Genomic DNA, 425,116 nt, shown 5'->3' on the forward strand with positions numbered 1-425,116 from the left:
AGTCCACAATCCCAAAAACTGCTTTCTCCAATGAAAAAGTAAACTCATCTTAATTGTGGAGAGAAATATGCACAGATCAGGCACCATTTACAAGAAAAAAATTTTTTTTTATTCAGAACAGATCAAAACAAATGTTGCCTGCGGATTTTGATGTGAGTCCACAACACACAACAGGGGAAGAACATTTTCACTGGATGAAGCAGATCAATTTGGATTGTATTTTGGCCAGAAATTAAGATTTAAAGTTAAAACGCCTTAACAACATATTTGTTTCTTATAAACATGAAGCTTTTCACTTCACAGGGCATTATTTGGTGGGCTGGAGTCATGTGCATGGATCACTTGTGGATTATTTTGATGTTTTTATCAGCTTTTTGGACTCTGGCGGCATTCTGACGGCACCCATTCGCTGCAGAGGATCCATTGGTGAGCAAGAAATGTAATTTAATCAGTGCAGATTAAAAAAGAAACAAACTCATTAACATCTCAAATGTCCGAGTAGGTTTTTAGCATATTTTCATATTTGGGGGAAATTTTCCTTTAAGTGGTAAATCTTCAGTTCCTACCTGTGCTAATGGAGGCTGTCCTATAACAGCAGGACCACCAGAAAGCACAGGTGGGTTCAGACCCCCCACCAGAAGAGGGTTAACTCCATTTACACCAGTAACCAGTCCACCATTCAGACCGCTGATCAATCGCAGCTTCTAAAAATATTTGCAGCTCATAGCACCAGTTAAACACAACTCAGATAATTCTGATTATATGAATGATCTTACCTTAGCAGGGGTGATCTAAAAGAGAAGTATCAAAGTGATCAAAGCACGTGTAAATGAACTGATTAATCAACGAGTGACCAAAATACAAAAAGTAACATGATTCTATGAAATCAATGTACTCACATCAACAATTACAGTCAGAACCATAATGGTTATAACTAAGTTCTTCATCTTGCAATCTGAAAATCAGCGTATTTTAAATTACAAAGTCTGAATAATCATGCTGCATAAATATAAACCAATATTTACATGGCATTTTTTTAATGGGATTTATTTTCTTATGTCTCAGTAGCAAACATGTTTCTGGCACTCACCTGTGTATCGCTCCAGCAGTGATTTGCTCTGCCATGTACAGTTCAGTATAGATCTGTAGAGCCTTTTATTGAGCTGAATGATCTAGTTCAGCCAATTAGAGTTCAACACTAATCCAGCTGTGTTTATCAGCAGAGTATTAGGAAGCATTAGTTACATTAAGGTTGTGTTATTCAGATATCTTCAAGTTTACCACAATGATATCATCTGGCAGAATTTGGGGTCATTTGAGTTTTTGGGGATTTTGGAGTTCTTAGAGTGACTAAACATGCACAGATGTACACACAACTTAAATCACATTACATCATCGTGTTCACTTTAGCCTGCACAAAATATGAAAACAGAGTGGTCCCAAATATAGTTTTGCTCATGACCTATATGAAAACATGGTTTGTGTTATAATCTCCTGGTTTGAATGTCTTAGCTCTTAGATCATTTGTATTGTCATGTAGTCAACAAATGTCAGCCCTGTCATGATGACAAAAAAGCGTCCATAACTTGTTTCAAACTATTTCTACAAAAATGATTAGTAACACTTAAAAGTCACAGTAAATTTTATATATATATATATATATATATATATATATATATACACACACACACACACACACACAGTTGTGCTCATAAGCTTACATGCCCCCCTTGACGAATGTGTCAAATATTAATAATTTACACAAAATAAAAGGGATCATGGCTGTCTTGAATAAGCCATTTCACAATTTAATATACTCCACAAGACAAAATAACTGAATTTGTAAAAATGACCCCATTCAAAAGTTTACATTCCTTTGAATATTAATACTGCATATAATTTCCTGAATATTCACGCTTATTCAAGACAGTACTAAATAAAAAAATAACATGTAATTTTTTTGTTCCCTCTTATTTTATTAATTCGAAACATTTTGCATATTCTGCAAGTGGTATGTAAATGTATGTGCAGAACTGTATGTATATATAAAAGAAAACTCTTTCAATAAAAATTGTGGTATAAATATGAATGTATAATATAATAATAATATAATAAACTATTATTACTAAAGCGAAGACATTTCATTAAAAAAATAAACCGTAATATACCTTTTCATCTTCTGGCAATTTCATGATTTGAATTTGTTAATAGATTAATCATTCATTCATTCATATACTGTAATGTGACTTTTGATCATAAAAATTAATAAAACACACAGATACACTGTAAACATTTTAGTGTGTGTAATACTTTATATTGTAAACATTTTACTTAAACCAATTAAATAAAAAAAGGTTAGTATCCCAAGCTTATAAATATATATATATATAAAAGTGCAATTTTTTTAAACGTAGCATGAAAAAGTGCAGAATAATGCTTATTCAGAAGCAGCACAGTAAAGCAGGTGGGTTTCCAGTGTGGACACATCTGACATCATCATTACGACAAGAATAATAGTTGTGCAGCCCCAGTCTATTGATTTAAGATGCCTTTCAGCAATGTAAACATTCAGAAAAAGGCCATTATGTGAAATATAATTAAAATACTTTAAATTATTGATACATTCTGTGGCTAAATGGAATTGAAAGTGAGCTTTGATTTCACCAACAAGACTGGAGCTATAGGCTGCTTCCTGAAGTAAAAATGTAATTCCTTTCCCTTCAAGTTTCACATATTGTTCACTGGCACAGTTATGCAGTTGCTCAAAGAATATCCAGTTAAATCTGATGCCAGCTTTTTCATAGCATATAATACAGCAGCGGAAGAACATTTGAACAGCTTAGTTTTTTCCAGTTCTCTTAAAATATTCCTATATTGTTTCTCCAATTCCTATTCCACAAATAATATATTCTTCAGTGTTGTCTTCCTTCTCAGTGGTCCTCACAGGCTCAGGCATGGTCTCCTCAACAGGTGTGCGTGGACGGACTTCAGGCTCTGGGTTGGTTTCTTGTTGTGACAATCCAATGCATGCAGGCTCTCTCATCGGTTCTGGATTCATATTCACAACAGACTGCATTGCACTATAACTGCAGCGATGCTGCTGTGCTTGCGACTGTCTATGACATTGCCAGCAAAGGAACAGGCAAATGAAAAAGAAACCGATTAGCACAGACAGCGGTATGTAATGATGTCTCTGGGTCACACCTGTGCATGACAAAGAAAGGAACATAGTTCTGAATGCAAACGAAAGACAATTATTAAACTGAGAAGAACAAAACAAAAAAAAAACAAAAATTAGTTTGATTTCAAACTTACCCTCCACAGTGACAGTGTTGACACTAATGACTTCATCCATCCCCTTTTTCACAGTAAATGTGCCTGTATCAGTGGACGTTAACTCACGCAGCACGAGGGAGTCATTTATGACAGATACTCTGTGCGTGTACTCAGATGAGCATGTAGTTTGGTTCCCTGTCACACTGCAAACAGGGGTCTCATCTGCATCATGACCGGTGAAAGTAACCTTTACATGCTCCGAGCCAAACAGGTCCAGGGAGAGATTTTCCCCAAAATTTTTTGCAAAGATCTTTTGATCAGCTGAAGAAAGAAATTCACCATTTTAGTTCAACTTTTTTTCTATTACAGGAGAAAAAAAAGTTTTTAAAAAATTAAACATTTAATGACCTGTAACATTAAGAGTGACAGCACCAGGATAACCCTGTTCTTCTGTAGTTCTGTGATAGCACCGGTACAATCCCTTATCTGATGGGGTGACCCTAAATATGTTAAGGGAAAGATCTCCTTCCTTATAGTGGCATAGCGAAACTGATACCCTGCCTGTAAAACCTGAGCCATATGTTGCAATTCCTTTTTGAACTTGTAACACCGTTCGGTCATCTTTTTTCCACAGGATGTACACAGCGTCATCAGTGATTTGTTTCTCGGTGCGTGCGTAGCAGGGCAGTGTGACGTTTCTATAGACTGAGGTGCTCACAGTAGTTGGTACTAAACAATGAAAGGACACAATACAAAGCATTAGATCACATCTAACAGTGGTAAGCACCTTGTTTAGGGTGATAAACATTTCCATTAAATAATCATATGCCATGCCTAACTAAAAAATAAGAACTTACCAAGAGCTTCTAAGTGGAAATTACAGAGAAACGCTGAATCACATTTGACCGTGTACCAGCCTTCATCGTTGTACAGAACAGGATACAGGGCTAGAGACGTAGAGATGTTTCCAGGCTTAAGGCTCACTCTGGTCTTAAAGTTGTCTCTTTTGGTGCAAGTCTCTTGGACACATTTTATAACGTCCAGATTTTCATTGTTAGTGTGGAATGTCCATAAGAGATGTCCATTACATGTCGCATTACATGTAAAAATCGCAGAATCACCAATGTTTACTGCAACAGGGATTGACAATCCACCTAGAAAGGGTCCTAGCAGGAAAGAGAGAGTATAGGATTTTAAGGATTGTAAAACAAATTAACATACAGATATAATAGTATTAACTAATAAGAATGAAATACTCTAGTTTAGATCGTTGTTTTTGACCAAGATAAATACTGTTCAGATGGGAAACTATTTGCCTAATAGGATAGTGATGTACGAAAAAGATATTGGCACCTTAAATACCTTCAGTGTAGTTCGCTCATTTTTAGAATTAACTTGTATTGTCATATCTACCTTTTTGAAAGTGCTTTTTCATGAAGATATATGAAGAAAAATCATAATAATATATACATTTACACACACACACACACACACACAAAAAGAAATGTCGATGTTACCAAAGGTTAGGAGCAAATAAAGGAGGCTCTCTGATGGGTGTAGTAGCTTCATAGTTGTCCGGTGGCCTCTGAAACTGAAGAATTGAAGAATTAAATGACATGAAATGTAGACAATTGAGTCATGTAATATCAATACTATTTTGACTCTTCCACACTTCCAGTATTTTTTCGGATGTTTTTTGGGTGTACAGCATTCAAAAAGAGGAATATTATTTTGGATAAAACAATGCAAATGGAAGGAATTAATTTACACTTATTTAATAATTATTAATCTATTGTTATAAATAATAACAAAAAAAATATTAATGTCCTTGCAAGTGCATTTGCACATTAATTGTGCACCATATTTTTATTATTATTATTATCATTATTATCAATAAGTAAAATCAGAGTGGTTGTAAAGAAATGCAATACATGTACAGTAATACATTTTCAAAAACATTTTCAGCTTTACTTTTATTATGTTTAATACTTTAAAACTGCACACAGTTTCTAGGATGGTTGTAAAAAGATTCTGAGTTATCTGGCTAAGAGAACTACAAAAATAAAACGTTTTCAAAAAACTTTGCAACCTAATGGAATGAATGGGCAAAGATCTTATAGTCCTGAGTCTTCCACAGAAAATTTAACCCCTTTTTCAACAACAAAAAAATTAAGTTTCTAGACTTAAAAAATGCCCTACCCTACATTTGAGTTATCAAGAGAAGATACTCATGAATTGAAAAACGGAGACAAAGATACAAATGTTACATCACTTTAAATTTCAACATTAAATTTAACATGCTCATTTTCATGGATAGGAGGCGTGACGTTTATTGCATCACGATGAAGGTCACAATAAAACAACAACGGTGTTAGAACTTCAGTTGTTGGGCAGCGTAAATTTCAGATGATAACACACACCCTGACAAGAAATATAGCCTTTGCTCAAAAAAAAAAGTTAGATAAAAAAAAAAAACAGCGTCTACTCACTTGTCCCAATGCGTGCTCTTCCTCCGTTAAATCCAGCTAAAAAGTCAAAATCATAGGTCAAAATGCGTGCGAACAGAACTAATACATCCGAACAACTTTGACAGTTCACCAAATCTAATTTTATAGTCGACGATAAAAGGAATCTTGAAGACACGGAAGAAAATTGACGAGTCTGAACCGATGTAGCAGTCGATTCTGTTCTCCTCGGAATGTCTGTCTGTTCCCCTTTACGCAAACATACTACAATTCGTGCGTAGTTAGTTGCAGAGTTACTACCTTTCTTTTAATGGTTACTATACGTACAATCAGAACTAGCGTGCGCAAGAAGCGTGACTGGATGTACGGCAAGCCAAATAGTTCAAAATACCGTCCTAAATCCTAAACTTGAAAATAGTTTTAAGACGAGAGGTTTTTCAACTTGAAATGTATTTCTTTTTTTTTTTCAATTACCTATTTCAATGTGATGCTTGAGGCATTGGCTATTCTGTTTTATACAGTGGTATACTTATTAATTTATGCTCATTTATGTTTACTTTTTTATCACATGCTGTTGTTGTATTTATGTATGCACTGAAAGTTTAAAACAATCTTTGTGTGTGGTGTGGGCAAAACATACATTAGAATAAGTATACAATAAACCATAAATGTTGTGTATAAATCAGAACCCTATGCACACATGAACATTTTAATTCATAGTGTTCTCTATACCCTTTATTCAGTAAACTATAAACCTGGTTAACAGACTCTGTGCTTTGGTCTGAAAGAATGATCTTTGTTGCCCCAAACCTGTGAAATAAAGTAATGCAGTACACACCTGCTTCATATTTATTAAGAATAGCATAGGCTATTTTGTGTAATGGTCAATAAATGTACTCATTTACATTGTTGGTCCTTGTGTCTTTCCCCACTAAATTCATCCTTGCTGTTAACATAATCAGTTTATGTCTCACAGCAATGTTGAAAAGGAAAATATTTAGTAGCCTTTTGAACCATTTATCAAGCTTGCTTTTATCAAGCTTGGCAAGCTTGCTTTTTTCTAAAATAAAAATTGGCAGGTCTCTTTTTGTCCTAAAGCCACTTTTCTTCTAAACTTTACATTGTTTTCTGAGGAGATGCGATCAAGTTTGCCATCTATTGAAATAGCTTTATTGTTAAAATCTAAACAAATAACCTGCAATGAGGTTCTAAAGGCCCAGTTGAAGGAATACACCCATTTAAACTGAAATTGGAAAACAGGTCATTGTCAATGTGCTAGTTGCTTTAAGTCAGAACAGACAAATGGATAAACACCTTGAATTTTGTCATTTAGAATTTCCTCATATAGGTTTGACACATATGAGGAACTATATTCCACTGTTATCAGTAAGAAGGTAAACAGATTAATCAAATAGAATATTAGTTCAAATGTACTGTTGCTCTATATGGAAACAGAAATATAATACCCTGAGTTTGGATGTCAGCATGGACAGATTATACTAATTTGCAATGGAAAAATTGAGTATGAGAATTATTTTACTAAGCTGCAGTGTAGCAAGAAATTTGTCCCTTTTTGCTTTCATTACATCCAGGTGTGTTTGGTATATATGCATGCGGCAGTGTTGCCAAATCCACGGAATATAGGCTACTTTGGGAAAATGTTTGATTAACTATTTGGTTGGGTTTATTACACGGATCTGGCAACCCGAGGGGAAACAGACATTTCGAGGGGGACAGAATCGACTGCTAGATAATTTATCAGTATACACAACAGAGCTGGTTGCAATTTTGTTGGCCTTGGAATGGGTAGAGGGAAATGAGTTAAATAACTCAGTGATTATATCTGATAGTTATTCTGCTTTAGAAAGCATAAAAACTGGGAAATCTATAAGAAATGATATAATTCATCAAATTTGTATAGTTTTGTATAAGTTAAATGCAAAGGATTTAAAAATCAGGTTTCTCTGGGCACCTGCACATGTTGGAGTGAAAGGGAATGAGGAGGTTGATAGACTTGCAAAACAAACACTGAAACACAATAGAATATTACAAGTTCCATATAGTAAATCTGAAGCTAAAAAAAAAATTAAAGCATATGCAAGATCAAAATGGCAGGAGTATTGGGTAGATCAAGATAAAGGGAGGCATTTATATAATATACAACCAGAAGTGGATAGGAAGGACAGAGTGTAGGAGTAGAAGAGAAGAAAGTATAATTACACGGTTAAGAATAGGACACACTGGGCTCAATTCTTCATTGAAGATAATAGGGAAACATCCAACAAGGAACTGCCAATATTGCAGTCAATTAGAAACTGTAGAGCAGGGATAGGCAATTCCGGTCCTGGAGGGCCACTATCCTGCGCAGTTTAGCTTCAGCCCTCATAAAAACTCACCTGCCTGTATCTATCTAGTAATCCTGAAAACACTGGTTGCCTTGTTCAGGTATGTTTTATTAGGGTTGGAGCTAAACTCTGCAGAACAGTGGCCCTCCAGGACCAAAGTTGCCTATCCCTGCTGTAGAGCATATTTTATTTCAGTGCACATGCACAAAGTACAGCGAAGAAAGAAACCAGCTTTTTCAGTCTCTCAGAAGTGTCAATCAGAATAATTTTACAATGCAAGGTTTATTAGGGAAAGCATCCAGTAACATACATCAATTTGTTATTAAGTTTCTTAGAGACACCGACTTAGCCAGTAGGATTACATTTATTTTATTTTTTTTAAGATCCAATATCTCCTGATTCACACTCCAGTCCAGTCGGTGGCGGTAATGCACCGTTAAGTTGGTTTGCCAACCGCCATAATAAAAAAAAACGAAAGAAGAAGAAGAAGAAGAATCGACTGCTACCAGGCAGCAAGGAAGTCAAGGGGCAAGGAACTCGACCGGAAGTTGAAGTCGGGTGGGGGCTGCCATCTTTTAGCAGAACTTCACTTGCGTTAGCATTCCCATTGACTCCCATTCATTTTGGCGTCACTTTGACAGCGAATAACTTTACATCTGAGGCGTTTAAAGACTCTGCTTGTCCATTTTTTATTTCTAAAGATACACGACAATGTATAAAGGGCTCCATTACCTTCTATGTTACATTATGGCCCCGTATAAACAGTTTTTGTAAAAAATAGGCTAACGATTGCGTCATAACCACTCGGCTCTCTGTCGCATTACCGTACAGACAGGAGGAGAAGCTCGCAGGCAATATACTTAATATGGCGTACTGGCGTTACATTTTAAAATACTATACAAAATAATTAATCAGAATACTTACTCCTGCTTACTCACGACAAAGAACTCCCCGCTCAAGCTCGCCGTCTCTGCAAGATTAACAATGGCAGTTTGCACCCACAGCCACTTAGAAGATTTACATCTGGCAGACAGGTTGCTGACGTCGTCAAGCTTCGTTTGAGTCTGCGCGTCAGAAACAGAAGTGCTAAAAAACGCTAAAACTGGGCTTCATTTGTCTCAATTGAGTTCCAATGGGGTCGCTGTGTCCATTTATTTTACTGTCTATGAAGGAAGTCGACTGGAAGTTGAAGTCAGCCGCGTGCCGCCATCTTGTAGCAGAACTTCACTTGCTTTAGCATTCCCATTGACTCCCATTCATTTTGGTGAATAACTTTACATCTGAGGCGTTTAAAGACTCCGTTTGTTCATTATTTATTTCTAAAGATACATGACAATGTATGAAGGGCTCCATTACCTTCTATGTTACATTATGGCCCCGTAGAAACAGTTTTTGTAAAAATAGGCTAACGATTGTGTCATAACCACTCGACTCTGTCGCATTACCGTACAGACAGGAGGAGAAGTTCGCAGGCAATTAACTTAATATGGCGTACTGGCGTTACATTTTAAAATACTATACAAAATAATTAATCAGAATACTTACTCCTGCTCACTCACACCAAAGAACTCACCGCTCAAGCTCGCCGTCTCTGCAAGATTAACGATGACAGTTTGCACGCACAGCTACTAGAAGATTTACATCTGTCAGACAGGTTGCTGACGTCATCAAGCTTAGTTTGAGTCTGCGCGTCAGAAACGGAAGTGCTAAAAAACGCTAAAAAATTGTCTCAATTGAGTTCCATTGGGGTCTCTGTTTCCATTTCTTTTACTGTCTATGACTGCTACACCCATAGACATCATATGGCTACACCGGTCTGTAGTGATGTCAAAGAGAATAGAGGTTTCTATACTCTTTGGTGATGTTCGGTTCTTGAACGAATCGTTCTTCAGAGCCGTTCTGGTGAAGTATAGACTTAATAAATAATATTTATGTTTATGGAAGTACGTTAACCAGTCGAGCTGTGAGAAATCGAGTCCCCTACACAGTCTCCCATAGCAGTCTCCTCAATGTTTCTCAATGTCAAGGAAGGATCCTCGGAAGCCAGTAAAAGGTAACGTTAGACAGTAAAAGAAAATACCGGTCTCCTCGCTTAAGACCAAGAAAGTACGTTAGCTGTTTTAAATGCATGATCAAAAGTTGTCGTAATAGCTTGTTGTATGGCTAATCGAAGCTGCGGAAGTTTTTTTCCTCAAAAGTATTTTATTTTATTTATTTATTTTTTTTACTCGATTTATCATGAGACCAGTTCAAAAATCGAACTGAATCGAACTTTAGTTCTGGGTTGCTGACACAAGACGCACTGTTGACGCAGGACGCAACAAAGCACGTCCAACGGGTCGAAGTTTGCAGAGGATTACCGAGGTCTCAACAGTAGTATATGTAGTAGATGTTTTCTTCCTAGTGGCAACTTAAAAGATTTATGCTTTTTTTAATATTTCCTAGCAGCTTTTCATGAAGGACAAACAAAATTATAAATAGCCCAGAAGAATATTATTTCCAAAACGAATCAAATTAATAAAATAAAACATATTACATACATATAATAAACATAGTGTTTTCCATAAACACTTAATCCTTCAACAATTAAAATGTTAAACATGCTAAAATAAAATGTAAAATTAATATAGCGTATATTTCTTAAGAATAAATAAGCTATTCCCATCCTCATTCCCTTATCACCTATCCAAAGGCCAAAACAAGCCTGTTTTAACTGACAAATTTGGAGTTTCAAGGGTTCTTATATATTTACTTGAACAACAACAACAAAAAGAACAGTAAAATCATGGTTTTAAAATATTTGTAGGCTAAATCCAATATCCTCTCTTATTCTTCACTGCCAGAGGTGATGTTTTTTTTCCTGGTCTTCATATGCACCACTAAAACAGTTACTAACATTCCCAGCAGGCCAAAACACAGCACTGGTACAAATACTTGGTAATGAAGAGAAAGACCATCGGGACCTGCTTTTTTTAAAAGGAAAGTTCAGTCAGTATCTCTCTGTTTTTACCTATGAAAAACTGATATTTTCCACATATAAATATTGTCTATTGTGTTTCTATATATATATATATATATATATATAGAGAGAGAGAGAGAGAGAGAGAGAGAGAGTTATAGCTTTTTTTCACTCTTACCTTGTACTTGATCAAAGGGCATGTTTTTACTTTGGTTTGCTGAAAGGACCACAAAAAAAGATAAGCAAAAAACATTACACTTCTAATAATCATGCCCATATAAACTAAAAATATATATATTTTGTAATACAAACATAATTTAAATTTAAGATACTTTTGTAATACAATCCAAATAAGCTTTATAGATCTTAACTGGAAAGGGTTTAAACAATGTTGCTTTTTAATTATTTCAACGAACCATAATCAATTATTGCACATGAACTTGTGGGATAGTCCTTAAGGCTTACGGTTTACTATCAGCAGGAAATTAAGGTCACAGTTAGGCTATAATTAGATTTAAAAAAGTTCATCAACACACAGAGCCTAAGTAGTCTTAAAAGCTTTAGGTTCAAAGCTTTTCAGTTTGAAGTAGTTTTAAGCCTTGAGGTTGAAATGTTTTGAAGGCATGCAGTCTATCAGAAAAAAAGATTGATATTCTGTTTGATATTGTTGTTATGATATGGTTGCACCTCTCTTTATCTCTTTGGCTACCGGTAGCTGCTCGCATAAAGTTCAAGACATTAATGCTGGCATAGAACAGCCACAGGCTCAGCACCGCCTACTTCCACTCACTACTACCAACCTACATCATTCTCAAGAGAGAATCGCAACTCCTTCAGAAAATCTCAGAATCAATGCAGAATCATTTCTTGATTTGCGATGCATAATTTTTTTGTCACAACATATCTATGGATGACACATTCAACCACCTCAGACATGTCTGCCATCTTGGAACGGCCAATGTGTCGTCACTCATAATAAAAATATTGAGCGTTGCCTTTTCCCTCAATCAAAACTACAAGTCTTGGGTTTTCTGTAGTCTTTTCTGGCTAATCTGCCGCAGTCCATGAGGATAAGATGCAGTGTAGTGCATAAAACAGCTGGTGGACACCCAACAATCACAGCTGCTTTTCACACTGACGTCCTTTCTTCAGTAATTCATTGTTTCATTTCTGATAGTCAAATGCCTGCGAAAGTTGAGTTTAGGCCTATGTCTCAGTTGTTGAGCTTTTCATGTTAAAACAAACATTTACACATTAGGAAATGTGCAGGAAATGCAAGCAGTTGAAAGTGAGAGGGCATTTATTTCTTGAGAGATTAAATGCTCACACTTACTGTATAGTTGCACTCCTTTGTCAAAGTTTAAACGTTTTTGATATAATGTCGCACAAAAGTATGTGGTGAGATCGCCGGTGGAAATGTGGAGAATTCTTAATCCATTCGTCTGCCTCTCCATAAAGCCCTCAAAATGAGTTTCATTATAATTCCAGACAACAGACAGATCTCCAGTATGTTTCAGACTCGTGACCATCAGAGCCATCAGCTGCCCCTCACTCATCTTCAGCCAGTGGATGGCAGAGTAGAAAGACAGGTTGCACATCAGTGCCACCGTCTCTCCGAATTTAACTTCTTTCAACTCTACTGCTTCCAAATGCTTCAGGGGAGAAATGAGGAGAACTGGCAGAAAGAAAGCAAGGTGATTTTATCCCTTTTGTTACTTTTTAGCTACATTAAGCCTTTTAGTGTTTCATTAAATATGCATTAGAAGTTGCAGTTGTTTAGAATTGCACAAAATATAACTTTTGTAACATATATAAGTAATTATTTGATGCCATGATTGCACTTGTTTTAGCGTTTTGATTTAATTATTTTAAGTTACCTTACCTGTTAGAGCGATTAAACACGATGAAACCATTGTGGATGTGTGAACATAGTCCAGTGTTTGCTTGATTTCTAAAGAACGTAAAACCACACTTTCTGCTCAGTCCCAGGATGCGTGGGTTTAAGTTTCCATCAGTGCTGTTATTCTACCCTGTGAAATAAAAACACTTACAGTAATTCCCCACTAAAATATGCGTATATGCTTATGGCCAATAAAAGGCCATTTAGGAATTAAATAAAATGAGAAATGTAGATTTTTGTAAGGTGGAAAGCAGCCATATACCTCTTTCGTCAGTGTTAGTTTCTCACTTATGATTCAGGTGAAATAAGGTGTGAAGACCAAAAACTACAAGCATCTTTGTTTTTGAATATTGGGACAGTGCCTTGATGAAGACTATATGGACAACATCAGAAAACATTGTTAAAGAGTATTAAATAACATTTCCCTTTCACATTGCTTAAAAAGGAAGATTTTAAGATTGTCTTTTGATATTTCAGCATCGGTTTGTGGAAACTCAGAGATAGCAAGGTTCTCTTTTCCTGTTTATGATTCGTAGGGGTTTTTGTTGTTTTTCATTAATATTGTTACCATTTCACAGAAAACAGCAACAAAAAAAATGGCATGTTAAGGATGTTAATTCTTTCAATTTGCTTTAAAGGCTGAATAAGTGGACACTCAATAAAATACCATTTTCCAACAAACATTAATATTTGTCAGATGCATTTTAAAATTGCCCTCTTCTTCTCTTACATATTTACCTGTATTTGACAAGATTTTTGCCACTCTTCATCCAAACACTGCTTTATTATTTTTTTATTGTTGTGTTCCACAAATAGGTGCAGTTACTATATTGCAAAATTGAAAATGCACATTTTACAGTAAAGCGCTGATTTTGAAGTAGAATGCAGATGTAATTTTTACTAACCATACTTTGTTATGGTTACCGATCCAGATTCTCACTATCTAGATCAACACATGTAGTTGTAACTTTAGTTTGACTAAATAAGGGTTAAAAAAAATACACTCTTAAAAATAAAAGTGTCTTCACAGCAATGCCATAGACAAACCATTTTTGGTTCCACAAAGAACCATCAAAGGTTCTTTAAAAATACAAATAAAAATGTACCTTTTTATAATCTAAAGAACCTTCTTTTGCCACAAAGAAACTTTCTTCAGATGTTAAAGGTCCTTTATTGAACTATTTGTACAAAAAGGTTATTTTATGGTATTGTGAAGCACCTTTACTTTTAAGAGTGTACATAAGGCTTCAGACTATGGTATTTGTTATGAACAATTAAGAGAATCCTAAACATTTTTATATGCAATGATCGTAACCGCATTACTGGCAATATTTTCATGCTGTTGAAAAGGTGTCACAATACTTATCGTATGAGAAGTCTGAAGCTGTTTATTTATGTTTGTGGGGATTTCCAGAACAATTACCACCTTTTACCAGAATACTTCGACTTTGGTATAATAACATACTAGTTAAAAACAGAAAGTGTTTCAGTAATAAATTGTTGCTTGTAGTGTAAATCATTAACCAACAAACAATCTTGCCAATTAATAGCATAAATCAACTTGCTGCATAAGAATAAAAAAAAATAAAAAATCCATCAACACAAGTTTCACCAAAAAACATGTAAACTTGTAACTTAACCTTCAACCAAAGATTGCACTGAGGTATACACAAGGCAGCCATTCAAATACTAAATATCTAAAAGTATACACAAAATTATTTGCTGTTCACAATAAGACAAGCTATAACAAGAAAAAGACTTCCATCTCAGGCATTTAAAAAGAGTAATGCCACCTTTTTAACTTGAATGCATCCATCTAGGGTAGCTGTAAGGAACCAACCAAAGTATATTACAGGAAAATGGCAGGCCAGGAAAATCTCATTACATTAACTGCATTGCAAAGCATTCTTGTAGTGTAAACAGAGAACTTCATAAAAGCATAATCAACATATCATTTTTGATCCTTCTAGTCTTTCTTCAGCTCTTCGTTCTTGTCATCCAAATAGCCTGGAAAGTTTTCTGCTGGTTCCCATGTGTTCCGAAACTTTGCCCCACTGAGAAAAGCAAATGATATATGAATAGGAAATTAAACATCAGGGAGTTTTTTTTTTTTTTCTTCATGAAAGGCATGAACCCAAACATATTTAAAAATAAGAAACTGAGTTTAGTTTTGGGGTTTTCCACTGTTGGAATGCACCTTAACCAAAGGGGTTACAACAATGGAAACACAAATGTGCCGTATTGTTCTAAAACTTATGTTCTCCAGTAAATAAATAAATCATTATTATCTAATTTAAGGAATTATAGTCCGCCCTGACCAAGCTTCCACTCCAAGATGTGTAGCAGAATGTGTTCCTGCCCTAAAAAGAGCTTATCATAATTATCATAGAGATAATTCCTCCCGATCTCTGTAAATAGTGCCACCGGAGTGATAGTGTATCACTTATAGCTAAACTAAATGTACATTCTTTTACATATTTATAGATTCATATCAGAATTTGAAAAAGAGTACGTATGAATAAATATCGTTAATTTCACATATAGCATACAGCTAATATGACATGAATATGGCAGACTGATCAAACTCAGCCAGGTTGATAGGTTTACCACTACGTGACAAACCCCTGGATGACACATTTAGGAAAAGAAACACGGAACTAAGGAAATCTGAACGGTCCTGGTTTTTCTCTTTAACAGCATGATTATCACACGAGGAAGACTTACCACAACGTGCAAGGCATCCACTTGACCCAGACTTCATTTCTTCCCTTTTAAAATTAAAAAGTAAAAAATTTAGAGTAAAGCATTTTTTATGATTTAAAGGCTCATGGGATCATGCATAAAAGCACTTATTTCCTACCTTATTGTTTCTCCATTTCAGAATATTTTCAACAGGAAACACGCCATTGTATGCATCATGAGAACAATCTAGAGGAAAAACATCGCTCAGAATTTCCGAATATAACAAATTGATCTACATAAATATAATGTTGAATCAAGGCAGTGTCCAGCTCAAATTTTCCTATTTTTGTAATATTACCTGACTTCTTCCGCTTTCTTGAAGGAGAACGGAGTCCTGACTCATCACTTGCACTGGCATGGTTTCCTTTATCGGTTACTTTTTCAGATTCATGCACAGCTGGTGACTCTGATCCATTTGCATCCTCAATAATCTGAATTTGGCAGGAAGCAGTTGACATGACAGCATAGACTTTTCTGACGCTCGACTGTCCAACACCGGACTCTGACAGGGTTCCTGGCCTTGAGTCCAGGCTTTCTGCTACACTTTGGGGTGAGAGTTGTGTCTCGCTGGTCTCGGGTACATTCACGGCCATTGATTCTGCACCGTGTTTGCATGCAGATCCAGGACTTGTATCTGCTGCAGCTGCATTCTGCGGTTCATTCAAAAGATCCTGTTTTGAAGAGTTATTCTGCAAGAGAGAACTTTTTGAGGACAAAGCAGCCTCCAGCTGGGAGTCAGGGATTCTTTGGAGACGAACCTCAAATCTCTTAGCCTTAATATCCTTGGGAACAATAATGTTGGTGTGGATCTGTTTGTGCACAGTTAATGCACACTGAGTGGCAAACGTTTGCTCACACTGACTGCAGCTGAACTGAGGTTCAGATTCCTGACTGTGTGCGGTGAGCCCCTGAAGGGTAGTAAACGTCTGCTCACACCTGATGCAATTCTGAGGCATTGGGCAATTGTGACTCTTGAACAGGAGGTCTGTTTTAAACCTTCTCTCACATTTACGACAGATATACACACTAGGGACCTGGTGCAGGGCTCTGGAGGGGCTTGACTGGAGGTCACACTCATCTGATGAGCAGCACAGACAGTGCCTCTGCATGCTGAGGTGCTGTCGGTCTCGAAGTGCACGAGCTACACTGACATCATTGGAGCGCTTTTGCATTTTGATTAATTTCCTTTTTTTCATCAGCTTTGATTTTGGGTTATTTGTGATTATGTCCACACTTGTAGATGGTTTATTTGCAACGGTTTTTGATGTGGGCTGTGATATGGTCTTGCTTGACGATGATTTCCGCCCTTTCACTCGCGACACATTGGTGGGACAAACTATTTTCGGCTGTGTGCATTTTTGCTCTTGGCACTTGGTCTTCTGGCTGTTTTCAGCAACTGCAGCAGTTGCACAGGTTTTCTGAGACTTTTGGCCTAATTAATCAACACACAAAAAAAGCTATTTTGTATTGAACAGAATTCAGTAAAAGCATAATAATCATAACAAATGTATTTTACTCAAGCACAATAGCAGCATTGACAAAAGACATTAGTACTGTTTATATACTATTACAGTATGTTTTTAATATTTTGAATTAGTTTTTATATTTGCACTTTTCATTTCAAGTTTTAACAATTTTATGTCCTTTGCCATTTTTTATTATCTTTAGTCTTTTATACATTTACAATTGAACTGTATTTCCATTTTAGTCATTTTTAGTAATTGAACATTTTATTTTATTTAAGATTTTCTGCATTTTTTTAATATTTATCTTTATTTTAGCTTCATTCCAATGAACAAAAATTATTTTAAATAGTTTTAATTAACAATAAAAAAATCGGTTGTGTATCCCAGATTGTGAGAATTTTTTTTTTTAAATACCGTTAAAATAACAATAAAGTGTTGTCACTATAGCTTTGTATCATCTTGATTGTCTTGTCATCAGTGAGAACAAACTCTAGTAACTTAGAGATCCCTTTAAAGTTCTTAATTTCCCCCATATAATATATATATATTTTTGTGGTACTTCCCTGTGATTTTTTTTTCTGTTGCTGTTTATTATCTTGAAACATTATTTTAAAACATTATTACCTGGTTTGCTTGACTGTGTTGTCTCTGCTTCTGAGACATTCTCTGCGCTTTCTTTAGGCCCCTGTAACACACAAAACATGCTGATTATTATAAACGAAAGAGCACAAATGATTCTACAGAATACAACACATTTTCAAAAGAATGTCAGGGAAAAGACAGATCACTTTTGTATTTTGTGGTAAACAGCACAGAAATAATAACATTAATTCTATGCTGATTTGCACTGCACTGAAAACAATGACCACAGAAAGCATCCCACTCACCTCAGCCACTAGCATGACAGTGTTTGACTGAGAATTCACACTTGACACTTCAATCTCTTCATCTTCCCTTTTGAAGTCTCTCCAGTGAGCTCTATTGATGGCCTCCGTCCTTTCCTGCTTACATTCCTCCAACTGCTGCTTCAACAAGTCGATCTCCCTCCAGCTCCGGGTGATCTCCATTCTGGTCTCTAGCAGGACTTTGCTGAATATTTTGACTATCTCTGAAGTTGTCGTCGTCATGAGCCCTTGAATCAGGACCCTGAACTTAGCCGATAAGGCATCCTCCACTTCCATTGTGTGTGGCTGCTAGTGGATTTCTTACACAGAAAAGGCAGACTTACTGTCAGCGTCCCACAGCCCTCCTAGTGTGCAACTATACAGAGTCAATATTAAAAAGTAGGCATCCAATTTCAGGATACTTTTCAACAGAGGAGACATATTAAGATGTAGAAGAGAACATGTAAATGATCTGTTACAACTAAATTCTGCTTCTTAGTCAGAATCTCATGTAAGTTGGTGACATTTTGATAATTAATGTTTCTGTGATTCTGCTGATTGTAGGGTGATTTAATATTATCTGTCTGGCAACTTTCTGGCAAGATTCTTGGAAGGATCGAAACAAATCATTTATGTTTTGCACAATATGCAGGTGCATGCATTTTAATAAAGTACAACTATAAATGCCAGCCATTATTCAAAACAATTAATCATTAGTAGTAATTGTTTAGTTAAAAAAAAAAAAGTTTATGTATTATGTTTGGGTATGATTATGAACATACGCACACACATGCGCACATACATACATATATATAAAAATTGAAAAATCAACCATTTAAGTGTATAAATGACTTCATAATATTTGCTGACCATCCATCTTGAGCTGTTGACAAAATACACTGAATATTTTGCAGCAACCACTTTGTTTATCAGATTTGAACTGTTGATTTTTTTTTTTTTTTACTACATAATAACATAAATAATGTCTAAAATAACTAGCTGCTTAAAGATGATTCAGGCGAGCGTGATTTCACCAAGTACAACATGTTCCTGGATCAACGTCTGTGTTGATCCTGGAACAACATTCCAATCAACCAATCAGAGTTGAGATATAACCTTTCAAGAAATATCTATTTTAGGCTTACAATCTTCATTGGGCAGAATGAGCTACAGCTTCTAGTAGGTGCTTCTACACCCTTGTTAATCAGTTATCATTTCCCACTGGTTTTAGGAATAAATCATGGGTAAGGTTAGGTTTAGGGGTAGGGACTGGGTTAAGTCAATATTTTTGGAAAATAATGTTGATCCAGGAACATGTCTTACTTTGCAAAATCACGGCGACCGGATGTTTCAACCCGAAATGACCCCTAATGCCTCTGTGGGGATTGAACGTGGATGGAGCATTTCTCTCGTTTAAAGAGACACGTCTGCTGAAGCAAGCAAGCTAAGGACAAGAACTGATTTATGGCACAAAAAAATCTGTTCCAATCTAATATGTCTGAAAACGAACAAGCATAAAGTGGTCACGGTTTCCCCCCATTAATAACTTGCACCTTTTCTAAAAAAAAAAAAAAAAAAAAAAAAAAAAAAAAAAAAAACCTACAACTCCTCTCCTCATCTGAAGCGGGAATCATTTAATAATGGCGCCTGAGCAAATTCTGGAAACGGGAACCACTAAGAAAACATGCACACCCTCAAAGGTAAACAAACATTTCATATGAGGGAAGCCTACCTTTGATAAAACACCGATTTTTCCCGGTTGAGACGAGGGCTCTGATTCCCTCGGTCGCTGTGTGGAATGTGAAGCGTCACCGCATAACGGGCCGACGGGAAACAAACCTCAGTGGGACCGAATTCCACAACATTCCACACAAACTAACGTTATGCATTTTTGCCTGTAGTGTTGTTGGAAGGTGTCGTAACATTTCTGTTCATGTTACCAAGCATAGAAACAATAAACCAACCAATTTGTTTGCGTGGAAAAATAGGTGAACGTGTAAAAAAAATATTTTCAGGCATTTATATAGTCGAGTGTTTGTCCATCCGTGTTTCGTGCTCCTCATACTTATCAATGAACCTCGTAATTCATCTAAAAACCAGATCTTAAATATTAAAATGAAATGTATTGAATACAATTTTAATGCACCCCATCTACTTTAAAGTTATTTTATTTGAACCTTTCTCTTCAATCCTTGTTCCTCAAACCCATATTATGCTTCCCACACAAGAGCTCCCATCCATGAATGTTAAAACAATCTGCCTGATTATATTCCTTAAAGTGAGAAAACATATCAATACTGCACACACACAAAACAACAACAGAAGACATGTCACACATAACTATATTTTATTCACAACTTTACATTTTGAACATCACCTCTTTGAAGTTGTATAAGATATCGCTGGCCCATAGGTAAAAGATTTCTCTCCATAGCGGTTTCCTGCAGGAGAAAATAATATCTTAAAATTATGTTTCACGTCATTTTAATTTTAAAGTTCAACATTTGAAACTGGAAATCTTGAGGCTTTACAATAAACTGAGAAATGGCCTTAACACAAAAAGCTGAGTATGAATAAAATAAACAAATACTCTTAAACTACTGAGCATCACTCTTACATTGTCTGAAGTCTAGAATTCCCAGTCATGTGTAATAACAAAAACAACATAGAATAATATCTGGTCAAAGCTGTAGCTCATTCTGCCCAATGAAGAGTGTTGACTGGCCAACAGGTGAAACCAGTTTCACACGAGCAGAATTTCATCTGCTTCATTTACATATGCAATAAAAAGTCACCAGTCAAGCAGCGTTTCACTGTAGGTGGTTGTTAAAAGACCCAGCAACTCATTACTAGGTTAATGGCCCTGCTGACATTCCAACAGTTTGGCATGGTGTTAATGTAATGAAGCGCCATTTGTCTAGTCTATTTACATGTAATAAGAAAGTTGAGGCAGAGCAGTCTGTATTTACTGAAAGTATTTATAATGTAATTTATTTCTGTGATGATGGCAAAGCTGTTTTTTCAGCATCATTACTCTAATTTTCAGTGTCACATGATCCTTGAGAAATCATTCTAATATGTTTTGGTGCTCAAAAAAAAAAAAAAAAACATTTCTTATTATTATAAGCATTGACAACAGTTGAAAACATTTTTTTTTTTTTTGTAGAAACTGATACATTTATATAAACTTCTTTACTGTCACTTTTATAAAAATGAATATAAATCTAAATAAAAGCTTTGATTTATTTCACACAAAAAATAAAAGTTTTTACTGATACAAAACTTTTCAACGGTTAACCTAGATATATATATATATATATATATATATATCAAGCTCATTTAAAATTCAACCAGATACTGCATGTTTTTGAGTACTGTTTATTTTTTATATGTAGTGTCTTATAATTTAACTCCTGGAGACTGCTCACATTACATGTGTCAGTTTTACTTGTATTACTCATATAGAGAGGAAAAAACTGCAGGTCTCGGAAATTCCGCGGTTAAGAACATTTCAAAAGCAAAACAATAAATATCATGTGGTGTCTCAGTAGTGTTGAAATGAAAAATCATTTTAGAGAATACACACAGATATTTCAGTCCTTACACAGCACTTCACAGTTTCGAAAGAAGCAGCAGATACATTTTTAGTAAATCTTTATTTTCAACAACAGTTTCATAATCCACCAAATACTAATTGTGAGTGTTACCTGTAGCTAACAGGGAACTAAATATATGAACAAGTGAATCAACAGTATCAGAAATAAGTGAATAGTTTATATATAATAATAACTACTCAAGTTCAGCACTTTCCTCAAATGAGCAAGTTTCTTCATATTCAGCATTGAACTTCTGCTTGCATTTTGTGAGATGAGATTTTAACTGGCCTCTTTGTAGAACAGTGGCAGAACAGTAGCAGCAGTGAAAATGGGCATATTCTCTGCATTTTAAGTTACACTTGACAATAGCGAAATCTGGAAAAAGTAAATCAAGAGTGAATTAATATGCCTTGACAAAATAACATTTGAATGAATCTGGAAGCACTATACACACCATCCTGCTGGACAGCCAACTTAAGATGATTCTGGACGTGGTTAACAACGCTCCCTAACCCTCTTGGCTTGTAGACCCAGGTCTCACAAAAAGGGCAGTGATACTTGTCACAACACTGAGTGCACTTAGAGATATAGGGGCTTTCTCCAGTTTTAAGGACAGTAATATGCGTCTAGAAAATAATATTTACAATTAAATAATGATTAACCTCATTTAACATTGACATTTTGAATGTTAAAATTCACTAACAATTTGTTATAATCCATGAGCTTGATATATTTTCAGTAAAGTATTTTGCCTTGACAACCTATTCAAATACATTAATAATTCTTACATGTGCAATTTAGGGGTCACAAGGACCCACATGATGTTAAGAAAACAATAAGTCAACTCCAAACGGGCTAATCTAAAATGCAAGTTTAAAAATATGTGAACAATATAACAACAACGTAAATTGTGCTCATTCATTTACTGTCTCGCTTGTTGGTGTTGAGTCCATCCTTGTCATGAAGTATGATGACAAATAATCCTCATTATTACACGTGCATTAAAGATATCCAGTGCGTCACCAAATTCCTCCAAGATGCATTTGCATTAAAAGCATCCCTTATGTCAGCCAGCTTCACTATGTGGTGGATTAGATGAACTACGTTATTGTGCTCCAGTCTGCAGCAAACCCTCTTCTAAGAGATAGGCAATGCAATAAAGCTGACCATATTTAACTGAAGTTGTTTTTTGTTTTATATTGTGATGTTATATTATAAAAAAAATTGTGCATAGTGTATTTCATAACCTACATTTGTAAAGAACATATTTTTATTTCAATCTGTTCAATCAAATAATATGTTGATTATTGCTCTGTTTTACTTATTACCAATATAATCATACAGAAATTACATTTTGTGCTGTCAGTGCACAAGTTAAGTTTTGATATATTTACAGTGGGAAATTTACAAAATATCTTAATGGAACATGAACTCTACTTAATGTCCTAATGATTTTTCAAATAAAAGAAAAATCTATCATTTTGACCCATACAATGCATTTTTGGCTATTGCTACAAATATACCCCAGCCACTTAAGACAAATATTGTGCTGGTGGATCATCCTGTGCCAACAGGACAGATTTTCAGAACACTTAAAGAGCCACACAGATGGGAAATCAAAAATTACCTGTATTACAGTGTATGATGTAGCCAGAGGTGTAGTGTTAAAAAAAGAGGTGGGTAAACCAGAAATTCTGGGTGACCACATCGTGGTTACGGTAAGGTGGGCCACTGCCTACCAGTGTATGTGTATCCTGATGACTTCATAGTCGATTAATCTGTTGAATATTTTTCAATTAATCGGTTAGTTGTTTGGTCTATAATATGTCAGAAAAATGTGGATCAGTGTTTCCCCAAAAGCCCAGGAATGGTCCTTAAATGTCTCGTTTTGTCCACACCTCAAAGATATTCAGTTGACTGTCATCGAGGAGAGAAGACACTAGAACATATTCACATTTAACAAGCTGGAATCAAATATATATATATTTTTTTTACTTTTGTCTTATATTTTAACAATGACACAGACTGCAATGACACAGACAGCTTCATTGCAGAAGGACATTCTTTTGGTCACGTGGTTCACGTGAGATGATTGACAGCTTTACAAACTAATGATATCGCACTGATGTCATAGCTGACTCGCATCAATAAGAGGAGAGTAATCTGTAGCTCTGTTAGCTGTTTTAGCTTTTCAGATCGCATAACTCAGTGTAAAACTAATAGAAATGTTATTTTGTATGACGAAATATTTTACAAACATGTCATAAAATTATTATCTATTCAAATGTGCGCACCATTGGATTATATTGGCGGATCGTAGATACTGTATGTATACGAACACAAATAAACCGGAGATGAGATGAATGGCTGCTGTATGAGTGATGATTTCTATTAAAAATAACAAACGTTATTATTATTATTATTAATTGCCGGATATCCATTTTTGAATCTTGATGCAGTCTGTTGCGTGTCATTTATTTTGAACGAATCTTTAATATGACTCAGGACTACAGAGTTTTCTCAGAGAATGATTCGATCATTTTGTGTTGACCGCACATGCGCATTACACAACATATCGGTTCTGAATCGACAGGTGAGGTCTTTTATTCTTCATGTCAGTCCCATAGAGACGGGAAGAGAAAAGATTAGTTCATTTTGCTGAACGAGACTCAAAGATCCGAGTCAGTAAAATGATCCGAACTTCCCACTACTACTGGCAACCAGTGGCGGCTCCAGACAATTTTGATTGGGGGGGCAATGGGGGGTACTGGTCATTTCAAGGGGGGTCTCATGAAAAACAACGGCTAATAACTGCATATTACTGCTACTAAACAACAAAAACAACACAGCATATCAACTACTTTGTTTTTAATTAATTAATCAATTGCAGTTTGCAAACAATATGCTCAAACTTTAAAGGGTTGGACCTAATCAACAAGTCCACCTTAAATATTGATACAAAACATAAAAACTGATACACTGGAATATAGTGATTCATATTATTATTACTGTTGTAGTTGTTGTTGCCTAAAATCGAACACCTTTGCAATATAAACAAATGACAGGCTACATTTTTTATTCATATCCTTCACACTGCACTTTGATGTCAGGTATATTATGCATTTTTTTATTGACATTGATATTTTTACATTTATTTCCAGAGAGATATTATTGAGTTTACAGGCTAAAGTGGTCTTGCTGTTGTAAACATTGTTGCTATTGTAGAAAAAAAATTATAATATTTGCGTCTCATTTAAAATATAACTATATTTTAATTCATTTCTGAATAGTTTTTATTTTTATAATGATAATTCAGAGAATGAGAAAATCTGAATAAGCCTTACCAGTGTTGTGATAATTATTTTTAATATACTCTATGTGTTAAAAAATAAATAAGTACTGTAATATAATAATAGTGTAGTCAAATAACATAAAAAAGACCAGACCCCTCGATGCCTGTGAAACTTTTCTCCCTAAAACAGCACACTAGCGTTACTTCTACACTACAGGCTACACACAGCAACATATCTGCATGTTCTCACATCACATCGTTCTTGTAAAATAATAATAAGTAAATAAACATCAAAATCACTTCGCTGAGAATGAAACACCACTTACCAGCTGCCGCAGTGTTGAAAATATCCTTTAAAAAAAGCGCGTCGGATGAGGTCGTCGTAAGGTGAAAGGTCATCATGTTGGTCATTTTATTTACGGCTAAATTATTATTAATAAATTGTACTAATATTATGATTGGGCGTGGGCAGGCATTCACAAAAGGGAATGTTATTACAAAAACAAAAAAATCGAGAAAATTTTGCTTTGACAAAAGGGCACTTAAGGGGCAAAGGAGCAGCTGCTCAAGTGAACCGGTTCTTTCGGACAGTTCGATCAAATAAAACTAGTTGGGGAAAAAACGGTTCACCGGTTCTTTTGCGCTCGATGTAATGTCATTCGCGACGACTGCCCTTCTTTCAAGCCTTCGATTTACCCGCGCTCCTAACACTACCACAGAATCAGTTCAGAATCAATCACCAAAAGAATCAGTTCGGTTCAGACGAGCTGTGAGTCAGTCTGCTTCACACTGAATCACACATGCGCAGTATCATCTGCTCCTCGGTTCACGAATCGGACGCGTCTGACAGAAAACGATTCTCCTTCAGTGTACGAATGTCGAAATAATTATTATTTATTATTATTCTGCGTAGCTTGAAGATATTTTTTTTTTATATTTATCCCGGATACATATATATATGTATATAATCAGGAAGAGGGGGGGGGGGGGGGGTCAAATGGGGGGTCAAGGCGTTTTTTGGCAGGGTCTTGAGACCCCCCAGGACCCCCCCTGGCGCCGCCGGTGCTGGCAACACCGCAAGCATTGGTCAACACTGCCACATTGAAGCGCGATATGAAAGACTTCGTCTTTAACAACAAACAACCTATGAAACTAATAATGAACAATATGAAACTAAAACGACATAAGCTTAATTTAAAATGTCATAGGAACTGTAGGCTATTTAGAGGTGGATAAACTCAATTTAGAGGTGGATAAACGCACTTTGGAGGTGGGTAAACGCTATTTCCGAATTTTGGGAGGTGCGTAAACGGCGTTTACGTGCGTTTAGCCTCCACTACATCCCTGGATGTAGCTGTCCATCTGTGTAAACAATGTGCAAAGTAATTAAACCAAAAAGTACAAGATTTATAAAGTTATTGGCTTCTAAAGTAAGAAGTCGACTCTGAATCGCTGAAACGAGTCGTTATAGATTTCAAATCTTTTGCCCATCTCTATGTACGTCACAAGGAGCACTTTGCATAATAATCTCCACCTACCGTCTTGGGAGAAACAAAACTCTGACCTTCCTGGATTTTCAAAGCATTTGGCCATAAAAGAGGGTTCATTACCAACTTTATTTGGACCAACAAGCATCTCCGACTCACAACCTGTAAGTATGATTATGAAGTTATGTGTTCAGTATGTCGCGTATATTATCAGTATGTCGCGCTAGCACTATATATGCTTATGTCAGTTGACCAATCAGAACACAGTATGCTACCGAAAGGTGGGGTTTAAGGAAACTGAATCTTTTGAACAGCTTCGCGCGAACCGTTTGGGGATCTCTGAGAATTTAGGTAATTTTAAAATGATATTTTGACAAAATGACAATGTTTTTTAACCTTGCATGGATTTAAACCTGTTGTACAGGACTTATAAACAGTGATAGGAAGCTTAGAATTTTCATCTTACTGGCTCTTTAAGCTAAAATTTTTGTTTAAAATAATCTATTATTCTAATTATGTAAAAAATATAATGTAAATCTGAAAAGTAAATGTTGCTTTTTTTCTGTAATTTCTTTTTTTAATGATAAATGTTTAAAATAAAATTCAGTTTGCTTTATTCCATAGCATCTACGCAATATAAAATGTATGTTTCAAATCATGTAGCCCAAGAGAAATGCCTTCATTCACACATTTGTGTGTCGTAAGATGAATTCATATGTATGATTCATCACTATTCAAGCAATAAACAGATGAAATCTGAGTCTATGAAGCTAACCTTTGCTCTCCTTCGAAGGTAATCCCTGCGGTTGTGCAGCATCTTAGTACATCGTACGATCACCTCTGCCTCACGTCCATACAACTGCGGCAATGCAGAAATTATCTGTGGAACAGTAAAGCACAATACACTCTCTGAAGATGTGCCTTTATATCGTCATTCATTTCAGGTCATCAAAATGCATCATCTCATCAGGCAGAACAAATGAAGAAGACCAAACCTTCGCTGTAATCGGGCCCCACTCAATGTTCCTGCTATAGCAGGCCTTCTGCCACACCTGACACTGAGTCAGGATCTCTCTGGCCACCACCTGGTGGAGACACAAGAAACCGTAATACTGTTTACTTGATCGTTCAAAAGCCTAAATATGAAATTCATTTTGTATAACTTCTTACACTGAATGTTCTCTGCTTGTTCATGGGGTGTAAATTTCCTTGTTCCGTGGAAACGTGTTCTGCAAACCTCTGGCCAATCTACAACATACACAACAACGAATTAATAAACCACCATTTTCATTGATAATTTCATATCAATTTGGGTGCATTTAGAGACACTTCTATGCTTCTGTAATATTCTGCTCAAAAACATGTGTTGTTTTTGAAAGACTGACTGCTTTGTATTAAAAGACAATTAATTCACAGGTTATGTGTGTCATAATGGTCATGTAGTGTGTTTAATATCATTACAGACATCGTTAAGTCTGCAATAACAGACAATGTTCATTTAAGATTATATTTCATATGTAGTTTGTAAGAAATATCTGAAGCCTTTCATTAATCATAAGGAACTATAAAAAGACTCAAATAACAAATATCAAATTAAATATTCCCAATTGAAAGTCATGCTAGCATTTACTGCTTTTGTTGGAAAAATGTATACAAATCCATCAGATAATGACCTGTATTTTAGCGGAATATAGGTGTCCGGCTACGGTCACTCCAGGAGAGGCAGGCATCAAGACACAATGCTGCTGGAGATCACCGAAATCTTGTGGAAATGGCTGAGCAGGAGGTCTTGTATTGTCCAACAACAGTGTTCATCAATCCAAAAAAATATAAATAAAAAAACACACTGAAAAGGAGAATTGAAGTCTGAAAGGAAGACTGAAGGGAGCTGGAGAATTTTGGACTTACTTTACTGACTTGCTGAGGTGGGACTGATTGTCAAGAACAAGAAATAGAGGTGCAACCAGTTGCTACATCTGATGGTTCATTTACTTTTTCCAACAAAATGCCATGAAAGTTGAAACAACAAGGACACATCACAATTTAAGTGAAAGCCAGGGTACCTTTTTAGTTAAAATATAAACATTCTCAGGTAAAAGGGTGTGCTACAAACTGTGCCTTTACTGTTGTTGGAGGGAATACATAAAACATTAAATATATAATATATACCAGATATTATACATTGATAATACAACAGCAAAATATTTCCTGTTGGTGTAAATCAGTCATTCCAATTTCTCTATGTATTAAACCTATAAGGAAACCAAAGATTCCTCATCTTTCTATAATGCAAACATTCCATGCATAACAATTTGTCCAGATCTTGTTTAGTTCTCTCTAAAGTGGAAACGATGGGACAGTGGGTCCTCTGCTATCTTCTTGAGTTATAACAACGCAGACCATTTATTATATGTAAACATGAATTGATCTAACAGTTCAAACTGAATTTTCAAATTAGACATGTTTATTTCCCGCTTCTTCCATGGGCTTTTTGTAAATGAGCCTTCATTTGTCTGGGGTTCAGAAAGCTCTTTCCACAAAAAGGGCAATTGTAGGTCTTCCCTGCGTGGCTGTGTCGTCTGAGATGAACTCGCAGGTTGGTGGCTCGATTGAATCGCATCCCGCATTGAGTGCAGCTGAAGAGTTTCTCCCGAGTGTGGATGTTCTGATGCTGCCTGAAGTTGCTCATTCGAGCGAAGGCCTTGCCGCAGTGCTGACAGATGTGAGGTCGCTCCCCTGAGTGATTTCGCTGGTGAGCCTTGAGCTCGAAGTTGTACGCGAATGTCTGATCGCACTGCCGACATCTCAGAGGTTTCTTGCCCTTGTGGATCAGCGAATGAGCCTTGAGGTCACATGCTCTTGCAAACGTTTTCCCACATTGGGTGCAATGGTGGGATCTTTCTGCATGGATTTGTTCAGGCGTCCCAAGTTTGTCCTGGGAGAAACGCTTTGGGTATTGCTCGTGGCTCGTTGCGTTCTCGCCTGGACAAACATCATTGTGAGAATAGAGGAGAGAACTTTTTGAACCAGGATATCTGTGTCCATTTTCTGGTTGGAAAAATGAACGTGATCTCTCTGGTATGCTAGAAAGCATCTGCTCTGTTGTGCATAAATGACTATGGTGTGCCCTAATACCTTGATGTACCAGTGTGCTGACTGAATAAGGTGTGAAATATGAGATGGCGCCTGGCATGTCGAGAGAGTTTAGACCTGGAAAGCTTTCTACCTGTATCTCCTCCTGATCACAAGGTCCTCTGAGCTCTCCCTGACTTGGATCAGCCATTTCTGCATGGCACCCGTCATCTCTGTTGACGCTGTCCCACACCGGAACCATCTCTTCCTCCTCCTTGACAGGTAGAAGATCCAGCTCTGTTTCTGTTTTTACTCTACCGTTTGGCGAAGATGCCGGCAAATCGTTGGGCTTATCCTGAGGACTTTGTAACAGTTCTGAGTGGTGTGAGTCCATTTCCTTATCGAGAGTAATATTGTTTTCGGATTTGTCTAAATCACTCACTCTGGGTTTGAAGTCACTGGTGGACTCACTGTGAACGGCTGAATTGCCCAGAAGCCTCTGCAGAAAATCCTGATGAATTTGTGCATTGGAGTTAGGTGTGACTATCTTTTTTGCATTCTGTGGGTGTACATCATTCTTCTCTTTAGAGTGTGAGTGTACTGTTGTTTGTTTGTTAGTCTCCAGGTGTTGTCTGGCACTCCACACATCTTCAATTAGTGTAGGCTGATTGGTAGACTGATCTCTCAGGCTTAGGCCTAAACAAAGGCTGTCTGCTCCTGCACCAGAAGAAAGGATACAAAATTAAGGAACAGCCCAAAAAGTATTTGAACATATATTTATGCATTTTAGTAGACGCTTTTTTCCAAAGCGACTTACAGTGCTTTCAGGCTAACATGTTTTACCTAACCATGCGCTACTAACACAATGACATAACTGATGTTCTTAACTGTAGGATCACAGATGCACTGCAATGCATAAATAGAGGACTACATTAATTTTAATAATACTGTACTGACAAAACCACAGGTAAAGAAATTATTTTGTAATGTAGGAACATTAACCTCTCCTAAAACGTCACGTGATAATGTCAGTCATATAACAGGAAAGCGCTAACTTTCAAATATTTCTTAAATTGAAAATTAACATTTTGAATCTCTTCAGGCTTTTTGAATGGCATGCTTTTCTGGAGAACAAGTCAACTTCCAAGCGCAGGAATATAATAATAATAACAGTATTGGAAATAATAACAACAAAGATTTATTATAAAAGGACAAATTATAGATAGATATTTATAATTTAGTAATAAAGTTGTAATAAATAGGTATTTGATAACTATACACATATATATGTATGTGTGTGTGAATTAATAGTCTATAAAAATGATTATTCTATATATAAAATAATAACTGTAATTTAATAGTAAATAACTTCCATTTGAAAATAAACTTATTTTAATATATATATATATATATATATATATATATATATATATATATAGTAAAAGTTAAATAAAAAAAATTTAAAAACCATTGGGTTCTATTTTTTAAAATACTTTCATTTTGCTTACATTTTTATTTCAATGTGGATAATTTTAGTATTTCAATTATAAGTAATGAATACGGTTTTTAATAGCTTGCTCTCAGTGTTTCGTCTACATAGGGATAAACTGTAACGTAAAAGGACTGACGGTTGGACTGTAATAATTTAAGTGAACGATAACAACAGCAGTAGTTTCTCACCACGAACTGTGTCGACAGGTTGGCTCTCATCTCTGCTGCTGGAGTCTCCTGCTCGGCCACAGTCCGGGCACCGTGTCTTCTTCCCCCGTTCTCTTTCCCTTTCCCGTTCCCATTCCCTCTCCCTCTCCCTCAGTTTACTCTCAGACAGCTGCAGCCTTCTTTTCAAGACCTCCAGCTCCTGTTTCCGATGACCCACTTCCTCGAGGAAGCTGTCCTCCACCAGCCTGGTGATCTCAAACATGGCTGATTTGAGGACGGTCTCCATGACCACGGAGAGCTGAGACTGGAATGTGAGGAAAAGCGCTTCGGACATCGTCCTGTCTCCTCGACGACACCTCGAGCCAATGAATGAAAATAATCACCCTAAAAAGACATAAAGACAAAGTCAGAAAACTACAGTATTACTGGCATCACGACGACCATCTCAAGCCCGTGTCAACATGTGTCAAATCTGTATTATTCATCAGGACCGTCAGCAGGTGGGCGTTGTGTTATTGTTGTTTGTGCAGCCACGTGCATGATACAACATACACTCTGATTTATACCGTAAATTTTGTGTTTACATTCTGTGTTATTAGACAAACGTCTAGACATATGAAGAATTCACCTGGTTTTCAATTGAAAATCAGTGACCCTGTCTTTGGGCCTTTTATGTAAAAAGTAACGTAAAATGAAACGAACCGTGACAAATAACAAAAGACACACAATTCAGATAGTAAGCACCTTATGAAAACGACCCTCTCGCGTGACGAATTTCTCTGTAGGCACCCGCGGAATAACGTGACAACAGCAACAGTATTATTGCAGAAAAACGATCGTGTGTGTTGACAGTGTCATCTTAAGCGGAAGCAGAAAATGTTGATGGTTTCCTGCGTTACTGCCCTCCAGTGGACGCCACGCAATAGTGTTTGTGCTGAATGTGCAAGTATTGCGCTGAGCGATGTTTGGTTTCTCTGATCTGTGCTGTGTAAAATTGCAACAACTCGACTGTAATGGATGTAAATGGATCTTTGTTCCAAACAATTTAAATTCTACGTGTGTCACAGCGGGTTACTATGTGCGCTACATGTAGTGACTTAACTATGACTGGCAAAAATAAATAAATACTACTACTACTACTACTACTACTACTACTACTAATAATAATAATAACTGAGTTTGAGTCTGACGAATCCTTCACGGAACTCATCAAAGCGGCTACTGAACCAACAGACTCACTTACAGTTTACTAGTTGGCAAAGCACATCAGCCAGTGAAACCACATGAACCATGTGTTGTTGTCTTGACACTTCAGAGATGAATTGTTTGCACATCATGCAATGCACATACATCATACTCACTGAAGCTTCTTCAAAGTGTTATTGAAGTTCGAAATCATACACACAACACATATGCCAGCACTTAACCAACTAATACTACATTTTCTTTTCTTGTCTATCATATTCTTAATAATAATAATAATAATAAATAAATAAAACCTGGCTACGTGTTCTGTACTAGACTAACTGAGACATGGCACATACTATTGTTGTTTTCTTGTTGGTCTGATTGCTTCTATTGTTCTCCTTTGTATCTTTTGACAGAAGAGTCGGCTAAATTATTAAATGTAAATGTAAACACACAATGGTCAAACGTATGCCATCATATTACAATACAGTTTACTAATTTACAAGGCACACTTAATGACATATAATTAACTCCTTGTGAACCCTTCTTCATTTAGGGAACACACTCTATTCCTCGGCAATGAGCATAATTTTTTTAATAAAATGTACACATTTTGTTTTAAAAATGTTTTTAATATGGTACTAGACAAGACGGACCTCTATGATATGCACAATTTAATCATATATAGTGTATAAAATATATATATTTTTTTTACATTGTAACAATTAATTATCAATCATTGTGTACAGTATTTAAGTTAAAAATATAACAAAACATTTTTTTTTTTTCTAAACCCATTTCACGGAAGGCAGAATGATGCCACCTGGTGGGAGAAATAGAAAAAGTCACATGTCCACGGTAGAATCACTAGTTGCCTGTGTACTGTATCCCTATAGGCTGTGTATTTCCTAGTTGCTTATAAAATTATTTTAAGACCTACTTTATTATGTTAAAAGTTTTACCATTTAGCCTTCAGTGTGTCCAGATAGCAAGCGTTACAAAAAAAACAAAACAAAACAGTAAAAAAAAAAAAAAGAAGTGTTGCATCATGTTTCATCGTGTGCTTTAACCACTTTTATTTGCTTTTATTATTTTATTAAGTGCAGCAGGAAAGAAGAATGTGCCAGTTCTCAAAAAATACTAAATGGGAAGAACACATGACCATGTACATACCAAACAGATGGAGAAATATTAAATTTCCCTGACATGAACATTACAAAACAACATATACTGTATGACAGAAATTGAGACATGAACTTCCTGCCATTTGGTCCATTTAAAATGCAGTTTCATCATTTAGATTTTTAATTTTCACAGAAAAAATAAAATAAAATAAATAAAAATTAGTTGTCATTACAGTAATGGAGCCTGTAATGTACCTGAATCACCAATAATCTGTTTGCATGCATTACTGGAACATTTTGCTCAGTTTATGTCATTAAATCAACAAGAGAAAGTAGCCTGAATCTAGTGTACCAGCTATACTGTCACTCATTCTGTACGTTCTAAAGAACACTGGAAACATGCCATTTAACCCCATTACGTTTCAAAATAGTTTTCTGTAGTTTAGCATGTGCTTTTGTGGGCCCCCTGCATAGGTTTGAACCTACAACCATAGACATCTAAATATGAACATGTAACTATTGTAATAGTTACATAAATGTGTTCTTCAAGCAGTTTCACTGGGTATCTTAAAAAAAAAAAAAAAAAAAAAAAAACAGTAACACACCATTATGTATGCACACCATTTCAAAGAGCTAATGCTACGCATCTGAATATACAAACAAATCAAAGATCTAATTTAACAGTATAAACTTGAGTAATTGTGTTGTATTCATATAGGCTTGTAAAACTCCTATTTAAAGTGCGATAACTCAAACACTTTAAATAGAGGAACCACCAAACCACCATGAATAAGCATTGAAAATTGTGAAACTGCCCATGTCCTATTTCACCCCAAAATTAAAAGGGAAATTATATATATATATATATATATATATATATATATATATATATATATAAGAGAGAGAGAAAGAGATTTTGCACACAGTTTTTACATCTGTGTGTGTATGTGTACCTTGTATTCCCTACATTATGGGGACCAAATGTGCACTCAAGGATTGTAATACCAGTAAATTTTGACCTTGTGGGGACAAGTTTTTTGAGAATCTAAAAGTGCTGAAAGTTTTGTGAGAGGGGTAGGTCTGATTTAAAAATAAATTAGCCAGTCAGCAAAACATCAACTAATATGTGTAATGTGTAAAATAACAGATTCTACCACTATCACACCTCCACGTCTCGTCATACATTAGTATGAGTGAGTTCAGAGTGAATTTTCTGATGTCTCTTCAAGTTGCATTTCTGAGTGAACCTTTTCCCACAGTCTGTGCAGATGTAAGGTCTCTCACCGGTGTGAACCCTGCGGTGTGCTTTCAGGTTACTCAGTTTGGTGAAACTCCGTCCACAGATGGTACAGCAGAACTGCCTCTCACCTGTGTGAATCTGTTGGTGAGCTCTGAGGTGACACAGATGAGAGAAGCCTTTTCCACACTGGCTGCAATTGTGCATCGTCTTCGCCGAATGGTGCCGCATGTCCCCTTGAACCCTCATACTAACCATCTGTGGCGGATTTCTTACTGGGTGTACAGTACTGAAATTTCTTTCACCTGTAGCGGCTCCTTCAGGATACTGACGGACATGAGGAAGTTTAGTAGCAGGAAGGGCTTTGCAGATGGACTGTGCCCGGTCTATCTGATCCGTCATAACTGAATTGGGATGTAGAAGGATTTTTGCGTTCTTTCTAACGGGTGTTCTGAGATGCTGCATGGTTTGTGGTGCAAGGCTCTGAACCTTGATGGGAGGCGCAGGATAGGAAACCCGCTCCTGTACTTGAGGTCTAGCGGGCAGAGGATCTCCAGGCTGAAGATCTGACTGTGCTTTCTTAGCACTGTTATGAGCAGAAACCACCGGAGGCCTGATCCTTTCCATATCTTCCCAGTCTGGTGGAAGCATCACTACAACTTCCTGTTTAACAGGCCCTGAGTCAATGCTGCCCACTTGCGGTCTCAAACCCGGAGACTCTGAAGATACTGAGGACCCGACTGGTTCTGGCTGTGAAACAGAAGACCGTGCTGAAGGGTCTGTTTTAGGGTCAAACCATTTTGGGAGGTTTCTTTGTCTGACCTCATTTTCATCCCCTGGTCTTTCAGTGAAAGATGTGCATCCTGGTTTGTGGTCAGAATCTGGATTGCGGAGTCCATTGGTCTCTTTAACACAGGCTGAAGGATCTTTTTGTTTGTGTATTTGAGGATGTATCACAAGATGAGCTTGCGGGTCTCTAGGCTCTGTTGCTTCCTCTTTCACTTCTCCTCTATGTTTAGGTTCACACACTTGAACAGTCTGTCATGCACAAAACACACATGAATTAGAAAACACTCAAAAATGATACTAACATATTTCTTTAACATAACATCTCAGCAAACTACAATGGATCAGTTTTGGACATCTAAGCCAAATTTAAAATACATGAAGTTCATTGCATTAGATGATATCAAATAAAAAAAAAGGCATGTGTATAAAAAAAAAAAAAAAGACAATGATTTATCAGACCCAACTGACATTTTGTATGACTATGGTTCCCCTCAAGTTCACAGATGCTCTCTGACACTCAAAAAAAGTCAAAATATTTTTTCTTCTTCTGGGCCACTGGATATTACCAGTGAAACAATACCATACACACATTTTGTTTAGATTCTGTTGAAGTCTTCTCCTGATTTGCACTTCCCTTGGGACTGCACCTGCTGTCAGAGGCACTTTCCTGCTTTACAACAAGTGGGTGGTCCAGACCTATAAAACATTTAATTAAAAACAGAGACGCATCTAGACTCTGAATAATTGTTGTATTTAACCAACCTTAAGTAATATAACTAATATGTGAAATGTGCTACATAGGTCAGTGATGACCCAGGGCCACTTTGGGGGCCTCAAAAAATTCCAAGGGGGCTTCAAGATTACTTTAAAATATTTACATTTTTTAGTTATAATTAATTGATGTAAAAGCTGAACCACTTAATGTCTAGAAACTTGTTACTTTTGTACCTTTTTTTTTTTAAACCGATTGTTCTTGTTTTATTCATCACTTGACCCAAGTAAGCACTGCATAACTAGCGACAGTCCTCTCGGAGAGCCATGTTTCTACTCACTGCTCTGTGATTCGGGGCCTCTGTGTAGCATCCTCCTCCTGGACACCGCTGTCCGACCACAGTCCACGCACCTCACCCTCTTAAACCTCTCCCGTTCTCTCAGTTTGGCCTCCGACAATATCAGCCTCCGTCTGAACGCCTCCGTCTCTCGTTTGCCTCGATCCATCTGCTCCAAGAAGCTCTCCTCCACCAGCCGGGTGATCTCGTACATGGTGGTCTTGAGGACCGTCTCCATGACCGCAGACAGCCGAGTCTGGAAGGAGAGGACCAGCGTGTCCGTCATCCTGGATCCGATCTACTCAAGCTCCTTCTTACAAAGATAAACAATAGCTAAATGCATAGAGATTATAAAGGTGATCGTGAGATTAATGACCACCCATGTCGATTTCTATATCAAATATTTTCTATTGAGTACTCATTTTACACATGAGTATTTTGGCAACTTAATTTCACAGTAAGTGTTGCACTTCACACTTTCGCAGCCAGTCAAATCAAAGCCCGATGATAAAATCCTCAGTGTTAGCAACGAGTTTATTACATCTGCTTGACAGTAAACGTCCTATAGGCGCGAGTAGCTGTCGCATAATGTCTAGATAACGTCCTATCTAGTTTATTCTGTGAATGTGTAAATCACTAGATGTGTGACTAATGTATCCTTCAGCACGTTAAGACGAAGCGAGGCTGAGTATACGGACAATGATGTTGTTGTGGGTGACGTCACGGGTAGTACGGTGGCCTTGTTGGACAGTACGGTAATCCGAATCCGAGTCCGAGACAGAACACACAGAACACTTTTTACCTGCGTCGTTATAGAATAAACTATATATATATATATATATATATATATATATATATATATATATATATATATATATATAGTACAACTCTAAACCACATAACTTTCAGTCTTAAGGAAAACTGTTTTTGCAGTATTTAAACCGCAACACAGCAATTGATAATCGGCAAGTGTTGAACTAAAATCATGAAAAGAAAAACATATTTTCGTTTCTTAAACGTTAACTGAAAAAAAAAAATAGAATAAAAATGGTTCTATTTAGTTATGCACCGACATAACTAAAACTGAAATAAATTTAGCAAAAACTAGACATTAAAAAAATAACAAAAACACAAAATTAACATGAAAACGAAATTTACAATATTGATTAAAAACTATAGTAGAATCTCTTTGTTACTAACATGACACAGTTCTAATCACAATGGTGATGTATTTGTGAAAGGAACTAAAATTGTAGCTTTAAGTCTCATTGGACAACAGAGTTCATTTTATAAAATTAAGGATGACACCCTTCACACACAGCTAAACAAAAAGCTTTACTTTTACAATATTATAAATACTTTAACATGCATCATTTAGTAGTTGGACCCCAAGTATAAAACAAGAAGTTGCATTACATTATACACAGAATAACTCAAGTGTTTTTAGGTTTTATAAGACAGGCTGTTTAAAGCTCGATTCTGATTGATTGGCAGACATTCTACAGTGTACAATTATTTTTAATCTATGAAGTCACAAGTTCGAGGTCTGTCAATATCATAATAATTCCTCTCAACATTGCGTCCACATTAGCACTTTGTATGTGCATTACTTTATCTATATCATTCTTCTATAATTCAGTTGTCAATAATTCTCTACATGAGTTCTGATAAACCAAGGATTGTAAATAAAATTTATAAATAAAATGTAATCATTTGGAATAAACAGCTGGAGGATTTAATCAACCAACAACCAGATAAATCTTTAAAATGATGAAGCAGAGAGCTGAAAATTGACTGATATTGCATGTCACACATTGCATATTTGAACAAATATAAATATATATATATATATATATATATATATATATATATATATATATATATATATATATATATATATATATATATATATATTAGGTTTATTAAAATAAACTGAAATAAATAACATTTTCAAAATTAGAGACAAAAAAAATGAAAAAAAAAAATGAAAAAAAAAAAAATCTTCTTTTATATTCTACAAAAGAATGTCATTCAGGTTTTAATTGACTTAAGGGTTAGTACATTTTATTTATTTTTGGGTGAACTATCCCTTTAAGAAAGACTAAATCAAATTATCCAGAAGACATAACTATAATGGGAGGCTCTACAGCAACAATCTTATGACTTATGGGAAACATCTTCTGATCATAATAAATGTCCAGTCTGGATTTAATACCCTTCAACAATTTATTAATCCAAACAGCTTTGTAAAGTTATATGGTGGATTTTATTTTTGTCATGGATTGTTCTGGTCAGCACTATGTTTGCGATGATGTGACCTGAGATGATCCAGTCGTTTGAAGCTCAGTCCACAGATCCCACAGCAATACGGTCTTTCTCCTGTATGGGTACGCTGATGGACTTTCAAGATGTCAGCCCGGGTGAAGCTCTTGCTGCACATAGTGCACTTGTGGGGTTTCTCCTGTGTGTGAATACGCTGATGCAGCTTGAGGTTCCACAATCGGCTGAATTTGTTCCCACATAGTGTGCAGGTGTAGGGCTTGTCTCCGGTCTGACTGCATCTGTGTCTCCGCAAGTCACTGAAGGACGAATAACCTTTCCCACAGTGGCTGCACAAGTGGAGACCATCCTGCTGGTGGACACGCTGATGCACTTTTAGGTTGCAGGCCTGAGTGAACTTCTTACCACACTGGTTACAAGTGTATGCAGCACTTGAACTGACTCGGTGGGAGAGCGGGAAGGCGTTCACAGAAGCCCTGTCATCTCCTAATGCTTGTCCAACATTAGGTTTCAGAGAGTGATTCGATGCTTGTCCCTTATAAACTGAGCCACTTGTTGTGTCCCCAACATACAGTGAGTGTCTTCTATGCCCAGCACCTCCTGCATCCCCACTGTGAACTTCAGTGAAGGAATTTATGTCTTGCAAGTGGCCATCTGCATTTATAAGTAAACAGTGCATGTCTCTATCCACGTTTTCTGTCTGGGGGCTGACCTGCACAAGTAAAGATCCTCTGTTTCCTCTATTACGCTTAATGGAAGAGCTGTGACGTCTCCCACCTTCCTCGTGCAGGTCATTTTTCTCAGGCCCAACCGCAACAGATACTGAATTACCCAACATGTCAACAGTTCTTTCTCTGAGACCATCCAGGTCTCCCACCTCCACTTCACGCACACTGTAGCTCGCTAGCTCTTCTGTGTCATAGCGTGTTGGATACAACGGACCATGGACATCTGTGATATCTCCATAAGTCTCATTGTCAGCAGTCTGATCAAGTCCAGAGCTCCACTCTTCCTGAATCTGATGCAGCTCCTGCTCACTGTAACTGTGACCTGAGAAATCTGATGTCTCAGCTCCTGGAAAACCAAACATGGAAAAAAAAAATGTCTAATGTTCAAACACAGTCTAATATGAGAGGGTTAAAGCAGTAATCAGATGTTTAAATCACACCTTCAGTATCCAACATCCATCCATCCTGAAGCTCTTTATTACCGGCAGTGACAAAAAGGGCCTCCTCTTTCAATACGCAGTCCAGTTTCCTGTCCTCTTTGCTTGCAGGCTACAGAGAACACAAAGACAGAATGTGCACAGAATGTTAAAGTCACGATGAAACAGGCATAGCGACAGATCTCTTCCTCTGCATTGTGATGAAACAGATTATCAACAAAGAAAAAATGTAGTATAGGGACTGGGTTCTATTTATTGGTTGTTGGTTGGATGGAGCATAAAGGGGTGGAGTTTAAGACGACTAAATGATTGGATAAGTCATGCATGCATCATCAGAAAAAGGTTTTTTTTTTTCACTGCAAAAAAAGAAGAAAAAAAAGAAACGTACTGTATGCCCAGATGAACTGTTCACATTAAGATCAATAACATGCATTTAGAAAATAATGGCTCACAATCTTCACAGCATTATATTTCAGGTTTTGAGAAACACTGCAGTAGGAGGTGACTCACCTCTGTTGTGTTACTGGAGCTGGTTTGGTCTTCCAACCTCTCTTTTCCCAAAAGGGTGTCAGACTCCAACTCACAGCTTCCCCAGTTCCCATCTGGAACTTTCTCCTGTTTGAGGCTGCATTCATTTTCTACATGTGGTCAAGGGTGAATGCAACTGTGAGGGCATTGATTACATAGTCCTTTAATGGTCTTTAAATGGACAGAAGAAAACAGTCATATGTCTGGAATGACGTATGGGTCTTTAAACAATTCCTTTTTTAGGTCATGTGGCGAGTTTGGATTTTTGAGTTGACAGAAATACTGGTTAACCTATGATGTTTTCTTTTGGGATCATGAACATGCCTGCAAAGTATGTGCTTGCAAAATGTCTACTACAATTATGCAACTGCACAGACCTGAAATGTATTTTTATATGACAGTTTCTCAATGTAGGGGTTTAGGGGTCGACCAATTATCGGCGCCAATATTAAGCATTTTTACAGATATCGTATCAGTTATTTTCAAAATCGATTTGCCGATAAAATTATTTAAAAGCATTTAAAGAAAGTTTTTGTCAGAGCCCTTGTTACTCTCAATTGTGAAATTAATTTTCATTTTATTTATCGGTTGAAAATATCGGTTTTACTTGAACTGTAATAATCGGTATCAGCCCTTTTCACTATAAATCTCACGATCTTGGTGTTGTTAGCACAATGCTGTTCTGCATGAAACAATACCATGTATAATAGTCAGTTTTTGAAAAAAATGTTTAGATCAATCTTCATCACTAAATCAAGACAACACTGAGCCTTAGTTGAAATGTGTTTATGAACATACCTGACTGTGGTGGCATTTCTTCTTTTTCCTCGTTACACACACGGGATTTGTCACACTCTGCACACCTCAGATTTCTCAAACCCGTCTCTTGATTTTTCCGTCTGGTCTCGCTCCACTGGAGCCTCTTCTTCAGAGTCTCTACCTGCTCTCGACTACGGGACACTTCCTTAACGAAACTCTCCTCCACGAGACGAGTGATCTCAAACATGGCAGCTTTAAAAACGGTCTCCATGACCCCAGACAGCTGTGACTGAAACGAGTGAATGACTTCAGACATGATGATGACAACACGGATTAAAAAGCCTTAACCCAACCTAGAGTAGTCTAAATACTTTCTTTGTTGTATAAACAAGCACGACGACAATCATTCATCCTCAAGCTCCACCTCGTTAGACGTTTTAAACCAAATTGTCACATCATATCGTTAGAGTGCGTTATCGAACCATCTTTTAGTTTAATCAAATCTGCGCTAGTCCCCATACACTTGCTAGCAAAGGGTAGCGATGACTGTTATTGTGTTACTCTAACTAACAGTTATTGTTCTCTAATTAGATTCACATTTAAACATTCACGAGGAGATTCAGAGCTGATCCAAAACATGCTCTCGTCCTATTAGGACTGACTGGAAGTACTTCCTGAAGCAAACATACGGATGGAAGCTGGGGACAGATTTAAAGGGACAGTTCACCCAGAATAGGAAAATAGTGTTCACGAATTTACTAATTTCCTCACCTTCCTTTTGTTGCAAACCTATGTGAATTTATTCTGTGCGACGGACAAGTAGTCTTCACTACATCTTTTGTCTATACAATGGAGGTGAATAGTGACTGAGTCAAGGTGCAAATTCGCAGGCAAAAAGAAGGTCAATTTTCTATCATTATTATTATTAATGTAGGGCACCTTTGCAAACTTCAAGGGGTCTTCAAATATGTCATCTAAATTGTTATATAAGCACAGTGTATATTAACAAAATGCTTTTAAATATACACTACAAACATAGATTTACAACATTAATAGACATTATATTTTTGAGTTTACTTATTTTTATTACAACAGAAGTACCATAAGATAGGAGGGCCTTTCGAATGTTGTCTTGGGCTAAGGGGAGCGTTTGAGTCCACTTTGCTCTAGATGCCTGCTACTGGAAAGGATGCAGTTTGCATTTATTTCCGTTTCTAATGTGCTATAAATAACAACAGTAACATAATAAATGTATTTATTTATGAAACTATACAAAATACATGGAGCTATATGGTGTAAAATATTCCAAAATCCATTTTTAAAACATTTTAAGTATGACTTCACAGTTATTGACAGGAAAGATGAAAATGAATGTGTTGGTTCTAAAAAAAAAAAAAAAAAAAAAAAAAAATAGTTCCTGTTTTGCTTGAGCATGTTACATTTTCACACAAAATAGCTTATACTTGTAAGGTGAAGAAGTCATTACCCCTTAACCATGCAACAAAGACATGATTCCTATCTTCCTCTGAGCCAGGATATTTGAGCCATTGGTTTGTGGAATTCTTGTCCAATTTTCACATATATGAATGATTTTGAAGACATTTATTTGTTCATTGTCAGTCTTAAATAGTGAAAAAAATGCACATGATGAAGAGTTTTTATTGATAGCATAATAATAGTCCTATTATTAGGCCATTTTTGTCAAGATGCAGGACTGTGCAGTTCATTTATGCTACATGGGCTATTTAAAATGTATTTTTATTCTTGATTCAAAAACATTTAAGTTATAGGCTAGACACTGGACTTTAGAGAAAAAAAACAAATAATCAATAAGTTATCATTGAGTTTTGTTTCACTCCCTTGTGAATACTTTTACATGTATGCATTGCTTAGAACTTCAGTGTGCTTCAGTGTCATTAAAAGTAGACCGCAAACTATATTTACAGCAGTCTATAAATAAAACTTTTTCACATTCAGTGCGGAAGTATACCGCCCTCCTCTGGATGCGTCACTGTGATTCTCGTTGACTGTGTCAAAGGGATCGCATCTTCTCCATAAAAGTAACTTCATTCGAATCGGACCATGTCCGATGCGAGCGCGGACGATTATGACGGGTTTCAGACCCAGTTCACGAACATAATGGAAACAATCTTACAGACTGCTGTCAGGGAAGCGACAAAACTTTATGATGGCACTTTGCAGCGCTTGAAAGCGGAATTGGTGCAGCTGAGACAAGAGAATGTCAACACGAAGACAGGTGATTCATCCGGCCAGAACACAAAGAGATTATCTGAAGCTGGGAGTCAGAGGACTGGAAATGGATCTAAACATCGTGATATTGGCGTGCAGTGCGGTAAGTCTTTTTCTTATAACAAAGTGTTCCTGAGTTACGGCGTGCATTAAACACTTCCTGGAAAATATAACGACTTTTAACGGCTTAGATGAAGTCTGATGATAAATACATGAAGCCACTTGTATGGCCTTATTTCTGTCTGTGAACATTTTTATGCACATATTTAATGTATGTATATTTACATCAGTTTTCAATCATAATCTGTAATTTATAATGTATGCCCTCCTAAAACATCTTAAACTAGATAAGATGTTTAGGCTGGTTATAGAATGGGTTTTGGGCACTTTTTTGCTTGTAGCTGGTTAGGCTTTTTTTTTTTTTCGCAACAGGGATATTTACAGTGTTTTTTTGTTTTCATTTGACAGAAAAGCCTACACTGGTGGACCGGGGATGCAGCCCCCTTCAGTTTATAGGACAACGTGTTAATGTGGGAGACATTACAAGCGATAAACTCACAGATCTATGTGCCAGTGAGGACGGGAACAGACAGCTTGCGTTGCTCCTCGTCAAACAAGAGGTAAGAAATGACAGGTCATACTACAGAAGAGTAAGTGTTCATGCCCCACGCCTTTTGCATATAAATTATGCTGTGAGATACAGCAGAGTACACAGACTAAGGCCATATTCCTTCTCAGCAAGGGAGCAATTCAATATTTAGAAGCTTGACTAAATATCAAAATATGTGAACTGAGGTCAATTAGGATTGAACTGAAGTTATGTTTATATTTGATCTTTCTGAAGTGGATAATTTTTTAATGCTAGACCCTTTATATCATGATTTTATGTTCTGTGTTTTTAGCCTCAAGAGACTGAATGCAACAGCTATGCACCAGGATACTTTTTACTAAAGCAAGAGGGTGCTGAACCAATCCTGGTGCGCAGAGAGCCAAATAAGGATACCATGGAAAGGGGTACAAGAGTCATTCACAAATTTATATATGTCTTATATGTAGTTCATTCACAAGTGCACAACATAGACTCAACTGCTTGGTGTAATATACATTTAGTCATTTAGCAGAAACAAATAGAATTGAATATAATATAACATAACAAAATATAACATTACATACCCATTTTAAAAGTTGAACTTTTTACACTTGAATGAATTCTAAAATCTTCTGTTTACATATAATTATCATATAAGAGCCAATCCTTTTCAAATAATAAAAAAATGCATAAATATATATATTTATATTAAATTGACAAAAATATATATGAGCTGTTTTTCACAGTTAGGACAAATGTAGACCAAAAATAAAAACTAGTTCAGATGAATTTACCCCATCCTGTAATGTACACCATTCAGATATTCAACTACTCTATCTGTTGAGGACCCAATTTGCAACTTTTTTATTTACATTTTGTCCTCCTTATGTTCTTTTTCTGCATCTTCACCTCTCTATTTTACAGTTGTGATACCGCCAGCATTGCAAACAATAACTAGGCACCATAGCAACCAAGGAGGGAAGTCACCATGTCCAGTGACTACTTCCTCTTGTAGTCGCAGAGTGGATTCCTGTGGTCAAAAACCCAATCAGACTACACAACCCATCCAAAGTACAGCTAAAAGAACACTGGAAAACACTGAAGGCTTGTCTTCCCAAAGCAAAAGACAGAATCTAAGTGCACCAGCACAGACATCCACTTCTTCAGTACTTCCCAATTCGACCCAAACTCCTGTTTCCACTGTTAACCTGTCTGTGCCAATGATTGAGCTGTCTGGCACTCCAACAATACCTCAAACGAAACCAACAGCTTCATTAGTTTACCGTCGACCAAACCCAAACCCTCAAACATCAAACCAGACAGTAGTCCCTCAGAAAGAGGGGTCAAATATCTGTCAAAACACCTACCTAAATCCTTTTCCCCCAAGCCAAGTCTTAGTAACAGCGCCTCATTCACCAAAACAGCGAGTTCAGGCATTGGTTTCACATACTGAGAAAACTCTTTCAAACATTGCCTCACTAAACCAGGCCACTGAACCACTAACCCAGTGTTCATCTCAACTTACACAACCACCATTCTTTCCACCACAATCCATCAAAACACCAGCCCAAGAGATGACTCCACAAGTACAAACTGTCATGCCATCAGGACACGTTCCTGTCGCAGCAGATCCAAATCCAGTTCCACCAGTCCAGGATCGGATTCTCCCAGCCGGTCTTGTTCCTCCTCAATCTCAAGTTTTTACATTGCCACAGATAATGCCAGCACATTCTGTGACTTCAAGTCCATCATTCCAGTTCCCTTTGGTTCTGCCACCCAATCCAGTTCAGGGGACGCCACCTTCTTATCTGCCAATGCATGTTCCATTTACTTCTTCGCACATTCCAGTTAATGGAGTTCAGGGATCCGTGTCCTTAAACCCACCTCAACCTCCACTTACGCAATCTCAATATCCACCACAATCTGATCAGTTTTCCTCTTCTCCAGACCATTTTTTTCCTCCACCGGATGATACGCCAAGTTTGCTGGAATCTCTTGATACTTTGCATTTGCACTCACCCATTGTGATAACGCCACAAGATGCCCTGGAGCAGGCACCCATGCACCATTTTCATCCATCTGGGCAGTTTGCTCCTCTGCTAACACTGAAGGAGCAACAAGCTGCCACTTCAGCTAACGTTCTTTTAGGGCGAGTACCCATTCCGTCCTTAGATACCTCTGCGTCTCCGGTTGACAACATCGAAGCAGACCTACCATTTTCCCCATGTTGCACAGAGAGAAATGACAAAGACCTCTCGGAAGATGATGACACCCCTACACTCCAGTCTAGACTGAGAAAACAGAGAAAGTTTTGCTCCAGATCCAGACAAATAGATCCTGCAGATGAGGACAGCACACTTATGGTCAAGGATAAAAGGGTGGATCAGGTACAGAATGAATTGATTAGTGAAACACCACATTCTGGCTCAAATAATGGAAATCAACTATTACCAAAACCTTCAGGCAAAACACTGCAGAGAAATACGAAGTGTCCCCAGTGTGGAAGGGTCCTCAGCAATGCGTCTGCCTTGGAGAACCACATGAGACTTCATACAGGCGAAAGACCTTATACCTGCTCCCAGTGTGGAAAAGCGTTTCCTAGTGTACGAGGTCTTAACCGGCACATGAAGGTCCATGCAGAGGAGAAACGGTATCAGTGTGATGAGTGTGGAAAGAGTTTTGTATACCACTTTACCCTTACCAAACATCAGCTCATTCACTCTGGAGAAAGGCCGTTTCCTTGTAAAGTTTGTGGAAAGAGGTTTTTGGCCAAGGCAGACCGGGCTACACATATGCGAATGCACACTGGAGAGAAGCCATTCTCATGCACTCTATGTGGGAAAAAATTTAAACATAGAGTCGCTCTGAATATGCATATGCAGGGGCACAGAGGAGAGAAACGCTACATCTGCCCCCACTGTGAAAAGGGATTTGTGGATCTAGGCAATTTTAAAAGACACAAGCTCATCCACACAGGGGAAAGACCGTTTGAGTGCAAGGAATGTGGGAAACGCTTTACTCAATCAGCCCATCTCAAGAAACATGTCAACACACAACATGCTACATGAAAAAAAGAATTTGGATTGTTCAGTATTAAGCATTCAGTGGATCCCCTTGATTGACTGACAAATATTCTGTTACAAAATATATAACAGTATTAGGCCTGATTGTAAAGTAAAGGGATAGTTCACCCAAAAATTAAAATTACCCCTTCATTTACTCACCCTCAAGCCATCCTAGGTGTATATGACTTTCTTCTTTCAGACAAATTCAGTCAGAGTTATATAAAAAAAAAAATCATTGTTTTTCCGAGCTTTATAATGGCAGTGAATGTGGATTGAGAATTTGAATCTAAATAAAGTGCATCCATCCATCATAAAAAGCACTCCAGTCCTCATGGCTCCGGGGGGTTCACGAGAGAGTGGCATTCCAGCGGATTACGTAGGTGTAGCGTAAGCTCCGGTGAGAAGTGACTAAATTGAATTCATTTCTAGATCTACACGGTATACACAAAGTGTTTCAGTCTGGTTTTAGATCTTTATATAGGACAGAGACTGCACTGTTGAAGGTTTTTAATGACTTATTACTTGCTACTGACTCACGGGACTGTGCAATTTTAATTCTAGTAGACCTTACGGCTGCATTTGATACTGTTGACCACAAGACCTTGATTTTGTTGGGATGGTTTAGATTCTATTTGTCCGAAGGAACTTTTTCAGTTAACTTTGTCTCCTCAACTGTTTCTTTCACGTGTGGAGTCCCCAAGGGATCCATTTTGGGGCCTATTCTGTTCTCCCTGTATATACTTCCCTTAAGAAATATTTTAGAAAGTTTGATATTACTTTTGATTGTTATGCAGACGATACGTAAATGTACCTACCTTTGAAACTTAAGGATACTTCTTCTTTAGAGCCCCATTGCAGTTTCTTGAGGATATTAAGGCCTGTATGGCACTAAATTTTCTTCATTTTAATACTGAAGTTATACGGTTTATGCCGGGAGGTACTTGTGAGTCATCCGATTTGGACCTTGATGAATTGAAAACACTTGTGAAGCCATATGTAAAAAATGTAGAGGTTATCAGAGACTGTGATTTTAAATTGGACAAACAGATTAACTTTGTAGTTAAATCTTGTTTTTTTCCAATTGAGACAACTCACCAAGGTGAAATCTTTCCTGTCTTTTAAAGACTTTCAAAGAATCATCCATATGTTTATTTCGACTCGTTTGTATTATTGTAATGGCGTCTATGACGGTACAGTATTAGTCAGGCCTCTCTCTTCATACTGCAGATGGTCCAGAATGCAGCAGCTTGCCTGTTGACAGGTACACGTAAGTGGGAACACATAACCCCCATTCTCACCTCTCTTCACTGGTTATCTGTCCATTTTAGGATTTAGTGTAAGATTTTGGTATTTGTTTTTAAATTTCTTAATGGTTTAGCACCTAAATATCTGTCTGAATTGATCAAGCTCTATACTCCACTAAGAGCGCTTCATTCTGCTGACCATTTGCTTCTAGTTGTCCCACGGGTAAAGTTGAAGAGCAGGGGTGACTGATTATTTGCAGTGGAGGCCCCGAAGCTTTGAAATAGTTTGCCCATCTACATTAGACAGGCTCAAACACTTTTTGTTTTTAAATCTAGCCTAAAGCCCCTTTTCTATAGTCTAGCATTTGACGCAATATGAGAGCTGCTTCTTTTTATTGTCTTTATGGTATCTTATTATTTTCCTTTGCATTGTTGACTGCTGTGTCATTGATATTTTTATTACTTTTGTGTGTACAGCATTTTGATGAACACTTGCGGTTTTTAAAAAAGGGCTCTATAAATAAACTTTGATATGACTGTTCTAACATCTGCTGGAACACTACTCTATTGTAAAGTCACGGATGAAATTATACGGTTTGTAAAGTTTATTAACTGTGTAGAGTACTTTTTATGATGAATGGATGCAATTATTTTGTTTCCAAATCTCAACCCCCATTCACTGCCATTATAAAGCTTGGAAGAACCAGGACATTTTTAATATAACTCCGATTGTATTTGTCTCAAAGAATAAATATATGTATATGTGTGTGTGTGTGTGTGTGTGTATATATATATACAGTACAGACCAAAAGTTTGGACACAACTTCTCATTGAAAGAGTTTTCTTTATTTTCATGACTATAAAAATTGTAGATTCACACTGAATGCATCAAAACTATGAATTAACACATGTGGAATTATATATGGAATTATATACATAACAAAACAGTGTGAAACAACTGAAAATATGTCATATTGTAGGTTCTTCAAAGTAGCCACCTTTTGCTTTGATTACTGCTTTGCACACTCTTGGGATTCTCTTGATGAGCTTCAAGAGGTAGTCACCTGAAATGGTCTTCCAACAGTCTTGAAGGAGTTCCCCTGAGAGATGCTTAGCACTTGTTGGCCCTTTTGCCTTCTGTCTGCGGTCCAGCTCACCCATTAACTCGATTGGGTTCAGGTCCGGTGACTGTGGAGGCCAGGTCATCTGGCGCAGCACCCCATCACTCTCCTTCTTGGTCAAATAGACCTTGATGCCTTCAGTGTGACTCTACAATTTTCAGAGTCATATATGTATGTATGTGTATATGTGTGTGTATATATATATATATATATATATATATATATATATATATATATATATACTGCTTCATTGCATTAATTTTGTGCGCACTCTTTTTCTCATACCAAGCAAAGCAAATACAATTGCTTGCTTTTTTCACAGTGCTTTAAGTACTATTTAAATATGAAGTAATAAAATGTGATGACTTTTCTATTCTTTTGTCAATGTGAAACTTGTATACTGCTTGTTTATTATTATTATTATTATTATTATGTTGTATATGTTTTTTCTATTGTCCATCTTACTATAGATATCATTAAAACACCTAAGGAGTCATTTTGTAAAATTATAATAAATAAACAAAAGAGAGTTTGTTTTCTTCACAATTTATCTTCAAATAGTCTACTCTATCTATTCGTACCAGTGACAAGAAAGAAATCATATGAACCACTGGGTGGCAGTGTATGATACCACATATTTTCTAATATGCCATTTATAGAGATTTCAATAACTGACATGAAATTCAGTTGAGATGGAAAACAAAACTAGCAGAAATACACTGTGAAGAACTGTGAAAAATAAATTTTCATTTTAGGCAGCTAAACAAGCACATGTTAAACAGACAGCTTAAAAAAAGACTGAGACATATTAAAGTACAAATTCCAGTTTATGTAAAGTGGTTAACATTTGGATAGTCCAGATTACGTTATGGTACAAAATCTACCACATCATTCAGTGCAAGAACAAAACACTAGTTAGTAAACACATAACTTATGTTTATGGCAAATAACAATAATCCCTTATGTACTATAACTGTAATAGTCCTCAAGTGTATATTAGTGTTACTGAACTGTAATTTGACCTCCAAATCATTTCAAATATTTGTACAATTAATTCAAAATGATTTTTTTATCGATATTCAGAGTATTGTGAACTTAAATGGTTAGACAAAATATAAGAAATATTTTATACATTTGTGAAGAAAAAAAATCATTTATTTTTTTAATTTTTGCAACATTAATTTGTATTAAATTCATGTTAATAAAAAAACTAGTAATTCCTGAGTTATATTTCTGCCTGTCATATGAACTCACACAAAACTCTAATCTATCTTTGAGGTTTGTATGGTCTGTATACGCAGCATAGTTCTTCATTGGTATTTCCTGCATATCTTCAAATACCAATTATGGATGTTTGTTTATATTTTTTTATAAAAGAATGGGATGAGAAAGAAAAGGATAAGATGACTGTGAATTTGTTTAGATAAACTCAATTTCATTACTAAGGGAAAGTGTCATGTAGAAAACAATATAAAAGCAGAGATGCCCACAGAGGGAAGGACATGCTGATGAGACGCGAGCCTGCGCTGGACTTGATGGTGTAGCTGCACCTGCCCACATTCCCTACCTTGTCAACTGCAGACAAAGTCACAGAAGGTGAACAACATGAGGCCTCATACAGACCCATAAACACAATCACACCATCTTCCACTTTACTCTGGGTGAAGTTTCCACTGCCTTGCTGGATGGAAATGCTCTCGATGCCTGTGCCATTACCATCTGTGATGTTGACAGACAGTTTCCAGTTTGATGAGCTGCAAGAGGAGGAGTAGCAAGTACCCTGTACATCGACAACTTCACATTTTGGAGGTGAAAAGTCCGTAACCTGGATGGAACAGTAAAGGGCGAGTTGATAAATCAGCTTGTCACTGTAATTTAATATAACGGTTTTCAAATTAAATATATTTTAAATTGTAATTTATTCTTGCGATGCAAAGCAGGCATTATTCCCATCTTCAGTATCACATGATCCTTCAGAAATCATTCTAAGATGCTGATTTGCTGCTCAAGGAACATTTATTATAATCAGTGTTGAAAACAGTTGAGCTGCTTAATATTTCTGTGAAAATCATGATACATCTTGATGTAATATATAAATATTTTCTAATGAAGTTCTTGCTAAATAAAAGAATTCTTGAAAAAAAAAAAATCATACTTGACCCCAAATTTTTGAATGATAGCATATATTAATCATAAGTCAATCACAATTTGTTTTGTGTGAATAAATAACTGTCTGCCATAGAAATCATTCTAGGTCTAACTGTCAATTTTCTTCTGCTGGGACACCACTACTGCAAAATCAGTACTGAAATAAACTCCACATATACATACGCCTCATTCAATTTGCTAATCAAAGCACGCATTATTTTCCACTGAAATTTGGCAAAAATAGATTGTTTTATCAGTCTGTCTGAAACAAGCTGAGGTTACCTTGGAGAGAACAGAGAGACGAAGGACGACATAGTTAGAATCACTTCCTCCAGGGCCTTCTGCCTCGATGGTTAGCGTAACATCTGTGCCTGAGACCATATCACCAGGTGGAGTGACAGACAATGTCCCCTGAGCACTGCCGCCACTCACGACATTGAGACTGGCATGACAAAGAAACAGAACGTTTTAATTTTATTCTTGATAAGGAAAGATAATTAAATTATTACTGAGTGATCTGAGAACTAAGTGGAGAAATTACGTTGATGGATGTGTCATAGGGATGTTTATGTCATTCTTTGCACTAATTGTGTAGGTACCACTGGTTCCATTGGTTGTAACAGTAAAATTTATTTTAAATACTTCTCCTGGCAGCATGGAACTGTCTGCAATTGCCTTTAGATGGAAAGAAAATGGGATTAGAATTCAGTTTAGGTTTATTCAAACAACTAGTGAGCTGCCTACTGCCATTTAAAGGAAGTATAACGGTCATGGGACTTACAAGTGAGTCATTTTGACGCAAGAGACTCAACCCACAATTGATTTCAATCGATTTTATGTTAGCATGTTGCTAAGCTCAAAGCACAACACTAAAACAAGTTTAATTAAATGGTCCACAAATATAGAGCATTGTTATTTTACTGTTTTGTTGATACGTTTTAAAGACAATGGGTCTCACTGATTAACCATGTGTACACACATTTGTGCTTTCAAAGAATGTTTTCACACAAACAAAAAAAGATTAATTAATAACTTTCATACTACTGTAAAATTCATGAACATTTTATGATGAAAAAAATAAGGAATAAATGGAACCACATGGGGAAAAAATATTTTAGTGGTACATACTTAATTTTTTCATGTTAAATATATTTTATCATCAAGATTTAGTCATATGATTGCTAAGAGCGATGAAAGACTGTAAAGGACAGGCTGTGTGAAAAGCCCTCATGTAAAGACGGTGTTTGGATGTGTTCTATTAAAATGACTAACCAAGGTTATGTAGCCATTCATTTAGAATAGTTTAGAATGAGGTTAAAAACTATTTCACAAGCACACACAGTCAGAAATTTTTCATGAAATGTTTCATATAAATGTGAAAAACTCATGCAATCATTAGCGAATGTGATATTCTCTTCTCCTCCACCATTAATGAATGTTTTCACTGAACTTGGCGCAATGCATTGTTTGGAATGTCAGACCATTATGTATGAAGGATACACACTATCTTTGAATATGCTGTCATTAATGTACCTACCTATTGGTCTCATTAAATGTAAAGAAGAAGAATACACTAAGAATACAGTTTGTACCTTTATTGTGACTTTAGACTGAGATATCTGTGTGGTGGTCTGCCTCTGGTACAGGCTGGAGGAGGTCTTGTCTTTTCCCTTCAGCAACACCACAAACTCTCCTTCTGGCACTTCTTTCACAGTAATAAGGTAATCTCCACCATCCATTTTCTCAATGGTTCCATTAGAAACTTTTACCCCAGACACCTCCATGAGAGCAACCTCCTGCAGCTCTAGAGCCTCTGGACCTTTCTCTCCAGTCAGTGTTAGCAGCATCTTAGCCGGTGAGCCTAAATAAAGAGCAACAAATCTGTACACTTCCATTCAAATCATGTAATAAGGATTGTTTAATAGTTAAATAGAACAACGGTTTAAACCTGCTGACGGCCGCCCATCAATGACAGCAAATGCAGGATGGGGTCCTTTGAATTCCTCCACAAATACATAGATGAATGTAATCGCACTCTGACCTGTAAAAGATTACATTACATTAGAAAGGCATAAAAATACTATCAACATACATCTCAGAGTACCACAGCTTTTTTATCATCATCAAAGTTCTAAATTAAATTGTTTTTTTTTGATCATTTCATTAGCCATTTTCCTCTTGATACTTTAGGAGTAAAGTATAAATATACATTATGCCATATTCTCCTCATGACAGGATGGCTTTGCATTGGATTATCAAAAAAGTGCATGATGGCTCACCCATCACTTTAATGGTGTAGGGCTGAGTTGTTGTCATGTCAATGTGCCACAGGCCAATCTCAGTTCCATTTAATTGGATTCGTTGCAGGTTTCCCACTTTCTTAATTGTGCCCAGAGGTCCATTGTCAACAGTGTTAGACTGAGTCACACCTGGAAGCAAGTGCATTTCATTAGGCAATAATGAAAGAACTCACTTTGATATCATATATTGAAGCTAAGCATTATAATACAATCATTTTTTTAATGATTTCTAACATTTAACTCTAACATAGTTAGTTTAGTTTTAGTTATCTAGATTCTGTTTATTTTGTTTTGTTTGTTAGGCTTGCCAAAGTTGCACTAATGGTTATCGTGATACCATGTAAAGTCAAAACTTTATGTTATTTACCTTCTTTTTTTTTAGTTAATTTCGTTAAAAGTGCCTCTGAATTTACCTGTGGGGCTGCGTAGGTTGAATGTGAGGCTACTTCCTGTGATGTAGATGGTAGTGTTGGACAAAGACTTATCCAGTAGGAAGGGGAAACTCTCTACAAGTCCTGGATCCCTGGAGCGCTGAAGAATTGTCACCTGATTGATGAAAAAAAGAGTGTGCAAACAATTGAAAAAATGAAAGAGAGAAATAGGATTTTTTTTTTTTGCTGTAGTAAATTGACTATGAAAGGGTGATCATTCATACCAAAGCTGAAGTAGAGGTGTCAACAATGATGTCAGTGGCTTGAGAGAGGCTGGATTTGGAGACCTCGATGGCTTGACCCCCAGAGGCCAAGGCCATGTCATAATACACCTGAAACTGTGACAATGCCCTGGGGGTCCTTCGCCTCCTCATTGATGCTGTAATGAAGAAAGTTACCTGAATAGAAAGGGTGAGAGATGGAAAAGTGATGATGAAAAAACTGATGATGGTCTGGTGAAAATGTTTATGTCAAGGTCTGCATGTGACACAAGGATGGAACATTTTACCGCAGACTTGGTGCTGCGAATGAGGGCTTTGATAGTTTTCTCCAGGTTCATATCCTTAGCTGGAGCATCTGTGAACACATATATATAGGAGGAGGAAGGAGCTCCTGTCAGGGCCAACTGTGGGAGAAACAGCAGGTTAGAAAACCTTGTCAAGTGGGCAATAAAAACTGATTACTTGTATTCTTTATAAAATGCAATAATATAATAGTTCTTAGTTCTAAATAGAAATATAATTGTATTGGTAGTATTCACATATGAAGATTGAGATAATTAGCCGAAACACCACACAACCCAATACCTGAAGTGCTGACAGGCACATTTCTGGGATATCTCCTCCTCCTTTAGCGCTGAGCTTGGAAATCTCTGACTTCATCACACTTGAGTTTGTGGTTTTTATTAGTGGTCCAAATTCTACAAATTCATAAAAAATATATCCAGATTGTGTGTGTGAGTAATTTCTTACATTACTTTGAACTATATCTGAATCTCCAAATCTAGGTATGTTGCATTTTTTATTTTTATTTTTTGAATTTTTTTTTTTTATATTTGTATATGTGTATATTTATATGTGCTATGCAATTCACATTTTTTGCACTCACCTGGATCATTAAATTGCACCAGAATATATTCAGATGGTTCATCTTGAGTCCCTTTCTTACTGTCAATGATGTTGAAGGAAACTCTTTTGGCTTCTGCAATGTCATTTGCCATGCTGCCTGTGGTGTCAATCACAAAAGCCAGGACTGCAGTTCGCGCAATACCCATCAGCCTGGTGAGGGGAGAAAAAAAAATGGCAGTAATTTTGGTTTCTGGTTATTATCAGTCACCATCAGCTCTAGGTGGATACAGGAGCCCTGAGCTCTTGCTGATCACATGGAGCTGATCATCTCCGAAATCGGTGAAACACATTTTTAAATAGGCGCTGTCTTTATAAATAAATAGCAGATTTGAGTTTTAAACAACTACATTCTGGCCTGAAGAAACCTCTCTAGCGCTGTTCAAATATGTTTTCAGAGCTTATGGACATACCCGAAGATTTTGTTTCTGACAGAAGAACACAGTTCACCTCACAGGTATGGAAGACCTTTTTTCAGACAACTGGACATCACGTCAGCTTAACTTATGGATATCATCCTCAGTCGAACAGTCAAGTGGAGAAATTTAACCAAGAAATTGGCAGGTATCTATGGTCATGCTGTGGTCATGAACAGTATCGTTGGTCAGAGATTTTACCATGGGCAGAGTATGCACAGAACTCTCAAAGCCATTCTTCAACTGGACTCACCCCATTTCAATGTGTGCTTGGATACCCCCCCCCCCATTTTCCCGCGGTCAGGAGAACCATCTATGGTACCTTCAGTCGATAACTGGATTCGTCATAGTGAGAGGGTGTGGGACAGTGCTCATGTACGTCTTCAAAGAGCTGTCCAGAACCAGGAGATGCAGGCCAATAGACAACGTCGCCCACACCCTCCCTACCAACCTGGACAGAGGGTGTGGCTCTCCACATAGGACCTCAAGCTGTGGCTCCTTAGTAGGAAACACAGCCCAAGGTATGTTGGCCCATTTAAAATCATAAGACAGATTAATTATGTTATATACCAGATGGAACTGCCTGCTAATTATCATGTCTCTCCATCCTTCCATGTTTCCCTCCTCAAACCTGTCCACTTGGGTGCTGACCCCAACGTCGAGAATCAAGAGCCACCCTATTTGGTGGACTGGGAGTGGTACGGACTTGAGAAGAAATCTTGGGTGGCCGCCCATGAGATCTTGGATCCTTCACTCATTTCTGGACTTTCTTTTAACCAGACCCAATCGTCCAGTGCCATGGCCAAGGGGACGACCTCGTTGAGCCCCAGAAGTCGCTCTTAGGTGGGGGGGATTCTGTAATGCCTAGCCTGCAGATGGAGACCTTGCCTGAGTATTGACTCTGTTCTGCTCTCTCTGCTTCTCAGGTTACTTCCAGTTTGTGTGGTATTTGGCAGGGCCTGGCTAACAGGCCAGTGTGAAGTATTTCCAGTCTACCTGCCTTATTGAGCATTATTACATTTACATTTACATTACATTTGATCATTTAGTGGACACATTTATCCAAAGTGACTTACAAATAAGAACAATAGAAGCAATCAGGCCAACGAGAGAACAACAACAGTTTACAAGTGCCATGACAAGTCTCTGTCTAGTGTTTTTTTTTTTTTTTCATGAATAGGATAGACAAGAAAAGGTAAGTGCTAGTATTAGTCAGTCAAGTCCTGGTGAAAATGATGAGTCTTTAGATGTTTTTTGAAAATGATATTTAATGACTCATTTTTTTTACCAGCACTTGACCAACTAATACTAGCACTTACCTTTTCTTACGTACTTACGTACAGTACCTGCCTTACTGAGCGTTCTTATGCCATTGTTTTTACTATCTTGTGTATGACCATTTCCTGCCTTTTTTCCCCATTTACGTATTTTTAATTTTCTGTTGCTTCTCAGTGGATATTACAACCAGTGTTCAGTGTCACATGATCATTTGTATATATATATATATATATATATATATATATATATATAAAAAAAATATATGATTTAGTTCTTGTCATACTGTCTGGTCTGTGTTCCCTGAGTGTCCACTAGTGGTCCACTTCCCCATAGAATCACCCCACTGTAGGCACTACATTTCCCACAAGCCTTAGTCTGTTTCATCACTGTTAATTGCACAACTGTAATTGCACTCAGCTGTCCCCACTTTCATCATTTGCACCTGTCCATATATACCCGTTTTGTTCTATCAGTTTCATGGAGTCCTTGTTTTTATGTCACCCTGCTTTCGTGTGTTCCCTAGTGTTTTTCGTGTTTCTTGTTTTTGGACTGCTTTTGTTTATATTGACCTTTTGCCTGTCTGGACTAAGATTTTTGGATTCTCCCTAATAAACGCTGCAATTGGATCTCTGTTTGTTTGTATGTTTGTCACACTCATGTTTTTAAAAGTTATAGAAACCGTGAATAGAAAAGGAACAGCATTTATTAGAAACAAAAATATATTTGTGACATTATAAATGTCTTTACTTTACACATTTGATCAATGTAATGCATCTTTTCTGAATACAAGTATTAATAGTTTTCAGAAAAATATCTCACTGACTCCAAATTTTTGAATAGTAATGTAGAGAACCGGGTGTTAAGAGAACTACTCCCAGCTTTGCAAATATCTCTTTCAAAATCTCTTTCTTTAAAGATATACAAGGATTCTGTTCTAATACCGAAGGTATTTCTTGTTTCCTATAGCTCCACGGATGTTCTCTAGCAGGTCCAGGGTGGCTTCAGCTGCCATGTTTGCAGCATTAGTGTGTAGATCAGTATTATGGGAACGGGGCTCATCTTTACTGATCCCGCCTCGAGGATTCTGGGTACTGCTGAGGTCAGTCAGCCCACCATGGCTACATTTTCCTTTTACAGACATAAAAGACATATAAAAGTTAATTTAATTTTATAACTTAAATAGTTTATTTCCAAATTCACTCTCATATATACTTTCTACTTTTAAAACTGTGTTTTATCTCTTGTAAACACACTTTAAGGAAATAGAATAAACCAGATAAGTCAAACGTTAAAGGCTTGCACTTCTAAATGTTGAAATACTATGTTTTGGCTCTTCTTTCGATGAATGTTTGTTATAAATAGTTTTATGGTTGTCACAAATGAATTCGCTTTGGTAAACTTGGACATTGCTTAATTGTAACCACTCAGCCCATAAACACATTATAATGCACAGATTTGTCTTTATTGTCTTATGTTGGAAAGAAACAAAAATGTGCGATATGTGTGAGGAAATGGGTTGAACCATGACCATACCAACAAATTTTTTTTAAAAATGAGTCGTAACTCAGTTGGTTACCTATAGAACAACTTAGAATTGAACATCAAAACTCTTTGAGTTTGATTTGTGCTTTCAACAACTCCTCTATTTACACAATTATTAGACTTTAAATTTAAGTTACTAGGTAATTACTATATTTTGAGTTTAGATTGAATTTTGTACAGATGCATGTCTCTTGGTATAAACCTATGTCTGTCTTCTTACCTTGAGGTTTGTAACTGAAGAACAAGCCCAAATATCCTGAAGTGAGGTACTTCCCATTGAGAATAGCAGGAAGCAGCTGGTTTGGACAGGTACCACTGGCACAGTCACTGCATGTTGGCATCGCAATGTCTGCACATTAACACATACATATGCAATCTATTTAAAGCAGTTTACATTTGTTGAAACACCCTGGTAAATGGCAAACATGAACTAAATTTATTTATTTCCTATTCAGGATCAGTCAATTTAGATTAATCTCATACAATGTGATGTGTACTCCTGGGTGTAACCTGTTATCAGTTATGAACCAAGTCATCTGTTCACTTATCTAAATTTTCAGTAGAAACAAAGGTTTCTATAATCTATTATGGACATGACAACCCAAAAAATGGTGCAGTCGCTGTTGTTGTTGTTTTTTTTGTTTTTTTGTTTTTTCCGCATATGAGTCTCTCTCATAAATCACACCCACTGGCATTATATACCTGCAATGTTCTCAATCTTGAGATCCGGTCTGATGAGGTTGGCATATGGCATTTGGTTCCCCAGTTCAACCCAGTTACTGTGACTGTAAAAGTCCTAAAACAAAAAAACATCAATCAAATTAATGCTTACAAATTGCTTGTTTTTAATCTTAATGGTTTTTCAATAGGTAAGTGGCATCAAATAGTTAATGGGTAAAAACATGTTCTTGAGCAATTTTGAAGCAATATGCTTGCGCTAAGTCACTGACTTTATCTCCCTCTCTCTGACCTGCAGTGTGTGACACACTCGTCCTAGTGTTTCTCGGGCAGACTGAAGGTTGTCTGTGCGGACGTTCGCTTTAATAGCCGCAGTCCCCTGAATGATAAGGTTGCGTCCCTCATTAAAGGCCTCATTATTGAAGTGGTGTGCTGCGCTGCTCATGAAGTCCCGGTCCACAATGCCATTCTGCGTGTAGATCTGATTTAGTGCCCTGCGGAACTTAGCACCTGAAACATCTCCTGTGGCCGTGCCCAGACATGCACGCAGCAGCTCCTCCGCTGATGAGCCCTGGGTTAAATTGGGAAAATAAATTTTGTGTCATATGTTTGAAAAATGTAAGCTATTGTATGTATTCCAAAGAAATGCACAACTGTCGTGATCATACTTTTTTATATGCCTTTAATTGTACATAAACCCACCGTTGGCTTGAAATCTCTTCCTTCTGACTCAGCCACTGCTGCACACACCTCACGGATCTTCTCCATTACAGCACTGCCAGTAATGGATACATGGGTGTTTCTGGTACCCCCAACTGAAATAAATGCCTGCACTCCAGACACCACTAGTGCAATCAGGGCCACGACAGGCACTAATGACTTCATGATCATCTGAATCAAATATTTTCTTTTTAGTGAAGTTGGTCTGTGCAAAATCTTTTATTAAATGCTTTTTTTTTTTCTTTTGCAAGAATTGAGGGGAATTAGGTTAAAATATTATAAAAATAGGAAATGTATAAATAAAAATAATATGATAAATCAAGTAATTTCTTTAAGTAAATACCATCATATATACTGTGCATATTATATATATATATATATATATATATATATATATATATATGTATATATATTATTTTTTTTATTTTATTTTTTTTTTGCGTTTACTCAAAAAAAAAATTTTTTATTAGTATATGATGTTTATAACATAACATAACATAACAGAACATAATATAATATAATATAAAGACCTTCTTACCTGTTTTTAATCTGCTTCTGTTCCTCCTGTATCTACCCTTAATTTTTGATCATTTCTGATTACCTATATTTATACATATACCTTACCTTAAATCTAAGACGTCATGCAATCAGACGTCAGCAAATGATTTGCATCATAAAAACATGGCTGCTTTTAAAATATTGTTACCTCTTACACATCCACAAAATTATGAATAATTCCTTACCTACATTAACTGTAAAAAATTTGAAACATCCTAAAAGGATTTGATACAGCTACTGCAGTAAAAAAACAAATAAAATAGTGCACCAGATGAGTTTTAGTAGTGTCAAAATCTCCATTTACCATGCATAGGAAAATTCTATATTGCTTCACGACTGTATGCCAAGCCCAGTTTGTTAAATTCTAAGGAAATAAAAGTCACATTCCGCAACAAGACCACTCCTGTTGTTGAACGCTGAGGGCTCTAAAAGTTCAGCAAATTATTCAATAAATAATATTATAAGTGAGACGCATAAATTATCTTGAGACTTGCAGGATGCAATGAGGAAAGTGGCAATGAATTTCTTCAGTATATATCAATATAACCATTTCATCAGTATTTATTATTTTATTATTATATTTACTAAGTTAATTTACCCTCATTATTTTTTTTTACAGATAAATAAACAAATAAATTTTGTCAAATATTGTAAAACATTTTAGACATAGAACAAATGAATCATGACTTGCTAATTTCTAAGCTGGAACAAGCTACTTTATTATTAGATGTCAGTATAAGAGCATCTTTAACCATCAATATATCTTTAAATACTGTGGACTTGTTTTAAATTTTAAGTTACTAACATAACTGAAAATAGACTGAGAATTTTTTTTATTTATTTTTTATTAGGACTGGCAACAGCTGGTCTTAAAATCTTTATACATCACACACTAAACAAATTTAAACACCGACTGAAAACACTGAATGAGGTCAAATTATATTCATAATTGCCCTGACAGTCCGGGTTGTGATATAATTTATTATTTTTCATTTCATGCCTGGAAACAACTATGGTAATTGCTTTTTCATCAATCATGTTGTCAAAAGAATGATTTCTGTCCAAAAGATGGCAGGTTTAAACATGTCGTTTAAATCAGTTGATCATTCATGTCCATGCGTCACAGCTCCTTTTTTCCCACACTTTTCAACAATCAGTTATTATGGTTGTTGAGTAATAGGCTAATATGTCAGTAAATGTGAACATGTTAAGTTAAGAACAAAAATTAAGTACTGGTAATTACAGTAAATTACATTTCATAATACTCATAATCAGACTACAGTTATGCTAAATTTTTATTGATTACATGGTTACATATTCACACAATAGCAAAAAAAAAAAAAAAAAAAAAAATATTCATAATTTATTGATTCTCCCTAGTTCCTCTTTTATATGTTTTAAATGTTCCTTTTTTAAATAGTTTTTTCCTTATTCTACTGTATATAAACTCAAAAAGTATTTAGTTTTGTGGACATTTACACATAGACTAGTCATTATTCAGGTGGCTAAAAAGGATTTGACAGCTGGATTTACAAAGAAAAATCATTTCAGGTTTAAGAAGTGTTTCGTCATTGCATCATCAACTGATGATCACTCAGTAGGTTATTAAACCATGTATTACTATAGCTTTGGAAGGCTTTTGTCTTTAAAACACATTAAAATACACACATTCACATTATTTCTTATTTACATTTAATGAATGCATGGATTCCCAAACTTTTTTGTCAGTAGAACCTCTTTCACATATATTTGCTTAAAGTACCCTGAGATTTTAAAATAAATATTTTAATTATTCAGTATCACATTTGCATGTTATAGGTTTTCTGGTTAATGGTCACATGGCATGCAGGTAAACATAAAATACTGAATCTTTTTTGTGTTTTATATTGATTGTCATTTTAAAGTGATTTATTTTCATTTGACATTTTTATGATTTAATTAATTGTTAGCTTTTCATTAAACTCCCAAATCCCCTGCAGTTCCTTAATGAACCCCAGTTTGGGAAACCTTGACATAATGTGTAATGCACTTCTTGTTATTAATTACAATGAATCGAATATATTTCTTTTACTCTTTGTGCTTTTACATCATTATTGTACAAGATTATCTTTTTTAAATCATTTGACCAACATGTCAAACAACACAGTTTCGTTTAGCGTCACATTTCAGGGCATAGAAATGTCGCCACAATAACAGAATGGTGTGTAAATCCAAAGACTATAGAATACTTTTGTAAAACTCTCATATTTTAAAGATTCTATACGGTGAACTTTAAATATTTTACATACTTTGAATATCCAGCGTTAAGCTGATACTGATAAGTGCTCATTGTCACATTTGTAAAAACGGAGACTTCCTTCTTTCGTGAAGGGGTCTGGTGTCATGGTGTCTTTGTTTCCAGGTGGAATGTTAAAGAACACGACTAACACATCTCATTAAATCCTGTATATGGTGCGCACACTGTGCCAAAATCAAACATCCGATTATGAGGTGTGAGGTGTGAAGGAACCGTTCCTGTTACCTAAAGTGTTGTTTATGTGTGTCTGTAGACACGTTGTAACACGTTTGTTTTTCATACCTTAATGTAAGCTCTTTTACTTCAGCTGTGTCCTCCAAAACTACTGCCACTTTTGAATTGTACTTTTCTGTTGATGGGGTACACTTAGCAATACTGTGTGTGAATTATGTATATTATGGTGTTATAATGAACTATATGTCTTTCTCCACTGACGTTCCAAGATTTTCAAAGCGTTTCTAATGATACTGATTTTAAGAAGGCAGACTGAATGGTAATTAAAGTAGTGAAGCAAAATAATAGTATAATTAATTACTGTTTAGTATCCATCATTGTAGAGAGTGATACACTAAATGCATTACATTTCTGTGAAGATTGGGTATTAGGAAACACAAGGAGAGGGTAAGATCCAATTGCAAGTATGATTTAATGACAAAAAGGGTAATACAAAATAAACAGTCCAAGGAGACAAACAAAACAAAACAAAAAAGGGAACCGGATGAAACGGAACGAGAAACTCGGAGGAACGAGAAAGTAATGGGAAGTCTCAGGAGACGAGAACATAGCACACAAAGGGTAAGGACTCCATACAAACAACAGGGAAGGACAGCTATTTATAAGGAGACTAACGACAATAGAATCCCTGCACCTGTGCGAGTAACTGGAGTGCAATTACTGTGAAGACAGGACCAGACTAGAGGAATTATAGTGCCTATGGTGAAGTGCCTAAGGAGAAGTGAGCTCACTAGGGAACACCCAGGAAAACAGAGACTGACAGCGTGACATTACCCCCTCCCCTACGGAGCAGCTGTCAGATGCTCCACCTGAAAACCAGGAAAACCCAACAGATAACGAGGTAGGAGGGAGGTAGAGCGGCGGCGCACTAGGGGGAGGGACGGAGGGTCAGAAAACAGAGACAGGACAACCAGCTAAAATGGAAAGACAGAGACAGGACAACCAGGTAAAATGGAAAGACAAAGACTGGAGAAGTGTAACACAAAACAAGGAGTCCAGGTGGACCGGGTGGACCGGCGGAGGATCAGGGGGAGGGACGGAGGGCCAGGTCCAAAGAAGGAGACAGATAGAAAAGCAACAGAAAACAAAAACACAAAAACATGGGGCCATAAAGGACATCACCGTGCAGAGCAGTGGACCATCACCACCATGTGGTCACGGCAGAAGCCCCCCAGGGCGAAGCGGAAGACCACCATCTCCTCATGGTCGAGGCTAGAGTCCCCCAGGGCGGAGCGGAAGACCACCACCTCCTCGTGGTCGAGGCTGGAGTCCCCCAGGGCGGAGCAGAAGACCACCACATCTGTGTGGTCCGACCAACGGGAGGACGAACCTCTGGCAATCCCATGGCACCTCCACCGGACTCCAGAAGACCGGTGCCGACCCGACACCGCTCTCGAAGACCACCGGTCACCGGAGAGTTCACTGGAACCTGACTCGACTCTGGAGAGTTCACTGGAACCTGACTCGACTCTGGAGAGTTCACTGGAACCTGACTCGACTCTGGACAGTCAACTGAAATTTGACTTGACTCGGGAAGGTCAACAGGAATCTGACTTGATTCAAGAGGAACAACTGGAACATGACTCGACTCTGGATGGTCAACAGGAATTAGCCCTGACTCTAGAGGGTCAATGGTAACTAACCCTGACTCTGGAAGGTTGACGGTGACTAACCCTGACTCTGGAGGGTCCATGAACACCTGACTCAACTTTGGAGGGTCAACAGGAAACTGACTCAACTCTGGAAAGTCAACGGGCACCTTACTTGACTCGGGAAGGTCAACAGGAATCTGACTTGATTCAAGAGGAACAACTGGAACACCTGACTCAACTCTGGAGGGTCAACCGGAAACTGACTCAACTCTGGAAAGTCAACGGGCACCTGACTTGACTCAAGAAGGTCAACAGGAAGCTGACTGGACTCTGGAGAGTACACTGGAACCTGACTCGACTCTGGAGGATCCACTGGAACCTGAATTGACTCCAGAGGTTCAGGTGTGACGTTAATCCTGTGCTGCGGCGTTGGGCAAGCAGCCATCTTGGGCCATGACTCTGGACCGGTGGCCAACTTGGGCATTGGCGCTGGGTGAGTAGCCATCTTGCGCTGAGGCACTGGGCTGGCAGCCATCTTGTGCTGTGGTGCTGGATGGGTGGGCCACCTTGGATTGTGGCGCTGGCTCAGCAGCCATAATGTGAACAGTCTTGGGAATTTCTAGGATCTTGGACAGCATGGAGAAATAGTCCAAGAATGAGGCGGCGGCCTTCTTGGGCGTAGGCACTGAGCTGGTGGCCATATTGCACTGTGGCGCTGGACTGGTGGCACCCTTGTGCTGTAGCGCTATGCTAGCATCTGTCTTTCCTCCTGGCACAGGGTTGGCAGCCATATTGTGCTGTGGCGCTGGACTGGCGGCCATCTTGGGCGTAGGCGCTGAGCGGGCGGCCATCCTGCACGGTGGCGCTGGACTGGTGGCCACTTTGTGCTTTGGCGCTGTCCTGGTGTCCATCTTGCCCCTGGATGCTGGGTTGGCAGCCATCTTGCGCTGTGGCGCTGGACTGGCGGCCATCTTGTATGTTGGCGCTGAACTGTCGGCCATTCTACACTGTGGCGCTGGACTGGTGGCCACCTTGTGCTTTGGCGCTGTGCTGGCAGCCATCTTGCCTCGTGGTGCTGGGTTGGTGGCCATGCCACGCAGCGACGCTGGGTTGGCGGCCATTTTGGGCAGCGGTCCAGGAGTGGAGGTCATTTTGCACAGCGGCGCTGGCTCAACCGATTTGCATCTCCTTTTCCCCCTTATGGTCATCATGGGAACATGGCGGCTCCCAACTGAATCCCGGGTAAACGGGAGCCCACAGTGGAGATCGGTGCCGGACCTCCTCTCGACCGCTTGCTCCAGAGCAACCTCCCCTGGTCGCCCGGAACACCACTAGGCGAGAGCCCTCAAAACCATTTCTCTCCCGCTTGCTGGCTGGGGAGGAAATGGTAGTAGACATACTGCTGGATCTTGGTTTGGATGGAGTCCTTCTGTGACGATTGGGTATTAGGAAACACAAGGAGAGGGTAAGATCCAATTGCAAGTATGATTTAATGACAAAAAGGGTAATGCAAAATAAACAGTTCAAGGAGACAAACAAAACAAAACAAAACAGGGAACCGGATGAAACGGAACGGGAAACTCGGAGGAACGAGAAGGTAATGGGAAGTCTCGGGAGACGAGAACATAGTACACAAAGAGTAAGGATTCCATACAACAGGGAAGGACAGCTATTTATAAGGAGACTAACGACAATAGATATCCTGCACCTGTGCGATTAACTGGAGTGCAATTACTGTGAAGACAGGACCAGACTAGAGGAATTATAGTGCCTATGGTGAAGTGCCTAAGGAGAAGTGAGCTCACTAGGGAACACCCAGGAAAACAGAGACTGACAGCGTGACAATTTCTGAAACATGAGCATATTATAATTCACTCTCTCTTCATCTGAAACAATTTCTGGTTCAAACATATGCAGCTGATTTTAACCAGTATTTCCACTTGCCATTGTGCAGCATTTACTACAGTACAGAGTGGATCAGCTATTGTGAGCTGGTGTGAGTGAGCGGAGGCGGGGCTAGTTTGCATACTCATGAATTAGTGTATACTACATGAAGCAAGGGTGTAGAGTTACATTCAAGCTATTATAAGGCATGAACAAATTTTTTTATTTTTTTCTGAACCTTGTTGATTAACTCATTTTAAATGTACCAGCCCTTAAATTAGAATGTATTCATTCAACAACTGAATAAAAGTTATGAAAGTAAGCAATTTCATTTCTCTATATACAGTCTCTATATACAGTTTGTCAATAAATTAGAATGTTTTGAAAAAGTTAATTCATTCAAACTTAAGTTCTACTCAAACTCAGATTTTAAATAAATTCAATGCACAAAGACTGAAGTAGTTTCACCCTTTGGTTCTTTTAATTGAGATGACTTGGCTCACATTTAACAAAAAGCCACCAATTTACTATATCATAAAATAAGAATATGGTGACATGCCAATCAGCTAATCAATTCAAAACACCTGCAAAGTTTTCCTGAGCCTTCAAAATGGTCTCTCAGTTTGGTTCACTACGCTACACAATCATGGGGAAGACTGCTGATTTGACAGTTGTCCAGAAGACAATTATTGACACCCTTCACAAGGAGCCACAAACATTCATTGCCAAAGAAACTGGCTGTTCACATAGTGCTGTACCCAAGCATGGAAACAGAAAGTTGAGTGGAAGAAAAAAGTGTGGAGATGCACAACTAACTGAAAGAACTGCAGCTTTTTGAGGATTGTAAAGTGAAATCGGTTTAAGAATTTGAGATAACTTTAAAAGGTATGGACTGAGACTGGAGTCAAGGCTTCAAGAGCTATCCACACACAGATGTGTCAAGAAATTTGGATACAGTTGACGTATTCCTCTTGTTAAGCCAATCCTGAGCCATCTTACCTGGCCTATGGAGAAGAAGAACTGGACTATTGCCCAGTAGTCTAAAGTCCTCTTTTCAGATGAGACCAAGTTTTGTATTTCATTTGGAAACCAAGGTCCTAGAGTCTGGAGGAAGGGTGAAGAAGCTCAAAGCCCAAGTTGCTTGAAGTCCAGTGTTAAGTTTCCACAGCCTGTGATGATTTGAGGTGCAATGTCATCTGCTGGTGTTGGTCCATTGTGTTTTTTGGAAACCAAAGTCACTGCACACGCTTACCAGGAAATTTTGGAGCACTTCATGCTTCCTTATGCTGACCACCATTTGTAGATGCTGATTTCATTTTCCAGCACCAAAAGTTGGTTAAATGACCATGGTGTTGGTGTGCTTGACTGGCCAGCCAACTCACCAGACCTAAACCCAATAGAGAATCTATGGGGTATTGTAAAGAGGAAAATGAGAAACAAGAGACCAAAAAATGCAGATGAGCTGAAGGCCACTGTCACAGAAACCTGGACTTCCATACCACCTCAGTAGTGCCACAAACTAATTACCTCCATGCCACCCCAAATTGAGGCAGAAATTAAAGCAAAATGAGTCCCTAACAAGTATTGAGTACATGTACAGTAAGAGTTTTTGTTAAATGTGAGCCTAACTCATTGGAATGAATTAATTTTATAAAATGAATTGATTTTATTTAATACACGAGTTTCACAATTTTAGTTGAATTACTCAAATAAATGAACTTTTTCATGACATTCTAATTTATTGAGAAGCACATGTAGTTATAATTATAGCTGTAGTGTGATCTCTGCTATTCTTTTATATTTAGAATAGGAAATAAAGGAAATAAAGCGGTGAAGGTGAAATAAAGCATCTCAGCATTTTCACAGGCCAAAATTTAGTCTATAGGAAGTTACATTTTATATGACTAAAGTTAATGCATACTACAATTTATTTAAAATGATTTATTGTATTTATTTATTTTAAATGTTTTTGCCTATGTAAAGGACATTTTCCCCAAACTTTATTAAATGCATGCGTCATCTTTCATATTAAATTCTTACATTTTATTCATAGTTTTACTTCATATAATAAACGAGGGCTACTCCCAAAACAGACCTGTGTGTATGTATTTACTTAAAGATCGAAGCACATTTAGACAAATACTATAGAGATACAAATTAAACTCATTTTTTAGATACAGTAAGTTACTTAACATGTATACATTTATTTAACATATTTTGCTGTTTAACATTAATGACAGATATGTATTTAATTAGGAATGTTGACACATAATGTCACACGTTCAGTTTTCACCCACCTGTTCACATTCACTTAATCCATAACTGACTGTATTTACATGAGATGCTCTACACGATAAACATTTGGACTGCTGTGTGTGTATTTGAGCGCTGAGAACTGATCGCGCTTTGTATATGAGAACATAGGAACTTGACCGTACACGCGCGCGCAAGAGAGAGAACACGTCAGCAATATTCCGCATATCCCGCCTTGTCTAACTTTAAGTTAATCGACAACGAATTGTGATTCCCGGGAAAAACAGGATGTCTGGTCACATCATCCCTACCTCTTTGGGTGCTGAGGCCATTGTTTCAGATCGCTAGTTCGCATTTTATTAGCCTATCCATCCACTTCGGTTGTTATAGATATGCGAACGGCCCTTATCTGATCACAATCCAAAGACAGGGACGCACATTTTAAAAGACAATAGCCTATAGGATGCATTTTGAATGTCCGGTAGTCCTCAAATAACATTATAATCCAGTCTCGTCTAGTTAACCAAAACGCGGCATAAATTTTGTCATTATTTCGTCATCAGATATTATATTTAGCTCATCAACATCTCATTTTCGTCACATAATTTTTTTTTCGGTAATGAATATTTTTTGTCGTCGTCTTCGTTAATGAAATTAACACTGAGTCATACACAAAATCCACACGTGAGAGAGCCACATGTGTGTGCACAATCCACAAATACACGGGAGAGATCCACATACACAACAAATCGCTAGTGCAAAGGACTCGCTATTTGTTGTGCATGAAATAACGGGTACAGATACAGTATTTGAGGATCATTCTGTGAGCAAAGAAACAATTAATGCACTTGCCTTTTTCTGGATTGCTGCATGCATCTGTGGATTTAGTGTAACTCTGCAGATCTCTAATGTGCATTTGTGGATGGTGTGCACGAGTGTTGATCTCTAATGTGCATTTGTTGATTGCCCTGTGGATCTCTCTTATGCTTTTGTGGATTGTGCGTGCAAGTGTGAATCTCTCGTGTGCATTTGTGGGAGGATTAGATACTTTTTTTCACTCCATAAATATGAAAGTAAAACACCAGTAGTTGGAAGCAAGTGACTTAGTGAATCATTGAGGTGTTCATACAAATAATTCGTTAAGATGGCTGAAATGTCAAATGTCATGTCAAACTTTATTATTGGGTGATTCAACACAAAGATGTTTTACAAGCTAAGAAGATCGGCACTTTTAGAGTTTCATCTCCCTTTCTGATGTGAGCATAAGTATTGGAACAGTTGCCTCACAGGTCTTACTAAGTCTTCAGCTGTGTCCTGTTGCATTAATTCTTCAGATATTAAAAGCAGGGAATGTGTCTTATCAGTTATATCCATAAGTCTTCTAAGTCTTGCATTCAATGATGACACACGCAAACCAGGATGAAGACAAGGAAGCAAACTCTGAAAGAAAAGCAAGCAATTTAGATGCTAAAAGGAAAGAGGAAGTCAATTAGAACTATAGGAAAAACAAAGGGCATAGAGAAAACAAGAGTTAGGTGGAACCTGGCATGTCTGTAACAGTACTCCCCTCCCCACGGCTCGTTCCTGAGGGCCGAGGACCCCGAAGACGTGGTCGACGTCCTCTTCCTCTTGGAGCTGGTCTGTTGGGATGAATGGAGTGGAAGGTGTCTAGTAAGTTTGGATCCAGGATGTTGTTGCGTGGGACCCATAAGCATTCCTCTGGACCATATCCTTCCCAGTCCACTAGGTACTCAAGTTGTCCACCACGCCGCCAGGAGTCCAGGATGTCTCGAACTACATAGGCAGCACCATCTTCAAAGAGGAGTGGAGGGGGGGGGGCTTCGGCTATGCCAGGTTCTGTGGAGGGAGAAACAGAGGGATGGTAAGGCTTAAGGAGGGACACATGGAAAGTGAGGTGAATCCGGTACTCTGGTGGAAGTTGAAGTTTGAAAGTGACCAGATTGATCTGCTCAAGGATGGTGAATGGGCCAATGAATCTGGGACTTAGCTTGCGGCAGGCGGATGTCCCGGGTGGACAGCCAGACCTTCTGACCAGGTTGGTATCCAGGGGCCTTGGATCGGCGAAAGTCGGCTGTCATTCTGCGCCTGTGTAGGGCCCATTGGGGTTGGTGGTGAGCCGCGTCCCAGACCCTCTTGCTCTCTCGGAACCAGTAGTCGATGGAGGGGACGTCCGAGGGTTCTCCTTGCCCATGAAAAGAGTGGAGGCTGGTAGCCAAGCATGGACTGGAATGAGTGAGTCCAGTGGTAGGCTGTCGCAGGGAGTTCTGTGCGTACTTGGCCCACCCTAGGAACTGGTTCCAAGAGTTCTTGTGGCCATTGCAGAAGGTACGGAGGAAACATCCAATCTCCTGAACATTCCTCTCCGTCTGCCCATTGGATTAGGGAAGGTATCCAGAGGACAGACTGATGGCCACACCTAGGAGTGAGTGAAATGCTTTCCATACCCGGGAGATGAGCTGGGGACCTCTATCTGAGACGATGTCTTCTGGAATGCCGAAGTACCTGAAGACATGGTTAAACAGTAACTCAGCCATTTCCATGGCCATGGGCAGACCTTTCAGAAGGAGAAGACGACATGATTTATAAAATCTATCCACAATTACTAGAATGCAGGTATTGTCGGAAGGAGGCAGTGATAACATTTGATAAAGTCAGTGATAAAGTCTACCCCTAGGTGTGACCATGGGTGATTGGGGATAGGCAGAGGATGGAGCTCGCCTGATGGTAGATGGTGTGGACTTTTGGAGATGGCGCAGTCTGTACATCCATTCACATACCTTCCGATGTAAGAGGCCATGTTGGACCACCCGAAGCGTTCCCTTAGAAATGAGAGGGTTTCATTGACCCCCGGGTGACCAGTGCCAAGAGATGTGTGAGCAGAGTGAATGAATGGTGTGTGCCGTGTCCTGGGGATTTATTGGTGTCCCGGTGGGCTTCCCCGGCGGGGTGTTGGTAGCAGGATTGGAGGAAGGAAGGGTCTAGGCAGACCAGGTAATAGGGCTGATGATGATTTTTTTCAGGATAAAAAATGATAGTTTCCGGCTCTTCTAGGTTTTATTCGGGGGCGTGACACTGGGACAGGGCATACGCCTTCACGTTCTTTGCCCCTGGGCAATACGAGATGGAAAAGTGGAAGCGGGTGAAGAATAGCACCGATGGGTAACGATATTACACTAGGCTCCGGGAGTAAATGAGGATATCATCAATATAGACGAGGACGAACTTATGGAGGAACTCCCGGAGCACCTCATGGATAAAGTCCTCGAAGATGGAGGGGGCGTTAACAAGTCCATACGGCATCACACAGTACTCATAGTGGCCAATAGGGGTGATGAAGGCAGTTTTCCACTCGTCCCCCTCACATATCCAGATGAGGTTCTATGCGCTGCGGAGGTCCAACTTGGTAAAAACAGTGGCACCACGGAGATGTTCCAGGGCAGCTGGGACAAGGGGAAGTGGATAGCAGAACTTAAATGTTATATTATTCAAGGCCTGATAATCAATAAAGGGCTGCAAACCTCCATCCTTCTCCACAAAGAAGAAACTGGAAGCAGCAGGGGAGGTAAATGGACGAATGTAACAATGAGCCAGCGCCTCCTTGATGTACTCCTCCATGGCCTTCTCCTCCAGGATGGAAAGGGGATATATCCATCCTTTAGGCACTGGTTCAACTGGAAGCAGATCGATGGCACAGTACCACGGCCGATGTGGAGGCAGCTTGGAGGCCCGTTTTGGGGCAGAATACGTCATTGATGGGGGCGTAGCATGACGGGATGGAGATGGATTGATTTTCCACCGGGCTCTCTATGGAGGTGGTACATACAGCAAGAGGTGCTGGGGAAGGTTTGGCTGGGACAGGACAACAAGAGATGCCGCCCTGGAAACAGGAGTCGCCCCACTTCAGGACTTCGTCCATCTTCCACGAGATGACAGGGTTATGCTGCTTCAACCATGGGCACCCTGGGATGACGTCAGCGGTGGATTCCTCCAGAACCAGCAGGAGGATTTTTTGGAGTAGTCCGGTTTGGAGGCTGATGGTATCCACACTATGACGCACACATCTTCTACTCAAAGGTCTTCCGGTTATTGTGTGGACCTGGTGTGGACCTTGTGTGGACGACGTGCCGTGGTTGCAAGTTTGAGTTGACGGCAGAGGGCGCCAGAGATGAAGTTGCCGGGTGACCCAGAATCGAGGAGTGCGGAAACTGGAAGAGAGATTTCAGCGGCAGTAAGTGTCACAACAGTGGTGAGTGGTTTCATTTGATTCTTCGAGGGGAGAATGGCACTCACCATGGGACGAGGAGGACGGACGGGGCATACGGAGATGATATGACCCGGGGATGCACAGTAGAGACATAGATTCTGGGCCAGCCGTCTTTGTCTGAACTGAAGAGCATATTCATTGACAGACATTTTTCCCTGTTTCAGGTTATAAAGCCTCTCACCAACAGACGAGTCCCAAGCTGGTCATCCAAAAACTTCTCGTAAATGGTCGATGAAGCTAGAATAGGACTGGATAACTGGGTTAATCGGCCCACTGAAGTGCTTTACCTTGCAATTGGGATATCAGGAAGGCCACATTTTATCTTTAGGTAGGGTATAAGTGTGGTTGCATCTCCAGGACCAGCGAGCATTGGAGTAGAAATCCGCTGCAATCCTCCGCCGAACCAAAGTAGGGTGCCGGCTTGACCATGGGACTGGCGTGCACGGCAGGTGTGGAAGTGGTGGAGTTGTTGGTGGAAGTGCTCGCAGGTGCTGGGGTAGAGTGGTGAGTGTCTAACGCAATGCGTCAACCAGGTCTGGGAAGGGGTCCTTGAGACTCATGCTTGTGCCGATCGGTGTTGGTCCGGTCTTCTGTTACGGAATACCACAGGAGGCTGAGGATAACAAAAAGACAGTTTATTTAGGCACAAGCAGAGGAGTGGGTAGTGCAGGGTAAAGTGATGGAGTAGGAGGCAGTGAAGAATGGATCCGTTGTTGAGGGGTAGAGATGCTGGAGAAGGAGGGTGTACCACACACACGTGCGATGATGACTGAGAGCTTCTGGAGATCGCTGGAGAGAGGTAAGTAGAGATAGAGTAAGTCCTTAGAGTTAGCATACAGGTAAGACCTTGTTGCGAACGAGACCGGACACTGACTGAGTGCGTGTGTGTGGTATTTGTAGTGCAGAGGTGATTGCTGATGGATGAGGGTCAGGTGAAAGTGATCAGTATTCAGGTGAGGGCATGCGCTATGATTTGAAGGAGGTGGAACCTGGCGTGTCTGTAACAATATGTCTGTAAAATCAATAACAACCACCGAAAAACTGGGTTGATGCTCTGTCAATCTACAGTCCGCAGGAGAATTTGACACAGAATTACAGAAGTTACACAGCAAGATGCAGACCTCTGATCAGCACCAAAAATAGAAAGGCAAGAATCTTTCAAAATGTGAGCAAATAGATGGACAGATGAGACAAAGATTAACTTTTATTTAAGTGATTGTAAAGCAAAGGGGTGGTGAAAAAAAGGGAACTACAAATGATCCTAAGCATACAACCTCATCTGTAAGCTTGGTGGAGGTGGTGTCATGGCATGGGCATGCATGGCTGTCTCTAGAACAGGACCTCTTAATTTTAATGAAGATTTAATGTACGATGGCAGTAGCAGAATTAATTTTGAAGGGTACAAACTCATCTTGGATACCAATATTCAAGAACATGCCACCAAAGTTGGATCAGGACAATGACCCAAAACACCATGCCAGTTCAGTCAAGGACTTTATCAGACCAAAGAAATGTAAAGTCTTAAATTGCTCAAATCAGTCTCCAGAATTAAATCTGACTGAACATTAATTATACCATTATACCAAGAGGAGACTAAAAACAGAAACTCCCCAAAACAAGCAATAGTTTGAATTGGCTGCATTAAAGGCTGGGGGAAAGCATTTCAAAGAATAAGTTGATGTCTAGTAATGTATATGGGTTGCAGACTCACTTTTCTTGCATGCAAGGGATCTGCAACTAAATTCTAGATGCACTCTAAAAGTGCTTTCCTTTTTATTTGGTGAAACGTGTGTTGAAAGACCTGATAATAAAATGTGACATTCTGTAGTTTTGTCGCATATTCATCTTTTAATCATAATTGCAAATGTCTTGACTCCACAGCAGAGAAAGCAATATTGTCTTTACTGTTCCAACACTTATGGAGGGCACAGTATGTTATAAAAATAAAGTAAAAATTTTACCGCCTGATTTTTTCTTTTGTGTACAGACGTATTCATTTGTTTTGATTTCTCCACAAGATTGTTTCAGACACAGACAGGTTCAGCTGGTGCGACCTTGTTAAACCACCCATTATCAATCATTACAATTTGTGAAATTGCTGTGCTTCCCTAATTTTAGATGTTTTAATCAGAATAGTTGTCTGATCTGGGAAGTAAATTTTTTTTTTCACTTGCCCCTTTAAAAAATGTATTTTTTCCCAGACAAGCATATTGAGCTCTGTTAAATGTAGGTTTATATAAAATTAATGTTAATGTCAAGCTCTACTCAACCATACACAACATATAATATATAAACTCCAGTAATTACTGTCAGAATTCATTATCCTTAGATTAAGCAATCACTTGGCATAAACATATGCTACTCATTGATTGTGAAATGCATTTAAACTGCCAGCATGTAAACCTGTTTTTTTTTTCTTCTTCTTTTAAATGTGGTTGACATCAACATCCTTGTTGATCCTGGAACAACATTCCAATAAACCAACCACAATTGAGATATAACTTTTCAGAAAATAACTGTTTAAGTTACAACCAGGGTTAACCAGCTATAATGGGGCATTAGGAGTAGGGATTGGGTTAAGCCTATATGTTTGGACTACAACGTTGATCCAGGATCATCAGAAGATGTTGATCCAGGGAACTTTACTTACGTCTTACTTGGCAAAATCACAGCAACCTCTTGTTTGTTATTGCCTTTTGGAATTTAATAATCACAATAGGCTGTATCATGATTCTTGTTTGTTTTGTTAAAAAAATTTAAGAACAACTAAAATTATAATTAAGACTTTTGTTATACCTGTATTTGCAACCTCTTGTCAATATTTTATAAAACTAAATTTAAGACATTTAGGGGGCCACAGTAACACACTGTGGTCAGACCAGCCTCCACTGTCGCATTAGAAAATAAAATGTACTAAATGCTATTACATCATGGAACTATGCTAATGATCCCACAAACACACACACACACACACACACAGTTTCTGAAGAGGAGGATTAACAGAATTTGAATGAAGTCCCAAGAGTCTAATAGCTTAAGATATATGTTCTTAGACTGCACCAAGAAAATCACAAAAGCAGAGATTTGTCTTATCTTCACTGCTTAAGTAAATTTGCACTTATTTCAGCAAGAAATTAAGTTTGTTTGTTTTACTTGTGTTTGCGCTGAAAAGCAGGCTGAGAGGAGTTTGGCTTGTTGTCTTGTCGCAGGGAATCCCGGCGCATCTGATTGGTTGCAGAACTGTCATTTGGATGAAGTCTTTTGGGAAAACCCTCTTGGTGGTTGGTTGGTTGCCTGGTTACGTAGGAGCTTAGGAAGTTCATCTAAGAGTTTCGTTGTTTGGAAGACTTTGAAGATTGCTGGCAGTGTTTTGAGTTCTGGATGACAAGAATGCTAGCAGCATGTTGGAGTAGGTAGTTCAAGCCATGGCAAAAAGCAAGCATGCTGAATTAGTTCAGAAATTAAGGTTTTGTCCAAGCTGATTTGGGTTATAAAACATTGGTTAAATTTGCACCAATTACATTGACAACATCAAGCATATAAGACAAAAAATATATTATTTGTGAATATATTTAATCCTTCAGATTTCTCAATTATTGTCTTTTGAGATTATTTTTTGAAAAGTTAAGTTCATAGAAAGAGTGACAAGCAAGTTACAAGTCATGGGACACGCTGTATGGATCCTTTTTGTTGAGGTCCATTAATTATTGATGATTCCTGAAGGGTGGCGCAAATTACAAACAACAAATTATTCGCCAATAAATCATATACTGATCATTTACTAATGGTTTGTTCATCATTTGTTCATGATTAACAATTGTTTGTTGAGGTAATTTTTGGTAATTAAAAAATCCTGGCCAGACATATTTTTGAGGTCCAAAAAGAGAACATGTCCAGGAAAAAAAAAAGGAAATATAGTCACTCTAACATCATGGCAATGTACAACACAAAGTACCTCATGTGCAAAACACTCAACATAGTGCATGAATGCACATAACTAATGTAAATCAAGTGTTCAATCATGTGTTATTTAGTTTTTTAGCAACTCTCCACCTTGAGAGGAAAAGGGTCCAGACAACTTGAGCATTGTTGGTCCTTAGTTGATCATTAATAGCTCAGTATCCTCTCATAAGCTCATAAGACCGCAGATGGGATTCTTTTTATTCCTTTGGAATTTTTTTATTACTTCGGAAGTAGCCGATTGTGCAGTTTATTTGTCTTTGTTCCCTACACCACAGACCAGTTTCAATTACAATTTTGTCAGTCAATTCTGATAGGGAGAAAAAGTCAATTACGTGTTTCCATTGACCACTTTCACTGTCAGGACTGTCTAATGAATAAAAATGTACTCATTTACTAACGTAACCTTGGTTTCCTGAGATACAGAATGAGTACTGCTCTGATGGTTTGGGGGGAAAACTCCTTTAGGGACAAATTCAAAGAGGTCATGTACAATCATCCCAAGATAATTTAGTAAAGCCTAGGAACTCAGTGAGGGTCAAGAGCATACATGAAGAAGGCAAACGCCAAGCACTGGTTTTGCCATATGACAGGGAGCCCTGTTTATGCAGAAAGGACCTGAGCCTGTAAGGCCGGGATGTCCAGATTATAAAACCTGGCAAATGTGAATGACGAGGCCCATCTGGCTGCCATACAAATTTCTACAATAAAAACACAGCTAGACCAGGCCCTGGAAGAGGCAAGGCCTCTGGTTGAGTGGGCTCTTTCTCCCATGTGGCACTGAAGAGTATGCTAGCATAATAGTGTCAATTATCAATTTGGGAAGTCTCTGCTTCATTGAACAGAGAACCCTTGGTGCAGCCACGGAAGCATATAAATAGCTGATGTGACTTCCTGAATGGGGCTAAGTGCTCAACATAGACTTTCAATGCCCTGACGGGGTGTAGTAAATTCAATTTTTAGTCTTGCTCCAAAGGACGAGGTGCCGTTAGAGTTATTACCTGTACTCTGAATGGAGTAGAGAGCACCTTAGGTATGTAACAATGTGTTGGTTTCAAGATGACTTTATAGTCATTGGGCCCGAATTCATACCGATACCGATGCTAAAGCTAGTGGCAGAACAGTCTTAAGCATCAGGGGACAAAGGTCAATGGACTGTAGCAGCCTCCAATAGGCAGCACCATGTAGGGATGGTGATGGGGTGAGGTGGGTCTGAAGAAATCTGAAGGGGGTCTTCAAGAGAATTGGGACTGTTAATATACCCCTGTAACACTGTCTGATTTGGGCCCTGTGCCCGGTTGCATGAAACTCCTGAAGTGAGGGTTTCCCTGAGGGAGAAAAAATCCCTGAGGTAAGGGATTTCATTTTAGAGCGTTGCAAGAAACCTCTTAACTGTCACCCTTACCTAAGTGTTTATACTAAGCGTTTCACAGTAGTTTCTGACAACAAACGGCAAAGATCGCCGCGATTGCTATAGTTACTACCTCTAACAGTAAACAGACATTAACGAACCACAAAGCCAAACCCTTGCTAAAATCACACTTGAATATTTGTGATATGGAGAGTACAAACATAACAAAAAAAAAAAAAAAAAACATAAACCAAACTGGACAGAGGACGAAAAGGCAATTATTGTTTTCGTAAGTGGTTATAATAATAATAATATTTTCATCCTTTCATCAACCATTCATCGTCTCCAAGGGATTATTACGATCATTAAATATGTGCCTTGGAATATCCTCCTCTTCAATTAACACTAAATCAGCCATCATATTTTGAGTTTAAGTTGACTTAAGGGAGCTGTTTTGGTCCCTTAAATTTATTAAGGTGAAATGGTCACTAAGGACTTTGTAGCAACGCTTAAGGGAACACTTAAGGAAACCCTTAGGGTTTTTTCATGCAACCCAAGTTTCACTAAGGGTACCCTTAACCTTATATCTAAGGGATTTCTTAGCTTAAGGAGTTTCATGCAACCGGGCACTGGCATTTATGAAATGTGTAGCATCTGGCTGAGCAGGAAGCATTGACAAAGCTTGGGCTTAGGAGCTGTAAGAGCAGCGGATGTTGTAGGCTTCTTGGGATACTGACTTGGCACATTTTCTGGAGCACTTTGGCAGGAAATATTGCATTGCCTGGGATGATTTCTGTACAGTGGTAAAGGTTTCAGTGAAACCCTCAACTGCAGGTTCAAACACACCAGTAGTGGAAACTTGGGAGTCAAGGAATGCACTCAAGCACCACTAGGCTGTGCATGGATCTGGCAATTGCCTACAACAACATGCTGTCGTCCATGGTGTTCACTTGGCCCCACCAAACAAAACCAGATTCCCCGCAGCTGCAGAGGAATTCTGGTCCGGAAGGAAGAAGTGGACAGGTGAAGCCTCTCTTAGTGGAGAGAGCGAGGCATGCGAGAGCTCCAAGTTCCTCTGCCCTGCTGCTTTTTTCCTCACAGGCAACTGGGAGGAAAAAAGGGGGAGGGCACGAGGGGTGGAGTCACACTCCATAAAGAAAGCTTTCCATGAGTGCAAAGAGGTGAGACTCATATCCAAGCAATGAGAATATTCCGTCTCAATGAGTGCTGCTTCAGCGTCCTTTTAGAGCTATCCAAATCCAAAGAAAAAACATCAGATTGTCCTCAAACTAGCAGAGTGTCACCCTGGTGTAGTGGACTGCCAATCTGAATTGAAACTGTCTGTTGGAACAGGGAGTTTCCTTATTAGAACTAGAGGTCAGGCGGTATATTGGACCGATATTTGTAATTTTTTTTATATATCGGCATCGGCTGATATCCGTGTTTGGTAGTGCCTATTTAAAGGGACACTAAGCAGGAATTACTCCCATCTAGTGGTGAAATTGTATTTTGCATTCAAACTAATTTTGCTCGCCAGCACCTCGCTTTTTCAAATGCGCGTTGCATCTACGGTAGGCGATATGTACCAAAAAGCTTTGACAGGATGTCTTCTAATAGCACTTCGTCGAGTTTTCCTTCAGGTGAACAGGTGTGTTATTTCAAACAAACTGCAACATGACAACTAACAAACGAATGTTACAGTATGAATTACTTACTGTGGAAAACATGAAATATTGTAATTAGTAGTTATGTCTAATTTATTCGTTATATTTTCTGAATTATATGCATTGTTAGATATAAAAAAAATATTATAATATAGACTGTAACACTGACTTACCTGTCGAGAAGAAAACTGGCCACTTCAGCGTCTCTTTTGAAATCTTTATCAAGCATTAGCTCTTTCCACCTAGAAAAAGCTTCCCCGACATTAACTCTTGTTTTCTGTAATCTACGGTCACGTTTCCTTTTACGTTCTATTTTTGACTGTTTTGGCGACAATGTTTTCTTCTCCTGTGGCGCGGCATATGTATGGTCCATAATAAGAATGCAATCCAGACTTTTAAACTTGCCGGAGCAGTTTCAAGCGCCTCTCACTGCTCTGCACCTGCGTTTCTGGCTCTGACCGAAAACGCGCTGTGGAAACACGTTGGCTTAGTACTTTTTGTCCCTCTCTGCTATTATAGTTTTGCAAGATGGCGGAACTACATGGAAGCCTCCATCGACCTACCCGTCCCATTTATATAAAGATAATAAATTCTTCATTTACAAGGATTAGTTTAAACATTGGCATAGGTATTTGTACACCATTGAGGGCATATTTATGAATAAAAATATTGATTTTAGATAATAAAATACCTAAAAAGTTACTTATTGTCCCTTTAAAGTGTCCACGGGCAGCCCCGTGCTATTGACCCCAAGGCAAAACTTCTGGAAGATTCAACAACAGATAAGGCTTAAATTCTGTCAATTAAAGTCAATTTTAAGTCAAAGTCAAATTATTTTAGCTTTAGCGAAGAATCATGAGATTCTCTTTCCGACTCATACTGCATTGGTCATGCTTATGGGTCTGTCCCATGATAAAGGAACAACTTGAAAAACCCAAATCATTAGATTAACTAATAATTTCTCTTTCTGGCTCAGACTGCATTGGTAAAGCTTATGGGTCTTTCATGTGATAGAGGAATGACTCAAAAAACCTGAATCATGAGATAAACTAAACAATTCTCTTTCTGGCTCAGACTGCATAGGTTAACTCAAACCCAAAGACTTAGATAAGACAAGGTGAGGAAAGCTAAACATAGACTGAAGACCCAGGTTAACAATTAATTAATCTTTTCTGTTTCTTATACATGTGTAGTTTTCTATTGTTTGTAGTATGATCAATGTTTGTGTGAGTACTAGTAGACATGTTAGGGAATTAACAGGATAAAATGAATGAAATGACTCTTGAATGAAATTTTTTTTTTTTTGCTTAACGAGACTCAAAGGTCTGAGTTAGTAAAATGATCCAAAATTCCTATCACTAGCTGTATGTGCTTGCTATTTCCTCGTGATGCGTCGACCGCCGTTTTAAAAACATTTGCTCATTTAAATATGAACTGCACTTCTTCTGGCAGCCAAAAGGACAAAAGCAAGAGGAGGAGGAAAAAGAGGTAACATGCCAAAGGTAAATAATGGCGATAAGATTGACTAAAGGATAATTATATGGCAAACAAATGGTTTCGTTGTTAATTCCAACTTTTTTTCTTTAATTATTAAAACTAAATTTCACATTACCACTAAAATTATCTTTAGTCTGATGGACATAATGACTGTTTACAATCATTGGACAGACCAAAGTTTTATTCTTCTCCTTAGTGGTAGTTACTGCATTGTCAGAGAGAATCGCAGAAGCAGAATACAGGACGAAATACCTTCTCACTAATTCTTAATAATAAATATATAGGTCAAGCTACAGCTGATCAGTCTTCTAGCTAGTTTAAAATGTTTTTGTTTTTGTTTTTACCTGCCTGACCAGACAAATTGTATGATAAAAACATAAGTGACAAAAATAAATTAATAACAAGCAAAGCATCGAAACTCAATGTTTGTCTCTTTGTGAGAGACTTAAAAACAAATTAGCGTAACACAAAAAAGAAACTCAGAAAAAACACATGGAGGTAAAAATTCTAAATGTTTAGTTATTCCTAACATGATATAGGCTAGTTAAGTAACATACCATGACAAGTGAGCTATCTTGCTGAGCAACACAGCAGTTTCGTTTGTAAATGAATCAAACTTTTAAATGATTCAGATCATTTGCAATGACTCACTTATTAACAGTGAATCGCTTCAGCCTACTGGTGGTTTTAATTGTACGTTTAAAGTATCTTTTTATTATTTAAATAATTTCAAATATCAGTATTCAACCTTTTATGTTTAATAGATCAAAACATTATTCATTCAAGATTATATTTGTACAGTATTGTATCTTCTGCCATAAAGATTCGAATAATGCATTAGAATAATGCATTAGCATTCGAATAATGTATCTTTTTAATTGTGAGTGTAGTTGCATCTGTTCAAAGGTGCATTTTTATTCATTAGCTTGGGTTAAACTAATTTTACTTTGTCGGATCAGCAGCTATGCTAATGATGTCTGTATTTTGTTTCTATGTTTCGCCACGGGATTTACATCCCATGGTAACTAGGATTTAAACAAGCTCCAGTCTGGATCCAGAACACCTGAGAAGAGATGATGCTGACTACGTCTTGTATTATTATTATTATTATTTTTATTTTTTCTAAAATTCTGTCAAATGTGCACAAACAGAAAACATAATTTTCTGTAAAGTTGCTTTGTAACAATTTATTTTGTAAAAAGCGCTATACAAATAAACTTGAATTGAATTGAATTGAAAATATGAAAATGGATATTTTGTAAAAAAATAAATAAAAAAATAAATAAATAAATAATTTGTCTAAAAAAAACAAAAGAATTTATGTTAAAGTAAATTTATGCTTGAAATGTATGGTGTTATATGTGTGCTTCGATCCTGAGCAAGTAATTGTAAGTTTTGAGCACAGAGAACTATATTTTGCAAGCACATTACATCATATTTTGAACAGAAATGAACAATCGCAAAAAAAAAAAAAAAATTGTTTGCGCAAAGAAAAAAACGATTCCGTGCTCAAATAAATGCTAATAGAACCAAAGCCCTATCATTTCCTATTTAGAATTCAATAACGAGAAATGGGAAAATGGCTTGTTTTTTGTTTTTCTGTTTAGTTTAACAAATGGAAAATTAGTTTTTGGCTCGATTTCTCATTTTGTCATTTGGGGTTTACAAATAGGTTTATGGCTTCAATATTTCATGCACACTTGTGGGCAGTGCTGAAACACTGCTTTCATCTGATTGGTCAAATCGTTCCACCTTCAGAATGTCTTTTCATTCTTGCGGGAAGAGTAAGAGTGCGAGTGCGAGTGCTGCACTGCAATGTCTGAAACCACCCTCACTGTTGATTAGCATAATATTTGAATCAGATATTGCTTGGCACATAATTTGTGCTGCTGCGACTTGCAAGTCACCCCTTTAAATTATTTCTAGGTTATAGTATTGTATAAATGTTGTCCCACTGATAAATACAGTGCAAATAGTTCTGTCTTCTTGGATAAAAGTGAAGTGGAAATAAAAACAATAATAGACTGTACAGTTCCATGATAATATGTCTGTAACATTTATTACTCTCGTCTTTTAAGTCTAAAGGCACTAGGTATGTGTGTGTGACATTAATAAATAATTGTGAAAATTAATATAGTTACATTTATGAAATAAATTAGTAATATTAGTTTTATTACATACTAAATTGAATGATTTTTCTCTTAGTCTTTTTTGTTGGGCTTGAGAAAGCCAACATATATTTGAACATAATTATTTATCATTTATTAATAAAATAAATAATTTATTAACATTATTTAATATGAGAGTAATTGAAACCGACTAGAACTTTAATATTTCACCAAATTCAGCTCAGATTTTCAGACTCGTCTGACTCGTGTTGCTCTGTATAACTGGTCAGACTTAAAGGGTTAGTTCAACCAATAATCAAAATTATGTAATTAATAACTCACCCTCATGTCGTTCCAAACCCGTGAGACCTCTGTTTATCTTCGGAACACAGTTTAAGATATTTTAGATTTAGTCAGAGAGCTCTCAGTCCCTCCATTGGAACTGTGTGCATGGTATCCTGTCCATGTCCAGAAAGGCAAAAAAAACCATCATCAATGTAGTCCTTGTGACATCAGAGCATCAGTTAGAATTTTTTGAAGCATCGAAAATAGAGCTGTCACTTTTAGTTCGAAAATCGATTGCACAATCGATCGGACCAACCAAAAAAAGTTTCGAAAATGAAAATAGGGAATCGATTTTAGCCAAATATTTACACTATTAATTTTAAAATAATTAAACAATAAAAAACGATGTAACAAAACTCACAAACAAACAGAAAAAGAAAATAAAGAATTCCAAAAAGTGCAGTATGCCTTGCGAAAGCTAGACAGAAAATACCAGCAATTTTACACGCCTATAAGACCCAGTGACGTCGAAAGTGACCTCTTATGCTGCATTCACACCAAAAGCAAATAGAGCATCTAGCGCGAATGATTTCAATGTTAAGTCGATGTAAAGACGCGTTTACGCGCGTCTGAAGGTCTCGCGGTGCGATAGAAGCGTATTCGCCTCATTACGAGAAGTTATGAAAATGACCACTGCAAGCTGACAGCCACCACCTTTTGTGGTGGAAAATTGGCAGTAATACCCTGCGCTGCTGTACCTGAGTGTCCCTAAGACATCAATGCAGTCGGAGCGCGTCTTCTCAACAGCTGGACATTATGTTATTCTGCACAAAACTTTATGCCAATAAATAAGAAATATTGCTGACTTGTGCATTTCCAGTGCTATCTTTATGTTCGTCTGTTATTTGACATTGAAAAAGGAAACATCTTTTTTTTTTTAGACATGGGAAATCGATTTTACAATCGATTCAATGAAAACTTATTTCTTAAAAATCGAAAATGATTTTTTTCACAAAAGTGACAGCCCTAATCGAAAATACATTTTGGTCCAAAATTAGCAAAAACTATGATTTTATTCATCATTTCTTCTCTTCCGTGTCTGTTGTGAGATAGTTCAAAACACAGCAATTTGTAATATCCTGTTCACGAATTAACCATTCGATGTAACCGGATCTTCTTGAACCAGTTCACCAAACCGAACTGAATCGTTTAAAACGGATAACACAGTTTCAATGGAGGGACTGAGAGCTCTCGGACTAAATCTAAAATATCTTAAACTGTGTTCCGAAGATAAACAGAGGTCTCACGGGTTTGGAACGACATGAGGGTGAGTTATTAATTACATAATTTTAATTATTGGGTAAACTAAACTTATAACTTCCCAAAAAAATCCTAGTGACTTTTGTTACCTGAGAACTGAATGCCTTAATACTTAATGTCCACTAGAGGGGGGTGACAGGATTTATGTTTACATTAGTTTAAATGACAAATAAATACATGAATTTCATGAGTAATGCCATGAAGATGCCATATCTGTGTACACCACTGTACCACCAGCTCAACCGGGTTCCCTCGTCGCTCCGGCTCCACCTTGGTCAGTCATTGACCATCCATGCACCCACATCCAGAACCCCTGCCCTCCCTCCTCTGGAATTTTCTTTCAGTACGAGGACGCACCGTTCCGGGAGGGGGCGAACTGTTACGTTCATGGACTTTCTGTTTCCCAATTTTGATCATGTCCAGTTTCTTGTTTAGTTAATTGATTAATCGCCACCTGTTCTCCATTCCCCAGATTACCTCCCTTGTGTTTAAAACCCTGTCTGTTTAGTTCCTCCCTGTCCGTGGGAATCAGACGAAGGAGAAGGGGAATGGAGAACAGCTCCAGTAAGTGAAATTATTTGTTTGAAAAAACGGCACTACCATGTTTTTAAATTCAAGGAATAAAGGGTGATTAGACATTTTTCAGTTGCTCTCTATTTTAATAGATGAAAGTGAAGTGACATTCAGCCAAACATGGTGACCCATACTCAAAATTCATGCTCTGCATTTAACCTATCCAAAGTGCACACACACAGCAGTGAACACACACCCGGAGCAGTGGGCAGCCATTTATGCTGCGGCGCCTGGGGAGCAGTTGGAGATTCAGTGCCTTGCTCAAGGGCACCCCAGTCATGGTATTGCTGGCCCGAGATTTGAACCCACAACCCTTGGGTTAGGAGTCAAAGTCTCTAACCACTAAACTCTTCGATGTTTATACAAGGTTCATTTTACACCAGAAAATTATTTATTTGTTTTTATTTGTAGTGGCAGTCCAGCTAATCAATGAAAAAGATTGTAAAGTAATTGTTTTTATAATTAAAAAGTAAACTTTTTATTCAGTTCATTCCTCTAATATCCTGCACGGAGGACACGGTGTTAACACAGCGCCACAGGTTGACTGTATTAGAGTTGTTTAGTAAGGCTATGTATCCATTGTTTGTTTTAAATATCTACATTAGAAAATTATCTTGTTTTTATGTAGAGTATGTCCGCATAATTGAGGAGCATTTTTATACTTTTAAAATTAATCTTCTTTTGACTTTGTATATAATTTTTCACTCTGCATTTCCACTTGTGTGTGCATGTGTGTTCCCATCTAACTACAGCTGGGGGAGCTGGTTAACTTTATAACCTGAATTTACTTTTAGAAAAGTACAATAGATTTTTTTTGTGCAACTCATCTGGGGAATGGGCACACAAATTTTTAAAGCAAACAATTTATACAATTAATTTTTTTTTTTAATTCTTCTGGCTTTCTATCCTGTTTTTGTTTTGGGAGTTTACATTGTACCAGCTTTGTTTTGTGGTTGCTACACAGGAAAAATGGCTGAGTAGTTTTACCAGAGTTACATTTTTTTTATTTTTTTTTGCTCTATTTTGAGTGTACAGAGGCAAATTTATCAGTAGAGTGGGAGCAAAATCATAGAGTAACTGCAGCGACTCCTCCCATAACTGTTCTCTTCCCAAAGTTTCGTTTATCCGCCATCTTATTAGTCACGGCCGTCGACCGCTGCTGCTTTGCTTTCTGCTGGATGGTAAAGTAAATATAGTTTCGAAATCTTGGTAACGTTATTCATATATTTTTCATAATCTTCACCCGTTATTAGCTCAGGACATTTCGCCAATTATTTTTATTTTTTTCATATTACATCGCTTTCTCATGTTAGCTTGAGCACTAAGTTGTGCCATGTCAGAAATAAATTAGACTAAGTAATCTTTAATGCAAACAGCTAAGTTAAAAATAACTAACATTAATTGACATCAGTCAGTACGCTATAGCCTATTAACGTTAAATGTTTGTCCACATAAGTATTGTGACAAGTGATCGAAATGTGCGCCACATGCCACCACATGTACTTGACTCTGTATAGAGTAAAAGTTTTCACAGATTTTTTAAATATATTTTGTCATCTTTGACCGTATGAATGCAGAATTTTGGGGTGTGACAATTCAGAATTCGCCGTTGACTCCTTTTTGTCCACTGCCGAACACAGTATAATAATTTGTTTCTGCTCTAACGTTAACTGTTCTCTTCCCAAAGTTTCGTTTCGTTCCGCCATTAGTCACTGCCATTGACCACTGCTGCTTCGATTTGAGAAGATAACGTGTGTTTCCGCTGGATGGTAAAGTAAGTAAAGTTTCAAAGTAGTATTCATTTTTATAATATTCGCCTCTGTTTTTAGCTTAACGTTAGATCATTTTGGCAGTTTTTTTTATAGAGAGTGATTAAAGATCGCTTTCTCGTGTTGACTGAGAACTAAGTTATATTGAAAGCAAATAGCTAGCATATAATGTTGTTAGATTACAAACGTTAACGTTAATTGACACAGGTAAAAAAAAATTACGTTAGCTGTTGATCAAATGTTCGTCCGCTAATCTTTTGTGACAAGCATCTGGAGTCGTGTACTAGTGATGGCCGATTCGTGAACGAATCGTTCAATTTAACCGGTTCTTCTTAGTGAACCGGTTGAACCAGTTCACCAAATCGAACTGAATCGTTTGAAATGGTTCACGTCTCCAATAAGCATAAATCCACAAATTACTTAAGCTGTTAACTTTTTTAACGTGACTGACACTCCCTCTGAGTCAGAATAAACCAATATCCCGGGGTAATCCATTTACTCAAACAGTACACTGAATGAAATGCTGTGAAGACCGAACTGAAGATGAACACCGAGCCGAGCCAGATAATGAACAAACACGCCCACTGCTGGAGCAGTTCTCGTTCTCGAGTCAAGAACCGGTTGCTTCGGTTTTCGGATCACCAGTACACTCAACCGAGAATCGTTTCTGTCGGACGCGTCCGAATTGAGAACGGATGAACTGATGATATTGCGCATGCGTGTAATTTTGTAAGTATTTTGTTAAACATCGGAATGTGTGATAAAATAACTATATTTTATTGTGATTTTTTTTTTTCATTATTATTTTTTTTAGATTAATGTTTCCAATCTGTATATTGTATATAATGTATAGGCCAAATGGGTTTTCAGGGAAGTTGGAAAATAATTAAGACTCTAAAGACTCTTATGTTTAATAGGAATAAGGGATGATTTATGAGATATCTGTACTGTATTTATAGTTGATGACATTCACAAATTGAGTTTGTAGTAAACAGAACATGAACATGAGTAGAGCAGCTGATGACACTGAACTGCAGCACGTGCCGATTAGAGCGATTCTCATTCTCGAGTCAAGAACCGGTTGCATCGGTTTTCGGATCATCAGTACACTCAACCGAGAATCGTTTCTGTCGGACGCGTCCGAATTGAGAACCGATGAACTGATGATACTGCGCATGCGCGATTCAGCGTGAAGCCAACTGACTCACAGCATGTCTGAACCGAAGGGATTCTTTTGGCGATTGATTCTGATTCTGTACTAGTAATGTTATGAGCGCGGGTATTTCGAGGACTTGGATGAAGGGCAATCTGGCGAAACGTAAGTTCATTTAATAACAAATACATCGCAATGGATTATGTTTATTAAGTGGATCATGGTTTGTGCGCTGATGACACCTAATTTATTTACTTTATATCTTCAAGACTTAAATCCTCATATGCACATTATTGCTGTTACTGTATTTAGGTGTTGTTGCAAAACTCAAATGTAAACTTTTCATGAGTATGATGTTTTGACTGACTAAAGTTATGATTACTGACTTCATATATTTGAATGTTTGATAGATGTGACCCCATTACGTCATCGCCAATGACGTCATTACGTCGAGCGTGAAAGAACCGATGAACCGGTTTTTTCAACCGGTTTATTGAATCGAACCGTCCGAAAGAACCGGTTCGCGGAAAAGAATCGAACTTCCCATCACTATCGTGCACCACATGTACTTGACTCGGTATAGACCCCTTTTGCGCGGACGTCACAGGTACGTCACGGCGCTAGCTGGAGGCAAAACAAACGGAAAACTGGAGTCGGCTAATACAAACCATCACAGGGTCGGCTACTCAAGGAACTTAAAATGTCGTCTTGTTGTGTTGTTGGTTGCCAGAATCGACGGAGAACATTTTATATACATTGTTGTGATTAATTGTGACCGGAATTTAAGAACATGGTAAGAAAGAATAAATACAGAAAGTTTATAATTAATTTGCAGTCTTCAGAATTTTTATTTCTAGAAAATATTTACATCTTAATAATAATTTTACTGTAATGTCACTCCTTATTTAATCTAAGGATTTATACGCCCTCAGTTTCTCTTTACTATTCACGCTCGGTTTCTCTATCAGGTAAGTGTAGATGTCAGGCCACTCAATCGGAGGTAATCCTGTCAGATCGTCCATCCAATGAGTGATTGTGTACGGGTCGACCAATCTGGTTCCGTCCGTTAAAGTTAACTTTTTCAAATAATTATCGCTGTCCCGGACAGTGAGTGACATTAAATATTCAGACAAAGCAGATATATTCAGATTTTCTCCAGCAATTGTTAAAAAAACAAGCTAAGAAAACTCGCTAGCTAACTTTTGTTCAAGTGTTGAGGGGAATCTTTCTGCCTCCAGCTAAGCCCCGCCCACACAAATACGTCACCTTGTTTACCAACTGTAAAAGGGTCTATAGAGCTCGGGCGTAGACGTTATGGAATGGTGCATTGTGGGTAACGGCGGCCATTTTAGAGGCATCGCAAAGCAGGTTTGTAATAAGATAATAGCCGGTCTCCAGAAAAAGTTATAGAACGTGACAAAAAAAGTTGCCTATACCTATACGGACAAACTTAATAATGAAGCCAAACAACGCTACTTAAAAAAAAAAAAAAAAAAGAGCTTGTAATCTATCCCTATGAACACATGACAGTTTACCAAGCCTCATTTTCCCTGATAATTTCTCCTACCGGGTCTGTGGAGTGAGCGCTTACACCTCCGATCAATTAAAAAAATTAAAATCACTGGAGGCTCACCTGCAGATCACAAATGGATCTGCAAATTAAACGTGGAGAAAACGTCCCTAGGTTACGTATGTAACCCTAGTTCCTCGAGGGAACGAGACGCTGCGTCGATCGCATTTGGGGAACGCCTTTGGCAAGAACAACTCTGAATATCGTGTACAATCAGTTCAATGGAAGAGCGTGACGTCACGGACGGGGTGACGTAGCGACCAGGAAGCTATAAAGGCACGTGCCACGCAGCTGGCTTCAGCTTCGAGTAGGGAAGCAAGCGCAGGCAGGGGTGCCGGGAGTATGGCTCGGCGACGCAGCGTCTCGTTCCCTCGAGGAACTAGGGTTACATACGTAACCTAGGGACGTTCCTCTTCGGGAACTCGAGCTGCGTCGATCGCATTTGGGGAACGATGTGCCAACGCTGCCAGACTACCAAACCCCTGCCTAGTGTGTATCCGTAGAGCACAGCTTAGGACGAGAGGACAGAAGAGCCAGGAGCGGCTCGCATATCGAGATTGTAAAATCTGGCAAATGTAGAGGGCGTGGACCACCCCGCAGCGTTGCAGATGTCCAAGAGGGACACACCTGCCAGGAAGGCCTTAGAGGCAGCCATACTCCGCGTAGAGTGAGCCTTGGCTCCCAAAGGAAGGGGAAGACCAGAGGACTCATATGACTCGTTGATAGCCTCGACTATCCAACGGCTAAGGGTCTGCTTAGAGGCAGGAGAACCCCTGTTAGTAGGACCGTAGCATACAAGCAATTGGTCGGATTTTCTCCACAGGGCAGCTCTGTGGACGTATGCGTCCAGTGCTCGCACTGGACACATACAATTTAGCTTCACCTGGTCTGGCTCCCGAAAGGGAGGAGGACAGAAGGCCTGCAGTACGACAGGTTGTGGTGTGACAGAGGGAACTTTAGGAATATAACCCGCTCGAGGGTAAAGAAATGCTTTGGCCATACCAGGGGCAAAGTCTAGATAATTAGGGGCCACCGAGAGGGCCTGGAGATCTCCAACTCTCTTTAGAGAAGTAATAGCCAATAATAGGGCAGTCTTAAGTGTCAGATGTCTGTCTGATATTTCTTGAATTGGCTCGAATGGAGCTTTGCAGAGAGCCTCTAACACCACAACCAGATCCCATGGGGGAATACGGGACCGTACTGGAGGTCTCAGCCTCAGTGCACCTCGGAGGAAACGTGTAACTAGGGGGTGTCTACCCAGAGACTGGTCACTGAAAGGGACGTGGTAAGCAGCTATGGCCGCCACGTACACCTTTAAGGTGGAGTGGGTCAACCCCGCAGAGAGCCTAGCTTGTAAAAACTCCAGAACTGTACCAACTGGGCAGTTAACAGGGTCAAGGTGGCGATCTCTGCACCATGAAGTGAAGAGTTTCCACTTCAGGGCGTACAGTTTCCTCGTAGAGGGAGCTCTGGATTGGAGTAGGGTCTCAACAACCTCGGTTGAGAGACCAGCTGCTAACAGATGTGCCCCCTCAGGGGCCACACCCACAGCTTCCACAACTCCGGGCGAGGGTGAATTATTTTGCCCTGCGCCTGAGAGAGTAGATCTGTCCTGTTCGGAATCTGCCATGGAGAGCCGTCGAGGAGAGAGATCAGATCTGCGAACCATACTCGGCCCGGCCAGAACGGGGCTACTAACAACAGACGGACCCCGTCCCGGCGTACTCTCGCCAGAACTCCCGGGAGCAGAGCGATGGGGGGAAAGGCATACAGACGAAGCCTCAGCCAAGTCTGTGCCATGGCATCTAGTCCCAGTGGAGCTGGGTGAACTAGAGAGAACCAGAGGGGACATTGCGATGTCTCTCGAGTCGCGAAGAGGTCCACCTGAGCTTTGCCAAATATCTGCCATATCTGCTTCACCACCTCGGGATGGAGCATCCATTCCCCGGGCCTTGGCCCCTGTCTCGACAGCATGTCTGCTCCCACATTCAATCGCCCAGGAATATACACTGCTCTTAACGAGAGGAGTTTGCCCTGGGACCACAGGAGGATCTGGTACACCAGCTTGTGCAAGGGGCGTGAACGCAGACCCCCCTGGTGATTGATATAAGAGACTACCGCTGTGTTGTCGGTGCGCACTAACACATGACAGCCTCTCAGGTCTGGGAGGAAATATTTTAAAGCTCGATACACTGCTAGCATTTCTAGACAATTGATGTGCCATGTCAGATGGCGACCGCTCCACAGACCGCGGGCAGGGTGGCCACTCATGACCGCACCCCAACCGGTGAGGGACGCATCTGTCGCTAGCGTTACACGGCGACCAAGAGCTCCCAGCACCGGGCCCTGATTCAAGAACCAAGGTTTCTTCCATATGTCTAAGGCACGAAGGCATCGCCGCGTGACCTGAATAGTTCGGAAAGGATTTCCCCTCGGGGAAAACCCCTTGGTCTTGAGCCACCACTGAAGGGGCCTCATGTGCAGGAGACCAAAAGGTATCACGTTGGACGCAGCTGCCATGGGCCCTAACAGTCTCTGAAACTGCTTCACAGTGAGTGACTGGCCTTCTCTGACTCTCTTGACCGATGTGAGGATCGACTCGATCCGAGCAGGAGACATACGTGCCTGCATCGTGGTCGAATCCCATACTACGCCTAGATAGGTGGTTCTCTGAACTGGAGAAAGTACACTCTTCTTGGCATTCAGTCTCAAACCCAGCTCCCCCATGTGTGCGAGAACGACATCTCGATGTCGAACCGCCATCTGCTCTGATTGAGCTAAGATCAACCAATCGTCGATATAATTTAGAATGCGGATGCCCTGCATACGGAGGCGTACCAGAGCCGCATCTACACACTTCGTGAATGTGCGGGGTGAGAGTGCAAGGCCGAATGGAAGTACTCGATATTGATAAGCTTTGCCCCCGAAAGCGAACCTCAGAAACTTCCTGTGTTGTGGAAGGATGGATATGTGGAAGTATGCGTCTTTGAGATCTATCGTGACAAACCAGTCCTCGGATCTGATTTGAGCTACAACCTGTTTGACAGTAAGCATTTTGAACTTCAGTGACATAACTGAGAGGTTTAACTGACGTAGGTCTAAGATCGGACGCAACCCCCCATCCTTCTTTGGAACTATGAAATACCGACTGTAGAACCCGGATTCCCTGTCTAGAGGAGGGACCACCTCGATGGCCTCCTTCCTCAATAGGGTATTCACTTCTTGTTCCATAACCAGAGCCTGCTGGGGGCCGACGACTGTCGGTGTAACCCCATTGAATTTCGGCGGTGGACGGCCGAATTGAATAGCGTAGCCTCTTTCTACTGTGTGCAGGACCCATTGAGAAACATTTGGCAGAAGTTTCCACGCTGCTCGAAAATGTACTAAGGGAATCAGTCTCTCGAGACTGATCTCTGGTGTAAGAGGCCCCCGAAGGGGAGGCGAGCTTCCCAGCTCCGCTACGCTCACGGGCGGAAATAACTGGGAGGGACGCTCGCGGGAGACCGCTGCGCCCTGAAACACTGGCAGGGTTGGCAGACCGGCCTCCGGAGGGTACCGGGGAGAGGCGGGCACCGTATACTGAGGTGGGAACCGCTCTGACCCCGTAGGGGCTACCCTCGAGGTCACTGGTAGCATGGCGTCAGGACCTCTTTGTCGAGGACTTCCTAGCTTCGATAATAGTACGAAGGTCTGATTTTAATCTAGGAGCCCCCGACTCAGAGCGTCGCTTAGACCCTCGGTCCCGGCGTGGGGGAGCACGAGTGGCTCTGCTTTTGAGCCTCGCGGTATGAGGAGCCTGCTAGTGGCGTGGGTATCTCCCGTCCAGATAACCCACAAGAGCGACGAGGGAGGAAACTCTGGAACGCCGCCGCCTGTTTACGGGCCTCCTGGAACCTGTCGACGACAGTATTGACTGTGTCGCCGAACAGGCCCGAGGCTTGGAGCGGGGCGTCCAGGAGGCAGAACCTGTCACGGTCTTTAATTTGGGACAGGTTCAGCCATAAATGCCTCTCCGCGGCCACCAAGGCTGCCATAGACCGCCCAATTGCGCGAGCGGTCTCTTTGGTGGCGCGGAGGGAGAGATCAGCGGTCCGTCTAAGCTCTGCAATATCGTCGGACTTGATCCCCTCTCCCTCGTCTACATCTCTCAACAGGTCGGCCTGATATGCTTGAAGGACGGCCATGGTGTGAAGGCACGCCCCTGCCTGACCTGCTGCCACATAGCCCTTGCCCACTAACCCTGATGTCGTTCTTAATGCTTTAGTAGGCAAGGCCGGAGCCTTCAGAGACGACGCCGAACCTGGTGACAGATAGCCCGCAAGCGTCTGTTCAACCCGTGGCATCGCTCTGTAACCACGCTCATCGAGCCCTGTCACATTCCCATAATACTGCGAATCAGGGCCGAAAAGACGGGTGGAATATGGGTGTTTCCACGACCTCGCTATCTCATCATGGAGGTCGGGAAAAAAGGGAAGGCTCCGGGCTGGAGGTGGTTGTCTGGGCCTGAGATACCGCTCATCTAATTTACTTCTCTGCGGTTCATGTGATTTTTGTGGGGGCCAGTCTATTTTTAACTTCTCGACTGCGCGAGTAACCACCTCCAGCAGCTCCTCATACTGGGGCGAAAGGGGTGGCGAATCCCTGCCAACTGTCTCCACATCCACCTCATCAGACGAAGAGAGGTGGAGTGTCGACCCCTCGCCCTGGGCGGAAGAAACCGACGAGCGTGCTTCCGATCCCAGGGTTTGGGCGCCAGATCTAGCAGATGAGGAAGGAGATAAGGACGTGCCCGTCTCCATTCCCTCTGCCAGATCTACCTGCGAACCCCACGAGTGCAGCAGCCGCTCTGCCTCAGCAGAAGCGGGGCCAGAGCCGCGAGGAACGCTGGCGAAGGCTCCCTCCTCGAAGAGAGCCCTCCGGGATCGAAGCGCCCGCATTGGCAATCGTTCACAATGCGGGCAGTCGGCTCCCTCGAGAGCCGACTCAGCGTGCTCCGATCCCAGGCAAACCACGCATAAATCATGTGTGTCCCCAGCCGTGATGTAGCGCTGGCATGGAGGAACACACAGTTTATAGCGCGATTTGGTTTCGCCCTTCAAATGTCTCGTCTTAGCTTTAGACTTAGGCATCGTAGTCTAATGATACTGGACAGACAACAGTAAATAAGACTTACAAGACAGACTTAAGAACATGCACACACAGAGCGCTTGCTGAAAGACGCGAAGCTGAAGCCAGCTGCGTGGCACGTGCCTTTATAGCTTCCTGGTCGCTACGTCACCCCGTCCGTGACGTCACGCTCTTCCATTGAACTGATTGCACACGATATTCAGAGTTGTTCTTGCCAAAGGCGTTCCCCAAATGCGATCGACGCAGCTCGAGTTCCCGAAGAGGAACAATCGTTCTCACTAAGGAAATAGTGGTGACACACACACACACTTATCAGATTCTGCGAGCTATGAAGCTTGTCTATGCGGGTTTGTTACACTTCAGGAGTAATTACTCACCTATCATACTTGGATCTCCAATCTTGCCTCTGAATTACATCTATATAGAATGACTTAAAAAATAAAAATATTTGGAGCTATGTACACTTGTCAGTTGTTAATTTATAATCCCTGAACAATATCGCATCATTCCCCCTCCAGATGATTGAAGAGATTCTAAAGACCAGCCCTGGAGGTGAAAAGATTATAAACGAATATACCCGCACCAAAGGTCTGTCCGATACCCGAAGACGTGACATGGTGAAAATTTTGGTAGCACATTTAACAAATGAACATGGGTAAGTTGTTCATACAGTACTTTGTAAATTGTTGTTTATGATGTTATGTGTTATAATTATAATTGCTTTGGTTTGTGTGTGTGTGTGTGTGTAGAACAAGCCCTTCCCGACGTTTGAAGGAAGAATATGCGAAAGGAATCATTTCCCTCTTCCCATGCTTTGCTGACCCCAGGAGTAAGCTTGGATATGTAAGTAGTAGTAGCCTCTCAATATTTTTGTTGTACCGGAGGAGGAGACATTCTGTATATTGCAGAATAAAGAATACTTGCATTATAATTGATATGGCATTTATTGCCTTAATCTGGTAATGTATAACTACTTGGTCTGTTTATTGTTCTGGTAATAGGAGCATTATTACAATGCAGAAGATGGAAGTGGATATTTGGCGTGGAGAATTAAAACTCTGCAGAAAGAAGCATCAGAGGGACGGATGAAGCTGCCGCGGCAACCACAAACAGGTGTGAGATTTTATGTTAAGTCAATGCTTTTATGCATCTGTAATTAAGCCACATTGTGAATGAGGTCTCATGTTACATAGCATCACTGTTCTTTTTTTAATGCAAACATTTTTTGCATAATCATCAACATTGGGCAAATTCAGATAGCATTCTGGGATATATGCATGTTTCACATGTTATTTTGTGTCATTTATCTAGTTTTGGCATTAATGTGTTGTGCTTTGGAAAGATAAGGAACTAAACAAATTTGGTTTTCATATTGTTTTAAACACTTTCAGGTGGGCCAACTGCTGACAGACAATCCTACAAAGAAGACTGCTATTTGACTGAAGACCCTCATTGTCAGGAAGCAATAGCCCTGATAAAGCATACAGCTGATGAGGCAGTGGTAAAGGAAAAGATGAAGTTAACGCTGGCCTATCGCCAGAAGCTGCTGCATGACCCTAAAAAGTCTGCTGATATTCTATCAGTTTTCTCACGATTCCTGGATATACCAGGCTTGGTATGTGAGACTTAAATTCTTAAAATATGAAAACAGACAAATATGAAATCAAGTGCTATTGTTGTTCTGCAGTAACAGAGATTTGTTAGGTAAACAAAGTCAGTTCCTTCTATGGTACCTACTTTAATTATCTTTGGCAGATTAATCAAGATTTTGGACTTTTGTTTGGTGATGCGACCTCTGCAAAGTTGTTGGAGAAGTGGTCTACCAACATAAAACCAAAGGTTATTGCACAGAGCCGTGGCCTCACACAGACTAGTGAGCTCCAAGACCTCATCCAAAATGCTGAAGCCACTGAAGTTGAAGAAGGTACCGTATCTACATTGTGGCACACTTTAAATTATTTAAGAGGAAGTTACACATTCATGACAAGCATAGCTTTACTCAGATCTACACTTTAAATTGCAGAGACAACTATATCCATTACATAGGATTTGCAGATGCATATTTATAGTTTGAAATGGTTTTAATATGGGAGTCTGAATAACAAAAGCATCTTTGATATTTTGTAGGTAAAGTTTAGCTGTATGTTCAATATATTTGGAGGTTTAACCTAAATTCATCCACACATCTGTAGTCATCGAGACTAGGCCATGAATGTGCTCTTAATACTGAATCTGTGTGCAGTATTAACTAAAATACTGGAGTGGTTAATTTATTTATACCAGCACCTCAACAAGTCAATTGAAAGTGATTTGGAGGTTATGCTCAACCCCTTCTGCCTAAATACTAAAATAATTTTAATTTGTTTTCTGTGTTTCTAGGGTGGTACAGCAACATGTCTTCCATTCTGATGCTGGTTCACCTTTTGCCACCCTCAAGTCAAGGCCGCAAGAGACCGGGAAAGATCTCAGCCAAACAAGCATGTGATCGTCTTGTGAAATTCATCAAGGTGAAGCTACTGATTAAACAGATCAAATTACACTGTTTTACAGTGTTTTGTCACTGTGTGAACTTGAACTTGCTTATTTCTCAGACTTGCTTACTTCTCTAAAAGATCACTTGTCCTCCAAATTATTGTTCTTGTGGTATTCTTTTCTACTTAGCACATATTTAGTAATGATGTCCCGAAAGTGTGTAATACAGAAACTTTGGTGGAAGGTGTCACTGTGTCTTTATGAATGCTGTATATTTACTTTAAGGGCCCTATTTTAACAATCTAAACGTAAAGTGTAAAGGGGGGCCCTTACTGTTAAGTCACATTGGCACTTATGTGTTCTCATTCTTTCATAGACTAGTAACAGTATCCAAGGGCACTTGGACAGTATTGGAGAGAGACTCCAGGCGTATCTACTCGCTGTTGGGCCGAACAAAAGTAGGATCCATTCTTGGTTTATTGTGATTGACCAACATGCTCTACCCTGTAAGGCTTCTAATTCATTGGCCTGTGTTGATGAGCTTTTCAAAGCTCACTTTGTCTTTGGGACTTCATACTGTCAGGAATTGACCAATGTGTTTAGCTTTCTGCAAACCACAGTCTATGATATTGATGTTGAAACCACCAAGGTAAATCCCAGAGTATCCGAGTTGAGAGCTAGAATCCTCCAGTGAGCAGATGATTTGTTTCATTTGTAAAAAGGGGCATGCTAATGCCAATGCCCTTATAAGGCACTTCAAGTTAGTTCATGGCCTTTGTCCAGGAAAAAGTCTCGAGTTAAAACGTGCTCAAAGAGGTTGTTCACATGTTTACCATAGTTTTTCTGGATTACGAAAGCATCTCAGCAAGTGTTGTGCAATTGACCGTTCACGCATTGATTCTGGTGAAATCTCATCCACCGCCAACTCCATTTCATTAGATGATGTAGGTGTTTTATTAAACCAAAATCCGCCTTGTGAGTCTGCACTCTTAAAAACAAATATAGTAAACAGTTGTGCAACAGTGGTGGCTGAACTTAAAGTTGCTGGTGTCGCAGAGACAACTATTAACTATGTTGTTGGTGCTCTAGAAGAAGTGATTGGAGATATTCCTAGTGAAACTCAAGAATCAGTGAAAAACAGCCTATCCTTAGAGGAGCCCATAAAAAGTGTTGTCGAGTCTCAAATTGATCAGTGTTTTGAAAAAATACAAAATCCTTTTGCGGCATTAAACACTGAAAGCAAGAGAATGCGGTACTTTTCAGACAAATGGGGGAAAATAGATCCTGTTGAATATGTTCTTGGAACAAGATTTGCAACGCGGCGTAACAGAACAACTGGAACTTTTGCCCAAACCATTGTTAAGGATAAATTTGTATATATACCAATTCTTGAGACTTTACAGTCCATTTATAGACACCCTAGCATTACAGATATGATGGCGACAGATTCACAACAAAGACCAAATTGTCTTTATGACATACACGATGGAGAATTCTTTAAGAGGCATGCATTCTTCTCAAAACAAAGACATGCAGTTCAGATCCAGCTTTTTTTTTGATGAATTTGAATGCTCAAACCCCCTTGGATCAAAACGAGGAATACATATGTTAGGAGCTATCTATTTTACCCTTAGAAATATTTCCCCTAAATACAATTCGAGTTTACTAAATATACATTTAGTCACTTTATTTCATGCACAAGATATCAAAACCTATGGGTTTGATAAAATACTAGAGCCACTTGTCCAGGATATCTCAACACTGGAAACCATTGGAATTCAGATTCCTTTATTTGATCAGACAGTTTATGGAACCATTGTCCAGGTTACTGGTGACAACCTTAGTGTCATTTTATTGCTTCAGATAGTCAGTATTGTGTTTTCTTCAGTTATATCCACTGGTATCACCATTTATTTGAAACATCTGATTACAGAACACCACAGTTTGTTTAAGCAGTTGTTTCCTGATAAGAACTTATTGCCAAAGCATCATTTTATGGTGCATTACCCCAGTTGTATGCAGAAAATTGGACCACTGATACATAGTTGGTGTATGCGTTATGAAGCGAAACATAATTTTTTAAAAAGCAGCTGAAAAGCTTTAAAAACATAACGAAAACATTAGCAAAGAAACACCAGTGCCAAATGGCTTACATTTGGCAAACATTTGATCCTAATGCCATGAAATTTGGTCACGGGAAAATGGTCCCATTGAATGAAATGGAAGTTGGTGCTGAGATGGCTGGAAAACTTAATGTGCCTGTGTGGACTAAGGTCCTAAATGTGAAGTGGGTCAAGCGCTGTGGAAACACTTATCGATCAGGGTTGGCAGTTTGTGTTCAAGTTCAAAATGACATGCCTGTATTTTATGTAATCCAGAATATTGTTATTAAAGATGAGCACATCCTTTTAATAACAACTGCACTGAAAACAATGTGTTTAGATGAACATATCCATGCTTACAAAGTTGCACATACCACAGAAGCACCTTATGTTTTGGAGATTATTTTGCACCACAAGTTGTTTGATATTCTGATGTCTTATGGTTGTGATTCTGATTTGTTTATTGTACCATATAGTTTCATGTAATTCTTTTTCATCTCATCCATTGTTACTTTTTATTTTAGTATTTTTCTTTTTTTTTCTTTTTTTTCACAATTACAACATGATGACACATTCACAATGACAAGTGAATTATGTTTAAGTGTAATGTTGTTTGAAGAGGAGCTTGAAAAAATAAAATTGAGACATGAGTATATTGTTTGTTGTTTTTTGTTTTATTTTAATACTGAAAAGCAAGTAATTAATTTTAAGGCTCTTTGAGGGTAAAATATGAATGGTGTAATTCAGAGGAATAACTCTGGATAGAGTTAGTTATTCTTTGTAGTTCACACATAACTGATGATAAACAACTCTGGAGGGGAAGTAAATTGTGGTAGAGTAAATTTGTAGTTCCTCTGAACAGAGTTAAAAAGTAGCAAGAGTCAATTTCATGTAGCACTGAACTGAGTAAAATAGTACAAGAGTTAATTTGAAATAACACTAAATAGAGTCAAATATAACATGAAAGAGTAAAATATGAACACTAAATTGAGCAAAATGAACTCTGGAAAAACAACTCTATCGAAAGAGTAACTTTTACTCTTTTTAGAGAGGGACCAAATGTTATCTGGCATAGAGTAAAATTTTCTTCAATTTGAGTAAATTTTACTCTGTCAAATTTACTGTGTAGCTATAGCTAAATATAGCTAAATGTTGTGGATGCTGAGGCCTTAATTACAACAGAAATTAGTTTTAGTTTTTTTTTTAGATTTGCTCCAGGTAATAACCCAGCCAAATTTTGTGGACCTCACCCAGGAGGAATGTGAAAGCGACAACTTTGGCAACATCTTGTGGTTCACTCCTGTCATTTTTTTTATTTTATTTTATTTTTTATCATTATCCTTAAGATACTTTGGCGACATCTTGTGGTTCTGTCTTGTCATTGCCATACAATTGTTCAGATTTATCTTTCATTAATCTCATTGGCTATTTTAGCCTTTATTATTTTCTAGATTCCATTTTTCATCCATCGATGATACTGAACCTGAGATAATTCAAAGTATGTTTTCATATTTTATTTAGATTATAATTTTTTCATAAATTTATTAAATAAAGAAAATGTATTGTTATAACTATAAATCTTTAAAGCAGTAATAGATATTAAATAAAACATTTGTCACGATTTTTATCTACTAATTATTTAATGTACTATAGTTCTTTTCAGACACTGTACCCAGTGTTGCGGACAATGCTGCTAACTGGACTGATATGCAAAAAAAAAAAAATACCTGGCAAAGTGCTAGTTGGTTATCAGAATTGCAGCCAGAGTTACGTCGTAGTGATGGAATGATGGTGTAAATTGAAGAATTGTATCTTTGTTCGAAGAGCTGGTTGAAAGGCAGGATTCTTTATACAATGAGCTCCTTAATAGACAGACAGCTTTCTTCATTGAATTAAATAACCATGTGGACACTAGGTTTAATGAATTTCAAGGCAATATACAATATGTGATAGAGACTTGTCTGCGACGCTTGCAAACACAAATGTATTAAATTTACAAAACGGTTCATGAGGTATTACAATCACAGCTAATAGAGAGAACACTGATCGTTCAATTGTCAAACTCAAGTTTGAAAATCTGCTAGACATCAAAATTGTCGTATTTTAAAGGGTGAATGCAGGAGCATTAGAAACATTAAAAAACAATGCAGAAATTCATCCTTAAATTGTGTTTCTTTATTTACAAGATGAACATTACTACATGATTCTTAATCTGACTGCGTTCGTAGGCGCTAACTATGACTATAAATACTGTAAAAGAACTGTTTACTGTCCCAACTACACAAATGCTGCTTTGAACCCCATAATACCCACCCCTTGTGAGGTGTACCTTTCGGAGTTCTCAGAAGAAGGTTTGATGACAGGGTCGAGATTCTGCAAAACGCATACACATAAAAAGTACTACACCCTGCCCTGCCTTACAGATGCAGAGGAAAACTCATGTTCCCTTTTATGCCGGACCTGCACTCACACCGAAAACCAGACATCAAGCTGTAAAAACATGGATGAGGATAGGGCTCTCTAAGGGTGTTTGGTCAGTATTGAACTTTTAAAAGCGATCGAGAAGGGCTACGTCATTTGCCAAGGTCGATGAAGTTTGGCATTTCCAGCAAAGGACAGATGAGCTGTTTTGCAATTACGTGAAAAAGTTTCTGTGTTTGAAATAACAAGTATCCGCCTATTCATCTAATGTGATCACGGATGCTGACAAAACATCTTACATCGGCAAACATTATGAAAAAGAGGGAATTCATCTGCACAATGAAAAAATCAGCCACAACCCCGCTCAGAGGTCTATAAACAAGCTATTGCTTAATAGATTATGGGGGAGATTCTCTATGAGAGAGGATTTAACAAAAAACCATCCTAGTTAAAGACCTTGAAAAATTCACTAGTATCGTTTTTAGTAAATCTGATACCAGGGGCGGGTCTACGTGGTGGCCAGGGGGGGCACCGGCCCCCACTGAAATTTGTTGGGCCACTCAAGGTGCCCCCCAATAAGATGTCTTGCGATTGTTTCATTTTATGGCCAATCATTTTATAGACTCTACTGAAGTTTGTGATTCAAAGAAGTGCAGCGTCGTCAGAGAAACAATGCTCGTCGTGGACTTGGACTTTCACTTTATCAAGTGTGGGAAGTTGAGACACTAGTGATGGGAAGTTCGGATCATTATACCGACTCAGACTTTTGAGTCATATTCACCAAAATGAACGAATCTTTTTTCGAGTCATTTTGTTCATTTTAGCAAAATGTAATTAAAATGTTACATGTTACCCCATCACATCTAGTACTTACGCAAACATTGATCACACTACAAACAATACAAAACTAAAATGCTATAAAGATACAGAAAATATTAATTAATTCTTTACCTGGGTTTTCAGACTGTGATTAACTCACCTCTTGTCTGACAAGTCTTCGGGTTCAAGTCATTCCTTAATTACATGACAGATCCATGCACTATTTCTGACATTTCTGTTACTGTTTCTTGAGGATTTGTGGTGTGTTATTATTTTGTAAATAAATAAAACCTTGTTATAAATAAGATATTGATTCATTTGTCTTTTTGACTGTCTGTCAGTAAATAAACACTAGTCTTCATAATAATATAATAATATAAGTATTTATAGCCTAGTTTAATTTTTAATCCAATTTTGAGTTTGCTGGTATAATAATTGCTTTTCCTACGCAGACTTGACAAATTGGTCTAATATATGTATAAGATGCTTGCTCAAAAGGGACATAATGACATAAATTAAAAGCAAATAACATTTTGAATCCTAAACAAGTAACACTACAGTTCAATAGTGTAATCTGAAGGGTGAACTCAAAAGACATAAATCATACAACAAGGTAATTTTTGAAGATTAGAATCCACTGTAAAAAAAAATAAAAATAAATCAAAGTGATGTTGCCATCATAAAGACGACTTGTTCTTCCCTAGTCACATTAAAGAATTGTTCAAAATGAACGAATCGTTCAAGAACGACACATCACAAGACACCAAACAAAGAGCTGGGAGGTAACCTTTATGTATGGTTTAATATGTTTGTATGGTTTTCTTAGATCAAATCACGCGATCGCATAATCGCATTTTTCTGGAGGGACTGATAATCAGTCCAATAAAAACTATACAAAATCAACAAGCAAATGCAAAATAATATGTCTTAAGTTGAACTGTAAAATCATCATTATTCTGAACTTCCTTAAGTTCAAGAGGCAGAGAATTTCAAAGGACAGTAACATAGAAAGAGAAAGCCTTATCACCCATAGATCTTAGACATGTTTGTGGAACAACCAACAAGTTTGACCAAGAGGAACTATTTTTTAAGAACGACCCAGGATGTATTATGTATCATCGTAAGACATCACATAGCCGTTAACCAGACCAATCAGGGAATCTAAATGGAGAGCTTGGGAATTTCCAGTGTTCAGGGTTATACCTTTAGCTTTCATGCACACTTTTCCTTTGGCATTGCGATAGCCATAACATTTCGTGCCACTAGAATTGTCTGTGATGTAATTGTCACCTCCTATTTCATCCATCAGCTCCCCCATATGATCCCCCAGTGGAGGAGTCCAACAAAAATGTTGGACAAGCGCAATGTCATCTGAGACAAATGTGAAGTAGTACAGGGTATCAGGGGCGTGTCTAGAGCATTTTCAGTGGGGGGGATATGCTGGGGCACTGAACAAAAAAAATAATTTTTATTATTTTTCTCTCTCTCTTTTAATTTTAGTGAATCCATACAATTCTGAAAATGTAATCCCACAATCATATGAACTTTTTCAACACAGGTCTGTCCCTTTGTTAAAGGGGGGGGGGGGGTGAAATGCTCGTTTTCACTCAATATCCTATTAATCTTGAGTACCTATAGAGTAGTACTGCATCCTTCATAACTCCAAAAAGTCTTTAGTTTTATTATATTCATAAGACAAAAATAGTCTGTACCAATTTTTCTCAGATAAACACGACCGACGTGTGGGCGGAGCTAAAGAATCACAAGCACCAGTAAGCTTTTGCGTTGAGAGCATGTGGAAGCTGTGACATTACCTTGAGGAAAAAAACATCATCCCAAACAAACCATGGCTAACAGTCAGATTCAGCATATATTTATGATCCAGAATCAGATCCAGAGGCTGAAATTTAACAAGAGCAGCATCATCAACGATGTCTCTATGTGGTATGTACTGAAACTGTATATATTTGCTTAGCGGTTTTGGAAAATGACTAAGTTCCACTTTTTCGTCTTTTTTTTTTTTTTTTCTTTAAGCTGTACATGTGGAAAGTGCAGTTTGATGACAACATCACATGTTGTTTACTTGATGTGCTTACGCACTGATAGCTAAGTTACAGTAACAACACAGAGATATTTGAAGCAGTTTTACTCACCGCCTGCGGTTCCAACACACGATCGTGACCCTTTTTCGTTGGGACTGCATTATCCTTAAGAAATAAACGATGTGCAAATCCGGCGTCAAACTGGGCCTTGTTTGTAAAACAAGCATCTTCGAAATGCAGGGAACAAACACAAACACTTGCACAACTCCGTTGATGCTCTGTAAAAATAAACTCCATCCATTGGTCCCTTAATGCTGTTTTTTTTTTTTTTTTTTGGTAATCTGTGCAGGGTTGTCTTGCCCTGGCAACCAAAAACACACTTCTTTTGTGACATTTCGTGACGCTCTCGCTCTGATCAGTGAATGTCTGTTGTGCTTTCAGTGCTCTGCTATACGGGAGCGCGCGCTCTTCCGGCAGACGTGCCCTTAAGACCCATATAAGGAAATTCACACAGCCTTACTCTAAAAAAACTTTCCGAAACTTGTGACAAACCGGAAGAAGTATTTTTGGAACAGAAATACTCCTTCAAACGTACAACTTAATTTTTGAAACTTTGTCCATGTTTAGCATGGGAATCCAACTCTTTAACAGTGTAAAAAACTCAGTAAGCATTAAATAGCATCACTTGAATATTAAAAGTGCTTGTTTGGTGCCCCCTAGTGGTTATATTTCCATAATAATGCAGCTGCTGAAATATATAGCTCTAGCTTTAGCTTATTCGCTTGCTAAGTCTGACGTGACATGTAACCACTTCTGGGTCGAAACGCTTTATCAGATACCACAAGAAAAACTTTGAAACGTATAGCTTAAATGATTAATATGAATAAACAGTGGTCATAAACTACTGCGTTCCTTACGTCATCACTTAACAATCGAATTCTACTGGGTGTATAAGAACCCTCTTTTTTAAAATAGGTATAAAGGATATTAAATCATTAAAAGAGTGATTTGTATTGTGGAGCATTTGTATAGTGCCTGTTAACAAATATACTGTAATATCATTGAAATGCCTTTTTTTTATGAAACAGCCCTAGATCTCTCTGTTTTAATGCTTACTTTGTCTTTGTGCATGGAGAGGTTTTAAGCACAATTATCTTTAACTTTTGATTAAAATATCTTATGCATAAAAAAAGAATGTGAGAGAAAGCCTAGCATGGAATCTAAAGATATTGCATGGTAATATTGCATGAATGTGGTACTGAATACAGTAATATCTTGATCTGGACAAAAAGCTCATCTTACTTCTGTTTAGGAAAAAGTGAAAAGGTTAAGAGATCTCTGTAAAAAAAAAAATGTGTATAGCGCTCACCTGCATGTTTAAACCCATCTAATCTCATAGACAAGCATAATATAATTTCCAACAGTGTGCACTTATCATTACACTGTGAAGTAATTCTTCAAATCACTATAAACATTTTTTCTCCCTCTAATACCACGAATTAGACCTTTGTCCACAATATCATATTTTGGACCTTTACGGGTTTTGTGTGAAAGCACGCACATATCCCCGGTAATCACTGGCAGTGTGAAAGTTATATATATAATGATGAATATTTATATATTATATTTATAGCAGAATGTCCAGACAGCTTTATTACAATCTTTTGAAATCTTTTGTTTTTAAGATTTCCAGTAATCACAACCTAAATTTCAGTCTATTCCTCACACAAAACAATCATATACTGTATGTAGTGCATCTTTTGATGCTTTTATGGTGCTTTTTTAAAGATTGTTAGACCCCGGTCACCATCCACTTTAATTATATGGAATAGAGCAGGTCGGACATTGTGCTAAATGTCTCCTTTTATGTTCCATGGGGGTGGGGGGGACTGATTCATTTCCCAGGATTTTCTTTCTTTTTACTTTTTTTTTTAAATAAAATAATAATGTAATTTTAGTATAGACATTTGCATGATTTTTTTGACAGGTAATATGCATAATGCATAATGAAATGGTTCCTGCCAATGGGTGTCCCGTCCTTAGAGGGAAGTGGTGATGTGGCAGCTGAGGATGATGATGATGAGGAGCTGGGGCAGCAGTTTGAGGAGCCGATATGTGCTCTGGTTCAGAACTGTACAATGCTACACAATAGTGTGGTCCCAGCCTGCATCTTTCTCCGACAAAGCTTTGCTCAGGCTCAACTCGTATGTACACACACACACACTTAGAAAATGCATGATGTGGATATATAGAACATGAGTGTCAGAATTCCCATCAGGGAATCAGATTATCATTTTATGTCTGATCCATCTTCAGTCCTTCCGAGCTTCAGAATGGAAGTGAATAAGGTTTGAGAATTTGAAGCTAAATAAAGTGCATCCATCCATCATAAAAATTGCTCCGGTCCAGTGGCATTCCAGGGGATTCGTAGGCCATAGGGGTAGCATAAGCTCCGGTGAGAAGTGACTAACACTTATGATTTGCCTACATCCTCCTCATCTGCTAGAACACTACTTTCTTGTAAAGGCCTGTATGAAAGTTAGCAGAAGCTAGAGATTACGGTTTGTAAAGTTTTAAATATGTATATTTTTCTCACACAAACGCATTGCTTCACTTCAGAAGGCCTTTATTAACCTCGTAGAGTACTTTTTATGATGGATGGATGCAATTTATTTAGCTTCCAAATCTCGACCCCCATTCACAGACATTATAAAGCTTAATATAACTCTGTTTGTATTTGTCTGAAAGAAAGAAGTCATATACACCTAAAATGGTTTGAGTGTGATTAAATCATAATAATTAATAATAATTTTCTCATTTGGGTGAACTATCCTTTCAATTTATGAAGATGCCTTCTTTAAAAGATAAAATGTATTATTTGGGTGAACTATCCCCTTAATTTAATCATCTTTTAAAGAAAAAAAAAATAGTATGTTAACTGCTTCATTGCATTATTTTTGTTAAAGTGTAAAGTGGTTAACATTTGGATAGCTGGTTGAGATAGTCTAGATTACATGTTCATTTTTCAAGATGTACCACATCATTCAATGCAAGCACAAAACACTAGTTAGTAAACTCACAATAATCATTTATGTAGTACAACTGTCATAGTCCTTAAGTGTATATTAAGGTTGCTGAACTGTAAACTGACCTGCAAATCATTGCAGATATTTGTGTACAATGTACACAATTGTGTACTTCAAAATGATTTATTGATGTTCAAAATACATGTGAACTTATTTGGTTAGACAAAATATAATAAACATTTTATATATTTGTGCAGAAAAAAGTAATGTTGTAGATTAGAAAGCATTTATTTTTACATTTTTGCAACATTCATTTCTGTTAGATTCATGTTAATAAAAAATGAGTTATATTTCTGCCTGTCATATGAACTCACACAAAACTCTAATCTATCTTTTGAGGTTTGTATGGTCTGTATACACAGCATAGTTCTTCATTGGTAGTCCTGCATATCTGGAAATACCATTTAATACTACCAATTAATACTAATTTCATTACTAAGGGAAAGTGTCATGTAGAAAACAATATAAAAGCAGAGATGCCCACAGAGGGAAGGACATGCTGATGAGGCGCGAGCCTGCACTGGACTTCATGGTGTAGCTGCACCTGCCCACATTCCCTACCTTGTCAACTGCAGACAAAGTCACAGAAGGTGAACAACATGAGGCCTCATACAGACCCATAAACACAATCACACCATCTTCCACTTTACTCTGGGTGAAGTTTCCACTGCCTTGCTGGATGGAAATGCTCTCGATGCCTGTGCCATTACCATCTGTGATGTTGACAGACAGTTCCCAGTTTGATGAGCTGCAAGAGGAGGAGTAGCAAGTACCCTGTACATTGACAACTTCACATTTTGGAGGTGAAAAGTCGGTAACCTGGATGGAACAGTAAAGGGGGAGTTGATACATCAGCTTGTCACTGCAATTTAATATAACGGTTTTCAAATTAAATATATTTTAAATTGTAATTTATTCTTGTGATGCAAAGCAAGCATTATTCCCATCTTCAGTATCACATGATCCTTCAGAAATCATTCTAAGATGCTAATTTGCTGCTCAAGGAACATTTATTATAATCAGTGTTGAAAACAGTTGAGCTGCTTAATATTTCTGTGAAAATCATGATACATTTTGTTTTAGGATTTTTTGATAAATAGAAATTTAGCAAAGAACAATATTTATATAAAACATAAATATTTTCTAATGAAGTAAAAGCATAAACTACCACTTTTGATCAGTTGAATGCATTCTTGCTAAATAAAGGAATTCTTGAAAAAATAAAAAAAATCATACTTGACAACAAACCTTTGAATGGTAGCATAGTACGTATATTAATCATAATTCAACCACAATTTGTTTTGTGTGAAGAAATAACTGACTGACATAGAAATCATTTAGAGGTCTAAACTTTCCATTTTCTTATGCTGGGACACCACTACTGCAAAATCAGTGCTGAAATAAACTCCACATATACATATGCCTCATTTAATTTGCTAATCAAAGCACGCATTCTTTTCCACTGAAATTTCACAAAAACAGAAAGTTTTATCAGTCTGTCTGAAACCAACTGAGGTTACCTTGGAGAGAACAGAGAGGCGAAGGACGACATAGTTAGAATCACTTCCTCCAGGGCCTTCTGCCTCGATGGTTAGCGTAACATCTGTGCCTGAGACCATATCACCAGGTGGAGTGACAGACAATGTCCCCTGAGCACTGCCGCCACTCACGAGATTGAGACTGGCATGACAAAGAAACAGAACGTTTTCATTTTATTCTTGATAAGGAAAGCTGATTAAATCATTACTGAGTGATCTGAGAACTAAGTGGAGAAATTACGTTGATGGATGTGTCATAGGGATGTTTTTGTCATTCCTTGCACGAATTGTGTAGTTACCACTGGTTCCATTGGTTGTAACAGTAAAATTTATTTTAAATACTTCTCCTGGCAGCATGGAACTGTCTGCAATTGCCTTTAGATGGAAAGAAAATGGGATTAGAATTCAGTTTAGGTTTATTCAAACAACTAGTGAGCTGCCTACTGCCATTTAAAGGAAGTATAATGGTCATAGGACTTACGAGTGTCTAATAAGGTAGTGACAATGCCCCTGGATTTTTGAGATATCCCTACAGGAGGTAGAACTAAACCCAACAATAAGGCCATGTCCCAAATGGAACACTTCATGTGCACTTTCGGTCCTGCGGACTGTGGTGGAAAAATTCATTTAACATTGCTTCTGTATGCCTATATATGCATGTGTTTTCTTAGAATTTACAGCTGCTAAGAATTTGTAACCTTGACGCAGCAGAGGGATATAAGGTGGAGGACTGCCCTTTTCCTAGGTCCGTCGCACTCTGCAGGAACTCAGCATTACTGTATGACTGTCTGACCTTCTTTGCAAAGAATAAAAGCTTTCTTTTTAATTCTAACCTGAGAGTGAGTCTGTGTCTTATGCTGATGAGAGTTGATTAAATTTTGCCACGAAAAATTGGTGTCAGAACTTGGGATTCCATGGATGTGTCTTCTGGACCTGTGAGCAGATGGTGACTGGTCATCCTGGATTATAGAAGTTCAGCCCTAACCCCGATTAGATTTGAGGGAGAAAGGGACCGACTGCCGAGGCCCGGAGGAGACACCACTGGAATTAGAAAAGAACCGGAGTGGCAACAGAGCTCTCGGGTAAGAGACAGATATTTCGAAGCGATAAGCTGAGATCACGCGCAAGCGGTTAACATATTTCTAAGAGGGGAAGTGAGACTGTGCGAGTATTGCCTCCCCGACTTGGGCAGGGGAAGTCGGATCTGTTGAAGATGTCTGACATATTATAGGCGCGCTGAAGGAAAAGGTATCCACAGAGAAGGAAACCAGCAGATATGGGAAAGTCTCAGAGCAAGCTCATTGAATATGATACACCGGTGTTTAGGCAAATAAAAAAAGTGTATATCCAAAAATGCATGCAAGATATGGGGAAATTAATTAAATAGCATGGTTTTCCGAAAGAGGGAACATTGAGTGTTAAGAAATTAAAAGCTGTGGAAGAAGAGGGAAGCGAGAGACATGTGTGAGAAATGTGAACAAACTGTGAATTGTTGGATAGCGGAAGAAGATAGGAGCGAAAGGAGAGCGATTCAGAAAGAATTAGCAAGTAGAAAGGAGGAAAACAAAGTAGAAGAATGTGAAGAAAATGTAAATGCCTCACTAAAAACTCTGATGTTTGTGTTTCTAAACATGTAACTCCGCCATATTCACATTTTCCCGTGATTGAGTTGCAAGCCGCGAAAATGGACCCTGACCTCGACAGAGAGTGGCAGCTGGCGTTAGTGAAAGCTAAGCAATCGAAAAGGGGAAGATGGAAAAGAGGAGGAGGAAGATATCCGAATGAAACTGAAAAACAATATGGAAGATAGGGTTGTTGGATCTGCGAGACTGATGAACATTTGACATTCAGATGTACAAGATGCAGACTGTGCAAAAAGGATGGTCATTGGGCGAAGGATTGCCTCGAGAAAACGGCTAAATCAAGAAGCATACACTGATGTACTTTCTGCTCTCTGCAATGAAGAAAAAGCTTGCTTTCCTTTGTGTATGTCTGATTCTGTTGATGAACATCCTGATAAATGTGTGATTATGTATAAGAGTGAAGCCTTTATGAAAATGGCTAAATATCCTATGCTAGTAGAGGGGCTAGTTGATTGAGTTTTTAGCGGATATATACATATGGGTCACCATACTTGGCTGAATGTCACTTCACTTTCACTTTCACTTTCATATAAATATATACATATATATACATTGCATGACAATTATTTGTGCCTGAGATATACATCCAGCATTAGCAGAAGTGCCATCAGAGTTATGGGCAAAACACAAATACGATGTTGGTTTAATTAAAGGATGTAAACCAGTTGTGGTCACCCCAAAATCTGATTACAGACCATGTCAACATCAATACCCTCTAAAACTAGAGGCAATTCTTGGTATAAAACCAGTGTTTGAGTCACTATTAAGAGAGGGGATAATGGTGCCATGCAATGATTCTCCAGTTCGCACTCCAATTTTTCCTGTGAAAAAGATCAGGGATGAGGGTCAGCCCACAGAATGGCGATTTGTGCAAGATTTACAGGCTGTGAATGCTGTTGTCAGAAACAGAGCTCCATCAGTGACAAATCCATACACAACTTTGTCACAAATACCACAATATGCAACATTCTTCTCAGTGTTAGATTTGGCAAATGCATTTTTTAGCGTGCCAGTTGATAAAGTTTGATAAATTACAACGAAGCTCTAAGAAGGAGTTTGGAACCTTTGACCCTGACAGCAGGTACAGCTTAATTAACGTATGTGGATGATCTTTGCTTGTGTGCTCGTGATGAGCTTACATGTGTAACTGACACTGTGACTCTCTTGAAGCATCTGACTCAGGAGGGCCATAAAGTCAGCCTGACAAAACTGCAGTTTGTAAAACAACAGATTACATTCCTGGGGCATGTAATAACACCAAATAGCAAATCACTGTCTGAAAAAAAAGGGTTAAAGCTATAAGATAAGTCCCAAAACCACTCACAAAGAAACAAACACTTTCATTTTTGGGAATGTGTTCCTATTGTAGAACATTTATTCCAAATTATGCAATTTTTTAGCTGCCCCTGAGAGCCCTGAGAGGGAAGTTGTTGAAGTTATGCAATAGGATTGAGTGGACAGAGAAAGCGAAAGAGGCATTGCTGAACATGAAAGTTCAGCTGTCTGTTGCGCCAACTCTGGGTTTGCCGGCCCCAAATAAACCCTTTGTTCAGATGTTTGATGAGAAAAATGGGTTTATGGCTCAGCTTTTAAAGATCCACAAACAGGCCTGAATGGGGTGTTTATGCGATAACAACTGAATTTGACATTGTGGCCTCCAGCTCATTGCCATCAAATTAATCGGCACAAGCAGCTGAGCTTGTGGCATTAACAAAAGCATGCAAACTAATGACAGACAAATGCGTCACAATTTACACAGATTCATGCTTTGCATTTGGGGTTACTCATGATTCTGGTGAGCTGTGGAAACACAGGAAATTAGTCAGATGGGCAACCAATAATAAATGCACCCCTTGTGGCAGATTTGCTAAATGCTATTTTGCTGCCAGAAAAGATAGCCATTTGTAAATGTGCAGCACATGCTAATAACAAAGATTCTGTATCTACAGGAAACTCCAGAGCAGACGCAGCGGCGAAGGCTGCGGCATCTCAGCAGACAAAATCATCGGAGTGTACTTTGTTATCTGAAAATAACTCTGACATTTGTTCATCTTCACAGGGCATGCAAGAAAGAGATAAATGGAAACAGAGTGGTTGTACGATGGTGAATGGAGTATGGATGAGCAGAGATGGCAAGCCTTGTTTACCTAAACACTTCTTTCCTCACTATGCTAAGTCGATGCATGGGAAAGACCATGAATAGAAAGGGGGAATGATTATGCAAATTAAAGAATTGTGGTTTACAAAGGGGTTCACAATTTATGCAAAAAATTTGTAAAAGATGTGTCATTTGTAATACATATAATTTTGCGAGAGGCATAAAAATGTCTCAGGTATCCCAGCCAGCCCATATGGATTTAATTGAACTGTCCCCATGTGAAGGGAAGAAAAATTGTTATTTGGAATTTGTGGACGTGGTCCAAATGGATAGAGGTCTTCCCAATGTCCAAACAGGATGCAGCAGCAGTAGCAAAAGCTCTGCTGACTGAAATAGTCCCGAGATGGGGAATTCCACGAAAAATCAGTTCAGACAATGAAACACATTTTATGTAGGGGCAATAAAAAACAAATTGGCTAAGTGTTGTGAGGAAACTGAACTCAGATTGGTTAAGGTGCTCCCAATCGTTCTCATGTACATGAAAATAAGAAAACGATCCAGAGTAAACCTGAGCCCTTTTGAAATTTTCTTTGGCAAACCCCCATTTATGGGTAAAGAGGAGGGTAAACAACAGCTGCCATCTACAGAGGTGTGTGCGCATGACACATTGAGTTATTGCAAGGAAATGTTTTCTCTGTTGTCTAATGTCTGTGCGCAGGTGAAGGCTGCTCAGGAGCAGGTTGCTGAAATCCCATTGCATGACCTGAAACCAGGAGATTTCGTGGTGGTACGAGATCTGAGGAGAAAGAACTGGAAGGCGAAAAAGTAGCTGGGACCATTCCAGGTGCTTCTGACCACTCACACGGCTGTGAAAGTAGCAGAGAGAGCAACGTGGATCCACGCCAGCCACTGCAGAAAGGTCCCACCTGCATATTAGGAAGATAAGCTGAGGGAGTAAAGATCTGGAGACACACGTCAACAAGGCCAGAATCCAGCCTAAACATCAAGCGTCCTTATCAGCGGGAAGAGCATTGAAAAACAGCATCGAAGTACTGCGCACAAGTGAAAAGACAAATATGAGCATCATAGTTGGGTACATCATGTTGTTTTCATATTCCAGACTACAGTGACAACGTTACCAATATCATCACCCACATGAGAATGGCCGTAAAAGAGCGTACACATAATGGCCGTAAAAGAGTGTACACATAATGCTGCTAAATGATTTTTGCTGCTATTATGTCTACCGTGTATTTTTCAGTTGGTATCCAGCTCAGTACAGAGACTGGTGAAGTCTAGTGTTACACATCAAATGGTTCAAATGACTGTGTACAATGAAGACACTATCATGGATTTGAGTGGGGAGAAAACGTCCCTCGGTTTCGTATGTAACCCTAGTTCCTCGAGGGAACAACCAAGTCCCATGGGGGAATACGGGACCGTACTGGAGGTCTCAGCCTCAGTGCACCTCGGAGGAAACGTGTAACTAGGGGGTGTCTACCCAGTGACTGATCACTGAAAGGGACATGGTAAGCAGCTATGGCCGCCACGTACACCTTTAAGGTGGAGTGGGTTAACCCCGCAGAGAGCCTAGCTTGTAAAAACTCCAGAACTGTAGCAACTGGGCAGTTAACAGGGTCAAGGTGGCGATCTCTGCACCATGAAGTGAAGAGTTTCCACTTCAGGGCGTACAGTTTCCTCGTGGAGGGAGCTCTGGATTGGAGTAGGGTCTCAACAACCTCGGTTGAGAGACCAGCTGCTAACAGATGTGCCCCCTCAGGGGCCACACCCACAGCTTCCACAACTCCGGGTGAGGGTGAATTATTTTGCCCTGCGCCTGAGAGAGTAGATCTGTCCTGATGGGAATCTGCCAAGGAGAGCCGTCGAGGAGAGAAATCAGATCTGCGAACCATACTCGGCCCGGCCAGAACGGGGCTACTAACAACAGAAGGACCCCATCCCGGCGTACTCTCGCCAGAACTCCCGGGAGCAGAGCGATGGGGGGAAAGGCATACAGACGAAGCCTCGGCCAAGTCTGTGCCATGGCATCTAGTCCCAGTGGAGCTGGGTGAACTAGAGAGAACCAGAGGGGACATTGCGATGTCTCTCGAGTCGCGAAGAGGTCCACCTGAGCTTTGCCAAATATTTGCCATATCTGCTTCACCACCTCGGGATGAAGCATCCATTCCCCGGGCCTCGGCCCCTGTCTCGACAGCATGTCTGCTCCCACATTCAATCGCCCAGGAATATACACTGCTCCCTCGAGAGCCGACTCAGCGTGCTTCGACCCCAGGCAAACCACGCATAAATCATGTGTGTCTCCAGCCGTGATGTAGCGCTGTCATGGAGGAACACACAGTTTATAGCGCGATTTGGTTTCGCCCTTCAAATGTCTGGTCTTCGCTTTAGACTTAGGCATCTTAGTTTAATGATACTGGACAGACAACAGTAAATAAGACTTACAAGACAGTCTTATGAACATGCACACACAGATCGCTTGCTGAATGACGCGAAGCTGAAGCCAGCTGCGTGGCACGTGCCTTTATAGCTTCCTGGTCGCTACGTCACCCTGTCCGTGACGTCACGCTCTTCCATTGAACTGATTGCACACGATATTCAGAGTTGTTCTTGCCAAAGGCGTTCCCCAAAAGCGCTCGACGAAGCTCGAGTTCGAAGAGGAACTATTGATGAAGAGCCAAACAGTAGCGGAAGCTATAGTGAAATGTATGAGATTTATGATATTTTTTCTTTGAAATAAGTCATGTTCAGTCCTATCTGAATCTATACTGTTCGCTTGCCTAAAATAGGGTCTATCCCCATATAAAAAGCCTTAGCATATTTTCTAGCTTTTTTCACAAATTTAAGAGAGTGATAATTTAAGCGAATTAGATGAGGAGTATAAATGTGATGATATGCCCTAAGTTTGCTTGATTTTGAATAATGGTTGTATTCCTGAGTGTGAATTCTTGATTTTGAATTGTGTTTGTATCTGTGAGTTGACTGTGGGTCTGACTGATGTCAGAAACACAATAACAGTGTTTTATTCGTTTAGTCCAGCATCCAGAGCAAACATAATGTTAAGTGTGTAGTGAAAGTATAACCAGTAGTAATGCATTTTTATGTTTTAGTGATCAATGAATGATAAAAAGGGGGAAATTGTATAGGAAAATTTCAAATAACATTGCTTCTGTATGCCTATATATGCATGTTTTTTTTCTTAGAATTGCTGTGTGGGTCCAGAAGGGGGACACCTGGGGGGGAAACAGATGTCTGAGAATGACCTGAGAGGGTCATTGGGCCATATAGTAGGGGGGGGGGGAGGGGCAATGCCTGAGGATGACATGAGGGGGTCACCTAAGTCCTAAATGTGTGAGAAACAAACCACAGAGAGTGTGTTTTATGTTATCCATGGAAATTTACAGCTGCTAAGACTTTGTAACCTTGACGCAGCAGAGGGATATAAGGTGGAGGACTGCCCTCTTCCTGGGTCCGTCGCACTCTTCAGGAACTCAATGTTACTGTATGACTGTCTGACCTTCTTTGCAAAGAATAAAAGCATTCTTTTTAATTCTAACCTGAGAGTGAGTCTGTCTCTTATGCTGATGGGAGTTGATTTAATTTTGTCACGACAGGACTTATAATGGCCACCATGTGCGAGACTGCGCGAGTCAGTCCACGAGACCATAGAGTGTCCCATTTGTCATTTTAGCATTCAGAAGGGTGCTCGTGAGCGCCCCCTTTGCAGCCGTTATGTGCCCTCGATCCGAACTTTTGACAGCAGACTATTACCCAAGCGGCAACCTCCCTCTCTCTCTATGGAAGCCCATACGGAAGTGACTTAAACTTCAATTCATTGAATGGCCCCTTAAGGCTTGCTGCAAAGGGAGTCAATCCCATAGACTCCCAATGATAAAATGCCTAACTTTACAGTAAAACATGTTTACAGCCTGGTTCAAAAAATAAATGATTTTGGTCTATATAGCTTATTTTGCCCTTCATGACAACTGTGAGGGGGGGTGAATTTTGTTATTACTCATACATTATAACTTGATTGACAGGTGGATTGCCACTGCTGTCACTGCTATTGAGCTAGATATGAAAATGAAAGTCGTAACATTTGCCAAGTATGGTAACCCATACTCAGAATTGTTGCTCTGCATTTAACCCATCCAAGTGCACACACACAGCAGTGAGTAGTGAACACACCATGATCACACACCCGGAGCAGTGGGCAGTTATATATCCAGTGCCCAGGGAGCAACTGTGGGTTCAGTGCTTTGCTCAAGGGCACTTCAGCCATGGGTATTGAGGGTAGAAGAGAGTGCAGTTCATTCACTCCCCCCACCTACAACTCCTGAAGGCGCAGAGACTTGAACCTGTGACCTTCGGGTTACAAGTCCAACTTTCTAACCATTAGGCAACAGCTGCCCCAACACACATAAATTTGTGCTTTCAAAGAATGTTTTCAAATACACACAAAAAAAGATTAATTAATAACTTGCATACTACTGTAAAATAAATTATTTTTATGATGAAAAAATAAGGAACAAATGCCACAAACCACATACAAAAAAATTATAATAATTCATAATTTTTCTATTAAGATATTTCATGTTAAATATATTTTATCATAAAGATTTAGTATGATTGCTAAGAGCGATGAAAGACTGTAAAGGACAGGCTGTGTAGAAAACCCTTATGTAAAGACGGTGTTTGGATGTGTTCTATTAAAATGACTAACCATGGTTATGTAGACATTCATTTAGAATAGTTTAGAATGAGGTTAAAAACTATTTCACAAGCACACACAGTCAGAAATTTTTCATGAAATGTTTCCTATAAATGTGAAAAACTCATGCAATCATTAGCGAATGTGATATTCTCTTCTCCTCCACCATTAATGAATGTTTTCACTGAACTTGGCGCAATGCATTGTTTGGAATGTCAGACCATTATGTATGAAGGATACACACTATGTTTGAATATGCTGTCATTAATGTACCTACCTATTGGTCTCATTAAATGTAAAGAAGAAGAATACACTAAGAATACAGTTTGTACCTTTATTGTGACTTTAGACTGAGATATCTGTGTGGTGGTCTGCCTCTGGTACAGACTGGAGGAGGTCTTGTCTTTTCCCTTCAGCAACACCACAAACTCTCCTTCTGGCACTTCTTTCACAGTAATAAGGTAATCTCCACCATCCATTTTCTCAATGGTTCCATTAGACACTTTTACCCCAGACACCTCCATGAGAGCAACCTCCTGCAGCTCTAGAGCCTCTGGACCTTTCTCTCCAGTCAGTGTTAGCAGCAGCTTAGCCGGTGAGCCTAAATAAAGAGCAACAAATCTGTACACTTCCATTCAAATCATTTAATAAGGATTGTTTAATAGTTAAATAGAACAACGGTTTAAACCTGCTGACGGCCGCCCATCAATGGCAGCAAATGCAGGATGGGGTCCTTTGAATTCCTCCACAAATTCATAGATGAATGTAATCGCACTCTGACCTGTAAAAGATTACATTACATTAGAAAGGCATAAAAATACTATCAACAAAATTACCTACATTCTAAATTAAAATGTTTTTTGATCAATGCTGCCATATTCTTCTCATGACAGGTTGGCAAATCTTAAAGGGTTAGTTCACCCAATAATCAAAATTATGTCATTAATAACTCACCCTCATTTCGTTCCAAACCCTTGAGACCTCCATTCATCTTCGGAACACAGTTTAATATATTTTAGATTTAGTCCGAGAGCTCTCAGTCCCTCCATTGAAACTGTGTGCACGGTATACTGTCCATGTCCAGAATGGTAAGAAAAACATCATCAAAGTAGTCCATATGACATCAGAGGGTCAGTTAGAATTTTTTGAAGCATTGAAAATACTTTTTGGTCCAAAAATAACAAAAACTATGACTTTATTCAGCATTGTCTTCTCTTCCGGGTCTGTTGTGAGATTTCAAAACAAAGCTGTTTGTGATATTGAATCGTTTGATGTAACCAGATCTTTTTGAACCAGTTCACCAAATCGAACTGAATCGTTTAAAACAGTTCGCGTCTCCAATAAGCATTAATCCACAAATGACTCAAGCTGGTAACTTTTTTTAATGTGGCTGACACTCCCTCTGAGTTAAACCAAACCAAATCCCGGAGTAATTCTTTTACTCAAACAGTACACTGACTGAACTGCTGTGAAGAGAGAACTGAAGCTGAACACTGAGCCGAGCCAGATAACGAACAGAAGATTGACTCGTTCTCGAGTCAAGAACCGTTTCTGTCAGACGCATCTGATTCGAGAACCGAGGAGCTTATGATAACTGCGCATGTGTGATTCACAGAGGGGCGGGGTTTCATATTTTATTGAAGCACCCCTGGGTGCCACCATTGGCTAGCGGACCCCCACCTGCTGTTAGCATTCCATTGACTCCCATTCATTTTGCCGTCACTTTGACAGCAAATAGCTTTACATCTGAGGTGTTTAAAGACTCTGTTTTTTCCATTAATTATTTTGAAAGAAACACGAAAATGTATGAAAGGCTCCATTGCCTTGTATCTTACGTTATGGCCCTGTAGAAGCAGTTTTTGTAAAAATAGGCTAACGATTGTCTGTCGCACAGTAAAGAAATGACCGTATGGACAGGAGGAGAAGCTCGCCGGCAATCTTTTACAGTCTATGAGGCAATGAGGGGACGTGGATGCATGAAGTCAAGGGAGAAGCCCATAGAGAGTCCATAAGAGCAACGTGACAAAATTATTCAACAACGTCTGCAAGATTCGGTGGTTGATTCAGATGTCTCTTGGCACAGCGATTAGAAGACTTACAATTGTCAAACTGGTTGCTCACGTAACATCTACATCATCAAGCTCAGTTTGAGTCTCCGCAGTACGCTCGACCCCCAGGAAGTGCGTGCTTCTAATTCACTTGTCTCCATTGAATCCAATGGGGTCCCTGTGTCCATTTCTTTTACTGTCTATGGTGATTCAGCGTGAAGCAGAATGACACACAGAGCGTCTGAACCGAACTGATTCTTTTGATGATTGATTCTGAACTGATTCTATCTAATGTTATGAGCACGGGTAAACCGAAGGCTTGAATCAAGGGCAATCATCACAAATGATGTCATTATGTTGAGCGCAAAAAAAAGGTGAACCGTTTTCTTCAACCGGTTTATTGAATCGAACTGTCTGAAAGAACTACTGGTGATCCGAAAACCGATGCAAGCAGTTCTTGACTCGACAACGAGACAATCTATCGTTCATTATCTGTCTCGACTCGGTGTTCATCTTCATGTCACAGTGTCTGGTTTGTGTTCCCACGGTGTCTGTCACTTTATGAACCACATTCCTCACTTTCTCTGCTTAATTATTGCACCCAGCTGTCACTAGTTACCAATCATTACACTCTGTCAATTTCCCATTAGCGTTTGTCTCTCCTTGTGTAAATAACCTGGTCTGTCTTAGTATGTGTTACGGAGTCCTTGAGTAATTCATGTCCGTCAGTTCGTGCCCTTGCCTTGTGTTCATGTTTTGTTTATGTTTGGATTGATGTTTTGGTTTCGACTCATGCCTGGACTGTTTATTCTCTTTGGATTACCCCTTAATAAAAATGTACTCGCAATTGGTTCTCTCTCCGTGAATCCTTGTATCCCGGTCGTGACACTTCAGTTCTCGCTTCACAGCAGTTCAGTCAGTGTACTGTTTGAGTACGTGAATTACTTCGGGATATTTTTTTTTTTTTTTTTAACTCAGAGGGAGTGTCAGCCACGTTAAAAAGGTTAACAGCTTAAGTCATTTGTGGATTAATGTTTATTGGAGACGCAAACTGTTTCAAACGATTCAGTTTGATTTGGTGAACTGGTTCAAGAAGATCCGGTTACATTGAGTGATTCGTTCGCGAACCGGATATTACTAAACTGCAGTGTTTTTAAATCTCACAACAGACCCAAAAGAGAAGACAATGCTGAATAAAGTCGTAGTTTTTGCTATTTTTGGACCAAAAAGTATTTTTGATGCTTCAAAAAATTTTGTCTTATCCTCTGATGTGACATGGACTACTTTGATTATGTTTTTCTTACCTTTCTAACCATGGACAGTATACTATACACACAGTTTCAATGGAGGGAGTGAGAGCTCTCTGACTAAATCTAAAATATCTTAAACTGTGTTCTGAAGATAAACGGTCTGACTGGTTTGGAACAACATGAGGGTGAGTTATTAATTACATAAATTTGATCATTGGGTGAACTAACCCTTTAAGTGTTTGGCTTTGCAATGGTTTATCAAAAAAGTGCATGATGGCTCACCCATCACTTTAATGGTGTAGGGCTGAGTTGTTGTCATGTCAATGTGCCACAGGCCAATCTCAGTTCCATTTAATTGGATTCTTTGCAGGTTTCCCACTTTCTTAATTGTGCCCAGAGGTCCATTGTCAACAGTGTTAGACTGAGTCACACCTGGAAGCAAGAGCATTTCATTAGGCAATAATGAAAGAACTCACTTTGATATCATATATTGAAGCTAAGCATTATAATACAATCATTTTTTAATGACTTCTAACATTTCACTCTAACATTGTTAGTTTAGTTTTAGTTATCTAGATTCTGTGTATTTTGTTTTGTTTGTTAGTGCTGCCAAATTGGTATCATGATACTATGTACAGTCATGAAAATGGGTTTCGGGGAAATTTTTATTTTAGTTAATTTATGTGCCTCTGAATTTACCTGTGGGGCTGCGTAGGTTGAATGTGAGGCTACTTCCTGTGATGTAGATGGTAGTGTTGGACAAAGACTTATCCAGTAGGAAGGGGAAACTCTCTACAAGTCCTGGATCCCTGGAGCGCTGAAGAATTGTCACCTGGTGGATGAAGGAAGAGTGTACAAACAATTGCAAAAATGAAATTGATAGCTTCTTTGAGAAAAAGCAAGTTCTTTGAATAGTGACATGACATACAACCAAGCATGGTGACCACCGGCGGCGCCAGGGGGGGTCTTGGGGGGTCTCAAGACCCTGCCAAAAAATGCCTTGACCCCCCATTTGACCCCCCAGCCTCTTCCTGATTAAAAAATATATATATTCGGGATAAAGATCCAAAGATGTTTCTCTTCAAACTACGCAGAACAATAATAAATAATAATTATTTCGACATTTATTCATACACTGAACCGAGAACCGTTTCTGTCGGACGCGTCCGATTCGAGAACCGATGAGCTGATGATAACTGCGCATGCGTGATTCAGCGTGAAGCAGACTGACACAGAGCGCATCTGAACCGAACTGATTCTTTTGGTGATTGATTCTGAACTGATTCTGTGCTAATGTTATAAGTGCGGGTAAACCAAAGGCTTGAATGAAGGGCAATCATCGCCAATGACGGCATTATCGAGCGCAAAAGAACCGGTGAACCATTTTTTTTTTCAACTGGTTTACTTGATCGAATTGTCCGAAAGAACCGGTTCACTTGAGCACCTGCTCCTTTGCCCCTTAAGTGCCCTTTTGTCAAAGCAAAATTTCCTCAAATCTTTTTTGTAATAACAAACTTTTGTGAATGCCTGCCCACGCCCAATCATAATATTAGTACAATTTATTAATAAAAATTTAGCCGTAAATAAAATGACCAACATGATGACGGTTCACCTGACTACGACCTCATCCAACCGGGAAGATTCCTCATGCTGCACGCGCATTTTTTAATTGCTAGAGGATATTTTCAACATCGTGGCAGCTGGTAAGTGGTGTTTCATTCTCAGCGAAGTGATTTTGATGTTTATTTACTTATTATTATTTTACAAGAACGATGTGATGTGAGAACATGCAGATACGTTGTTTATATTGCTGTGTGCAGCCTGTAGTGTAGAAGTAACGCTAGCGTGCTGCTGTTTGAGGGAGAAAAGTTTCACAGGCATGGAGGGGTCTGGTCTTTTTTTATGTTATTTGAATAAACTTTTATCATATTACAGTACTTATTTATTTTTAACACGTAAAAATAATTATCACAACACTGGTAAGGCTTATTCAGATTTTCTCATTCTCTGAATTATCATTATAAAAATAAAAACAATTCAGAAATGAATTAAAATATAATTATATTTTAAATGTGATGCAAATATTTTTTTCTACAATAGCAACAGTGTTTACAACAGAAAGACCACTTTAGCCTGTAAACTCAATAATATCTATCTGGAAATAAATGTAAAAATATCAGTGTCAATAAAAATGCATAATATACCTGACATGAAAGTGCAGTGTGAAGGATATGAATAACAAATGTAGCCTGTCATTTGTTTACATTGCAAAGGTGTTTTTGTTGTTTAGTAGCAGAAATATGCAGTTTTTAGCCATGTCCACTGTATTTTTTGTTGGTTTTCATGAGACCCCCCTTGAAAAGACCAGGACCCCCCATTGCCCCCCCAATCAAAATTGTCTGGAGCCGCCACTGATGGTGACCCATACTCAGAATTTGTGCTCTGCATTTAACCCATCCAAAGTGCACACACACAGCAGTGAACACACACTCATTTATGCTGCAGCACCTGGGGAGCATTTAGGGGTTCAGCAGTGCTCAAGGGCTCCCCAGTCATGGTATTACCGGCCCAAGACTCGAACTAACAACCTAGGCCACATCTTCCCCTATACTTCTGAATATTGAAGTATGTTTTGGTTGTGAGATGTTTACAGTAGTAAATTGACTATAAGATGCTGATCATACCAAAGCTGAAGTAGAGGTGTCAACAATGATGTCAGTGGCTTGAGAGAGGCTGGATTTGGAGACCTCGATGGCTTGACCCCCAGAGGACAAGGCCATGTCATAATACATCTTAAACTGTGACGATGCCCTCAGGGTCCTTCGCCTCCTCTTTGATGCTGTCATGAAGAAAGATACCTGAATAGAAAGGGTGATAATTGGAATAGTGGGAAACTGATGATGGGCTGGTGAAAATGTTTATGGCAAGGTCTGTGACAAAAGGATGGAACATTTTACCGCAGACTTGGTGCTGTGAATGAGGGCTTTGATAGTTTTCTCCAGGTATGTATCCTTAGGTGGAGCATCCGTGAACACATATATATAGGAGGAGGAAGGAGCTCCTGTCAGGGCCAACTGTGGGAGAAACAGAAGGTTAGAAAACCTTGTCAAGTGGGCAATAAAAAGTTATTACTTGTATTCTTTATAAAATGCAATAATATAATAGTTCTTATAGGCATTATATTTGTAGTATTAACATATGAAGATTGAGATAATTAGCCGAAAGACCAGACAACCCAGTACCTGAAGTGCTGACAGGCACATTTCTGGGATATCTCCTCCTCCATTAGCGCTGAGCTTGGAGATCTCTGACTTCATCACATCTGAGTCTGTTGTTCTTATTAATGGTCCAAAATCTACAAATTCATAGAAAATATTTACAGATTGTTTCTGTAAGTAATTTATTACATTAATTTGGGCTATATCTGATCACTTTTTCTGTAATACAAATGAAAAAGTACATAATTGCTCTGTTCCAAATCTTAGTATGCTGCCTACAAAAGCAATATTTTATGTCACCATAGGCATGTTCCCAACATAAAGGCTTCATTATGTTTCATTATGTTTCTTAATATACCTCATCTTGCATAATTTGAAAAAAAAAAAACGGGGAAAAAAACAAGATAAAAAACAAATATTGGTAAATAAACATATTATACATTGCATTAAAATAATGAAAATTATCAATAAAAGCAGTTCAGTGTCATTTAATTAGATTTCTTTTTCTTTTTACCAAATATTTCTATTTGCTATGCAATTCAATGCTTAATAGAAATATTTTTTGCACTCACCTGGATCATTAAATTGCACCAGAATATATTCAGATGGTTCATCTTGAGTCCCTTTCTTACTGTCAATGATGTTGAAGGCGACTCTTTTAGCTTCTGCAATGTCATCTGACATACTGCCTGTGGTGTCAATCACAAAAGCCAGGACTGCAGTTCGCGCAATACCCATCATACTGATGAAGAGAAAAAAAAAAGAGGGACACTTATTTTGGTTATTGGATTTAAAATTGGATTATATATATATATAAATACATTTAGATTTATATACACTACAATTCAAAAGTATGGGTGCAGTTAGACTTTTTAATGTTTCTTTTGCTCATCAAGGCTGCATTTATTTGAGCAAAAATATGTTTACAGTAAAAAAATAAAAACAGTAATATTGTGAAATATTTTCACAAATTAAAAGAACTGTTTTCTATTTTACTATATTATAAAATGTAAAAGCTAAATGTATGGCAAAGTTTAATTCTCAGCAGTCATTACACCAGTCTTCGTTGTCACATGATCATTTGTATAAAAAATAAAATAAAATCTAATATGCTGATTTGGTGCTCAAGAAAAGTGTCTTATCAAAGTTGAAAACACTTGTGCTGTTAAAAATGTGGAAACCGTGAATAGAAAAGGAACAGCATTTAAATTTTAAAATTTAAAATTTTAACATTATAAATGTCTTTACTCTCACATTTGATCAATGTAATGCATCTTTTCTGAGTACAATTATTAATAGTTTCCAAGAAAAAAAATCTTACTGACTCCAAATGTTTGAATGGTAACATAGAGAACAGGTTGTTAAAGGTCCCATTCTTCGTGATCCCATGTTTTAAACTTTAGTTAGCGTGTAATGTTGTTGTTAGAGTATAAATAATATCAGTAAAATTCTAAAGCTCAAAGTTCAATGCCAAGCGAGATATTTGATTTAACAGAATTCGCCTACAAAAAAACGACCCGTTTGGACTACATCCCTGTAGTTCCTGCAGTAATGACGTCACTAAAACAGTTTTTTGACTAACCTCCACCCACATGAATACACAAAAAAGGGGGCGTGGTCCTGTTGCGCTCCGATGGAGAAGAGGAAGAGTTGTGTTTGTGTTTGTCGCCATGTCGTCAAAACGCTGTTATTTTCATTTCATCTCAGAGTCCAATCACCTTTGTTTGGGCTTCCCAGGGACGCTGTACTTGGAAATTAATGGTTACAATTTATGTTTAACTCGGTTCCTGAAAATTATAATCCAAATGTAAAAAATGTGCAGCACATTTTTCTGAGGACAGCTTCCTCAATCTCAATCAGTTTAATGCCGGATTCGCACAAAGATTATTCTTGGAAGATGGAGCAATTCCCCCTTTGTCTGGAGAAGGCGTTCTTTATGGACCACAACCAGTAAGTGTATTTTATTATTTAAATTGGTGCGTTTAAGTTTCTGTAACTTATTACACAAAGGGCAACGCTGTTTAGCTTTGTTAACTAGAAGTTAGGGCTGTGCAAAAACATTGAATGTGATTTTCATGCGCATCTCGTCAGTAAAAACACTCCTGTGATTATGAGTACATTTCCAGCAGGTGGGTTCAGATTAGTGATGGCCGATTCGTGAACGAATCGTTCAATTTAACCGGTTCTTCTTAGTGAACCAGTTGAACCAGTTCACCAAATCGAACTGAATCGTTTGAAACGCTGTGAAGACCGAACTGAAGATGAACACCGAGCCGAGCCAGATAATGAACGAACACGCCCACTGCTGGAGCAGTTCTCGTTCTCGAGTCAAGAACCGGTTGCTTCGGTTTTCGGATCACCAGTACACTCAACCGAGAATCGTTTCTGTCGGACGCGTCCGATTTGAGAAGCGATGAGCTGATTCTCGTTCTCGAGTCAAGAACCGGTTGCTTCGGTTTTCGGATCAACAGTACACTCAACCGAGAATCGTTTCTGTCGGACGCGTCCGATTTGAGAACCGATGAACTGATGATACTGCGCATGCACGATTCAGAGTAAAGCCAACTGACTAACAGCAAGTCTGAACCGAAGGGATTCTTTTGGTGATTGATTCTGATTCTGTACTAGTAATGTTATGAGCGCGGGTATTTCGAGGGCTTGGATGAAGGGCAATCTGGCGAAACGTAAGTTCATTTAATAACAAATACATCAAATACATTACAAATACATAAATGTTTAGTAAGTGGATCATGGTTTCTGCGCTGATGACACCTAGTTTATTTACTTTATATCTTCAAGACTTAAATCCTCATATGCACATTATTGCTGTTACTGTATTTAGGTGTTGTTGCAAAACTCAAATGTAAACTTGATTTTGAGGTTTATGAGATTTATGATTATGAGGTTTTAACTGACTAAAGTTATGATTACTGACTTTATATATTTGAATGTTTGATAGACGTGACGCCATTACGTCATCGCCAATGACGTCATTACGTCGAGCATGAAAGAACCGATGAACCATTTTTTTTCGACCGGTTTATTGAATCGAACCGTCCGAAAGAACCGGTTCGCGGAAAATAATCGAACTTCCCATCACTAGTTCAGGTCAGCATTGCCAGGATTTCAAAACAAATCCTGCCCACTTGCTGCTCAAAACTAGCCCAATCACGTTTCCAGGAGGGCAGCATGCTCTAAGCTGCTGTCGAATCACAACACAGGAACCGCTGGCACAATCAGAACTCATTACGTATTTCTGAAGGAGGGACTTCATAGAACAAGGAAGTCAGTGGTATACAGATAGGTGAATTGTGTGAAAAATACTGGGGTTTTTTACCCGCGAAACATGAACACGTTATATTGCACACTTTAAAAACAATCAAAGCTTCAAAAAAGCACAAAAAATTGGGACCTTTAAAAAAACTACTCCCAGCTTTGCAAATATTTCTTTCAAAATATCTTTCTTTAAAGATATACAAGGAATCTGTTCTAATACCGAAGGTACTCCTTGTTTCCTATAGCTCCACGGATATCCTCTAGCAGCTCCAGGGTTGCTTCAGCTGCCAAGTTTGCAGCATTAGTGTGTAGATCAGTATTATGGGAACGGGGCTCATCTTTACTGATCCCGCCTCGAGGATTCTGGGTACTGCTGAGGTCAGTCTGCCCACCATGGCTACATTTTCCTTTTACACACACAAAAGACATATAAAAGTTAAGGAAAGTTTTACTTAAATAGTATCTTTCCAAATCCACTCCCATATATACTTTCTACTTTTAAAACTGTGGGTTATCTCATTTAAAGGGAGGAAATAGAATAAACCAGATAAGTCAAATGTGAAAGGTTTGCACTTCTAAATGTTGAAATACTATGTTTTAGCTCTTCTTTCGATGAAGGCTTATTATAAATAGGTTTACTGCTGTCACAAAGTCATTCGCTTTGGTAAACTTGGACATTGCCTAATTGGAACCACACCCCATTAACACAATATAATCCATAGATTTAGCTCTATTGTGTAATCTTGGAAAGAAACAAAAATGTGCGATATGTGTCAGGAAATGGGTTGAGCCACAACCTTACTGACAACATTTTTTTTAAATAAGTCGTAACTCAGTTGTTTACCCATAGAGCAACTTAGGAATGAACACTAAAACTAATTTGAGTTTTATTTGTGCTTTCAACAACTGATCTATTTACATAATTATTAGACTTTAAATTTAAGTAGCTTGAATTTTGTACAGATGCATGTCTCTTGCTATAAACCTATGTCTGTCTCTTCACCTTGAGGTTTGTCACTGGAGAACAAGCCCATATATCCTGAAGTGAGGTACTTCCCATTGAGAATAGCAGGAAGCAGCTGGTTTGGACAGGTACCACTGGCACAGTCACTGCATGTTGGCATCGCAATGTCTGCACATTAACACATACATATGCAATCTATTTAAAGCAGTATACATTTGTTGAAACACACGGGTAAATGGAAAACATTAACTCAATTTACTGAGTTTTTACTCAATTTCCTATTCAGGATCAGTCAATATAAATTAATCTCAATGTTATGTAGTTATGAACAAAGTCATCAGTTCACTTATCTACACTTTTCAGTAGAAACATTAATTTTTATAAGCTATTACGGTTGAACTTTGCACATGCCAAAACAAAAAAATGGTGCAATCGTTTTGTTTTTTAGTTTTTTTTGTTTCCGCATATGAGTCTCTCTCATAAATCACATCCACTGACTTTATATACCTGCAATCTTCTCAATCTTGAGATCCGGTCTGATGAGGTTGGCATATGGACTTTTGTTACCCAATTCAACCCAGTTACTGTGGCTGTAAAAGTCCTGAAAAAAATAAATAAATAAAAACATCAATCAAATTAATGCTTTAAAATTGTGTTTGTTTTTCCATTTGAAGACACATGTGTTAGAGAAACATTTATGTTTATATTTATTATATATTTTTTATATATTGTGATTTTAGGCCTTACTGCATTTTTAATAGAAATAAATGTATTGACAAATATGTTTGATCGAATACTTTTTAAAAAACACACCTTATAGAGAAACATGTATTTATATTTATTGTGTATTTTGATTTTATATTTTTTTTAATCTTAATGGTTTTTCAATAGGTAAGTGGCATCAAATAGTTAATGGGTAAAAACATGTTCTTGAGCAATTCTGAATATTATGCTTGCGCTAAGTCACTGACTTTATCTCCCTCTCTCTGACCTGCAGTGTGTGACACACTCGTCCTAGTGTTTCTCGGGCAGACTGAAGGTTGTCTGTGCGGACGTTCGCTTTAATAGCCGCAGTCCCCTGAATGATAAGGTTGCGTCCCTCATTAAAGGCCTCATTATTGAAGTGGTGTGCTGCGCTGCTCATGAAGTCCCGGTCCACAATGCCATTCTGTGTGTAGATCTGATTTAGTGCTGTACGGAACTTAGCACCTGAAACATCTCCTGTGGCCGTGCCCAGACATGCACGCAGCAGCTCCTCCGCTGATGAGCCCTGGGTTAAGTTGGGAAATGAGTCATATGTTTGAAAAACGTAAGCTATTCTATGTGTTCCGAAAAAATGCACAGCCTTTACTTGTACTGTACATAAACCCACCGTTGGCTTGAAATCTCTTCCTTCTGATTCAGCCACTGCTTCACACACCTCACGGATCTTCTCCATTACAGCACTGCCAGTAATGGATACATGGGTGTTTCTGGTACCCCCAACTGAAATAAATGCCTGCACTCCGGACACCACTAGTGCAATCAGGGCCACGACAGGCACTAATGACTTCATGATCATCTGAATCAAGATGAGAAATATTTTCTTTTAAGTAACGTTGGTCTGTGGAAATTCTTTATTTTAAATGCTTTTTTTTTTGTCTTTATTGAGAATTGTGGGGAATTGGGTTAAAATATTATAAAAAGAGGAAATGTATAAATAAATGTAAAAAGTACACATAGATCAAGTAAAATCTTCAAGTAAATTCAAGTAAATGCCATGTGTCCATCATATATATATATATATATATATATATATGCATGTGAGTGTGTATGTGTGTGTGTGTGTGTGCATGAACTCTGTTTATATGTAATCTCAAATAAAATATAGAATAGAATAGAATAGAATAGAAAGACCTTCTTACCTTCTATCTGTTTTCAATCTGCTTCTGTTCCTCCTGAATCTCCCCTTAATTTTTGGTCATTGTTAGTCTCTGATGACAAGTGTATATATACGTATACCTTATCTCACAGTGTTCAGAAGACGTCATGCAATCAGACCTCAGCAAATGATTAACCCCGGTGGAGGAGTTACATTATTAAAAGATGGCTGCCTTTAAAATAGTCACATCTCACACATCCACAAAATTATGAATCATTCCTAACCTACATTAACTTTGAAAATGTGAAACATCCAAAATGGATTTGATACAGCTACAGCAGTAAAAAAAAAACTGGGAGAGGTTTCTGATCCATAGTGCATCAGATGAGTTTTAGTTGGGTCAAAACCACCTTTGGCCATGCATATGAAAAGTTTTAATTTGCTCCGTGACTGTATGCCCAGCCCAGTTTGTTATAATCTTAGGAAACAAAAGTCACATTCCGCAATAAGACCACTCCTGTTCTCAGAGCCCTTCGAACGTTCTTGAAGGGCTCTGAAAGTTCAGCAGGTTGTTCAATCAATAATTTTGTTGACAGTCCCGCATTACAGGTAAAGTGAGATGCATTAAACTTGAGACTTGCAGGATGCAATGAGGAAAGTGGCGATTGTTCTTTATTTCATCAATTTATAGCAATATAACAATTTTATTCGCATTAAAAAAAAAAAAAAACTTGTACAGATAAGTAAACAAATACATTCTGTAAAATATTGTAAACCATTTTAGTCATAGAACAAAGAAATCATGACTTGCTCATTTCTAAGCTGGAACACTGCAGATATTTTGAACTTTAGGTTACTAACATAACTGAAAATAGACTGAGAATTATTTTAATTTTTTTTATGAGGAGGACTGACAACAGCTGGTCTTAAATTCACAGACACAACACGCTAAATGACTTTAAACACCGACTAAAAACACTGACTGTGGTCAAATTAAATTCATACTCGTCCTGACAGTCAGGGACGTTATTTTATATATATATATATATATATATATATATATATATTTTTTTTTATTATTGTTTTATGTTACAGAATTATGCATTCCTGCTGTCTGTCTAACATTGTCTAACTGCAAATTATACTCAATGAGTGAACACACAAATTCACAGGCATGCCATGTCTGAGACCGCCTGGAAAAACCTAATTGCCGGTTCATCTATCAGGTTATCAAAATAATAATTTCTGTCCTAAAGATGGCAAGTTTAAACCTGTCTTTTACATCAGTTGTTGATTCATGTCCATGGCTCACAGCTCCTTTTCAAACTCTTTTCAACAATTGATCATTATTGTTGTTGTATAATAGGCTAATTTCTCAGTAAATATGAACATGTTCCTCATTGTATTTAAGTTAGAAGATCCAAGGTTGGTAGCCAGTAAAGAAAAAAAAAAAGAAGAAGAAGAAGCCAGTACACTGTTACAGCACTGTACAAGCAATGAGATTTTTGCACATTGACAATAAATGCATACCTTGGGTCTTTAGCGACCTGGGACGGCTTGCCTTTTCCTCCTTCAGTTTTTAAAAGTTAGACATCAACTTTAGTATTCCAGTGGGTGGGCAGAATTTTATTCATGGGCAAAAGTGACCGGGCACTAAAACCGAGTCAGACTCAATATTCAAACTTTTTAAACGCATTTTCTTTGATCTTATTGAAAAATAGAATGAACACAGTGGAAGACACACAAAGTAAAACTATACCACATCACCGTCACGTGCTCATTGTCAACATACCAAAATCATTTACAATTTATAGCCCCGCCAATCCCTAAATACTTTTGCAGATAGAGCTGGATAGTCACTGTGTAATGATGAGACAGATTTTAATGAGAATGTAATGATGAAAGAGATTTTAATGAGAATGGTCAGACAGGCAATGATCAGTAACGGCGTCAGGTATGTGGGGATAATCAGAATCGATAACAGGAACAAGCAGATGTCGGGGGCAGTCGGTATAAACAATCCAAAGGTCAGGTACAGAAGGGAAACACAAGGAAAACGCTTGGAAATGTCAGACTGGCTAAACAAGACTTCGCAGTGAGTGAGAGTGAGTGTGCTGCTTATATGTGTGTGTAAATGAGGTGCAGGTGTGGCAAGGAGAATGATTGAGGAATGATGTGCAGGTGTGGCAGGGTGATTGTGATGCAGAGACTAATGGGAAATGTAGTTAGGGTGTGGTGCAACAGATAAGAGGTGCTAGAGTCCAAGTGGCATCTGGTGGTGAGTGTGGAATTGTCCTGATTGGAGTGCCCTCTACAAAAGTTCATGGGCACTCCATGTAATGATCGTGACACACTGATTACAAGTAATCTGGATTATGCATTGTAATCAGATTCCAAAAATTAATACATTAGAGTGAATTACATTTCATAATACTCATAATCAGACTACAGTTATGCCACAATTTTATTGATTACATGGTTACATATTCACACAATAGCAAAAATAATTCATAATTTTTGGATTCTCCCTAATTCCTCTTTCACATCTTTTAAATTTTTCTTTTTAAAATAGTCTGTTCCTTACATACACCCAGAAAGTCTTCAGTTTTGTGGACATTCACACATAGTCATTATTCAGGTGGCTACACAGCATTTGACAGCTGGATTTACAAATAATAATAATAATAATAATCTTTTCAGGTTTAAGAAGTGTTTCATCATTGCATCATCAACTGATCAACACTTAGTAGGTTATTTAATCATGTATTACTATAGCTTTGGAAGGCTTTTGTCTTTAAAACACATTAAAATGCACACATTCACATTATTTCTTATTTACATGTAATGAATGCATGGATTCCCAAACTTTTTTTTCAACGAACCTCTTTCACATATATTTGATTAAAGTACCACTGATATTTTGAAATAAATATTTGAATTATTCAGTATCACATTTGCACGTTCAAGGTTCTCTGATTAATGGTCACATGGTATGCAGGTAAACATAAAATGTAGATTTTTTTTTGTTTTATTTTGATTGTTATTTTAAATTAAATTTTTTTTAAAAACATTAATGAATTGTTAGCTTTTCATCAAACTCCCAAACCCCCCCTGCAGTTCCTTTACTAACCCCAGTTTGGGAAACCTTGACATAATGTGTAATGCATTTCTTGTTATTAATTACAATATATTTTCTTACTCTATGTGCTTTTACATCATTATAGTACACGATTATCCTATTTAAATCAATGTGATAAAGGTGACAGATCAAGTCTAAAAATAATCAAAAAAGTAGTCTGATTATATTAAGCCTACCTTTGTAATGTAATGGATTATTGAGCTAAAGTTGCAGAATACACAACCCGATATCACGTCAATACGTGAAATTATCACGTTGGTCCACTTGGGAAAACGTGTAGATGTCAAGGTTTTACTCCCTCAGATGTACAGAAACCTGCACGTCTGCGTTAGGATACACGCACCGGCGGCGCCAGGGGGGGTCTTGGGGGGTCTCAAGACCCTGCCAAAAAATGCCTTGACCCCCCATTTGACCCCCCAGCCTCTTCCTGATTAAAAAATATATATATTCGGGATAAAGATCCAAAGATGTTTCTCTTCAAACTACGCAGAACAATAATAAATAATAATTATTTCGACATTTATTCATACACTGAACCGAGAACCGTTTCTGTCGGACGCGTCCGATTCGAGAACCGATGAGCTGATGATAACTGCGCATGCGTGATTCAGCGTGAAGCAGACTGACACAGAGCGCATCTGAACCGAACTGATTCTTTTGGTGATTGATTCTGAACTGATTCTGTGCTAATGTTATAAGTGCGGGTAAACCAAAGGCTTGAATGAAGGGCAATCATCGCCAATGACGGCATTATCGAGCGCAAAAGAACCGGTGAACCATTTTTTTTTTCAACTGGTTTACTTGATCGAATTGTCCGAAAGAACCGGTTCACTTGAGCACCTGCTCCTTTGCCCCTTAAGTGCCCTTTTGTCAAAGCAAAATTTCCTCAAATCTTTTTTGTAATAACAAACTTTTGTGAATGCCTGCCCACGCCCAATCATAATATTAGTACAATTTATTAATAAAAATTTAGCCGTAAATAAAATGACCAACATGATGACGGTTCACCTGACTACGACCTCATCCAACCGGGAAGATTCCTCATGCTGCACGCGCATTTTTTAATTGCTAGAGGATATTTTCAACATCGTGGCAGCTGGTAAGTGGTGTTTCATTCTCAGCGAAGTGATTTTGATGTTTATTTACTTATTATTATTTTACAAGAACGATGTGATGTGAGAACATGCAGATACGTTGTTTATATTGCTGTGTGCAGCCTGTAGTGTAGAAGTAACGCTAGCGTGCTGCTGTTTGAGGGAGAAAAGTTTCACAGGCATGGAGGGGTCTGGTCTTTTTTTATGTTATTTGAATAAACTTTTATCATATTACAGTACTTATTTATTTTTAACACGTAAAAATAATTATCACAACACTGGTAAGGCTTATTCAGATTTTCTCATTCTCTGAATTATCATTATAAAAATAAAAACAATTCAGAAATGAATTAAAATATAATTATATTTTAAATGTGATGCAAATATTTTTTTCTACAATAGCAACAGTGTTTACAACAGAAAGACCACTTTAGCCTGTAAACTCAATAATATCTATCTGGAAATAAATGTAAAAATATCAGTGTCAATAAAAATGCATAATATACCTGACATGAAAGTGCAGTGTGAAGGATATGAATAACAAATGTAGCCTGTCATTTGTTTACATTGCAAAGGTGTTTTTGTTGTTTAGTAGCAGAAATATGCAGTTTTTAGCCATGTCCACTGTATTTTTTGTTGGTTTTCATGAGACCCCCCTTGAAAAGACCAGGACCCCCCATTGCCCCCCCAATCAAAATTGTCTGGAGCCGCCACTGGATACACGTAGAAACGGCCTGTCCACAAAATCTGAGGAGCAGTTGGAACGAAAAGTAAATGCTTTATTTATTCCGATGTATATAAATGTTATCTATATAATTTGATTTTTATTTCATCAGCCTAGGCCTAAATGTACAAAGATAGCCTATTCAAGGCACTGTATTTCCTCATATTTCCTCAAACATATTAAATCTAATTAAGGTGTACGAAATAATTGTATTCAGAAATGTCATGCTTGTGATTTTTCTTATTTGTTAATTCGTTATTTAAGTTAACAGTCTATATTCGGAAACAGGTGCAGTTAATCTTTGAGGGGACTACTAGCAACAGCTGGTCTTAAATTCGTTAGACACCAACCGAAAAGTAGCGACCGTTACTTGTGGGCTGATGGACGGATAAGTATATTTTTCCTACGCAACAAGCCTAATTAAACACTGATGACTCAATAGGTACAATTCACCCTTATTCCTCTTGGTGGCACTGATAGACAATGATGAAGTAAATAATCACCGCAGGCATAAAACTATTTTATTATTTTGTACCTAATTGTTATTACAATATCAGGAGAGTTTTGCGCCATTGCAGCAGTTTAATATGGAGCCAGAAGAGTATTAGGTCTCAAATATCTAATAAAACAGTTAATACATACAGTATGTATTGTTCAGCACTATTCATACATCTAAAAACAACATTCTCAACAGTTTTTATCTGTATGCAAGGTAAAAACATAATAATTATGAATAGCTAAACTGTCATGTGACAGAAAGACACAAAGATCCCACTTACACCTGCTTTCTACTGTTCTTCACCTGCGAGACGGCCTGCTGCCCTGCTGCTTCGTGAGCAGAGGAACGCCAGACAATAGTGGCAGAAAGCCAGAAAAATCTACCTGAAAAATTAGTTTAACATTCTTGCCTTTTATGGAGCAAAACAAAAAAAGGCATCTTAAAATCTTGTGAAGTGTCTTGACTCTTGCTCAGTATTAGTTTTTTTTTTTTTTTTTTTTTTTCGATGCACTGCATTTCAAATGTTTAGGGTCAGTGTTATAATACTTGTATTGGGTGCATTGTTTTACAGTTTTTTTGTTGTTGTTGTTGTTTCAAATAAATACCACCTTAATTTCAACAACAACATTAAATGTTTCTTGAGCAAAGGCAGAGGCAAAGGAGAGTTAACAGAAAAAAGTAACAGAGGGACACCTGAAGATCAACTGAAGAAAATGCTCTGTGGGATCAGTAAATGTTGTCTTTTTTGCTACGTAAATAAACGATTGATTGATTGATTGATCGATTGATCGAACTATTGAATGATTGATTGATTGATTGATTGATTGATCTGTTGATTGATTGATTGATTGATTGATTGATTGATGAGACTAGGGTTGCAATATTCTGGTAATTTAAAAGACCGAAAGTTTTCAGAAAATGTGATTATCTTATGAAAGGAGTAGGCCTAAAGATAAATATTAAAAACACAATGGCATCCAAAAGGCTGAGACCAGGTTGAAAATCTAGGATTAAAATTATTTGTTCAGTTCTAAAATTATCAGAGAAATGTTAGAACCTAATGAATTAAAATTGTAAAAAAAATAATTAAAATAAAAGAAGAAGTGGGGCAGACAAACAGCAGTTTTTGCATCTTCTTCAGGAGAGAGTGGTTCTTAGCGCCACCGATTTGGTGCACTTCTTCAGTGGCATGGATGTTTGTATACGTTTTATATGGTCTATAAAGTCTTTACTGTGCTTTAAATTATTTTATTTTATGGAAAGCAACATACAGGGACGAGATGTCAGTCAATTAAACGTGTCAGCAGCAGTCGTTTCACAAGACCTTTGCCTTGCAAACTGATTTTATTTGTTATAATACTATAATGTATTTTACTTTTAAGTTAAAATAGGTTCTCTAATCTCAGTACTGTTCGTTTACAGGCAGGTTATGGAGTCAGTCGGTGGTTTGAGGTTGGCAGTTTCCCCATCGAAAAGCAGCCTATCACCGGCTCAGATTTCAATGACACACCAGCACTATTTAGGTGAAAAGGGAATCAGAGAATGGTTGAATACACTTAAATTAAAATACTATTTTTAAATGTTACTTTTTTGAGTTTAAATGTAGCCTATATGTAATATTGTTTAACTGTGTTCATCCAAATCGATTTAATTAGTCTTTTATTTTTGTCCATGTGTATTTTTATTAGACCTAATAAATGTTCACCTTTTGATTATATGCCTCTAGTAATTTTGTGTGTGATTTCTAATTTCCAAACCATTTTAAGCCAGCAGTATAGTCATTTTTAAACAAAAGTTGAGTTAAATAAAACAACCCAGCATGTTGAGTAAGAACCAGCAGGGTCAAAATAACCCAGCATGTGTCCTTTCCAATATTTACTCAGCGCTGGGTGTCCAAATAACCCAGAAATGGTTGTTTTTATCCCAGCATTTTTTAGTCCCAAAGGCACCATGAAAGTATCACTTATTACTCATTGTCACAATGCTGATTGTTAAGATAGATAGAATAGAAACAGCAGAAACCTCACAGACAGACTAATAGAGTTTAGATGTCAATAGATGTCCACACAACAAAAATAAATAAAGAAATAAATAATCTGATTTCACAAGTGTGCACACTCTTCAACTAATACTAATACACTAATGTTAATAATATTATTGAAATGCCTTTTGCTTTTAATACAGTAGCCAATCAGTAGCTATTTTTGTATATAAACATCTTAATTTATAATTTTCTTTACAAAAGAGCTCCACACTGATCATATTGCATAGTGATGTTATTTCAGTCCAAGGTCTGACTGCGCCATTCTAAAACATTGTTCTTCCTAAGATGTTTCTTTTGTCAAGTCAAGTCACCTTTATTTATATACAATTTAAACAAAATACATTGCGTCAAAGCAACTGAACAACATTCATTAGGAAAACAGTGTGTCAATAATGCAAAATGATAGTTAAAGGCAGTTCATCATCATTCATTATTTAAATAGTGTCTGTGCATTTATTTGCAATCAAGTCAACGATATTGCTGTAGATGAAGTGACCCCAACTAAGCAAGCCAGAGGCGTCAGCGAAAAAAGGAACCGAAACTCCATCGGTGAGAGAATGGAGAAAAAAACCTTGGGAGAAACCAGGCTCAGTTGGGGGGCCAGTTCTCCTCTGACCGGACGAAACCAGTAGTTCAATTCCAGGCTGCAGCAAAGTCAGATTGTGCAGAAGAATCATCTGTTTCCTGTGGTCTTGTCCTGGTGGTCATCTGAGACGAGGTCTTTACAGGGGATCTGTATCTGGGGCTCTAGTTGTCCTGGTCTCCGCTGTCTTTCAGGGGAGTAGAGGTCCTTTTGTAGACTTAGATTTCTGTATGAGGTTATTATCATGCTGAAAGATGAAATTCCTCTTTATCGTCAGATTTTTAATGTAGGCCTGCAGATTTTGTGCCAAAATGTTCTGGTATTGGGCAATTCCTATGATCCTGACTACTGCCCCAGTTCCAGCTGAAGAGAAACAGATGGCTGCACAACCATTCATCATTCGTTTAAAAGTTACATTAAAAAGTTCAGTTTAATATTTTGCCACATGACTTTAGCTATATTCAGACAGTGGAGTTTTTTTTTTTTTTTTTTTTGTGAGCAATAGCTGTCCACCCCACCCCACACACGTGGAGAACACAGGATGTTGCTGTCAAATGCACAAAGTGACCATTGCTTTTCAGACATTCAAGCACCTACTTTAATGGTATGTTATTTCTCTTCGTAGCCTAATATGTTTTCATCTTGTTTTTCCATCACTTTTTGACAGATACCCTATTCTTTGGAATGTCACTGCTGTATTGTGTCTCCACTTGATGATGGCCTTCACAGTATTCCATGTGTAGCCCCTCCGGTTGTTCTAAGCAGGATCTGAACTGAAGTTTCAAGCATGGGAGATGGGTGCATTAATAATGATGCTAAAGACCACAACCTCTAGCATCGGTCACTAGTCGCCTCTTTATACCATTGTCCTGATTGGTACCTCATCCCAATGAGATCCCAACACATACATTGCAGGCCAAGAAGAACATTTTTATTAAGGGTTAATCAGAATCACCTAAAAGATGACTAGAGGATAATAATTACTTTTCAGTAAAAGTTTTAATTTTAATTCCAAACAGAGTACCCTGTATTATTATGATGTGAATATTTATGCAAACAAGTAATTTTAAGTTTTATATTTCCTATTTTTCCTCATTACATATTGATGAACCACGGCTGGGACTTTACAATGTGAAATAACATTCTGGTAATGACAATGTTTCTACTGCGGTCTACCGTCTACCATCCAGAGGTCACAATCATGGGATGGCCTTATAAGCCTTTATCTTTTCTGCGTCTTTTTGCTACACTGGTTTTGATTTAAACCATAGTATTGCTGGATTACCTCTGAGGATGTTGCTATTTTGAGAATATTAAAGAGAGAATGTCCTTTCCAGTGGTAAACACAAATGAACTAAAAACAAAAGCCCCTCAGACACACACAAATCAACGTGACTCATATTCCTGTCTCTGATCTCTCACATTGTTCAGATTACTGACTATATACATATATATGACTCAGCAAAAAGAAAGAAAAGCCCCATTTTCAGGATGCTGTATTTTAAAAATAAAAATAAAGCTTTATGTCATGTACATTCACAAGTTTGTAAAATCTTGATCATGTTGTCCAGGATCATTTGAGATGATCCAAAGAGTACCTTGTGTTTCAATGGAAGCATGAACATCTGACCATCGGTGCAAAGAAGCTCACATGACCAACAGTATAAATTAGCTTGACCCAGTTTTTAATCAGCAGCTGTACTTAGCAAGGGATCATGTGAGAGGGAAAAAAAATGGAAATTGGTGAACGGATGGAGCATAGAGTGGACAGACGGAACAGTTCATGTTTTAAGCTGTAAAAGAGTGAGCTCTGTGCTGTAACAGTATGAAACAGATGCTCTTAGTGGTATTAAAACTCCATGTATGCGTCACTAGCAGCTTGCAGCTACTCTGAGCACTCTAGGACAAAGGGAATGAGGAACCATGAGAACAGCAGGCAAATCAAGGAATGTTTTACACTGGAGTGTACGTGTTCACTGACACATACATGCTTACAGTGAGGACCAACATTTACCTTCCCATAAATATCCTTTTTTTTATTAAGCTGCTTTTGAACAACAATTGTTGATTGTTGCACCAGTCTGAACAATTGAAGGGGCATCTCTAGCATCTCTCTGAATATGATATAAGTCTCTCGAGATCAGAACAAAATGTACCATGCAGATCATAGAGATTTATTCTCCATTCTCCCCTTTTAATCTTACATAACTTTGCTGTTATGTGTGTGCTGAATGATCCTCACCTATAAACAAAAGCACTACTGTGGAATGCGAGTCTTACACCTGCTTATTTAAACTGCTGCTTGGCAGGATGTCTATCGAGAACTGACTTGAGAAGATGAATTCAGAAGGTTGTGTGGGCTGTTGACAATGCTGAACTGCAATTAAAATAGTTGATTTTGAAGTAGATTTTTATCATTTAACTGAATAGAAAGCATAAAAAATATTCATAAAAGTGTTTTTCAGCAAGCAACTTCAAGTAAAATATGGAAGCTGAAATTAATTTAGATGCACAAAAAAATAAAATACAATTATATATATATATATATATATATATATATATATATATATATATATATATATATATATATATATAATTTATAGAAATGTAAATTAATGGTGAAAATAGAGGATAACAAATTATAGACAGGAACAGAAATGTGTAAGAGGATTTTGTGAGAGAGCAGGAGACAGGATAAAGGATTAAATCAGATGTAAATCAGGAAAAATAAGGAGAGATGAAAGGTTTACAGTCTAATCACACATACTGCTGGTATGTCACTCTACTGTCTGACGAGACAAAATAAATATAGTTGTGGAAATGAAGATAAATTCATTTGAATTTGCCTTCAACAATTTGCAAAAATAAAAATAAAAGCTGAGTTTGAGATATAAAATGACACTGAATATGAATTATATGTTTGGGAGAATCAGTTTTTTTTTTTTTTTTTTTTTAAATAAAATAAAAAACTATTCAAAATGTTCTTGTATTATCGTTCATGAATGTATATATGTGTCTGGCAATGGGAAAACATTTGTTATATTTATTCAACACAGAGCATCTATACAGCGAAGGGAGGAGGAGACAGAAAACCTACATATGAATGAGCGAGAGAGAATGAGAGATGCAGGGACAGTATTAGAGAGGAACAGATTGAGAGAGAATGAATGATGAGAGCATGAGTGAGAGAGGGGGAAGAGAGAGAGAGACAGAGGAGGGGCGAGTGATGTCCAGAGATGGAAACACTCAATGTAATTTTCTGCAACAGACTCTAAACAGACAGAGTGAGAGAAACCAAACACAGATCCATAGAAAAGCATTAATGCTCATCAGTCACCACAGAGAAAAATGTCAGTGGAAGCAGGCAGCATGGAAACCATTGAGGTTCCTCAAGACAAGATTGTCAAAAAGGTAAGTGATCTTTCAGCCTCAGCCTATGAGATGGAGCACAACTGATTAAAAATGTAATAAGTTTGGCAGATTGACACTATTTATGTGTAATGAACAATAATTAAAAAGACAGGCTTGAAGTAAATCAGGCAGACCGGGGCTGGTTGTCACACTTTTTAGTCCACTTAATGTTTCTTAGAGTAGGTTTTCTGTACAGGCTTATAACTAACTATAGTTTTGACCAAAAAAATAATTATAATTTTAACACCATTTAAAGATATAGTTCATTTAGCACAACATTTGTGTCCAAAACATGTTGTTGCGGTAAATTATCACAACAAAATATGCCATTAAAAAAACTATTATATGTTTTTCATACAGTAAAAACAATAATATTTCGTTTTTAAATATATAATTTATTCTTGTGGTTGTAAAGCTAAAGTTTCAGCAGCCATTAGTCCAGTCTTCAGTGACTGACAAAAAACTTACTGACCCCAAATTGTACTATTGTATAATATAATTACTTAAATGATAGTCTATAATAAAATGATTTATGAGAGGGCAGAATAAAAAAAAAATTACTGTTGCACAAGCATTTGTGCAACTGTACTTACCTCAAGATCTAATTGTTATTGATGTATAATAAAGCCCATGTGACAATTAGTCCCGGTCTCCATATTTCATACTTGGAGCTTACATTTTATCAAAAAATGCTCTTTTGCATGATACTGTAAATGTAGGGGTCCTTTAGGAAGAAGATAGAGAAGCTGAGGAGATGGAGCACTTCTTCAGGTGGTGGCAGCTTCAAACGGCCGCCCAAAACTAAAGCCCTCAGTCTGAACTCACCCACTGACCCTGACACAGAGCCCCTCGGAGTAGAGACGGAGCGCAGGAAACTCAGACCCATTGTTGCATCTGTCTTTGGTCAGGTATGGGCTTCTGTGTCACAGATGTGATTCATGTTTTCATGTTGCGCTGAGGTGTGAGCTGTTGTTCTGTCAATCATGGACTTGATTCAAACAAATGTTATGGTTCGCTGAACTCTGGAATGGTTAATTAAGGATTACAATGTGTTAATTCAGTTTACAGGCAGTGAACATTAGAATGTATCTTTAGGAAGATAAACTAAAAACGGTGATCTGGTCTGTCATACTACAAAAAAAAATCCTGTGATTGCTAATGTAATATTAGCATATTCATTCATGTTGCAACAGTGCTTACTATGCTGATGGATAGTGTGAAGACTGTCTAAAAGCTGTTAATGTGTGATTCTGAATGAGAGGCTCTATTTGAGAATGGATCACATGAGCATGTGGTAGTCTAAATTCGTTTTTGCTCTTCAAACTCAAAGACCGCTGGTCAGGATTCTGTAGTCTTATCATTTGTAGTTGTGCTCTTTAATGTTGGATGTTTAAATAGCTACATGATCTTAAAAGGTTACTCTCACTTGAATGTTACTTATTAGTTGGCATGACACTGTAGCTCTCCTGATTTAGAAAAAAGAGCAAAATTTCAAATACTGAATTTGATCAAGTACTGATAAAAATATATATGATGCAAACATTGTGCTTAGACATTCGTATTTAATAATAATACTCATTGGGAGCGAAAATATTTTAATTGGTCAGGAGGAAGGAGAGTTATGCTGAAATTAGAGTATCATTTAAAAAAAAGTGTGCAAACAATTTTTAGTTTTAAACATAAAACTGTAAAGTAGACAAGCTGAAGTAGTATCTTACTACATAAGTATGTACGTTTTTTTATGTTTGGTACAATGGTACCATTGTTCTTTGCTGAAAAATCAGCAGAATTGTTCCTTTCATACACACCCCTCACATACTCTTTCCAGTCAGTAGTTTATTCATTCTTAAACCCTTTTACAAAACCATAATCATAATAATAATTTTCTGACAAACTCTCTGTTTTCAGAGGATTATGGGTCCGTACTGGATGAAAAGGTGAAAGAGTATTATGTATAATCTATTATTCACCACACCTCATTCTTTAAAGCTTACATTCCCAGAAATAATGAAACACTATTTTGTTTTACTTTTAAAAAGCTTTTGAGCCCCAAAAGAACATAAATGTTAAAGACTGATTATCATTCAAAAGAAGGTAACAACAATATACCAAATTTTATGCTTTGGCATGCGTCAGAATCTTATAAAAAAATATACTTTAAAGTCTTAATCTGAACATCTACAGGGCAGAGATTGAATCTTAGAAATCATATAATTCAAGTCGAAAAAAAAAAACAAGACTGAAAGGGAGGAAAGGAGGAGGAGTGAAAGGCTGGGAGAAGAGAGTGAGGGATGAAAGAAAAAGAATAAGAGAGATTGATAGAGAAGGGGAGGATTATATGGGTGAGATTAACGACTCAAGAGATCAGATCTAAAACTGATTCACTCAAAAGAACTCTCTTGTGAACACTCCCGCTTCCTCTGTCGTAATAATAATATATCACACACTATATGGGGACAGCTTTGTGATCAAAGGGACATCTAACATACCACAAACTAAACCCAAAAGTCTAATAAATGTATGCAACAGTCCATCATCACAGATGTTGAAATCTGTCTTTTAGCTCCACTGAAATTAATAAATATGTGTGTATGTTCAAGAATAGGATTTTGTATATCCTGTTTGTTGATTTATAGAACAACTAACAGTTTTAAAGTTTTTTTTCTTTGGAAAATTAAAGTCATATAATTTATTTTTGCTATTTTTCAAGTGCTTAAAATGTACACTGACATTTATTTAATTTTTTTAATACAAATTAAAGGTAACATTGAATTAAATGTTAAATGTTACATTTGTAAAACATAAAATATAAATTCATCATATTAAAAAATTAATCTAAAAACAGTTAAAAATAATCATAAAATATCTCAAAATGTATTGTGTTACATGGCTTCTTTTACACAATAAAGGAAAACATTACTTTCAATTCTTTGCAAATTAAATATGTGTTACGGATCACTCGGGAAGCTGAGGAGTAACAGATGAAGATGTTTATTTATAAAGACACATGCAGAGGAGCAGGTAGTGAGGAGTGAATGGGAGTTTGGATCCGTGCAGGCAAGGCTGTGACTTCTTGGAGGGAATGGTGAACCACACACACGCTTTTTGGGGGGACTGGGTCCTTCGGAGAGAATCCTTGGAGAGTGAAGAAGAGGAGTTAGTCCTAATAGTTAGCACACTGGAATGATCTTGTCGCGAACGTTACCGGACGAAGACTGAGTGCGTGTGTGTGGCTTTTATGGTGCAGCGCTGATGAGTGGGTGATGAGGAACAGGTGGTGGTGATCTAATATTCAGGTGAGGGTGTGCGCTGTGATTGTGTGGAGGTGGAACCTGGCGTGTTTGTAATAGTACCCCCTTCCCCACGGCCCGCTCCTGAGGTCCAGGAAACCCAACGACGTGGTGGGCGTCCTCTTCCCCTGGGAGCTGGTCAATTGGGGTGAATGAAATGGAAGGTATCCAGTAAGGTGGGATCCAAGATGTCGTTGCGTGGGACCCAGGAACGTTCCTCTGGACCGTATCCCTCTTTCTTGTCCACGAGGTATTCCAGCTGACCACCACGCCGCCGGGAGTCCAGGATGTCCTTGACAATATAGGCTGCACCGTCATCCAGGAGGAGAGGAGGGGGGGGCTTCCGTCTCGCCAGGTTCTGTGGAGGGAGAAACAGAAGGATGGTGAGGTTTCAGGAGTGACACATGGAACGTGGGGTGAATCCGGTACTCAGGAGGGAGCTGGAGTCTATATGTGACCGGATTTATCTGCTGGGTGATGGTGAACGGGCCAATGAATCTGGGACTGAGCTTGCGGCAGGGTAGATGCAGGCGGATGTCCCGGCTGTCGTCCTGCGTCTGCGTCTGACATTCGAGGGCTCTCCTGACCAGGGGAACAGAGGTGGCTGGTAGCCGAGTACGCACTGGAACGGGGTGAGTCCGGTGGTGGGTTGACGGAGGGAGTTTTGTGTGTACTCGGCCCACCCCAGGAATTGGTTCCAGAAGATATCTTATGGGATGCCGAAGTACCTGAAGACATGGTTGAACATCAGTTCTGCTGTTTCCATGGCAGTAGGTAGGCCCTTCAGAGGAAGAAGACGACAAGCTTTAGAAAATCTATCCACTGTTACCAATATACATGTGTTATTGTCAGAGGGTGGAAGGTCCGTTATGAAGTCCACCCCTAGGTATGACCACGGGCGATTAGGAACGGGCAGAGGAAGGAGTTTGCCAGATGGTAGGTGGCGAGGACTCTTGGACATGGCGCAGCTGGTACATCCACTCACGTACCTTCTGACATCTGAGGCCATGTTGGGCCACCAGAAGCGTTCCCGTAGCAACGAGAGGGTTTCATTGACCCCCGGGTGATCAGTGCCAAGTGATGTATGCGTGGAGTGGATAAGTGGAGTGCGCCGTGTCCTGGGGATGTACAGGTGTCCTGGTGGGCAACCCGGCGGGGTGTCATTAGGAGGTTCGGCAGGAGGAAGAGTCTCAGCTGACCAGGTGATAGAAGCGACTATGATATCGTCCTGGAGGATGGGTTCTGGATTTTCCGATTTTTCCTTGGTGAGCCAGACTCCCTGACTGCGCTCACCTTCCCCTCGTCCATCCGGATGCCACTGCAGTAGATGGTGTACCCAAGGAACTGCACTGAGGGCTGATGGAAGGAACACTTCTCGGCTTTAAGATAGAGCTGGTAGTCCCTCAGGCGTTGCAGGACCTCCGCAACGTGGCGCTGATGTTCTGCCAGGCTCAGGGAGTAAATCAGGATATCGTCTATGTAAACTAGGAAGGACTTGTGGAGGAAATCACAGAGCACCTCATGAATGAAATCCTGGAAATCGTGATGAGTAGCACTGAGGAATGGTGATGGATTGGTTCTCGACAGGGCTCTCGATAGAGGTGGAGTAGACTGGTAGTGGTTCGGGGGGATGTTCAACTGGAATAGGGCAACCGGAGATGCATGATTGAAAACAGGCTTCGCCCCACTTCAGGATCTCTCCCATCTTACAGGAGATAATGGGGTTGTGCTGCTCCAACCATGGGCTGCATTGGTGTTTCTCTGTTTTTTGTCTCTTCTCTTGTGTTTTGGCCTTAATCCACCGACAGCCCACCAATATACAGCAGACAACCCAAATCTCCTCTATAGCCCACTCACATATACACATAAACAAGTACAAAAGCTGTTTGAATCAACAGAAGCGTTCTACTTTTCACCGTCAGTAGGTCAGTTGTCTGGATGTCTTGTAATAGAATAACTTAATCCACCAATCACAGACCAGGTCTCCACAGGTAACCGAATTAAGAGCCACTCTGTTCAATCTTGCCGGCTGGTTCTTTATTTCATGAAAAACAATCATGAGTGAGAATTCTGTGGAACACAAAAGAAGATATTCAAAGAATGTCTCAGGTTCCACCACCACCCCCTACATAATACAAGTCAGTGGGGTCCAGTGTTGTTTTGGAAGAAAGAAAGAATATCAGACAAGTATGGAATAACATGAGGGTGAAATAAAGACATATTTTCATTTTTGGGTGTACTATCACTTTAAAATGTGACATTAGTCATGGTTGTGTACCAACAGGAAGACACCATCTGCCTGCCTGTGCACATATGTGTAAGTAAATAGGATATAGAGAAAGTGGATGTTAGCTTGTTAACCTGATGATTTATTAATGTTTTATTAGAGATGGATAGTCTACCAATGATCGAAGTCTAAGGTTTAGAGTAAGACACTACGATCTTTGATTCACCAGTGTTTTAACAAAGAACGACTGACTCTTTGACATCAATGTGGATTACATGCATGCAGTATACACATAAATGCACACGTTTACAATTGTTGTTTGCAGAGAGATGGAGGGAATGAGAATGGCAGACTCACTGATACCTAAAAATTAATAAATGAAAGTGTTTAGGCATGCTATAGAAATGCTCCCATTGTTATTGGATGCAAATATAAGTCAGACCACAATTATCGATTGTTTGGTCTTCTCTGCTAAGGAAAGAACATTTATAAAAAAAATTCCTCAAAGACTGGGGTTTGTGTGTGTGTGTGTCTGTGTGTGTGAAATTATATATACTGTATTTAAAAAGAAAGTATAATAACTATTGTGCATTTATATTACTCAAAGTAGTATCCTTCCTAGATTAAAGATGCCACCTGACGCAATAAAAGCACATTTGCTGGGCACTGGCAGGCACTACATAAGGAAATTTCCAAGAAGGCTGATGTAAATCAGTTTGGTCAAAGATTGCAGTATGTTTATTATTGCATAAATATTAAATAGTACAATGAAAATCTTTCAGAATACAAAATAATAAAGAAAAGATATTATTGAAAAAATATATATTACGCTACATTAATTTCACTGAAAATAAAATAAAAAGTTCAATTTCAGGGGCCTCTTTTGTTGCTTCTGCAAAAAATCTTCTTGATCTAAGAGCCGCATTTGATACTGTAGATCACAGTCTATTACTTATTCATCTTGAAAGAGTGTTTGGTGTGTCTGGGACTGCCTTAAGGTGGTTGAGATCTTATTTTACTGACCGCTCCCAGTTTGTTTCTATGGGTGGTCTGAGATTAGCTCTGTCTCAGTTGACATCCCTCAGGGGTCAGTTTTAGGTCCATAACTGTTTAACATTTATTTGTCACCTTTATACCACCTTTTTTAAACATGCAGTCACGTGGATGGGAATATGTATGGAAGTGATATGCAGATCATTGCGTTGTAAGCTCCATATAAGGTGATTTCGGGGAGGAGACTAGGTGGAGAATCAGGGTCTTCCCCTGACTGGGATTTATAAAGGGATTTTGAATATTTGTTGTGATTGGTTAGTTTATACTGAGAGCATAATCTATTATCCTTCTCCACATTCACTGTGCACTTGCTGACTGTTTGTCCTGTACTCGCCAGTCCAACTCATCCATTTAAAAATACTAATATAATTATAATTACAGCTTTAGTTTTGTGCATACACATTATTTGCATATGTATGTATACAAAACACATTTTAATCAACTACGCAGAGGCATGTATAACAAAAGGTTTTTAATATAATGACAAAATACAGAAGGTCCAAGATTTGTGTGGTATTTTCATTTTTTATATAATTTTTTTTTTCTCTCTCTTTTATTTTTAGTGAATCCACACAATATTGAAAATTTTGTCCCACAATCACCTTATGAAAAATATGAACTTGTGCTTTTTCAACACAGGTCTTCCCTTTGTAAATACTTTGAATATTAAAAGTGCTTGTTTGGTGCCCCCTAATGGTAATATTCCCATAATGCAGCTGCTGAAGGTGGATACAAAGGCATCTGAAGAAAGCTAAATATATAGCTCTAGCTTTAGCTTTTTGTATTGGGCGTATAAGACCCCTCTTTTTTAAAATAGATTTAAAGGAAATATCCATTGTTCATATTTAAATCATTCAAAGTGTCTGACTGAATTCACTGATTTGACACTGCCCTCTCGTGCCACGGAGCATTTGTATAGTGCATGTTAACAAATATAATATCACTGAAATGCCATATTATTGTATTATGAAACAGCCCTAGATCTCTCTCTCTCTCTCTCTCTCTCTCTCTCTATATATATATATACATATATATATATATATACATATATATAAATAATAAGTACTGTATATTGTATACTGTATATAGTGTCACTGCAGGGTGCAGCTCTTCACTCTTCTAAAAACCATCTGATGTCTGTCTACCTGTTCTCTACAATCTTTCTACTAATCTTTCAGCTGCGTTCCACTCACCATGTAATCTGGAATGTTGTGGATTATGAAGCACATCTTTTCACTCTTTCTTTCTCTCTCTCTCTCTCTACATTTCTCTCCTCATCCCTCCATCCCTTCCTATTTTGTACCATACCAGAACAGTCACTTGCAGTAGAAAAGTGATAAGAGTCCAACACAAGTCAAAATAAGTATGTGGAATTACATGGAGAAAGAAAGAAGGGGCAGGATAAAGAACATGCAGAGAGAGAGAGAGAAAACCGACAGCTCATGCAATGACCAAGAGCATCAGAATTAGAGTGCTCAGAAAACCCAGCAAATAGCATTTCTGGCTGAAGGAATAGGTCCCACTGCTGTTTTTAGTAGTATTAGCATCATTACCCATCACCTCTTGTTTAAGAAACTCCACCCCTCTTGGGATATTCTGACGACAGGAATCTTGTGTCGCAAAGTTTATGTAATAATCTGAGTACAGCAACCAAGAGAGAGAGATAAAGAGTGAGAGGGAGGGATGGAGGGAGGGAGGGACAGAGATGAGAAGAAAGAGTTGGAGCAGGGACAATTAGAGAAATACAAATGATGGGAGCGAAGCCATCTAAAACAAACAGCATGAAAAGGTAAGATATCAGATTTTAAAAAAGACAGTAAAATTTGTAAAAAAAAAAAAAAAAAAAAAAAACAGTAAAAAGAAAGTAAATTAGTGATTTTGTGTAATAAGTTAAGCTATTGATTTAGTTGCAATATTTGTAATGTACTAACATAAAGGAACATTTCACCAAACTTCAAAAGTTTGGGGTTAGTAATATTATTTAATTTTTAAAAGGAAGTCTCTTATTTTGAGTGCTGCATTCATTTGATAAAAAATAAAGCAAGAAATTATTATTGGAAAATATTATTAAAATTTTAAATAACTCTGTTTTAGTTAAAATTATTTTGAAATTATTATAATTTATTTCTGTGATCGCAAAGCTGCATTTTCAACAGTCATTATATTTCATGGACAGTGCAATTATTAAAGAAAACAACACAGATTAAAATATACATAAATATAGCAATGAAAGAATTAAATAAAAGTTAACAATAAAAATATAAGAATTGCAGTTTAAAAAGATGTATATTGTGGAATTAAATATTGAATGCAAAATAATGTGCATGAATGTAAACTGTAGTGTTAAATATTAAGATACACAGGGATGTACAATGTGTATATGTGCATTATACTGTAGTCTTAAATATTAAGTACACAGGAATGTACAAGAGGCAAATGTGCAAACAGGTTGACACTGTCAGTGTGTCAATGTGAGGTAGTGAATGATGAATATCTTACTGATAAAGTGAACATTAAGCAGAGACAGGAAGATGTTAAGAGGCTGGTTTTGAGTGTAGGAGCCTGATGGCCTGGGGGAAGAAACTCCTCCTGAGTTTACGGAAGCTCTTACCAGATGGCAGCAAAATGAAAAGATGGTTACTGGGGTGGGTGGAGTCTTTGATGATTTTAGCAGCTCTGCTTCTGCAGCGTTTGAGGTAAATGTCCTGCAGAGAGGGGAAAGCAGACCCGGAGATGTGCTCAGCTAAGCGCACAACTCTCTGCAGGGCTTTGCGGTCTTGACTGGAGCTGTTCCCATACCACACTGAGATACACTAAGTCAATGCACTTTCTATAGCCCCAGAATAGAAAGTATTCAGGATTGCTGGTGAGACCCTGAATTTGCTCAGCTGTCGCAGATGGTACAGTCTTTGCCTGGCTTTATTAACCTGTGTTTGAATGTGAGTAGTCCAAGTCAGGTCCTCGGAGATGTTTACACCAAGGTACTTGAAGCTGCTCACCCTCTCCACAGGGGTCCCGCTGATCATAAGAGGAGTATAGGGCTGCTGCTGTCTCTTCCTGAAGTCCACAATCAGTTCTTTAGTTTTGCTCACAGTCAGAAAGAGACAATTGTCCTGGCACCATGATGTTAATTTCTCTACCTCATCCAAGTATGCGGTCTCATTATTGTTGTGAATGAGGCCCAGAACCACAGTTTCATCAGAAAATTTTATTATAGATGTGGAGCTGTGCGAGACACGCAGTCATGTGTGTAGAGAGAGTAGAGCAGGAGACTCAGGACACAGCCCTGTGGGGCTCCTACGTTTAGGGTGATGGAGTTTGAGGTGTACTGGCCTACTTTCACCACTTGAGGTCTTCAATGTGAATGTGTGAGAGAGAAGAGTGCAGGATGTGAGAGATGGCATCATCAGTGGATCTGTTTGGGCGATAGGCAAACCGAAGAGGGTCCAAAGTATCCGGGATGAAGGAGCAGATGACGTTTATGACCAGTCCCTCAAAGACCTTCATGACTATTGATGTGAGGCCAACTGGACGATAGTCATTCAGACAAAGGGGTTTATTGTTCTTAGGCACAGGGATGACGACATATTTTTTTAATGAGGTGGGAACCACCGATGTAGCAAGAGACTTGTTAAAAATGGGTGTAAACAAACCAGCGAGCTGATCAGCAGAAGACCAGCGTTGTAAGCAGCAGTGCGTTTGTTTACTGCTGCACGGATTGTTTTGTCCACCCACGGTTTCTGATTTGAGAAAGGTCCTTATAGTTATTGTATCCGTAGCTTGTTCGGCTAGCATGTTTACAAAGCTTAATGCTACAGCCGTGAACTCGCTGACGTCACATGAACTTGCCCAAAACATTTCCCAGTCTATGTCATCAAGAGCCGCCTGAAGCCGCATGGCTTATGATTGGGCGGACCATCGCTCATAGACAGTACAAGAAAGGGACACAGCGAACCCTTTAGATTCAATGGAAACAAGTGAAGTCAATTAGAAGCATGCACTTCCTGGGGGTCGAGCATACTGCGCAGACTCAAACTGAGCTTGATGATGTAGATGTCACATGAGCAAACTGTCTGACAATTGTAAGTCTTCTAATCACTGTGGCAAGAGAAAGAGCTTCTCCTCCTGTACATATGGTAATTTCACTACTGTGCGACAGAGAGTCATAGGTTATGATGTAATCGTTAGCCTATTTTTACAAAAACTGCTTCTATGGAGCCACAACATAAGATACAAGGTAATGGGGCCTTTTATACATTTCCGTGTTTCTTTATAAATAATGAATGGACAAATGGAGTCTTTAAATGCCTCACATGTAAAGTTATTCACTGTCAAAGTGACACCAAAATGAATGGGAGTCAATGGAATGCTAATAGTAGGTGGGGGTCCGCAAGCCAATGGCGGCGCCAAGGGGTGCTTCAATAAAATATGAAACCCTGCCCCCCTGCCATCGCGTCAACAATCTCTGCACTGGGGGATCTTGAACGAGCCTTTGTTTATATTCCGGTGTGAGGAAAATGGTAGCATGGTCCGATTTGCTGAAAGCCGGTAGTGAGCGAGCTTTGTAGGCATTCTTAAACTGAGTGTAGCAATGATCCAGTGTTTTCGGTCCTCTGGTTGGACAGGATACATGTTGATAAAAATTAGGCATAACTTGCCTGAGGTTGGCTTAAGATATATAGAACATCAGTGTCAGAATTCCCATCAGGGAATCAGATTATCATTTTCTTTCTTATCCATCTTCAGTCAAATCCTATTTACCTCCCTTGAGCCACCATTACTTCAATAATGACACATCATCTCCCGTTCCTGTGACTGGAGGATGCTGTGCCACATTATTCACCATTGTGAGGCAATGTCAGGTCATTTTTTATGTTGCCAATTCCTTAATGCAGCATCTGCTGAAATTTAATACTTTACATTAAAGTGTCCGTAATAGACATAAATGCAAATCAGAAATTTATATAGTATAAAATTACCTGATAGTGATGTGGTTTGGGTGAATGAAGAAATTAGTTCTTTTTAAAATTGTAATTTAGATGCTGAAGCCTCCAGTATTGATGGATGGGACTGAGACATATCGTTCTGTTGTCAATTTTAGCATACAGGTTATGATTTATAAAAACCATTAGTATAATGTTCTTTTTAACTCATGGGAGAATCTTGGAAAAACCTCTTATGTCTTTGCAGGGAAAAAAGACAATCATTGTGCATGTTTTATAGAAGCTTAATGTTTCATATCAATGTCTCCATCTGTCTGATAATCCCTGAATTCCTTTTGTGTGGATAGAGTAGATTGTAAACAAAACCAATATAAAATTTCCCTGAAATTGTTTGTGACATATTTATTTAGCTAAAGCCATTTTCACTAACTGCTTAGTTGTGCAGCACTTATTGAGGCTCTAGGGTGTTGGATGTTGAACAGACTGTGTAAAAACGATATATTGTATGGGTGTGTATCTGATTTTCACAAAAAAAAGATAAGTGAACTCCATTCTCAATGTGACTCCATTTGTTACCTGGCTGTCAACCTGGACCCTTGTTATCTGTTCACCATAGTTACCATATCCTACTGTTGCTTGTATCACGCTTGCCAATTCATGGTAGTAATCTGTCTAAATACTCACCAGCTGTGTGAATATGTTCTGGCTGGCCACTGCCAAAACACAGGCTCAGTCAATCAGATCAAAATCTAAATCACTCTACCATTTGTTCTTATCTTACTTATGTAATGTACAAATGTTGATTCAGTTGAGATTTCATTGCTCCACTTGTTCTTTTTTTATTTGGAGCTGATAACGATTTAATGACTGAATTTCTCAATTTCCATGAACATGAATATCTTTCAACACACAATCCCATGTGTTTTTTAATCCTTCGATAAACTAATAATTAATAATACCATAACATTGTCATTCTCCGTCAGTTTTTGCTTCAGGACTTCAATATTTTTAAAAACTGCACAAAACCAACCTTATTTTTGTAAGGAAAATGTTAAATCCATAAAACCCATAAGTTCATTAAAGAAATAGTTTACCCATAAATGCTAAGCACTTGCTGACAATATAATTAGATTATATAAGATGTAGATGAGTTTGTTTCTTCATAAGAACAGATTTGGAGAAATGTAACATTACATCACTTGCTCACCAATGGATCCTCTGCAGTGAATGGGTCACAACATCTTGTGATGTGTAAAACTGTGTTTGTAATAACCCAATCCATCAAGGTGTATGTTTTTAACAATGTTTGATCTGTGCATATTTCTTCCCTATGACTAGACAACTTTTTCACTGGAGAAAACATAGATAGAGGACAAATTTTTAGCCAGAAGCAAAAGTTTTAAGTAAAAAAATATGGATTTTTAATACAAACAACTTTTCACAAGACATTAGCGAATGGACTGGAGTGGTGTGTATTACTTGTGGATTATTGTGATGTTTTTATCAGCTGTTTGGACTCTCATTCTGACGGCACCCATTTACTGCAGAGGATCCATTGGTGAGCAAGTGATGTAAAGCTACATTTCTCCAAATCTCTTCAGATTAGAAAACAAACTCATCTACACCTTGGATGGCCTGATGGTAAATACATTTTATTTAATATCAACTATTTCTTTAATTTTCTGCAGTATATTGTACATATGTGGTGTAGGTGAAACGGTGGTTATCCCCCAAACTGGGGTTTATATGGACATTTTTTTTTTTTTTTTTTAGGAGGATATGCCCGTGTGTGTTATGGTATCAAGTCTGGTGGTCATTCTGTATCAGTTGAATCTTTCCTTGGAAAGGAGAAGATGCATTAAGTTTATGTGAGAAAGAAGCACATTTCACATGCAGGCACTCGTTTTGTTTTTACTTGTGCTGACTGGTAATCAGAGCCTCATGTGTTTCATTCATCCACCCGCATGTTCAAGCAGTGTGTGCAGATGATTGCCCCCGGCGTCACTGACAGGTGTGCTTAAGGTTCGCTGGTACAATGCACTCTGAGTGACAGTTCAACAAGCACAGTCTGAAGGCTAAGCAGATTACAGGAGAGATTATAATACAGGGTTCCTGCACTTTCTAAACAATTTATCTATTATTTTTCCACATAATGTGTCATTTAATTCAGTTACATTATTTTAATTATTTTTTTTAAATTAATTATTTATTATTATTTTAATTATAATGCATGTTTTGTGTGTGTGTGTGTGTGTTTTGTTTGTATGTTACTGTCTACATTTCTGTGTGTTTGTCCTAATAGCTTGTCTCTGTATGTCTCTTTAAAATCTGTACTCACTGCAGGACAGAAATCTTCGGCCAGAGGAAATTGAAGGTACAGAGATATCCAACATCACTGATACGCTTTATGTCATTAAGAACGTTAAACTCTCCCACCATCCAAAAATATATGATTCCCTCACATCACTCCCTATACATCAAAAAGTATCCCTGCCATTACCTGAATCTACCTTCAATCTCCTCTAAATCCTTGATAAGATACATTTAATGGAATAATTCAATTAAATGCTAAAAATAATTGACTCACACTCATGTCTTTTCAAGCCTGTAGAATTTTCTTTCTTCTGTGCAACACAAAGGAGAAAATCAAAGAATATCTCATAGCTCTCATTCACATGTCTTCATTTTAACAAAATATAATTTCTAAAAAATAATTTCTCTCAAAAAACAGCTGTGATTTAAACTGAATTCAAGTCTTTTCCTCATGCCGTGCTGTTGTATTCCCTCAAAAGACATTGACCACTTATAAAATAGTTTTGTACAGCATTTGAGCTACAGACGCAGCACACTTTATAATTGCATTGCTTCATTTTGTTTTTTAAACAATTCAAAATAAAAAAGCATTGGCTACTGCTTTGCAATTGCACAAGTGTGAGTAGTTTTGGATGAACCACTCATCCAACAAATTATATGAGTGATCACCATAAATTTATCCTTTTAGAATCCTCTTAATGCATTGCACATTAATGTCAACAAGAAGATGCTCTCTCTCTCTCATTCTTTCTCTGCCTTTAGAGTTAAAAGAAGCCTTCAGAGAATTTGACAAAGACAAGGACGGCTTCATTAGCTGTAAAGATCTGGGCGAGTGTATGAGGACGATGGGCTACATGCCCACAGAAATGGAGCTGATTGAACTCAGTCAGCAAATCTGTGAGTGGCAACTTTGTCATTACCATTATATTTCATTATTTCAGTTATACTGAGAGTTTTATTTAAGAACAGACACAGTAAAGCATAAATATCTGATCCACTCATCTAGGATGCGTTCATGATACTTCTTACATGATTGTATGTTTTTTCACTAGGTGGCGGTAGAGTGGACTTCGAGGACTTTGTAGACCTGATGGGTCCAAAGATGCTGGCTGAGACAGCAGACATGATCGGAGTGAAAGAACTCAGAGATGCTTTTAGAGAGGTTAGCGTTCCACTCTGCTGTCAGGTGTTCTGTATTCCCAAGCTTTCTTAAGTCACACCTCTTTTAATTGATCTTGATCTCAGTTTGACTCCGACGGTGATGGTCAGATCAGTCTGGCTGAACTGAGGGAAGCTATGAAGAAGCTGATGGGAGAGCAGCTCAATCAAAGAGAGATTGATGAGATCCTCAGGGATGTTGACATCAATGGAGACGGACAGGTTGACTTTGAAGGTTAGAATTATAATTTCTTGAACATGACAATGAGTTCACTTTACTCAAATGGCCTCCACAGTCACAAGATCTCAATCCAATAGAGCAGCTTTGGAATGTGGTGGATAGGGAGATTTGCACCATGGATGAGCAGCCGACAAATCTTTAACAACTACATGATGCTATCATGTCAGTATGGACCAAAATCCCTGTGGGATGTTTCCAGCTCTTGAATGAATCTATGCTACAAAGAATTAAGGCATTTTTGATTATAAAGGGGTTACCTAATAAAGAGGCCAGGAAGTGTTTATAAAAGATGCTAATGGAATGAATATATATATTTGCATCTTTATAATGAATATTCTTCATTTGTAACTCACTTTTGATAAGTGTCTGCATGTGTGCACACACACACACACACGCTATAGTACTTGGCTATTTCTGCTCATAAATTGGAAAGGAAACTTTCTGTTCATTTTTAACTAATCTATTTTTCAACAGAGTTTGTCCGAATGATGTCTCGCTAACTAAGAGGACTCATGAACAAAGAAGAGAACAATCAGTTTGCCAACTCCAAACGTGAAGAGTGAAATATTGCATCTGCTTTAATTAACTACCTAATGAAATGATTTAAACCATACTCTTTCTACATACAGGGACCTTTAGTTTACATATTTGCTTGCTTTTATGACAAAGAGTAAAAGTGTGTTTTTTTATTTAATTTATTTTATCATTTTGGTCTGAAATAAAAAATAAAAAAATTAAGGAGTTAATTACAGAATGTTCAATGTTTCCACATGTGTTCAGAATTGTAAGGGTACAAATGTAAAGGGATGTTAATCCTGTGGCAAAACAGAGAAACAAATAGAGACATAATTAGCATAGCATTTTGGACTACCTGTAGCTTGTTTATTGAAGATGCAGGACAACCACCTAGAAGTGCATTACAATAGACCAGTCTAGAGGAACTAGCTTTTCTGCATCAGAAACAGGTCACATGTTTCATAGCTCGTAGATTGTAAGAAAGATAACTATAAGAAGAGTCAACGGCCCCATTAGAGACTGTAATAATTGTTGGTCAATGTGAGTCAAAAAGGTTCCCCACCTGTAATGAGGACAAGTAATGCAAGAAATTGATCATAACCTTGATGAATTGCATGCATGAAATATAAACATTCATGAACATACGTGCCTATTTGTCATTATAGAAATACAATACCTCCCACAGCTATGAAGGACAGAGCAGGAAAAAGCAAGAAAGAGAGAGCTGTTTCTGTGAAAAGAGAGGAAAATTCAAATATGAATGTTATTATTAATAAAAAACTTTACTGGACAATGCCACAGTAAGAGTGTCGGATGCTATAAAGAAATCTACAAAATAAGTAGGAAATGCTTCATATTATAGTGGTGTTTCAGGGTTTTCCCTTTTATGTGTTTTTTTTTGTTTGTTTGTTTGTTTGTTTTTTGTTTTTTGTTTTTGTATAGAACAAGTGGTACCTAACATTACACAACAGCTTGCATTTGCAAATATTTCTGTCAGTTTCAACAAATCTTACTTAGTGGCTGTTTTCACTTAATGGCTACAATGCACAAAGCCCTGTTTTTGGAGTCCAGTCAAACGCCCACGTTGATTTCTACTATCTGCTTAAGCACACCCCACACGCAATCAGATAAACTTCTTGACTCTACCGCAGAGAGACACAGCAGTTCTGCTAATTCTTGCCTGACCTCTGCTTTACATCGTACGAGAGACAGACTCACATAGCTCAAAATCACATTGCCAATGTGCCAAAATGGTCATAGAAGAATCCATTGGGCAAAGTGAGAATGTTGTTCATGTAGGAGGCCACAGTAAAAACCAATGAGAAATTCTCATCTTGCAGACTGCAATCTGAAGAGTAAAAAAGGTAAGCAGGAAGACAAAGCATAAAATGAAGTGAAGCATCTAATACATTAAAAGCCACAGTTGAAAATGGCCTCACCTATGCCAAGTTTTCCACTATTGTCTGTTGCATTGATGCACAAATTGCTGATGTAGCCAACTGTCTTTAAGTGACGGGACATACAGCCAAGTATGATGACCCATACTTAGAATTTGTGCTCTGCATTTAACCCATCCAAAGTGCACACACACAGCAGTGAACACACCATGAACACACACCCGAAGCAGTCAGCTTGTATCTCACCGCCGTCCCAGATGATTCCTTGCATCCAAGCATCTTTTGCATCCACACCGTCAGGGGAACGCTTGTGTAGGAGTGCACTGTATTGCCACTAACAACATGACAGAACATTTAGGAAGTTTGCATAAAAAATTCACTAGAGGATGGAAAGTAATTACTTCTGACTCTGAGCTATTTATGTGATTACATTCATGTTTGTTGTAATCATCTTTATATGCTACAATCCTGTTAGTTTTATTAAGTCACGTCTAACTTGTGTTATTCCATTTAATCAATGTAAATATCTTTAATAAGCATATCTTTCTCTGTTTCTATCAACATCCATAACGGTTCTCAAAAATACTTGATTCTGATTGGGTCATTCGCAGCACTGAGCGACGACCAGGTATTTTTGCATAATCACCTCTAAACTGGATGTTTCGATTTTTCTCTTGCATCGCATATTACAGTCGCTAAGTAGCTAGTAATCGAAAAACTAGGAGAAAGCGAAGTTTATAAACTAATTTGAATTGCAGAACAATACATATAATAACTGTAAAAGTGTAATTATTATTTATTAATAATGCAATAGATAATGTACGAGAAAAGAAATACGCAATTTTAGCTCAAATATTTTATGTCCATTAATTGGCAAGCAAGAAAAATATAGGCTACATCCAGATATCACAACTTTGAAAGGGTTAGAAGGGGTGAACCCGGGTGAACCCGGGTTGTTTTCTTGTTATAATGACCAGCTGGCTGTCCAGTATCCCTTACCTTACATAATTGTGATTTAGCAGTTAAGACATGCTGCATCAGTGTCTATGCTTCTTGAAATGTGACAGGGTAAAACTGAAGTTGATCACTGATGACACGCTGTATGTGGACAGTTGACTAATCCAGATTACCACTGCGAGCTCTAATCTCAACATCCCTCGTCCTCCGTTTTTAATGTAAAAGATATAACAGATACAGGCGATATCCGATATAATGATAAAAGAGCGTCAATCAAATTAAATTAAAACCTTTAAAAGCAAATGGATTTGACTTCATTTCCATTCCAAGCTTGAGCAATAGTATGTTTATGTACATCAAACAGGCAGTCTAAATTTAAATTTGTTCCTCTATAGACTCTATTTGCATTTAGACAGTTTTATGCAAAAGTTTGGGCCCCCCTCTGAGGCTGGATAATAATTTGCTCTTTCTTTATTAGAAAAGATCGTAGTGATATTCCATTCAGTTTCTAGAGAAAGCAGCATAATGTGATGTTTTTCAGACAGAAATTCATAGTGTAGCAGTATTGAGTTATATGGAATAAATTAATGTAAAAAAAGGCTGTGCAAAAGTTAAATTGTGTTGATTTAATACCTGTAGTCTCTTATTGCTGATTAATTAATTACAACATGATATTCAATTTATTAGCTCCAAGAACATCTTGCTACTGATAATGTCATTGCAAATCGTTCGACAGTCCAACTCAGTTTGCACAATGAACAGCTCAATGGACGGGTGATCAAGAAAAAGGCTTTTCTGTGTACTGCCAGTGCCAGCAAGAAGAGTCATTTGAGGTATGCAAAGGTTCATCTGGACAAGCCTGAATTATTTTGGAATAATTTTCTGTTAAAAGAGTGAAACCACTTGGTCACAACAAGAGGCCCTTTGCATGGCGGAAAAAGAACACAGCATTCCAGGAGAAGAAACTGCTCCTTGCTGTAATATTTGTTGGAGTTTCCATCATGTTGTGGAGCTGTGTGGCAGGCAAAGGTACAGGAAAGAGTTGAGGGTTGCATGGATTCCACCCAGTATCAGTAGATTCTCAAGAATAATGTTTAAGAAACAGCCAAAAGGTTGAAGTTATGCCGGAGTTATTTATTTTAGCAGGACAATGACTCAAAGCATTGTTCCAAATCTACCAAGGAGTTCATGCACAGACACAGATGCAATGTTCTAGAATTCTAGAATCCAAGTCCCCAGACTTGAACATCATCGAAAATCTGCTCATGCTCGGCAGCCATCAAACCTGACTGAACTAGTGACATATTGCCAGGAAGAATGGTTCAAAATATCTGCAGCCAGAAGGGTCTTATTAGTGGCTATAAGAAGTGTCTACAGGCAGGTTTTAGCAAAAGGTGGCTCAACTAAATATTGATGCTATTACTTTAGGGTGCCCAAGTTTTTGCACCTGTGTATTTTTGTTACGATTCACATTAAAAAATAATAATAAAAAAAAATCTAATTACAGAAATGAAATGTTACTGTCTCCATACGGTATAAAATATATCCAGATGAAGTTGCTGCTTTGAAAGCCCAGCAGATTATAAATTAAAAGTATGATAATTATCAGGGGTCCCCAAACTTTTGCATAAAACTGTATACTCACAACGGCCTTCTGCCGATGAGAAATATGGAATCGCTTGAGTGCTGTAAATTCATCTATCTATCTATCTATCTATCTATCTATCTATCTATCGAGTATTTTTTGTCAATCTAGATGTTATGGGCTTTGACATAAAGATATTTCAAAATTGTAATAAAACACCTGTTTTCATTATTTATTTTACCCTACAGTATTTCCAATGTCACTTTTTACCTACACTCAACCCTTCGGGGTCTTCTGTTGTAAGCTATTGTAAGAAAGAAAACAAATATAGTCTCTTCTGAGTGACATCTTGTTTTCAGCTAATTATATTTAGCTGTTATATTTTATATTTTTATTTATATCTGTCTGTAAAAATGATTTATTTTACATACATTTATTTTATATTTATAAAATGCTTATTTAATATTTATTTCAAGAACATTTTGGTAACCGCTGCGCTGTTGTGTGATGGAAGACTTAAAGAGATGCCGAGCATGAGAACCAGGTAAGGTTCAAGTGTAATGGACTGTCCTGCCTTGTTGAACAGATGATTAAATCTTGTGGACATCTGGCTCCCTCTTGTGCGTAAACATTAAAGCTTTGTGTGTTTGATCATGAGAGATTGTACTGTTTTTACTGTTCTTTTGTACCGTCTTGTTACTGTCTTGTGTGATGCAGGTGCTTAAGGACATAAAAATACACTTATTATATGTGTAAAAAGTGAAGATGTCAGTGCAATCAAAATAAGAGTCCAAACAGCTGATAAAAGCATCACAATAATCCTGAAATAATCCACATGACTGCACTCCTTCAATTAACATTTTATGAAGTGAAAAGCTGTGTTTGCGCAATAAATAAATCTGTCAAAAGATAGTAATAAAATATGACTCCTCTATCCATAATCCATTAACCAATGAATATTCATTGATTTTCATTTTGGGACAAAATATTAAGTACATCTAAATTGAGGGTCCCACTGTAGTCTCCACTGGTGAACACTAGATGGAGCCAGGAGAACCCTAACAAGCCCTCTCATGATTCATTTGCTCTGTTAAGCATCATGAATCATCTGTTGTGCCCCATGCAGAGTTTAATCAATTATTTCATACACTGCCAAATTTGGCAAATATAAACATCCTGCAACTGATCTTAATCTCCCTGCATTCTCTTCTCTTCAGTTCAATTAAACACTTTTAAACAGATCTGCCTTGCTTTTGGCAACTATATTTGCCACTACTGTCACCTGCCAGAATCCTCTACCTATTTCTGTCTGGTTGACTTCTCAGTCTTAAAGGAATAGTTCACCCAAAAAAGAAAATTTGCTGACAGTGTAACCACCCTCGGGCCATCCAAGATGAATTCATTTGATTCATCTTCTAAACAAATTTGGAGAAATTTAGCATTACATCACTTGCTCACCAATGGATCAGTGAATGGGTGCCGTCAGAATGAGAGATTAAACAGCTGGTAAAAAATAAAAATAAAAACCTTCACAATAATCCTCAAGTTATCCCAATAATTTAACATCTTGTGAACTGAAAGGCTTTGTGTTATTAAGAAATAAATCCATCACTCCAGTTCCAAAAAATGTGTTGGTGGATTTTGATGTGAGAGTACAGAAGATGTGAGAGTACTGAAGAAACCGTTATTAGAAGTGGCAATGTAAAATAAAATGCCTTAATATAGGATTTGTTTCTAGATCCTCGCTGGTGGCCTGCTATTTGATGAAGATATATCTCAGGTTCTTTTTCGAGAAAGGCTGTATTATATGAAATATGCCACGTCTTGAATTTAAAGCACAACTGGTAGATTTTTTTGTTGACAATTCTTCACTTAATGTTAAAAGACACTTTGAGAGCTCCAAACCAGTATAAGGTACTTTGAATGTGTCTATTGTTTTTTCCAGTCCTTGCTCAAATGTCTTGTCAGTTTTTGAAATGGTCATGGATTCCAACCTGACCTTATCTGAGATTTAATTGTGGCATTCGGAGAAAACATCAGGAACTGTCCTAAACAGGATCTGATCTGAGTGGCCATACACTACACTAAATTTATTTGATCACAAATAGCCTACAGTATCCAGAAATATTTAAAACAATCAATTTCAAGCGTAAAGTATTTAAAATACCTTCTGATGCATAATAAACTAAAAGGAAACAAAACTACCCAAAGATAGCAATTAAGCAGACATACAACTTTGATCCAGAAGCCTCTGCTGATGGTGCCTAACCTGCTGGGGCTAGTTCTGGCAACAAACTGTCTTGTGGCTATAACAATACACCATGTCATCTGACACCAATGTGCAACATCACATGGACAAACTTGGAATTCTCTCTTTTCTGGCTGCTGAACATTTCTGTGTACCCTAGGGTCAAGGGAGTGACCTATCAACCTTTTAGGAGCTACTGTGTGCTCCTGTATTTGCTAGTAGGGTGACTCTGACTCAACTACTGAGTGCTTGGATCCACATCCAAGTTTTGGGTGGTTTTCCACATCAACTGAACTGAGTTTTAAAATCAGCTAAGCATGACTCCCAGGGTGGGGAACTCATAATATCCCACGCTGAAAGATTCAGATGACTTTGACTAGATATGACTGACGCTTCATTGACCCAGCAGTGACAGATCATGAATCAGTCTGATTCAAGATAACTGATAAATATAGGAAATGAGTTGACTTTTCTAGAAGTAATAGATAACATTTGAACTTTTGAATTCCGATTAATATGACTAAGATTGACATCAATAGTGTGTCTAATAACCAGAGTTTTTATTGCCGTTTAATTAACTGTGTGATATTGTCAGAATTATCTGTTTATTTAGTTGACTTTAATTTTTCTGTCAGATAGGGCAACAAAATGAGATAACTTTTCATCAGCCTTTAAAAAGCTTGTTTGAAAGCAAACAAACAAACACCCAATATCACTGTTTAAAGTTCTTGTTGTAATTACTGGAATTAAATAATAGTTATGTTTCTCAAACCTTCAAGTGTTATATCCACTTGGTGACTTCAGGAACTCTTCTGAGCAAAAAGACGTGCAAACTGAGATGGTCTTAGATGGGCCAAGGCATAAATAATTTCATGTTTTGAATTCAGTGTCAATTTAGCGGTAACAAAAAGTCACCTAAGATTTGAACCTCATATTTCATATTCCTCATAGTTCATACTGAAAAATACATGTGACGGGCTATACTTATAAGAATAATGAAATGTAAAATCAGGCTAAATAGTTAAGCAATTGTCTTCCCTATAATTTTGACAGTCTTTTTCCACTGCACGTGCATGGTATAAATTAAAAGATACATGATTTACACTGGTTGGACAGAACTATAACCTGAGAAACCTTAAATGGTGCTGCTTCAAGTATTATATATATATCTATCTATATATATCTATATATCTATATCTATATATATATATATATATATATATATATATATATATATATATATATATATATCATACGGGATAAACAAATAAACAAATAACTTAATAAAAATACAGAACTGAGTATCTGAGGATTTGAAAATGAATTAAAAAACTGTACCTGTGATAGCTTGATAGATTAATTAATAAACAAAGAGAGGATTTAATAAACAAAACGTGTTAAATTACGTGAAATTTGTAGTGAACAATGATATTTAATTCTCTGTTGTTAATTTTATGATGTGTGGGCCTATTTCTTTGCGATGTATTCCGATTTGTTTACCATGAACGGTTCTGTTATGGTTGATATTGTGGAATTCTCGCAGCTCCCGATTGCAATCAATCGGTGATGAAGTGTCGCAGGTTCACAGGTGCAGCGAAAAGTCCTTGTTTCGTGACATATCAAGCACGAGACAGCGGTGTTTGACTGACTCATTCACACGACGACGAACTGCGTTTACATTTAAACAACAATTTCGCAGTGTAATATCGCGTTTTATTTTCGATTGCATATTGAAAGTCGGTCGTGTCCCCGCCCAAACGGTGTCGGTGAACTCCTGTTCCTCAGGGGAGGGGTCAGACGCTTCACGGTGGGACGACGAGCACAGAGAGGAGTGAACAAGGGGAGCCAGATAGATTGGTGGGTTTTTAAAAAGACTGCTTAATTTTGCTGATCTCAGGTTTCTTCTTTGTTTTGCTTCGTCGGGAGAAACGCATTACTACAGGCCACTCGTTAGAAAGCGAACTCATAAAATAGGGCAGATGCGTCTGGCGTAGCGTGGGGCTGGAACGCCCAAATATAGAGCCGAAAACGCTTGGAATTACAATCACTTCCTACCGCTTGGAAAATCTGAAACTGGCCATAGAGAAGCCCGTTTCGATAGGCCACGACCTCACATCGGGACTTTAACGAAACCAAAAACAAAGGTAGACTCTATGGAAACTCTTCTGCTTGTTCTGATCTGTCTGATGGCTTTCTTTGTGGTCTTCTGGTTTTCCACGTTTGGCCTCGTAATTGAGGAGTGGAACAAAGTTAGCCAGCTCTCCATGTTAGCAGGCTAGTGGAGTTAGCCGCTGAGCTAATCGACATGGCACGAGCGTGAGGAGGATCTTTGGGACGGAGGGAGCTTGCTTCCCTGAAATTCCTCAAAGTTCACCTTTAGCTCGAGTGCGTAGTCTTTTCTTGCTATTGCAACGCAGGCTTTGTGAAAGAAGAACCGGGAGAAGGTGATTTTGGTGGTTTTCCAGCCTTACTGCTGAAATCCAAGATAAATAAAACCGATAAAGTTAACCTAACGTTACTGGTTTTGAGAACTCTTTTGTTTTATGTTGTGTAAGTGACGTTAATTATGACACTGTTCTTGTATTGATTATAGTCATGTTCAATGCATAATTTCTGAAAATGATTACAGAAACTGATTTAGATGAGCGTCAGTGCCTCATATCTGTAATGTTACGATTTCAATCGTTTCAGTGGGACTTTTCCTCCGTTTGGCACTTTTTACTACTGTCCTATATTTTGAGTTAATTATAGGTGTTATCGAAATGTTTTATTGATGTGAGTTTACAGTCGAAAATACTGCATCTGTGGGTGAATAAATGGCAGTGAGGTTGAAACGTTCACTGCATTGAAGTAAAGCGGGTCAAGGCCCATGAACACACCTGAGTTTGCGGAAGTGATTTAAAGCATTGTTTATGGAGATGAGAATAACTAAAGTTGCGAAATATCTTATCCATTGGGGTTTGTGTATTTTTGAATTAAATCTAATAAACGCAAGTGACTTAACTAATTAGTAGATTTAATTGAAATCAAAATAACAGGATTTCCAAGTTGGAGTTAATGTTGGAGTTGAAAATAATTTTTTGCACAGTGTGTTGGCTCAAGATTGACATGTTTTGAGTTCAGGTGTGTGCTTTACCTGCTCGGAGCCTCACAGGTGCCAAGGCGCTGTTTCTTTCACGTTTAGCTGACTTTGACTAATATCTACGGCTTTTTTTTTTTCCCAGAAGATGGCGAAATTCGTTCAGATGAGTCATCGAGTATACGCAATAATCATTACGGGAAAAAAGTTTGGGAACCTGTTGACTTAGTATTTTAGTGTAAGGGTGTGTATGGGGGTGGGGGAAGGGAAAGGCGCGGTCCTCTGTGTGTGAATCTCATTTACACAGAACCCGCGTGAAGCAGCAGGTTACACTATGTGCGTGTGTGTGTGCCCGCGCGCTTTACATCTCGAGTCGTCCGAGATACTCGAGATGAGTCAGAGCCGCTCGCGATGCATATCAGACCCTCAGCAGAAACTGACAGACTTCAAAGCAGGACTTTTTGGGATTTTTCCCTACTCGCTTACCTTGACCTGAAAAGGCCGATACGTGTGTACACTCGCCCGATTTAAGACGCCCCCCCCCCCCACCCCACCCCCCATAGATGAAGCGCGATACTCAATTAGTGAAGAATGAGTCGTGACCCTCAAACAATGGCGTTTTGAATTATAGTGTGCATCAGTGTAAAGATAAACCAGTGTATTACCTTACAAAGATATAATAGAAATATCAATAATACTTATTAAAAAGGCTGAACATGTTTTTTAAAAACCTTAAAAGAACAAGTGTGCAGTTTAAAAATAAAGTAGCTAAAATTACTGATCTTGCTGAATGAATTCAAGACCTTTTCAAATGAATATTATGATTTTATGAAGTTAAAATGAGACCATTAATGAATATAATAAATAATAAATTCATGCCTTTTTAATTTGTTGCTAGCTTTTAAAGGGTTAGTTCACCCAGATAGCAAAATTATGTAATAACTTACCATCATGTTGTTTCAAACCCGTAAAACCTCAGTTTATCTATGGAACACAGTTGAAGATATTTTCAGTTTAGTCCGAGAGCTGTCAATCCCTCCATTGAAGCTGTGTGTACGGTATACTGTCCATGTCCAGAAAGGTAAGAAAAACATCATCAAAGTGGTCCATGTGACATCAGAGGGTCAGTTAGAATTTTTTGAAGCATCAAAAATACATTTTGGTCCAAAAATAGCAAAAACGACGACTTTATTCAGAATTGTCTTCTCTTCCGTGTCTGTTGTGAGGGAGAGTTCAAAACAAAGCAGTCTGGATATCCGGTTCGCGAACGAATCATTCAGTTCACCAAATCGAACTGAATCGTTTTAAACTGTTCACATCTCTAATACGCATCCACAAATGACTTAAACTGTTAACTTTTTTTTTTAATGTGGCTGACACTCCCTCTGAGTTCAAACAAGTCAATGTTTTGTTCGTTATCTGGCTCGGTGTTCATCTTCAGTTCTCTCTTCACAGCAGTTCAGGCAGTGTACTGTTTGAATGCATGCATTATTCCGGGATATTGGTTTGTTTGAACTCAGAGGGAAAGTCCACCACATTAAAAAAGTTAACATCTTAAGTCATTTGTGGATTAATGCGTATTAGAAACATGAACCATTTAAAATGATTCAGTTCGATTTGGTGAACTGAATGATTAGTTCGCGAACTGGATATCCAGACTTTCTTTTTTTTTAACTCCCTCACAACAGACACGGAAGAGAAGACAATGCTGAATAAAGTCGTCGTTTTTGCTATTTTTGGACCAATATATATTTTCGATGCTTCAAAAAATTCTAACTGACCCTCTGATGTCACATGGACTACTTTGATGATGTTTTTCTTTAGGGATGCACGATAATATCGGCACAACATCGGTATCGGCCGATAAAAGCTTAAAATGACCATTATCGGTATCGGCCGATATGAATATTTCTACCGATGAGCCAAACCGATATTCTCCAAGTGAAATAATTGACCTGTTTTTCAGATGTGAATGTCTGTCTACATTTGTAAAATAATAAATTTATGGTAGAATCAGTACAGAAGAGATACATGGATTTCTCTTCAGTAAAATTAAAGTTTAAATATATCAGTATATATTTGTAAATATATCAGTATATATTTGTATATATATCGATATCGGTATCGGCATCGGCCAAAATTATTTAGAAAATATCGGCATATCGAATATCGGCCAAAATCCAATATCGTGCATCCCTATTTTTCTTACCTTTCTGGACATGTACAGTATACCGTGCACACAGCTTCAATGGAGGGACTGAGAGCTCTCGGACTAAAATATCTTAAACTGTGTTCCAAAGATAAACGGAGGTCTTACGGGTTTGAAACAACATGAGGGTACGTTATTAATTACATAATTTTGCTATCTGGGTGAACTAACCCTTTAATACGTTTTCTTATTTTAATATGTAGTAATCTTGGTAATGAAGCAATAATGCGTTCCACTGCATGCTGGGACAGTGACTAAATTCACATTATGCCACAGCTTTTTTAGCTTGAAGCAAGAGTTCACCTAGAAAAGACAATTGTCATAATTTACACACCCTCATGTTCTTCCAAACCTGTATGACTTTTTTTTTTCAGACCTTAATGTTTTGAAGAACGGAATGTTTGTAACCAAACATTTTGGATTACCATTGACTTACTGAAGAAAAAAAAAATCCTAAAATATCATCTTTTATATTCCATAGGGGAAACGGTCATGCAGGTTTGAAACATCATAACAGAGAGTAATGGATGACAATTGAAATATTAGTAATTGGATGAACTATCTCTTTAAACATTGTTGTCATTGGCAGCTTAAATATTAAATATTATAATCAGTCCTGTCAGTTCTTTAAAGTCTTACTATAGACCTCTTATTTTAATATAATGTTTGAGAAGAACCAACCAGCTAGTCTTATAACATATTAACATATTACTGGCAACAGCAGTCTCAGAAAAGTTATTTCGGTTTTAAAAAATGTGTTTTTGTCATTGAAGTTGACCCAGTTTGGGAGTAATAACTGCTAAAGAGTTATAGTTTTGCTGACTTTATGCAAGTTGTATTGGAGCTGAGGGACTTTGGAGTTATTCTTCCAAATGTATAGGGAAATCCTACGTAATCATAAATGTTCATAAGATAAGTTTTCAGTTTTATCAAAAATAGTCCAATATATGAATTATGTCTGTTAAAGCAATTTGGCCAAAGTAAAAATAGTACCACTTGTTCTATTGCAGTTCTTCCAAAGGAAAAACTTTGTGGAGGGAAATAGTGCTGGTAATAGTTCTTCAAAGCATGATTGAGAAAAAAAAAAAAAAACTCTTTTGCTCTGTGATTACAACACTGTACTTTAGTTTTTCAAATTCCAGGTAACGTCATTACAGGAAGAGAAGATAGTCTGCCCCTCCCGTTACCTTTTACCTCCAGTAACGCCCTCAGGTTGATGTTTAAAAAGCATTACGTCACCAGAACTCCCATTTCCGGGTCTCTGCGCTTTGACTTAAAGCTGTCCGAATGAGAAGTAAAAGCTATAATGCGTAATGGCTAATTGACGTGTCTGTGCAGAAAAGGTTAGTAGATACTTCTCAAATGATTTGAGGTTTTAACAAACCGAATGCACTTAGACTTAGGCCTATAGTTGGTTAAAGCGCATGGCTGATTGCCGATCAGTTAGCTGCATGTGTACCACAGTTCACTGAGCATTAGACTGGAGCCAAGCCAGTGCTGATGGTGTTGCTCTTTACATTTTAGCATTAGCTGAGTCAACAGGAACCCAGAAGCATGCTTGATGTGTGGTGAAATAGTACTACACTATTCACTGTAGTCAGGATTCGACGCCATGTTGAATTTAACAAGAATGAAAACAAGGCTGTGAGTGATAGACTTAAACAGTTTTCACTGTGGCATAAGAGTCCTAGGTCATGTTATTTTTTAACTCCCTTTTAAGCTTTCAAACTGTTTTATAGAGTTTTTGTCTACCGAGTGTTGTCTCAGAAAGACATTTAGTCAGCTGAACGGTTGGTTTTATTGTTAAACAACAGTACAGTCCATTAAACACCCTGTATGTCTGTCCCACACAGCCTTGTTTTCGTTCCTGTCAAAAATTAAATATGACTACACTGATGAAGGTCTATTATCAGAATTCTCATGTTGGTATGTGTGTATTGGTGTTTTCCTACTCGGACACCTGTATTGACTTTGTCTCAAAGTCTCTCCATATAAAGGAACATTATAGTCCGCTTATTGTTTTTCTTCCCATAATCCACATATTTGGAGCAGAAGTCATCAGCTGTTGTCTGAATTGCCTCCCACGTGCATATGAAGATCATATTTGACTGCCTGCTGCAATCTGTTATACAGCAAGATCTATTTACTTCTCCTTAATGTTTAAACTGTGTCCTGTTCTATTGTATCTTACTGTAATTGTTATCTCAGCCCTAGGTGTTTATAGCTTGGATGCTTAGTGGCTTAGCTGTCTAATACCTCTGCGATCCCATTAAAGGATGCAAATGATTAAGCACCTGACAAATTCAGTTACTCCGGCTTATGTGGAATACTGCCGTTCCTACCTCCGTCTGTCATGAGAGTTCTAGAATCAAATGGTTTTGATGATGCGTCGATGATGTCACACAGGGCACCGTCTCCGTTATCCCGCCAGAGCTCAGGGCAGAGCTCGATGAGGTTTTGCTGCATTATGAATCATGGACTGGCTTTTGAATAGATGCTTTTTTGCTTTGTTTTTTTTTTTTTTTTTTTTGTGCCAATGATGCTGGGTTTCTGACACACAGTCCAGCATGCTGAACTCTGCATATAGTGAACCCTAGGATGTTAAATCATGTTTTTTGTGATTCTTGCCCAAGTTTCAGGGTGTTCTGGGTCAGACCTATTTAAAGAGTCTTCCCATGATGACCGTTTTCTCCTTAGATGAGAATTTTCACAGCTGGTAGCATCCTGTGGAGGGCTATTTGTAAAATGCGCAGGCTGTGTCCGAAATTTGAAAAATGTCGTTTATGGAGGGAGGACGGCATCAAGGCCATGTTCAAATATTTGTGTATTGTGTTAGAGCGAGAATATGATGCGGTGCTTTTTTTTTTTCTTTTTTTTTTGTATATTTGATACCTTTTTAAAGATGTATTTAAATTATTTCTTTCGAATTCATCAGCATGAAATCGTTCAGTGTTTAGAATTCTAATGCGTTAAGTCTTTCTCTTTAGTCTACGTTTCCTTATTCCTGGTACCTGGTAAACTGCTGTGTGTGTAGTCATTGATTAACTTGTTACATAGTGTCTTGTTTGTGAGGTGACACTTCTGTGTGTCATTATTGTTATGAAGTTACCGGATGAAATGGAAATCTAACCTATACATTTTCTAAATGCATCTTAATTAGCTTATTGTGAACAATTCGTCCATACAAGCTTCATTTAACTTTCTATTTTTATTTATTTATTTTTAATCAATGTCATTGAAAAATAAATGGTATAGAAGCATAATTTTAGAAATAATTACAAAATGGCAAGACATTTTTTCTCATAAAATGTACTCCAATACTGTTTTAATTAGAGCTTTAAAAAAAAAGTAATACAAGTAAATATATATTTTTGAATAATCGCACTGTGTACATTAGGCTGTTCATTATTGTGAATAAAAGCACACCCCATGTTCTCCTGTTATCCTGAATGCGGTTTATTGCTGTTTATTAACGACTAAATCACTGTACATTAGTTCACATAATGCAAACTACTTATTATAACTAACTATTTAAACAAACAAATGGACATGTAATATTGGTTTAAGCCGAAATGACAATGGGCGGAGGGACCACAGAGTGAAATGAGATGTGCAACTAACAAAAAAATAATAATAATTTAACCACAGAATATTGCGATTGACCAATCAGATTTAGGGATTCCCAAGAGCTTTATAATATCAGTTAGACACTCCGTTCTGTGATTTACTTGTGAAAAGTGTGTCAGAAGTCTTGATTGTCTTGATGCATACATCAGTGAGAAACAGTCTGAGATGTGAATGAGTCATTGGTTACACACTCTTCAATCAGATGCTTAAGGAAAGAATGAGGACATATGTCATAGGGAAGAGAGAGACATATAAGGAGAAAGTAAAGGATGTGTTCCAGTTATTTTCAAGCTTCCAGAGGAACTGAGACAGGATCTGACATGCCACAATACAAGCTGGAATATGTGTGTGTGTGTGTGTGTGTTCATTCCTCGCTTTCTACGAGAATCTGTTTGCTTTATGGGGAGGGAAGTCAAAGAGAGGTGGAAAACAGTTTCAGTCCTAGTTGAAACTGACTGCTGCGTCTGTGTTTTCAAGGACAATGCAATCACACCCACCTACAATCCCCCTCCTCCCCCGTGAACTAAAATCACCACGGCATGCACACCCCGCTGCTCTCTCAACCGATTCTCTGTAGTGGTCACACATTTCCTATTGTTCAGTTAACCACTAAGCAGACAGCTGCAAATATTTCCTCTCTCTCGGTCTCGCACAAACCGAGAGAGAGAGAGAGAGCGGTTATGAGCTTGTTGCGGGTTGAGTTAGCTGCCTGAATCGTCAGGGGGCGGAGCTTTTCCTATGCTGCTGTTTTGTACATTTTGGCCTTGACTCCTGCTTCCATTTCAGTTCTGCTCTCATGATAGCCACTGTTTGTTTTTCGGGATTCTTCTTTTCACTCTTGGATCTTTGTGCTTTTGCGGTCTCCTTAAAATAGTTGTCCTGTGTTTAGTGGATGTCTAGGAATCTCAGTTGAGCTTGTGCTTTATGCAGTGGCGACTGTTAGGAAGTTTCTATCCCTGCAGAGCTAGGATTCAAGGCACAGATTGATTCTAGGATGAATTGTCCTAAAGTGGGACACTGCCTAATGTGGGACACTTAAGGTTTCGGGTTTATAGCTCCCCCATAAATACATGAATGCCAGTGAAATTCTGGGTTACCAAAGCTGGGGGCACATCCTGGGGTTTTTAAAATGGTATTAGTTGTGGATTTAATGTTTTGGTTACACATCGCAATATATCACAGAAATCTGAAATGCAAAAAATGTCCCACATTAGGGCAATTCACCCTATATTAGGTCTTCGATTCGGTATCAGTTAAAGACCCCTGTTTTGGAGTGCTTTGACAAGCTATTAAGAAACTTGTGTTCTTTATTTTAAAGGAATTTTCTACCTAAAAATATAATTTTTTTTTCTGACCCATGTGTTGTTGTTGTATGCAACACACAATTGCACAGATTTTGGAGAATGTTCATGCTGTTCCTTGCAGCAAAGCCTAAAATGATCAAAGATTGCCAAGTTCTAAGAAATTGCATTTAAAATGCCCCGTGTGACTCCTATGCTATTAAAACTGTCAATATTTACTTGCGTTGCTCTAAAGACTTTTTTTTTTTTAGTGGTTTTGTTGCTGTTTTGGAATTTTGTCTTTAAATTTGGCCCCTTCATCTTAGTGCACAAGTTATATTTTGATTATCTTTGAAGTGAAGCATGATTCATGGACAAGGGCAGGTACGGGTAAGGGCTTATTTCTCTTTCACTTTGACTTAACTGTAACCGTTAAAAAAAAAAAAAAAAAAAGGTTGTTCAGTTGGAAATGATCAGAAATATTTCTTAGGTCAATTTCTAACTTTCTTCCCTTTACATGTCTTTACTGTAAGATAAGAGATTGTGTAAAGCCACCATGCCCTCTGTTTGTTTGTAGTTTTTCCAAGGAACCTTTTAAACCTCTCTCAACCTGTTGCTCGAATTGACTCAGCTTCCTGTATGACTTCAGTCTTGGTTTAGAGTACTCTGCTGAGATCAGCGATCAGATCGGCGCTCCAGAGGTTTTTTTTTTTGTTTTTCCATCTGCTGTTCACACGCAGTGTTTGCACCCCACCCAGATCGCTGGTGTTAATGAGCAAATGCAGTGTGAACTCACAGAAGTAGTTATTTATACACCACGCTACTGAAATCCTGATAAGTTCCAGATCTAACAATGGAGCTTCTGTGTTTAACAGCGAATATTAAAAGCTGTCCTCTCAGCCTTCAGCATAGCATCTCCAGCTGTTTAAAATACACTGTAGAAGTTTGTTTTTAATACTCTTATTTTAAAACCAGTTAAGGGTGTAGATGCAGTGAACACATACTGCCTACTATGTTCTGTTTTACTTTGAATAATAATAATAATATCTTCTATTATTATATCTGCATGGGGTTTTTTCTTTTGTTGTACGTGTATCAGTATTTTTTGAAGCTATGTTATTTTAAATGTTATGATTCAGTACTTTAGGTTATCTAAAAGTGCTATGATATTACTATTCATCTTGGTGATTCACCTCGGTGAGCTTATTTTTTATTTATTTTTAATTAACTTGAGAGTTTGTTTCCAGTTGTCAGACAGTGAAATGGCTTCCAGGGAGGCCAGCACAGCAGAACGGACAGCGTCTTTAGTTGCGGTACAGTTTTGTGGAGCTACTTTTGATTTGAACAGGCCTCGGCTCATTCCTTGTTGTGTCTGCACTCGTCGTTCCTGCCTCTACACGATCTCTTCTCACACAGCGTCTGAATCACTCTCCTATCTGCGAGCTGGTAACCGGTCTGGTTTCCTCTGTGTGCCGTCACTCAGCCGTGGCAGCGCGATCACGCCTGCGTCTGAAGTGCTTTGTTAGCACCTGTCTCGCTCGAGTTGTCTTTTCACAGTTTTTCTGTCTCTCCTTATTACGGTTTCTTGATTTAGCATACTGCATGGGTCACATGGTGCTCAGCTACTTGAGCTGTGTATTTGTTGTCTGCGTTGAGCGCATGTTTCTGTGTTTCAAGGCGCTCGATCTCATGATGTGTGCGAGTGTGTAACCCTGTCCTCTTTCTCTCAGTGTGTATGGAGCAGTGTGAGAATGCGGCATCTCTCCTGGCCTCTGTGCGAGAGCAGGAGATGCAGTTTGAGCGTCTGACTCGAGCTCTGGAGGAGGAGAGGAGGAGCGTGGGGCCCTCCGGTACCCTACCCCGCCCCCTCCCCACCCTGCAGGTAACACCCTCCCAGCCAATCACGCAGCGGCAGGGTTCCCCGCATCATCACTCTGCAATATCTCACCCTTGCCGCATTACTCTGCACCAATGTGTCCTAGTTGGCACCTCAAGGAGCATGGCGATTAACCCATCCTTCACTGTTGTGTTCAGTGTCACCAGATCCCACTTTTTGCATCCTTTCCTCTCTTCATCATTCACCCACCCACCCTTTGTCATCATCATAACGCGCAGGTTATGGTGTGTGACATCACAGAATGCTTAGTTTTTTTAAGTTCCGTTTACCTTGCATGATACATCAAGTCTCCAATTTGTTTGTCACCTCATAACCACTTTTTGAATGTAAACCATTTGGTTCTTACAAACGCATGTCTGTACATGTGTCAACCTGTCAGGATGAATGTTCTTCATCAGAGAGGAATTTTCCACTGTTTACTCGCTGTCCTCATGTTCAATGTCTCCGTTATCACTGAAACTTTCTCAACCCCAAAACCCTCTTCCGCTGATGTCTGTGAGCGGAGAGATAACAAACCGGTTTAGTAAGATGAGTCCGCCTTGTGTGTAGAGGATTTCAAAAAGCTCTATCTTATAGTGGAAATTGCTCAATACGAACATGTTAAGTATCGCCTTAATCTCAGCTTTCTCAGTTTACTTCATTGTTTAGACTAGATGAGTCCTCTGATTGGTTGCATGCTTATACCTAGACACGCCTCCTTCAAGGGTGTCGACCGTGTGTGAGTTAAAATGATTTGAAGTTTATTCACAGCTAGATAGTCACATACACAACTTGTTTCTATTGGCACTCAGATACGTTAGACAATCATATCTCACAAAATTGGAAGGAATACTAAAATAACTTTAGCATTATTCATATACTTATAGAATTTTAGTTTTTTTTTATATAAATAATTGGATTTTGTTTTTGTATTCACTTTAATTTTACTTTTGTAACTTTTTTTTATATTTATAATTTAAATTGTCAGTTTTTGTAATTTTAGTACTTAAGCTTATTTCAGTTAGTTGGCAGCATTTCTGATGTTTTTAAGTTTTAGATTTTCATCTAATATGTATATTTTATTTAATTTCTGCTTTTTCATTCACTGAAGACAATAGGTTTCAAACCCTAGGGACTCAATTTCTTACACGGAACATGATCTTTTGCAGGATGGCTAGGTTGCACTTTATTTATTAATTACATTTATTGTAATAAATAGGGACTTGATTTTAAGAGACTTTGTCCTAAAATAAAGTTCCATAAAAACAGACCAAACATGCTGGCCGCCAGATTAATTTGATTTAATTGAACGGCTTTCAATCTGTCATAGCTCCAGTGTCATTTGCACTTGTTGATCTTTTAAATATGGAGCAAGAGAACCAATGCGCTTGACATTGATGTCAAACTCTGTACAGCACATCTTGATGCTCCACATTTGAATTCTCCACACAAATGTGAATGATACGGAGAACCACAACAGAAGGATCGTTTATAACAAAAAGTTACCATATGGCTTGAAGAAGCAGCGAGTAAATAAAATAACTATTTTGAAAACCATTGTCTCTCCTATTTTATCTTGGGCACACATTTTAAACACACCGACAGACATTTATGTAAAGATAAGAAGCTGGTCAGCAGTGCTTGGAATGTCATTGCATGTGTATCTGCTCTCGCCTGACATAGTTGTGGAGATATTAACATGCTCTGCAGGCTCCGTTCCTACCTGCTGACAGGTTCCCACAAGCCCGCCTGTCAGCTAAGATTACCATCTACTTTCACGGCTCCCTCTGTGGACTGGGAATAGTACAGCAGCCCACTTCTCCTGGTTTAATGTGGAGGATTTGTGTTTTAAGTGTGGATGGTGCTGCATGCCATTGTCAAGTAAAAGCATGAGTAATATTATCTGGTAGCAGTCATCCCCCTTCTCTCATTCCTGGCATTCATTTATCCATTCATTTCCGCAATACGGTCATGTCTCTCTTGTGCAATTAACTCCAGTAATTTATTTTGTTTCATGTGTTATTTATTCCACTGCATCCTTTGCATGAACATTCATAAGATAATGTTTATACATTCCCGTATTTACTAAAGGTCCTGCTACAGTTTGTGGTCTTTCTAAATGTTTAGCATTGTTCACCGACTTGATCACAGGCCACAATGACTGCTTCATTGTCTCTTTTGCCCTTTCTTTATTTAAATTTTTTTGGTCCGTTGTAATTTTCTCTCTCTCTCCGTGTCTTTAGAACGGCCGTGTCACTGGTGATGCAGAGTTAGAACGGCTCAAATTAAGCGACGGATACATAAACGGGACTCAGGTTAGTATGGTGTGCCTGCAATGCATTTTTTTTTTTTTTTAGATTTTACAGTTGTGCAACTAGAATAATCATAAATTACATTTATAATTCTTTTTAAACTCAAAATTATTATTAAATATAATAATAATAATAATAATAATCATTATTTTGATTTCTATTACTTATGATAATATCTCAAATATTATTTTGTAGTTATTTTTATGTCAGGAAAAAACACATTTCCCCTTTTTATTTGGCAAAAAAATACATATAATGCACTGAAATGCTTGCTTTAATTATTGTTCATCAGTTTTGACACCGCACTGGTCTCAGTCTGACCTCCTGCACACATTTTGACCCTTAAAACTTGTTGTAATGACTTGTCGTCATGAACGTGCACCTACGAATGCTCCGGATGGTGTGATTGTGTGAGTGGACACACTTCCTGTTCTTGGCTTATGTTCACTATTGTTCTTTGTTTGTGTGTCTGTGCTACAGTACAGGATGTTGGAGCCTGGTCATATTGTTGAGTCGGTCACAGTCGAGGAGGACCCCCACGAGTCGATGCCAATTATTTCAGTTGAAACCGGTGATGATGGAACCACACGGCGCACTGAGACTACAGTAAGTTTGCTAATGTAACTTATCACATCTTGTAAAGTATGACCACTTGTCTTTGGAAAGATAAATGATGGCGCTTCCTCTCATCAGGTAAAGAAGGTCACAAAGATGACCACCACACGAACAGTCATTCCCTCAGTCTCCGACACACTTTCCCTGGACGGCACAGGTTCAGTCACTGGGATGCCCAATTATAATAGCCCAATGGACCGTGTGTATAGGCCACCGGGTGGCCCCATAGACTACCCCACCGCTACTGTCCCCCGTAACTACCACTATGGACCACCAGTTGGCTATGAAGATTACCGCAGCGTCCCTCCTGAAGCCTACGCCAGCCTCAACCGAGGGATGCGAATGGATGACCGCTACAGGTGCCTCTTGATTTTCTTTTTATTGGATGAGTTCAAGCATTGTAGATGTGCTAAATAATTTACCCGATTCTTTTCTTTTCCTTTAGGCCTGTGGATACCTATCGCACGTTGGACTCTGCTTATCGCACCCAGAGCCGGCCGCAGTTGGACCCGTATGCAGCCCAGCCCCAGGTAGGACGTATGGGCAGTGCTATGGAGATCTCTGGCATGCAGCGCTTTGTGGCAGAGCCATACGGCTTGGAGGATGATCAGAGGAGCCTGGGATACGACGACCCTGATTATGGCATGGGACCACCCATGCATTACAGCACAATGCCCCGGTTGGCACATGTGCAGCATGCCCCGCCTCCACGTCGGACAGGGTAAGTGTATTGTTATACGGTAAGAAAATTATTTTGATTGGAAAAGGTATTAAAGGAATAGTCCACCCAAAAATTACATCTACTCACTCTCATGTTGGTCCAAACCTGTATGTCTGTCTGTGAAACAAAAAATAGATTATTTTTTTTTTATTTTTTTTTGGTGAAAACACAATTTCAGATCCCATAGTACTTTTTATTTATTTTTTATTTAATTTTTATTATTATTTTTTGGTCCATGCTATGAAACGCTAATTGGAACTGTAATGGTCTGGCTACCAACTTTCTTTAAAAAATATAGTATTTTGCATTCCACAGAAGGCAGTGGTTAAAATCAGTCTGTTTGAACTGTTTGTTTTCGTGCAGGTCGTATGAGGGTACACTGGATGGTGATATGAGTGGAGCTGGTGATATGTATTATTGGGGAGGAGGAGCTCCGCTGGCTCAGGGAGAGAGGGGCAGCATGGCATCATTGGACAGCACTCTTCGTAAAGGCCCCGCCCCCACATCATGGAGGCAGCCAGAACTTCCTGAAGTCATCGCTATGCTCAACTACCGCCTAGACCCTGTCAAAAGCAACGCTGCAGCATACTTGCAACATCTCACTTTTAAGAATGAGAAGGTCAGTATGCACGTAAACAATACGCTTCATAAGCCTGCCCACATAGCAGTATATTAAACTCAAATAAAGTACTGTTCAAAGGTTTGGGGTCAATAGGTTTTTAGTCACTCAAATGACGTTGTATAATATGCAAATTCTATGCACTCAGTTTTTCTTCTGTCTTTGCAGGTGAAGTCAGATGTAAGACGAATGAAGGGGATCCCTGCCCTTGTGTCCATGCTGGATAACCCAAAGAAGGAGGTTCATTATGCTGCATGTGGAGCACTCAAGAACATCTCATACGGACGAGATCCAGATAACAAGATAGCCATCAAGAACTGTGATGGAATTCCCGCACTGGTGCGGCTACTGAGGAAGACGAGAGATCAGGACCTAACCGACACCATAACGGGTACGCAGTGTTTATCGCTGAAAAAACAAGATTCTGAAGGTTTTTTATTTTTTAATTTTTTTTATTTTATAAAAGTCACAGTGCAACAGAAATAGCGGCAGATGTTTTCTCCCATGTTGTGACATACATCAGTGAAGCATATCATCAGTAAAGGATAAATGTACGGCGGGAACTTGGTTTTATACATCAGTTGTTCATTGGATGATTGTAAGAAAGGGGCAGTGTTTAAGCTGACTAAATAACTGGAAAATCTGCCATGCATCACCAGAGAGAAGTCTGTCTTTTCACTTACCTTTTATTTGACATATTTAATTTTACATTTAGAAAATTGGGTGAATTTGACATTTTCTTGGTTTATTTTTAATATTGTATATTCAGCATTTTCAAGCATATTTGTATGTAAAAACAGTTGGGAAAGTTTTTTTCAGTTTTTTATTTTTGCTGACCATTTGCACAGCATATTCCACATTTTTAAACATGCAAAACAAGGCTATTTATACAGGAGTAGTTCCATCAGCCCACCCAGCAGTCAGAAAACTCAAAGAAATGGTGTACATATGTATTACTAATTAATTCTTGAGTGGTGATGCATTAAACTGATCAAAAGTGACAGTGAAGACATTTATTAGCTTACAAAAAGTTTCCGTTTTAAATATTTGCTTATCTTTTATATTCATCGAAGAGTCCTGGAAAATGTATCTCAGTTTTCAAAAAACATAAAGCAGCACAACGGTTTTTAACACTGATGCATATTTCTAGAACAACAATTCAGCATTTTAGAATGATTTCTGAAGGAAATGTGTCATAAATCTAAATAATAATGTTTACTTTTTTATTATTATTAATGAAATGAATGCAAACTAGTTTGAGCATAAGTGACATTTCAAGAACATTTAAAAATGAGTTTCCGTCTGGTAGTAACTGATGGCTTTTCTTCTCTCAGGCACGCTGTGGAACCTCTCATCTCACGACTCTGTAAAGATGGAGATCGTGGACCACGCGCTGCACGCTCTGTCCGATGAGGTGATGGTTCCTCACTCAGGCTGGGAGAGGGGGAACCAAGGCGGAGAGGAGAGCTGCAAACCCAGACACTTGGAGTGGGAGACGGCACTCACCAACACCACCGGCTGCTTAAGGTGCGTTCCATTAATGCGTTTGACAGATGCTTTGATCCAAAGTGCTTTACAGTGAATTCAAGGTATGCGTTTTTCAGGCTGAGAATCAAAAGCAGTTAAACCAGAGGAACACTGAGAGATGGGCGGAGGAATAAATTAGCATGTGTTGAGCAGGGACCGTTTTAGGATTCAGATTAATGAAAGACGTTAAAGGGGTGTGCCTCAACGCTGCTAAAGAATTCCTGTCAAGAAAGTTTGTGTGTGTTTGTGAGGAAACTCCATTTTATGTGAAAGAAAGGAAGGAAGTGCTGAGGAAATGCTTTGAATTGTGTTTGCGAGCAAGAACCTCTGAGGCTGTGAAAGAACCAGGACAAAGTTTGGACAAAAGCGAGAAATGTGATCTTTGAATCCACTTATTTCCCTTGAGTGCTTCTCTTTGAGAGTGTCCCTCACTTCTCCCACTCGCCTATTAGGCTTTTAGAAAGCACTCGGTTCAGTCGGAGGAATGGATTTACACCATGATTACATTTAAATAGAGCTAACGGAGTCTTGTCTTTTTAACCCTCACTTCTCATCCCCCATTCAGCTCTTCAGTTTCTATGTGTATAAACTTGCTTACTGTTTCAGGCGATGACCTGAAGCTCTAACTTTCTGTGCATGCCAAACATTACTAAACATTAAACAGTCCTAATTAGTCGCATGACGTTTCGCTCTCAGGAATGTGAGCTCGGAGCGAAGCGAGGCCAGGAGGAAACTGAGGGAGTGCACCGGACTGGTCGACTCGCTCATGTACATCGTGCAGTCACAGATCAACTGTAAAGATGTGGACAACAAGGTAACCTCTGAACTTTGACCATTAAGGTTTTGAAAACTGTGCTCTTTTGAAAACACTGCTCTTTTAAGAAGGGGAAGCACAGGAGTACAGGGTTTTAGGGAAGAGCAAAGGGGGAAGAAAGCATTGTTGGTCATTTTTACTGCATGTTAATTTTTTTGTTGTCGTCATATTTGAATGCACTGTTATAATTCTGCTTTGATAATAGGTATTTAGAGCTATTTCCGCTTTTTTGCCTTTTTTTTTTTTGACTGTTTATAAAGGAAAATTACTAACTAAATAAATTAGTGGTGTCACTATTGTAAGTGTTTGCACTGATTTTTGTAGAATCTGTAAATTCAGGTTATTACTATTAAGTTAGGATCAGCTTAGATATAAAATCGCTGATATCCATTTTTTTTATTTGCCATTGGTAGTTGTCATCTTTCATTCTCGTGCACTATTATTTAATCCTGTTTCTTATGTCTGTGTGCAGCTGATCGAGAACAGCGTGTGTCTGCTGAGGAATCTGTCCTATCAGGTGCACCGGGAGATTCCAGGCTGCGAGCGCTATCAGGAGACAATTCCGGTCAATCAGGGCCCCGTCCCTTCCCAAAAGGGCAGCTGTTTCAGCTCCCGAAAGGGCAAAGGTGCGCGTCTGATTGATTTAAAGAAAAACACAGGCACTAGTAACTAATTAAAATTAGGGATGCACGATAATATCGGCACAATATCGGTATCGGCCGATAAAAGCTTAAAATGACCATTATCGGTATCGGCCGATATGAATATTTCTGCCGATGAGCCAAACCGATATTCTCCAAGTGAAATAATTGACCTGTTTTTCAGATGTGAATGTCTGTCTACATTTGTAAAATAATAAATTTATGGTAGAATCAGTACAGAAGAGATACATGGATTTCTCTTCAGTAAAATTAAAGTTTAAATATATCAGTATATATTTGTATATATATCGATATCGGTATCGACATCGGCCAAAATTATTTTGAAAATATCGGCATATCGAATATCGGCCAAAATCCAATATCGTGCATCCCTAATTAAAATGTTACCTTGCTATCTTTGCACTCCAGTGCATCTCTGTGTTGTGTAAACAACCAAGAGGCCGTGTCTATTCCTTGTCTTAATCGTAGATTGTACACCCTTTGAAGTCCTTATGCTTGGAAGTTTGATATGTGCCAGAACAAGTTTGTTTACACAAGATGTATCATGCATGATTTTCACATGTTGTGTGTGCTTTATGGGTTTGTTGCTGAATAATTATAGGGTGGCTGGGGCACTATTGCTATGTTTTCTTTAATGCCAAAACAGTCCTTTCCTCTCATTTTCTTCTGTATCTGTCTCTTCTTTCAATCTGTATCTTTTTATCATGTAACAGACGAGTGGTTTTCCAAAGGTAAGCTTTTCTCTCTTTTTATTGTTTCTCTATTTTTTTGTTTAAGTAAAGGCTTTGCTTTGCTTTCATGGGAATCACTTAAATTTTTCACCTCATTGTAACCCATTATTAAACCTGTTAAAGGTCAAAGTTCAGAAAGTGGATCTGAAATGGGAAGCTCAAATAATGTCGGTCTTATCCCATTTCACATTCGTTTTATGAGCTATATTATTTTGTAACGCAAGAAGGCATTTTAAGGGGACCAGTCACACAAATAAGGTTTTTATTGATCCGAAGGAAATGGAATCATTAACTAGTATCAGATTATGGCTCAGTTTTAAAGCCTAGTAAGCATCTAGATTATCATGGACAAAGAACATTTACCACAAATTTACAATTTAGCTGTCTGTTCTTAGAAAACTAGGAAATAAGAGATGAGATTCCTCCCAAAAATGTATTATTATTGTTGTTGTTGTTGTGTCACTGTGGCTGGCCTTCAAGAATGCTTTCTGCATTTAAATAATCTCACACGTAACCACCAGAGGGTGCCAGAACACACCATTGCTGATAAATCCATTCACTCTTTACAAACCTCCACTTGCTTTAATCATTTAGATGCATTAAAATATATACACACTCTCTTATGTCTAACCTTGAAGAAATGACCATGACAAAGGTGGAGCCCCAGAGCACACTTATCTGTGATAGTTCGCAGGTGTTTACCAGTCGGAATGTACCTCGGGAAGTTAGCGTTGGCAAGATGATTCAAACTTAAAACTAACTTTGTTTTGGCCTGATTTCGTTTGAAATTACGTGACAAGTTAGTTTTTTTATTTCTTTTGAAGTATACTGGGGCTTTAAGTCATCCGTCATTAAATCACATGGGGTTTTTCTCAGGGAACAAATGTAGCCCCTGTCATAATGGTGTCTGAAGAAAAAGTCTTTGTATAAAGAAAATCCCTATTTTTTTTAATCTTTTAGAGACTTTTGCTTCTTAATCGTCACAAATTACATCACTACCATTAGACAGCAGATGAGATTTGTCACTTTATCTCTATTTTACTCGTTGCTTATGCCTCCTGTTTTGTTCAGGTAAAAAAGAGGATGATGGAGCTTCAGATACGATTGACATTCCAAAGAGAACCACACCAGCAAAAGGTACAGTGACCGTCTCGAATGCTCTGAATACTTACACTGAAAGCTTCACTTTGCCTGGTATTGTAATTAAATAGACTGTAATGCTTTGTGTTTTGTAGGTTATGAATTGCTGTTCCAGCCAGAGGTGGTGCGTGTGTACACTTCTCTCCTGAAAGAGAGCAAGAACCCATCGGTTCTTGAAGCCGCTGCGGGAGCAATGCAGAACCTGTGTGCAGGCCGATGGACTGTGAGAACAAAGTCATTCTGACAAATCAGTAGCATGGTAAAATCTGACAGTATCATCATTTTACTTCTTGCTCCTTCTCTCTCTCCAGTATGGGCGGTACATCAGAGCAGTGATGAGACAGGAGCAGGGCCTGCCGATTTTGACGGAGCTGTTGAGTCATGGGAATGACCGTGTGGTCAGAGCCATGTCTGGAGCTCTGAGGAACCTGGCCATTGACGCTCGTAACCGTGAGCTGCTAGGTATGTGAGCAAATGATGTTTGCTTGTGTCAGCTTTGCATTTAATTAGCCATATGTGTACAGTCCCACTGAATGAATCCCAGTGTATTTTACTCTTCCTCTCTCTGTGTAGGGAAGCATGCCGTGCCTAACTTGGTGGCCAATCTGCCAGGCGGTGGTCAGAGTCAGCCGGTGCGCGCGCTCTCCGAGGAGACGGTGGTGTCTGTTCTCAGCACTATGGTGGAGGTGGTCGGCTCCAGCGTGGATTCGGCCAAAACCCTGCGCGGCTCCCAGGGCATCGAGAGACTGGTGCTCATCAACAAAGACAGGCATGTTTAAGTGCTTTATAATAACTGGCTGGTCACATTGGAAGAAGCTGGAAGAGGAAAAAGTATTTTAACTGGGAATGTCAATCATCTGTATTTTCCTCTCATAGCAACCGTTCAGATCGGGAGGTGCGTGGTGCTGGGCTGGTGCTGCAGATCGTGTGGGGCTTCAAAGAGCTCCGCCGCACGCTGGAGAAAGACGGCTGGAAGAAAACCGACTTCATGGTGAACCTTAACCCTCCTAACAACACCCGCAGCAACGGGGGATACGAGGACAGCACCCTGCCGCTAATAGAACGGGGTAAGAACCCAACACATTCCTGCCGAATGCTCTTCAGTGTGTTTATGCAACAAACAGGTGTTTGGACACGCAGCATACATCTCAGTGTTTCTGTGATCTGACTTTGTTTGTTTGGGTCTCTTTGTTAGGGGGAAAACAGGACAGAGACCGAGACATGATTCCTCTTAATGACATGGGACCAGGTATAAAACACATACTTTATTATCAAAAGTGAACGTTTAAACCCATTTCCCAGTGGTTTTAGTTTTCACAATTCTTATTTTCATTTGTATCCTTTTGCTTCAGTTTTCACTTTAAAAATTAAATAGATGGGAGGGTGAATGTATAAAATTCAAAAGTACATAAATTATGTGAAAAACATAAGTGTTACAAACAATCTTTATAGTGACATTTATAGTGTTACTGTTGATCTTTGCTGAATAAAAGTATCACTTTTTTGGGGGGGTTAAAAATGAATAAATTCCCCAACTATGTATATGTGAGATCCGTGACTAATGCTTTATATCTGTGGTACCAGACGCTTACTCTACGCTAGACCAGAGAGGACGGAGAAACACTTTAGACGACACTCTGGATCGCTCTGACAGAGAGCCACCTCAGGTAACACACATCTGCAAGCGAACATCCACTCCTGTGCAGTTACACACAACGGACAGCTTGTTCTAGCTAAACTTCCTTCACAAGCAATTTAGCACTCTAGACATCCTAAAACCTACACACACCACACAACCTGATTCTTATTAACCTACTGTGATTTCACTAAAATTACTAATAAGAGTTCTCTCCTCAACTAACTCACACACATGCCCCTCTCTTTCTATTATCACTCACCTCTTCTTCGATGCATTTCCCTTTCTTTTCTCCTCTGTCCATCTCTCTTCTCTTTGACTCTCAGGGAGGAATGTATGGGGAGAGGCGGGGCTCTTTGCCTCTGTTGGACTCTTATGATGGTTAGGCCACTCCCCCTCCCCCACTCAGTGCATGAGCAGGCATGGTATGTGTGTCCACCTTCTGCATGGCCTTCATGTGTTTAAGTGTATGTGCGCCTCTGTGTATTTGTGGTACTAACCCTCATTAACAGTATTTTGCTATTCTGTACTTGAGTGGAAATGGTTTTACTAATTTTTGTAAATCTCGTCCAGTGTTGGGGAAGCTTGTTTAAATTTGGAGGAGCTTGTAGTTGGGAAGCTGCAGTTTCACAGTCAAGCTACAGCTACTGAAAAGTAGTTAGGTGTACAAGCTGCTTAATGAAATGATTTATTAAAAGATACTTTTATAGTTACATTTTACAACTAGAGCATATTATAAAAACAACTCAAAAGTCAGAATTTTTTTTTTTTGCTTTAACAGTTCGAGTCATTTATCTGGTGCAAAAACAATGGTGTCATGTAGGATGACCAACTGAAGTATAACAAGACTGAAGTGTCAATATTTCACCACAAAAAAAAGATATAAAATGGACTCAAATAGGGCTGTGCAAAAAATCGAGCGCGATTTTCAGAAGTATATCTCCAGCACGTGCATTCAGATTATGGTTTCCAGGTTTTCACAACAAATCCTGCCCAGTTGCTTCTCGAAACTAGTCCAAAATCACATTTCCAGGAGGTTCCCCGAAATTGCTTTCCGGGGTTAAAATGTAAGTTTTATGGCATGGTTGCCTTGGTAAAAATTCTAAATATCACGTTATTGGTATTGTCGCTTCGACCCACGGACATGAAAAACAACCACAGACTTGGCAACATTGGTTGGCATTGACTACACAGAGCCGTAATTCACTGACAATCTATACAAAATCGATTTTAAAATGGGTGGCGATTCTTTGTCGATTTTGAAAGCGATTTTGTGTTAGTTGTCGGTAGACTACAGCTCTTGTGTAGTAATTGCCGCTCCACCTGAACCAGTGTTGCCAAGTCTGCGGTAGTTTTTCATGTTGTTACAAGACAACCATGCCAAAAAAAAAACCCTTATATTTGAATCCCGGGAAGCAATTTTTTTTTATCTGGGAACCTCCTGGAATCGCGATTTGTTTTGGACTAGTTTTGAGAAGCAACAGGGCAGGATTTATTGTGAAAACCTGGCAACCCTGATCTGAACACACGTGCTGGAGATAATACTTCTAATTACACGAGCGTCTTTACTGATGAGATGTGCATGAAAATCGCATTCGATTCTTGTTTTATGTATTCTTATATTAAATTTTTCATTAGAGCTCTATTTATCTTGTACAAGAACAAGGATGCCAAATACGATGAAAACTTTCAATTGAAACATTTACATTGAACAACTGAAGTCAAAAACAGATGGCTTAAGTCAACATAAAAAAAAAAAAATTATAAATTAATTTTCAAAAATAAATTAATCAAATTAATCAAATCAAAAATAAATCAAATAAATTAAAATTCAAAAACCAGCTCAATGTGCCATTAGTATCATTTCCACTTTTCAGTTAGTTTCTCCCCAACACTGATCTCTTCCTCTCATGTGTCCACTTTGGTCACATGACTGATGTTTCAATGGTTGTATCCGTCATCACTTTGCCATATAAAATGGGTGATGTGACAAATTCCCATCGCAACAGACATATTACCTTTTTATTAGTAAACCTAATATAATTCCACGCTTGACCTTCACAACTCATCTGATTTCTTTCCACAGAAAATTTGATCGTGTGCATCACCCGCCGTGAGTTTCCTCCTCCTGCCTACTGTCCCTGCTGAGCATCTGATCTCATCACTTCTGGGACAATAGCCACTAATACCAATGACCGTTCGGTAGTTTTCAACATTTCTCATGTTGTCACTCTCCTGCTCTCATTGAGATCAATGTGATTGCAAACAGCCACTGCTTAAAATAGACACCATGAATTCCTTTCTCGATTTTGGTCCATGCCACTCTCTTTTTATGTCAAAACATGGAAACACTAGGGACTACAAACTCTATCCAGTCACATCCCCAGCTTTTCAAGCTTCATAAATCATTTCCTTTTTGTTTCTTTTTTTTATGCTTATGCATCTATTGGAACACTAGTATATTATGGCATTTGGTGTTTTGATTATTTTGCTTCATCCTGCTTTGTGGTTCACATTGAAAAAATGTCATGCCAAATTTCATCAGTCATGTGGCCTGCAGAAAACAATGTATATAGAATTTCTCAGTAAGTTTTGTGTCTCATCGGTGCATTGCAACGGGCATGAGGCCGCCTTTTTTTTTTTTTTTTTTCTTTCTTTGGTCATTGTTTTCTGAAAGCACTAGATGACCACCAATTCCCCTTTAGTTATCCGTCTGTGTTTTTTTGGATGTTCTCATGGGGTGTTCAGTCTCTAGGAAGGGTTTGTTTTGAAAGCCTTGATAAAGCATTACAAAAGAGGCAGAGGGATATCGGAGTAGATTTTTTTTTTTTTTATTATTATTTTTTTTAAGTTTTTTTTTTTTTTTTTTTTTTTTTAACTAGTAGCATTCAAGAAAGTTCTCTAGTTGTAGATGAGTATGGTTTAGTTTTTTTCATAGTCCATCCGTTGTCAAATTTGCAAAGCATTCCAGAGTGGGAGAGCTGTTTTGCGAAAAACAAAAAAATAATAATTCCCCCCTTTGGTTTGGTATTTGAAATTGTCACTGACAACGGTAAGATTTTTTTTGTGTGGAAACTCAAAAGTAGCTCACCCATCATTCTTAATAAATACAATTACATAGCCACAGAAGAGAAGATACAAAAAATAAAGCTATTAACGTTGAGACAAATTGCAGACCTGGTCTTAGATCGGTGCTCCTACTTTTCAGTACTTTGTGAATCTGCCCTGCTGGTGGACCTGGTTTGTGCATTTTCATTTTTGTCTGAATATAAATGAATGTGTAAATATGACCGCGTCTCACAGATCCACTCTGCAGACTTGGAGTGCCTCGCTTGCTCAGTGCGTTGTGTGTGTGTGAGTGATGAGCGGAAAACAGGGACATTCGACCACCTTTCTGCCTCTTGGTTTCAGTGCCTGTCTGTGTAGAGAGTGAACGAGTGTACATTTGAGGATGTATATGCATTGTTTTTTCTTTTCTTTTGAGATCCATAAGTACAGTGCTTGTTTCTTAGACTGCATATTCAAAATGCACAGTAAGTCTGTTGTAGATATTTACTGGATGGAAACTTTAGCACTAGGAGTCAGTGGATTTTTATTTTTTATTTTAAGGTTTTTTCCCCATAATGCCTTTTTAATTCCCTGTCTGCCAATCCCAATCCAATCCTCCGAGACACTGTAGTCAGTAAAAGAAAGGTTGGCTGTTGACTAAATGGATGTGAGCCAGAAGTCTGAGTCCTGGGTGTTCACAAGTTTGAGGAATCAATCAATTGTTTAATGTGGAAGGAGGCAGATTAATTAATCTTTTAATTACAAAAAAATGCATCTCTTTCAGGCAGGATTTAGACCGATATTGATTCTGGCTTGATGAGAAATTAATATAGGTAAAATAAAAGCACATTTAACTATATATACCAGAGAATATTTGTTAATTTTAATTATATTGTTTTTCTTTTTGGTTTTTGTCCTGTTGTTCTTTTCTATATTTTATGATTGGGGCTGATTTTGTTTTTTTTGGGTGTTGTGGGTGAATGCATATGCAATCAGTTTTATTTTTTAAATAAATGCATTTACAGTTCATATCTTTTAATTAAAGACGAAAGGAAAAAATCTTTGTGTCGTGCTGTTAGTTGACATGTTTCTACAACACTAGCGTGGATCTTGATTCATAATTCCTATATTTCAACACTTTACATTTGGTCTTAAACATTGCACCTTTTCTCTCATGGATTGAACGTGTAACTTAGCAATACTGTTTTTTGTTTTTGTTTTGTAATAAAAAAAAATTCTCAAGATTCTGACAGTGAATTTTTGTGATTCACTTTTTTAATACTACACATTGAATGCATTTATTTACATTTCTTCACTTTAAGATTGTCAGTTTATTAACAATATTAATATGTTTGATAAATCCATTTCAGCACGTTATAGAGTTTGTTGGCTTGTTAGTTAATGCACATGATATTATTTAATTGATTCAACAAAATGTTTCTCCAAAAGAAAAAAGAACTTAGTCAAATTACAAACTAGTTGTGACAGTAGAAACTTAACATGTTAAGTTGAATGAAGAAAAAAATATATATTAACTGTTAGTTTTTGTTTTAAATTGTAAACAACTAAACCAGTCGTTCCCAACAAAGGCCAGCCACTGTCCATAGCAATATTAAAATATTCTGTAAATTAACTGCAATATTCTGTTAATTCCATTAGTTTTAAGAGCTGAATGTGTTTCGATATACCCATCCTAACCATTAAACAACCATTAAACCCCAAAAAAACATTAAAACAAACGCACATTTTTAACAGCGTAAACATTGCATTAATTTATCTAGAGGTTCAGTGCACAATTCATTTCTACATTTTCTGCAGCACTGTTTCTGTTCTTGGGGGAGAATTTTCAATACAAAAAATGCAGTTTTGTGTTTATGTTCTAGGCTTATAATGTGACCATAAATTAGTTTGTCAGGCTTCAGCACAAGAAAACGACAACAGCGAGGTGTTTTTAACTAATCATTTGGATTAATTTATTAACCGACTCTTTCAAGATCACACATGGCGCCACCTACTGGCGTAACGATGTAACATTCAGATAGGGCCACCGATCAAATCAGTCAATGAATCTTTTTGGTTTATGTTTACTGATATTTTACACCGGAGAAACAGTAGACAACATTTGCCTGTAATTTGGTAACTGACATAATTTTTCCTATGCTTTTACTATACTTAAAAAATATATATTTTCAACTAGGGGTGCACAATAAATATCAGCTGTGTAAATCCACGCTGATAATGAAGGTGGATTTGAGCAGCTTGCCAGTTAACAACGGCTCTGTGTGAAATCAGCACCTGATGGAATTTACCACTGATTAGATAACTGGCTTCACTGACGAGATGCAAATTAATTATCGGCCGATATTTAATCTGCACCCCTATTTTCAACCTTTCATGTATCATGTGTGTTCCAGCCAGCAATTGTATGTTAGCTCCTCTAAGCCCCGTGCTCTCTAGAGCAGAGGTTCCCAATCCTGGTCCTGGAGGCAACCCAGCAGGTTTTGCATGTCTCCTTTCTCTGAAGCACCCTTTTCACATCTTGTAGGATTGGGAACCACTGCTCTAGTTAAGTTCCTGTATACAGGGCCGCTGCTGGCCAAATGGGTGCCCTAAGCAGGATTCTATTGTTGTGCACCACTTCCTCAAATATTATTATGGAAAAAACACCTACTATAGGGGGGGGAATAGACCTTTAATCAAAAAATAAAAGTAAATGAATAAATAGTATTATTTACAAATTACAATTGTAGCTCTCGACATTTACCTATGGCTATAACTTAATTATGACTCTAATTTATTTAATAGTCTCAAGCATTCAGAAATCTTGCAAAAGGAAATTAAGCAGTTTTACTATGATAAAACCATGGTTTATTTTTGTAAGGGTTGTGATATGCACATTTTTTGTTGAAGAAATTATAAAGGCTGTGTCATAGCAAAAAGGTGGCCAAAAATGAAAGATTAAGTGAATATTTGAATTAAATGTTTGGTCAGTAGCCTAAACAAGGATTTGATTGTCCTGTACGTAACAGCAGCAATTACATGGCATTTGGCTCCATTTGCAGCCATTTGTAATGCCATGTACACAAATTGTTTATTTTTGTATTTGCCCTCATTATGTATTTTAACAGTGCTATTAACCAATCATTATTTCCTCATAGTTTTTTATAATGCATTTTAAGTCATTTTAAAGGCTATTGATGGCTAAGGTTTGTTTTTAAGAACGATGATTTGTGGTGTTATTGTTAAAACCATGGGTAATTTTCATAAGGGAACCTGAAAAAAAAAAAACGTTCACAGGAATGTGTGTGATAAATGGGCCTCATTTTTACCTAAATGATTTATAATTTATTTTAATATATGTTACAAATGTATAAGGTGTGCATTGTAGCTGACACCTAACTGAACACATTACAATTGTTTTATGACTGCAATTTCTTCTGAAATGTTATTGAGCTTCGAATTTGCATTTGAGCCCATGTGAAAAAGTATCATGATTTACAGTTTATTTGAATGAATATCAAACAATAAATTCAATTGTGCATAATAGCTGACACCTAGATGAACAATTACTTTCTTTAGTTTTCTTTTCTCTGCACCGGATTGCTGATGTCCTTTATCCGGGCATAGATGTCCATCCATCAATATTATTTTTTTTGTTTGTTTGTTTTTTTTTGTTTTTTTTAGAGCAACTGGGATGGAGTCCCCTCTGGGAGTTGGTGCTCTATACACAGACTGCGTACCCTGCGTATAGGGAGCGGCGGTACTGCCTGTATACACACAAAACACACACAGTTGCAATCAAAATGATTCTGCCACCTTGACCTGTGATGTCTCAACATGAAGGTCATGCTTGTTTGCTGTCTGTCTTACACCACACATTGAAATATTTCCCCTCCTTTCATCAGATCATCTTGCAAGTCTTTGGCAGTAAATCAACTGTTTTTCTCAGTTGCTCTGATCAAGTATTTTATTCACTTTGATAGTATTATTGTTTTTCTTCAACGCCCTGTCGCCCTCAAAGGTTTTCTGATCTAACACATTTTAAACCCATGAATAAGGTTGCCAGTCTTTAATTTAAAAAAAAATTCTTTACTGTAACTTTTGTGAGCGCTCTTTTGAAAACAACAATGTTAAATAGGGCTTGAATAATTATGAATAATCTGTATTACAATAAAATAAATCAACTCAGAAATATTACATTATATATTGACATTATCAATTTTAATATGCTACTAAACTGTCATAGATGCCATTTAAAAAAAAAATCTTATATTTGTAAATTACAGCCTCTTAGGAGTTGAATATATTTAAAGAATTGTAAAATAATTGTTTTTAACCCCAAAAGCCACAGCCATCCTTGCTTACCCATCTCCTGCAGCAGGTCAAATGCCAAGCCTTGTATGACCAGCATACTGGAAGACAGGCCAGATTTCAAGCTACTACGATGCCTTTCACCCTTGAATAAGATACGGGAGACGGTGATGTTCCTACACAAGAAATATCAAATAGTTAAGACCTAGAAATGCAAAGCTTTCCCTTGTGGCTTTCTGAGTCACCACTGAAATTGGACTTCCCTCTAAGCTAGATGATTAATTCCTCCTACCCACATCCACGGCCTGACCTCATCGCCTGCCAAAATCGATCGTGCTCTGACCTTGCAGAGAATCAAGAATGGAATACTTCCTTTTTACAAGATGATTTAATGAGTGGAAGTAGTTGAAAAACCATTCAGCATGATGTGAAGGCACCCAAAGCAGAGAAAGACGAGAAGATGGAGGATTGCAACTCACAAGTTAAAAGCGAATGGGGATACAGTGTCAAAACCTAAAATCAGGATCAAGTTCAACCCCACAGTGAAAACCCATCAACTTCTAATGCACGCCGAGTGAGTACCCCAATTATCAATGCGAACAGAAAAAGTAGCTTCAGTTGTGAAGAGAAAAGGAGAAATGTATTCACTTCTCAGTAAGAAAATACCTCTCACTGCCAATAAAAAAATATGATGTTTTACCTAAACCAAAATACACAGGTATTGTAAAACGTGGTCGTGGCAGAACCCCAGGATCCAAAAACACTTTTGCAACACTGCAGAGAAATAGCCCACTTCAGGACAAGGTGATTGTGAAGTGAAAAAAACTAAAACAGACAGTGAAATCAAATGGGGTAATAAGAACCAAATACACAGCAGAAGAAAAACTCATCAGAAATAGAAGAAGCAGATGTTAACAGCATTTTGGCACAGACACCCCCAAATTCTCACTTAAAATATGCCGTTCAGGCGAAGGGAGCAAGTGTCCTTGATCAAATTTTCCATCAGACTGTTAAAAGCCTCGCTGGTAGGAGTTTCCTGAATATTGATCAGCAGCTAACATCAAGTTTGCAAGGCACGTCTTTTAGCCTTCAAAAATTCAGAGGAGGGAAAAGTGAAGATTAGAATAGTAAATTAGTGATGAATAGCTGTGAACCGATCGAAAAGGGTATTTGTGTTACAGAATACTGATTCCCAAAATCAGATGGGAAAAGACATTCAGGACCGAGCGACTGAGATTTCTGTCCCGTTAACAGCTGAGGAGGATATGATGAAGGAAATTATGAAGCCGGGTGATGTTATTGATGATGCTGATCATGCAGTGTCACACACAAAGAAAGACCATGTCGGTTCTATCTATGAACTGACAGTGATGAAGGGAATAGAAATTAACTTTGTATGAATCCTGACAGAACACCAGCAGAGCATTTCAGAAATTAACAAAACTATGAAGCTATGGATTCAAATGAGAGTTCAGTTGAGGTGACATCAGACATGTACAAAGACATTCAGGAGGATAGCTGGGTGGCCGACAGTTTGGAGAAAGAGGAGGATTCAGGAAACAATGAATTGAGTAAAGGTCACATGGCAAGTGCTAAGATTGCACATTAAAATTATGTAAATAAATGTACTGTATATAAGTTCATATGACACTTTTATGTGTGTGCTTTATTTAATGTACATTAAGATACCTATTTGGTATAATTAAACACACTTCGAGTATGTGTATTTTATATATATAATGTATGTGGTAAAACATACAACATGAGTTTGCCAAATATTAAATTCCCTAGAAATATTTCCCAATAATCACAGTTGGAATGCGAGAATCGTGCTAAATAGCAAAATAAAATGTAATTAAAATAGAGAAAAAAACAATTTAAAACTATAAAAATAAATAAAAACGAAACACAAGCAGAGCGTAACTTCATTTAGATAGAAGAAGCAGCGCAGCAAACATGGGCAGTGTTTTTGAATAGAAAACTTTATTGTCAGCGGAAGTACCAATTACAACTCTGGGTGGTTAGGAGGATCCACGTGATGGTCAAGCGCGCACTCTGAAGGTTAAAGCAGGCTGTCAGATCTCTTTGTTTAACGGGACCCACGCTCTGCCCGGTGGGTTTTTAGTGAGGGTAACCCGAAAGGTCATTTGCAGAAATGGACCCCATGAAAGCGCAGCAGCTCGCCGCGGAGCTGGAGGTTGAAATGATGGCTGACATGTATAACCGGTATGAAGCCCACGGTGGTCTTTTTAAACGTGTAACAGCATGCTCTCAGATTACTTACGATCTCGATATATATGGTATACGAAATATATGGACTTGTGTAACGTTAGTAGGTTACACAACCATTGAATAGTGTATTGTAGATGCAATGTTGTACAACAATGGATATAGACAGGCTATACGTTTTGTATTTTGTAAATGCTTAAATACTTTGAAAAGAAAAATGTTGTGTACTATTTTAAAGTTATATTCATTAAATAAAAAAGCATGTTAACTGGTAAGAGGTACAATCACTCATCTGTACATAGTAATTATATTTATACACCATTACAATATTCCCTTTACAGTTACTGCTCTAACATACTATTACTTGTGTTACATGTAGCCTTTTAAACATACATTTAACATTGCAAAATATATATATTAGTCAGATTTTTTTAAAGATATATATATATAGCTGCTCACTCTGTGTCCTCTGCTATATTTCAGTTGATATCAAATATTTTATTTTGTCCATAGAAATGTGTTATTATTTGCTACAGTAAATTGACGTGACTGGCTGTTTCCATGAATGAAATTAATCAATAATAATATTCATTGTCGATTATTTTCCTTCGCGATTATTATACATTTTATCAATTCATTGTTACAAACCTTGTAGTCTCTACAAAATAATAGGACGAGTTAATAAAAAAATATATATATCCTTGGTACAAGTCGTACAGGTGAACATTGTTTCTTTACATTACATTACAGATTATACATTACATAACTAAAAGTGTACCATCTCATCTATCCTGTGTGTTTTTTTTTTCCCCCCGTCATGCAGCATGACCAATGCATGTCACAAGAAGTGTGTTCCTCCTCATTACAAGGAGGCAGAACTTTCAAAGGGGGAAGCTGTGTGTCTGGACCGCTGTGTCGCCAAATACTTGGACCTGCATGAGAGACTTGGTCGGAAACTCACTGAGCTCTCTGTTCAGGATGAGGAGGTGATGAGGAAGGCCGCCGTGGGCACTGGATAGACCCCATACAAACTCCAAGGGTGGGCTGAAGGCCTTTGAATGGGGTTCGTGGGAGGAATGGGCACTTTGGACATCCAAATGGGGAAATCAGGCAGCATGGCCATGGATATAAATAATATAACACGAATAAGAACAATATTGTGACAAATATTGATTCACTGTTTGACAAGCCACTAAAGAATCCAGACTTTTGGGAGGAAGTGGGATATATTTTACCCTACGAGTTGTTGATCGTTTGTTGACATGAACATTATTAACATCACAAAAATAGAGCTTTGTCTGTGTAGGGAGATTTGTGAAGCATTGTGAAATTATGTCCTTGTGAAATAGTTTTTTTTTTAATGTTGATCATTGTAATCTCTGACATTCTCTGATTCATTTTACAAAATGTACCGTTATTTCTCAGTACAATTAAAATGTTAAACATTCTGTTTCACTCATGACTCTTTCTTTAAAATAAGCAAAAACAGCCTGCAGTTAAATAAAATTGTGTCAGGATGGTTATGACAGTTGCAATTGTTTATATATATATATATATATATATGTGTGTGTGTGTGTGTGTATTTTTAATGTTTAAAGAGGATTAATTTCAAGTCTCATCTACTTATTTTAATGTGCTGACAGATTGTTAACTAAATGCTTTTAAAGGAGAAGTGTCACTAAATTCATAATGTTTAAGATCCACTTATGTAAGAAATCCTCGTTATTTTTAATGAGGCGTTTCCTGGTCTGTTTTGGAGGTCATTATAAACTAACTATGGAAAGCAGCTGCTTGAAGATCCTTCATGGAAAAACAAGAGCATACAGGTTTGCAACATAAGGCTAAGGCTGACAGTGTTTTAATTTTTCTTTTTCTTTTAAGTATGGTCTGGGTAATGTCCTATAGTCTCTAAGACACTTTTATTTCAATTTTCTCAAAATATGTTACTTTTGGACTTTGACTCAAGTAAAAGGCAGTGTAACTGGTGTGTTGATAGCAATGTTAGTTTTTCCTTATGAAGTTCTTTCACAAACATTGGGCAAGAGAAGCCAAGCAGGCCGTCTTCCAATTGGTTTGTCCTATGTGCATAGCCACCATTTCGAAGCACTACCCCTTTAAGAAAATAGGGAACTAGATAGAAAACTTTCATTTCCTTTTCTTTTTTATTAATAACCCCTATACGCAGTTGTTCATGAGGCGAAAGTTTCATTGGAGGCTCTAAGCTTAACGTTAGGTTTTAATCTCTCTAGACTTTGCAGCCTTTGTCACTAACGTTATACGTATAGCGTTCATCTTTTCCACTTTGGTGAGTTATTATATTTGCTCTTAGTTAATGCTTAATGTTTACTTCGCCCTGTGTGTTCGTCAGGCTTCACTGCATATACAACATTACTTATAAATGTGTTCAAATGTCGTTGTGTTGACGTCGAATGTTTTGTACACCTGTGTTAAACCATCCGCCCACAATCCTTGTTTTTGTTGATTCCAGGAAGAAGTTTATGTAAGATTTTATTCAACATTACAATCACACAGTCGCCATAGTTTTCTCTTCTGCTCCCTCTTCTTTTCTGTCACTCATGTTTGTTTATTTATTTATTTATTTATTTTAAATAGTCGTTTTTACCTTTGGCAGCGATCTACCTGCACTCCTGCTGTGGTCAGAGAGCAGCGCGGCCGCCAGATGGCAGCAGTGATCACTGAAGATAACGTGTACAGCGAGGCTGAAGTGAACGGCGCGCCCCCTGCTGATGGAGAGGGTCAAGAGCAGCTGCGCGGTCCTGATGGAAACATCCAGGGACAGGTAGACATGGTCATAAAGACTGGTTCTTCTATTTCTTCTCCTGTAATGACGACAAAACAGTTTGAAACGTTTAGTTAAAAAAATAAATAAATAAACAGATTAAATAATTAACCACTGTTAATTTCATGATTCCATTTTATTATCTTTTTCTTCAATAAAAACAGTGGTTTTACATCTTTTAATTGAATCCTGAGTTTAATTATTTTAATATAATATAACGTTTATTTTCTGCCTTTTTTCCTTAAATACTCATGATTTATATTTGTTAATTAGTTATAATGAGGTACAAGTATATATTTTTTACATTTAAAAAAAAATAATGAAACTTATTCTATATTATATTTATTACAATATTTTCTTTACAAATAACATTACTGTTGAAAAGTTTTTATTGATTTTGAAATAAGTCTTTTAGCTTCACCAAGATTGCATTTATTTGGTCAGGAATACAGTAAAAACGGGGAATAGTATAACATTTTAAAATAACTGTTTTCTATTTCTCTATATTTTAACATTTAATTTATTCCTGTGATGGCAAAATGATCAGAAATCATTCTAATATGATGGTTTTCTGCTAAAGTAATATTCCTTATCAATGCTGAAAACATTGTATTTTTATGGAAACTGACACATTGTTTATTTAATTTTCTTTCAGCATTCTTTGATGAATAGAAACTTCATTTATTTGAAATAATTTTGTAACATTTTAATTGTCTCTTTAATAATTTTAATGCATTGCTGCATAAAAGACTTAATTTCTCTCAGAAAATTTGATTGATTTAAGACATTTTAAAAGTGTTGTAAATTATCATCATAATAACTTGAGTATAATTTGATTAGAAAAAAAATCTAATTCTCAAATACTCCATTTTACCTAATAAATTGTCTTTGTTCAATTAAAAAAAGAAAACTGAAACTTTGTCTATTTATAAATGAACAAACAAAAAAACACAATCTTGACTTTTCCGAGTGGTCTCATACTTCTGGATCTTTCTTCCACTGACAGGTGGAGGAGTTTCTCGGCCCACATCCTGACTACGATGAGGAGGAGGAGGAGCGCAAGTACTACAGACGAAAGAGGCTGGGAGTAGTGAAGAACGTGGTGGGGGCCAGTTGCGGAGGAATGATTGTCTACAGCGTCTACATGGGTCAGCATTTGCGCATCCCACACCACAGGCACATACAATGATTCAGTCCGTGATGACGTCATACTCCTCAAAGTCTGCATGCTGCTTTATAAAAAGATCTTACTCTTAATACGACACTGAGTAGGACTCTACTTATGTCACACTATTGTATCAGTGTGATTTCATTATGCACTGTCTGCACTGCAAATGAATATGACATGTTTTGTGGATGGCATACTTCACTGACTCTTCACTCTTCTGGCCATTTTTAGCAAGTTCATTGGCATGCACACACACACACAAAGATGTCTCATTCGGTCTTAGACTGTGAAATTGAGAAACAGCTGACAAATCTGGGACATCTTGTCACAGGCCGAAAAACAAATCCAGGTTTTTGGAGTGTTGTTGTGCATGTTTCATCACGAGCTGTTTCTTTGTAGGTCTGTTACAGATGCAGTTAATTCTGCACTACGATGAGACCTACCGAGAGGTCAAGTATGGCACTTTAGGGCTGGAGGATATCGACAACAAAATGCTGATGGGCATCAACGTTACACCTATTGTCGGCCTGCTCTACACGCCGGTGCTCATTAGGTTGAGTTTATGTCTTTCCTTGCATTTCTGTTTTGGTCGTAATCCTCATTCAACCTACGATTTCCGTTATGCTCTTTTTTTTTTTGGTTCTGTGGACGTTTGTCACCCACCGCCACAATTATTAGCAGCTCTTCCTACTGTTCATGTACTGTCCACTTAATGCTTGAGCAGTTTGGGCACCAAAGGTCTTCTCACACCCGTGGTGTAAACTGAAAATGACTTGTGATAATTACGGTCCAGTAATCCCACGCCCTTTATTTTCCAATCTAATTGTATTTCTTTCTCAGATTTCTTGGCACTAAATGGATGATGTTCCTGGCATCAGGCATCTATGCTCTCTTTGTTTCAACCAATTACTGGGAGCGATATTACACTCTCGTACCATCAGCTGTGGCCATTGGGATTGTCATCGTTCCTCTTTGGGCATCACTGGGAAACTACATCACCAGGTGAGCATGTTCAAAAGCTGAAGGTGCATAGAACATGTATACTATTGTTTGAAAGTTTGGGGTTAGTAAAAAAAAAATCCTGAAATCCTGAAAAAAGTATAATAAGCATTGCATCAGTTTCATCATTGCTAATAAAATGATAAGAAAAAATGTGAGGAAGAGATCAGCTTATTATAATGATTCCTGAAGGATCATGTGAAGTCTGGAGTAATGAATGCCTAAAATTGAGGTTTGCCATCACAAGAATAAATTACATTTTAAAATATATTAAAACACAAAACTGTGACTTTAAATTGTAGTAGTATTTCACAATATTGGTGTTTTAGATGAAAGACTTTCAGAAACATTTAAAAATCCTACAGAATCTTTGAAGAATAGTGTATGTGTCAGTCATTTTAAGCATATTGCTATTTTGTAAGGAGTATTTTATTCCACTTCTTAATGTTCCATACATTTATTTTGCATAATATTGCAAAATAAAGCCAAACTGAGGATGCTATTGATTATTGGCCGATATTAAAGATTTTTAAAAAAGGTATCAGTCAATATTGGATATATATTTTGCAGTTACTGGCCATAACATCAAAACAATTACTGGAATCGGTTAATCGGTTTCAATCAGAATTGTAATAGCGGTGAATCCAGTAACGTTTTAGTATAGGGACCGATACTCACTATTAACTAGTTGGTTATTAGCATGCGTATTATGACCATATTGACTCTGTATTAGTACATATAAAGCATGACCATATTCTACATCCTTAATCCCACCCAAACATAACCGTAACAATTCCTAACTATTAATAAGCAGTAAATTAGGAGTTCACCGAGTCAAAAGTTGTAATTAATCTTTTGTTAATAGTAAGAACTGGACCATAAAATGAAGTGTGAGCGTGAATCCTTTGTTGTGTAAAATATTAAAAACATAAAAATGATCCCAGTTCTGCTTGAGAGACTATAACGAAGCCATTTGTAGGTCAATTTCCAATATTGCAACATCGACTCAATCAGGACTAGAAATGCTTGGTCATTATTTCTCAGATTATGCAGCTAGCAGTTCTTAGTTATACCTCCTCACAGATAAACAAAAGCTCACTACTGTGTTATACACTCAGTTATTGAGTCTTTCAGTGTTAACAGATACAGATACAGCTAACTAACTCCCCACCCACTCCCACCTCGTTGTTTGTGTGGTTATCAGAATGGCCCAGCAGTATTATGAGTATGTGAACTACAAGGACGAACATGTCCAGGAGCAGAAGAAGCCCCCCAAAGGAGCCTTCCATCCTTACATCATCATTTTCCAGTCTGTATTCTACATTGTTTTCCATGTGAGTAAAGATGAGCCTTTTCGGGCACTCTATTACAACTTGTTATCATTCACTATTAGTAGTTAACCTGTGATTAGTTGTGTTTTCCCCTTTGCCAGTATAATTGAAGTATTAATATGTATTCACAGCTGCGTGTGTGTGTGTCAATGCCGGCTGCATATATGGGTTTGTGCATTAACATGCAGCTATTTATAGCGTTCACTCCGTGCCTCTCTTCTCTCTCTTCTCTCCTGCAGCTGAGTTTCGTGTTTGCCGAGTTCCCCATGGTGCTGTTCCTCAATTACTATCTGAATGATTACAAACACACTCTCTACAAAGTCCCTCAGTGCGGTAAAATCCTCTCTCTCGATCCTGTCCCCTTTTAGCCCCAAGCGTCGTTCAGAGATCGAGCAGCTGCTCAGTATGACATTTGCATTCGTTCTCATATCCTTTTTATGAAGTTTTCACATGCTTGATGTATAATGTTGAACTAAGAATAGTCAAAAATGGCTTCATGAAGTACTCAAAACTTTAAAAACCGAAGTGCTGCTGCATTCACTGGAGAGACTTTTAAAAAGAGAAAGCTATTTACATTGTTTTTTTGAATATTCCTTGAAGTTATAATACCTATAAAAATATCTGTAAAACTACCACAACAAACATAAAGTATACGTAGGTATATATATTTATAAGGGAGCAACAGGGCATATAAATCAAAACTGACACTGTGGAAAAACAATATAACACCTCAGCAGCTGTTGCTTGAATGTCAACCAGACTTGCTAGAAAAATGAGTAACCCGTAGGCAGAAAAAGAACAATCTCAGTATGAGATTCATTGTTATGTTTTTCTAGTAACAATTCTTTTTTGAAAACCGTTGTTCTTTCTTTTTCTTATTCTCACCAAGGCTGCATTTATTTGATATACAAAATACAGTATAACATTTTTCTATTTTAATATATTTTAAAATCTAATTTATTCCAGTTAGCAAAGCTGACTTTTTTGGCTCCAGTTTTCAGTGTCAGATTGTCCTTCAGAAATCATTATGTTATGCTGATTTGGTGAGATTTTGGTTGAGAAAAAAGAACTGAACCCACACTCTTGAATGACTGGCATTTGAAAACCTTTTTCTAGTTTTTTCAGCTTTATTAAACAATATATGTACGTTTCAAAATTAAGAAAAAATGTATCCTATTTCATAAGTAATGTAGTAAACCAGTGGTGACTTCATACATCCATTAATATTCACTTAGCTCTCTAGAATAATATATTTCCAGATGCTACTTGGTTTGTTTGTTTATTTATTTTTATCTAATTCATTTAAATTAATATATAAATTATAGTTAGAATGGCCTAAGTGTCCAAATACTTAAGTAAGTGAAATAGTCATTACTTACACTACATTTACTTAATTACACCGAAAAAAAGAAAGAAATGCAATTCCATTTATCACCAAAGAAAAAAGTAAAAAATAGGATCAAAAGTTATGTAAGTTTCATGTGTTAATAATGAGAAGATATCTTGCAAAATCAAATCAAATGTGTCAAGAATATTTACAGTTGAAAAAAAAGTAAATGTAGTCATTTGGCAATTAGAAACTTCACACTTCTGACATCCTGCAAAGCGAGGCATCGGCACATCTGCTGTGTCTGGCTCTTCCTAGCTCTCAGCAGAGATGACGAGAAGAGATCTTTTTAAACCAGTGTTTGGAATTGCAAAATAGCCAATAACACCAAATCACCAGCAACACTGCTTGACATGGAAAGACACCCACTGGCCATATTGTAGAGTGAAAAACACTTTATAGAGAAAGAAGCTGTTTGAAGTCTGTAGTCTTTAAAACATTTATGTATCCAGACCTAAAATGTAATATAAAACAGTCTAGTAGTCTTGTTAAATGCATTATTTTCTCTTGTCTCATATTCTCCTCTCTCTCTCTCTTTCTCAGGAGCCTCGGGGAAAGGGGTGATAGAGAATTTAAATAAGACAGTTTTGCACAGCTTGCCTCGCTCTCTGTTGCTCATCGAGGTCGAGAGTGTGCTCATGGGAGCAGCCTTCCTCGCCATGCTCATCGTAAGACTGTCATCATCATCACTATGACGTCTCTATCCTCTACATCATCTTAAATATATATATATATATATATATATATATATATATATATATATATATATATATATATATATATATATATATATATATATATATATATATATATGTTATATTAGTGACTGAAACAGTCTATAATCAACAGCAATTTGACCTTGAAAGTCATTTTACATAGATATTTCATAATGAACCAAATTAGGTTTAAGATTATTTAGTTTTTAGTAAATCAATTGAAATGTTAAAAATGCAATATTTTACCCAGAAACTACAATTATTTAGCCTCATGTTGTTCTGAATCCATTAGATTTTCTTATAACACTTTGTTTTAATGTGTCCCTGTTACACAATACATGTATTTACTATAGTAATATCACTAAATTATGTATAATTACAAAAAAATAGTAATTAGTATACCAAGAATGGTTGCACTTTATTTTACAGTACGTGTACTAACATGTACTTATAGCATGTACTTACAGTGTATTTATCTAAGAAAGTTCTGGTAACACAAGGTAACTACATGGGGTAGGGTTAGGTTTAGGCGTTTTTTCAGGGCTAGTACCTAGTTATTGCATAGTTATTGTAACTACTATAATAAGTACATAGTATGTACATGAGGAACAGGACTGTAAAATAAAGTGCTACCCAAAGAATTTTTATAGTAAGTACATGTTTATATTTGTGCAATTACATTGGTAACAAAGATGCATTAAAATAATGAGTGACCGACTTTCTTTAAGAAAAATAATTTCCTTTTGATGAAAGTTAATGACTATCAAGCTATAAAATGACAAAAAGGTACCACAAAATTAACATAAAGGTATCCATACAATGCATACACTATTTCCAAGTATTTACGGGACAAACAAACCGAAATGTTATAATTTTTCCACTCGATCACATTAGATTTGATGTCAGTTGTTCATTCATTCTCTTTAAGTTTAAGTTGGCCTTAAAGTTTTATCAAAGTACAGTTTTTATGTGTAGATATGTACTATAATATTTTAACAAAAAAAGTCTACCACATAACACAAATAAGTGTGTGGAGGGAAAAAATGTTGCAGAGTAATGACGCAATAATTGCTAACTATTTAAATTATTATTATTAAAGATCACAATAATATATAAAAAGTGAATTTTGTTTTGAAATAATAACATTTGACATCACTTACATAAATAGGTATCTGAAAATCTTGCTCTTTGGTTTCATATCCGCAACATATATTTTGGACTGTTCCTCATACAAACTTGGTTCATGCGGTTTAAATATAGTGCACGAGTGGTAAGAACTACTTGTAATCCAGCAAACTTCACATTTCCTGTTCCATGTTAAACTAGAATTTGAAGCTTGGCGTGAACTCTCCCTTTTAACAGTGTGATGCCAATGTTCCCTAATAGTTCCTGGTGTTGTGTGGAGCTGCGTATCGGCCCACCGAGGAAATTGACCTTCGCAGCATTGGCTGGGGGAACATCTTCCAGCTGCCCTTCAAGCACTTACGAGACTACCGTCTCCGTCTGCTCTGTCCCTTCTTCATCTTCTCTGGTTTTGAAATGCTCTTCGCTGTCCAGGGAATCATTCTGGTGAGAACAAAATAGACTGTGTAGCTGAAATACACAGGTAAAGTTTGAAAGTCACAGTATTAGCTCTCAGTAATTTTAAGCTTAATAAGACATTGCCATTCTTCAATATTAAGCACCTAGGATGCTGCAAGTAAACCAATTTGCCTGGTACATTACCTAAACAGATTATCTCTCTTTCTGTGTTTCTTGTCTTTCTCAGTCATATGGAGTGTGTACAGTAGGGATGGAGAAGCTGTGGTTGTTAGTTATGGTGTATGGTTTGTCATCCTCCATCTGTTCGGGCCTGGCCCTGGCGCTGCTGCGCTTGCCCAGACAGATTATTCTTCTGGTGGGTGCCTTTGTGCACTTTGTGCTAATCATAACCCTTATGTGCTGGTCACCCCCACCTCGAGAGCCCAGCTATCTTCCATATCTGTTGGTGCTCTCCGCCCTGTGGGGTCTGGGCACTGCGCTCAACAAGACTGGACTGAGCAGTGAGTACAAATGCCATTTACACCTTAAGCTTACACCCATTTCAGAAAGACATCAATTATATGACATAACATTGTTGTGTGTAGCTCTGCTGGGGATGCTGTATGAAGACAAGGAGCGACTAGACTTTGTTTTTACCATCTACCATTGGTGGCAGGCCATTGCCATCTTCATCGTCTATCTTTGGTCTGCATTGCCGATGCGGGTAAAGCCTTTCATTTTTGTTGGTCTGATTGCATACCTTGCATAACAGGACACTAGACCAGAAAAAAAATTGCTTCAAATTCACAAAATGTTCAGTTATGTCAATCATGGTTCCAACATGTCACCCAAACAAATTTTTCCTTGCTTCAGTTAAATCTCAGAAACCATAAGCATTAATATATATATATATATATATATATATTAGAAAACTATGTTTTGAATGACTCACTGATTCAAACAAGTGTTTAAAGTTTTCCAGTCATTTCAATAGGGACCTACATGATCGGGGAATTTTGAATGAGGACAAATTATTCCCCCTCTACAGATTTCACATCAAATTCAGTTGGTCATGCGAATTTTGTGACACTGGCCAATAGACAGTTGTTTGGTTTGAAATTGACCTCTATGTGAGTTGTGCTTTTTATATCACTAAACTATTGACAGTTTTTTTTCACAAAATGTCACTAAAGTGACCACAATTCATTTGTTGAAAAGAATCGATGCATAAAGGTTTTTAGTTTGTGAATTGTGCATCACACTGTCATTGAGTGCAGAAAACACTGATATCTGATGGAAACACATACAACTTTTTGTGATGTCTCCGTCTGGAGTTCTGTCTAAAGGTGCCGTCACATTAGCGATTTTGCAGCAAAAAAAAAGAGTAGCAAAGTAATGTATGAAGCACTGCTCACACAGAAGTTAATTCAAACCAAGCAGATTTCTGTGTCCAATTTGCATGACCAACAAACATTATGAAATCTGTGTTCGGGGCTTTTTCACTCTTGCACAAATCTACCGACAGCACAGATTCCATTGAAACGACTGGATTTTGTTTCTGAAATTCATGCTAAGCCACAGTATATGGGACCGACCTCAGTATGTGGAGATGTATGCACATTTTTTTGTTTACATTAATCTGTGTTTATTAAGTCAGCTGCACGTTCTCTCTGGTCTCTTTTTAAGGCAAAGCTTGGACTCCTGTTGCTGACTCTCATAGTGGCATCTTTCTGCTACGTGCAGATGGAGCGTCGCCTGGCGAAGAGAATTCCGTTCAGGTTGCCACGGATTCCCCGTCCGCGACACAAGGTAATTCAGCTATTTATGTGTCTGTGTGGGCTTCAAAGTGTTTTTCTAAAAGAAGCAGCCTGTTAGTGTTAATAGTAGGTTACATTTATTCTGTAAAATAAAAAAAGGAAGTTTCCAGGTTCAAAACAACTGTATTGGCAGAACCTGTCGATTACCACGGACAATAATTTTGATTCATTACGATCCTGTTCCTCAAAGGTCAAAGGTTACCGATACCTTGAGGAAGAAAATTCGGATGAATCCGACACGGACCTGAGTGATGTTGATGATGAGGAGAAAGATGAGGATGAGAGAGAGTTGGTTGAGGAGGACAGAAACACAGACGATGATTCCCAGGGTTCACCGGGACCGGAGAGGAGCAGGGTTAGGGACCGCAGGAGGAAAAACGACAACGCTGCCTACGAACAGGCTGGAGAGAGAGAGGACTATGTCCACCACACGAGGGACTAGAAAAAGAGAGGTGAAAAGGTGTGAGGAGATTGGAACCAGATGAGATGTTGGTTTAAAATACTGAATAGCCAGATTGAAAGAAAAGTGATGGTATAGGAAACATTTACTCTCTTTTATATTAAATAAGAATTTTTTTTTTTTCCTTTGGAAAGGAAAAGTGTGGGCCACCAATGAGAAAATGAAGGTCAGAAAGTGGTTCACACTGAAAAAAAGAAGTGAACCAAGCATTTCATCGAAATGGGAAGTGAAAAGAGGAAACTGTAGATACCTTGTAAGGTTAGGTGGTTTTTGTTGCCATAGAAATGGATATTCTCCATTTTGAACTTGGTCAAGGCGATGTGCTCGTGTTGTGTATTTCATTCTGATTCCTTTCTGTGCGCTGTATTTATCAAAAACATGTCGGTTTTCCTCATTGTAACCGAAGAACCAAAGTTCTCTCCATTTAAAAGTGTTACATTTCATTTTCATTTATGTTATAAAACATATATTTGCAATAAACATAAAATAGAAGATATGTGATTAAAAATGCTGCTTTTGCCACTTTTAGAATGTTTTTAACCAGTGTTTGATGTGCTGGAATGTGAATGCGATTGATCCAATGATACTGCACTTCATTTATTTAGTGTACAGTTAGTGTACAGTATGCCATGTTTCTCTTTAATCTGCATTGGATTTTAAAGTAATTTTATGCAATTATATTCTCCGAAATATAACTGAGAATATACTGTTCACACAGAATTAATTTCTGCAATCCACTGTGCTTGGTTTCCATAGGTTTTTTTTGTTTGTTTTTTGCACTAGATGGACTTGTTTGAGCATTGGACTTGTGTATTTTGTAGCTTTCTACACATGACACAATGTTCTAAAAATGCAGAATAAGTTCAAAAGAATGCATTTTTGCATTTAAAAATGAGACGCCGGGCAATAAAGTGAACACATTTTTACACAACTGTAGCTGCATTTTATTTTATTTTTTCACATTTACCACTGTTCAGGTGAATTTTCACAGGGAAAATAATTTTTTTCAATAGGAATCAATATGACTGAAAATTTTGTGTGAATTTTTCCAAGCAAGTTGGTCACATTGACAAACAAAAAGTTGCTTGGGTTGTGTGAGATACTGCAAAAGATGCAAGACTCTAACCCAGTGTACCAGCCAAATATGTAGCACATCATGTTTACATAAACGGTGGGATGCAATAGTGCATTCTCTGTGAACTGCCCCATGTGAGTTTGGATTTCAGACAAATAGAAATAATTGAGCATGCATTGACGCTAAAGTACGATTTCCCTTTTTATTGCCTTATTGCTCTGAAAAGTGGTCAGAATGGGAAAAACAGTAAAAAAAAAAAAATAGTGTAGTGATTTGCAGGTGTTTCACGTCTGTTGTAATAGTGTTTTTAAACATGTTTTATATATGTAGTCTGAAATCTTGAGTGTAAAATGATGAGTACTGTTACAATATTTTTGAGATCAGATGAAAAGACAAAGATGCTAGTTTGAGGTGAGTATGTATTTATTTGTAAACCTCTCCTCAGAATGCTTTAACACACACTCCCATCTGTCCTCATATGGCACTCAAACGTCACAGAGACGTGACATGTTTGCATATACAGATACACATCTTGCCTTGATTGACAGATTTCTACTCTCCAGTGTCCACCACTGTGCTTCTGTTGTATAGAATATTAGCCTCTTATGAATATTTTTCATACATGCTACCACTTTACCTTGGATCACATGTGGGCATGTATATGCATTTATTAATGTGAGCTAGTGCATTTTCTTGAACGAGAATTGATGTGTATCTGTAAATGTGTAGATTTTTTTTGTTTTATTTCCATCATTTACTAGTACCATAAGTGCAACCAGTGAAGGTCTTACAATTTTCCACACTGCACCTCATAAAGTGACTGCTTCTAGAATGACCGGTGTGACTCTGCACGCTTCCCGTTTCCTTCTGTTCGCCTCAGGCATTACTGCTGGATTCTGCGGATGGACTGGATCTGAGGGGTCTGGCAGTGGGAGCCCCAGTCCCTCCAGTGCTGATAGTCTCCGCTGTGCCTGTCACACTCCATAACGTACTGCTGTCCTCGATAGCCAGGGTACTCGTAACACACAAAGCTGCAGGGAAACAGAAAATGACGGAATGAGGAGGAGATAAAGCGACTGAATACAGTATGACAAGCTGTGGAAGGGAATTAAATAGGTTTTTTAAGAGAAAGCAAGAATCTTGAATTAATATATTCAGCTGGATTCTAATGTGCATTAGAAATGTATGTAACACCTTAGTTTAGGGACCAATTCTCACTATTAACTAGTCGCTTATTTGCATGCATTTTACTAGCATATTAACTGTTTATAAATACTTATAATGTATATACATATTGTGCATGACCGTATTCTTTGTCACTTAATCCTATCCAATACCTAACTTAATAACTACCTTCCTAACTATTAATAAGTGGTAATTAGAAGCTTATTGAGGCAAAAGTCTTAGTTAGAATTGGACCATAAAAATGGAAAACTTAAAATAGTCATAATTAGACTTTTGCTTGCCTATACCCCATGGGAGTAGGGATGTTTTCCTCCTCTTTTATCACCTAACAGATGAAAACTGCAAGCCCTTCTTCCGTGTACGGTATGGTAAATTATCACTGGGTTAAATTATCAGTTTCTGTGATGACATGCAGTGAAATGCTGATATAACATAACCGATGTGGCAGTCACAGGTAAAGTATTGCTGTTATGTGAATGTGTCTGATGCACCAAGCGAGGAATGTGCAGTCAAAGAAAGATTGTATGTTACACTGGAGTGTATTGTGAAGGCAGAAACATTAACACTTCGCATACACAAGAACTAGATACTATGAGCCAATGACACAGATGACTGTGTTGTAAGTGTATTGTCAGCACAGCTGTTAAGCATGAGAAATGTGCTGTTCAGGAGAACAGTAGTTTGGCACTAATGGTGTTTTGTCGACTGTTACTCACGCGCCACACTGCACATGCATGGAGCCCACTTGCTTGTCACACCAGCCCATGGCCTGAAGAGATGGGTAATCGTCACACAGCTCTACATTACGGCCCAGGAAGTTCTCCTTCTCATAGATGACCATGCGGCTGCTCTGGTGGTCCTACAAATGGAAGGAACAGTGGAGGAAGGAAAAAGAAAAAAACAGCATGGTTTTAATGATAGATACTGTCTGCTTGAATGAAGTTGAGCACTTCATAAGCACTAAAAACATAACATTCCCCATCACTCTCCATTATATTTTTCTTACAGCTGCAATGCTGTGAAGTTATTATGCTAGGGTGTTCTATAGGGGGTTTATTTAAGATTTCTAACAAGTTTGGGTGCATTTATATCCAGTTGCTAAGGTGTTTTTCCTGTTGCTGCACTCAAAAATAAAGCATCCAAATGGGATTTTCACAGAGAGCCACAAAAGAAACATTCTGGGTTCCCCAAAAGAGCCTGGAGAGTTCTTAAAAACATTTCTTAGCGTGAGAACATTTTAAGAAGCTGAAGAACTTTTAATTAACCTTTTGTGCAATGGAAAGCTTCCATGGATCTTTGTGGAACCATCAGTGCCAATAAAGAAACTGTATTTTTAAGTGTTCACTGTATGTGGTTGTTTAACCAAAAGACTCTATGATATTCTGAGATATGGCTCAGCTCTTTCCTTCACTGTAGGAGATGTCCTCACTTTGTTTTATTATCGGGAAAAAAAATGTCCAATTTGAGAATAAAAGACTCTCAAAGCATCCGAATGTGCTCGCACACTCACAGCGCTGCAGATGGGGCGCAGTGACATCATCCACTCCACATGGTAGCCCAGACTGCCGCTATAGGCGTCCCAATGAGGATATTCTCCTTTTTCCAGGACAAACTGCTGCCCCTGGAAGTCATGGTGCTCGTATCCCAACCAGCTGCACAGAATTAAGGAGAATTTAATATTTAAAAAGTACTTACAAGAGGGTTGAGGTATATATGATGTTTTGTTTTCATAAAAAAATGCATGTGTTAAGGTATTATAATAAGCATTGTGCCCATATTGTTAGAATATTTTTTTGCCTTTGTTTTTCTTCCTCTGAGTCACCTACAGGAAGCAATTCTCAAGTAATCTTAAAGCATCCCAGTCATTTTCATAATTAATTGGAAAGCACACTTCTCAACACACATTTTAAATAATCTCAGGATGAAACACTCAAAAGCTTTCAAAAATATCTAAAACTGTAATATCCTTACTAACTGGCAAGATTTTGCAATCATTAACACAGAGTGGGCGACTCACGCGCCGCTCTCCACGCGGATAGAGCGGATGTTGTCAAACCCACGCTCCTGGATGTTGCGGCACTCTGAGGTGAGCTCCTGACATTTGCCTTGGAAATGCTCCTGCTCGAACACGGTCACCTGACAAACACACACATGCACATGCCACAACTTCTAATTTAGAGACATGTCTCTCTTCTACACACACAACCACTGTCCTCCTCTCATTTCATTATGTCCTCTATATTTTAAAGGGGTGATTTACTCAAGAATGAAAATTCTGCTATCATTTACTCACCCTCAAAGTGTTCCAACCCTGTCTTTTTTTTCCTCTTGAACACAAAAGAAGATATTTTGAAGAATGTGGGTAACCAAACAGTTGCTGGTCCCCACTGATTTCAATAGTATGAAAAGAAAAATAGTATGGAATCAAATGTTTGGTTACCCACATTTTTCAGAACATCTTCCTTTATGTTCCAGAGAAGAAAGAAATGTGTATTGGATGGAACAACTAAAGTTGTTGATTTCCGACTGAACTATCCCTAAATAATCCAGAATTCCTCTCATGCCTCTGCACATAATAACAAGAAGCAGCAGCAGCTACCGTCCACAGAGCATTCATCTATAAAGTCTCAAAATCAATAGCTAAGCAGAGGATCCTTTGTTACATTATTGACAGTTTGGCGCCTGTTTCTCACTCTCAGACAAATAATCAATAGCTTGTTTCTCACTATTTCATTGTTCTTCTCACTTGAGAGAAAGAGTGTAAGGTTTTTACCTTAAAGCAAGGAGGCATGTCTATCCCAGTAGTTGATGCGTTTGTTTGGATCTTAGTAACTTTGTTCATCTTCTTTCCTGCACAAGAGCGAAGGCTGAAAACTTCTTAAAACATATTTGACAAACTTTGGGAGATAGTTTCATACAAACATATTGTTTGATGTACATTTGGGCATTTTGGAAAATCCTAATAGAATTGCTATCACACACACACACACACACACACACACACACACACACATATATATATATATATATATATATATATATATATACATACATACAGTACAGACCAAAAGCTTGGACACACCTTCTCATTCAACGAGTTTTCTTTATTTTCATGACTATGAAAATTGTAGAGTCACACTATATATATATATATATATATATATATATATATATATATATATATATATATATATATATATATATATATATATATATATATAAACGTTGAAAACATTAAGGTTGTATCCTACACAAATCTGGCAAAGAAGTTCCCATGACAGCTCATTTGCTGCTGTAACATTTTGTTAATAAGCAATAAGCTGTTAGAAATTAATTGATATTTTTTTCATAGGTAAAATTCCTTGAAAAAGCCTCATCCAATGTATTAATCTAAATTTATCTTACCTTAAATCTCCACCTGTCCTATTTTACAGCGATGCTCGTCGGTGAGGAGGAGTTTTTAGGATTATTTGACGCTTCTATTTTATAGCGACTATCAACGCTGGGTGCACGTCGCGACGCTGAAATTGATGGAAGGATCTGTGAGGGAGTGCGTGGTTTGTGTGTTTGGGTGTGTTTGTGAGATCATTGTCTTTATTGTGAGTCCAGAGTTGTGGAGGATTTTGCGCCGTCAGCGCACTGGATTTGATGGAGCCGTGAGCGTGCGCGCGCGCCCGTGGTTCTTGTGAATGCAGACGCATTGGTTTGCACAATGGAGCGCAAGCGGCTGGATTCATATCGGTCAGCACTGTGCATCGTATGCTACACAATGAGCGGCCTATATGTGGAGAATACAGGGATTTGACACTGCAGTGAACGTCCACTCTTTCAAAGCTCCCAGAAACATGTCTGTAGTTTGTCTGCTGTCTGAAGGTTTGGAAGACAGCCACGACAGTTTTGATCGTGAGTTTTGATCACTTTTTAGAAAGCTCCACCATGGCGAATTCAAGAATTCATATTTAGGAATAGCCATATAAACATTGATTTGTTAAACTTTTCTTGTGATATATATATATATATATATATATATTTTTTTTTTACTTTGAGGTTTAGAATAATAAGTAAATTTAAGTACCCCCCCCCCCCCCCTTCTTTTTCTGTTTTACAGAAATATCGTAACTTAGAATTGTATCTGTGCAATAACCATGGTAATTATACTAAGGGAATATAACTTTTTCTGAACTGAAAAAGATTCTGTAATACAACCAGATCTTTTTACTTAATAATCCAGCATATTGGACAAATTAAGCAGTATTATCAGTAAATAAGAACACATACTGGCTGCTCCTCATTGTCCTCACCTTATATGACCAGTGGCCCATAACCCATGACCCAGAAGTGTTAAGGTGACGGGAATGTTGTATAGAATAGATTACTAGCTCAATGTTTACTGAATACTAATGCTGTTTATAATGTATTAAAAAATAGTGTAGTATAGGAATTAAGGAATTCAGTAAGTTGTCCTCTTGCAAATGCGCTTACCCCGTATTTTTCGGCCTATAAGTCGCACCTGAGTATAAGTCACATCAGTCCAAAAATATAAGTCACAGGACCAGCCAAACTATGAAAAAAAGGCCGACTTATAGTCAGGAAAATACGGTATTTGAATTTAAAACTTTCATAGTTGGCAGCACGGCTGCCAGAGTTTTAACACAACATATTGGCGGCATAAACAGGTTAATGTACTTTATAAAAGAGACAAAAACAAACATTTATTGGCACCAAATTAGCATGTTTTTTATTTGTAAAAAAAAAAATCATAAATTCAGTGTATGTTTGGATATTCGCCAAGTCTTCAATTTGGCACCTGATGGTTTGGATTTGGCCTGATGGTGTTCCATTACACTGACAAATGTGATTTTGTTTTGTGAATTTTAGTGTGCTGCGGAAGCAGGCTAATGTAGTTTTTAAATGAGATAAAACCATAATACTGGCATAAAATATTCCAATCTAAACCTTCTCTTTGGTATCTTTGTTGTTCACTGACAAATGGTGTTTTACGGGAAGTAAAAGACTAAGTATTGCAGTGATGGTGTTTAACAGCTTGTATTTTGTAAAGTTTCAGAACTAGATACACACAGACAAAAGGTAAGTTTTTAAGATTATAAAAAGGACTTATGGGTTTGAGAAATAGGTATACTTTCTCTCTCTCTCTCTCTCTCTCTCTCTCTCTGTTTGATGATGGGGTGATTTCTTTTCTGTGTGTGGGTTGGTGAGCTCAGCAAGTTTGTTTCTGTGGGCCTAATCCCCCCATGCTGGACGCCAGCCTTTAAAAGAGACACATGTTTGCTTTGAATACACACGCTGATTGAGACAGAGAGCGGCTACTGACTAACACACAGGTAAGAGACTAGGGTCTGTGAGCAAAAACAAACTGGGAGAGAGTTGATCCCACATCTGGTGGCATAGTTTACAGCAAGGAAACTCCAGCATGGGCTTGTGTAAGAACAGCTTTGACACGTTAGTCACCGGTAGAAGCCAATTAAAATGTAATCCTTTTGTGAGCATAGCACTTTATTCATCGTCTGGGTGAACCGTAACCTTTTTGTCACAACAGAAAAATGAATACAGAAAAGAAAAGAAAAAAGCTGCAGATATGAAGAGAGAGAGAGATAGGGTGAATTAAAGGAGGTTTGTTAAATAAAATATAAAAATGCAGTACAAAATGATCTGGGGTTTTATTTATTTATTTAACACATAGTATCCAATTTAAATTACTGTTAATTCTTTACTAGGGTGGGTGATATTTATTTTAATGAAAACATTTTACGTTTTCGGGGGCCAGGCTAATTTAATATCTTATGCAAATATTTTGAAGAATTGTATTATTTGGCTTAAACTATATTAAATTGTACCCCTTTTGTGATATATTTGTTAATTAGTCATCCTAGGCAAATTCTTACGTATGAGCATCGCACGTCTGTAAAACTATTGTGTAAGCGTTTCAAAGTAAGTGGGTGAAGAATTCATTCAAAGGCTATTAATGGACTCGGTTTGTTGGAATGGGATTCATTACTTGCTTTGAGCAATATTTAGCAATTCACATCACTACATGTCCAACAATAGATATTTCCAGCAAGAAGGCTGCTAATTATTCACGTTTCTCCTCTCATACATATGCTCTCTTGTGGTAGTCATCATGTCCACTGGTGGAGAGAAGTCCAAGCCTGCCTCCCAGCCTGATGGGAAGGCTGCTCATACTCAGAAGAGAACCGAGATGGGCGTGGGAAACTACAAGGTACTTACTGGTACCATATTTACAGATGCATAAAAGTTGCATATGATGACTGAGGAAAGGTACATGATGGCATCAGCTGTTTGAAACTGTGTACCAATTCAGTTTCCATAGAAATAGATGTGGGAGTTGTACATATGCTTTATTTTTAAGCTAAGCTCAACTAAAAACTTTATTTTTTTTAATTTATAGTTGCATAACAAGCAAAACTGACCTGATTTTCTTCTCCTTTTTTCTTCTCTCAGATGTATGTGTATGATCAGGAGAACTTTCAGGGCCGCATGATGGAGATCTCCAACGAGTGCATGAACGTGTGTGAAATGGGCATGGATAGAGTGCGTTCCCTCCGCGTGGAGTGCGGCCCGTGAGTTTTCCTGTGATACATATGAGCGACTTACCAACTGTCCTGCATTTCAATACTTCATGTTCTTTTATTTAGTTGGGTGGGTTGGGAGCAGATGAACTTCTGTGGAGAGATGTACATCTTGGAGAAGGGTGAGTACCCCCGCTGGGACTGCTGGAGCAACTGCCACAGGAACGACTACCTGCTGTCCTTCAGACCTGTCAGAATGGTATTCATTCCTTTTATTCATTAGACACATTTCTGATTCATTTAAATCATTAAAACATTATTCATTGAGTCATGGTTGCTGATTCAGGAATGCGAGTTTAATTCCTGTTCCCAGCCTGTTCTTGGCTAAAGATAAACTGAAAAAAACAATGTAATCATATGCATTTATTAATGAAATTATACCTTGATCTTCTCTTGCTTGTGCTCCTCACAGGACCCAGAAAAGCATAAGATCTGTCTTTATGAAGTTGGTGATTTCAAGGGTCGTAAGATGGAGATTATGGATGACGATGTTCCCAGTATGTACACCTTCGGCTTTACCGACCGCGTCGGCAGCATCATGGTCAGCTGTGGCACGTAAGTAGACTGTGATATCTGAACATAAAACTGATAACTCAATATAAAAAAATTGATTTGATAGGAAGGAAATTTGAAGTCTGTGATCTTCCTAAATCTTTATGAGTTTAAAACTGAAATTTGTAGGGTTTTTTTCGTGTTAAAAAACTTTCTTCTAGGTACAAGCGTGTAAAAAATGTGAGACTGGGAGGGTGTGGGTTAGGGTTAGGGTTAGGGTTAGCCCCAAATTATGCAAAACATAAAATAGTTAAGATTTCAGCATTAATGCTACTTATATTTCAATAAAATTATTTCCAGTGTGGTAGTTTTCATAAAATAATACTAAAAATAGACTCTTCTTCATTTTTAGTCCTGTACTTCAGTTTTATTCATTCTCTATGCTTGTTTGTCTTTCCTCTCATCTCTTGTCTCAGTTGGGTGGGCTACCAGTATCCTGGTTACCGTGGCAGCCAGTACCTGCTGGAGAAGGGCGACTACCGTCACTTTAATGAGTACGGCGCCCGTCATCCCCAGTTTCAGTCCGTCAGGCGCATCCGGGACATGCAGTGGCACCCAGATGGCTGCTACACTATGGCCACCAAGTGAGGGCTAGGGAGGACGAGAAAGAGAGGAAACAGGGGAGAGAGAAGGAGAGGAGGAGGAGGAGAAGATGAAGGAGGGGGTGGGGGGAGGGCCAAGAAGGAGAAGAGGAGCGCACCACCCGTATGAGTCATCCTGGGAAGGGAAAAAGGAGAGAGGGATGGAGGTCAGTCAGGTACGGGCAGCAGCTTGGCAGACAGAACCTCATCATGTGGCTGTTGATATCAAATGAAAGCATGGTTTTTCTTCCCCACCCCTCTTTATTTTCTCTAATCTTCACCTCTTCTCCCATCTTCTTTCTTCCCTCTCCCTCCTCTTCCTCATCCTCCATTCATTTTCCCCTGTGGAACTCAGTCCATCACAAAGAGCTTTAACTAATGCCTGGCTCGTGGGGGTCAGGAATAATGATTGACAAGGGTGGGTTGGGTTTGGGGTGGGGTAGGGGGTTAATGGGTGGCAGAGGGAGGGGTGTTTTGGCCTAAAGGCCATGTAAAAACCTCCACATCCTTTTGGAACGGTAATAAAAGCGACACCTGTGACCATTGTTGCTTGTTATCACTGCTGATTATCTGTGTCCATGCAGCCTTTTTATTTTTACCATCAGTATGTCAGGCCTCTCATATCACCACATTTTCAAAAATTCAATCCACTATTTAATAACTAGAAGAGAAAGACATGGACCAAATGCTAACATCAATCACGTATTATATCACTAGCAGGGGTAGTTTAATTAAAAGTTCTTGATCTTTTGGAATTAAAGCTTTCAAACTATGAAATCTGAAACTTTATTGAAACTGAATGGCGAAACTTGGTTTATACTGACAATAGCATGAATAATTAACTAAAACTAAAACCAAAACCATTTGAAAAAAAATTTACTTAAAAAAAAAAAAAAAAAAAACTTTAACTGAAATTAAATAAATAAAATATAATTTCAGCTACATTTCAAATTTTTATTTGATGCAACTTGATGAACTCAAATAATAAAAACTGAAATAAAATAATTTAAAATACACATATATTATTATTATTATTATAAATAATAAGAATAATGACAAAAACACACAACAAAATTAATCAAATCTGAATAAAATTAAAAGACAAAATAATACTAAAAATTAACTGCAAGAATAATGATAAAAGCTTTAGTATTATCTCAATGATATTAAAATAAAATTGAAACGCTTACAGCAATTCGTAACCATTTTAAGTTTGGGCGAATTCATACTCAAAAAAAAAAAAAAATAAATAAAAAAAACCGGCTGCTGTTTTTGGACAAACTTTCACATTGTGTAGTTCCTGGCAGTAGGGAAGAAAATGGGTTGTATGACAGTTTATTTTATTTATTTATTTATTTTAACAGTATTTTTAGAGGGGGAATAAAATCAATACCTTAACTGACCTTAATAATAAACGATACTAAACAAACTAAATGTGATAATGCTTATAATTAATATAATTTAAAATGAAAAAAAATAGGCACACACTGAGTATCTTTAGCTACACTTTGACAGAATTATATACTTTAAAAGTACATATTAATACATTAATACTTTTTTTTCTGAAAGTGCACCTAAATAATTAAAAGTAAAGTAATTTATATTTTTAGAGAAAGGCTACATGCTAAAGGTATAGCCATCAATTATTATTATTTATTTTATATATAAAATAATAACTTGTTTAAGCCAAAGGTTGAGTGAGACATTTAGTCTGTTTTGATGAAGAAAAATAACTAAATTACTAAAAGACTAAATTATAGCATAAATGTACTAAAAACTAAAATTATGACCAGTTTAAGCTGTTTGAATGCAGCAGTCTAGGCTTACTCATTTAAAATGAAGATTCTGAGTGAGCTGTCAAATACACTAAACTAAGATTGCATAATAATTACACAAGCTGATTATCAACAGTTTTGGAGCATGTGCTGCATGCGCTGAATATAAATCAGCATTTGTTTTATCTCTCAGTTCCATGGAATTTCACTGCATTAAAAGATTATGCTAAACAAGACAGATAGGCTTCTGCCATCATTAACAGAATGAATGTGGGTTCATATAACACCTGACCAATTTCTTCATACACATACATGAATATATATTATCCTATTAATATGCCTGAATATACACACACACACTCACGTTTGTTTTTGTGAAAAGTAGGGACATTCCATAGGCGTTATGGTTTTTATACTGTACAAAATGTATATTATATGGCCCTACACCAACCCTACACCTAACCCTAACCCTCACAGGAAACTTTGTGCATTTTTACTCTCTCAAAAAAATAATAATTCGGCATGATTTATAAGCGTTTTGAAAAATGGGGACATGGGTTATGTCCTCAATAGTCACCCTCTCCTTGTAATACCTGTGTCATACCCATGTCATTATACAGAGTTGTGTCCTGATATGTTACAAAAACAAGAGCACACACACACACACACATATTATCCTATTTTTAAACCTTCCTGAATTCATTAATAATTTATTTGAAATTGAGATCATGCCTCCCAGATAAGGCCAAAACTCACACAAATGCATTTAAGATTCCATCCGGCTGCATAGAAACTCCAGCCTTTTCATTGACGTCAGTCAAGCCGTGGCCTCGTTCACATAAACATCTACACACACACTCCAGGTACCTTGGGAAATCTATTAACTCCACATCCACAGTGAGTGACAGGCGCTTGAGCACCTGTCCCTTTTCCCCTTGATGCCCAAAGTGCCCTTTTGTCAAGGCAATCCCAATCAAACCATAAGTAAAATGAATGAATAATTATTTAGTCGTAAATAATATTATCCACATGAGGATCTCATCCGGGATGATCCCACAGGTTCAAACACCTTTAATAATTTAGCACACTATACCAGATACCTTCAATAACATCCACAGCTGACGGTAAGTGGAGCTTTCAGTGAAGGGATGTGCTTTTAAACGTATATTATTAATATTATTATTTTACAAGAACGGCATGAAGAGAGCATGCACAGCTGTTGTTTATATTGCTGTGTGTAGCCTGTGGAAGTAATGTTAGCAAGGGGCTACAATATTTTTGTTCAATACTTTCCTAATGACAATTTTATGATTGGTTTATAAAGGCTACTATTTTTTTTTATCACAGAATAAGGCAGTTAATACAGTTTCTTAACTAAATGATATGTCAATCAGTACTGCATTTTTCATATAGTTTATGTATTTATAACCTGGAGATAACTTGAAAAACACACATAAACTATAATTTTTTCGGAATCGTGTGTTTATTGTCTTCACGTTTCATTAAAAGCTGTAAGGTCCAGACACTCGGCCCAAGGAAGGTATCCGGTGCTGGATGAAGGTTTCCTGCGTGTTCTGTCTTTCAGCGCGTAGAGTTATTCATTTTAGGTTAAACTCCAATCTGACTCCATTTTATTATTTAATCTGACTCCATTTTAGTATGACCTCGAATTTAGGTTGAAATGCAAATTGGTTGTATGCCTTTTTAATTAATATTCTTCTGACATTTGATTATTCTAGTTAACTCTATTTTTATATTAACTCATTCATTCGGGTGCTCATGTTGCTAACAAGGATAAAATGTAATCTACTAGTCAATAATTACAGAGTAAGACAGAATAGAATCAAAATGTAACAATTTATTTACAGTCAGGTAGATATGTATTTTGCCAATTACATATCCAATTGAAACACATCAAATCATATCAATACAAAACATCAAATTCTCAAAGATGAATCTAAAAGTAAAATATGCATACCTGACCTTAGAAAATACATAGTATGAAGTGAAGAGACACACAACACACTACGGGCTTTCTGGCTACAGAAATCGCCCTGATCCTTTTGCTGCAATCCTTTAAATACCTCAGACCAAGACAAACATCCCCCGAGATGAAGACAGAAACTAACAATTGGAATTTGCATTACCTCAGGTCCCAAGCCTGGGTGGTTTTACAACTCAATGGGAACAGGGGGTAATTTACATGGAGGGCCCCAGGAAAGGACACTCCCATCACAGTAATCAAGATATCTCTTGACTCTTCAGATCTGTATTATCTTCTAATCTACTTTTGTGAGAGTGAGACCATTGTACCAGTTGCACTGAGACATTTCCAATGATACTAGACATGAGTGTTAGTTCACTTGCATTGACATTTTCATGTAATCATTTTGAGCAGACTGAGTAGAAGGAAGAATGGGTGAAGGGATTTAAAATGAAACAAATGGCCAGAAGGGAAGGAGGTCTCCTGCTCCTCCACTCTGTGGGGTGTCTCGAAGATGCCCGTGTATGTTTGTATTGTCTGTTTCTCAGGAGATCAAAGTATCTCAGGTTCTTTCGTCCTTACAAAGCCTTGTTCCATGTCCCCCTTTTACACTTTGAGCACCTGCCCCTCCAAAGCTCTCTGCACGGCCCTGGTGTGTGATCATCCTGTCTCTCACACTCTTTTCATCCTCACACTCTGAGGGGTAATGAAGTGAAGACCGCGCATGATCTGGGACACAGGCTGGAATGATTTAGAGCGAAGATAGGCTCAGTGGGATTCTGAGGTAATTGAATCTCACTCTTGTACTACCACACAACCACCACACATTTTGCTGCACTTTTCCATTGAAAATGAATGTAGCTGCTTCACATTCACAACATTCAAGGCACACGTCATGATGACGTCAACAACACAATGGCTCTTCATGGGATCTCTTTCTACCTGATCTTACTTTTAAAAATACTGTATTAGTGTAACCAGTTATTTAGAATCATATTAATGATTAGAATTAGATCAGCACATTAGTTTACCTTAGAAAACCCTTTTAAAGCACAATAGTCTATCCTCTTTCATTAAAACACACCTACAGAAAATCTACAGAGATGTATTTTGCCGTTTGATCTCTCTGCTTCTGAACCACAAGTGTACACAGAACCTGCAAGAGCTGTATGTGTGTGTGTTTGTGTGTGTGTGTGCGTGTGTGTGTGGCAGATCCCTTTCTTGCGTCACGGCTGTGTTGTGAGTTAGCCGGGGGAGAAGCGCTTCTTTTTCTGGAACTACCTAAAAAGTATTTCCGCCGAGAGTGATGTAAGCTATTTGTCTCAGTGTTTAACAAATGAGTGGGTGTGAACCTATCAGTAAGATAGAGAGAGTTAGAGAGAAAGTGACAGAGAGATAGTGGAGAACAGGCAAAGGGTGAAGACACCTACCAAGCTGCATTTTTATCTTACTGTACACTGTGAAGAAGAAAAAGAAAAGGTGAAAATGTGCAGGTGTTACAATGACGAGCCGTTTCTACCTGATCGGACTCTTAAATCAGATTTTTTTTGTTGTCTACCAAATGGTTGATTCAGTGATACTAGATTATATTTTTTATAAAACCAATTTATCTAGATGTTACCTGACAAACATTTGAACAATGCACTCGGCTGTCTCATATCTGATGTATTCAGTGGTACATTTCAAGGATTTTCATCTTCGATTATTATCAAGTACTTTGTTCTCCCTCTGTCTCCACTCTTTGCCACAGCTTGTCCCTGTTTTGTCAGCCTCCTTCTCTCTTTCTCTCATTCTGGCTGATGGTGTCAGTGCTGCATGTGGATCTGCGTCATCGGTGAGTGGTGTCTGATTGACTGGGTTAAAAATAAAGAGCAGAGAGGGGTGAGTGTGTGTGTGTGTGTGTGTGTGTGCGTGTGTGTGTGTGTGTGTGTGTGTGTGTGTGTGTGTGTGTGTGTGTGTGTGTTTGTGTGTGAGTGTGAGTGTGTGTGAGTGCATGAGGCCGAGAGGCCAGAAACTGCGTTGGGATGCTGGGGCAAGTCTGAGGAATCTGGGGGAAGAGCCATATGTGAATACAGGGTATTTTTAGCAGGAAAAAAAATGAGTTAGTGTTAGATAGGTGTAAAAGTGGAAAGAGGAAGAAATATGATATTCAACATCTCTATTTGGAAAAATATTTATAGGAAGCTTTAATTTGTTGGAAATGAAAGCATCAGAAAACGTGGAAGGATAGATGAAATTTGTAAACATGTTGAATATGAGCAAGGTTATCATTTTACTTAGTATTATTAATATAATATTGTAGTTTTATTTTGTATTTTTTTAGTTTGACTTTGCTTGCTTTCTTTACTTTCCCTTTTTTCTTCACATGCAATCAGCGTCTAAGCTAAATAGGCAATCAGCACACTGCCTGAAACCATTTCACCACAAAAGCAAAGCTGACAGACTCTCAACAACAGCCCGGAATTGGCCGATAGCTGACCGTAGGCTTGGTGTGTCACTCACAACCTTTAGCCAGTGACTTCTCAGGCAATAAGTAGTACATTCCCTGCATTTGTACACAAGCTGAATGGCAGCTTTGTTTGAGTTATGCTCAAATGTCATTGAATTGCATTCACAGGACAGTGGATATCATAGGATACCATCTATGCTGCCTTAAAAAAAAAAAAGTAAAAAAAGAAAAAAAAAGAAACTATTAATAAGCTGCAAGTTAGGAGTTTACTGAGGGAAAACTCTTAGTTAGTGGTGAATATGTGTTACCGAAAGTATTTTAGGGTACAGGGTGTGAAATAATCATTGGAATTAGATGTGCCTTGCTGCCTTCCTTCTAACTTTTTGACACAGCCTTATACAACAGTCCAATAACCAAGAAGTTAATACCAAGTACCTTTTGTTTCAGATTAAATTTAGTGAATACATTTGCATATTTTTTCTCCACCAACACAAATAGCATCAAGGTTTGTATGTCGTTGCACGGGTTTACCATATCTCACTTGAAGCAAGAAACAAAAACAGAGAAATTATGACTTTTAAAAAAACCTGCTCCTTTCTTCAGGCAAAACCAGGTGACAGTGACAAGTTACAGACAAGGCAGTTTAACAAAACGTTATATCCCTTTATGCCAAGTCAATTGGATGCCATTTTGTTGACACCCCTGGACATCTCAGATACTTAATAATCAGGAAATCCTCAAAGGCTAAGCTTATGTTGCAATAACATATTTAGCTAATAACTGTACCTAAATGTAGCTTCTTTAGTTCAAATCATGGTATTTCCCAGTCGGCCAATCAAATCAGAAGACTGGAACAAACTGTTGTATTAAAAAACAGGAAATGACACTCTGTTTGACACTGCTATGATCACATTGTCACATTAACACAGTGTAACAGTTCAAGCTGAGTATCACACAAGCACATTGCACACACAGGGTCAGAGAGCTGTGTCTGTACATGAACACACAAACATTACACGTTTTGCCCTCAGAACACTTGCCCACACGCCGATCACACACACAGAAGGCAGTGAGCAAACTAACACTTGCATCCCTCTCTTTGAGTCTGACAAAGAGTCAGTGCAGAAATGAAGGTGAGGAAGAAAAGAAGTGAGGAGTGTGTGTGAGAGAGAGAGAGGAAAACAGCATGGTTGAGGAGGAAAGTGAGGATGTCACCAAAAGACAAAAAAAAAACAAAACACAAAAAGAGAAAAAGAAAGAGCCAGGAAGAGAGCTAGGAAGAAAGGCACATGTGAGGGAAAGCCAGAGAGAAGTAATGTGCCTGAGAGCAAAACGGAAAGAGGGAAGCGTAGAGGGGAAGACAGCCTGCTTTGGTAGATCTACTTTGCTTTGAGGGATTTATTCGGAGAAATTAAGATAGACACTCAGCAGTGATCGTGGATCATCAGTGAAAGAGGAAAGAGACAAGTGAGAAAATAAGAGAAAAATGGACTGATAGATGTGGGTCAGGGTTTTGCAACAACTGCAAAAAGGAGTGAAGAGTTTACTTACTATGCATGGATGTTAGTGTAGATATAGTTGTACATACAGACGTAGATATATATGAGTGCCTATAGATGTACATATAGTGAGATGTAGATGTGTAAATGTAGATATTAGGCGTCCATAAATAGAGTGTAGACAAGTGCACATTAGATGCCTATAGATAGAGAAATAGATGCTGATAGATGTAGATACAGATAGCTGGCTATATATTTATATTAAGATAGATGTCTGTACAGTAGATATGCATTTAGTCTATATGAAGAAGTGGTTCTCAAATGATTGGGTCACAGATTATGAAAAAAAAAAATAACAAAATGCAGCTAACTAAATAATTCATGATTTTTTTTAGGATGGGAAAATATTCAATATTTTAAAACAATTTTAAATATTTATTTCTTCAAAATATTAATGAAGACATTTTTGTATACTTTTCTACCATTTTGCTCCTGGGTTTGGCTGTCATACGATTTACTAGTGCAAAATTCTGGTCGTAAATCAAAACCAGTTTATAGATATAGATGTGGCCAACTGATAGATTTAGATCTAGGTTTAGAAATATAGGTGCCTACAAATATAGATAAAGATTTAAAAACACAAAGATGTCTACAGAGATATAAATAACAGAGAGTTTGAGATGAGGTCACACGATGGTTTCAGATGTCAGTGTAGATATAGATAGAAAGATGTCTGTAGGTGTGCATGTATATATATCTCTAATTCTAATAAAAATAATAATTGAATATATAATTAAATTGCAGTAAAAACACAAAGACAGATAGAACACCTTGAGTATAGAAATTATTTTGCTATGATGAAATACTAAGGATGAAAACCACAGCGCAGTGACGCAGACTTTTTTTTTACAAGAAATGCTTCACAAAAGCATCAGTGACGTTCAGCTTCTTAGAGACACACTTTGCACTTTACGATGCATAATTAATAATCCGTGTCGCCCTGTACAAATATCTGAGAGAGTCAGATGAACACTTCATAGCCTCTTTAATCACACTGAATCACATGGATGTCTTTTCATGATTGTATTATTCTCAGCATGGCGTACAATGGTGACACAAACCACAGTATGCTATGTGAAATAAAAGCTTTTACACAAAGCGTCTGAATGCGCCACTGCATTTATTTATTTTTTTATGGTTTTTTTTTGCTTGGTTGATGTCATCACGCACAACTGAAATACATTTTAGTAAGATTTTATTATTGTGACACATTCAGTGTATTGTTTACAGCCAACTTACTGTATACATGTTTTGTTTTATTGCAGTTTTAAGGGGATATTCATTCATTCAAACATTCAAAACCCTTTTCAATAGATTAATTTTGTGCATAGTAACTGAAATAGATCAAATCAGTAAATGATGGCCGGTGCAGAGTGCATGACTACTTTTAAAGAGCGTATACATGTATGAGAAACACGGAGAGGAAGTGGGTCTGTAAGTAGGCAGAGGAGGAGAAAAAAACAGCGATTAACCAAATACAATGCTTCTGTCAAGAGACATAGGAAAAGTCTGACATGCTTGTCGTTGTCTTTTTGTCTAAAGCGTGGCTTGAAGTCGCTATCTAATTATAATCTTGTGTTGTCATTGAAGGCAGTGATGTATTAGGCTGAAGAACTTTTCAGATGCAAATAGACACTTCTATTAAAAAAAAATTAAACTTTATTTAACATTAAAACAGTCATATTTTAATAAAAAGTCTTGTTTTAATGAAATCCTATTTAAAATAAAATGTACTGCATGTAGAATCAATATAATATTTATTCATTATAGCATTTATTGTGTGAAAATGATTTTTAGCTTTTACACAAAATATGAATGTCCCTCAGTTTAATATGACCAAGAATTTTGCTACTAATAATGGTTTTATTTGCACTTTGACCCACCAGTGCTGGTGAAGAGCAAGAAAATGATGAAATATGAGACTTGAAGTATGAGAAATATATATATAAAAATGTGATCTTTAAAGAGAGGAAAAACCAAGGGAAATATCACTTGGAAATATGTACTTTAAGGTTAGGCCTTAGTTGTAATAGCCTTCACAAGATAGAGGAGTCTGATATTTTATTCCAAAAATGTCAATGAACATTTGATATTTGATGGTGGAAAAATGTAGTTTGCTCAGGGGGAAAGAATGACAAAATATATATTACAGGACATTTCATTTCAAAGTGTCCACTTGAAGAAATACTCATTTGGGTCTTTCAGTGAATTTACTGAATAAGTGACTCACTCTATTTTAGCCCTATGATCCACCTGCGACTGTTGTAAAGCCCTGGATGACTTCTTTCTTATGCAATCAAGGCTCCATCATCATTATATTTTACAGTCTTAAAGATGAGCCACTTGAGCCGACATGAACGCTTCTAGTCAACAGAAGCATCAATTTCCTGCCAAATCTCTAGTGGACACTCGGTTTTGAGATGCCCAGCGAATGTGTCTAAGATGGATTTCATCTCATCAAAGCAATCAAAGCACATTTTCAGAGGGGCTTTTGGAGCAGATTTTCTGTAGTCATATAAGTGACGTATAATAGAGACAATTATAGAAGAGTACAAGAGACATCTAAGAGACACTTCATCCGTTATATTTGCCGCTACAAACATTCTTAAACATGGACAGCATGTTTAGAAGTTATTTAAACCTATAGACTGTAAATATTCATTAATATTAATGGGATTAATTAATGGGTGTAGGTGTGATGACAGTTTATATTAACAGGATCTTGATACTACCACATTAGAATTTTACACAAATTCCTATATATATAAATTAATTAAGGTCCTAAACAACACACACACACACACACAGTAGCTGGCAAACGTTCATATTCTTTCTGGTGAAGCTGTTCAACCAATCCTGATGGTTAATGTAGTTAGTAAGTCTGGTGAAAAACCAACACACCAGTGTCTTTGAGTTCTGTCATTAGTTTCTTCTTCATAAAGTCCACTTTACTGATTTAATTTCTTATTTGTAACCAATTTCACACTTAACTGACAAAACAAGCTAGAGTATTATGGTTCACATGAGTTGCTCAACCACCAGTCTTTAGAAAGTTCCCAGTATTATGTTTAAGATATATTCTGGATTTTACAAAATTTCCAAAGAACAGCAATTTAAGAACCGAATAGCAGCTTGAGATGTTTGCGTTGTAGAGATCGAAGGGACATTTAATGCATTTTATTACTTATGTTCTAATTCTAAGTTCTAAGTTCTAATTAAAGCTGCAGTAGGTAACTTTTGTAAATATATATTTTTTACAATTTTGTTAAACCTGACAGTAGAATATGAGACAGATAATTTGTGAATAAATCAAGCTCCTCTGGCTCCTCCCAGTGGTCCTATTGCCATTTGCAGAAACTCCATCGCTCCCGGTAAGAAATCAACCAATCAGAGCTGCGGTCCGTAACTTTGTTTGTGTTCAAAATGTAGAAAAATGTATATAATAAGCGACTACACCATGAATCCATTTTCCAAACCGTGTTTTTAGCTTGTCCTGAATCACTAGGGTACAGCTATAATAAGTGTTTATATTCGGACTATTTTAGATTGCTTCGTGGGTACCGCGGCGGAGTAACCCAGTACCTTTATGATTCTTCATAGATATAAACAGAGAGAAGTAGTTCCGGCTACGATGTTCTTCTGCAAGACGCAAGCAGTTCTGTTTATTAACCGCTAGAGTGTCAAAAGTTACCTACCGCAGCTTTAATTCATTTTCAGGCCGTTATTTTTTATTCACCACAAAACTACCAAGTGTGATTAGTTTTGTTTTTACAAATTTGAAAAGTTCCACATTTTCAGTGTCTCACACGACGCCCTCTGTTTTATACGTCAATTTTTGTCAAATGTAGTCACTCATTAGGATAATCTGTGCAGACACAAAATGTCACTTAATGCGTCAATTCAGATCACCTCTATTTTTATAGCGTTTTATACAGTAGAGATTGTTTCAAAGCAGCTTTAGTAACTGAATCAAATTGATGCAAACTTCAAACATGAGGCAAATCCAATCCAATTCGAAATAATAATGTCATTATTCAGTTCCAGTCAGTCCAGTGTTGGATCAGTTCAGTTCAACAACTGTATAAAGTCTGTTCTTTATTAAACAAGTTCAGTTAAGCAATAAGCTGACCTAATGAAGACGGTAGTATCATTAATCAGCCCACACAGCTACATATATCTGAACAAAGCTACAGTATAGTGTTGATCCAGAACACCCCCCCCCCCCATTACACACACATTACTGGCCCTTGTGACAGAAGCAGAAAGACATAAAGAGTTTAAGAACAAAGAAATAATGAGCAAGCAGGGGAAACAGAGTAATAGAGAAAGAGAGAGAGAAAGTAAAGGGGGTCTGTGAAGATACCACAGGGGTTTTTAAGGTTTGATTGTGGTAGTGCATCATTCGATTCTCCTGAAACCTGATTAAAGCACTCTGGGCTTCGTTGTAACTATTCTTGTATCCAGACAAGCAGAGCTAAGGAAATTACTACACAGGAAGAGACCAGTGATAGCCTCAGTATATTAGCTTAGTCCAAAATGTACATAAATACAGCATTCCTCAATGCACTTCCTGATATAAACAATAAATAGCTTTATTATTTATAGACTATTTTAGGGCATGATCCATTTATGTTATCTAAATTGTATCTAAATTGTGTTTTGGCAGTTCACTGTGTCTAGAGAAATACAACAAGCTGCCAAAAATACAATTTGGGTGTAAGAGATAACCTAAACCGATAGTCAATTAATTATGTTGCATACATTTTTATTTATTTATTTAAAGTAGCCAAATTCCAAATATAACCAAATATTCTTGTAAATATGTAAACGCAAATTAAATTTCAGTCTTATTTTGTGTTCCACAGTCATACAGTTTCAAAACAACATCAGGTTGAGTTATGATGTCATCATTTTCACTTTTGGGTAAACTGTGCCTTAAATTTGGGGATCATACTCTTCCGAACCTCCCTTCTGCCCTCCATTATTTCTCCAACGCACAGCAAACTATTGCGGTTCATGACGCAGGACTCTAAAGTTATCAGAGCTGATTTTATTCTGCTATCTCTATGCAACAAGGCAAAGCAAATCTGTCATTATATGTGGGTTGCCACTGTAGAGCACTCCCTTAGGGCACTACAAAGCCACTCTTGGAACACTACAGGGATACAGCTTTAATGCATTAGGCTGCTGGCCCGCACATTAATCAAGCCTTATGCGCACCATCCCTCTGTGCAGTCCCATATCCCTCTCGTTCCACTATCTATGCGTCATGTGTAACTTCTTTGCCTTGCTTTTAACTCCACAAACCCGCCTTCCAACCATACTTTGTACTTCCTCCTAGTGTTTTTCTTCCTCCGTCATAGTCTTTTTGTTGTTGCATTGTAATTCATTTTCATACACAACTGTACCACAACCCAGAGGCTGTCAGTCATGGCATTCATTCGGCGATAAGGGAATATACATGATACATGAAAACCCTCACACACTCACACGTCCAGCTAGTAGGTGTAGGTGGAGCGGGGAAAGCCTGTTCGTCCAGTCATCTTGTGTTTTTGTGGAGGTGGAGAGGGAGGGAGGAAAAGAAAGAGGTGTCCAGAATATGCGCGAATAGAGGAGGTGCTTAATAACAACATGGACATCCTCGGATCTACTGTTGTCTTTCAGTTTGTCTGTCTGTTTAATACAAAGATCTCTGGAATACTTGATTCTGACTGGTCAGTGATGAAAGATAATGAATGGCTGACTTTACATTATCTCTTACATGGATGTTATAAAGGAAATGCGCTGTATGAGCATAGGAAGCATTTTTCACATTAACACTAAAGCAATGAATATATTTTTTTTACAATATATGTAATTAATGATTGTTTTAATGAGTCTGTGTGAACCTTATGAACTATGTTGTGAATTCAGCCTAGACCTTTAATTTTGGAGTAAATAACATACTCAAAAGAAAATATATATAGCTTATAATGGCTGATTAAATGGCTGATTCCAGGAGGCTGCCCATATAGGAGATGATGAAACCAAATGTGGTATTGGTTTGTCTTTCCTTCCAGTAAGTGCCAGTTATTGCATTCTTTAGTCACCCATTATCAAACCCCTTAACGATTAACTCAGTGTTAAAGTTTCATAATTATATATAGGTCATGACCTGTGTCCCTAGAGCTTAAAGTATCTCCTACAAACAATGCGTTCGTTTCATTCAAATTTCTCAATGATGATGCGGAGGACAACATAACCCAAAGGGACGCATATGCAAAGCTAAGAAACGAGCTGTGTGCCTCTTTCATGTGCCTCGTGCGCTCCTCCTCGCATGCTCTCAGCTCAGTCATTACCGGGCGCCGTGCCTGCGCTCCCCCGCCCTTTTCAACTACGTCTTCACAATCGTAACTCTGAGATAAGACGTCTGACTTCCCTCTGTCCAAACTAGTACGCGAGAGCCCTCCCCTCCTCTCTCCGTTCCGCCTTTTCCGTTTGCCACCCTCGCTTGGGCTTGACCCGACTGGTGACGTAGGAGAGAATCCGTGGTGCCCACAGCCGTAGGCGCGCGCTGCGCTCGGGTATAAATTGAGCCCGGGACCCATCATTCGGCACTCTCTCAGTCGCTCCGACTCAGGAACCAGAGCATCAGCGGAGATAGCAGGGAATCAGTCGCTAAACTCCTCAGGCTAACTCGCTCTCAGCTTTGGTTCGGAATGGAAACGTCAACTTTTACGCGGAGCCAAGGCTCCTTTGCGCACAGCTTTAAGAGTGAGTTTCTGCTTCTTCTCTGTTCAACTTTATTGTGAATATGCTTTTAAAATGCTGAACTTTCTTAAATATTATATGTAATGGAAATTAATTCATTGGAAATAATTTAAGGACATAGAATATGATCAAACTGGCTTTCGAGAATGCTTGGTTTTATGCAGCTCCAGATGGATAGAATATATTTTGTGTTTGATGCGAAAAATGTTTTGCATTTATGTGTCAGTGCTTTAAATTATATTTTATTCAGAGTCTTACCAAATGTATGCATAAATGTAACGTTTTAAAGTTAAACTTGGAATTACATTTAGATACAGGGAGATGGAGACAATAATGTTCGGAGGGTGGATTGTAAAAATGTTATATTATAAAAACTGCTACATTTAATTTGTAAGTAGAAACAAAGTACAACTTGCAATGATAAGTTAAATTGCACGTTTTCGACCACTTCAAACTGAATTACTTATGAGCTGAAGATCCGAAAACTTCTAAAATCATGTGTTAATAAGAGAAGTTATTGTCTCAACGTAAATGGATGGAAACCAAAATGAGGAAAACATTTTATTGCATTTGTAGAAATTCGTTTGGAGTTTTCAAAATCAGATCATTTTATTATCATGAATTAAGGTATATAAGATTTGGAGAGCTCTCCTTTAGACATTGAGCAGGGAACTTGCGTGTTAGTTATCATGACTTTGTGATGTGACGCGCTCCTCTCTTTCCATCAGGCGCGCTCTCGCTCTGGCTGGTTGTCTGGCTGGTCGTGGTAAAACCCGTGCCAGCGCAGAACTGCCCTCACCGGTGCGTGTGTTACCCGACCCCCATGACAGTGAGCTGCCAGGCGCAGAACTTCACTATTGTGCCCCATGGCATGCCCTCCGAATCCCAGCGCGTTTTTCTGCAGAACAACCGCATCACTGAACTGAGAGTGGGGTCTTTTGCTTTTGGCACACAGGTAAGGAAGTGTATATAGGCTCTATGTGTGGGACAGAATAGAACATTTAATATTTACATCTGTAAATATACATTTGAGAGTATATCTGTACTTTTGACTGTCTTCTTTACTAATTCTGGATTCCTTCTCAATATCTTCACCTCATTACCTTTTCCTCTCTCTACCTTTTCCTATCCTTTCTATCTATCAATTCATCACATACCAGGTTTTGTGGCTGTTCTCCAATAACATCACCTGGATTGAGGCCGGTTCATTCAGCGAGCTGCGTGATCTGGAGGAGCTCGATTTGGGCGACAACCCTCACCTGCACCGACTTGAGGGTGGAGCTTTCCGTGGCCTGGAGAAGCTTCAGAGCCTCCACATGCACCGCTGCCGGCTGGCCGCCCTTCCCCATGACATCTTCCACAAGCTCTACAGCCTGCAGTTCCTCTACCTGCAGGAGAACCAGCTCCACTTCATCCAGGACGATCTCTTCTCTGATCTGATCAACCTCAGCCAGCTCTTCCTGCATGGCAACCGCATCCGCACTCTTTCCGAGAATGTGTTCCGTGGCCTGGTCAACCTTGACCGTCTGCTGCTGCACGACAACAGGGTCCGTCAGGTCAATCGGCGTGCTTTTCGGGACCTGGGCCGACTCACCATGCTCTTCCTCTTCAACAACTCCCTGGCAGAGCTGCCCGGTCAGGCCATGCATGACATCACCTCCATCGAGTTCCTGCGGCTGAACAACAACCCCTGGGCCTGCGGCTGCGAGGCTCGTCCCCTGTGGGAGTTCTTCAGAGGCGCACGTTTGTCCAGCTCCGAGGTTCTTTGTGCTTCACCTGCTTCTCGTCGTGGACAGGACCTGCGCTTCCTGAGGGAGATGGATTTCGCCATGTGCCCACTTCCTGACCCCGGCTCCCTCTCTGGTACCACCACCACCACCTTCAGCACCAAGACCCGCTGGTGGATCTCCAAGCACAAGCCAGTCAGCACTTCCAAGGGCATCTTTGAGAAGAGCTCTGAAACCAAGGCACACCCCTTCAAGTCCCAGCATCCCTCAATCACATCTACATCCACAAAGTATGAGCTTGGAGAGGAAGAGGCTCTTCTTCCCAAGCTTGACCCAGAAGAGTATTGGGCCAACTATGGAAATGAAGATGCGGGCATGACCTCTCTGCGCTGCTTTGACCTTGATTGCCCTCCCGAATTCGACTCTCTGCCACCTTCTTCCTCTTCTTCTCGCTCCTCATCTTCTGTTCTCTTGCTACTCTCCATGTCTGTATTGCCTGTCTGCATCCATCTTCTGTTTGGCTGAATCTGTCAATCTCAGAAGAACCCTCACCCCCCTCAGTTTTTCTTCTCTCTGGAGGAGGAAAAAATCCTGTTTGCTCAATTTAACTCTTCAATGCCTTGATTCCTGTTTACTGTTAGCCTCACCTGTATCTTTGTTCTGTTCAGTTTGAGCCTCTAGTTCCTGGTATCTAGAGGGCACTATACTGATTTAGGATACAGTGGGTAAGCAGGGAACGTTGGGCTGTGCAGGCCCTTAATGGAAAGTAATGAAAGCTGTTCAGAGGGCATGGTCAGTTAGGCAAATACTCGGTCCTTCTTTTTTGAGGACAAGTGTATTCTAAGCCATCTCTGTCACAGTCAGTGCAGACAGAGGATAGAAATTTCCATCTTAGGTTTACGTACAATATTTGTATGATTTTAGACTTTTTAAGCCACTCTTAAGTGCTTCTATGATAGTTGTAATTATAGCTTGTGATGTCCCTTCAACACCCTCTTTCCAACAACGCTACAGCTCCATTATTTCAGTAGTTAGTTGGTAACAATAGCGTAGTGAGCAAATCGTTTGATTCTCTTTGGAACGCAGCGATCGAATGTAATATATCATCTATTATAACAGAAGGGTCTCAAAATCATTCAGGGCTCAAAAAGCACAAAAGGAATGGTGTGCAGCAGTGAAGCAAGATAGACAAAGCACAATGAAGTGATGAGTTTAAAGCATTGCAATACAGCTCTAATTTAAGATGCAAAGAGAGCGTGAAAGCATGCACAGGAGAGACGGAGAGCACACACAAGAGAAGGCGAAATAATTCATTACATCACCCACCAGCTATGACAGCAATTATCACTTGTGTAAATATGACATCTTGGCAGAGGGAGCTGTAAATAACGCTATGAAAGGCCTTATGTTTGTCACTGTTCTGAATGGCCAAGAATGTCACTGTGAGTAATATCTGTGATATTAATTCTATGGTCAGTGCATGGAAAGATCAATGACCTGAGAGTGTGTGAATGTTCTTTTTCTTTTTATACTGTATGTCTTTCAAAATACTGTTAATATGTTGAGTCATTGCTGTAAAATACACTACATACATTGTTCCAAGACTTTCCTTTGTTTATTCTTCCTTTCAAAATCGAGTGTAACAGATTGTCTCTGGATATTCTAGCAACTTCCATCCTTTCTCATTTAAAGTATAGATCAACGGCTTGCAGCTATAGTCAAAAACAAAAAACTAAAACAAACCTGATTTGGCAAAATGCTAAAAATAGGACTGAATCCAAGACAAGGCAATATATATGAAGGACACTGTGAGAAGACTGTTTCTTGAAACGAATTGACTACTGTGGAAAAGCTGATTGGAAAATCAGAAAAATGCACTTACTGACAGATTGGTCGACATTGAGATTAATGTCTACCATTGGTCATGAACGTGTGTGGGGAGAATGTGCAAACACAGACTGGGCTGCTCTTGGTGGGCTTGCTGAAGGCAATGGATTTTCTTTGGTGGTCCTTTGCCTATTCCTCCTCTTTGGAATTGCAATAAAGAATCGAAACGCTTTAAGGAAAACAAACAGAGAGGGCAAGGACAAGAGGAGAGAGAAAAGGAAAAGGAGAGAAAAAGAAAAAGAAATACACAGAAAGCCGGGGTGTATGTGGGCGGTAAAGACGAAGAGATGGATGATAAAGGATGTACATGCTGATGAAGAGAATTGCAATCTAAAGTTCCTTAAAACAATAGTTAGAGATAGGAAAGATTTTATGTTGATTTACTGTTAGTTCTAGCAATATCCCGTTTTGTGCTAACCTTGAGACAGTATTGAAACTAATAATACTGATCTTTCTGTCCCAGAGATGTTCTTTGAAATATTTATGTCTTGTAAATGTTTGTAGGATGTCTCAATGTATATGTCAGCTGAACGGGTAAGGTCAAACTGCCTTAAGGTGCTCTCGAGTGACCATGTTTGTGAGGTTGCTCACAGATGACCAAAGCATTAGTTATACCTTTTTACCCAGAATGTATGCATCACGTGCGACTGAATGTAAGAATTTGAAAGAATGAGCTGTTTAATCTTTTCACTACACAAAGTGTTGGACAGAAAGCATGACAAACGAATAAATGCTTATCTGTGAATACGAAACATGTCTGGTGTGGGCGTACTTTCTTTATATCTTCATCCAACGGCCACGACTCTACAGTAGAATCTCACATGTGCCTTCTCTCCCTCGCATCTCTCAGTCTGACCTCCCTTGGCACATACATACAGACAGACAGACAGACAGACAGACACACACTCACACATTTACTCCTCACCGCTTGCAAAGTTCTTTGAAGGCAACATCATTCACTACAACATTCAGTTTCCATGCAACGCACTGGCTGCCATTCCGAGCTTCAATTCAGAGTTGCAGAGTATGCAAGACTCGTGCACACCGGCTAACACAAGTAAACGCACCCCTGAGGCTGACATAAAGATGCAAAATTGGAAAAGGTATTCACAAAGCACTCCAGCTGTGGTATTGGATAAGTTATTGTTAATTCAGATCCAGAAAGCCTTTATCCTTCTGTCTCTCTAAAGCCGTACTGTCTTTTACAGATGGCTCTCGTCGAAAGAGCTGCAAGATGCAGAGAGTTTGCTTCAGTCTCTCACCATGTGCAAAGGCAGGCTGTGCTTAATACAAACGTGTTCTCATACACACACACACAGTCCCGGTGAGAGACTCAAGTTCCACAGTAAATCTTCCATGAGAACTAGTGCCAGCAGGCTGCTTCATTTTTCTTCCAATGCTCAATCTTCAGCCTGTTTACGTTATGACTTGCACTGATTGCGGATTAAAGATATCAGTGAATCACGTCTGTGTTAAGATTTTGTAGCTTTTGACTGACTACAATGAATCTATTATTCAACTAGTCAATCAATCAACAAACTGAGTAAACTCTGTATGGCCAATAATGATGCATAAGTCTATTTTTTGAATCAGGCCTTTAGACATTTGCATTTCGATGCCCCCATTGGACAGAGTATAGTTATGCAAATAGTCTCTTCATCATCCCACCATCTGCGTGCCTATTGGCTGTTGGCCACCTGCTAAACAATGAGACACAATAAATTGGATGGCAATTGAGGGGTGGCGACCACGTCAGTATCACTGAATATTAGATGAAGAATGAGTCATTGAATCACATGAATGGGGGATATGTGTGAAGAAGAAAGAAATGGCATGGGCAACGACTTACTTTCTCTTTTGTGTGTGTGTGTGTGTGTTAGTGAGTTCACCGGAAGTTGCTCATCACAGCAAGAGTTTGGAAGTGTTGATAATCGCCCCCATGAGAAAGAAATGTCAAATAAATATGGTTAGTGGTACAAATCGACACATACACTTGGACACCCCATGGTGTGTTGTGCAGTGCATTTATGCAGAAACATGCAGACATTTGTGAGTTGAAATTGCATTTTCTCTCTATGAAACATGATTACAAACTTATAAGCACAAATATCTCATTTCTAACTGCTGCTGGGGTTTCATTCGGTATAAATTAGCAATGACTTCAATATATTCCCACAACCGGGTCTAGCGAGAAGTTCAGCACAGCTCAAAGCTCTCGTTCTTTGTTATATATTCTGTTTTATTTTTTCACACTCTCTCTTCTTTCGGTCTATCCTCTCGGTTTGACGTCATCAGCTCCTCTCTCACCATTCCCTCAAGTCTCCCTCTCTCGTTTTCCAATTCACTTCCTTCTTTTCCTCACTTTCTCCAGCTCTTCTCGATATGAGCATGTCACAATTGTCTACCCATCATTCATCATCCTTGACTTCTCCTCTTTTCTCCATCTTTTAGGCCTAATTAAAGTTGTTCAGAGCCCACTGTGAATGAATAATGAACCCAAGGATCGATTTGTATGTTGGAGGCTCAGCATTTAATGATGTCCTCCTTAATGATTACCAGAAAGATCTGTTGAAGGATGAAAAATTTGATGCGTCAGCTCCCATTCATCTCTTAAACACACTGACAGGTTTTCATCTTATATGTTTTGATGTGCTTTCAAAGTGTAAGGAGAGTGCTGTAAAACTTATATTACTCTGCTAAAAAGGAGGAAAGAGACAGTGGTTGACGTTAAAACTTGAAGAGGAACCAAAATGGTGAGAGAGAAAGACAGACTGCAAGAGACACCAGCAGGGCTGAAATAATGCGTGAAGCGGTGGATAAAAAATTCAGAGAGGAGTGAGAGGAGATGTGAGATATTTGAGTCACATTCTTGGCAGATTCCAGCGCCACAGACATTTCGGAGAGTTTATGAATTGCGTATGCAAAGTCGCACAGTTGCACGGGTGCACAGATAAACACTCATTTAGCCCTAATCACACATCCACCAAACGCTGCACTCTTCCCGCAGTGAGGCAGACGGTTTTCAAATGGAGTGCGTCATCGCTCTCATCAGTGGACCATTGAGCTTTCACGTCCCTCCACTGCCTGTGTTGCAGTCTTACACACATACCTGCAACTCAACTGTTTGATACTACTGTTTTCATGTCAACTTAAAGCAAAGACCTTAATCCTAAACACCCCGATTCACTGCGCCCATACAAGACTAATTAAAGCTGTCAGTTAGGGGGGTAGTTCACCCCAAAATAAATAAATAATAATAAAAAGATGTCATCGTTTATTCACTCTTAAGCTGCTCCAAAGCTGTATAAGTTTCTTTCTTCTGCTGAGTACAAACAAAGATACTTTGAACAATGTTGATAACCAAACAGTTGCTGGTAGCCATTGACTTCTACAATAATTCTTGCTTATTAGCATATAAATTACTAGCATATTGGCTGTTTATAAACCACATATTAATGACTATTCTGCATGATCATATTTTAGATTCCTTAATCCACCCCATACTTAAATTTAACAACTATCTTATTAACTATTAATTAGCAGCAAATTAGGAGTTTACTGGGGGAAACCTCTTGCTTAATATGTGTTCCCTATTATAAAACTGTTACAATTTTTTCCATACTATGGAAGTCAATGGCTACCAGCAACTGTTTGGTTACCAACAATATCCAAAATATCTTCTTTTGTGCAGTATCTGTTTGTGCAGTATCTGACTGGTTGTGAAAAAAGCAAGCCAACCATGTTTAAGCTTGGGAAAGGGGTATGCGCTTTAGGGATTGGAACCAAGAAACGTGTTCTTTCAGAAAATTGTTTCGCATTGTACAACCGCAGTTATGACACAGTTGTTCTCACCTAATTGCAAAAACAATTCACTCCATTAAAACAAAATAATGTATTTACACACAAACTATTCTAAAAGTCTATTCTAAAAATGCTGACTTTTAAAAACTTTACTATAACATACATAAATTGTGATAATAAATAAATGGAGACGTTGAAGCACCTTCATAGGTATTTTATGAGTGAATCTGTTAAAATAGACATGAGCTACTCCCACAACTATGCCAGAGACAAGTATTTACAACAAAGAGAAATAAGAGCAATATTAAATGCCTAGTCTAACAGACAACAAAGGCAACAAAATAAGCTACATTTTGTAATTTTTTTGTAGATGTTAGCCAGCTAGCTAGCTACGGTAGTTAGTCCAATTAGCATATACTGTACCTTTCATTCAATTTTGTGCATGATATAATGGAAAGTGATATACTGAAACTTAATTATTTTCATTTTATGAATGCAAGATTAGTCCTAGTCATGGTCTTTTTCAAAAGACATTTAGACACTTTTTGGTGAATTAAAAGCAAGCAGTAATGCAACTGAAACAACATTACAGAAGCTTGTGTTTATTTTAAATAAATATAAATAATATAAATATAATAATAAATAAGCAGTTAACTAAAAAAAAAAAGCTGTTCCAAGGTGTCAGTGTTGCCAGTTAAGATGTTCTAAAAAGGCTATTTCAAAGTACTACATTAATATCCAGGGCTAATACACATTTGCTAACATTTTTACCTCTATATTGATATTTTCTGCTCCTCTTCTTTGTGTCGCTTCCTGTCTTGTGCACCTGATAATTTAATTTTTTTAAAAATTTTGTAGAAATTATACTTTGAGAGCACATAAATGGCAAAGATATTTTAACTGCGTGCGCCATGCATAATTAATTTGATATTATGATGTTTTATAATTACGTCACAATGCAGAAAGTGTTTAAATTAGTCCAACATGAGATGTTGTCAAATCTTATTTTTTCTTTGATGTCAATTTTATTTTATTCTATGTATTATTTTAATCAGTTCGATGATCGAACAGTACTAAAAATAAGTTAACTGTCAGAAATCATTATGCTTAATATATGGGTGTAGAGCGCACAATGGTCACAAGGGGACTCACTTCCCAAAAAAAAAAAAGAAGAGAAAAAAAAAACCTTCGTGCAGCGCCCCCTAGTCATTCTGCGGCCCTGCACACTTCGGTCTTGGAATTTTTTAACTATTGCCACTATTGGCACTGAAAATAAAATAAAACTTTTCACAATCATTTATTTAATTTGTCTAATTACCAACATTCAAAAGTGAGATGAATGCATCGAATGAGAATTTTTTTTTTTTTCTTTTTTTTTTTTTAATAAGAAATGTGAAAAAAAGTGTAATTTTCACCACATCACAGAATATCTATTGTGTTTAACTGATTTCTGTTGTTGAAATGATGGTGGTGGAAATTAAATTTTTAGCATGATTAAAATAAAATGACAGACTGCTTTGCTTTGACATGATAGCATTTCTAGCATGTATCTCAAATACATACAAATAAATAATACATTTTACACTTCTTGCATAATGTAACACAATTAAAGGTTGATTGGAAGTGACCTAAAATAAAATATTCTCTATTTACCTTGATATTTCAGTTTTTTCCTCAAGCATGCTCTAAATGCTTTTGTTATTGTTTTGTTTTTGCAAAACCTCTCCATATAAAGCATACAGAGTTGTACATATTATGTATTAGGATAAATGCATATTCAGACACAGGGTAGGTGAGGGGATGTCTTTTTTTTTGTGAGTGCACTGTGTAAAATTATTGAGTAGACAGCATGATGTCAATCAGCGACAGCTTATCATGTGTGAATTGTTATGTGAAATGCAGGCTACAATGGATGAACCAAGATGATGTGCCAGCTGCAAGGTGAATACACAGGAGTATCACTATAGGCGTTCGAAAACTGCCAGTCTGCTTGCACTTATTTCTGCAAAGCTAGATCACACACTCTTGCTTGCATGAAGACCAAATCAGTATCCAAGTTAGATCTAGCAGCAGAGATGAGATGCACACTTTCACCTAATGGGCTGTTCATGCAGAAGGTTTTCTTGCATTCAAAACAGCAGAAAGCACGGGGAGACAGTTTCCAGAAGATGTTTATTTATTTATTTATTTTCCAATGCTGAACTATTTTTTAACTAGACATGGCATCTTAATCTTATAAACACATCACTTATGGCAGGCAATGATAAAAGCACATAAATATCATGAGATTCTGACTAGTCCCAGCACCTATAGATCGTAACCAATTTTCCATAAGCTTCACGCGCATGCGACGAAGAAATAATGTGCCACGCACAGACAAAAATGAGTTGGGGGAAGTCATTTGATTGTATTCTAGTGAAAACGAAAGAATTGCAGTGATCAGGTAAACCGCTATAAAGTTGATTTCGCTGTAGAGTTAAAACCGGTGTATGCGGTTTACAGAAGAATGATGAGTCGCTGTAGAAACCGAATCCTTCAATGAGTGTGGACGAAATAACGAATTCACGTTTTTTTCTTTGAAAATATTTAACTTGCAGATCTCAGTTTAAATGCTTCAGCTTGTTTTCTATTCTCTTCCATCAGTTTAAATACTTCACTTTGTTTTGATATGATATGATATTATATTATGTTAGGCCTATATTATAAACCTAACAAATAATTGACCTTGTGAGTCACTTATTCCCATCAAGGCTGTATTTATTTGATTAAAATACAGAAAAGAAAATATAAATAATATTATGAACTATTAAGCTATTGCAATTTCTAATATTGGTTTAATATAGCGTAGTTTAAAATATAATGTATTTCTGGTGACACAAAGCAGAATTTTCAGCGTCATTACTCCTGTCTTGAGGGTCAACATGATCTTTCAGAAATGATTCAAATTTTCTGATTATCAGTGTTAAAACTGTTGTGCTGCTTAATAATAATAATAAAATAATAATAATAATAATTATATATATATATATATATATATATATATATATATATATATATATATATATATATATATATATATATATATATATATATTTATATAGTGCTGCTTTGATTAGGCTAAAGTTAGAAGGAACAGCATTTATTAAAAATAGAAATCTTTTCTAGCAATATAAGTCTTTACTATCACTTTTTATCCATTAAACACATCCTTGCTGAATAGAAAGAGAAGTAAAAAAGAAAGAAAAAATGTGCTGACCCCAAACTTTTGAATAGCATATATTGTAACAAAAAAATTGTATTTTGAATAAACACTGTTCTTTTAAAACTTTTTATTTATCAAAGAATTTTGACAAATTTCCAAGGTCCCAAAAAATATTAAGCAGCAGAACTGTTTCCAACATTGATTATAAATTAGCATATTAGAATGATTTCTGATGGATCATGTGACACTGAAAATTCAGCTTTGCTTTACAGCAATAAATTATATTTTAAAGTATATTAAAATAGAAAACTTTAATTTTAAATTGCAATAATATTAAATAAAGTTATTTTGTGAAATAATAATCAGTATTTGAATAGATATAGCCTTGATTAGCCTAAGAAACTTCTTTCAAAATGATACTGATCCCAAACTTTTGAACGGCAGTGTATTATACTGTAAATAAAAAAAATATATAATAATAAAATAAAAATTTCTTGGGTAACCGAAACTGTACATTATTTAGTTACATCAAGGGTCAAATCACATAGCACTTAAAAGTTACATACTATTTTTGTGTCTGCTATACATGTGTGGTATAAAGATTTTTTTTGCTCAAGCATCTGAAATGTCTGCCCAATAGAGAAAGTTTTGCTTTTTAAAAAAAAAAAAAATAGATGGTACATTGACCGTAACCTATAAAAATCTTTATATGAAAAAAAGTTAATTCCCATGTGATTTGTCAGTTACTTGTTTCCTCACTGTCTGCTACTGGAAAACTACCTATTGAGGCTGGATAATTTGCATATACCAGTCTGAGCCTGACTCCTGAGGATGTGTAAATAGAGTTTTCTGATAACTGACAGTGATTCTGACAGTTTGGTGCTGTTTTCTTCTTAATAGCAACATATTTTTGTCCCACTATATTAGATGAGTCTTGTGAAGGTATAAGTTTTGAAGACTATTTCAGTTCTGCTTCCCATCGACCCACACTACACTATTAATACATTTTTGCCAGACAGTTGATGACGAAACAGATGAACAAATTAAGCATCATCCCTTTTTTCCTTCTCTTGGCAATCCTTTGATTCTGCAACTAGAGTCATAAGCACCCACTAATGCACTCATACAAATACCATGATTATCTGCCCAGATTTGTTTTTGTGAATTGAATGCTCAGAGCTTCCCATGATAAAGCTATAGTCACATATTCATTTATTTTGCACTTAGTGCTATGTCCAGCGTTTGAGACGCTTCACAACATTCAATATCATCTGCAGTATTAAGAGTCTACATCAATGACTCACATCACAGTAAACAGTTACAGACAGCAGCTAGACATCTGTCGGCTGTACTTGACATAATAAATATATCTGTCTTCCTCTTTATCTGAATTTTAGACTGTACTGCTTGTGTCCTTACTGTTATTAGATTATTGAGTTAGTTTCATCACAATAAAATAGCTTTGTGATGTTTTTACAAGTGGGCAAAAACCTATATTTTTTTATTTGCACTCTGTTATTTATTATACCTAGCACTGTCGTAACTTTTATGTGTCCTTAAAGGTGCAGTAAGTGATTTTTGAGAAAACGCTGTTGATATCTGAAATCACAAAACAAACACACCCTACCCAAAAGGATCACAGCTCTATCTTAACAGCTCCGCCCCCAGGTTCTCAAACATGCTATTCAGCACAGGCCACTCCCCTTTCGTGAGTGGACATGCCCCTTACTGGTGATTGGCTAGAAGTGTGCTTTGATGCACAGTCCGATCAACTTTCAACAGCATTTCTCAGAAATCTCTGCACCTTAAACCTATAAAGTCTACTGTTTCATATTTGACACAAGGCCTTTAAATTATAAATATATAGTTTGCTGAAAAACTTGTTGTACACAATCTTCTACATGATTTCTGTCATCTAATTTTTTAATCAAGTAAAAGTCCTTTTAGAATCATTATAAAAAAAAGTCCACCTTCAGGTTATGGTACACATCTTTTTGCTGTGAAATCTTCACTGATTTTTATAAAGTAAACGTAAAAATAAATGTTATATTCTTAGTAATATTTCAAAATGAGTACCAACTGGACTGCAGTAACTTGGGTTTACTTGAGTACAAACATATTTTGTCAAAATGTGAGTATCAAATATGACAAATCAGACTTGGATTATATGCCCCCCCCCCCCCCCCAAAATAAAATCTACAGAGGTATGATCATAAAACTAACCATTTAAATCATCTTACTAAGACAGCCTATAAAGTGTGACAAGTAATTTTTTTATATTTTATTTATGTAGTCTGCTATACTGTTAAAACATCACTTTGATTTATATTACAAGCTATTCAAATTTAATCCGATCTTTTGGCCATATAAATATCAGAAAATTTCTCAATTTGACTCAGTTTGGACCTCTGAATGAAAAACAATAAACTGTTCCATTTCAAAAAATAGATTTTTTTTCTGTATGCTATATTATATGTCATAAAACTGTTTTAAATGCTTTGATTGAAGCTAAATCTTTTTTATTAATCATATTTCTTTGACCACATTCTTGCTTCCTTCCTGTGTTCCTTATAAGTCTTTTTAATGTTCTCTCCCTCATTTTCCACTTCACGCACACTGTCTTGCTCTGCATCATCTTGTCTGCGTCCTCCCTACTGCTGTTTTCGTCATTCATTTCTCTTTTGTTCAAACTCCTGCCTCTTCTCTTTCTCCACCCTTTCTCATCTCTCCTCTTCAAACTCTTTGGCTCTTTGTTCTACTTCCCGCCTCAGCCTATTTTTTGCTCCTGCTTGTCTAGGCAGTGCGTAGAAGAATCTCAGTGAGTCAAAAATAACCCAGGACAGATGCAGAGTTGTGCCCTGGGACACTCACAGATCCCCATCATCCCTCACAAGATGGCCGACAATAATGAGTCATCCGCTGCCTCTCTCCATTCATCTGCCTCGCAGCCTGTGCTCTATTGAAGAATGAACTCTCTTTTTCCTACACAGACAGACAGATAGAAAACACATATCACTACACATATCATATAACTGTGGTTGGGGAGGATTGTTTTTAGGCCGGAGATGAAGGTATCTGGAATGTTCTGTTCTATCTTAAAGACTTTTGCTTCACTATCTGATGCCGATCATAATTTTTAGTGTTTCATGAGCTTCCGTTGCCCTCAAGAGGTGAAAGTTTGCAACAGACTTATCCAATGACCCAGATTCTTCTCTGCTGCTCAGTATGGTTTTTAATCATATTGGAAATTTGGCTGATTAGGTCTATGAGAATGCATTGTTTGTTTATAATCCCTCTGCTCATTCCATAACCTAAAATTGTGCTGCATATTGACTAAAGTGATTTTAAAACAACACCAATGACTACAAATAAAGGCAGTCAAAGTCTGAAGGCATAAAAGTTTTGGTCGATGTGTAAACGCTCCAGTATATTTATACACACCAGTGATTTCAGTGTTGATTTCATTAATAAAAGCATATTTTAATCTTATTAGATGAATAGCATTTTATTTACTTAATTTTTATTACATATTAGAAATACTAGGCTTCTTTCTGCCCACAAGTCTACAAATTTACGCAAGTACACATTCTGTCCACGAGGGGGCAGCATTGTACAAATATCATCAAAGTATTCATTCCCAAGTCTTTAAACGATCAAACGCAAGGGGCAGAGTTTATAACATTTAAAACACACTTGTTTCGGCTCTATGTTTATAGCAAATACATTGATTTTTGGAAATTATTTAATTGTCTATGCATTCAAGATCACATTCCATAACAGAAATAAGCTTGTGTAGCCTGAATGACATTTCTGAATTACATTTCTTGTTATGCAAGAGCAAAAAACAAATACAAACAAGAAAATAATACGTATTATTCAGCTGTAACTGCTTAAATTTCAGTTCAGATCAGGTGTGACTGTTGTATGTGTGACTGGAATATTTTCATATAAAAACAGTGGAAACATTACCCTACCTTACGGCTTTAGATAGAAAAAAACTCAAATAAATGTAAATGATAATTTGGTTCCAATGTGGTTAACATGTGGTTCCAGCCCAGTGTGATGTTGTTTTGTTTGTGGAACACAAAGTGTGAAATTTGTGACCAAAAGAAAAAAACTGCAACAAATACACATAAAATTGTTTTATATTTTTTTATATTTTTATTTTTTTTGATGCAATGGTCATATACTAATACAAACAATAGTGTTATAAATGTACATATAAAAAACAAACACAAATATGAAATACTTTCGAGGATTTACGATGTCATCACAGTCTTGAAATAAATCAGACTTGTTAGATTCAGTCTTTAATATTCATCTCTATTTTACTGTGCTCAAATCTTTACAATAGCTCATAGTCTCATTATAACGGGTATTAAAGGGGGGATGAAATGCTCATTTTCACTCAATCTCCTGTTAATCTTGAGTACCTATAGAGTAGTACTGCATCCTTCATAACTCCAAAAAGTCTTTAGTTTTATTATATTCATAAGAGAAAGATAGTCTGTACCGATTTTTCCCGGAAAAACGCGACTGGAGGCGTGACGTGTGGGCGGAGCTAAAGAATCACGAGCACGAGTAGGCTTTTGCGTTGAGAGCGTTTGGAAGTTGTGACATTACCGTGAGGAAAAAAACATCATCCCAAACAAACCATGGCTAACAGTCAGATTCAGCCGTTTATTTATGATCCAGAATCAGATCCAGAGGCTGAAATTTAACAAGAGCAGCATCAGCAATGACATCTCTATGTGGTATGTACTGAAACTGTATATATTTGCTTAGCGGTTTTGGAAAATGACTAAGTTCCACTTTTTTTTTAAGCAGTTTGATGACAACATCGCATGTTGTTTACTTGATGTGCTTACACGCCGATAGCTAAGTTAACAACACAGAGATATTAGAAGCAGTTTTACTCACCGCCTGCGGTTCCAACACACAATCGTGACCCTTTTTCGTTGGGACTGCATTATCCTTAAAAAATAAACAATGTGCAAATCCGGCGTCAAACTGGGCCTTGTAAATGCAGGGAACAAACAAAAACACTTGCACAACTCCGTTGATGCTCTGTAAAAAATAAACTCCATCCACTGGTCCCTTAATGCTTTTTTTTTTTGGTAATCTGTGCAGGGTTGTCTTGCCCTGGCAACCAAAAACACACTTCTTTTGTGACATTTCGTGACGCTCTCGCTCTGATCAGTTTACGTCTGTTGTGCTCTCAGTGCTCTGGTCTATGGGAGGTGCGCTCTTCCGGCAGACGTGCCCTTAGCACCCATATAAGGTAATTCCGCTCCATCTAACGTCACACAGAGCCATACTCGAAAAAAACTTTCCGAAACTTGTGACAAACCGGAAGAGGTATTTTTGGAACAGAAATACTCCTTCAAACGTACAACTTAATTTTTGAAACTTTGTCCATGTTTAGCATGGGAATCCAACTCTTTAACAGTGTAAAAAACTCAGTATGCATGAAATAGCATTTCACCCCCCCTTTAAAGCAGGCAATATCTTTTCAAATGACAATAGACTACTATTCCCTTGCTGGTTTTTAAAGTAATAATGAATAAGCCTTTTCTTTTTAGCTGAACATCCAGAATGTGTCAACATTTCTGATTCTGAGAGGTTCCCTATTGTTCCAACTCAAGAACCACAGAATAAAATTGAGTGAGCGGCCAAATTCAGGGTCTGTTTACATGAATACATGGGCATCTACTAAACCTGGATTAACAGTCTGTTATAATGAACTTGTTTAGAAGGTCACACATCATGTAGAATACAGGCCTAATACGCACATCCCACTGCCAGTCACAAATTCTCTATTCTAGCTGGCTACTCTATTTTTACACTCATTGTCATCTATCTAAGCATTTCAATTGAGTATTGATGTTTCCTGTATATTGCACAGGAAATTACAGTCTGGTTTGACCCTGGCATCTGTCAGGGTGCTTGTATTTTATGCGTGTTGTACACAGAGCAGTAGATTTGTGTTATTTGGCCTAAAAGAGGTGGTGTGACAGATGTTGATCAGATTTGTGTAGATATTAGGGGGAAAGGGGGGCGCTTATCTGTGAAACTCCTGCTGTCCGTTTAATCCTCAGAGCATCACAAGCGTCTTGTGTGACTGCCTCCCTCTCAGACACGCGTATTTAATGTCACTGAGTCACTTTTTATCCTTCATTAAGCTGTTTATGTCTGTCAGTTTATTACAGGCTAGAAAGTATTACCATACGAACGATGTGGATTGCAGTCCTTCACATGAGCTTTCAGGTATCCGTCACTCTCTTTCATCAGCACCTGAGACTCGAATTAATTTGACAAGTGGCGTGAAACGTTTTTTTGCGCCCTTTAATTGGTATCGCCGGATGGATTGACAGCAGCTGTCAGCCAATCAGCTCACAGAAGGGTGGAGACGTCAGACCAATCTGGGCGGGTCGTGGATGTGACTGTCTGGAGCTCGTGCCGCTGCTCTGAGCTGGGTGAAAATACGGTAAACCAGTCGTTAGCGTTAAACTACACGAGATTTAGCAGGTCATACGCGACGGAACATAGATTTAATCGAGTGTCGAGAGGAGCCAAAACCTGACTGACTTTGTATAAGTTCGAGTGAATGCAAAAAATAAGAGGAAAGATTCATATTTTGGACGCAGGCTAACGTTAACTTGCTAAGTGAGCCATCGGCAAGACCCCACAATCCAAAGATTGAAACGGAGATTAAAGTCATCATCTAGCGTTAATCTATTAAAGAGGATAACCAGTGTCTCTCTCTCTCACACACAAACACAAATCCTCTAAAGCAGCGACGCCAGTGAACTAACTGACAGGTAGGTCACCGGTGGGGTTAACGTTACTTTATTTTAACGTAAATACTGTTTTGAAAAAGAGGCGATATATTGCTAGCTGTCATGCTAATAGTCCTGCCAAACTGTGATTATATGTTAGTCAACGCGTCCATATCAAGTCATTTATTGAAATCTTTTTAACATGCGAGTCATTTATTCCAGGCCTATCTTTGCTGTCATTTCTCATATAAGTTAGCAGAATAAATCATGTTTTAAGGGGGGTGATCAAACATAGACTTGGCATTAACATGTACTCGCTGCAGTTTTCAGGTAAAAGCCTGAAATACGCGAATCTGATACCGGTTTTTTTTTCTTTCTTTTTTTGTTGCAGTTTCACTGAGGTAAGTTAGTCAGTTGAGGCCCCGTTATGCTTCGCGCGACACCTCCGCCTCAGTATCGGCGTCGCGCGGAATCACGTCAGGGCCTCAAACCGTGCAGCTGCAGCGAAACACACCCAAAAGATACACCGCGCCTCAGAGAAAGACAACGACACACTGGTTTTCTATTCCTTTTATCCATTTACGTTAATCCTCTCACCTGATCATAACGAGATCGTGTTTGAGTTTACGCACGTTTTGTGTTATAAACGTGTCATTCGTTGTCATCAGATCACCTGCTAAATAATACCCTATTATTAATTATCTTATCAGTGAGTAAAAATAGCAATCATTCTTTTCAAATGAAATCATAGCCAGATTACCTGCAATCAGTGATTCATGAGTGAAAGAAAACGTGCTGAACTTGATTATATGAGCTATGTTGGAGAAAACAAAACGGTTTCTGGCTGTGGTCCAGTGATTTTCTTCGTTTAGGTATTAAGTGTGTAGGTAGCATAACTAGCTGGACCAGGTTAGATCTGGTAGTTTGCTTTTTTTCTTAAGAGGGGCGTGTCTGGAAAATGAGGGTATGTGACAGATCTCTCTCTCTCTCTCTCTCTCTCTCTCTCCCTCTCCTCGGAAAATCAAAGAGACACTTCACTGTCACCATGTAAAATTGGCAGGCATTTAGTGGATTGTGGGAAATGCAGGTTGCCTCAGTTGGCAGGGAGTGTAATGCCACATGGCTTTAGGTTTCAGTCATTCTGTTGTGAAAGGAGGGTGTAGAGTCAAGAGAGAGAATTCACATGAAAGGGATGTATTGAAGTTGAGGAATCATTGCACACTGTGGTGTGTGTGACCTGAAACAAAATACATGATTGCATAGTCCTATATAGAGGAGGACTGGATGACCAAAATTCAGTTTCACAGTATGACTAATTTTATTTCACAATATAGTTATTTATATATGTAGTTATTCTGAAAATGGACAAAAGGGGCTTTATATAATAAATAAACTCAAATACTTTAGAAAGGAAAAGTACTTCACCTTGTTGATTTTTCTTTTGTTTGGTAAATTAGTTTCGTTAAAACACACTCATGTTTCAGATTAATTGCCCCTAGCTGACGAATATTAAACGCAACTTGTAGGTGCAGTTAAACTTTAAATAAGGTGTTTCTGGATTAATTTTAAATCTCATGCTATTGTTTTACTTCAGTTTATAATATCAAAATAATTTATATTGAAATTATATTCATAATAAATTATTTACTTTCTTTGCATTTTGTAGGATATTATTATTTATATTGTTTAAATGCGTTTCATATTCACCTCTCTTTGCGTGTTTGCTTGTGCGACTTCTGCATCTTTAAAATGTGTTCTGTTAATTTGAGCATCAAGTTGAGAGACGTATCAAATCACAGGAGGTTATTATCAGCTGGTTCGGTGGTCCCTGCTCGACAAGACAAAAAAAAAAAAAAAATCTTATTAATGAGGAATCTGTTACTTCCAGTGGGGACACTGATTATAAGGATTTGTACTGTCTTTTTACAGTATAACCCCCTAAACATAAATCCATGTCTGCATTTATGATCGGAGAAACGCCAAACAACAAGCACTACTCTACACTGCTCAACTCACGTTTGAATCATTAGTGGCAAATTCTTTAAATATGAAAACCTACAGGCTGTGACTGTGAGTCAGAACAGCCAGGATTGTAGGCTACTCTCCCAGGTTGAGGAAACAGTCCTCAGTAAAATGCACTGTACACATCTGAATATTTGCGTGGAACTGTTCTGGAAGAGTGTTGTGAATACAACTTAACCACTGAATTCTAGTTGTTTCCTCTTTTGGAAGGCCAAAAAAAAGTATTTTCGCTTTCGCAACAAAACACATAGCCTTTATGTGACGTGGCAACAGCGGTAACAAAACTGCAGTGAGCAAGAATCAAAGTTACACGTTTTTTCTTTGCGTTAACATTTAGGTGGCGTTATGCAGATCTTCACACACAAGTTTAGGGGTCTTCTTATGTATTCACGAACAGCTTGTAACACTCCAAAGAGAAAGGAACACATTAAATAGCACATCTTATGACCGTTTTAACAACAAGAGGTATAAAGATGCTAATTAATATACATTATTTAATGCTATTTCTATTCGTTACGACATTGGTATATGAACTGTTGTAGTCAGATAAGCTTAATTTATAATGCTTCCTCCGTTATGAGCCTGTTCGCTCCTCTAAACTGTCCGGTTGCTCCACTGTTCTTGTGGTTGACTGCTGCTCGTATCATGTTACCAACAGCCCTTTAGAAATGCAGTCCTTTGTGGATCTTCCTGATCTGTTTCTTCGTCTTTCTCCATATTTCAGATGGCAGTACCTCAGTCTCACGTGCACTGCATGTGAGTTAACCTAGCCCACCTATTTACATGTACAGTACACATGGGATTTTTTTTTTATGGTTGACAATTTATTCTGCAGAAATGATATATACCGTCAAATTGCTCAGTCCTTCTCCTATAGCTACACAAGCATGATTTTGTATTGTGTTTTGAAATGTGCTGGTTGAAACACTGAATGAGCCTTTAGACAAGACATTTCAGTACATTGTACTGTAGGGTCTCTTATTTAAAAAAAAAAAGCCTACGTTTTGATGTTAAATCATGCTCATTATGTTCTATAGAAGTAAAGAGAAAGATTAAATTGGTTCACTCGTTGCTTGAACTGAGGCACTAAAACAATCACGCCTGCCACATTAAAGAGTGCCAAAACTGTATTTATTGTTTGTATTTCGTTATGAATATTGAATAATTTTAGAGCTGATATTTTGTTTTATTAAAAAGTAACAAAGCTTTATGTGGTTACTGGATGGCAAGTGTGCTTCAAATAATGAAGTTCATGCATTAACAGAACACAGCATAGACCGTATTATTAATGATAAACAAGAATCGTTAACGATATTGCCAATATCCACACAGCTGACAGCTTTACCTTATGTAGTTTAAAGTTGTGCATGAAATAGGCTCTGCTTTCCTGCACTTTCACTTCTTATGTCTCCATCATTTCAGCCTCTCACGCTGCACAACCGAGTTGTGTTTAGCAGGTGTGCATCAGCACTGCTGCACAGCAGACTGAAACTCTTTTTTTCCACTAAAACTTTAATGCGCATCATCTCAATTAATACGTGAACCTAGCAAATGATCTAATCATAAAACTATCAGGCAAAAAGGCATTACATGCATTTTTTTATAATGTCAATGCATAGGCCTAGTCGCCAGTGGTAGAGCATTGTGTTAGCAGCGCAAAAGGTTGTGGGTTCAATTCCCAGCGAGCACACATACTGGTAAAAATAAAACAAATATTCTAGCCTGAATGCACTGTAAGTTGCTTTGGATAAAAACATCTGCTAAATGCATAAATGTTAATGTGTTTTAGTCGCAGTTTGGAGCCCTGACCAAACAAGTGGACCAAGATCCACCTTTTCAGGGAGTATTTGTTTTTCAGATCATCAGCGGCAGGGATTCCGCAATGAAGAGCGGGTGTTTGCGTGCGCATGGTTGCCAGATTGCTTAAAATAAGCAAAACACCAGGAAGAAAATGTATCTATATAAGCGGGGATTTGAACTCTGGCAACCGCACTCATGAGAGTTTGTGTAGTAGAGCAGTCCGCAATAACATGTTCCCTTTTTTGGTGCGTTCTTTCGAGAAAGTATGCTTGAATTTGAAATATTCGATATTCACAATATTTTCAAATTTGACATTGTCGTCACAATTATTCTGATATTAATATTCGATATATTGCCCAGCCCTAGTGATGAGGATGTTTTATTTGTGGATAAAATATTTTACTACAATGTAATCTCTCTTAAAATACATTATATGGTTATGCTAATCAAAACAGTCCTGAACTAGACCAAATCAAACTAAAACCTTAATAAAAAAAACTAAATTCCCACTAAATTTATTATTAGATAACTCCACATGGAAGAGCTGCTTTATAACATAAAAACAAGTTATAATTCTGACTGAAAGCGACTCTTTTTCATGTTTAATACTGTAAAGCTGCATGACTTAAGGCTATCTTTTGTACTGTATAAAGTACTGTTATGTAAATAAACGTGACGTGACTGGCTGTAATCAAATGCGTTCTTAAGTGCAGCTTTCACACCACGTTCAGTTTTTGTTGTGTTTATTTTGTTATTGAGAGTAAATTGTGCAGCATATATCAACATATTCATCCACACACATCTCAGCATCTTCAGGTTCAGCTATCACGGTCTTCTTCTCTTGAATTGCATCTGGTAGAGCTGAATTACAGTGTTGTGCTACAGCACCAAACATTATTGAAGGCTCTAACATTAGGTCATGTGACATCAAACATTTACTCAACAACAAAAAAAATGTGGATGATTTGGGATATCAGCTCACTCGCTTAGGGCCTTATGATTTCTGCAATGCAGAAAATGTGAATGTAATCGCACAATCCCTCCGGGGGGGAAGGGGGGGATGCTCACAGTTGCTGTGGGAACCTGGGGATAAGGACAGACAGACAAGGCAAGAAAAAGGAGATGGAAGGATGAGGAGCGACAGAGTCGAGAGAGAGAGGGGAGAGGGGAAAAAAAATAAATTGTTCCGGTTCTCCTCCGTGGGACTCGAGACCGGTCAGTGGTGCAGGTGTCGCTCATTTCCAAATCACTCCACCGGCCTCGCTCCATTCCCATGGCTCTCGGCCCTGCCCCACTCGTCACAATGAACTAAGATTAATAAATGCTGAAGAACTATTATTCATTCTAAGTTTGTTATCTAAAGTACTTAACTAATGTTAACTAATGAACTTTATTGTAAAGTGTTACCAATATTAATATAAATTCTGTCCAGTTTGTTTTAATTCATTTAATTTAAATTTAACAGTAATTTACTTTCAAATGCCCCAATTGCTGAAGGGTCTGCACAACTTTTGTGTATAAAATCAAGATGTGCTGTTATATCGCAATATATTTAAAATCGCAATAATATTATATCGTGATAAATATCGTGATCATACCATATTGTGAGGCCTCTGGTGATTCCCACCCCTTATATATATATATATATATATATATATATATATATATATATACCTGTTTTGAACCCTCGATAGATGACTAATATGGTTCATTGCAATAAAAGGTGGAAACCAACACAAAATTTGGGATTAAGCAGGTTAAGATTTCATGACATTTATGATGTCTACTGTACTGTAGATGAAGATTTACTACTGATTACAGAACCGGCTTTACTGACAAGATGCACATTCGATTAATCATGCAGCCCTAATTATAATGAGTCATAAAAACTGCAAAATGTAGGTTTGTGCATAATACCAGTTCAGCTGAAATTACATTGAAAGATCAAGTGATGTTATTTAGTTGTTTTCCAGTTGTTTGCTTCAGCTTTTCAAGTTTATTAGTCTGTCTGCTTTCATGGTCATGGCATTCTAAAAAAAAAAAAAAGAGTACTTTAACCTAAAAATAAAAATGACCTTACATGATATTTTAGAAGTATTGATGACGGATTATATTTTTTCTTAGCTCTCTTTTTTTATATCAGAAAAAGTAATTGTAGACTCCTTCTGCATGAGTTAGTTCATATTTATTTGCTACTGTGAATTGCACATTCACCCCTTTATTCATTAATTGATGAGAACATCTGTCAACTGTCACCTACCAGCTGTTACTTTAAGATCCTTTTCCTTTATTTTCAGCTGTTTCCACCTGCAGCATCAACTCTGTTATGATTGTGTGTGTGTTTTTTTATACATAATTTAGACTGGTTAAAGGGTAAATAAACCCCTGGTCAGAGCCTGACTCCACCCACTGACAATATTTGAAAAATGCTGAACAGTGGGCAGATCACAGCGGAGATAGAGGGGATGAACCGAGGGCGGGGATGAGCAAGTGCGGCGGGAACCTGAGACCCGCAGTGACGGATTGATTGACAGCTGCTGTCAGAGTCGCTAAAATGGAGAGTGACCGTAATGACGCAAGTAGCTTTGCAACGGAGCGTTCATTTGAAGTAGAGGACTTTTCTCCCCCACCTTCACCTGAAGTGTAGGATGTCGAGGTGTCAGTTCATATCAATTCGAGCAACTGGCTCAAACTGCAGTCTTAACTCCTGCATCGCGTCGCTTTTCAGCGCGAGCTGTGTGGAGAAGACCATTTCCACCTCCATTGCGTTGGAGAAGCAATCCCGTGTAAAATGCAGTTTGCACACTCCAGCTCTAGGCGGGAACTCACGGTCTTCCAGGCCAAGTGAATGCAACCACTGGCGCCTAATTTTAAAGTCTGCACTGCTGTCACAACCAGTAACACACCTACGTACCATCCTGACCACTGTACTAAATACAGATAAATCTACGCTAACTTGAAGATCTAAATAACTGTATAATTGATATGCTAAATAGATGCTATAATAGTCTATCCTCCTGATCGTTTCAATACTCGCAATTCCAACTCCTGACTCACTACAGTGATTTTGACGGAACAAGATGGTTTTATACGGCTTAGGGCGTGGAAGCTCGTACCAAGGGGCGTGGTTAACTGGAAACTGCTTACGTCACCTTTTTAGTGACCCGCCCCAACCCACCCCGCAGGTTATGAGACAACCCTGCACATCAGTAGTCCATTCACTAAAATGGCAGTCAAACAGCACCAGATTATTTATATTAGTTGTCCTCTAATTGTGCTAAAACTATTTTTTTAATGTTTATAAAATGAAACGCATCAAGAAAAATAACTCTTGACTTGAGAACATTAATACAGTTGCTAAAGTTCAGCAGTAATAAAATATCTTGAAATTTTCAACTGCTTTTCACTTCATATCTTTTTGCACAAAATAGTATTGATAACAGTATCGATATCGGTATCTGTAAAGTGTAAACGATGCCCATCCCTAGTCATGATAGTATTGCTGTACATATGCTTGTTTCATGATGTGTGTGTGGTTTCATGATGTAGTTGGCAATACCCAGCCCTAATGTGTGTGCGCACTTTCAGAAAGCCTTGAGGCTTTGCAAACATCCAGACATTACCTTAGTTTGCATAACATTTGATAGTGAAAGCTTATGTGATGTCATTTCAGTGTGTTTTTGGTTAACTGTGTTTAGATTGCCCTACAGATGTCTCTGTAATTAAGGTCAGGGTCCCCCCCTCCCCCCCCCCCCCCTATTGTTTAGTGTCAATAAAAGAGCTTATTCTTAAGGCTGGCCTGTGTGATGTCTCTGCTTTCGATGTTTGAGCATTCATTTGAATGTGGCTTGATGGTGTATATAATTGGGCTGCAACAACTCATTGATAAAATCAATAATGAAAACATAAGCAAATAATCTAAGTTTAGTTTATGTAATGTCACTGTGGATGCTTCGAACACATCACTATGTAGCACTTTATGCTTAAAAAAATGTATGCTTGTACATAAAATACATCGGAGAGAGAAAGCACAGTCATTTTGATAAGAATATATATATATATATATATATATATATATATATATATATATATTTCACTGAAATAATCTGGACTCTAGAGTTTTTACAACAAAATTATGTAAAAAAAATTATCTTGAAAAAAAGTGTAGCCTAAACAATGCCATGTAACAATACGTTTACCTCAGAATAACTATTCGGTGTCCATAAGCTCATCAGCCAACCAGAAATGAATAACTATAAATAGGAGCATTTTGCGTTATACTGCATATTCATATTTTTACTTAACCTGTTGACCTAAGAATGCAAGGAGCTAAAGGTTAAACTACACTCAGTGGCCAAATTTTGAAAACTTCAACGACTAGTTATGATTCTCAACCCTTTTGCTTTTTGCCTCTAAGAAACTCATTTGTCACCAGATAGTCCTTTGTCTTGAAAAAGTTAGCTTTAATGCATATGGTCCAAACATACATCGACCTTCTGGTGGCTCAACGATATTAGTTCAATTTTAAATCAAGACATGATCTAGTTGTCTTCACTAGGTGTAGACTGGGGCATTCAAGTTTTTATTAAATTCAAGGTTTTATTAAGTTCCTCCTTTATGTCTTTCATGTAAAGTTCCTTTGACTATCAAGCATATTTTGTTGAATTGTAATTTTTATGATGCTGCTAGAAAATGCTTTTATTCAGAAACATGCTTGCATGGAATATTTGGAAATGTACCACCTAAATGTATTTTAGATTTTCTATCTTATGTTAAGTTGAAATGTTTTATATAATGTAAATCTTATGGATGATACTGAACCTGTTTGCCATGTAAATAGCCATGATGCTAACATGGCGTAAAAAACTTAATAAACAAACAAACAAACAGTCAGTGGCCAAGTGATGCTGACATTATGGTCCGTGATATTGGCACAGATACTGTGTAATAAAAAATTCATGGTGATTGTATATAATTCTGTTGGAAAAGACATTTACTTCCTAATTTAAGTGACCCTTAGTTTCCAGGACATCTACAAGATGGATTAAAATGCTGATAAAGACAAGAAAAGATTAGACAGAAACACATGACAGTATGTGTAAAAAAACAAAATAGAACACATTTATTCTGTTGCACCTAAAAAAAGAAAAATTATAATTTGCAGCCTAATTTTTTTTCTTATAGGAGCCAGTGTCTCTTTAATTGGAGCCCTGTAATAGACAATTTAATTGCCAAATTTGTTGTTTTGTGTCAGCCCTACCATTTAAAATTTTCTGCTCAAGCCTTTTTTGGCTCAGAATTCTAATTTTTTTTTTTTCTCTTTTGTTCTTTTCAGGTGGAGTTTATTTCCATTCTCCCCGGCACACCCACTCAAAGACCCCATCATTGGATGAGTGCATGCTTACTCTGTGTGTGTGAATGTGCGCATGGTCAGCTGAAAGAGGAGATAACTCCACGGAGTCAGAGAAGAAAGCGTAGGCATGGCTCAAGGCACTCCCTTGAGGCTGCGTCCCCCTGAGGTCCTTATGTAATGCTGTCTCATCTTCTAATAGATGGCAGCAGGACCTGATACACCCACACGTACACATTTAAAGAAGTCTCTGAAATGTCCCAAGGGAGAAGTTGAACTCTTGTTTATTGTTTTCTCTTTGACTCAATCTTCACATACTCACCTGTGGATCCCAGGATTCAAAAGCTCCAAAGTCTTTTTTTTTCTGAATCGCTCCACTGACCTGGATCAATTCCCAGTAGTGTTGAGATGTGTGCTAGCTAAGCGCTGCTCTTCTCACCTGTTTTTTGTCTCTGTGCAAGCTCCATCAAGAGAGGTGTTTTAGCTGGAGCATTTCTCTCATTTCGTGCCTCTTGTCTCAAAAAGCAAGAATTTTGATCTGATCAGCCATGCAGGTGTAAGCCTGTTTACTTGTAAAGATACTGGCCTGTCCTTCGAAACTAACCTGTGGATCAGCAATGCATCGACTCTGGAGAGAGACACTAGAGATTCCATTTGTTAAGGTGCAGTGTAGCGCACTGGTTGGTTGTAATGAAGGAGAGACATTTTTATATTTTCTGATGGTGTGGATGGTAGGGGGAAACTGTTAACGGTTGATTCCGTCTTATTCCTTCGCTGTCATTTCTCCCTTAAGAAGTGAACTACACCAAAACTGAGAAAAAACCTCCACTCTTTGTGTCAGTCGCAGTTTTTTTTTTTTTTTTTATCCAATTTCACAGCAGAAGGTAACTCCAGGGCATTAATTGACTTCAGGCCTGCTTATCAAAACATCAAATCCAAATAAATTTTTTTTTCAAAAATTTCATAGCATCCAAAAAAAAAAGAAAAAACTTGTTGCCCTCCTCTACCTCTTATTTTATACAGTAACACCAAATCTTTTTCATAAGAAAAACTTTTATAAAAAAAAAAAAGAAAACTTTTAAAGCATCAATAACTATTTAGGAGTTGGACCCTATTTTTTTTTTTAAAGCAGTTCCCATATTTATAAACTTTTTCCTAAATAGTCAGAAAACATTTAGACAGTAAAGGTTTTGAGCAATTTTTGTTAAATGATTCAATAATTTATAAGCCAGAGTGTCCAAATATCAGAAACTTTAAATTGGTTTGTTAAAAGCCCTAATTTATTCAGTTTACCACTTTTTCTTATTTTATTTTATTTATTTTTTTATCCTTTTTTATCCATTTAAATTTGTTTTGTACTGTTGAAGCCATGCTCATCATGTGGCTTTTTTCTATAATGCTAAAAGAGCAACGGCTTCTCCCCTAGCCTTTCTTTTCGTTTGTGCTGTCTCGACAACACAAACACTCTTACACATATATTATTTTCTGGGGTGCGCTGCCATCCTGCCCCCTGGGTGATGCCGAGCGGCAGCATGAGTGGGGGTCTGTCTGGACCCACTTCCCCACCCCACCCCACTGTCCCATCCAGACGTCTCCGGCCTAGTCGCTACGTGCCGGTCTCTGCGGCCACGGCCTTCTTGGTTGGATCAACCACCCTCTTCTTCTGCTTCACGTGAGTACACAGACATGTTTACCAACACTAATTGCTGCAATCATTTATGATGGATGAGTCAACATGTACCAATAAATTACTGATCAAAAAGTGTATTGCATTCTTTTACGAAATAACAGGCAACTTTTATCACCACTTTAACCGACAATTACATTTTACAGGTTAATTTCTTAAAAATACCTTTTAAAACTCTCCAAACACACTGGATTCCAGTATTTTACATTACAAAATAGCTTGTCTGATGATGATCATATGGCAGCAGTTGCTAAGTAGGACTATATAGTTAACATCATTTCAGTCAATGCAGTCAACCTTTTTATCATTAAATGAGCCACATCTAAGATTGTTATAGTCTTCAAATAACTGGAATTGTCTTTTTGTATTGTCTTTTTTTTTTGTTGTTTTTCACATTTTTGACTGCTTACATCTAAGGAATTCACTTCTAATAATATCCTCAGTTCTTAAGTTAATGTTCAATACGGCAGGCTCTTAAATATCAGAAAGGTTTTTCACACAGCTTCGAAAATCAGAATTGACCTCGCCTGTGCCGTATGGGTCTCTTTGCTTATTAATCATTTTTATTAACGTTTTGAATGACAACAAGTTCAATCCTCTACAGATTTTTCTTGATTTAGATTTTCAAAAGACTCACAACTTTCAACAATTCTGATCTAACTTAAATTAGCCTCTGTGTCCTATTTAATTTCTCAGATGAGGCAATATAAAAGATTTTTCTAGTCAGGAATGCATTATGCATTTTGACAAAGTAACCCTAACTCTAACATTGATGTAATTCCGTACAGCATTTCTGGTCTCAGGAGACACTTTTCTGCCAATGTTACAGTACAAATAAAGTTGCATTAAAAAAAAAAAGAAAATACCAGGGCAGACATGCATAGGAATTTGTTATTTACAGCACCTTTGCCAAAGTCCTCTGTGAAGTAAATCGTTAGACCTATTAACATTGAAATGGACATGATGTTTGTATGAAATACATGTTTACATAAACAAAAGGTCTTAATGCTAAGCTCTTTAATGACATACTTAATGGCTTGTGCACACACAGACTGATAATGCAGTATCAGCATTAAAAGTGCAGTCAGAGCTCTTTAGATGAGAAATCATGTCAACTTCCTATTGACTTCTTGTGCCCTGGATTCTGTAAGTCGTGACCTGTAAATATAGCAGGAACATGAAAAAGTCATCATGCCAAAAAAATAAACGAACAGCCCTTCCAGTTGGCACAGAAGAGGAAATCTGGGGGGTTTAAGTCAGATGCCATGTCACGTCTGTTCATTCTTGCCCCCTCTGATCCCTCTCTTCTCACCAACCCATCAGATTAATCACTGAAGGCCAATGAAAATTAGGACAGCATCTGTCATAAAGTGCCACTTTCCTCTCTCTTTTTTTTTCTTTTTATTCCTCCCTTCTTCCTGTTTTTGTGTTCTCACACATTGTATGTTTTGTGGTACCCTCTGTTTCCCAGGAGGAATTGTGTGGTTATCTGTACGTCTGTATCGCTTACACTAAGGAAGTGGCTAAAACATTATCAGTCAGTGTGTTCCCTTGACAACCAGTTCTTTTCCCTAAATTAAGATGGTTAAGCAGACTAGCACACTTGAGAAAGATTACATAAAACGTACATGTGATTTCAGTCCCATTCTGTGTCTTACAGGTGCCCTTGGCTTTCGGAGCAGTTTTCCGCCGCTGTGCCGATATACAATGGCATTATGTTTCTGTTTGTTCTGGCCAACTTCTGTATGGCCACCTTTATGGATCCTGGCATCTTCCCTAGAGGTAGTGAAGCCATCTTTGATATGATGCTTCTGTGTGTGAGAGTACACAACTTCAGCTAAATCAACCTTAAAGCAGTGTTCTTGTTGTAAACTAACAAAAATGATTTTTAATGTTTTTAATTGAAATAAACTAACATTTACATTTAAGATAAAACTTGTTACATAAAACTAAACAAAGATTAGAAATGTTGCCTGAGCTGAAAAATAAGTTGAAGTACTCAATTTATTACAAATAAAACAAAAAATAAAATCTAATATTAGATGTTAATTAATACTATAATAGTATATACTAACATAACACTTCATTTAAAGTCCATTTTACATCTCTAATGTTCCTGAGGGGAATGGAATAATCAATCTACAAAAAAAAAAAAATCTGCTGTATATTAATTGGCTATTAGTTGTGTCACTTGAATGTGTTTATTTATTTTATTGATTTTATGGAAAAACTATGAAGACCGTTTTTATTTATTTGGAGTAGCGTGCACTGATGAATTGTGCTGTAGATGTGTGCTAAGAATCACAAAGGTCATAAAGTAAACAGGGTTTGGATTCCATGTTGATTTTTTAGCAGGAGGTTAATGAAATACAAGTGTAATTTGATATACTGAGGAAGGCATGTTAAACTGCTTGTGTGTGTGTGTTGCAGCTGAGGAAGATGAGGATAAAGAAGATGATTTCCGTGCTCCTCTTTACAAGACTGTGGAGATTAGAGGCATTCAAGTCCGGATGAAGTGGTGCTCCACCTGCCGTTTCTATAGACCTCCGCGTTGCTCACACTGCTCAGTGTGTGACAACTGTGTGGAGGTAAACACATACACACACCTTATTCCAGTGATTATGTTCAGCAGTGACCCTAGTATGTGCCTTAAAAAAAACATGACGTTACAGTACATAACAATTATCATAATAACATTTGTATTTATTTCTACTATCTTGTCTATGTAAGGGTTAATCTTTGTCGTTAATCAGTCTGTCCACTCTTGCTCTGACTAATGCTTTGCAGACTAAATGATCGATTTGTGTTAATTAGAGAAGTGTGTTTGCTTTGAACAGCCTTTTTCTCTCTCTCTTTCACTATTATGGCTCCCATACACTCAACTTGCTTCTTCTCTCCTTACAGGATTTTGATCATCACTGTCCGTGGGTCAACAACTGTATCGGCCGGAGGAACTACCGCTACTTCTTCCTGTTCCTGGTCTCTTTGACGGCTCACATAATGGGAGTGTTTGGCTTCGGCCTGCTTTATATTCTCTACCACACCCAGCAGCTGGACAGAGTGCATTCGGCTGTCACGTATCCTCAAACAATTGTTACATTTTATGTGTGCTCAAACCAAGAAATATTTGGCCAAAATTCAGAGTACGACTGTGCAACAGTCTCTGCAGTGTCTTTGGGTGAAAGCTGAACTTAACTGACTTGTATTAAGATGTGCTGTCTCTTCCTTGACCCTTGACCTTATCAGTATGGCTGTCATGTGTGTCGCTGGGCTTTTTTTCATCCCAGTAGCAGGTCTAACTGGTTTCCATGTCGTTTTGGTGGCAAGAGGCAGGACCACCAATGAGCAGGTTGTTATATGCGCAACCATAATCTTCTGTTGTGGTGTTTGTGGTCTTGTCAATAACCATGTTGTCGTTGGTGGTGGTGAACTGGGATTAAAATCCCTATCAAGCAGTTTTATAATCCTACAAAATATGACCTTCTCTCAGCCCTCCTTCTTTAGATTGTAATCTCATCTTAATCCTCTTCCCAAACCAGTTTCCTGCTTTCTTTCTACCCATCTCTCCTCTTTATGTGTTAACCACATGTGCACACTTTTGTATCTTATTGTCTCACTAGTTTTCTCTACTGTCTCTTTTCATCCCTTTTTTATATTTAAATGTTTACTTTTCACTTTTATTTTTTACTGTTAAAAAAAATATATATTTAAATTGACAAATAACTAAAAAAAGTAGATAATAAGGTTATTGCTTAATGGTCAACTCTGTTTGTAGGTAACAGGGAAGTTCAGGGGAGGCGTGAACCCCTTCACAAACGGCTGCTTGAGGAACGTCTCCCATGTTCTGTGTAGCTCACAGGCACCCAGGTATGTTCACTCCTGCATTTATAACTTTGATCTATATGTTTTATTTTCTCATTGAGGTTTTAACTCGGTGTTGTATTCTGATCTCTTAGGTATCTGGGTAGAAAGAGGAAGGCTCAGACAGTGTCTATTCAGCCTCCCTTCCTCCGGCCGCAGTTTACTGAGGCTCAGCTGGCAGCCAAGGTCCTCGACAACGGAATCCAAGGAGACCTTCACCGGGTAAGGAAATAATGTCTTCGTACTTATTTGCTTCAATGCTCTCATGGCTTCTGTCCAGCCATGTGCTTTTGGACAAGCAGTCTCTCAATTGGTATGAAATATCAGCAATTATTTAAATTGTATTTTCTAGACCCCAGAAAGCCATAGAAATGAATGAAATTGTAGATATTGCTCTTTTTGTGTGTGTGTGTGTGTGTGTGTGTGTGTGTGTGTGTGTGTGAGCAAGTTGTACCGTTAAAGTCTGGTCTTTTTTAATAAATTGTTCTAAGTGATTCACAAATTACTAATTGTTCTAAACGATTCATTAGGAAGTCTGAATTTGAATGATTAAAAACAAAAATTATCAGTTATTTAGATGCCCATGGACATGTATAACTTATGTTTGAATGTGGCCATGAATGTTACCTTGATGCAGATGTACCTGCTGAAGCCAAAATCCCTTGGTCAGAGAGTGCATTAAGACCACTTTACAAGCAAGCTCCAGTTCCTCTCTCTGGCAGACGAAGCTCAGAAAATATTTGTTTGTGCCATTTACCATCAGATTGAGGACAGCTGACACAGACAGGCTTGCATTAAAGGGTTAGTTCACCCAAAAATGAAAATTATGTAATTAATAACATACCCTCATGTTGTTCCAAACACATAAGACCTCCGTTTATCTTCGGAACACAGTTTAAGATATTTTAGATTTAGTCCGAGAGCTCTCAGTCCCTCCATTGAAGCTGTGTGTACAGTATACTGTCCATGTCCAGAAAGGTAAGAAAAACATCATCAAAGTAGTCCATGTGACATCAGAGGGTCAGTTAGAATTTGTTGAAGCATCGAAAATACATTTTGGTCCAAAAATTCGACTTTATTCAGCATTGTCTTCTCTTCCGGGTCTGTTGTGAGCGTTGCACTGCAGTAACACTATTGAGCGCACCAGAAAACACGTCAGTAGTGTCGTGAATGCACTTACAAAAGGTTTGGAATGACATGAGGGTGAGTCATTAATGACAAAATTTTTGGGTGAACTAACCCTTTAATATGGCTGAAATGTAGACAGGTTTTTAAACTGTTAAACAATCTTTCTTATTCCATAATGGAAGGTTATGTTCTGAAATGTCACTTCTTTAAGAATACAGGAACTTTCTATCAATTTGGAGCACTTCATTAAATGTTTGACATTTTTCAACATTGCAGCCTGGAGTTATGCTTTTTGGGAAGGCATGGATTCTTGTATTAATGGTTTATAAAATGAAAGGCTCGGTCAGCTTGTAGTTTGCTTAGTTGTTAGCGCGGATAGCAAGAGGGAGGAAAGAGGTGCAGAATGCCAGAGAGAGCTTCTTGATAAATGTGCACCACTGTGCAGAAATGGAAGGAACTGATTATAGGAAATGTTCATACACTTTTCCTCCATTAGCTTCAGAATTCCCGGTCTTATCGCTCTAATAAGGTTGCTGAATCTTTTGGCATCCTCTTAACGTAATACCATTGCACTAGTCCAAAATATTACAGAGGTGCACCTGCTGCAACCTGCGATTACTCATGGAAAGTTGGCACACCAAATATTCCAGAACCTGAGAAAGAGCCTAAAGTGTCCACAAGTTGCCTCACCCTACAACTTGTTGGTCTGTGATAAATAGGCTTGCATGGTATTGGGCTTCCACGATGATGGTTAAACTGGTAATTACAATTTCTTTGCTCAAATCATAATCACGGTTATTAATTATTGCTAATAAAGTATTCATTACAAATGACCAATCAAGAGAATGCCAATTCGCAAGGTTTATTTTATCTTATATGGATTCCTGATGTGTTCTATAAAAAATATAATTAAAAACAACACATGAAAACTGCTACAAACACACACACACACACAATCGCACACATCAGAGTCCTGCACGCGGGAGCTTACCTGATGGGTAAACTGCTAATATTTGATGTAACAGAGGGAAAAAAAACTTGTCGAGCGGGTACAGGTTGGATGGGCGACAGGCACGGGCAGGGTGTGGGTCCAAAAGCCAAGACTATTTTGACTCACTCCAGTGCTAACTGATAGACAGCTGCTTTCAAACACATGCTTGTGTTCACGCTCTGTTTGAAGACTGGTAAAACTATTCACAAAGTGAATAATGGGAAGTCTTGGCCTAATGGTTATAGTGTCAGACTTGTAACCCAAAGGTTGCGGGCTCGAGTCTCATGCCGGCAGGGAATGTAGATGGGGGTAGTGTATGTACAGCGCTTTCTCCCACCTTCAATACTACAATTGACATGCTCAAGGCACCGAACCCCCAACTGCTCCCCGGGCACCGCAGCATAAATGGCTGCCCACTGCTCCAGGTGTGTGTTAACGCTGTGTGTGTATTCACTGCTGTGTGTGTGTTTGTGTGTGCTGTAGGAAACTTTTGTAAAAAAATATTTTTTACATATTTGTTAAACCTGTCATTATGTCCTGACAGTAGAATATGAGACGGATAATCTGTGAAAAAAATCAAGCTCCTCTGGCTCCTCCCAGTGCTCCTTTTGCCATTTGCAGAAACTCCATCGCTCCCGGTAAAAAATAACCAATCAGAGCTGCGGTCCGTAACTTTGTGTTCAAAATGTAGAAAAATGTATATAATAAGCGAGTACTCCATGAATCCATTTTCCAAACCGTGTTTTTAGCTTGTCCTGAATCACTAGGGTACACCTATAATAAGTGTTTATATTCGGACTATTTTAGATTGCTTCGGGGGTACCGCGGCGGAGTAACCCAGTACCTTTATGATTCTTCATAGACATAAGCAGAGAGAAGTAGTTCTGGCTACGATGTTCTTCTGCAAGACGCAAGCAGTTCTGTTTATTAACCGCTAGAGCATCAAAAGTTCCCTACCGCAGCTTTAAGGTGGGTTAAATGCAGAGCACAAATTCTGTCTAAATAGACACTCTGTATTTTTATACAGGATGTCGGACGGATGTTTTTTTGTTGTTGTTGTTAACAGTTTGGGCTGCGTGTCTGTTATTTTCTTCTTGCATTAACTCAGAATGCCTAATGGTTTATTGCTTATGTTTTATGAGGAAATAAATGAGTTTTGTTTACATCATGTAGGAGATTTAATGCGGGTGCATTTCGGGTCATAGTTTTTATGTGAAACGGGTCAGGTACTAAATGAAATTAGTGTTGCTGTCGGATAACGGGTTGGGCGTTCTTTTAATTCCTGCTGGTGTGGGTTTATCAAACAGGACCCTTGCAGGACTCTCGTATACACACACACACACGCCTTTTTTTCTGTGACTTTGGCATTGGGGAAAAAGGAGTCATGCTTTGAATGGTTTTTTCAATCTTGACACTCTGGAAAATTCCTTTATTCAGCTGTTGTGTCTGTTCCTTTATTTAATATACCTTCTGTTTTATCCTCTTTTTTTTGTGCTATATTTCAGTCTAAGAGCAGTTTGATGGAGAGTCAGTCTGCGGACGCCGAGCCTCCGCCTCCACCCAAACCAGAGCTCAGATACCCTGGGCTGTCCCGAGGACCTGCCGGACACTCTGAGGGTTAGAGCAAACAAACATGACAAATTACACCAGCATTTTGATTGATTAATATCTCTCAAATGTTCATAGATCATTATTGCCTTTTTTTTTTTTTGCAGTTTTTTTTTTTTAAGATTTACTTTACATTTTAAGATATGGCTTGCATTGAATAGTGTTGAGACAAGCTCAAAATGTAACCGCAGTAATGTCACATGATGCTTGGATTCGTTTGTGATTACTCTTGTCTTTCTTGCATATATTTAGCCATTTATGAATCTAATATTAATATTTGGAGTGGAGTAGGATTGGAATTAGAGTACTCGATTTAAAGAAATCTTCCACTGCATTTTCCAGGTGTCGAGTAACCGGCAAAATGTTGGAAATATCACATTCTACGGACAAGAATCCATGAAACGCATTATTAGACTAGAGAATACAATCAAGGGGGAATACATCAATATCTATCACAATATGTTAACTGTTCATTGCGTTTTCTAAATACAAGTTTAAACCCTCGCTCTGAGTTTTTGATGTCAACATATTCAAGAAAGTACAGTAGCTGTAGCATTTCTGTCGTAAAGAAATATTAAAGATTAAGTGGTTATTTGAAAGAATTATTTAATCAGTGTTAAACAAGGATTAGATCACGCTGTAAAGTGAAAAAAATTATTGTTAGGCCGTTGTTGTTTTGTTTGTTATAATGCGTAATGTACATTTAGCTCGGTTAAATTATGAATTTAATTCCAGTTTTGTTCCATAAAACCATATGATTACCTGCCTTCGATACTTAATTTGAGTGAATTATTATTGCCTCATTGCTATTATACAGTATATGTATTTAATTTACTCTTTTTTTTTTTGGTCTATTTTTATCACCACAGAAAATTAATTATAATTATATTAATCATCGGAATAATCAGCTGATTACTCAATTACAGAAATAATCATTAAAGACAGCCTGTAGAATGAAGTATAAAGGCCTGATCATACCAAGAATAACTATAAATGAACAACTAAATAATAACTATATTAGCGGTCACACTTGTAATTACCTGTTGCAAGGCTGTTGTGTCAATGTAATTCACTTAACAAGTTACTAAAATGTGTTTAGAGCTCTAAATCTGATCTTTCATTGTTTGTTTGCAGAGAGTAGTCTGTTGAATAAAGCCCCGCCCACCCCCACCATGTTCAAGTACAGGCCCACATACAGCAGTCCGGCCAAGAACCACACTGCCCTCACACATGCCTACGCCAACCAGGTAACTTTTCTCTGTCGATCTACAGTATGTGTTGCCTATCCACAGTAAAGAGGTGTGTGTGTTCATTCATCATCTATGGTGATGATTCACTACATTTAATTTGACGTCCATTATGTTCTTTTGCATGACTGTAATTATTATTTCCTTTGTACCACACATTTTTAAGTTTTTTTTTTTTTTTCTCTAACATTTTGTTCTATCCATTCAATTGTTTTTCCCCCTCCAATTTGATTGACTCAGTGGCTTTCAGTTGAACAGTATCAGTAAGTTTACACTGTACTACTTTTTCTGTATGTCTGTGTGCGTTATTGTTTAATTATGTGCCAATGGTCCTCTCCTTACACTAATATCTTTATGCATATGCATTTATTTTTAATGCAGCTAATGCTACTGAGTTTCTATTATATTTGTTTTATGAATTTCCCACTATTTAGTTTTCCACTATAGTAGTTATTTTGTATCTTTATCTTAAGTAAAGGTTATTATATAAAGATGTTGTCTCTGATGCTTTCTTAAAAGGACAGCCGCTTATACAAAGGAAAAAATTGGTTGTTCTGAAACAAAAGCATAAATAAAATGTCTTCCATTTGTTTAATTATACTCTAGTAGTGTTAATAAAGTCTACAGGTTGACAACAGTTGGCCACAATCAAATCTAAAATTTTAGGCTAACTGGATAAATGTCAAGCTTGCTTGTAACTTACTGTTTATACATGAGGTACCAGGGCTTTTTACCTCCTGCCAAAAAGACCACAAGACAAGAAAAGTGAGTTGATGTGGTCTTTGATTTTTAACATTGCTCATGCGTCGCTTATTTGTTCCCTGCCTTTCCAAGCTTAGCCTCTCTGTCTGTCATAATGCTGTCTCTTTATCATAGCTAGAGAAAATGCTTTCCTAAATCCTGTGTCCCCAGTGGCCCACACGATCAGTACCCAGGGGTTTGTCCTTGACCTCCCTTTGAATTTAGCTTTCAGATTTCCTTTGTAACTTTATAAACTCTTCTGCTTGCTGTCTCTCTCTCGCTCTCTCTCTCTCTGTAGATGAGTCGTGGGGAGAGTCTTAAAGAGTCCTCTTCCTCTCTCCTCCAGTCCAGTCAGCAGCCAGGCTATCGCTCTGAGCCCAGTCTGGATGGGCACGAGGGGGGTGGAGTTGAAAGAAGTGGGCCAGAGCGAACAGGTGGGGGTCCCGGAGGACCTCCAGGCTCAGGGATCACGGGATACTCTCTAGGAGGGCGTTCATATCCCTCCTTCTCTGATCCCCCAGTTCTTGCCGGAGGGGCCTCGCGGTCCTCTAGTGTTCGCTCTTCTCACAATGCCCCACCATCTGAAGCTACCACCTCCACCAGCTACAAGAGCTTAGCCAATCAGACGCCACCACCGGCTCCTAGGAACGGCAGTCTGTCATACGATAGTCTACTCACCCCTTCCGAAAGCCCAGATTTTGAGTCGGCAGTGCCAGAGGTGTCACCAGGGCGTCCGCGCACACCTGTTGGATACAGTTCGCCTTTCCTGTCGGCACAGATCGCCCAGCAGCGAGAGACGGAGCTCCACCAGCCGTGTGCCTCCAGCACCGCCCTCCTTGCCTCCCCACAACACGCCGGCTATCTACGTGGCTTCACCTCCTCTCCTCCCGCTCCACCTGAACGAGAGCGGGAACGCCAGCTGCATGACTCTCAACCACCCCACCACCATCATCATCACCACCACCATCATCACCATCACCTTCGGCCGCCCCGCTTCTCTCGACCCCCTCTGCTCTCTGACTCGGGCCCATCTCAGCCCTCATATCCGTACCGCACTCGCTCCACTGACACGCCTCTGCCGAACACCACCCACCCTCCACACTCGCCCCACCCCCCGCCGCTGGGGAAGTCTCTGTCTTACTCTAGCGCTGCTGCTGCAGAGATGCAGTACCGCCTGGTCCGCAAAGCCTCGGCCTCGGTCGGGGGAGGGGGCATACAGGCGCCAAAGTGAGTAACTCCCCATCAACCTTACGATGCTCTGCGCAGCCTGCTGCCTCCTTCCTTCTACTCTTCCTCCTCCTCCTCCTCCCAGACTCCTGTGAGTGTATCTCTTTCACTTCTTCCTGCTGTTTTGTCCATACCAGTCTTAACTCATTCTGTCTGGGCAACTCTCCAGTAATTTTACACTTTCAGTAGTGATCATCTGTTGCTTTCTGCTACTTGGTGTCATCGTGTTGAACTTTTGTTTATCATTCTTACAAATTTAAAATGGCATAAAATCAGTTCTCTTGTTGATTAATTGTGGATTAAAAGACGTTGTAAATTAAATTCCACTTTTTCTAATTAAAACAAATTGCCTAGACATAAAAAAAAAATAATAATAATAATGAAATTTAATTGATACATACATTCATTAACCATTGAATTTAAAATGTCCAGTTATAATTATTTAGATAAGTTCCATTATGGTTGTTGTTGTTGTTACTATTGTTACTTTATTAGTTTAAAAGTTCTATAAATCTCTATATAAGATTGTTAAAGGCATTACTAATTCAACTGAAAACATAATCTTTTCAACATCACAACCTTTTAATATTAAATATATGGTCAACCGTTACAGGTTTTAAAGACAGGTTCACACAAGCACCGTAGTTTCATTTAATTATGTAATTATGTACATTATAGTAATGCCTCTTATGTCTCATGTGCCTTAGTTGTCTCAGTGCCATATCATGATGTCATAGTAAACATGAATAGAATTAAATAGGCAAGGTGGAAAAATAGATTTTTAAAGTCTTTTGACATCATGCTGCCGCTTAAGTTTTTACCATGGTGAGCTACGTAAACTGGATATTGTCTACTCTAGAATAAACAGATCCAGTTTAATCACTGGCAGAATGGCTAAATGGGTAGATCTGAGACAGACAGAAAGCTTAATCACTGTTCTCATTCAGAAGTCTGGAAAGAGTTATGAGTCAGCATTTTAAAAGCAACAAAATCAACCTGGTGTCTACCAAGAAGCAGAGAATAAATCTTTTCTTTACCGGAAACATTGTTATTTGGAAGCAAACCAAGGACCAAACAATGATCTCTCATCATTAACAGTCATTTCAGTTGCATGCTGATAGCAGAGCTGATGGTTGTAATAAACCTGTCATGCTTCAGTGTTTAAGAGAATGTTTTCTTTCCAAATTGTGTGGCAGAGAAATGAAATTGACTAGCAGCCCAGGCTGAATATAACCACTGTGACTTAACTCTTTTCATTGCCTTCATGCACGTTGTTTTCTGAACTGATATCCGCTCTGGAAGGCTTTTTAACTAACACCTATACCATGCATTTTTGTCATAGCAACAGGAATTTGAAATAATATGTATCATGTGATGTGTTTCATTGTTGGTTATCAGATCGTAATTCCTTCTTTGTTGTGATGTACTTTTGGTTACATTGTGATGCTTTAATCTGTTTTTGGCTGACAGTTAAACTTTCACATGACATTCCTCTAAAATAGCACATTTCATGTAGACCTTTGTGCTTTATTTAAATGCATTCTACAGGTTCATACTAGATCTGTAATCGGCCCATAAAAGTTAGGCCCGACAGGACCCGAACCCGACAAGTACATTTTGATTGACAGCTTTTTAAAAGCCCGAACCCGTTTACAGCCGACATTATTCATATGTGGGCACACAGTTATTTTGCCTTTTGTCAAGAATGAGTCATTTATTCATGTTTTAACATAATATGATTGAATCCACTGAAGATTCCTGCGCTCACTGATGGTGCGTCATTATTCACTCATTATACTCATTATAAGCATGGTCAAAACTTTTCCACACCTCAGAGTTTGCTTTAGTTGCTGGTGCAACCAAAACGTAATCGCCAGAGGCAAGCCTCCGTTTCAACTACTCGGCATACATTTTTGCATCTTTCTCACGCTAATCGAAACACATCACATGACCGCTCGTTTACCTCGCAAACCGGAGCGCAAGCCAGAGCCTGAACCCGTCGGGTCCCATCGGGTTCGGACAAAGATCTTCAGCACTAGATCATACCTTTACTCTCACACACTGCTGTTTTAAAGTTTGGGGTGTTTTTTTTTTTTTTTTTGTCTGTCTGCATATATTTAACTAATAATAATTCATCTAATAACTAGATTTCGATTTTAATATCCCTGTGATGGCAAAGCTAAATTTTCATATGCCATTACTCCAGTTTTCCGTGTCACATGATTTCTTAAAAAGTCATTTTAAAATGCAGATTTGGTGCTCAAGAAACATTTTCTTATTAACAGTCGCCGATTCATATTTTTGTGGGAACCATTATGCATTTTTTTCAGGATTCTTTTAATGTATTTTTGTTTAATGTCTTTTAGTGCAGTTAAAAAAGAAAAAAAATTATTTGAAATATAAATCATAGCATTGTCTTTACTTTTACTTTTGCTCAATTAAACGCATCCTTTTAATAATATTAGTGTTATTTAAAAAAAATAATAATAATACACTTTGACCCTATTCTTTTGAACAGTATGTACTAATGTAAATCTTTCTCTCTGTTTTTCTGGTTTAGGGAAGAGATTCAGATGAAGTCGTATAGTCGGACAAATGGGCAGCCAAAACCTTTTTCCACCCCCTTGTCCCCCTCTAATCCTGTCAGCGTGTCCACTCGGCCAGGACAGGCGTATTCCAGTGCTGGCTCTTCTCAGAGCCCCGCCCACAAGCCTGGAGGCGGAGTGAAGAAGGTGACGGGTGTTGGTGGGACCACTTACGAGATATCGGTGTGAGATCTCGAGTCACTGTCCTGAGCCGTGGAATTATTTTCTTCACTCTGTTGGGCGGACATTTATTGGTGCCTACTGGAAAGATCTGAAAACCTCTCTTCAAAATTGAAGCAGACCTCTGCTGTTATCTTTTAAAACGGATGTAATGGTGACCAGCAGTTTTTGGAGGAGGAGGAGGAGCAGTTCAAGCCCTGACATAGTGAACTTCAGGACTCCTCACCAGTAAGGAGCTGGAACACAGAATCGGTGTAAAGGACCAGTTTGCCTTCCAAACATTTCAGTACATAACAAAAAAAGATTTTTATCCAACATAAAGGTGTAAATTGTCCTGTATAGAGAAAACGGTAATTGTTTGCTTGTTTTTTCATTGGGTGGAATTAAATTTTACAATAGGGGACCTGTGGTATTCAGTATCCATTTCAGACCACTGTGATTGGCATGCGACAACGTTGTGTCGGTATCCAATCAGCACCAGGGAAGCAATATGCTAGAAAAGATTAAAAAAAGGACTAATGCATTATTTAAATGACAGCAGCCTTTCAAGTGCTTTTCAGTAATGTTTTCTGAGCAATGGCCTTGGAAAATCAAGGATGTTTTTATTTAATTTTTAAAGTCTTATTTTGTATGACTATTGATAAGATCAAAATTTTTTTTCTACAAAGGCTGATATTTGTTCTCTGTGGACTTTTATCTAATCGGAGGGATAAAGAGCTAATGGCCACTCTAGCCAGAGAGATCAGCCGGTAATCAAAGGGTTAACCGTAGCATAAAAATGCATCTCAAGCTGGGACGTTTTTCAATTTTTATACAGTAAACATTGATTGGCTGCCTCTTGGATGTTGTTGTTGTTGTTGTTGTTTTTATGAATATGTGAGAGCCAATTCTCACCGGTGGCCTTGACTAGCCAGCCATATAGGATTTGAAGCTTCCTGTTCACAATGCCACAGAATGCTGGGTAACCAATTCAGTGCCCTCTGATTGGACAGCAGTTGAACCAATCAATGGAAGTTAGCTGTCATTATGAATCCGTGAAAGCCTTTTATTTTTAATTATTCAGTTCCTACCTATTGCATTCGAGAAAATTGTGACTCATTTCAGTCATCGTCTGTCTTGTCAGGGGTATTGATCAATATTTAGATCCGAGCTGGCCAATCAGGGGACAGAATGTATTTGCTGACTGATACAAAAGCCAATGAGTACACTTAAATGGAATATTTTGGATCAAAAGATGGACTGCAGAGAGGGAAAGAACGAAAAGAATGTGTACTGTATAGTTCAGTGTGAGTGAACATGGTTGTGAATATGTGTATGCGTGCGTGAGTGTTTGAGCATTGGTAATAAACTCTTTATAAATCAGTTGTGCTTTTAAGGCTTTATTTGTCTCTTTATGCATTGCTCCTGTTTTAATAGACAAAATCTTCAGAAAACTACACACACCCAAAAAAAAAATCTGTCCAAAAACAAATCTGTGAATCCCTGTTGTGAGTGTAGACAAAACATTCATTAATTTGTTGCAGCATTGGAAAATAACCTGGTGTACCTAGAAATACTGAAAATGTTAGATGTGCTCCCTTGTTTGTTTCATGAATCTCAGCTCAGAGAATTTTTTGATGCTAAGACAATATATAACTTTTTTTTTTAGTCGTTTTTACATTTGAATACTTTTATGTAAGCTTGTCATTTATATATATATATATATATATATATATATATATAGAGAGAGAGAGAGAGAGAGAGAGAGAGAGAGATGGATGGATAGATGGATAGATCTAAATAGTCTTAAAATTAAGCTTTTCATTTTTAGATTTATATAAATGTATATAAATAATTTCATGTTTATGAAAGAATGTATTTGGTACTTGGTTCATTTATGGTTTTGAAACGGCCTATTAATGTGACGAACCTGTGGTTACTATTGAATTAGTATAGATTGTTCTGAAAGGTCTACCAAGAAAAGGTCTTATTTAACGTAAGGTTTTTTTTTTTTTGGTAGCCACTGCACATGGTATGTCATTGTGAAGAATATGTGTAGATTGTTTAAGTGCAAATTTCAAATGCTAATTGAATAATGCTTTAATGAGTGATTTAGATCAGCTGAAATTAGCACAATAATTTGTCAAACATCTGCTTGGTTACTCTAAATTTGGAGCAAACCGATAAAATGCACAACTTCAACAAAACAGGAGGTGAAGAACAAAGTGTTTTATTGAAATGGCAAAAAAACACTCAAAGCACTTAGCACATCTTTCAGACATCAATTCATCAAATATTAGTGAAAAATCAAGAATTGTTTACTCGATAGGGAACTAAAACAATATTGTTTTTTTTGTGGGGGAATTAATGACAGTTTTCTACATGAACAAATTGACAATAAAAGCTTCCAACTGTCAATGTAATGACTAGAAAAGGTTAAATCGTGAAGACTGCCTGCAGCTTTCTTCCGTGCCTGTCAGTTTAACATAAAAAATAAATGTTAAAAGCTTATATCATTCGGCATAAAGTAAATTAAAATAATACATTTAATATACAAAACATTTAAGACTTTAGTATACTGCAGTATATTCTCTCTAAAAATGAAATGTGTAACTGGGTCTCAATGTCCAAGGTAACTGAATCTGAACTTTTGGCATAAAAGACCCTCTCTTTTTGGACCACTGAATTCAGTCTAGTAGTCGGTACCATTACCCAACCAAGCTACATTTCACAAATATCTAAAAAAAAATCCTAGGAGTGACGATGGAATGGGAAGATTAACAGTAGAACAGAAAAAGAACTGATAAAATGTTTGTTCCCCAATAGTGATGCATATGCATCACAAAATATCCCCTTACTAATGATCACTTCACAATGATCAACCATATTCGAGGTAGATGTCCAATGTTTCATGGTTTAACTTGTTTAAATTAAAACAGAGATTGAATATCAATGTCCCAAATACCAGTTTTGCCTGTGCATACTGTGTCCAGCATATCAATGATTATCAAATCTAAATATGTATTAATAGAAGGATTTACTATATTATTGGACTGATTTTGCACTTAACTAATACATTATACAAAAAGAAACAATAACACAATCATTCCGTTGATTCTTTCTCTGCATACTCCGCTCCAGTCCCATAGTGATCCCCAGTGCTCTTTCTATTTGTCCTTCTTGCTCTCTGTGTCCATCGCAGCGATGGTCTCGGCCTCCGGTTCCTCCTCTTCAGGCACAGGGGCAAACCCAGATTCAGCGGGCCTCTCGAACTTCTCTCCTTTAGTCTTGTCAAGCTTCTTCGATTTCTGATACAATTCGTTGAGGTTAAACTCGCGGATGATGTTTTCCTGGAAACAAAAATAATAATCACACCACATTTATCTGTATAGTACAGAAACGTATACAAAGAGTAAAAACCGCTGAAGTTTTTGAAGGATGTTTCTGACAAAGTTTGTCACTCTGAAGGTCTGATTAAAGGGATAATTATAATTATATTCTCATAGCTTCATTAAATTAAGGTTGAACCACCAATGTCACATTTGATGTAACTTTTTTGGGCCATAAAATAAAACGTTTCAGTTACGTTTTGCTGTCTAAGCAAAAAAAAAAGAAAAAAGAAAGCTCTTGAATTAAATTAAAAATAACTTCATGTGTGGTTTGAAGATGAATGACGGCTTTACAGGTTTGGAATGACATAAGGGTGAGTAATTAATGGTCATTTTTGGGTGAAGTATCCCTTTAAGCCATACCTCTGTGAAGGTCCAGGACACTGCCCGTCCCTTTTTGTCCACCTGAGGGCGCCTCATAACTTCCTTTCCTCCCTGGAAGAGCACCAGAGAGGGCAGCTGCTTCGAGAGCGGAGAAGTGCTGACCCTGTACCTGAAGGGAAACAAAAACAAAACAAACACAATGTTGCATATTGTCCCAGTCAGATGGAATTAGCTCAGAGAAACAGTGAGACACAGCAGAGCTGAATTTACTTTTTGGATACTTCACTGTAACGACCGATGTCCACCTTGCCGAATTTCAGCCCTGCACAGTTGTACCTGCGTGAGAGAGAAGTGAATTGTTTCTATTCAGAATATTTCTATTCACAGAAACTGATGAGCAGCTGAATGTAACACTCGAAAGATCGAGGTCGGTAAGATATATGAAACCGCAATATTTAGACAAATTATTGTTTTACTGTCGCTTTTGATCAACTGAATGTGTCTGCTGAATTTTTATTTTTACTTTTAAACCACAGTGAAAAGCAGTGTACTTACTTCAAGGACAGATCAGCGTAAACCGAGGCAAAAGACTGACACTCTGGTGACCAGTTAGCAAAAAACTCCACGATCCAGGTCACTCTGTTATCCTTCTCCAACTCGTCCTAAAGAGAAAAGAAAAGTGATCATCTGCACTCACTAGAATAAACCGAACAGTTTCAAACATATACCTGAATACGATCTTCCCCTCAGGCTGCTGAAGTTAAAGTTCAACTATGAATGTGGCTGAAGTTTGAGCGTATATTACCATTGGTTTAAAACTCTCTTTGAATGAATGATTGTTTTTAAACACCCAAAGGCTTATTTGCAAAGAATATTGGGCAGCAATAGTGATAAGCATTTATGGCCTTTGAATTTCTGTTACTAATAAGCCAAGCACACTCAGGCAAGTTCCCTTTGATGTTTTAAGTCAGCCATTAGTATGCCATGAGACGCCCCATCACTGGTGCTCTTCTACTATACATCTCCCCAATCATTCTCTTCATATCGTTCCGCTCTTCTTTTTCCATTCTGTGCAAATCATCAAGTGCTTGTTTCTAAAGCAGACTGGCTAACATGAGCTCATACTCACATCAATGGTTTTATCACTGAAGTACTTGATGTATTCAGGGCCCATGTAGAGAGGAGGTTTGCAGGTCATCAGGAAAACTGCATCAATGAGAAGAGAAAACATCAGTGTCATTTAAGGATCAGTTATATACTTTTATAGTTTGTGTTCATATTTTAATTAGACTTTATTGATATATTTTCAGTTTTCATTTTAATTTTAGTTCTAACTTTTTGTATTTTTTATAGTCATGTTTTTTTATGTGTCTTAGTTTTATTATTATTATTATTTATTTTAGTATTTTAGTTTAACAAAAATGAGAAGTGCTGCCTTGACAACTAGCTAAAATAAAATTATTTTAAAGTTTTTGCTTTTTTTTCAGATAATGTTTTTTTTTTTTTTATTTAGTTAACAATAATAAACTTTTACTACATTTCCTTAATATTTGGTTGTAGTCTATAGAGTTCTTTCGAAGGAGGAGGACTCCAATTACGTTTCCATTGAATCACTGTTTGCAATCTTGTGAAAAGATAAAAAAAAATACTGACCAATACACAATGTCAAGTAGAGAAGACCCAAACGTATGTCCAGTCTGAAGAACAGAATCACATTGGCTACTTTACTAAAGAGGATGATGTTCCCCAAGTGCTGCTCAATGGTAACTGGGGAGCAAAGATATAAAAAAAAGAACATATTTTCATATTGCACTGTTTTGTGATTCAAAAAACCACACGCAAAGGGGTCGAGTTGAACCGCAAAGCTGGAGGAGGGGGACAGAGGGTAACAGAAACACTGAATGACAAGAGAAACTGATTCAACAACAAACACAACGTCAACCGTCACTGAGAGCACAAAGACTCACAGGTGCCCCAACGTTTAGTGTATAAACAAAACCTTCAAATCCAACCTTAGCATCGTCAGATTCAGTACACATGAGGATTATCTGCTGAAGTTTCAATGTTAATAACGAAGGCTGTAAAGAAAATTATGCATATGATGAAAAAGAGTATTTTAAGAGGGCGAAACTCTTACTTGCTCTTCTGTTCTTCATCATGACTATGGCGCTTAAGAACATCAGTATCTCCACCTCTCTCTGAAAAAAAGTGAATGAACAAAGGCTATCATTCATTTAAATGTCAGTGCATAGTAAAGACACTAAATAAAAAAACGAAAATCACAGTGTTATATTGATATTATATATATAGAGAGAGAGAGAGAGAGTAGTTTTAATATACTTTTTTTTACACATTATTGTGTATTTAACAGTGCCCGTTTTTGCTGTATTGTTCAGGCTGTTGGACCACATTGTGTGCCATGTTTATATATATAACCGTGAATTACACAGATGCACCATACGTGGGACCATTGCCAATTCTTATTTCCACATGCATCATTTATATGCATGGTAGTCCAAATTCTTGCCAGCTAAATAGCGACCCCCAAATTCTGCTGGCCACTGCCCAGTCCACGTTAACTGTGTCGGTTATCATTCAACAAGCATGTTAAAACCCCCAAAGGTCTGCTTTATACATACCCAGTCAAAATCGCATGAATTGCCGTCCTCGCGCTGCGTCGAAAGGTGTTCGCAGATCCCAGGTGTTTTGCGGACAAGCAGGAACGCGACAGACATAAATAACGAGGCGATGTAGTACGGCTTTAGGAGCCATTTGTAAACCTGCGGCAAATGATACAGAAACGCGAAGAGAGGTGTTAATAAAGCCATTCTTTGTTTTTATTTGATTTCTTTTAGAGAATGAGTGCTGAGGTGATCTGAGACAGCAGGGTCCGCATCAATGCGAGACAATATTCGTCGGCAAATGAATGAAGGGATTTAAAGGGACAGAGGTCACCGCGGACGAAGGAAAAATTCGCCCCGCCTCTTTGAAACACGCCCGTTGATTGGTCACTTTTCTGAAACGACGTCGCGTATTGGTCATGATGTCACATAAAGGGAAGGACGAGAGGAAGTATGTCATTTTTTTCATTTACCGTAATAAATAAACTTCCGTCGACGATTTTAACATGAATTTGTGATAAACAAACATTACATATTTGTCTCATCTTATATAATTATTTATGTAAATAAAGTACAGTGTTACACCATATGATGCATTTTTAGAACCCATAATGTAAGTCTGATGTTTGGTCAAATTTAGAAGCTGTGCAAAATACGACCAAGTACTTGATAAATTACGGTAAATTTCTTCAAACAACCGGAAGCAATTGTCAACATCGTCAGGGAAGTCGTGCGGTAGTAAAGCGAAGACAACCGTCCACACAATGATAAGATCGTAGTGTAATATTGTCGTCATGACAGAGATGTTGTCCTCGCTGTATGGTCAGCCTGACTCACAGGGTCCAGCTGGGCCATCTGCGCTCGGCTGTGGATCTGGGAAGTCTCGGGTAACGTTATCCCAAAACATGGGTCCGATGCGTTTCCCTCATCAGATGGTGGATGAAGGGGGTCCGATCAGAAAACCCGCCGCGATGAACGAGCCCTTCTACATGCTGCAAGAACTGCCCAGTGAGCTCCTCTTTTGTATCTAATATTAAGGATATTATTGATTTTGTCGTAATAATATATTATAAAGCGCTGCGTCAGAGTCGGTGTCATTCTTGAGTGCTTGTATAGTGTGTACCCAGGAATTTACATGAGAATACCATGGTATTATGTCCAAATAACCATGGTACTTTACTTTATCCTGGTGACCACAAAACCATACAATGGCATACAATATATGTCACATCACATCACAAGACATTACTAAGATTACCCAATTACAGCATCACAGTTATTCAAAAACTAAAAATAAATAAATACAGGTTGTTTTTATTAACAATATGCATTGTATTTTGTGCTGTGATTGTTAACCTGGTCACTTGGCATAATTTAATAAATATTAATGAAAGTCTTACAATTATTTGACCATTTGTATATTAAATATGCCGTTCCTATGTATTGATTGAAAAGAGTGAGATCCGTAAAGAAAATGTTACATTTATAACTAAATAAAATATATAATTAATTAAAATTTTTGTTTGATACTTGTAATCTGTGATAAACTTTTGAAAACAAAACATTGTCATTCATTACAGCAGATGTACCAGAAGAAACATTAGCCTTGGAGTCAAAAAGATTGAGAAACTTTAGTTACTGTGTAAAATTTTGGAAGAGGGTTATTTTAGAGTTAAAAGAGCTGTTTTGGGCACCTTCGTGGACCTGTTAACCCTCTCATGTCTTCTTCACAGTGGAGAATGAGCTGACGGGAGACACAAATCTCATCACACACTACAACCTGGAGCACGCTTATAACAAGTTCTGTGGGAAGAAGGTGAAGGAGAAACTCAGCAACTTCCTCCCTGAGCTTCCTGGTGTGTATGCATACTTTTACCTTTCACTGCCGATTTGACAGCGGTTCTAGAATCTTAAATGTGTAGTAAACCTAAAAATGAAAATTCTGTCATTTTTTACGCACCCTTTACTTGTTTCTTTGTTCTTTTGAATACAAAAGAAGATATTTTGAAGAATGTGGGTAACCAAGTTGACGGTAGCAATTGGCTTCTATAGTATAATAATATTCTGGAAGTCAATTTTGATTACCAACATTCTTTAAGTTCCTTTTTTGGTGATTTATCCCTTTAAGCCTTGTGCACACAAAAAAAAAAAAATGTGCCCATTATACCTGTATTGAAAGTACACTGTGTTTGATCTTTCTGTACTCCAGGAATGATCGACAGCCCAAGCATTCAGGACAACAGCTCTATGCGATCTCTCATTGAGAAGCCACCAGTGTGCAACAACTCGTTCAGTCCTCTCTCTGGGGCTATGCTGACTGGCTTCAGGCTACACACTGGCCCTGTAAGTGTGTGTGTGTGTGTGTGTGTGTGTGCGCATGAGAGAGACAAAAGAAGGATCGCCTTTTAGGGAGGCAAGTGTAACTGATGCTGCCCCTGCTTTGTCAGATGTTTGTTGTTGTTTTGCATGCATGATTTATGTGACTATCTCTGTCCTGACAAAGTTACCAGAGCAGTACAGACTAATGCATATTCAACCACAGAAGAAGAAGAACAAGCACAAGCATAAACATCATCGGCCTCAGGATCCATTACCACCAGGTGACGGTCAAACATAAGCATGCAAAGAAATCAACGTATGCTTTAAATCTTAACTCTCAATCTCACATCTTCACCACAGAAACGCCGTCAGATTCAGACCATAAGAAGAAGAAGAAAAAGAAGGACGACGACCCGGACAGAAAGAAAAAGAAGAAAGATAAGAAGAAGAAGAAGGTAAATTGGAGTTATTACTGATTACACATTAATTCTTCTACGCTATCGTTTAAAAGTTTGGGGTCAGTAGGTTTCTATGTTTCTTATGCTCACAGGCTGCAATTATTTGATCAAAATACAGTAAAAACATTGTGAAATATTATTACAATTTAAAGTAAATATTTTCTATTTTAAAATATGTTGTTTATATGTATGATGGCACAGCTGCATTTTCAGCATCATTACTTCAGTCTTCAGTGTCACGTGATCCTTCAGAAATCATTCTAATAATATGCTGAACTGCTGTCTTTACTGTCACTTTTGACTGTAAATGAAAAGTATTCTTTTAAAGTCACACTGACTGTAAAGCTTTTCACTGTAGAGTATTTATTTTTCATTTGTTTTATACATTATCATACATTAGTAAAACACATTTCCGGTAAATAGTACACCTGATATCACTGATACAAATACAGTAAAATGTATACAGTTATTGTTATTTCTACATTTGCAGAATCGCCGTAGCCCTGATCAGCCAGGCATGACTGGGGCTCAGCCCAGCAGCAGCAGCTTGAGATGAGAACTGCCTCTGTGGCAGGAAAAACTCGATGAAACACAAGCTGGATAATTGGGCCTTTTCTGGGACGTCACAGATTTAATGTTACAGTGATTCAGATGGCAGATGTGTGTATATATGTGTGAGAGTATATCATTATGTAATGTACCAGAACACCTGGTAAACATCACATCTGTTGTATTTGTAAGTGTCTAAGTGCCTCTATGTCTATTTATGAGTGTGATGAATGATCATGAACTTTTTTTAGACTCATTTTTTTTTTTTTTGAAATAAATAATCAGCTAAGAAATGGCTGATTTGTGAGAAAATCTTTGAATTTATTAGATTTTATTCCTTCAAGCATGTTTACAGACATGAGCTCAGTACAAGCACCATTATGTTGAAAAATCAGTTCTGTAGCATACAGAACAGCACTTCTGAAAGCAAGAATAAAGTGCAAAACTGGCTTGTGCAATACCGTTTGTAATATAAAGCTGCATTTACCGTATTTTTCGGACTATAAGTCGCACCTGAGTATAAGTTGCTTTAGTCCAATAATACGTCATGACGAGGAAAAAAAACATAAGTCGCACTGGACTATAAGTCGCATTTATTTAGAACCAAGAACCAAGAGAAAACATTACCGTCTCCAGCCGCTCTATGTTTTCAGTGTAGACTAGAGCTGAAGATCTTTGCCCGAACCCGACCGCTTAATTTCTATCATCTTTCGCGGGCTCGGGCCGGGCTCGGGCCGGGCTCTGGCTTGCGCTACGGTTTGCGAGGTAAACGAGCGGTCATGTGATGTGTTTCGATTAGCACGAGAAAGATGCGAAAATGAATGCTGAGCAGGTGTAACGGAGGCTTGCCTCTGGTGATTACGTTTTGGTTGCACCAGCAAACACCAGCAACTAAAGCAAACTCTGAGCGAGGTGTGGAAAAGTTTTGACCATGCTTATAATGAGAATAATGAGTGAATAATGATGCACCATCAGTGAGCGCAGGAACGCGCTGAAGACATCTACAGTAGATTCAATCATTTTCCTCCACAAAAACATGTAGACCTAGCCTAATCTCTGTGAGTAATGTTTTTTCAAATGATAACTAAATATTCATTGAGTCTTAAATGCATAATGTTGACAGAGTATTTACGCTAATGTTGGCATTATTCTTTTATAGAATAAAGCAAATCCGGCAGAGCCTTTATCTTAATTTCGTTATTGCCAAATACCCATTTTAATTTAAAATTTATCTTATTTTTATTTTTATTTTTTAAATGACTCGTTTTTATTGGTGCGTTGGTCTATTTATAGGTTAAATGAGCCCATATGTCTAGAATGCTGAGATGTTACGATGTTACAGAGGACTTATTTTATTTCTTTATTCCAACTTCCAAGTGGTCTAGTCTACGTTAGTTATGAGTAAATTATGTTAAAACATTAATAAATTACTCATTGTTGACAAAAGGCAAAAGAGCTGTATGCGTGCGCACATTTGAATAATGTCGGGCTGTAAACGGGTTCGGGCTTTAAAAAAGCTGTCAATCAAAATGTACTTGTCGGGCTCGGGCCGAAACCTGTCGGGCTCGGGTCCTGTCGGGCCTAACTTTGAGGCCCGATTACAGCTCTAGTGTAGACTACAGGAGCAGTGAGCAGCATAGAGCGCCCTCTCGCGGCTGTAGATGGTAATGTTTTCTCTTGGTTCATGTCTCTTAGTTAATTTCTCTTGGTTCATGTCAAATTAATTTTGATAAATAAGTCGCACCTGACTATAAGTCGCAGGATCAGCCAAACTATGAAAAACAGTGTGACTTATAGCCCGGAAAATACGGTACATCAAATTTTGTGAGAGAGGGATGACAAAACAATCTTAAAGTTAAGGTTTTAAAATTCAAATGATCCATGGCAAGGAAAAGTGAGCATTTCACACTGCCCTGAGTCTTGGGATTGGGTTTACCTGTACATAAAATTGTTGCATTCTCTGCATTCCATAAATTGTGAGCATTACTGAAAAATGTTTTACTAATGAATTTGAACGTGTCTGTGTCCCGCACATACACAATGAAGATCATAACATTGTAGAATCAGAGTTCTCAGTTAATCGTGAGCTACTCTCCTGAAACCTCCGGCACAGAGCCTTAGTATCTCAGCAAGTTAGATCAACATTTGATAAATGATTATGAACACAAAATGATTGTCTTTGGTATAATGTGCAATGATAAATTGTGCACAATAACAAAGTTTTTTTTTTTTTTAAAGAAAGTAAATAAAGCACATTTAGATTTTATACTGATTTTAACAAAAGTGACGAGACAGGAGGTGCTTGACGAGAAAAAGTTTGGTCATATTTAACTACCATTATAATGGACATTTCAAATTGTCAATGCAATAACAATGTAGAAAACTCCAAACTATATATTGTAGGTCATTGCATAATGTTTTTCTGGTTGTTAAGAAAAGCCATGAAAATAGATCCTGCCCAATCACGCAGTCAAAGTCTTGACTGATGCTTCAAATTGCACATTTGCTTGTTTTTTAACACTGTTTTATATTCGTCAAGTCTTTACAGTGACTGAACATGAAGCCCAGTTTCTGAAGTGCCATGATACCATAATTCATAAATCTGGTCTATTATTAACATTCATCTCAATACTAAATGTATTGGCCCCTCAGAGTGCCAAAGTGATTAGTTGGGTAGCTAAATATACAAATAAATAGTTTAAGGATAGAATGAAAAGCAAATATTACACACAGCCAACTTTTTATTTAAAAATATACAAATAAATTGACTTAATTTAGATTTTTGGTTGAACTATCCATTTATGTCATTAATAACTTACCCTCATGTTGTTCCAAACCCGTGAGACCTCCATTTATCTTCGGGACCATTCACTATTCCAGCACTTTCCAGAATCATGTTGCCATTTAATCTTGATATCGTACTGATACACACTATTAGACATCAACATATTAAACATAATAATCCTTGGTTTGACATTTTGTCATCTAATGCAATGTCACATGATATACTGAAAGGGTAGTTCACCCAAAAACAAAAGTGTAATCATTCACTCACCCTCCAATTGTTCTGTTTAACACAATTGGATATTTTGAAGAACGTTTGTAACCAAAAAGTGGACGGTAGCCACTGTCTTCCATATATATTTTTTTCTTTCTCCATACTATGTAAGTCAATAGCTACCGTCAACTGTTTGGTTACCAGCATTCTCCAAAATGGAGAAAAACGGTTTGTGTTCAATAGAAGAAAGTTGTTCAGGATTGGAACAACTTGAGGTTGAGCAAATAATGACAGAATATTAGGGAGAACTTTCCCTTTAAGTGTGTTATAAGTGTCCAAATAATTTTTAAGGCCACTGGTTGTTACAAAACCAAAATCGGTGTATATTGGTTTGGTGAAAATAACAGGACTCTCTTACCTTTCTCTTCTACCTCCTTCACTAACTCCTCTGAGGCTAAAACAGGCACAAACCGGTGGTGAAAATAATGCAATATAAAGCCAATTTAAGGGAGCATCTTTACTACCCACTTACAAACACCCACCACAGACACATGCTTCTGCAAAACTACAGCAAACGCCTGTAAGCTTGTGCTGATTACATTTACCCATCTGTTCTGGAGCAAAGTTACCAAAACACATTTAAAAGAGCATATGTTTCTTTTCACATGTTTCAATTCCATTAAAAACAAATGAAAGATTGAAAGGTTTAGCTGATGCTCACGATTAGGGTCACCATGGGTAACCAGGAACTCCAACATCTTATTCATGGCACCCATGAAAAAAATGAGACGGAGCTGGGTCATCGCCATGCTGATGATGCTCCACAGGAAAATAGGTGAGCACACAGAACTGTAGAAGGGACGGGATCCTGCTAACCCGAAAACATTGATAATATCAAGAGTAGTTTATGATCAGATTCACAGTCGTTCAAGACAGTGTGATTGTGACAGCTGCCCTGGCTCTGTGCAGCTGCTCCATCACTGGAGGCTGGGTTTTTGGGCACCTCTTGCTCTTTAGGAGTGTCCTGAGTGAATGAACTTTCTTCAGTCATCTTATGGTCCATCGCTTCACCTCTCCACTTCACAACTATACTATGAAATAAAGAGAAACAAAAATTCATGTACAGTTTTACAATAATAGACACAGCTATTTGTGTATATATTGTGTAACACTGTCTATTTGTATTGTTATGTTCTTCTGATATTGCTGTTAAAAAAGTTTGGGCTTTGTTAGATTTTTAATTATTTAAAAAGTCTCCTACACTCACCAAGACTGCATTTATTTGATAAAAAAATGCAGTAAATATTGTGAAATATGATAATTTAACTGTAACTGTTTTCTTTACTCCTGTCTTCAGTATCACATGATCCTACAGAAATCACTCTAACTGTATGCTGATGTGCAACTCAAGAAACATTTCATATTGTTATCAATGTCGAAAACAGTTGTGCTGCATAATATTTTTTGGGATATTCTCATGGATTGAACGTTCAAAAGAACAGAATTTGTTTGAAATAGAAATCTTTTGTGATATTATAAAAGTCTTTACTTGTCAAATTTGCTTAACTTAATCCGCCCTTGCTAAATAACTATTATTTTATTATATATCGTTTTGAAATTAAATTTAAAAAGTAATAAGTACAGTGCATGTTGTGGTATTTTTGGACTTATAGTGTATTTAGCATGTATTTACGTGTATCTGACATCCTCAGGGTCAGGAAAAGATTCTCCTGGCCTATTAATAAAGCAGTTGAGGAAGACGCTGCCCATAACCAGAATATAACAGAAAAAGAGACGCCCACATCGTAGATCAGCTAGAGGACAAGACAGAAAGAGTCATGTTCATATGCCGCACTGTAAGACAAAAGCATTTGTCCAAATACTTTGCATCGGTGTTGATCACAGTGTTTGTTGTATGTTTTTTTAAATAAATCTCTACCTTGTCTCCTGGGAAAGTGAGAGCCGAGGAGGAAAGAATCGTAGACCGCACATCTCCAAACATATTTGGCAACTGAGAAAATCAATCATGGAGAAAAGAATCATAAATTAACATACTAATGTATTCAAACTGTAACGTTTGTCTATTGCCACTAGAGAGCAGTATGAGCTTGAAGTTGGAAACAACCCTCAGCCACACAACATCAGCGATGTGGGTGCGTGCTACTGATTCAAAAGTACGTCAATAAATAAATGCATCATTTTATGATATTATTTTATTTCATCATAATTATTATACATAACCGTTTTCATGTAGTTTATCAAATAAATTATATACAAAAACAAATAAATAAATTAATTAATTGATTTATATTATTTTATTTATTTGTTTTATATATAATTATATATGTATCACATGAAATAAATACATAAATGTTATAGGATTTATTTTTAGTTTTTAATTTTAGTTTAATATGTAATTATATTTATTATGTGATATATAATTTACATTTACATTTAATCATTAATCATTTAGCAGACGCTTTTATCCAAAGTGGCTTACAAGTGAGAACAATAGAAGCAATCAAACCAACAAGAGAACAACAGCAGTATACAAATGACATGACAAGTCTCAGTTAGTATACTACAGAACACATAGCCAGAGGTTTTTTTTTTTTTTTTCTTTTTTTTTTTTATATATGAAAGACGAAAAGTCCTAGTATTTGTTGGTTAAGTGCTGGCAAAAAAGATGAGTCTTAAGATGTTTCTTGAACATGAGTAAATTATATATAATTATACATATAATTATATTTCAATGCATAAATACACACACACACACACACACATAGGCTGAGTGATACTAGAGAGATTAAGCAAAAAAAAAAAAACAGGCATATAACCCTGCAAGTGTAGCACTCGGGTTAATTATCAACCATTCTGCCCATCTTTTTTTTCTCTGAATTCAAACCAAATTTTCCATGCACTCTTTAGAAAAAGAAGTACAAACATGTCATTGGGTCAGTAATCCAAGATACAAATGCTAAAAGGTGCATCTTTGTACCTTATTTAACCATTAATGGTACATATTAGTACTTTAAAAATACATATAGTACCTTTTGAAAGCGAGCTGCACCAGTGGCACTTTCATACTTTTTTCTGAGTGTATAATTGCCTCTGATTTACTTGAAACATTTAGCATAGAATAATATATTTGTGGGTATGATAAAATGCTGAGCTAGGCATGTGCTGCTGTGCCAACAATGCTCAATGCTCTACCATTCCAAGCAAATAAACACACACACACACACACACATGCCAAACAGAACTCAAAAAACACACAGAGACACAGATATCCTGACGCAAACACAAACAGTTCATTTCAAGCTCTTCTACTTTGTTCAAACCTACTATTTTAGTATATAAATAGGCTGCTGAAATGAAATACTTTCAGGAAGCTGAAATGTCCTTCAGTGTGACATGCGATACTCCATTTAGAAAGTTTTAAAGAGCAGTTTGTCAATTTGTTTATATTATATACATGCAGTTCATACAGTATGCATGCGAAACTAATATAAAAACAGGTTTTTATCTTAGTTCAACTCAGAGCATGTGTGTGTTTGTGTGTGTGTATGTGTGTGTGTGTGTGTGTGTGTGTGTGTGTGTGTGTGTGTGTGCTAGTCTGGAACTATTAAATTTGACTGTCAGGACAGTAAACACACAGATCACAGACACAAAGAAAAGAAATGGGACAGAAAGAGGAGGGTGGAATAGTTCAGTGCGGTTGGTAAACTAAAAAGGGAACATTGTGGCAATGTTTGCATGTCTTTAAGACAAAATTATCTAACTACCAAATAATGTATCACATCTTCAAGTTTCATAACATCCACATTTTCCTTGTTGAATATGGATTAAAGTAAAATTGTAATTGTAAAAGTAAAATCAAAAGTAAAATGGGTTGTGGACTTTGTGACGGCACAAATACCCACATGCATAAATGAAGTGAATTACAAAATATAATCCCCATTTAAATTCATCCTAATAATACATTTATGGTTGTGTAAAAACAGGAGCATGTGAGGGAAAGCCAGGAAAGTGCATGTTAATGTGCGCTGTGTTGGAGACGGTGGGCTTGGTGGAGTAGAGGGCGTGAAGACTGATCTGTGCTGTGATTGGCTGAGATCAGCATGCCAAACTGTAGAGTGAGGGGATGGAAAACGTACAAGTGATCAGCAACAGACAAAAGCAGTAGCTCTCATGCAAGTACAGACATTTGCATCTTATGCATAGAAAGAAATGCAACAATCACGTGTTTTGATATTACATAATGAGGAGCAGTATTCAAATAGCAATTAAGGAAAAATAAGCATAGCCTAAAGGCACCTTGCATTTCACTTTACACATGTCCTCAATAGGAACTCAGAATATAGAATAGGTCAAATGGCAACGTTGCAAAGTTATAATTTTTATACAAACCCAATTTCAAAAAAGTTGGGACACTGTACAAAATGTAAGAAAGGAATGGAATAATTTACAAATCTCATAAAATTATATTTTATTCACAATAGAATATAGATAATATATCAAATGTTGAAAGTGATTTGGATTCCATGAGAGCTACACATTCCAAAAAAGTTGGGACAGGTAGCAATAAGAGGCAGGAAAAGTTAAATGTACATATAAGGATCAGCTGGAGGACCAATGTGCAACTTATTAGGTAAATTGGCAACATGATTGGGTATAAAAAGAGCCTCTCAGAGTGGCAGTGTCTCTCAGAAGTCAAGATGGGCAGTGGATCACCAATTCCCCCAATGTTGCGGCAAAAAAATAGTGGAGCAATATCAGAAAGGAGTTTATCAGTGAAAATTTGCAAAGAGTTTGAAGTTGTCATCATCTACACTGCATTATATCATCCAAAGATTCAGAGAATCTGGAACAATCTCTGTGCGTAAGGGTCAAGGTCAGAAGGTCAATTATTACAACATCATGGCTGTGTAGAAGGATCCAGGTACTGAAATGGCCAGCCTGCAGTCCAGATCTTTCACCCATAGATAACATTTGGTGCATCATAAAGAGGAAGATGCGACAAAGAAGACCGAAGACAGTTGAGCAACTATAAGCCTGTATTAGACAAGAATCGGACATCATTCCTATTCCTAAACTTGAGCAACTTGTCTCCTCAGTCCCCAGACGTTTGCAGAATGTTTTTGAGATGAGTTGATCCCATGAAATTTAAAGGGGGGGTGAAATGCTATTTCATGCATACTGAGTTTTTTACACTGTTAAAGAGTTGGATTCCCATGCTAAACATGGACAAAGTTTCAAAAATTAAGTTGTACGTTTTAAGGAGAATTTTTGTTCCCAAAATACTCCTTCCGGTTTGTCACAAGTTTCAGAAAGTTTTTTTCGAGTATGGCTCTGTGTGACGTTAGATGGAGTGGAATTTCCTTATATGGGTCCTAAGCATAGACAGTAAAAGAAATGGACACAGCGACCCCACTGGAACTCAATTGAGACAAATGAAGCCCAGTTTTAGCGTTTTTTAGCACTTCCGTTTCTGACGCGCAGACTCAAACGAAGCTTGACGACGTCAGCAACCTGTCTGACAGAAGTAAATCTTCTAATAGCTGTGCGTGCAAACTGCCATCGTTAATCTTGCAGAGACGGCGAGCTTGAGCGGGGAGTTCTTTGTCGTGAGTGAGCAGGAGTAAGTATTCTGATTAATTATTTTGTATAGTATTTTAAAATGTAACGCCAGTACGCCATATTAAGTTAATTTGCTGCGAGCTTCTCCACTTGTCTGTATGGTAATGCGACAGAGAGCCGAGTGGTTATGACGAAATCATTAGCCTATTTTTTACAGAAACTGTTTATACCGGGCCATAATGTAACATAGAAGGTAATGGAGCCCTTTATACATTGTCGTGTATCTTTAGAAATAAATAAAGGACAAACAGAGTCTTTAAACGCCTCAGATGTAAAGTTATTCGCTGTCATAGTGACGTCAAAATGCAAGGGGCAAGGAACTCGACCGGAAGTTGAAGTCGGGTGGGGGCTGCCATCTTTTAGCAGAACTTCACTTGCGTTAGCATTCCCATTGACTCCCATTCATTTTGGCGTCACTTTGACAGCGAATAACTTTACATCTGAGGCGTTTAAAGACTCTGTTTGTCCATTATTTATTTCTAAAGATACACGACAATGTATAAAGGGCTCCATTACCTTCTATGTTACATTATGGCCCCGTATAAACACTTTTTGTAAAAAATAGGCTAACGATTGCGTCATGACCACTCGGCTCTCTGTCGCATTACCGTACAGACAGGTGGAGAAGCTCGCAGGCAATTAACTTAATATGGCGTACTGGCGTTACATTTTAAAATACTATACAAAATAATTAATCCGAATACTTACTCCTGCTCACTCACGACAAAGAACTCCGCGCTCAAGCTCGCCGTCTCTACAAGATTAACGATGGCAGTTTGCACGCACAGCCACTTAGAAGATTTACATCTGGCAGACAGGTTGCTGACGTCATCAAGCTTCGTTTGAGTCTGCTCGTCAGAAACGGAAGTGCTAAAAAACGCTAAAACTGGGCTTCATTTGTCTCAATTGAGTTCCAATGGGGTCGCTGTGTCCATTTCTTTTACTGTCTATGGTCCTAAGGCACTTCTCCCGGAAGAGCGCGTGCTCCCATAGACCAGAGCACTGAGAGCACAACAGACGTAAACTGATCAGAGCGAGAGCGTCATGAAATGTCACAAAAGAAGTGTGTTTTTGGTTGCCAGGGCAAGACAACCCTGCACAGATTACCAAAAAAAAAAAAAAAACAGCATTAAGGGACCAGTGGATGGAGTTTATTTTTACAGAGCATCAACGGAGTTGTGCAAGTGTTTTTGTTTGTTCCCTGCATTTCGAAAATGCTTGTTTTACAAACAAGGCCCAGTTTGACGACGGAATTTGCGTATCGTTTATTTCTTAAGGATGATACAGTCCCAACGAAAAAGGGTCACGATCGTGTGTTGGAACCGCAGGCGGTGAGTAAAACTGCTTCAAATATCTCTGCCTCCTTGTTAGTGCGTCCGCCTCCCATGTCTGAGACCCGGGTTCGAGCCCCGCTCGGAGCGAGTTGTTGCTGCTGCTGCTCTCGTTCAGTTTCAGCCTCGAGATCTGATTCTGGATCATAAATAAACTGCTGAATCTGACTGTAAGCCATGGTTGGTTTTGGATGTTTTTTTCCTCACGGTAATGTCCCAGGTTCCACATGCTCTCAACGCAAAAGCCTATAGAGGTCGGGATCGTTGCGTCACGTCGCAATGCATTGTGGGAATCACGGTACAGAAGTAGATGTACTGTATAGTAGGCATTAGGTAACGTTGGTCATTTGGTCATTAATTTTGATTATTTTTTGGAAAATGGTTCAGTATTGCTGTATTGTGAACTGCTGTAATCGGTTTCATGATCGACAGGGCAAACGCCTCGTGAATCATATTAGTTTTCAACATTTTCCTACTTGGAAAAAAAACACAAGGTGTCTGAAATCACCAAGAGGCGTCAGATGGCTTGGGTCGCCGCTGTACGGAGGGAAACCATCACCTTCGATAATATTATAATACATAGTTATGGTGAGACATGTTGTGTATGGTCTCTCTCTCTCTCTCACATACACACACACAAACACATTACGTTTTCTCTAGTTTTTGGCCAGTAAGGGAGTCAGTTTAGTGTCTGTATTTTTTGTTTAAACATTTTCTTTTGACCCAATCCTGAACTTAATTTGCTTTTTGATATTTTTGTGCTGACTGTATTTAACAAATTTGAACAACTTGTTTAAAAAAAAAAAAAATAAACTGGAACGAACTTCAAAATAGGAAGTTAAGCGTCTTGTTTTGGTGAATGGTGGGTTGTGTCTGAGGTGAATGTTCGTCAATATTATACCGGATTACAGAACTACCGGAGGAAAACAGTGGATTTTTGCAAGTATGATAGGTGAGTAATTACTCCTGAAGTGTAACAAACCCGCATAGACAAGCTTCATAGCTCGCAGAATCTGATAAGTGTGTGTGTGTGTGTGTGTCACCACTGATGCTTGGTTAATGTTAACATTTCCTTAGTGAGAAAGATTGTTTTCTCCACGTTTAATTTGCAGATCCATTTATGATCTGCAGGTGAGCCTCCAGTGACTTTTTAAAAAGTGAAAGTGACATTTTTAAATTGATCGGAGGTGTAAGCGCTCACTCCACAGACCCGGTAGGAGAAATGATCAGGGAAACTGAGGCTTGGTAAACTTTCATGTGTTCATAGGGATCGATTCCGCCAACAACCTCTTTTTTTTTTTTAAGTAGCGTTGTTTGGCTTCATTATTAAGTTTGTCCGTATAGGTATAGGCAACTTTTTTTTGTCACGTTCTATAACTTTTTCTGGAGACTGGCTATTATCTTATTACAAACCTGCTTTGCGATGCCTCTAAAATGGCCGCCGTTACCCACAATGCACCATTCCATGACGTCTACGCCCGAGCTCTATTCGCGCTCGTGATTCTTTAGCTCCACCCACACGTCACGCCTCCAGCCGGTCGTGTTTTTCCGGGAAAAATCTGTACAGACTATCTTTCTCTTATGAATATAATAAAACTAAAGACTTTTTGGCGTTATGAAGGATGCAGTACTACTCTATAGGTACTCAAGATTAACAGGATATTGAGTGAAAACGAGCATTTCACCCCCCCCTTTAAAATCAACTCTTTCCCCCTTAAAATGATACATTTACTCAGCTTAAACATTTGATATCTCATCTTTGTTGTATTCTGAGTAAAATATTGAAATTCGAAAATTCCACACCATTGCATTCTGTTTTTATTCACAATTTGTACAGTGTCCCAACTTTTTGGGAAACAGGTTTGTAGTTATCTTGGATAAATATAAGAAGAGTTGAAATAAGCACCATATATCTAAGGAAAATGCTGATGCAAGTCAGTCTACTTTTAATGTGTTTTTTATATTTGTGTGTACGTGTTTGAGTACACATGTCTTACTGAAGTGAAGCTTAGTGAAGTGAAGGTTAGACATATTCCTCAAAACCCATTCATGAACACAGAAATAAATATGAGAGCTGATACTTGTTACATGCTAGCTTTATTATCTTTAAGCTCATCTAGGGGAACTAGGCATAGCAGTAACAAAGTTTTGGAGAGAGAGAAAGAGCACAGGTCCTTCTTATCTCTAGTCCCAGTAACACATCCCAAAACTAGTAAACTTAGAAAAGTATTTATTGAATCTAAAGAAAAAGGAGAAGAGGAAACAAACTTCAGGAGGGGGCAAAGGCCAACAAAACAAACAAAAAGGTTTCTAACTCAGTTTTAACCATAACTTACCTAAACATTAAAACAAAGAGTAAATAAATAACAAATAAATTTCCCTTTCTCCCTAACTACCCATAACCAGGAGAAAAGCAGATTCAAACAAAAATGGCACCCACCTCCCTACAGGTTTCCTTAAAAGAAAACCTTAAGTTCTAAACAAAACCATACATCTCAAACTAGATCTACAATTGCCCCAATAGTTAACAGATTTCCACAACATAAGATGACGCTATCTGGAACAAGGAGAAAAGAAGTCCATGTGGCAAGTTGGCATCTGCAACCCTCTCTCTCCCTCTCTCCTTCTTGTGAGATGGTGCTGGCTTTATATGCTGACATTCTCCCGACTGCAGCCAATCAATGGAGCTGAGGTTAATGGGCAGCAAATCAACGACAGGTGATCCCAATCACCAGCATGAGCATGGTGGCAGTAGACATGAGGAGAGACAAAAACAGACCACAAAGCACATTAAATGATTACAAATAAAATAAGTCTTAGGACGCAACACCCCCAACATTAAATTTTTACAACCCACAGATTGTAAAATAAACTACTCCTAGAACACCCATAGGAGTGCAATTCAAACCTGACTTGGTTAACCAACCCACTTAAGTCTCCACATCTGCAGTTCTAGAAAGTGCATCCGCCACCACATTGTCTTTTCCACGGATGTGGAAATACTCCTGGATAATTAAGGCCCAGCGCATCAAACGCTGATTGGAGTTGGACATGCGGGAGAGAAAAGTCAGTGGGTTATGGTCAGTGTACACGTCAATAGGTATGGCACTACTTCCCAAATAAACCTTGAAATGCTGAAGAGCTAGAAGCAAAGCAAGGGCCTCTTTTTCAATTGTACTATAGCGTTGCTGGCATTTCGAGAACTTTTTGGAGAAGTAGCAGATAGGGTGGTCAATTCCATGGGAGTCCTCCTGCAGCAGAACTCCCCCAGCACCAGTACCACTGGCATCCACTTGGAGTTTGAAAGGCAGATCAAAGTTAGGGGCAGACAACACTGGAGCATAACAAAGAAGATCTTTTGCGGCCTTAAAAGCATGATCACACTCAGGGTTCCACTTAAAACTCTTTGTAGTACTGAGAAGGTCTGTGAGGGGTGACACGACAGTGGAGAAATTACAACAAAATCCCCGATAGTACCGACTCATACCCAAGAACCGGCGTAACTCACGCTTGTTACGGGGTGTAGGAAACTCAAGTATGGCAGCAACCTTGGCCTCAACAGGCTTGACACAACCCTGGCCAACTTGTTTCCCCAGATAGGTTACCACAGCTTTTCCGATCTCACATTTGGCAAGATTCTAGGTTTAGGAGGCAGCCGCCAGGCGACTGAATACTAACTTCAAAGTTTTGACGTGATCTTCCCAAGTTTTTGAATAGATGACCAAGTCATCTAAGTACGCATCGCAATTTGGCACTCCTGTCAAAACCACCTGCATAAGGCGCTGGAAGGTGGCAGGAGCATTTCTCATACCGAAAGCTAACACCTCATATTGCAGGAAGTGTTCAGGCGTGACAAATGCAGAGATCTCAGATGCCCTTGAAGTTAGGGGGACTTGCCAATAACCCTTTAACAGGTCTAGTTTAGTGACAAACCTAGCAGAGCCTACCCGGTCAACACAGTCTTCCAGTCTAGGCAGAGGGAAAGAATCAGGTTTCGTTAAGGAATTAACCTTACGATAGTCGGTACAGAAACGATAAGAGCCGTCAGATTTGGGCACTAACAAACAGGGCGAACTCCATGGACTTTGACTGTGCACTGCTATTCCATGCTGCAGCATGTACTCCACCTCAGATCTCATTATGTCACGCTTTTTAGGGTTTACTCTATAAGGATGTTGCTTAACTGGAAGAGATTCACACACAATATTATGTTTTAGCATGGTTGTTCTACCGGGCACGTCAGAAAAGATTGAAGGATAGTCCTGAACCATTCGAATAATCTGCTCACTCTGTTCTTTTGTCAGGTGTACAAGAAAGCTCTGCAGGTCACTCAATATGGCAGAGTTTTGAAGCCGTTTAGCTACAACTTGCACAGCCTTCCCAACAGGTTCATCCTCTGGAATCACACCAGCAGAAGCAACAGCCACAGATGGAACAAGGGAAAAAACACATTTCTCACCACGCACAATAAACTGCTTCAACATATTTATATGGCATACACGGGTCTTTCGCCTGCGGTCAGGAGTGTGAATGACATAATTGGTGTCACTGAGCTTCTCTTTGACTTCATAAGGACCTGAGAATTTAGCTTGGAACACAGAAACCGGATCAGGCAAGAGAACAAGAACACTATCACCCGGTTGAAAACTACGACTCATGCTTCTCTTATCATAGCGGGTCTTCATTTTTGACTGGGCTATAACCAAGTGTTCTCGAGCAAGTTCGCAGGCCTTATGCAATCGCTCACAAACAGTGCTGACATAGTCAAGTACAGTCACAGGAGATGAAGCTTTAGATAATAATTGCTCACTTAGCAACTTCAAAGGACCACGCACAGTGTGCCCAAAAACAAGGTCAGCGGGGCTAAACCCAATACTCTCTTGCTCTGCTTCACGAACAGCAAACAGAAGGTATGGAAGACCCTCAGCCCAATCCTTCCCACTGGCTAAGCAATAAGAGCGCAACATGGATTTAAGGGTTTGATGAAATCTTTCAAGTGCGCCCTGCGACTCAGGGTGGTACGCACTTGAGAGCTGATGTTTAATCCCCAATTCAGCAAGGGTCTGAGTGAATGCCTTTGATGTAAAGTTAGACCCTTGATCAGTTTGCACAACACGAGGCAAACCAAAGGTAGTGCAGAACTTCACCAACTCTTTAATTACCACTTGGGCTCTAATTGAACGTAAAGGTATCGCTTCTGGGAAACGTGTCGCGGTACACATGATGGTCAAAATGTATTCATGTCCTGACTTGGATTTTGGTACAGGACCAACACAATCGACAAGGAGTCGCTCAAAAGGTTCTCTCATAACTGGTATCGGCTGCAAAGGGGCAACTGGTATATTTATATTGGGCTTCCCAGCCAATTGGCATACAGGACACGATCTACAAAACTTAGACACATCTGATTTTAATCCAGGCCAATAAAAGTACCGGGAAACTCGACGAAAGGTTTTTGTGACACCCAAATGCCCTGATAGCACATGTTCATGACCCAGTTTTAACACCTGCTCTCGATAATCAGCTGGCAATACAATTTGGTTCGATTCATGTGAATCCTTGTGAGTTTCATGCCTCCACTTACGCATGAGCACTGTATCTTCAAAGAAATAAGCTACCTTAGCATTAGCCACTTGGCTCAGGGGGACAGCAGCTTCAATGCATTTCACTAATGAAAGGTCTAACTTCTGTGCAACAGCCAATTGTTCCCTACCAACTTTTAAAGGAACTGTAACTGCGTTCTCGGAAATAGGGCAAACTTCTGCCTCTACTACCTTGTTATCCTCCACAAGTTCATCATGCGACACCAAAAACGATTCAGAGAGATCCACCATGTCTCTGAATTTAACCGACTGGGCACGTGTCACAGCGCATGCAGGGAAAGCTGCAGGAAATTGACGGGCTAGGTCAGGTTGATCACACATTTTAGGGGTATGGACCACAATTGGTCGGGGAAAAACTTCGCCGCCAGCTAAGTCATTTCCTAGAATCACACCCACTCCCTCGACAGGTAACTGAGAACGTACACCAAGTTTTACAGTACCGGTTACAAGGTCTGATTTCAAGTAGACATTGTGAAGAGGAACATTTATACACTGCATTCCAATTCCACGTATAAGCATGTCTGTACCAGAATAAGTCTCGGTAGACCGGGGCAATAATTCTTCTAAGATAAATGACTGAACTGACCCAGTGTCTCGCAAAATGGTGACGGGTTTACACTCAGAGTCAACTGAGACAGACACTGAACCAGTCAGTAAGAAAGGTTGATAGAACAGAGCGGTCATATGGCTTTCCTCACATATGGGGTGTACGAGTGCAACACTTTTAGATTTGGAAGCGGAGTTCTTTTGCTTCCACGCCTTACAGTCAGAAATTAAATGACTGCTGTCGAGACAGTAAAAACAAACTCGTTTATCATTTGAAGGATTCCTACGGCGCGCACTTGATTGAGTCTCACCTTTGCCAATGCGTGAGAAAACACGTGTTGCTTCCCTATCAGATACTTCATAAGTGGATGGGGGCACATTAACACGACGTGCGGGGGAAAAACACAGTCCGATGGGTCAACACAAACTCATCGGCAAAAACCGCGGCATCGAAAAGGTTTGCAACTTTCTGCTCATTTAAATGGACAACAACATTCTCTGGAATAGAACGTTTGAAGTCCTCCAGCAAGAGCAGCTCTTGAAGCTGATCAAGAGTCATGATCCCACTGGAAAGACACCATTTCTCAAAAAGGGTTTTCTTCTCCCTTGCGAACTCAACAAACGTCTGTTTGGCTGTTTTCAAATGTGACCTAAATTTTTTACGGTATGCCTCAGGCACTAACTCGAACGCTCGTAGAACGGCAGATTTCACTATATCATAATCAAGGGACTGATCTATTGGTAAAGCAGAGCAAACCTCTTGCGCTTTACCAGAAAGACTGCACTGCAATAGCAGAGCCCACACATCTTTCGGCCACCGCAATTTTGTAGCAATCCGTTCAAAAGCAACAAAATACGAATCAACTTCCGCTTCTCTAAATGGTGGTACAAGTTTAAGATACCTGCCAACATCAAAATCTGTCTCAGAAGTCGCATTATCCGTAACTTGAGGTACAAAAACAGCAGGTGAAGCGACAGGCGATACAGCAGAAGGGAGTCTAGAGCGAGGCATAGGAATCGGTTTTTGATTTAACTCCTGAGCACGCAAATCTAATTGACGCATCTTAATGTCCCTTTCTGCTTGTGCCTCTATAGTACGAAGCCTGATCTTTTGCTCTTCACAATCCTGCCTTTTTATCTCAAGATCTAACTCCTTCAACTTGACAGCTAACATAGCTTCACTCAGAGACTCAGCTGCCAGCTGAGGAAAAACCTCACCTGACACAGCCTCTGCAGTGTTCCCAGGTTGTTCCTCAGTACTGACAGCAGAGTAATCTGGTAAAACTCCATCATCAACCAACTTTGCCCGCAAGCAATCTTTAATTACTTTTTTTGTACCCTGCCTTGGAACCTCAACATTAAAGAAGTCTGCAATCAACAGCAAATCTGCCCTTCTGCAGCCCTCAAAAACTTCTATGGTAGGAGAAAGAGTAAATGACAACAAATCAAATTCCATAATTCTCACTACCACAGGAGCCTTTCCTCACCAAAAAGAAAACAGCCAAACAGAAGGGGGAGAAAAAAAAAAAAGAGCAGATACTTACAGTACAACGCGGTACTCACATGAAAGGACGAGCCCCCACTTGTTACATGCTAGCTTTATTATCTTTAAGCTCATCTAGGGGAACTAGGCATAGCAGTAACAAAGTTTTGGAGAGAGAGAAAGAGCACAGGTCCTTCTTATCTCTAGTCCCAGTAACACATCCCAAAACTAGTAAACTTAGAAAAAGTATTTATTGAATCTAAAGAAAAAGGAGAAGAGGAAACAAACTTCAGGAGGGGGCAAAGGCCAACAAAACAAACAAAAAGGTTTCTAACTCAGTTTTAACCATAACTTACCTAAACATTAAAACAAAGAGTAAATAAATAACAAATAAATTTCCCTTTCTCCCTAACTACCCATAACCAGGAGAAAAGCAGATTCAAACAAAAATGGCACCCACCTCCCTACAGGTTTCCTTAAAAGAAAACCTTAAGTTCTAAACAAAACCATACATCTCAAACTATATCTACAATTGCCCCAATAGTTAACAGATTTCCACAACATAAGATGACGCTATCTGGAACAAGGAGAAAAGAAGTCCATGTGGCAAGTTGGCATCTGCAACCCTCTCTCTCCCTCTCTCCTTGTTGTGAGATGGTGCTGGCTTTATATGCTGACATTCTCCCGACTGCAGCCAATCAATGGAGCTGAGGTTAATGGGCAGCAAATCAACGACAGGTGATCCCAATCACCAGCATGAGCATGGTGGCAGTAGACATGAGGAGAGACAAAAACAGACCACAAAGCACATTAAATGATTACAAATAAAATAAGTCTTAGGACGCAACATAATACTGTAAAAGAAAAGAAGAAAAAATGCCTTCATTTCTTTAAAAAAACTATGGCTGACCTATCAAATTATTTAGCAGTATATAATAATACTGACCTTTTGGATCATAAGATGCTACTGCAATCAAAACCATGGAGAATGCAAAGCATGAACTACGAAATTCATAAAACAGAGAGTTGCTGGAAGTGACCAAGATGTGGGTTGCAAGTAGATCGTATTGAAAACTTTCAGGCAAGACTTTGTCAAGCCAACATGCAACATCGAATTGAGCTTGTCTAATTTTATACAGATATCTGTGTGTTTCTCACCTGCCAAACAATCTGATTGTGGACGTGGACCAAACTTTTCCATCAGGACACCTAGCGGCAGAGGTGGCTGCGCTGATGATGAACGAGCCAATCGTGAAGCCCAGATTCAGAACCTCCTCCTCCTCAATACAGTTCGGCCAAACCGTCTGTTTCCGTTAAACTCACATTAGTGTCAGCCTCTGTGACATTCTTTATATCACACAACACAAAATTATATCAGAAGAGGAAGGGACATCTTTCTTTGTTTGATTTGTTAAAATACAATGCAACACATAAAACATTTGAACAGTTAATTCAATTTTAACGAAAAATATAAAATTTGACGCTTTTGTCCATCAAGTCTTTGGTGGTCTACTTTCAGACTACTTGCCCAAAGTTTTATACACACACAAAAAAAAAAAAAATTACAAAAACTCATTCATGCTTGAATGTGTACTGAAAACCACAAATGTGACGGTGAGCAGGTATGAATAGACACCTTCTTTACATACTATTAACCTGCACTCATTTAGGACACCAAGGTTCATTCATCTATTGTGTGCGAGTATCCAGGAAGAAATGCAGGAAAGAAGTCTGTTACAAATTTGCCAAAACTTGTCCTCTTAGTTCAGCACATTTTTGACTTGAACATCATGTCTATGTTGCAAAATTAAAAGGGAGATTAATGTGAATTATGACAGAGTGAAAGCGTCATCTCCTAAATGATTGCTCAAGTATGTTTCTTCAAAAAAGAGTTTGTATGTTAATATACATGTTCATGTTCTGAACGCAGCTTGTGTCCTCATCACATAATTCATGCCGAAGTATTTTTATTACACGGAGAGCACATGTCCACACACCCTCTAACCTGCTGACACCAGAAATAGTCACAGACCCTCATGACACACCATGAGCATCACTGGTTTTCTATGTTTTTTATTATATAAAAATAATAATAATAAAAACTTGCTACGTGTACTGCGTTAAGCTAACTGAGACTTGTTATAACACTTGCATATCATTGCTCTTGACTTCTAATTTTAATTACTTCCATTGCCCTCATTTGTAAGTTGATTTGGATAAAAGCGCCTGCTTAATGACTACATGTATATTGAAGAATAGAAGAAAGGCAATTTATTAACCGTATCTGCAAGAAAAGTTTATACAGTATACTGAGAGTTTTTCCTATTCAACCAGAAAAATAGAGTTCCATTCAAAGAGTTTCCTGTTGGTTTACACCTTTTTAAGCAAGCATTAACTTTTTTTTTTCTGATATACAGAAGATCCGCAACAGGCAGCCATTTCAACTGCTTTAGTTAAAAGCACATTAAGCTTTTGAATGATGTAACTTATATTTACATATTTCTGATGAATCTTTTACTGAAGGATACTCATTGAATCTATCAGAGATTCTTTTCTTACACCAATCCTGTCCATCACTTACTGAACTGCCACCATTGACCATTAGACACACATAAAAGCTACTTAAAAGCCATTACGCAAATTATTTTTCTTAACTTACACACATAAGTGTTGATGGGAAGAACAACTTCTGTATTTTTTGTTGAAATTTTATTTCCCTGCGCAACTTAACCCCAATACACCATATTTCCTCACTGTAGCACTGCAAGTGTTTATCAGATATCTCTAGCTTCCTCTGAGATTGCTAAAAATACAAAAAACATTCTTTTAACACAACATTTTGTACAGGACTGTTATATAAGAGAAGCTTGGCATTTGACCGCCAAAAAAAACAAACAAACCAAAAAATGCTTGAGAGGGAATGAAAGCATATCAGGGAACGCAGGGGAATGCAAAAGGTTGAGATTTCCCCACCCAACTCATATTTTCTTTCATCACTGTTTCCCTTTATGGGCTCTGTACAAACGTTTACCTATTTAAGAATTATTATTTTTCTAACTAATTAGGCAATGACTTGTAGGCTACTGTTGAAATGGTGCTTCCACTCAAGATTAGACTAACTGAATTTAAAAGGTCAAAAGCCTCCACACACACACACACACACACACATTTATCTTAATGGGGACATTACATAGACTTCTATAGTTTTTATATGCAGATAGTTATACATTTTATAAGCTAATCCTAACCCACACCCTACCCCTTAAATAATAATATTCTGCATTATACCAGTTCAACAAATGAAGATGTACCCAAACAAAGAGTGTCTTTTGGAGATTTTGTCAGGTTTTGTCAGTAGGTAGCCTACACACACACACAGTGGAAATGCCTCGTGCGCAGCAGACCGTATAAAAACAGGTGCACTCCAGTTTCACTCCGCCCGCGCATAACACCATTGCATCAGTTGTAAGGTCATTTACTGAATACTACAGTAATGTTTGTAGTTGCATTGGAAGTTGGAAACTGACATGTCATTGTAAATGAATGTCACAAATGAGAAAGTTCTAAAACCCACGCGCCAAGCACAATCTGATTATAAAAATAAAATTTCAAACGTATAATTCAAGCTCAAAAACCTAACGCAGTCACAGCTTTTACTTCGTCATTTACAAAATATGTTTCCTTATGCCACAAAAGTGCATTCGGTGTAATAAATAAATAAATAAATATGATATGTTACGTTTAGTATGCTCTGGCTCTCTCCCTGCTCGTTTTGTCTATAAATGGCTCTCGGCACTGACACACCTCTCCACCTCTCCAAACCAAACTCAATTTATGGACGTCTCCCAAAGACCACACGCGACTGTAGAGGCCTGTAAGATCATTCACAGTGTCAGCGGCGCCCTCGTGTGGCCATAACCGCCACAACCTACTTGGGAACTTAGGTTACCTGGCTGTAATGAGATTTGTTTATTTTTCTTTTCTCCTAAATGAGATTTTTATAGGCCTACTGCAAAATAGGCATGTAATAAATGCTGTACTACAAATGGCTAGCCTGTAGAAATCACCAAGTGGATGGACCTGAGTGAATAGGCTGGACATGTCTCTTTTTAAAGCTACATGTAGGCCTACTTTGAAAATGTTGTCAAACTACATTTTTTTTTTAAAAAAACAACAGCGAAAATTGCACTTCATTATTAATGTTTGGAAAAAGTAGGCTTAGATTTTACTGGAAAACCTCTTTTTTTCCCCAAGCAGGCGAGTTTCTGTGTTGGATGTGTCAACAGTTTCATTTCTTTCACTGTGTTTTCTAGTAATCACTTTAAAAGTGAGACTAAACTGCAAAACTGCTGATTATCAAAAACGGTGCCAAACCTGCAGAATTCATAGATGCAAAGTTGGTTAATAACATAACTGCATTAAAATAAATAGCTTAGTTAGGACCTAAAAACTCTGCATGTAATAACCTAGAACATTGTCTAAGATTTGATGGTTGCTCTGCCAAAATGTTAATCAATGCATTTATGACCTCAAGGTTAGACTATTGTAATGCTTTATTGGGTGGTTGTTCTGCACGCTTAGTAAACAAACTACAGCTAGTCCAAAATGCAGCAGCAAGAGTTCTTACTAGAACCAGGAAGTATGACCATATTAGCCCGGTCCTGTCCACACTGCACTGGCTCCCTATCAAACATCGTATAGATTTTAAAATATTGCTTATTACTTATAAAGCCCTGAATGGTTTAGCACCTCAGTATTTGAACAAGCCCTTGTTACATTATACTCCTCTACGTCTGCTACGTTCTCAAAACTCTGGCCAGTTGGTAATACCTAGAATATCCAAATCAACTGCGGGTGGCAGATCCTTTTCCTATTTGGCGCCTAAACTCTGGAATAACCTACCTAACATTGTTCGGGAGGCAGACACACTCTTAAATCTTGATTAAAGAACCGTCTCTTTAACCTGGCATACACATAACATACTAATATGATTTTAATATCCAAATTCATTAAAGTATTTTTAGGCTTTTAGGTAAACCGGAACTGGGAACAGTTCCCAAAACACATGATGTACTTGCTACATCATTAGAAGAATGGCATCTACGCTAACATTAGTCTGTTTCTCTCTAATTCCGAGGTCATCGTGGCCACCAGATCCAGTCTGTGTCCAGATCAGAGGGTCACTGCAGTCACCCGGATCCAGTACGTATCCAGACCAGATGGTGGATCAGCACCTAGAAAGGACCTCTACTGCCCTGAAAGACAGCGGAGACCAGGACAACTAGAGCCCCAGATACAGATCCCCTGTAAAGACCTTGTCTCAGATGACCACCAGGACAAGACCACAGGAAACAGATGATTCTTCTGCACAATCTGACTTTGCTGCAGCCTGGAATTGAACTACTGGTTTCGTCTGGTCAGAGGAGAACTGGCCCCCCAACTGAGTCTGGTTTCTCCCAAGGTTTTTTTCTCCATTCTCTCACCGATGGAGTTTCGGTTCCTTGCCGCTGTCGCCTCTGGCTTGCTTAGTTGGGGTCACTTCATCTACAGCGATATCACTGACTTGATTGCAAATAAACGCACAGACACTATTTAAACTGAACAGAGCTGACATCACTGTATTCAATGATGAACTGCCTTTAACTATCATTTTGCATTATTGAGACACTGTTTTCCTAATGAATGTTGTTCAGTTGCTTTGACGCAATGTATTTTGTTTAAAGCGCTATATAAATAAAGGTGACTTGACTTGACTTAGTTAACAATTACTTGTTTACATAGGATAAGTGATGTAGCTTATTTTATATGATTTAGGCACTCATAGGCTATAGACTGACAGACTGTTCTAATTCAACATGCCATTGGAAGTCAATCCAACAGTAAAATAACATTTTCTTATATTTCTTATATTAATATTGTTTATTTCGTACTCTTTCATTAGCAGACCAATAATGACTTTATTTTTATTAATCTATGTATAATTTGTTATAGAAAAAACTGTTACAACATGCCACAGTTGTAATATAAATCTATAAAGGAAAATATATTCCCCTAACAGATTATCTATTAGAAATTCTACATCGAGAATGACCCAGATAATAGAAGTATAAGCATTTAGGCTATATTTTCAAAATATATTTTAAAAACACTTCACAAAACTTTGATGGGGTGGACTATACAACAAAAATGAAACAAAAACCTTTCTCACCAGCAGTGACATCATTCATTAGGACAGGACAATGCTGCTTTAAACGAGTTCATTGGAGAATATCTTTTAATTAAGGCTCATGCTAATGGTAAGGTAATATAAGATAAGATAATCATAATAAGATAAGATAATATTAAATGCACATGAGACATGAGAGCATGGGAGTCTGAAAAAGCCTGCGTGATGTGCTAGTGGAATATGTGACGGCAGCGCTGTACTTTCCATGTGACACAGCCACTGATTGACATCATTTAAAGGAAGAAACAGATGAACTCAGTCACATTTGAAAAAGAAAAACGAGTTAGCTGGTTAGTGTGAAGTACAGGGAAAACTATAAAATAAAATATTAATTGTATTTAATGTTTGTTGTTCAACAGTGTTTAAGTTTTTTTTGCGGTTAAATGTAAAAAACAAACAAAAAAAAACATTATTTTCCACATAATGTACATTATTGTTTCTCCTCTATTTACTTCCTTCTTGTCACATGAAGCTGTCAAGTTCCTACCCCTACTTCCTGGAAACATGGCGAAGGCAAACCCTCCCAAAGAAATGTAATTCACACTGAAGGCATCAAAACTATGAATTAATACATGTGGAAGTATATATGGAATTATATATATAACAAAACAGTGTGAAACAACTGAAAATATGTCATATTCTAGGTTCTTCAAAGTAGCCACCTTTTGCTTTGATTACTGCTTTGCACACTCTTGGCGTTCTCTTGATGAGCTTCTAGAGGTATTCATCTGAAATGGTCTTCCAACAGTCTTGAAGGAGTTCCCCGAGAGATGCTTAGCACTTGTTGGCCCTTTTGCCTTCTGTCTGCGGTCCAGCTCACCCCTAAACCATCTGGATTGGGTTCAGGTCCGGTGACTGTGGAGGCCAGGTCATCTGGCGCAGCACCCCATCACTCTCCTTCTTGGTCAAATAGCCCTTGATGCCTTCAGTGTGACTCTACAATTTTCAGAGTCATGGAAATAAAGAAAACTCTTTGAATGAGAAGGTGCGTTCAAACTTTTGGACTGTACTGTATATATATATATATATATATATATATATATATATATATATATATATATATATATATATATATATATATATCTACATAATCATGAAGGTCTTCTCTCGAATCATCCAAACAAAACAAATGTTCCAGGAGATCTTTCGTTTTCTGTACACTTAGTCAAATGTCCAAGCGACAACTATAGTTGCCGGTGGGCAAATAACTTGCAAGTACATATCATGGCGAAATGGGGTATACTGTGTTAACAGGTTAATAAATCAAGAATATTGGTCTTGTTTTCTGCCTTTTGCTTTCAGTGTACAGTATAGGCTAATTTCTCCCCTACATGGAAATATGAAAAGTAAAAAACACACAAGCATAATGTCTGTAAAGTATGTTCAGATACTGAACTGAGCAAAGAGCATTATACAAAAGTACAATGACAAATATTTAGTTCATTGCTGTACAACAATTGATATAGTGCTGTGGCAGAAATCCATTGGGCTGCATCCTGATGCCACATTTCTTGAAGGGCAGGAGAAAAATCTGAAAGGAACCTGATGTAGAATGTAAAAATTTATCAAGAAATCTTAGAAATACAGTCCAATTTCCTGATTTATTGGGAAGAATCTGAACAAAGCTGACTAACCATCTAAATGTTCTTCCACAATACGCAGTGTCAGAGATATGGTGTCATCCACTAACCTGTTTGAGCAGTTTCATGTCAAACTGAAACAGGTACCGTTTCAGGGAAAACTATCCCAGAATTTCAACACTACTGAAGGTTTCCCTAAAGGAAGTGACAAGCAGTGAGCATTACAGCAGAGCTTAGTTTGAAGGAAATTCTAACGAAGTAACAGCGTTGAGACATGTCCGATCTCACACACCCACAAATTCAGATACTCTGACGGCTAATGACTTCAGAAGTTTTCTATGAAACTTTTGAGGCCCCTGCTGGAGGTTCATGTTGAAAGGGGACAGGACCTCATGATATATAAGATGGAGAATCAGGAACATTTGCAGAAGTTGTGGCACAGAGGAAGACCAAGAGTACTTGACTCTAAAACACTGCCGAAGAAGACCTTAGGCACAAACCAACAGAGATACAAGTAAGTCTTCATAAGATTAAGTACATGACTGAATTACAATTTGTTTGGTATTTCTTTGGTTTGCCAGGAAATTAGCTTCCTTTTGATCAACATGCATGATACATTTTGCTTTGCAGTGATTTCTATGATCCTCGTCTTCCTCCTGATGCTGTGTGGGAGAACTGGAAGATGTGCACCCATTGGGCCCCACACCAGCAGTTCAGAGACATGCCAAAATATAAGGATACAGGCTGACAGGATAATAGAAATGCTTAATGATGAAAATGTAAGTACATGTTTGTTATTAATATTAGTCTGTTTTTGGTTGGTTTCTAATCTAATGCCAATTCCAATTGTATTTTTAGTTCACACCATCTCAAAGCAGTACCATCTCTTCTGAAAACAACTGTGGAGCGGTAAGTTACTGCTTGACATTTTACTTTTTACAGTTCCTTTTAGGTACTTCATAGACTGGCTTATTGGAAATGCTTAGTTACTGTACTGTATCTAATAAGATATGTATTTATTCTCTTCTCAGGCAAAGTGTGCAGTTTTACAGAAACTTCGTGATTATCATCACTGTAACAAGACATTCCCTAACAGTGGCAATAAACCCATGCAGGAAATTCAGGGCCTAATTCATAACTTACAGGTAATGAAAAGTGTTATAGATGGATGCCGTACGTTTGCAAATAGTACACATGATGAGTTACAATGTTTCTTTGTATTTGCAGATGCTCAAGTGCTCAGATGAAGAAAAAGCATGCAACTTCTCAAATCCCTCGTGCCCCTTGGAAATTAAACATTCTGTTTGGAACCAAACTAAAACATTTGTGGAGCAGGTCATTGGAGCGTGTTTACATGCAATGCAACATTTGTGTCCTAAATTATCTTAAAATAGCTAAAAAGTAATGCATTGGAACATCCTGACATTTTTATATTTATTTATTTCTATTTATCATTTAATGTATTTTTTTTATATTATCTGATACGCTTTAGACCTTGTTTTGTGCATCTGACATTTCCTCCGGTATCATTTGGAAATATGCTTTTTTTATTGTGATAAATATATTTTTCAATAAAGAAAAAGAAAAAAAAAAAAAAAAATCTGTTTTTTTTTGTTTCAAAATAACAAAACAAAACACACAGGTAATGACTTTCAAATCAAGAGTTTATTTTCCATTTCATGAAGCGGTTTCCATTTCCCTGTTAATGAAACAGCGATCAACTGTGTGAATGACAAAATACTACAAATATTCAAAATGTATTCTTTTTTCAAGAAATAGGAAATAAATAGAATCTAAAAAGACACAAATAGAAAGAACAGGGCTTTCACTATATTATAAAGCTTGTTTCTGTGGAATGGTTTCCAATGAAAAAACAATCAATGAAATAAGACTCAGAAATCTATGGGGAAAACAATGGCATTAAATAAACAGATTACAGACATGAATATTTACCTTTTTCCCCTGGAGCTTAACACCTTAAAGAATTCACCTTAAGAGGCTCCCTGTTTTCCTCTGTTCTTAGCAACAATTAATTGTCTGGAACTCAAAAAATCATTTTTAGGTCTCTGATCAAGTACAGATGCTATTGCCAAAAGTTCAGTTTCAGCATCCATCTGATGATCAGAATTTAATGAATGGACACCTGACACCCGATTTTAATAAATATTAATTTGACCTTGTCAAACGAGGATCCTTTTATAAGGGAAAAGGCAGGTAAAACAACTTCCCTCACCATACAGGCACAGCAATAAAACTAAAACAGTCACATTGGTAATATTTCAGAAAATCCCATTTTCATTTCGAAAGTAATAATTCAACGCGAGCATGGGGGTCCCAAAACAGGGAATGAGAGATGTGACAGCACATGCATCGTGACTTGAATGACCAGCTCTAATGAAGCACAGTATCGCTGGCATACCCAAATAAAAGAGCACAAGCTACAGGGTTGAAGAATGTAAATAGTATTTCATAATTTACAATTTGAAGCATTGCGGAGTAGTAGGCATATAAGAGAGTGACCGTTTTCAGAAATGTAACACAATTACAAGGAAGCATTCCAGGTAAGACGCTGAAATGTTTTGTTTTTTTGTACTGTCACATAGACTGTGGGCATTTGAGGAAATTAAAATGACGGGTATGACAAAATAAAGATGACTGACATTGTGACTCGATTAAAAAAGAAAAAACAATTGCTTTGGGAACGAAGCAAAAAAAGTTTATAGAAAACCTCAAAAAACAAGAGTACTGAATGCTGCTGCTGCTAAAAAATAAAAAAAAAAAAAAAAAATAAGATGTGCGTTTTATCCCAAGCACTGAGTGAAGTAACGTCTAAATAATGGAAATTGGTATTATGCCTTAAGGGGTTAATTTTTTTTTTTACTCTCTTCATGGTGCATTTACTTTTTGAACTCGCTTTGGCTTAAAAACAACATCCTTAAACATTTCATTAAAATGTTTTAGGCCCCAACAAAATTTGTCTTAAGTACAACGAAGACATGTATGTGAAAAAAGAATGCAATTAGGGATATGTGATAGACAATTGCAATGCTTTTGGGGTGTTACAGCGACAATGCCTAAAAGGGAAGTGTGTCATTTCTGTGCCAACAGCAGTACCAAGCGGTCCCACGCTCATTCATAGGTCTGTTAAAATGATAGTCCTGCTAAATTCATGCCAACGTTGTTAACGTCTCATCTGGTCCTTAAACAAATATAAGGCATTTGGTGTCGCTAGTAATACAGAAATTACACACATAGCCTTTGAAAAACTCGTAGTTAAGCTGAAGAAGATGGTCATGAGCACAAAACTTGTCCTTTTATAAGACTGAATTCAATTTCCCTTCCTTTATCTGTCCCTAGCATTCCTTTATCTGTGATTGTCCTGGTCCTGCTCTACATTTCATTCATACTGCTCTGTTTCTTCAAACGGAGCATCAAATTCGTTCTACACTGCTTTTGTATGTCAGCCACTTTTCTGTCTGCCTCTCTCTCTCTCTGACTCAGACATACTCTCACACACACACACTTTCACACTCACACACACTCCTCCTTTCTAATCCCAGAAGATATTGGTAATGTCTGAGTCCAGGCTGAAGATCCAGACCAGCAATGGGCCAGAGATGAGCACAAATGACCAGGACACACCGTTAAACACCCGTTGCAGCTTCCCCATCACCCCTCTGGCTGCATTTCCATCCTCCTCCAGCAGCAGATCGCTGCCAGGCTCGATGTAGTTTCTGGCCAAGAACTTCAGGGCTTCGTCCATCAAAATAACAGGCAGAGACAGCTTGAGAACAGTGACCCACTGGGGCCAAGACAACGGCCGGATCTGAAATATAACCTGCAGAGGGAAAATAGTAACAGACACATCTGTGATTTACTGGAATAATTCACTTAAAAATAAAAGTGCCGTCATCATTTACTCACACTCAGATCATTCCAAACTCTCTGAATGACTTTCTTCCACAGAACATAAAGCAGTTAAATGTGCCAGCACGTTTTTTCTGTGCAACTGAAAGCTACTAAAGTGAAACAATGGCTTTGTGTAAGTCACTTTTTGACTAATTCCCGATTCTCTCTGTTCTTCACATAGCAGGGATCGACATAGTGATAATGGAGGGGACGAAATTAAACCAGGCCTGGTTTATCCGCTTTTATTGTAGTATATATAGAAAACTATATAGAAAAACAACAAACGCACTAAAATATATATTTTTTTACGTATATACACAATTAAATAAGTATTAAATAATAAACAATAATAAATAACTAGAGAGAGCTGAGTATTATCAGTTTTCCTTGGGATTAAGCCTGTTCTTGAATTAAAAAAGCTCTTCTGGTCTTCAATGATGCAAGGACAATTTTGAGCGTCCACAAACAATATCTGAGCGAGAGCAGAGCCGATTCATTAGAGAGCACTTTCTATTTACATGTGCATGTCCAGTTTTGTGTTATAACGAAAGAAAATCCGTTTGCGAGTGACATTTGCCATTAAGATAACTCTATAGAAATCACCTAAAGATAAGTATAGAAGAAAGGATGAAAATATTGAATTTTTTATAGAAATTCAATAGAAACAAGCGAATCGCAAGACATCAGCACTATAAATATTGGCAACATTTTTAATTCTTAAAGATTACATAATTTCCTTAGCATCACACAATTTTATTGATAAAGTCAGAAATTCTACATAAGTTATGAGGGGGTTTTGATTTCCTGTATTACCTTATTTCCTTCGTTTTTTTCAGGAATCCTTTCATCATCAGTGATGAAATTAATATCAGATAATTTCCTAGCTTTATTAGGCAACCGCTTTAAGTACGGTTTAAAACAGACAGGCATGCACAAGTCTTGCCTATTAAACACTAAGGCTTGCATAGACTAGTGGAATAGTCGAGTGATTGACTACTTCAACCACTAGTGGGCGCTGACGGAAACAATCGACTACTCCAGCATGCATTAACCAGCATGTGTACAAAGAGTTCGCAAGTACGGCGTGAATTTTAGGATTACAATATTGCGTGTAGCTGTTACTTTCTATGACCTTACCTATTTTGCATGTAAAATTAAAATATGTAATGTAATAATTAGGGCTGTGCCTGAAGCCGAATACCTTATTCGGAATGGCTCAGATAATAGCTTCAAAAACTAATAAAGGACAAGAAATAATTCTGCCTGAATACTCGACTGAAGCTGACACAGTCTGGTGTTTGCTAGAGAACTGTTGGGCCAGGGGATCAGCGCAATATTATACAGAGACCGCTAAAGTTACGAGTGTGAAGTGGATGAATGTAAACTTTATGAGTGAAAAGAGCACAAATCAAACACTGCATTGCTGTTGCCTCTCCGTGTGTCTCTCAGTAATCAGAGCTTTGCGAGAGTAATATCACTTTTAATAATACATCATACACCTAATATTATTTGTAAACATTTAAAAGGCAATGACTTAAACCTTAGGCTACTATACGATAAGAATGAATGGAATAAGCACAGCGCGCTCACCAATCAAACACCAATTATGCATTTCAGTCTCTCAAAAACCAAACCAGTTCTCTCTCTCTCTGAGAGCAGGCTAATAATCAACTTTTGATACAGATATATTTTCTATTTGGCCTACATGTTTGCATCTTTATCATTTGCTGGTTTGCGCGGCACACAAACATTAAGACTTGCTTAAAGAGTTAATGTAATGAAAATGTGCGCATTGAATTGATTCAGTTGTGTTCGAATGACCACTAAACGTTTGTCATGACATCTCTCTGCTTGCATGATAAATATTATTTTAGAAATGAATAATTATTTTTGTTTAACACGACATACTTGTTCAGTGATAACTATGAAAAAAAAAATATAGTCATAACGGTCTTATCAAGTACTGTACGACGTTGTATCCGAATGCACATACGAAACATTTTGTGATCATTACAGATAAAAATACAGATAGAAATATTGGCTGTTACATGAACATTTAAATATGTAATGTCATAATTATAAAGTTTTGACAATTTAAATATGTAATTGTTGCATAAGGCTATGAATCAATAACCATTTATTGATAAAAAAAAAAAAAACTATGAAATGTCTTGTAGAATGAACCACTAGTAGTATAGTAACTCGAGTATTTTTTTAATAAAAAATATCAACTAGTGGAAATCAGTAGTCGTCCAACCCTATTAAAACACACATTTCTTACATTCCTCATAATGCCCAAGCATCTGTCTGAGATTGTCCTGCTTCATCTCTCCTAATTCTCATGCACACAGATGCATACTTACTGGAAGAGGGTCCACATATAAGATGATGAAGTGTAGGGTCATGGAGAGACAGATGGCTCCCACCAGCCACGGGTTTGACCACGGTGGCATTTTGAGTAGAGACTGATTTTCTGACAAACTGAAGCATAAATACACCAAGAGAATAAGAGCAGTTCACTGTTCAGACAATGTATCACGGTTTCGACAAAAATAATAAGCAGCACTGTATTCACCATTGCTGATGATATAAAATGTTTCTTGAGCAGTAAATCAGCCTATTAAAATGATTTCTGAAAAATCATGTGACACTGAAGACTGGAGTAATGATTCCCGAAAATGCAGCTTAGCATCACAGGAATGAATTGCATTTTAAAATATATTCAAATAGAGAGCTACTTTTTTTCTTTTTTTATATTCAGCAGTGACTTTCTTTCATTTACAGGATAAAACAAAAAATCACATGCCTGTTGAGAGCATTGCACATCTCTATAGTGACCAACACAGACAGCGCCATAGTCATGGGGTATGGAGACTCGAAGACTGAGCACTGCACTCCTGCAAACTCAGCATGACCTTCACTGCACTGCAGATAGTGAGACTATAGAAGAAACAACCGAGAAAAATGATATTTAACACAAATATCAAGGTTTTATCAAGGTTTAAGACCAAACAAGACTCAAAACTGTACTCTTTGAAACTGCAGAAAATTATTTTGTCTTTGTTTTTATTACCAGCTGGTAGAAAGTTAGCTTTGGTCCATCATGAGCTGCCATGAACCACCAGGCAGCAGCTCCAACTGTTGCTGCCCCTACATAACCTACAAAACAGAGAGAGAAAGAGAAAGAAATGCAACTGATCAAATCAACATTTTCAGAGCGAGTTCACTGGCTCTTTAAATTGAATCTGTGCTCTGAATGAAAGTGTATGAAAGTTCAGCTTGTTGAATGCTCTCTTGTGTTTACTAGCGATGGGTTGATAATAATGATTAACTGATTATAATCGATCTTCATTGTAATGAACCAACATCGATTTTGGAAATCCAAGATCAATCTTTTAGTCCATGCTGTTTTCTGCTGACGCATGAAAAACAATTTCCCTATTACTTGAAAACCGCTTCTCCCATCCAAAAGTGGGAATAAGCTTGTTTTTTTTATTACTTTTGACATGAAACAAAGTCTCAAATTCTGTCCAATTGAAATACAAACGCTAAATAGCCGCTCTTTAATATGGTGTGACGGATACGCATTATATTACATATTCATTATGTTCTTACTTAAACTGTTAGCAATGTCTCATTTATTGTTTGTTTGAATAAATCACAAGTTAAAATTAAAACAAATTTTTATGACAGTTTATATTTCAATACTTAATTGGAGTGCAAACATTTTGTGGATAGAATGGATCTATTTCAAATTTATACCACATTTTAAATTTAAGAAAAAAACAAAACATGCTTTTTAGTGGATACTCAAATATTATGGCTAAGAAGAGTTGTTGTTTTTTTTTTGCATCATTACGTGAATTGAAAACAACGTCTACACTTGTGTATTATATAATCTGATCTTACCTTATCAATGACATTATTCTTTCTATATGCAGTAATGAAAGGTTTTAATATTAATAACAAGGAGTGGCATGTGTAAATGACTCACAGCCAATGATGAGGTATCTGCAAAAGAGCCATCCCGAAATGAGTGGTTCTTTAGGTGAACGTGGGGGTCTGGACATGATGTCCAGGTCTGGGGGGTTGAATCCAAGAGCAGTAGCTGGGAAACCATCCGTCACTAGATTGACCCACAGCAACTGGACTGGGATCAGAGCCTCAGGCATCCCCAAAGCAGCGGTGAGAAAAATACTGAGAGACAGAAAGAGACATGCAATGCTTAAAATGTGTAACATTTTTGCAGGTGAAATCCAGTCATTGCACTGGGAATCTATGTAATTGGGAAGGGGACATGGTGATGGAAAAAATATGACGAAAATATGAGAAAAATGTTTTTGTGTTCTCTTGCAAAAGTATTGAAATCCCCCAAGAAACGTTCGATTATTCACCATCCCTTTTAGGGCCTTTACAGGAATTTCACGTGAGGGTAAACAATTTCCTTTACACATATTTTGGAGGCATTTCATTTCCTTCTAGATAGATTTTTTGAAAAGATGCCACACAGTGTCATTGTCATATTTCAACTGTTAGTGAAAGTAAAAGTGACATGACACAAACACATTTTTGTGCAAGCAATTTAAAGTCGCGACTGTTGTGCCAAATATACCAGGCTTCATTCAGTGATTGAAACAAATATTATTAATATTAATTGAAGTTTTACAGCATAAAGAACTGACATTGAATGCTCCGAGCGAGCTTTGCTGTGGTAAACATGGACCTTTTCCTTGACATGAAACGATAAATAATCAAACCTTGGATCCATCGCTTTTTCAGAACTCCCCGAAGCCTGCCCCATCCGCGATACTGATCGGTCTCATGTCCTTACAAATGAACGAAATTATTTTATCCGTTATGGCCTCTTGTCGTGTTGCAGACAAAGAGCTTGCAGCGGGCGATGCAAAGTAACGTTAAATGTCAAGACGTGACTGTTTAGCTGGAGTTCCACACATTATGCCATGCTCATTTAGGTGCACATTTTTGAGATGTGACCTCATGTGGCTAGTGGTCGAATGGTATGCTAACTGTTTCTTAAATTACTTGCATACAACTTTATCTCGCAGGTCAACAATTTTACCTCATTTTCTATGCTGCGGTCAAGTTGGGCTCTGCACTTGCTGGCATCTTCCATGAAGACGCGTCAACTTTCAGCATCGATGCTGACAGTGCGACTCCTGTGACTTGTCCCTGAACCCTCAGGCATGCTAGTGCGCCCACTCGCAATACAGACAACCACGCCTCTACTACCACGGGCCTTTTTTTCCACATTTTTTATTTATTCGAATATAAATTTTCACCTTCGAAATTCTTTTTTTTTTTACTATTCGATTACATATTCGAATTTAGAATATTCGTTGAAAGCCCTACTTTGAATTGAACCCATCCAAGTGCACACACAGCAGTGAGTAGTGAACACACACAAATACACAGTGATTTCTGTCTGTACTTACCAGACTACCTCTCCAATGTTAGAAGAAATGAGGTAACGAATGAACTGTTTCATGTTGTTGTAAATCGCTCGTCCCTCCTCCACTGCGGCAACGATGGTTGAAAAGTTATCGTCTGCCAAAATCATCTCTGAAGCAGATTTAGCCACAGCCGTGCCCGAGCCCATAGCAATGCCAATCTCAGCCTTCTTCAAAGCAGGGGCATCATTCACACCATCGCCCGTCTGGAAAGAGACCGCAAGTGTTGGTTTTCATTAGATCAAGTTTTCTGCACTTTTGCACCCTCATGGGTCTAGTTACACTTACCATCGCTGTGATATCACTGAGGCTTTGCAAATATTCTACAATGCGGCTCTTGTGCGTTGGCTCGACGCGGGCGAAACAGCGGGTGGTGCGACAGGCCTGGCGCTGCAGGTGGGGAGGCAGCTCATCAAACTCCCGTCCTGTGAGGCCGCTGCCAAACGGCCCACCTTCAGCCTCCTCTTCCTCCTGCTCAGTGATGATGCCCACTCGACGACAGATAGACAGGGCAGTGGCCTTATTGTCACCTACACAAACCAACACAGGAAGAAGACCTTAGATTGAAATTGACAGGCATATTAGTTTGTGTTTACTATGCCTAGGATTTAGACTTAAATTTGTCACTTAGGTTGCGCTTTTTGATTTAAAATGAATGAATGAATTCAGATATTGTTAATAGATTAAAAGTCCAAGTAATCAGAACTCAGAGCAGAAGATCCAAAAGGTCAGAATTAACAAAACTCATATGGGTTTGGAACAACATAAGGGTCAGTAAATGATGGGTGAACTATCCCTATAAAATCAGCTCTGTGTGTGAGTTTAACCCACCTGTGATCATAATGACCCGTATACCAGCCTGTCTGCACATGCGCACTGCACTCAGAACTTCTTTCCTGGGTGGATCTAACATTCCCACACAACCTATGAATGTCAAATCCGACTGAGAGAAGTAGAAAAAAAAAAAGTTTGAACGTTACAGTGTATTACAGTACTTTCAATTTAAATTTCAAATGAATTTGTCCTAATTTTTTTCTCTTGATTTCAAATCATTTATCCCATCTAATTTGCTGACCTCATAATCTGTGAAGGCCGCAGAGTTCTCTAAGTTCAGGGTTCGAGGGTCAGGGGGTGAATCCCTGGTTGCCATGGAGAGGCAGCGCAGTGTGTCACGTCCTGAGCCCCACTCTCTTACTGTGCTTAAGAGCTGCTCCTTTAGGTCAGAGGTCAGAGGCACTCGTGTACCACCTCGGACCCGTATCCATCTGCAGCGCTCCAGCACACTCTCTGGCGCCCCCTGTAGAGTCGGGATTAAGAGATGAAATGCATGCAGAATTGTGAGGAAGGTGAGGACAAGAGTCAAGAACCAATTAATATTAAGAAGGGAATTAAATAAATAAATGCATATCAAGAGATAAAATGCATGTAGAATTGTAGATGGTTGGACAATGATACATTTCACGAATCAAGAACCAATGCAGGTGCAATAGGTGATTGTCTTCAGATTTTTTTTTTTTGTTATACTGGTTGAAAGTCTGTTGACATCCCGAGAGCAATCATAAGGTTAAGCTCGGTCTGAGTGTTTTAAATAGCTTTCCTACACGCCTGTCAACGTATGATTCTGCATAACTTTGTGCACCCTGTTCCGACAAAAATGCTAAATTACAAGAATGGAAAAAGAGAGCCCTTCAAAGAAAGAAGAAAACCAGACCTTGACAAACATCTTGGCACCTGAAGCAGAGCGAGTGAGCTTGTTTGGAGAGCAGAAAACAGACATGGACTTCCTGTCTCGAGAAAACTCCAGAGTCAGCTCTTTCCTCATTAACTGCTTTATAACCTGAGAGAATAATGATTTACCAACATTAAAAAAATATATCTAATCACACAAAAATGTGTGTTCATCTGCTCTTGCCAAATAAATACAGAATAAAGAGTTGCTGACAAATAACATATGATGAAAAACACATATAATATTCCTATATTTATTTAATAAAAATGATGTATAATCATCATACAGATTCTATAAACAATATAAATTTAGAAAAAGTATGTTTATGATAGTTTATCATTTAATATACCATATCATACTGCTGATTCTATGCGGGCCAACATATACAGTAATAATCTGAGCACTCACTGAACAGCAGGCAGTGGCTCTTTCAACAGGTGAGAGGCCTCTCAGGTCTGTGTCAAACACGTTCATCTTCTCCACCAGACAACAGAGAGCGGTCTCAGTTGCTTCTCCCACTTTCTCAAACACACCTTTACTCTGGGATTTTTGGAGAGAAAATAAAGAGAAAATGAGGTCTCTACAGCTTCATGATAACAGAGAGAGTATGAAGATGTGCACACGCACCTCACTGTAATCCAGCGAAGAGTCGTTACACAGCGCACAGATCGAGGCCATTTCCACCAGCCCTTCATACTGACTGCAGCGTATCGGTACACCATCCTTATACCTGAACAGAGACCAAAAAAAGGATTGGAGGAGGACTGCAATTAGAGAATTGAGGACTGAAAATAGAAAGAATAATGGTAAGAGAGAAAAAGCGATCGATTAGGAAAAGAGAGCAAGTGTTGTGAAAGACATCACATACATACGCAAACCACAAGTTAGTTCAGAAGAGAAGTGTGTGTGTGTGTGTGTGTGTGAGAGTGTTGTTAGATGTGAAATAAACTCACACTTCTCCTTCAGGGGCATAAGTAGATCCAGTTACTGTAAATTCGTTCAGTAAACATCTCTCACTTGCGACGCTGTCCACAATAAACAACTGCACCCAGACAAACACACATGCACAGCCATGCATGCACAACACACACACATACACATACATGATTAGTAAGTTTGACCTGTGGTTTTCGAGCATCATTCCATGTTATACATTTTTAAGATACCATAGAATAATACAATCCCTCAATGCATCTGTTATTAGAATTATTATTCAGTATTAGATATTTTTTATTATTACTTCTACATAATCCACCATTTCTTAAGTATTGGAGTAAAATTGTTGCACTGGACACAAGTCTCTCTCACCCTGCAGACAGACATCTGGTTGGTGGTCAGAGTGCCTGTTTTGTCAGAGCAGATGACGGAGGTACAGCCAAGTGTCTCTACAGATGGGAGAGAACGGACTATAGCATTTTTGCGGGCCATGCGGCGTGTGCCAAGCGCCAGGCATGTGGTGATGACAGCAGGAAGACCTGGGAGAAAGAACAAAGACATCAGTGAGTAAGGAAGAGGAGTGTACCATTTTACAATGAGATATTAAACAATATTTCTCTAAATCCTTTCTAAATTCTTTAGGAAAATCAACACTTGCAGATTTAAATGCTGTGAATTTAAAATATATCTCCATTTCAAAAAGCTTTATAACACTTTCTATTGGGTGGTTTTCTATTGTGCACATTTTTCCTAATGTTTAAATACAAGATATTCTATCAGCAAACACGAACACAAAATGTTGTAATTTTTTTTTTTTTGGCTTTGATTAAAGTAGCACTCAAGCTGCAAGTAAAACCTGATGTTTGTGTTCGCAAGAATGATTTCAAAATGAAAGAAAATGCATCTGACCTTTTATTAGACAGAGCTCACATGATCATGTCACAGATTTGATTAATCAACCCTTTTCACAGATATGATGTGTTTCCACAGTTATTCCACGGAGAAATTGTTAATGCTTTGCCTGGGTTATTATAGTTAAGACTAAACCACTGATCTACATAGATCAGTGGACTAAACCCATAAAAAAAAATATATTGTTATTTAAAGTAAAAACAAAACTAAAAAACAACAAAAAAACAATATGAACTAAAATAAAAAATATATATATTTTATATTTAATATATATTTTACTTTAGCAAGTTAGTAATGCAACATTTCCCGTTTTCATTTAGTTCGACTATGTACTGAAGTAACTAAAAACTAAAATAAAAATTAATAAAACTAATATAGACATTTGAAAAAATATATATTAAAAACTTAATCAAAAAATGTTTTCCTCTTTTGTAAAGTCATAAAATGTTGTTGTTGTTACAGTATCCATTCACTACTATAGAAGTATACTAAACTATCACAAGTTCCAATTCTGAGAACCTGGGAGTGTGAAAAGGTCAAAAAAATTTAAAATCCTTATGTTCACTTTGTAATTTACTTTACATTTTTCCTTATGTTTTAAATTTTTCTAAATCCTAAAAACATTCTGTTAATTTCCCACCATATACAGTAGTTGGATGTCAAGTGTTCCTGAGAAAAGGAAATTTTGATAATTTGGCTATGGCAGAGAGAAAGAAATCGGTTAGGATTTGCGCACCCTCAGGGATGGCGGCTACAGCCAGAGCCACAGCGATCTTAAAATAGTACACAGCTCCACGCAGCCAGCTTCCTCCGTGCACTGGGTCGTTGAAGTGACCGATGTTAATACCCCAAACCGCCACACAGATCACGGTGATCACCTTCAGACAGAGAAAGAGAGAGAGTGAATGGCTGACATTCAAACAGCTACTTCCTACTCAACTTCTGGAGCTCGATAATGCTGACAAATTGCTACAGAATGAATGCAAACTTTTATGTAGAAAATGACAGGATCTGTCAATTAAATACTGCTGGAAATATTTTTTGGGTTCTTTTAACATGCAGGCTTTTACTGAAATGGAACACTAGATCAGATTACATTAGATTACATTCAATTTCATTGGGCAAAGTATAAGTACACAGCCAATAAAATACAGTTTAAATATTATTCAAATAATAGTGCAAGTGCAAATGTTATGAGGTATAGATGGCAAGAGTTAAGTTAAATGCAAATGACAAAGTATAAAAATAAGCGAGGGTGCAGGAACAGTGATACTGACGTATAAATGGCAGATGACAGTTATAGTCTAAATGGCAATGTGTATAAATAAAAAAAGGTGCAGTGAGTCCATGAATAGTAAAAATGGGCAAAAAGGACTGAAATAGTAAACATAATGAGGTACAATAATGAGGAACAAAAATGGCAAATTACCATCGTAGTGCAAATGATGTACGCTAAAAAAAAACTCAAGGTGCATTGAGTTCAAGCATACCAGGAAATAGCAAGATTATGCAAAACAGCAGAATATGAAATATGCAACAGATTTTCATGTTATTTTTTTCATTTGGGTTTATAGTTTAGTAGACTGAGAGCTGAAAAGCCAACTAGTTTTTAAAAAGATGCATGTAAGAATAAATATATGCTAAATTGTTGACCTTATTATGTTGACCAAAATGTGAATATTTTGATTTTTAAATCACATGTAGCTTGGCAATTCATTCCACTAATTAATCAAGAAAAAAAATGCTTTTTTAAATCACACTTTCAGTTCATTCGTCAAACTGGAAATGGAGAATCACATTGACTGCCTTACAATGCGACAAATGTAGTAGGGAAATATAAACAAAAACAAATTACATAACATACACAGAAAACATAGACATAGCTATGCAACAAATGGAGTGAAGGTAAAAAATAAAAAAGAGAGAGCACAGAAAATGGAGTTTCCTACCTTAGAGAGCTGCTCTCCAAACTGGTCTAGTTTCTGCTGTAGAGGGGTTCTCTCTGGATCGGTGGCTGCCATCTCATCTCTGATCTTCCCGATCTCGGTGTACACACCTGTGGCCACCACAACACCGATCGCACGACCTGCTGCAATGTTCGTTCCCTACATAAACATACATTTACATCTGTGAAGGGGAGAAGAACTGTCCCATAGCTTCATTACCATGAGCATAATTGATTCCAGTATGGATTAATATCACCTACAGTACTTTTAACAAGCGTAGAAATGACCCAGGGTACAAAATTAGTACTTGAATACCATAAATTAATAAAACGGTTACTGGCCAGGAATTTTGACATAATACATTATCTACATTCTAATAAATAAATGATGTCATTAAAATAATTTCATGTCTGTTTAAAATAATTAGAAGCTTATCCATTTTGAATTGTTTATGTTCCTGTCATGGCTAGATGTCCATTAGACTTTCTCAGTTGGACAGAAGTAATGGAGGCTTTAGTGTGTGTGTGTGTGTGTGTGTGTGTGTGTGTGTGTGTGTGTGTGTGTGTGTGGAGTCTTTGAGGCTGGTACTCTCTGGTCATTATCCATCTGAGAGCTCAAAGCCTGTGTGATGTGTTGAGTCAGTCTATAGCCATGTGGGAGCAAACAATATGAGTGATGTTTTATTCAACACACAGACTCGACTGCCGGACATAATCCACTACAGTACACAAACAATAATACACATCCGCATCTGGCCAAGCTTAATCCAATACCTAATTACCACAGGCAACAAAAACAAAACTCAAACTTCATGAAGATAGCGCTGCAGATAGACAGATAACTAACATAATCGCTCCAGAAAATCTTACAGAAAAGAGCATGTTTTTCTTATCCTGGTTGACGGCACGAGGGTCAGGCACTGGGTCTGTGTGTTTTATGATGGATACAGACTCCCCCGTCAGGATGGACTGGTCCACTCTCAAAGTAGTGGAGCGTATGGAGGTCAGTCGGATGTCTGCTGGGACTTTATCACCAACTGGAGAAAAGCAGGTGTAAAAAAAAAAGAGACTTGTGTCATTTTTTTTATTAGGCACATTATACGATAAGAACAGCTTACACAGTAAAGACATCAAATACGTAAATGATGTACTGTGCCCTGATGTGTTAATTACATACAAAAGGAACTGTAGCATTTCTGAGCTTTTGGGGTTTATGTTGGGATGTTTTTCTATCACTTAGTGTTGGGAATATAGACAAAAAGTATTATTTAATTGCTTTAAATAATTAATGTCATTTTGCTACAGTGGGACTCTGATATTTAAACTACAATACTGCTGATTAGCACCCCATACTTTACGCTCTATGTTTAGAAACCAAGATACAGATTGATGAAAAAAAAGACATCAACCTTATTTTTGTTCATTCACTTTGGGATTCTAAGAATAGAACTTTGAGTGACGGGCCAAGAAAATTCTGAGACTGGGTCTTAACCTTTTCTGGCAAATCTCATACTAAAAACCACACACACACACACACACACACACACATCAAATACATGTATTGTCAGCATAATAATTTGAGTAAATGACTTAACTAAAAAGGAGTTCACATTGTCAATGTTGCTTATTTGATTAGTGACATAATTACATTTATTTTAAACTGTTTAAAATCCTCCCTCTGACCCTCATAGGAGAAGAATGGATAGATGGATGGAAGAATGATTAAAATATTATAACAATCATTTTTTTTTTTTTTTACGTTTAAATTCAATTTTGAATACTCAAATTAGTTGCAGGTGCGTCAGTTATACAGAATGCGGCACTATTTAATGCACCCAGGGAAATAGTAACTCAAAAACAACATACTGAAAAACTTCACTGATGCAAAAGGAACTGTGGCTGCAAGTCACAGCTCAGCAACAATAATGATAGAACAATTAACTGCATAACTGGCCTGAAGCACAAACATAATTAAAAAAAATGTAAACAGTATTTAAAATAAACTTCATAAAACTGGCATTTCTGGCAATGTTTTCAAAATGGAAGCGTTTTATTGATGCACAAAGGATACAGAGGGTTAAAGAGACCTGGTTAAAGAGGCTGAATCCCTAATCAATGAAAAAGTTAAATGGACTGATTAGTAATTTTTAATAAAGTTTGGAGAAACCCGCATATTCTTGCCAAATTTTAAATATGGTGGGGAGCTTTGATGTTTTGGGCAGCAGTCTCACGGGAGTCATTGCATTGGATAATCAATGTGCATGGTATTTGGAATGTATCAAACTCTGCCAAACATGCATTTAACAAATACTTTGCTTAACTGTGGGAACAGCTGGCTATTTTGTTGAGAAACATCCTTAATACATCTGAGACAGATCGTGCTAGGCGGTTTTTGTTGGCTTCTACAAACAATCAGATCATAGCCATCTCTATTCAGCAATGTCCTAAAATTATCTCCAGACATGTCCTTTGAGAGTAATTTTAAAATTGAAAAAAGAGATGAAGAAATCTAGTTCTCATTCTTACCAGCCACCTCCACAATGTCTCCGGGCACAATCTCCCTGGCTCTGATCCTCTGTACACTCTTCCGGTCATGTCTGTAGACCTTCCCCATTTCAGGCTCATATTCTTTTAGGGCTTCGATGGCATTTTCTGCATTTCGCTCCTACAGAAAAATACACACATTGAGCTGCAATTTCTAGTAAAACTAGTATTCTAGCATCTAGTAAAATCCAGCATTGCATTAATGTCTAATCCACAGGCTTGAAATATTTTATATTAACTTATTTAAGATGTATTTAATAATTTAAACAGGCTGTACCTGCCACACTCCAACAATGGCATTGGCAATAAGAATGAGGAGGATGACAAATGGCTCTACGAAAGCTGTGATGGTTCCTTCACCTTCCTCGAACCAGGCCAGAGTCTGAAAGAGAGAGAGAATATGTAATGCAAAGCATGGGCAGTGCAAATTTGGTCAAAGCTATGGTAGAAAAAAGGTTAAAAAAAAAGGCTGCAAAGACAGTCACACTGGTTTTTGTTTCTAGTTTAGGTTTTTCTTTTCTTTTCTTTTGTATTTTCTTGTCTTGGTTCCTTGTCATATGTTTCCCTGACCCTGTCATGTGTCGTGTTCTCATTAGGTGCGTTCGACTTGAAGCACTGCTACAGATGGCGATCGGCGAGAGTAGCTGCTTGCAGTCGGGGGCAGAGTTGAAAACGGAACCACCAAGCCGGACACTTTCTGCTCCCGTTAGTGACCCTCACACGGTGTTTGCACACTTAATCACAGATGAAGTGAATTAAATGCAACATTTGTCAAATACACAGATATTTCTGAAACATTTTCATGAGCAACAGAAACACTTTTTATATACTGCTTAATGCAGCTCCATCTTTTCAAGAATAAAGTTCAACATAATCAAATACTATTTAAATACTAATAAAGTGGGTGCATATATGCTTTTATCAGTCAGTTTTATCAGTGAAAATGTTCAAATAACCTGAAACAAATATGATCGTTGTCATTTGGTGAATCTGGCCACTTGTGAAACAGCTGTGTCGTCATCAACGCTCCTGCAGTCGCTCTGGAGAAACTGCGGCGGCTGAGTCAGCCGGCTGCTCTCGAAACGCTCTCACTGTATTTTGATGCCACATGTGACAATCATGTGGTGTTGGCGCAGTCTCAAGTCAGAAAAAAATTCTAACCAGCACTGCTTCAAGTCAGATTATGAACGGTTTGCGCGGCGCTGCATGAAATCGAACACACCTACTGTATATATATCCCTCATGTTGCCATTGTCTCCCCTGTGTAGCTTTGTTTCCTGTAAGCGCTGTTGGTGAGTGTCATGTTTTATGTTCAGGTTCAAGTTCTAGTTCATTTCATGTTTCCTCGTCAAGCCAAGTATGATCAACTCAAGTCTGTACACTTCTGGAAATCAATAAACTAAGCCTGGGTATCATCACAACTCGCCTACAGTGGACTGTAATGTTATAGACACATACATTTCCATTTAAAGATCAAAATTATTCTAAATTAAACTTTGACTTGGTTCTAAACTTTATCTTAAATTTAGTGCAAACATAATTTTTGTCTGAACATTTGTATATGCAAAGCTTGTGCCTGCAAAGCATTTGTGTGTGTGTGCGTGTGTGTGTGTGTGCACAAAGATTAAGCTAAACTAATGATTAAACACAAATATCTTTATTGAACTCCAAAAAAATAAATAAAGATATGCTTAAAAAGAAATGGGCATTAAGGAGTTCCTTTGAAGTTTATATGAATTTCGTTTATGTAACCGATTAAGTAACTGATTAATTAGATAAAGTATTAAATTAGTTACAGTGTGGCCATAACATTGTTTCTGAGTCAAGTGAGTCATTCAATGATTCATTCAACCACTTCATTCAAACGACTGATTTATTCATTATTATATATGATTGGCTCGCTGAATTATCAGCTCACTCAGTTTGTTTAAAATATTAATTGATAAAATAATGAAACACCTCTGTTTTGCTCGGAAGCAGTGTGTTGTGGCGTATTTTGGAACAATTTTGTAGGCAAAATTTAGCAAAACAGAAGATAATGACAATATTGTGTCTAAAATGTAGCACCATATTGAAGTTGCACTAAGCAATATGTGAAAAATGTTTTTCAGCGGTGGAGCGAACTCAGTGAGCAGGAAGGCCTGGAATCCAATGCGGAGGTTGCTTTGATTGTTTCTTGATAGGTGAGTCACATTCATTTTGATTTTGTTTCACACAACTAATATGTGTCGGCTTTTCTTGAATATGCAAACGGCCAGCAGGCATAGCAGATTCTCTTATCGTCGCTGCCATGGTTGTGTACGTACATGTGGGGCGGAGTTAGCATAATAGGGGCAAGGTTCTGTTGGGGTATGGGCGTGTTTGTTGTTTTTTTCAAAAATCAACATTGTTTGGCAAAATTCGCTTACTGCACCTTTAACTTATTGTTTATTGAACTGTTCACTAAAATCAATATTATATTTGCAATCATGCAGATATTCGAGAAGAGAAACACACTCTTGCTCATGTGATATGCTTAACTATATCATAGGATATAAATAGGAAATATAAATATCTCGAATTTTAGGGGCATGTAACACTGAATTCTAATAGGCTACATCAGGGATCGACATCGCTCCTAGATTGCCAGTGTCCTGCAGAGTTTAGCTCCAACCCTGAAAAAAAACTCACCTACCTGCAGCCATATTAATCTTGAAGACATTGATTAGCTTGTACAGGTGTGTTTGATTAGGGCTGGAGCGACACTTTGCAGGGCAGCGGACAGATGTCGCTTATCTCTGGTCTACATCATGCAGTCAGTCATCGTCCTGCATCATGTTCATCAACAACTGTTGTGAGCAATGTAAAATCACGTACAACTCTGGGCCGGGCCAAGGTGTGTTAATACGTTAAGAATTTTAACATTATTTTTTATATAATTAATTGTCCCCGATTTATCAATATATCCATCTATACATTTGGCAGTAGTATTTGTGGATGGATGAAGATTGCTAGAGTTTTGTAGAATTAATGCATTTGTGTTTGGTATCTATGAATGTGAATAGCTTGTGCTATTGTTCTGTGCCAGCGCCACTGATCTATATATATATGACTAAATATGTTCTATATTATAGATCATTGGCCAGCGCTACTCTTACTTAACATTGTGAGAGTAAAATCAGTCTTTGATTGATACTTACAAAGGAAATACAGGCAGCAAGGAGGAGAATCCGAACTAGCAGATCCTCAAACTGCTCCAGAACAAGTTCCCATAGTGACTTACCTGTAAACACAACAAAGATTATAAAGACCTACAGTGGTCACAAAGTTTGACAAAGATGACTTTCCGTCAAGTGAAAAAGAGCTTTCAGAACACTAAAACCTGAGACATGTAAAAAATGAAAAACCTTGACAAATAAGTCGTTAAGAAACAATCAATCAAGATCTATTCGGCTACAAACAGAATGCAAACCTTATACAGTCTCCTCAAGGGAATCCAATAATAACTAATTATCTTCACAACCAGCATCTCCCAAGCCACAAAGGTAAGATCAGGGAGACTTTTTGCTTAGAGTATATGATGAAAGATCTGCTAATAATTACACAAACCCAAGGGAGCAGCTCACCTTCTTCTGCAGGTAACTCTGTGGCACAGGTTATAGCAAAATAAAAGAAAAATGGGCAGAAAAAAAAGTTAATAATCTCATAATGACTTTTTTTTATTGTTTTTGCACAAAACACATTGTATAAAAAAAAAAGCATTTTTTTTTTTTGCAAAATATGTAGTACCATTGGGACCCCATCTTTCTCTGCTCTTTCTTAATTGTTCAGAGCTCAGTCCTGTTGTCTCATTGACACCGAAATGTCCCAGGACCTCCTCAACCGTCTTTGTATGGGCATTGTCCATCCCTGCAAGAGAAGAATGCATGTATCTTTAAGGAACACCATCCCAAAATATAATTCTGTCATCATTTACTCAACCTCATCCTCATCTGTTACCATATAAAATAGTCTCTGGTCAAAAAAAAAAAAAAATCACAAATGTCAGTCACAGTCACTGTCCACTTTGACTGTATGAACAAAAGAAACAATGAAAGCGAATGGTAACCAAGTCTCTCTGTTCTAACATCTTCAGGTTTGGACCAACATGAGAAATAAATGATGAAAGATTTTTCATTTTCATGACGATTATATATATTTACTTTTCAAAGGGATATATATTATCCTAACGTAAACGACACTAAACACCTTCACGAGTTCTGTATCTACCTAAAAGACCCAGGATATTATATTTTCATTTGACTCTATGAAGACGCGAAACTACTGCGCACCTGTTACTGTAACTGCAGCTTCAGTTATTATGGCGATTTTTCAAGATAGTATTCATCACTATAAGTTTCACACAAAAATATCCGAGACTAAATGTTTCGGTGCATTCTTTGGCCTAAGTCAAATGACGATGCAATAATTTACAAGCTGTGAATTGTTTATCTTCTTGTCAAGTTTGGCCTTCAGGTGACTGAGCATAATAAGAGCACACACTGCTGATCAGATTCCATTTAAATGACTGATCCTGCAGACACTATGATCGACATCCCTCCCAATCTAACGTTACTGTATTATCAGGCACAGCATGATGCCGACAACACCTTAACGCTACTCACCAGTTTAACTGTAATTCAGTCCTCTGCGAACCAATAACTTCCGTCCTACCAAACCTTTACACTAAACCGCGACAGAAGAGAATATACCAGTGATAAGTCAATGCGGTGTGGTTTTGTAGATCGATGTGCTCCTGAAATCCTTCAGGACAGAGAAGGCAGAGATCGCACTGCAGCGCTGCTCAAGGTAAACGATGGTTTTAAGCAATGCGTTCCAGCATGATCCGGAAAATTATACAAAAACAAAATCGCATCGGGATGAATTATTTCCTTTTTTAGTAGATTTTCGACGCTGTCAAGTCTTCCTGAATGTACGGGTAGTATTCAAAATGTCCAAGCCGATGCTGTAATCCACCGCTACATAACCGTCGCTTTATTTAATACTAGGTCACTAGGCGACATTATTACCGAAAGCGCTTCAGTCGCAGCATCGATGGGGAGAGCTGCAACCAATGAGCTGTCAAAACATCAACTTGACGGATGGACTGGACAAATCACCTTCACTCCTCCTCTGATAGTCCCGCCTACTCGTTCTTGCTGCAGGAGGGCGGGGCTTCCACACGCACCGTGCCTCTCGGTTTAACCAGTGACCGATGTGTGCGACAGTATACGTCATAAAATTTACATTTAAAATAACACGCAGGATACGTAAATGTTGAGTGACGCTATTATGAACCAATGAGAAACAACTCTGACCGAAGAGGCGGGACAACTTCGTGTGCGTCAATAATTCAGCCCCTCCCCCGAATCCATCTGTCGCTCAAGGAAGGTATATTGCTATTGGAGCTAATGACGGTGTTCTGTCTATTATTCCTACCCTGACAGTGGGAAGTACAATTCGACTACATAAAAAATACTACCTGTAAATGTATGGTTTATTAACGTCTACACCTACCACAACCATAAACCTACCCTTACAGTAATACAAGTGCAGTAATTACGTGTTGTATACGCGGTTGCAACAAGAAGAGATACAGCCACAGGAAACTAACAATAAATAATGTTTTCTACCTGTTAGATTGTGTTTTATTGAAGTCTACATCTACACCAACCGTAAATCTACCCTTAACAGTAATGAAGACATATTAAATGTTGTTCAGCATGAGAAAAAAGACGCAATTTTGCGCATTCGCAGTGAACCCTGGTAATAAAATCTGACGGGTAGGGTAAAATGTCAGGACAACGTCCATGAGTGTTCAAGGTCATTGTGCCGAACCAGCAAATGCGTTCAAAACCATAATCTACGTCGACGTGAAGATATTATACTGAATTCCAGTCAAACATGCAGGTTGATGGGGTGGAAAGGGATCTGACCTATTTCAGCTGTTGCCATAATTATCTGCCCCTAATTAATATCATTCTCGAGAGGGGCTGCTGTAATTCATGAAACGTTATGTGTTACATGTACTGTGCTTATGATTTACTTTAAAAGCTACCTTAACAGCTATAGATGCAAAATAAATTTTACATTTACATTTAATCATTTAGCAGACACTTTTATCCAAAGCGACTTACAAATGAGAACAATAGAAGCAGTCAGGTCAACAAGAGAACAACAACAGTATACAAGTGCCATGACAAGTCTCAGTTAGTCTAGTATAGAACGCATAGCCAGTTTTTTTTTTTTTTTATTAAATGAAAAGACAAGAAAAGGAAAAGTGCTGTTGTTAGTTGGTTAAGTGCAGGCGAAAAAGATGAGTCAGTGAAGTGACATCAAAGTGGATTATATACGGGGATCTTTAGTCATAAAACACGCACTACGTGGCTGTGCATTACACAAACAAGTGGACGTATGTAGTATTATAATATAGAATAAAACTGCATTTCTGTGTAGCAAATCCATTTTCAATTTCAAATAATTAGTATTAAAATCACCAGTAAAGGTGGTCACTATCAATCGATTGGTTTAACAACAATGCCTCCAACTCAGTGAATACCTGAGTAAATACTGAATGCTGCTAAAATGTTCTCAGATCATGACTTATTTGTGCATGTTGTTCAAAATAGGCCCTTTAATGTTTTCTTTGTGGTTTAAGTTTACAAAGTACTTATAAAATGACAGAATAGTCAACGTGACAGAATATACTAATAAGATGGGGGAAAAAAGCATATAAGGATCTGTGTTACTGATATAGTTATGCATATGGAGCAGGTCCACAGAGAGTAAATCCTGATTTATAAATACCTGAGACTCAACAATAGCTTTTGTGTATAAAATGTTTAATAAAATGTAGTGAAATAAACAACAAAGCAAACATAGTAGAACATATCAAACACTACAAAATTTCTCATCTTTCTGTCTTTTCTCCATCAGTTTTTCAGAGGGGATAGTCACACCAGAGACTGAAACGGAGCAAGAAAGTGAGCATTATAGTGACAGGCATCGGCTGGTTTTTGATTGTATCTGCATGTGGGAGAGAGGGAATATGTGAGTGTATGTTTGTAATACCTCTGTGTGTACTCTTGGTCAGTGCTCTGCTTCAGTAAAATGTCTTTAATCTCCTGCGGGGGATTCAGCCCATGCAGTGCTGCCCTCTCCCATCTCTGCAGTCGACTGATCCCTAACACACACATACACACACACACACAAACACTATTATTATTATATAATATTTGTATCTTTAAAAAAATTCAAGACCTCGAAGTGAGGCAGATGATATTTTCATGGTTTCATTATTTTATAGACAGAGAGATCGGTTAACAATGGAAAGAGATTGGTTAATACAATTAATGACGCACCTGTGCATGGTCCGAATTTCCACTCCAGATCAAACTTCTTAAGTCCTTGAAGATCTATGTCTCTTTCACTCAGTTGTGGGGGCTCAGGCTCTGATAAGTTATAACATTTTTATAAATTCTGCTGAATCACCTTTGAATAATTTGCACCGTTTAGGAATATAATTACTCTGATTTCAATGAAATATGCACATACTCAAAGACAAACGTACTATCCCACCTGCGATTGGCGGTGAAGGACACTTGTCTCTCTTGCCCCCTCTCCTTGCCTTATTTACAACCTTGAAGGTATCGGTTATGAGGCCACGCTTTTGTGTCATATCTAAAATTAAAGGACAGTGAGCAACAATTTATTTATTTTTTCATTGTTAGCTCATGTTAACAAACGTAGCTAACAAGTCATACAGGTTTCCAACAAGAGGATAAGTCAATGACTCGTCATCATTAAGTTTATAATGTTTACATATACATATTAATCACACTCGTGTTTTATACATTCTGTCAATAGGACATATCACAGCATCATCGCATAGTAAAGAACATTTTTGGTCAAAGATGCTATCCAAACATTAGAAAAGAAGCTCACGTATGTAACAAAGGAAAAACCATTCGTTTTTGTGTAGAGTTAAAAATAAATTGAGTTAAACCGACCAGTTATGGCAATCTTTATTTATCAGTCGATCGATTGTACATCACTGCTTCCGACCAACCCCAACGTTAAACCGTTTGTAAAATTGCACGTGAATCCCCTTAGAAATATATGAAATTCACGGCATACCTGAATGCTGCTAGAATGTTGTCGGACGATAAATTATTTACGAACGATGACAGCAGTCTTCATCAATAAAACTTTTCAACTTTCGATTTGAGTTTCGATCGTTTACAAAACATACGTACATTCGATATGAAGGGCGGGGCTACGCACAGAGCGTGATGGCGTCATGACGAACGCGTTACAAACCACTGCGCTGCGCACCGGCTGCAAATCTACGCAGTACGCACACGGGACTCGGCCTTTATACTCTCGACGAATAACAGTAATACTGATTCAGACATCTCACGCATTTCATTTTCTATGCAATAAAAGTGTTCGAAATAAACTAGTCCTGTTGGAAATTTCAAAATCAGTTGACAGTTAAAAAATGTGTAGTTCGTCACAAAAATAGAAAAACAATAGCCGAGTACGGTAGCTTTGCTTGTTCCATGTATTTGTTATATTTAGAAAAAGCATTTAAAGTGCCTATGCAAGATATTAAGATTCGCAAAGACTTATTTTATAGCGCAAAGCTAAATGACATCACACATCAACCTGCAACAAAGTGTGCCACCTCAATGGCAATTTGGAGATTTCTACCAATACTCTTGAAATATAACGGATTTCATGTCAAAAATCTATTTGAATACTGTTTTATGTAATTTTTATGATTTTACCACTGCAGTCTCAGCTTTTGAACATCACAGGTCCACTCTTGTCTAAGCTGGAGTGGCTGAAATGAACGACACGCTGGAATGCAGTGATATTTATCAGGAGCTCAAGGGCACCTGGGTGAGTAGATGCTGCAAGTCTGGTGTCTGAGATGTTATTATAAAATGTCTGACTGATCTCTCTCTACAGAATGATGGGCGTCTTCGCTTCAGTAAGCAGACAGTGGTGTATAAAAACAGTAAGACTTGGAAGGTGGACAGCATTCTGGTGCCTGAGCTCATTCAAGCCCTGTGGAGGAGAGTCTGTCTGGGTCACAGCATCAAACTGTGCACCAGCACCGGAAACATCTACAAATATGATGGCTTCAAAGACACTGTGTGTCAGAGAAACAACATTCATTCAATAAAATAGATCAATTTGCTCCACCCTCCACAGTTTCGTTCCATGTTTTACATTTTCCCCCATCTCTTTATGCACAGGACCTTGAGAAGATCTCAGAGTACTTCAAAGACAACTACAAAGTGGAGCTGATTGAGAAAGATGAGTGTGAAGGGCTGGAACTGGGGCACTGCTACATTTAATGGTCAGTGCATTCATGATACAACACCATGTCTGAGATATGTACAGTATAACATTTTTATAGTGCCCTTATTTTAAGTTTATATGGTCTGTAGGATACGTAGTTCAATATTAGAAGAGGACTTTTGACACTGTATCAGTAATAGTAGAAATAATCAGTTGTTGAGCAAAATATTGCTATGGTTGATGTGTCTGCAAATATTTGGCATTTTTAATTATCAACATCACTGTAATATGTCATATTTTCCTACTGTACTGTATGCAGAGTTAGAGCAACCAGATTTTTTTTTTGGAAAATTAGTATTTACTTCCTTTTTTATTCATATTCATATTGTTGAATATATATATATACTAATTTTCCAAAAAAAAATCTGGTTGCTCTAACTCTGCATACAGTACAGTAGGAAAATATGACATATTACAGTGATGTTGATAATTAAAAATGCCAAATATTTGCAGACACATCAACCATTTGAATTATTTCAACAATTTATTTACTTGTGAAAAAAACTATAGTCGGATTACAGAATCAAGCATAGCTACTTAAATGTTTTAGATTTTATATCATTTTTCAATTTTTTTCATACTGATTTATTTCCATTTTTTATCTAATTTAGTTAATATGTAAAATAAATAAAAATATACTTACAGCAATTGTTATAACTGTGTTATTTACAATCTTTAAATAAATACTATGATATCACAAATTAGCTTTAGATAGGTTATCAGCCTAATACATCGCCAGCTGCCATTAATAAACTATATTAGTCGACCACTAGAAATAAATCCATGCATGATATTTATTAGAAATAATAGGAGACTGTTAATAACTAACCAGCTGTGCATTTTGATAAACTTAGCCTAAAATGTATTTTCACAGCTATATCCAAGTAGTAAACATGTTGCCCTTCTGTGGCTTTTCAGGGCCATTGCTTTCATTTGAGGTGAATGACAGTCCTGCGTTTGAGACTCCACTCGCCAGTGTATCCCAGTGTGCAACTGGAAAGAAAGAGGTCTCTGTGGAGTTTCATCAGAATGATGACACAGAGGTGTTCCTCATGGAGGTGCGCTTCTATGTCCCAGCCACCACAGGAGACCAAGGGGGAAAGTGTGTGTGCGCCACTACCTGACAGTGACCAACAGATGGCAGAGTTTACAAAGTATTATAATTATATGCTTAATTGCCTATAAAGCATGGGCTTTAAATCTTTTAGATGACCCCAAATATGATCATCCTCATGCAAGGGACACCCATCCTGATATTAAGCTATCAAATTTAATTTAAAAAGCCAATGTACCTGAATTTAATTTGAACAATTAATATTATAAATGTGTAAAACATTATTTAAAAAATACTTTTTTGTCACATTGATTTTTATAGTACTGTACTGTTAGATGCATCATTTATTAAAATACTTATTTATAATATTATTTTAATCAGCTTGTTTTTTATTTGGTTGTTCAGTTTAATCTTATTTTTGAATTTTACTGATTTTGTTTAATTTTTTTTACAGACACCAGTTCAAGCCGAAAGTAAAATCTTTGGATCCGTAAAGCCCACTTAAATTGGAAAATAATGAGCTCCCAGTACTATTCTCTGCGGTTTCAGGCATTTGCTCAGAACATTCTGTCAAAGGTGAGATGTCATCCAGGCTACAGGAGATGCTGTGTGTATCTTCAGAGAGTTACAGTGCCTCACACCTAGGGGCAGGTACACATATAGACAGATAACATCACACCTTTTTGTTTTCTCCTTAGAATATGGTGTCAACTAGCCACGTTTAATGTTTTATGCTCTCTGTAGGTACTATATTGGTATTTATCTGACTATCTTCCTTCTGCATGGTGAGACGTAAGACATACACCACAGTGCTCCACCTTTTCCTGTTGTCTCATAAGGACCGGTGGCAGATGTTCTTTGTGGTGAGAATGGCATCAGTCTGTGAAGTTATCTATTCTCTCTATCTGGATCCATCTTTAGGGCTAGTATTAATGGCCTTTGTCTATTTCATTGATCTACTTTTGCTGTGTACTAAATTTGCGAATTGTGCTGAAATAAGACATCTATGTTAATGTTAATATTTGTGACTTCTTGTCTGTTTCGGATCAGTCTGGACCCACCTGTTAAACAAGGTCAAACCCGCTATCATTTTCTCATTCTTCTGTTTTCCAAGGAAGAGGATATCAGCCTCACTCTCAACATGAATGAGTGAGTTAAAGCGAGAGAGACAGAGAATGAGGTACACCGGTGAAGGATGAGATGGATGTCAAAAATAAACTGTCTACATTTGCTGCCAAGAATAAAGGCAACTTCAAAGAGCTCAAGCATTTAAGATGACAAAACCACAGCACACACTAATAATCAGAACCGAGTGTCAAATGTGTTCTCTTTTATCTTCGATGGCTTCAGGCAGATGTCTCATCCACAAAAAGGTGGTAAAAGGTGGCTCACTGCTGGTTATGATTTGAGCAGCTTAACGCTGTGTTCAGATCACACAGACTTTCATTAAGACCACAACAGTATTTTGTTACTGTACGAGAAAACCTTTTGTATGCTAGATATTTCTGAGTGCTATGAAGACAGCGTTGCACAAGGGAGTGCTTTTGAATGAGTTAACACTGATTGCTTATATGAATGTGTGTGTGTGTGTGTGTGTGTGTGTGTGAGAGAGAGAGAGAGAGAGAGAGATTTAGAGAGAAAGGCTGGTATGAGGAAATGAGTTGGTTTAAAATCTTTTGCTTGGAAAACGCTTTCCTCTGTCTGCTTTTTTTACAAATACTAACTTTGCAATGGCATTTTGATATTGCATTAATATCATTTTAATTTGTACTCTGTCAGGGCATGAAAGGTAATGATAACATGTACATTGACTCAGACGATGACCAGCATGATGCATACCTGGAGCGCATGAAAGAAGAAGGCAAGATACGTGAGGAGGGCAATGACAGAGACGACCCAGAGGGTGAAAGTGGTGAGTGGCAACCATAGACTGAATAAAAACATGGACGTAGTGTCCGTGACGTCACCCATAGGTCTCTGAAGAGCGTTTCTGAAGCTCAAAGTTGGCAGAGCCAGCCATCACCATCTTGGTAGCATCTCACTCCCGGATAATCATAAATGGGCAAAGATGAGGGAAGTGGGATGAGCTGGTTGCTAAAACAACGCCCACCTAGCTTGACAGTGGGCTTGACAGAAGGCAATCCAGATGTCACTCAAGTGGTCACACCCTTAAAAATTCTCAACTTTAAGGCTTAAAATAATTGTAACGGATGAGTATTAAAAATCATTCACCCCCTCACAGTTGTCATGAAGAGAGAAATCAGCAATATAAACCAAAACCACTTTTTGTACCATGCTGTAAACTTTTTTTTTTTTCTTCTTATTTTTAACATGTGGGAGTCAAGGGGCCGACTCCCTTTTGGAGCCAGCCTCTGGCGGCCAGGCAATGAATTGCAGTTTTAGTCACTTTGGCATTGGTTTCACAAGTTAGAAGGTTGCTGCTTGGTGTCAACTCTCTGAGCCAATCTGTCAGAACGCTAAATATGATTATGTGCTTAGAGGACAAGTGTAGAGCCCTGCGCGGGACTGTTTTCTTAATTCTGCTCCTGCAACGTGTGTTCCTGCCCCGCCTGCTCCTGCAAACATTTTAATACTGAAAATAATTATTGCACATCAGGGAGCCGCTTTTGGCTTTTGAATGAGTGCTCACTGTCCACTGTCACTTTGGATTTCATGATCACATGTACTATGTGTAAAAGTAGCACATCTTACAAGGGCTCATATTATGCTTTTTCACTTTTTGAATTTTAGTCAGTTTGTAGTGTGTATGATTAAGCATAAAAAGATCTGCAAAGATACAATTCTCAAAGTCCACTCCAAAGGGAGAAATTTTATAAAAAAAAAAAAAAAAAAAGAGTTGTGCAATGTCATTGGTATCTAAAATGATGGTTTTGTAACAATGTTATTTCCAGCAGAAATCACTATATTGTGATATATATTGTTGTTGTGAAATAAAATGACCTATTGTTACCTATTATTCTTGTGACACAAAATTTTGGCCATATCGCCCACCCCTAGGTGCAGGAGTTTAAATGTCAAGAATAATAACTGATAGGAATATGTTTTGTGTGAGAAATTAACATTTAACTATTTTTTGTTTGTTTGTTTTGTTTTTTAGATGAGTCTTTTTAATCCTGGAGAAGAAGATGATGAGATCGCAGAGGAGTAAGAGGCTTTGTGTTGATATGACACAGTTTTAATAAGTGGTGCTAGCAATTTATTTTTTTTTTACTCCGTTTGCTTTTTTACCCTCATATTCAACGCTACTTTGTGTGTTTTTAGAAAAGGAAAAGGACAGCAGTGCCCTCAAGAGGCCAATGAGTGCCTACATGCTCTGGCTGAACTCGAGCAGAGACCGCATTAAATCAGAGAACCCAGGCATCTCTGTCACAGAAATCTCCAAAAAGGCTGGGGAAATGTGGAAACAGATTGGCAAAGAGAAGAAAGAGGTGACATACAGACATTTCAACAGTTAATGGTTCAGATTGTTTCTCCTTCTAATGGTCTTGTTTTGAACTTGAACTGACAACCAGGAGTGGGTAGCAAAAGCAGAAGATGCAAAGAGAGAGTATGAAAGAGCGCTGAAAGAGTATAAGGAGCGTGATGGAGGCTCTTCAGGCAGCTCAAAAAAGTACTCAAAATATTCACAACTTCGTCCTGCACCTCACTTTGAATGGACAGTTCAGCCAAAAATAAATATTCTATCATTTACTCACTATCACATCTTTCCGAAATATGATCTTAGCATTAAGTAACTGGCTGTTTATCATTGTTTTCCCAACATTTCATTCCTGAAGGGAGAGGAAGAAGAAAGGAGGGAAGAATGAAGAAAAGAAGAAAAGGAAGTCAGGTGGTGGTAAGGACAAAGAGAAAGAGCGTAACACGCTAAAACACACATAACAGATTTGTTTATGGAATAGAAACTGTTTCATTCATCAGCTTAGTAACAGTAACAGAGTTTTCCATAGTATCTTCAATGGTGGGCAAATTTATGGTGACTGTTGACTGTCAAAATGTATGTATTGCCCAAGTAACATATTTTTTTTATTTTTGCACCAATCACCTTCTCAGCAGTCCTCATGTTCAGTAGGGGTGGTCAATTTTCATTGCATTGACTTTTTATTCATTTGTATGTGAATGTGGGATGGGGAATGCATGCTCAGGCAAAGAAGATTCACATTTCTCTGCATTCCCAAGTTCAAGTTTGGTGAACTCTAACCTGCAAATTCATGTCACAACTGATGCAGTGTGCAAAGAAATGTTGTATTTTCAAAGTCTAGTATGACCGCAGCTTGTCAAGCAATAATTTTCTTTTCTGACACATGTTGCCTATATGTTACTATATTGAATGTAAAATAAAGCATAATGTGAAATTCCAAATTTAGGTACACAACTAATGAATTATTTCGAGATTTACCTCAAGAGGAATTAAAAAAAAATAAAGAGCAGTTTAATAAATGTAATACAATTAAAATAATTAGTTCACATTTAGATTAAAAATATTACAAATGTAGATTCTTCTTTAATAGTTAAAACAAATTTTGGTTTTATAGCGTTAATATGAATCACGTCTAATTAAAAAAAAAAAAAATTGTTACAATTTAAGTCTTTTTAAAAAAAAGACTTTTAAAAAATATTTTGTAACCTTTTTTTTTTATCTTTTTTTTTTTTGATGATGAAAATATGTTCATTGTATTAGTTGTCTCCCTGTCATTCTCTGTTCCTGTTATTTTTTTATACAGAGGTCTAATGATGAAGAGGAAGTGGTAAGTACACCGCCTAGCTCCGAAGAGTCTGGCTCACACTAACGGACACTAATGACAGACACATTAAAAGAGGAGTGGAAGAAAACACTATTTCACTTTCATCATTGTGGTGTACCTGAAGAAATCCTGATACAATACATATTACAGCATAAGATCTCACAAGCTTTGTTTTTAGTTTGTAAAGACTTTCATAAACACTTGTATATACCTTTGTTAGTGTTGACCTCAATGGAATAGTGTGCCCTGAAAGGAAAATTCTGTCATCATTTACTGACCATCATGTTGTACCAAACCCATAAGACTTTTTCTTATGTGGAATATAAATGAACAGATTTTTACAGAAATTAATTTATTCCATGCAATTAGCCTTTCACCGAGCCCCGCCCCCCTTAGTTACTGTTGCTACCTCCGACAAACAAATGGTCAAACACGAACCAGCGCGACATATTGCCATGTCGGGAAGAGGTATACAAGTGCGTGTCAGTGACCTTTTTTGGAGCAATACCTCCGCGATATCCTCCAGATCGAGGCAAAAGGGGTTACAGTATGCAGTGGAGGGATACATTCAAAATATAAAAATACACAATGAAGGAGACACGACTACTATTGAGGCTAATGCTTACCGGTCTCAAGCGAAATCTGAGAAACCCCATGACCTGTAACGTTACCTCAAATGCAACCAGCACCGCCTTGTGGACCAGTCATGCTGGTCATTCTCTTTCATATGTTATGGTCTATTATTGTAACAATGTTTTATTTCCATTGTTAATGAACAGAATTCACAAATAGAAAATTGCTTTGGCTTAAAAGGTGCATAACAGATACAATTATAAAATGAAATACATAAAATAAAATATAAGGCATTCAGATATAAATTGTATGTTATCATCTGTAATGTTCAACGCATTTAACTGTTTTATCCATTGTAGGCACCGCTCACGTTGTGTTTTCGGCTTTGGGAATGGAAAGAACACAACTCCTCCAGACAATCTCTTGGGGTATCTAGTGTCCGATTTACAAACGCCATGGGCGCACCGCTTCACCATCTTGCTTGGAGTCGATGTTTGTCGGAGCTGCTCACATAGTAACGGTTGCTATGATGTGTGATTGGGCAATGGCCGTTCTTGGGGAGGGGCTGGCGAAAGGCTAATTACAATGAATGAGGACTATAGCTTTTTAAGGCACCATAAAGGTATCACAAAGTATCATTTCATACTTCTAGAACACTGTATTCTATAATGGCCGTGGCTTAATGGTTAGAGTTGGACTTGTAACCCAAAGATTGTGTTTTTTTTTGTTGTACTGATACATCTGATGCACCAGGGCACATCATCAGTGATGTATCCTGAGGTCATCGGGTGTTTCGAGTCTCTCGAACATCAGACACCCTCACGCAGGCGACCCAGCTGAGGTTGATCAAGCCTCAGCTTGTGCCCTGGCAGCTCAACCACGGTTCCGCTCTCTTAATCCAGAGCCACCTAGATGCTTTCCCCGCTGCCTCTGTGCTGTTACAGATGGCTCTTCTCCTCCTTTCGCCTGTGATGCCGAGTGCAGTATATTCCCTGCAGAGGGACTGTCCAGCAAAGCCTCTGCACCCTACCTCTACAGGCAAGCACCTTGCCTTCCAGCCTTGTTTGTGGCAGTCGCTGACTAAGTCCTGATATTTACCCTTTTTCCGCTCAAAGGCCTCCTCCATTCGCTCCTCCCATGGCACGGTGAGCTCCAGCATGACAACATTTTTTGTTGCCTCAGATACCAGGATGATGTCAGGTCTGAGTGAGGTCTTGACTACATGCTGGGGGAACTTGAGCTGCTTGCCCAGGTCTACTGACAGCTGCCAGTCCTGTGCAGTTTGGAGAAGCCCTGCTGTTCCTTTATTTGTACCTGGCTTTTCTCCGGCTCTAATGAAGCTGATGGTTTGCTTCCTAGGTCTGGACTTTTGGCAGATGGAAACAGCACTAGAGATGCTCTCTGCGATAGTCATGAGCACCTGATCATGACGCCAGTGGTATCGGCCTTCCCCCAGAGCTTTTGGGCAACAACTCAATACGTGCTCAAGGGTCCCCTTGTTCTTCTGGCAGAGGGGGCATGCTACCAAGCCCCAGCAGTGCAGGTTAGACGGGCTGGGAAGAACATCATAGACCACCTGGACCAGGAACTTGATGTGGTGTGGTTCTGCCCTCCACAGGTCAGTCCACGAGATCTTCCTCTCCACAACTTGCTCCCATCTAGTCCATGCACCTTGCTGTCTCATCCCCAACGCTCTGCTGGTCCTCTCCTCCTCCACAGCTGCTCTGACTTCCTTCTGAACCAGTTGCCGCCGCTCCTTCCCCCGCGCTTTGTCATAACGGGGGGCTGCAATGGCTCCTAGACCAGCCCTTCCTCTGGCCACAGTTCCCACTAGGACTCCATGGCACATACGGGACTCTTCCTGCTCCACTGCCACCTCTGCTCTCCACTTCCTGCCAGTCTTAACTACCACCCCTGCCCCAGAGACTTTTGGGTCTGCTGATTCCCAGAACTGCAGCACCTCTCTTGCACGCAAAACCTTAAACTCCTCCTCAATAGATTTCAGAGGTAGTGTCAGTTTGCAGATGTTTCCATAGAGTGCGATGTTGCTTAAGCTCCGCGGTAGACCCAACCATCTCCTCAGATATCAGCTGACTCTCCTCTCCAGGTCTGTAATGGTGGAAATCGGGAATTCATATAGAAGCAGTGGCCACAGTATCCTCGGCAGAATCCCGTGCTGGTAGATCCACGCCTTGAATTTGCCGGGTAGGCCTGTTTTGTTGACGCTCTTCAGCCATTTCTCCAACTCTTCACATGTGTTCTTTATTGAAGCTGTGTCCCTGAGGCTGCTGTCAAAGTACCTCCTTAGGCTTTTCACAGGCTTCTCGGAGATGGTAGTCATCGGTGTTCCTGAGATCGAAAACTGGAACCTGTCGACCAATTTGCCCTTCTTCAGGACCAAGGATTTTGACTTTGCTGGCTTAAAAGACATCCTGGCCCATCCCAAGAGCCTCTCTAGTCCTCTCAAGATCCAGTCCTCTCAAAGATCCAGTCCTCTCAAAGATCTAGTCCTCTCAAAGATCCAGTCGTCTCAAAGATCTAGTCCTCTCAAAGATCCAGTCCTCTCAAAGATCTAGTCCTCTCAAAGATCATGGGTTTGAGTCTTGGTACCGGCAGGGAGTGAGGTGGGGGGGAGTTAATGTACAGCACTCTCTTTCACTTTTTCACAAAATAGGTCTGAATGTTTCATTAATTTATCAGCCAATTTTTTATGATACTTCTGGCTGCTTTTTCGTTCTTTCTGAAGGTTGTATGCAGCAAATATATGTCATTTCCCTATTCGTTGTAGTTGTGTGGAAGAGACTTTTGGAACAAAATGTGTATTTTATGTTGTCCTGTCCTTGTTCAGATTACTGTGTTTACCTGCTTGTACTGAGATTTTTTACAGTGCTGCTTGCCAAACACACAGAAGCTGTATCTTTGACAGAGTTATTGAGCTTGCTCTATATGTATTTCCATTTGAATAAGTTAATGTACAAATCTTTTTCACATATTCATCTTGTATGCATCATTTTTTAGTTTGTTCTGAGCTCACCATTTATTTCATACATTATTTGTTTCACACACATTAATTGTATACATTTTTTGTAACATAAAAATAAAAAAAATTAGTTATTATAAAGCAAATTAAAAGTAATCTTTAATTTATGACTCAAGTGAATATTCATGTCACAAAAACAGAAAACAGCAACTTGGCATTTCACAACCCTTACTTGTTTGCATGCTCATCAGTTTTAATTTGGAATGTACTATGAAATGTAGTGTGGTTTTTAATGTGTTTGCAACAAAAGTAAAAGCATAGTAAAAACCAACAAACCCAACAACTGAATGTCTGTATTAGCTGATTGATGTAGAGAGTTCTGGAAAGTGTAATGGCCTTTAACTTTCAGCTGTAAAGGATATGTATCAGATGCCTTGTAGGATTTAAATCAAATTTTGCTTATCAATATATACATAAAACATATGCATAATAATAATAATAATAATAATAATACATTATATTTATAATGCACTTTTCATCAGAGATCTCAAAGTGCTACAGGGTTAAAACAAAAACAAAAAGATAAGCAGTTAATAATAATAATCTAAAAGGGACCAAAAGCTTTGCTAAAAAGAAATGTCTTGAGGCCTTTTTTAAAACAATCAGTAGATTGTGGAGCCCTCAAGGAGTCAGGGAGGCCATTCCACAGATGCGGGGCAGCAGTACAAAAGGCCCTGTCTCCCATATTCACTTATAAATTACTCATATGCATACTACTGGATGTTCAAAAATACATATGTATTACAATGTATGCATACACACTTGTGAATAACTTTCGTATAGATATGAACTTGACGCGTGCATACACCTACACATAGTCACATACATATAAACTCGATGCGCGCGTACATAAAAAATAAAATTTACTAACGTATACAGTTCAGATAAGAAAAACATGCATTATTTGTGTACACACACACACACACACACACATATATATATATATGTATTAAAAAAAAAAAAAAAAATATGTATATAGATTAATCTCACTGTGATCTTGAAAGTAATCTAGATCAATCTAGATGAATCTAGATTAAAATGGCTCATTCGAATTCTGCCAAAGGCATTCAGAATATGTGTGTTACCCAAATAAAATTGACAAACAGTAAGTCTTTGAGAAGGGGTTTATCAAGCTAGGTGGTGCATTAGAAAAGGGGCTCATCTCCTGTTTCCAAAATGCACCACAAAGTGCTTGAGAAAGCTGTAAACTTTTTACACGATGTTTAAGTTTTTTTCAAGTTTAAGTTCTGAACTGATTCTGTGCTAGTGTTATGGGTGCGGGTAAACCGAAGGCTTGAATCAAGGTCAATCATCACCAATAATGCCATAGCGCAGAGCGCAAAAGAACCGGTGAACCATTTTTTTCAACCTGTTTATTGAATCGAACTGTCCGAAAGTAGTACTGGTGATCTGAGAACCGATGCAACCGGTTCTTGACTCGTGAACAAGTCAGTGGTTCATTCATTATCTGGCTCGGCTCGGTGTTCATCTTCAGTTCTCTCTTCACATCAGAATGATCCGTTCGCAAACCGGATATCACAAACTGCTTTGTTTGGAGCTCTCTCACAACAGACACGGAAGAGAAGTCAATGCTGAATAAAATCGTAGTTTTTGCTATTTTTGGACCAAAATATATTTTTTTCGAGGCTTCAAAAAATTCTAACTGACCCTCTGATGTCACATGAGCCCCTTTCACACTGCACGTTGGACCCGGCAAATAGCCGGAACATTGCCGGGTCGCCTTCTGTGTGAAAGCAAGCATGTCCCAGGATTGATTCCGGCATTGAACCCGGGTCGGGGACCTAGTAACATTGCCGGGTTCAGTCCCGGGACTATCACTGTGTGAACAAAAGCCAGATCTAATGCCGTGTCATAGTGAGGACACACGTTATCGCGCGACTCTTTTACCGGCTGTTTTGAAGGAAGATCAACGTTCGCGACCAAAATAAAAGAGGTGCAAACTGTAATGAAGCAGAGATCGGTTAGTTCCTTACTTTCCGCGCTGACACCGAGATCGTTCGCTTGCTTCAGTGAAAGTATAAAGTGTCTAATGTTTTCGACTCATACATTACACGTCACGCCCTGATGTCACGTGTCGTTACGGGATCTTCACGGGTTGTGTGTGAAAGCACGCACATATCCCGGGTAATCACTGGCAGTGTGAAAGTGCAAAATATAGCAACCCGGGAACAATTGCCGGAACACTTTTCCCGTATACTTGGAAACAATAAGGCGGTACATTCTAAAATAACGGTCTCCTAAAGAAACTCACGCTGGGGCTCAGCTAGAATATTTTAAACTCAAATGTGCGAAAGGGTTTTATTTCTGAAAATGGCTAAGCTCAAGTGGGACTGGGACTTAGTTGGGAACACATTTTATATTTTTTTACTAGAGGCAGGACATTTTACTCTCTCTCTCACTCTGTGTAATTTGTATAGCTTTTTGGAAGGTATTTCGTGAAGATTGCAGAAGTGAAATTGTGAAATTCTCACCTTTCTCTAGATCGAAATGTAATATCATGGTCCACGAACTCGCCGTTGTTCTGAAATGTTCAGTGTCTTAGATATTTGGTGTCATTGAGAATAAAGAACTATATGAAGAGTTCAGATGCAAAAACCTCTAAATGCCATCTGAAATTTTCATCTAAAATTAGGATTTTTATCAAGGTCCTATGCTTAGGTTGAGTCATTTTACTTTAATTGTGATGTGCAGGTCCTTTTCCAGGCTATTAAAGTGAAATAACTGAATATAAATATAGGAGCCTGATAAAAATCCTAATTTTAGATGAAAATTTCAGATGGCACTTAGAGGCTTTTGCATCTGAACTCTTCATATATATATATATATAGAAAGACTCGAATGCAGTAACAACTATTTAACTTTTTTTCTCCTTAAAAAAGGTGTCACATGGAAGTGCATGAGAGCCTACAGTTCATGTGGAGAAGCTGTTTGTTTGTAATTAATGTATATATTACAAATCTGCAGAGTTTGATACTTGCACTTCTGCCTGTTATTTTTTTCCTAGTTTGCAGAAGCTCTTCTAATGGGGGAGACTTACATTTTCTCAAGTTATATATGAACCACTATTGCACACATACATGATTACATGATAAAGGGTAAACATTCTCAGAATTAACTTTTGGTTTTTTATCTGTTGTAGGGGATGGTGGATGGTGGATCTTTATCAGTGTAATAGTTAAACATCATATGCAAATAAATAAAAAACACTTGTATAGCCTACTATTTGATACAAATGTTGTATTATTAACCAGTTTTAAAGTTTTACTACATTCTGTTCCTGAAATACACACTTTTGTATGTTTCGTGGATAAAGGGTTTAGTAAAAAACATCATGTTGGTGGATATTCTGGTGATAGCATGGTCCGTGGATAATTCATCTCAAAGTGCACCGCAATGCAGTATATGATTAAAGACAAAAACAAAGTGTATAAAGACATTTTACAACCTTTTTATAACTATATAGTACATTTTATCTTCTAAATTTATCATTTTTGGGCAAAAAAAAAAAAAAATAGAGAGATTAAGAATCTTTATATTCCAGTTCATGTATAAACATTCAGCTTTCGCTTTGTTATTAAAACTTTTTTTTTTAATGATTGAGCAAACGATTAGGAATGACACAGATCTCTGTCCATGATTGCAAATGCAGTTACTTCCGTTCACACTTAAATTACTTCCTTTTACACTGAAATGCCTTCCGTTTACACTGAAAATTCACGCACATCCACATATGAAATCACTTGCATAAATGCATATACGTACAGTGGGGAAAATAAGTATTTAGTCAGCCACTAATTGTGCTCCCATTTAAAAAGATGAGAGAGGCCTATAATTTTCATCATAGGTACACTTCAACTATGAGAGACAAAATGTAAAAAAGGATTTTTTATGAATTTATTAGCAAATTATGATGGAAAATAAGCATTTGGTCACCTACAAACAAGCAAGATTTCTGGCTATCACAGACCTGTAACAAGTTCTTTAAGAGGCTCCTCTGTCCTCCACTTGTTATCAGTATAAAAGACTCCTGTCCACAACCTCAAACCGTCACACTCCAAACTCCACTATGGCCAAAGAGCTGTCAAAAGACACCAGAAACAAAATTGTAGACCTGCACCAGGCTGGGAAGACTGAATCTGCAATACGTAAGCAGCTTGGTGTGAAGAAATCAACTGTGGGAGCAATTATTAGGAAATGGAAGACATACAAGACCAATGATAATCTCGATCTGGGGCTCCACACAAGATCTCACCCCGTGGAGTCAAAATGACCACAAGAACGGTGAGCAAAAATCTCAGAACCACACAGGGGGACCTAGTGAATGACCCGCAGAGAGCTGGGACCAAAGTGAAAAAGGCTACCATCAGTAACACACTATGGACTCAAATCCTGCAGTGCCAGACGTGTCCCCCTGCTTAAGCCAGTACATGTCTGATGTTTGCTAGAGAGCATTTGGATGATACAGAAGAGGATTGGGACAATGTCATATGGTCAGATGAAACCAAAATAGAACTTTTTGGAAAAAACTCAACTTGTCGTGTTTGGAGGAGAAAGAATGCTGAGTTGCATCCAAAGAACACAATACCTACTGTGAAGCATGAGGGTGGAAACATCATGCTTTGGGGCTGTTTTTCTGCAAAGGGACCTGGACGACTGATCCATGTAAAGGAAAGAATGAATGGGGCCATGTATTGTGAGATTTTGAGTGGAAACCTCAAAAAGTGGAAATCAGCAAGGGTCATGAAGATGAAACATGGCTGGGTCTTTCAGCATGACAATGATCCCAAACACACCGCCTGGGTAACGAAGAAGTGGCTTTGTAAGAAGCATTTCAAGGTCCTGGAGTGGCCTAGCCAGTCTCCAGATCTCAACCCCATAGAAAATCTTTGGAGGAAGTTGAAAGTCTGTGTTGCCCAAAAACATCACTGCTCTAGAGGAGATCTGCATGGAGGAATGGGCCAAAATACCAGAAACAGTGTGTGAAAACCTTGTGAAGACTTTCAGAAAATGTTTGACCTCTGTCATGACCAACAAAGGGTATATATCAAAGTATTGAGATAAACTTTCGTTATTGACCAAATACTTATTTTCCACCTTAATTTGCAAATAAATTCATAAGAAAATCCTACAATGTGATTTTCTGGATTTTCTTTTTTTACATTTTGTCTCTCATAGTTGAAGTGTACCTATGATGAAAATTACAGGCCTCTCTCATCTTTTTAAACGGGAGAACTTGCACAATTGGTGACTGACTAAATACTTATTTTGCCCACTGTATATATATATGTGTGTGTGTGTGTGTGTGTGTGTGTGTACACAAATAATGCATATGTTTTTCTCATCTGAACTGTATACGTTAGTAAATGTTATTTTTTATTCATTTTATGGATGTGTATGCGGCATGCGCGCATCAAGTTTATATCTATGTGCGAGCGTTTAATAGGTGTGTATGCACGGATCAAGTTTATATGTAGTTATTCACAAGTGTCTATGCATACATTGCTAACCTTATATGTATTTATATCGAATTCATATTAGTGTTCACATGTAGGCCTATTTTATGTATGTATTTTTGAACATCCAGTAGTATGCATGTATATGTGAGTAATTTATATGTGCATAAGCACGTGTTTTGGCCCCGTATAGGATTTAAATCAAACTTTGCTTATCAATACATACATAAAACACGTGCAAAAGTCTGCACTTTTCTGAACATTCTATACATTGTATCTGAACATACCCTTCATACCCTTTTGATTGCTTCTGTGGACATTACATAAAATATTTCCATCACACTTTTTAAGCTTTAAAAGGAATAGTCCATCCAAAACTGAAAACTCTGATTTACTCACCCTCATGTCATCCCAGATGTGTATGACTTTCTTTCTTCAAATGAACACTAACAAAGACTTTTAGCGTGTGCATGTAATGCAAGTGTACTGGACCACTTTAGAAACCACACAAAGTGAACAAAATGGTAAAGTTTAAAATATTAGTGTTTGTATGTTTCCTTACACACACCTTTCATTTCATTTAAGAAGAAATTGATTAATCAGTAGGTGTTGTTTGAGTTGCCTTGTCTTTACTCTGTAATTGTGTAGTTTTTTAAGCAATATACCAATAGACATCCTGTATTTGCACACAGATTTTCTTTCCCTAAATCTCTTTATCTGAAGATATTCAGTCACACATGGGATGGCATGAGTGTGTAAAGGATTTTTTTTGTGTTCCAAATTGTTTGTGTTACAATCTCTCTGACAAAACATGTTATGCTGTTTAATTTTAAGCCGTTTCACTTTGCATTGAGAAGATGGCTCAACAAGTATATTTTTGGCTAGATACTTGTACTTCTAAATGAGTTTAAATTTTGAATACTTTTTACACCCCTGATTATTACACCTTTCTCATTAGACTGAATAACTCTTTTTTTGTGGTTCTTTTGGTTATCCTTTGGTTTCTAGGGGGTGTCCCCCTCGGTAGAAATCACATCTGAGACCCCACTCCCTTGTCGGGGCCCTTACAGTATAATCCTTAACTTCCCCCGTTACGGCATCCCTGCTCTTTGTAGAGGAATATTAAAAGTGGAACCAATTTCTTTAATGCCTTAAGTTAAAATAGCTAAATAAATAATATTGTTATCCCTTTTGATGTAGGTTATTCCTCACCTCAGGACCACCATTATTATCTATGCATTCTATTAAATTCTTTGGACTCTATTACTTTCTTTTGTGTTCATTTTTCCAGTTTGTTTATTTCTAATTTTATTTAATTTTTTCTGGTATATGCATTTAAGGTTAATTTCTGCATCGCTCCCCTCCTTTTTCCTGCTGCTCTCATTTCCACATACTGCCTTTTTTGCATCACTCCCACAATTCGTATCGGTTACGTTTCTGTGGATTTTGTCTCTCTTTCAATCATGGTTCTCAAACCACTTTGCTCATTATAGCATTTGGCGCATTGATGACTTTGTTCACCAATTTGTATTGAGTCCCATCCATTTCCCCACTCTCTCCTATCTCTTTCTCTCTCCCCCTTTTCACCCTGTACCCTCCCTTCATTTCAAGATCCTGTTTCAAGACAATCGAATCATCAGGAGACACCTAACACTCAACATTATCCTAGACTGATAGACATCTTCAAATACTCCCTTACTCTCTCATTTGATTTGGTCCTCTGTCATGTTTTACTCCTACATTGTGTGTGTTTTTTCGGGGAAGCGACTCCCAGATGTATTGTACTTATAGAGTGCGGTAACCACAGGTTAATGGTTGCTCTCTTAGCCATGTCAAGAAATGTTACCTCTCAATTGTGGTTAAAGTGTGTGATGTGTTAGTGCTTGTTGTGGGATGCATCCTAATGGCTTTTTTTCCATCTGCCTAATTGGAATTAGAGTTAGTGACACTCTCGTCAAGCTCTTTGTAAAAGAACAGCTTGATGTATCAGTGTTAGAAGGTCTTTTTCTCTCTCTTAGAGCTTTCTTCATGTGCATGGGGCTGTCACGGTGGTCATGATATAATGTGCATGACACTAGCCAAGATTCACCTACTCCAGACCTCTCACACACTGAACATCTAGCATATTCCTGCACTGCTAACACCCTGCATCTGATTCGGTTGTTTTGACATGGATACTATATGGACTTTACAGTACAGAGACATTAGGAACATTCTTTTGGCACTAAGGCATGACTTCGATTTGTGATTTTGGTTTGGTTTTGATTTTGTAATTTGTTTTTAGCACTTTTATATGTTGCTGGGTTAGAAAGCATCTGCTAAGAGTGTAACGTGTAAATTTGATATCTGAGGAAATGACAGAATAACTGAAGGAGGAAGAATGAAGAAAGAGGGAGGAGAAGGGGAGGGACTAGAAGGGAGAGAGAAGGGGTCTTTTATGAAAGCATCTTCTCTCAAGACGTGGAGACTTTTTATCAGGTAAACAAATAAGGATGATTATTGAAGAGCTTTTGGGACTTTTATTGACAATCCATAGGTTTTAGATTATAAAAACACAGGATCAAGTATTTGGACGGATATATCTGAACCATCTACACTATATTTCTAACTAGTCTTTCACATGAATACATTAATACACCCAGAGGCTAATTTTTTTTTCTGAATCCAGCAGTGTTCTGAAAAAATGGCGAACTGCATAACAGATTTCTTTACCTATGAGACGACCAAGTCCGTGGTGGTAAAGAGCTGGACTATTGGCATCATAAACCGTGTCGTCCAACTCCTCATCATCATATACTTCATTGGGTGAGTTTGTTTTTACAGTGTCAGTATTTGATAGATTTTAAATTGTGCCCAAACAAATAAAAAATCTAATGAAACGGATTTACATTTAAAAACATTGTAAAGAGAAATGTATTGTAGTAAATTAGATTAATCATTACGGGACAATTAAATGGCTTGGTTTTTAGTCTTCAATAACATATTTGATGTAAAGTACATTAAGAGACAATTGTATAATTATAGGAATTATCTTTTTGTTCTTAGTAATAAAAGCATAGGCTACATATTTTATTTTATTTTAAGTATTTTGTAATATTTGTGATTGTTTTACATTAAAGAAAGTAAAAAAGAAAGCCATTTCATCGCTCTGTGTATCTTTTTCCCCCTCCCTCTCTCTATTTCTACCTTCCCTTAGCTGGGTGTTTTTGTATGAGAAAGCATATCAAGTGAGAGACACAGCTATCGAGTCATCTGTCATGACTAAAGTGAAGGGGTTTGGAGAGTATAACAAACGGATCATGGATGTAGCCGATTATGTCACACCTACTCAAGTAAATTTCAAGCAGTTGAAATATATATATATATATATATATATATATATATATATATATATATATATATATATATATATATATATATGTATATATATATATATGTATATATATATATATATATATATGTATATATATATATATATATATATATATATATATATATATATATATACACACATTTTAATGCCTTCACTATTTTATTATTGATTTTTTTTATAACTTAATATATATATATATATATATATATATATATATATATATATATATATATATATATATATATATATATATATATATATATATATATATGTATGTATTAAGTGTGTGTATATGTTGGTCTATGTTTGTTTATATAACATATCACATTGCTTGATGACAGAATTGTCATGAAAAGATAATTAAATATAACAATATCTCCCTTTGGGGACATTTGAGGATGTTCTAAGTAAGGGATAATGTATTATCCCGCTTATTACACGGCTACTTGCCACATGAGTAAATAATTCGACACGAAATATTGATTTGAACGCAAAGCTTCCGTGAAGACAGCAGTTGCGAGCAAGATGGGCATTTAAGGGAAATGGTGCAGTCGAACCACTTATTACACAACATTTCACCACAAAATACTTTAGATTTTAGATTAAATGTTTTAAAATCTTACTAGTTTATTAGTTCTTAGAGTTTTAATATTTTATTATCTAAACAAAAGCAAAGTTTCCACCAAGAAAAAATAGTAAAGTGCCGACTGCTGTTACCTGGATGAGCCTGTGTTATTCGCTTTTACCAATTGTTATCGAGGGATAACATTCCTCAGAATGTCGCGACTGGCCAATCAGAATCAAGTATTCCACAGAGCCGTGTAATAATTTGGAATATCTGTTCATAAACACAGCAAGTACTTTCTACAATTTTTCCTACTATTCTTCTTTATTTTATTGTATGTTTTTTATGTAGCCTAAGTAGTGTGTGTGTGTGTGTGTGTGTGTGTGTGTGTGTGTGTGTGTGTGTGTCAGGGGGCATCAGTGTTCTGCATCATCACTAAGCTCATCACAACAGAAAATCAAGTTCCAGGATATTGTCCAGAGGTGAGTGAGGACACTGAAATCTGTCAAGATGAATGTACACAAATTTGATAGATTCTTGCCTCTGTGTGTGTTCACGTGTTTGTACATGTAACTCTTCAGACTGATGTGAAATCCATATGTACGAATGACACTACTTGTAAGTCGAAGATGTCAAAACCATCTAGCAATGGTAAGATTTTCTTTTATCTTCTTCTTAGATTTTATGTTTTTTTTTTGAAGGAGCAAATAATAATTATTTTACCACAATAACAAAATTAAATAAACTTGTGAATTGTTTTTCATTTAATCTTAGCGTTTCATTGTGGATTGTTTTGTGATCCTGAAATAGTCAAGTAGAATTGAACCCCCTTAATGGTCTATTAGTGCACAGCTCCAAATCATCACAGTAAGGTCTCTATCAGGGCAGGGGCGTCCAATCCTGCTCCTAAAGGGCTAACATCCTGTAGTGTTTAGCTCCAAGCAGCTCCAATATACTTGCTTGGAAGTTTTTAGTAGCTGTGTGAGACCGTCTAGACTGTACAGGATTTTTTTTTTTTTTTCAACAGAAAATAAAACAGGGTTCACAACCTGTCTAAATATTTTTTTTTAATCTCAATACTAAATACTAAATTAAATCTGGAATTTTCTCACCAAAAAATTAAAAAATCCCATCGTCACCAGTGCACATGAACTGTGGTTTGGGGAACAGGTTTGGGCAGCCCTGTTCTATATGTTATGATCTTTTCCATTGTTTTTTTCCTCAAGGGTTGCTTACAGGACGTTGTGTGGACTTCAACGTTACCCACAAAACCTGTGAGATCAAAGGATGGTGTCCTGCAGAGGTTGATGATGTTCAGCCGTGAGTCCTCTTGTAAACGAACAAATGATTAGATGTGTGAATGGTTGAATAAAAGGACTTGAGGAAGTTTTTTCTTACTCAGGGACCCCATGAAGGAGGTGGAGAACTTTACCATCTTCATCAAGAACAGCATTCGCTTCCCACGTTTTAACTTCACAAAGTAATGGCAACCAAACACAAAGACAAATTGTTGCATCATAATAATATCTGTTTCTGATGTTTGTTTGCTTTTTAAATGAAATATTTCTATTTTCCTTTCAGGGGAAATTTCTTGCCTAACATCAAAAGTTCCTACATAAAGAAGTGTAATTTTGACTTTGAGACTAACATGTATTGTCCAATATTCAAAGTGGGAGATGTCATCCGATTTGCACAACAGAACTTTACTACTCTTGCTACAAAAGTGAGTGATCATTTAATTACTTGTAAATTTGTTATATCATGTTTTTGGTTCATTTCTCCCTTGCTTTCTTATTGTAATCATATGTAAGAAATATCATACAATTGCTTCTATGCAACGGTTCAATACGTTTTATAAACTTATGCTTTACAAGTAATTTGGCCAGTTAGTTCATAATGTTTACCTCCGCCAACAGAAATAGTTTAAAAGAAGACAAAGAAATACATATTGTATTAAATAATAACTGTTTTATAAAATAATCTGGTAAGTGTTGCATTTGAAAAACTTGCATTATCTTCATTTCTCCTTAAAGGCGGGGTGAAATGCTCATTTTCACTCAATATCCTGTTAATCTTGAGTACATATAGAGTAGTACTGCATCCTTCATAACTCCAAAAAGTCTTTAGTTTTATTATATTTATAAGAGAAAGATAGTCTGTACCATTTTTTCCCGGAAAAACACGAGCGGCTGGGGTCGTGACGTGTGGGCGGAGCTAAAGAATCACAAGCACCAGTAAGCTTTTGCGTTGAGAGCGTTTGGAAGCTGTGACATTACCGTGAGGAAAAAACATCATCCAAAACAAACCATGGCTAACAGTCAGATTCAGCGTATATTTATGATCCAGAATCAGATCCAGAGGCTGAAATTTAACAAGAGCAGCATCAGCAACGGCGTCTCTATGTGGTATGTACTGAAACTGTATATATTTGCTTAGCGGTTTTGGAAAATGACTAAGTTCCACTTTATGTTGTCTTTTTTTTTTTTTTTAAGCTGTACATGTGGAAAGTGCAGTTTGATGACAACATCACATGTTGTTTACTTGATGTGCTTACGCGCCGATAGCTAAGCTAACAACACAGAGATATTTGAAGCAGTCTTACTCACCGCCTGCGGTTCCAACACACGATCGTGACCCTTTTTCGTTGGGACTGCATTATCCTTATGAAATAAACGATGTGCAAATCCGGCGTCAAACTGGGCCTTGTTTGTAAAACAAGCATCTTCGAAATGCAGGGAACAAACACAAACACTTGCACAACTCCGTTGATGCTCTGTAAAAATAAACTCCATCCACTGGTCCCTTAAAGGGGGGGGTGAAATGCTTGTTTTCACTCAATATCCTGTTAATCTTGAGTACCTATAGAGTAGTACTGCATCCTTCATAACTCCAAAAAGTCTTTATTTTTATTATATTTATAAGAGAAAAGATAGTCTGTACCGATTTTTCCCGGAAAAACACGAGCACCTTGAGGCGTGACGTGTGGGCGGAGCTAAAGAATCACGAGCGCCAGTAGGCTTTTGAGTTGAGAGCATGTGGAAGCTGTGACACAGATCCAGAGGCTGAAATTTAACAAGAGCAGCATCAGGAAAGGCGGTATGCCATGTGGTATGTACTGAAACTTTATATATTTGCTTAGCGGTTTTGGTAAATGACTAAGTTCCACTTTATGTCATCTTTTTTTTTCTTTTTTTTTTTAAGGTGTATATGTGTAAAGTGCAGTTTGATGACAACATCGCATGTTGTTTACTTGATGTGCTTACGCGCTGATAGCTAAGTTAACAACACAGAGATATTTGAAGCAGTCTTACTCACCGCCTGCGGTTCCAACACACAATCGTGACCCTTTTCCGTTGGGACTGCATTATCCTTAAGAAATAAACGATGTGCAATCCGAAATGCAGGGAACAAACAAAAACACTTGCACAACTCCGTTGATGCTCTGTAAAAATAAACTCCATCCACTGGTCCCTTAATGCTGTTTCTCTTTTGGTAATCTGTGCAGGGTTGTCTTGCCCTGGCAACCAAAAACACACTTCTTTTGTGACTTTTCGCGACGCTCTCGCTCTGATCAGGCTGTGCTCAGCCTCTCAGTGCTCTGCTATATGGGAGCGCGCGCTCTTCCGGCAGAAGAGCGCGCACTTAGGACCCATATAAGGAAATTCCGCTCCATCTAACGTCACACAGAGCCATACTCGACAAAAAACTTTCCGAAACTTGTGACAAACCGGAAGAGTTTTTTTTGGAACAAAAATACTCCTTCAAACGTACAACTTAATTTTTGAAACTTTGTCCATGTTTAGCATGGGAATCCAACTCTTTAACAGTGTAAAAAACTCAGTATGCATGAAATAGCATTTCACCCCCCCTTTAATGCTGTTTCTCTTTTGGGAATCTGTGCAGGGTTGTCTTGCCCTGGCAACCAAAAACACACTTCTTTTGTGACATTTCGCGACGCTCTCGCTCTGATCAGTGAATGCCTTTGCTCTCAGTGCTGTGCTATACAGGAGCACGCACTCTTCCGGCAGATGTGCTCTTAGGATCCATATAAGGAAATTCCGCTCCATCTAACGTCACACAGAGCCATACTCGAAAAAAACTTTCCGAAACTTGTGACAAACCGGAAGGAGTATTTTTGGAACAGAAATTCTCCTTCAAATGTAAAACTTAATTTTTGAAACTTTGTCCGTGTTTAGCATGGGAATCCAACTCTTTAACAGTGTAAAAAACTCAGTATGCATGAAATAGCATTTCACCCCCCCTTTAAGTGCAATGTCAAATTGGATTTGTGTAAGTTCTCTCTCTGTCTCTTTCTCTCTCTCTCTCTCTCTCTCAGGGGGGAGTGTTAGGGATAAAAATAGCATGGGTGTGTGATTTAGACAAGGCAGAAGATGAGTGTAAGCCAGCCTACTCCTTCACTCGCCTGGACGCCATGTCAGAGAAGACCAGTGTGTCTCCAGGATACAACTTCAGGTTCTGGAAGCTTTTCTTTACACCTTAAAGTTGAATCTTCAGGGCTTCTAATGGTCTAATGACTTCATTCACATATTTATCACAAAGCTAATTATTGACGTTCAAATTTATTGCATGCCAAACTTTTATAGTCGCCACATACTGGAAACTATTGACTGACAGGTTGGATACCGTAATCCTTATTGAAATCCTTATTTGCTAACAATTATATTTGTTCTTAGGTACGCTAAGTATTTTAAAACAGAGAACGGAACCGAGTATCGCACTCTGCTGAAGGCCTACGCCATCAGATTTGATGTGCTGGTTAATGGAGACGTAAGTTCATCAAAAATACAACATGTTTGTGTATTTTTGAGTTTCACACTTCTGTGCAAGTGTGTTTGTAAATGCTCACCTCATCTTCTCTTCAAAGGCGGGAAGATTTGACATGATCCCAACTCTGATCAACATGGTTACTGCCTTCACCTCTGTTGGTGTGGTATGTGTCTTCATAAATTGATTCTGTGCATTAAGATTAAACTTTTAAGTGGTACAGAGTACAGAGTAATTATTTTGTGCGATACCAGCACCACAGACATAAACAGTAGTTTAGTAAAATTCTGATATTTGCTTTAAGTTCAAGTTTAAGTTAAGATTTATTTTAAGATTTAATTGGTTAGAATGAAATCTAATTTGGTCACTTCATATTGGATTTCACATTTTGACTTGCAGCATAATGTTAGTCAAAAATCATTTCATTCCATATTATGTCATAAAGTTAAGTAGATTATAATTAATAATGTTATACTTAATAAATATTCATAAAATATTTATATTGATATATTTGAAATATGAATAAATATCAAGGGGGGGGGGGTCGATGTTGGGATCAATAAACAATTCATTGTAAATATGAAGAACAATCCAAATTGTTCACATTTTTTTATATTATTCAGTGCACATTTTTGGCACACAGTCTTCTTAAGAAAGTGTCATTCAATCAATCAATCAATAAATCAAGCAAATATGGTACCAGAGTCTGCAAATATAATAATAATGCTAATAATAATAATAATGCATGTGTGTGATAGTCCTGATCTGTCCTGCCAGTTACTAAGCATAAGTCAATTCATGAAAATATGTTAAATCATCTGAAATGTGACCCAAGTGAGAAGTGAGCAAGCTGCCCGAATATCCCCAGACCTTTAGGAAAGGTCGATCAGTATAGACATCATTTACTTGCATAATGGAGACACTTTTTGGAAACCAGGTAATGTCTCAGAGAAACACATGCCAGTATTTTTGTATAATATATATTTATCTTTTTATCTAACTATAACATTACATTACATCAGTTTTATCTCCATCCTCAACTTTTATCATTAATTTTTTTTTTTTTTTTTAACATAGCATCCACTTCCATGAATGCATGATAAACTGTATGGATGCTTTTAAACGTGTTGTTTATTATTGTTCATGTGAAATACTGAAATGATTTACATTTTAAAACAATTCATAATTGTTAAGATCTTAATGATCAAGATTACATTTCAGAATAATGAAGTGTATGAGTGGACAAAACGGACACTTTTTCTTAATCTTCATTATTTTAGGGTACAGTGCTTTGTGACATCATTCTGTTGAACTTCTTGAAAGGAGCTGACCAATACAAGGCCAAGAAATTCGAAGAGGTTTGCATTTAAGCAAGTCAACAACAGCATTACATCTGCAGTAACTTAGTTATGATGAAGAAGAAAATAATCTTTGCCTCTCTGTCTCTCTCTTGCTCTGTTTCTAGGTATCAGATTCAAATATTCAGAGCAATATTTCATTTTACAGGACCAGAGACCAAAGCCAGAATTCAATCAAAACTCAGGAGAAGTACTTCAAAGACTCCGGAGCATTTTCCATTGATCGTTATAGTTAATAGTTCACAGCACTTGGGGAAGGATTGAAAAAAAAGATCTTCATTCCAGTCAAAATCTTTATCATTTTTGCCACTAATCCTAGATCCTTCCACAAAGAACAATCTAGACCAATAAACACACATAAAATGGTTCAGTCACCTGAACTTTCCCCCCTAATTTTACATTTAACTAGATTATTTTGATTATAACCATGGTCCCGATCTTACGTAAACATTTCAAAATCAAAATCAATCAGTCAAAATGTATTATTTGCCTGACTGATCAAAAATATGACTATATTTTGTAAATAATAGTATTAAATAGTAAGTAAATACTCAAATTCTGCTATGTATGCTCATAGTGTTTGCATGGGATTGATTAGCATAGTTACAAATGTTTAATATTTCATGTGATTGTATAGCAGTGTGTGTGTGTGTATGTGTGTGTGTGTGTGTGTGTGTGTGTGTGTGTGTGTGTGTGTGTGTGTGTGTGTGTGTGTGTGTGTGTGTGTGTGTGTGAATATGTTGTTTATTGTTAGACCTTTGGCCAAGTGTGGATGGTAACATTGCATGATCAGATCTTTCTGAATTATTACAAGTTGTTAATAATTTGTTTATACTACAACTTTTTCCATTAAATTGCTTGTAAACTTTGATGCAGGTTATGTGGAGGCTCAGGGCAATAAAAACAAATGTACATTTACTTGTCATATATAATATAAATGAATTGTTCTCTGAACCTGTTATTTATGACAGAAAAACAGGACAATATATCACTTTCAATAACTGAGAATTCAATTTTGGAGTAAAAAAAGATGCATGGTAAACATTAGAATGGCTAACATTACTAAAAGCATTTGGTTCGTGGTGTGAAGTCTGCTGAATAAGTATCACAGCTCGTGCAGTAAGCAAAAGTGAGAAGTTGAAGGAGTTGTAAAAAACCTGAACATCATAACAGTATTTTACATAAGGAGAAATATGATTTAACTAAGCTGAAAGAGAAATAATCAGCTCTGCAGTCATTTTCTAATAGAAACAACCATCTCAGACTTTCATGACATTACCAGTTTGTGTCAGACAAACAGTGCAGGCACTCAGCTTCTGATTGCCATCATCTGTAGTTTGCAATGTGAAAAGTAGAAGTTAAAATGTTAAGAGATCAGCAACTGTGTCTGTAACCACACGGGACAGTGGTATAACCGTCTAGTGTGATAAAAGAACAGCTTTCTTAAGTTGAACAGTTATAATAGGTTAAAAGTGTTTGTCCAACATGAACAAAGTAATGCATTCACATGTCTAAACTTAGCTACAGATCATTTGTATTAATCATATACCTTCATTTTTAATGAAAATGTATAGAGCTTCCATGTTAAACTCCATTAAACACACTGGAGGCTGAATTAGAGACATAATTATTTTAGCATCGTTGAGATTCTGTCATTCATTTATTCATATTTTGGGTTCATTTTTATAATTTCAGTTTTATTTAAAATTTTACTTGAAGTGTTAGGTTGAGTTATTTTAACGCATGCAAAGAAATGTTGCAACTAGCTAAAATTGAGCTGAAATGTTTTATTTTATTTTATTTTAGTTATTTATTTATATATTTATTTATTTTTCTTAGTAATGATTTTTAATGGTTTAAGTCTTAGTTCTAGTTAACTATTATAACCCTAGTTATAGAAAGGGAGGAGTTGTGAAAAAGAATGCAGCAACGGATTTAAGACCGACTAATGATGTTATGAGGAGACGTAGAAAACAAGAGTGGAAGGATTGCAGCGGTAAGACCTCTTCTCCAGAATGTAGTCATTTATTTTTTGCACATAGATAACTTTGGTTAACCTTGTATTATTTTAACAGTATTCAAAATAAATGAATAATGATAAAGGAAAAAATCTTTGAAATTCTATTTAATAAAAAAAAATTAATAATAATAAAAATACATGTAACCATCCACTGACAATGTTCTCTTCTTCACAGTGTAGCAGGAATGGAGTCTTTTAGCTTTTTGTTGATCATTCTCCTGTTTGGAAGTGCTAGCTTCTTAACAATGGAGAGAGGTGATGTTAAACTTTTATTTCAATTTATGAAACAAACACAAACAGACTTTTTAAACGCACCACTCTTTAAAACAAAACGTTTTTTTTAAAAACAAATTATTGATTCCATGCAGAGCTTTTAACATCCATAGTTAGACTTTTTGATTGCACAACATGTTATGAAACAAGGTTATGATATGTTTGCTTGTTTTTTTCATACAAAATGTGATATTTTAAGAATTGTTCACTGAAATGTGGAAGCTTTATTTTTAAGAATGCAGGATAAATTTGGGGTTTAATGTTGTCCTTTAGATGAAGCTGCTGGACATACAAATCTATCATCAGCCTGTGTTCTGCCTAGAGCATGTCCTGTGGCTGGCTATAATCACTGGTACAGCGTGGGGTCACGGTGTGTCAGATATTTCAGCACCCCTCTCAACTTCACTGAAGCTGAGGTAAGTAGTGTCAGAATGGGACAAAACAGGCATCCCAGATACTCAAAAGAACAAATTTATTCTTTCCACATTTTCTTTAGTATTGATATTATTGCTCTTCCTGCACAGTTTAGCTGCAGAAGTCAAGCCCATGGTGGACATCTGGTGTCAGTGCATAACTCAAAAGCTAATGCTGATGTGCTTTGCATTGTGGTCTACCATAACCCACACAACCTGATCACCTGGATCGGAGGCTTTGAGCTTTTTCGGGTAATTGAGACATTTCCTTTTTTTCTTATTTGTCAATAAACTTTTCGTTGAAATGTTTTATCTCTGTTTTACTCTCTCAGTCTGGTAAATTTATCTGGACTGATGGTTCCTTCTGGAACTATCAAATCTGGTCACCTGGGGAGCCCACCCGCATCTACCGCAGCAGTGATGTCTGTGTGGAAATGAACTGGAGTCGTAAGCATTTCCTTTGACCATTTTACCAATAATTCTATTTAAAGATTAGTTATTTTTTCTTTTGCTTGCTTGGTTGAAAATATCATATAGGATCTATAATGATTATTCATTCTCTGTTGGTTTGATCTTTTTCTGCTTTTTTAGATGTTGGCAAGTGGAATGACTACCCATGTCACGTGAGAAGAAACTACATGTGTGCCTTCAAAGTGATGACAGCTTTAGATTCAGACTAAATATAGACTGAACTTTTATTTTTTCTTTAAATGAAACCTTCAACTTAAAAACTTTGTTTAAAATTGTGAAAATATAATGTGTTTTCAAATTAAAAACTGCATTATAATAAAAAAAGTAGTTTTTGTGTTGCACTGTTTTGGTAGTTTTTGACTGTAGTGGTAGAGATTGATTGAAATTGATTGAAATAGTAACAGAGTGAGTTGATATAGGCCTATTCCAGCATTTAAACCTTATAATAAATAAAGTTTCTGCAATCGTTTAACCTTTAGGTTACTGGTCATGTAATGTTTACTTTGTTTGACATTGATGGGGCCACAAAATTGTGTTTTCTCCGACATGCTGGGACTGACAACTATATAAAAACTATAAAATACACCAAAAACGAAACATAATTACTAAATGCAACAATTTTATTTGCGCTGTAATCTAAATCTTCAGATTCCATTCGACTGCAAGGAACAGACCCAAATGTCTGTGCACTGTGCACAGATTTGTTGAAAAGATATTAATAAATGGTGAAGAACTGAGAATGATATGTGAAAGAGAAACAGGAAGAGTTGTGAAAATTAAAGTAGTACAGGGTACAAGGTGAAGTAAAAAAAAAAAAAAAAAATTAGTGAAATTTTATTCTTGACAGCAGCGTCCAAATGTTTACACTAAAGTTTAAGTAATCACAAATAATTGCCTTCGGAGAAGTATTTTGGCCCTATTTACACTTTACGCAACTTGATGAACTGTATTTCCCAAACCACATTATCTAATAGATGTATACTACTCCCATGAAGACATTCATTTATGTGGCTGTTAACACAATACAGTACTTCCTGACTGTACTACTGAAACATGCATTTTCTATGAAATTGCTTTGAAACAATAAATAATATAAAATGTGATATAAAAATGCATTTTTCAAAATAAGCAGCAAAGCAATTCATGTTGACAACTGTTGCTGGCAGCATCAAGTGGAGGTTGACCCAGAGGTCAAAACTGTGTCTTCAACCACAAACCTATTGGTTTGACTGTCTAGCGTGATGAAGTAGAAGACTTTTTGTAATGCAAAAGTGCATATGATTATAATGAGAAGAGTACAGCGGGAATTAAGGCCTTTAATATCATGATCAAATAACAACTAATCATGTTTGAATCCACTGGGACAGTATGACTCTTCTCATTTGCTCCCTCATTTGTTTATTATTTGAAATTTGAACGCATAGGTTGATCTGTGTAAACTTTGACAGTTCACACAAAAATATATAATCTTTTCTTATTTAAATTAAATATATTTTTATTGAAATTCTTCACTAGATGTGTGAAAGCATTTCCTGTGTGATGAAGAATAAAAACACTGTTCCACCGTAAAGACAGTAAGACTATATATATATCACATTTGAGCATGTTGTTTTGTTGTTGTTGTTGTTTTAATTATCATAAGAAAATTATCAAATCAGGATCTATTAGCATTCTGTTCCTTATTGGGAGTGGAAACTTCTTTACAATGGAAAGAGGTGAAGTTTAATTCAAACTAAAATACATTTATACAACATTTTACCCATTACTTCAGGCCCATTCCTTATTGAGCCCCTGATAATAATTAACAGTAAACCAAGTGTTGTCAACAAAAAGCATGTGACCAGATAGTTTGTGCAAACGGATTATAAATGTGTTTTACTTACTTTTATGACCTGCTTTGAGTTCACATTGACAGTATTAGTAGATTAACAGGGATAAATTACAAGTTTAACTTTTAAACAGGCAAGACATACTGCCCACATATCATATTAGTAAAATTCTCAAATATGTGTAGGGTTTGTTGCTGGCTGTACAAATGTCACTGCGCATTGTCCTCTGCCCAAACTGTGTAATGTGTATGGTAGTGACTGTTCAGTGACTGTGCCAAATGTTTTTGTCAACGTAAAGTGGCCAAAACAATAAATCAATTAAATGTGTACTCATATCCAGTTCAGGTGTATGACCACAGCCCCTGGTGCACACCTGGTGTCAGTGCATAGTAAAAAACAATGACTTGTTCTGCATTGTGAAAAAATTCAACCCAAAGAACTTGCGCATCTGGCTCGGAGGCTTTGAATTTTTTAAGGTTAAAAAGAGGCAGAAATGTGAAGGCATTTACAAATAGGGAGAGCAAAGAAAAATTGAGTTATTTCCTATTTTTCAATTAAATTCATTATTCATAATTCATTATGATTTTCAAATTTTGGACATGAGGTGAGCCCTACCACATGTATACACTGGCTCGTTGAGATGCGTTGAGATGAACAGGAATGGTAAGAACACACTAATGGGTTATTGAATAATCACATCCAATTTTAACTACATGTTGTGCAGAATGATTTATTGCACTGATAGTGATGCTTTGAGGACTTTTAAACACTGCAGAAGGTAAAAGGATCTCTTCATTTCATTGTCCCTCACATTTTCAGAGATTGGCTGATGAAATGACGATTCTTGTTGTGTCAAGAAAAACTACATATGTGCCTTCAAACAAAATGCCATCTTGAACCCAGGCTCTGAGAAGATAAAGTAGTTTTTATCTGTGTATCATTCCATACAACTTTCTGAATAAAATTATTTACTCTGCATCGTAAAAAATAAAAAAAAATTACAAAAAAAGAAAATTATAATAAAGAATGTTTGCAATCAAAATCACCAAGTGATTATTATTATTTTTTTTATTGTTTGTCTGATTATGACTAACTGCAATGACTATAAACATTAAGGAGACCAGATTTATGATATATATGTATTTGAATACAATATTTAATTGGATAGAATTAGAATTCTCATAAGCACATAAAGCACAAAACTAAGTTCAAAGAGTGTGATGAAGAACTCAATAGAAGGAAAACACATTTTAATACATGTTGGTTATTAATAATTCATTACAATACAATAAGGGGAATCTAAGGACAGCAAAGGACACACACAATGTAATATTACATGATTTGTTTGCATAATAATAAGGATTGTAGGAAATGAAACTGTGCTTTTACAGTTAATCAACTCACATAGTAAATTCTGATTGAACAATGGAATAGATTTTATGCAATACAGTCTTTCTCTGTCTGGGTTTCATAGATTAATGACCATGGTGTCATGGAGTAACTGGTCAGGAGTGATATTGATGTGATGGTGAATGAAGAGGAGGAGATGTGGAATGGGAGATGCTATGACGTGGTTGAGATGCGCTGACAGGATTCATTCAGGATTACAGGGGGAATATTGTAGAATATGGCACTCAACGTTTCTCTTTTTACTGGAAGAGAAAAAAAAGTTAAATAAATGTCAAAAATTTGCATATCTTCAATGCTCCCTCCTCAGTTTCTTCTCACCTTTTTTGTTCTTTTTGGGCGGTCGGTGGTGTCTCTTTTTGCTAAGACGAATTCGACTCTTGAGGGCAGAGTTGTCTAGCAATTCAAATGACTGAGAGAGAGAGTATTCTTTTAATCATTTATTCCACTTATTCATTAAGTTATAGTTAAAATAAAGCCTAAAGAAATAACATTCTCTCACATATTAACATAATCTAGTTCATTTCACTACAGGAAGCAATGTACAAAAATGTTCCCCACCTTGACTGCTGAAAAGTCCAGTGGAGCATCTGATGACTTTCTTTTCATTAATGGAAAGTCATTTCTGGGAATAATATACATGTCCACAAAGTCATAGATGTCTTCTGATTTGTTTGACTCACAGTCTATCCCAGCTATTTGTTTTATTGCATTACTTGTTAGCAGTGCCTTAGGTATAGCAAATATGTTTGCATCCTGTTCCACATGTTTTACATCCAAGTCACTCTTCACTTTTGCTACTTTGTCCTCTTGAAGATCACTAGCACTGTCTTGGTTGTCCTTTTTGTCCTCTGACTGGCCCTGCTCTGGTGTCGGAAGAGGAACGTTGAGCTGAATGTCCTTTTCTGGTTGGAGCACATCATTTGTCATTGACTGATCACTAGTGTCTTTCTCAGTTGGACTTTCTTTGCTGGGCAGGTAACTGAGCCATTCGCTCCCAGACAATATTTCCTCCATTAAGTTGATCGGTTCAAGATCGAGTTTGAAGTCTTTTAAGGTAAATCTTCTGCTCGGAAAGACAATAAGTATTCTATAAATTTTAATCAATTGAACTCAAACACATAGGTTGGATGTTTTGTTTTTTAATGCTTTTAACCTGTGCAAACTAGTTATTTTCATCCATAAATGTAGCCTTTGCCAATTCAAACCTTTGTTGTTCCTTCAATATTTGAAACAGTGATTTTAATTAGCAATGGATTAACAGTGTTCCAGCCAAGATATCACCAGAGGCTACATATTTGCCCTGTTAATCTTTTGACAGATCACTGCCGTATACTTTAACAGCTTTTCCGTGTTTAGGAATCTTGTTTTATGTGGTCATGCAGCATTGAAGGGAAGGACTAACAGACGTCTGTTATAACGTGCATGTTTGAGTTTAATTTATTCCATCACTTCACATAAAAGGAATGTCACAGGACTAGAAATAAGATCTCAGAGTTATAAATAGGTTGGCTGGGTAATGCTACAATCAAGGAAGTGTTGTAGATTTTGTAAAACAACGTTTCAAATGGAGAAAGGTCAAAAGATAATGAGCATATGGCAGAAATAAGTGTCTGTATTATATATAATTAGGTTGTTTATCAGCTGAAATGCATAATTGTCCTATTAAAAGTAACTCTCTACATAAAAAAAAAAATTCTGAAACTGTTCAAAATCATTTTAGATAATTGAAATGGATATGAAAATAAAACAACGAGCAATGAAATAAAACTATATGTGAATGAAACTATTAAAGATTATTGTGGTTAATTGAAATGAATATGAAAATGTAACAAATAAAACAAAGTGTCCCACCTGTCTAAGGAAACATATTTCCCCTTCTTCGGTGGAAGTGGTGGTGGTGTAATCTCTGGAGCCTCGGCTTCCATCTCCATGGAATTCAGCTGCTTGGTGTTTTAAGTTTGAAAAATTCAATAATTAAAATAAAGCTGACAAAAAGAGTTAATTCTAAGTTACAACATTCGTTAAAGTTCATTCATAGCGTAAGAGATCTGTCATAGAAGTATGAAGAAGTAAACATACATGTTGTCCTACTTGCTCCACACCGTCTTGGGTGCTCTTGCTGCCGGTGTGCTCACAATCATGTTTATCTCTAAGCTTTTCCATCAGTTTCTGAGTGAGATTCTTCATTTTGTTTTTCATTCCTTTCCTTTGCGTTTTGGTGAGTGGGTTGTCATGTTCTGTGTCCCCGGTGCTCATTCCTGTATCCTCCTGTCCCAAACTCGTAGCAGCTTTGTTGAAGCTTTTCATTGACATTGCATTTGCAATATCTTCATATTCCCATAGGTTTGAAATACTTGGAGCTGATAGGGGTCTCTCTTCCTTGGGCTTGTTTTTTACTGGATCTGAAGCGGACCTTGTTGTCTTGCTTGTAAGGTTCACAGCAGTTTGATGGGTTAGAACCCTGCTCGTGTCCATACTGACTAGATTTGAAGGACCACAACAAGCTTCATCTAGTGATTCATGCTTAAACCCCACCTGTGATGACTCTGGTTTATTTGAAGATACAGAGAGGTAAGATTTGTGTGCAAATGTTTCTTGAGATGGATTGTTAGGCAATAATGCAGCTCCAGCCATATGCTCTTCCTTGATAGTCTCTTGGTTCAAGTCTCTTTGGTCCTCCAAGTCTCTTTGGTCCTCCAAACACTCACTTTTACTTGGCTGCTGACTTAATTCTGAAGCTTGTGTTTCTTTAACCTCTTCAGAAACATCCTTTCCATATTCTGTTTCAGAACTTGTTTGCTCCTCATCACCATCAGATCTGACTGTACTATTTTTCCTTTCTTCTCCATTTGTTATATGTTCCTCAGACTCCAGAGAATGGTAAAACACACTTTTACACACTTTGTCTGGGTGTGAGAAGGAATGTTTGCGTTTTAGACTAAGTTTTGTCAGCATAGACTGCAGTAGTGGAACATCATTCCGCAGACCATTCCTCACATCGCTCTGCATGAAAAGAGACATATTATGTTCTTAGAAATTGAGTTCATGGCATTATTCCTCTTTTAGAATTAGCTATTTTAACTTACATTTAAAAACAAAGGTTTAAAAAATGTTTTCACAGTGAGACCAAAGTAGAACCATATTTGGTTCCCCAAAGAAACTTTCAGTGAACAGTTCTTAATATACCTTTGTGTGTGTGTGTGTGTGTGTGTGTGTAGATTAGATTTTTAATAATCTAAAGAACCTTTTTACACTATAAATAACTTTTGTACAATGGAAAGGTTCCATGAGTGTTAAAGGTTCTTCGTGGAATCACTGATGCCAATGTCATCACTAGTACTAATACTTTGTACTTGTTTATTGTTTACAATACTAGTGACATACCATTTCCTCTTATATACTATATATCTTACAAATCTTATCATACATGACCTTTTTGTGGTCTTTAAACACTTAAAAGCCTTTTTTTGCAAAGGAATCTTATCTATTGTATCTAGCATCTATTTTTCATACCTTTGCTGTTTCTTCCTCCATAGCCTCTCATTTTCGTTCATCCTTTACAGGTCCTTTACATTCATCTTTCAAGTCAAATACAGTGTTGCTTTGTCACTTTTCTTCGTATCAGTCAACAGCACTTGCAAAGCAGTTGTGTAACCTGTATAAAGCACCTTGTTTCTGTGCCTACCTCTCTCAGTCACTGCCTTTTCTGTTGTTTATCTTCCTTGTATAGTCTAGCATTTCCGTAATGGCAAAACCTGTTTTCTAAATCTTATCTCACAATGCACTTTCTTTCCCCATGTAGCCTATTAACTAAGTCCTTAAATTAACATTAAATAACTGCAATAAAATGTTTATTTAAAGTATTTTGCATTAAAGTATTGAAATTTCAAATTGTCCAGCAGAATGCAACACAGAGAGGGAGGGAAACTGTCAAATATTAAGTCAATAATACCATACGGTTTACATGGAGAATAAGATGTGAATGTGTTTTAATTTCAGGGCTGTAACAGGGGTTTGTGGGGCCCTGATGCAGGTTATACCCATGGGCCCTGTTTGAAATCATGTAAATAGCACAAATACAGAAATAAAACAAACATACAAATTAAATAATGTTAACGTTTTTTCAAGTTAGGTACAGAAACAGAATAATCAAATGTAAAATATCATTGCATAATCTTCACTGTGTAAATTTAGTATAGAATCATTCTTATTAAAACTACAAAGTAATTCAGTTAAGAACAGCAAATGTGGGTAGTAGCTAACTTAGTCAATGCAGTGACAAGGACTGGCCAGCTAGAAGTAGCACAATGGTCAGACAAACTTGACAAACAGGAACGTTTCAAGAATTCCTTCTGGGAATCCATTTAATCTTTGGAACCAGATTCTTGATCGCAAATTATTTCACTTCTTCATGACCCCTGTATATACATAAACACATATCTCAGCACACTTTCACAGATATGTGCTCATATATACATCCACTCCAGCAAAAACAAAAAACAAAAAAAAAAACATTTATGTACTTACAGTTGTTTATATATAGCAGAGAACAGTTCAACATATGTTGTATGACCTCATTAACTTTAAAATCATCTTTCTGGCAGTCCGGTCAAAGTATAGCTGGAAGATATTATAGCATTGCATTGTGAGATACATGCAGTGTGCTTTTCTGCATACTGCATATTTTGGCAAATGTATATTCCAGGGTTGTCAAACTTCCTGGAGGCCCACAGGCCCTGCAGAGTTTGATTCCATCACACACACCATGTAGTTTCCAGTAAGCCTGAAGGACTTGATTGTAGTAGGACTTGATGTGGTGTTCCAGTAAGTCTGAAGAATCAGGTGCGTTTAATAAGGGTTGACGCTGAACAATACAGGGCTGTGGCTTTACAAGAATATGCGTTTTGAAACGCTGGGCTATCCCTTATAATATCTGCACACTGTACACATACTACAAAACTATGTGCAGAATGGTTGTATGCTAAACCAATTAAAGGCTATAGTGGTCGTCACGTGATCTAGATTACGGAATCCAACCTCAGTACATTCTAGACAATATTCCACGTGTTATGCTATGCAGTTGTCGTTTTGATTTGGATTGTATCTCTTTTATTTGAAAATGAACCGGTCGGTGTTCGTCCACGTTCTTATACCCTGCCTTGCTTTGCATTGCGCTTGCAAACACTCAAATTTTTCGAGAGCCAAGTCGAGAGCCGTCCTGCCTTCTTGGCCATGCCTTTTAACTGTCTGATAAACTTGGGATACATATTATTAGGTATGTACTGGATCTTGCAACCGATGTCAGACAATAAATACACCGGTGCAGCCGCCTACACCAGACGTGTTCGCGCTATACCAGTCGGGTAAGGACCGGTGCAGTGGCTCCGCTTGGCCACCTCGCGGCGCGCGCCCTCTGGTTTGGACCAGTGGTTCACTTTACCTCCTTAGAGGACATTTCTGGTACAAAGTTTGCGACATTCTGCAGTTTCATTACAGTTTTTGTTTTCTCACCCTCCTTAATGAAAATGCACACAAACACTCTTCATAAATACTAGGCCTTCTCATAATGTCGTACTCAAATTTAATATATTTAATGTGCACTGTGAACGCAATACAACTGAATAATAAGACAGTGATCATTTTCTTTTATTTTGTCTAAATGGATGCTGTTCTTTGTCCACTTTCATCTTGATTAACCCTTTAATGTATTGTAATGTAATATCTAATGTTCGACATTGTTATAAATAACTTGGTAATAGATTTTTCAGGAAAACTGTAAAATATGTCAAATACTTGGACTTCATCTCATAGTATGCAGTATTATATTTAAAAAAAAAATACTTTGTGTGGTTGTGTATATACAGTACAAACTCACATTTTGAGGTATTTTAATGTGTGTGTGTGTGTATTTATATTTGTGGCATTTTAGTGATTTAGTGATTTACTATCCCAGTGGGGACTGACTCATGGGGACTCATGTAACTTTGGGGACCCAAATTGAGGTTCCCACTGGGAAATAGGCTTATAGATCATACAGAATGATTTTTTTTTCTTTTAGTTTTTTTTTTAACCAATTTAAAAATTCTGAAAGTTTTGTTTGATGGGTAGGGTTGGTGTAGGATGATAGTTTGAATGATAGTAGAAAAACGTAACACCTATGAAGAGTCCACACAAGGATAGTAAACCAGATGTGTGTGTACAAATTCTCTGTTTGATGCAGTTTAATGTGTGTGTGTAGTTCATGAAGTCATGTCCTGAGCGTCATTCTCAGGTTTTCAAGTTGACGACAAATAAAAAATGGACAGCCTGTTATATATGCCTTAACTTGATGAATTAAAATCAAACTTTGAGCAAAAACATATATCAGATTTAGCTGCGTGTCTGCCTTTATCTACACTGCAATATTTGTATCTCAGCACACATCTAGTCCTGAGACAGTGTCAATTCTTCCCATTAAAATCCTGAGGAGATGCATTACAAACAACAACAAAAAAAACACAACAAATCTTTTTATTCATCTTTATTTTAAATCTTCATATTTCAAGCCTTGTAATGCCAGTCAGCACTGGATCAGGTAAAACTGATCTCCCTTTGTTCCGAAACAGTATGAGTACTGCTTTTCTGAAGTCTTTATTAGTGCAGTAGATAAAGGGGTTTAAAACACAGTCCAGATATGCCATTACTGATGACAGTGATCGCAGCCATTCAGGGGATGGGGATAGATCCAGCCTTCCAAGGAGAACCAACTAACAAGACAGGAACAAACTAATTGTTAACATGGAAAAACACATTAAAAAGAAGCCTCTTAGAGAGTGACTCCCCAAAAAACAGACAAAACAGAAAACGATTTCACACTAACAGACATTTCTCACCTCAGATGCAGCAAATGGAGCATAGCAGAACAGATACAAGATCACCAGCAGTGGCGTGATAGAAGACAGGTCACCCTGGCTATGAACAGATAAAGTGTGGACATTTAAACTATCACAGGAAAGTAGAGAAATCTTTGATTCTTTTCTAAACCCGCTGAACTTCTTTGATAGCCTGAGGGTGAGTACATTTTCAGCAAATTTTCATTTTATAAGTACATACGTTCATAGGTATATACCTGTAATACTCCATATGAATGCTTTAAATATTCTGCGTTCACCCTTTCCAACTTTACAAACCTGGAAACATCTTTTCCAAAGCCTACATGAGTCAGGATGGAGCAGGAGAGTATGAGTAGAAATGGGATGAAGATGGAGATGGAGAAGGCACAGAGGATGTAGACCATCATGTCAGAGTAACTGCTTTCCCAGAACACTGCACACAGCATTTCTGCTGGATCATACCTGAAAATAGGAGGCAGAATACAGTAGATGCATATATATTCGGAGCACCTCTGAGCACCTTCACTCCGACTCACCTTATCCAGTCAAAGGCTACTGGCACTGCTCCAAATATAGCTCCAGTGCACCATGACGCCACACATGCCACGGCCATGAGAACAGACAGTCTTTTACCTTTAGATGGAATTCCCAGAAATCTCTGTACGCAGAGAACAGCTGAGGACACAGAAGAAAAGAACAGTATTATTGTAACATAACACTTTTTTAAAGACAAATGTTTTAAGACACCAAAAGAGGAGTTTAGTTCTCAGAATATCTTTTTTGTATAAATCATATATTTTGTTGTCTAAATTAATAATGATAGAAGGACAAATCCCAAACATTTTCATCCCTTGTTAGAAATATTAATTAAAACATAAACCTTTGTGCAGACAGCTGCATTGCTCTCTCGCTCTCTCAATAAATATTACATTTCAATTAAGCTATGGTAGTGTGCAGGGTTTTTCTTCTGTGCTCACAATACAGTCCAATGCACCCATTCAGATGTACAAAGTGGTGTTTATTTATTGTTCCTTAATAGTGCTAATTACAGTGAAAGCAACATTCATGACGATGTCTTATAGAGGTAAATTGTTTAGTGACAAAGCCATACCTATGCTTCCAATGGAAGAGGTGATGAAGGTGAACTTGAGCAAGCTCACCACCTCACACCACGGTGAAATCTGACCTTCACTCAGCACAGCTAAGAGGGAGCCACAGATGATGAGGAAGGAGCAGAAGAAATCTGAGAGCGTGAGACTGAAAAGTGGCAGCCAGTAAAGGCACTGAAAGTGGTCTTTACACTGTGAGAAAGCAAAAAAATAATAATATTTAAAATAAATACATGAGGTAGGAATTATTACATTTTAAAATCTCTCTCTCTCTCTCTCTCTCTCTCTCTCTCTCTCTCTCTCTCTCTCTCTATATATATATATATAATACAACAACTTATTTTATAAAATAACATAATATTCTTACCACTACTTTGACTACCAAAACCAATCCATTTCCCAAAACACCCAGTACCATCTCAGTGGTGAGAATGGGAGCCAGCACAGACTTCTCAATTTTGGACCAGTAATTCTCCTGTGATTCCGTTATATTATCTGAGGCGTTCACTGAAACGAGTAAACGTTTTATTCAGACAAATTCACTTTACAATTTCACAGCTTCTGGGTATCAGGAATCAATTTAGCATTGAAATTCAAAAATTATACATATACATCAACCTCCGTCCTGTCACTTGAGCAGGTCGATATGAAACATCACTTCAGCAGCACAGATTTATCTTTCACAAAACATTACTGAGAATTTGTTTAATGGTGATAGACTTACTTTGTCACTGAAGCAGAGACCTACGGATAAACCCAACAATTACAAAAAAGAAATCAAGCTTCACACTCGGTTGTTTTGTGGATGTGACACAGAGAGCTCTGAATACTGTGATTACGTGCGGACACAGGCTACGTCACAGCTTTCTGCAATTAAACTTATCCTGCTTCATTAAGCTTTAACCATCTAACACTTATTCAGCTTTCTTCACAGTGACAGCACCACTGGTTGTGTAAGCACCTGTAGAACCCCTCAGGTAGTGAAATAAACTTGTTATATTAAAACGATTTTGTTTAAGTGAAGGATAGGCTTATTATAAGAATAAAGAATAAAATAAAAAGCTAGAATTATTTATAACATTATATTATTATTTAAGTATATCTTGTTTCAGAAAAAAAAAGATGTTTGGTGAATTATAATTGGGAATCTACCTGCCTCCAGGTCTTTTTATTTATTTTCAGATGTCTGGACTCACTAATCCTTATTAATATCTGAAGAATTCAGTAGGTTAAAAAAAATAGTTAGTTGTTTTTTCTTTTATTTTATTATTATTTTATTATTATTATTATTATTATTATTTTTTGGTACATCGGACTTTCATAAAGCCAAAGATATATGGCTCCAAATCTGGATTTTGCACTGGTTGAACTATTTATCTCTACTGAACAAAATGAGTGTTGGAACCATAGAATGTACAAAAACAGTTTGCAACTAACGTTACAGCGGTGAATTCTTAATGAGATAATAGAGAAACACGCGTTCGCAATAATGATGGTATTATTAATTTTATTTTTGTGTGTTTTATTTATTTATTATTTCAGGGATTTTATGTATTCTGTCTGCAAGAAAAAAAAAATTCACTTCCGGCGTTTTGCATGTGCGTTTCCACAATCGTCCGCTGTTCTGGTTGAGAAGGCCAAATAGCAAGTGTCCGGTGAGTGTGAATTTCTTTTTAAACTTTTTGCTTTCGTTGTCTATGCTTTGAGTGAGCATGCACCGCATTTTGTGGAACCGATGTAATTAACACTGTATTAAAAAGAAAAACATTGGCATAACAGTTATACGAATAGTAGTCATTGAAAGTCCTTGAGAAATCATCCTGTGGATATGCAACTACAAACACTGCACTGCCATAGAAGCTAAGAACCCTGAGCTATATATAATTATGCAGGGATTAAATATGTTTAGTAAACTTTATAATATGCAGAAACGGTATAGTAAATATGTAGAAAGCCAAGGAGTCGGCTTGTGCTCGTGTGCTAAACCATTGCTGCGGTCCTACAGTATCTGTGTTGCCCAGTCTTACAGTTGCCTTATTATTTTGGATGTATTACATGTTGTCTATAACGCTATATGAAATAGCGATAATTGATATGCGGTACTCAAATTAACCTGATTTATGTAGCTGCTGCTCGCTATGTCATCGGAACCAATCTTATGGGTTTTTGTTTACGTTCTATAAGGGGGAAGCAATTCATGGTACACCATTTCGTAACTTAACAGCTAACCTTTATCCCAATTAAAGTTATATTAATATAAAAGTTATGAAATGTTATATTGAATATGGTGTATTAGCCTATTTTTGATCATTAAATCGAAAAAAGATGATTAAAAATTGTCAGTATTTGACCACAAGAATGTTTAATGTTGTAATAACAAGCCCTAGTTTCCCTCCCTGTCTCTATCTCTTACAGTGCACTTCATTGAGATGTCTGCGGCATTACGTGTGGTCTACAATGTATCCAGGCCAGGTGGGTCTCTGAATTATTAGAAGCAATATATGAGTAAAAAAAAGCAACAGAAACAGTGACATTTATGTAAGTCTATATATGTAATCAACATAATGTCTGTCTTTCTCAGAGGAGTGATTGTTGTTTGCTTACTCCTTAGGGTCATTTCTGGCTAGTCAAAATCTTGTACGTCCTCTCAGTCTATCTGCACACAGAGCAGGGATTAGTAAGTATTGCATGGTCCAAAATATGGTCTTAATATAAAACCTTGTACTATATCGTAGCGTTTTTCTTTTTGCAGAATATGTCAATAACCTGGAGGACGCCACAGATATGAAGTCCATCACGGACCGTGCAGCTCAGACACTTTTGTGGACAGAGCTGTTCAGAGGTCAGTGATAGCATGAGACTTTTAACTTGTAATGCACTTCCTAGTCATCACTAAAATTATCCCCACCACTCGAAAAAGCAGGTCCACCTGATATTTGTCTTGATGCAGGTTTGGGAATGACCATGAGCTATCTCTTCCGTGAACCTGCCACAATCAACTACCCATTCGAGAAGGGCCCTCTGTCGCCCCGTTTCCGTGGTGAGCATGCGCTGCGCAGGTATCCCTCTGGAGAGGAGCGCTGCATTGCATGTAAACTTTGTGAGGCCATTTGTCCAGCCCAGGTACACTTCTTTCTGATTACACATGTGAGTAAGAAGCGTCATAGTAAAATTTAAATGTACAAGGTGACCCCCATGTTTTCTCTCTCTCAGGCCATCACTATTGAGGCAGAACCTCGTCTTGACGGCAGCAGGCGAACAACACGCTATGACATAGACATGACCAAATGCATCTACTGTGGCTTTTGCCAGGAGGCCTGCCCTGTGGATGCTATTGTAGAGGTGAGCACCTAGCAGCACATTTCAACTATGCATCATGTCCCTTAACGGGCTGTTTAATGTGTCATCAGTGTGTCTGGAAATTTTGAGAGAAAAAGTTTTTTTTTTTTTGAGCTGTCAAAATTAATACAGCACAGAACAATACTATATATATATATATATATATATATATATATATATATATATATATATATATATATATATATATATATATATATATAGCGAGAGAATACAAATAGAATATTCATTTCAATTCAAAAGTTAAGGGGTGGTAAGAAGTCTCTTATCTTATACCTAAACTGCATTTTTTTAAATACAATAAAACAGTATTTTTATAAAATATTAATACAATTTAAAGGGGAAATCTCATGTTAATCTTGACCTATAGAGTAGTATTGCATCCTTTATATCTCCGAAGAGTCTTTTGTTTTATCAGATTTATAAAAGACAGATGCAAGCATACCACTTTCCCAAAAACAGTCGAGCTCCTGGAAGCATGCCATGGGCAGAGCTAAAAAGTTCTGTAACCCAGATGGAGCTCTTTGATTGGCTGCTATATGCACAACCGGCGCAGCGTCATAGTATGTCTCTGAACAGATTCACGCCCACTTTTAGGGGAAAACAAACCACCATACAGTATTGGATCGAGGAAGTGGACTAACCTTACAAATGCCAAAGAGTTGTTGTGTGGTTGGGTGCACCAATAATGTTTGTAAAACCCCAAATTTGAAATTCATGCCTATCTGCCATCATCATCAGTATCTTGCTGTTGTGGAAATATCGTGAATTACGTATGATGTTAATCGAAATATAAGCCAGGCTAGTTGTATGGCTGGACAGAAAAGTGTACTCAGTACTCTAAATATAAAGACATAATATATACATTTAAAGAGGTTTTCTTTCAAATACGAAGTAAAGTCATTCACTGACGTACCTGGTGACTCGACGAGGTACAGGTAAATGTGTGGGTAAGACTGTGGCCACTGGGTGGGGTTGTTACACCAATTTGACACTGGGAGAATGAAGGGACGTGTTTTTCAATTGACCAAATTAAGTTTGTGGATGTATCTTTCACCCTCTGTTAAAACCAGCATTTGCAACTATATTTGAAACATAAATGTGTTTAAATGTTACAGTTTGGTTACAGGTTGATTTCAAATCTACATGGTGATGAAGGATAAAAACATTCTGTATGACCAGATTTACTAGTTAATGTCTACCTTTACCTGTCTGTCTTTTTCTTAGGGTCCCAACTTTGAGTTCTCCACAGAGACTCATGAGGAATTGCTTTATAATAAAGAGAAACTCCTCAACAATGGAGACAAGTGGGAGGCGGAGATCGCTGCCAACATCCAAGCTGACTATCTGTACAGATAAACAAAAGTCATGGACTGTCTCATCTCTCTTACCAGTAATCACAGCTTCAATTGCATTTAGAAGATTTGGTTTTAGACAGTTACTGTTGTGCTAAAAGCACATTTCAAAGCCCAGTGACTGGCTTTTTTTGAAGATGCAGATCCTTTTTGATTTATTTCAGTGTGAGCACACGTATAGATGCTCAGTTTTGAAATTAAGTTCCCACTTCCATGTCCATAAACCACAGCAGACTTAAACTGGTGTCTCACATCGAAACATTTCTCTGTACGTCCAAAGCTGTCATTTTAACTTTGGAATTTCAACACAGCATCACTGTCACACAGCAACTGTTGAAAAAGTAAAAGCTAGTTTTTCCTGAAAACCATCAAGGATGATGCACCAATCTGAGGCCAATGTTACGTTCTCATTTTGAGCCATTCGATCTATCCTTCCCATTTTTGTCTTTCTTTTCATATTTTGACCATCAGTGGATAAAAAAAAAGAGTGGTAACAAACACAAGCACTTCTATTATGTTGAATTTATCTCTCAATATTTACTAGTAAAAACATTTTATTTGTCCATGTGAGAACTGTACAAAGATTAAATACTTGTGGACCGTAAATAATAAATTAATGCTTTGTCCAAATCTTTCACAATCTCTGACCTCTTCTTATATTGTTTTTTTTTTCAATAGCTTCGTAGTGTGCTTAAGATGAAGATTTTCTCTCGCTTAAATTTGTTTTTCATATATTTGTTTTGCTCTTTACATTTTTTTTTTAATGGGATGGTAAATCATTGTTGTTTTTGTCTCATCCAAGCTGAGTCAAAACAACTAAAGTCAATGTGCTGCTTTGTGACACAACGCTTGATTCTTTGGCCTCTTTTTGAACTTTTTTTGGTGAGGAGAAATATACAAAATAACTGGTAAACTCTTGTCCAAATAACAACATTAAATACTTGCAGTTTTCTTGACATGTTATTTCAGTCACTGCTTTAAAAGCAAATAGATTTTAAGCATTTTTGTAGTACCTCAATTTACCCCAGCCCACCTTGACTTTTTGTTTAATGTTGAATGACAGAAGTGAAATAGTTTTCTATATATATATATATATATATATATATATATATATATATATATATATATATATATATATATATAAATTCAATATTTTAATTTTTATTCCATTTTAAAATGTAAATTAAGTAGCTTTAAATATGTCTTAGTGATTTATTTAAATTTATATAACGTATATCTTCATTTTTAATGTTAAATCTCAGTCCTACTAACATCGAGTAAATTATCCGTGGCCTCGCCGTCTGTGTGAGATCTGTTACATCACTCAAATCAAATGTGTGTTAGTGGAAAAAAGCAGCAGTTCGGTGGAGGAAGATTAGCTACCCAGCATACAACTGTTGCTCTAATCCGCTCTGAGAGGATAGGCTTAGACCACTAGAAGACGAGAACGACACTGGCGTAGTTTGACTCTATTTTATTTTTACATAAAGAAGAACGCTATTCTTTTTTTAATATAAAAACATTATTTTATTTATTATTCTTTTTTTTATTCATTTTCCCCTTGAGTTTTTAAAATTAGAATCCCGAGCTGTTCTAAACTTGGTGTGTTCATGCTGTAGTCGAGATGGTTTCTTTTTATCCGATCTGAAAACATCGCTGCTCTTTCGACTGCTCTTCTACACTGACAATACAGCAGTTTGAAATCCTTTACGTCTCATAACACATTGAACCAAAGATGAAGGACCGACTGGAACAGCTAAAAGCGGTAAGTGGGGTTTCCTCCCTTAAGTTATGCGTTATGATTTTATTATTAAACACCCGGACGGATTTGCTACTGTTTGACCTTTACCTGGGAGGTCCTGAGCTCAATATTGACTAACTGTTGTCACTGTTGTGAGCTATGCTCAATTACATGAAGGTTATTTAACTGTTAAAGTTAATTAAAGCAGTAATTTCCCGGTCATTATCGGAGGTTACACACATGATTATTAAACGGGTAGGATAAAATAAGAATAAACAGTATATTAACTGCCATCAAGCACCTAGAAACGCGTCTGACATTAATAGTTGAGATGAAGCATTGGAAGCACACAAGCATCTACACCATCCATGTCCACCTGCCCTGTCAAAGGGCCTTTACAATATCTATTTTCCATTATAAATTGTGTATTTAAAAAAGTAAGTGTTGCATTTCTGTAACGTTTAATTTCTGTTGAAAATAAATTGCAGTGGAGTCTATCTTTAAGTTATTGACAATAACAAGCGGTTGCTGAAAAAAAAAAAAAAAACCTTAAAAATATTTTGCTGGTCTTGGTTGGTGTCCCAGTCTGGTCAGGCTGGTCTGTTGTCTGGTCAGGCTGGGAGACCAGCTGGACGTTGAAAGTCATTCCCTTTCGAACAGTCTCTCCCGTTGGGTCGCTGATGCTTATGAGGAAACACCTGTTTACTCTGATACTGAAGCTTGATTTGTTCATGGTCATGTAACTGCACAAACCAAATCTCACTTCAACCCTCCAAAAGGGATGGAGCCGACTGCTATTTAAGTCTTTTCTAAGTGAAATTTTGTTTTCGCCCAGTCTGTTGCTCGCCAACGTGTGACGGAGTCCCAGCAGCGGAAGAAGCCAGAAACCTTTGCCTTCCCCTGCAGCCATCCAGTGCATCGAGTGAACTCACACAGGTGCAGCTCCTGTATCACACGTGAGGATCAGCGGTCCTCTTCAGCTGCAAGTGGCTTGATTTCTTTGGGCGGATCTGAGGAGGAGGCTGCTGCTGGTGACTCCGTGAACTACCATTCAAAAAACTAGAAAACCATTTGCCATCCAGCTTCAGACATTAACTGATTTCAGGCTTAGAAAGATATCCCGCATGTGACAAGTTGGGTTCCTAAGACCATAGAACGAGGGTACTCGCTTCAGTTCGCTCGCAGGCCGCCTCACTTCAGAGGTATCATTCAAACCTTGGTACAGGATAATCATTCTTATGTTCTCTGTTCCGAAGTACAAACACTGCTTGCAAAATGAACAATGGAAATGGTCCCTCTAGTGAACAGCGAGTCTTGACATTTTCAGCTGTTACTTCCTTGTTCCCAAGAAAGATGGTAGGTTCAGACCCATTCTTGATCTCAGACATCTAAATCGCTTGCAAATGAGACTGCCATTCATGACACTGACTTTGAAACAGATGCTTGTGCAAATATGCCCCAAGGTCCCCCATTATAGACCGTTCTTGAGATTCACATTCAAGGGAGTGGCCTATCAGTATAAACTCCTGCCATTCGGACTGTTTCTGGTCCATCACACTTTTACAAAGTGCATAGACACGGCTCTTTCCCCTCTGAGACAGATGAGAATCCACATTCTGATTTACCTTAACGAATGGCTGGTCTTAGCCAGATCAGAACGGGAACTCATCGTTTACAGGTCGCTGCTGCTCAGCCACCTAGAGCAGCTTGGGAGGAGAATCAATTTGGCCAAGATCTCTCAGCCAGCAAGTGATCTTTCTGTGGGCAGTTATTGATTCTGCCCGGATGCTGGCATGGAACACTCCTTGACTATTCAGCTGCTAGCAGCGTCTTTCAAATGGGGGTCTTCACACTAAGAGCAGGTCATGTGCTGAGCAGACAGAACCAAGAGGCAGACATGCTGTCCAGGGGCATTGTGGCTCCAGGAGAATGGAGACTACATCCTCAAATGGTTCAAATAATCTGGTCTGTCTTCGGCAAGGTAGAGGTGGACCTCTTTGCCACAGAAGACAACTTTAGGTTCCCAATTCATTTTCAAAACAGCAAGATGCCCTGGCCCGTGATTGGCCCAGTGCTCACCTGTATACCTTCCCCCAGTTGCTCTTCTTACTGAGGTCATCACACGGGTTAGGGAAGTCAGATGCTCAGTGATGGCCCCACTCTGGAGGAGTCAGATGTGGTTTCTAAAGTTGATTCAGGTGCAATCAGCAGCCCACTGGCCAATACCCCTGAGAAAGGACCTTCTCTTGCATGCAAAGGATATGATTTCTCATCCCTGGGAAAAGCTGTGGAGCCTTCATGTTTGGCCCCTTGATGGGAGCCTTTGCTGATCCTTGTGAGTGTAACTAATACCATTTTAGAAGCAAGAGCTGTGTCTACAAGACTTCTTAACTCCCTTAAATGGTCAGGCTTCTCTGACTGGTGTGCAGCACAGAATCAGGATTCGTCATCATGTGATGTGTCATACATGCTAACCTTTCTACAATATGCTGCTGAATAAAAGGCAAACCCCTTCCATGCTTAAAGTATATGTGGTAGCTATCACTGTGAATCATTCTCTCTTAGCTGGCCAGTCAGTCAACAGAAGCAACTTCGTCGTTAAGTTTAGGTTATTCGTTAAGGAGCTCGTAGATTGAATCTGCCTAGCCCTTATACTGTGTCAACTTCGCACTTTAGGCCTCAGGGCCCTGTGAGGCCCTTCCTTTGAGCTGCTCCAGTCGGTCAACTTGTGGCCCCTGCCACTTACAATCGGCCTCCTTCTGACTTTAGCATCTGTCAAGCGAGTGGGTGACCTGCAAGCACTGTCAGTCAGTGCTTCTTGTCTTGAGTTTGGGAGTCTGTAGAGTCATCCTCAAACCGAGTCACAGCTATGTGCCAAAATTGCTGTCCACTCCATCCAGAGAATAAGTCATCATCCTCCTAGCGCTGCCCAATTCAGAAGGTGAGCAGGGTCCTAATCCACACTGCTCGGTTTGGGCTCTTAGAGTGTATGTTGAGTGTTCTGACAGACCTTTGTATGCTTTGGAGGCCACTCTGGATTGTCGATGATATAGTTCTGGCGTGGTCTTGCAGTGTCCAACACAACGGGAAAGATTATTCGAAAGGTACTTTACTTTAGTAACTAGAGGATTTCGCCAGCCTGGAAGACCAGCTTAAACCAGCTTAAAAGAAGCTTGTTTTTAAGCAGAGGAAACACAATTTCTGTCAATTTATTTAACTTTCTGCTTTGGTTGTGTTTGTCAAAACAGAAGTCAGACCAAACTCCTGATGATGTGGAAATTACAGTGGAAAAAAAAGAGTTTATGGATGAGTTCTTTGCTCAGGTATAAGTGAATCAAATACATTGTATTCAAATGAATATGGACATTTGAATGTTACACACTCTGAAAATAAAGGTTCCAAAAGGGGGTTTTAACAGCGATGACACAGAAGAACCTTTTTGGGTAGCCAAAAGAAACGTTTTGTGAACAGCTCTTAAAAGTTTTAAAAGTCAAAAGAACCATTTTCCAAAATAAATCCCCCTTTGTGCAATTAAAACTTTACATTGATATTAAAGATTACTTACAGAACCATCGATGCCGATAAAGAACCTTTATTTTTAAGAGTGCTGTCAAATAGACATTTGAAAGTCATTTCTGTATGCATTTCTACAGATTGAAGAAATCCGCACCAGTATAGACAAGATTGATGAAAATATAGGCGAGATAAAGCGACTGTATTCTGTCATCCTCTCTGCTCCTACATCAGACCAGAGTTAGTCTAATCACATTTAACCTTCAGTTTTTTTTAATTATTTATCATTTTTCTCTATCGCCTCCTTTCCACTTTCATGCTTTAAATATATCTCATCTCATTTCTCAACCAGAGACACAGGATGAATTGGAGGCAATTACTAATGAGATAAAGAAACTGGCCAACAATGCTCGCAACAAACTCAAAAGTAAGTTTTCTGTTATACTTTTGCTCATTGAAGAATATACATAACTATTTTCCAATAATAATTAGATAATATACAAAATGTTGTCAAAAGGCATTGAGCAGATTTTGGCATCTAACACCGAGGAGAGGATTTCAGCAGATATGCGGATAAAGAAATCCCAGGTAACCACTAGCCCTCCCGGTAACCCACATGGATTTCCAAATACGTAGTTATTTATACAGTGTTTATCTCCTACTGTAGCAAGCCATTCTTGCTAAGAAGTTTGTAGAGGTGATGACCAAATACAATGAAGCCCAAGTGGAGTTTAGAGAAAAGAGCAAAGGGCGCATCCAAAGACAGCTGGAGATCAGTGAGTGACAAACAACATACACAGACCCTACTTTAGGGTTGAATAAAAATAAAAATAAAAATCAGTGATCACAATTTTATATGCATGTTTAAGGCCAGTGTTGGGTCATGTCTTACAGCTGGCAAAGCCACCACTGATGAAGAACTGGAGGAAATGCTGGATGGAGGAAACGCTGCAGTATTCACAGCAGGAGTGAGTGATTCTGTTTGACATTGATGTTTGATGTTTTGTTGTAAGAATATATCTTGTCTGTAAGTTGTACAATTTTCTTTTAAAGAAAATATTTTATTTATTAAGGATACATTAAATTGTTGAAAAGTGTTATTAAAGACTTGTACATTGTTACATAAAAATTATATTTCAAATAAATTCTGTTCATCAAATAATCCTAAACAATTACCCAAAAAATTGTAACCAGCACAATTGTTTTCAGCATTGATGATAATAGAAGATAATTTCCTTTTTCAAGCTCTTGTTCTGTCCAGGCTGGACAATTGCAATGCCCTCTTGGCAGGTCTTCCAACCAATTCTATCAAACCTTTACAATTAATCCAGAACGTGGCAGCAAGATACATTTTTAATGAGCCAAAAAGAAAGCACATCACACCTCTGTTTATCAATTTGCACTGGCTTACAATAGCTGCTTACATAAAATTCAAGGCATTGATGTTTGCCTACAAAACCACCACTGGCTTTGCACCCATTTACTTAAATTTGTTACTTCAAACTTATGTGCCCTCTAGAAGCTTGCGTTCTGCAAGTGAACGTCGCTTGATTGTGCCATCCCAAAGAAGCACAAAGTCACTTTAAGGACTTTTAAATTAAATGTTCCCTCCTGGTAGAATGACCTCCCCAACTCAATACGAGCAGCTGAGTCCTCAGCCATCTTCAAGAATCGGCCTAAAACCTATCTCTTCCATCTTTATCTGACCCTCTAACTTTAACACTCACTATTCTAATTCTATTCTTTAAAAAAAAATATCTAACTACCTTTCTAATCTTTTTGTATTCTATTTTCTTTTCATTTATTATGCAATTTAAAAAAAATACTTCTAACACTTGCTTGCTCTATTCTTTTTCTATTCTATCCGTTTTCTTTTTATTTATTATATTATTTAAAAGCCCTTGCTACGTGTACTGTGTTAACCTAACTGAGACTTGTTATGGCACTTGTATATCATTGGTCTTTTGTGGTTTTTGATTGCTTCCACTTTTCGCTTTGGATACAGGCGTCTGCTAAATTAATAAATGTAAATGTACCAGAAAATGTTTCTTGAGCACCAAATCAGCATGTTAGAATGATTTTTTTAAGGATCATGTGACGCTGGACACTGAAAGTTCACCTGTGCTTCACAAGAATAAATTATATTATTTTACTCTTTTTGTTATATATATATATATAATATTTCACAATTTTACTGCTTTTGCTATATTTTTGATCAAATAAAATCTGCCTTTATGAGCATAAGATAAATCTTTTAAAAACCTTAAATGACCCCAACCTTTTAAATGGTAACGTATGTTTACTTTTCAAACACTTTCTCCTTTTCTATAGATTATGGACTCTGGGATATCAAAACAGGCACTAAGTGAGATTGAGGCACGACACAAAGATATTATGCGACTGGAGAGCAGCATAAAAGAGTTGCATGACATGTTTGTGGACATTGCAATGCTGGTGGAGAATCAGGTACATGTGTTTGTCTTCTCAGGAGAATAGAGCAAAGCTATAGCTGTATTTTGGAGTCCTTATGAATATGATTAAAGCTGCTGTTGGGCACCATTCTGTTCTCATTTGTCAACAGGGAAGCATAATTGAAAGGATTGAGAGCAACATGGACCAGTCGGTGGGTTTTGTAGAAAGAGCTGTGGCTGACACCAAAAAGGCTGCCAAGTTCCAACAAGAAGCACGCAGGGTGAGCTGGGAAATTATGAGGGGTGCTACAATTGTGTTGTATAATAAATTACACTTTCACTTAGAGTATATTTTCATATACTAAATGTAGACTACCAATGGAAAGACTATCAAATAGAATTAAAAAAATTAATAGTTCATCCATCTTCTGTTTTTCTTCATGTATAGATGTCCTCCTTTTCTCCCTCATAATTTCAACCTCATCTCTATAAGTCTGTTCTCTACACTTTCCAAATCTCTTCTTCCCAATCATTCTTTCGTCTTGTTTTCTTATATCATTATCATGCTGTCACTGGCTGCCCACTCACACCTTTGTAGAAGAAAATGATGATCATGGTGTGTTGCACAATTCTTGCGGTCATCTGTGGTTCTCTGCTGTACAGCTGGCTGACATAAACATCAAGGTAAGCATTCATAAAACTAAATTCATAAAACTGCATGTCGACTATTTGTAAGTAACATCCTGTCTTTTCCAGGTGAAGAAGTTGTCTACTTTTCCAAGTCATGTTTTGATCAAGAATCAAGGGACACATCTTAGTGCCGACAAACCCAAAACATCCCTACACAAATACAACATGTTTTCCAGTGCTTGTTCATCTAAATTTCCCCCTTTCTTTTTTCTTTTTCTTTTTGTTTATTTATTTTATTATTATAATTTTTTTGTCTTTTATGTTCTTCCTGTCCTATCAGTTGACTGTGCACTGTTAGAGGCATCATGGTAAAATGTGACATGCAATCTATATTTTAATTTTAAGCCTGTGGTATGAAATATTGCTTTTATTTAATTAATTGTTTTCTGGGAACTTATGATAAACTATACATGCCAGCTGAAAAAAACAGACAAAAAACAGCTGAAATCAGCCTAAGCCGTTCTTCCAGCCTGGTTCTTGCTGGTCAGGCTTGGAGACCAGCTAAAACCAGCTAAGACCAGCCAACCAGCTTAGTTGTAGCGTTTTATTTTTAGCAGGGATAAATTGTGTTTTTTGAGGCCTCATTTTTTGGAACTGACAAGGGGAAAACTATACACTACCACTTACAAATATTTGTCCTTGTTGAAAAAAATACCCACATTAATTCTTAAATATTCATATAATGTTTTATTTTAGCATAAGTCCAAATTGTTTTACGTTTTTCATTGAGGGTAATATATTTACTTACCATTTGCTTATTAAGTGTAGATGAGTAGCACTTAGTTGATTTATTTCGTATGTTTAGCTGGTATTTTCTTTTATGTACGTGATAATAGTACTGCATTTTTGAGACACTTTAAGTTTAACTCTGCAGTAGTCTGGTTTGAAATGTTTAGATTAATTGTGATTAAAAGACCGGAGCTGAATAAGATCTGTGTTATTCGTTCTTTCGTACAAGCTTAAAATAGTAAATCGTTGTTATTTTTATTTATATGAGAAACGTTTCCTGCAGTTGGTTTTGAGGGTGTAGCTATCGACAGCTGTTCAGTTCAATGAGTGGCTGCGCGTGAGCTGTAGCTCACCAATGAACAACGACTTCCTGATCGCTTGGGAGGAACGAAAAGTTGCACCATGCGGACTTATCTGTGCTGGTTTACCGACAATTCAATGTGTAGTTTTTCCGGACAGTTTATTAGACTCAACAAAATTAAGTCAAGGACTTAATGAAGACCTTATGTGAAGTTAGTTCACTGTCACTGGGCTAATTCGCAAGAAATGTAGATTTATTTTACCAGACGACCCCAAGCGAGAGCTTTATGCAGTCATGGACTGGACGTCCGCGGGAGATGCGACGTCAAGCCACGGAAGAATAAAGGTATTTTTTGTATTCCTATTACTCGTAAGGATTAAAAAAATTATAGCTGAAATTTTCATAAAACGGAGTGAGCGTGTTGATATTAAATATTTGATTGGTTGGCAACGAGAAGCTTTCAGCACATCTAAACCAGTCTTTGTATAGCTGTGTTGATCGGCATGCAACTCCAGCCAATGAGAGTGTGACTCCCTTGGTCACGTGTACAATTATTTTATCTTAGTGCCGCCTCCCATTGAAGTGACAGCAACACTAACCAATGAGAGCAAAGGCCATGGCTTCGCATGCTTTTTTGATTGGATGCTGAACAAGTAACGGGCGGGTCCTACTTTTTGGTGTTTTTGTGACGAAGTGAAAATGGCGGATGATGTACTACATTAACTTTATCGTGAATTCACACAGTGGAGCTGTCTAAATAATGCTTACTTTCACTTAGAATAGAAAAGTTACTAGTGGAGTTTATTTGGAGTGCTCATTTTATTAGTTAAAAGAGGACTATTTGAACCGTTGGATTTCCCCCACTGTGAGCTTGAGTTTAAGTATTGTGGAAATATGTTTTCATTTGAAACTTGAACCGGGATTATCTTGTGTTTCTCGCCGCACTCTTTATGGTTGTTTACAATATTAGACTCTGTACATATAATCCGTATGAACGAGCAAGACCCCATATGGCTTTATAATGTAAATATTTATGTTTTGTTGTACGTTAGGCTGGTTAGCGGTTGGTGCTGAAGCTCGTTCTCGATCATCAGCAGCGCTTAGCTTGACCAGCTTTCATGGTTGTTTTAAAAACCTGCCCTCTTCCACTTTTTGTGTGAGATTATAATACAATAGTTTTGTAGTATTTAGGAGCACGCTGATATCGTTAAACCCGCTTCTGTGTGAACAAACCTGCTGACGAGTTCAAAAACAATTAGATTTTTTTTAATGCAGCAATTATTCATGTAACGTATCGTTAAACGGACACTGATATAAAGTGACGATCAAACACAGTTGGAGCAGTTATTTAAAACGCATTAATCTGACGTAAACGTGTTCGTTGGCGCGTGATTCTTCATCCTGACGATGGACGATCCGAAACCGCGCTACAGCAAGCGACTGGTAAGTGCAGTGGACACCTGGACAATACAATGCTCTGATTTGGCTGGTACATTGTGTATATATACTGCATTTTTACAGAAACTTTAGCTGAAGCTGTTGAAATGTTAGCAGTGTTCACCTACACCACTGCTGTCATTTGAGTGGGAAAAAGAGAATGCAACGGTTCACTAAAATGATTTACATGTAACGTTATTTAGGTAACGTTAAGTCTGTCATTCTCGCGGACAGGTTAGATACAGTATATAATTTTTTTTTTTTCGGTCCGACTCGCAGAAGAACCACGTTTTTATGACCTGGTAACATTTCCATTGTCACATCAAAAATCAGTAGAATAATAAGAATAACTGTAATTTCTCAAACCGTTCTTGCAATATTTGATGACAAAAAAAATAATAAAAAATGATTGGCTGGTTGGCGCGAATATCTGGCAGAACCACAAAATTAAAGAAAACTTTTAAAATAATCATAATTCGTAATACTATTTTATTATATAATAATGTTATGTGTGTGGTTTAATGTTTTTTATCTGCGATTTTAAAATGGTCTAGGTTCTCTTGATCCAATCTGACAGGTCACTTTCGCTCTATCAATATTCATATAATTTTGTATATATATGCCGGTATATATGTAGTTGTGTATGTATGTGTGTTTGTTTGTATGTATGTATAACGTAATTATTATAGTTTTATTCAAACCCAGGCACACCAAATTCTGATCAAGTGGCATTTAAAAACACTCTTATTTGATTTCATTAATGCATCAAATATTGTCAATTAAAAACTTAATGTGTACAAAAATGCTAAATGTTAGTTGCTGACGCTGTCTTTTTTAACTTTTAAAATTATTAATGTGTGGTTGTCTGTAGTGGTTCTGTTGTTTAAAGATGCTTTGAGAGTTTGAGAGTTAAAAGATCTCTTAGCCTTGTGCTCAAGATATGAATTTATAATTTATCATCTATAATGTTAGAGTGGTTTGAAATCATATTGTTGGTTGGATTGTAACATTTCCCCCAATAGTTTTTGAAGAACAGGACAGTGGTTGAAAGTAAGGATGATTGGATAGATTGTTGTTTGCGGACTGTCTTTGTTGAGGCTGGGGAAGTGGAGGATGATTGATGAGATTGGTTTAGTGGACCATGTGATCAGACATGTGGAAACGGGGGAGGAATGGGAGGGGGCACTGCAGAGGCGAAAGGATGACCGAGGAGAACAGACGGCAGATTGTCACTTTTTTAAAAAAGAAAGGCAGGGATGGAGAATGGGCAGGAGATCCTTACGCTTGTTGATGGAGGAGTGCTGTTGATGAGACGCAGAGGCAGGAAGAGGAAAATCCAGCAGAGGGATGAAGATGTGACACTGAAGGTGCGAGGTGTGTAGTGTCCCTCCACCAGGGCTTCCTCTTAGCGCACTGCTAAAGAGATGGTGATCAAAAGCTAGGAAATAACAAGAGTGCATTTAAGGTTTTCATTCAGGAATCAGTTTCATTGTTCTTTTTTTCCCACAGGACGTGAAAACTGCAGCTTTGTTGACTAGGGATGGACACAAGCAACAAACAATTATTATTAGCATTGACATCAAAAATATCTAATCTTAATGTTGTGTTGCGTTTTGGGCGGTTCCTTGCTGTCTGATTGGTTGGAACGGGAACATGGTGTACATGGTGACTTTCAGTTTGTGACAGCAGTTTTAGATTAACGTACAGGACATGATTTTGCGTTCAGTTAGACAAGGCACAATTGTTGTATTGGAGCAGAAAACACGTACTGAATCGCTTGTTTTTAACATGACATAATACAATTCTCAATTTTTGAATGAAGAGTTATGAGGCCAATATTCATGTGTTTGGGCTATTTTCTGCCAATGCGAAGGTTGTTTTGTTTTTTGTTTTTTCAGTAGGGCTTTGTTTGCCTGATCATAGAGGTCCACACGGTTTTAGTTGTTCAAAGGCATTTGAACGGGCTTGTTGCTAATTTTCTAAGATACTGCACAGTCATGCACAATTCATTTCATTGGGGTTTTTTCTCCCCCTTTTTTTCTTGTTGTGTTTGAGAGGGTGTGACAACAGGCCAGGGCTTTAAGAAGTGTGTCATTGGCTAGTGGTTCCACTTCACCACAGAGATATTGAGGGCAGAGGAGAGGGTCTTATTGTTTTGTTCTGTGTGTGTTACTCACCTGCTCTCGGTGAACTGTGGTGCATCTCAGCATCATTAACATTGCAAACATGCATTATTTCAGATACTTTTTTCCTTTGTGAATGAAGTTCTATCCACATAATCGGTACACTAATATTCAGATTTATTTTAAATAAATGCTGTTCTTTTGAACTTTCTATTCATCGAGGAATCCTGAAAAGAAAAAAATCATTGTGAAAACCTTCCCCAAAAATGTTAAGCAGCACAAATGTTTTCAGTTAATAATAATATAGTTGGTACTATGAAGAAGGACTGAAATGCTACAGTAAAAGCTCTTTTCATGCTGAGTTAGTCAAATTGACCACCGTTGAAAGTCAAAGGGCTTTTCTGTACTCGCTGTATCTGTGTGAGAGATTGTGGGCAAGTGCATCTCTTAGTGTAGTGTAGGTGTGTGCTCAAATAGCCCAACAAGTTGAAATGGTGGTAGTTATGCAACATTTGTTCAGCATTCAGAACACAAGGAAGAGTGTATGCAGAGAAATAGTGTTGCTCTTGCACCGTTTTTTCATGGTCTCATTCTCTCACTCTTACAGCGGTCTGGCACACGGCGGCATTACCAAGACGATGGTCTTTCCGATGACGAGATCGATGGAAAGAGGACTTTCGATCTGGAAGAGAAGCTCCACAGCAACCGTTTCGGCTCAGACAGAGTCAAACGCATGGAGGGCAAAGGTGAAAAAGAGATCAGACTCTTCATGGAACTCTTCAAAGATCTTCATGGAGTGTGTAGTTTAACGCTGCCTGTTGTTTTTTAGACCTCACATATGAGTACATTCAGAGATGTGGGCTTCGGGACCCCATTGTGTTTGAGAGACCTGATGGACTTGGCATCAAGTAAGAGATTGTCCCTTTTTTTTTTCTTATCTATGCCCTTTACAGTTCCTATTTTTCCTCTTTTTTTTTTCTTTCACATTTCAGAATGTTTATAAAGTTTTACATTTTAATATAATCTGAATTTGCTATATTTTCTTTTAAGAATGCCAGAACCAGACTTCAGTGTAAATGATGTGAAGTCATTAGTAGGTAAGTGTTTTTGTGGTTCGATATGCTGATGAATTTCATGTTGATTAGCATCAGTGGCACTTCAGCATCTCCTTCCTGCTCATCGCTCTTTACAGGAAGTCGGCGTATGATTGACGTTATGGATGTGGATACTCAAAAGGGGACGGAGATGTCAATGATGCAATGGAAGAGCTATTATACGACTCCTCCCTCTCAGAGAGAGAAGCTTTATAATGTTATCAGCCTTGAATTTAGCCACACTAAACTAGAGCGTTATGTCCAAAGACCTGCCACGGTAGGTACCTTAACACTTAAGACTAGCCAAAACATACATATATTTAGACCAGTCTGTGATAGTTAGAATATTTTCTCCATGTTGTTACAGGTGGACATGATTGACTGGGTGGACAACATGTGGCCAAGACACTTGAAGGAAAGACAAAGAGATGCCACAAATTCTATCACTGACATGCAATATCCCAAAGTGCAGAAGTGAGCATATAATTACATCCCTAAAAGAGTCTATATTAATGAATGCTCAGTCTTATTTTATATCTTGCAAAGGCTTTAAAACATAAAAGGACAAGGAAATAAGCCTGCTGCATTAACTTTATGTCCCATTTTTCACACAGCCCTCCTTGTTCATTTTTGTTATCCTCCAACAAAACAGTAATTTCCCCCCATTTTAAATTTGCCTGTGTTCTGTTTCCAGGTATTGCCTAATGAGCGTGCAGGGCTGTTACACAGATTTCCATGTAGACTTTGGAGGCACATCTGTGTGGTACCACATACAGCGGGGCTGCAAGGTCAGAGAACACTGTGGATATATACTAGGGGTGTAACGATATACCAGTGCAATGGTTCTGTTCATATCACCGTTTGGAGCCATGGTTCATTTTGCTGTGGGGGTAGAGTTCATGGGCATGGGACCAGCAATGCTAAAAAACATTAGAGTGTTCACTGAGTAAACACTGTTAGTTCATTAATTAATGAATAAAAAAATTAGGGTTTAAAATGGTTGCTTTGTAAAGTGTTACCAAATTTTTTTTTTTAAATGAAATAATGCCTAAATAATGCAAACTAGTCATTGGATAACGGAATATCTAGGCTACATATGAAAATGCATGTTCCATGGATAAGTAAAATGGAATAGCTTGACAATAAGAAATTATTTTCATCAAATATGTAAACTCAATCTGACACTTGAGAGTCGCAAGCTGTTTGAGAGGCGGCTGTGCACGCTTTGGCTGAGAGTGCATTGAATACCGTCTCTCAGAGATTGCACGAGTACTCTATGGGTTAAAATAATTTGATTGTTTAAATTGGCGAGACATTATGTGATGTGCAAGTCACAGTTCCATCAGCTGTCCAAAATGCGCGCTAGTCTTATTGCAGCATGCAGCTCACTTGCAGAGCAAACTCAACGTGGATATTATGGATGAGGCCATTTGTGCATTTTTAGAGTGGGGAGAAGATGCGGATGACTGATCTGCTCTCTTAATTGGTTAGGATTCAACTTGAATACAATAGTGCATAAATGTTTGCGGGAATTTCCAGCTTTATAATCGCAAAACCTTGTGGAATGTGTAGGATTATGCACAATGCTCCCACAAGACCCCTGCGAAACACAGCAACTAAACTGAGCGTTTTATAGTAGTGTTTTCATTCTAATGTTTGTATATGACAGTCCCAGTCACAGTTAAAGGGTTACTCCACCTCAAAACTAATTTTGTCATTAATCAGTTACCTCATTGTCGTTACAAACCCATAAAAACTGTTCATCTTCGGAACACAATTTAAGATATTTTGGATGAAAACCGGGAGGATTGTGACTGTCCCATTGACCACCAAATAAATAACACTGTCAAGGTCCAGAAAAGTATGAAAGACATCATATGAAAGACATATGAGACAAATTGATGAATAGTCATCAAAGTTATTTTCGCTTTCTTCGCTTGCAAAATGTATTCTCGTCACTTCATAAGATTACGTTTGAACCACTGGTGGCATATGGACTATTCTGACAATGTCTTTCATACTTTTCTGGACCTTGACAGTGTAATTTATTTGACAGTCAATAGGACAGTCACGAGCCTCCTGGTTTTCATCCAAAAAATCTTAAATTGTGTTCCGAAGCCAACAAAGCTTTTACGGGTTTGGAACGATATGGTGGGTAAGTGATTAATGACAATTTTCATTTCGGGATTCATTTCGTATGTGCTGTGTATGTCATATGAACTGGGTTTTTTTGTATCTGACAATTAGTTTGCTGTCAAAATACCCCAAAATGGTTTTGGCCTAGATGAGCTCGATTTGGATGTGTCTGCTACAGGTGTTTTGGTTAATCCCGCCCACGCCACAAAACCTGGAGCTTTATGAGAACTGGGTGTTGTCAGGGAAACAAGGCGACATCTTCCTTGGTGACAAGGCGACTGATTGCCAGAGGATTGAGCTCAAGCAGGGCTACACCTTCATCATTCCTTCAGGTAAACACATGCAGGCGAATACATTTGTTTACATAAGAAACACTTAATTGTTATATTGCGTGTATATTTATTTAGAATTTTTTAGCTTACCATATGTTTTCATTGTTTTAGTTTTGAATGATTAATTTGAGCTTTCTTAAATGACATGTTTGCTGTGAATGATACCTAAATAAAACCTTTATTTATTTATTTATTCATTTATTTATTTTTGTTAGGATGGGTCCATGCTGTGTACACTCCAGTAGACACACTTGTGTTTGGTGGGAACTTTCTACATAGTTTTAACATCCCCATGCAGCTCTACATCTCCAACATTGAGGACAGGACACGGGTGAGTATAGCATTTTACTGCAACTACCATTGTCTTGTATAACTTACATTAACCTTTATGGGCGTAATTACTTATGGTAGATAAATCTCACAAAACCTTTAAGAACATGACTGGTTCATATTTCACCAGAGAGATAAACAAAGTAGTAAGAGATACATTATATATATCATTAATTACTGCAATCCAATTATCATGGTATTATTATTCTTGTACCTATTGTTTTTTTTTTACAGTAATGAGTTTTCTTTGTAAAATAATTTTTTGAAATTTGGTAGGCGAAGGTGTACATTTTTTATGAAAATAATAACTGGGGATAAAAAAAAATCATAAAACTCATAGTCTCTGGTTGCTCCTCAGGTGCAAGCTAAGTTCCGGTATCCATTCTTTCATGAGATGTGCTGGTATGTGTTGGAGCGTTATCTGTACAGCATGACCAACACCTCCTACCTCATCCCTGAGTTTCAGAAATACTCTCTGGGAATTGGTAAGCACATTAACACATTCACTTCCCAACAGATTTGATTGTATTGAGCACAGATACTCTTAAGTCTGTTTCTCGTTTTCCAAATCCAATACACAGGCTTGAGGCAGGAAGGCTCTGGTTGTGAGGTACTAAATGGCCATGCTGAAGAGGAAATGGATAACAATGATGCTCCATCTCCACCTAATGCACCAGGGGTGAAGCTTCACTTGACTCCTTTTGAGCTGCAGGGGCTGCGGCACCTGGTGGAGGAGTTGGAGTCGCTGCCGTCACATAAGAATTGCGTGCCTTCAGGAATACACAATGCTGCTGCCCTTCTACATGACATACGGGTCAGAACTCATGTCCATTGTGTTTTATACTTCTGGAAATGGCTATTTTGATGTACTTGCTGGTGATATTTTTGATTTGTTTAGTTTTTTTTTTTTAGTTTTTTTTTTATAAGAAATGTGACTTGACATGCTAGTGGTTAATATTAGGTGTTGTTGCTTAAGATGTTGTCATTTTAAAATTTAATTCAAAGTGTTTTTGTTTTCTGTCTTTTAGGCATTATTGAAAGAACATGCTGATGACATCCCTGAACTCTCTTACACAGGAAAACCCATTGTCAGATGGCCAAAGAGGGTAAGATCACGGAATTAGTTTCTTTAAATAGGTTGTTTGTAATTGGCTTTCCAGAAAAGCATCCAGTTTTTGTCAATTGTAATTTTTGTGATCAGTATTTGTAATTTTGTGCTATACAGTGGAATAATTAATTTTATTCAGAAGAGGTATTTGTAACATCATGGTATTTCCTGTTTAATTTTTTTTATATAGTAATGAAAATCATTTTGTCAGAACAGTTATTTTGTTCCTGCATACATTAAATTAATGGTGCAACCATATGTTGGTCATCCGTTTTTTGTCGTCCTTTTTATGGTAGTGTAAGCAAAATATGAACGGAACCTTTAATTGCTGCACTCTTAATTGTGACAGTTTTTTTTTTTTTTTTTTATATAATACCATCTGAATATTCTCTCCTAAACCCATCACCCTGTAGAACTTACCTCTGATTTCTCTTTGTCCCTTATCCAAGCCCCCCTGGTACCAGCCCCCTCCTCCTCCTCCACCTGTTATTCGTCCCAAGCTGGCAGCCACACCTGTTTTTCCACGGTCATCGAAACCAGCCTCTAATATGTCGGTGCTGCGCCGCCGTCGCGTGCGCTGTAAACGGTGCGAGGCCTGTCTGCGCACAGAATGTGGAGACTGCAACTTTTGCAGAGACATGAAGAAATTTGGTGGCCCTGGCAAACTCAAACAGACCTGTGTCCTGCGCCAGTGTCTCGCTGTGAGTGTCTTCACATTGTGCATTTTATTTTTAATGTAGCCTTTCTTTTGTTTGTTTATATTGATTCATATGTTTTCTCAATAGCCTGGTCTGCCGCTCTCTGCTGTATGTGAGATCTGTGGGGAAGGCAACCAGGAAACTAGTGAGGAGCTCATGGAGTGCTCCAACTGTGCTCAGATTACACATCCTAGCTGTTTGAAGGTAAAAACATTATTAGTACAGACAGCAATTCAGTAGACTTCTCAAAATGCTTTATTAAGATTCATTCATCTTGTGAGCATTGTGACTAGAGGCTTTGCAATGTGTGGACATCAGAAAACAATTTTCAGATCAACCGAGCACAACAAATGGCTTCTGGAAATAAAAATCGTATTCATGTTCTCAATAGAGAAATGCATTATTATAGCAAGAATTCTAAGCTATGACTGACTTACCTTTCCCTTTGAAAAACCTTTACCATGAGAGTTTAAATGCCAAATTTCTAGTGATGAAGTCTAAGATGAGTCTTGGAGAGAGTACATCTCAGATACTTAAAGACAGGGCTTAAAGTTCTCCGGAACCGTGCCAGATTTCTGGCGTGCAACATTTGGCTGCGAAAGAAAAAAAAAATCTTAAATGGTTTCACTTTTGAGTCCATGAGTGCACCAATGGTAAGAGAGGAGCAGCTTCACTCTCAATTAAACTAACGTTTCTAGCCAATCAGAAGGTTTTGCTCTTATAAACATGAAATGCGCATAATAGTATACAATTGCAGAGTCGCAGCCCTGATGAATGGAGAAGTGTGACAAAAAGCTGAGAGGTGCAATTGTCAGAGATGTCCATCTAGCACATATTTATATAGAAAAGCTCATTCTAAAGCAGCGGAGCTTTGTAAACAGCTCAGAGTAATCATGCCATCTGCATAAGAGCGATATGTTTGCCAGAACAAATTTACCAGGATTTCTGAAAATGTCCTGTTTACACATGATCTATTAATGTTGTTCCTGTGGCTCAGTTGTACAGCATTGCGTTATCAGCAGCACTAAAGGTTGTGGTTCTATTCCCAGTGAGCACACATACTGGTAAAAAAAAAAAAAAGTGAAATTTGGAAATGGAAAGTTCAAAAGAACAGCATTTTTTTTTTTTTTTTTTATAGATGTTTTTGTAACATTATTTACAATTTAATGCATCCTTGCTGAATAAAAGCTTAAATTTATTCTTAAAAACAACTTTTGAATGGTAATGTATACCCTTAGTATACTTAATATACTTTTTTACTATTTTTAATATATTTTTATGTCATTGCTCATTTCATTGTCATTTGCTATCCTTTGTGAAATGGACAGCTTTTTTTTGTTCTTACTGATACAAGTACAGTGCCAATCTATACAGTTTCACTGTTGTAATGAATCTTATGTCTTTTGTCTGTGTAGACATCTGGTGAGGGAGTGATAAACAAAGACCTACCAAGCTGCTGGGAGTGTCCTAAATGTGTTGTGGGCAAAGACACAGATTCTGAGGTAAAACATATTTTTATAAGCACATTGACCCACACGATTTTAAGAGGGCTTCTCCCCCTCTTTGATTATACATTCATGCCTTTGAAATGAAGGAAGCTTTGAGTGTTTGTTATAATGCTACTAGCTTTTGCAGGCCTACATTCATACACACTCATTCACACCACGTAGAAAGATGCATGCCAAGAGCTTACTGTGATGTACACACTCTGTACATACACGATCTGCGTGTGTAACAGTTACGCTTGTTTTCCTGTGTGCCAGTCGTCAGGCAGTGGTGATGACATCGCTGCACAGGATGGGTCAGGGGGGCTTGGGGGTGAGGGCAGGGCATGGCACAGGGTCGGGCGACCCCCCTCTTCTCTCTCTCACTGGTCGCTCCAGAAACGGGCCGCAGCCCCTGAGCAGCGACTCAGGAAGCGGGTGAGAGGCTCCGCCTTCCTCGCACCACTGCTGCCGCATGCACAGCTGCTCTACTTTTTATGTGTTCCCTTCTCTACTCTCTCTACCTCTTGCAATAAATCCCCCAGTTTTGTTCCTTCTTTTTTCCACTTCTTTCTCTTCTCGCTCTCTTTTTTTGGCCCTCCCTGCCCTGTTCATCATCATCATCATCGTGCCCCCTGCTTTGACTGACTGAGGGTTTCAGAATCAGCTCTGTGTTTGCAGCTAGTGTGATTCCATTCAGTGATCTTGTGTTCATCACTGTTGAGACTTTTGAAGTTCATATTAAACACAGTGTGTTGTTCTGTTTTGCAGCTAAAACTGGAAGGTGTTAAAATGCATGTACGTTTTTTTTTTTTTTATATATATATCAGTGCTTGAATGATTTTCTAAATTTGTAATGGAAAAGCAAATCTTTCATTTAAAGAGACATACAGAGCTATTTTTGACAAGATAAAAAGTAGTGGTCGACCGAAATGAGTTTTTTGATGCTGATATCTTGGAAAGCGAGTGGCCGATAACGATATAAAGCCGTTAAGTGTGAGCACTGTGCACGTTCTGGCGCTGCCGCTCTCAGCGCCATCAAAATAAAAGTCCTGCCTCGAGCACATCGGCCAAGCCGAAAAACGTAATGTCCAGTGCAGATATTTTGAATAAAGGCCAAATATTGGCCTTGGCGATATATCGGTGTACCACTAGTAAAAAGGCTGTTCTTTTACATGACAATAGAGGAATCTTTACTAAAATATGTTACAGACTTTTCATGAAGACTTTAAGGAATCATACCAGCTTGTGGAAAATGGGCATCTGATGTCCTCTTTAAAGATTGTTTAAAGGTGGCTTTAGTGTACCTATTTTCTTACTTATTTTCTCTTTTACATGTTATTTTCTCTCTTTCAGAAACGCAAGTCTTTATCTCTTGATCCTCGCGTGGCTAAGATCTATCGGCGACATGGGATGGAACACGATGATGATTCAGGCAGCGATGACGGTAGTGGCAAGATGTCATCAGCCCGGGGCAGGGTCTCTTCATCCCGCCGGGGTTACGGAGCTGGTAGGCGAGGGGTTTGGAGAGGCTCCTCACATCGAGGGAGTCGAGGGGGAAGCAGTTTGGCAACAAGTTCGCTGAAAATGAGGAGAGGGCTCGGAGCGAGAGGGGAGAGAGGGGGTCGGGTTAGGCTAAGAGGAGGATCCCACATGAGGCGACGGCGCTATGAAACAGATGATGATGATGAAGACGACGATGATGATGAGGAAGATGATGAGGAGGAGGAGGAGGATGAAAGTGATGAAGAGCGCCATCTTGGCCGGTCAGATAAGGAGCATCGTTCAAGGAAACGGAGGCGAAGAGTTGACGACTATGATGATGATGATGACGAGGATGATGATGATGAGGAAGACAGTGAGGAACAGGACTTTGAAGGAGAGGATGATGAGATGGAAGACTTAGATGATGGAGGAGAGGAAGATGAAGATGATGAGGATGGAGAGAACCAATCAGATTCTGATCCTGACCCACCCGTCTTACTAGTCTCAGACTTGAATGATGACCTGCTGAGCGATTCCTACCTGACTGTGACCCTCCAGCGTCCTCCAAAGGCCAAACGTGACCCCGGTTCCATTGTGCCCAAACTGGAGGCGGCTATGTCTCCCCGAACACCTAGCGGTCCTGGCTTCAACCAGCGCAAGACGCTACCCAAGACTCGTCTCAGGAACAGCACCCCGACACCAGCCGGTAATGGCCTCTCTCAATCCAAAAGCGTCCACATGTCCGGCCGCCACATGAGGCGGAGCTCCAACCAGGACGGTCGAGAGCGAGACACCGAGTCACCATCCTCGATGTCTTCTCGTTCCTCTGTTTCTCCACCACCACCTCCTCCAGCCATCGCCACTTCTTCTCCTCCTTCCCTCCTCTCTCATCCCTCATTCTGTGATGTAGGGAACGAACGTGGCTGCGAAAAGGACATTTGGATGTCAGTGTTCCGTTACTTGGGTCGGACGGATATGGCTGTGTGTATGAGAGTCTGCAAGGCTTGGTACAAGTGGTAAGTGTAGTAGTTACAGTTAAGGCCTGGGGTGTTTCCTTTAATTGACTTTTTCTGTTTGTTTGTTTTATCAAACAAAAGGCCTTTTCACACTAGAGATGAATGATTAAGCATAATAAAACCTGAATTACGATATGACTTAGTGCTATAATCTAGTTTCAAAGTGTGCAATGTAATTAAATACCGTATTTTTCGGACAATCAGTCGCACCTTTGTATATAGTATATATGCTGGAATATAGCTATGCCTTCAGAGTAAAAACAGAGTTGATTATTAGAAGGTCTGTACTTCTATTTCTTATAATATCCCCTTTTCAGTAATCTGTTGTTAACAACACTATGTTGTGGGGGTCGACAAAACAGAATATAAAGACACACCTGCGAAGGTATCTTTCTAAAAGGAATATATATATATATATATATATATATATATATATATATATATATATATATATATATATATATATATATATATATATATATATGCAGTTTCTTTCATAATTGTGACCGTTCCTGATCTTGATCATTTTGGTTAATTTATGATTTTTTTTTCCCCTTCTCTCGGAGTAATTGTTTTGGTTCTCTCCTGCTGTAGGGTTTGTGATAAGCGCTTATGGACACAGATAGATCTGAGTCGATGTCGGGCACTCAGTCCTCAGGCTCTGTCAGCCATCATAAAACGACAACCTGTGACACTTGACCTCTCCTGGACACCAGTATCAAAGAAGCAGATTGCCTGGCTCATTCATCACCTCCCAAGTACCAGTTCTCAGCCTTTTATAGATCTAACAGTCTTAAACTTTGAAAATGTCTGATGTTTTAATGTTAAAATGAAATTGCTTAAAAATAAAGCATGTATTACATTTAAGACTAAAATATTCTCTCTTTCTGTTCTTCCCCCCTCACAGGCTTGAAAGATCTAATAATGTCAGGCTGTTCTTCATTATGTGTGTCAGCGTTAAGTTCACAGAGCTGTCCGGGTTTGCGAACCCTTGACCTGAGCTGGACCGTGGGTGTCAAAGATTCACAGATAAAAGACCTCATTGTGCAGCCAGGTGAGGCACTCATAATCATTATTAATGGGAGTGTGTGAACAGAAATTTACTTTTTTTTTTTTACCTCTACTCTCTCATGTAACAGGCAGTGAAAGTCGCAGTCGGCTGAGAGGTTTGTTCACTCTGAGCTTGGCTGGTTTGGATTTGAGCGACTCCACCCTAAAGATGATCGTTAGACATATGCCTTCATTGCGCCGGTTAGATCTGTCCCACTGCCAGGGACTCACAGACCAGTCCATCAACCTGCTAACTGCTACTGGCTGCAATACTCGCAACACTCTCAGACAGCTTAATCTTTCAGGTACCCTTAATTTGTTCCAACATTTTTATCACAACTGGTGCTGCAAACTCCGTATTGGCAACACTTTAGTTTAGGAACCAATTCTCATTAACTTCTTGCTTATAAGTACTATTCTTATTGCTAGCATTTTAACTGTTTATAAATACTCATATAGCACATATTAATGCCTTATTATGCATGTAGAGATGTTACATCATTACACAAATTACTCCCACATAGATCACATCAAAAAGATTACATCGCTTACCAATGAATCCTCTGCAGTGAATGAGTGCCGTCAGAATGAGTCAAACTGCTGATAAAAACATCACAATCCACAAGTTATCCAAACAATTTCAGTTAACAGCTCATGAAGTGAAAAGCTGTTTGTAATAAATCCACCATTAAGGCATTTTAACTTTAAATTGTTGCTTCTGGCTAAAATCTAGAAGTAGTTCATAATCCAAAATAACACTTCCTTCAGAGGAAAAGTCCATCCCATATTGTTTATTTGTTTTGCCTATAAACAGTGTTGATCTGTGGATATTTGTCTCCTGATCAAGACAAGATAACTTTTTTTTTTCACTGCAGAAAGCAGTATTATGGAAAGAGGTATTTAAGCAATGATTTGAAGTTAAATGTTTCAGTGCATTTGTTTCTTACAAACAGCTTTTCCTTCCACAGAATGTTAAACAATGGATTGGAGTCATGCAAATTGCTTGTGAATTACAGTGGTGTTGATAGACCTTTTTATTCTGATGACACCCAGTAAGCAAGTGGTGTAATGCTTAAGTCCGGTACTACTCACAGTTGGTGGATTAATCTGTTCTTCGTCTCTGTAGGTTGTAATAAGTTGACAGATGCTTGTCTGTCCTATATGAAGCGGTTATCGGCTCTGGCTCTGTTGGATCTGCGGAGCTGTAGGAATGTGACTCGACGTGGCTGTGAAAACTTCATCTCTGACCTGTCCTACTGCACTGTATTCTGTCTGACCGAGGACAAACTCATTCAGAGAATATCATAACATAAGCACATACATACACACACACATGCATACACACACAGTCTCCGCACAGCTCTGCTTAGCAAGCTCACGCGTGCTCCATCCCACTCAATACAGGCTCATCTGGCCTGAAAGGGAGGATGAGGCTGAAGAAAAGAGACGGATGGAAGGATATGGCTGTTGTTCTAGTAGAGAAACCGGTAAAGTAGGTAAAAACAGGCTTGACAGGAGAGGATATTTCATCCGCCGTCTTCAAGTGAAGTGGAGGATTTTATTCCCACAACCCATGTGACCGATCCAGACACATTCAGCGTGTGGCTTTTTCTTCTTCTATGGGCATTCAGTCTAGTCCAAAGAGAATCTTTCACAAGATGTTGCTAATTTGCTTCAGACTGAACTTCAGAATCTAGCCAAGGTGGGATTTGGTGAATGAGGAAAGAATGGTTTGATCAGAGATTCAGTCCCGGTGTGGCCACTGATGTTCTGATGATTTGTTGACGCAGACGAGTTGAAGAAAGGAGAAAGAAAATGACAGGTTTGGCACATCCTGATACTTCTCATCCACCACAACTTGATCAAAGAATATAGTGGCAGTACAGGATGAATCTGAATCATAGAGACTGCAGCTAACCATTTTAGATCGTTCACTCGTGCTTTCTTTGTGACGATGTCCGAACTCTTATTTTGGTCGTGCAAACTTTCTGACTGTTCTGCTGCCTGGATGTTTGTAGATATTTAACACACCATGCTAAGTTTTTACTCCATCGTACCAAACAAAGTCACTTTTTTTTTTTCTGATGTTTTGTACTTTTGCTTTGCGTCATCTCAAATGGGTGATTCACCTGCCTTCTCCTGTCCTGCCTAAACTAGGAGAGGGTTGCTCACATTTGAGACTTGTTCATTTACCCTTGGAAAGCTATAATTTAACTGCAACTTGTAGCAATGCAATAGCAATTATTTTATGAAGACTTTAAAAAAAAAAAAAAAAAAAAAAACTTTTTTTTTCATGAAAAAGCAGAAAAATTAAAAATGGAAAGCAAACAATGTGTTTGACTTAATGTTTTGTCACATGTTGCGTTTTAGCTCAGAATTCATGAATATTTTGTCATATGACTACATACAGGTGCATCTTAAATTAGAATGTCTTGGAAAAATTTCTTTCAGTAATTCTACTAAAATTGTGAAACTTGTGTATTGAAATAAATTCAATGCACACAAACTAAAGTAGTTTAAGTCTGGTTCTTTTAATTGTGATGATTTTGGCTAACGTTTATCAAAAACCCATCAAATCTCAACAAATTAGAACACTTCATGAGACCAATAAAAAAGATTTTGTGAATTGTTGGCCTTCTGGAAAGTATGTACTTTAACTGTACATGTTCTCAATACTGGTAGGGACTCCTTTTGCTTTAATTACTGCCTCAATTCAGCATTTCATGGAGGTGATTAGTTTGTGACATTACTGAGGTGGTATGGAAGCCCAGGTTTCTGTGGCAGTGGCCTTCAGCTCATCTCCTTTTTTGGTCTCATTTCTAATTTTCTCTGCGGGGTTCAGGTCTGGTGAGTTTGCTGGCCAGTCAAGAACACCAACACCATGGTCATTTAACCAACTTTTGATGCTTTGGGCAGGAGCAACACCAGCAGATGACATTGCACCCCAAATCATCACAGACTGTGGAAACTTAGCACTGGACTTCAACCAACTTGGGCCATGAGCTTCCTCCAGACTCTAGGACCTTGGTTTTCAAATAAAATACAAAACTTGCTCTCATCTGAAAAGAGGGCTTTGGACCACTGGGCAGCAGTCCAGTTCTTCTTCTCCTTAGCCCAGGTATGATGCCTCTGGCGTTGTCAGCGAATTCCTTGACACTTCTGTGTGTGGTGGATCTTGATGCCTTGACCCCATCCGCCTCAGTCCATTCCTTGTGAAGTTCACTAAGTTTTTAAGTGTGAGCCAAAATCATCACAATTAAATGAACCACAAGACTTAAACTACTTCAGTCTGTGTGCATTGAATTTATGTAATACACAATTTGAGTTAAATTACTGATATAAAGGAACTTTTCCACAACATTTTAATTTGATATATACCTGTACATAACATAATTTTAACTTTCATACAGAGATTATCATACATGATAATGGGTTTGAAAGTGAAGTGACATACAGCCAAGTATGGTGACCCATACTCAAGAGTTCATGCTCTGCATTTAACCCATCCAAAGTGAACACACACCCAGAGCAGTGGGCAGCCATTTATGCCGCAGTGCCCAGGGACCAGTTGGGGGTTCGGTGCAACCCAAGACTCGAACCCACAACCCTAGGGTTAAGAATCAAACTCACTAACCGCTAGGCCACAACTTCTGCTTGAGGGTATGATATTCAATTCCTCAAAATATAGTTATGTTTAGAAAAATGATTGAAAAGTCGAGCTTTGTCCATTGGCTCTGCAGCAAGTAAAGAACCAAGTCATACCAAGTTTGGAACAACGTAAGGGTGAGTTAATGGTAATTTTTTTTCTTTTCAGTGTAAACAAACCCATTAATGAATCACCCTTCACTACTAGGTTAACACATCCAGCTTTAAAATGAAGTATGGTAATATATTTACTCTAAATGCTGAATTGATGAAAAGAAAAAGGGTTGAACTTGTATCCAGAACTTGAATCTCCATCTTGCATCAAACGTGAAAAATTAAACTCTTCATCAAGAGTAAGTTACATACCACAAAAATTCAGAAGTCAAAATTCTTGTGACTGATACTTCATTGATCAGCTTCATAGAATAGATTTCATTTTTGCATGGTGGAAACCAGAGTGTTTCATCTTGATATGTTTAAATAAAGACAACAATAAGGACCATGAAATTTCTGCTCTTATGAATTTATTAACTCACTGAATGTCATTTAGCGCGCCTAGTAATCTAGTAAACTTAAATCTACACATATTCTCCTCACCAGGGAGCAGTAAATATGGTCAGATACAGTATTTTGCTGGTATCTGAAATTGAGTTAGGGCCCCCTGCAGGGCAATGGTGAGTGGGGCAGGGGGCCTGTGGAAACATGATGGCAGATAATCAAAGGCCCTCAAAAATACTCAAAACTGAAAAATGTTTATATATTTCAGATATCTAAATGTTTATATATATATATATATATATATATATATATATATATATATATATATATATATATATATTAGATGTTGTAAATCTTTACTTTTGTGTTTTACTGGGGACCTCAAGAGGCCCCTTAGAGGGTCCCCGGCCCTGGTTGACAACCACTGCACTAGTTGGTTTATTTTTATGTGATTTCTCTCACCAGTGCAGACATGGGGCTTGCAGGAAGGCTCACAGCCTTAACAAAGACAGAGAAGAAGCACAGATAGCCTTGCCACAAGAGTGAAATTCTCATCACCATCACCCAGAGAACCACAGATCAGTACAATGCACACAAATACAGAACTAATTAATCATCTACAACAGCACTTATTATTCTATCCACCTTATTTTGCAATGCAGAAGTATTTTCTGTGAATGAGTAACATTTCATTTGCCACTATAAATAACTAGAGAAATAACAAAGTGCAGTAAATGTTAAAACTGTTTATAATTACAGCAATACATTAAAATAATATGATAAAATACCTGTTTTCAAAATCAAGCAGCATAATATCTTGTACTTGTAGAGATAAAAACAACTGGAAGCAGATGATAACAGAAATGTTGCATATTCAAGTTATAAATGACTGCACTCATTTCTGACAAATTTAAGGTTTATATGTGAACATGCAATACTCGTACATGCTTGTGAGTGTTTGTATACATGCATGTGCGGGGCTGAGGGCCCAAAGTCGAAGGTACGAGGCGGTGCTGGAGATGCAGCCCAGACAGTAAAAACCTCTGTGCAATCAGACCCCTGTAGAGGTGAAGAAGCACGATTAAAAATATGAATACTTTCAACCAGAATGTTAGCCTTTCACCGCTGTCCATGACTCTCCTAAGCTTCATTTGTGAAGTGGTGTCTCGATCTTTTCATCTGTTCCTCCTCCTGCCTCTCTAGGTCTTCTCGAGTGTTTAGAGCTGGTGTGTGTGACTAGGGGGCGCTGCTCCTCCTGTTTCTGAGAAGGCCAGTATAAATGTCTCCAGTGTGGACGACGGTCAGTGTAAATACAATAAAGTTTGTAATTATGGTTTTCTATTTTTATTATAAAGGGGACATCAGATGCCCATTTTCCACAAGTTCTTATGATTCTCTAGAGCCTTTTGAAATGTCTGTAACATACTTTTATGCTAATGCTAATTAGCTCTGCTCACCCCACCCCTCTCTAACATGAAAGAAGAAAGGCGATTGGCAAATAATCATAAAAATACAATATGTGAGATTTCTTCTGGAGGTGCAGCTGGTTCACGAACAGTGGGCTCTGATCCATCCTTGAGTAAAACATGCCTTGAATTGCCCCTCGTTCAGAAAGCAGTCTGGAGTTATGTATTGGATATGCTCAGAAATGAATACATTTGGATGCATTTGGTGTTGCATTACCATCAAAAACAAAACTAATCCACTGTGTCCTTGATGTCTCTACTTACAGTTTTTGCAGTCTCTGTTTTTGAAGTGAGTGGGTCTCAAGTTCAAAATAAGGAAAAAAATAAATAACGTCAAAAATATCTATATACATTTACATGTAGACATTCAGCACTTTAATCCAAATCGACTTACAAAAAGGGACAATGGAAGCAATCAAAATCAACAAGAGAGCAATGACATTCAAGTGTTTTTATAACAAGTCTCAGTTAGCTTAACGCAGTAGCACATTTTTTTTTTCTTAATCATATAATAAATAAAATGAAAACAGAAAGAATGGAAAAAAGAATAGTGCAAGCTAGTGTTAGTAGCCTTTTTTTGCTTTTGTGAATTGTATAATAAATAAAAAGAAAACTGAATACAAGAGGACTTGAGAAGCTAGTGTTTGTTTTTTTATTCAAGATTCAAGATTTTTATTCGTCACATACAAAATTATACATAGCATATATAACCAGCAGTGAAATGTGAGTTAGGTCCACTCCATGGACAGTGCAATTATTAAAGAAAATAAAACGGATGAAAATATACATAAATGTCATGATTCTGCCCTTGTGTCCTTGATTTTCCATAGTCTTGAGGCAGGATCATGACAGACCCGTGTTTTGTGTACAAGCACATGGCCTTGTCTTTGGGCCATGTGCTTGTGTTGTCTCATTCCCTTGCCCCGCCCCCCTTGTTATCCTAGTCTTGTCGTGATTGTCCTATCTGTGCCACCTGTTGTTTCTTAATTAGTTCCCCTATTTAGATCCCCTAGTGTGCGCTGTCTTTTGTCGGTTCATTGTACCTCATATGTGTTCCTACTGGTCAGCTTGTGAGAGAAGTTTACCCTTGTAACCCCCTTTGAGAAGTCTTTGTGTAACCGTGAGTGTTTGTTTGTAGTTAGTGTTTAAGAGTTTGTTATCATGTCAATCCTGTCCTGTTAAGTTGTTTAGTTTCCGCCCTAGCTGTTGTTTTCCCCCTCGTGGGTTTTGTTTTCCCCTTTTTGTGTTAATAAACCCTTCGTGTTGAGAATCCTGTCTGCACTTGAGTTCCTCCTTTGCCAAACCCTGACACGTAAATATAGCAATGTAAGAATGAAATAAAAATAAACAATACAAATAAGAATAAAATATGTAAATATAGAAGGTAAAATAATGTGCATGAAAGTAAACTGCAGTCTTAAATATTAAGATACACAGGGATGTACTATGTGCATTATACTGTAGTCTTAAATATTAAAATACAAAGGAATGTAGAAGTGGCAAATGTGCAAACAGGGTGACACTGTCAGTGTGTCTATGTGAGGTAGTGAATGATGAATATCTTACTGATAAAGTGAACATTAAGTGGAGGCATGAGGATTTTAAGAGGCTGGTTTTGAGTGTAGGAGCCTGATGGCCTGGGGGAAGAAACTCCTCCTGAGTCTCTAGGTTTTTGCCATCAGGTTACGGAAGCTCTTACCAGATGGCAGCAAAATGAAAAGATGGTTACTGGGGTGGGTGGAGTCTTTGATGATTTTAGCAGCTTCTGCAGCGTTTGAGGTAAATGTCCTGCAGAGAGGGGAAAGCAGACCCGGAGATGTGCTCAGCTAAGCGCACAACTCTCTGCAGGGCTTTGCAGTCTTGACTGGAGCTGTTCCCATACCACACTGAGATACACTAAGTCAATACATTTTCTATAGCCCCAGAATAAAAAAGTATTCAGGATTGCTGGTGAGACCCTGAATTTGCTCAGCTGTCGCAGATGGTACAGTCTTTGCCTGGCTTTATTAACCTGTGTTTGAATGTGAGTAGTCCAAGTCAGGTCCTCGGAGATGTTTACACCAAGGTACTTGAAGCTGCTCACCCTCTCCACAGGGGTCCCGCTGATCATAAGAGGAGTATAGGGCTGCTGCTGTCTCTTCCTGAAGTCCACAATCAGTTCTTTAGTTTTGCTCACATTCAGAAAGAGACAATTGTCCTGGCACCATGATGTTAATTTCTCTACCTCATCCAAGTATGCGGTCTCATTATTGTTGTGAATGAGGCCCAGAACCACAGTTTCATCAGAAAATTTGATTATAGATGTGGAGCTGTGTGAGACATGCAGTCATGTTTGTAGAGAGAGTAGAGCAGGGGACTCAGGACACAGCCCTGTGGGGCTCCTACGTTCAGGGTGATGGAGCTGGAGGTGTACTGGCCTAGTTTCACCACTTGAGGTCTGCCGGTGAGGAAATCAAGAATCCAGTTGCAGAGTAAGGAATTCAGACCGAGGTCTATGAGTTTAGAAGCTAGCTTTATGGGGACTATAGTATTAAAAGCTGAGCTATAGTTGATAAATAGCAGCCTTACATAGTTCCCGTTATTGCTGTCAATGTGTGTGAGAGAAGAGAGTAGGATATGAGAGATGGCATCATCAGTGGATCTGTTTGGGCGATAGGCAAACCGAAGAGGGTCCAAAGTATCCGGGATGGAGGAGCAGATGACGTTTTTGACCAGTCCCTCAAAGACCTTCATGACTATTGATGTGAGGGCAACTGGACGATAGTCATTCAGACAAGAGGGTTTATTGTTCTTAGGCACAGGGATGATGACAGATTTTTTGAATGAGGTGGGAACCACCGATGTAGCAAGAGACTCATTAAAAATGGATGTAAACAAACCAGCGAGCTGATCAGCACAGGACCGCAGAACAAGACCAGAAATCCAATCAGGTTCAGCTGCTTTCCTTACATTCACTTGCTTAAGTGCCCTCCGAACCTTGTCCTCCGAGAGAAAACAAGTAACAAAAGAAACAAGCTTAAAGAAAACAAGCAGTCAGCAAATGAATAATGAGTGCAAGTCTAAAAGGGGCAATTATAACAAAAAATTTAATTAGAATAGGGTCCTAGTTAGAGAGTCAAATAAAGACGGGAGAGATGTCTGTGAAAGTGATTTTGTGCCTCGTTGGGATGGCACAATAAAGCAGCGTTCAAGCTTCTAGAAGGCACATAAGGATGAAGTAATGAATTTAAGTAAATGGGTGCAGAGCCACCCAGCCAGCAATGACATGTGGGGCTCAGATGAGGGCTTCATGGGCGGCAAATGTGGGCCCCATGGGCTTGCACCCGGGATCTTTAAACCGATACCAATATTTACAGACATTGAATTTTAAAGCCAATATCGGCCAATAATATCGACCATCCCTAGTTATCTAAATATGTGTTTCTGCCCCAAGGGACAGGCGTCTGGGACTGGACTATTATTAGAAGTGTTACGGTAGGCCTGCAACCTTTCTGAGAGTCCACTAATCAGCATAATTCAACACAGCGTAAACTTTGACCTATTTTGATGTTTTTTTTACATTTTTGGGAAGTTACATTTTTCATTTTCTGCACGACTAACAAAAGTGACTGATGGATTGTTTTGGCAAAAGATCTACATGTGTATGTGATGTTTGTTCTTTGGTGACTAGCACGACTTGATATGTATTGAGTTACAATTACTCAACATGCTTGATTAGCCTACATGTAGAGTTATTACAAGTTACTTAAACTTGTACAGTAAGTAATTGCATAACTCAATAGGCCTACATAGATACTTTGCGCCTCTGCCATGAAGGACCCATGTGTTCCAAGTTCAAACCCAACTTAGCACATAAATATGCCATGCAGGACCCATATATGTGTTCCCGTTCAAACCCATGGCCACTTGGACTATATATATGCCATTCAAGACCCATATATGTGTTCCCAGTTCAAACCCATGCCCACTTGGACCATATATATGCCATTCAAGACCCATATATGTGTAGGACTCATACTACAAAACCTACATGGGACCCGCTGATTTCACCCAGCCAAAGCCCATGCCCACACAGTAACCATGGAACCCACAGTTAACCCATTTGGGCCCCACATGTCATTGCTGGCTGGTGGTTTTGTAGGCAAACATCAATGCCTTGACTTGAGCAGCTATAACCAGTGCAAATTGATAAACAGAGGTGTGATGTGCTTTCTTTTCAGCTAGTTAAAAATTAATCTTACTGCTGCGTTCTGGATTAATTGTAAAGGTTTGATAGAACTGGTTGGAAGACCTGCCAAGAGTTCATTGCAATAGTCCAGCCTGGACAGAACAAGAGCTTGAACAAGGAGTTGTGCAGCATGTTCCGAAAGAAAGGGCTTGATCTTCTTGATGTTGAACAAAGCAAATCTGCAGGAACAGGCAGTTTTAACAATGTGGTCTGAGAAACTCCAAGGTTTCTGGCTGTTTTTGAAGGAGTTATGGTTGATGTGCCTAAATGGATGGTGAAACTGTGATGAAACGATGGGTTTGATGGAACCACATGCAGTTCTGTCTTGGCAAGGTTAAGATGACGGTGATGGGCCTTCATCCAGCTGTTAGACATGCTGAGATGTGAGGATTAAATTAAATATTACATTTATTTCTAAAACTTAAATGCTTTAGAAAAAAAGAACTGAGTTTAAGTTAAATGAAAAATATAGAAAATATGAATCATTTACTTAATGAACAACCTCATGCAACCAGCAGCATGTGACGTTATTGTCTTCTGTGTTGTACAGTTTGAACACATTATTTTAAAAGCCTTTTTTTTTATATTTTCTGCAATCTATAATCACATATGTTGGTTAGATTGTTATGGTTTGTGATACTTTTACAATTTCAGTTCAAATATATATTCAAAACATTTTATTATTCACTAATTAAAATTTTGTTAATTTATATTTAATCAAAGATGCCAGAACAGCCTTATTTCACCCCATATCATTCCCTGTTATTCCCTTAAAATTGAGATACCTCAACAGTTTTGGCTGCATGGACCAATCTCTCAGGTTCCAAATCTTATGGGTTTGGAATGACTCGAGAGTATGATGGCTGGATTTTCACTTTCAGGAGAATTAACGCTTTACAGTTTGCTCTAAAAAAAAAAGCTGTTGAAATGTTTCACCATTACTGCTGAGGAAACAAATATCCTTTTCATTAGAACACCGTTAAATATTTAAGTTTTAATCTACCTTGGTTAATCTTTTCCCTGGATGTAATATTATGCATACCTCCAGTTGTAGTGCTGCATCATGGGTTTGAGGTGCCGGCCAGAAGAATTAGGACCGAGTCCTTTACTGAAGCACTCATTATAAATGTAGAACAACCCCATTGAAAGAATCAGATATCTCCCACCAAACAGCATACACAAAATCACACACAGAAAGTACTAACAGACAAATGCTGTACAAACCTAAAGTGCATTCTAGAAGTGATGCAAAGAAAGCAGATAGATATGGTACAATATGTTCAAAAGTTTGGGGTGGACTTATTTTAAAACAAACAAAGCATTTTCCGACCTCAAACTTTTGAACAGTAATGCATAATCTGAAAACTGCATAGCATGTTCTATTTAAAAGTTTTTCTTAGTCTGGATGGCAGTTGAAAAGATTAAGTTGTGTAAAAATGAAAGAAACCTCATTAGTGTTCCTCATTTTAGGGTCTGTTTCCTCCAGGATCATCCACAGGGCAGCCAATGTCTTGAGTAAACCATGACCAACATCTCCGAACATCGCAAAAAAAAAAAAAAAAACAGGAAGGGAAAAGTAACGGTCGTGTACACAGCTGAGAAGGGAACAAACACACACAAGACAGTTACTGTGATGGGATTTTGTTTGTCTCAAACTTGAATGACTTGCGTCTGCTTTCGTGTGAGAGTGTGTGAGAGTTACCTGGATTAACCTCTCTGTAACAAGCCACACCATAAGAATCCACTATATTCTGGAAGCTGGAAGTGAATATGTTGCTGTTAAAGAGGTTTGGAGGAGATGTGGGTACAGGTAGACGGTTGTAAGAGTCCACACTGCTACAGCTCTTTCTCTAAGAAACTGCAACCAAAACTGAAATGACAAAAAAACAATACTCCACTGCAAAATTCACTGCTGGAGATCCTCTAGTATATGAGAAAATAAGTATTTCCCTGCATTTCTAGCCCTCACCCTATATAATTCTTCAATACCTGAAAATCACACTTGACTTCTTTGTGACATTTTTTTGTGAACAATTTATTATTAAGTTTATTAAATAGTCTTATCTCACCATTCCTTCTATCAGAGGGCAGCAGGGGAAGTTTGGTCAGACTCGTGAAAAAGTCAATTTTTCTTTCATTATCTGGCTTGGCTCTTTGTTCATCTTCAGTTCTCTCTTCACAGCAGTTCAGTCAATGTACTGTTTGAGTACATGAATTACTCCGGGATATTGGTTTGTTTGAACTCAGAGGGAGTGTCAGCCACTTTTGTGTATTGGAGACACGAACCATTTAAAATGATTCAGTTCGATTTGGTGAACTGGTTCAAAAAGATCCGGTTACATCGAAGGATTTGTTCGCGAACCGAATATCACAAACTGCTTTGTTTTGAACTCTCTCACAACAGACACGGAAGAGAAGACAATGCTGAATAAAGTCGTAGTTTTTGTTATTTTTGGATCAAAATGTATTTTCGATGCTTCAAAAAATTCTATCTGACCCTCTGATGTCACATGGACTACTTTGATGATGTTTTTCTTACCTTTCTGGACATAAGCAGTATACTGTGCACACAGTTTCAGTGGAGGGACTGAGAGCTCTCGGACTAAATCTAAAATATCTTAAACTGTGTTCCAAAGATAAACGGAGGTCTTTCTGGTTTGGAACAACATGAGGGTAAGTTATTAATGACATAATTTTGCTATTTGGGTGAGCTATCCCTTGTCACCTGTCGCTTTGGTCTTCATCAAAAGCCACTTGCGCCACCTGCTGGTGAGCGACTGACAGCAGCTGGAGATCATGATCATATTCCTGCAGCTCCCGTTTGTGCAATGGCGAATGCCAGTGCAAAGCCCTGGAAATACAAGGCATTAAAATGCAAGCACTCTTAATGCAGTGCATTATGTTTTTCAGTTAGTGCTATTCAACGTGCTTTTTGGTTTCAAAGACATATGTAGTCATTTTTCTTCCTTAACGTGGCTTCATGGGAATTGTTGGAGTCTGTCGGAGAGCACTTAGTCTAATGCTGTCTGGTAGACAGTCTGTGCGTGAGTGCAATAGCGGAAGTGTCCCGTTACTGTAGGAACATAAACAAACCCGATGACACGAAGAGCAGATCTTTGAACCCACATCCTTTCGTTACTCTTGACATTGACATGCGATTCAGCCACAGACCTGCTGAAGCACACAACCAAAGAGCTTCAAATAACATGCATCATTTAGTAGGCTATAGGGGAAAAAATCTTGACAGAAATGGTTAAAGTATTTATTGGACAACTTCATTGTAATGACATAAATAGTGAAATAAATAGATTTGATAAATGTCAATCCATTTATGTAAGAAGCAATCCTCCTTTACACTTTTTCTCACTTTTTTCACTTTTTCACTCTCTTCCGTTGGGGCCCTGGTAATCAGTACTGGTTTTACCCCCAGTCTGACACCCTGCCCTTTTCTAAAGCAACATAAACAACCACACAGTCTCACTTCAAAACTCTCACAACAAAAGAGCAGCTCGAAGCTTTCAAAAATGTATACACATCATTACACACTACAGCAAAACAATTGAAAACACAATACTCAATTTGTGAGAAGTTCTTTGTTTCATAACTGCCAATGCATTTTTTTTTTTACTTTACAGTAATGGATGTTCTTACATCTCTGCAGAGGATTAGGCATTTAGATTTGAGAGTTTCATATGAAGAGTATAAATCTGTAGTAAATTCTGCATGTACATTACTGTAACACAACTCAATGCAAAAACAGAATCTATTGCACACAACAGTACTCTTGAAAACATGATCAGGGTGTGAAGTTTTTTTATTTACTTTATTCACACCACACACACACACACACCACTATCACGGTGTGGCATCTTGTCGCTGAGCTGCATCGGGCCACATAACCTCACGGCAGGCTATATTGTCTCTTGCCAGGCAAAACTTTGCATTCAGGAAAAACGCCCTGGAATGGCGAATCCATCCTTGGAAGGCCTCCACTGGGATGTTAACACAGGCCAGCTCCATTGCACTTGGGAGGTTCTCTATAGTGTATGGTTTTCTGTCATAAACCTTCCATCTCCACAATGAGAAGAACTCCTCTATAGGGTTCAGGAAAGGGGAGTAGGGTGGCAGACAGACGTGTAAAAAGTTGTTACTGTTGGTGGTGAACCTCTCTAAATTTAGTTTGTTTTGTGAAAGCGTACATTGTCCCAAATGATCACATAAATGTGATGTGCGGGCCCAGGATGGTGTTGTTGGCGGTCCAGGAGAATGTCTTTTAGCTCCTCTAGAAAGTTGAGACGTTGGGTGTTGTAAGACCCAAGGACAGCATGGTGGTAGACAACCCCCTCCAAACCCATGGCCGCACAAAGAGTAATAGTACCCCCCCGTTGGCCCAGAACCTCAGTGATGGCTCTTTGGCCAGTGATGTTACGGCCTCTTTGCCTTCGTTTCTGCAGGTTGAAGCCAGCCTCATCCAGGAAGAGGTACTCATGAGGTCTGGCCAGCGCATCCAACTGTAATATCCTCTGTTAAAATGTGAAAGTGAACAGGTGCTCAGAACAACAGTCAATCAGGTAGCACAGTATTGTCCAGAAGTAATGTAGGCCACTGAGAAACACAGTATGTCCACTAACTGTACTGTGAAAATGGATGTATAGACGGTTTCATCGGGCGCACACGCCTGGACCTAAGTTAACTTCCGTTCTGTGTTGTGTATATCGGTCTGGCTGCGGTGCCTTCTACAAACGCAGTTAAAGGCAAGGTGATGAGTAGACTGAAGTTGGGCTCAGGTGTTTCCCATACATTTATTTATTTTTGGAGACTAACCACAATTTTAAAACTGATTTTTTTAAAAAAAAAAGGCTTCATGGAGTAACGTTAAGTACTGCACGTTTAATAATAATAATTCCTTACATTTATATGTTTAAATATCAAAGCGAGGCACAGGTGTTTTTATATCGCTGTATTTCAGAAGGAAGACTTGCATGATGCCTGATAGCAGCGTGTGAGCGTACCAGCTCTGCTTCGTTTACAGCTGTTACTGGGGAAACCTCTATTTCTCGCACTTTATGTCTATGCTTTAAAACATCTCCTGCTGGCAAAGAATGAATTGCATTTTCATTAAGTCCGCCTGATCCATGCAGCAAACATTTTGTTTGTTATCAAAAAATATCTACTCTAGAGGGACTTGGCTGTTGTTATTGATTCTATTTGGAAATCTACCGGAAGTTAAGTTAGGTCCACAAAAGCGCTCATGCGCAGTAACATTTGTTTATGTTGTTGCCGTTGAAACCGTCTATACTTATTTTCACATACTTGTAACGTAGGTCTTTGTGACGCGCAGAGTTGCGCTCAAAGGGAACCCTATAGACCGGTTTCATCCGCATCTTTTTGGCGCCGGAGAACTCGGTCCATGGCCGCGGGAAGTGGGGGTGCTGGGGGTGCTGCAGCACCCCCTAGTGACGAGAGGGAGATAAAAAAAATGTAGGCCTATTAAAATATTTTGCACAATTTATAAATTCCTTATGAATATTTTAGAAAATGATTTTGACACACGCAGTCTATTACGTATATTTTGGATTTTAATTTCATATTTTGAGGCCTAATCAACACAGGTTCGGAAGTTACGTTGTCAACGTCAGGCAGGCAGGTTTGGTCGCCGAGTAACGAGGTTTCCCGCTCGTTCCACGCAGAATACATCCATCTTTATATAATACAGCGCACCTCGACATTTGGACACCTGTAACCAGGGCACCCCGCCTGCATGTAGCTCAGGTAAGAGCATTGTGCTGCCGCGCTTGTAACATTTATTTTTTTGGCAACAAGTGTGGGATCAGCTTTGACTAGCCAAGCAATTGTAAGTAGTATACTATAGTATTTTTGTAAGGTGGTGGGGATGGAGAGTATTATTTCGTTCGTGTGTTCTTTGCGTAAGAGTTGAGGAGAACTGTTAAATAACGTTTAAATAGTCGGAGATTATTTCCTTGTGGTTTGTGTAAAAAGGTTGAAGATGGAGACAGAAAGCTTTATACTGTGCGTTTGTTTTTTGCGTAATGGATGTGGAGAACTGTTCAATAAACAAATTGCTTAAATAGTCAGAGATTATTTCCTTGTGGTGTGCGTAAAAAGATTTTGGAGTTAATGGAGGTGCGTGTGACATAAACGTGCAGTGACTCAAGCCAGGTGACCAAATCGATTGCATTGTTTTAGCGTTATTGTGAAGTTTGATTAATATTATATTTTGTTGTAATATTATTTGTTGTATCTAAATAAGTTGCATGTATGTATAGGCTATCTGAAATTGTAATGAAAGTAATTATTTCGTTTTCTTTCGATTATTAAACTATTATTTCTGATTCTGCTTCTGCTTCAGATTAATAAGGCATTGCGCATATCTGAGAACTGATGTCTGTGTGTTTCAGACCCTGTGCATTGAAGTGTATATGACAATAAAGTAGTAAATCTCAATGTATTTATTTTTAAAATGTATTTTAAATAGGCCTATAGGCTCATAGGTTTTTTGTCAAAAAAAAAAAAAAAATTCACTGCACCCCCTGTTCAAAATTACTTCCCGCGGCCCTGACTCGGTCTATTGTGGCCAAGCTTGAAATTATTGGCAATGACTTTGTCTCTGATCTCCCGGAGTCTGATGTTCTCACGAACCATATCCACAATGAGGGTTTCTTGTGCCGCTGTAAATTTGGCAACCCTCCCACCTCTATGTGGCATTCTTTCAACTCTAAAGAAAGAAACATGTGTTGTCAACTGACATGTTTTACAATACAGTAACAACTGATTTGATCCCAATTGACTACTTTCACAGGCTTGTAAAATTGTATTGTGACAAAGAAAGCAATAGAGTACAATACCTGAGTGAACCTACTCAGGTTTGGATGGACTCGTAGTCCTGCTTCAGCCATTGCCATGCCATGTGGTCACAGCATTAGCAACAAGTGTCTTCAATTTTGAGTCCTTGTGTGTAATGAATGATGCCAGGTGTGTTCATTGTGTTCAAAAGCATTTTGCATCACATGAGCTTTCATTTGAGAATATGAGCAGAGTTCTTTTGCAACTTGTGTTTTAGCAAAAAAAAAAATGTGTTAAGATTTATGAGAATGAAGGAGTGTGTTTTGTGAATTGTGTTTTCATGTGAAATGTGTTTATGATATTGGAAAATGATGGCTAGATTTAGTAAATGTGTTTAGACAACTGGTCATTTGGTTGAGAGGATTGGCTTTTGTGTTTTAGCATTTGAGAAAAACTAATACAATTTCAATAAAATTAAGATATTATTAAAATAATATCTGCAATGAAAGATTTAAGATTGCACAAAGTAGGCTAATAGAAAAAAATTATAGTAATCCATTTCGATTGACATAAGCTCTTAATGCATCAGATACTGTTTTTTCCTTCTATTTTGGAAAAAAGATATACTAAATCACAAAACAAGGGAAGGCATATATTTTAATATCTAGGATAATGCTTTTAATTTCAATATAATATAACAATCATAATACATTTCAATTGGAATGGTAAACAGATTTTGTTAAGTAGAGAGAGAGAGAGAGAGAGAGAGAGAGAGAGAGAGGAGAGGAGAGGAGAGGATTACTTAAAAAATAAATCAGTAAAGTACTTTGAACACTTTACTGTGATCAATTACATGGTCTTATCTGGTATGTCTACATTCCAAATGTCCATCTGACAGTCATGAAATAAACATAGATATGTTGAAAGTGAGGGGGACATTCCCTAAAATAGATTGCCACTGAGAGCAAGAATGTGACCATGCTCAGTACAGCAACACAGAGCATGGTGTTGTTACAACGATATGGAACAGGTGACTAAAACCTGTTCCTCAGAAGAGGTGACTGGTAATCTCTGGTGGCCTGAATAAAGATCACAGCAGCCTCATGAGCTCTCACTATTTGCATTCAATTGCCACAGGCAAGTCACCACACCTGAAGACAGCACAACATATTTTTATAGCTGGATACATTTTCTTTGATGTAACAACAATTACATCTAAAATGCTGACAAGCCACAAATATCTGGCAACACTGCCAGAACTTAAACTGATAGTAATCAAAAAAGCCCACAGTCATGTAATCGCTGACAGGATACCACATAGGGTAAGGCGAAGTTGCAAACTCAAAAAAAAAAAAAAAAAACATCACGATATAATCCGTTAGAAACGTTATAGTTCTGTATAACAAGTATGTTACGTGTATGCTAGTTAAATTTCCACAAAGTCGTGGCAACAACATTTATAATGGCACTAGACAAAAGTTATCACCTATATAGAAATGATTATTAATGAAAACTATAGTAATAGGCCTACTTTAGATGAATAATAAACGACTGATAACATTAGGCCTACCCGTAACCAAAAGTAATGGTGCAATATGACATAATTTAACAATGCTCATTCCTCCAAAACAGAGAAAAAATCTTTCACAAACATCTACATATCTTTCTCTTTTAAAGTGTTTAGTATATATAATGAGTGAGCTTATTATAGCACATTTCCCACCCAGACCTCACTTATTTTCAAACCCTGCCATGGTGCCTTCCACTGACCCAATGTGTTTTTCCTTTTCACAGTCTGGCAGAAATGATGGGTGGTTCCAAAATACATTGTGACATGACAGTAAAAGTGTATAGTTGCCAAGATACAGGGGGTGGGTCAGATGACCCACTGGCTCAACTTACCCCACTCTCCCCTACTTCCATTGAAGATGAGGCAGAAGCAGGCTCCGGGAGTGAGGGAGAGCCCAGTCTTATCAAAACATCAATAAAGTCAATTATTAAAGAGTGTGCTGTCTTCTCTTTTAATTGTCTCATCTTTACAAGCATCCAACATTTTTCAATCCTTTTGCCCCTTTTTTTTGGTTAGGGCCACTGCCCCTCAAAATGTCTGTCCACGGCCCTGGACTGGAGGATCACAGTGAAAATTAGGGACTTGTGTACAAATCTTTAACATTCAGTGAGACAGATAATATTTATGAAGGCAGAACTACCATCTATTTCTCTGTTTGATTTAAGACTAAAAGTAATGTGAAATATAAAGGGCTGTTGTGAAATCTGGTGGGTCAGTCTGGCAACATCAATTCAGGAGTGATCTAAATTACCACTGTATGTGAGCAAAATAATAATCCTTTTCTCTAACAGGATCAGAGTCCACATTCTCCAAAGACAATCATCATAGTTGTTCAGAAAAATCACAGAAGCAGTAGTTTTCCTTTTCAAACTGTGTTTAGAAGCAAAGATGGGGAAGTTCCCTTCATGGAATAACAAACAGGTGAAAAACAGTAAATAAATATGTAAATGTGACTTTTTATTTCTGGATCTCACAATTCTGGGTATATATTTTGCGATTTCTGACTTTTTTCCTCACAATTCTGCCTTTCTCACAATTACCAATTTATATCTCTCCAAATTCTCCCTTTGTTTCAAAATCTGATAAAATCTTTTTTATGGTTTACATTTAGCAAAACAATTTTAAAGCTAGCAACTTATCTCAAAATCTGATTTTTCTTATTTTGCAAGTCAACATCTTGCAATTCAGCATTTCTTGCGATTCTGAAAAGTCACAAGAAAAACGTCAGAACTCATCATTGAGATAAAAAGTCGCAATTTTTTATTTATTTATTATTCCGTGTCAGAAACAAGCTTCTGTACAACACCTGTTTGGCAGAAATCTTTATGTAGACAATAGGAGCTATAGCAGAAATCTCCTTACTTTGTTTAACACAATCATTCAACTGATGCTATTTTCTTAAACATTAATTTTATGTTTTCATTTTTTACTTTTTCTTGTTGTTGTTGTTGTATTCCAACAACAAGACCATAGATCCCTAGTACAAAATGGCTACTCATGAGCATTGCACTGAGACAGATGCATGCTGGGATGGGAGGGGTCCTCTAGCCACACCTCTAAAGTATGTATCATGTTGCGCTTCTTTATGCAGACTTGCAAGGTCTTTGTTAGTGTCTGTGAATGGAGACCATAAGCTGTTGCAGAA

The 425,116-nt window shown here is 38.0% G+C and overlaps 28 protein-coding genes and 3 pseudogenes across 54 annotated transcripts; 16 read left to right on the forward strand and 15 right to left on the reverse strand.

Moving 5' to 3' along the window:
• Positions 1–2,192: 2,192 nt before the first annotated feature.
• On the reverse strand, positions 2,193–13,079 carry LOC113070356 (uncharacterized). Of its 3 annotated transcripts, XM_026243726.1 has the most exons (9): positions 12,928–13,079; positions 12,379–12,720; positions 11,224–11,262; positions 5,766–5,801; positions 4,794–4,867; positions 4,134–4,442; positions 3,685–4,005; positions 3,316–3,597; positions 2,193–3,204 (listed from the first exon to the last, which is right to left on the reverse strand). In XM_026243726.1, the coding sequence occupies exons 5-9, from the start codon at positions 4,843–4,845 to the stop codon at positions 2,870–2,872; spliced, it is 1,299 nt and encodes a 432-aa protein (XP_026099511.1). In that variant the 5' UTR covers positions 4,846–4,867; positions 5,766–5,801; positions 11,224–11,262; positions 12,379–12,720; positions 12,928–13,079; the 3' UTR covers positions 2,193–2,869. The 3 variants fall into 3 exon arrangements, with proteins under 3 accessions (XP_026099511.1, XP_026099586.1, XP_026099450.1); XM_026243801.1 differs by lacking the exons at positions 11,224–11,262; positions 12,379–12,720; positions 12,928–13,079 and adding an exon at positions 9,011–9,052; XM_026243665.1 differs by lacking the exons at positions 11,224–11,262; positions 12,379–12,720; positions 12,928–13,079 and having other exon boundaries at positions 2,194–3,204; positions 5,766–8,667.
• A 631-nt stretch (positions 13,080–13,710) lies between these two features.
• LOC113070666 (zinc finger protein with KRAB and SCAN domains 8-like) lies at positions 13,711–19,917 on the reverse strand. Of its 2 annotated transcripts, none has more exons than XM_026244091.1 (7): positions 19,770–19,917; positions 18,041–18,357; positions 17,778–17,838; positions 15,986–17,119; positions 15,806–15,873; positions 15,670–15,713; positions 13,711–14,999 (listed from the first exon to the last, which is right to left on the reverse strand). In XM_026244091.1, exons 2-7 carry the CDS (start codon positions 18,332–18,334, stop codon positions 14,912–14,914), a joined length of 1,689 nt encoding a protein of 562 aa, XP_026099876.1. In that variant the 5' UTR covers positions 18,335–18,357; positions 19,770–19,917; the 3' UTR covers positions 13,711–14,911. The 2 variants fall into 2 exon arrangements, with proteins under 2 accessions (XP_026099876.1, XP_026099957.1); XM_026244172.1 differs by having other exon boundaries at positions 18,041–18,413; positions 19,770–19,897.
• A 377-nt stretch (positions 19,918–20,294) lies between these two features.
• LOC113070803 (uncharacterized) lies at positions 20,295–32,274 on the reverse strand. 4 transcript variants are annotated; one of them, XM_026244287.1, is made up of 8 exons: positions 31,888–32,274; positions 31,165–31,527; positions 29,639–30,201; positions 27,583–27,660; positions 27,408–27,497; positions 27,188–27,292; positions 22,088–22,259; positions 21,677–22,008 (listed from the first exon to the last, which is right to left on the reverse strand). In XM_026244287.1, the coding sequence occupies exons 2-8, from the start codon at positions 31,475–31,477 to the stop codon at positions 21,827–21,829; spliced, it is 1,503 nt and encodes a 500-aa protein (XP_026100072.1). In that variant the 5' UTR covers positions 31,478–31,527; positions 31,888–32,274; the 3' UTR covers positions 21,677–21,826. The 4 variants fall into 4 exon arrangements, 2 of the variants coding, with proteins under 2 accessions (XP_026100142.1, XP_026100072.1); XM_026244357.1 differs by lacking the exons at positions 21,677–22,008; positions 22,088–22,259 and adding an exon at positions 20,295–20,478 and having other exon boundaries at positions 31,888–32,268; XR_003280002.1 differs by lacking the exons at positions 21,677–22,008; positions 22,088–22,259; positions 27,188–27,292 and adding an exon at positions 28,086–28,200 and having other exon boundaries at positions 27,437–27,497; positions 28,321–30,201; positions 31,888–32,267.
• Positions 32,275–34,547: 2,273 nt separating this feature from the next.
• On the reverse strand, positions 34,548–37,254 carry LOC113071051 (zinc finger and SCAN domain-containing protein 21-like). The gene is made up of 3 exons (XM_026244448.1): positions 36,534–37,254; positions 36,071–36,177; positions 34,548–35,730 (listed from the first exon to the last, which is right to left on the reverse strand). The coding sequence occupies exons 1-3, from the start codon at positions 36,814–36,816 to the stop codon at positions 34,633–34,635; spliced, it is 1,488 nt and encodes a 495-aa protein (XP_026100233.1). The 5' UTR covers positions 36,817–37,254; the 3' UTR covers positions 34,548–34,632.
• Positions 37,255–38,489: 1,235 nt separating this feature from the next.
• On the reverse strand, positions 38,490–42,196 carry LOC113071138 (zinc finger protein 34-like). The gene is made up of 4 exons (XM_026244538.1): positions 41,302–42,196; positions 40,486–40,613; positions 39,979–40,087; positions 38,490–39,884 (listed from the first exon to the last, which is right to left on the reverse strand). Exons 1-4 carry the CDS (start codon positions 41,576–41,578, stop codon positions 38,806–38,808), a joined length of 1,593 nt encoding a protein of 530 aa, XP_026100323.1. The 5' UTR covers positions 41,579–42,196; the 3' UTR covers positions 38,490–38,805.
• Positions 42,197–43,229: 1,033 nt separating this feature from the next.
• LOC113071224 (uncharacterized) lies at positions 43,230–48,777 on the forward strand. Its single transcript, XM_026244619.1, has 4 exons — positions 43,230–43,615; positions 43,981–44,132; positions 44,415–44,526; positions 45,026–48,777. The coding sequence occupies exons 1-4, from the start codon at positions 43,345–43,347 to the stop codon at positions 47,167–47,169; spliced, it is 2,679 nt and encodes an 892-aa protein (XP_026100404.1). The 5' UTR covers positions 43,230–43,344; the 3' UTR covers positions 47,170–48,777.
• Positions 48,778–50,339: 1,562 nt separating this feature from the next.
• LOC113071314 (von Willebrand factor A domain-containing protein 7-like) lies at positions 50,340–61,016 on the reverse strand. The gene is made up of 17 exons (XM_026244709.1): positions 60,707–61,016; positions 60,151–60,339; positions 59,741–60,019; positions 59,473–59,566; positions 58,991–59,119; positions 58,170–58,356; positions 55,518–55,687; positions 55,217–55,329; positions 54,919–55,035; positions 54,635–54,808; positions 54,393–54,525; positions 53,959–54,108; positions 53,628–53,720; positions 53,272–53,540; positions 52,221–52,354; positions 51,962–52,121; positions 50,340–51,356 (listed from the first exon to the last, which is right to left on the reverse strand). Exons 2-17 carry the CDS (start codon positions 60,337–60,339, stop codon positions 50,973–50,975), a joined length of 2,775 nt encoding a protein of 924 aa, XP_026100494.1. The 5' UTR covers positions 60,707–61,016; the 3' UTR covers positions 50,340–50,972.
• A 34,928-nt stretch (positions 61,017–95,944) lies between these two features.
• On the forward strand, positions 95,945–100,837 carry LOC113071419 (uncharacterized). Its single transcript, XM_026244797.1, has 7 exons — positions 95,945–96,302; positions 96,397–96,490; positions 96,649–96,760; positions 97,039–97,262; positions 97,403–97,571; positions 98,027–98,154; positions 98,496–100,837. Exons 1-7 carry the CDS (start codon positions 96,166–96,168, stop codon positions 98,811–98,813), a joined length of 1,182 nt encoding a protein of 393 aa, XP_026100582.1. The 5' UTR covers positions 95,945–96,165; the 3' UTR covers positions 98,814–100,837.
• Positions 100,838–108,869: 8,032 nt separating this feature from the next.
• On the reverse strand, positions 108,870–131,329 carry LOC113071613 (von Willebrand factor A domain-containing protein 7-like). Its single transcript, XM_026244949.1, has 17 exons — positions 131,258–131,329; positions 130,726–130,914; positions 130,345–130,623; positions 129,861–129,954; positions 129,393–129,521; positions 128,610–128,796; positions 125,686–125,855; positions 125,138–125,250; positions 124,853–124,969; positions 124,580–124,753; positions 122,595–122,727; positions 122,178–122,327; positions 119,286–119,378; positions 118,930–119,198; positions 110,369–110,502; positions 110,110–110,269; positions 108,870–109,408 (listed from the first exon to the last, which is right to left on the reverse strand). The coding sequence occupies exons 2-17, from the start codon at positions 130,912–130,914 to the stop codon at positions 109,025–109,027; spliced, it is 2,775 nt and encodes a 924-aa protein (XP_026100734.1). The 5' UTR covers positions 131,258–131,329; the 3' UTR covers positions 108,870–109,024.
• An 11,189-nt stretch (positions 131,330–142,518) lies between these two features.
• Positions 142,519–158,715, forward strand: LOC113071506 (calcium-binding protein 2-like). Its single transcript, XM_026244883.1, has 7 exons — positions 142,519–142,708; positions 143,428–143,616; positions 156,565–156,595; positions 157,297–157,431; positions 157,587–157,696; positions 157,780–157,927; positions 158,408–158,715. The coding sequence occupies exons 1-7, from the start codon at positions 142,646–142,648 to the stop codon at positions 158,431–158,433; spliced, it is 702 nt and encodes a 233-aa protein (XP_026100668.1). The 5' UTR covers positions 142,519–142,645; the 3' UTR covers positions 158,434–158,715.
• A 7,598-nt stretch (positions 158,716–166,313) lies between these two features.
• Positions 166,314–191,782, forward strand: LOC113071693 (catenin delta-1-like). 7 transcript variants are annotated; one of them, XM_026245085.1, is made up of 21 exons: positions 166,314–166,493; positions 176,562–176,713; positions 178,951–179,022; positions 179,500–179,625; positions 179,713–179,993; positions 180,080–180,355; positions 180,719–180,974; positions 181,143–181,365; positions 182,309–182,501; positions 183,198–183,315; positions 183,788–183,941; positions 184,691–184,708; positions 185,780–185,845; positions 185,944–186,071; positions 186,160–186,310; positions 186,422–186,617; positions 186,725–186,915; positions 187,044–187,097; positions 187,433–187,515; positions 187,811–187,909; positions 189,571–191,782. In XM_026245085.1, exons 2-20 carry the CDS (start codon positions 176,567–176,569, stop codon positions 187,868–187,870), a joined length of 2,793 nt encoding a protein of 930 aa, XP_026100870.1. In that variant the 5' UTR covers positions 166,314–166,493; positions 176,562–176,566; the 3' UTR covers positions 187,871–187,909; positions 189,571–191,782. The 7 variants fall into 7 exon arrangements, with proteins under 7 accessions (XP_026100870.1, XP_026101023.1, XP_026100807.1 ...); XM_026245022.1 differs by lacking the exon at positions 166,314–166,493 and adding an exon at positions 166,500–166,780; XM_026245238.1 differs by lacking the exon at positions 176,562–176,713 and having other exon boundaries at positions 166,339–166,493.
• A 5,056-nt stretch (positions 191,783–196,838) lies between these two features.
• LOC113072251 (mitochondrial import inner membrane translocase subunit Tim10-like) lies at positions 196,839–198,527 on the forward strand. Its single transcript, XM_026245317.1, has 2 exons — positions 196,839–197,069; positions 197,896–198,527. Exons 1-2 carry the CDS (start codon positions 196,999–197,001, stop codon positions 198,089–198,091), a joined length of 267 nt encoding a protein of 88 aa, XP_026101102.1. The 5' UTR covers positions 196,839–196,998; the 3' UTR covers positions 198,092–198,527.
• Positions 198,528–199,207: 680 nt separating this feature from the next.
• Positions 199,208–209,839, forward strand: LOC113072358 (protein unc-93 homolog B1-like). Its single transcript, XM_026245409.1, has 13 exons — positions 199,208–199,377; positions 199,705–199,872; positions 200,879–201,020; positions 201,440–201,593; positions 201,881–202,042; positions 203,244–203,373; positions 203,610–203,703; positions 205,301–205,425; positions 206,860–207,042; positions 207,242–207,515; positions 207,600–207,718; positions 208,681–208,803; positions 209,002–209,839. Exons 2-13 carry the CDS (start codon positions 199,753–199,755, stop codon positions 209,251–209,253), a joined length of 1,878 nt encoding a protein of 625 aa, XP_026101194.1. The 5' UTR covers positions 199,208–199,377; positions 199,705–199,752; the 3' UTR covers positions 209,254–209,839.
• Positions 209,840–210,183: 344 nt separating this feature from the next.
• On the reverse strand, positions 210,184–215,096 carry LOC113072469 (beta-crystallin A1-like). Its single transcript, XM_026245489.1, has 6 exons — positions 214,937–215,096; positions 214,305–214,381; positions 213,549–213,667; positions 213,042–213,183; positions 212,248–212,390; positions 210,184–211,377 (listed from the first exon to the last, which is right to left on the reverse strand). Exons 2-6 carry the CDS (start codon positions 214,371–214,373, stop codon positions 211,230–211,232), a joined length of 621 nt encoding a protein of 206 aa, XP_026101274.1. The 5' UTR covers positions 214,374–214,381; positions 214,937–215,096; the 3' UTR covers positions 210,184–211,229.
• Positions 215,097–216,778: 1,682 nt separating this feature from the next.
• LOC113072556 (beta-crystallin B1-like) lies at positions 216,779–219,293 on the forward strand. The gene is made up of 6 exons (XM_026245580.1): positions 216,779–216,873; positions 217,666–217,769; positions 218,012–218,130; positions 218,206–218,338; positions 218,552–218,694; positions 219,108–219,293. Exons 2-6 carry the CDS (start codon positions 217,671–217,673, stop codon positions 219,277–219,279), a joined length of 666 nt encoding a protein of 221 aa, XP_026101365.1. The 5' UTR covers positions 216,779–216,873; positions 217,666–217,670; the 3' UTR covers positions 219,280–219,293.
• A 4,436-nt stretch (positions 219,294–223,729) lies between these two features.
• Positions 223,730–238,155, forward strand: LOC113072652 (reticulon-4 receptor-like 2). Of its 2 annotated transcripts, none has more exons than XM_026245709.1 (3): positions 223,730–223,815; positions 234,518–234,744; positions 234,950–238,155. In XM_026245709.1, the coding sequence occupies exons 2-3, from the start codon at positions 234,613–234,615 to the stop codon at positions 236,039–236,041; spliced, it is 1,224 nt and encodes a 407-aa protein (XP_026101494.1). In that variant the 5' UTR covers positions 223,730–223,815; positions 234,518–234,612; the 3' UTR covers positions 236,042–238,155. The 2 variants fall into 2 exon arrangements, with proteins under 2 accessions (XP_026101494.1, XP_026101439.1); XM_026245654.1 differs by lacking the exon at positions 223,730–223,815 and adding an exon at positions 233,532–233,792.
• Positions 238,156–250,831: 12,676 nt separating this feature from the next.
• LOC113072801 (palmitoyltransferase ZDHHC5-like) lies at positions 250,832–276,974 on the forward strand. 3 transcript variants are annotated; one of them, XM_026245807.1, is made up of 12 exons: positions 250,832–250,893; positions 260,343–262,029; positions 263,705–263,826; positions 264,475–264,632; positions 264,949–265,121; positions 265,291–265,393; positions 265,820–265,911; positions 266,001–266,127; positions 269,530–269,641; positions 270,767–270,879; positions 271,919–272,847; positions 275,408–276,974. In XM_026245807.1, the coding sequence occupies exons 2-12, from the start codon at positions 261,875–261,877 to the stop codon at positions 275,619–275,621; spliced, it is 2,298 nt and encodes a 765-aa protein (XP_026101592.1). In that variant the 5' UTR covers positions 250,832–250,893; positions 260,343–261,874; the 3' UTR covers positions 275,622–276,974. The 3 variants fall into 3 exon arrangements, 2 of the variants coding, with proteins under 2 accessions (XP_026101592.1, XP_026101575.1); XR_003280423.1 differs by having other exon boundaries at positions 250,856–251,227; positions 271,919–272,938; positions 275,408–275,542; XM_026245790.1 differs by having other exon boundaries at positions 250,858–251,227.
• An 831-nt stretch (positions 276,975–277,805) lies between these two features.
• On the reverse strand, positions 277,806–282,250 carry LOC113073012 (thioredoxin-related transmembrane protein 2-B). Its single transcript, XM_026245911.1, has 8 exons — positions 281,944–282,250; positions 281,442–281,502; positions 280,958–281,071; positions 280,434–280,510; positions 279,860–279,966; positions 279,575–279,640; positions 279,344–279,473; positions 277,806–278,941 (listed from the first exon to the last, which is right to left on the reverse strand). The coding sequence occupies exons 1-8, from the start codon at positions 282,130–282,132 to the stop codon at positions 278,759–278,761; spliced, it is 927 nt and encodes a 308-aa protein (XP_026101696.1). The 5' UTR covers positions 282,133–282,250; the 3' UTR covers positions 277,806–278,758.
• Positions 282,251–282,607: 357 nt separating this feature from the next.
• On the forward strand, positions 282,608–285,563 carry LOC113073085 (mediator of RNA polymerase II transcription subunit 19-B-like). The gene is made up of 6 exons (XM_026246014.1): positions 282,608–282,933; positions 283,659–283,781; positions 284,135–284,268; positions 284,429–284,525; positions 284,605–284,699; positions 285,193–285,563. Exons 1-6 carry the CDS (start codon positions 282,720–282,722, stop codon positions 285,256–285,258), a joined length of 729 nt encoding a protein of 242 aa, XP_026101799.1. The 5' UTR covers positions 282,608–282,719; the 3' UTR covers positions 285,259–285,563.
• Positions 285,564–288,610: 3,047 nt separating this feature from the next.
• Positions 288,611–304,537, reverse strand: LOC113109084 (large neutral amino acids transporter small subunit 3-like; annotated as a pseudogene).
• A 7,767-nt stretch (positions 304,538–312,304) lies between these two features.
• Positions 312,305–334,233, reverse strand: LOC113073191 (sarcoplasmic/endoplasmic reticulum calcium ATPase 2-like). The gene is made up of 23 exons (XM_026246103.1): positions 332,745–334,233; positions 331,870–331,989; positions 331,707–331,724; positions 331,281–331,363; positions 328,379–328,483; positions 328,084–328,222; positions 326,428–326,594; positions 325,562–325,717; positions 324,349–324,490; positions 323,073–323,239; positions 322,718–322,806; positions 322,392–322,494; positions 322,173–322,304; positions 321,747–321,872; positions 321,111–321,332; positions 320,867–320,978; positions 320,324–320,565; positions 320,021–320,241; positions 318,562–318,764; positions 317,641–317,726; positions 317,374–317,507; positions 316,931–317,048; positions 312,305–314,496 (listed from the first exon to the last, which is right to left on the reverse strand). Exons 2-23 carry the CDS (start codon positions 331,985–331,987, stop codon positions 314,209–314,211), a joined length of 3,171 nt encoding a protein of 1,056 aa, XP_026101888.1. The 5' UTR covers positions 331,988–331,989; positions 332,745–334,233; the 3' UTR covers positions 312,305–314,208.
• A 711-nt stretch (positions 334,234–334,944) lies between these two features.
• On the reverse strand, positions 334,945–336,500 carry LOC113073280 (DNA polymerase delta subunit 4). Of its 4 annotated transcripts, none has more exons than XM_026246279.1 (5): positions 336,375–336,500; positions 335,698–335,799; positions 335,481–335,570; positions 335,191–335,302; positions 334,945–335,084 (listed from the first exon to the last, which is right to left on the reverse strand). In XM_026246279.1, exons 1-5 carry the CDS (start codon positions 336,418–336,420, stop codon positions 335,060–335,062), a joined length of 375 nt encoding a protein of 124 aa, XP_026102064.1. In that variant the 5' UTR covers positions 336,421–336,500; the 3' UTR covers positions 334,945–335,059. The 4 variants fall into 4 exon arrangements, with proteins under 4 accessions (XP_026102064.1, XP_026101986.1, XP_026102101.1 ...); XM_026246201.1 differs by having other exon boundaries at positions 335,674–335,799; XM_026246316.1 differs by having other exon boundaries at positions 335,674–335,799; positions 336,256–336,412.
• On the forward strand, positions 336,430–342,970 carry LOC113109090 (FACT complex subunit SSRP1-like; annotated as a pseudogene).
• A 254-nt stretch (positions 342,971–343,224) lies between these two features.
• LOC113109097 (uncharacterized) lies at positions 343,225–352,797 on the reverse strand (annotated as a pseudogene).
• Positions 352,798–353,668: 871 nt separating this feature from the next.
• LOC113118212 (P2X purinoceptor 3-like) lies at positions 353,669–363,380 on the forward strand. Of its 2 annotated transcripts, XM_026288256.1 has the most exons (13): positions 353,669–354,870; positions 355,061–355,197; positions 355,589–355,724; positions 356,741–356,812; positions 356,912–356,981; positions 357,557–357,650; positions 357,733–357,810; positions 357,912–358,053; positions 360,667–360,803; positions 361,025–361,118; positions 361,216–361,281; positions 362,396–362,473; positions 362,581–363,380. In XM_026288256.1, the coding sequence occupies exons 2-13, from the start codon at positions 355,076–355,078 to the stop codon at positions 362,707–362,709; spliced, it is 1,218 nt and encodes a 405-aa protein (XP_026144041.1). In that variant the 5' UTR covers positions 353,669–354,870; positions 355,061–355,075; the 3' UTR covers positions 362,710–363,380. The 2 variants fall into 2 exon arrangements, with proteins under 2 accessions (XP_026144041.1, XP_026143411.1); XM_026287626.1 differs by having other exon boundaries at positions 353,669–355,197.
• Positions 363,381–364,420: 1,040 nt separating this feature from the next.
• Positions 364,421–365,880, forward strand: LOC113119503 (galactose-specific lectin nattectin-like). The gene is made up of 6 exons (XM_026289409.1): positions 364,421–364,469; positions 364,669–364,748; positions 365,040–365,182; positions 365,291–365,431; positions 365,512–365,626; positions 365,771–365,880. Exons 2-6 carry the CDS (start codon positions 364,679–364,681, stop codon positions 365,857–365,859), a joined length of 558 nt encoding a protein of 185 aa, XP_026145194.1. The 5' UTR covers positions 364,421–364,469; positions 364,669–364,678; the 3' UTR covers positions 365,860–365,880.
• A 2,832-nt stretch (positions 365,881–368,712) lies between these two features.
• LOC113120251 (uncharacterized) lies at positions 368,713–372,592 on the reverse strand. 2 transcript variants are annotated; one of them, XM_026291263.1, is made up of 6 exons: positions 372,403–372,592; positions 370,969–371,892; positions 370,741–370,829; positions 369,448–369,952; positions 369,208–369,298; positions 368,713–369,131 (listed from the first exon to the last, which is right to left on the reverse strand). In XM_026291263.1, the coding sequence occupies exons 1-6, from the start codon at positions 372,421–372,423 to the stop codon at positions 369,043–369,045; spliced, it is 1,719 nt and encodes a 572-aa protein (XP_026147048.1). In that variant the 5' UTR covers positions 372,424–372,592; the 3' UTR covers positions 368,713–369,042. The 2 variants fall into 2 exon arrangements, with proteins under 2 accessions (XP_026147048.1, XP_026146240.1); XM_026290455.1 differs by having other exon boundaries at positions 370,741–370,832.
• A 2,830-nt stretch (positions 372,593–375,422) lies between these two features.
• On the reverse strand, positions 375,423–377,707 carry LOC113037945 (C-C chemokine receptor type 8-like). Its single transcript, XM_026195548.1, has 7 exons — positions 377,595–377,707; positions 377,238–377,377; positions 376,873–377,062; positions 376,298–376,436; positions 376,059–376,223; positions 375,762–375,840; positions 375,423–375,635 (listed from the first exon to the last, which is right to left on the reverse strand). Coding segments are annotated over exons 1-7 (927 nt in total). The 5' UTR covers positions 377,596–377,707.
• A 732-nt stretch (positions 377,708–378,439) lies between these two features.
• On the forward strand, positions 378,440–382,216 carry LOC113073588 (NADH-ubiquinone oxidoreductase subunit 8-like). Its single transcript, XM_026246432.1, has 7 exons — positions 378,440–378,525; positions 379,286–379,342; positions 379,482–379,547; positions 379,623–379,712; positions 379,821–379,993; positions 380,084–380,212; positions 381,455–382,216. Exons 2-7 carry the CDS (start codon positions 379,300–379,302, stop codon positions 381,584–381,586), a joined length of 633 nt encoding a protein of 210 aa, XP_026102217.1. The 5' UTR covers positions 378,440–378,525; positions 379,286–379,299; the 3' UTR covers positions 381,587–382,216.
• Positions 382,217–382,979: 763 nt separating this feature from the next.
• On the forward strand, positions 382,980–390,921 carry LOC113073673 (syntaxin-3-like). Of its 2 annotated transcripts, none has more exons than XM_026246506.1 (11): positions 382,980–383,347; positions 386,572–386,646; positions 386,977–387,076; positions 387,189–387,263; positions 387,354–387,424; positions 387,504–387,612; positions 387,731–387,804; positions 389,168–389,302; positions 389,418–389,528; positions 389,846–389,931; positions 390,004–390,921. In XM_026246506.1, the coding sequence occupies exons 1-10, from the start codon at positions 383,318–383,320 to the stop codon at positions 389,921–389,923; spliced, it is 858 nt and encodes a 285-aa protein (XP_026102291.1). In that variant the 5' UTR covers positions 382,980–383,317; the 3' UTR covers positions 389,924–389,931; positions 390,004–390,921. The 2 variants fall into 2 exon arrangements, with proteins under 2 accessions (XP_026102291.1, XP_026102339.1); XM_026246554.1 differs by lacking the exon at positions 382,980–383,347 and adding an exon at positions 386,280–386,427.
• A 104-nt stretch (positions 390,922–391,025) lies between these two features.
• On the forward strand, positions 391,026–407,561 carry LOC113073855 (lysine-specific demethylase 2A-like). 6 transcript variants are annotated; one of them, XM_026246725.1, is made up of 22 exons: positions 391,026–391,312; positions 395,135–395,273; positions 395,357–395,435; positions 395,578–395,624; positions 395,720–395,898; positions 395,989–396,095; positions 396,316–396,409; positions 397,936–398,089; positions 398,305–398,420; positions 398,778–398,904; positions 399,001–399,233; positions 399,448–399,525; positions 399,977–400,228; positions 400,313–400,429; positions 401,641–401,727; positions 401,989–402,147; positions 402,481–402,507; positions 403,066–404,210; positions 404,805–404,968; positions 405,118–405,264; positions 405,350–405,565; positions 406,387–406,568. In XM_026246725.1, the coding sequence occupies exons 1-22, from the start codon at positions 391,262–391,264 to the stop codon at positions 406,566–406,568; spliced, it is 3,900 nt and encodes a 1,299-aa protein (XP_026102510.1). In that variant the 5' UTR covers positions 391,026–391,261. The 6 variants fall into 6 exon arrangements, with proteins under 6 accessions (XP_026102510.1, XP_026102576.1, XP_026102439.1 ...); XM_026246791.1 differs by lacking the exon at positions 391,026–391,312 and adding an exon at positions 391,642–392,410 and having other exon boundaries at positions 406,387–407,561; XM_026246628.1 differs by lacking the exon at positions 391,026–391,312 and adding an exon at positions 393,661–393,771 and having other exon boundaries at positions 406,387–407,561.
• The last annotated feature ends 17,555 nt before the right edge of the window (positions 407,562–425,116 follow it).

The sequence above is a fragment of the Carassius auratus genome, chromosome 1, assembly GCF_003368295.1.
Source record: "Carassius auratus strain Wakin chromosome 1, ASM336829v1, whole genome shotgun sequence".
In the NCBI taxonomy this organism is placed as follows: Eukaryota; Metazoa; Chordata; class Actinopteri; order Cypriniformes; family Cyprinidae; genus Carassius; species Carassius auratus.

Coding starts and splice junctions, on each gene's coding strand:
- LOC113070356 (XM_026243726.1), bottom strand. CDS start 4,845: ATGAAGCTACTACACCCATCAGAGAGCCTCCTTTATTTGCTCCTAACC. Junction 4,006..4,133: donor TTTCCACTTAGAAGCTCTTG/GTAAGTTCTTAT, acceptor TTCATTGTTTAG/TACCAACTACTGTGAGCACC. Junction 3,205..3,315: donor CAACACTGTCACTGTGGAGG/GTAAGTTTGAAA, acceptor TGTCATGCACAG/GTGTGACCCAGAGACATCAT.
- LOC113070666 (XM_026244091.1), bottom strand. CDS start 18,334: ATGGAAGTGGAGGATGCCTTATCGGCTAAGTTCAGGGTCCTGATTCAA. Junction 17,120..17,777: donor AACACAGTCAAGCAAACCAG/GTAATAATGTTT, acceptor TTGATTAATTAG/GCCAAAAGTCTCAGAAAACC. Junction 15,874..15,985: donor AAGAAAGCGGAAGAAGTCAG/GTAATATTACAA, acceptor TTTTTCCTCTAG/ATTGTTCTCATGATGCATAC.
- LOC113070803 (XM_026244287.1), bottom strand. CDS start 31,477: ATGTCCGAAGCGCTTTTCCTCACATTCCAGTCTCAGCTCTCCGTGGTC. Junction 27,661..29,638: donor GTGATCAGGAGGAGATACAG/GTAGAAAGCTTT, acceptor TGTATGTTGTAG/ATTGGCCAGAGGTTTGCAGA. Junction 22,260..27,187: donor ACCTTCGAAGGAGAGCAAAG/GTTAGCTTCATA, acceptor ATTATTTTCTAG/ACGCATATTACTGTCCTTAA.
- LOC113071051 (XM_026244448.1), bottom strand. CDS start 36,816: ATGACGGACACGCTGGTCCTCTCCTTCCAGACTCGGCTGTCTGCGGTC. Junction 36,178..36,533: donor AGGCCCCGAATCACAGAGCA/GTGAGTAGAAAC, acceptor AATGTTTTATAG/GTCTGGACCACCCACTTGTT. Junction 35,731..36,070: donor CAACAGAATCTAAACAAAAT/GTGTGTATGGTA, acceptor TGTGCATGACAG/ACTGTTCAAGTGTGTGAACC.
- LOC113071138 (XM_026244538.1), bottom strand. CDS start 41,578: ATGTCTGAAGTCATTCACTCGTTTCAGTCACAGCTGTCTGGGGTCATG. Junction 40,088..40,485: donor GCTCCAGTAACACAACAGAG/GTGAGTCACCTC, acceptor TGTTCTCTGTAG/CCTGCAAGCAAAGAGGACAG. Junction 39,885..39,978: donor ATGGATGTTGGATACTGAAG/GTGTGATTTAAA, acceptor TTGGTTTTCCAG/GAGCTGAGACATCAGATTTC.
- LOC113071224 (XM_026244619.1), top strand. CDS start 43,345: ATGTCCGATGCGAGCGCGGACGATTATGACGGGTTTCAGACCCAGTTC. Junction 43,616..43,980: donor TGATATTGGCGTGCAGTGCG/GTAAGTCTTTTT, acceptor TTCATTTGACAG/AAAAGCCTACACTGGTGGAC. Junction 44,133..44,414: donor TGCTCCTCGTCAAACAAGAG/GTAAGAAATGAC, acceptor CTGTGTTTTTAG/CCTCAAGAGACTGAATGCAA.
- LOC113071314 (XM_026244709.1), bottom strand. CDS start 60,339: ATGATCATGAAGTCATTAGTGCCTGTCGTGGCCCTGATTGCACTAGTG. Junction 59,120..59,472: donor CAAGATTGAGAACATTGCAG/GTATATAATGCC, acceptor GTTAATGTGCAG/ACATTGCGATGCCAACATGC. Junction 55,036..55,216: donor TGTGCCTGTCAGCACTTCAG/GTATTGGGTTGT, acceptor TTTCTCCCACAG/TTGGCCCTGACAGGAGCTCC.
- LOC113071419 (XM_026244797.1), top strand. CDS start 96,166: ATGATTGAAGAGATTCTAAAGACCAGCCCTGGAGGTGAAAAGATTATA. Junction 96,491..96,648: donor CCAGGAGTAAGCTTGGATAT/GTAAGTAGTAGT, acceptor TTCTGGTAATAG/GAGCATTATTACAATGCAGA. Junction 97,263..97,402: donor TCCTGGATATACCAGGCTTG/GTATGTGAGACT, acceptor TATCTTTGGCAG/ATTAATCAAGATTTTGGACT.
- LOC113071613 (XM_026244949.1), bottom strand. CDS start 130,914: ATGATCATGAAGTCATTAGTGCCTGTCGTGGCCCTGATTGCACTAGTG. Junction 129,955..130,344: donor GAGTGTGTCACACACTGCAG/GTCAGAGAGAGG, acceptor TATTTTTTTCAG/GACTTTTACAGCCACAGTAA. Junction 110,270..110,368: donor CCTATGACACATCCATCAAC/GTAATTTCTCCA, acceptor TTGTCATGCCAG/TCTCAATCTCGTGAGTGGCG.
- LOC113071506 (XM_026244883.1), top strand. CDS start 142,646: ATGTCAGTGGAAGCAGGCAGCATGGAAACCATTGAGGTTCCTCAAGAC. Junction 157,697..157,779: donor TCAGAGATGCTTTTAGAGAG/GTTAGCGTTCCA, acceptor TCTTGATCTCAG/TTTGACTCCGACGGTGATGG. Junction 157,928..158,407: donor CGGACAGGTTGACTTTGAAG/GTTAGAATTATA, acceptor ATTTTTCAACAG/AGTTTGTCCGAATGATGTCT.
- LOC113071693 (XM_026245085.1), top strand. CDS start 176,567: ATGGAGCAGTGTGAGAATGCGGCATCTCTCCTGGCCTCTGTGCGAGAG. Junction 182,502..183,197: donor AACACCACCGGCTGCTTAAG/GTGCGTTCCATT, acceptor TTTCGCTCTCAG/GAATGTGAGCTCGGAGCGAA. Junction 186,618..186,724: donor GTGCTCATCAACAAAGACAG/GCATGTTTAAGT, acceptor TTCCTCTCATAG/CAACCGTTCAGATCGGGAGG.
- LOC113072251 (XM_026245317.1), top strand. CDS start 196,999: ATGGACCCCATGAAAGCGCAGCAGCTCGCCGCGGAGCTGGAGGTTGAA. Junction 197,070..197,895: donor ATGGCTGACATGTATAACCG/GTATGAAGCCCA, acceptor CCCGTCATGCAG/CATGACCAATGCATGTCACA.
- LOC113072358 (XM_026245409.1), top strand. CDS start 199,753: ATGGCAGCAGTGATCACTGAAGATAACGTGTACAGCGAGGCTGAAGTG. Junction 203,704..205,300: donor CTACAAAGTCCCTCAGTGCG/GTAAAATCCTCT, acceptor TCTCTTTCTCAG/GAGCCTCGGGGAAAGGGGTG. Junction 207,043..207,241: donor CTGTCCAGGGAATCATTCTG/GTGAGAACAAAA, acceptor TGTCTTTCTCAG/TCATATGGAGTGTGTACAGT.
- LOC113072469 (XM_026245489.1), bottom strand. CDS start 214,373: ATGAACAAAGTTACTAAGATCCAAACAAACGCATCAACTACTGGGATA. Junction 213,668..214,304: donor ACATGCCTCCTTGCTTTAAG/GTAAAAACCTTA, acceptor TGTGTTTGTCAG/GTGACCGTGTTCGAGCAGGA. Junction 212,391..213,041: donor TGCGCCCCATCTGCAGCGCT/GTGAGTGTGCGA, acceptor TTCCATTTGTAG/GACCACCAGAGCAGCCGCAT.
- LOC113072556 (XM_026245580.1), top strand. CDS start 217,671: ATGTCCACTGGTGGAGAGAAGTCCAAGCCTGCCTCCCAGCCTGATGGG. Junction 217,770..218,011: donor TGGGCGTGGGAAACTACAAG/GTACTTACTGGT, acceptor TTCTTCTCTCAG/ATGTATGTGTATGATCAGGA. Junction 218,339..218,551: donor CCTTCAGACCTGTCAGAATG/GTATTCATTCCT, acceptor TGCTCCTCACAG/GACCCAGAAAAGCATAAGAT.
- LOC113072652 (XM_026245654.1), top strand. CDS start 233,738: ATGGAAACGTCAACTTTTACGCGGAGCCAAGGCTCCTTTGCGCACAGC. Junction 233,793..234,517: donor CTTTGCGCACAGCTTTAAGA/GTGAGTTTCTGC, acceptor TCTTTCCATCAG/GCGCGCTCTCGCTCTGGCTG. Junction 234,745..234,949: donor CTTTTGCTTTTGGCACACAG/GTAAGGAAGTGT, acceptor ATCACATACCAG/GTTTTGTGGCTGTTCTCCAA.
- LOC113072801 (XM_026245807.1), top strand. CDS start 261,875: ATGCCGAGCGGCAGCATGAGTGGGGGTCTGTCTGGACCCACTTCCCCA. Junction 262,030..263,704: donor ACCCTCTTCTTCTGCTTCAC/GTGAGTACACAG, acceptor TGTGTCTTACAG/GTGCCCTTGGCTTTCGGAGC. Junction 266,128..269,529: donor TCCAAGGAGACCTTCACCGG/GTAAGGAAATAA, acceptor GCTATATTTCAG/TCTAAGAGCAGTTTGATGGA.
- LOC113073012 (XM_026245911.1), bottom strand. CDS start 282,132: ATGGCTTTATTAACACCTCTCTTCGCGTTTCTGTATCATTTGCCGCAG. Junction 281,072..281,441: donor GATGAAGAACAGAAGAGCAA/GTAAGAGTTTCG, acceptor TTTGCTCCCCAG/TTACCATTGAGCAGCACTTG. Junction 278,942..279,343: donor TGTCCTGGACCTTCACAGAG/GTATGGCTTAAA, acceptor TTTTGTTTCCAG/GAAAACATCATCCGCGAGTT.
- LOC113073085 (XM_026246014.1), top strand. CDS start 282,720: ATGACAGAGATGTTGTCCTCGCTGTATGGTCAGCCTGACTCACAGGGT. Junction 284,269..284,428: donor TCAGGCTACACACTGGCCCT/GTAAGTGTGTGT, acceptor GTCCTGACAAAG/TTACCAGAGCAGTACAGACT. Junction 284,526..284,604: donor TCAGGATCCATTACCACCAG/GTGACGGTCAAA, acceptor TCTTCACCACAG/AAACGCCGTCAGATTCAGAC.
- LOC113073191 (XM_026246103.1), bottom strand. CDS start 331,987: ATGGACAATGCCCATACAAAGACGGTTGAGGAGGTCCTGGGACATTTC. Junction 318,765..320,020: donor AACATTGGAGAGGTAGTCTG/GTAAGTACAGAC, acceptor TCTGTCTCTCAG/TATTTTTCTCACCGCTGCTT. Junction 317,727..318,561: donor CAGATACCTCATCATTGGCT/GTGAGTCATTTA, acceptor TCTGTTTTGTAG/GTTATGTAGGGGCAGCAACA.
- LOC113073280 (XM_026246201.1), bottom strand. CDS start 336,420: ATGACGCCATCACGCTCTGTGCGTAGCCCCGCCCTTCATATCGAAT. Junction 335,571..335,673: donor GATAGTACGTTTGTCTTTGA/GTATGTGCATAT, acceptor ATAACTTATCAG/AGCCTGAGCCCCCACAACTG. Junction 335,085..335,190: donor GACCAAGAGTACACACAGAG/GTATTACAAACA, acceptor GCTCCGTTTCAG/TCTCTGGTGTGACTATCCCC.
- LOC113118212 (XM_026287626.1), top strand. CDS start 355,076: ATGGCGAACTGCATAACAGATTTCTTTACCTATGAGACGACCAAGTCC. Junction 356,813..356,911: donor TTCCAGGATATTGTCCAGAG/GTGAGTGAGGAC, acceptor GTAACTCTTCAG/ACTGATGTGAAATCCATATG. Junction 358,054..360,666: donor TTACTACTCTTGCTACAAAA/GTGAGTGATCAT, acceptor TCTCTCTCTCAG/GGGGGAGTGTTAGGGATAAA.
- LOC113119503 (XM_026289409.1), top strand. CDS start 364,679: ATGGAGTCTTTTAGCTTTTTGTTGATCATTCTCCTGTTTGGAAGTGCT. Junction 365,183..365,290: donor TCAACTTCACTGAAGCTGAG/GTAAGTAGTGTC, acceptor CTTCCTGCACAG/TTTAGCTGCAGAAGTCAAGC. Junction 365,627..365,770: donor TGTGGAAATGAACTGGAGTC/GTAAGCATTTCC, acceptor CTGCTTTTTTAG/ATGTTGGCAAGTGGAATGAC.
- LOC113120251 (XM_026290455.1), bottom strand. CDS start 372,423: ATGGAGGAAGAAACAGCAAAG. Junction 369,953..370,740: donor AAATATGTTTCCTTAGACAG/GTGGGACACTTT, acceptor CTTTCCGAGCAG/AAGATTTACCTTAAAAGACT. Junction 369,132..369,207: donor GCCCAAAAAGAACAAAAAAG/GTGAGAAGAAAC, acceptor TTTCTCTTCCAG/TAAAAAGAGAAACGTTGAGT.
- LOC113037945 (XM_026195548.1), bottom strand. Junction 376,224..376,297: donor GTAGCCTTTGACTGGATAAG/GTGAGTCGGAGT, acceptor TCCTATTTTCAG/GTATGATCCAGCAGAAATGC. Junction 375,636..375,761: donor CTCCATTTGCTGCATCTGAG/GTGAGAAATGTC, acceptor CTGTCTTGTTAG/TTGGTTCTCCTTGGAAGGCT.
- LOC113073588 (XM_026246432.1), top strand. CDS start 379,300: ATGTCTGCGGCATTACGTGTGGTCTACAATGTATCCAGGCCAG. Junction 379,548..379,622: donor TGCACACAGAGCAGGGATTA/GTAAGTATTGCA, acceptor TTCTTTTTGCAG/AATATGTCAATAACCTGGAG. Junction 379,713..379,820: donor GTGGACAGAGCTGTTCAGAG/GTCAGTGATAGC, acceptor GTCTTGATGCAG/GTTTGGGAATGACCATGAGC.
- LOC113073673 (XM_026246506.1), top strand. CDS start 383,318: ATGAAGGACCGACTGGAACAGCTAAAAGCG. Junction 387,077..387,188: donor TGCTCCTACATCAGACCAGA/GTTAGTCTAATC, acceptor TTTCTCAACCAG/AGACACAGGATGAATTGGAG. Junction 387,264..387,353: donor TGCTCGCAACAAACTCAAAA/GTAAGTTTTCTG, acceptor TGTTGTCAAAAG/GCATTGAGCAGATTTTGGCA.
- LOC113073855 (XM_026246628.1), top strand. CDS start 393,661: ATGGAGAATGGGCAGGAGATCCTTACGCTTGTTGATGGAGGAGTGCTG. Junction 398,090..398,304: donor CACCTTCATCATTCCTTCAG/GTAAACACATGC, acceptor TATTTTTGTTAG/GATGGGTCCATGCTGTGTAC. Junction 405,566..406,386: donor CAGACAGCTTAATCTTTCAG/GTACCCTTAATT, acceptor TCGTCTCTGTAG/GTTGTAATAAGTTGACAGAT.